General features: G+C 46.8%; 2 protein-coding genes and 1 non-coding gene across 11 annotated transcripts; all 3 read left to right on the top strand.

Moving 5' to 3' along the window:
- The first annotated feature begins 161,172 nt into the window (after positions 1-161,172).
- On the top strand, positions 161,173-391,046 carry HS6ST2 (heparan sulfate 6-O-sulfotransferase 2). Its single transcript, XM_084813589.1, has 2 exons — positions 161,173-161,711; positions 390,096-391,046. Exons 1-2 carry the CDS (start codon positions 161,173-161,175, stop codon positions 390,793-390,795), a joined length of 1,239 nt encoding a protein of 412 aa, XP_084669715.1. The 3' UTR covers positions 390,796-391,046.
- A 34,855-nt stretch (positions 391,047-425,901) lies between these two features.
- Positions 425,902-558,656, top strand: MBNL3 (muscleblind like splicing regulator 3). 9 transcript variants are annotated; one of them, XM_084813580.1, is made up of 12 exons: positions 425,902-427,442; positions 462,618-462,851; positions 467,734-467,848; positions 470,538-471,729; positions 507,962-508,126; positions 516,078-516,278; positions 519,598-519,834; positions 535,236-535,386; positions 538,177-538,212; positions 542,610-542,704; positions 545,466-545,535; positions 547,172-558,656. In XM_084813580.1, exons 4-11 carry the CDS (start codon positions 471,556-471,558, stop codon positions 545,520-545,522), a joined length of 1,116 nt encoding a protein of 371 aa, XP_084669706.1. In that variant the 5' UTR covers positions 425,902-427,442; positions 462,618-462,851; positions 467,734-467,848; positions 470,538-471,555; the 3' UTR covers positions 545,523-545,535; positions 547,172-558,656. The 9 variants fall into 9 exon arrangements, 8 of the variants coding, with proteins under 8 accessions (XP_084669706.1, XP_084669705.1, XP_084669704.1 ...); XM_084813579.1 differs by lacking the exon at positions 462,618-462,851; XM_084813583.1 differs by lacking the exons at positions 425,902-427,442; positions 462,618-462,851 and adding an exon at positions 524,791-524,844 and having other exon boundaries at positions 466,375-467,848; positions 519,598-519,870.
- An 8,509-nt stretch (positions 558,657-567,165) lies between these two features.
- On the top strand, positions 567,166-567,237 carry TRNAS-UGA (transfer RNA serine (anticodon UGA)). Its single transcript has one exon. It is a non-coding gene; the product is annotated as a tRNA-Ser (tRNA).
- The last annotated feature ends 9,479 nt before the right edge of the window (positions 567,238-576,716 follow it).

Raw genomic sequence — 576,716 nt, 5'->3', positions numbered from 1 at the left:
ACCAGTAATCCTGTGCTTCTGCTCTTTGCCTGCCTTCTGACTTTGCTGAATGGATTTGCCCCATAGTATGCCCAGGGCTGGACTTGACCCAGTCATAGCAGGGCACCTGGCCGTTCTGTTGGGGCCAGATTCTGCTGCCACTGGCCATGACAAAGAGGAGCCCTTGAAGTCTGAAAACAATGTATTGATTGATCAGCTGCTTCTTGTTAAGTGTAATCAGTGCTGTATGTCATATTAAAAACAGCTCTGTCTTCCAACTTGCTTCATAAAATCTCAAATGGATCAAATTTCAACTGCCATTTGATTCCCTGATGAATAATGTCTAGGGGGGAGGGGAAGCACTCTTTGGTTGCCTAGCAACCCCTGAAGTTCTTCCAGCCACTCTGGGCATGCTTAGCAACAGCAGATGGAGTGCAGCTTGCAGTGGGAGAAACAGCCATAGGTCTCCTAGCAACACACTTTGAGCCCAGGTTAGTCCAAGATATTTTCCTGCCTGAGGCGAAGACAAGATGGCGCCCTCCCTCCCACTCCATGTACAGAAGCCAACTGGACTGGCAGACTAATCTTACTTCAGTACTGGTGACAGGACTGCGTTCTCCACCATACCTGAAGGGAGTAGCCTAGCTTAGGGGGCAAGGGGCAGGCACAGGCAGCTCTGCCCTCCAACAGAGGGGAATGGCTTGGGGGGGATCAGGAAGAAAGGCCGGGAGGCTGCTACTGCTCCCCCCCCCCAGCATTTGTTGCCTCTTGAGGCAGGCACTGTCTTCCTCAAGGCTCAGGGGCTCACATCAGGCAGTGCGGGGGCTACATATGGCCTCCCAAGGCCTGAATTGTGCCCCCAAGGGGCCCCTGACTGCCCCCCAGCACTGCTGAATCCCTTCCTCCAGTGATCCTGATACAGGCTGCTCTTTCCTCACCGTTTCTCCTCCTGCATCCATTTTCCTCCCTGTTCTTTCTCAGGTCAAGACTGTAAGCCCCTCAGGGCAGTAGATGACGCCCCTCCTGTCCTCTGTAAAAGGCCGTGCACACTGAGGGTATTGTAGGCATCATAATAACCGAAAATATACACTAGTCCAGTGGTCGCTAAACTTTTTTGATCATGCACCCCATCAATAAATTTTTCTGAGCACGCACCCCCAATTGATGTATATTTCTTTATAAATGATATACATCTAGTACTGTACTAATATATTATGTACATTAAAAAACATACAACAAAAGTAGAAATTAAAAAGGATGCGATAAAGATGAAGTAAACAATATTCTAAAATTTGTTAACAGTATAAAAAACCTTTTTGGTCTCACTAAAAGGAATTATTATTGATAATATTTTTTAGTGAGGGCAGTGTGATTGAATATGCTTCACTGAAAATCTTGGTTTAACACTTTGTGATACAGCGATTCGAAGGTCTGGTTCTAAGTCAAACTTATTTCAATACTTGGTTTTAATGGCTGTCTTAGCTGGAAAACACACCTCACAGAGATACGTAGAACCAAATGGAAGAAGTGAATCATTGGCTGCACTTACTAAATCATGGTACTCATTTTTCAATCCCATCCACTAATTATGCAAAGGTTTTTGTTGAAATTCAGCCAATAATTTCCATCTTCCCTGATGTCAAGCAGTTGTCCTTGCAAACTAATCAGAAGGTGTTGCGTTTTTATAATTCTAACAAGTGGGTTCAAAACCCCCTGAAACTCTTTGTTTGGAAGATGTTTAAATGGGTTAGAAAATTCCATTTCCAAATTTTTAAAGTGTGCAGATATGAGAGTTTTTGTAGGTGGCACACATCAATTTCAGCAACAAAATCACGTACCGATGGAAACAGTTCCAGACATCCGTTTTCAAAATGCTCTCTCCATAGCACGCGTTTCTTTTGAAAAGCGGTTCCTTTCTCACTCATTGTTCAAACGTCACCTTTACCTTGAAGGGACAGATTAAGTGTGTGTATTTTTTAAAAAAATATCTGCCAGGTAGCATCCTACTGACAGCAGCTTGTCATCGCAGAAAAGGTCAGCACCTTTGGAACAAATCTGCTCTCCTTCGGCAGAATGGCAGCTGCGCTGGTGCCACGGCTGAGCAAGCAACGGAGCCTTCCTCTGCCGTGCCTGGCAGAGACTGGCGCAGTTGCTCTCGGTGGCCATGGCACAGGCAGGAGAGGACTGGAGCCGGGAGAGAAATGCCATGGAGCTTCCCTCTCGGCTCCCGTCCCATCCTGCTGCCGCTGCCGCCGCCTTCATGGCACACAATGGCAGCTCATCAGGACAGCAGGAGGCGGCTGGATGATCAGGCGGCTCGCGCACCCCAGTGGGTCATCTTGCACACCCCACTTTGGAGATCACTGCACTAGTCCATCATAAGAAGAGCCCTGCTGGACCAGACCAAGGGTCCATAGGCTCCAGCATTCTGTTCTCACAGTGGCCAGCCAGCTGCCCATGGGAAACCCACAAGCAGGACATGAGTGCAACAGCACCCTCCGGCCCATGTTCCCCAGCAACTGGTGTCCAGAGGCATACTGCCTCTGGTACTGGAGGTAGCATAGGGCCATCAGGATTGGTAGCCATTGATAGCCTTCTCATCAAGGAGACGTGCTATTTTTACGCCGAGGGTTGCGAGCTCACCTTCTCCAACTAGCACTTGCTTGTTTCTGCCATCCAGCAGCTATCTCAGCCTTCCCCAACAACTGGTTGGGGGATGCTGGAAGTTGTAGTCCAAAACATCTGGAGGGCACCCATTGGGGAATGGTGAGCTGGGGAAGTTAGCAGCCTGCAGGCAAGAGGGAGAGGCGGGTTGGCCCTGTCAGACTTCAGATTTGGGAAAGTCTCCTACAAATATTTCTGTACACATAGTTGGCCACAGGAAAAGGGAGGGCTGGTGTTCCTGTTGTAAACCAAATAAACATTATGTCACAGACAGTTTAGATTTAATTAATTCTGACTCAGTTTAGATGGATTAAACACAGTTTATAAGGTAGTGAGATTCTGTGATGGCTCTTTTCTTCTTCCCTTTGGCAATGAGTAAATTGAAAACTTTATTCTATTTTATTGCTGAATAATAAGGATTTCCATTAAAGCACAGATAAATGCTGCAGCAAGATCTGCCAAGAAATCTTTTAAAAATAATTAATTTTTCAGAAAAGAGGTTTGAGGTTTTCATAAAAAGCCACTTTAAGAATATTTGCAAAAAGAACTGGATTAGTTCCGTAATTTTTCAAAACATACATCCACGTTTTCTCCTTTTGTGTGCACTGAAAAGGCACACATAAACCAAGCTAATGTAAATACATGGTTTAGAGCATGGGCCAGATCAGCAGGTGCGGAAACCAAACAGTTGTAATGAAAATAAATTAAGGATATGAAACAAAATGAAGTGCTGTAGCACTGAAAGAACTGTAGTTCAGTACAAAGCTATCGCTTTTTACACTAATTGCATAGGAGTGAGTAACTATGTGGGGATCAAGGTGCTGGGACCCTTTCTGAAGGGTGAAAGTGGGGTGTACAACGTTCCCCTTCTTTCCTTTTGGTGGTAATGAATCTCTAGTCTGGTCTATTGGGGGAAGAAAGATCGGTTCACACATGTACATAAAGATCGGTCCACACATGTACTGTAAGGGAGCAATCCTATAGCTGCTAGTCAGCAGCTAGATGCCCATAGGATAAGTGGTCTTCTGGGAACCGATCTCTGAGCCCGTGATCCAAGGTCATTTCCCAGAGAACCAGCCTTCCTCCCCTCCTGCGCTGCCTCGCAGGCAGCATGGAACGGCCCTGCACTCAGAGGAGGAGTGCAGAACAGCCAAAACAGGGCGTTATGGGGAGGGGAAGAAGGAAATGTTGATACGACACATCCTGTGTGTCGTCCAGCAGCCTCCTCCCCTGCTCCACCTTCCCGCAGCTAGACAGTTGAAATCGGCTGTCTAGCCGCAAATGCAGGGCAGGAGAAGTGCAGAGGGAATGATCCCCTCCGTGCTTCTCCTGTCCTGCATTGGATAGGCGGTCTCCTCCAAGTTTGGAGGCGACTGCCTATCCCCATAGGATTGCACCCTTAGATTGCAAACTGGGACTATCATAGAATCATCGGATAGTAGGATTGGAAGGGGCTTACAAGGCCATCAAGTCCAACCCCCTGCTCAATGCAGGAATCCAAGTCAGAGCATCCCTGACAGATGGCTGTCTGGCCTCATCTTGAATGCCTCCAGTGTGGGACAGCCCACCGCCTCCCGAGGTCATTGGTTCCATTGTCGTATTGCTCTAACAGTCAAGACATTTCTGCTGATGTTCAGCCGGAATCTGGCTTCCTGTAACTTGAGCCCATTACTCCATGTCCTGCACCCTGGGATGGTTGAGAAGAGATCCTGGCCTTCCTCTCTGTGACAACCTTTCAAGTACTTGAAGAGGGCTATCATATCTCCTCTCAGTCTTCTCTTCTCAAGGCTAAACATGCCCAGTTCTTTCAGTCTCTCTTCATAGGGCTTTGTTTCCAGTCCCCTGATCATCCTTGTTGCCCTCCTCTGAACCCTCTCCAGTTTGTCTGCATCCTTCTTAAAGTGTGGTGCCCAGAACTGGACGCAGTACTCCAGATGAGGCCTAACCAGTGCTGAGTAGAGGGGAACTAGTACTTCCCGGGATTTGGAAGCGATGCTTCTATGAATGCAGCCCAAAATAGCATTTGCCTTTTTTGCTGCCACATCCCATTGTTGGCTCATATTCAGCTTGTGATGGACAACAATTCCAAGATCCTTCTCGCTTGTAGTGTGGTTGAGCCACGTATCCCCCATCTTGTAACTGTGCATTTGGTTTCTTTTTCCTAGGTGCAGAACTTGGCATTTGTCCCTATTAAATGTCATTCTGTTGTTTTCTGCCCAGCGCTCCAGTCTATCCAGATCACTTTGAATTTTGTTTCTGTCTTCCAGGGTATTAGCTATCCCGCCCAATTTTGTGTCATCTGCAAATATGATCACCATTCCCTGCACCTCCTCCTCCAAGTCATTCATAAAAATGTTGAAGAGCACTGGGCCCAGGACTGAGCCCTGCGGTACCCCACTCGTTACCTCTCCCCAGTTTGAGAAGGTCCCATTGATAAGCACTCTTTGAGTCCGATTCTGTAGCCAACTGTGGATCCACCGGATCATTGTTTCATCTATCCCACTTTGAGCTAGTTTGCTCATCAGGATATCATGGGGCACTTTGTCAAAAGCTTTGCTGAAGTCGAGGTATATGATGTCTACAGCATTCCCACGGTCTACAAGGGAGGTTACTTGATCAAAAAGTGAGATCAGATTTGTCTGGCAGGACTTGTTTTTGACAAATCCATGTTAGCTTCGAGTAATCACTGCATTGTTGTCAAGGTGCTTACAGATGGATTGCTTTATCATCTGCTCCAGAATTTTCCCAGGGATTGATGTCAGACTGACTGGTCTGTAGTTCCCAGGTTCCTCCTTTTTACCCTTTTGGAAGATAGGGACAACATTAGCCCTCCTCCAGTCATCTGGCACTTCACCCGTCCTCCATGATTTCTCAAAAAGAATAGACAGTGGTTCTGAGAGTTCTTCTGCCAGTTCCTTTATTACTCTAGGGTGCAGTTCATCTGGCCCTGGAGATTTGAACTCATTCAAAGTAATTAGGTGTTCCTTGACCATATGCCTGTCGATCTCAAGCTGCAATCCTGCCCCTTCAGCCTGTACTACTTCGCCTTTGCCAGGGGGTCATAGACCCTCTTTTGGGAGAAGACTGAGCCAAAGTAGGAATTGCGCACCTCTGCCTTTTCTTTGTCATCTGTTATCGTTTTGCCATCCTTATTTAATAGCTGAACCACCATTTCTTTCCTCTGCCTTTTACTATGCACGTAGCTGAAGAAAGCCTTTTAGTTGTTTTTAGCATCCCTTGCTATCCTCAGCTCATTCTCAGCTTTAGCCTTCCTGACGCCATCCCTGCAATTCTGTGCTATCTGCCTGTACCCTTCCTTTGTTACTTGGCCTTCTTTCCACTTCCTATATGTGTCCTTTTTTGTTTTCAGGTCATCCCTAAGCTTTTTGTGAAGCCACATTGGCTTCTTCTGTTGTCTTCCACCTTTTCTTCTTGTTGGAATTGTTTGTGATTGTGCCTTGAGAATTTCCTTTTTTAAAAGCTCCCACCCATCTTGGACTCCTTTTCTCGCTAGCATCGCTTGCCATGGGACCTTACTGATCATTGTTCTGAGTTTATGAAAATCAGCTTTCCTAAAATCCAGGGTATGCGTTTGACTACACTCGGCTTTTGCTTCCCTTAGAACCAAGAACTCAAGTACAACATGGTCGCTTTCCCCCAGAGTTCCTGTAACTGCTACTTTATCCACTAAGTCATCTCTGTTGGTTAGGATCAAGTCAAGGATAGCCGATCCTCTAGTTCCTTCCTCTACTTTCTGTAGGAGGAAGTGATCCGCCACACAAGTCAGGAATTTCCTGGAGGGGCCATGTTTTGCAGAATTTGTCTCCCAACAAATATCGGGGAAATTGAAGTCCCCCATTACTACTACATCATGCTTCCTTAAAACATTGGCTATTTGCTTTTCAAAAGTTTCATTCTTGTCTTCTCCTTGATTGGGTGGCCGGTAGTAGACTCCGACCACCAGTTTCCTTTTATTCTTTGCTCCATTTATTTCAACCCAGATGCTCTCGATGGGGCTACCAAGCTCCTCCTCCTGTATTTCTGTGCAGAGATATGTATTTTTCACATACAGTGCAACCCCACCTCCCTTTCTGTTCCTCCTGTTCTTTTTGAACAAGTTATATCCTTCAAATGCTGTATTCCAGTCATGAGAGTCATCCCACCAAGTCTCAGTTATACCTATCAGGTCATAATTTCCCTCTTGTATTAAGAGTTCAAGTTCGTTCTGTTTGTTTCCCATACTCTGGGCATTAGTATATAGACATCGAAGACCATGTGCTTCATAGTCTGGCTTTCTTCCTACATGTGTCTGAAGACTATTATTGGGCGCTATCAGAGCTGTTCTCTCCATTGCAGTGCATGCGCCTATGTCCATTGTTACCTCCAACATTACATCTCCCTTCCCTGTGGGATTCAGTTTAAAGCCCTCCTGATGAAGTTCTTCATGCTGTGGCCAAACACATTCTTCCCAGCCTTTGTGAGGTGCAACCCATCCCTAGCCAACAGCCCATCTTCCAGGAAGTATAGCCCGTGGTCCCAGAATCCAAATCTCTCTCGTCGGCACCACCTTCGTAGTCAGTCATTCACCCGGAGTATTTTTTGTTCCCTTTCTATCCCTCTTCTAACTACTGGAAGGATGGATGAGAAAACTATCTGGGCCCCAAAGTTCTTGAGTTTCCTTCCCAAAGCTTCAAAGTCTGACATGATCTCTTCGTAGGTCCTCTTGGCAGTATCATTTGTTCCCACATGGATGAGAAGAAAGGGATACCTGTCAGTGGGCTTTATGAGTGCAGGCAACCTTTCAGTCACGTCTCTAATCTGTCCTCCCAGGAGACAACATACCTGTCAAGTCCATGGGTCTTCACGACATACTTGGGTCTCGATCCCACGCAGCAAGGAGTCTCCCACTACTACCACTCTTCTCTTCTTCTTCTTGTAGGCCTGGGTTTCATCGCCTCTGTTTGACTGACCTTCAGCCTCTTGCTCACTCTCATGCAGGTTCCCCTGTGATTCTTCCTCTGCAGGCTGTCCTCCAGTCTCATCCGCAAGTACCTGGAATCGGTTCCACAGCTCCACTGCTTCCACTGGTGCAGAGTGGCGTCTAGTTCTTCTTCTCCTAACTGTCACCCTTTTCCAAGGAGTATCCTCTACTCCATTTTTCCTCACCTCAGCATTTCCCACTGCCTCATCCTGCTGTTGCTCTTCAAGCTTCTGGTCTGCCCTTTGCTGCTGTAGTTCCCCCGTTCTGTCCAAGAACTCTTCATGTTCTCTTATTCCCCGGAAGGTCGACAGTCGCCGCTCCAGTCCACTTACTTTTTCCTCCAGCAGCGTGATCAACTTGCACTTGTTTCAGGTGTAGGCCATGTTGTTCTCAGGCAAGAAAACAAACATTGCACACACCTTGCAGGTCACCACCACTGGAGAGTCTTGTCCTTCCATAGCCTCTTTTCCCTTTTTGTGTCTAGCTTTGTGATTGTTCTAGACTAGCCTGTGCCTGCTCCTCTACTCAGTAGAGGTTAAAAGCAGAGTCCCACTGGTGTGAAAGTGTGTGTTACAAGACAAATAAATGGAAAAATGTTAGTTAAAATAAAAAATAAAAAAATGAAAAAAAAAATGTTAGGGGCCTCCCCCTTGACCTCCCCTGGCCAACTCCTGTTTGCTCCCCCTGTCCGCTCGCTCTGTTCGCTCGCTCTCTGGGAGCTTGCCTGCTTCTGTAGTCCCTGCTCTGTAGTCCCTGTAGTCTGTAGTTCTGTAGTCCCTGCCGAGAGCTCTGCTCTGCTCAGCTGGGAGGTGGGAAACAGACTGAAGCTTCCTGCCCAGTCAGCTGCTGGGAGTACTCAGGCCACACCCCTCCAATTCAGTTGGAGCTCTCAGAAGCACCTGGTGAGCTCACAGCCAATCAAGTGCGATGCCCAGAACTGGACACAGTACTCCAGATGAGGCCTAACCAGTGCTGAGTAGAGGGGAACTAGTACTTCCCGGGATTTGGAAGCTATGCTTCTATTAATGCAGCCCAAAAGAGCATTGGCCGTTTTTGCAGTCCCATCCCATTGTTGGCTCATATTCAGCTTGTGATCTACAACGATTCCAAGATCCTTCTCGCTTGTAGTGTGGTTGAGCCACGTATCCCCCATCTTGTAACTGTGCATTTGGTTTCTTTTTCCTAGGTGCAGAACTTGGCATTTATCCCTATTAAATGTCATTCTGTTGTTTTCTGCCCAGCGCTCCAGTCTATCCAGATCACTTTGAATTTTCTTTTTGTCTTCCAAAGTATTAGCTATCCCGCCCAATTTTGTGTCATCTGCAAATTTGATCAGCATTCCCTGCACCTCCTCCTCCAAGTCATTCATAAAAATGGTGAAGAGCACTGGGCCCAGGACTGAGCCCTGCGGTACCCCACTCGTTACCTCTCCCCAGTTTGAGAAGCTCCCATTGATAAGCACTCTTTGAGTCCGATTGTGTAACCAACTGTGGATCCACCTGATCATTGTTTCATCTAGCCCACTTTGAGCTAGGATGCTCATCAGGATATCATGGGGCACTTTGTCGAAAGCTTTGCTGAAGTCGAGGTATATGATGTCCATAGCATTCCCACAGTCCACAAGGGTTACCTGATCAAAAAATGAGATCAGATTCATCTGGCAGGATTTGTTCTTGACAAATCCATGTTGGCTTCGAGTAATCACTGCATTATTTTCAAGGTGGTTCCAGATGGATTGCTTTATCATCTGCTCCAGAATTTTCCCAGGGATTGATGTCAGACTGACTGGTCTGCAGTTCCCAGGTTCCTCCTTTTTACCCTTTTTGAAGATAAGGACAACATTAGCCCTCCTCCAGTCATCTGGCACTTCACCCATCCTCCATGATTTCTCAAAGATAATAAATAGTGGCTCTGAGAGATCTTCCGCCAGTTCCTTTATTACTCTAGGGTGCAGTTCATCTGGCCCTGTAGATTTGAACTCATTCAAAGTAATGAGGTGTTCCTTGACCATATGCCTATCGATCGATCTCAAGCTGCAATCCTGCCCCTTCAGCCTGTACTTCACCTTTGCCAGGGGGTCATAGACCCTCTTTTGGGAGAAGACTGAGCCAAAGTAGGAATTGCGCACCTCTGCCTTTTCTTTGTCATCTGTTATTGTTTTGCCATCCTTATTTAATAGCTGAACCACCATTTCTTTCCTCTGCCTTTTACTATGCATGTAGCTGAAGAAAGCTTTTTTGTTGCTTTTAGCATCCCTCGCTAACCTCAGCTCGTTCTCAGCTTTAGCCTTCCTGATGCCATCCCTGCAATTCTGTGCTACCTGCCTGTACTCTTCCTTTGTTACTTGGCCTTCTTTCCACTTCCTATATGTGTCCTTTTGTGTTTTCGGGTCATCCCTAAGCTTTTTGTGAAGCCACATTGGCTTCTTCTGTTGTCTTCCACCTTTTCTTCTTGTTGGAATTGTTTGTGATTGTGCCTTGAGAATTTCCTTTTTTAAAAGCTCCCACCCATCTTGGTCTCCTTTTCTTGTTAGAGTCGCTTGCCATGGGACCTTACTGATCATTGTTCTGAGTTTATGAAAATCAGCTTTCCTAAAATCCAGGGTACGCGTTTGGCTACACTTGGCCTTTGGTTCCTTAGAACCAAGAACTCAAGTACAACATGGTCGCTTTCCCCCAGAGTTCCTGTAACTGCTACTTTATCCACTAAGTCATCTCTGTTGGTTAGGATCAAGTCAAGGACAGCTGATCCTCTAGTTCCTTCCTCTACTTTCTGTAGGAGGAAGTTATTTGCCACACAAGTCAGGAATTTCCTGGAGGGGCCATGTTTTGCAGAATTTGTCTCCCAACAAATATGGGGGAAATTGAAGTCCCCCATTACTACTACATCATGCTTCCTTGAAACATTGGCTATTTGCTTTTCAAAAGTTTCATTCTTGTCTTCTCCTTGATTGGGTGGCCGGTAGTAGACTCTGACCACCAGGTTCCTTTTATTCTTTGCTCCATTTATTTTGATCCAGATGCTCTCGATGGGGCTACCAAGCTCCTCCTCCTGTATTTCTGTGCAGAGATATGTATTTTTCACATACAGTGCAACCCCACCTCCCTTTCTGTTCCTCCTGTTCTTTTTGAACAAGTTATATCCTTCAAATGCTGTATTCCAGTCATGAGAGTCATCCCACCAAGTCTCAGTTACGCCTATCAAGTCATGATTTCCCTCCTGTATTAAGAATTCAAGTTTGTTCTGTTTGTTTCCCATACTGTGGGCATTAGTATATAGACATCGAAGACCACGTTCTTCATGGTCTGGCTTTCTTCCTACATGTTTGTGAAGACTATTATTGGGTGCTATTATTGCTGCTCTCTCCATCGCGGTGCATGAGCCTTTGTCCATTGTTACCCCCAACTTTACATCTCCCTTCCCCGTAGCATTCAGTTTAAAGCCCTCCTGATGAAGTTCTTCATGCTGTGGCCAAACACATTCTTCCCAGCCTTTGTGAGGTGCAACCCGTCCCTTGCCAACAGCCCATCTTCCAGGAAGCATAGCCCATGGTCCCAGAATCCAAATCTCTCTCGTCAGCACCACCTTCGTAGTCAGTCATTCACCCAGAGTGTTTTTCTTTCCCTTTCTATCCCTCTTCTGACTACTGGAAGGATGGATGAGAAAACTATCTGGGCCCCAAAGTTCTTGAGTTTCCTTTCCAAAGCTTCAAAGTCTGATGTGCTTTCTTCATAGCTCTGCTTGGTGGTATCATTTATTCCCACATGGATGAGAAGAAAAGGATACTTGTCAGTGGGCTTTATGAGTGCAGGCAACTGGCTGATAAGATCACCTTGTGTCAGTATGATGCCAGTACTTTCCCATCTGCACTAGCTGCAAGTCCATTTTGGGCCGAATTCAAAGTGCTGCTTTAATTTTTAAAGGCTTAAACTGCTTAGGGCCAGGTTACCTGAAGGAACGTCTCCTACCCTATATAGTATATATACCTAAGGTCATATATACTTAAGATCCTAAAGTCATTGTCCAAAGCTTCCCACCAAAGGAGGTGATGTAGGTGATTGTAAGAGAGTGTGCCACCACTGAAAAGGCCCTCTGTCTGTGGAATGTCCTCCCCAGAGAAACTCACCTGGCACCTACATTATGGTCTTTGGGGCACCAGGTAAAGACCTTTTTCTTCTCCCAGGCATTTGAAGAACTATTTTTTATTGTTTTTAGATCACTGCACTTTACTGCTGCTGCTTTTACTTTGGTTTTAAGTGCTGGAATATTTTTACTTTTGGCTGCTAATTTCCTTTTGGTTTTATGATGTGCTGTTTTTAGTCATTGTTTTATTGTTTGAATTTTATGTTTTTAATGTATTGTGCATTGCCCAGAGAACTTGAGTTACTGGGCAGTTTAAAGTATGATAAATAAATAATAAAGAGCCATTGTCAATTAATGAACACATTCAGAACTTTGATGTGGTCTGTTGCCAATGTGGGCAAAATGGAGACAATTCCCACAGTCAATTCAGGATAAGAGCCCAAATGATGAATGTGTGAACCCATTCTTACAAACACAACCATGATCTAAGCTGCCTTATACAAAGAGAGTCTACCTAGTCAAGTCTTGTCACATCTGATTGGCAGCAACTCTCTAAAAACAATTTGCAGGAGTATTTTGTGAAACACAGGGACATCTGAGCAGCATGGCTTCTTCCGAGGTCTGTTTTGTTTTTATTCTGAGTGGCCCACTGAAACTCTCTGTAGCCATCTGCCCGATCTAAGCACATGCCCAGATCTAGCTTGATGTAGGAAGTGGACTTATGCAGAGGCATCATGAGCAGGCAGAGAAAAGACACAGCATCGTCATCTTTCGACGATGTTGTGACCCTCTAGTTTCACTTCTGCATCTAACCAGTGCTTTCGATGTGGTTTTTTAAAGCTGGGAAAATGAGACATTAAATTGTGAACATGAAAGAAAGTGTGATTTCCTCTTATGTATTTGTGCTATTCTGCTATACCACAGTGCCACCTAGAGGTAACGTAGCAGAAAAGCAGGAAAGGAAATGCTCCTCTTGTAGTGCTCAGATCTCAGTTCTGTGATGAAACCAAAAGTAGATACAAAAGTAGGATAACAACCTCGTGAGGAAAAGCTCAATATGTGTTCCAGGATGGGACATTAGGTACCTAGGAAGCTGACTTCTACTGAGTCAGACCCTTGGTCCTTCTAGTCCAGTGTTGTCAACACTGACAGGCAGCAATGGTTCTCTAGGGTTTTAGGCAGAAGTCTTTCCCAGCCCTACCTGGAGATGCTGGGGATCGAACCTGGGACCTTCTGCATGCAAAGCAGCTGCTCTACCACTGAGCCATGACCCCGCTTCCCAGCGCTGCCTTATTCCTGGTCAGACCCTTGGCCCATCTAGCCCGATATTGACTATTCGGACTGGCAGCAGCTCTCCAGGGGCTCAGGCAGAGAAGTCTTATCACCTTCCACCTAAGATCTTTTTCAAAAGAGATTCCTGGGGTTGAACTAGGGTGGCCACGTGGTCTGTTTTACAGGAGACAGTCCTCTATTTGAATGGCTGCCAGAGGACCATCCCCTAAACTGGACTTGCCCTGGACAAACCTTCAAATCAAGTTAAAGGACCACAAAACAGGTAGATACACAGGCCACCTGGTTATGGTCTTCTGCACTATGGAGAAATGTACTGTATTTTTATTCAAATTATATATTTTTTCTAAATTTATTTATTTATTTACCACTAAATATAATAAATCCCTAAGCTGTTCACATATAAATATTAAAATCACATTTAAAATACAATATTAAAAACACAATATTAAAAAAAAAATTACAATAAAAACAATACAAGGAACAATGAGATGGAGACGCTCGATTAATTTAATTACAGCCCAGGGAAAGTCTGAGTGAACAAGTATGTTTTCAGGAGGCGTTCAAAAGATGCCACATTTTCTGCCTCCCAGACTGCACAAGGGAGGGTTTTCCAAAGGAGGGGTGCCGCTACCGAGATGGCCTGCCATCGAGGTATTGCGTGGTGACACTGCGTTAATTTTGGAATGACCAGCAAGGCCTCCACTTAATGGTCACCTGGGTATGTATAAGAGAAGCCGGTCTGCTAGGTAAATTTGCACCTATACATATAATTAGCACATGCAAATGTTATGCAAATCACCATTCGCCAAAAAGAGAGGATAGTAAGTGGCCACCCTAAATTGGCCAACCTGGGACCTTCTGAATGCCTCTGAGTTCTCAAGCATCCCATAATGTAAAATCAGCTTGACAATGAACAGGTAGACTTTGGGTGGGGTGGGGGTGTTGTGTTGTGTTTAACAGCTATGTCTATGTTCTCTGAAGAACAAAGGAAAAAGAAGAAGGGGTCACAGCCCTTCTTAGCATCCAGGACTGTGAACATCATCAGACATTTTCACATGCAATATAATGCCCCTTACTGGATTTGGGATAAAATGGAGGGAATAACATGAGATGTCAACACACACACACACACACACACCGGTCAGAAAAGTTTATCTTTTACACACAAGTGACAACTGGGGGTCCAACTACAAAAATCGGGCTCCTGAGTAAGGTTAGCAGTCATGGAATAAGAGGGCAGGTCCTCTTATAGGTTGATAACTGACTAAAGAACAAAGAGCAGAGACTAGAAATAAATGGACAGTTCTCACAAAGGAGGATGTAAGAAGTGGAATCCCCCATTGAGACCGGTGCTTTTAAACTTGTTCATAGATGATTTGGAGTAAGGGGTGAGCAATGAGGTGGCTGTGTTTCCAGAGCACACCGAATTATTCAGGGTGGTAAAAGCAAAAAGGGATTGTGAAGAGCTGCAAAAGGATCTCTCCAAATGGAGTGAGTGGGGAACAAAATGGCAAATGCAGTTCAATGCAAGCAAAGTACAGTGATGCATATTGGGGCAAAAAACACACACCCCTAACTTCACATACCCTCTGATATGTTCTGAGCTGGTGGTGACTGATCAGGGAAGGTTCTTGAGGTCACGGTGAATTTGTTGTTCAGTCGTTAAGTCGTGTCTGACTCTTTGTGACCCCATGGACCATAGCACGCCAGGCCTTCCTGTCCTCTGCTCTCTCCTGGAGTGTGCTCAAGTTCATATCCATTGCATCGGTGATGCTATCTAGCCATCTCATCCCCTGCCGTCCCCTTCTCCTTTTGCTTTCAATCTTTCCCAGCATCAGGGTCTTTTCCAGAGAGTTTTCTCTTCGCATTAGGTGGCCAAAATATTTGAGCTTCAGCTTCAGTATCTGTCCTTCCAATGAGCACTCAGGGTTGATTTCCTTTAGGATGGACTGATTTGACCTCTTTGCAGTCCAGGGAACTCGTAAGAGTCTTCTCCAGCACCACAGTTCGAAAGCATCAATTCTTCGGCACTCAGCCTTCCTTACAGTCCAGCTCTCACAGCCATACGTTGCTACTGGGAAAACCATAGCTTTGATTATACGGACCTTTGTCGGCAAGGTGATGTCTCTGCTTCTTACTATGCTGTCTAGGTTTGCCATAGCTTTCCTCCCAAGGAGCAAGCGTCTTTTAATTTCATGGCTACAGTCACTGTTTGCAGTGATCTTGGAGCCCAAGAAAATAAAATCTGTCACAGCTTCCATTTCTTCCCCTTCTATATGCCAGGAAGTGATGGGACCACATGCCATGATCTTAGTTTTTTTAATGTTGAGTTTCAAACCAGCTTTTGCACTCTCCACTTTCACCCTCAACAAGAGGCTCTTTAGATCCTCTTCGCTTTCTGCCATTAGGGTGGTATCGTCTGCATATCTGAGGTTGTTGATAATTCTCCCAGCAATCTTAATTCCGACCTGTGATTCATCCAACCCGGCGTTTCTCATGATGTACTCTGCATATAAGTTAAATAAGCAGGGCGACAATATACAGCCTTGCCGTACTCCTTTCCCAATTTTGAAAAAATCAGTTGTTCGGTGTCCGGTTCTTACTGTTGCTTCAGCTCAGCTGCTGTGAAAAAGGCAAATTCCGTGTTAGGGATCATTAGGAAAGTGGTCAAAAATAAACTGTCAGTATTGTAATAGCTTCATACAAATCTGTGGCATGACCACACCTGGAACACTCTGCTCTGTGCTGATAACCACCACTCCAAAAGGGTATTGAAGAACTGGAAAAGATGCAGAAAAGGGCAGCCAAAATGATCAAGGGGCTGGAGCAACTCCCCAGTGAGAACGGGTTATAACATTTGGGGCTATTTAGTTCAGAAAAATGGTGAGTAATGGGGGACATGATAGATAAAATTATGCATGGTGAGGAGAAACTGGACATTGTTGTTCAGTCGTTCAGTCATACTAGAACCCAATGGGGTCATCCCATGAAGGTAATTGGTGGGAGATGCAGGACAGGTGAAAGGAAGGACCACTTTACACAGGACATAATAAAACTATGGAATCTGTACCATGACATGTTATGATGGCCACCAACTTGGCCAGCTTTACAAGGGATTTAGACAAACTTATGGGGGATAAGGCCATCCCTGGCTAAGAGTGATCATGACTCTGTATTACCTCCAGGATCAGAAGCGGCATGCCTCTCAATGCCAGTTGATGGGGAATTTGAGCAGGATGGCACTGTGGCACTTATGTCCTGCTTGCAGACTTTCAAAAGGCATCATGTCCTTGCCCTGAACATCCTGTAGTTGTTCTGATACATTTGCAGGGCTGTGAGAAAATAAAACTCCATTAAGCATCACTGAAGTTGTCCAATGTGTGGGAATCTATGCAGGTCAGTCTTAATGTCCCATCACCAGCCACCAACGTGGAAAGCCTAAATTTTGGAAGTTGATTTTTTATTTAAGGTGACACATTCCTTTAGTATTCCCCTCTTTCCACTAGGTGGCACTGCATTGCCAAATTAGTTCAGACCAGACCAACAATCGGAAACACTGGCCAGGAGGACCAAAAACCTACGAAACTAGCTGTGTCAGAAGACAAACTGCTTTTAGAACCAGGCGTGGGGGGTGACTTTCAAAAGCAGTTTGAGATATTAGGAGTCTGGTGGGGAAACAAAAATCTCAGTGGGCTAGCACAAGCCTTTTCTGCGAGCGTGAGAAGCTCTTCGGAGCTCGATCTTTTTCAGGATGTCTCTGAATGTTTGCACCAGGTCATTTTTGCATGAACTGCTGCTGAAAAATACTGGGAGGAGATGATGCAGGCTGCATCTAACCCTTTGTCTAGCGTGGCCACTTAGCATCAACAAAAGAGGACACAGATTTGCATAATGTTTGCATATGGTGACATATATATTTTAATAATGATGATGATGTTTTGGACTACAACTCCCATGCTCCCTGGCCATTTGACATGCTGGTTGGGGCTTATGGGCAGTGCTGGCTCCAGGTTTTTGAGTGCCTTTGGGCAATACACCCCCCATGGGCCCCCTCTCTCAGTGACTTTATCTTCTCACCGCCATCGTCATCAGCTGCTCTCGCTCCTCATCCTCTCTCTCATCGCTGCTCCCACTTGCTTGCTTGGAAGGCAGAGAGCCAGGAGGCCATGGCATCTGCTGCTCCTCTTTCTCACCACTACCGTTGTCTGGGCCAGAGCGAGAGGCAGGAGATGAAGCAGGTTGCAATGGTGAAAAGGAGGAGCATGTCTGGGGGCCTCTGGTCGGTGGGCCCCTGCTGGGGTGAGGTCCCTTGGCAAAGGCCCGACCACGCCTGCCTTTAATGCCGGCACTGCTTATGCGGGTTGTAGTAAAAAAACAGATGGAGGGCACCAGGTACCTCTCCAAGTCTACGCTGATCAGAAGCAGCTCTCCAGGGTTTCAGACCGGGTCTTTCCCAGCCCAATCAGGCAATGCTGGGAATTGAAATAGGTACCTTCTGCATGCAAAGCAGGTGCTCTGCCACTGAGCTACAGCTGGTCCTCATCCTCATCCAGGCCATTATTCCACCCTTTCTGCTCATAACATTACAGGGCCACTGAATTCAAGTGCAAAAAATAAGAATTAAAAATAAAGCCAAGTATGTAGAAAATCGGAATGTGGAGGGGTTGAATTGAAAGGTGCCTTCCTACATATGCAAGGGCTATTTACTTTTACCCACTGTAACCAAATCCAAAGGAGTTCTTTCTCTTGTGGAAGCAGAAAGATGAGAATTACTATAAAATTATAGCACTGTGTGAACTATGATCCATTATTATAAATACTTGTTCTCTGCAAGTGTTTACAGAACAGCGCTAGCTGATGTCCTGTTGTTCGCAATTCTTCGGCTCCACCCTGTAGAATTGTTAAACTACAAAGGTTGATACTACCATTCCCACGTCTACATTTTACTTTAATTTATTTTGTGGCAACCAGAGTGCTGTCACCAAAATTAAAGTCCAAGGGAAATCCTGCCCACAACCCACCTACATTACAGGCAGCTGGGCCTCTGCAGGAGTCAGGATCCAGACAAAGGCTGGCGTCAAGCATAAGCATGGCTGGGCACCTGACAAGGGCCCCTACTCCACTGACAAGAGCCCCCTGGTCGTCCTCCTCACCCCCCCATTACAACCCGCTTGTTCCCCTGCCTCTCACTCTGGCCCAGACATGGTGGGGGTGGCGAGAAGGAGGAGCAGCAGATGCCACGGCCTGCTTGCTCACTGACTCTCCCCCTGTCAAGCAAGCAAGTGGGAGCAATGAAGAGGATGGGGAGCAAAAGCAGCTGTTTGATGACGTGGTGAGAAGGGAGACTCACTGAGGGAGAGGGGCCCATCGACAGTGTCTTGCCCAACGGCTCTCTGAATCCTGGAGCTGGCACTGATGTGGACAAGCTTTGGGACCAGGAGCACGTGTGTGTGTGTATGTGTGTGAGACAGGCAGAGAGAGAGAGAGAGAACTGGGTGTCAGTCCAACTGGACCAGAACCAGATAGCTGATCTAAAACAGACAGGGATCAGATATCAAGTCAAGAAAAGAGTCAAGAGGACCAAAAGCAGATACATCATCAAATGACAAGGGTCAAGATCCAAAACAGCAACAGGTGAAGGGAGCAAGAGCTTAGGCAGTATCCAAACACAAGTTGCTCAAACTGAGGAGGGAGCTCAAGGCTTTATATGGCCTGGTGGACAGCGGTTGGTCCTTAGGGGTCAGCTGACGGGATGCACAGGCAGGCTGGTACTGCAGCATGGATGGCACCCTTGAGCAGGCTTGCAGTGGAGGAGAACGCCAGTGGCACTGGAGGAGAGCTGTGGGTGCCCAACCGCTGTGAGACCCAGTTGGAGACCCCTGCTGGTGCCTCACAAAAGCTGAACTCTGTGAAGAGGAAATTCTCTCACCTTTTTAATGTGCAATCTGGAGATCCAAAAGTTAGCAATACATATGGAAAATGGAACATACAGACTCACTGGATTAATTTAACTCTAATGAAAGTGAAGTTCATGCAAAAAACTGTTTTGGCAGTTGGCCTCTGTACACCACCACACTGAAGTTGAAAGGAAACACACCCAGATGGGAGCGAAGTCAGGACTTTCAGCTGTAATTCAAGGGGTTTGACAAAAGTGGAACACTAACCATTCAGGAAGGACAGCCAGTAGCATACACACACCTCCATCGTTGGTGGCTCATAAGTAATGGAATGAATGGCTGGCAAGCAGCTGCATGGCCAGGTGTGGCCTGTTCCCTGGGTACCTCATGACCAATCAAGCAGATAAAAGGCCTGGAGGTGGTTCTGAGTGTTACATTTGCATTTGGTAGCTGTTCACTGGAACCCCCAACATGAGGTCCAAAGAGGTGTCCATGAGAGTGAAGGAGGCCATCATTAGGCTGAGGAAACAACATAAACCCATCAGAGAGAGAGCAAAAACAGTGGGAGTGGCCAACACAACAGTTTGGAACATCCTGAAAAAGAAGGAATTAACTGGCAAGCTCAGCAACAGCAAAAGGCCTGGCAGACCACGGAAGACAACTAAAGCGGATGACTGCAGAATTCTGCTCATGGTGAAGAGGAACCCTTTCACAACATCTAGCCGGGTCAAGAACGCTCTTGTGGAGGTAGGCATGTCATTGGCAACATCTACAGTCAAGAGACAGCTGTATGAATGTAAATACAGAGGCTTCACAACAAGGGTCAAACCACTGGTAATGCTCAAGAACCGAAAGGCCAGATTAGCCTTTGTCAGCAAACACCTAAAAAAGCCTGCCCAGTTCTGGAATAAGATTCTTTGGACCGATGAAACCAAGATTAACTTGTACCAGAATGATGGGAAGAGAAAAGTATGGCGAAGGAAAGGAACAGCTCATGATCCAAAGCATGCCACATCATCTGTCAAACATGGTGGAGGCAGTGTTATGGCATGGGCATGTATGGCTGCCAATGGAACCGGGTCACTGGTGTTTATTGATGACCTGACTGCTGATAAAAGCAGCAGGATGAATTCTGAAGTGTATAGGGCTATACTTTCTGCTCAGATTCAGCCAAATGCTGCCAAACTGAGAGGACGCTGCTTCATATTGCAGATGGATAATGACTCAAAACATACAGCAAAAGCTACCCAAAAGTTTCTCAAGGCAAAGAAGTGGGATGTTCTTCAATGGCCAAGTCAGTCACCTGATCTCCACCCAATAGAGCATGCTTCTCACTTACTGAAGACAAGACTGAAGGCAGAAAGACCCATAAACAAGCAGCAGCTGAAGGCAGCTGCAGTAAAGGCCTGGCAAAGCATCTCGAGGGAGGAAACTCGGCATTGGGTCATGTCCATGGGTTCCAGACTGCAGGCAGTCATTGACTGCAAAGGATCTTCATCCAGGTATTGAAGGCGATCCTTAAGTTTGAAATGATGTTGGTTTGTTCCATTACTTATGAGCCACCAACGATGGGTGTGTGTGTATGCCACTGGCTGTTCTTCCTGAATGGTTAGTGCCTCACTTTTGCCAAACCTCTTGACTTACAGCTGACAGTCCTGACTTTGCTCCCATCTGCGTCTGTTTCCTTTCCATTTCAATGTGGTGGTCTACAGAGGCCAATGCCAAAACAGTTATCCTTGTTCCAATATTTCTGGCCCTGACTGTATCTGCAAGGCAATGAAACAGCGTGGCATCCATTGCTTCCTCTTTAACAAGGTGAATCTACAGTGTGTTGTATATATTCAGAACGACCATGAATGCAATAAGTGTTTAAATGATTGCATAAAATGTATGTGAAATAAGGGGAGCGCTGAGTTGTGCACGGGCCAGTAAAGAGACGTCAGGTGAAATTTATAGCTTTGTGTCAAAATGTTATGATTGCAGAAGGCGTTTCGAGGGGTGTTTATGGAATAGATAAGTATGACGAAAAAATACTTTTTTCTTGGATTTCAGCCACTTGTCGCTTTGCTAGCTGTTATCTTGATCTTGCCACATTGTGGACTAGCTTCCTATCACTTTTACCCCATGCTTGATACTCTTTTAGAACAACAACAACAACAACAGTTTACATCCATAGCTGTTCTTTGTTGAAGTTCTAAGAATACTACTAGATTGCAGCACAGGTCCCTCTAGTGCAACAGTAGGTGGCCAGGTGCCTTTGGGGAGCCCACAAGGAGGCCACAAGAGCATAACACCAGACCTTCCTTGTGGGTTGCAGTGGTGGAGTGGTAAATTTCAAAGTGTAGGCACTCTTCATGCAGCCCCCACTCCTCCAAGAAGAGTCCAAAAATGCAGGCAATGGTGTTGATCCATCCCCCCGCTCTCTCATCCTCTCCCTGTGTGTGTGTGTGTGTGTGTGTGTGTACTACTCAAGACTAAGCCATCCCAAAATACTTTGCACTAAAGTAGGAATTGCTCACAACAATATATATTGCTGGGATATTCCTTCTCCTCCTCAGCTACAGTGAGGATTACAACTAAGCTCAGAGGAAACAGGGAAGCTTGAGGGGGGTGGCAGACAACATCACCATCCCCACTAATCAAAAAGTCCAGGTGCTTCGACCCTGCGAGCTCTGGCTCTGTTACACCACTGGTGGCTTGTCTCCAGCATCTATGATTCATGGATATGCTGCCTCTGCACAGGGAGTTTCTATATAGGGATGTTAGAGAAATCTGTCTGGGGGGATGAAGTTTGACAAGGTTTCCTAGGTTTGGCCCCCCAGACTTTGTTTTGATTCCCACTGCGGAGCCCGACTCAATCTGCAGCGAGTCGGGCCAGTTTGCAGATTTGGGGGGCATTTTGTGCATTTTTTTCTGCAGGTTCTGCAATTTGCACAAATATCTGAGCAGTCTGTGCAGATTCCTGAGCAATTTGCACAAGTTTGGCTGTAATTTGAGCAAATTCAGCCATAATTTGTGCAAGTTGCTCAGAAATTTGCGCAAATTGCTCAGACATTTGTGCAAATTGTGGAATCTGCAAACAAAGTTCCCGGTGTTCGGGGAACACAAATAAACACGAATCAAGCTGTACATGCCTCAGAACGCCATCGAGTAAAAAAAGAACCAGATTTCCCAGTGAGAGACATCCCTGATTCTATAGACAAGCCTTCCCCAAGCTGGTGCCCTCCAGTTGTGTTCGACTGCAAATCCCATCATTTGCGTTCATACTAGATAGGAATAATGGGAGTTGCAGTCCAACATATTTGCAAGCCTGGTCTATAGAGAGGCTTTATTGCCACTGTTTGAAAACCAATGCTCCTCAATGTAACGCTTGTCTAATTATTTCCCCCAAAGCCATCTAAGCATGAGTCCATCACCATATTATGACTGACAGCTGTTAAGTTACTTACGAGTCAGGCTTTAGTCTTAAGTCTTCATTCATTTGAACATTACATATCGTAAGCAAAGAAAGCTGGTGGTTGTTTGCTCGCTTCAAAAGAGAGAGAGAGAGAGAGAACAAATTTTGATCTCCAGAAAGCATCTGGCAGTTTGGAGAGAGTTCTTAATGATCTGTATCCTCAAGGGTTCAGGAGGGTTTGGAGATTAATGACTGCTGTTCTGACCCACTGTGATATTTTATTATGTATTTGCTGAGCTAGAGCATACGCACGCATCGTAGAATGTGGAGAGGCTGTGACATATGTTTGAAAGATATGGGGGCGGGGGGGGGGGACACCCACAGCTGAGACCACAGAAAGATCTTAGCCAGAAATGACCACCACACCCAAGAAGTGCAGAACTGAGAGAAATATATATATATATATATATATATATTGCTCTCAAATGTTTTTTTTTTTAAGCTTTTTCTTTTGTTTTCCCCTATTTTAGTATTCTGGTTTAGTAAGCCACCCCGTACCTGAGGGAGGCTCAGAAAGTGGCAACAAGGGAGAGGGCCTTCTCAGTAGTGGCCCCCCGACTGGCAACACTGTCGTCTTTTTGGCCTCAGGTTAAGACTGCCCTGTACTCCCAGGCATTTAATGGCATATGATGGGTCATTTATGTCTGCTGTCTTGAACAGACCTGTTATGAAAATTGTGTCACTGAAATTATTTTAAGCTATTTATACTGTTTTAAATTTTGTGTGTTTTAAAAAAAACCTTTAAGGCTGTTCTTATCATACTGTTGTATTCTGCAATGCTGTTGCTGCAACAATTTTATGAATTGTTGTAAACTGCCTAGAGAGCTTTGGCTATGGGGTGGTATAGAAATATCATCATCATCAATAATACCCTCTGGTGAAGCTTTACACAATTCATCTGTAAGAAAAGGACATCTATGAATCATCCTGCAGTTAACTCCTTGTGATGGTCCAAGAAGGGGTGTCTGCGTCAGATTTCATTCAGGGGGTTGGGGAAGAGATTTCATAAGGGTCAGCAGTGGCTGGTGGCTCCAATGTCAGTGGGGCGGTAAATCCGCTCCAGGTTTCCGTCAGAACCAGTTTGAACTCTAAAGGAAACACCTTGGAGAGCTCCTTTAGAGTACTGATGGTTCCGACTGAAACCTGGAGTGGATTCACTGCCCCACTGACATCAGAGCCGCCAGCCTCCACTGATGACGGGAGGACAAGGTAAAGCAAATTCCTAAAAGACTGACCCTAAATCCAACTCTTTCTCTCTGCCTGTGCCAGGGGCATGGAACCTCCAAGGGCCAAATCTGGCCCTTCTGGTGTCCCAGTCCTGCCCTCTGGGGTTCCCCAGGTGGCCGTACTTCCTTGCCCTACCCCCCACCATTTCCCTGGAGCATCCACTGCTTGGTGGTTTCCCCGTCTTTTGTGCAGCTTTCTGCCCATTCTCAAAGGCCACGCTGCCTCTCCCAAGGCGGAGTGGTGGCTGAAGAGCTCAATACGAAAAGGAGCAGGTATTTTGGGTATGTAGACCCCAGCCCTTTGCCTTCAGCCCCACCCAGCACATCTCCAAAATGGAATCGGGCCCACGGGCTCAAAGAGGTTCAACAGCCTTGGGCAAAGCCAGTCCCCAACATTTGGTCAGATTCAGCAGGTCACCAAGGATAGGGAGCAGGTTTTAGCCCCCCACCGAAATGTTGTACCTGGATCATGCATATGCGCCAGCTGCACTGACTGACACAGGATTTGTCCCTGGAAAATCAGAGTCCCCATGTTTAAAAAATCTTCCAGGGCAGCCTTCTCCAACCTGGTTTCCCTCCACATATTTTGGACTTCAGCTCACATCAGGCCCACCCAGCATGGCCAAAGGTCAGGAATGCTGGGAGTTGTAGTCCATCACATCTGGAGGGCACCAGGTTGGGGGAGGCATCCATAGATCTATGGAACCCCCACCCAACCCCCTTGTGAAATGGGCATCCCATCAGCTCCCAGTTTGAATAAACAATCCAATGAATTGTTGAGCCTGTACCCTGCAAGATGGTTTTCTTTGCGTTTTCCCCTTTGCTACATCCTCCTCCTGCTGCGTGGGATGCCAGCGGTAAGAGAAACACGAAAAGACGTTTGTTTTCAGTCCTCCCACAGGTTTCAGTGGTCTCTGCTCTACTGTATGTGAGCCAAAGCTCTGATGTTCTGAAGTCCCTCAAGAAGGCACCAGATTCCTTTAGAATGGATCTTCATGATGTGTTTGTGCAAAGCCTGTTTGCAAATCATTCACAAGGTGAGAAGTTCTGGTCGAGGCACAGCTGTTTTGATGGTCGCATTCAGCATTCGCCTCCAAGTGGAATCAAGTCAAACGATTTCGGAGCACGCTGGGCTGCTCCCGTATTATTCTTTTGATTTGTGACCCTTGGTCTAGACAGCTCATCATGTGCATCCTTTCACAGCTGCCAGTATAATACCCTGTCCAACCTTTCACAGATGAAAATCGGGAACTACTCATGACACCCTGATGCGCTTACCAAGGATCACTGCCTGAGCCCCGATCATTGCGCATTGCTGAAGGCTCCCCTCTGCCTTCTCTATGCTGCATTCATGTGCTCTGACATGGCTGTCTTCCACCAGTTTAAAAGTTTGTTCTTGTACAGCACAATCCTGTACATGTCTACTCAGACATAAGTCCCGTTGAGTTCAACGGGGCCGACCCCCAAGTAAGCAAAAAAAGAAAGAAAGATCGGAAAATGTTTGTTGAGAGTGCATGGGGGGATTATTTATGTAGTTATTCATTTGCTGTATTTTATCCTGCTTTTGAGACAATGATTGCCTCCCAAAGCAGCTCACATCAATACGTTTTAAAAAAAAGAGAAATGGGCCCTGCCATCGGACTTCCAAACTAAAATGACAAGGCACACATGGGAAGGGGAGTGGAGAGAAAAGGAAGAGGAGGGCCATCAGTTGTTCCAGGCCAAAACAAGGCGGTGAGCTAGAAGGAGGAGTGGAAATGCGCGTTCAACCGAGCTGACGCGCCCTTGCTGGTGTTCTGGCTTGAACGGCAATTGGCAATGCTGGCACAAGTTCTACTACCGCCCGAGGTGGGGAGCACGCATGCCACCACCACGTCACCTCCATCGCCGCCACAGGATCCATGTTGACACCCACCCCCACTTCATTGCCTCCAGTGCCGCGTCACCCTCACCCACCGCCTGCTCTCTGGCTTGCGCTGAGGATCCTCTCAGCATGAGCCAGAGGGCAGGTGGACTCTCTGGCGTGCCATTTCATCCAGGGAAAGAGGCCAGCACACCTCTCAGAGAGCAGACCCAAATGCCTGGCTCTGAGAGGTTCCTTTCTCAGAGCCAGACGTTGTGGGAGGGGTGTCCCGGGAGACTGGTTGTTCAGGCAGTCTCCTGGGACACCCATCCCTCAATGCCTGGCTCTGAGGAATGACTCCCTCAGAGCCAGGCATTTTGGCTCGACCAGCTCTCCAGAGAGCCATGCCAGCAGCTTTCTCCAGAGAGCTCACCCGCCCTCTGGCTTGTGCTGAGAGGAACCTCAGTGTGAGCCAGACGGTGCATGGCTGAAAGCAGCCGCCCATCCTCTGTCTTGTTTTGAGGATCTCCTCAAAGTGAAAGAGAGGGAGGCTGGGTGCTCCAGAGAGCTCTGCTGGCCACTCTCTCTCTCTCTCTCTGGCATTTGCCGCAGCAGGAAATTGGGACTGGCAGGGCTCTCCAGAGCATTTGCTGTAGGCCGGGTAGGTGGCAGCTCCTGAGAGCCCCCTCTCCTGCTGTGGCAAAGAAATGGCCGAACAAGGCACCCCCCAATCGCAAAAGTAGGGTTCTATGGGTTATATCCAATGTTAGTCCTACTTAGAGTAGACACAGTGAAATTAATAGGACTTGTGTTAGACTAACACTGGATACAACCCAAAATAAGGACAGTTAAGGCCAAACTATGTGTTCTTTCACATACCTCTGTGTGCGCAGCCTCAATTATTATTCGGATCATGACCATGGCAATTCAGGAGGGGGACTGAAGCTTCCCCCCTCTGATTTTTGTTCCAAAATTCCACCCACCCCCACAGGGGGTTAAAAAAAGAAAAAAGTCTCCACCGGAAACCATGGAGATGCTTTTAATTGGGGGGGGGGAATGAAAATTGGAGGGGGAAATCTTAAATCCCTTTTCCTAAATCACCACGGTGCTGATCTGAATCCGGGCCACATGGAGTTACATGCAGCAAAGTAAGTGAAAGAATGTCTAGTCTGGCCTCAGCTGCCCTTATTTTGGGTTGTATCCAGTGTTACTAAGTCAGTCAGTCATGTATAGCTGTGCTATGCGTGATTTAAAGAACATCTAGTTTGCTCCCCATTTACCAGAGACAATTTTATAGGGACTCTGCCATGTAAATGTTCCGGGAGGCTGGAGCAGTATTTTAAGTGTGGTCTGGACACCCGCTCCTGCATTCTTAAAAAATTCCCACCACCTCTAATTGTAATCTGCTTAACCACCAGCCTCAATTTTATACCTGAGAGACATGAACTGCTTTTAGAAGGAAAACTGCACTTGTCACACACCAGTGCCTGTGAATCAAATGCCTGCAAAACTTCACTTTTCACCTAGTAAATACGAGTTCTCCCTCCCCAAGTACCCCGTTTCTAGTGTGCCGATCTGTTCCTATTAATATTGGCAACTAGGAGCTCAGGAAGGATCTGATTAAAAGCAGATGGTATCAATTATCTGGTAAAACAATTCTCATGGGTTCTTTTTTCTTAATTTCGTTTGTTTTTTAAAGTGAAAAGAAAGAAAGAAAATATAGTTTGAAGCAAACACAGTTACACTCGGAATTGGCGAGCAAAACACAGCCCAGTCATGCTGCCAAGGAACTTGCTGTTTTTCTCATGAGGAACTGAACACGTTGGGCCCCACAGCATCCGGGGTGCTGGGACTGTCTCTCAGGGCTTGAAATGTCATTTGTATGCTTATGCATTAACACCATGCTTATTGGTGGGACCACTAGCGAAGCAAAGGACTTGAAGGGAAGCAAAAACATAATATTCGGCCCATCCAGTGCATTCGGTGACTCTTCCCGTTCTTGGAAATACTCTGGTCCAGTGCCTGAAGTATGGGGAAAAAGACGAATCATAGAATCATAGGATAGTAGGGTTGGAAGGGGCCTACAAGGCCATCGAGTCCAACCCCTGGCTCAATGCAGGAAGCCAAGTCAAACCATCCCTGACAGATGGCTGTCCAGCCTTGTCTTGAATGCCTCCAGTGTGGGACAGCCCACTGCCTCCCTAGGAAGAAGTAGGATAGTTAAGTCAGACTCAATCATGTCCTCCTGAAAATAAGCGTGTTTGTTATAGGTCTGTCTGAAAAGAAGTGGGATAACTTTAAAGCCTGGTCTGGTTGTCTGAATCTAATGCAGCCTTCCCCAGCTGGTTGCCCTCCAGATGTGTTGGACTACAAATCTCATCAACCCCAGCCAGCATTCAGAATTTAGTAATATTTCAGAGATTCCCTTCAAGAAAACACTGGGCCATCTGTGTTTTGCATCATTAATATCCAGTAAAACTGGCAACCTCTTCACCACACAAGGCCTCAAGTCAAGAGACTGGTTCACAAACAGGGCAGGCACAATGTTTTGTAAATCACCCAGAGAGCTTTGGCTGTTGGGTGGTATAGAAATGTTAGCAGCAGCAGCAACAATAATAATATATGTTTAAATCTGACCGTTGTTTAAGTTTGCTTGGAAGCTTCACTGTATCAAACTAAGGGCTATTCCAACCTGGGGCAGCCCTACCATTAGGCAGAGTGAGGCAGTTACCTCAGGTGGCAGATGCTGGGAGGTGGCATGGCATCAAGGTGTTAGAGGAGAGCTGTGGGCCATGTGGCCTGTCCTGTGCCCCCTAAACTAGCCAGCTGCTTTCAGGTGTGGCGGAGGATGCCTTCCCATTAAAAACATAAGAACATAAGACAAGCCATGCTGGATCAGCCGAAAGATCCATCTAGTCCAGCATTCTGTTCATACACTTGCTGTCCCAGTGTTGAAGAAAGATTCAACTGCCTGCCCTGTTGGCCTTTGTACATGGAATGGGAGTGGACATAATCTTGTCTTTTGTCTCAGTACAATGCCTTAGGCCAGCCCTGATTCCAACGTAGTTCTGTGTCAAAAATTTAGATTCTTCCATTTTTGGTATTTCATGGGGACAGGTGGGGGTGGGGAATGAAAACTGGTGAAAGGGGTCGGAGAGGTGAGAATTTTGCATAACTTTCTCCTTGGTGAAGAGGACAGGATTTCTGTTTACCCTTTTAAATGTAGGTGGTGGTTGAGGATCTTCTTTCTATTTTTAATATCTTTTTTAGTTTAACCCCCCCACACACACACACATTTGCAGCTGCCCAGGACTCTTGACAGAGAAGCTTCTCCAGCCCAGCAGCTCTTTCTGAACTTCCATGAGCCCATGTCACCTCATCCTCGCCTATAAGTACTCAGGAAGGGCCCCCGGGCTGCAGAAGCTCTGCCAAGCAAGAACAAATGGGGATTTTAGAGCTTTAGAAAAATTCTCTTCTTCCTTGCAGCAACACAGAGCAAGCAAGATAAGAGTTTTTTCTAAAGCTCCAAAAGGCCCATTTGTTCTTGTTTGCAACAGCCCCAGACTCTTCTGTAGCCTGGGAATTTTTCCTGAATGCCTATAGGGGAGGGCGAGGTCACGTGGTCTCGTGGGAGTTCAAGAAGTGCTGCTGGGCTCACAAAGCCTCTCTGTAAAGAGTCTCATGCTTGGGGCATTTTTCAAGTAAAAAAAAAAAAAATTAAAAATAGAAAGAAGATCCTTCAGCCACCTCCCAAATGTAAAAAGGTATGTGGAAACCATTTCCCCTTCCCAAAGACAAAATTCTCCAAAGTTCTCCCCCTCCCTGCAAAAGAGGCCCCTTTCACAGGGAGAGAAAAAATTCTCCAAAATAAGGGGCAGGGTTAGAGTTAGGGTTAGACACTGTTCCAACATATGTGAAGCCAGGTCCATTCACAAATAACTTTCTTCCTTTCTCCCCCCCCCTCTCTCTCACTCCCCCCCCTTCTGGAACATTCCCCTTATTTCTGTGCTGTTTGAGCCCTTGGTGTTCCTCCTCCTTTAACCTGATGGCTGCCATTTTTCTTCTTCTTTTGCCTGCACCATCCTTGGCCTCATTTTGCCCACAGTGCCATTTCATTCCATTGGCTGTTGCAAGCTGTCTGGTTTTGTCGATGAGTATCTGTGATTGCAGTGCTGAACACAGCACAAGACAAGTCACATAGTTCAATGCAGCCATTAGGACTGAAAGGCAGCTTGGGCGGAAGATGGCCCCAGAAATAAGAGCATCAAAATGATGCAAATGTGTTTGCAATGAGTACTGAAAATGCTGGGACTACTGCAACCTCATCTGCAAGTTACAGGAAGGGGGCAGTGTTGCAGCTAGTTAATTCATGGGAATTTTGAGCACAGCAAGCCTCATGATCTCTATAGCCTACAGTGTGGTTTCCTGTGATTTCTCCCTTTCTCTGACCTTCACCATTGCTGGGAGATCATGTGTTTGCTCTTTTGCTCCTGCCAGTGTAACAGAACACAAAATAGACTCCACAAACTCTTTTGAAACTCTACGCTGTACCTGCATTGTATATGCAAGAATATTTGTGAGTAAAACTGTTTTCTTTCCTTCACCGAATAAGGGTGTGGCCTCCTTTTATTGTTCTATGATAGCCTGTGTACCCATGGGACTGGTAAATGCTCATTCAGTTTTGCATTTTTGTTTTTTCTCTGCTAGTTGCCCTTCTAACGTAAGGCATCATTACTAAATAATCCCATCAGAAAACTGCTGAAACTGGACATGCTTTTCAACCCTCACAAATACTAAAATGAAACAATGTCAATAGGTAGTTTTGAGACAGTCCTAGTTGTTTTAACTTACTCTTTTCATTCTTGTTACCGTTTGCACACCCCAAGGCCTTCTATTGGGTTCACATCCGCTGCAGCTGCAGCGAAGGTAGGAGTGCGGCTGGACCATTTTTCAAATTCTTTCTCTGCAGTGCTGAGGCTAATTGAATGATCCTTCACATCACTCATGTGTCACTTGGTTGGAATGCACCTCCCTTGCAATTTGGGAATCTTCCGATTGATCGCCAGACACCCGTCCTTCCTGCCATCTCCCAAGATGGACATTATTTCTTTGTTGGCATCTCCTCGTTTGGCTTGAGTGGAATCCAAATGGCTCGGTGTTATGAGATCAGAACAACAGGCGGGGGGGAAAAAGCGAGCCTCACCTGTTTGTGGTTAATGCCCTCCCATCACAGCTTGACACAGTCCGTTTAGGGTCACCCAAATGTAAACCAGAACAGGCAGATAATCCCTTAGTGCTTGCAGTCCCCAGATTAGAAGGAAATCCAAAAGAATATGGTCTGTTGTTTAATTTAATGAACCCTGAATCAGTGGCTTTGACAGATGTCAGTTTTTTTAGCTCATATGGACCGGAATGGATTCCTTTGAATTATTCCTTTGCTGTCCGTTTGGAGAAGGATTTCCCAGCAACAACAGATGGGGGAGAATATGAAATTCCTTGGAGATGTTTCTGCAGCGAGAGGCAGATTCTGTGGAGCAACGCTGGGTCATGAGAATGGTTAACAAAGGAGAGCGCCATAACTCACCACAGACGAGCTAAAATTAGGGAAGAGGCCTTGAGAAACATATGGAAGGGAAGTTGCCATGAACACTCTGCGGTGTTGTCTTGATTTCCCACTAGTATATATAAATCCTCACGGAGCCCTCCCTTGCGAAACAGGACAGAGAGCCTGAACTTGAGCAAGGAGACCACTGTGGGAAGAAGAATAATGACCATGTTTACTGGGGAGATCCAGTCTGCTCAGGGCCCTTGAGGAGACTCATAATAATTATAGTTCAAAAGCAGTGTGATTTAAAAAAAACAAGGAAATGCAGTTTTGCGGTAACAGAGGGTGACACTGAATGGGATGGTCTTGTATTTATATTATAATTATAATTATTTATTACATGTATATCTCACTTGTTTTCCTCTTGCAAGGAACTCAGTGTAGCTTACATGATCCTTGTGCTCTCCATTCTATCCTCACAACAACCCTGTGAGGTAGGTTAGGCTGAGAGTCAATGACTGGCCCAAAGTCACCCAGTGGGCTTCATGGCCAAGTGGGGGTTAGAACCCAGATCTCCCAAGTCCCAGTCCAATGCTCTAACCACTATGCCACACTGTCTCTCATTTATTATAATTACTTAATATCCTGCCTTGCCGCCCAAAAATGGTGTGCAAGGAGGCTGTTCTGATCCATACAGCAAAAGAAGACATCTTAGAAGAGATAGAGGGGCAAGAGTTTGCATCAGAGTTGCACCTTCATCATGTCAAAAGTAGTACTGGGAAATCTGTGACAACCCCAGGGGTCACACAGCCAATAGAATTAAATGGCAATGTGGATGAAGTAGAACAAGGAGAATAAGAACATAAGAGATATGCTGGATCAGACCTAGGGTCCATCTATCATCATCATCACCACCATCGTCATGTCTATACTGCCCAATAGGCAAAGCTCTGCGCGGTTTACAAAGATTAAAAACATTAAAAATACAGTATACAGAGGTTAAAAGCCATTTACATAAAAAAACACATGAACAGACAATATACACAAGAGAACATGTAAAAACAACTTCAAGCAAGCAATCTCAAGCAATCAACCATAACCATAAGACAATCCAGGATCGATTAAAACTCATCATATGCTGCCAAATGCCTGGGAGAAGAGAAAGGTCTTAACCTGGTGCCAAAAAGATAACAACTGTTGGTGCCAGGCAGGCCTCATTGGGGAGATGATTCCATAATTGGGGGGCCACCACCGAGAAGGCCCTCTCCCTTGTTGCTGTCTTCCGAGCTTCCCTCGGAATAGGCAGCTGGAGGAAGACCTTAGATGTTTACTGTAGTGTACTAGTACAGAATTCTGTTCACACAGTGGCCAACCAGCTGCCCAAGGGAAATGCACAAGCAGGACACAAGTGCAACATACCCTCCTGCCCATATTCCCCTGCAACTGGTGTACGTAAGCTTACTGCCTCTGGTACTGAAGATAGCACATAGCCATCAGGACTAAGAGCCATTGATAGCCTTCTCCTCCAGGAATTTGGCTAACCTCCTTTTAAAGCCATCCAACGTGGTGGCCATCACACCATCTTGTGGAAGTAAATTCCATAGGTTGACTCTGCACCATTTGAAGAAGTCCTTCCTTTTCTCTATCCTGAGTCTCTCACCAATCAGCTTCATGGGAGGACCTCATCAGGTTCTAGTATTATGAGAGAGGGAGAGAAAAGTCTCCCTATCCACTTTCTCCACATCAGGCATTGTTTTGGCTCTGTGCATGAGCCACCGCGGAGAATGGTGCATAAGATAACAGCCTTGCAACAACACAAAAGTAAGAGACTGAACTGTATATTCCAATGTTGGCTCTGCCTCTTAGGGCTTTAAGGCTGGAAGGGTGCTAAAACCACCCTCGCCGTGTTGGTGTTTTAAGGGTCCCTTGCCCTCCTCAGAGATGACACGTCAGCATGCCAGAATGTTTCACCAGTTTACCCACTTTCAAGTAGATGTTTGCAGTGTGAAGAACTAGGCACTTTAAAACCTGCCCAGAGAGCTGGAATTTTCAGGATCTCAGTACTGAATGCCAATCATCCTGGCTCAGCCATTCAGCCTCTTTCTCTCTGTCTCTGTCTCTGTCTCTCTCTCTCCCTTGCACAGTTCTTCATATGTCTCTTTTAAAGGTTACAATGTTCTGCAAAAGTATTCGAACAGCAGGTTCACCATGAAGTATGCAAAACAAGAATATTTGCATAACTTGCGTAGATAGGCATATTTATTTTAAGTTCAAAGTTTAGCTCTGCATAGAATTTGTATTTTAAAACAACAACAACAACAACAACAACGACGACAGAATGCCTTGGGTCACTTGATGAATATGAAGTCTAACCAAGCAGACTGTTCACACAGCCCTTAACTGCCAGTATTTGGGACATATCGACATTAATATGGATAATTTTACTCATTCAAGGGGGGGAAAGTCTTTATTTGCATCAGTCCTGCAACGCCCCCTCCTGGAGTAGGCTGTCTTCTGGGGAACATTTGTCTCCTTTTGTACCTGCTTCGAGATATTTAACCAACAGGTTGTGGAGATCAGCGTTTGAGTGTTTTGAATGTATTGGGGCATTAAGTCAAAGGTCAAATATGTTTAGAAATCCATTTTACCTCCCATAAAACAGGTAAAAAAAATTACAGCTTTCCTTTGTAACTGGATACTGTAGTGGTGTTTTCAGTGGCAGCCAGGAACAGACCCCTGCTCATAGAAGGCTTCTTCCATTGACCGGTAAATTCTTCCAAAAATATAAGAATAAATGATTCCAGCTAGAATATTGGCATTGGGTGAGTTGTGGGGGAGCTGATCATGCCTTCAGATATGTATGCATTTAGCTTTTTATAAAGCACAGTTCAGAGGAATTGGAAAACCTGTGCTGTGTGTGTGTGTGGGGGGGGTGTCTGTGCGTTGGGGAGAAGGGGAGTCTAACTCAATAGGGCATTAATAAAGACTGGCCTAATTTCTTTCAATGCCTTTACAGACACTGAATTGCAGCTGTTGTCGATGTGACTTGCTCGGTCTATGAAACATTTAACATATTCATATAGATTGGAAACATAACGGCTCCATTCATACGATGAAAACTCTGGCCAAGGGGGCGAAGGGTAGCATATATCATGTCATCAAGCCGGGTAGGTGGCGGACAGGGGAGGGGTGGGCCAGTGCTCCCAGCTGCCATACCCGTCACTGGCTTGTTTCCAGCTCAGCAGGAACGGGCACACTTTAGGGGTTATGGGACCTCTTTTGGAGCCCCTCGCTTCCTCCTGAGCTGGCATTTTGACCTCTTGGGTAAGGGTTCCTCTCCATGAATAATAGGATTTGCTGTTTAAGACAGTTCCAATTCTGGATGTGTGGGACCAAAAAGAGAGAGAGTAGTTAGCGTGCGACGTATCCATGTTAGGTTCCATGTCGGCTACCATACCCTTTTGATGTGTCTCGATGTAATTGTACATTCCCTCTGGTAGAGAGAGGGTTAAGGGTTTTTTTTTTTTAATTATTCCCACTGAAAGGGGAGCTGTTCTGCTCTATTTAATGAATGGGCTGCGGCTTCAAACATCAATGGCTCCTTCTTTAATGGATGCGTCACCCATTCATTCGAAGTTCACGTCTGTGGCACTGACACAGAGGTTGGGCAGCCATGCCTGAGGAAGAAGGCATTGGAAAGCATTCCAGCGGAATTGACCATCTGTGTGGATTTTTCCTGGAAACATCCATGAGCAAGACGCTATGTTCCTGACTGCTTCCTGTGTGCGTCCCCTGCCCCCGCAAAGGTCACCTGGATCTCCCGTTTCTGACCAAGCCTCTCTCTTAGCCCGGCTTAAGAGCCTGTCAAAGCATTTAGGCTGGCGGGGCACAAGATATAGGGCCTTCTCAGTTGTGAGCCCCTGATTCTGGAATTTTGTTCCATTGATGTCCATCCACCTCCATCTTTACAGGCCTTCAAGCAGACCCTAAAGACTTACCTGATTATCTTGGCCTGTAACTGAGCCAGGCCTTTATTGCCTGCCGAAGCGTATATCAGGGTTGGGCAGACTTCAGGCTTGCTTGCAGGATCTTTTTTTATGTGTATTTTTTTAGAAGATCTCCAAGGTCTACTGAACAAACACAAAATGGTGGCCCAGGGGGTGGAGTCAGGTTACCTCAGGGACCGCTTCACCCCTTATGTCCCTGCCTGATCTCTGCGATCATCCGAGGGAGCCCTTCTGAGGGCACTACGTGCTCCTCGGGTTCGCCTCAGGAGCACTTGCAGTAGAGCGTTTAGTGTTGCAGTGCCCAACCTATAGAAGGCTTTAGCAATTGACATTAGACACAGCTCTGATGTTGGGACATCCTCTTCGCACGGGCTTTCCCTGAAGCGTGACCCAGCCAGCTGCACAGAAGAGTGTGCAGTGTTTCACATTTTTAATGACGTTGTTCTATTGTTCTATTTTATCATTGTTTTGATAGTATTACTTTTTATGTTTCCCATTTTGAGACTACTGTGAAAAGCGGTATATAAATTTGACAAATGATAACAACAAAGACATACACTGGGGTATGTATGCAAATCTTCATGTGGGATCTTAACACAGCACTAAAACTGGCCAGCAGAACTGGTTAAAAGCAACTGGTTAATGTTCCCATTTTACGGATGAGGAACACCAAGGCTGAGAGATGAGCAATTAGCACAAGAGATCTGTGTTCTTTCCTTGAATTTTACTTGCTCTCATTACAAGTATTGGGAGTGAGAAACCAACGCAGATCTATTGCATGTCTCCCAGAGATCTTTCAGTAAATCCATAAGGAGGATTGCTTTGAACACACTTAAGTGCTATCCCAATGAGAAGTATGATGATGGTGATGATTCTAGTAGCCAGCTGATGGGACTTCGATGATTTGGACTGTCCCACCGCCCTGACTGGCTACCTAACTCTAGTCACCATATTTGGGATCTAAAGAGCCAATTAAGGTAGTTAAATTTTTAAAATGTATTATAACATTTATACCCACTCCACATCGAGAGATATTGAACAACAAATTAAAATACAAAAAAAACCCCAAACCCTTACAATAAAAGCAGAAATATCAATAAAACAGTAGCTGGAAATGCTTGCCTGAAAAGAAACATCTTCAGCAATGCCAAAAACAAAGTAGTGTCAGTGCATGCCTAATCTCAGTCAGAAGAGCGTTCCTTAGGATGGGGGCCACCACACTAAAGGCCCTGCTCTTGGTGGTTTCCAAGTAGTTCTCTAACCCATGTGGGATCACCAGCAGTGACTCTTCGGAAGACCTCAGTGACTGGGCAGGATGATACGGCGGCTGTACCCCTACCTTCCCAACCATCTGCTCTCATTGGTAGTACATGCCCTGGTCTCTTCTTGTTTAGACTACTGTAATGCGCTCTACGTGGGGTTACCCTTGAAGAAGGTTTGGAAGCTGCAGCTGGTACAGAATGTGGCAGCTCACCTGATTAAAGGCAGCCGCCAGCATGATCACATCATTCCAGTGCTGAAGGAGTTGCACTGGTTACCAGTTGTTTTCTGGGCCAAATTAAAGGTGTTGGTTTTGACCTTTAAAACCCTATATGGTCCCAGCCTATCTTGAGGAGCGCCTCCAGCAACACCAGACAGGCCTCTTAACAAGACCAGCCTCGGATGGCCTTCTCTCTGTCCCATCAGCCAGGACAGCTAGACTGGTGAGGATGAGGGAGAGGGCCTTCTCTGTGGTGGCCCCCACTCTGTGGAACTCCCTCCCTAGGGAACTCCGCCATGCCCCGTCTTTAATGAGCTTCCGCCGCGCATTAAAAACGTGGTTGTTCAGGCAGGCATTTGGGGTGGGTTAGGGTATTTTTAGAAATATGATGTTTTTAATGTAGAATTGTATTGTTTTAAACTGTTTTATTATACACTCTGTACATCACCCAGAGTGGCTGGGTGACTAGCCAGATGGGCGATTAATAAAAATAAATAAATAAATAAACGAGAAGGTGTATCCCTGTTAAGGGAGATGGCCTTTTTGGTGTTGGCTCACCATTTCTGGAATAATCTCCCTGACGAGGCCTGCCTGGTGCCAGCATTGGCTGAATCTACACATAGCAGTTATATGGTTATCATAACTACTGGTACACATGACACCAGTGGGCACCAGTGTTATGATAATGGTATAACTGCTATGTGTAGATTCAGCCAATCATCTTTTTGGTGCCAGCCTAAAACTGCCCTCTTCTCTCAGGCATTTGGCAGCGTATAATGAGTCTCTTGATTGTCTCTGGCTGATGGTTTTAAATTGTTTAAGATATATGTTGTTGTTGTTGTTGTGCATTATTTGTTTTATGTCATTGTGTGAATAGTTTTGATATTCTATGTAATGTATTTTAATGGTTTTAATTTTTGTGAACCACCCAGAGAGCTTTGGCTATGGGGTAGTATGGAAATATAATAAACGAAAATGAAATGAATGTTAATGAACAGACCCTCTCCCCCGCCCCGCCCTCCCCATCCACACTCCCCAGGCCAGATCACAAACTGCTTTTGAAATTCCACTCCAGTTCAAAATGATTTCCTTTGTGGTATTTAGGGGTGGAGGCTGCTGAGGCTACCAACATTAGGCCCCATGGGCAACAGTGTGTCTGCAGATGTCCCTCACCAGACTCCACGTCCCTCCTGATTTGTATTTTATTTCTTTAAAACACTGTAATTAAAAAAGTTAATTGGGAGGCTGCCCTGCTGCAAAGCGAAGTGCTCCCCTCCAGCACCGTCTTTATTGGGTGCAAAAGGGTTTGTGTTTTGGAGCTCTGACCCCACCGCTGGCTTGCACTGAGGTTCCTGGGCAAAGTTACTTTTCTCTTAGTCTCACCAGTTTACCTTCTCTGAAATGCATGTTTTGTGACTGGCCATACTCACCATGACAGCCATTTTAGGAAGGGCAAGCGCTGCCCCCCATGGCAGCCATTTTGTGAGAGTGCCCCATGACACTCCCGCAAAATCCCAAACGTGTCCACTGGCCCCCAAAGATACTGCATCCTGCTTTAGCCAATGCACACCAATGCAGAGCTGCCCCAGCTGTGTGTTCCTAGCTGTGCAGTCCTTGGGATCTTGGCCCTGCATTTCCCAGTCCAGGACCCTTCTTGCACTCCACTTAACATCAAGTCCTTGCAAACTGTTCCAAGAAGGGCCCATGATGCAAAGTTTGTGACCTCATTATGGGCCTTGAATTCGGATGGTGGGAGTCGGTGGGCCTGCAGCCATGTGCCTCAGAGACCTCAGAAGAAAAGATTTGGGAGTGTTTGTTTCACTTGTCTGGCTTCCATGCCTTTGAAACCTAAGATGTGACCGTCCGCATACAAGACTGTCAAGAGAATTTGTTCACACATCCCTTCCTTAGATGCTGGATGACAGTGGCAAAGCAAATTATATTTGATTCACTTGTCAAACCAATTTATTTGCCTTTGGCCTGGGTAGGCCAATATGATAGGGAACCACTTTGCTTTTTCTTTTTTCCCCTTTTTCTTTTTTTGAATGAATCCCCTAACAATATTGGTTTTTAGTGGGTGGGGAATTTAAAAAAAGGCTTTCTTTTCAAAACTCTTCCAGCTTGGAAGGAGTGTTTTCTAGTGACAATTTGGCAAAAAAAATGCGGAAAAAGAATTGTAGATTTTTAAAAGGCTGTCCAACTTCAGAAAAACTTTCTACTAAAAGAAATGATGGTTTATTCATAAGTCAAAACTTGGGCTGCAAGCATGAATCTATTAGTTAGATTGAATGGCTGATAGTTTTAAACAGTGCCCTAATAAATCAAGCAGCAGATTTTTAAAAATAGCATTATTTTATATCCAAGTACATATACAAACTGGCAAGAGACATCTGAGAAAAGGCATTTTCCTGCTTCTCTTTCCCAACACCTCCTTAATTATTATGGCAGTTACAGCACACGCCTGCGTAGTCTAAAACAGCCTTCCCCAAACTGATGCCTTCCAGACGTGTCCGACGGCAACCCCGTCACCACAGCAGTTGGCCATTCTGGATGGGGATAATGTGAGTTGTAGTCCAACACGTCTGGAGGGTGCCAGGTTGGCAAAAGCTGATCTAAAAACAAAGGAAATATGCTCTACCTTCTTTTTGCTTCAGTACTACAGTTTGACACATACATTAATGTATAGAAATATAATCACTACATTAATCAACTAAGGGCACAATCCTATGCATGTTTAGAGGGGGGAAAGTCCTACATCTCCCAGCAGCTGGCTGGGGCATGCTGGGAGTTGTAGGGTTTCTCCCCCTCTAAACATGCATAGAATTGCACCCTAAGACTGTGTAATTAATTGACCCAGCTTTCTTCTGTCCGGAGAAAGCTGTGGTGGAAACATTTTCTCCATTATACTTAACAAATTTAAATCTTTTACAGAGCAATCTTATGCAAGCCTCCTCAGACAAAGTAATTCCCATTGGTGGAACTTACTCCCAGGCAAGTCTGTATTTTAAAATGATTATTTAAACTTATTTTTAGGCTGCCTCTAAAGGCCGTATCCTTAAATTAAGGGAACGTAAGGCTGTACCTGTTTGGATCGTTAACTGCTTGTACAGATGTGTCCATACATGGAAGTAAGACTCCTCTCTAGCTTTAGAGACCTCTGCACCTCACTTTAAACTGGGAATCCTGACTTATTAGACTACAATATGCGTGAGCTCCCTCCATCCATCCCCTGGCTTAAAGTGATGTGTGAACACAAGGCCAATGTGGTATAGAGGTTAAAGTGTCAGACTGGGATTTGGGAGACCTGAGTTCTAGTCCCCACTTGGCTATGAAGCCCCCTGGGTGACTTTGGGCCAGTCACTAACTCTCAGCCTAACCTACCTCACAGGACTGTTGTGAGGATAAAATGGAGGAGGGGGGATCATGTATGCCACTTTGGGCTCCTTGGAGGAAAGGTGGGATCTAAAAGTAAGAATAAATAAGCCAGTCAGCAGCCAGCCATAGGCTTGAAAGTGTATCTTTGCATGTCTACCAATGTCTAGAAATTTGTTTTTATTTATATTTTTCATGCAAGCTGAGTTTCTTAGGACACTGAACTCTGCACATCCAGTACAGAATCCTGTGCTTTTTTCTACCCTTGTGTGGAATCACACATTTTCTATAAGTATCTCCCTGAAGAGGGGACAAGAAAGCCTCCTAGCTAACGTAAGCCTGAGGCTGATCGATGCAAGGTGGCATCTTGTCTTCCACAATGACCTAGAATGCCCTGATACATGCCAGGTCCTTTACAATATTATGGATTTGGCTAAAGGTTAAAATGTCCAGATCCTGACCCACCCTCTCCAAGCATGGCTAATGGTGATGATTGCCAAAGGAGGAGGCTGGAGTGACGGAATTTCTGGTGCGATCTTAGCTTTAAGAATCTGGGTTTCCTCTGAGCAAAGCAGCGGGTGCAGACAAATGAAAGATAAACATTTCATCTTCCTAAGACAGCAGTGTGATCTCTTCAAACAGGAATGCAAACTGCTCTCGGATGGCAAACTAATTTGAGCTTTCATTAAAATTCATGCCCAGACAACTACTGCATAAAGAATGGCTTCCGTGGGCATGATTCCCAGTTTGCCGTGTCACTGAGGTGCCCTCATTGTGTGAGTGGAAATGGTAGGCCATAGGATTCAAACGTGCACTTGAATTAAACACTTCAGTCCCCATTGAGGGGTTCAGACACCGCTCCCTATTTTTAAAAAAATTGAACAGTGACACCAGGTTTTCTTTTTGAAGAAAGCATCTTGGAGGAGCAAGTCAGAATAAAAACTGCCAGCCCAGTTTTTGAAATGTGAATTCAGCGTGCAGCACCACTGACCTTTGGAAAAACCTTTGGTGTCTGACATATTACAGCACATTTTAATTTTTAGACATTAATTTTTCATAACACACAGGCTTGCCGTATGCAGTGTGAATTTGACATTTCAACGCATTTGAAAGCTAAAGTGCCAGCATCATAGAAGGGAGAATAATGTTAGCAACGAACAATCTTTCCGCAGGTCTTCCCCCCAGTGTTGTGTCTCTGTAGACATTTGTAAAACAAACACGCAATGCTGTACTAACAAATGCTAAATTCTGCAACCTAGGTACAGTACGCAAATTTGCATAAATTCTCTTGCAGAGTGAATTCTGCCATTTTTATTACTTTGTACCGTTCTGGAAATATTAGTCATGGGCAGGGGAAGGCGCTAGGCAGGGCTGGGTATCTTCATCTTCAGCAACCCCTCTGTTTTCTGGGATTTCAGCATGCACTGATACACTTTCTAGCATATCTTTGGATCCATATGGACTAGAGACTTAGGGGTTTTTTTTGTTTTTTGCTTTTTTTTACAGTGAAGGCTAAAATCCCCCAGGAAGCTATATTTTGTATCCAGCACCAGATTTCCTCACATTTGCTCAGAATTATAGCCTTCTATATACTTCCTCTTCCTTCATTACAGGGTAAAAGGATATTGCCTTACCAGCAGTGGGCCAGAGTTACTGTGAAAATAATATAAAAGAGGGAGGAAAATCCTAGGGTGTTTTTTTTTAAATAATCTGGAATGTATAGCAGTGCGATCTGCAAAGTATGCTAAAGGAGCATGGCGGATGATTATGCACATCAACCACCTTCTGAACCATTTTCATGCACCGGATGAAGGTGGCCAGGAAGAGCCAACTGTCAACCCATGGACCAGACCCACACTTCACCTTAAGGACCATTATCTGGACACCAAAACTGGGGCAAGGTGTGCTAAATGTTTGGGTTTTTTTTAATGGTAAACAGTTTCCATTCTGGGTTCTGAGTCTGTGTGGTTATGGATTTCAAGCTTCCCTTCTCTTCTGTGTGGTCAAAACAGCATTCAGGTAGAAAGCCCCAGACACTTTTAGTCCACTGTAGACTCTACTGGCTTTAATAAGTTTTGGTTGTAAAGAACAGAATGATGTGAGTTGCTTGTGTGCTTTTCATATACATACCCTTGCATTGCCGTTATTTGCAAGGCTAGGCTGAATTCCTCCGTTGTCCCTGCCCTGTAAAAGTGTGTGTGTGGGATTGTTGACTTTCAGGGGTGGGTTAATTCAAAGAACATTTCAGTATGGGATGGCCTTACCTTAAAGACAAGGGGCAATATCCAATGGTGACATTTCTCAAACTCAAATAGCACTAGCGGAGCTCCGCTGAATCTTTTCATTGTGCAAGCGGTTGCCCATTACTCTTGTGCAACTGGTTGTGCAAGCAGTTGCGTAACTGGTTGCACAGTGGGTTGCACAAGAGTTATGCAAAACCACTTGCACAACCATGCTTGTGCAAACAGAACTTTAGATGGATTCTTCTCTTGCACATAGTTCAGAACCTAGTTTCCACTAGTGCAACATCATTTGCACTAACAGAATGACACAGTTGGATGCTGCCCAAGGTAGTGGGGTGGGGGGGTTAGAAAAAAAATTGCCATCACTTCAAGCAGCCCAGTGGCATTCCCCTTGTAATTTGGGACAGAATGCCCCATGGGACTGAAACTTTGTTATGACATAGTGTCATTCCTAGGACATTCTTGGGTGGGTAGGTGAATGAGGCAACATTATTTATTTACTTATTTTGTAAAAGAAAAGATATTCTCTTCCATACAGTCAGGCGAGCCGATCTGCACCTTACATTTTGCCTACCTCAGATATCAATCCAGTCTTTGGGGGGTGTCTAAAAAGTCTGGGCTGAATACTTTGGCCCAACACTAGTAATCTGAGCTGTTTTTTTATTGTATTTCATTTACTTTTTGAACATTTGTTGTAAGCTGCCTTTAGTTAATTTGTATACAGAAAAGTGGGGTTTAAAATTGTAAACAAATCAAACAACTAAGGGCACAATCCTGTGCATGTTTAGATAGAAAAACGTCTTTCAACAAAAAGTCCCAGCGTGGCTGGCTGGGGCATGCTTAGAATTGTAGGATTTTTTTCTGTCTAAACATGCACAGAATTGCACTCTAAATGTCCTGTTTCAGTACTGAATCCATAGAGACCCTCCACCATTGGCTCTTGCATATCAGACAGCTATTCCTTCCCAACATTCTGCTGGTGAGGGCTGGTGAATCCCTTTCAACCTTTTCCTAATACGTTGGGGCTCCACTTTCTCCTGCTTTTTGGCATGCATGCTGTGAACATGCATGTTACTGCTGTTGCTGCTGGCTTTATTGTTGGTTTTTATTGTTGTTTTTACTGGTATTTTACTGTGTTCATGTTTTTATCATTTTTAACATTTTTAACATTTTAACTGTTTTTATGTATTTTATTGCCTTGGAAGGGCTTCTGCCCTGAAAGGCAGCCAAGAAATATTTTAAATAAATAAATAAATGGGCCCACACAACCAATAAGGAGACCTTTCAAGAAGTGCATTCCTTCCTCCATGCTCCAGTCCATGACCTCATATCCTAAGAATGTACAGGATGCTCCATACTTTTAAAGCTTTACTGGTGATAAGGCCAACTTAGTTACAGAACCAGAGCACCCATATGGAGGCTGTTGGATTAGTAACTGGAGAATAACAAGGCCACTGAAAAATGCAGGAATTGGCCACCCCCTGTTGTTGACTGTGAATGTTCCCCCTCCAGCCCCCAAATAAGCCAGTAAGAACATCAGGTACAACCCGTCTTATGTTATTGTTCTGAGCCTGCAATATTCCCCTACCAGCTCCTTGCAGAAAAAGAAGTTTGTGCAATAACTCCCTTTCCCGCCCACACACAATATTAAAATGGGTGCCTGCATTTGATGGATGAGCCACAGTGAGAATGCTTCTGGCATTTTCTGTTTGTTGCCACTAAGTGGCAGTCAAGGAATAATTATCGCCGATGCTGAGTTTTTTTGCTTCTCTGGATAGTGACTTACCGAATCATGATGAACAGCAATGTGAAATGTCAAATGGTTCCTATGCCTGGATCTCCTGAAAAGCTAAAAGATGGGGAAAAGAACTGGGGAAAACTCCTTTTGGAAAAGTTGGGAATGGAGCGCTCTCTTTAGTAAGGGCTATTAATTATAAACCTCAGACCTGATATTCCAACTTTAGCAACAAATGTTGAGCCCCAATATGTTATTAAAAGGTTGGAAGGGATATACCAGTCCCCATCAGAAGGATACTGGGAAAGAAGCTTCCCTGTTCTGAGGTATCATTAGGCAGAGGTAGGAACGGATGAATCTATCAATTTCAGTTTCTCTCCGTTTTTCATTTTTCCAATCTCAAGTTCCATTTCGTACTGAATGTTGAGAATGTTTTTTAAAAGTTCACATGAAAATTCATATGCATTTTTGTACCCAACTTTGCCTAATATGCACTTTTTTGTAAGCAATTTTCCTAACATAATGAATTTTAACATTATTTTCACTCATATATGCGTTTTTGTGTGCAGGTTCCCCTAATATACCTACTTTTGTATGCAGTTTTCAATTGGAGAGCTCCATTACTAAATTCGGAGAGGTGCAAATTTGGAAGAATAACTGAATTTCAGTTCGTGTATTGGGTTGAAAGTGCAAAATTAAGTAACTTCACATTAACACTGGAACCAAACAAATGTCTCTCTCTACCCCATCCCTAGGCAGAGAGGCCCTATGTGTTAATTACTGAAATGTGAAATGAAGATGAAATGCCATCATACCATGATGGCAGACTAGTAATTTTCCCCATGATGGCATAGCACTAAATATTGGGGATACAGGGCAGAGGTTCTCTCTTTTGGTCCTCAGTTGTGCATCATTTCAAGTCTGCTTTATTTTTCTTCTAGAACACCAGGGCAATATGTTAGCATAGTGCAGGATATGGGCTCTCAAGTGACAGGAAGCCAGATTCCAGCTGAACATCAAGAAAAATGTTCTGACTGTTAGGGCAACATGACAATGGAACCAATACCTAGGGAAGTGGGGGGGCTCTCCCACACTGGAGGCATTCAAGATGAGGCTGGACAGCCATCTGTCAGGGATGCTCTGACTTGGACTCCTGCACTGAGCAGGGGGTTGGACCTGATGGTCTTGTAGGCCCCTTCCAACGCTACTATTCTATGATTCTATAACGTTTCCTGTAGCAAGGATTCTTTTCTTTGAAAGCCACAGCCATGAGCAACCATTCAGCATCATGAAGATCAGGTCAGTTGGGCTGGGCCCTTCAAGATGCGGAGCTGAGGGGAGCATGTTGCCTGCAGTCCCTGGAATACCCCCTTTGCTAGGGACTCTTGTATCAGGAGCTGCTGGGGCTTGAACTGGAAGATTTTGGATGAATGTGCGGCTGCCCTGTGCAGTCAGCGGCTGAGCTGCATTGCAGCATCTGACCCAAGGCAGCTGAGCATCCTAGCCAGCCTGCAACTGCATTACCATGTGGAAAAACACGGAGGCTAAATCGCACATCATTCTTGAGTATATTTGTGGGAAATGTCCCTGTATCTCTGGAAGCCAGCAGCAACCCACTGCAAAAGAGGATACTGAACAGCAATAGCAACAGCACTGTCTGGACCCATTTCAACTGGGCTTTTGGCTGGGATATGGGGCTGAGACCGCTTTGGTCACCCTGGTGGATGACCTATGCCAGGAACTGGATGGGAGGAGCGTGGCCCTACTAGTTCTTCTGGACCTCTCAGCGGCATTTGATATCATCGATACCATGGTATCCTTCTGGACTGCCTGGTGGGGTTGAGCCTCAGAGGTGCTGTTTTCCAGGGGTTCAATCAGTCAGGTCATGTCCAGAAGGTGGTGTTGGGGGGCTACTGTTTGGCACTGTGGCTGTTGGTCTGTGGTGTCCTGCAGGGTTCTGTTCTGTCCCCCTATGTTGTTTAATATCTACATGAAACCTTTGAGAAAAGCTTTGGAGTGAGATGCCATCAAAGTGCTGATGACACTCAGCTTTATTGCTCTTTGTCACCTAACTCCGAGGAAGCAGATGGCAATAATGGGTCGGATGAGGATGAACAAGCTGAGATCCAATGCAGGAAAGACAAAGCTGCTGTTGATCAGTAGAAAGCCTGACTTGGGGATCGGGATTCAACCTGTTCTGAACGGGGTCGTGCTCCCTGTGAAAGATCAGATGCATAGCTTGGGAGTGCTTCTGGATCCTATGCTGGATTCACAGGTGGCAGCTGTGGCGAGGAGCGCTTTTGCACAACTATGCCTAGTGTGCCAGCTGTGACTGTTCCGGAGTCACTCTGACTCGGCAGCAGTTATCCACGCCTTGGTTACATCACGGTTAGACTATTGCAAGGCACTCTATGTGAAGCTGCCCTTGAAGAGCATCCAGAAACTTCAGCTGGTGCAAAATGCAGCAACAAGGTTGTTAACCAGTGTGCGGTATCATGATCCTATCACCCCGAAGCTGAAAGATCTGCACTGGTGGCCAATTATTTTCCAAGTCCAGTTAAAGGTGTCGGTTTTAACCTTCAAAACTCTCAATGGCCTGGCTCTCTGAGGGACTGCCTTTCCCAGTATGAACCTATTTTGGTTGCTAAGATCAGCAGGAGAGGCCTGTTTGAAGACACCGTAGCTTGCAGAGGGCCATTTGTCATGCATGTGGGAAAGGGCTTTCTCCTGCATTGCTCCTGAACTCTGGAACATGCTCCCTCTGGAGTTGGGACTGATCCTTGGGATCTCTGCATTCAGGAAGGGAATGAAGAAACATCTTTAAACTTGGATTTTAAAACCGTTATGGTTTTTAATGTTGTCTTTAATGGTTTACTTTTTATGTGAAGATGTCTTTTATGTTTTGAATTTTTGTAAACTGCCTTGGTTTTATTTATTTTATTTATTAGATTTACTAGCCACCCATCGGAAAGGTGGCATAAAATTAAATAAATAAAAAAATCCTCAGAGCCACAAAGAAAAGCATCCGAAACTCACCTCTTTCCATGGGCATCACCACAGTCATCTATCACCATACTTCTTCAGAAGTAACAATGAGTAGAATCACAGTACAAAAATTCATCTTATACAGCTTTGTTCACAAGTAAGGAGGACTGGATTAGTTAGGTGTAAGCATGGCCAGCAAGTTCTGAGCATCAAAAAATTATCTCTTTACATGAGCATCCCAACTACAACAATCCCTCTCCATGCCTACTCAGTAGTAACAGTGAGAAGCAGCACAGTAAAAACAAATCCAGCTAAACATGTCTACCCACAAGTAAGAAGGACTGGATTACTAGTCAGCAGGTTCTGATCATCCCTATAGCCACTCCTCCCCATACCTCCTCAGAGGCAACAGTACAAAAATCCATCTTATATGTTTCTACTCAACAACTAAGAAGGACTGGGTTACTCAGGAGTAAGAATGGATAATAAGTTCTGAGCATCCAAAATCCACTTCTTCACTGCTGTTCTGTGTTTTGTCCAATGTGATGGAAACATAAAGATGAGTACCAGAAAACAAAACTCAGGACAGCTGGTATGACTGGTCCAGGTACATTCCAAAGCAAGGCAGGCAGGGCATGAATGGCTACTGGGTGCCCTTCCTGATGCCCCATTTTTGGTACTTTCAGTGGATCCAGGGGGGAGCTGCTTTGTTGCCATATATGGCAGTGAGGCAGAGCATCCCCTCCCAACACTGCCTTCTTCCTGAGCCCAGGAGACTCAGGCATGTTCTGTACATATGCACCCGATGTGCACACGTGTGGAATGTTCTGCACAGCAGTCCTTTAAAAAGTGCCATGACTTGAGGCTTCGAGTGCAGCTGGGAAGCAAGCATGGGAGCACGGCTGCACCTTGATCTCTTTCTTTTCCTTTACAGCGCTCACTTTCAGTCATTGCTGCTGGTCAGGGGATCGGGACATTTATTTATTTATTTATTTATTATTAAATTTATTAATCGCCCATCTGGCTGGTCACCCAGCCACTCTGGGCGATGTACAACATACAATAAAACAGTTTAAAACAATAAAATTCTACAATAAAAACATTTCTAAAATACCCTACCCCACCCCAAATGCCTGCCTGAACAACCACGTTTTTAATGCACGACGGAAGCTCATTAAAGCACTGGGAGGCACTGCCCCGTTCACACAAACATTCAGGCTATATCTGCTCCAGCGTTAAGTCATGAGTGCAGCCGCTATCCCACGCATGCATAACTGGGGGCAAGTCCAGTTGAACTCAGTACTACTGAGTAAACATGCACTGGATCTCTCTGCTTACCATTGATCAACATGAAAGATAAAGCAAAAACCACTGCATATGCTGTTGTGATTATGTGAACGGAGCTTAAAGTTAAATCAACACAGAATGGTTTTACATCAGGATAGCGAAACATGTATACAGTGGAGGCTGGTGGCTCCAATGTCAGTGGGGCAGTGCATCCACTCTGGGTTTCAGTCAGAACCAGTCAGAACTCTAAAGGAGCTGTCCAAGGATTCACCACCCCACTGACATTGGAGCCCCCAGCCTCCACTGCATGTATATCAAATCACAGGGTAAACAGTTTCCATTCTGGGCTCTGAGTCTCTGTGGTTACGGATTTCAAGCTTCCCATCCCTCTCTTCTATGTGGTCAAAACAGTGTTCAGGTAAAAAGCCCCGGACATTTTTAGTCCACCGTAGATTCTACCGGCTGTAATAAGCAACTGTGCATGTTTTTAACCTTGAGTAAAACTTCTTGTAACAGCATGCCTCAGGTAACTCTTCTGTTCATCTACCGAGCAGCATCGGAGATGACCTCTCTGGGGAGAGATGATAATTAGAAGTGTCATTTATCCTAAACTTTTATCCTAAACGGCATGATCCTGGGCAGGAAGCCAAGATCTTCATCTATTTAGAATATTTTAAAATATTTGAAGAAGGGAGCACACAATGGGATACATATTAATGATCAGGAGATGAGGGGTCGGGGGGGAGAATGTGTGTGTGTGTGCACGCAAATAGAAGTTAATAAAAACGTAGGTTTTGGAGAGTTTTAATTTTGGAGATTATTTGGAGAATAATTTTTAAAATTATTTTTTTTAAGCAACAAACCTAGGAAAAGCAACAGTGTTATCACTCAGAAATTATCATTGTAAACTACCCTGAAATCAGGGTGGTTTATATAGTATGGCATATAAAATAAATAAAATAATCAAAACATCCGCTAGTTCTGCTAATTTAGGCTACAATCCTGTACCCATCTACCTGGGAGTAAGCCCCATTGAACTCAATGGGACTAGGCATGTATATGACTACACTGTAAATTTATATTTTCTTACAAGGCCACAAAATGTGTCTCAACGGTACTTGCTGTCATTAAAATAGTATTAATTTGCATGATGTTTCTTTCCAGCTTGAAATAATTGGATGTCACTTTTCCAGGGCGGTAGAATAAACCCTTTGCTGTTTCGTATTAGCTCTGTGTCTGCAGCATAACACAGTCCAGCACATCCAACTCCCAAAATGGTGCTGGAGGGCAAGGGAAGAACTGGAGGCCTGTGTTTCCAGCCAGCCACTGCTGAAGGCACAACAGCATCCAGAACAAGGGTGTTGAACCTCTTTCAGCCTGAGGGCTGGTCTCCATTTTGGAGAGGCTATTGGGGGCTGCATTCCAATGGTGGGCCACGGGCAAAGGGGGTGTGGCCCCAAACTCCAGAAATACCAGCATATTTTTGCTTAGAGCTCATACTGTCAGGAACTAAGCCTTAGGAGAGGCATTTTTAACCTTTAAGAATGGGGCAAAATTGCACAAAAGCCGGGAAACCACCAAACAATTGGTGGTTGGGGAAAAAGGGGTGGGGCCAGTGGAAAAGGGTGTGGGCCTCTGGGGAAACCTGGAGGGCTGGATTGGGACCCCAGGTGGGCAAGATTTAGTCCCTGTGCTTCTGCTCACTGCTGCAGAGCTCCGGAGCTGACTCACTATAACACAGCAACCAGTACAAGCAGCCTATCCGGGCAGCCAGAACTTGGAACTTCAGAGCACTTCTACCAAGGTGGCTATTAAGGAGAGGGCCTTTTCAGTGGTGGCATCCTACTGGTGGAGCGCGCTTCCCACAGAGGTGTGCCTGGCACCTACACTGTGACCTTTTTGGTGCCTGGTGAAGACCTTTCTATTCTCCCAGGCTTTTTAGTCCTTCAGGTTTTGTTTTTAAATATGTTCTTGCGTTTTTAGACTGTTAACACTCCTGCCAACTTTTACTCCGGTTTTTGTTTTATTCTGTTTAAAACGTTTAAAGGGTTTATATTAAATTTTGTCATGCTGCAGGTTTAAAGTTTTGTGGATTTCCACAGAGCTTTAGCTATTGGGTGGGATAAAATATAGTAGCAGTAGTAGGAATAATAATAATCATAGGGACCAGTTGTAGCCTGTGCTAGTTGTGCATATTTGGAAAAAGATCCTGAGCTCAAACAGGTTCGTGAAACATACCTCAGACACCACATATTCCACAACACATTGCATCGATATTGCCCCACATACTGCATCGATATTGCCCCACATATCACATCTATTCCTCCTGCTCCCCACCACCTTCCCTGCCTCCTGCTTTCCACTCCACGCCATGTTTTACTTCTGTAAAATTTACACTCATAATTATGCCCTTGCCAAGACACTTCCCTCCTCCTCGCCATTATTAAATAACTATTATAAACAAGCCAAATGAAGACAGGCGTAGTATGGTTTTTTCCCAGAGCCTAGGATTTCTTGTAACACTCTTTGAAAAGGTCACGCTGAGCGATTGTACTTTCAGCTCTCAGACCCATTCATTTCCACCACAGTAATTACTTAACTTTGATTTCTTTTTTTATTTGACTTCATTTCGGAATATTACCTTCTTGGGGAGATTAAATAATGCAACGGCAAACATGGCACTGAATGCGTAATTAGGCTCAGTGGGGTGCGGGAGGGGCTGCGCGCTTGCAAGGTCTTGAGCTTCCAGCGGGGTCCCAAGAGGTCAACTTGGCCACCTGAGGCATGACACTGGGAGGCTGGGCAGATTTTGCAGATACGTTCTCTACGCATCCTTCCAGCTCTTTGGGACACTTGTGGGGAGCCCTGTGCCTGTGGCCCCACGTAGCAGAAGCAGCTAACCAGATGCTAATGGGAAACACAGCTACATCGGGAGCTGCCTCCTGCTGAGTCAGACCCTTGGTCCCTCTAGCCCAGTTTTGTCGACACTGGCTGGCAGCGGCTGTCCAGGGCTGCAGACCTTTCCTTGCCCTACCTGGAGATGCCAGGATCGAACCTGGGACCTTCTGCGTGCAAAGCGGGGACTCTGCCCCTGAGCCACGGCCCCTCCCAAGAAGTGACTTCGGGGCTTCCCAGGCACTTAAAGGATGTGTGTCAGAAGTTAGTTGTGAGACCTCCTCCAGATGTGCACAACGTAGGGATGGGTGAGCTTCCCCAGGCTAAGCCAAGGGCGGGGAGCCTCCTTGAGCGCGAGGGCCAGATTGAATTTGGGGGGCTGCATTCCGGGGGTGGGTGGGACAAAAGGCAAAGGGGCTAGGCCAAAGGCATGTGGCAGCTTCCCGCTCTTCCCGCCAGGAACTCAGCCTTCCGAGCAGCATTTCCATTTGGGGGGGGGGAAGCTGCACAGAAACCAGGAGACCACCAAGCCATCGGTGGTTGGGGGAAAGGGATGCAGCCGGGGGGGGGGGAGGCAGGGCCATCTGGGAAACCCAGGAAGGCCAGACTGGGAACTCAGGAGGGCCAAATTTAACCCCCGGGTCTGAGGCTCCCTGGATTCAGCCCAGCTTTTTCCCTCCTGAGCTGGGAAATAACTTGGCTGAACCCACCCCCATCTGAACTGTTGGGCCCTGCTGTATCCCACCAAGTGAGACTGTGATGAGATCCAATCAATCCCGCATCAGTGCCAAGAGGGACCAGAAAAAAACAGCTGAAAGGCTGGAAACCAAAGTCAGAAAAGAAACAGCTGCACCCGTTGAATGCCCAACGCACTTGGTCTTGATCAAGGGAAAAACTCTTGGAGATTCTTTTGGAGGATTCCTTCTCCCTTGCTTCTTCCTTGGAGAGAGAATCCTCCAAAAGAATCTCCAGGAGTTTTCCCCTTGATCAAGACCAAGTATCCAATCAATCCCCCATGTGCTTCCAAGTCCCCAGTTCCTTGCCCACTCACCCCTACCCACTTGGTGGTGGTGGCTGTGCGGACAGTGGGAAGCCAGAGGGGTGACAGAAAGGTGGGGACTCTTCCCTTTCCCTGGGCCTCCTGATGCAAGTAGACCTGGCCAACACATCATGTGTCAGGAATGCCCTTCTGCGATGTGCACAGGCCAAACTGGACAGTCCTTCCGCAGGAGAATAAACGGGCACAAATCTGATATGAAAAGAAGCAACACCGACAGACCTGTGGGGGAGCATTTCAGCCTTCCAGGTCATTCGGCAACAGACCTCAGCATGGCTGTCTCACAACAGAGAAACTTGAGGGACAGAATTCAGTGTGAGACCTCAGAGTTGACATTCATGGTTAAGTATAACACTTTGGAACTTGGCTTGAACCAAGTTCAATCTGAATGCCGGAGAGAGAGCAATCCTATGTCCCCTAGACAGCACCTGGGAGAGATGGGATTTTCCGGTTTCCCGGCTCCAAGCCTGTAGACAGCGCTACGAGCTCGTAGCCAGGAAACTGCGCTCCCCACCCCTGCCTCTCCCCTTGTAGCTGGGGCAGAGAGAACCACACCGCCACTGCCTCTGTGCTCGTAACACAGAGGGGTGAAAATGGAGCACTTCTGGGGGTGGGGATGGGAGGAGACCATGGAAGTTGTTTTAGACAGCTCTCTATGTGGTCTCCAGCCCCGTTCCTGCCCCCTCCCAGAAGCCGCACTTAGACGCACGTTTTTGTGCGTCTAAGGCAACATGCAGGGCAGCTGCAACACAGAGGGAATCCTCCATGCTGCTTCCGCCCTGCATTGGGTAGGCAGTTGCCTCCGACTTTGAGGGAGGTCGGAGGCGCCCGTCTATCTCTATAGGATGGCGCCCTTCGTCATGTCAGTCTGCAGAGTCCAAGCCCCATCTTGGAGTTCGCTTTCTTTAATATTGTAGATGCCTGTTTAAATTGAAATGGAATGTTTGCTTTCTACCTGCCTGTCACTGACTTTTCCAGCTTGTTCCTATCCCTTCCTGCATCTCACGAAGTGGGCTGAGCCGGCAAAAGTTCATGCCTTAGTAATAAAGCACCGTTGGTCTTTAAGGTGCCACAGACTCTTTTTGTTTCTGTACCACAGACGACCAGGGCTGCCCCATTTGGATCTGCTGCCATGGGCTACTGTGGATGCTCCAGCCTATTGAACGTCGGGCAGTGGGGGCACATGAAGCGGGCCTTCCAAAGAGGAGCTGAACAAAGGGTCTGTTCAGAAGGGAGCAGGAACTCCTTGGGCCAAATGCACATGCCCCACCCACCACAACCCATACACCAGGGTGTTGAACCCCTTTCAGGCCAAAGGCCAAATTCCATTTCAGAGACGTTCTTGGGCGGAGGGTGCATTCCAGTGGTGGCGGTGGGGTGGGGGTAGTCAGCTAACAGCAAAGGGGATGGGGCCCAAGAAGCCAGCATTTTTTTTAGGTTAAAGCTCTTACTGCCAGGAGCTAACCCTTAGGAGTGGCATTTCAACCTGTTAGAGAAGGGAGAAACTGTGTAAAAGACAGGAAAACACCCAAGAGTTGGTAGTCTGGCAAAAGAAGGTGGGGCCAGGGTCAGTGGGTGTGGCCACCTGGGGGAACTGCAGAGGGTGGGATTGGGACCCAGGCTGGATGTGGCTCGCAGGCCTAAAGTTCAACCTCCCAATATAGATCAATTGGCCTTTACCTAGAGGGTGACTGACAAAAATCAAGATAGGCTCATCATTCATTTAAAAGCACAAATCCTCCTTCAAGTTCATAGCTCTCATGGCCTGCTAAAAAAGGATGTGAAGACACTTTGGCTGAACCGTGCCAAATATCCCCACCTCCAACGCTACACGAACCCTGACCCCCACACGACCAAATCCTGGATTCATACAGATCCAACTTCTCGCAGCAGTGATTGGCGTGCCCCTGAGACTGAGGTTCTGCTATGGATCAGGGCATGGCAGATCTGACCCCAGTGTCTCTTGGCTGCTCTTGGAGGCTTGGCAAGGTGCCAGCTCTCTCTGTCCCAGTCTTTGCAGATGCCATTTGAATTTTTATAGAATGAGCTCAACAATTTAATGGGAAGGAATAGAGCTTTATGGGCTTAATTATCGCCTTGGCGCTGGAGTGTCTGGCAAGCTGTCTGCAGGTCATGTGTGTGTGTGTGGGGGGGATCCTGTCTGTTTTCCCCTCCTCATTTCAGAGATGGCTTGCCAAAAAGAGCTGGGGTAAACAGCCATGTCAAGGCTGATAGTCTGGAGCCATATGAAAGTTGTTGGGCAAGGGTGAGGAACCGAGGAAGCTGCCTTATACGGAGTCAAACAATGGGCCCATCTAGCCCAGTATCGTTGACACTGACTGGCAGCAGCGGCTCTCCAGGGTTTCAGGCAGGAATTTTTTCAGCCCCACCTGGAGACGCCGGGGATCGAACCTGGGACCTTCTGCATGCCAAGCATGTGTGCTCTGCCACTGAGCTCTGGTCCCTCCCATTAAGCTCCACGTGGGCAGGTCCCAGGTCCCATGGAGCTGGCTGTCAGTCCAAGTGGGGCAGAGACAGGTACATGGTCCAGAATTGGCAGGGGTTGTTACAGAACAGAAAAGAAGGACCAGGGAGGTCAGAGGCAGATACATAGTCAAACTGGGAAGAAGGGCCAAAAGAAGGACCAGGGAGGTCAGAGGCCAAAAGAAGGACCAGGGAGGGCCAAAGGGCCAAAAGAAGGACCAGGGAGGTCAGAGGCAGATACATAGTCAAACTGGGAAAGGGCCAAAGCCAATGTGTTGTGTGGGTTAGAGTGTGGGACTGGTGAGACCCGGGTTCCAGTCCCCACTCAGCCACTGGGTGACTTTGAGCCAACTTTCCAGGATCGTTGTAAGGATAAAATGGAGAGGAAGGAGGTACACCTCCGTCCATCCTGCCTTGGGCTCCTTGCAGGAAAAGACGGGACATAATGGTAACAAATAAATAAAAAAATAGGACAGAAACAGAGTTGGAGCACAGTCAGCGTCCTGACATCAGTGCTGAGTTGCTTGGACTGAGGAGAAAGCTCTGAGACCAAGGCTTTTAAAGGGCCTGGTAGGCAGAGATTGGCCCTTGGGGGTCAGCTGATGGACTATTCAGCCAGGGTGGTATTGCAGCCTAGATGGTGCCCTCCAAGCCCAGCAGTTAGTCTTCAGGGCTTGCTGGTGTCAGAGAAATCCACAATGGATTCAAATGAGTTCAGATTTCTGTAAATCCAACCTGCAGATTTCACAGCAGATCAACTTTTTCCAAGTCACACAGATTCTGCAGAACTGCAGACCAGTTTTTCACTTTGGGGAGGATTTGCGCTAATTCATGTTAGCGCTATTGCACATGCATGTAGATCAGGGTGTTGAACCTCTTTCACCCCAAATTCCAAATTAGCGCATGAGCCTAAGTACACTTGCACTAATTAGCATGCATGTATTATTTTTTTATTTAAAACATTTATATCCCGCCCTATATCATTAAGATCTCAGGGCGGTGTGCAGATAAAATCAATTTTAACAGTATAAAGAAATAAATAATTTAAATAGCTAAAACATATTAAACCATCAAACAAGCTAATACCAGTTAAAATCTAAAGCAATAAAACAGTTAAAACAGTGTGCTACTTTAGGGAATGCATTTAGCCCTCAAAGGCTTTGGTAAAAGGCCATGTTTTTACTTGGCGCCAAAATGAAACCAAAGTCTGTGCCAATTGGGCCTCCAAGGGGAGGGCATTCCACAACCAGGGTGCCACAGCAGAGAAGGCCCTCTCCCATGGCCCACCATAGTTTATGTCTTGCACTGGGAGGATGCAGAGGAGGGCTCCTCCAACAGATCTCAGTCCAAGGGGAGGCATACATAGGGAGAAGCGCTCCCTCAAATTTCGAGGTCCCAAGCTGCTTAGGGCTTTACATGTCATCACCAAATCCTGGAATTCCGACCGGAAGCCTATTGGCAGTGAGTGCAGTTCCTTTAAAACTTGTGCTAACGTGAATTAGTACTAATGTGAATTAGCACAAATCCCCCCCCAAAGTGGAAAACTGGGCCACAAGTCCTCTGACCTCCAGGGACATACTGACTTCCAAGGACTGATATGTTCTCTACAGAGTGTGCCCCCCAAGACTTGTTAGACTGCAGCAGGTGGCCACCTTCCCATGCAGCTTCCCATGCAGACAATTCCCCCACCACCGCACTGATTTCTCCCCCGCCCCGCCTGTATTTATTGTGTTCCACCATGCAAGGCAAATCCCATGTCCTGGAGCATTCTGCTTCTCCTTCTGTGCCTATTGATGGATCTGAAAAGTCGTCGTTGTATTCTGCTGGTCTTTGTTGTCGTAGTCGATGCTGCTGAAAGAAAAAAAGGTCCTAGTCAATATTGCAAGGCCACTGAGCAAGTGGTAATGAAAAACAACCTTTTCTTCCTCATGCGACTTTGAGCTCTGAAATAGATGTTCCTCGTCTTGGCACAGTGGCGCTCCAAACCTTGCTGTCTTGCTTTGATGCCCGCAATGACTCCAGAGGACAGGAGCGTACATGGGCCACCGCAATGCATGTAGGCCAATAGTGCTGCTAAGTCTGCTGGCCCGCCTCCCCGCCTCTAAAAAAGCAATTACTTTCCCTCGTCTCCCCGAGCGTCAGGAGCTGTGCAAACAGCAGAAGAGGCCTGGCGTTTTCATGGGGGTGGGGAAAGGAGGAGGAGGAGGAAAATGTCCATTTCTAGTCAACCAACATTCATCCCTTCCCCCAAGACTAGGGTTTTGGTGGGCAAGCGGAAGGAAGGTGGTGTCCCCGCTTGAAAAATCCTCTTCAGAGGAGAAGCTAGAAACAAACAGCATCGAGGAGCAGCCCATGACAGAGGACCAGGGGGAGCCTGGGCCCTTGAGGGAGATGGCCACAGGTCCAGTCCTGCAAGAGCAGGGGAACTCTGCCTGAGTGTCATCAGCCTACTGGTGACACCCCACCACAAAACTCCTAATGACCTCACCCAGCAGCTTCATATGGGTGTTAGACAGCATGGGGGATAGAATAGAACCCTGTGGCACCCCACAGCTTAATAGCCATGGGACAGAACAGGAATCCCCCAGGACCACTCTCTGGAATCGGCCCTGCAGATGGGAGCAGAACCACTGTAGCACAGTGCCCCCAGCTCCCATCCCGCAGAGCCAATCCAGTAAGACACCATGATCAATGGTGTCAAAAGCTGCTGAGAGATCCAGGAAGATCAACAGGGTAGCACTCCCCCTGTCTTCCACCCGGAGAAGGTTGTCAGTCAACACAACCAAGGCTCTTTCACTGCAGTACTCTGGCCTGAAACCAGACTGAAGGGGGTCCAGATAATCAGTTTCCTCCAAGAACGTCTGAAGCTGCCAAGCCACCTTGCCCCCAAGGGGAATATTAGCAATGGGGCGATAGTTCTCACATACCTCTGGGTCCAGGGAGGGCCTCTTCAGGAGAGGGCGCACTACAGCTTCATTCAAGGTGGCAGGCACCACCCACTGGACCCACCCAGCCAATCCACCCCTGCTAGATCGTATTAGCCAAGATGGGCGAGGGTCGAGCTTGCATGTGGTGGGCTGGACTGATTCAAATGCCTTGTCCACATCATCAGGCTGCGACAATTGAAACTGATCCCAGGAAACACAACCAGATGGAACACTGGACACCTCCCCAGGCTCTGCGATAACTGTGGTGTCAAGTTCTGAGCGAATACGAGCGACTTTCTCCTCAAAGTGCCTAGCAATTTATTACAGCAAGTGACCAGGGGTCCTAATCCTAATTTCTCTGAGCCTGAGCAAGATCCCAACAGGCTCTTCACCACTTGGAACAATTCTGCTGGGGGACATTTCGAGGACGAGATGATAGATGTGTAATAAGATGTTCTGGCCATCCTTACTGCTGCATAATAGGCACAATGAAGGGTCTTTGCTAATCTTTAATCATACTCGCTCCAAGACCTGCACCACCTGCACTCTAGCCGTCGTCCGGCCTGTTTCATTACCAAGGTGAATTACGGGCTGCACAGCACCATAGTGGGTGCTTGGGAGCAATTGTATCGATGGCCCTTCGCATCTCACCAGTCCATAGTGAGACCAAGGCCTCGACTGAATTGCCAGCCCTATCAGCCGGAAAATCCACCAGAGCATTCAAGAATCCATCGGATTCCATAAGTCTCCAGGGGGCGGACCATCTTAATTGGTCCCCCACCCCTGCAGGGAGGATCTGCTACCGCCAAACCAAACTGCACAAGGAAATGTTCTGACCATGACAATGGGGATTTGAAATAAAGGGAATTAAAAGAAGCTGAAGGACACCAATCAATCAGAATGAAATAATCAAAACATTTACAGGAGAGTGCCTTTATTAGGACCAGCCCAAAAGTTACTAAATAGTCAACACGGTTGGTAGGACTTTTCTTTAGGCTGGATATGATGTTGAGAATAGCAAAAGGCGGGAAGAGGTGTTGTGAGGTAAGGAAGAAAAGCCCCAGTCTGAGTCATGGTGTAATTTCAGACATGTGGACAATGTAATTTCAGAATTAAAATAGAACATTTTCTTTCATGACTCATGAAATTGTATCATGGGGATCATAATATGTGTGTAGGAGGAGGGGAAGGGACTAAGTTATAAGTTTGTATTCCTACCCCACCAGCAGATAAAAAATTATGCTTGGGCTCTATGTACGTCACCTGGTGTCAGAGGAGTGACCTCCAGCTAAAGAGTATGGGAACCATCGTTTCTAGAAGGACAGCTTCTACTTGTTGTTTTAGCCATCATCTCTGGTGGCTGAAACAACAGATCACACAACAGGTGCTGCCTCCAAACTCTAAAAAAGATACTTTCTCCCCTAAGGGCCCAATCCTATGCATGTTTAGCCAGAAAAAAAAGTCCTGCAACTCCCAGCATGTTCCAGACAGCTATGCTGGGAGTTGTAGGACTTTTTTCTGTCTAAACATGCGTTGGATTGTGCCCTAAAAGTGGCTTTTGGGGGCAGAAATATAGTGGTGTTGGTAGACAAGTAAGAGGGAGAACAAGGGATTGCCTAGAAGACACTGATGTAATTTCGGATGATCTCAACACCATGTAAATCTGCCTTTGAAAATGTGAGATCAACACGCAACCCCTTGGGTAGGGAGGGTCTCTGTGGAGACAGCTGGGTTAAGATTGAAATCTGCCGTGATTCTAATTTATCCAAAGCTCTATGGCAGCCAATGGCTGAACTGGCTGAAGATTATGGGTGTTGCCATCCAACACATTTGAAGGGCTCCAAATTGGGGAAGCCCACTCTGCCTCCTCCCTCTTGCCTGTCCCTCCCCCAACTGAGCAAACCTCCATTTGTTTTAAGGGACATTTCCCCCACAAATGACAATGTTAAAGCCGAATTCCTGTGTCTGAAGGACAGTCTGTGATCCAGTCCATTGACTCCTGATTTCATTTAAACTGCAATTCATTATTTTCTTCCTGTGCTCATTCAAGAATCCATTGTTCATTACTTTTTCATCACTGTATGATTGGAACAATTTGTATCTGTCGCTTGTACGTTGGCCAGATAATGAAATAATCATTTGCGCATCTACAACAGCATTTTACATTTATTTTTCACAGCGCAGTTCACTTCATTGGGTCATTTTATCACTCCGGAGCAAATTGTGATCTTGTTTTAGCATTTAGTAGTTGGTAACAGTTGGCAGCTGCCTGTGTCAGGACACATGGCTGCATTTTGCCATCCCTTAGCCATAAAATTCTTGCTGATTCTCCACTCAAGGAAAGCAGCATGGGTCTTATCAAAATTAGATTGAGATCGATTGTCCATAGAGGAGGAGGGGGAAAACTTTGCTGAGGTCAAGGGGAAGATGATTGTTGACTTGAAAGCATTACAGATGAAACTCTTGGATGGAAACCCAAGGAACAGATGGAGCCAGGTGCTAGGGCTAAAGGTCTAGCAACATTCATTCAGCCAGCCAGCACCCTGAGCCTTTCCTTCCCGGTCATAAGGCATGACGAGGAGTCTCGAATCGGGGTCTCCAGCACCTTACAGCCAGACCTTTGGGTTCTCAGGAAGAGCAGGCCTTAGGGAAAAGGGTGCCCTCTAGGCTGCAATTCCAGCTTGAAGAGTCAGCTGACCTCTCAGCTCGGATACTGTCAGCTGACTCTACAAACCAATCAGAATGCACCAGGCCTTATAAAGCCTTTCCTGCCAAGCCAGCTCATCAGTCTGAGTAACTTGCCTTGAGAGCGAGGAGCCTGTCTACTGTCCTGTTTGCCTTTTCTGACTACGGCCTTGGCTTGGGACTCCCGCCTGCCTGAGAACTTGCATCTGCTTCTGTTCCCTCCAACCTTCTGTGGCTGCCTTGGAAGTTGACCTTCTGCCTGGCTTTCACTCTGCTCTTGCCTCTGGCCTTTTGATCTGGTGCTTGACCTTTAGGCTATCTGTGACCACATTTCTGGCCCTTTGGATCCTTGTCTACCTGACCTGTCTTCTGCTAGGCATCCAAAGGCCTAGCAGAAGTATAAAAAGCAACAGAGCTTTTCACAATTTCTAGGGGTTAGTCCATTGTAGCAAAAACAACCAAAAATCTTTTGGCACCCTAAGGTCTAACAAATTCATTCTGGCACAAACTTTTGTGGACTATGGTCTGCTTCATCAGATGCATGAAGTGTTAGGTTCCATTGGCAAGTATAACAGGGGTTTAGCGGGGGGGCGGGGAGAGTGGTAAAAGGTGGGTTAGATGGCAATAAAATGCCAAAGGTACCTTCTGATAATCCCCTTCATGGATCACTGCCTTGTTGTGGTGAAGGGGCTTGCGTAACTCAGTGAAGCCATAAGCTATGTCGTGCAGGGCCACCCAAGATGGACAGGTCATGGCGGAGAGTTCTGACAAAATGTCGTCCACTGGAGAAGGAAATGGCAACCCACTCCAGTATTCTTGCCAAGAAAACCCCATGGAACGTATCACAAGGCCAAAAGAGATGACGCCGGAAGATGAGCCCCTCAGGTCGGAAGGTGTCCAATATACTACTGGGGAAGAGCAGAGGGAATTTCCAAGTAGCGCCAGAAAGAGTGAAGCAGCTGGGACAAAGCCAAAAGGACACTCAGCTGTGGATGTGTCTGGTGGTGAAAAGAAAGTCCGATGCTGTAAAGAACAATATTGTTTAGGAACTGGAATGTAAGATCAATGAATCAAGGTAAGCTGGAGGTGGTCAAACATGAGATGGCAAGATTGAACATCGACATCTTGGGAATCAGCAAACTAAAATGGACAGGCATGGGTGAATTTAATTCAGGTGACCATTATATCTACTACTGTGGGCAAGAATCCCTTAGAAGAAATGGAGTAGCACTCATAGGCAATAAAAGGGTGGGAAAAGCAGTACTGGGGTACAATCTCAAAAATGATAGAATGATCTCAGTACGAATCCAAGGCAAACCATTCAACATCACAGTAATTCATGTCTATGCCCCAACCATTGAGGCCGAAGAAGCTGAGGTTGATCGGTTCTATGAAGACCTACAACACCTTCTAGAACTAACACCAAAAGAAGATGTCCTCTTCATCATAGGGGATTGGAATGCTAAAGTAGGAAGTCAAGAAATCACTGGGATAACAGGCAAGCATGGCCTTGGTGTACAAAATGAAGCAGGACAAAGGCTAATAGAGTTTCGCCAAGAGAACACGCTGATCATAGCAAACACACTTTTCCAACAGCACAAGAGGCGACTCTACACATGGACATCACCAGATGGTCAATATCGAAATCAGATTGATTATGTCCTTTGCAGCCAAAGATGGAGAAGCTCTATACAGTCAGTAAAAACAAGACCTGGAGCTGACTGTGGCTCAGATCATGAGCTTCCTATTGCAAAATTTCGGCTTAAATTGAAGAATGTCGGGAAAACCACTAAACCGTTCAGGTATGACCTAAATCATATCCGTTATGAATATACAGTGGAGGTGAGGAATACATTGAAGGGATTAGACCTGATAGACAGAGTGCCTGAGGAACTATGGACGGAGGTCCGTAATATTGTTCAGGAGGCAGCAACGAAATCCATCCCAAAGAAAAAGAAACGCAAGAAAGCCAAGTGGCTGTCTGATGAGGCTTTACAAGTAGCTGAGGAAAGAAGGGAAGCGAAAAGCAAGGGAGAAAGGGGAAGATATATCCAACAGAATGCAGAGTTCCAGAGAATAGCAAGGAGAGTTAAGAAGGCCTTCTTAAATGAACAGTGCAAAGAAATGGAGGAAAACAATAGAATGGGAAAGACTAGAGATCTTTTCAAGAAAATCGGAGATCTCAAGGGAATGTTTTGTGCAAAGACGGGCATGATAAAGGACAAAGAAGGCAGGGACCTAACAGAAGCAGATGAGATTAAGAAGAGGTGGAAAGAATACACAGAAGAACTATACAGGGAAGATCTTAATGTCCCTGATAGCTATGATAGTGCGATCACTGAACTTGAGCCGGACATCCTAGAGAGTGAAGTCAAGTGCGCCTTAGGAAGCATTAGTAACAACAAAGCTAGCGGAGATGACAGTCTTCCAGCTGAGCTATTTAAAATCCTAAAAGATGATGCTGTTAAAGTGCTGCACTCAATGCCAACAAATTTGGAACACTCAACAGTGGCCACAAGACTGGAAAAGGTGAGTTTACATTCCAATTCCAAAGAAGGGCAACGCCAAAGAGTGTTCAAACTACCGTACAATTGCGCTCATTTCACATGCCAGCAAGGTGATGCTCAAAATCCTACAAGCTAGGCTTCAGCAGTATGTGAACCGAGAACTACCGGAAGTACAAGCTGGGTTTCGAAGAGGCAGAGGAACTAGAGATCAAATCGCCAACATTCGCTGCATCATGGAGAAAGCAAGAGAATTCCAGAAAAATGTCTATTTTTGCTTCATTGACTACGCTAAAGCCTTTGATTGTGTGGATCACAACAAACTGTGGCAAATTCTTAAAGAGAGGGGAGTACCAGACCACCTTACCTGTCTCCTGAGAAACCTGTATGAGGGTCAAGAAGCAACAGTAAGAACCGGACATGGAACAACCGATTGGTTCAAAATTGGGAAAGGAGTACGACAAGGCTGTATATTGTCGCCATGCTTATTTAATTTATATGCAGAGTACATCATGAGAAATGCTGGGTTGGATGAATCAGAGGTCGGAATTAAGATTGCCGGGAGAATTATCAACAACCTCAGATACGCAGATGATACCACCCTAATGGCAGAAAGCGAAGAGGATCTAAAGAGCCTCTTGCTGAGGGTGAAAGTGGAGAGTACAAAAGCTGGTTTGAAACTCAACATTAACAAAACGAAGATCATGGCATCTGGCCCCATCACTTCCTGGCATATAGCAGGGGAAGAAATGGAAGCAGTGACAGATTTTACTTTCTTGGACTCCAAGATCACCGCAGATGGTGAATGTAGCCATTAAATTAAAAGATGCTTGCTCCTTGGGAGGAAAGCTATGGCAAACCTAGACAGTATAGTAAGAAGCAGAGACATCACCTTGCCGACAAAGGTCTGTCTAATCAAAGCTATGGTTTTCCCAGTAGCAACGTATGGCACGCCAGCGCTCCAAAAACAGTGAGGATCTGAGCCGTGTGCTATTTCTATGCATTTAAATTGGCCCCAAGTCACTTTCTTATTTTCTTTCGAACTGTGGTGCTGGAGAAGACTCTTACGAGTCCCCTGGACTGCAAGGAGGTCAAATCAGTCAATCCTAAAGGAAATCAATCCTGAGTGCTCATTGGAAGGACAGATACTGAAGCTGAAGCTCAAATATTTTGGCCACCTAATGCGAAGAGAAAACTCCCTGGAAAAGACCCTGATGCTGGGAAAGATTGAAGGCAAAAGGAGAAGGGGATGGCAGAGGATGAGATGGCTAGATAGCATCACCAATGCAATGAATATGAACTTGAGCATGCTCCGGGAGAGAGTGGAGGACAGGAAGGCCTGGCGTGCTATGGTCCATGGCGTCACGAAGAGTCGGACACGACTTAACGACTGAAAAACAACAACAACCTTCTGATAATGCAATGAGAGCTTAAATGTATGCAAAGCAAGCACAGTAACCACTTGCAACAGCAGAAACGGCTGCTGCTAACACAGTTGTCTTCACATCGCTGAGTCAGTCAACACCTGTGGTGGGGTAGGAAGCTTTTCACAGAGTTCTCCCCTTTATTATGCATGTCAGCTGTTAGTGCCACTTGCCTGTGACTTGGCTCGCACATGGGAGTGAGCATGAAAGGTGCATAGGAGGTGAGCTGTAATGGAACCTCCATTGCGGTTCTCTTTGGGGAGGTGAGATGTGGGAGTCCTTTGCCTGCAGCTTGGTATTTGAGTTCTCCATGCTAACATGGCTGCCCTGCATGCGCCTCCGCCCTGCACCGGCCTGGCTGGTCCTGCAAATGCCCGCCATCTGCAGTGCATAAGCGTCGGGCATTGGTGCAGCCTGGGCAGAGATGCAGCCTCCATTGAGAGAGCTTGATGCAGACAGTGAACCACTCCCGCCGGCCAGGCCCATGTAGAAATGCTTGTCCTTAATGCTCTTGGGGCTCTAGCAAGTAACCCATTTTGCTGCTAGAGGAACATGGGATCTTCAACAAAATGTTCCAGTAGATTCCCTGGTGAAGTGCCATTGGATCTCCTCCTCCCACCATTCTTCCAAATGTTCCCCTTTATTCTGTCCCTGCTCACTCTTAAACAACCTGGCTCTCTGCACCATCTTCTCCATTCTGGGTGCGTGTTTCCCTTGTTGTTTTTTTGTGACTTTCTGCTCTTTTCTTTCCCTCCCTCCTTCTCCCAGTCACTTGCCTGTCAGCCCGGGCAGCTCCAGAGAGACATCCGCACACTCCCTTTAAAGGTTACAAACAGCTGGGACTCTAGAAACTGCCTTGCTGGACTACACATGCGTTTGCTCCCTCCCTTATTCCCCATGTGAGAGCGTACATCTCAGTCATCAGGCAGTTTTTTGCCCCCTTCCTTTTAAATTTGTTCTACTTCTGCATACCCCGTGGTTCCTCTGCATATGCTGGAAACTCCCCCTGTTTTACCTACAAAACAATCAGCACAGGGTCACTGAAGTTCAGTACTGGAAGGAATGATTTGGACATGAGGCATCCAGCCAGGCTGCAGAAGCATCTCCCCAAACCTCACAGGAGAAGCCATGTGTATTTTACCCTTAAAAAATAAATAAATCTAAGTCTAGGGAGACCATTTTTCTGCAGCAAGAAAAGCTCAGTTCTGAGAGCTGCATACATTCTGCAAACTAAGCAATGTTACTTGAATTATTCTATTCTGCATCATTTATCCTGCAATTTCTATGATTGATTCTGCTTTTGCTCACCACAGGGAGGGTCCCTGAAGCCATGCCTTTGGCCTGTTAATCTTGTTCAATGACTCCTCTGGCTTTTGTGATCTCAGAAAGCATTGCCCAAGCACTTCCAAGGATATCTTTGAAAGCATAAGGACTAGGAGCTTGCTTTGCCATTGTTTCAAAAGAAAAACTGAGATGTTCAAGAAGCTGAATTCTCCCAGTATCCCATTCTGCAGCTTTTCTGGCGCAAAATCCTCTGTGGGATTGTGACTGAAGAACCTCTCTGCCCACAAGCATCTGAATTTGAGCAGCATCAGCCAAGTTGCTGCAGTCCAGTTAGTTTGCGATTACAGCAAAGTCAACAGTCTAAGTGAGCTGGAGCTGATGATTATGACATCAAGTAGATAAGAAGGTAGCGCCTGATTGGCGAATTCATTTGCTTCTGTAAATCTATTTCTATCCAATTAGTTAAAATGGCACCTTACGCTATGTTCTCCAAATATCACATGTATTATTATGTAAAGGTTGAGTTAGTCATTATGTTAGAAAAGGTCAGGGCTTGAATTTAATGCCGATGGGAGACACTGTCTCCCGTCAGCTCTTGGTAATTACTATGCAGAACGTTAACCGGACCTCAGTTCCGAAGGATTAGGATGTCCTGCTTGTCACAGGGGCTGTCGGCTGGTCAAACACCGTGTTCCGGAACGTTCTGAAGGGAGATGAAAGGCGAAGGATTGTCTCACAGCTGCATTTAAACCACAGCATTAAGCTGGCATTATCTCTAGTCCCATAAATATTCTAAATAATTCTGTTATGCGTCAGGATAGCAGTGGAAGGCGGTGGAAAACCCTCTCCAAAGTGCTGATGGATTCCCTTTCAACACCAAAAAGGCCACTTTGCACCCAAGACACTTTCCTGGACCAACATAGGGAACAAAACCTGGAACTCACCATCGTGCAATACCTGGGAGTCTGCTTTATACGAGGTACACAGACAGCTGTAAAATCCAGTTGTTAACAGGCTCACATTCTTCCTTTGTATTCTTCTGTTCTCTCTCCCTCCGACTGTCCCTTGCTGTTCTTCCTCAGGCTGCAGCTATGCATCACAAAGCCAACACAGAATGTGTTTGCCTCAAAACCCTAAGGGAGAGGAGATTTTCTGGGGAGAATTGGCAGGTGGGAAGGGGTGTGTGGATAGTGTCAATATATCATTTAGTCACTAGGTGGCACTGGACTTGTACTTGGGTGGAGCAACAGCAGTTCCCTGTTGCTGTTCTGTTCTTGTTGAAGAGAGACAATAACGTTCTTGTGTGGCTTGAATGGTGGTGTGTGCTCCCCTGAGCCTTCCATGACAATTTGTGTCTGAGGAGGTTTCATTATCTATCTGCTACTGATAGTTCACCCTGCCCACACAAATCCCCCCCCCATTTATTCATTGGCCTGATGCAGTCTATATAACAACTTTAGCTATTTAATGGGGTGTGACAAGGAAGAGTGGAATTCTTTTTTTAAAGAAAATTTTCAGGGCTTTCTACAACTGACCAGCCCTGCTGGATCAGACCAGAACCATATCTAATCCAGCACTGTGTTTTCCACAGTCACCAACCAGATGCCTCTGGCATAGGGATGTTGGAGAAATCCACCCAGGTGCTGGAGCTGACCTAGTTTTCATCAGCTCAGCCCCCAGACTTCAGCTCATTTCCCTGCAAATCTGCATTGAGTCAGGCCAGCTGGAGGATTTTTCTGTTTGTTTGTTTTTAAACGTGTTTTAAACAAGGTTTCTGCAAATTCTGGCAATAAGTTGCCCCATTTGTGCAAACTGCACCTGCAATTTGCGTAAATTATGTATTTTGCGGCTGCAATTTGCATAAATTACTCAAATCGTGCCCTGCAATTTGTGTATTTACATAAATTAAAAAAAAAAAAACAGAAAAAGTTCCTGGATTTCAGGAAAAGTCCTGTGGCTCCGCCCTCAAATGCAAGCTGAGTTGGGTGCTTGCCAGGAGTCTGTCAAGCCCCAAAAGGACTGGATTCCACAGCATTGGATATCCCTACACTGGGAAGCCCCAGGACATGATCATAATATCACCCTCCTGCTCATATTCCCCAGCAACTGGTATTGAGAGGCAGCCTGCCTCTGATATGAGAGGTAAAATATGGTCATCATGCACCTGCCCAACAGCTTCGCTGGTTGACTCTGGGTTCTAATATTATGGAAAAGAGATAGAGACATGCTCCAATCCGCTTCCTTTCTTTTGATTTCCCCCTTTCCATGATGAAACGGTGCAAGCAGCATGCTGTGGCAGCATGGCCATCCTGGAGCGGTGCGGGGGGCACACTTTGTTGCCACACTGCCCCAGGTGGGGGATTCACCCCTCCTTGTGAGAGGTCCAGCCCTTCAGGGACACACGAATCAGCAAATTTTGAGCTTGCCGCCATTCTCCGAATTCCATCTCAAAGCTTGTTCCTTTTGCAAGTTTCGTGTTTTTACTTTTTGCATGAAAATCTGTGCATATTCTTCCAAAGGTACGCATCAGTTGTGCTCATCTTTGAAACGTACACATTCTTCTCCATTGATTAAAGCGTATTTGTGTGCATTTTACAAAAGTGTGATTTTTTATGTGCATTTTTCAGATGTACACATTTGTCGAGCGCATTTCTTTGGACCGTGGCTCACACTGCAAGCTCAGAAATGTATGGACTTTGACTGCAGGTTGCATCTGAATCCATGTTTGGTCCAGAAAGCCCCAACTGGGTAAATCCTGGCCATAAATCAACTGAAACAAATTTCTCGTACATCCCTACAGCCCTTGTCTTGCACTTAGGTTCTTGGCAGAATTACTTTTCTTTTAGTCTCACCAGGCAGTTTGCCTTCTGTGAAATGAGTGTTTTGTGACTGGCCATGCCTGCCATGGTAGCCATTTTATGAACGCGCAAGTCCCCCTCTCCATGGCAGCACTCACTACCCTCTCTCAAAATTCCAAGTCTGTTCACTGGCCCAAAAATGTCGGGGAGCCCTGGACTAGGGCATCTGAGCTCATTTCCTTTATATTTGTAAAGATCAGCCTCCTGATCTTGCCCACACCAAAGCAGGATGTTGATGGATCCAGATTTACGCTGGATTGGATCCAGTGTAAATCTGGATCCAGCTGGGGAACTGGGGAACATGGGCGGGAGGGTGTTGTTGCGCTCATGTCCTGCTTGTGGGTTTCTTGGGGGCAGCTGGTTGGCCACTGTGTGAACAGAATGCTGGACTGGATCCAAATTTACACTGGATCAATTGTGCTGGCAGAAATGGACTCACAGAAGACAGATTCTGGATCCGACCCAAGCTTTAGTAGTTGTGCCTCTGTGGAGAGATGTCTTACAAATATTGTCCTAGATTGGCCTTCCCCCATCTGGTGCCCTCCAGATGTGTTGGACTACAACTCACATCATCCCACAGCCAACATGGTCACTGATGGGAGTTGTAGTCCACCACATGTTGGGCACCAGGTTAGGGAAGGCTGACTGAGATAGTTCACCATTCCCAGCAAGCATCTTAGTTTTGTAACGTTAGTTAAGAACATAAGAAGCACCATGTTGGATCAGACCAAGGGTCCATCTAGTCCAGCATTCTTTTCCGGGAAACTCACATCGCTGCCAGTGCCGTCCATGCATTAGGGCACCTGAAGGGGGCGTAACAGCATAAGAGCCCTGCTGCATCAGACCAAGGGTCCATCTAGTCCAGCATTCTGTTCACACAGGGGCCAGCCAGCTGTTGACCAGAAATCCACAAGCAGGTCATGAGTGCAACAGCACCCTCCCACCCATGTTCCCCAGCAACTGGTGTACACAGGCATATTGCCTCTGATACTGGAGGTAGCACATGGTCATCGGGTCTCGTAGCCATTGATAGACTTCTCCTCCAGGAATTTGTACAATTACTTGGTGCTTTCAGCTTCCCAGTGGCCTTCAGCCTCTGTGGGCAATGCACAGCTGTGTCCCATATTGTGTGCATATGTCATTCCGCTTCACTTTGGTGAAAAACACCACTGGGTAACGATTCATGAAGACATCAACATTTCAGATTGCTCACATACCCTAATCCATCCTTCCCCAGCCTCACAACCTCCAGAGGTGTCTGACTACAGCTCCCATAATTCCAAGCCAGCATGGCCAACAGCTCTCATCAAATTTATGCTCTCCTCAGATTTATGACCATCTGGCAACTGTATTCAAGCTTAGAATAGTTACTGTTTGGGAAATGGTCACAGGTAGCTTTCAGGCAGCAAAAAGCAGTGTGTGACTCTGAAGAATTGCACTGCTTCTTCCTGATGTTAGCAATTTCCCATTATGTAATATTGCCAATCACAGTTACTAATATACCATGAAATTCAGTTGCATAATGTAGTCTATGACCCAACCTCCCATCTCAAAGGTTTGTTACCCATAATCCTGCATGAATCATTAGCAGTGTCAGTGGACAGGGTGAAAACCGCTCAATTCTCTCCGGTGCTGCTCCCTCTGGCAAATAACTGACATATTACATAGTGCCCGATTCAATGGAGACATCTGATTATTGTGCTGTGAAATATATTTTCTTCCTTTGGGGCCAATGGTGGTCTCCACGGGACCACATAACTAGCTCATCGGTCTTGTTATGCTCAGCCAGCTCCCATTTCAGGGGATCTGCAGCTGAACAACCCAGTGCTCTGACCAAGTATTATCCTGAAAAACATTCCTACGGAATTGTTTCAGGAAAACGCTGCTCCCCACCCTGCCTCCACCGCTGCTGGTAGGATTGGCCTGGGGAGTTTAAGAATTTAGTTCATCAGCATCGCTCATCTGAGCCTCATAGGTCCCTTAAATGAAATAGTATGCAACATTTTGGCTTATTTCTTGGTTTTAATTTATGGTGCACCCTGTTGCAAAGGCTTGGGGTGGGGCTGGAATAGTCCTTAGTTTGACAAAGTGAAGTCCACTGGCACCCCTAGGTATGGCCCCTGCCTTGATGTACCCCTATATCCTCTTGTGGCAGGGGTCATCCATTCCATTCTGATGGGGGTCTGCCCCACAGCAGTGCGGAGAGGGCAGCTGCATAATTCTGTCCCGCTCCCCTGTGGCTTCAAACTATTAACTACAAAGCATTGTGCTGATTAGGGACATCTCCCATCTACTGACTGAAGATGGTACTACAGGCATCAAACACACAGGCACATTTACATTCATTAACATTAATTAATGAGGTTTAAAAACAAAATAATCCTGGGGTGCACACCCCTAGGGTCTCCTTAGTATACATGTCAAGTTTCAGGTGTCAAGGTTTCATAGTCTTGGTGCAATGGCAATGATGGGTGGACAGATAGACACACATACATGCCCACACGCATGCATGCCCCCCTTTTATTATTATAATAGAAGTTTTCTTTGCTGTTTATCTTGTATTTTTGTATCACATAATATTTTATTGTTATGTAAATCATCCTGGAAACATAGATGAAACGTGGTATAGCAATTTTAAATCAATTAATCAATCTTCCAGTAGTCGCGGGGCGGGCGGTATTGTCTTTTGGTTTTAAAAATACCTTCTCAGTCAATTGAACCTGGCGGGTCTGTGAGTGGTTAGGGTATAATACCCAGGAATGTATTATACATTCCAGGGGAGTGAGGGGGTGGAGCATGATGAGGTACTGCTGGAATGGGAAGGTTTTGATAAATTTGGGGAGGAACCTCCCTTTAAATTAAACACAACAACCCTCAATCCACTCAAAATACCTGGCATATTCAACAAAATAACTGATATTTGTTAATTCATTCAATTTATAGCCCACCTTTTTACACATAACACACAACAGTAATAACAAACACATATAACGAAACAAGTTCAAAGAGTCAAGAACATTTTTCATCATCATCATCCTCATTAATAATAATAGTAATAATACCAGAAGAGCAGTCAAAACAAGTCAGGCCCCCAGAGAAGCCACATTCAAACGTATTAAGACAAGCCATACATTTTTTTTACAAAGTTGGGTCAGCTCAGCAAACCAGCCATCACCTAGAGACAAAAATACTGATGGATACAGTTGGCTTCTGCTCCTGTTGAACGGCTAGCTGCTGCGTAACTGTTTATGACGTACAGGAAGTAGTTGGGACTGGATTTCCTCTCAGCAAATGGCAGTTGAGGGGTTGGGCCGAAACCTTATAAAAGGGTGCAGAACGGCGTCAGAGAGGGGAGAAAGGGGAGTGATGGATGTTGGAAGTAATCAGGAATGCACAGAAAAGGGCCAGTGCCCAGTGGTAGAGGCTAGAGCCCTTGCTTTGTACACAGAAGGTACCAGGTTTGATCCCTGGCAGCTCCAGGTAGGCCTAGGAAAGATTCCTGCCTGAAACCCTGGAGAGCCGCTGCTGCCACTCAGTGTTGACAATACTGGGCTAGATGGACTCAGGGTCTGAGTCAATATAAGGTAGCTTCCCAGGTTCCTGTGTTAGAGGGTGACACTAGGCCTATCTCTGGCACGCCAGCGCTCCAAAAACAGTGAGGATCTGAGCCGTGTGCTATTTCTATGCATTTAAATTGGCCCCAAGTCACTTTCTTATTTTCTTTCGAACTGTGGTGCTGGAGAAGACTCTTACGAGTCCCCTGGACTGCAAGGAGGTCAAATCAGTCCATCCTAAAGGAAATCAACCCTGACTGCTCATTGGAAGGACAGATACTGAAGCTGAAGCTCAAATATTTTGGCCACCTAATGCGAAGAGAAAACTCCCTGGAAAAGACCCTGATGCTGGGAAAGATTGAAGGCAAAAGGAGAAGGGGGCGGCAGAGGATGAGATGGCTAGATAGCATCACCGATGCAATGAATATGAACCTGAGCACACTCCGGGAGAGAGCGGAGGACAGGAAGGCCTGGCGTGCTATGGTCCATGGCGTCACAAAGAGTCGGACACGACTTAACGACTGAGCAACAACTCTTTCTTGTTTAATATTTTGATGAACTGTCAAAAGATGCCCCTTCTTTGAGCAGCTCTTGACAAGGACTTTAATAGACATCTGCCTGTTTGTTCATTCCTCTCTTCTTAAATTAAGTAGTTCTGAGTCTTTTTAAACTCTGAAAATCTGGGACAGAAGTTTTGGGTTGCTTTCTCCCCATTCCCACCCTGCCCCATTTCCTCTCCCTGCCTTAATGAAAGCCACCCATCTCCCTGCAATCTTTCCATCAAATCCACGATCAGGTCAAGACATGCATTGCTCCCACATCAAGCACTACGGCGTGGCCTGAGGTTTGGACATGCCAAAGGTCCAGCGATTGAGTCAGCTGGATGTCCGTTTTGGGTGGGGGGATGATAGCTCAAGTGTTAGTGTACCTACTTTGCACGCAAAACGTTCCAGGTTCAAACTCTGACATCTCCAGTTAGAAGGGTATGGTAGCAGGCGATGGGAAAGTTCTCTCTTTGTTTGAAAGCCTGGAGACAGTGCTAGTTCCATGTTTTGGGAACTGTAGGGCTTTTTTCTGTCTAGACATGCATAGGATCCCACCCTCAGGCCCTGGATTGCATCTCACATTTGCCATGACTCTCCAGGTTTTTTGAAGCCCCTTGGGCAAGACACCCTCAGCAGGCCTCCTTTAGCAGGCAGAGAGCTAGGAACCAAGTAGGCCATGGCATCTGCTGCCGGTCCTTCACACCACCACCACTGTCTGGGCCAGAGTGAGAAGCAGGTGAACAAGCCGGTGGTGGCGGTGAAGAGGACGTGCAACTCCAGTGGGCTCTTGGCAGTGGGGCCTGCTGGGGTGTGGGCCCTTGTCACGCAGAGACCTGGTTGGGCTCTTACCGCCAGCCTTTGTCTGGCTCCTGGCTCCTGCCGAGGCCCGGCAGCCTGTAACGTAGGTGGGTGGTGGGTACAGTTCCACTTGGCCTTTAATTTCGATGACAGCACTGTGGTTTCAACAAAATTAAGTCTAATAAAATGAGTCAATGGTTTGACCTCATGTAAGGGCAACAGCAGCAGATGACAAAGAGGGAAGTGTGACACATGAGTTCATGAATCATCTTTCTGAGACTTCCTACCACATCTGCGTATAAGTTTTATTAAAAGCATATATTTGCCAGAGAGATTTTTGTCTGCAGGTCTCTGTTTACCCAAGATCTCTGCTGGAATATAAATCTGCTTCTGTTAGCAGTAGAAATAACTTATATTGTGTGTAAATAAGATTTTGTGGCACATAAATATTTGCTCTAAAGTTCTTGTACCAGTTGGGCAGTGACATATTTGTTCTCCAAAGCATAAGAAGCACATGTATATATATATACACACACACACACACACACACACACATCACATTTATTTATAACATTTTAATGTGTGATTTTTGCAAGAAGGCAGATCTTCTTCTGCACCTTTTCAACACTCAGCAAGATGAATCAAATCATTCAGCAACTGGGTGCAGTGTTAATTGGAGCTAATTATAACTTCTTTTGGCCTCCTTTGGCAGATCGAACACACTTCACAAACAATGTTTGATTCTCCAAGGGTGGCAACTTCAACAGCATGAACATGTGGGCCCCTGCCTCCTTGTGAGACAGGACAGGAGGTCTCAACTTCGGTAGTACTGACGTTCTCACTGGGCTTATCGTGTCTCAGAGCAATTCCACATGAGACTTTCATTGTGCAATTGCCCTGCCTCGCTCATGGCATTTTAGTGGGGGTCTGACAACATGTTTTTTCATTTGTAAACTTCCCATGTTTTCCCACCACTTCTTCCAACTTTTCTCTCACCAGAAAACACACACACAGCTGTTGAGGAGGAAAGGACTGGCATGGCTGCACGATGTCTTGGGACTGGTAACGCTAGAAGCCCTCCATCTGGAAGCACCCTCAGCCTTCCAGAGGCTATGGGAATGCATTCCACCTTTGGCATAATATAGTGAAACTGGGAGCAAATGGAATGACTGGGTCAGGTGTGGCAGGGAACAGATGGGAGGAGACATGGCAACCTCTCTTCCGGCTTCATTGGGGGAGTTTTAAAGGTGACATTCCAATCAAATCCACTTCTTCATGTGGAAGTGTGAACATTACAGTGGAAATGCCCAACCATCCAAGATATTTATGTATGTATTACATTTCTGTCCCACCTTTCTTCTGTTGTGGAACTCAAGGTGGCTCCATGTGGTTCCCAGGCGGTCTCCCCTCCAAGCACTCACCAGACCCAGACCCAGCTTAGCTTCAGCAAGGCGGCTGCCTCCTGTGCCTTCAGACCACGCCCTGGGACCCGGGAAGATTGCTTCTATACATATTTCATGGGTAATTGAAACAGTTTTATTTGTTTCTTTGTTTAATCTGCTATGTAGCTCAATGAATCTGCAGTGAAAAGGTGGAGGTAGGCCTGGTTTCATATTCTCAGCTGTAGGCTTATTGGACAGCCAAAGATTGTCCCTTGGCCTCAGTTTCTGAACTGTAAAATAGGCATGAAAGACCTTCTACAATTTAGTGGTGGTTGTTGTTTTTAATTCCCATTGTACAGGTCACAAATGGATTTAAGGGCCAGGATCCAACGGGCTACATTTGTCATGGCCAAAGACTTAAGTGTGCAGAGGGCTGAGCGGAAATGGATGTTGGGGTCTGGGAGGGGGATGTGGGGACATCTGGAATATTAGCTGGGTCTGGGTTTGTTCTTTGGTCCTGATGGAAACTCAACATGAGACTTAGCACCCACAAAGATGGGGTTCACTGGCATTCTCTGCTTTCAACTGATTCCTTACAGGTCTGTCCTTCCAATTCAGTACAGTATTGATAGTTTGTCCATTTCACAAACCTAACCTTTAAAACAAGGGTGTTGAACCTCAGGCACGCAGGCCAAAGCTGGATTCCCCGGGGGCCGAGTCTGGCCCTCTGAGGATCCCCTTCCCCAGGCCCAGGCCCTTTCCCTCAGCCACCAATCGTTCGGTGGTTTCCTGGGTTTTGTGCCATTTCCCCCCTTTCTAAAAGGGGGAAATGCTTCTCCTAAGATGTAGTGGCTGGCAGTAAGAGCTTTAAGTAACAATATGCTGGTATTTGGGGCTCCACCCTTTTGCCTTTGGCTTCGCCCACCACTGGAATGCAGCTCCCAAGAGTTTCTCCCAAATGAAATTCACCCCTCAGGCTGAAAGAGGTTCAGCGCCCCTGCCTGAAAGGTTATGGGGTGTCGGCAGCTGCTGGATCCATGCGCAGCTCCCCCATGTGGTGAATGTGACAATGGGGGAATAACGACACACGGCAAGGAGGATACAGGTAAAGAGAGGGGAAAGGCAAAGACTGCACCAGATACAATGGACTCCTTTGAGCTGCTGTTGCTGCTGCAGCCCCAATGGAGTAATAGCTTTCAGGCCCACCACTGAGACAGAGGCTGCTTGGTCTCGAAGACTGACAATGAAAATCCTGGCAGTTCAGAATGAATCAGCGATGGAAGAAAACTGGCGTCGTAAGCCGTATGTCCTGTTGTTGTTGTTGTTGTTGTTGTTGTTGTTGTCATTATTATTTTAACTGCTGTATCCAGGTGGCACATTAACAGAATAAGGCATGATCTGCATCTTCTCATATAATAATAGTTCAACATTACAAATGCCATTGAAAGCATCACAGCTTTTTCTAGTCGATGTAGCTTTAGTTTCAAGATATTTTGCATGATGAAAGAGAATTATGTATGCTTGTATGTCGTATTCCGTCGTGAGTTTGGACTACTGTAATGTGCTCTTGTCGGGCTGCCTTTGAAAACTGCTCAGAAACTTCAGCTAGTCCAGAATGCTGCAGCCAGACGATTGACTGGGGCCAGTTGCAGGGAGCACATGACTCCCTTGTTACAACTGCTTCACTGGTCTGTTTCCAGGCGGAATTCAAAGTGCTGGTTATGAGCTATAAATCCTATACAGCTTGGGACCAGGCTACCTGAAAGACTGCCTTCTCCCGTAAGAGCCTGCCTGATTCTTAAGATCTTCAGAAGAGGACCTTCTTTCGAGGCCACCGCTTTCAGAGGTGCATTTGGTGGCAATGGGAAAGAGGGTCTTCTCGGTGGCCGCTCCCTGGCTGTGGAACTCCCTGCCAAGGGAGGCTAAGTTGGCTCCCTCTCTGCTCTCCTTCCACCCGCAGGCAAAGTCTGCTGTACTCAAGCGGGCCTTTGGTGTGTAAGCAGGTCTGTTGGATTGGAGGCTGTTTTTATTCTGTTATTGCTGTGTTTTTAATTGTCTTTAATGTATTTGTTTTGCTATTATTTTTATCAAATTTTATTAGTGATTGTAAGCTGTCTCGAGTGCCATTTTTGGTAGAAAGGCGGGGCACAGGTCCAATAAATAAGTAAGTGAGGCCTGACTCATCTATATTCACACCCAAGGAGCTGATCATTGCCCTGCATAGAGGGAAAGACCCATCCAGGCACATCAGTTGGGCTGCATTGAGCATCGCAATGCAGATGTGAATTCTGGTTTTCATGCACATCCTTATCCTTACATCAGTTGTAGGTAACCTGGTACTCTCTAGATGTTTGGGACTACATCCCCCATAATCCCTGACCATTGGCTCTACTGGCTGGGGCTTATGGTAGGTGTAGTCCAAAACATCTGGAGGGCGCCACATCGCCTATCCCTGATTTACATGATACATACATGGATTTGGATTATGATAAGTCACCTGATTAAAGAAATCTTAGTCAAGGCAATCCTGCACACACTTCCCTGTGAGTAAGACCCACTGAACACAGTGGAACTTACTTCAGAGTAGATGTTCTTAGGATTGCACTGCCAAACATCTATGGTTGTAGTGTGGTATAGTGGTTAGAGTTTTGGACTGGGACTTCTAGTCCCCGTTCGGCCATGAAGCTCACTGAGCGACTTTGGGCCAGTCACTAGCTCTCAGCCTAACCTACCTCCCAGGGTTGTTGTGAGGATAAAATGGAGAGGAGGAGGATCCTGTAAGCCACCTTCAGTTCCTTGCAAGAGGAAAACTGATGGGATTCAAATGTAATAATAATAATAATAATAATAATAATAATAATAATAATAAACTGCCTATGCAGAAGTAAGCCCCACTGAGTTCAAAGGTGTGTACTCCCAGAAAAGTGTGTAAAGGATTGCAGCCTAATTGAATTATATTGTATGGGTTCTGAAGCAAAAAATACTTTACTTTTAGATGATGCACATCCTTAGCAAGCATCATCTTAAAAGAGGCATCCCCATCCATGTATGTGAGAGAAAGGGGGGAATGCCTCTTTCTGCAGTTTTTACAAGTACATGTATTTCAAATAATGTCGATTTTTAAAAAATCTGTTGTCTTGTTAATTGGGGCATTTTTTGGTTAATTTAAGAGTTTTTTAAATAGATGGATCTAATTAACTAATTAATCAATCAAGCACAACAGTCCTCAGTAGGATGTCTTTTGGCTTTCATGCAAATATTTGTGAATCTGTTTTTAATCTTTGCAAACCTGTGACACCCCAAAACCGAGCAAAAAAATGTCAGTCTTGATCTTTTCCTAGAAGCATGGAGAGAAGAAAGGCCTTGCATTCAAGGCTGTGTCTAGATTAGAAAGATTTTTTTTAAGGATTAACAGAAATTCGTGGAGGCTAGGTCTGTTGATGGCTATTAACCACAAGAGATAAATAAAACCTCCATGTGTAGAGGCAGTGTATCTCTGAATACCAGCTGCTGGGGACTGACAAAAGGAAAATACTGTTGTTTCAATTCCCTATTTTGTGAGCTTCCGAAAGGTACCTGGCAGGCTACTGGAATGGAATACTGGACTAGGTGGCTTTTGATCTAATCCAGCAAGGCAATGCTTATGTTAATGAAATGATGGGCAAATTTGCACCAATGATCAACCATTTCATTCCAAAAGATATATACTCTTTCACTTGAGTAATACAGCTGGGGGCAGCATTCAGATTATAACTTCTTTCCACCCTTACCAGTCAACATAAGAACATAGGAAGAGCCATGCTGGATCAGACCAAAGTCCATCTTGTCCAGGATGCTGTTCACACAGTGGCCAACCAAATGCCTATGGGAAGCCCACAAGCAGGACAGGAGTGCAACAGCACCCTCCCACCCATGTTCCCCAGCAACTGGTACATGTAGGCACAGTATGTATGATGCTGGAGGTGATATCATAGAATCATCGGATAGTAGGGTTGGAAGGGGCCTACAAGGCCATTGAGTCCAACCCCCTGCTCAGTGCAGGAATCCAAGTCAGAGCATCCCAGACAGATGGCTGTCCATCCTCGTCTTGAACACCTCCAGTGTGGGAGAGCCCCCCATCTCCCTAGGTCATTGGTTCCATTGTCGTATTGCTCTAACAGTCAGGAAGTTTTTCCTGATGTTCCGCCGGAATCTGGCTTCCTGTAACTTGAGCCCATGATTCCGTGTCCTGAACTCTGGGATGATCAAGAAGAGATCCTGGCCTTCCTCTCTGTGACAACCTTTCAAGTACTTGAAGAGCGCTATCATATCTCCTCTCAGTCTTTTCTTCTCATGGCTAAACATGCCCAGTTCTTTCAGTCTCTCTTCATAGGGCTTTGTTTCCAGTCCCCTGATCATCTTTATTGCCCTCCTCTGAACCCTCTCCAGCTTGTCTGCCTCCTTCTTAAAGTGCGGTGCCAAGAACTGGACACAGTACACCAGATGAGGCCTAACCAATGCTGAGTAGAGGGGAACTAGTACTTCCCGGGATTTGGAAGCGATGCTTCTATGAATGCAGCCCAAAAGAGCATTTGCCTTTTTTGCAGCCACATCACATTGTTGGCTCATATTCAGCTTGTGATCGACAACAATTCCAAGATCCTTCTCACTTGTAGTGTTGTTGAGCCACGTATCCCCCATCTTGTAACTGTGCATTTGGTTTCTTTTTCCTAGGTGCAGAACTTGGCATTTATCCCTATTAAATGTCATTCTGTTGATTTCTGCCCAGCGCTCCAGTCTATCCAGATCACTTTGAATTTTGTTTCTGTCTTCCAAAGTATTAGCTATCCCGCCCAATTTTGTGTCATCTGCAAATTTGATCAGCATTCCCTGCACCTCCTCCTCCAAGTCATTCATAAAAATGTTGAAGAGCACTGGGCCCAGGACTGAGCCCTGCGGTACCCCACTCATTACCTCTCCCCAGTTTGAGAAGGTCCCATTGAGAAGCACTCTTTGAGTCCGATTCTGTAGCCAACTGTGGATCCACCGGATCGTTGTTTCATCTATCCCACTTTGAGCTAGTTTGCTCATCAGGATATCATGGGGCACTTTGTTGAAAGCTTTGCCGAAGTCGAGGTATATGATGTCTACAGCATTTCCATGGTCCACAAGGGAGGTTACTTGATCAAAAAATGAGATCAGATTCATCTGGCAGGACTTGTTTTTGACAAATCCATGTTGGCTTTGAGTAATTACTGCATTGTTTTCAAGGTGATTCCAGATGGATTACTTTATCATCTGCTCCAGAATTTTCCCAGGGATTGATGTCAGACTGACTGGTCTGTAGTTTCCAGGTTCCTTCTTTTTACCCTTTTTGAAGATAAGGACAACATTAGCCCTCCTCCAGTCATCTGGCACTTCACCCGTCCTCCATGATTTCTCAAAAAGAATAGACAGTGGTTCTGAGAGTTCTTCTGCCAGTTCCTTTATTACTCTAGGGTGCAGTTCATCTGGCCCTGTAGATTTGAACTCATTCAAAGTAATTAGGTGTTCCTTGACCATATGCCTATCGATCTCAAGCTGCAATCCTGCCCCTTCAGCCTGTACTTCGCCTTTGCCAGGGGGTCATAGACCCTCTTTTGGGAGAAGACTGAGCCAAAGTAGGAATTGCGCACCTCTGCCTTTTCTTTGTCATCTGTTATCGTTTTGCCATCCTTATTTAATAGCTGAACCACCATTTCTTTCCTCTGTCTTTTACTATACATGTAGCTGAAGAAAGCCTTTTTGTTGCTTTTCGCATCCCTCGCTAACCTCAGCTCGTTCTCAGCTTTAGCCTTCCTGACACCATCCCTGCAATTCTGTGCTTCCTGGCTGTACTCTTCTTTGTTACTTGGCCTTCTTTCCACTTCCTATATGTGTCCTTTTTTGTTTTCAGGTCATCCCTAAGCTTTTTGTGAAGCCACATTATCTTCCACCTTTTCTTCTTGTTGGAATTGTTTGTGATTGTGCCTTGAGAATTTCCTTTTTTAAAAGCTCCCACCCATCTTGGACTCCTTTTCTCATTAGCGCCGCTTGCCATGGGACCTTACTGATCATTGTACTGAGTTTATTAAAATCAGCTTTCCTAAAATCCAGGGTATGCGTTTGGCTACACTCGGCTTTTGCTTCCCTTAGAACCAAGAACTCAAGTACAACATGGTCACTTTCCCCCAGAGTTCCTGTAACTGCTACTTTATCCACTAAGTCATCTCTGTTGGTTAGGATCAAGTCAAGGATAGCTGATCCTCTAGTTCCTTCCTCTACTTTCTGTAGGAGGAAGTTATCCGCCACACAAGTCAGGAATTTCCTGGAGGGGCCATGTTTTGCAGAATTTGTCTCCCAACAAATATTGGGGAAGTCCCCCATTACTACCACATCATGCTTCCTTAAAACATTGGCTATTTGCTTTTCAAAAGTTTCATCCTCGTCTTCTCCTTGGTTGAGTGGCCGGTAGTAGACTGCTACCACCAGGTTCCTTTTATTCTTTGCTCCATTTATTTTGATCCAGATGCTCTTGATGGGGCTACCAAGCTCATCCTCCTGTATTTCTGTGCAGAGATATGTATTTTTCACATGCAGTGCAACCCCACCTCCCTTTCTGTTCCTCCTGTTCTCTTTGAACAAGTTATATCCTTCAATTGCTGTATTCCAGTCATGAGAGTCATCCCACCAAGTCTCAGTTATACCTATCAAGTCATAATTTCCCTCTGTATTAAGAGTTCAAGTTCATTCTGTTTGTTTCCCATACTCTGGGCATTAGTATATAGACATCGAAGACCATGTGCTTCATAGTCTGGCGTTCTTCCTACATGTGTCTGAAGGCTATTATTGGGCGCTATCAGAGCTGTTCTCTCCGTTGCAGTGCATGCGCCTACGTCCATTGTTAACCCCAACATTACATCTCCCTTCCCTGTAGGATTCAGTTTAAAGCCCTCCTGATGAAGTTCTTCATGCTGTGGCCAAACACATTCTTCCCAGCCTTTGTGAGGTGCAACCCATCCCTAGCCAACAGCCCATCTTCCAGGAAGTATAGCCCGTGGTCCCAGAATCCAAATCTCTCTCGTCAGCACCACCTTCGTAGCCAGTCATTCACCCGGAGTATTTTTCGTTCCCTTTCTATCCCTCTTCTAACTACTGGAAGGATGGATGAGAAAACTATCTGGGCCCCAAAGTTCTTGAGTTTCCTTCCCAAAGCTTCAAAGTCTGACATGATTGCTTCGTAGCTACGCTTGGCGGTACCATTTGTTCCCACATGGATGAGAAGAAAGGGATACCTGTCAGAGTGCAGGCAACCTTTCAGTCACGTCTCTAATCCGTCCTCCCGGGAGACAACGTACCTGGCGAGTCCACGGGTCTTCGTGACATACTTGGGTCTCAATCCCACGCAGCAAGGAGTCTCCCACTACTACCACTCTTCTCTTGTTGTTGTTGTAGGCCTGGGTTTCATCGCCTCTGTTTGACTGACCTTCAGCCTCTTGCACACTCTCATGTAGGTTCCCCTGTGATTCTTCCTCTGCAGGCTGTCCTCCAGTCCCATCCGCAAGGACCTGGAATCGGTTCCACAGCTCCACTGCTTCCATTGGTGCAGAGTGGCGTCTAGTTCTTCTTCTCCTAACTGTCACCCTTTTCCAAGGAGTATCCTCTACTCCGTTTTTCTTCACCTCAGCATTTCCCACTGCCTCATCTTGCTGTTGCTCTTCAAGCTTCTGGTCTGCCCTTTGCTGCTGTAGTTCCCCCATTCTGTCCAAGAACTCTTCGTGTTTTCTTATTCCCTGGAGGGTCGACAGTCGCCGCTCCAGTCCATTTACTTTTTCTTCCAGCAGTGTGATCAACTTGTACTTGTTGCAGGTGTAGGCCATGTTGTTCTCAGGCAAGAAAACAAACATTGCACACACCTTGCAGGTCACCACCACTGGAGAGTCTTGTCCTTCCATTGCCTTTTTTCTCTTTTTGTGTCTAGCTTTGTGATTGTTCTAGACTAGCCTGTGCCTGCTCCTCTACTCAGTAGAGGTTAAAAGCAGAGTCCCACTGGTGTGGAAGTGTGTGTTACAAGACAAATAAATGGAAAAAAAGTTAGTTAAAAAATAAAATTATATTAAAAAATTAAAAAAAATGTTAGGGGCCTCCCCCTTGACCTCCCCCTTGACCTCCCCTGGCCAACTCCTGTTTGCTCCTCCTATTTGCTCGCTCTGGTCGCTTGCTCTCTGGGACCTTGCTTGCTTCTGTAGTTCCTGGACCAGCTGGAGCAGCTTGCTCTGCTGTGCTGTGCTCCGCTGGGAGGCAGGAAACAGATTGAGGACTTGAGGATATATAGCCATAACTAGTAGCCAGGGCTGACATCAAGGACAGGCAAAGTTGGGCACTTGCTGAGGGCCAACACCCCAGAAAGGACCCCCTGACAAGAGAACCTTGGAGCTGGAGGATGAGGAGCAATAGCAGCTGGTGACAATGGTGATGGGGAAGGAGGCTCACTGAGGAAGTGGTCCCGTTGAGGGTGCCTTGCCCAAGGGCCTTCAAAAAACTGGAGCCGGTACTGCTAGTAGCTTCTGATAGCCTCCTCCTCCTCCATGAATTTGAGATTTCCCCCCTTAAAGCCATTCATATTTGCTGCCATCACTACATCTTGTGGTAGTGAATTCGATAGGTTAACTTAGGGATGTCTGTTGCTGTGGAATCTGGCAGTTTTGGAACTCAACGGACTCCTAGCAAGCACACCACTCAGCTCACATTTGCAGGCTGAGCCCTGGAGCTTTCCCCAAAATCTGGGACTCCCCCCCCCCTCAAAATTACGTAAATAAAAATGTGCACAAATTGTGTGGTGCAATTTGCATGATTTATGAACATTTTTTGCAATGTTTTATTTGCGTAGATTTTTAAAACCTGGAAAAATCTACAAGCTGGCCTGACTCGATGCAGATGTGGGGAAACAAGCCGAAGTCCGGGGGGCTGTGCTGATGAGCTCCACCCCCTGGATGGATTTCTCCAACTTCCCTAGTTTAACGATGCACGGTCCCTCGCACTCCCCAGTAACTGTCACGAACTATTGCAAAAGCAGCAAAGGCCACCTCCATGCTGACATGCCCTTAAGCCGATATGGAAAGATTATTGTTTTTGGAATAAGTGGCTTCAGTGTAATTAAAATCCAGATCACAAGAGCAAAGCAGTGATTCTAATGCTAATTGCCAAAGGATCTCAGGAGACACAAGGAAATCAATGCCGTTGATGAATCCCCTTTTAATTTAACAGTTAAGGACAATTTCTTCTTAATGGTCCCTAGTAAATTTTTGTGTGTACAATAACTAAGAGCTCAGTAATTAAGCCAAGTGCTTTTGTTGTTGTTGAAAAAATTACAGGATGTGCCATAAGTGAGATCTGTGTGACTTCTGTGTCTTGCTCTGACTTTTCCCTTGGGCAATCCAGACAGGAAAATGTGGTGGTTGCAATGGTGCTATGGAATCCCCATGTGCAGAGACAGTTCTGCCTGTAAGTACCAGATGCTGGGAAGCCAACAGCTGGAGGGGTTGGTTGTTCAAGCCCTAATTGTGGCCTTCCAAGAGGCAATAACAACAACAACAACAACAACTTACTTACTTACTTATTTATTTATTACATCTCTGTACCACCCAATAGTCGAAGCTCTCTGGGCGGTTCACAAACACTTAATTTATATGTTGATTTTCAGCCTAAGTTCTTACAGCAGCTTACAAATCATAAACGAAAATTACAACATTAAAAATACAGTTGCAATCTATAATAATAAAAGAGGATGTGTGTCTGTCTGTCCATCCATCAGCAACGTAGCACCAAGCCGTGAAACCAAGGCACCTGAAACATGGCGCGCATAGTGAGGAGACCCTAGGAGTGTGCACCTCGGGGTTGTGTTGTTTGTTAAAAACACATTGTTGTTGTTGTTCAGTCGCTAAGTCGTGTCCAACTCTTCGTGACCCCATGGACCAGAGCACGCCAGGCCTTCCTGCCCTCCGCTCTCTCCCGGAGTGTGCTCAAGTTCATATTCGTCGCATCGGTGATGCTATCTAGCCATCTCATCCTCTGCCGTCCCCTTCTCCTTTTGCCTTCAGTCTTTCCCAGCATCAGGGTCTTTTCCAGGGAGTTTTCTCTTCGCATTAGGCGGCCAAAATATTTGAGCTTCAGCTTCAGTCTCTGTCCTTCCAATGAGCACTCAGGGTTGATTTCCTTTAGGATGGACTGATTTGACCTCCTTGCAGTCCAGGGGACTCGTAAGAGTCTTCTCCAGCACTACGGTTCGAAAGCAAAAAACGCATTAGTGAATTTTAATTCCTTTAAATGTGTCCATGTGGCCGAAGCCTGCAGTAACACCTTCAGCCAGCTGGGGCAGATGTCCCTAACCAGCAGGGCGCTGTGCAGTCCATACAGCGTGAAGCCTGCGGGATTCGTAGGTTGGGGGTCAGAACTGTACGTCTCCCCCTCCCCCTGTTGTGGGGCAGCCCCTGTGAGGGGAATGGACTGGGGAGATCCCTTCCTCAGGGTGCAATAGGCGTGCACCATGGCAGGGGCCATGCCAATGCTAGTGGACGTGGCTTCACTCGGACAGGGCGGGCCCAATGACAGCTGCGCACGTTTGCTTCAAGGCTCTGCTCTATCAACCTGCGGGCAGCAACAGAGTCCAGATAGACCCTCTGTGAGCAATAGCAGTGCCCCCATGGAGACTCTGGTGCCATCTCCTCTCCCTAGACGCAGCTGCAAGGCCGGGCCACATCAGCCAGACCCCCTTGGCATTGATTTAGGAGACAACAGTCATGATGGTTGTGCAGACCAGCAACTGGAAGGAGCCTGCACAAGGGGGGGATAGCTGCAAACATTTACCACAAATGAAGCCTTTGTGTACAATTTAACATCCAGGAAGCCTCAACTTCTAAAAAAATAAAATTCCTAGTCCTCATCATGGACATTCAGTCTGATGTAGCCAGGCTGCTATTAATAGTCATGGTAGTTAGGATTTGAACCTCCATGTTCAGCAGCAGTCTGTCACAGAATGCCAGCTACCATGGAGTATTCTTACCTTCACGTCCTGCTTGTGGACAGTTCTGGGCGTTGAGTGCTTGACTGTGCCCCTCTCATGTTTAACAAAGAAAGCATACACTGTCCTCGAGCAGAGAGTTAGGAGAAGGCATAGACTAGCATGGTTTCCAAGGCCTGAAGAATGGAGCAACGTCTCCTGGACTATCCTTTTATTATAACCTCTGTTATTCATCCTATTATCATCCCACCACCAGCTTTGCTCAATGGGACTTGTGGTCCCACGCAGCTCTCAGGCACTGCAACCTCCCACCTCCCTCTCCATCTCATGCCTGGCTGTATTATCTTATTTAGTTTTGAAGGGGAAATTTTCCACTTGATGGCCTCTCTTCAAGTGCACCGGGGTGCCTGCTGCCGTTTTCCGCTACTTGAAAAATCAAAACGACATCCATGTTCCCTTTCCCCACTCCCCACAACACACACTCCAAAATTAATTACAAACACGGCGAAACAAATCGTACCTGTTAAAAACCTACATTTGAAACAAATTATGCTCCCACAATAGCTAATCATGCCACTGCTGGCAGGCAATTGATAAAAGTTGGGAAGCTTACTCAAGGCACTAAGGGTGAGAAAAGGGAGGGGAGAAATCCCAGTTTGCAGTAGAACCCCCCCCCCACTCTTTTATCACACATTTGAGGTAGGGGAAGAGGGAAAGAGATTTTAGCGCCAGCATAAACTCCCAGACCAACAGGGGTAGGTTTAGTTGCCATTTATTATACTTAACATTTGCATAGCACTTAACATGTATACTTAACGTTTGGGTAGCGCTTTATTTTTTATTTTATATATTTATTTTATTTACAATATCTATACACCACTCCACATCAAAAGATTTCGGAGTGGTGAACAGCCAGGATAAAAGAATGAAACACCAGGTTAAAGCGATTAAAACATTTTAAAAGAAACAGGTTCCAATAAAACCGGATTTAATAAACCGCGGCTGGTCGCTCAAGGAAGCCTGCCTGAAATAACAATGTCTTCAGAAGGTGCCGGAAGGAACACAACATTGGCGCTTGCCTGACCTCCAAAGGCAGGGACTTCCACAGGAGGGGGGCCACCACACTGAAGGCTCTTTTCCTGGTGGACTTCAGACGGGCCATGGGTCTGTGTGCAACCATGATTTAACGATGGTTGCATTTATCCCCTGCCTTTTTTTCCTCTTGCAAGGAACCCAGGGCAGCTTACCTGGTCCTCCTCCTCTCCATGTTATCCTCACACCAACCCTGTGGGGTAGGTTAGGCTGAGAGTCGGTGACTGGCCCAAAGTCACCCAGTGAGCTTCCTGGCCCAGTGGGGGCTTCCAGCGATTTTAACTCCAGCCTTGGCTTCGTCAAGCCCAGCACGTTGCATGATGTGTTCTGCGTACAGGTTGAATAGGTAGGGTGACAGTATACAACCCTGCCATACTCCTTTCCCAATCTTAAACCAGTCCGTTGTTCCGTGGTCTGTTCTCACCGTTGCTACTTGGTCGTTATACAGATTCCTCAGGAGGCAGACAAGATGACTTGGTATCCCCATACCACCAAGAACTTGCCACAATTTGTGATGATCCACACAGTCAAAGGCTTTAGAATAGTCAATAAAACAGAAATAGATGTTTTTCTGAAACTCCCTGGTTTTCTCCATTATCCAGCGGATATTGGCAATTTGGTCTCTAGTTCCTTTGCCTTTTCGAAACCCAGCTTGTACATCTGGCAATTCTCGTTCCATGAATTGCTGGAGTCTACCTTGCAAGATCTTGAGCATTACCTTACTGGCATGTGAAATAAGTGCCAGTGTTCGATAGTTTGAACATTCTTTAGTGTTTCCCTTTTTTGGTATGGGGATATAAGTTGATCTTTTCCAATCTGTTGGCCATTCTTGTGTTTTCCAAATTTGCTGGCATATGGCATGCATCACCTTGACAGCATCATCTTGCAAGATTCTAAACAGTTCAGCTGGGATACCGTCATCTCCTGCTGCCTTGTTATTAGCAATGCTTCTTAAGGCCCATTCTAGCTCACTGACCACACCGTCAAATCTATCCCCGATATTATTATCCTTCCTATACAGATCTTCCATATATTCTTGCCACCTTTTCTTGTTCTCTTCTGCTTCTGTTAGGTCCTTGCCATCTTTGATTTTGATCATACCCATTTTTGCCTGGAATTTACCTCCGATGTGTCTAATTTTCTGGAAGAGGTCTCTTGTCCTTCCTATTCTATTATCTTCTTCTGCTTCCGCGCATTGCTTGTTTAAAAATAATTCCTTATCTCTTCTGGCTAACCTCTGGAATTTTGCATTTAATTGGGCATATCTCCCCCTATCACTGTTGCCTTTTGCTTTCCTTCTTTCTTGGGCTGCTTCCAGTGTCTCAGCAGACAGCCATCTTGCCTTCTTGGTTTTCTTTTTCTTTGGGACATTGTTTGTTTCCGCCTCCTGAACAATGTTGTGAACTTCTGTCCATAGTTCTTCTGGGACCCTATCTACTAAATCTAGTCCCTTAAATCTATTCTTCACCTCCACTGCATATTCATGAGGAATATTAGTGAGCTCATATCTAACTGATCTGTGGGTCTTCCCTATTCTCTTTAGTCGGATTCTAAATTGTGCAATAAGAAGGTCGTGATCTGAACTACAATCAGCTCCAGGTCTTGTTTTTACCAACTGCATAGATGTCTGCCACCTTTGGCTACAAAGGATGTAGTCAATCTGATTTCGGTGTCGACCGTCTGGTGAAGTCCATGTATAACGTCATCTCTTAGGTTGTTGGAAGAGAGTGTTTGTTATGCACAGTGAGTTGTCTTGGCAAAATTCTATCAGCCTATGTCCCGCTTCATTTTGTTCTCCCAGACCATGCTTGCCTGTAATTCCAGGTGTCGTTTGACTACCCACCTTAGCATTCCAGTCTCCTGTAATGAAAATAACATCTTTGTTTGGCGTACTATCCAGTAGGTGCTGCAGATCCTCATAGAACTGATCTACTTCTGCTTCTTCAGCATCTGTGGTTGGGGCGTATATTTGGATCACTGTGATGTTAAATGGCTTATCCTGAATTCGAATTGAGATCATTCTGTCATTTTTTGGATTATATCCAAGCACTGCGTTAGCCACTTTATTATTAATTATGAAGGCTACTCCATTTCTTCTGTGGTCCTCTTGTCCACAGTAGTAGATCTGGTGGTCATTTGATGTGAAGTAGCCCATTCCAGTCCATTTCTGTTCACTGACACCTAAAATGTCTATATTTAATCTTGACATCTCCCCAGTACCACATCCAATTTGCCCTGGCTCATAGATCTTACATTCCAGGTTCCTATGGTGTGTTGATCTTTAGAACATCGGATTCATCATTCACTGCCAGCACCGTCGGCTGCTAGCCGTCCTTTCGGCTTTGAGCTAGCTGGTTCATCACATCTGGGGCTAGTTGAACTTATCCTCTGTTCCTCCCCAGTAGCATTTTGACCATCTTCTGACCTGGGAGTCCCATCTTCCGATGGTATACCGACATATCTCTGGTTGTACTGATCCATTTAGTTTTCATGGCCAGAATACTGGGGTGGGTTGCCGTTTCCTTCCCCAGAGATCGTATTTAGTCTGACCTCTCTGCCATGACCTTCCTGTCTTGGGTGTCCCTTCATGGTTTAGCTCATGACGTCATTGAGGTGCTCAAGCTCCAGCACCACGACAAGGTAACGATCTCCTTTGCTGAAGACAATCTCCTTTGCTGAAGACGAGCTGCATAGGGATGTGCAAATCAGAAAAACATGGGCTTGCTGAAGTTCTCTGAATTCCATCTAGAAGCTTGTTCCAACTCAGGTCTGTCCAGATTGTGAGCTCTGTTTTTTTCTGTTCACATGAAAATATGTGCATATTTTTCCAAATGTATGCTTCAATTGTGTGCACCTTTGAAATGTACACATTCTTCTCCCATCGATTAAAGCATATTTGTGTGTATTGTGTAAAAAAAAGCATTTTACAAAATTATGCATTTTCATGCACATTTTTCAAATGTACGCATGCTAGCGAGTGCATTTTTTGGTCCACGGATCACAGTGCAAGCTCAGAAATGTGCGGACTTTGATTGCAGACTGTGTCCCAGTCCGTGTTCAGTCCAGAAGGTGTGAATTGGGTAAATCCTGATCAAAACTTACCAAATTTCTCCTGCATCCCTAGAGCTGCATTAGGACATCACTGCACATCTCACCTTCTCACTTGGGATGTGTGAACGAGTCTTGAAAATGTGTCGTATCTTCTTCCTTGATTGCTAAATGTGTGTCCTGCATCCACAGCCTAAAGCAGCCTTTCCCAACCTGTGCCCTCCAGATATGTTGGGGCTACAACTGGCTGGGGCTGATGGGAGTTGTGGTCCCAACACATCTAGAGGGCAGCAGGTTTGGGAAGCCTGGCTTAAAGGTTCCTGCATCACCTAACATAGTATTAAAATAAAAACAAATTAAAGCAATCCTTTCCTTTGGGGCAATGAACAGCAAGCTTCGAAAAATACAACGAGTTGTTGTTGTTGTTGTTATTGTTATTATTATTATACATTTATATCCTGCCTTTTTTCCTCTTGCAAGGGACCCAAAGCAGCATACCTGATCCTCCTCCTCTCCATTTTATAGGGATTTTGCCTACCCAAGACTGAGTGACTTTCCTCTACTTAGTCCAAGGCAGCTTACATGGTCTCCCTCCTTTCCATGTTATCTTCACAACAACCCTGTGAGGTAAGTTAGGGTGAGAGTCAGTGACTGGCCCGGAGTCACTCAGTGAGCTTCATGGCCATGTGAGGACTAGAACCCAGATCTCCTGGCTCCCAGTCCAACACTCTAACCACTACACCATACTGAAGTTACCTTCTCTCCTTGAGCCCACAGTTCTGACGCATAGTCTTGACTATGCTTGCCAGTCATAGGAACCTAGGAAACATCCTTATACCAAGTCAGACCCTTGTTCTGTTTAGCCTAGCACTGTTGACTCTGACTGGCAGCAGCTCTCTGGGATTTCAGGCAGGGTTCTTTTCATGTCCTATGTGGAGGTGCTGGGGATTGAACCTGGGAGCGTCTGCATTCAGAGCAGGTGCCTCACCACTGAGCTACGACCGATGTCTCAGTCTACTCAGTCAGTAATAGTAGTAGTAGGACATTTTTATCCTACTCCGCATCAAGGAGCTTAGGGTAGTATAAGATTCTCCCCATATTATCTTCACAACAACCCTGCAAAGTAGCTTGACTGAGAGATGGTGGCTGGCCCAGGATCATCCAGTGAGCTTCATGGTTGAGTGGAGCTCCTAATGGGTCTTCCCAGCTTTAGGGTGCAATCCTATGCATGTTTCGACAGAAAAAAAGGCCTACAACGCCCAGCTTGCCCCAGCCAGTTGTAGGCCTTTTTTCTGTCCAAACATGCATAGGATTGCGCCTTTGGTCTGACACTCTAAACCTGGGGAATCCAAAGTGGTGCCTGTGACCTCTAGTGTGCCCACAGACGCACCTCTTGAGAACCACCCGACTCCCTGCCACTCCTGATTTTAACTTTATTTCTTAAGGTTTTAAAATAATATATATTATTTTTAACAGAGAGCCTGGCATACTTAAACACTAAGGGCAGCCCTCTCCTGCCATTTTATTTGGGTTCTAAAGAGTGCTGTTGTGTTTTGGAGTTCAGACCCCATGTCCACCCTGTCCTTAGGTTCTTGGGCAGGTTTCTTTTCATCTCACCAGTTTGCCTTCTGGGAAATGAGTGTTTTGCGACTGGCCATGCCCACTATGGCAGCCATTTTATGAGTGGGCAAGCCCCTCAGCATGGCAGCCATTTTGTGAGAGCACCTACAATGCTCTCAAAATTCCAAATGTATCCACTGAGCCAAAAAGGGATGCCTGCTCTAACACTGTCTTTCAGACACATTTTATGAAAGAAGGTGTTCAGACACATGAGGACTCTTTGTCAACCATCTCACCCCTACTATAGCATTACTTAGAAAATGCTTACTTTTAATTCTGGGGAAAAACAACACATTAATGTTACTTCAAGGAGCTTCATGGCTGGGGAACTAATGAGTAAAAATAGTTTGGCCTAATTACTAGTACTTTCCCCCCTCAGCAGGTGGGGTTTGCCAGTGCCACGGGGGGGAGGGGGGACACATGCCCAGCCAGGAGTGCGCAATGCAAGCAAAACATGATCCTCCGCTCTTCCTTGTTCAGAGACCCTTTGCTTTCCTAAACAATTCCATGAGGATTTATAGCCTTGACATGGGACGATTCCCTCAGATTCTATTTCTTGTCCAAATGCAAAGAAATTAATTTTCTGGTCATAATTCCAGGGCCTCTGGGACATTATCAGGAGGAGAGTAAAAATAGAAGATCATTACAGTGTCAGGTAATGCGGACAAGTGTGACTAATAACCGGAGTGTCATTGATTTAATAATCTAATATAACGTCTCTGCACACTCAGCTCTTGGCCTTGCTGAGAGGAGATAAAGATTTAAGCCTGGCTGCAGCAGCAGATTAGAATCACCGCCTCAGTTTACGGGCTTACTGTCAGATCACGGTGGGTGATAAGTGACCCGTGGCCAGCGTCCATGATGAAGTTCAGGCCGAAGGAGAACCCTTGTTTGCCTCCAGAGGAAGTCTTGTTGCATGTTGCTCTGTGGTAGTGCTGTGCCGAAAATTTCTCCCACATTTTTTGGACCAATCTGATAGAAAAGAAATTGCTTTCAGAAAGAAATCCAAAGGAGGAGAAATTTCAGAGAAATTCTCATGGGCTGGAGTTGGGGTTCTTGTGCTTACCAGACTTATGAGGTGGGAGAGGAGTGCGCAGGAGTGTCCTGTCTGTCCTTATACAATCATCTCTGTGGCAGCCTGTAGCCTCCTCGGTTTCCTGCACTTTACTTAAAGCCATCACGAGGGAGATATCGTGAGGCAATTCCTCCCATGGGGCTTTTTCAGTTCAGGAAGTATGGGCGGCCTGGGAGGCTGCAGAGCAATGGAAAGATGTGTAATAGAGGGAGAAAACACACACAGTCCCCTCGCCCCCCTCACAGTGATTAGGTAAGCTCAAAAAGACCACCAAAAGAAATCCAAAATTCTGCCTCAGGAGAGTGGAATCCTCAACAGAGTTGATGCTGTTGCCACCTGCAGAAGCAGTGCAGTAAACCAAACACCCTGAGGAAAAAAAGATGAAGCTGTGCTGAAATCCCTCCCAATGGTGGGCCCTGTCTGCGAGAAACTGCTGGAGAATTTCTCCTCCCCTAGGAGAAATTCGGTGAAATTGTCGCCCCAATTCTTCTGCCCACTGGAGAATTTTGGCTGGAGAATTTTGAGAGGCCGTTCGTGCACAACCCTACTCTGTGGTGATCATCAGGTTGGTTTCCCTTCACCATGGTTAAGTGTTGTCTCTGAATATTTGAACCAGGTGTGTTGAACCTCTTTCAGCCTGAGGGCCAAATTCCATTCTAGAGAAGCTCTGGGGGCCTGCATTGCAGTGGTGGGTGGGGCCAAAGGCAAAAAGGGTGGAGCCAAAAATACCAGCATAGCTTAGAGCTCTTCCCGCCAGTAACTGAGCCTTAGGAGAGGCATTTTGACCTTTCAGAATGGGAGAAAAACTGCACAAAAGCCAGGAAGCCACCAGTGTGGTTGGGGGAAAGGGGGTGGGGCCAGAGAAAAGGGGCATGGCCATCTGGGGAACCCTGAGGGGCCAGATTGGGCACCCAGATTGTCTGGATCAAGTCCCCAGGCCTGGGGTTTTACACCCCTGACTTAAAATATGGCTACAGAGTGGCTATGGACTAGGATGTGATACCTCTAATCAGATGTATTTTAGTTTTGCCTTTTATTTAAATTGCAATAAAATATTTTTGTAAAAGAAAAAGAACAGTTGCAACACCATAGTTGGGAGTGGGTTTGCAAACCATGGTTTGTGTTAACCATGGTTTAAATGTTACGGCCATTTCAATCTGGCTTCAGGCCTGGGTTTGGGACTGAGACAGAGTTGCTTGCCCTGGTAGATTATTTATGCCAGGAGTTAGACAGGAGGAGTATATCCCTGTTGTTTCTGCTAGACCTCCCAGTAGTGTTCGTTACCATCAACCATGATATCCTACCAGGCTGTATGGTAAGGATGCACTTGGAAGGCACCATTTTATGTTAGTTGCAATCCTTCATTGAAGGTTTGTTTCAGAAGGTGATGTTGGGAGATTGTTGTTCGACCCCCTTGGCCACTGGTGTATGACGTTCCTCAGGGTTTGAACTTGTTCCCCATGTTATGTCATATCTACATAGAACTGTTGGGAGAGATTGTCTGGGGTGCCTTGGGGTGCCTTGTCATCAATATGCGGAGGACACACAGCTCTGTCACTCCTTTCTGTTGATTACCAGGGAACCTGCTGATGTTCTGAATTGGTGTCTGGAGGAAGAAATGGCTGCGCTGGCTGCCCATTTGTTTCCAGGCACAATTTAAAGTGTTGACGAGGACTATGGTGGTGAACCACCCAGAGAACTTCAGCAATTGGGCAGTATTGTTGTTGTTGTTCAGTCGTTAAGTTGTGTCCGACTCTTCGTGACGCCATGGACCATAGCACACCAGGCCTTCCTGTCCTCCGCTCTCTCCCGGAGTGTGCTCAAGTTCATATTCATTGCATCGGTGATGCTGTCTAGCCATCTCATCCTCTGCCATCCCCTTCTCCTTTTGCCTTCAATCTTTCCCAGCATCAGGGTCTTTTCCAGAGAGTTTTCTCTTCGCATTAGGTGGCCAAAATATTTGAGCTTCAGCTTCAGTATCTGTCCTTCCAATGAGCACTCAGGGTTGATTTCCTTTAGGATGGACTGATTTGACCTCCTTGCAGTCCAGGGGACTCGTAAGAGTCTTCTCCAGCACCACAGTTCGAAAGCATCAGTTATTTGGCACTCAGCCTTCCTTATAGTCCAGCTCTCACAGCCACATGTTACTACTGGGAAATCCATAGCTTTGATTGTACGGACCTTTGTCGGCAAGGTGAGGTCTCTGCTTCTTACTATGCTGTCTAGGTTTGCCATAGCTTTCCTCCCAAGGAGCAAGTGTCTTTTAATTTCATGGCTACAGTCACCATCTGCAGTGATCTTGGAGCCCAAGAAAATAAAATCTGTCACTGCTTCCATTTCTTCCCCTTCTATATGCCAGGAAGTGATGGGGTCAGATGCCATGATCTTCGTTTTGTTAATGTTGAGTTTCAAACCAGCTTTTGCACTCTCCACTTTAATCCTCAGCAAGAGGCTCTTTAGATCTTCTTCACTTTCTTCCATTAGGGTGGTATCATCTGCATATCAGAGGTTGTTGATAATTCTCCCAGTAATCTTAATTCCGACCTGTGATTCATCCAACCCAGCGTTTCTCATGATGTACTCTGCATATGAGTTAAATAAGCAGGGCGACAATATGCAGCCTTTTCGTACTCCTTTCCCAATGTTGAACCACTCGGTTGTTCTATGTCTGGTTCTTACTGTTGCTTCTTGGCCCTTGTACAGGTTTCTCAGGAGACAGGTAAGGTGGTCTGGTACTCCCCTCTCTTTCAGAATTTGCCAGAGTTTGTTGTGATCCACACAATCAAAGGCTTTAGCATAGTCAATGAAGCAGAAATAGATGTTTTTCTGGAATTCTCTTGCTTTCTCCATGATCAGGGCCTTTTCTGTGGTGGCCCCCACTCTGTGGAACTCCCTCCCTAGGGAACTCTGTCATGCCCCCTCTTTAATGAGCTTCCGTCGTGCATTAAAAACGTGGTTGTTCAGGCAGGCATTTGGGGTGGGTTAGGGTATTTTAGAAAACGTTTTTATGGTAGAATTTTATTGTTTTAAACTGTTTTATTGTATGTTGTACATTGCCCAGAGTGGCTGGGTGACCAGCCAGATGGGCGATTAATAAATTTAATAATAAAATAAGTAAAAATGTTGGCGATTTGATCTCTAGTTCCTCTGCCTCTTCGAAACCCCGCTTGTACTTCCGGTAGTTCTCGGTTCACATGCTGCTGAAGCCTAGCTTGTAGGATTTTGAGCATAACCTTGCTGGTATGTGAAATGAGCGCAATTGTGTGGTAGTTTGAACACTCTTTGGCGTTGCCCTTCGTTGGAACTGGAATGTAAACTCACCTTTTCCAGTCTTGTGGCCACTGTTGAGTGTTCCAAATTTGTTGGCATATTGAGTGCAGCACTTTAACAGCATCATCTTTTAGGATTTTAAATATCTCAGCTGGAATACTGTCATCTCCGCTAGCTTTGTTGTTAGTAATGCTTCCTAAGGCCCACTTGACTTCACTCTCGAGGATGTCCGGCTCAAGTTCAGTGACTGCACTGTCATGGCTATCAGGGACATTCAGATCTTTCCTGTATAGTTCTTCTGTGTATTCTTTCCACCTCTTCTTAATCTCATCTGCTTCTGTTAGGTCCCTGCCTTCTTTGTCCTTTATCATGCCCGTCTTTGCACAAAACGTTCCCTTGAGATCTCCAATTTTCTTGAAGAGATCTCTAGTCTTTCCCATTCTGTTGTTTTCCTCAGTTTCTTTGCATTGTTCATTTAAGAAGGCCTTCTTGTCTCTCCTTGCTATTCTCTGGAACTCTGCATTCAGTTGGATAGATCTTCCCCTTTCTCCCTTGCTTTTCACTTCCCTTCTTTCCTCAGCTACCTGTAAAGCCTCATCAGACAGCCACTTTGCTTTCTTGCGTTTCTTTTTCTTTGGGATGGATTGAGTTGCTGCCTCCTGAACAATGTTACGGACCTCCGTCCATAGTTCCTCAGGCACTCTGTCTATCAGGTCTAATCCCTGAAATCTATTCCTCACCTCCACTGTATATTCATAACGGATATGATTTAGGTCATACCTGAACGGTTTAGTGGTTTTCCCGACATTCTTCAATTTAAGCCAAAATTTTGCAATAAGAAGCTCATGATCTGAGCCACAGTCAGCTCCAGGTCTTGTTTTTACTGACTGTATAGAGCTTCTCCATCTTTGGCTGCAAAGGACATAATCAATCTGATTTCGATATTGACCATCTGGTGATGTCCATGTGTAGAGTCACCTCTTGTGCTGTTGGAAAAGAGTGTTTACTATGATCAGCGTGTTCTCTTGGCAAAACTCTATTAGCCTTTGTCCTGCTTCATTTTGTACACCAAGGCCATGCTTGCCTGTTATCCCGCTTATGTCTTGACTACCTACTTTAGCATTCCAGTCCCCTATGATGAAAAGGGCATCTTTTTTTGGTGTTAGTTCTAGAAGGTGTTGTAGGTCTTCATAGAACCGATCAACCTCAGCTTCTTCGGCCTCAGTGGTTGGGGCATAGACTTGAATTACTGTGATGTTGAATGGTTTGCCTTGGATTCATACTGAGATCATTCTATCATTTTTGAGATTGTACCCCAGTACTGCTTTTCCCACCCTTTTATTGTCTATGAGTGCTACTCCATTTCTTCTAAGGGATTCTTGCCCACAGTAGTAGATATAATGGTCACCTGAATTAAATTTGCCCATGCCTGTCCATTTTAGTTCGCTGATTCCCAAGATGTCGATGTTCAATCTTGCCATCTCATGTTTGACCACCTCCAGCTTACCTTGATTCATTGATCTGACATTCCAGTTCCTAAACAATATTGTTCTTTACAGCATCGGACTTTCTTTTCACCACCAGACACATCCACAGCTGAGTGTTCTTTCAGCTTTGGCCCAGCCGCTTCACTCTTTCTAGCGCTACTTGGAAATTCCCTCTGCTCTTCCCCAGTAGTATACTGGACACCTTCCGACCTGAGGGGCTCATCTTCCAGCGTCATATCTTTCAGCCTTGTGATACGTTCCATGGGGTTTTCTTGGCAGAAATACTGGAGTGGGTTGCCATTTCCTTCTCCAGTGGACCACATCTTGTCAGAACTCTCCACCATGTCCTGTCCATCTTGGGTGGCCCTGCACGGCATAGCTTATGGCTTCACTGAGTTACGCAAGCCCCTTTGCCACAACAAGGCAGTGATCCATGAAGGGGATTGGGCAGTATAGAAATGTAATAAACAAACAAACAAACAAACAAACAGTTAAGCATTAACTCCAAACTGGGCCTAATTGCTGAACTGTCTTGTTGATATGACCTTAAATCAGCCTTCCTCAACATGGTGCCCTCCAGATGTGTTGGACTACAATTCCCAGAATCCCTTAGATGGCTGGGGATTTCTGGGAGTTGTAGTCCAACACATCTGGAGGGCACCAGGTTGGGGAAAGCTTCCTTAGATACACACAGCTTCCATTTGAGTTTGGGCCAATGAAAACTGGCTTGATTTCAGTTCAGCAATCTGGGAGTTGGGGGCTCTGCTGGAAATGGTTTCAAGTTCGAAGCGGGTTTGCTTAAATTGCCTCCCTATTTGCTATATGAAATAAAACACATTGCCATATTATCAATAGATCACCTGCTTTCCATTCCCCCTTCCCCAAGTGTCAGATCTAAATAAGATCTCAGTCACAGTCTGGAGGGAAATAAGTTTTCTGCCACCGTTTTCTCTCAGTAGCTATTTTCTCCACCACTGTTGCGAAGACTGGTTGAAGGGCAAGCTACACGTTTGTTTGTTTGTTTATTTATTTATTTATTGTATTTATACCCAGCTTTTTTTCCTCTTGCAAGGAACCCAAGGCAGCTTACGTTATCCACCTCCTCTCCATTTTATCCTCACAGCAACAACCCTGTGAGGTGGGTTGGGCTGAGAGTCTGTGACTGGCCCAAAGTCACCCAATGAGCTTCCATGGCCGAGTGGGGACTAGAACCCGGATCTCCCAGACCCTAGTCCAACACTCTTGCCACTACACGATCTCATTGCATGCAAATGCATGTGATAAAAATTAAAAATGTTTCTAAATTGGTCTAGAGGATAGATGTATGAATGTCTGTTATTTATCCTTGATAGCTAAATAGAACTTCTATGGTCAGAGACAGTATACCTCCAAATACCAGATGCTATAGACAGAGAGTAGGAGAGAGCTGTTGTTGCCTTCCTGTTCTGCTTGTTGCCCTCCTGGTGGCACCTGATTGGCTGGCCACTGTGTGAATCCAGATGTTGAACTAGACAGACTTTCGGTCTGATTCTTCAGCGCTTGTCTTATGTGGTGCGCATGCCAGTGGAGGCTGGTGGCTCTGATTTCGGTGGGGCTGTGATTCTATTCCGAGTTTCAGTCAGAACCGGCCAGAACTCTAAAGGAGCTATCCAAGGTGCTGAAGCCTGGGGGTCCATGCCTTGGATAGCTCCTTTAGAGTTCTGGCCGGTTCTGACTGAAACCCGGAATGGAATCACAGCCCCACCGAAATCAGAGCCACCAGCCTCCACTGGTGTATGCATACATTTCTTTTGCCCCGCTGTAGACTCTGGTCAAACAAAATCATGATCTGAAAGTTTTACATTTTAAAAAGACACCTCCCCTTGCATTTAATCCTCAAGGACATCATGTTTTTAAAAACGCCTTTCCATAACTACAAGAGCTAGAATTGTGCACATTTTAATGAAAGTCTGAATTCTTGGGAGCATAACAAGGGCCCAGAAGCCTTGCAGGCCAGATGCTGACCAGATCTGGTACAGAAGGTTGATGCCATTCCCAAGAGGATGGGTCCGAGTGCTGATAAAGCGCTGATCTACTTTACAGATTTGGGGTGGAAGTGTCAGAGCCCACCTTTCCCTATTCCTGCAGTAAAGTGGTCCTATGTACCTTCATAGAATCATAGAATAGTAGGGTTGGAAGGGGCCTACAAGGCCATCGAGTCCAGCCCCCTGCTCAGTGCAGGAATCCAAGTCAGAGCATCCCTGACAGGTGGCTGTCCAGCCTCATCTTGAACGCCTCCAGTGTGCGAGAGCCCCCCACCTCCCTAGGTCATCAGTTCCATTGTCGTATTGCTCTAACAGTCAGGACGTTTTTCCTGATGTTCGGCCGGAATCTGGCTTCCTGTAACTTGAGCCCATTCTTCCGTGTCCTGCACTCTGGGATGATCAAGAAGAGATCCTGGCCTTCCTTTCTGTGACAGCCTTGTATGACAAGTTCCCACATTTCTATTAGTTTTCAGAGTGAAGCCACTTCAAATTGACCAGATGAAGAAGAAATGGACAAGTCACCTGCAATGATGTAACTTGGCTTTGTAGTGTGATTGATCGGGGGAGATCCTCTCAGGATGAAAGACGCTGCATTGCATCGTTCAGTTTGCTCTACTTAATACTGATTTTCCAGGGCACTCTTGCTCATAAGCAATCTAGAGAACCTGGCCAAGAAACATTCTGCTACGGGGAAGTGAAGTGTGACAGACTATTGTCAGCAATTTAGATTATGTATGAATATAGGAAGCTGCCTTATACCAAGTCAGACCCTTGGTCCATCCAGCCCAGTATTGTTGACGCTGATGGAGTTTTGCCAGCCCTAATTGGAGATGCTGGGGATTGAACCTGAGACCTTCTGAATGCAAAGTTGATGCTCTACCAACTGAGCTATTAGCTAAACCATGAGCCCTGAAAACCTTGTGACTGGGATTGTTTTTACTGCCTCTGGCACAACCTGTAGAAAATGGAGAAGGCTCTGGGGGGGGGGGTGTGCGTGTGTGTGTGTGTATGCCTGTGTGTGTCTGGCCAAGTTCTGATCACACAAGAGAAGAAAGGTTAGTTCATAAGTAGCCCATAACATTTTTGGTGCTTGAGGCAGAAAAATCAAATGCCTGCATGCTCCCTACACTGACAGTAAAACTACGACAAAAAAATTAATAATATTCTGCTGTAGGGAGGGTACCTCACCCAACCAAATGCGATGGCCAGCCCTGGGTGAACCGGATGCAAATCAATGTTAATATAGAACAGTGAGGAGAGGTGGGTGGCATTTGGTCCTCTTAATACTGCCTTCTGAGCCCTCTGTTTCCCTTGCTGAGACATTGGATGGAATATGAACAGGCTGGCATTATCTAATCTCCTAATTTTCCTGTCAGCTCCCAGCTTTCAAAATGATTGCCCTGTAGTTCTATGAAATGAGCCCACGGGAAGAAAACTAATGCCATTATAAATCTCCCGGATGGAAGCAGAAAGGCAATAGTAAAATAAACTAGGAGTAAATAATGCCATGGAGATATGCATCCCGTTTACCTCACCTCCATAAACTCTGGCGGCGGAAGTGAGAGTGATGGGCAAAACAACATTTGAAGGAAGGAGAAAAGGGAGGGGAAAACCCAGTAAAAATTTCGGAAATGATCTTGTAAAGCTTAAGTGTGCCATGTATATCACTGCTGAGGAGGACGTGGCGAAAGTGATGGGATTGCAAATGGTGGCCATTAAACCAAAACCGACAGGCTCTCCCTCTGTGAACAGGTTACGCCGGTAGTTCTCAAATCAGGTGCCAGGGTGTACTGTCTGTCATGCTCAAAGAGAACTTGCCACTTTGTTAAAAGCACCCAATTCATTACAAAGTCTACTCAGGAGTAAGCCTCACTGAGTTCCATGGGGCTTAATCCCCGGTACACGGTTATGGGATTTCAGCCTACGGTATACTAAGACTTGTATAGGATTGCTCTGTTATTCTCCCATGAGCCCAAAGGGTCTCCACTTCTACTGAGAAGGTGGTGAGAGATGGTTACAGTAGCTGGGATTGTTTAGCTTGGAAAAAAGGTGGGTGAGGGGAGACATGATAGAGGTCTACAAAATTATGCATGGTGTGGAGAAAGTGGGTAGGGAGACCTTTTTCTCCCTCTCTCATAATTTTAGGACTCAATGGGGTCATTCCATGAAGCTGATGGGTGGGAGATTCAGGACAGATAAAAGGAAGGCCTCCTTCACACAGTGCAGAGTTGAACTATGGAATTCACTACCACAGGACGTAGCGATGGCCACCAATTTGGATGGCTTTAAAAGAGGGTTAGACAAATTCCTGGAGGAAAAGGCTATCAATGGCTACTAGTCTTGATGGCTACGTGCTACCTCCAGTACCAGAGGGAGTGACCCTATGTACACCAGTTGCTGGGGAACATGGGTGGGGGGTGCTGTTGCACTCATGCCCTGCTTGTGGGTTCCTGGTCGACAGCTGGTTGGCCCCTGTGTGAACAGAATGCTGGACTAGATGGACCCTGGGTCTGATCCAGCAGGGCTCTTCTTATGCTGGGGAATATGAGGGTGTTATTGCTCTCATGTCCTGCTTGTGGGTTCCCCATAGGCAGCTGGTTGGCCACTGTGTGAACAGAATGCTGGACTAGATGGACCTGGGTCTGATCTGGCAGGGCTCTTCTTATGCTTTTATAAGAGTGGTAGCTGCTGCCTTCCTTTGTGATTCCCTGCTCTTGCCTGGCCTTCTTCTGATCAGCCTCAATCAGGAATTTCTGAAGCATCACTATCCAGAGAAATGAAAAGCTAGGTAACAAGTGACACCACTGCTTACATATAGAAATTCAGTTTCCTAAAGATCCACACAAAGATGGAGAGCCAGTGTGGTGCAGTGATTAGAGTATTAGACTGGGGAGACCTGGGCTCTAGTCCCCACTCACCATGAAGCTCCCTGGGTGACTTTGGGCCAGCCACTGACTCTCAGTCTAACCTACCTCATAGGGTTGTTGTGAGAATAAAATGGAGGAGAAGGAGGGTCACACACTCCTCCTTTGGCTCCTTGGAGGAAAGGCGGGATATAAATGGAATTGATACATAATAAGATTTACAGCCTCCAACCACTATATATGAGCTTTTCACAGAACATATATTGCTTTGAGTCTCTCAGATCATGTATACCACCCTCCCCAACTTGGGCCCTCCATATGTGTCGGACTACATATCTCATCTGGGGAAGACTGATGTATACAATGACTTTGTGGAATCTATATAATTAAGCAAAGGTAGCCATCTTTCAAAAAAGTAGTCAACAAACTTGTAGGAACATAATGATTGTTTATTAAATGTATACCTCACTTTCCCACAAATATCTGTGCCCAGAATAGTTTACCATTAAAAACAACAGCACAGAGTATAAAGCAATGAAACACAGTTAGTTGAGTCATGGGAAAGGGCCTTCTTGGTGGCTGCACCCCAGCTGTGAAATTCCTTGTAGCAGGACTTGCAGGTAGCCCTCTCTCTTTGACTTGTTCCCAATACCCATCTGCTGTTCAGATAGGCATCTAATCTACTGGGATGAATCTTCTGTAACTGTTCCCTGTTTTGAAGCTGTTTTTATCTGCTCTTCCTGTCTCAACTTTTATTTCATTGTAATTGTTTAATTATATCTTGTAATTTTAACTCCTGAAAGCCACCCTGAGCCCGACATTGTAGCAGTAGGGTGGGGCTTAAATATTTGTAATAAATAAACAGAACAGATCAGAAGCGCAATATCAAATGGTATTTTTTCTTTATTTATTTTAGAATATTTATATACTGCTTCTCATTTAAAACCCCCCAAAGCAGTTTACAGCAAATGATAAAACAATGCATCATTATAAAAGCACAACAGCGTTTAGACAAGTTAAAGGTTGGGAAAAGCCAGGGTAAACAAGAAAGTTTTCAATAGTTTTGAAAGCATATAATCATTGGTGCTTAGCCTGACATATCACAGAGAGGAGGTCAGTGGTCCTAGGCTGTTTAGGGCTTGAAATGTTACTACCTGCAATAGTTGCATCTCCAAATATATCTTCAATGCTTGCTTGCTTGTTTTATTTATTTATTTACAACAATTGTATATGTTATAAATAACATATCCACATACAGACAGATTCCGGAGCAGTGAGCAATACAAAAAGAATAAGAACATCATGTTAAAATAATTACTATTTTTAAAAAGAAACAGGGTTCTGATAAAACCGTGGCTGGTCACTCAAGGAAGGCTTCCTGAAATAACAATGTTTTCAGGAAGCGGCGGAAGGAACAGAACGTTGGTGCCTGCCTGACTTCCAAAGGCAGGGAATTCCACAGGAAGGGGGCCACCACACTGAAGGCTCTTCTCCTGCTGTACTCCAATTGGGTCAAAGGTCCATGCGGAACCACCAGGAGCACGCCCTCTGATGACCTCAGCGACTGGGCAGGTTGGTAAGGGAGAAGGCACTCCCTCTAGAGCCTTCCCTGATGTGGCATCACAGTTGTGAAACACCCTCCCTTTAGAGAGATATGCCTGGAACCAGTGCTGGCTCCAGGTTTTTGAGGGGCAAGCCACCCTCCCTGGGCCCCCTCCCGCAGCGAGTCCACCCTCTCACCACCATTGTCTCGAGCTGCTCTTGCCCCTCCTCCTCTTCCTCCTCCTCGCTCCCACTTGCTTGCTTGACAGGCAGAGAGCCAGGGGGCAAGCGGGCCGGGGCACCTATGGGTCCTCCTTCTCGCCACCACCACCATTGCTTGGGCCAGAGCGAGAGAGAGGCAGGTGGAGAATCAGGTTGCAAAGGGGAAGAGGAGGAGCAAGTCCAGGGGGCTCTCGTCAGTGGGGCCCCGGTGGGGCACGGGCCGTTGGCGGGTGCCCAGCCGTGCCTACGCTTGATGCTGTCTCTGCCTGGAACTGACACGGCAGTCCTTCCGGGGCCAGGTTAAGAACTCTTTTGCTTGCCTGGGCGTTTTAAGCTGGGTTGCTTGTACTGGCTGCCTCTCAGTGGCTTTGAGGAGGTGAGGCTGGTGGAGATGCCAGGTGGGGGTTTTGGCATAGCAGCAGCTCGGTTCTGGAACTCCCTCCCCGACAAGGTTGAGCGCGCTCCTTCCCCGTTGTCCTTTAGACACCCATTAAGACAACTTTGTTCAGCCGGGTTTTAACAGTGAATGCCGCCCCCTGACTTTTAGTGATCCCTGGCTTCAGTGGAGGCTGGTGGCTCCAGTGTCAGTGAGGCGGTGAATCTGCTCCGGGTTGCAGTCAGAACCTGTCAGAACCCTAAAGGAGCTACCAAAGGTGGAGGCTGGTGGCTCCAGTGTCAGTGGGGCAGTGAATCTGCTCCGGGTTTCAGCCAGAACCAGTCAGAACCCTAAAGGAGCTCCAGACCTTGGGTAGCTCTTTTAGAGCTCTGAATGGTTCTGGCTGAAACCCGGAGCGGTTTTACCGCCCCACTGACACTGGAGCCACCAGCCTCCACTGCCTGACTTTATTGTACCGATGCTTGTTTTCCTGTTGTAGTTCTGTAGTTTATTCTTCTGTCTATCCTGGCTGGGGCTGACGGGAGTTGTAGTCCATGCACATCTGCGGGCACCTGGTTGGGGAAGGCTGGCACATCCAGTTTTAATTTTGAAAAAAGCATTCCTCAGCAACTGGAAGTTTGGGAAATACAGGCTGAATCAGACCTTGCTGTAGACATGTGATTAATATGAATGGTGCTCTGGGAGCCTTTTTGGCTTAAAAAAATAAATATGAGCAACCCTCCTTCGGAAACCCTGTTGCTAATCAAACGTTGCACTGCAAAGTACACTTTCGAGAAAGCCCCCGATGGGCTACATCAATATTGCATTAAGTTGCATTTAATTATCATAATTTGCATATCATGTTCAGGAGTGTGGCAGGTACCGTGCCTTTCCGAGGCAAGAAAGACGGTTTTCTAATCAGGCACACCTGGGGCTGGGATAGGATATGCTTCCGCGACAGGCACAAACCGGGTAGACAACTAAAAGTGTTCTGTACAACTTAAAAAAACACACACAGGCAAACCCAGGCCAACAACAGGCAGCTGCGCGTGTCAAGCAGGTGCAACTGTTGGGTATGAGGCTGCAGTGCAGGCTGATGGTTCCGATGTCAGTCGGGTGGTGAATTCGCTCCAGCTTTCAGTCAAAACCGGTTAGAACTCTAAAGGAGCTCTCCAAGGTGCACCTCGGAGAGCTCCTTTAGCGTTCTGACCGGTTCTGACAAACCCAGAGCGGATCCACCAGTCCACTGACACTGGAGCCACCAGCTCCACCTTGGAGAGCTCCTCTAGAGTTCTGACCGGTTCTGACTGAAACCCGGAGCGGATTTGCTGCCCCACTGACATTGCAGCCACCATCCTCCACGGTGTCGCCGCTTAAGCTATTTATTTATTTGAAGAATTTTTATGCTGCTCCTCAGCCAAAAGGGCTCCTTGTGGGGCTTACGTATAATCAGTAAAACAAGACAGTCTGCCCATAGGCTTACAATCTAAAAAGACACGACACGCAAGGAAAAAGGAAGGGGGGGAATTAATTATTTCAGCAGGGCTGGTGAAATGTCCCTCCTCTCCCGCAGCCCGCTGGAATGGCTGCTGCAAAATCCTAGCGCAGTTTTGCTGCAAAATTGTTGTTCTCGAATGAGAAAACCATTGAATCCATGAAGGCTGAAAAATACAATGAATCTGGGGGGCACAGAGGGTTCTCTCCATGGGGCTGGCAATCCTGCAAAGACAGACCCTTCCACATGTATGGCTGTGTGTGTATGGGGGGGGGGGTCAGGCATCCAGTTAATGCACGTAGATTGGGATGGGGGCAGCCTACCTCTCTCTGCCCATATGCACAGAAGAGTGACAGCATGTCTGGAAAGGGTTTTTGTCTAGGCAACAAGGAAAGGGATCATGGCGCAGGCATAAGCACCTGGTTCGAGCCCTGGCAGCTTCGGCGTAAATGGGATCAGGTAGCAGACACTGGGAACAGGGATGGCCCAAGACCTTTTGCTGCCTGAGGCAAAGAAGAAGATGGCGTTCCCTCCAGTTCCATGTACAAAAGCTGACTTTACTCACCGTTGAATCTTTCTTCAACACTAGCTACGGGACAGCTTCCTCCACCACACCTGAAAGCAGCAGGCCATCTTAGGGGAGACAGGGCAGGCTCCATGGCAGACAGCTCTCTCTTCCAACACCTTTCTGCCACCTGAGGTGACTGCCTCACTCTGCCGAATGGTAGGCCCGGCCCTGGCTGGGGAAGGTCTCTGCAGGAGGGAAAGTCTCAGCCACAGTAGACAATACTGTGCTTAGGAACATGGGAAGTTGCCAAATACTGAGTCAGTCTAGGTCACTATTGTCTACCCTGGTATTCTCCAACCTGGTACCTTCCAGGTGTGCTGGACTACAACTCCCACAATCCCCAGCCATCATCCCAACACACAGAGTGCATTGCAGTAACCTCGGGACTGGATTTCTGCAATGAGCTCTATGTGGGGCTGCCCTTGAGGCTGATCTGGAAGCTGCAGCCCATGCGGGGTGGGGCTGCTTGGCTGTTCTCAGGCACCCGCCTACATCAGCATGAAAGCCCTCTGTGGAAGGCTCTGCACTGGCTGCCCATCTGCAGCCAGGTTCTTGAACTAGTCCATAAAGCCCTGAACAACCTGGAACCAGAATACCTGAGGACACGCCTTCTCCCTTGTCGTCCTGCCTGGTCATGGAGGTGATCAGCCTGTACAGTGCCACTGAACTACAGAAAGAAAGGACGTTCCACGTGCACCTCGCAGTAGCCTGGCCTGGCCTGGCGTTAGCCACCCTTGGGAGATTATTATCAGTACCGGCTCCAGTCTTTGAGGACCACTGGGCAAGAACTCTACGTTCCGCATCTAAGGTCCTCCTCCGTGTGCCTCCTCCAAGGGAAGCTCAGAAGGCGGCGACGAGGGAGAGGGTCTTCTCGGTGGTGGCCCCCCATCTGTGGGACGAGCTCCACCTGGTGCCAACATTGTTACCTTTTCAGCATCAGGTTAAGACCTCTCTCTTTTCCTAGGTATTTGGCAGCACGTGATGAGCTTTAATCGGTCCTGGATGTGTCTTTAGTTATGACTGACTGTTCAAAGTTGTTTTTAGTTGTATGTTGTTTGTGTGGATTGTCCGTGTGCTTTTATGTAAACAGCTTTAAACTTCGTCTATTGTATTTTAATGTTTTAACCACTGTGAAAGGCCCAGAGAGCTTCAGCTATGGGGTGGTATAGAGGAGATGATGATGCTGATGACGATGATGCACCTTCAATGGGCCCCCTCCCGCAGTAATTCTACCTTCTCACTGCCCGCTGTCTCCAGATGCTCTTGCTCCTCCTCCTCGCCACCACCGTTGTCTGGGCGAGAGCAAGAGGTAGGTGAGAAAGCAGGTTGCAAAGGTGAAGAGAAGGAGCAACTCCAGGGGGCTCTTGCCAGTGGGCCCCTGCTGGGACGTGGGCCCTCGTCAGGTGCCCAAACATGCCTATCCATGGCGCTGCCCTTAGAGGTTACACCTGTGGATGCCATTAACTCATTACACCCTCTGCACAAATGGAAGGCATACCGGCAGCCCGTGGCAGCTCCAGGGGCTTCGTGTGGAGCAGATTTTTCCGGACATAAAGCTGCCCCGGCTAAGCCTGTTGTTCTGCCAAATGAGAGTTGGCATGAGGGTTTTGTATATTACAAGTGCTGTTCTGCATCAGGTTGCCTGAAGTGTTGTTTTTGTGATGTGTGATTATCTCCCACCGCCCCTCTTTTTTTCTGAGCGTGTTTCCCTAAACCCCTCAGAGCACCACTTTAAAAAGCAGAAAGCTGCCAAATGCTGATAGTCATTTCTATTCTCCCTGAGCCTATCAGATCTTTAACAAATGGCCTGTGTGTGGCAATTATTTCCCTTTATTCCTACTTATCTTGCACTGACCACATATTAGGAAAATGGTTCTCCCTTGAATACGAGAAAAATATCCACATTGGGATGACTGCCACATCTCTCTTTCTCTCCCTCCCTGGTTTGGGCCTCTTTCTTTCCTTTGTGGCCCATTGCAGTTGTGTAACATTTATATGGCAAGCCCTTCCTGCCAGAGTGCTTGTAGCCTGCATTTGTTTAAAGGATGATTTTGAGTCATCTCTTCACATTTTAATAGTTGAAAATAAATTTTGCATAATAATCCAGCTCAACTCTGCTGCCTGTAATCGTTATCTGCCTGTCTCTGATGGATGTCTGTATTTGTTTCTGATGATTTACATGCCCTGACATCTTTTATAATGAGCTTGCCGGCACCAAACCCATCCGTGATATTCTAGGCTGTGCTAATCTATCACAAACTGACCTTACAACAGTTGGGGTCATGGATTCAATCAGTAAAATGTTTCAGGGTGTAATTAATTACATTCTCCCCCCCCCCCAGCTCTGCAACTGTTCCCTTAAAACTTGATGAAAGCATTTTTTTTCCCTCCCGCAACATTACTTCCAATATGTAGAGTGTTTTGTTTAAGATAATCAATCATGCTGCTGTGGGATTTTTATTTTTATTTGTTAGTATTCATGGGTTTTGCGAAGCTCAAATATTCCAAATGTTTATTGGCTGCCATAATTTAATAGTTTAATTAGCTCAACCACCAGCAATGGTAGCTGGGAAAGGACACGTTTTAGGCTATGCGCTAATAATGTGCACAGAGATTTCCACCCTCTCCAACTGTTGGAGCTGAAAAAAGACACCCAGCAACTTCTAAGGCCTCGAGCAGGACCATAGTCCCATTGATGGTCACGCAATACAACATTTACAGCACAAACCTCTATGTGCCTCCTCAAAAGCAAGTCTCATTCATTTCCATAGGGTTTGCTCCCAGGGAAGAGGATGTGGAACGGCAGCATTACTTGTTCTAACCAGGCCACAGACACATTGAGGGGAGGTTCTTTTTACTTGCACTGTAGTATTCACACAAATGTGTCACATACGGTCAGGTTGATATTTAACTGACAGGTCCAAGGCTAAAGGGTGGTTTTGAATACAGGTCAAAGTCCAGGGTGACCAGAAATCATTCGCTTCTTTCAGGGAATTGATCTGCACCCAGCAAGGCCTTTGTGTCTCCCACAAAGATGTATGAGATGTTGTTCTGAACCAGTGGAGGCTGGTGGCTCTGAAGTCAGTGGGGCAGTGAACACTCTGGGTTTCAGTCAGAACGAGTCAGAACTCTAAAGGAGCACCTTGGATACCTCCTTTAGCATTCTGGCTGGTTCTAACTGAAACCCGGAGCAGATTCCCCCTTTAAGTGGCAAGTAAGAACAGTACAGCCACCTTGCCAAGGCAAGAGGTCCAGACACAGCACGCAAGAGTCTTTCCACAACAGCCGACGTGTTCTGGTTCAGGTAGTAATTCAAAACATTATTATCAGTGTGAAGAAAGCAGAAAGTACTTTCCAGAAAGTATCTCTCATAATACTAGAGATTCAGGACAGACAAAAGGAAGTATTTCTTGACACAGCACAAATAGTTAAATGATGGAATTTGCGACCACAGGACATGGCGACAGCTGCCAACTTGGGTGGCTTTAAAAGGGGATTAGAGGGATGCGTGGAGGAGAAGGCTCTCAGTAGCTCCTCCAGTTTTTTGAGGGTCCTTGAGCAAGACACCCTCAATGGGACCCCTTCCTCAAGGAATCTACTTTCCCACCACCATTGTCACCAGCTGCTATCGCTCCTCATCTTCCAGCTCCAAGAGGCTCTTGTCAGGGGGTCAGTGGCATTGGCCATTACGGGGAAGCCAGAGCGAACCATGTCGAAAAGCAGTGAGCTAAATGCTCCCTGATGGAAAACCTATAGTGTTTAAGTGAATCAATTTCACTTCAGGTGTGAGAGATGATTGCTTCAACAAAGCAGTTGGTGTCATTAAAGTTGCAGCGACAACGCTTGGCCACAAGGAAAAGTGAAAGAACTGGTTTGCAATCACTCTGGGAAGTGGTCTAAAAATACCCCTTAATCCACAGTTATCTATGATCTATGCCTGGAGAGGGGACTTCACAGAGTTGGTTCCTTTTGGGGCCAGAGGCCTTGGGTTTTTAGCAATTTCATGGCAGGCAGAACTCCACAGGCGAGGACAGAGAATCCGCTCTTGCTTTGTTCATATCAGTATCCTCTGTTAAGAAGATGTCAACCCTACCCCCTGAAACTTTGTGAGGCAGGCAAGTCTTTTGGGCCCATGGGCACATTTAAGCCATTTGAGAAGCTGTCCTGGGCATCACCACAAAATGGCTGCCATGGGAGGCGTGGCTAGTCACAAAGTAACCTGCTCAGAAGAGTGAGTACAAGGCAGAGGCAGGGTCTGAACACCAACACAGTAAACAACTCCTTTGAACCACTCTGGAAACTGTTTAGATGTGGAGCGGTATGTAAATGTTGTAAATAGATAAAAATAAATAAATAAACCCCACAGTTTTCAGCACTAGCAGAAACCTATTTCACAGCAATCCCCGCTACCAGTAAGAAAATGTGTTAATTTTTTAAAAAATGTGGGAGGGGAAGGACATCTTGGCGGGTGCCAAGAAAGGTGTCTGCAGGTGCACTGGTGCCCACAGGCCTCCTCCCGCTCTGGGATGCGCAAGCTTCCTGTTGCGCTCATGGTCCTTCCTGCTAGCACAACCTATCGAACGCAGGTGGACTGCCGGCTCTGGATACTGGCGCTGGTGTCTGGAGGCAGGCTGCCTTGGAGACGAAGGTCCCGCCTGGCCATCATGACGAAGAGCGATGGACAGACTTGTCCTCCACACCTTTCAGCTCTCCTGTGAACGCCTAACTGAGCCACCCATGGAGGAGGCTTCCCACTGCACGTCTGGAGGGTGTATTGCTCTAGATGTGCTCCATTCCCTCAACACACTAAACATTTTGTTTGAATCCACAGTTTTCTGCACTAACAGAAATCTATTTTATAGATGGCAAACTCTCTCCCACCCCCACCCCCTGCAGGCCAATTCATACCCCCTAGGTCTTTTTCTCTCACACTCTGGATCACCACCCATACACTGTCACCCGCTCACACTCACCATCCATAGATTCCCCCCTCCCACATACACATACATGCAAGCACCCCATGTATCCATCATGCATGCAGACAGACATATTTACAGGCATACACACCCATCTCTCCTTCTCACTGCAAGCCTATGAAAAACTCACTCTTTTTCAGGATCCCTCCAAAATTCTCCCCTAAAGCCTTTCTCTTTCCCTCCCTTTCTCGCACACATGCAGTCCCCATCCATTCAGACAACAAGTACGCAACCCTTCCCAACCCCCCAGGTTACTCCCAGCTGGCTCCCCCAGCCACCTCTGGCTTCCTGCTGCTCTCATCCCCCCTGGCTTTCTACTGGCTTCCCCGACCCCCCCATCCCAGCCCAAGCTGGCTTTCTGCTGCTCTGCCTTCTCCCCCTAGTTCATCACTGCTCTCTTAAGCTTACCAGAAAGAAGTGGCAGGAGTACCTTGTTCTTTTTTGTCTTCTTTTTCCCGGGCCCCATCTACATGAGACTTTTACTTCGGGGCAGCTGCAGGTTGAAGTCCTTCAGGGCATACGATGCAGTCGCCACTTCACAGCCATCCGTGGTTTTCTCCAGGAAAATGCGAATTTCCAGGGAGGCATTTTGCTGCGATGTTTTTCATTTGCTGGGGGTTTCCCATGGTTGCGAGCTGTCTGTACAAACCAACTTCGCATTTTGCAGTGGGCATGTTGTAGGCATGCGTAGTGCTTGCGTCACTCTGTGACGCCCCTTCACTCCTCCTGTCCCTTTGCAGCTGCACAGTTATAGAGGCACAGACAGGCATTTTCATCTATTTAATTGCACTTTCGCACATTTTTGCAGCTTCTTATCTTCACGATGGTTGTCTTGGACTCAGTGCCCAAGGTCCAAGGGGGTCTTGTGGGAGGACCAACTTCACTCCAGCCACCATTTCAGAGAAATGGGGAGGCACGTACCGCTCACGCGAACCATTGCGAGAGTCTCTGGCTGGGGAACTGACAAATGGCACGGAAATGAAGGGACACAGAACACCCACTTTTTATCTAAGGAGGGATGGAAAGACACAACAGAACCCATAAAATACAAAACAGACACTGCAGTGTCGCACCCTCACATTCACGGGACCGCACAGCTGCACGTTAAAGTATAATGGAGAAAAAAGGGCCCAGTGGAGTCTGTTAGGGGAGCGTACAGTAAATCACGAGTGTATACCACCAGAAGCTAATTTGAAGCTGCAATGCTGTCCAGTTGTGACAGGGTGGGGTGTGTGAAAGCGGTGCCATGCAGATGAGGCCCTGGTGGCTGGGTGCACTGCAGAGGGAAGCACTGACCTTCAGCTACCGGCCATCCTCGTCTCATAAGAATGTCCCGGAGTGAGCCTCATGTGTGGCATTCATGGGAAATGAAGATGGCAGTGACTGGAGGCCCAAGGAAAGTGTTGGGGGGGGGGGACACTGGCACTTGCAGGCACCACCTTGCCTATCCCTGGGTTAGAGTGCCCTTACTCTACCCACAATTTCCCAGGAGATTCTGCTTAAAGATACTGCCCCCCCCCCGAATGTACAGCTTGCTCCTATATGAGCCATGGTATAACAAGAAAGGAACTGTTGGCAAAGCAGAGCCAGGGTGGTGTAGTGGTTAGAGTGTTGCACTGGTACTCGGGAGATCCGGGTTCTAGTCCCCGCTCAGCCATGAAGCTCACTGGGTGACTTTGAGCCAGTCACAGACTGTCAGCCCAACCTACCTGTCAGGGTTGTTGTGAGGATAAAATGGAGAGGAGAAGGACCATGTAAGCCTCCTTGGGTTCTTTGGAAGAGGGGAAAAGGCGGGATATAAATGCAATAATAAATAAGTAAAATGCTGAGTTCTACACTGCTGTTGGACCTGGAACAATTTACACCGTAATACTGACCCCTCACAGCAACGATCCTACAATGTAGGTCAATACACTTGGCAGCCTGCCCACTTTCTGAGTCCACAGAAGAACCAGGCATTGAGCCCAAGTGCAGCACCCAAGGTCCAAGCAAAACGCTGAAGCTTAGCTTGAGAGTGCAAGAGTTTGCGCTTCCTCTTGTTTGGGGGAATATTAAAAGCCAAGGATGGGTTGAGAAAGATTTAGGGCTTATTGGCAGCGAGGTAATTTTTCTATAGCTCAAGGATGGAAGAAAATATCTGAAACCGCAAGACGAGTATTGTGGTTCTTGCTAGATCAGCAGGCTTTCATGAAATGTGAAAAGGGAATGGAGAGGGAGGGGGAGGGAGGGAACAGAAGGAGAGGGGCAGACGGCGGTTCCAAGTTTTGAACAATGAGAAATGCTTCACGTCCTTCGAGCAGCGTTTGAAACAAGGATGGAACCGTAACTCTAGAGCTGCAAATGGCGACTTAATGGCACTTAACATTACAATATAAAAACCCACAAATTTGCTTAGGTTGGAGTGATTACAGTGGTGATGGAAGGACCCAGCAGCCACAAGTCAGATAAAAAACTGAAGAATGGGAAGTCCAGAATGAAATCAGCTCTGTTGGAGAAGGAGAGGATAAAACATGATCAAGATAGCCAACATGTTATACATTAGTGCCGGGCCAAAAATTTCAATTCTTCCATTTTCGGCATGGGGGGAGGGGAAAATGAAAACTCTGGTAAAAGAGGCTAGGAGAGAACATTTCAGAGAATGTTCACCTTAGGGAGGGGGACATATAAGTGTAGGCAATTCTTGAGGTTTCTTCTTTCTATCTTTTATTTAAAAAAAAAACCACCCTGCACTTGCAGGAGCCCAGGACCCTTCTCCAGCCGGGCAGGTCTTTCTGAACTCCCAGACCATGTGACCTCACCCTCTCCAATAGGCATTCGGGGGTGCAGGGGGTGTTTTTTAAAAAAATAAAAAATAGAGAACCCCCAAGAATCACCTGCACTTTAAAAAAGGTATGTGGAAACCCTGTCCCCCTCCCCAAGGAGAAAATTCTCCTAATTCTCCCCCTGCCTATGAAAGAGGCAGAAAAATCAATGCCTCTTTCGCAGAGAGAGAAAAAGTTCCCAAAAATAGGGGGCAGGATTTGGCACAGCACTGTTATATATTCTAATTAAGATCCAATATTATGTAACCCAGTGCTTAATGATCAGTGTCACAGGGGGATGCTTCTCTATGACCTTTTCTAGATGAAGCTGTTAACTGGCTTTTAATCTGCTGTATCTACTTTTGGTTTCATTGCAGAACTGAGATCCAAGCACTACATGATGAGCATTCTCTTTCCTGCTTTCCCTCTGCATAACCTCTAGGTGGCACTGTGGTATAGCAGAATAGCGCAAATGCACAGGAGCAAATCATGCTTGCTTTCCCTTTCGCAGTTAAATGCTGCATTTTCCCTACTCTAAAAAGACTTGCCAAAAGTGCTGGTTAGATACAGCAGTGAACCCGGAGGGCCATGACAGTTTCATGGAGATCTTAATGATATAGGGCAGGATACAAAAGTTTAAAATAAATAAATAAAATAAAATGATGTAATCTCAAGAACCCATGAACAACTGTGAATAGGGAATGATGAGTGCACGATAAATGCCTCATGTAGAAAAGCCCTGTGTCACCTAGGAGGGGTGCTGAATTTTGAATGTGCAAAGATCCATCTAGGGATATGTGGATTCCCCACTGTCTGTTTTGGTGGGGAATCCGTGGGGGGGGGGAGGCAATCTGTTCCCCCCCGAGAATCCTCTGGAGTGGCTCCGCTCCACAAGGATTCCGGGGGGGAGGAGCCCAGCTTAGGGGCTGCTTATCTTGCCGCCTGCTGGCCAGAACCATTCACCTCCTCCCTGCCAATCGCCATTTCTTCTTCTTTTTTTTTAAGTGATCAGCAGGATGTGCCCATAGACTTATACACAAATAGAGCCATGAATCTTGCATATAAGTCTATGTGTCCATAGGCTATGTGTCCACAGCAGATTTCTCCAACATCCCTAAATCCATCCCCCCCCCCACTCCACCCCAGTCTGATTGAGAGTCATACTGTACAGGAAAGGAGATTTACAATCTCATTTCAACCCACTATACCTATGGTGGCACCAATCAACAGAGGTGCTCTGCCTAAATCTCACGCTTGGCACTCTGTCTTACGTGGAGCGGAACCATTTTGGGATGTGCCCCCATACTCGTAAAGCATAGGGAGGAGGAGGATTGAGATGCGCATTCACCTGTGAATAAGTGGATGATGTCCCAGGAGCTTGTTAAGGTGAGTTTTTCAAAGCATGCATGAAAACGCGCTCAGACCTGCATCTGATTACTTGCACATTGCAGAGACTGGTCTGGGTGGTTATTTTTCAGCTGCTCTCCTACACACACCCTAAGAACTCAACTAGAGAAAACTCAGGTGAAAAGCGTGTGCACGGATACGCATACGCCTCTGCCGCCGCCAGTCTAGATGTTTTAAAATGCTCTGGAAGCTACCAAGCTCAGCACATTAATTTTGTTCTGAACAAAGTTGGCAGAGCAAAAAGGATAGGATGTATGAGCGCGATGGTTTTATATTGCAGTGTCTCTGGGTACAAGAGTGGCTCTAAGCCGTTGCAGCGGGGAGGGGGCGGCAGTTGTTTTTTGTAATTGGATTGCAGCTTGTTTGGCCCCAGGCTGGCTGCAGAGTTCAACCTTCGAGCCTTTTAAGATCTGTGTAGCAGCAAAGTCATCTAACAGATTTTCCAACGCAATTTTACTTTCCTCTCACAGAACACCTGCGAGTTCAGAACGTTCCGCTGCAGTTTATGATGGCCAAGAGTCTCCCATAGTTGTTTGGGGAGAATGGGAGGAAGGGCAGATGCCCTGGACAGGGGGGCAACATCAGGCTCCAGCTGCTCATTACAGACTTGCAAGGAAACAGCAGAGGGCCGTGTTGATGTAACAGAGCAACCCCACTCTGAATCCCACCCTGATGGCAACTCTGAAACAAATACATCCTTCTAGACGAGGCACTATTTGGGAATCTTGAATGGTGCTATTTCACAAAAAGAAAAGAAAAACCTTTGGGTTTCTACTGCTCACAATATCGAAGAGCCTGACAAAGGCAGATGTGCATTTATGCACCCACATATCCTAAGTGCCCTAAGAAGCCTGGTGTCTATAAATAACAACTGAAGCTTATTGAAGACATGTTGTGGAGTTAAAAGTGGTTATTTCTTCTCTGCAAGCCTGTTTTCCAAACCACTACCCTTAGTTGTGGCGCTGCTGTGATGTCACAGAATTGTCACAAACATCTCTGTCCTTTGGACTGAGTCTTTAACAGAAGAAACCCAGGGGGAAACACTCACCGACTCCCTTTCTTTATTTGTTTGCTTATTTGTTGTATCAAAATTCAGGACTGTTCAAAAATATATAATCCCAACATTCAGCCAAAATGTGTGTGTGTGTTTGTGTGTGTGTGTGTGTATGTGTGTGTGCGTGTGTAAAGATAGGATGTAAAAGACTTCTGTCCATTGAGAAAACTATAGGTGAGGTCATCCTCAATAAAATATATAGCATGAGGAATATTCTCTGATTAAGATATTTATAGTGTGCATGCCTCAGTACTAGGCAAATCCTGTGCCAGCTGATCTTCCTTGGCATTGATGGATTTGTATTCTCTGCTCTGCCTTAATGCCAGTGTTTTCAACCCATGTGAGGTAAGCCTGGGCAGTTGCCAAGGAAATGCATCAAGTCAACCCCCACCCACCCACCCACCCCCGCCAAGCCATTTTAATGTCCATCTTGATGGGCCAAAGAGGCAGATGGTCAAAAATCCTTTCCTCCCAATCAGACACATGGTGATGTCATCACGGTGCAAAGAGCTAATTCTGTGGCAAAGAAGGAAGCACGGAGGATGCTGATTTGCTGAGGACAATTTAAGTAATTAGTAGACGGAAAGGGGACAATCTGGCACCCGGTAGACCACTGGTGCTGCACTAGTGCAGAATGCTAGTAGTAGAAGAAAAAGCGCAATTGTCTGCATTGAAGCACTTATTACCTTTGGCATACAGTGCAAAGCTAGGAGGTGGATATGGAGTTGCTCTCTAGGACAGTTGGTGCCCTGCTTGTGGGTTCCTGGTCGACAGCTGGTTGGCCGCTGTGTGAACAGAATGCTGGACTACTTGGACCCTGGGTCTGGTCCAGCAGGCCCTTCTGATGTTCTTATGGTGCCCCTCTTGATGTGTTTGTCTACTGCTTCTATCACCCCGATGGCTGCAGATGATGGGAGTTGTGGTCCAACACATCTGGAGGACAACAGGTTGGGAGAAGCTGCTTTAGATGTAAGGAAGGAAAACAGGGCTCCTGCACCACTAAAAACTGGGTAGATGGAGCCACTTTGGCTGGTGACATTTTCCTTGCTTCAGCATGACAAGCAGCTGCTGCTGAGCTTCCATGCCCTGTTCACATGCTGACATGGATTAACAAGCAGGGACAGCTCTGCTGGACCTGCCTTCCTCTCTGCAGACATGTCCCCCATGTGTGGATAGCATGGGGATGAGGCAGGGTGGGCAGTGGACATGATGGTGGCGTCCTAGCAAGGGAGTTCCAAAGCTTGGGTGCAGGCACTAAGAAGGCCCTGTCCCGGGTCACCACCAGATGTGCCTCAGCTATTGACTGAGCTATTGTTGGCTGTGAGAAGGGCCTCTTCAGAAGATCTCAGTTACTTATGAAACCTGCAGTTGGCAGGAGCCATCTTAGAAGAGGCATTCACCCTGCTCTCTCACACACAGGAAAGAACACCTCTTTTAAGATGGTGCCTGCAGCAACATAGGCAAGCATTCTCTAAAACAAAGAGCATTCTTTGCTTTCTTCTTCTGAGCTTTTTGTATTTTGTATTCATGAAGATTTAATCTATTAAAAGATACAGTTAGTCAACTTACAGGGCTGCCCTATTCATGTCTATGCAAAAGGCAGAGCTCAATGGGGCTTAAGCCCAGGTAAGTGGGTACAGGGTTGCAGCCCATGATTGAGTGACAGCCCTGCGCATGTCTCTGTTCTGGCCTTTGTACAACCCGGTGTGAGAAACCCACCCCCCAAAATATTGAGTTGAATTTGTTTGATTCGGCTTGTCTTCCCCATTTTTCTCTCACATTGCCTTCATGTTTCCAGTAAGGGAGAGATAGAGAGGAGAGAATAAAGGGCGATTATTAAATCTTAGCTCTGCATAAGAACAGAAGAGGAGCCCTGCTGGATCACACCAAGGGTCCATCTAGTCCAGCATTCTGCTCACACAGTGGCCAGCCAGCTGCCCACAGGAAACCCACAAGCAGGACCATGAGTGCAACAGCACCTTCCTGCCCATGTTCCCCAGCAACTGGTGTAGAAGAAGCAAAGAAGCAGTGAAGCAAAGAAGCAGTGAGACATTCTAGCAAACCATTAGCCCTGTCCGGCATCCTTGTCTCCATGTGACGTGCGGGGAGAGGAAGGCTGGTTTCACAGCATTTGGGATCCACCTACTGTTACTGGTGAGTAGGGCCCTGGATGTGCACCCCAAAGTCCTCTCCTGATTGTGGTGCTGCAAAACCCCAGTGCTGATCTTAAATAACTCAACTGCCAGCTTTAAAAGCTCTCGCTAACTCACCTGCTTACTTCAAGGGTCACGTTAGTTCCCTGATAGCTACGACATTCAAGGCTCACAAACCGTGCCCATAAAAACAACACACAGAATAACCTAATTACATTTTGACAGAGCAATTAGGAGAAATTAGATCCTTTAAAAAAAAACTGTGCCACCATTTGTCCAGCACGGGGAAGCTACAGAGATCATTTTCAAGCCAGGAATGTATGAAGAATGTTCATTAGAACTGGCTGCTGGAAGTGGATCAAAAGAAACAGATGTGTATGTGGGGACCAATATCGCCATAACTGCTGACATATGAAAACCTAAGATTCCACTCCTACTTTGGCCCTGACGTCTCCACCTCCTGACCTCACTATTTATCCCATAATGAAAGTAAGTATAGGGGAGAAATTCATTCAGTTTGCATTTTAATGTGAACTTACCTTATGCTTTCAGACCACCATGTGAACTGAAATTCAGTTGTCCTTCAAAATTTGCACTTTTCTAAATTTTATAATGGAGTTTTCCAATCAGAGAATTCATACAAAAATGCATATATTAGGGAAAATAATGTTTAAAAATGCTTTACATTGGGAAAAATGCTTGCAAAGATGTGTATATTAGCAAAAGTGCATACACAAATGCATGTATTAGGAGAAATGTGCAGAAAACGGCTGTTGAATTTTCATGCGAACTTTAAAAAAATTCTCAGTGTTCAGGACGAACCAGACATAAGACTGCAGAAATTCTCAAAGCTTGAGATAAACTGAGCTGAAAGAGAAACTGAGAGAAATTGAAATTGATCGATCCATCCGTCTTTAGATGGAGTGAACCCATTGCAAGCAAACTTAGAGCAAAAACCAAACCCAGGGTGTGCCCTTCTTCATATGTTGGGCTAATGACATACTGAGACAGCCCCATGGTTGTCATGGAGGCCACGAAGTCCTGAGTTGGAACTCCGGAGACAGCCTCAGCATGGAAGTTGAAGTCACCCAGAACCACCATCCCGGGTTCCTCCAACACCACATTTGTGACTGCCTCTGCCAGCTCAGTCAGGGAGGATGCTGGGCAGCAGGGTGGGCGGTACACCAGCAGCATCCCCAATCTGTCTCTATGGCTCAACACCAGGTGCAACCCCTCAAGGCCCACTCCCAGGTGGAGTGGTCTCCTGGTGACAGAGATGGAAGTTCTATGAACCACAGCAACTCCCGCCCCCCTGGCCCTCCAACCTATGTTGGTGCTGCACCGAGTACCCAGGTGGGCAGGGCTGAGTCAGGTTGACCCCACCCAGCTCACCCACCCGAGTCTCAGTAATATACGCCAGGTAGGCCTTCTCATCATGAATGAATGCAGTCTTATTGCAGACCGATCTGGCGTTAAATAGCAGCACTGCAAGACAGGAGGGCTCAGTGGATGAGCTACCAGGCACATGAGAGCTAGAGGAGGGGGGTAGAAGGGGAACAGTGAAGAAACACCTGTGACCCATTCTACTATGCTGCCCCAACCCCCTCCTCCTGCCGTATCTCCTTCTTCCCCAAGTCACTGGAATAGTGGTACCCCCTGCATGGGTCCCTGAGTCAGAGTTTCCCAGGCACATCGTCATCACAGCAGAAGTACCCACACACTCTCACTGCCCACCCACCATTCAAATATATGCTCAGCCATTCAACACATACACTCCAGTCATCCAACAATCACTCCCAGCCAGACCAACCCAATCACAATTTATAGTTTGTGGTTATATCCAACCGCTGGTCACACCCAGGTCATCAGGCTTGTCAACCAAACAAACAAATAAGCAAGGCTTATTTCCTAGCCATTCAACCTACTTCCATTGGTTCATGCTCATTCCATCTCACCTGGGGTGTGGCGAAATGGTTCTTTCCCCTCTGCCCCCGGTCCTCACCCAGGGGAAGCTCACTTCTGACTACCACAGTCTCCCACCTTGGACAAAGGAGCAGTTCTGGCATGTGGAGCCCTGATCCCCCATCTCTCACCCAGGGTGGGCAACAATGAGATAAGAAAACAACTGTTGTCAGGGGATCCCTGCTCACATCATACAGGCAATCAATCGATGAGCAGGATGTAAATGGACCCCAAAGAAAGAGAAAATAAGAGGCACCCTCACCCGCGTGGCAAACCGGAGGGGCAAACCGAAGGGGCGTGCCCCCTTTGGGGTCACCCTCATTGGGCTCACCCCCTTCGGGGGGGCCACTGGAGGCGGCCTGCCACCTCATGGCAGAGCAGTTTTTAAGTCTCCACGTTGCCTGAAGGTCTCAAGGCTCACAGATAGCACTCTAGTCCAATTGGCTGGAGAAACTTCAGCAGGTGTTCTCACTCACTTTATTATGTTTTAAACTCAAACAGTTTTTATATTAATGTTTTACTATATTACCGTATTTGACAGCTTTGTGGTTAGTTTTGTGAACCTTCAGCTTTTGGGTGGAATAAGCATGTAATAAACAAATAAAATAAAATAAATTCCGTTTGCTGTAATCACATCCCCTCCTCCAAGCTTTCATGGAAGAAAATAGGGATGCTCTTGTATACGGTACTTGTATCATGCTTCTTTCTGCACCAGTGTTCATCTCCTTAGCCAGCCAAATCATGATTATGAACTGTAGATGTCTGTGTGCTGTATTCGTTTATGCCCACATCTCGCCCTGGAGTGGCTTTGGAAGCAAGGTCTGTTAGTCAATAGATGAACAGTTTCCTTGTTTTACAAATGCAAGAAAGAATATCTCTCAGGGGATATAGTGGCACTTATTACATATTCCTTGCAACACACACACACTCAACAACAATTTACGACCTGGGCTGGAACAAACAGCTAGGAACCCTAATGGATTTTTTAAAAGGCACCTCCAATATCTCCTGAAAATGGGGACAAGACAGAACACTCTTGTACCCATTTCCTGCTTATGGGGTTCGTCAAGGCATCTAGTTGCCCAGTGGCAACTACTGTGGCAACAGACTGCTGGGCTAGATAGGCTTTTAATTTGATCCAGCATGGCTCTTCTTAGGTTCTTGTGACAGTGTGTTACTGGGAACAGGGATCAGAAATCAGGAAGCAGCTGAAGCATAGGTGTTCATTCCATCTTCTAGCCCCTGAGAGAAATAAAATAAAATCTTGCAGGCTGAAAATGTCCTCAGCCTTGAATATATTTCAGTTGTTTTCCTCCTTCTGGTTGTGCTTGCTACAGCATCTTCACTCTCAGCTTGAACCTGTCACAGTCATCCCAAGCTGGCTTGGCTTCAGCTGTAGATGGTAGCCATGCAAGATTGCCCCATACTTCCCTCCTTCCAGACCACCATATTTTTACAACAGCAGGTTGCCTGATCCCTGGGGTGGGGCCTCTGGGAAGGCAAACATCTTGTGAAAATTAGAGGCTGATGCCCATGAGCACAGAGAGCAAGCAGAGGGAGCATTTGGAAATAAAAGTAATTGATGCGCTCATATCAGGGCAGTGGTATGAACAGCCGGTGGCGCAGAGTGCTGGAAGGACGACTCCCAGTGGAAATGGAACAGAGCTCTGAGGGAAACGCTTTGACAGGTCTTCTGGGAGGTCTTGGCAGGACTGGGGGAAAGGCAAGAAAACTGGAATGCACTGGTATACTTGGAGCAGGCCCTGGGATCCAAACAGATGAGGCCAGAATCCAGCACTTTCCCAGTCCACATCTCAGGCCTGGCTTAGAAGCATTGGTAGCTAGGGTAGGATGGGGAGGGATCTATGGGCTACAATCAAGGGTAGGTCTCTCCAGAGGGGATGCAAGTAACCATAACTCATACCTTCACTTACTTACACTTACGCGCCCAGCTTTAGGGGGTGCTTGTAGCTGAACAGTGTTAGATAGCCTTCTCTGGCAATGTGTATAAAAGCACTAATAAAGTAAGTTGATTTGAACTTTTCCTAAACCACCTCTGGCCTGTGTTTATTGCCTCCTATGCTAAATGCTGTGCTGCTGTGCTTTCTCTGTATAAGGCAACTCTGCTATAAGTCACACCAGACTTTCCAACACCACTGTCATTCTATACTTTTACAGCTGCTTCTACATTAGAGAAAAAAACAAAACAAAGCAAACCCCCTGCTTACCCACCCTGCTGAAAAGAAGAAAGAAATACTCTCAGCATGTGCGGTTTTGCCCTTTAAATTCAAATCGTCATACCATCATGTCTATAGGAATGAAATGGAGTCTGCTTCTGCTGTTCTGATGCTAAAACACCTTTGCCTGGGAATAAGCACTGTCTTCTTGTGGAAAGGAATAATACATTTTTAAAAATGAAAATAACAAAATTAGCATTTGTAACCGCGTACATGCCTGGCTGCCTGTCCCCCTGACTGTAAGACAGGTTTAGAAATAAGAAGGACGGCTGTCGCAGTCTCAGCTCTGGTGGCTTCCCTGGGCTGTGGGGCTGTGGAGTACTGCTCCCAACTAGAACAACAGCATTGCTGATCAGATGTGCTTCTTCAGGAATGCCGGATATGGCAGCTGCCTATGGCTCCTTAGCTGAAACATGGTGGGTGAAAACAGCTACCCAGAATGAAAGCCTGATGGAGCAGAGTTAGTGTGTTTACCAGCTACCGTTTAAATTGCTTCTAGAATGGGCATCCCCTATTGTACTTAGTAAATGTCAGGGTAGATATTTTGTGTGGGAAATTACCCTGCTCTTTTACTATAAAGGTTAGTTTAAGCTCATCAGGAAAATTAATTGCTAGTTTAACTGGAACATGGAAATGCTTCGATTCTGCGTTGGGGGCAGCTGGATGGCTATAATTCTCCTCCTGGATGCAGGAGCAACTTTCTTTGCCAGGTTGATCATTACTGCTTCATCTGCTTCCCTGAGCGAAACAGAAGGTGCGAGAGAATTCTCCACCGTCTGGACTGGGTCTACGGCTCCTAGGAGAGCTGCAGCAGCAGCAAACAAACTTGCAAAGCAGATGAACTGGCTTCCTTGTGTCGACAGGGTAGACAAGTTGTGGTCAAAGGACAGTAACTGTTTGTAATCTACCCAGAGAACATTGGGTATTGGGCAGATTAGAAATGTAATAAATAAAATAATTCCTACATAAATAGAATAAATCACTTGCCCAACTGCTCCACAAAAGTCTCTGGCTAGGTCAGGATTTGAATCCAGATCTGATGCACTAAACAGGGGGTTGGACTCGATGGTCTTATAGGCCCCTTCCAATCCTACTATTCTGTGATTCTATGATCTTTCAGGGCTCCTGGGCTCTCATCAGTGCATCCAATACTCTGCGACTTTGCTCCGGCATGGTGATTAGACAACGGCATGCTGGAAAATAGTATAGGCTTTAGGGGCTGGACGCGCAGCTGAAACCAACTGGGGCAGACGCAGCGTGGAGGTAACCCCCGTTCCTTAATATTTGATGGGAATTGCAGTGCAAACTCTTTCCCTCCATGCTCAGCCCCTCAGGACAAGGCCAGATTTTCAAAACATCTAAAGGAATAAGTAAGCTGCAAATACCTTTTCTGCTTCTCTCTGGACAAGTTGCAATCTCTCTTTGCTAGGCCTTTTCAATCTCCTGGGTCATTGATCACGCAAATTAATTAAACCGATTCTAATATTGATCAGCACGACACTTGGTGTTTGCAAACCGAAGTGCTTTTACTTAAAATGACTCTTTCTCATCAATGTATGAGCCAGTTCTTCATATTCCAGAGTCGGGGCTTTGTCCAGACACTTAAAGACCTTAGAGGGCAGCTCCTGCCAAATCCTTGTGTTCCAAAAACTCCTCTGGGGCTTTATAAGGCAATGATGGCTTCCTCTGTTTTCCTGGCTGACTTGAAACAAAGACACTCTGACAGCGGAACAAATATCTGAGAATATGAGTCTCCGGAGAGGAGAAAGTCATTCTGACCACAGTCCTGGCAGGGCTCACAAACCTGCAATTTTCCACGGGTATCCATGAGCCTTCTGGGTAGGTACGTCATTGCTGATATCTGTAGGCTCTCTCTCTCTCTCTCTCTCTGGACAAATCAGTCTATTTTCGGTCCATGTCACATTCATGTGTATTTACTCATAAGTCCGTTTCACCTCGTTTGTGCTTTAATCTCTGAATATGCTTTTATTTATTTAAAATTATTTTTAGGCTGCCTTTCAAGGTGGCATACAAGATTAAAACCATACAAAGAGGATACAATAAAAATCAATAAGTAGATATTCAATACAAATCCAGAAAAACAGACATTACCAATAAAAACAGACATCACCAAAGAAGACACTACAGGAAGACCAGAGAAAACCGATGGGTCTCCTGAAGACCCTTAAAGAAGGGGCTGGATGAACCCGTAATAAAAGCTGATTCCAGAGGTGCGGGGCCACCACTGGGAAGGCCCAATCCCTTATATTCACCAGCCTAACTGCCCTTAGTTGTGGGCAAGTGAGAAGGGTATTTTAAAAAATTCCACACGAGACCTTGAATTTAAATACATTTTTGTGACATATTTTACCTCAAAATATGCATTTTGAAATGTATTTTATATTGAATTGTGCATTCTAAAATGCATTTTGATACAATTTTGATCCGGGAACTAAAACATTCAGATAAGTATGACATTTGATGGATAGCTATGTTCCATGTTGCACATCAGCCGGGGAGGTATGGATCAAGTGAGTTCAGATTAGAATTTGCAAAGCTTAAGCTCCTAAAGCACCGTTCATTCTCCTGTAGGTTGTTTTATGGACAGTCCGTCCAATGCTATCTTGCACTTTAGGTGTTATGGTGCAATTCAAGGTGTGCAGCACAACCGCTCAACTAGCATCTACTTAGTCCAGGCTGGCTTGTCAGACAAGTGCATTGTTCATCATGTGTGCGTATGTGTGGACTAAGAGGAATGTAGAAGTTTAGGGATGTGCGAATCAGCAAAACTTGAGCTTGCTGAAGTTCTCCAAATTCCATCTCAAGGCTTGTTCTGACTCGAGTCTGTATTAGACTGCAAACTTTGCTTTGTTCCCTTTTCTCATGAAAATCTGTACATATTTTTCCAAAGATACACATCAATTGTGTGCATCTTTGAAATGTACACATCCTTCTTCCATGGATTGAAGCATATTTGTGCGCATTTTACAAAAGTAGGCATTTTTATGTGCATTTTTCAGGTGTACTTGTGCTGTCGAAAGCATTTGGGGGCGGGGTCCGCAGATCACACTGCAAACCTGGGAATGTACGGACCTTGACTACAGATTGCATCTGACTCCATGTTTGGTCTCGAAGGTGCCAACTGGGTAAATCCTGATCAGAAATGAACTGAAACGAATTTCTCATACGTCCTTAAGAAGGTTATACATCTCTGCAGAGCTGGTTCCACCACTAAGCAGAGTGAAGCAGCTGCCTCGGGCAGCTCATGCAAGGGAAACAGCCCCTGGCTGTTCCGCTTGAGCCCCCACCCCCGCAATTTCCTTCTGTTGGGAGGACAGATCTCTATGTTTCATGCAGCCCTGCACCCTTTAAACTAGCCTGCTGCCCTCAGGTGCAGTGGAGGACGCTGCCTCAGTGCCAGCATTGAAGTCAATCTCAGTTGCCAGTCCAGTTGAGTTCTGTATGTGGAAGGGCAGGGCACCATCTCGTCCTTCCCCTCAGGCAGCCATGAGTTTTGAACCAGCTTTGCACCTCTCTATTATAAGATGCCAGGAGCCATGCAAGAGCAAACAGGCCAGGCAGCAACTGTCTGGGGGAGAAATCACTTCCACAATCAAATTGCAAGCAGGCATCACATCCTGCAGAGGACGGAGAAGCTCGTCAGGCCAGTTGGATCGAGTGGGAATATCCAACGGCAAGGGGCCCCAGCTGGTCCTGTGTTGCATGTGTTGCATGCAGAAAGTCCCCGGTTCAATCCCCAGCATCTCCGGTAAAAAAGGATGAGGGGAGGGGAAAGATGCTTCCAAGCCTAAGACGCTGCTGGTCAAAGCAGATAATACTGGCCTAGATAGATAAGCAGTGTGACCCAGTGATAGAAGCCAGCTTCTTGTGCTCCTAGGGGCGCAAGCCTATGCATGTTTAGACAGAGAAAAGGCCTAGAACTCCCAGCATTCCCCAGCCAGCCTTGCTGGCTGGGGAATGCTGGGAGTTCTAGGCCTTTTCTCTGTCTAAACATGCATAGGCTTATGCCCTAAGGGACTTCCTATGTTCCTAAGGTGCCAGTAAGTTCATTCATAAATATGAAAGTATAATTACATAAGAGGAAGCCTGCTGACCCAAAGTCCATCTAGGCCAGCCTCCCCCAACTTGGTGTCCTCCAGATATGCTGGACTAAAAACCCCCATCATCCCCCAGCCAGCGTACTGCCAGCGTCGATTGCTGCACCTTTAAGTAGCTGATTCCGTATATTAATTGGGCCTTGTGCGAAGAAGTGCTTTCCTTTGTCTGTCCTAATCCTACTGCCAATGAACTTCATTGGCAAAGTGAACTCTGGTCCATGGAGCCTCCTACAGACGTCGGATGCCTCAAGTCCACATGATTTCCAAACTTCTGTTGCTGCAATTTTGTCCTGCTTTGCTGCCTTGGATGTCCCAGGAGATTGCTGGGCTTGGCCCACCCTATATTGGTAGCTGAAAGGAAACTGAACATACTGTCTGTCCTGTTTATCATGATCTTGTGCCATAGGACTGATACGGCAAGATCTATTAAGTTCTCATCATTCCAATTTAAAATGGAGACCCCTCTTGTAACCTGCTCTGTATAACCTTCACAGGAGAATGGAGTATCCTTGCCAATTATTGCCTAGATAGCTTTATAAACTCGTTTCCTCCAAGTATATTTTAGCAGCAGGGATAACTCATATGAGAAAAGGTTCACCTTCCTTTAAGCAATGTCACTTAAAGATACTGCAGATCCAAGGGATACGGTGAAGCACTAATAGGACTTGTATAAAACTGGGAGTGTTACCTCATGGGCTAACATTTTTGTGTCCACGTCTCTGCTTCATTTCTAGCAAGGGGAGAGGAAATCTACATTTCTAAGCCATTGCACCCTCTGACACGTACAATTTGTCTGCACATCCCTCAGGACCAAAGAATAAATGGGGAACGACTTTATTATCTTCCAAATGAGATGTAAAACCAAGGTCTTGACCACCGGTGATCATTAAAAATCCCATGGCACTTGGTGTGAAATGGAGCAAGGCCATTAGCCCTAATGTCTTGGCCAAGTTCCAGTTTGGATAATTGTAATTATATTCCATATTTCTCAGTGTTCTATCCAGGTTAAAATAGAAGATGCCCATGCCACACACCCCACCCCCACTTCCAGTACTAGCCCGTGTGTAGTTCCATGCAATCTGCAAGCCACTTCAGGTAATGGACGTTCCATTAAATTGGAATGCTCAATCCCCCTAGAATAAATAAAACTGGAGTCTAGATCCTCAACACTTGTTATGGCGAATCCACCTGGGACAGTGCAGTAATGTCTCTGTAACATTGTTGACAGATGTACCATCGTTAGTTTTCTGACACTGTATTGTCGCAGTGATTGACGCAAGCTCTAACATAGGCATGCTCCCACCATGCCTCTGAATAAGTCAACTTGTCTATGAAAACTCAGACTCAGAATGTTTGGTTAGTCTCAAAGGCAGAAGAGGAAGGCATCATGATGTCTCAGCGGATGAGCCACAGTCAGAGGCAGAGCACATGCTTTGCCTACAAAACGAGCCCCAGGCATCTCCAGGTAGGGCTGGCGAAGAAGACTCCTGCCTGGAAAGCCACCATAGCCAAGCTTGGTAGACCAGGGGTGGGGGAACCTGCAGGCATCCAGATGTTGTTGGTAGCAACTCCCATAATCCCAGACCATTGGCCACACTGAGTCCAAGATCTGGAAGGCCAAAAGTTCCCCGCCCCTGGTGTAAACTGTCCGGATAAGTGGACCATGCTAGATGGGAATGATGGGAGTTGCGGTTCAGCACATCTGGAGGACACCAGGTTAGGGAAAGTTGGCATAAGCCTTATGCCATAAGATCACATAATGAGAAGACCACATAATGTCCACATAATGAGAAGACAGGATATCCTGGAGAAGATGCTGATGCTAGGGAAGGTGGAAGGCAAAAGGAAGAGGGGCCGACCAAGGGCAAGGTGGATGGATGATATTCTGGAGGTGATGGACTGGACCTTGGAGGAGCTGGGGGTGGCGACGGCCGACAGGAAGCTCTGGCATGGGGTGGTCCATGAAGTCACGAGGAGTCGGAAGCAACTGACCGAGTAAACAACACAAAATAAGATCACAGATGGCTACCATGTGGAGATAAGAAAGCAAATGTCTTATTTGTTTAGCAGCTGAAGTAGTAATCCATTCTTGTCATGCTTTAACCATAGCCTCATTCCATACAACTCGTTCCCTATATGAAGTACTAGTTAGTTCCCTATATGAAGTACTAGTTAGTACTCAGGACTGGTTAGGCCTCATCTGGAGTACTGTGTCCAGTTCTGGGCACCACATTTTAAGAAGGATGAAGACAAGCTGGAGAGGGTTCAGAGGAGGGCAACAAAGATGATAAAGGGACTGGAAACAAAGCCCTAGGAGGAGAGACTGAAAGAACTGGGCATGTTTAGCCTTGAGAAGAGAAGACTGAGGGGAGATAGGATGGTGCTCTTCAAGTACTTGAAAGGTGGTCACAGAGAGGAAGGCCAGGATCTCTTCTTGATCATCCCAGAGTGCAGGACACGGAATCATGGGCTCAAGTGACAGGGAGCCAGATTCCGGCTGGACATCAGGAAAAACTTCCTGACTGCTAGAGCAATACAACAATGGAACCAATGACCTAGGGAGGTGGTGGGCTCTCCCACACTGGGGGCATTCAAGATGAAGCTGGACAGCCACCTGTCAGGGATGCTCTGATCTGGATTCCTGCACTGAGCAGGGGGTTGGACTCGATGGTCTTGTAGGCCCCTTCCAACCCTACTATTCTATGATGCCATGATTCTATTATTCTGCATTACAACAACCCCACATTTGAGTAGAACACTTGCGTTGTTGTGACTTGGACCTCCCTCCTTCAAGCACATAGATGCGTATGCGCAAAAGGGTGCCAGGGATTCTGGGACTTGATCTGTGAACTTCAGGCTGGAGCATAGTAGCTACTGTGGATTATGCTGATGCACCAGTGTCCTCTTCAGATGCAGAGGGGAGCTGCTGAGTGCAACATCAGCTGCCCTGTTTGGCACTTATTGGCGGCCACTTATGCATCGCTACAAACCCCACTTCCCGTTCCGCTCCGGGGTCCGCTGGGGGGGAGGTGATCCGTCCCTCCCCCTGGAATCCTCCCTGTCCGGTTCCACCCCACGGCAAGTCTGCAGAGCCGCCGGCCGGGGCCACCCTCAGCTGGACTTCCGTCCGCTGCTGGGCTGCGGCTGCAAATGGCATCCGGTGTAGGGGACACCATTTGCATCCCTGCCCTTTCCTGTGATTGGTTATGTAAATATTTATGTAGCCTATCACCGAAAAGAGCAGGGACACAAATGGCATCCCCTACACCGGATGCCATTTGCGGCCACAGTCCAGGGCAGCGGATGGATGGCAGCAGCGGACGGACCCGGACCGGCCGGCAACAGGTAGGGTCCACCTGGGGAGGATTTCGGGGGGTGGCGGGGGGGGAGTAGTCCGTTCCACCACAGACTCCAGGGGTCCGTGGCAGATTTCTCCACCATCCCTATGCATCACCAAAAAAGAGGGCAAAAGAGGACAGAGATTCACATGCAATCTGCATATACTAATTTGTATGTATGGAAGCAAATTTGGAAATATGGAGTATAATTCAAATAGAAATACAAGACATCTCACCACAGTCAAGAAGCTGGTGACCTTTGTGCCTGCTCAGTCTGCTGCCAATGGGCTTCACTGTTGATGGGCAGCTTTCAAATAGAAGGCTGTCCTCTGCAAAACAGAACACATGGCCACCCTAAGTGGGACGCTCCCAGATTGGCCGGGCCTAATATAAATAGGAGGCACCTGGAATTCTCCCTTTACCTGGTCAGCAGAACAGCATTTCCTGCTTGCTGCATTTCAAGACCGATTTGAACCCCCTCGCCTCTGAGGCCCTGAGTGAGAGAAATCAGCCTTCAGATTTAGATTCTGGGATGACTATCCACAGCTCTGGCATGGCTAAGACAAGGGCAACGTACAAATATATTACCTACAAAATAAAAGTTAAACAACATGCCTTGCCCACATGGATATAAACGTTCTCTCCTGGATTGGGTTTAGGAGGAAATTATTTTTACAGTTTGAGAGGAAGCCAGAATTGTGTAGTACAGGCCTGTGCACAGGGTTGATTGGCCGGGCCTTTTGTCAGCCAAGAAGCTCTCTCTCCCTTCCGTTCCCAAATCAGTGCTGTGCAAGGGCTGATTGGCTGGGCCTTGTGTCAGCCATGAATCTATCTCCCTTCCCCCTCTCAAAGCAGGACTGTGCAAGGGCTGATTGGCTGGGCCCTGTGTCAGCCATTAGTCTATCTCCCCTCCCCCTCTCAAAGCAGGACTGTGCAAGGGCTGATTGGCTGGGCCTTGTGTCAGCCATGAATCTATCTCCCTTCCCCCTCTCAAAGCAGGACTGTGCAAGGGCTGATTGGCTGGGCCCTGTGTCAGCCATTAGTCTATCTCCCCTCCCCCTCTCAAAGCAGGACTGTGCAAGGGCTGATTGGCTGGGCCTTCTGTCAGCCATGAATCTATCTCCTCCTCTCATTCCAGAGCTTGCTTAATGTTTTTTTTTTAATGGGAAAATGTGTGTGCGTTTTTAAACACACACGCAAAGTGCTGCGCACAGCTTTAGTCAAGATAACCATGCAGGTGCTTGCCAAAAACAAAACCACAAACAAAGCATACAACCCACCTGAAGTACTGAGAGGGGACAACAATCAGCTTTTGAATGCAGAGCCAGTTACATCTCTCAGTACAGGAGGAAAGGTGTGTGGGGTGGGGGCAGAGCTCACCCTGCAGTACAATATATATAACCCAAACCTACGCCTGCTCCTATTTCTGGGTACAACTCTACACAGCCTTAAGCAATTCTGTTAAGCAGCAATGGAAGGGAGGTTAGCTATATCAGTAGCAAAAGTAGTCCAAAGCCCTGATCCCTTTCTGCATCATATCTGGTAACATGTCAAGCAAGAACCACACCACTGAAAAAGCAAGCGCGTGGCTGGATTCTGGTGCTGTGTTGCCAAAATTCCTCCCCCCGCCCCACCCACACAGGTGGGCTTTTATATGCATTGGTGTCTAAATGCATCCCTCCAAAAAGCTGGAGATTTTGGCCTAGTTGGTGACCATGTGAATGCACCCTCAGGATCAAGGGAGGAAGATGCCCAGGGCTGCGTAAGCAGCTGCCACTAGGTATGATCTTTTGATAATCTGACCCTGATGGCTGGGGAGGGGTTGGTAAACTGCCCTGCCTCCCCTTGCTTCTCACCATAACGACATTTTGTGGAAATATCAGATGAGATGAAAGCCTCCGGCTTTTCCCCTATTAAGTAAGCGGATGGGTTGCTCTGGGCCTCTCTGTACGCCTGGAGAGGAATTGCGCCCGCTGATCTTGATGAATGGCTGGCGAGATCCTCAGAGCTTCCTTTGGGAATTAGGAAGAAGGTGCATAGCTCTCCCTGCCGCTGATAAGGAGGGCTGTTATTTCGCACAACGCCACCGTGGTAGCGGCAGCGGCAGCCCATTTCTCTGGGAAGCATCCGCTCGATTTTCATGGCTTTCTTAACCTGATATGCTCAGCAGGGCTGACCGAGGCGCCTTTCTTCTCGAATTAAATGCAATCACATTGAGCAGTGAGGAAGAAATGATGAATGGGGGGCGTCACTGTGGAAAACACATATCTTATGACCGCTTATCTCAATGACATAAGAGGACTCGACGGCAGGATGGAAAATAAATGCAAATAGGACCTTGGCGTAGCATGCCAGAGAGTAATTGCTCTGGGGACCAGTCCCAGCTTAGCATTATTTTTCATGAAGGGAACTTTTTTTTGGTCGTTTGTAAAGATTAATAATTAGAATGGGGTTGGTGGTAAGCCGCAAAGTATTTCCAGCAAGACTGAGTGGAAGAAAGGCTGCTCTGTTTCCGAATCGTTGTGCTTGAAAAGGGACTGCCCCTGGCAGCCAGGCAGTGATGCAAAGCCATTTTTATTTTATTTTAATGTATTTAAAAGATTTTTTGATGGCCATTTATCCAGTTCCACAGTGGTTCCCCCCAACCCCCCCAACCCCAAATAAAAACAGCATCCAATGAAACAAACATATCAAGTCAGCAAAACCACCTCAGCAGCAGAACTAGGATGATCAACAAAGCAAAGGTGAGTGGCTTAAACAATCAAAGACACTTTGGAAAAGAACAGCCTTCAGTCATCTCCAAAAAGACAGTGAGGAGGCAACTGAAGGGCTCTTTTTAGGGAGTGAGTTCCAGAGCATTGGCGCTGCTGCAGAGAAGGACCTGGTAAGAGCAATACGACAATGGAACCAGTTACTTAGGGAGGCGGTGGGCTCTCCCACACTGGAGGCCTTCAAGACGAGGCTGGACAGCCATCTGTCAGGGATGCTCTGACTTGGATTCCTGCATTGAGCAGGGGGTTGGACTCGATGGCCTTGTAGGCCCCTTCCAACCCTACTATTCTATGATTCTATGATTCTATGATTCTATGCTCCTTGAAAAGGCTAATCTAAAATTAAAAGAGCTCTCCCACCCTCCAGACAATAGTAAACAGTAAACTGGGTCCCAAGCCTACAGTAAATGGCCTGGGACCAAATTACCTGAAGGAGCGTCTCCTCCCATATTTAAGACCATCTAAGGTGATCATCTGAGACCCTCCTCTATGTGCCCCCACCAAATGAGGCGAGGCGTGTGGCTACAAGAGAAAGGGCTTTTTCCAGTGGTGGTGCTCCATCTATGGGATACCCTCCCCAGAGAGGTTCACCAGGTGCCTATATTATGGTCTTTTCGGTGGCAGGTGAAGATTTTTTTTTATCCTCCCAGGCATTTTTTTAGAGCTTTCAGATCACGGCACTTTTAATGCTGCTGGTTTTACTTGGGTTTTATGTGCTGGAGTGTTTTCATTCTTTGCTGCTGGTTTTATCTTGGTTTTATTATGTGCTGTTTGTAATGGCTTTGTCTGCATTTTAGATTTTTAATGTATTGTGTACTGCCCACAGAACTTGGGTTATTGGATTGGTTTAAAAGATAGATAGATAGATAGATGATAGATAGATAGATGATAGATAGGCAGGCAGGCAGGCAGGCAGGCTTAGCAGAGGTTTGTTGTAGTCTTAAGGGCAGTATCCAATGGTGTCATTCTGCAAACTCAAATAGTGCTAGCAAAGTTCCACTGAATCTGTTGGTTTGCCCATTACACTTGTGCAACTGGTTGTGCAAGCAGTTGCACAACTGGTTGCACAACCCATTGCACAAGGGTTATGTGCAATACTCGTCACTCTCTCACACACACAGTGGGACCAGGCCAGAAATAGTCATGCTGCTGATTTCGGAATTAGTCGGCTTGCTGGTCGAACTTTGCCCATTCGTAATGCTCGCCTTTAACAAGACTGCCAAGGAGAGAAATTCAAACTGACCACTCAGTAGCTGGGGAGGACCTGGTCATGCTTCCTCTAGGTGATTTCTGCAGTACCTCTTTAACATCAGCTGAATCATGGGGAAGGGGATGGGAAACAGGAGAGTCACCCTTAAATATGTTGCCATGTATATTTTGGTGTCTACTCTGGCCATGTTCCTTGTTCAGAGGCATTTCCTGAAAGTGGAGAGGAAAGTTTGGTTCATCAGATAAGCATTGTAGAATCTTTATTTTAATGTTCAATGTCCTGAAATAAGTATTTGCTCTGTAACAGTTCACAACCAAATTGCTTTTTAGCTACACACCTCTCTTGTCCTATTTATTTATGTAATCAATTTATATACCACTGAACATATTTAAAAATATATTCTAGCTCAGCTTAGGGCTCCCAAGAGAGACAGGGTTGCAGCTGTGGTATGGGAAAAGCGGGATCATGTTCATTGGGGCCAGGTTGGCCTGTCAGGACCCTGGAAAGATCACTGTGGCATTTATGGGCTAGAATTCACTCAAGAAGAGCTGTTGTCTCAGCCTTCTGAAGCCTTATAAAGGCTGGCAAGTCTGGACCTGTTGTTAACTCCACCCCCTCGACAACCTATCTGTTTCTTGCAGGGCTATTGTCCATTTCTGTAGCTGCTGGCTTCTATGGTCTGGGGGTGGCAAGGACTGCGTCAGAGGGGTGTCCTCTGAGTCTGAAGTGTCATTACAAGTATTATTTTAAATGCAGCAACAACAAAAATCAGCATTTAAAAGAGATAAATAACTGAACAATGAAAGCCATGTCATCTGGTCTGGAAAGTCCAGAGAACCAGATGATGGGTTACTGGATGAAGCCTCCTGTCCCCTTGAGTCCTTCTCTGAGCCAGAGGCTAGGACCATGGCAACCTGCCTTCCCCGCTCTCCAAGGAGTTGAGATTGGTGGTGTACATAGATGACCATATATTTGTGGTGTACCTCTCCACACCATTCAAGGCTTGGAGGGTTGGGGTAGCATGGAATGTTTCTTTCAAGGCTTTACGAAGCCCATTTCCCTTAAGCTGGTGTAGTATACAGCAGGTCGCCTGCTCTGACATGATGAACAGAAATAATAAACAGGCCAGGGAGCTAGCTGTTTGCTTGTTTCTCTGCAGGAAAAGGTAGAAAATGCTGCTCGGAGTCAGAGAATGCATGAGATGAAGGATGAAATGGCATGCTGTGGTTTGGAGGCTTCACCATCGATTGTAGGGCTGAAGGGTTAAACCGGATGGAGGTGTGACAGAGGAATCCAGCCCACTCTGTTGTTTCAACAGAAGATGGAGCTGCCAAGGAAAACTAGATCCCTTCCCTAAAGGCTGCAGAGTGTGTCATCAGTGCCTTGTGAGCATGCTCCAGGCTGGGCTAAGAAGTCCCCCTCCAACTCTATGATTCTGTAGCTGGCTGGATGGACCAATGGGCTGCTTCAGTATGAGGCAGGGTCAACGGTTCAAGTGAAATGTAGAGTAACATTCACACTCTGGGATTTCGCCAAATGTCAAATATGAGTGAAATTTAGTTTCAGCTCTATTATTGATGCTCCTCAGCCTCTCCTAATGGACTTGAGCTTCTCACCTTGGCCTTCTGATGGAGCGGATTGTTTGTTTTGGCCAATGATGCTAGCAAATTCCGGCAGAATATTAAATGATCGTCATGTCTGTGCACCTGTAAAGTAGGTCACCCGTCTTTTTGCTTAATCAATCATAATGGCACGCTGTCTCCTTTCATAAATCACTGGCGGCTAGTGTATCCAGGGGCATCATGGTGGGGAAATGGCTCTTTCTGATCAAATGTGAGAATCGGCACCCCTAACGTAGGTACTCTGCATTTGCCAAAATTTTCAGCCACCGTTGGTTGATGCCTGAGTGTCTTTGGACACCGTTAGACCAAGAGTCATTGAAAGACAGAAGAAAAAACAGAGGGCGCTGCATTGAAGAAAGCCAAGGAACTAGCCTAGCACAATCTCTGCCCATTCAGCTTTGTTTGTCGCTGAGTTAAATATTAATCTAAGCAGTGCCAGCTCCAGGTTTTTGAGGACCCTTTGACAAGACCCCTCCTTGGGCCCCCTCCCTCAGTAAAGCTACCTTCTCCCTGGCACTGTCACTGGCTGCTGTTGATCCTCACCCTCTTCCTCCTCTCCCTCCTCTTTCTCATCCTTGCTCCCACGTGCTTGCTGGACAGGCAGAGAGCCAGGGAGCAAGCAGGCCGCGGCATCTCCTGCTCCCCCTTCTCACCACCACCGTTGCCTGGGCCAGAGCGAGGGGCGGGGGAACCAGCAGCTCGCAATGGTAAAGAGGAGGAGCAAGTCCAGGGGGCTCTTGTCAGTGGGGCACCTGGTGGGGTGTGGGCCCTTGCCTGCCTTTGATGCCGGCCCTGAATGTAACCCATTCTTAACGGTTGCTGTGCCAAGGCCCAATATCCAACAGAAGGACTGTGTGGATGACATTTTTTCAAAGGCATTTGGTGGAAGTGCTCATCTCTGATTCAGGTAGCGAGAAGGACACAAAACAAGGCACCAACAATGCCTTTGCTCCTGTAAATGCTTTAGCAAAATTGCTGGATGCACTTGGAGTGTGGGCATCTACCGAGCCATAGATAATATGGCTGGTTGTGTTTCCACATCAACTATCAATCTGGGAGAAGAAAGTGGAAGGGATAAATCGACGCTCTGCTGGCTTCTGTTCTCTCTCCATTTAACTCTACTTACTTGTGATTAGGGAGTTAAAATGTACATAATGGTATTTAGAAGGGGGAAGGTTTCAGTGTCGTCCAGCGGAGCTTTTCCGAGTGGTTCGCGGCCTGTTACATTCTGAGCCAGGGAGAGAGACGGTGGAACCCTCGGTAGCACGCTGTGACAAGTTTGCATGGCACTTTGAGGATAAAGTCGCTCAGATTCGTCATGAATTGGACACCACCATTAATGCAGTTCCATTGGTAGAGGCGTTCAGAGCACCATCTGGTCCAGTTTTATTGGATGAGTTTCAGTTACTGAGGCCTGAGGATGTGGACAAGGTGCTTGGCCAAGTCCGATCAACCACTTGTGTGCTTGACCCTTGCCCTTCATGGCTTATTAAATCAAACAAGGAGGGGTTGTCCGGCTGGGTCCAGGAGGTTGTAAATTCCTCCTTGAGAGAGGGAGTGGTGCCTGCCGCTTTAAAAGAGGCAGTAATTAGACCACTCCTGAAAAAGCCTAACCTGGACCCAGAGGATGTTAACAATTATAGGCCAGTGGCCAACATCCCCTTCCTGGGCAAGGTGCTTGAGCGGGTGGTTGTACGACAGCTCCAGGCACTGTTGAATGAAATGGATTATCTAGATCCATTTCAATCGGGCTTCAGGCCTGCTTTTGGAACGGAAACTGCCTTGGTCGCCCTGTGGGATGACCTCTGCCGGGAGAGAGACAGGGGGAGTGCGACCCTGTTGATTCTCCTGGACCTCTCAGCGGCTTTCGATACCATCAACCATGGTATCCTTCTGGATAGGTTGTCTGGGTTGGGAGTAGGAGGCACTGCACTACAGTGGTTCCGCTCCTACTTGGATGGCCGATTCCAGAAGGTGGTGCTGGGGGATTACTGCTCTGTGCCATGGCAATTGTGCCATGGGGTTCCACAGGGCTCTATTTTATCCCCCATGCTGTTTAACATCTACATGAAACCGCTGGGGGAGGTTATCCGGAGGTGTGGGCTGAGGTGCCATCAATATGCAGATGTCACCCAGCTCTACCTCTCTTTCTCATCAAAACCAGGTGAGGCAGTGGCTGTTCTGAATCAGTGCCTGGGCACGGTAATGGACTGGATGAGGGCCAATAAACTGAAACTCAATCCAGACAAGACGGAGGTACTGTTAGTGGGTGGTTCGTCTGCCCGGCTAGGTGATATTCAACCTGTTCTGGAGGGGGTTGCACTCCCCCTAAAGGATCAGGTTCGTAGTTTGGGGGTGCTCTTGGATCCAGAACTGTCCCTTGAGGCACAGGTGAACTCAGTGGCACGGAGCACTTTTTATCAGCTTAGGCTGGTATACCAACTACGCCCTTATCTGGACACAGATAGCCTAGCTACAGTTATCCATGCTCTGATAACTTCTCGTCTGGATTACTGCAATGCGTTATACGTGGGGCTGCCTTTGAAAATGGTCCGGAAACTTCAGCTGGTCCAAAATAGGGCAGCAAGATTGTTAACAGGGACTGGCCTGCGAGCTCATATTACGCCAGTACTTTTCCAGCTGCACTGGCTGCCAGTCCACTTCCGGGCCCGATTCAAAGTGCTGGTGTTAACATTCAAAGCCCTTAACGGCTTGGGGCCAGGTTACCTGAAGGATCGCCTCCTCCCATATGTGCCTGCCTGGACCTTAAGATCATCATCAGCGGCCCTTCTCCGTGAGCCCCTGCCAAAGGAAGTGAGGCGGGTGGCTACTAGGAGGAGGGCTTTTTCTGCTGTGGCACCCGGCTCTGGAATGAGCTCCCTAGTGAGGTTCGCCTGGCGCCTACATTGTATTCCTTTCGGCGCCAGGTGAAGACCTTTTTATTTTCCCAGGCATTTTAGCATTTTAGCTTTCTAAATTTTTATCTTTGCTGTTTTAAATCTGTATTTTAAACTCTTGCACTGCTGCTAGGTTTTATTGTGGTTGTATTGTTATATTGTGGTTTTAATGTTCTATATATTTTAAATTGTTTTATTGTGTGTTGTTTGGTTTTAATTTTTGTGAACCGCCCAGAGAGCTTCGGCTATTGGGCAGTATAGAAATAAACAAACAAACAAACAAACAAATAAAGGTTTATAATGGGTGCATTTTGGTCATACTCGGCATATGTCTGATTTGGGGTCAGGATGTAGAGATGGAGCCATTGGCTCTGAAATCTCCTTTTGGTCATGTACAAACCCTCTGTATATTATGGCACACGAAGCTACAAAAGGAACAGATGAAGCATTGGCCACCATGCAGAGATTGGTGCCTTCTCAGGGCTGGTCCAAGACATTTTGAAGGAGAGGTTGGTGCCACACTCTTCTTCCTTGGACCAAAGGTGTCCTGACTGGCAGCTGTATCTTCCTTCAATACTGGAGACAGGACAGCATCCTCAACTGCGCCTAGGGCACCAGGTGCCAGACAGGCTGTGGGGAAAACACCGCTTTGTCCTCCAGCACCTCGCTGATGCTTCCTGCCTCCCCACCCTACCCCCCAGCATCTGCTAGCTGAGGTGGCCACCTCACTATACCTAATGGTAGGGTCGGCCCTGTATCTTCCATGCGCAGTTGCTAGGGGTGTTGTCCAAATACAATGTCATGATTGGTAGGAGTGCCGTGTAGATGTAATGGACATGATGGGAGTGGCTCCCGCTGTTCCTGTGTTTTATTGTCTTTTGAAGGTTATTCTTGTGCCATTGCTGCTGAGAAGAAATGGCAGACTGTAACTAGCTTGTACCACTGCTCTCCTGTTCATTACATTTACATCTTGCCTTTCTTCCGACAGGCTCAAGGAGGCATACGCATGCATGATTCTCCCTCCTGCATTTGATCCTCACAACAACCCTGTGAGGCAGGCTAGGCTAGGCTGAGATATGGGGAATGGCCAAGGGTCATCCAGTAAGCTTCATTCCTGAGCAGGGATTTGAACCTGGGTCTGCCTGGTCCAACACCCTGACCACACTAGCTGGGTTCACACAACACGCTAAACCACACTCAGTGGTTGAGTGTGGTTGTTGCTGAACAGTGGGTTGCTGTTGTTGTTAACCACGCAGTGTGGCTTGTTAACCACCCTGAACAACCCAACAACAAACCATGGGTTCTCAAGCTGGCCTATTTGAGAAAAATAAACCATTCTGCATGGTTAACAAGCCACCCTGCGAAAAATGCACTACATTCAGATAACACGCTAACCTACAGTTCAACAACAACCCACCCTCAACCATTGAGTGTGGGCTAGCATGTTGTGTGAACCCAGTCACTGGCTCCAAGGAGAACTATAGGACCAGGCTGCTGCTGACTGAAAATGATAGTTTTAGGGGTTGCTCCTAAATATTTGGGTGGTTTTGTCTAGATGGTGTTAGATGCAGCCTGCAGCATATGTGGTGGTATGGATCGGGGCTCTCCTCTGCTACTGGTGGAGGCTGTGGTGTCATCCAGTAGTTGCAACAAACTTGCCAGTGCCTAGAGGCCCGGCATTCTTTTGGCCCACTAGGTCCACCTGGATGATACAATCCAGCCACAGAAACCAACATGGCTCATGCCTGCGAGAGTGTTATGCAGCGATGTACCATGAGCAAACTGATGCTGCTCGGCTGGAGGGTGTGTGGGGTCGTTGCCTAGGCCCGGACCACAAATCCCCTATCCCATACTCCCTGCTAGGCAGAAAGCAAGGCAAACCAGGTTTTCAATTCCTACGTGCACAAAGATCTGGCTAAGCTCTCGCTTGGCTGTCAGCCTGGAAAGTGGTAGCTCTCTGAAGGTGGCACCGTGGGGACTGAATAAAGGAATGTGCAAATGAAGCCCTGGCGGGGACTTCAGGAACTGGCTCTGCACACGGTTACCGACTGTTCTAAAAGTGACTTATTGCTCCGGAAACTTGCTCTGGAGGAGTGGGGCTTGTCTGGGTGTAGCAAGAGGGGATCTCTTCCTTCGGCGAACGTGGTAGGAAAGTAGAACAGCGCTGCTCCCTTTGCTAAGCCTCGGCTCTTCTCTCCCTGTTGGTATCTGATCTTTTGTTGTCATCGTTTTACTCCAGGAGCAAAGGAGAAAACCCAGGAGCAAGGAGAAAAATGCAGCCCTCTCCAGGCTCCTCGCTACTTCCAGCCTTTGGTTCTCTCTCCCCACCTGCCTGAACCAATGTTCTCGAGAAACCACTTTACCAAGAGTTTTGAGGAAAAGGAGCACATTGGCAATGCTTGCATCTAAAGCAGAGACAGTGAAGGTATTCATGGGCCGTGGAGATTTGGAGAGGTAGCAATTCAAATCCTGAAAAATTTCAGGAAGGGGGTGGAGATGGTTGAGTGGTCAGTTGCTGTCACAATTGCCCTGATAGGAACATGGGAACCTGGGAAGCTGCCTTCTGCTGAGTCAGACCCTTGGTCCATCTAGCCCAGTATTGTCCACACTGACTGGCAGCAGCAGCTCTCCGGGGACTCAGGCAGGTGTTTTTCCAGCCCTACTTGGAGATGCTATCAGGGATCGAACCTGGGACCTTCTGCATGCAAAGCGGAGGCTCTGCCACTGCCTATGGCCCTTGCCCTGATATTTCTGCATGCACTCGCAGCTCTTTGTGGGCACCTGCTTCCCTGTGTCTTGATGCTCATCCAAGCATTGCTACTTCCAGGTGTCCTCCCATAAGGCGTCCTTCTCATTACAGCCAGAAGGAGAACTATTGGCTACTAGCCCTGATGGCTCTGTGCTACCTCCAGTGCTAGAGGCGGTGAGCCTCTGTACACCAGTTGCTGGGGAACATGGGTGGGAGGGGGCTGTTGCGCTCATGCCCTGCTTGTGGGTTCCTGGTCGACAGCTGGTTGGCCCCTGTGTGAACGGAATGCTGGACTAGATGGACCCTCGGTCTGATCCAGCAGGGCCCTTCTGATGTGCTTATGAATTCACGGAGGATAAGGCTGTCGGAGTTAAACTATGGAATTCGCTACCACAGGATGTAGTGATGGCCACCAATTTGGATGGCTTCAAAAGGGGATTGGACAAATTCCGGGAGGAGAAGGCTATCAGTGGCTACTAGTCCTGATGGCCCTATGCTACTTCCAGTACCAGAGGCGGTGAGCCTATGTACACCAGTTGCTGGAGAACATGGATGGGAGGGTGCTGTTGTGCTCATGCCCTGCTTGTGGGTTCCTGGTCGACAGCTGGTCAGCCACTGTGAACGGAATGCTGGACTAGATGGACCCTGGTCTGATCCCGCAGGGCTCTTCCTATGTTCTTATGGAAGGCAGTGCAGGAGGGACTGCAGCTGAGGAGGGGGTCATGTGCAGTGCTGTAAAGACACTCTTAGGGGCGGCATTCCAGTGATGGGCAGGGCAGAAAGCAAAAGGGTGGAGCCAAAAAATGCGAGCATGTTTCCTCTTGAAGCTCCTAGCACTGGGAGCTAATCTTTAGGAGAGGCAGTTCAACCTTTCTGAATGGGGGAAAAATTGCACGAAAAACGAAGAGGCCACCAAACAATCAGTGGTCAGTCGAAGGGGGGCGTGGCCTTCTGGGGAACCCTGGAAGGCTGGATCGGGACCATATTGGGGGCTTGGGGCTGAGGTTCTGCCCTCTCGTCTTACATGAAGGTTGTGGGATTTGGAGCCCAAGGTCTAGGACAGGGCCAAAAAAAGATGCAAATTTCTCTAGTTGTTGGCGGGCTGGAGGGGAGGGAGCAGGGAGATGGAAAGAAAGGCATTCTGGGAAGCGTGAAAATGTCGAGTCATCGTTTTGTCTCAGTGCTGGAGTGGAGTGGCTCAGGGAGGCTGATGCAAGTGGGTGTAGGGTCTCCCTGTTGAAGGACAGGGGCGTAAACGGGGCAAGTATGCTGTGGGGGCCCCAATCCACCTGGCTGCAGCGTGAGGTTTATTAAACATTGCCTTTTGGGGGGGTGGAGAAACCATTTGCATTTATGAGCAGAGTGCTTTCGTCTGTTTTTTTGTTTAGACGGTGTTTTGAAAGGGCGCCAGATGGCACAATGGAAGGTTCGGCCGACTTCTCTGTTTGCAGATGAGTTAAATTAATTAACAGTAATCTCTTTCAAATGGATGCCGGAGTAATATCAGCCCCGCTCGCAGTGGAGTTTCTGAGACCTAATAATGTTCCGGGAGTACTTAATTACACGCCAACAACATGCGGGAAGGCGCCATCATCTGCTGATCGGGAGGCGGGGTGGGCGGGTGGCTCTCCCTCGCCCCACCTCCCAAGGTGCCTGCCGGCGCTGAGGCCTTCTAGCAGCTTTGCCACAGGGGACGAGGCCTGGGCTGGCCCTCGAGCCCAGCGCGCTTCGACGGCCAGCACCTGCTCCGCCAGATAAAGCTGTTGGCATCGGAACAGGCCGGGATGCGGGGAGGGCCAGAAGGGAAGCGAAGATTGCTGCAGAACAGCGGCAGCAGTCTCCCGAGGCCTCGCCGAACCCTTGTGCTCTCTGCTCCAGCCCTGCAGAGCCACCACCTAGCCGAGCGATAGGTGGGAGGCAGGTGTTGCCTGCCGCGTGGCCTGTGCGCAATTTGCGGTGGATCGTCCAGGGCGGGGCCAGCATCGGAAGCAGGCACGTTCGGGCACCTCCTGAGGGTCCACGCCCCAGCAGGGGCCCCCGGCAAGCGCCCCCTGGACTCGCCCCTCCTCCTCAACGTTGCAGCCTGCTGGTGGACCTGCCCCTCGCTCTGGCCCAGACAACAGTGGTGGCAAGAAGGAGGACCCATGGGCGCCGCACCCTGCTGGCTGCCTGGCTCTCTGCCTGCCAGGCAAGCAAGTGGGAGCCACGAGGAGGAGGAGGAGGAGGAGGAGGAGGGAGAGCAGCTGGGGACAGTGGTGGTGGGGAGGGGCCCCTTTAGGGTGTCCTGCCCAAGGGCTCTCCAAAACTGGAGCCAGCACTGGTCCAAGGCTTCTGATTTCCTGTTTAACAGGAGCAACACCACCACGGTTGCAGTGCTACGCAAGCTGAGTTGCCGGATGTATGGGTAGTTGCATGTCTCTGAACCTCAGTGTTCCCCAGCTGTGAAATGGAACTTTATAATTCAGGCTGCTGTTCCTTAACCCTGCAATTGCAACAGCAGCAACAGTTCACATATCCTGTACACCTTCCCTTCCAGAGGGATCATAGAATCATAGAATAGTAGGGTTGGAAGGGGCCTACAAGACCATCGAGTCCAACCCCCTGCTCAGTGCAGGAATCCAAGTCAGAGCATCCCTGACAGGTGGCTGTCCAGCTTTGTCTTGAATGCCCCCAGTGTGGGAGAGCCCACTACCCCCCCCCCCCGGCCAGGTAGTTGGTTCCATTGTCATCTTGCTCTAACAGTCAGGACGTTTTTCCTGATGTTCAGCCGGAATCTGGCTTCCTGCAGCTTGAGCCCATTGTTCCGTGTCCTGCACTTTGGGATGATTGAGAAGAACTCCTGGCCTTCCTCTCTGTGACAACCTTTCAAGTACTTGAAGAGCGCTATCCTATCTCCCCTCAGTCTCCTCTTCTTAAGGCTAAACATGCCCCATTCTTTCAGTCTCTCCTCACAGGGCTTTATTTCCAGTCCCCTGATCATCTTTGTTGCCCTCCTCTGAATCCTCTCCAGCTTGTCCGCATCCTTCTTAAAGTGCAGTGCCCAGAACTGGACACAGTACTCCAGGTGAGGCCTAACCAGTGCTGAGTAGAGGGGAACTAGTACTTCCTGGGATTTGGAAGCTATGCTTCTATTAATGCAGCCCAAAACAGCATTTGCCTTTTTTGCAGCCACATCACATTGTAGGCTCATTTGTCTAGAGTTTGGGGGAATTACCATGTTGAGTTTGTTTGCTTGTCAAAAGTGAAACCACAATAAGATTTAAGGTACCTCCAAGATGGTGGCCTGAATGCAGTGCATGCACTATGCCCCTAGAAGCCCGCCCATACACACACACACACTCCAGTTTGTGGATCTTCTGGATGTATGTTTATTGCAGAATGGGGTGGGAGGTGGGGGAAAGAGAGAAGAGCTCATTTCTCTTATCTGTGAGGTATTTTTCAGCACAAAGCAGGAAACAGAAAAGGGCAACTCAAATGATCAAGGGGCTGGAGCATCTCCCCTATGAGGGAAGTTAAAACAGCTTCAGATTGTTTAGCTTGGAAATAAGGAGGGTAAGAGGAGACATGATAGAGGTCTACAAAATTATGCATGGTGTGGAGAATGTGGATAGGGAGACATTTTTCTCCTTCTCTCAAAATACTAGAACCCAATGGGGTCATCCCATGAAGGTGAAGGGTGGGAAGTCCAGGACAGATAAAAGGAAGGACTTCTTCACACAGCGCAGAGTTAAACTATGGAATTTGCTACCACAACATTTTATGTTTTATTGTATTTATTTCATTTCTATACTGACCAATAGCCAAAGCTCTCTGGGCAGTTCACAAAAATTAAAACCAAAATGTACACAGTAAAACATGTAGTGATGGCCGCCAATTTGGATGGCTTTAAAAGGGGGTTGGACAAATTCCTGGAGGAAAAGGCTATCAATGGCTACTAGTCCTGATGGCTATGGGCTACCTCCAGTACCAGAGGCAGTGAGCCTATGTACACCAGTTGCTGGGGAACATGGGCAGGAGGGTGCTGTTGTGCTCATTCCCTGCTTGTGGGCCCCTGGTTGACAGGTGTTTGGCCACTGTGTGACCAGAATGCTGGACTAGATGGACCCTTGGTCTGATCCAGCACGGCTGTTCTTATGTTCTTAAACCAGTCCGTACATTTTCCAGATCAGCTTGGTATGATTCCCCTCTTTCTTTGTGTCTTTTAAAAAAACAAAAACCCGCACACATAAGCTGGAGTTTTCCTCTACCCTTGTTACCTGATTAAAATAGCAGCAGCTGTCCCCCCCCCCCCCCAGGCCTAGGAGCAAATGGAACAGCTAGAAAAGAAGCAAAGTCAAAGATCAGCATGTTACTTTGAAGATGCAAATAGATACTAGTTACGGAGACATCAGGCCTGTTAAAATGCTGCTCAGGGGCATCTGACCTGACCTCTTCAAATGTAGCATCAGTGGAAATCAACTCCTCTCTCCGCTGTATTCTTCTGGCTGCTGCTAAGAGTTTTAACAATAACACTTTTCTTAAATGTTCCCAGGACAGAGGGAAATTCTGCTAGTCCCTGATTGCTGCAATAAGACTTCTCTTCCACTTGAAAAGGACTTCATGATTTATTTTCACAAAGACTGAAACATCCAGAATTTAATTATGCATGGAATCTATATAAGTTACGGTGCTCAGATGTCAGAAACAGATACAAAATGGTGATGTGTGGAATCCAGGAAAGGGGGGTAGGGGCAGGGTGCAAATTCCGGTTTCCCAACCCCCACCTAACATGTTGCCAGTTCTATGCAAGCCTCCAGTCTTCTCTGAGAGCCAGTGTGATGTACCAGTCAGCATGCTGGACTGGGACTTGGGAGATCTGGATTCTCGTCCCTATTCGGCCATGAAACTCCCTGGGTGACTTTGGGCCAGTCACTGATAATAATAGCATTCTAAATAATTCACTCTAAATCAAGGCCAACCCAAGATATTTTGCTGCCTGAAGCAAAGGACAAGATGGCACATACCCACCTTTCCATGTGCAGCAGCCAACCGGACTGGACTCGCAGCTGAATCTCACTTCATCACTGGCAATCGTTGCACCTGAAGGCAGCAAGCTAGCTTTGGGGCACGGGCAGCCTGAACGGTGTACATAGCGATGTCCTGCAACACCTTCCTTGCCACTCCGCATCTGCCTAACAGCAGGGCCGGCCCTGCTCCAAATCAAGTTTTCTTGAACGTTTAAGCTCATATCCGGAATCTGTTTAGATGTGGAGTTTAGATAAATATGTTGTATTTACAACGTTATTTACAAACGTTGTAAATAAATAAATATGTGGTCACAGTAATCATGGCTTCAAATTTGTGGTTTGTTGTGGCCAAGATTGGGTTTGGATGTTGAAACAAGCTGCAGTTTGGTGAACCAAATCTTAGCGTAGCATTATGTGTGAATGGGGCCATTGTGTCATGGGCTACTTCTGTGGTATTAAAGAGTGAGTATACCATCAGTAATTTTTTGTGTATGCTCATGTTGCTTATGATCGCTCTGCATCTTAAAGCTGCATAAAACCATGTAAATATTCTCCATTTTAAAAGTAGCCTTCTGTATTTGGGGGCTCAACGACTGTGCTTACACACACACACACACCGACCTCCTTTGACATGTAGGGCAAATCCTAAACAAGAGTCTGAATGACCTGGGTGCCACATCTCACTGGTTTTCCTCCAGGCAGATCTGAAAAATGAAGTCTCTTTATTATTTAATTTTGGCCCTGGTAGGAAAGAGTTTTCCCTGCAGTGTTGAAGAAATGCTCTTTAAATGAAGGCAACTCATATTTTATGAGCATTTTAATAGCTTGTTTCTCTGATGTGATGAAATTACTGCTGAACGCAGTCCTCAATTACGCGAGGTTGGCTCTTATCTGCTGCAACTTTGCTACTATGGCATTTTTATCTTAAAGTAGGCCAGGTGGAGCTGATTGGGATTACAAGTTGCATCAAGAGACTGAAGTTCATTGGATGTGGAGTCTTTTTCTTAAAAAAAAAGAAGTTAAGCTGTAGTTGGGACCCAGGTGTCTGGAGCAATGATGTTGCACTGCTGCTGATGTTAAGCAGGTACAGGCAGGATCAATCCTTGGGAGGAGAGATCGGGGCGGGGGGTGTGCGCGCGTGCATGTATAAGAGCAAGATACAAGTATAAGAAATATTTTTTAAAGCCTAATAAAAATACTTGAGAAAGCAGAATTTAATTTAAGCCAGAGAGCAGCAAATCTGAACCACTAGGGCTCTTTTCATGATTTGGAAGACCAGGAACAGTTCTCCCCATATGCACCTGCTCAGACCCTTAGGTCGTCTTCAGAGCCCTCGTCCAGGTGCCCCTGCCAAAGGAAGTTAGACAGGATGCTACAAGAGAGGCAGAGAGAGAGAGGGCCTTCTCAGTTGTGGCACCCCATTTATGGAATACCCTACCCAAGGAGGCTCACCTTGTGTCTGCGTTATCTTTCTGGTCCCAGGCAAAGACCGTTCTTTTCTCCCAGGCATTTTAGAGTTTAGATTTCATAGCTATTTTTATATATTTTATATTTATTCCTGTGCTGTTCATTGCTTTGCTTTGCATTGTATTTTATTCATTTAGCTTTGTGTAATCAGCCCAGAGAACATCTGCTGTTGGGTGGATTAAAAACAGAACAAATAAATATCTTACTATAGAGAGCTTGGTCCGGATGCAAAAAGGCCCACTCTCGGCACCATCTAGACCGGCCCCTCATCTGCTGTGGTTCTGCATCATTCCTGTTCCTGCTAATCTGTTTTTTCAGGCTTTTCCAAAGGGCCTAATCATCTTCTGCAATGCCTAGTTATTCTCTGGCCATAGAGCAACACGATATTAATAAACCCATCCATGCGCTTGTACAAGACAAATGATTGGCAGGTATGCAGGTGTAAGCATCCTTGAGTTCCCCCCCTCCTTCCCACTCCCCACATGATGGGCATGTCGCGGGGGGGGGGGAGAAATGTTCATCCCCCCTTGCCACCGTACATCCTGCTTCCTGGAGCTGTCCCAGGCTGTCCCCATCAGAAGAGAGAATATGATGTTTCAGCACTTTGGCAGCCAATTTCATGCCACCATTAAGAACTGCAACGGATGAGGCCGTCTCATGTGTTCAATCTTTGACTGGAGTCCAGGTGCGCAGAACACATCCAAATGCCACCCCATCATTAAGACCTCCTGCAGAGAGCAGCAATCTGTGTCCAACATGTAAATAGCGCTGATACCCTATCAGGGCTGGCGTCAAGGGTGGGCATTCTGGGGCACCTGCCCAAGGCCCACCCCCCAGCAGGGGCCCACTGACAAGAGCTTCCCGGGCTTGCTCCTCCCCTTCACCATTGCAGCCTGTTTGTTCACCTGTCTCTCACTCTGGAACAGATAACGGTGGTGGAGGAGCAGATGCCGCTGCCGACACACTCCTTGGCTCTCTGTCTGCCTGCTGAGCGAGCAAGCGGGAGCAGGAGGAGAAAGGGGAGGAGGAGGAGCAGAGCAGCAGATGACCATGGTGGTGAGAAGGGAGACTCGCTGTAGGAGGGGGCCCATGGAGGGTGGCTTGCCCAAGGAGCCAGCAGTGTACCGTACCATAGTGGGGACTGTAGCGTTGCCCCTTCTGCCCCGCTTTTTGTGGCATCCGGAGGATGGTTGGATGGACCTTTCTCGTGGAAGATCTGTTGGCCACAGGTCATGAGACCATTAAGATCTCCAGCATGGGCCGTCCATCTTGTCCAGCATACTGCATCTCACAATGGACAACCAGATGCTGCCAGGAAGCCCACAAATGCAATCGCCCTCTCTGGTTGTTGCCCCTCACTTACTGGTATCCAAAGGTTGCCTGCTTCTGAAGCTGGAGGCTTCATCTAGCCATGATCACTAATATCCAGATTGATACAGGACCAGAAGATCTAACCACATAACACTGATTCTGGCCTGTTTGCATTGGCTGCCTGTATGTTTCTGAGCCCAATTCAAGGTGCTGGTTTTGACCTATAAGGCTCAGGACCACAATACCTGATGGAGCGCCTCTCCCGATATGAAGCTACCTGTATACTGTAATCAACATCTGAGGCCCTCCTCAGAGTGCCTCCTCCGAGGGAGGTTTGGAGGATGGCAATAATGGAGAAGGCTTTCTCAGTGGTGGCCCCCAATTATGGAACGCTTTCCCCAGTTAGACCAGCCTGGTGCAAACCTTGTTATTGTTTAAGCACCAAGTTAAGACTTTCCTCTACTCCCATGCATTTGGTGATATATGATGAGGCTTTTAACGCCAGTTGATTTATCAGGTCCTGGTAATTTACTGTTAATTGTAACCAGGAAACAGATATAATAAAGGTAGCATAAAATTAAACAACACATGGGAATTTGGATTTTTAAAAACAAAGATGTATTGAAAACATGAAAAGTTATAAGTTGTTATTATTAATCAATGCTTGTTCCTAACTTCCTTATCTACTCTACCCCTCCTAAAATCCCATATGCAAACCCCACTACCTAGACGTTGCTCCTTGGATCCCTAAGGCCCTTATCTGACTCCTATCAGCCCATATTTCATAACCTCAGAATCCTCACACACAGAGAGACCCCTTCCACCTTTCACTCACTCTCTGGCATACTATTAACACTATCTTAACCCTATTTAACCCTGGGTTAAATTTAACAATATAAAAGCATACATACCAAAATAGGCAGAGGTTGCAGGCTGCATGTCCCAAGACCTTGGTGACCACCCCTAATGGAGTTCTGAGTAGCAGGTGTAGGAAAAAAGCAACTACCACCAGGAGGTGGGGAGGGGGAACACTGCTGGCATCTTGCCTGGTTTGGGGGCTTCCCAGAGGTGTTTGCTGGCTGCTACTGGAAAAAGAATGGTGGACTGGATGGACCATTCACCCAGGAGGGTACTTCTTATGATGGATGCAGTGGGTCACGTCCTGGGATGGATGAGGGGCTGAAAGCTCAACAGATTTTTGGCCCTGTGGATTTCACTTCATCCCCTCCCTCCCCCGCCCTTGGCGTCGACTTGATCTGCAGCTAGTAGATCCAATATGCTGATTCCATTTTTTTTAAAATGGTAGCAATTTGTGCAAATTGGATCTTCTCCTCCCTTGGGTCTTTAAATTTTCACAAACAGGGATCATATACACACACACACACACACACCCATTCATTCATTCATTCATTCATTCATTATTGGTTATTTTGCACAAGTGTGGATGATCATAAGTCCGCCTGTCCACTATGTAGCCCCACAGAGGCATGTTCCCTTCTTGTAAATATCCTTGTCAGTTTCATCCTCTCCACCCAGGACTTCCTTCAGCCCCGCAGAACTTGTCAGTTTCATCCTCCACTTTGAGGCTTCCCAAGCTAAGTGGGGGTGGGACGGAATTGACAAGTTATTTGACAAGGAGGGAATATGGTTCTGCTGGGCTAAAGTATGTAGTGTGCAGAGAGGATGAAACTGAGAAGGGTATTTACAAGAGGGGAATATGCCTCTGTGGGGCTAGGCAGTGGACAGGCAGACTTGCGCAAGATCGATGATAAAAAAAGTTTTTAAAAATAAATATGACCCCATTTGTGCAAATTTAAAGACCCAAAAAAATCAAATTTGTGCAAATTAGCATTTGCACAAATCATGGGACCTGAAAAAATGTGCAAAACATTTCCAGAATTGTGGGGGGAAATCTGCTACAGTCCACTGCCACTTATCAGAATGGAATCACTGAGAAATCCCATTAGGCTTAAATGCAACAGAATTCCCAGTTTCACACATCCTTAGTCACGTCACCCTGCTGTGCCAACATCCACATTTGCCATTAAATAAAGTTCCAGTTAAGCACCAGATACATCCTCAAGATCCACACTGACTAGGAATGGGTTGCCATGAAACTTGAAACATGATTCAACCTCGATTGCCCATGCAGTAGTTATTCCAAGCTGGACTACTATAATGTGCTTTGCATGGGACTGCCCTTGAAGATGGTTTGGAAACTTCAATCAGTGCAAAATTTGGTCATCCAGATGCTAATGGGGGACAGAAAGTCTGAATACGTAATATCATTTTTGTGTCAGTTGAGTTGGCTACCAGTACATTTCTGGGTCCAACTGAAAGTGTTGCTATTAACCTTTAAAGCCCTAAATGGCTTGTGCTCAGGTTACCTTAAGAGCTACCATACATCCAGATCTGTTCCAGAGGCACCGGTCTTGTGCCCAGCAGTAAAATCAGTTAGGTTGGTGATCAAAAGACACAGGAACTTCTCAGTGGTGATCCCACAGTTATGCCTTCCAGTTGCTTTGCACTTACCCCATTTGGTACAGGCCTTTAAAAAGGCCTTAAAAACTTCCTTAACACTTAAAAGCCTTTTATAGAATCATAGAATAGTAGGGTTGGAAGGAACCTATAAGACCATCAAGTCCAATCCCCTGCTCAATGCAGGAGTCCAAGTCAAAGCATCCCTGGCATGTGGCTGTCCAGCCTCGTCTTGAATGCCTCCAGTGTGGTAATTGGTTCCATTGTCCTATTGCTCTAACAGTCAGGATGTTTTTCCTGATGCTCAGCCGGAATCTGGCTTCCTGTAACTTGAGCCCATGATTCCGTGTCCTGCACTCTGATCGAGAAGAGATCCTGGCCTTCCTCTCTGTGGCAACCTTTCAAGTACTTGAAGAGCACTGTCATATCTCCTTTTCTTAACACTGTGAATGCCTTGTGTGATTCATAGCAATTCTCCTCTTACTAACTTTATACCCATCTGATCTTGTATAATTCTTCTTTGTACATTGTTTTTGTGAGGGCCTGGTCCTAAAATGCTACTTAGAAATACTTTGAATATGTAAATAATAAATAATCTCTACTACAGAGTTTCTAGTCATCTGGATTGCGGGATGGGCAGGGTAGAAATGGGAACTGAAATCAGTTCACTATGGATGTAATTTAGGAGGGAGGGCAGTACTACCGCACTGCACTGGTTTTTAGATGCAATCTGATTACTTCTCACGGATGCTTTTAGTCACAGGACCTAAGCACCGCATGACTATTATTATAATCAGAATGGGCTTGTGTGTGAGTTCGGCATGCCCAAAGCACACATCCCTTTGCTTAAAATAAAAAGGCAACATTTCCTTGTGCACATAACATGGCTGTAATTATTATGAAGAATATAAAGTAACATCAATAATGCTTTTTAAAATACAGTGCATTTTTTGCAATCCTATACATGTTTAGACAGGGCGTGCTGGGAGTTGTCGGACTTTTTTCTGTCTAAACATGCATAGGATTGCACCCTTTGAGAGCAATCCTATGGCCCCTAGGCAGCACCTGGGATGCTGTGAAAGTCCTCCTCTGTCCCCGTAGACAGAGTGTGGAGAAGGAGATCTGATTGTGAATCTTCCCTCCCACACACCCTGCCCATCCCAAATTCTGCAGAAAGCTTCTCTTAGGAGGAGAAGCTTTGGAAGATAAGTCAGAGAGGGAGAGAAGTCAGAGAGGGAGAAAAAAGGGGTGTGCTAGTAGGTGGGGAGAGGAGATCTTGGGATATGCAGTATCCTATGGCCTCCCCAGTCCCCTCCCTGCCCACCAACAGGTAAGTCAGCTAGAAGGGCTTAGAGGGCTGTCCAGCTGTTTTTTTGTATTTTAAATGGAGCAATGGAAGCAAAATCACCTCTGTCCTCTTCTCACCCTGCCTGTCTCTTGCCGGCAGGGCATAGGATAGGTGGAGGGCTTTGAACTCATTGCCCTCTGTCTATTGGGAGCTCAACTGATAGGATTACACCCTTAATCTTGAATAAATCTGTAAGAAGAGCCCTGCTGGATCTGACCAGCATCCTGTTTCCTGCAGTGGCCAACCAGATGCCCCAATGGGAAGCCCACAAACAGGCCATGAGGGCAATAACCTTGCTCCACTTTTGCTTCTCAGGAACTGGTATACTGCTTCTGAAGATGAAGGCTCCATTTAACTGTGGTGTCTAACAGCCATGGACAGACCTATTATCCTCTGTGAACTATTTAAGCCCTCTTTCAAGACATTTCACGCAGCACCCACCATCATGTCATGTGGCAGTGAGTTCCAGAGATTAATTGTGCATTGTGTGAAGAAGCAGCACTCTCTTCTATTTGTCCTGAATCTACTGCCCACCAAATCAATTGAAAGACCTTGAGTTCTAGTATTCGGGGAGAGGGGGGGAAACTACAAAGAGCAGGCTTTTCAATCTTCCTCTGAATCTTGCCCCCTTCTGCTGAGATCTCTGGCCCCCATCAAATTCCTGCCATTCATTTGCCTAAATAAAAGAACAACATTATTTTAATACTACTACTACTAATGATGATGTTTTATACATTAATTTGCAGAATCGAGGAGCACACAATTCCAAGCATCGGGACTCAGAAAGTGATGGGTAGAGACATTACTTTGTCTCCGAGACAAAGAGATGATGGGTTCGAGGAAAGAAACAGCAATGACAGGGAGACGCAGGCGAGCAAACCTTTTAGCACAGTGTGCAACCTTATTATACCGGGAAGATTGCGCTTGTCCTTGACAGATAACGGAGGTGGTTTAGGCTGTCCTTTTCTTCCAATCTGGCAGCATCCTTTGCATGTCATGCCTATAAAACAGATATTGTTAGAGTGAATCAAACCTGCTTTCTGATGGCTGCTTCTCTCACTTTCTCCTTTTCTGCAATCTGCCAGCGTTAGCCAGTCAGCCGCAGATTGTCGCATCACGAGGGATTATTAGTCATCTCCTCTCACGTTATTGCATTGCTGATGAGTCCCCGTGGGTCACTGAGTCCTGATGTCTTACTTTCTAATAACTCCCAGTGGCTCTGATGGAGGAAGAGCTTCTTCGCAGCCAATGTCAAGCCCATTTTTGGACCTGCAATATTGGAGTTAAAGCAACAGACTTGTTCCGTGTTGACCCAGGCTCAGCTCTGGAAGGCATAGCGCAATATTCCCTGAAGGTTTATATGGGGCACAGGTTGATAGGAGAGCTGTGCAGTGGAGGCTGGTGTCAGTGGGGCGGTGAATCCTCTCCGGGTTTCAGTCAGAACCAGTCAGAACTCTAAAGGGGCTCTCCAAGGTGGTGAGCATTGTCTCTTGGATCGCTCCTTTAGGGTTCTGACTGGTTCTGACAGAAATCCAGAGCAGATTCACTGCCCTGCTGACATCAGAGCCACCAGGCTCCGCTGGAGTTGTGTGCAAACGACCTCTTGAAATTCTCCACCCTCTTTGTGCGTAGAGACACTGGGGAGACAATTTCACTGAGTTTCTCCAGGGGGAGAAGAAGTTCTCCAACAATTTCTTACAGGGAGGGCTCACTCTTGGCAAAGGTTGTAGCACAGCTTCTTTCCTTTTTGTAAGGGGTTGGGGGTTTTGTGTCATTTTTTGCACAGCCACTGCAAGAGGCGACAGCAGCAACTGGGTTGGCAGCCTGGCTCCCATTTTGCACTCGCCAAAATGCGCCATTCCTGGCATTGTTCCAGGGCATTGGGGATGGGGGGACAAGGGAGGCAAAACCCACCCAAAAATGGGGAAGAAAATTTGAGGAAATTCTGCAAAGTGGCCTTTTATTTCTAGTGGGGTAAGAAAAGAAACAAATGACGTTTCTGAGAAAAATGTCTTTGGAGAAATTTTTGCTCTGCTCTAGTTCTCATTCTTTAGGGTCCAGCACCTTCCCCAGGATCTTCCAAATGAATAAAACTTCTGAGGGCTGATTGCAGATACACCTATGCGGGTGCGGAGGGATGATTGTGCAACGAAAGACAGGACACTCGTACACCCTCCTCGGCCACCGCATACGTAAGGTAAGCACAGGGAACCGGAACCCAAGATTGGGAACCCAATATTGAGTCAGCTATTGGGCGGTATAGAAATGTAATAAACAAATGAATAAATAAACCCAACCCATGAGAATTTCTCTGAAATTTCTTCTCCTTTGCATTTCTTTTCAAAAGCCATTTCAAATTGAATGAGGATGGTTGAAAAAGAAGTGGGAGACATTTCTGGCACAGCACTAGCTTATATATTAAGCTGGATGCACATCTCCAGTAAATTGAATCGGACCATATAAAAATTTCTCAGCCGACTGCTGTCACAATGGCAGATGACTCCTTAAAATGGCATTGGCATTGCCTTCCTTCACCCAACCCTCTCCTTTGCCTACACCAGCCTTCACCAGCTGGGGGCCCTCCAGATATGCTGAACTACAACCCCATCATCCCCAGCCATCAGGGATGATGGGAATTGCACTCAAACACATCTGGAGGGTGCCAGTGGGGAGAAGGCTGAGCTCATTGTTCACCGCTCAGGAGCACAGGAATTCTTTTACATACTGGGTCCATCCAGTGGAGGATGGTGGCTCAGATGTCAGTGGGGCGGTGAATCTGCTGCAGGTTTCAGTCAGGACCAGTCAGAACTCTAAAGGAGCGCTCCAAAATGCAAAGCAACGCACCTTGGATAGCTCTTTTACAGTTCTGACTGAACCCCGGAGAGAATTCACCTCCCCACTGAAATCAGAGCCATCCACCTCCACTGGGTCCATTTAGAGCAGGATTATCTAGTCTGAGTGGCAGAGGCTCTGCAGGGTCTGAGTGGCAGAGGCTCTGTGGGTCTTTCGCATCACCTGTTACCTGGTCCTTTTAAACTACCCCTGCATAACCCTCAAACAGCCCATGGGTTCTGCGAGGGTTGTTTAATTCTTGTACAGCTCACCCTGCTGGGTTCGGACGACACAACAAGCCATGGTTGTGGCCTGAATATCCAAAATAGCTGCCAGCACACTATGCAACTTATTTACGCCCTGGTGGGTTGTCTGATCATGCAAACAGCCCTTGTCCATTTAGCCCAAGATTGACTGACTGGTGGCAGCTGCTCTCCAGGGTCCTTGGCCCGGAAGGGCCTTTCCGATCACCTGCAACCTGATTGTCAACACTAACTGGCAGCAGCGGCTCTCCAGGGCTTCAGGAAGGAGTTTTTTCTGCCCTCCCAGGAGATGCTGCCTGGGGTCGAACCTGGGACCTTCTGCATGCAAAGTGGGGGGCTCTGCTGCTGAGCGCAGCCCTGATCCTTCCATGCTTGAAGCATATTGGGATGCACTCACTCGGCACAACGGTGAGCCCATCGCTGAGCTTCAGGCAGGATGGACCAGCTGCAGCAGGTCAGGCCGGGCTGGCTAGACTATGGGGGGCCTCTCCGTCTTTCTCTCCCACACCTTCCCTCTGCCTCCGGCCCGCCAACCATGCCATCACAGCTCCAGCTTGCAAGGAGGTTTGTCTGCCTGTGGAAGAGGGATGTGGCCTTGCTAGGCTTGGTCCAGGCTGAGGGATTCCCTTTTGCCCCTGCTGAACTTCAACAACCAAATCAAAACACAGACAAGAGGCTTCTATCCACAGCTCTTTAATCCTTTACTTCAATGGGTCATAGAGATGCAAATGGTCAGTAACTCACAGTCTACAAAGGAAAAGCCTTCAGGGAGTTCAGGGGGAAGCTACCAAGGCTGAAAGTTGCCCATTTGAGAAAAGGTGGGCAGGCTATCCTAACTCAACAGGTGGGGGGGATCTCCCTCTATCTTGGGAGGTCTCTACGCGTAGCTGTTCCCGCCAGGCCAATCAGGCAGATCGCCTCAGCTCCCGCCTGCCATCTCTCTCTTGGCTCTGCGTCTGCGCCTGGCATCTAAGAATTCAGGATCTCCAAGCCCCACCTCTCTGTGTTCGCTATCTCTCACAGGGGTGCGTGAAGAGAAGCCCTCTCCATCCAGCTGGACTATTGAAACCTGAGGAGTCTTGTCTCTCCCTGTCTGAGTCTGGGAAAGTTCCTCCCCAGCGTTTTGTGGTTCCTCTTCGGAATCTGAGCTACTCTGCCACTGCCTATGCTCAGAGGCACCCCTGACAGGTGTAGTCTGCTCCCCCCAAATGAGCTACCAGGTGGCAGCAGCAGCGGGCAGCAGTGCAGGGATGGGCACAGGTGAAAGCAGCACCTCCTGCTTCCTGGTACTGAGAAGCACCAGGATGGGAGGTTGCAACCGCTGCCATCTTCATTTCTCCAGAACGCCTCAGGCTCCTGTGTCGCTGGGCCTGGCGGCCTTTCACTCTCCCTCCCCCTCAGCGGTCACCTGCAGCAGCCATTCCATCAGACCACAGCAGGGGGAGAGATGGGAGGTATGACCATTCCATCAGCTCTGTGGAGAGGCCAGCTCCATGGGGCTCTTCCTTGTCCTGCCCAGTTTCCATCGAGCCATCTCTTTTAAGAACCTCGTAACTTTAAAAACTGGCACCCGAGCTTGCTTTCTTCCTCCTCCCTTCCCACCTCTTTTTCCTTTCATGTAGCATGTTTTAGACTGTAATTCTGCAAGCAGGGACTGACTTGCTTTTCATGGATCTGGGAGCCTTTTTGACTGAAGAAAGGGCAAAAAATATTTATATATTGAATGTATGTATGTATGTATGTATGTATGTACATATTTCTATACTGCCCAATAGCAGTTCACAGCGATTCACAAAAAATTGCAAGCTACACATTATACAACTTTACGTGATACGTTTGTAATAAAACGTAGTCTAAAAATTTTTAATGTATAGAATTTAAAACAATTCAAATAGCTAAAATCAATTTCAGTAAACAATTTCAATAACAGACCTGTTCAAGACAGCTGATATAAATGCCCTATCGTATGCCATTAAATGCCTGGGAGTAGAGGGCAGTCTTAACCTGGTGCTGAAAAGATGAAGGCATTGGTGCCAGGCGAGCCTCAGTGGGGAGCCACCACTGAGAAGGCCCTCTCCCTCATTGCCACCTTCTGAGCCTCCCTTGGAGGAGGCACTTGGAGGAAGGCCCTAGGTGTTGATCATACTGTCTGGATAGGTTCATGTGATAACAAGGCTTTAAATCAATGGGTGATGGCTCAAGAGGCATGGGGGGAAATTGGAGATGGCACAGCAGCTGCAGCTGCCCAGCCCAGAGGGATGCTGGCATGAGCTGTGGTGGGCCACCCAGGATGCTGCATTTGCCCTGCCATGCCACATGTTGGCGCTGGGCCTAGCCTGCCTGACCCCTGCCCTTTCAGGGCATCATTGCAGCAACTTAGATGGCAGCCCTGGGGCCCTTCACCCAAAGAACTGCCACAAACCTGCAAGATTTGGGACCGGGCTCTGTCTTGGAGAACGAGAGCAGCCTGTTCCCACCACCGATGGAGCTCCTTGATTCCCCACCACCACCCACTGGTCACACCTGGGGGAAACATTCTCTAAAACAGAAATGTGCACAGCTGGTTTCTGCAGCTAAATTGCTCATAGCAGCCACAGGCTCAATGCAAGATGATCCTTCAGCTGTGAAAATCTGAACACTGTCTGCTCAGCTCATGCTTGCTCATGGTTCGTCAGGGAACGCCGTCCCGTCTTCAATGGTATATATTAATTTTGATTCAACATTACATCATTTCAGCTTCCTTTTAATTCTCACGTATTTGCAGTCAAATCTAGAGTTCCTCCCAACGTCTTATGTTTTTGTGTACTTTAAAAAAAAAGTCAGTAGAGCACAGTTACGTCATAAAGTGAAACAAACCAAGGCCAAGAGTAGATATGCCACTCCGACCTCGACCCCTCCCTTGGACCGCTCAGCAGTTAAAGCGTGGAAAGACTCCACTTTTGAGATCTGAAATGTCCACAACAGGGCACAGCCATTTATTTTAGGGGGAGACGGAACTCTCAAATGGGAGCAAGTCTGCTGGACGTTTCCCTCGTTTTCATTTTGGCAAAATGGCCTGCATGGCAGCTCATTCTCAATATACTTGTTAGGAAAGTAGAAAGTATTAGGAAGGAAATAAAGCCACTCCACACCCCACCCCAGAAACTGACAAGCGGTGCCCTTGGAGGTCTGAATGCAGATGGCAAAAAATAAGCTCGATGTCCGTTCTTACACATTAGGGATGGGACAGGAGGGTCTCTGCTGATTCTGGAGCCATCCTGAGCGTGTCAAGGGGAACGAAGGGATGTGCAGCATTTCAGGGCTGCCAGCATGGGACGGTCAGAGGGGCAGAATGCTCTTTCCCAGGTGGCTTTAAAAGGGGATTAGCCAAATTCATGGAGGAGCAGAGGTCTCGCAGTGGCTACGTGGAACTGCAAGAGGCAGGGAATGCCACGCAAAAGCAGTTGCTGGGAAACAGCAGCCAGAGAAGAGTGGCTGCCCTCTGGTCCTGCTTCGGGGTTCCCTGAGCAGGCCCTTGTTGTGATCCAGCAGGGCTCTTTGGGTGTTCTCATTAGGCAGGGTAGTTCAAAATGAAACCCCTATTTGTTCCATTCCCTGCCTTTCCTCCAAGGAGCCCAAGGTAATGTACATGATCCTCCTCCTCTCCACTGTATCCTCACAACAACCCTGTGAGGTAGGCTAGGCTGACAGCCAGTGTCTGGGCCAAAGTCACCCAGTGAGCTTCATGGCTGAGCAGGGACTAGAACCTGGATCTCCTGGTCCCAGTTCAACACTCTAACCACTACACCACCCTGGCTCTCCATATGCAGAAGCGATTTACCTCTGAGCTTCATGCTCACGGCACACAGGGCTATTCCTTCAGCGGGAAGGGCTTTTGCCCTCGCACCCTGCTCACAGGCTTCCCAGGGGAACATCAGACTGGCTACCCTGGGAAGCAGAACACTGGTCGAAGTGGACCCTGGTCTCAAGTTTCCAGTTGCATGGGGTGTCCTGGGGTGACCCCCAAGATTGACCTGAGGCCAGCCCTCCCCAACCTCGTGCCCTCCAGGTGTGCTGGACTGCAACTCCCGGCATCTCCCAGCCAGCATGGCTGGCTGGGGGATGCTGGGGATTGTCATCCAACGCATCTGGGGGGCACCTGCTTGGGGAAAGTAGACCTAAAGCACCAGCCCAGGGGTGGCGCAGATTCTGTGGGTTTCGAGGGAGGCAGGATGAAAGGCTGGCCAAGGAGGAGGTGGAGGTGGCCGGGGAGGGTCCCACACTGCGGCGCGGCAGGGAAAGGCCAGGCGGGGCAGGGAGGAACGCGCGGCTGGCGGAGGGCGAGGTGCCCGGCGGGCGGGGAGGGGGCCTGCGGCGCCAGCGGCGCGCAACGAGTTGGCAAGGCGGTGGGGCAAGAGCCCGCGCCGCCCGAGAGCGCCTGGGCCGGGGCGCGCGGCGGATCGGGGCGCGGGAGGGCTCCCAGTTCCGTGGCCAGGGGCGCCTCGGTCGGGAAGGTCTCGGGCAGGAGCGCAGCGCAGCGCCGCTCGCCTCCGAAGAGGCCAGCCCGGGGTGGGGGGCGGGAGGGAGGGACGCAGGCAGGCAGGCGGCGCGCGTTGCACAGGACAAAGGCTTCTGCGGGAGAGGCCGCTCCTGGGCGGGGACTGCAGCCGTCGAGGGCGGGCCGGGGGCGGGCGCTGGAGCCGCAGCGGGCGGGCGAGCGGCGGAGTCGGCGAGCGGCGGTGCCAGCGGCAGCAGCTGCGAGCGGCAGCAGCAGCGAGGCCGGGGAAAGGCGGCGGCGGCGGCAGGAGCGAGCGACGGCGAGGCGGCGCTGCCCCGGTGCGCTCGGGCCGCGCGCCCTGGCGAGGCGCGCCCGCCGCGGCCGGGAAGCGGGGCCCGCCCGGACGGCATGGGGGAGGTAGCGGCGGCGGCGGCGGCGGCGTGGGCGGCGGCGGCTCTGGCGCTGCGCGGCGGCGGCGGCGAGCGGTGACCGGGGCCGGCGGCGATGCGCCCGCCCTGGCCATGGAGGAGCGCTGGCACCGCGTGCTGCTGGCGCTGCTGATGCTGCTGCTCTTCGGCGGGCTGGTGCTGCAGTACGTGTGCCCGGGCAGCGAGTGCCAGCTGCGGCAGCGCCTGGCCGGCCGCGCCGCCTCCGCGCCGGCCGCGCTCTCGCGCCCGGGCGGCGGCGACCCGTACCGGGCGGAGGACGAGAGCCCGGCGCGCTTCGTGCCGCGCCTCAACTTCTCGGCCGCCGAGCTGCTGCGCCGCGTGGACTTCCACATCGCCGGCGACGACCTGATCGTCTTCCTGCACATCCAGAAGACGGGCGGCACCACCTTCGGGCGCCACCTGGTGCGCAACATCCAGCTCGAGCAGCCGTGCGAGTGCAAGGCCGGCCAGAAGAAGTGCACCTGCCTGCGGCCGGGCAAGCGCGAGACGTGGCTCTTCTCGCGCTTCTCCACCGGCTGGAGCTGCGGGCTGCACGCCGACTGGACCGAGCTCACCAACTGCGTGCCGGCCGTGGTGGACAGCAAGAAGGACGCCAAGCTGCGACCCACCAGGTGAGGCGGGCGCGGGCCCGTCGGCCGCGAGCCGAGCCCCCCCAGGCCCTGGGGGACGGGCGGCGGCCGGGCGCCCGCTGGCCTGGCAGGGAAGCCCCGTGGACCGGCGGCGGCGGGGCCCCCGCCGCGTGAAGGCGCAACGGCGCTGCGCGCGCTGGCCTGCGAAGGGGGTGCGCTCGTCTCCGCGCAGCCCCTTTTCGGAGCACGGGGGGACGGAGCGGGGGACCGGCTGTAAACAAACAAGCGGACGCCGTCTGCAGAGTCGGGGGCCCGATCCCGAACCAAGGCTCCGGGGATCGTCTCCTGCGTGTTCTGAAGGGTGCTCACCTGGAGGCACGTCCCAGTCAAGCCAGCGGGGCCTGTTTTTGAGTAGCCGGGGTGTATGTGCGTGGTGTTTAAGGCGAAAGCCTTAAAACAGCTGCGAGGGTGAATCCGGCCCTCTCGCGGGCCTAAACCCAGCCACTGAACTCTGCAGACCACACATTGCATTTGCGAGGAGGCTGTGAAAGGCACCTTTTTCTGGGTAAAAGGGCCCCTTCTTACTGGAGAGGATATTTAGTCCCACAGAATACTTGACCTCTTTTCTTCTCCCTGCTTTTCAGTCTCAGTTATGAGAAATTGTCATTAAAGTCAGTCACAGAAGTGGAATATCTAGGACTGTGCAGCAATGGTGTTTGGTTTTTCTTCGTTGGTTTTAAACGGTGATCTTGCTCTTTTATGTTAGGCAAATATTTGCTTCTTTCTAACTGCAAGGTTAAGTTGCCCACTGGCTAGTACTCAGATCGAGCCCCAAAAATGAAAAACTGAATGTATACAGCTACTGTCCAAGAAGGGGCACCTATCTCTTCTTTTAGGCCTGTTCTATTTGCAGAGAGATTCTTCTACTACAACGAGTTAGAAGATATTACCAAGCAGATTCAAAGTCCTAGGCATCTAGGAAATTTTTAGAATTTTTTGCAGGCTCATGAACAACTTTCTTCCCTATTCTAAAAATCACCATCCTGCCTGTCAGCTAACTTCCCCCCAAGATGGCCCAAAATTGTTTCATCATATTGCAGTAATGTCCAAAACAGCTGTTTGCATTCAGCAACAGTACAATTGTCTGATGGTTTCAGGTGTCTCACTGTAGTAGATAACCTCATCCAGTGGGAAGACAGTTAAAGATGTTGCAAGTTTGGGAGGGTGACCAGGTGAACCCCTCTTTGCGGGCCAAGCTGGTCTTGTAATGTCTTTAGGCACTTTCCTCTGGAAAGGCTACTCTCCATCTCTTGTTGATGTGCGCTGTAGTTAGGGAAGGTAAGACTGCTGATCCTTGCAGCCTCATTCTTTGGTTTTGAAAGTGTGCATGCGCGTGTGTGTTCCGTCTGGGATTGCATTCTCCCCTTTCCCCACTTCCAATGGGAGCAGTATATTTAGTGCTTGGCGTGATAGGGACAGAGAACCTGAACCTTTCATATTTATATATTTATAGATATAAATGTGAAAGATGCAAAGTTCATTTCTTCCTTGCTTTCCAGAGACCGCGAGAGAGGCGCCATTCCTCACCTAAGACATTTGTTCCTCCTAGAGTTTTGGCTTTACTTGAGTCTCCTGATTTCCTCCATTTGTTCGGCCCGTCTACAGACAATCAGCTGGGAGAACACGAGAGGTTTATGCTTGCCAATCCAGCCCTTTTTGTCTCAGGAAGTGTGATAGCAGTTTGCCGGTTGTACTGCAAAAGCAGAGCTCCCACCGAGCATACAGAGGTGCAGTTTTTAATAGCGAAATGCTGCTGTTGCCGAGTGGGCCCATTTTGGGAGACGGATGGCATGAGCGTTCCTGAAGTCCAGGGTCTCTCCCAATAATTTAATGTCGTGTCTGTTTGTTTGCTCTTTGTTCTGTGTGTTGGCACCTGCGTTACCTTTACCGAGCTTAGTCCCTGATATAAAAGATCTTCTGTCTGGGGCTGGAAACCTGTTCTGACTACAGTGAGATAATGCGCCAGGAGATCCCCCCCCCCCCCGGGTGCATTCTGAGTCGCTCTGATGTGTGAAATGTGTTGAGATCACAAGCACAACATGCACAGATCAGCACCGAAGCACTGAATCCCAAACGCTTGAAGATGGAGCTGCATATGTATTTGGGCCAACCGGAGCTCCTTTAGGAGGCTGTAAAGAGGAAAGAAGGGCTTTACAGTGCCACAGGCGAGGCAGGGACCCTTCCTAAAGTGGCTGTCTGGAACAAAGAAATGTGCAGGCAGTTCCACTCATCTTCAGCAGGGATCCTCAGACAAAGCCTGTGGTTTGTCCCAGTCATGTCTTATGAGCAGTTTTGGCTGTGCCAGTTCTAGAAGGCCCACTGTTTGAGATGCATTTGTCTGGTGGCTCCTTGGGGTTCTTTACTTTCTACCCCATACAAATGGGACCTGATCCTTTGGTAGGTTCTGTTTCCTTTGTTGGCTCTGAGGGACAAATCGCTCTGCAAATCAGCCACCTGGTGATGTATTTCCAGGTTTTCTTTGCCAATCCTTCCCTGTTTCTTTTGGGTCTGTTATCAGAACTAAAGCTGCAGCACTGGCACAAAATAAAGCCAGCCAGGCATACTTAATTTTTTTTTTTTTTTTTAGAAAGCCATGGATTTGAACACTGTCAATTATTTGCCATAAGAAGCAAGGTAACTTCTTGCTCCTGAACTGGATTTGGGTTTTCTGTTTGGCACTTTCTGGGATTGAATCTGCTAGATATGAGCAATTGGTCCATCATTTAAAACAACAACAAAGTTTAGCCATTAGTGATAATGAGAATTGTGGGTAAGGGGAATAGTCCCCATTACAAACAGTGTTTTGGGATGCCTTAAAAGAAGTATTTGATTGCTATCATTTACCTTTGTAATTAAAAAGCTTATGTGCCTGGGACTTAAGATGTTTTGTATGTGATTATTATTACATAGGTAGGAGCCTGTGAAAGACAGAATGTGTGTGTGTATATAAGAAGCCACGCTGTGATATTCTGTGGCTGGCAGAGACACTGACAGTGTTTCTACTTAATATTTATTCTGCCCCACAGTATCTGAACCGTCAAGTCAAAGCACAGATTTATTTGAAACTGATTGTGTGTGCGCCTTTCTAGAATTTCTTTTCCGCTGGTTGACACCACGCTGCCATCTATGGAGAAGGCTTAGAATCATGACTTTCTGCCATCCTTCCAAGATGAGATCTCTTGGCCTGTTTGTGTGTTCCAGCCTTTCTTTGTCTTCTGGGTGCCTTTTTGGAATTTCTCTTTCTCTCTCCTTGGAGTCGCTTTTCAGTTGCAAATCCGTTGAGGAAGAAAGGCTCTTAACTGTGCTCCTCAATCCTTTATTTAATTCAAGTCTACAGTTGAATTTATAGGCAGAAACAGAAGCTACCAGTTTTGTTGAATAGGTTTCTGAATGGTACCGAACCCTCTCCTCCCTTCCCCAAGCTTGGTGTGCCTGCTTTGGGGAAAGAGAGGGGTGTGCAATGAGTAAAACTATAAGTAAAATAAGAGCGACTCTTTCCTTTGTCAGAACTTCTTGTTGACAAGCAAATGCAAGATTGAGGAAAGGCATGTTGTAAATTGTGGGGAAATCAGCTGAAAAACTCTTGAGCTGCTTCATTCCTTGGCCTATGCCCAACAAAAGGATGGTTATAGCATCCTTATAACAGCCTTGTAAGTAGGACAGTGTAGTTCATTTTTGTGAATCGCCCAGAGAGCTTTGGCTGTTGGGCAGTATAGAAATGTAAGAAATAAGTAAACATATAATCGCCCATGTTTGAAGTGCAGGGAGGACTCGTCTGAGGCCCTGTTAGGGAAGGACCGTAACTCAGCAAGTAGAGCCCCTGCTTTGTATGCAGAAGATCTCTGGTTCTGTCCCTAGCCAGTGATGGGAAAGGTGCAGGAGACCATACTGGGCTAGGTGTTCAAATGACCTGCCATAAGGAAGCTTCCTGTGTTCTAAGGAAGCTAAGATTTGAAACAGACACCTCAGGCTCATAGCTCACATTCTCAACAATTAGTCACACCCTTACGTACATCACTTTAATGGAGATTTGAACATAGCTGAGGACTTGGTCACCTGTGGCGAAGGAGATGCGCTTCCAGGCGATCAGGTGGAGAGATTATTTTGCAGATGCAAAGAGAGTTGGTGGTTGTTGGCAGCCAATGTGCCACTGATGACTAAATTTAGGTATATATGTATTGACATGTGGGCTAGTGAAATGTTTTGGCAACTGATGTGAACCATGTAGCAGCTTGCGATGCCCGGGCCAAGCAGAAGCCAGTTCGAAGCCCTGCTGTGCTGAACTTTGGCAGAGTTTCTGCTTCTTAAAAGGCATTTTAAAACAACACACACACACATAAGTTTCACTGCCTATGTACTCTTTTTTTTAACATTTTAATAAAATAATTGCACAGCCTGCTTAATAGCAATGGTGACACTTTTTTCCAAAACACTATCTTCTTGATGAGCAATTATTGTGATTGCAGCTTGTGCTTGCTAAAAAAGGAAACAAGGGTGTGAACAACCATTCTGTTCCCTCCTCCTCACACCTGTTAGATGAACTTGTGTTCATTTTCTTTGTGCTGTCAATTTAACAGTCACCAGCTGGTGAGGGATTAGCCAAAGTTCTTTGCGCTGAGATCAGGCAGAAATAAAAGCTCTCTCTGTGTGTGTGCATGTATGGATCAGGAGTGCAGAAAATGTTTGAGGTGGGGGCTGAATTGCCCCCCACTGTCCCCCTTAGTGGGCTGGATGACATCAGTGGGCATGGCCACGACCTCTGACATTATCTCCCCGCCCCTGTCCATTTCGCCTTTCACCAAGCTGAGAGAGGCATGGAGTTCCATGCCTTTCTCAGCATAGAGTGAGGGATTCAGCCAGTGCTGGGAGGAACCCAAGGCAGCTGAGCCTCCAGCTTCGCATGCCACGTGTTGCTTTCACAGGGGCAGTGTCTGGCACATGGACAGAATTGGTTGGCACCACGCTCCCTGCATCCCTTTGGTTATCTCCAATCAAAGATCGGAGATAACACCGGGGATTCCTCCAGGCGGTGAGGCTTGGAGGCCAAGTGCCATCCCTGGAGGAATCCAAAGAGTCTCCACTGGGCAGATGTTTCTCCATCCCTGGTGTAGATGCTGCATAGAGCCACAGGCCTACGTTCCATTTGGGCTTACCTGTATTCTTATGCTACTTGTCGATTCCTCTGAAAATCTTTCTATAGCTTGTCAGTAGGAGTCGACCATACCGGGTCAGGTGGGCCAGTAATCTGACTTAGCAGAAAACGTTATTATCATATGCGCATATATATCTGTACCGTAGTGGTAGAGCACATGCCTTGCATGCAAAAGGCCCCATCATCATAAAAATGGGTAGCAGGCCTGCCAGAGCAGACCAGCCTTCCCCAACCCGGTGCCCTCCAAAAATGTTGGATTACAACCCCCATCATTGGCTGGGGATGTGGGTGTTTTAGTCCAACACCTCTAGAGGGCACCAGGTTGGGGAAGCCTGAAGTAGCCAACAGCAAGATCTTAATTGGATGCTGTCTTAGGAGTTTATCTTGAAAGGTGGTTTTATAAATGACCTAGATCAATAAATTGTATCCTCACAACAACCTTGTGAAGTAGGCTAGGCTGAGAGAGAGAGAGAGAGGGAGAGAGAGAGAGTTACTAGCCTGAGGTCAAGCATGGGCCTCATGGCTGCATAGTGATTTGAACTCAGTTCTCCCCAGTTCTGGTCTGAAACTCTAACCCAAGGATGGGAAACCTGTAGCCCTCCAGAAGTTGCTGGACTACGACTCCCATAAGCCCTAACCATTAGCCATGCTGACTGGGGCTGATGGGAGCAGGGCTGGCTGGGGAATGCTGGGAGTTGTAGGATTTTTTTTCTGTCTAAACTTGCATAGGTTTGCGCCCTTAGTACTTAACACAGCTCCTTGCTCTCCTTTTCTTGCAACTTCCTGGGCTTGCGTAACCAAGCGGACGAGCGATGTTTGAGTTTGCTAGGATGAGATCGCCACTCTTCTCGTTCCTGATTCCTGTTTGCGATCATGGCTCTGCGCGAATGGGAAACTTGCACAAATTGAGCAATGATCGAATGGGAGATTTGCACGTTTCCCCAAATCTGTGCAAATTAGGAAATTTGCACAAATCAGACTGAGAATCGGGACCGAGAAGGACATGAGCGCGTGTTTGACAGTTTATGAATATTTACAGCGGACGTATCCTTGTGCTTGCGTTCAGGGCTTCGAATGTTTTGTGAGCAAAAACAGAATTCTCATAATCCCTATAACGGATTGCTTTAACTCATATACACTGAAAGAGATCCCTTTGTCATGAAACTACTGGGGAAGTTCTCTGGTAGGTAGGCTCTTTCTCCTCCAGCTTGAGGAGCTTTTCTTTGTGTCAGAAGCAAATCATTCCAGATCTTTCTTAAATGCTGCAGTAGAGTCTGTGACGTGTTAATGCACAGCGGTGAACTCTTGTTGTGGAGAGCAGGATTCTCTAAAGAGTTCTAGTTAACTATGTGGGGGAAGGAAGGCGCTTACTTAAAATGTTTCTCTGAAATCAGAGGGTAAAATCCAAAATAAGTCCTACTTAGAGTAGGCCATTAAAGTGAATGGGACTTAAGTTAGTCATGACTAACTTAAGTCCCATTTATTCCAATGAGTCTGCTCTAAGCAGGACTTGCGTTGGATTTTACCCAGGTGCTTGGCATGGTGGATTTCCTCAGCAAGAGACTTTTGCCTGCATCTAGAAACTTGGGTTCAACTCCTGCTCAGCTAAGCAGTTCACTGGGTGGCCCTTGGAAAACAGTTTGTTGCCTCTCAGCCTGATTTTCCTCACAGTGTTGAGGTGTCACCACTTTGAACTCCATTGAAGAAAGGTGAGTATAGATGGGATCAATATCTGATATTTTTATTTGAAAGGCAACTCAGGCCACTTCTCTATGCCATGCATTTGGAACCGGTTTGTCATGACTTGCCCCAGTGAATCATGGTAACTGTAATTCTGTGCTTAAAGACATCAGCCTCGTTATTATCTGCAATTCCCAGGATAACCCATTTAACCAGCTATGACAGTTAACCAGGTTTGAAAGTGGATTAAAATTGTAGTGTAGACATGTTGGCCACAGGAATGTGTCTCCAGTGGCTCTCCCAATCCTGTTTCCATTTCCGGGGTGAACCTACTTTGGATCAGTCTTAAAGTGTTTGTTTGTTTTGTATGTTTGTATGCTGTCCTTTAGCCAAACAATTCCCATGAAAAGTAGGACTTTTTTCTGCCTAAACAAGCATAGGATTTCAGCCTTACCCCAGACAATCACATTTTCTCCCTAATCCATTCTCCCATAATAAACCCCCAGGGACTTGATGGTGTTTAAAATATCCATCTAAAGGTCTGCTGCAAAGGGCTCAAATTTGCATTCAGCCATGAAGGTCACTGAGTGGTCTTCGGCCATTCACTGTCCTGGTTCATTCATAATGCTAGCCCATGGTTTCTTTAACCCATGGCTTGTTGTCCTATCCAGGGTTTGCCTGGCAGATGATTGAGCAAACCATGGTTTGTTTCCTTAATCCCTGGGTTGTTTGTTTCCCTCCTCCTTTGCCTGCTCCCTCCCTGTATACCAAATTAGTTTGTGGCACTGTAGCACTGGCATGCAGAACAGCTGGGTTTGTTTGTTTTTACTACTCTTGTCTGTGAAACAACCCACAGGTCTGGGTTCACACACAATGACAACCATGGTTTAAACAACCCAGAATCCTCAACCCAACAACAAACCATGGGTTCTTTTTCTGGGTTGTTCGTGGTTGACAAACCATGACTTGTTAGTGCGGCCATGTTCACACATCACAACAACCCAGAATTCAACAACCCATGGGCTAAATAAACCATGGGTTAGTGTTATGTGTTAACCAGGTCACTGTCTCTCAGGATTCTGCCTCACAGGGTGGGTGTGAGAATAGAAGTTTGGGGACACCATCTGTGTGTACTGCATTGAGCTCCTTGGAGGAAGAGTAGGATAAAAATGTAAATTAAATCTGAAAGGCAGTATTGAGAGAGCAGGTGTTAGTAGGGACATACGAAGAGCTGTGCTGGAGCAGACCAGAGGCCTAATCTAGGCCACCATTCTGTTTGTCCGGTGGCCAACCAGATGCCACTGAAGGCTACCAATGGCTACTAGTCATGATGGCTATATATTCCCTTCAGTATTGGAGGCAGTCTGCCTATGTACACCAGTTGCTGGGCAACATGGGTGGGAGGGTGCTGTTGCACTCATGTCCGCCTCGTGGGCTTCCCACAGGAAGCTGGTTGGCCACTGTGTGAACAGAATGCTGGACTAGATGGACCCCTGATCTGATTCAACATGGCTCTTCTTATGACCATGGGAAGTCCACAACCAGGACCTGAGTGCAATAGCACCGTCCCGCTCGAGTTTCCCAGCAACTGAGATACAGAGACGGGCTGCTCAAGGAACAAGACACTTAACGAGCTGAATGGAAGCGGAGATGTGTCTGACTTGGTTTGGGGCCAAGGGTGAAGCGGCTAAGTTCTGTGAGCAGGGGCTGTTCCGTATTTCTCTGTTTCTGAAGGATACAAAGTGGTCTGCCGGTGTCGACGGGCACTTGTTTCCCAACCCTTCAAAGCAGAGGAGGAGGAAGAGCCTTTTTGGAGCAGCCCCGTATAGCTGGGAAGTTGGGCATGCTGCCGTGTTTCAAGCAGTGGTGACTTGGGAATTCTGGTCTCCTTTGCAGCAGACCTTTAGATGGATATCTGAAACACCAACGAGTCCCTGGGGGTTTATTATAGGAGAATGGATTAGGGAGAAAATGTGATTTTCTGGGGTAATTTGATTGTAGAAACCACAAAGCTTCTGGCAAAGAGAGCAGAAAACAATATGTTCTGTGAGTTTGGTGCTTTTTGTTTTGTTTTGTTTCTTTTAAAAAAAAACTGGGCAAGAGAGTGTCAGGGAATTGAGAGCTTTCCCAGCCTCAGCTAATTATTATAGAAAGCATCTACCTAAGTTGTCTATAGCAATAAATCCAGGGGTCACATTGCATATGGCAGGTAGGGAGGCGGGGAACAAACTACCACCACCAGCAACAGTAGCAGTTGGGTTAAGACAGGACAAGTGTGTGACAAGCTATGCTGGAGGCTTCCAAGATACCACAGGCTCCTGCAAGCTTTCCTACATCTTTAGCTGAGTTTTCCTTAACAATGACAACAACCCAACAGCAATAATCTCAGGTCATCATGACTGTGCATAATGAGCAAATGCACGTAAGGAGAAATTGAAATGAAACCTTACACTGTGAAAGCTGCTGAGAACATCCTAAGCCCATGCTGGCCCATGGCCCAGGCTGCCTGGGCATGATGGGAATTGCAATCCAGCACATCTGGAGGGCATCAGGCTGGGGAAAGGTGTGCTAAGCCATGCAAATTCTTCTCCCATCTGTAGCACCATCTGCCACAGCTGACACAAGTGGAAGTGAAGCTGAGCGTGTAAATGGAGGCTGAAATTTTAATGTGGTTTAATGGTCACTCCCTCTCAGCAGGGAACCTTGGGGAGTGGAGGCCTGAGGAAGAGTCTCAAACAGAATTCCCAGCATTCACTGGGGGCTGCGAATTAGTGATGGCCACCAATTTGGATGGCTTTCAAAGTGGACTGGACAAAGTCATGGAGGAGAAGGTTAGTAGTGGCTACAAGTCCCAATGACTAAATGCTACCTCCAGTATCAGGGACAGTATGCCTGTGTGCACCAGTTGCTGGGGAACATGGGTGGGAGGGTGCTGGTGTGCTCATGCCCTGCTTGTGGGTTCCTGGTCGACAGCTGGTTGGCCACTGTGTGAACAGAATGCTGGACTAGATGGACCCTTGATCTGATCCAGCACAGCTGTTCTTATGTTCACCAGACTAGAATCCCTAGAACTCATTGGGAGAAGCCATGATGATTAACCTAGATAAATCCAGTGTCAGAGGCAGCATGCTTCTGTATCCATGTTGCTGGGAGCATGAGTGAGAGGTGGCTAATGTCCTGCTTGCGGACTTCCCATAAGTATCTGATTTGCCACTGTGCTGGCTAGGGGATTCTGGGAGTTGTAGTCCAATACATCTGGAGTCCCCCAGGTTGGGGCAGGCTAGTAGGAATGGATGAATTTCAATTGTGCTTTCTCCCATATTACGTTTTTTTAAAAATCTCACGGTCCCCCCACCCCATCTTACTTATGAAGAAATGTGCCAATTTTGGCAAGTGCTTATCAAAGAACAAATCGAATGAAATTCTCAGCCGTCTGCTCTGGCCCAATTCAAGAGGTACAGCTCTTCCTAGCGTGGAGAGGACCATGTTGTGCGTGCCTGTCATGTAGTTATTGAAGATAAGGAGCCTGTATGGAAAAAAAAGAGACCTTAATTCAGGGCCACGAACATGGCTGAATACACAGAGATTCAAACCCAGACTGCTAAGAGCTCAGCACTCAAAGCCCTCTGCCTTCATGGGCGAATCAGTGAGTTTTGCTTTCTCCAGCATTCCATATTTTAAAAACAAACCTGAAGTCCTTTTTGTCCTGTTTATGAAGAAACTTGCAAGTTTTGGTACGTTCTTAACCAAAAATGAACCAAATGTCATCCTCACCCATCGCTTTTATGTAGCTGTTGCTCCAGACCTTCGTTCCTCAATCTGAGCAACTTGTCGGTGAGGGAAGGTACTATGTGGACACCTGTCTCAATCTCTTGCCTGCTGTGTCATCTGCCTCTGGCCCTTTATCAGCCTGTTGGGATTGTGCCCTCTGCCTCTGACCCCACTGGGCCCTGACACCAGATGGGGTGGGGAAGCATGCAGTCCTGCCCACGCGCCGCACCATCTAGGCCTCATGTCCCTTGGCTGTAGTGGAGCTGTGCCTGCCTCTGGAATTCAAGGTGGGTTTGCAGTGCTCTCCAGTCACTCAGAATCACCCTAATTTTTGATGGCAGTGATGGGGGGTGAAAGTGCAATTGCCTTTAAAAGCGACTTCAGTTGTCAAGTATGTTTCCCCATTCTTGCGGTAGATGTCATTTTAATAGTCCTCTTCCATCAATAATGCTCACGAGTCCCACGGATACATTTTGGGGAGGGAAGGAAAGAGACAGAAGATCTGAGACAACAACGGAGCAGACAAATGGGCAGCGGCCAGAAACGGCAACTTCATAGGCCCGTAACGCAAGGTTTCTGTTTAGAATATTCTGCTGTCGCTGCTACATGGTCACCAGCCCTGTCCACGAAAGCAACCCAGGTAGTTACTTGGGTTGCTGTGTGTGTCTGCATGCACCAGCAAAGGGCCACTGATGAAACTACAGCCTGTGGTGTGTGCTCCCACTGGCAGGGAGGGGGCTTGGCAAAGATGGAGGTGGACTTCGGAAGGTGGGGGGGCCCTGGAGAAGGGTCTCCGGAGGCGCTCTGCAAATGTTTGGGCAGGCTTGTGCTGTGGGAGCCGTACTGCGGGAGCCACACTGCTGTTGGGTTGTAAAGGTGAAAGCCAGCACCTCGAATTGCATCCAGAAAGAAATTGGTAACTTTTAGCATACTGGCACATTCATCAGGTCTGCTGGGTATGTGATACAAAGGTCCTGATCCAGACACTGGTTGTAAACCTTGGCCCCCGGCCTTAAGAACATACAAAGAGCCCTGCTGGATCAGACCGGAGGCCTGTCTAGTCTAGTTGTCTGTTCCCACACTGGCCATCCAGATGCTGGCCCACAAGTAGGACATCAGTTCCCTCCTGCCCATGTTCCCCAGCAATAGGTATACAGAGACAGGATACCTCTGATCTTGTAGCCATTATGGCTAGTAGCCATTGGTGTCTGTGTGCCAAGCATGTCCAAGTAGCTGTTAGGGCTAAGAAAATTAATTGGAGTGATCCTCCCTTTAAGAATTCTGTGTAAGGAGTTTGCCATATTATGGGATGCTGGTGTTTTGTGCAGGGATGTACAAATCTTGTTAAATCTGTTCTGCCTGTGTTTTGCAAATTGTCAGATGTCTTTTGTTCCATCATCCCCTCATTGACAGAACTGCATTTTTTAAACCAGCATTTCATTCTACTTGCATTAATTTGCAAGTGCGCATTCGTGCTAATATGAACTTGTGCAAATGCGCTGATCTGCATGGGGTTGGACTCGATGATCTTATAGGCCCCTTCCAACCCTACTATTCTATGATTCTACGAACTACTGCACATAAGTTAGTGCACATTAGTGCAAGTGCAAATCAGCACGAATGTGAAAAATTGGTCCTCGAGGCCATGGAATTTGCATGCCTCGAAAAAAGCTGGTTTGCTGCAGGATCCGCAAATCCAGACTCATTTGAGTCCTTTTCAGATTTCTCCGACATCCCTAGCTTGTCATAAAGCTGTATGTGAAGTGGAATATGGAGTTATATCAGCACTGCTTCCTATCTGCTGAGTTGACTAAATTGTTTTCTTGGGTGTTAATCTGACAGTGGGGGGGGGGGCTTATCCCTACTATTCCTGTGTCATCTTCTTTTTGTTTGCTGATTAAACCAATGTATGCAAATGAGCTGTGAATAACATTTCTCACTCCATAACAGTGCTAGCTCAGTTTTGCTGCTCTAAGCAAAAAAATATTCCCCCTCCCCTTTTTGTGTGTAGGATTCTCAGCTGTGTCTGAAGTGAATACAGTGAGAGGGAAGAGAAAATTGAGAAAACCACGAGGCCGGAGAAAGAGAGATCCATCACTCTGGGACAAGGAGCAGCTGTGCCTGCAATAGGGGATCCTTCTCCCCCACCCCAATGTCAGGGTTGGATTGGAGCCCAGAGAGCCCCAAAGCAGTTCTGATTCTGAGGAAGAGATAGAAACCGCGGGAGAGGAAGCTGAGCGCTGTTCAGAGGAGCAGCCAGGTGGAGAGCCCCCCCAGTTCACATTCCTGAGAGTAATAGTGACCCTGGCAGGGAGAGGGAGGCGCAACAGCAGTTTCTGGATGCTAAGAGCCTGTGCAGCTTCAAGCGGGAGATTGGGGTTGGACTCGATGGCTTTGTAGGCCCCTTCCAACCCTACTATTCTATGATTCTATGAGATGGCGTGTGCTGAGAGAAGGCGCTCAGCCCGCTTGGCGCGACAGCAACAGCAGTGCCCTGATGCCTCACAGGAAAGGGGTGGACTCTCTCCTCCTAGCCCATAAGTACAGAGGTTTCCTGCCTTCCCCTCCAAATGGAGATCAACTGATTCCTAAGGCTAGAACCCCCGAGTAGGCAGCTTTCTTAAGTCTCACTCCTAGGATCAAGCACTTAGCATCTGTAAGCATCATTAGGTTGAATGGGAATAAAGCCTTGGAAAAGAGCCCTATTGTCTGCGTGTTGATGCTCTGGCTGCCTGAGGATTTCAGAAGGTGGCAGGGGCAACCTCCCGACAGCCAAGTGCCAGCAGCCACCAGTACCGAGTGTTCAGCTAGCTCATGATGACTATATATTGCCTCCCTTGCCTCTTTATACCAGTTTCTGGGGAACACTGGCTGGAGCGTGCTGTTCCCCTCACGCCCTGCTTTTGCGGGCTTCCCATGAGCTTCTGGTCGGCTGTCGTGGGAGCAGAGTAAGGATGTACGAAATTGGCCTTACCTGGCTCCGCCGGGTTCCGCTGGGGGGGGGGAGGCGCTCTGTCCCTCCCCCCGGAATCCTGGCCGGCTGGCTCCGCTCCACAGGGATTTCGCAAAGCTGCCGGCCGGCTCCGCCAGCAGCCGGACATCCGGCTGCTGGCTAGCAGGGACGCAAATGGTGGCGGCCGTAGCCACCGCTGTTTGCGTCCCTGTAGTCAGCCGTGATAGGCTACGTAAATCTTTATGTAGCCTATCACATCTGTCTTTAAAAACAAAACAAAAACACGCGTACGCAAATGGTGGCGGCTACGGCTGCCGCCATTTGCATTCCTTAGTTTGGCCCGTCTTAGTCTACGTAAATATTTACATAGACTAAGATGGCGAAAATAAGGGGAACGCAAATAGTGTAGCGGATTCACTTATTTTGGCCCATCTTAGTCTACGTAAATATTTATGTAGACTAAGACGGGCCAAAATAAGGAACGCAAATGGCGGCAGCCATAGCTGCCGCCATTTGCATACACGTGTGTGTTTTTTTTTTTAAAGTCAGACGTGATAGGCTACGTAAAGATTTACGTAGCCTATCTTGTCATTTTTGTTTTTGTTTTAACCTAGCCATGATAGGCTACGTAAATCTTTACGTAGCCTATCACATCTTTTTTTTTTTTAACACTGGAAATGGCGGCGGCGGCAGCCGGTCAGAAGACCGGCCGCCACCGCCACCGAAGCCGCCGCCAGAGCTGCCGCCACCCGAAGATCTGCCTCAGGTAAGTCTCATCCCGGGGGGGGGGGGATCCACGGGGGGGGGCGGGGGGGCAGGCCATTCTGCCATGGAGTTCGGGGAATTCTCTGCCATCCCTAGAGCAGAGTGCGGGGCAAAATAGGCCTTTGGCTTGATCCAGCAGGGCTTTTCTTTCGTTTCTACGTTCTCTGATAACATGTGGCAACTCCTGTTCTTAATAAACCTTTTGAAAAGTCCCCCTAAACCAGAGGCAGACCCATAGACCAAAATACTGCACCTATTGGGCAGTATCCAACTGGGTTGTTCCATTAGCACACATGATGTTCTGCTAGCAGAAGCTAGGTTCTGAACTATGCGCAAGAGAAGAATCCAGCTAGAGTTACATTTGTGCAAGCACGGTTGCCGAAGCAGTTGTGCATTATGCTTATTTATTTATTTAAAACATTTGTATCCCGCCCTATACCATTAAGATCTCAGGGGAGCGTTGTGCAAGCCATTGTGCAGAACTCTAGTGCAAGCCATTGTGCAACTGCTTGCCCAGCTAGTTGTGCAAGCTCAATGGGCGACCACTTGTGCAACAGAAAGATTCAGTGGAGCTTCACTAGCACTATTTGGGTTTGCGGAATGACACCGTTAGATGCTGACCTTGGACTTATAATTATGTGCCGTTTAATTAAGTTTGATGGTGCTGGTGGGACTTAGGGCACAATCCTATCCATGTTTAGACAGAAGAAAGTCCTACATCTCCCAGCATTCTCCAGCCAGCATGGCTGCCTGAAGAATGCTGGGAGTTGTAGGACTTTTTTCTGTCTAAACATGCTTAGGATCGTGCCCTTAAGCACAGTAAACATCTGCTGGCCTGGGAACTTATTCTCTCCCTGTCTGGATTCTGGTTGCAGAGTATTTACTGACATGTTTAAAAGCAGCTGCATGATTCTAGTGGTGAAAAACTCCTGAATGGCTTGCATCTGTATAAAGGTAAAAGCGTGGCTTTGTGGGAAGATAGGTTGCTGGAGTTTGCTTGGTGCTCTGAGCTAGCACGAATTATTCATTATGTTTCATTTCATCCAATCTGTCATTTGTGCCAGTTCTTATTTAGGAGTGGATGATTTCCACGCATAAGCAAAGCTTTTGAGTGCTTGGCTGAAGCAGTTTTTCTGTACATCAAGCAACATTCTTTTTGCTTTTCGGGGATATTATAAATTTTAAAATGGTGCTATAAATGATTGCTTGCAATGGTACTGAAATACATCTAAGCTGTAGGGGAGATTCATATTTATGGCTTGCGATCTGTTCTGAACTTGTCAGTGTGTTATATTAAATTATCAAATATCGTTTGAACTTGGGAGAATAATGGGTGGGTTTTTAAATAAATAAAATGTAGGTGGTGGTGAAGCTTTGCTGTGCAGATTTTGATTCCGACGTGTATTAGCTGAGGTTAATTTGCCCCTCATTCATTTAAATCGGAATTGTCAGGAATCGTGTTCTCGGCTGATGTAAATGGCTGCAAGAGGAAGATATTAGTACACCTGATTGCTTTTTAAATTTGACTACCAGAGATGCTCCAGCGTGCCGAAGAGAATTGCTCCGTTTCTTGCGAACAGAACAACGCCTAATGAATCACTTCAATGTACTTTCCTGAAAGAAAGCAGAGCAATTTAAATGTGCGATGCATTGATTTACATCAAATGGATGAGGTTTTGGTGTGCCATCCATTGCATTAATTCTGGTTTCTCCAGCAACTGTAATAATAAAGGCAGTCCTTCGATGCGGCATTCGCTCAAATTAACTCGTGTAGATCACTGCAGCTTCACACAGAAATGGCGAAGTTAACATGCTGTGGAGGGAATTCCATCTGTAGTTGGAACTTTTTTTCCCTTTCTTTTTTAATTGGAGAGTTGTGTGTGTGTGTGTGGGGGGGGGGGGGGTGTTTGCAGAAACCCGTGCCAGTAGATTTCCAAGTGGGGCTGGGTGTGCGGAATAAGAAGCCAGGGATTCTCAGATTTGAAACAAAGCAGGTCTTTCTTTTATTCTTCCTTTCTTTAAAACAGAAATAAGCTCAGTCTGGATTCCAAGGGCTTCTTGTCCAACTTCCAGGGAGCCCTTTGTCCCCAGGGGCTCCTCCCTGCACTAGCAGCTTTCTCCCTTGCAAGCTGCAGTGCAGGTAAAGGGCTCCTTAGCCCCCTTCCCTCTGTGTGAGCCAGAGGCTCTCTTGGGATTGATTTATTACTATGCATTTCTGTATCTATAGCATTTTTATCCTGCCCTTCACCAGAAAGGCTGCCAGAGCAGTTTACAAAGATTAAGAAATAAGGCAGTCCCTGCCTACAGGCTTGCAATCTAAAAAAACATGACACAAAAGGAGAGGGGTTTTGGAGGGAGGAGGAAAAAGCATATTCAAGCACGAGATTCTTTGTTGCAAAGAGGACACTTCGCGTACACACATCACTGTTGGCTCTTATGCCTGAACCAAGAAGCTGACGGGTGGGAGTGAACGCAGCTGAGGCTTGTAATGGGAGATGGCTCTTACTGGGAACACAGGAAACTGCCTTCGTACCTGGTCAGACGATCTATCCATCTAGCCAGAGTTGTCTACCTGGAGTGGTGGCGGCTTTCCAAAGTCTCAGGCAGAGGAGTGTCCTTGCCATCAACTGCTGCTGGAGTCCTTTTAATTGGAGATTCCAGGGATGGAACCTTTTGCATGCAAAATATCTCCTCTACCTCCAGTGGAGGCTGGTGGCTCCAATGTCAGCGGGGCATCAGCACCTTGGAGAGCTCCTTTAGAGTTCTGACCAAAACCCAGAGCAGATTCACCACCCCACTGACATCGGAGCCACCAGCCTCCACTGTCTACCACAGAGCATTAGTCCCTTTTCATTGCTGGCTGGGCGGGGAGGAAAGGGGGTTAAAAGGTGCTTTGGATGTCAGAGCTCCCATTGGAATGAGTCAGTAGGTGGAGCCAATGTGACGGCTCATCCAGCCCCTTCTAAAACCCAAAATATAGCTCCTTTTTCTTTTCTTTTTTAAAGGCTAATCCTTTAGCGCTTTCACAGACATTCCAGGCAGCATTTCTGGAGCGCAATGGGATTGTTATTGGGTACAAGCAATTGCTGATGTTGTCGTGTTACCTGGGTAATGGCCAGGTGTAACCAGGTGCTAGAAGTTTTCAAATGACAAACGAGTGATGCTGAAGATGGAATCAGCAGTGGTTTTACAGGGCTGCATGGCAAAACATCTGTGGCTTTTCCTTGTTTGGGTGTTAGTGTGTGTGTGTGAGTAATATTTGGTTTGTGCAGTGTGTTTTTTTAAATTTCTATCTGATTCTTCCTAGATCATCATATTTATGTCCAGTGCCTCCTTCAGTGGTAAAGCTATTCTGGCATCTCTTGCTCACACACATTGGCTGCAATCTTTAATCTATTGATCCATTTGATCAAAAAAAAAAAACCCTTCAAAAGGCACTGTGCTAAACCAGACAGCAGATCTCTTAAAAAAAAAAAACTTAGTTTAATTAAACTCTCTCTTAAAAGCAAGCTTTCAAAAGATGCATTCCCCTTTCTCAGGCAGAAGGGAATGCCTGTTCCAAGGTGACTTCTGCTACAGCACGTGTGGGCATCGTCTGAAAAGAAAAGTATGATATTTGTTTAAAAGCTATTATTGTTGCCACATAGACATTTAATTAATCTATTAACTAAAACTCATACGAATAAGATTTCTTTAATCAAATTTCAGCCCTGTGCCTCACCAGATACAGTCTCTTCAATTTGTCTCCTTGAATTTTGCTTAAATTTCTTCCCCATTGAACAACAGACAACATATAACACCTCTTCCACTCTTTATCAGTAGGTGAAGTTTTACTTTGGCATTTTCGTATTTTGTTAATGTGCAGAGGACTTCTTTTTCTGCCTTTGTATGTGCTTGTGCATACAACAAGAGTTTTAAGAGTGCTCTGCTAACTATTGGGTCTCCCCCCACCCCAATCTTATAAGCTCCTGTGCTGTTAAAAATGGTGTCCATCTGGATTAGCATGGCATTTGCATATTTTCAATAAGAATGGAACTGCTGGGTCTCTGCCCCTTCCCCTCACCACCAAAGAGCTCTGAAAATTCATTAGTGAGCCAATTACAGGCCCAAATGTCCAAAGGGATCTGGGATGTGATTCAAATTGCATTACCTTTTTGGCATCTGACTCTGAAGGAGATATACTATAGATGTGATCTAATGGCACTTATATAGCTGAGGGAGCTAATCCTGCGGCATTAAACTGTCTTGTTCATTCTGGTCCAGGTAATGCAGTGCAGAAGAAACTTAGTTGTTTTTGCAAACTCCCTAGTAGAGGAAACATGATGAGCTCTCAGTCAACTGACTGCTGTATTACTTGGGGTTGCAGTTACACCCCAGTGCACTTTTTGTTGCAGAATCTACACAGAAGTAGACCCATAGTGTAGCCCTTCTAGGACATTGTTTGCTACTGTACAGGTGACAATGTCCCCCAGTTTCAGCCATTTAACCATTTGCAGTTTGCTTTCTGTACACAAAAAGCCCTTGAGAAAAGAAAAAAACCATCCCTCAAACCCCCAACTGAGTCTTGTGTAAAGGATGTATTTTTTTTTTTGTCCCAGCCAATGCAATTGGGCTGTAGTTCTCTTTACATTTATCTACTATTTATTATTACATTTATATCCCGCCTTTTCCATCTTGCAATGAACCCAAGGTGGCTTGCCTGATCCTTCTCTCCATTTTATCCTCATAACAACCCTGTGAGGTAGTTTAGGCTGAGGGTCAGTGACTGATCCAAAGTCACCCAGTGAGCTTCATGGCTCAATGAGGCTTTGAACCCAGATCACCTGTGTCCCAGTCCAACACTCCAACCATTACAGTGGCTCTCTACATGTTACATTGAATGTGTGCACAAGGGATGTTCAAATAGCCCCCCTTCACACATATACCCAGTGTACCTGCTGACCTCACCTCCATTATCAGCCGTGTGTCCTGCCCTAGCTCCTGCATGGAGCTCCCAGAAGAAACTAAGGGTAGTATCCAGTGTTAGCCCTACTTACATTAGACCCATTGAAATGAATGGGACTTAGGTTAGTCATGATTAACCTAAGTCTCATTCATTTTAACAGGTATATTCTAAGTAGGGCTAACATTGGATACTACCCTAGGTTGCAGCAGTGGTGGTGCCTGGAAAGCCTTGATCATGTCTGGCACAGCAAGGTCATGTCTGATGAGGCACAGTCAGGTTAGGCAATGCAGACTCCCAACAGGCCAGGTCAGGCCTTTCAGGACCCTGGACAGATCTATGCTGGCTGAAACTCAGCTAGGAAGAGCTGTTGTCTCAGCAGCATGCAGAAGCCTCCTGAAGACTGGCAGGTCTGGACCTGTTGTTAACTCTACCCCCTCTGAGGAGCTGTCTGTTTCTTAAAGGGCCGCTGTCCAGTTCTGCAGCTGCTGGCTTCTGTGGCATGGAGGTAGGGATGTCAGAGAATTTCGCCACGAATCTCGGGGAGGCCGAATGCCAGCGCATTCGGCCCCCCGAAATCGGTGGTGAAACGGTCTGCCACCCCCCCAGGACGGGACTTGTGCGAATGTCCCTGGCGGCGGCTGCGGTGGCCGGTCTTCCAACCGGCTGCCACCGCTGCCATTTCCAGTAAAAAAAAAACAACCCCCCCCCCCAAAATGTGATAGGCTACGTAAATGTTTACGTAGCCTATCACGGCTGAGTAAGCAAAAAAAAATGCGCGTACGCAAATGGCGGTGCCCATGGGTGCCGCCATTTGCGTTCCTTATTTTGGCACATCTAGTCTATGTAAACATTTACATAGACTACGGCGAAAATGTTTACGTAGACTACACGTGCCAAAATAAGGAACGCAAATGGCGGCGCCCATGGGCACCGCCACTTGCGTACGTGCGGTTTTGTTTTCTGGTTTTTTTACTCAGCCATGATAAGCTACGTAAACATTTACGTAGCCTATCACGGCTGATTGCAGGGACGCAAATGGCGGCGGCTATGGCCGCCGCCATTTGCATTCCTGGCCAGCCAAGATTCGCGGCGGGAGGGATGGGGCGCCTCCCCACCGGCCAGAATTTCGGGGGGGAGGGACGGGGTGCCTCCCCCCTGGCCAGAATTTCGGGGGGAGGGACGGAGCGCCTCCCCCCCACCGCGAATCAAATTTTGGGCAAGGTAAGTGACTTTCGTACATCCCTACATGGAGGCAGTGAGGACTGCATTGGAGGGATGCCTTCTGAGTCGAGGAGACTGGTAAAGCCATATCCTCTGGCCTGGTAGGTCCTGGAATAGAAGATGATGGGTTACTAGATGAAGCCTCCTCCCCCTCTGAGTCCCCTTCTGAACCAGTGGGGAGGAGGCTGAAGAATATGGCACCCTGCCTCTGACACCCACATGTTCAGCATGACATTTGAAAAGGGGCACTCACACATGTACATGTGTATGCCTGTGGGTGTTTCACCCTATCGGGAACCTTGACCACACAGGGGCCCCAATGGCTGCTTGCTTGGGGCAAGTAGCAGTCCCTACCGCTTTCAGTAAGCAGCAAAATGCACAAAGTCTTCTCATCCCTCCCACTGCTGCCTGTTTGCTTATGACATCCCAGCAGCTGCCACTGCAGAGTGCTCCTTCGCCCTGATTGGGAACACCCAGATAGGTCCCCTCATCATCCACAGCATGGTGGGTGGAGAGAGGGCCTTTTCTATGGTGGCACCAAGCTCTTCCAAGGGATGCTTGCTTGGCTTTGTCAGCTTTCCAGTGGGCAACTGAGATGCCCCCTTTTCAATGGGCATTTGGTGCCACAACTTAAGATGCCGTTTGGCTGCTGAGGTTTTTGATAGGATGTGGTGTGTTTGTGTTTAAAATAATTTTTAATTTTTGCTGTTGACAATCCATTTTTAGTTCGTGTATTTTTGTAAGTCCTTGGTTATATCTTTTGCTGTTTTGACAGATTGTGGGAGATGTGTGTGTGTGTTTACAATTTTAACTTTTGCTGTTGACAATCCATTTTTAATTTGTAGGTGATTATATCGTTTGCTATTTTGATGGATTATGGTATGTTTGTGTTTAAAATAATTCTAGTCATTTCCTTCTCCTTTGCCGCCCCTCAGTTGTGGAATGACCTGCCCGTTGAAGTGCGCCCGCTGACCTCTTCGAAGGTCTTTAAGCAGGAATTAAAGACTCTGTTATTCCGGCAGGCCTTCCCTTTTGAGAACTCTTGTTCCTTTTGCTGACTCTTGCATACTGTTTTTAAGCTGTGTTGTTTTTAAGCTGTGTCGTTTTTATTGTAGGATTTTTTGTTAAACTGGTTTTAGCTCAAAGTTGTCTTTAGTTATATGTTGTTTATGAATTTTGTGTGCGTGCTTCTGTGTAAATGGCTTTTAAACTTTGTCTATTGTGTTTTAATGTCTGAGCTTTTGTAAACAGCCCAGAGAGCTTCGGCTAGGGGGCACTATAGAAATGTAATAAATAAATAAATAATAAAATAATAGTTTTTGCTGTTGATCCATTTTTCATTTCTGTGTTCTTTGATTATATCAGGAGTGCAGAACCTCAGCCCTGGGGGCCAAATCCTGCCTGCTTTGGCTCCCATTCTGTCCCTCCAGGGTTCCCCAGAGGGCCGTGCCCCCAGCTTCACCCCCTTAGGTGAAGCTTCACCAATTGTTTGGTGGCTTCCCAGCTTTTGTGCAGTTTTCCCCAGTCTAGACGCTTGAAATGACCCTCCTAAGGTTTAGTTACCGGCAGCAAGAGGTCTAAGCGACAATGTGCTGGTCTTGTTGACCCCGCCCCTTTCCCCATTGGCCCCACCCACCACTAGAATACAGCCCCCAAGAGCTTGTCCAAAATGGAATTTGACCTTTGGGTTGTAAGAGGCTGAACACGCCTGGGTGATGCCATAGGCTGCCGTGATCGTTTTGGTAGAAAGACGGGATGCAGATAGCTGAGGTACACTGTGTATTTCAGCTATCAGTTGGGGGTTATTCACAAGGCTACGCAGCCACTTTTTGTTCACAAAATCCACTGGGAAAGGCAGACACTGAGGGCTCCTCTCTTTTGAACCAGACTGCCTTCAAAAGTTGGAGCAGAGGTTTCAATCCATATTGGGAGATTTCTATGGACGTTAAAAGGTGTCCCCAGCCAGTCGTGTCCGACTCTAGGGTGCGGTGCTCATCCCCGTTTCTAAGCCGAAGAGCCAGCGCTGTCCGAAGACGCTTCCGTGGTCATGTGGCCGGCATGACTGAAAACCGAGGTGCACGGAGCGCTGTTACCTTTCCCGCCCAGGTGGTACCTATTTATCTACTTGCAATTTCATGCTTTCGAACTGCTAGGTTGGCAGGAGCTGGGACTGAAGACGGGAGCTCACTCCGTCACGCGGCACTCGGGTCTCTAACTGCTGACCTGCCGACCTTCCAGTCTGCAGTTCAGCGTCTTAACCACTAAGCCACCGCGGCCCACAACATTACAGGTTAACAAATCTAGAATAAAAGGCAGGGGTTTATATAATGTCGAGGGATGATCCCAGCAAAATGCATGGATAAGGTGGAGAAGAGGTGGAAGGGGAAGGGGTTCCACTGGTGCACAACCCTTTCAGTTCTGCACCAGCACCTTGCAGTTAATCTGTTAAGGGTTGTGCATCTCCATTCATTAAAGGAATTCCCCACAAAGCAGAGATCCGTAACTGGAGGCCCTGAGGCTAAATAAGTTCTCCGGGGTGTTGTTGTTGTTGTTCAGTCGTTCAGTCGTGTCCGACTCTTCGTGACCCCATGGACCATAGCACGCCAGGCCTTCCTGTCCTGTGCTCTCTCCCGGAGCGTGCTCAAGTTCATATTCATTGCATCAGTGATGCTATCTAGCCATCTCATCCTCTGCCGTCCCCTTCTCCTTTTGCTGTCAGTCTTTCCCAGCATCAGGGTCTTTTCCAGGGAGTTTTCTCTTCGCATTAGGTGGCCAAAATATTGGAGCTTCAGCTTCAGTATCTGTCCTTCCAATGAGCAGTCAGGGTTGATTTCCTTTAGAATGGACTGATTGGACCTCCTTGCAGTCCAGGGGACTCGTAAGAGTCTTCTCCAGCACCACAGTTGGAAAGTATCAATTCTTCGGCGCTCAGCCTTCCTTATAGTCCAGCTCTCACAGCCATACATTACTACTGGGAAAACCATAGCTTTGATTAGACGGACCTTTGTTGGCAAGGTGATGTCTCTGCTTCTTACTATGCTGTCTAGGTTTGCCATAGCTTTCCTCCCAAGGAGCAAGCGTCTTTTAATTTCATGGCTACAGTCACCGTCTGCAGTGATCTTGGAGCCCAAGAAAGTAAAATCTGTCACTGCTGCCATTTCTTCCCCTTCTATATGCCAGGAAGTGATAGGGCCAGATGCCATGATCTTAGTTTTTTTAATGTTGAGTTTCAAACCAGCTTTTGCAGTCTCCTCTTTCACCCTCAACAAGAGGCTCTTTAGATCCTCTTCGCTTTCTGCCATTAGGGTGGTATCGTCTGCATATCGGAGGTTGTTGATAATTCTCCCAGCAATCTTAATTCCGACCTCTGATTCATCCAACCCGGCATTTCTCATGATGTACTCTGCATATAAGTTAAATAAGCAGGGTGACAATATGCAGCCTTGTCGTACTCCTTTCCCAATTTTGAACCAATCGGTTGTTCCATGTCTGGTTCTTACTGTTGCTTCTTGACCCTCGTACAGGTTTCTCAGGAGACAGGTAAGGTGGTCTGGTACTCCCATCACTTTCAGAATTTGCCACAGTTTGTTGTGATCCACACAATCAAAGGCTTTAGCGTAGTCAATGAAGCAGAAATAGACATTTTTCTGGAATTCTCTTGCTTTCTCCATGATGCAGTGAATGTTGGCGATTTGATCTCTAGTTCCTCTGCCTCTTCTAAACCCAGCTTGTACTTCCAGTAGTTCTCGGTTCGCATACTGCTGAAGCCTAGCTTGTAGGATTTTGAGCATCACCTTGCTGGCATGTGAAATGAGCGCAATTGTGCGGTAGTTTGAACACTCTTTGGCGTTGCCCTTCTTTGGAATTGGAATGTAAACTGACCTTTTCCAGTCTTGTGGCCACTGTTGAGTGTTCCAGATTTGTTGGCATATTGAATGCAGCACTTTAACAGCATCATCTTTTAGGATTTTAAATAGCTCAGCTGGAATACTGTCATCTCCGCTAGCTTTGTTGTTACTAATGCTTCCTAAGGCCCACTTGACTTCACTCTCGAGGATGTCCGGCTCAAGTTCAGTGACCGCACTATCATGGCTATCAGGGACATTAAGATCTTTCCTGTATAGTTCTTCTGTGTATTCTTTCCACCTCTTCTTAATCTCATCTGCTTCTGTTAGGTCCCTGCCTTCTTTGTCCTTGATCATGCCCGTCTTTGCACAAAACGTTCCCTTGAGATCTCCAATTTTCTTGAAGAGATCTCTAGTCTTTCCCATTCTGTTGTTTTCCTCGATTTCTTTGCATTGTTCATTTAAGAAGGCCTTCTTGTCTCTCCTTGCTATTCTCTGGAACTCTGCATTCTGTTGGGTATATCTTCCCCTTTCTCCCTTGCTTTTTGCTTCCCTTCTTTCTTCAGCTACTTGTAAAGCCTCCTCAGACAGCCACTTGGCTTTCTTGCATTTCTTTTTCTTTGGGATGGATTTCGTTGCTGCCTCCTGAACAATGTTACGGACCTCCGTCCATAGTTCCTCAGGCACTCTGTCTATCAGGTCTAATCCCTCAAATCTATTCCTCACCTCCACTGTATATTCATAAGGGATATGATTTAGGTCATACCTGAACAGTTTAGTGGTTTTCCCAACGTTCTTCAATTTAAGCCGAAATTTTGCAAGAAGCAGCTCATGATCTGAGCCACAGACAGCTCCAGGTCTTGTTTTTACTGACTGTATGGAGCTTCTCCATCTTTGGCTGCAAAGGACATAATCAATCTGATTTCGATATTGACCATCTGGTGATGTCCATGTGTAGAGTCGCCTCTTGTGCTGTTGGAAAAGAGTGTTTGCTATGATCAGCATGTTCTCTTGGCAAAACTCTATTAGCTTTTGTCCTGCTTCATTTTGTACACCAAGGCCATGCCTGCCTGTTATCCCGGTGATTTCTTGACTTCCTACTTTAGCATTCCAATCCCCTATGATGAAGAGGACATCTTTTTTTGGTGTTAGTTTTAGAAGGTGTTGTAGGTCTTCATAGAACCGATCAACCTCAGCTTCTTCGGCATCAGTGGTTGGGGCATAGACTTGAATTACTGTGATGTTGAATGGTTTGCCTTGGAGTCGTACTGAGATCATTCTATCATTTTTAAGATTGTACCCCAGTACTGCTTTTCCCACCCTTTTGTTGACTATGAGTGCTACTCCATTTCTTCTAAGGGATTCTTGCCCACAATAGTAGATATGATGGTCACCTGAATTAAATTCGTCCATGCCTGTCCATTTTAGTTCGCTGATTCCCAAGATGTCGATGTTCAATCTTGCCATCTCATGTTTGACCACCTCCAGCTTACCTTGATTCATTGATCTGACATTCCAGGTTCCTAAACAATATTGTTCTTTACAGCATCGGATTTTCTTTTTACCACCAGACACATCCACAGCTGAGCGTCCTTTCGGGTTTGGCCCAGCCACTTCACTCTTTCTGGCGCTACTTGGAAATACCCTCTGCTCTTCCCCAGTAGCATATTGGACACCTTCCGACCTGAGGGGCTCATCTTCCGGCGTCATCTCTTTTAGCCTTGTGATACGTTCCATGGGGTTTTCTTGGCAAGAATACTGGAGTGGGTTGCCATTTCCTTCTCCAGTGGACCACATTTTGTCAGAACTCTCTGCCATGACCTGTCCGTCTTGGGTGGCCCTGCACGGCATAGCTTATGGCTTCACTGAGTTACGCAAGCCCTTTCGCCACAACAAGGCAGTGATCCATGAGGGTTCTCCGGGGTGTACCAGCTGCCAACTCAAAGGCAATAGGTGAATCTGTGGAGAAGACAGCAGCTTAGGATGATGGGACTTGCTGACAGTATACTTTGGAAGGCTGAGGGAGGGGGGGCTAGCTGGGGCTGGGCATTTGACTCATCAAAGAAAGTTTGGGTCAATTGATTGGTCAAATATTTTTAAAGCAAGAATTTGGAACAACAAAATTAGGGGTGGGAGAACCAGGGATGTTTGAACTGGCTGAAATTCTCCACGCTTCACTTTGAAGCTCGTTCCGCTCACTCTCATTTTTGTCTGTGACCGTCTCGGTTCGTTCGAATGGGGAAGGCATCTCATGTATTTTTGCTTGAATTGGTACCTTCAATTCTTTCAATGCTTACTGTTTTCCTGTCCCCTCACAGGAGCGTTACAGAGCACAGAGCCAGATCATATGGGGCAAATTCCCTGGTTGCAGCAACCAAGATGGCGGCCCTTGTAACCATGGCCACTGCTTGTATTCCTGTCTGGAGATGCCTGCAGTTCCAGCAGGTGGCCAGTAGGAGGGGATTTGCTGCGCTTCAGGGCTTGCCTCTGACTCAGCCCCGCTTCTGCACCCTTGCGGGCAAGGGGCCCCGGAACGAAATAGTACGGGTAGGGTGTCACCTGTATGACAGCATTTCGAGCTTTGTAGAGTATTTGACAATATTTGACCTCAGTCAGTTGACCAGTGTGCCAGTGTTCAGCCCCGCCCGCCACCCTGGTGCGAATGGTAGTTGCTACTTAGCACAGTCTTGAGTATGTAGTAAGATGGGGGAGAATTTTGCTTGGTCTGCATTTTTAAGTGAAGCGATCTGATTCACACTTCCCGGCCTAATTTGCACCACCAGCAGGCTGTACAGAGGAAGATGAGAGGGGAAGCAAGGCCATTTCGCTAGCCTTGCTGAAAGACAGCTTTTCCCCTCTTCCCTTCCCATCCCTTTTTCCTTGTGTGTTGTGTATCTTTTCAGGTTGTGAGCCTGCAGGCAGGGGCTGACTTGTTTTACTGATCGTACATAAGCCACACAGTCAGCCTTTTCAGCTGAGGATAAAAATACTGTAAATAAAAAACACAGAGATATCCTTTCTGTTGCACACCTCTCTGTGCATTTTGTGACTCAGTTCTTGGCTCAAAAATTGCCTACAAAAACGTGTGTATTAGGGAAAGTTGCGTACGAAAATGTGAATGTTCATGCTTTTTTAAAATAATTGCTAACTGGTGTGGGAATTTGATGGAATGGATTTATCATTGAAAGATGTGAAACTGACACAGATGGGGTATAGACTGGTACATCCATCCCCACTATGGAGTGGTAATAAATTTATTGCCCCCAAAAGCTTCTTGCAAATCACACAGCTTTTGTTTAATTTCTCTTGCTTCTTTTTGATGCTTTTTTTTGACTTGCTGTTTAAACCAGCCCTCCCCAGCCTCACTCCCTCCAGATGTGTTGGACTACAACTTCAGTCATCTGCCAGCCAGCTATAATCCTACCAGGTTTGGGAAGGCTGTTTTAAAAGGAACCCCTTTGAAATTACAGTCGGATGGCTAGGATGTGTGTGTGTGTGTGTGAGAGAGAGAGGGAGGGAGGGAGGGAGGGAGACTTGAAACTGTACAGCTGAAAAGTAATTGTGGGTAAAATTTCCAAAGGCAACAACAACCATTTTACATAAATTAGTAAATTACACCATTATATAACTAAAGAGGCTTCCACCTCTCTCTCTTTTTTTAGAAATTGTTAAAGTGTGACTGAATTAATGGCTCCAGCTGTTCTCCTATTTCTTTGGGAAAGGCTGGTGGAGGGTGTGTGTGTCCCTTTTGTACTGGCAAAGCTACCTTGACGCATTTAAGGGTGTTTATACACTGAGATGATGAATATGTATGGGCTCAGGCAGTTGGTGTCTTAGGTGGCTTGAAATTTGATGCTGATGCTCAGGAATTTGAAATATTTACTCAGCCTTGTGCTGGGCAGGCAACACTGGCAACAAAAACCAACACTCTGGGCTCGCTCCTCAAAAAGAAAATGGTCGTGGGCCCCTAGGAATTTGAAATATTTTTTCCAGTCCTGAACGATGCAGGTTTTCTGTGGGACCTCCGCCAGCACGTCTTAAAAGATTTCAGTCTGGATGCCAGCTCTGGGAGAAGACTGCTTTCTTTGGGAATGGTGATCTGTCCCAATGATGGATGAATGCAGAACTAGCATATGGTCCTGTCTCCTGGCAAGTATCCAGGAGGAATACAACAGGATCTGGAGCAGAAGTGCTCATGCCTTTAGGATTGGCAGCCAGGCCAGCTAGCAGTCCAAGGGCAGTGAGACATGGAGGCTTTGAATGGAGTTTGGGATGCATTTGGCACACCTCAAACCTTTTGTATGTGCACGTGCACGCACGTGCGTGCACACACACACACACACACACACCATGTGCTAGGCCATTCCTGACACACTAGGAAAAGAGAATCAGTTAGATATCGACATGGGCTGTAGAGTCTGCTTTCTTTATTCATCCAACTTCATTGTGGGATGGAGTGGCTGTTCCTTTGGTAGGGAAGGCCTTTCGCCCTCTGGTTTTCATAGACCCCCATCACTGTGACATACGTACCCAAGCAAACATGAGGTTCACCTTGCTCTCGGATGCACTGACCCTTGCGTTGAATTCCTGATTGGAGTGCAGTCAGTATTCTTCAAGTATGAAATGGCTTTCCCCATGGATGTTTGAGAAACTGTAAGGGCAAGTCGGAGACTCTCTTGGGGGAGGGAGTGGGAGGTAAGTCCCAGGTCTGTGGGGTCCTGGAAATCAAGGGTATTTTTCAGGGAATTCTGGGTTTATTGCCTGGTGCCCTCCAATAAGAAACTGAGGAACATAGGAAGCTGTCTTATACTGAGTCAAACCATGGGTCCATCTAGCCTGGCAGTGCCTTTCCAGGGCTTCAGCCAGGGGTCTTTGCCCATTCCTACCTGGAGATGCCAGGGATCAAAGTTGGGACCTTCTGCATGCGAAGCTTGTGTTGTACCAATTAGCTACAGCCCAGTACAGCCTTCTCCAACCAGGTGCCTTCCAGATGGGTTGGACATCCACTCCCATAATTCCCAGCCAGCATGGGTGAGAATTATGGGAATTGTCATCTAACACATCTGGAAGGCACCAGGTTGGGGAAGGCTGACCTAGTGAAATGGGTGTCGAAATTGGTATTCAGCATTGTTATCCAACGGTGTGGTCCAGCTCTTTCTCTGGCTGGGAATTTTGGTCCTTCCAGCTGCCCAGTCCTCCTTCTCCAACATTCTGTCTGCAACAATGGCCAGCTCGAGGACGCTGGAGTTGGAAGATTGTGTGTGGGATGTGATGGAGCTAAGCTTTCCCTGTTTTGTCATCAAACAAAGCATCCGTTCGCTGAATTTATCGCCTGCCCTACGACCACCAAGGCCCTCTAAGTGACTCTGGGCAACAAAACTAAACAACAGCAGCCCCAAAACAACCATATCAAAAGCAATTAATAAAAGTCTTGTGGCAGCCTGAAGACCACTGCTTTGATGGTGGCCACAGCACTTGTGGGCCAGAGACCACTTAATTAGATTCATGAAGTGTTATCCTCGATTCACAGATGGGAATAGCAGGATTACAAACTGTGGAAGGGTTACAACCTTCTGTGTGTGTGTGTGTGTGTGTGTGTGTGTCTGTATAATCCGCCAACTGAGGATAACTCTTCATGAATCTGGTGAATTGATCCCTAGTCCATGGGTCAACAGACTTCAGGTTTGTGGGATCTACTTTGGGTTTTTTCCCTGTTAGAACCCCGACGTCTGCTAAAGGGGCCAGGTACAAAATAGTGTCTTGGTTGGTGGAAGCACATGCAGAATGGCAATGGGGGGTGGGGGGGAGCTAATTGCATCCCATGAGCCATATTGGATTGACCAGCATACACAAGTACAAATCCACACCTGAGGTTTTACAGATCAGGGTTTCTAATTTAGAAGGAGTGGGGAGACCCTGCCCCCGCCTTTTGGTGCCATTGTTACACTGGCAGTCTGAAACCCTTGCTCATTTATCAGGAAACCCCAGCCTGCCTTTCGCCTGTCCTTGCTCTCCATGAAAGCTTATGTGACGATAAAGTTGACAGTCTTCAGGATGCCCCAAGAAGCGTTTTTGTTGTGTTTTGCTACAGCAGGCGAACACAGCTACTCCTCTGGACTAGATAGATGATTACAGTTTTAAAGCAAGACAAAACAGCACCTGCACAACGCAAACTGAGGCCTGGGAGCATTCCTCCAAAGGCCCTACTCTGCCAGAGGATGTTTTCCAGCCTTCTAAAACTACAGGGAGTGAGTTTCTCGTAGAGAGGGAATTCCACAACACCATAGGGACTTCTGTGTTTAGTATGCGGCCTTAGAAGGTGGCAGTTCCGCGTAGCTGCCACAGCTAATAGCTGTTGTCAGATCTCTTCTCCATGAATTGCAGTCATGGACTTAGAACAGGGGTGGTGAACCTCTTTCAGCCTGAGGGTGGAATCCTATTTTGGAGCCCTCAGGGGCCACATTTCCATGGTGGGTGAGGCCAAAAGGGTGTTGGGCCAAAGGCAAAAAGAGCAGGGCCAAAAATACTAGCGTACTTTAGCTTAACACTCTTGCTACTGGTAACCGAGTCTGAGGAGGGGCATTTTGACCTTTTGGAATGAGGGAAAAACTGCGCAAAGGCCAGGAAGCCATCAAACAATTGATGGTTGAGGGAAAGGGGGTGGGGCCAGCGGAAGGCGGCACGGCCATCTGGGGACTCTAGGAGGGCCAGATTTCGCCTGCAGGCCTCAGGTTCTGCTCCCCTGCTTTAGGGTTTCTTGGCACAGAATTTCCAGGGCCCTGCAGGTCTTACTTGCACTGAGATCTACAAAGCAACTGGGTGAGCCTTGGTGTACGCAGATAGCTTCTCAAAGTTCTCCCTCCACGTTACTTGTGGGCAGAGAAATTTGGGAGATAATTTCACCAAATTTCTCCAGGGGGAGGAAGAATTCTCAGCAGTTTCTCCCAGGTAGGGCTCCCCATTGGCAGGGCTTGTGCACAGCTTCTTTCTTTTTTGGTAAGTGTTTTTGGGGGTTTTGTGCTGCAACAGCATCAGCTTTGTTGGCAGGCTGGCCCCCATTTTGCATCCACCACAATGCAGGTTGTGTCCAGAGGGCAGTGTTGTGTCCAGAGGTGCGGTTAGTGCTTTGCCAAAATCTGCCCTCCGATTTCCAGAAAGTTTTCTTCCCCCATGAAAGGGGCTTCCATTATTCTGCCTCATTCTCAGGACAGTCTATAATTTATGTTGCATTTATTTTGGTGGTGTTTTTGAACTTACCTAATCACATTCTTGTAAGCCACCCTGAGGTCCTTGCAAGAAGGACAAGGATCAAAATTATAGTATGTAAACAAACAAACGTTTTGTACCAGTAGGCTCCTAGATGTGTTAGTGTAATACTCTTCTGCAGGGTCTCTAAAGGGACTCTCAGCAAAGGTCTTGTACAGGGACAATAACATATCATTTTAATTTCTTAATTAAAAACAATGCACATGTAATAATTTTACATGCATAACAATTCACTTGTCACCAAAAACATCAAAACAGAGCACAGCCCTCCCAAAGTTCTGTTCTTCAGCTTGAGTCCACTACAGAAATGGGTTGTGTCATTTCCAGTATTAACAGCATTAACAGCCACCTAAAATGGTGGCTACTCCCTATCTCACTCCTTTACTGAGGAGGTGCAGCAGTATTCCTCAGAATTCTTAAAGAAAAATATACCAGTGGGTTACATTAGCAGCTGTTTTGGGGGTGGATTTGTTTTATTCTATTTATTTACAATATTTATCTACAATAACAAAGGTTCTCGGGGTGGTTTACAAGTAAATAAAATGAAATGAAACTATAACATACAAAAACGCAATGTGAAAATACAATCTGAAACGGAATAAAACAGCAACAGAATAAAACCAGTCTGGGAAAATTAGAAAGGTCTTCTTTTGGTGCCCAAAATACCATAACATTCCATAACCAGGTGCCAACACTGAAAAGGTCCTCTCATTAGTAGCCAACCATGAGACCTCATTTGGTAGGGCCTCAGAAGACGGTCTTAGGGTCTGGGCAGGTACAGGTGGGAGGAGGTGATCCTTCAGGTAACCTGGCCTGAAGCCATTTAGGGATTGAAAAGTTAATACCTGTACTGGACTAATTGTGACAGGAAGCCAGTGCAGATGGCAAAGCACTAGTTTAATATCATTGTCTTGGCCAGTCCCTCGTAACAATTTTGCCACCCTGTTTTGGACCAGTGGACATTTATTTATTTATTTCATTTCATTTCTATACCGCCCAATAGCCGAAGCTCTCTGGGCGGTTCACAAAAATTAAAACCAAACAACACACAATAAAACAATTTAAAATATACAGAACATTAAAACCACAATATAAAATTATTTTTTATATTATTTTTATATATCTGGGAAAATAAAAAGGTCTTCACCAGGCGCCGAAAGGAATACAATGTAGGCGCCAGGCGAACCTCACTAGGGAGCTCATTCCAGAGCCGGGCTGCCACAGCAGAAAAAGCCCTCCTCCTAGTAACCACCCGCCTCACTTCCTTTGGCAGGGGCTCACGGAGGAGGGCCGCTGACGATGACCTTAAGGTCCAGGCAGGCACACATGGGAGCAGGCGATCCTTCAGGTAACCTGGCCCCAAGCCGTTAAGGGCTTTGAATGTTATCACCAGCACTTTGAATCGGGCCCAGAAATTTACGGACCATTTTCAAAGACATCCCTGCATGCAACACCTTGCAGCAATCCAAACAGTATCTCCGCCAGTGTGGTGTAGTGGTTATAGTGCTGGACTGGGACTCCGGAGATCCGGGTTCTAGTCCCCACTCGTACGTGGCCTATGGGGGTTGGACTCGATGGTCTTGTAGGCCCCTTCCAACCCTACTATTCTATGATTCTGTGAAGCTCACTGAGTGACTTTGGGCCGGTCACTGACTCTCACCCTAACCTACCTCACATGGCTGTTGTGAGAATAAAATGGGGGGGAGGGGGACCACGTGAGCCGCAATGGCTTCCTTGCAAGAGGAAAAGGGGCGGGATCAATGTAATAAAATATAATAAAAGTATAATAAATATAAACTGATTAAAAGCACTCTGAGCCACTGAGGCTACCTGGGTTGCCAGCAACAGTGCTGGTTCTAAGAGCACCCCCCCCCCTTGAACCTGAGCCTTTGGGGGGAGTACATGCACCTGCAGCACAGACTGGCGTTCTAAGGACAATAGAAATGCCATTAATACTGGAAATAACACAACCATTGATTTTATTTTTGTTATTTTCTATGTGACTATTTATCCCATTTTTGCTTAACGATTTTCCTTACATACGTAAAACCTTTCGCTCTTCCAACACAGGCTGATATGAAGAAGGGAGTGGGACACCTGATGAGGAGGGAATGTGAGCAGGGGGAGGGGAGGATTTACTGTTTGTGTTGTACTGGAAAATGAAAAAATTCTAACCAACTGCTAATAACAAAACCCCCAAGTTTGTAGGTGCCACAGGATTTGTTTTTCTATAGGAGGGCTGAGAATGGAAATGTGCAACCATGTTACCACATGCTGAAGTGTCCATCTCTGTTCATAGAATCATAGAATCATAGAATAGTAGGGTTGGAAGGGGCCTACAAGGCCATCGAGTCCAACCCCCTGCTCAAGGCAGGAATCCAAGTCAGAGCATCCCTGACAGATGGCTGTCCAGCCTCGTCTTGAATGCCTCCAGTGTGGGAGAGCCCACCGCCTCTACAGGTAATGGGTTCCATTGTCGTATTGCTCTAACAGTCAGGATGTTTCTCCTGATGTTCAGCTGGAATCTGGCTTCCTGTAACTTGAGCCCATTATTCTGTGTCCTGCACTCGGGGATGATCAAGAAGAGATCCTGGCCTTCTTCTCCGTGACAACCTTTCAAGTACTTGAAGAGTGCTATCATATCTCCCCTCAGTCTTCTCTTCTCAAGGCTAAACATGCCCAGTTCTTTCAGTCTCTCTTCTGTTATTGTTTTTTAACTTGCATCGTGTATTTCTCTTGACGAAATGAACGTGCTTTGTGCGTCATTTAGGTATTTGGATGCTCGCGGTTTGTGCTACTGCACCCTGTCATCAGTGATGCATATGCTATGTTAGCTGAAAGGCCTGGCACCCGAGGGAAGGTTCTTTTCTCCCACCATAGTCTTCCATTCAGTTCTTTAATCTACAGTAGAATGTAATTATCAACCAAAGGAAAGGGGAGGCTGGGGGCTCAGATGTCAGTGGGGCAGTGAATCTGCTCCAGGTTCTGGTCAGAACTCTAAAGGAGCTATCCAAGTGTACCTTGGAGGTTCTGACTGGTTCTGACCAAAATTTGGAGTGGATGCACTGCCCCACTGACATTTGAGCCACCAGCCTCCACTGCCAAAGTGAAAGTCTGTCCAGACTAAGTACCGTTTATTGATTGATTGATTGATTTGTATTTCTCAAAACATTTATGAAACGCCTTTTCACCAAAAACAGCTCCCAGTTTTTAAAATACAACTTTAAAAGCAATCTCATAACAAAGCAAAGGAAAACAGAGGGTCAGTGTGGTATAGTGGTGAGAGTGTTGGACTGGGGGCTAGGAAATCCGGGTTCGAGTCCCCACTCAGCCATGGAAGCTCACTGGGTGACTTTGGGCCAGTGACAAACTCTCAACCCAACCTACCTCACAGGGTTGTTGTTGTGAGGATAAAATAGAGAGGAGTATCATGTATGCCGCCTTGAGTTCCTTGCAAGAAGAAAAAAGGTGAGATATAAATGCAATAAATAAACTTAAAAATAAATAACCAGAACATTTCTGATGTTTACCATAAGGCATCCATTGCTGTTCTTCTCCCACCGACCCCCTGCCCTCGCCGTTCCACATCAAGGTGACTCTTTTTTAAAAGCCAGGAACTGCCCTTCACCCTGTCTCCCAAGTCCTCCATTTAATGTTTATTTCTAAACATGTTCTGTTCCTTCAGTCTTGTGTCGTGCTCTCTAAACAAAACGAGTGCCAGACACTTTGTCTCACAGAGCCCAGGCTCTTCTAGTATGACAAGCCTTCCTGTTTTCTTCCCCAGCATGTGAGAGAGGATGGAGCTGTCTGCTCCAGCGCCTTTTGTCAATAGCAAATAGGCTTCTTTTTTAAAGATCTGCCACTTCCCTTTATGCACGCACCCGATGTGCACGCTTGCTATCAAGCGTAGGCAGTGAAAACCATGGGCTTCTGGGGTGTCTGATGCCGAGAGGGCAGAGGCAGTTGGACAGAGGTCCATCGTGACAGGCACAACATCCGCTTGAGCATGCGAGCTTGGGAGATGGTTTGAGTGCTCGTCAGATTAATAAACTCTCTTCTGCAGCCTTGGAGCTTTTGTGCACCCTCTGAAATGAAATCCATCATAATCAAAGGCGTGTGAGTGTTCTGGTACTCTTAGAACCATAGAATCATAGAATAGTAGGGTTGGAAGGAGCTTAAAAGACCATTGAGTACAACCCCCTGCTCAGTGCAGGAATCCCAGTCAAAGCATCCCTGACTGGTGGCTGTCCAGCCTCGTCTTGAAGGCCTCCAGGGTGGGAGAGCCCACCACCTCCCTAGGCAATCGGTTCTGTCGTCGTATTGCTCTAACAGTCAGGAAGTTTTTCCTGATGTTCAGCTGGAATCTGGCTCCCTGTCACCTGAGCCCATTATTCTGTGACCTGCACTCTGGGATGGTCGAGAAGAGATCCCAGCCTTCCTCCCTGTGACAACCTTTCAAGGACTTGAAGAGCGCTATCCTACCTCCCCTCTTCTCTTCTCAAGGCTCAACATGCCCTGTTCCCCCTGCATGGCGCAATTTCATCTCAGGATGGTGAGTTGGTAGATGGTTAGATTCTTGATGAGGAGCATGTTGCACAGCCATGGGGCCAAGTCGAGTCCTCTGTCAACCCTACACATAAAAGAAGGGGTGTCCGTCACCAGGATCCGGCCCTTTGGGGGTTTGCCGGAGTTCTGCAGCATGCCCAATGCAGCTTGCATCTGTGAGCTGAGCTGTGGGTCTTCTTCGAACTCCAGGGACTGTTTGCATATATTTTTTAAGTGTTGGCTGTAATTTGCGCAAATTAAAAAAAAGAAAATCCACCAGCTGGCCCGAGTTGCCAAAGACCGAGTCGGGCTAGCTAGCCAAAGACGAAACAAGGTCCGGGGTGCAGAGTCAATGGAAGCTTGGTGAGCTCCACCCTCCAACCGGATTCCTCCGACATCCCTACACGAGAGACTGTCTCCCCACCCCTCCAAATACAATCCCATTTGTGCAAGGAGATAAACCGCGGAAGCCCTTTTACTGCATTCTGCCCCTATCTGAAGTGCAGGTGGCAGAAACGAACGGAAAGGCCTTCTCTGCTTGGGGCCCTCCTTGCCCCCAGGATCTGCCTACCTGCTTACTGGGTGATATCCCAGTCTCTCTTTGGAGACCTTTTTGTCCCAGCAGACTTTCAGCAGACCGGACCTTGATTGTGCCAGGCTATCCTGGTCTTGGCGCTCTATGTCTGCCAGTGCTGTCTTTTTTTAAAAAATAAAAAAATGTTTAATTCTCACCTCCACCCTACCCCTTGTTAGGGCAGGACTTTGGGGCATTAGCCCAGGCACCACCCAGCAGAATGAGCAGAAGGGTCCCCAGATCCAACAGAGCTGGTGTAGCACATTTTGAAATAAATACATCACCATCGGAAAAGGCTGTGCATGTAAGACCATTAATTCCAGGGTCTAAAATTCTCTAACTGCACCCCTGCTTTTAAGTTAGTTGCCTTGGGTGTTCTATGGAAAAGCAGAGGTGGAACAGAAATGCCCTTGTAAATACTGTAAATAAAATGAATATAAAAATACATGAACCTCCCCACCTGTAATCCATCAGTGTGCGCGCTCTCTCTCTCGCTCTCTCTCCCTCTCTCTCATATCTGTGTGGATGGAGCATGTCCCCTAGAATAGGGGTGGACAGGTTTTAGGTTTGTCGGATCTATTCTGTTTTCTTCTTGAACCCCATTATCTACCAGTGAGAGCCAGGCACAAGACAGACACTTAAAATTAAAGAACAGTGTGCCTCTGAGCACATTTTGAGGCCAGAATTATGTCCAGTACCAGAACTGAAAGAAGGTCACTGTCCTTCCAAATCCACACTTGGTTAATCCAAGTTTTCTTCATTTCAGCAGTATAATCAGTGGAGGCTGGTGGCTCCGATGTCAGTGGGGTGGTGAATCCTCTCCAGGTTTCGGTCAGAACCAGTCAGAACTCTGAGAGAGCTATCCAAGGTGCTTCAGACCTTGGATAGCTCCCTTAGAGTTCTGATTAGTTCTGACTAGGGATCTATGGATTGTGTAAAAGCCATTCCGGCTGTTTCATGGGTTGTCAGGTGCCTGTCATTCCATCATCCTCCTGTTGACAGAATTGGATTCTTTTTGTTTCTGAATTTGTATAGATTTTCACATGCAACAATGTGCAAATTCCTTCAAAATGCACCCCCCCCCCGAATGCACAGGTTCATGCTTTAGCCAATGGGGGAAATGTGCATTTTCAGCTGGGTTTTTCAATTTTTGCAAATTTTTCTGTGATTAAATTTGTGCAAAATTCTCAAAGATTAGAAAAACAGTTTGCAGGTATGTGGAATAGACAATCTGCTGCGGAATCCATGGGTCAGATTCATGAAAATCTGAGACTCATTTGGTTCCGTTGTGGATTTCTCATACATTTATGCATGTATGTATTTCATTTCTATACTGCCCAATAGCCAAAGCTCTCTGGGCAGTTCACAAAAATTAAAACCAGAAAGCACACAGTAAAACAATATAAAATATAAAAACATTAAAACCACAATCTAACAATACAACCAGAATAAAACCAGAGTAAAACCTGGCAGCAATGCAGAGATTTCAAATACAGATTTAAAACAGCAAAACTAAAAGTCTAGAAAGCTAAAATGCTAAAATGCCTGGGAAAATAAAAAGGTCTTCACCTGGTGCCGGAAGGAATACAGTGTTGGTGCCAGGTGAACCTCACTAGGGCGCCCATTCCACAGCCAGGGTGCCACAGCAGAAAAGGCCCTCCTCCTAGTAGCCACCTGCCTCACTTCCTTTGGCCGGGGCTCACAGAGGAGGGTGGCTGAGGATGATCTTAAGGTCCAGGCAAGCATCCCTACTTCTGACCGAAACCCGGAGCGGATTCACTGCCCCCTTGACATTAGAGCTACCAGGCTCCACTGAATATAATTTAGTCAGGTGGGGGAATTTTTATGGCTGTTGTTAAACAATTGGGAATTGGACAACCTTGCCGATCTACCGGTGGATCCCAGCCTTCCTTCTTCCACCCTTGCCAGAGGAGGCAGCCAGCAACCCTTTGCAATGCCTGGGAATTCCTTGGCAGACCAATCAACGTGGAAAGGCATCCTTGAAGATACAGAGCCTTGCAGGACAGTTGGGATAGACTCTTCCATCCATATCTAGCCTGTGTCAGTTTTGCAGATGTTCAATAAGTGTGTTGCGGCCCATTTCTGCATCAATCTGTAAATTAAAGAACACCATGAAAATCCACATTTTACTTTCAGACGCAACTTCCCCTAATATATGCATTTTGGTAGGCAGCTTTCTCCAACATGCACATTTTTGTATGCTGTTTTTGAACTGAATGGCACAATTTGGAGAAGTATCCCATCCAAAGGATAACTGTGTTCTGGTCTACGTGTTACTCTGAGAAGCGCGGATCAGGGTGGTTTGCTGAAAAATGCAAAGCAAATTAAATTCTTCCCCCATTCCGACAGGTCCCTGATTCAGATGTCTTTGTGCCCCGTTCTGGGCGCCACACTTGAAGAAGGATGCAAACTGGAGAGGGTTCAGAGGAGGGCAACGAAGATGATCAGGGAACTGGAAACAAAGCCCTATGAGGAGAGACTGAAAGAACTGGGCCTGTTTAGCTTTGAGAAGGGAAAACTGAGGGGAGATATGATAGCGCTCCTCAAGTACTTGAAAGGTTGTCACAGAGAGGAAGGCCAGGCTCTCTTCTCGATTATCCCAGAGTGCAAGACACGGAACAATGGGCTCAAGTGACAGGGAGCCAGATTCCGGCTGAACATCACAAAAAGCTTCCTGACTGTTAGAGCAATACGACAGTGGAACCAATGACCTAGGGAGGTGGTGGGTTCACCCACCCTGAAGGCATTCAAGACGAGGCTGGACAGCCATCTGTCGGGGATGCTCTGTCCTGGATTCCTGCATGGAGCAGCGGGTTGGACTTGATGGTCTTGTAGGCCCCTTCCAACCCTACTATTCTGTGATTCCATTCTATGATTCTATGATACTCGGAAGGTTCAAGAAGGCATGCTTTCACCTTTGCCTTCACGTGCACTGCATGACTTGAGCTGGGCACAGGATAAAGGAGAAGTGGTTCCTTACAACACAAGAGATGCTCACTAGGGGCTATTCACAGCCACAGATGTCCCCTCGTTCAACTCATTGGCTTTGAGAACTACTTCCAAACATCCGGCTGAACATCAGGAAAAACTTCCTGTTGGGGCAATACGACAATGGAACCAATTCCCTAGGGAGGTGGTGGGCTCTCCCACACTGGGGGCATTCAAGAAGAAGCTGGACAGCCACCTGTCAGGGATGCTCTGACTTGGACTCCTGCATTGAGTAGGGGGTTGGACTCGACGGTCTTACAGGCCCCTTCCAACCCTACTACCCTACGATTCTATGATTCTCTCTGCCCTTTGCCGCCTCCTGCTTTTGAGAAGGATGCGTGCCGCGGTGCACAATGAAGGGGTCATTTGTCCATCGGGTGCTGCAGCAAAAGCACCGTCCTTTTACCAAGTGCCGCCCTGGGTAGCCACTTCATGTCTGCCTAACATTTTGACTCAAAGGCACATGGCATCTATCAAACTCTCTTCATATTAGGTGGTGCACCTTAAAAGGGAATAATCAGAGGGCTTAGAGGAAGGCAGATTCAAAAGGGAAGTAGAATGTCCTTCTGTGCTTTGGTATCTCTGAAGGATGAGATTATTCATAAAGTCTGCAGGGGACTTCTGATTTTCCATGGAAGAAACATCATCTCCCTGCTGCAGTGTTGTATGTGAAAGCCCTTTTTGGTGCAAATTTTGCTTCTGATACCAAGTCTAATAAACCAATCACTTTCTGAAACATTGTGAACTAGGGGCATGGGGAGGGGGGACCTCTGACTTCACAGGGATGGGGGGAAATGAGTGTAGAAGGGGGTCCCTCCCCCTAGATTTTATATTCACTCTACGTTTTCCTGCCTTGCTCTCTGCTGGTAGGAAAAAATGGATCATGGGGCAGCAGCTCCATTTCCTGAACTCTTCCCTGTACTCTCCTGTCACTTGCTACTGGTTGGCTGAATCCACGTGGGGAGAATTGTCTCTCTTCAACAACAGGGGCAAAGTCCCAACTAACAGCAGCATTTGGGAACGTTGGCTGGAGGAATATAATTTTTGCTTTTTTTGTGATAAATAAGGATGCCCCCAATGAATGAGGGCTGCTTGCAGGGGTCTTTTGGGGGATGGGAGCAAGGAGGTCTGGGGGAAGCCCTCTGGAACACACTCTCAGGCATGGAGACCTATCTTGACCTGTGTTATGTTGAGCTGTGTGGTTTTTCACCCCTGTTCTATATTGTTGGCTGCCACTGGTTAGGGTGGGGAAAGTGTGTTCTGTGGCAACATCACGACATGGGCATAAGGCTTGGATGGGGAAACTTTTCTCTGTAGAGGGGTGTATTCCTTCAGAAGTAATCTGTCGGGGCAGGGAGACCTGCTCGGGTGAGTGGGTGAGGCCAAAGCCAAAAGTGGGAAAGGCCATCCTTCTCCTCTCTCTGCCATCCCCTTCTCTCTCTTTCTCTGTGGCACCCCCTTCTCTCTCTTTCTCCCTCTGTGCCACCCCATTTATCTCTCCCTGTGCCACTCCCCTCTTCTCTCTGTTTATGTACTATATGTCTGTGTGTCACCCTCTTCCCCCCCTCTCTGTATGTGTGTGTACCACCCCTTCTCTCTCTCTGCCAACCCCCCTTTAACTCTGTGTGTGTGTGCGCGCGCGCACACGCGCGCAAAACTCTTATCTCTCTCTGTGCCACCCCATTTCTCTCTGTGTGTGTTTATGTATGTCTGTGTGTCACTCTTTCCCCCCCATGTATATGTGTGTCCACCCCTTATCTCTCTCTCTCTCTCTCTCTCTCTCTCTCTGCACCAGGATCACTCTTGTAGGTCTGAACTGATCATTGCACAAGGCTTTTGAGATTACGTTGAGGGCCACAGGTTGCTCACCTCTGGCACAAAGGATCTGTGTCCTTGCCACTGAAGGTTGATGAGTGGCTACTGGAGAGAGGGCTTTTTCAGTGGTTGCACCCCAATTGTGAAACTCCTTCCCTTGCATCTCAAGGATGGCAGCCTTTGTTGCTACATTATAGGGGCCAGGCAATGGGTGTCCCGCTCATCCAGGATTTTGTTGGGTATTTGTTGGGAAGGGTTGCTGATCCTGCTTTGATATGGATTTTAATTGCTGCTTGTAGGGATGTGTTTACTGTACCTTTCATAGTTTTTAATTGTGAATGCAGGTGTGTGTGTGTGTGTGTGTGTGTGTTTAAAAAACCTGTTACTTTTACAATCTCTTTGGTATTTTGTTAACCACCTTGAATAACACCAATAGAAAGATGGCACATGCATGTTTAAAAATGAAGCTAATAATAAACAAAATCCCATGTGTTCATGAGTGAGAACATGCAATGCAGGGATGCGTTTTTTTGATGACAGTCCTGTATCAAGTATAGAGTGTGGTCCTGGGCTCAGTGCAAAGAATCATATCTTTACATATCTGTAGGTCTGTGGTCTCGATCCATAACTTGTGGGAACAACCAGGTAGCTTCTCCAATCTGGCATCTTCCAGACCCATTTGCTTGGGGGCTACAGGATGAATTAGACAGAGCCTTGCAGGACAGTTGGGATAGACTCTTCCATCCATATCTAGCCTGTGTCAGTTTTGCAGATGTTCAATAAGTGTGTTGCGGCCCATTTCTGCATCAATCTGTAAATTAAAGAACACCATGAAAATCCACATTTTACTTTCAGACGCAACTTCCCCTAATATATGCATTTTGGTAGGCAGCTTTGGGATGAACCCCCCCAAAACAAGAATGAGTTGGAAGTCAGGGACCATACAGTTTTCAGCAGACAACTTCCCAAGGTGGTTTGTACAGTAGCCTGTATCTTTTATATATATTTTAGAATGAGGGTAATCATTTTTGTTACAGTGGAGGTCTGTCCTTAATTACAGAGCAGTTAATTAAGAAACTGCTCATTTGGGATGCCTCCCACAGACAGCCATTAAAGTGGGCTGCAGAAATGGGCACTTCCTTGGTTTTTATTGCAAAAGTTTGTTTTATCCCAGGGGGGCTTATAATGCCAGGGGAGACATGCTGGGTCTCCTCTGCTGCCATCCGTACAGTATCTTGCCATTGGGTTTCATAAGCATTGTCCAGTCCTGCCATGGATTTCTACACTGAGGGCTGTGGCTGAGTGGTAGATAGACCCCTGCGTTGCATGCAGAAAGTCCCAGGTTTGATCCCCGGCATCTCCAGGTGGGGCTGGAAAAACTCCTGCCTGAAACCCCAGAGAGCCGCTGCTGCCAGTCTGTGTCAACAATACTGTCAGGGTGGAAACTGAGCCCATAGAGCCCCAGAGCAGTTCTGATTCTGAGGAAGAACTGCAATCCGTGGGAGAGGAGCTCCCTCATCTCTCACAGGCACAGCAGCTGGCAGAGATTCCTCCTGCCAGCATTCCTGGGAGAGATAGTGACCCTGGCAGTGAGAGAGTGCGGGAGGGGGGCTTGCTGGATGCTCGATGCTGACGCCAGAAGCGGTGACAGAAGGAGGGTGCCTAAAGGAGGCGCTCTGCTTGTTTGGCGCTCCAACAACGGTCACGTCCCGAGGACCCAAGGGTAGGAGGGAGGATCTCTCCATAGCCCATAAGTTCAGAGTCTTCCCGTGCTTCTCCTTCAAACGGGGACCAACTGCCTTACCTGGCGCTTCGGCTACTCTGCTATCTTTCCCCAGTGCTGTTCCTTGCTTAGTCGCTAGTGATTAGGATCTGAAAGAGTAATAAAGGAATAAAGCCTTGGAAAGAATCCTCGTCGTCTGTGTCCTGAGTTGGCTATTGGAGGGGACTGCAAGAGGCAGCTAGGGTGCTCCTGACAAATACTGGGCTAGATGGACCAAGGGTCTGACTCAACAGAGGGCAGCTTCCTAGGTTCCTATGTGTCAGCTGTTATTTTGGGCTCTGTGCATTCTGTTCTTCGGTAAAATAAAAACCAGAGTTCTGCAGCCTGGCTCTTGGCCTTGTTCAGCCCTAGTTTGCACCCGTCACTCAGGTAATTTCCTGTCATCCTCTCTGAGTTGGAGCCTCTCCAGTCACAGCACTATTGTGGCGGGGGTTTGGGCTGGATTCCAGGGTCCGCTGGAATGAAAGGTAGTCAGACTGGTTGACCAGATTGCTGGGACAGTCACCCAACTTGCCCTTTGAAACACAAGGCTCCCATTTAGTGATTTCTGCCCCCTGTCCCCAAGTCCGGATTGATGATATTGTGGCAGGATCAAAGCCCGAGCAACAGCCCGCTCCTTGGGCTCAAGCCACCCACGGTGGAATGCATCTCTTGGGACCGGCAGGTAGGGCGTGGCGCCAGCTGAGCTGAGGACTGGGTGCGGGGCGTGTGTTGGCCGGACTCTGCTGCAGCGGGAGGTGCTGCCTGAGTGCATCCCTTGCTGTGTTCCCCTTCGGGGAAATTTTCCGACCAACATCACAGGTGAGTGCGCTGTGCGAGTGTGGGATTCAGTGCTGGGTGCAGAATCCAGGATCCTGAGGCTCTTGCCTGCATTTTTTCAAAAGATGGCTTTCTAGCCCTGAAGAAAGAGTTTAGCGGTGAGTAAATAAACTCTGCGGTCGACCTGTCAGAAGAGTTCTGTGTAACTCAGAAACTTGTATACTCCATTGTTCGCAGCAGGTGGCCCTACATTTTGCACTAATATACCTTGTAAACATTGTCAAGTTATCGGCTGCTTGTATGAGAAAAGAAACAGGTTGTTGTCGTTGTCGTCACTGTTGCTACTAACACCCGTTTTCTAAGTGCTGTACAGTGATTAAAAGGCAAGACAGCCCATGCTAGCAAGCTCACAATCTGAAAGGCATGATACAAGAGGGAAGCGGGAAGCAAGCGGCTGGAGTTGCTCTTCCTTCTCTGGCCGATGGATGGGGCCAGGTTGGGTTCCCCGTGCCCTGCTGTTCTTCCTGGGAAGCCAGGGCTGCTGTCTCCCAGTGGTGTCTGGTCTCCTTGCCAGTGGCAAAGGCCAGAGTGTGCTTCTCTTCAGCTCTTGTCTTAAGAGCTAGCGGTCTCTTTTGCCGAAGGGTTTTTTGTTTTTTTTGTTTTTTTAAGGTAGCTGGTTCATTTCCACATGTGACTCTCTTGCTAATAGGCAGCTTCCGTCTGCTCTCAGCATAATTGCGGATACATTTTCCAGGAAGATTGTGGATCGGTGACGTGTCTCCTTTAATTCTTGTTCTCTGTTTTGCTTAATTAACTTATTTATTTAACTTGTAGCATTGACTTGCGTCAATCTCACTTGTTACTGTTTGGGGTTTGTTTTAATTCTTGCAAAGGTTCTGTGTTCATTCCCTCTCTGTTTCTCTTTCTTTCTCTCTCTTTTGGAAAAGTGTACTTTCCTTCATTGCATCCCTTCCGGATGGTCACCTCCCTCTTGTCTTTATTTAGTGGCATTTCTTTGACAAGAGAAGAGCACATTGATTTCTTTAAAAAAACAAAACAAAAATAACAATGACAACAGCAAAAGATGGGAGGAATATTATATATACTGAAACCCACTCCTCCTGCATTGATTTCTTGTCTTCAGTTCTTTCCCTCACCCTCATCCATTTGTTTATCCATCCATTGAGATTTGGCATTTTCAGTATTAAGAAAGGGGAAGTTTTAAAGCACGGTTTCAAGTGCTCCTTGATGGTTTCCAGGCCTATGATTAAGCCATCCTTCTCCAACCTATGTGTCCTCCAGATGTTTTGGGCTACAGATCACATCACCCTGGGCAATTGCCTATGCTGGGTAGGATTGATGGGAGTTGCAGTCGAACACAGTCTGGAGGGTTCCAGTTTGGGGAAGGGTGATCTATAATAGTAGAGCCATCATTCAGAACTGTGCTCTCTGCTGACCTGGCAGGCAGATTTCTACTTTTCTCTCCTCCAGCTAAGTTCTATTTTATTTTATTTCAATGGTTGGTGCTTCCAATTGAGATTGCATTGACTTGTTGAACCACTCCTCCTTTTTTTTTTTTTGTTTTTTGCATCAAAGAAAATAAATGTGCAATGCACACTTTAACAGCATAACCTTTGAAACAGCCATTTGGTTAAGCTGCTCTAAGGCGTGCATCACCCCCCGTTTTATAGGCACTGGTCAATTCCCCTCATTAATGAGATCAAAAAAAGACACTGGAATTCTAGATCTGTTGTACACACTTCAAAATGTCTAGGCCCTGACTGATATCGGAGTTTATGGGAAAGCTTTGCCAAATTTCCAGGATTTCTTATTACTTGATTTTTTTTAAAAAAAAGACAGCAACAGCAGCTTGACCTGCCATTCATTCATTCATTCATTCATTCATTTATTTCATTTCTATACCGCCCAATAGCCGAAGCTCTCTGGGCGGTTCAAAAAAATTAAGGATGCCATTTCTCTCCCCATATCCCTTAGCTAGCTACCCAAACATAGTAATACAGCATTCCTCAAACTGGTACCCTCCAGAGGTGTTGGACTACAGTGGCAATCATCCTCATCTACCATGGCTGGGAATTATGGGAGTTGTAGTCCAAACCATCTGGAATCCAACTCGTGTTGCTCTCTGTTTTAGAAAGCTGCTGCATTCTTTCTGGGGTTCTCACCCTCATCCTCTTTTGGGGGGTGGGATGTGAGAGGGGTATTTGAAAGTAATAAAGATCTCTAGATTAGAAGGACTGCCTCTGCTGTGCCACAACACAGGAATCTTTTTCAAAGTTTTTCTGAGGGTAAGAGATTTTTTTCCTCCCTGAATTTTAGATGTAATTTCTGTTCCGTTCAGCCACAAATGCTGACATTATTTTGAACTTGCAGGACAACACCTGATGGTTCTGAATTCATCCAAGGCTCATCCCCTGCTTGTTGCATGAAGTCCTCTTGTGAACCATAGCAGCGGTTTCTGAATTTCTGTGGGGACACTGATGAGCTATTCTTAGATTCTCTCAAAGCTGCGTTGGAAGGTAGAAAAGCCAGAAGACAGAGGCAGAAGATCACCTCGTTAGTGTATATATGAAGTACTGTGGAGTCTCTCTCAAGCTTTCATTTCCTTTGCCTGTCCTGACCTGCTGTGACATCACAGCAGCATAACCAATCACCAGTGGATGCAGCCAGGCAGCTAATGAGTGATGTCATGGGGGTCAGGGTGGGGAGGGAAGCAGAAGAGCAAAAGGTAATGTAAACCTGTGGGGCAGGGAAACCCATGCGGGGGGGGGGGAAGAGGCAGAAGAGACAGCAGACGGAGGGAAGAGAATGCCTGGGAAAGAAAGAACGGAACGCAGGCAGCAAGGGGCCACAAAAAGGATGTGTAGAGAGGTGGGGGGAGGGGCAAGGCTATCGGAAGTCTTCCTGACTGCAGAGCCCCCCACTACATTGGCTATCGTGCTGAGAAAGAGGACAGTGATCCATCCACCAAGATTAAACATTGCAGCAGGATTTCAAGCACAACAGGATCTGAAAAAAAAAAGTCTCCCCCTGACCCCCGCCGCCACCGCCCCTTCCTGGATGGTGAACTTTCTTTAGGTGGAGCAAGAAAGGGTACCCCAGACTGCTACAGTTCTTGGCTGGTTTCCAAATCGGATACTTGTGGCTTTAATTTCCAAGAAGGTTTTTTTCCCCCCATCTGGCTGTTTTCTACTTTCCCCCTGTGTCGCTAAATCTTGGAACCACAAAAACTCATTAAAGGTGCATTCTGGGAGGAGAGGAGAGGTTAAAGGGCGTTGCACTATGTCTGCTGAGGGCCAGCCTGACAATTATATGTTGCTGCATGCTCATTTTGAAAACAAATAATTAGTAATAACTGATCTTACTCCCCCCCGCCCCACACACACACTTTCGTTTTTATTGGTTTTGTGGAGCAGCCTGTCGGTAAAAGGCATGCAGCTGGTGGCTGCTGATGCAGCCCTCGGTGAGGTTTATTAAATAAGTGCACTTTTATGCCATTCTTCATCTTCAAAATTGGCTTTTCCAGCTCTTGCTTTTAGTGTTATTGTTGGCGCCTTGCTGGCTTTGTCCCAGCACCAGGAGTGGGGTGCAGAATCTTGAAAAAGATCCTTGCCGCAGCATTGTGGAAAAGCGATGGTGTCTAAACTAGATTCTAGGATCTGCTTTTCAGGCTCGATCTTTCGCTTTCTATTAAAAAGAAATATTTCCAGTACAGAGGACCATGGCTGTGTGCTGACTCTTGCATCCTCCTGAGGCAGGCCTCCCCCAAGCTGGTGGCTTCCACGTGTGTCAGACTATGACTCCCATAGTCCCCAGCCAGCATGGCCTCTGGGGACTGTGGGAGCTGGAGGCATCTGTGCTATGGTTTCCTACGATCTGAAGTCTGAGCTTGCTAGCTCTGTTGCCTTTTGAAAAGGCAGGCTGGTTGCTTGCTTTGCATGTGGACGGCTGCGATTGCTAAATGCTCAGTCCTTTCCTGTGAAGTACAATTGCATCCACTAATATTTCACATTTATGATCTTCATTAGCTGGTAAAATTGAAAGATGACAACACACGTTCATTTTTTAAAAAATGGCTGTGGTATCCCTTTTTCTGGCTTGCTGCTGGGACCGCTGTTTATTCATTTATGATCAAAATGTATGTCCGACCTGCAATAATCTGACCAGGGCAGCTTATGATAACGTATTAAAAACACAATAAAGGCACAATAGAGATGGCATATTAAAAACAGAAATTAGAACAAATTTTAAAAGTTGTAGGACTTTTGGATAGAAAAAAGTCCTACAACTCCCAGCATCCCCAGCCATCATGGCTGGCTGGAGCATGCTGGGAGTTGTAGGACTTTTTTCAGTCTAAACATGCATAGGATTGCACTCTAAAATAACCAGTACATAAAGATATGTCAATACCAGCAAATCCATCTGAAAACAGCATAAAAATACTAATATGAGCTGGAATAAAACACATCAAGAAAAATTAATCTGTAAAAGTTCCACTACTACTGGAAACAGACCCAGGGAGTGGAACAAGCATATCTTGAATGGTGTGTGGTGATTTATGGGAGGTGGCTTCGAGGATCCTTCAGACTGAGTCCAGACAGAAGGTGTGATAGGATCAGGTCCAGAGAACAGGCTAAGTCAGTTGAAATCAAGAACACCAGGAGAATTCTGGATAAAGCTGGGCCAAGTCTCCCCATCACCACCCTTCGTGTGGAAACGTTGGCCCCTCGCCAACATGCGGGTCTGGGAATATCAGCAACTTTCAGAGGAGAGGCCATACCAACAAACTTTGGGGTGGGCTTACCTTAAAGGTGAGGTGGCTGAGGGGCTTTATTTTTATACCTAAAAACCAGTGGCCCAGTGGAGTTCCCTTTGTAGTTTGGGCCAGAATTCCCCCTGGGAACAGTGCTATGTCATGACACTGGGTTGTTCCCGGGGGTATTCTTGGGGGAAATGGGGCCATCAGAGGCAGCCATCTTGTTTTGTTGTAACCCCTCCCCCCACAAAACCCTTGGCCATCTCACCTTTAAGGTACGTTCACCTCCCACCTGAAAGATAGGAACATAGAAAGCTGCCTTATACTGAGTCAGTCCATCTAGCCCAGTATTGTCCAACCCAACAGACCCGCTTATATGCCAAAGGCCTGTTTTAATAAAAGGGTATTTCCTGCTGGCGGAAGGACAGCAGAGAGGGAGTCAACCTATCAGATGGGAGCCAACCTATCAGACAGCAGAGAGGGAGCCAACCTATCAGGTGGGAGCCAACCTATCAGCAGAGAGGGAGCCAACCTATCAGATGGGAGCCAACCTATCAGACAGCAGAGAGGGAGTCAACCTATCAGATGTTGCCATTCTACATGACAGGATTTACACATAAAGAGGAATGCAGTGGTAGAATAGACTGCCACTGCACTCTTGGGAGAGGCAGAGTATAAACTTTCTTAAATTTAAAGCATTTGAGTATAATATTCAGAATGCAGATTGGGTGACATTTTTGTGTGCTCCTGTAACTAACCGCCCCCCACATACCTGCAGGTAGAAATCTAACACAGGAAGAGCTGGGCTGGCCTAGGACCTGCTTCTCTGATAGGCTAACTTGCTTCCTGCAGGGAGTTTTAGGTGGTTGGTGTTTTAACGTTTTTATTTTAAACCCAGAGTATTGATATCCACCATCTAAATCTGAAGTGGTACAGGCAGCCTGGGGCAAGAGAGAAGCGAGCAGTTGGAAGTAGGCTGCTGTGGCTACTTACGGCCCTGACAATTATTATCCCATAATTTTAGACCCATATTCCATAGGTAGTGAACATGGTTTGCGTGCCGAAGATCTCGGTCTCCAGCAGATTTTGCTGAAGAATCTCTGAGAGCAACCTCTGTCTAAGAACTTTGGAAAAGAAGATGCTTGGCCACATAAACCAATGGTCCATCACAGTAGGAGGCAACTTCTCTTCTTCTTCTTCTTCAGGCCAGGGCCTGAGCTGGGAGACTTTGGATCTGTGTGTGGCTTCCTTTCTAAGCCACAGAAGTGCGGGTTGGAGCATCTTCCTGGGTAGCTAAATATCACTGGACAACCCTGGACTGGCCCTGCCCACCCAAGATGGCCATTGGACCCTTTTGAACAGGGAGGACTATAAACAGGTTTCCTGTTTCAGGTAGGCCTTGCCTGACAACACCAGGTGTTCCTGAACTCTAATGCATTTCTGTATATTCTTCAGTTGTCCTTCTGTCCCACCTCACCGGCTGGTTTATCCTTCCGTCCTGGCTTACCCTCCATCCTGATTTCTAGCCTGCCCTGACTTTTGGCTTCGCCTTTCAGTCCTGATGTTTGGCCTTGTCTCTGGCTTCGACTTCTCCAGCCCTAATTCCCACTTTACCCTTGGCTCCAATGGCCAACTGATTCCTTGGCTCAGAGTCCCAGCTTCCCCCTTGACTTGGACCTCTGCATCAACACCCAGTTTCTGGGTCCCAGGTCACCTTGGACAGTTGCCTCTGCAGCTCAGCCCCAATACTCTCATGAAATTGTCCAGAGTAAGAGGCCCACAGCCCAAGCCAAGTGTATCAGGGACCCTATCCTGCCAACAACTCTCCAGAGTTCCATGCTGTTTCAGCTGCTATTATGACATTTTAAGTGCTTCATGAAACACACTGTAGGCATATGATCACCTTTCAGAGGTCTCCTGAACCGTCGCTTTTCTCAGAGTTCTTGTGCAATAAATGATCTGGATGGGATAGGAGCCATCACCAGCTGCTCTTGTTAGAGGGAGACAGTTCAGCTGCCTCTGGTATTCTGTACTCATGTAGGTGACATTGATTCCAATGGTCTTTCCAACTCATTTAGAGGTCCAACATGTATGCTGGTTTCCCGGCTTTTTGGAGGAAATCCTCAATACGTATTTGTGTCGCGGGCAGCTTCATTTCCTTCATGTTTCTTCTTGCAGAACGTTTGGGGTGATACGTTTGGCTTGCCCCCTGATCTGCTGCTGTGGATCTCAGTGACGGGCTGTGTGTAAATGTTGCAAACAGCTGACATGGGAGTGTTGAAACTGCCAACAGCTAATGGGGGAAGTCTTGCTAGATGGGTGTATCTGTTTTTCTTCTTTGCTTCAGGTTTTAATGTTTTTCTCCCTTCTTACTGAAGTGCAGAAGAATATCAAACATGACATTTTTATTTAATTATATGGAGGGGACCGGAGTTTCTCTCTGCAGCTTTTGACAGAATACAACAAGGCCAGAAGGGGGGAAATGGTGATTCACCAATCGGCTGTTGGATGGGGTGGGAACAGAGGACGCAATGCACCTTGAGTTCGGGATTTACTAATCCATTCTCCACTGCTGGGCCTGTCAAAACAATAATTTTACCCTGCTAATTTTAGTTAACGGTTAAGTCAAAAACAAAAATGGCAAAAGACCTCAGTTAAAGAGCAAGACTTCCTTTCCAGGTGACAAGAGCTTCTCTCTTTGAAAAGGATATTGCAATATTGCAAAAGTGGAGTGAGGCATAATAATTAATACAGACAAAATAGAGCAAGCAAACTTGCAGCCATTACCAACCCCCCCCCCCCCATGGATGACTAATTGCAGAATTGGGAGGGAGGGGGTAATTATTCTCAGTCAAGCCCAATACCAATCTAAAAATGTAGACTTAGACGCCATCTGGAATTGGCTTTAAAAAAGAAGAAGAAGAAGAATACGTAAGGTCAGCTATAATGAAGAAACATTCAACATTTTCTCATTAACACCAACAGGCAAATATTACAGTTTTGATGAGGCCACAAGTAATTAAATGGATGTTTTGAGTGTATTAAAAACATGTTAATGAGCTGAATGTGATGGGATGATGGGATGTGTGGGCTTGGGAGGCGCCTCACTTCAAAGGCTACCATGACCAAGAGAATCACATTCAGTTACAAAGAGCAGGAAGGTGCAAGAGTCCCAAAACGTATCCCAGCCTTTCCCAACTGGTGCCCTCCAGTCCCCATTATCTCCAGCCAGCATAGCAACTGCTGACTGGGAGTTGCAGTCCAAGGTAGAACAAAACTGGAGACCATCCAGAATGATCCAGTGGAATAAAGAGACGAAGTCTCAGGATGCTGAGAAACTGTCCTGGGCACCCCCACAAAATGGCTGCCATGAGAGGCATGGCAAAGGACAGGAAACCTTCCCAAAAGGCTGAGTCCAAGGCAGAGGTGGGGTCTGAGCCCCAATACACTAAACAGTTCCTTTGCACCCACACTTTGCAGCACCAACAGAAATTTATTTCACAGAAAAATGTGCTAATTAAAAAGAAAGTGGGAGGGGTAGGGCCAGCCCCAGGCCAAGGCATGTTGCCGCCTAAACAAGCCCCCCCCCCAGCAGCAGCAGTAGCGGCAGCGGCTCCCACCCTCCCTCCCAAGCTGCTTGGCCGGTCAATGGGCCGGCCAGCCCCCCAAGCCAGCTGGCTGCTCTCTCATGTGCATGCCACGCAGCTGCCACTCCTGCTTTGTGCCACAGCCGCGGGGCACCTGGGAGGGCTTGGTCGAAATATGGTGAGAGGTCCTGAACTATCACGAGAGGGTCAAGACCTCTTGTAATAGTTCAGGGCTTATCGCGATAATTCACCCAGCCTCTCCCCAGAGCCCGCCGCTTGGGCCGAAGGCAGGAGCAGTGGCTGGGTATGAGTGCGTGCGAGAGCGGCCAGCCGGGTTTGCTGGCTGGTTGGCCGGCCAAGCAGGGTGGGTGGGAGGTAGGCGAGCAGGTAAGTGGGTGGGTGGGAGCAGTGGCTTGGCGGGAAGAAAGGAGCAGGCGGCTGGGTGGGCGGGAGCGAGTGGGCAGCCGGCTGGCGGAGCAGACAGCCAGCAGCACCAAGAAACGGCAGGCCCTTTGGAGGGGGAGAGCAGCACAATTTGCCGCTCTTCCCATTCCACCGCCTGATGTGCCCACATCAGACCGCGTCATTGTAGAGCCGGCCCTGCGTAGGGCACCATGGGGGGTTCCAAGACAGGTGTTTGGGGGCGCATTGGAGTCTGCAGTCACCACCACTGATCTGTGGTGTCACTTCAGTTGAGCTGCGTCCCGGAGATATAGTCTTCTTTTGTCAGGATGCTATTGTGAAGAAAAGGGAGCAGGAACACAGGCAACTTCCTTATATTAGGTCAGACTATTTGTCCATCTGGCACAGTACTGTCTATTAGGGTCCATCACTTGCTACCTGATCCTTTAAAAAAACTCAGAGTCTGGCGGTGTATTTATTTAAAACTTTTAAATCTCTTCTTTCCCCCAAAGACTTCAAGGGATTGAACCTGGGACCTTCTGGGTAGGAAGCAATGAAACAAGCTGAATCTGTTTTACCAAAAACAGCAAGAAAGGTGCAAAGCACGTGTGTGCCACTAATATTCTCTCCCCATAGGTATCCCAGGTGCAAGCCAAGGTCAGGAATGTCTGAATTGCTAGGGGTTGGAGTAAAAGGGGGTGGCAGAAATAAATGCCAAGAAAACAGGGAACACAGGAACCCCGTTTTCATAGATTGGTTGATTCCATTCATCCCCCACTCCATTATTTTTTGTTTGTTTTTTGAAATTGACATCCTTTGGTCATAAGAAGAGCCCCGCTGGATCAGACCAAGGGTCCATCTAGTCCAGCATTTTGTTCACATAGTGGCCAACCACTGTGTCAACCACCCCACACTTTACTATCAGGATTCCACCTGAAGTTGTTGTCAGATCACTGTGTTATTGTTTTCTACATTGTCTTCCCATGTGTTTTCCCCTGGCCTGATTTGTGCGGGGGGGGGGGGTTGGCTGTAGAATGTAATTGCTGTACCAGCCTGACTAATGTAGACAGGCAAAGTGCTGTTGAGGATTTTAGGGACAACTGTTCTTTTAATTAAAAGCTTCTTGTTTTCAGGTTCAGTCTGATTTATTGCTTTCTGCTCAGTGCAGAACTAGTGATGAATTACCCTTTACTGACCCCATATTTAGTCTACAACCCTATACATATCTACCTGGGTTTGTGTCCCACTGAGCTCAATGGGGCTAAATTCTGAGGAGACTTGTATAGGACTGCACTGTTAGTCAGCTTTTGTTTCCTATGGGAGTATGACTTAATCTTCTTTCCTTTATCCCGCACCCCACCCCTTTCTTCTATAGCATAATAATGCTATTTTGGAAAGATCTTTGCTGACTGTAACTTGTTTGTGAGTAGACATTACAGAAGGGTCTTGGCCGTGGGGAAGAGTGTTGCTGGATAACACAGCACAATATCTAACGCTGTGTGGAAGCCCTGTTTCAAATGCTTTTCAGCAATTTGCTGGAAGTGAAATGACTCACACCCAGTGGGCCTGAGCAAGTATTTGTTGTAGCTGGCCATGGTGGGCAATATCCAAATCTGTTTCCTTGGAGGCATAAGGAACACCCTCTCTGTACTACACTGGAGCAGAACTACCTAGAATCTACAACTGCCTTCGCCAACCCAGTGCCCTCCAGTGGTCTTGGACTACAACTCCCATCAGCTTCAGTCACCATGGCCAGTGGTCAGAAATCCTGTGCATTGTAATCCAAAACACCAAGGCACCAGGTTGGGGAAGGCTGATCTACAGGCAGGTGGATGAACGTGCGAGTGCAAGCTTGTGAGCTCCCATCTGTTGCGCTGTGACTCCAAGCAAAGGACGTAGCCAGTTGCAAACGCAGGTTTCTGGCCTTTTCAGTCGGACTACTTTTAGTGGGGAAAGCCACTAAAAGCCTCTCCTTTTTGGACACTTGGTTTGTTCTGACTTGGCTACTCTTTCACGGCTAATCTGCCACTCCTGATACTGGGGTCCCTGCTTGAATGTGCGTGTATGTGTGTTGTACGTCGGTTGGGTCAAACGGCAGGGCAAAGTTAGGTTAATACAAGAAATGGGAGCCCAGAGGTAGAGCAAATTGCCTGCAGGAGGGCCTAGGTTTTATCCCAGGCATCAGGTAAAGGATCTCGGGTTTAGACCCTAGAGCAGTGGTAGGCAACTTTGATGCTTTGATGTGCAACTCCCACAATCCCTGGCCTTTGGCCTCAGTGGCTGTGGCTGCTGGGAGCCGTTGTCCAAGACATCTGGAGAGCACCAGGCTGCCTTCCCGTGCCGCAGAGAGGGGCTGCAGCCAATGCAGAATGCCGAGCGAGCAACGTCATCCACAGTGGAGGCTGGTGTCTCCGATGTCGGTGGGGCTGTGACTCCATTCCACATTTCAGTCCGAACCAGGCAGAACTCCAAAACAGCTATTCAAGGTGCTTAACTTTTTTTTAAGAATGGGGTTCTGCACCTTGGATAGCTCCTTTAGAGTTCTGCCTAGTTCAGACTGAAACTCGGAATGGATGCATAGCTCCACTGAAATTGGAGCCACCAGCCTCCACGGGTAATTCAGTATAAAGCAAGGGTGTTGAACCTCTGTCAACCCGAGGGCCAAATTCCATTTCAAATAAGCTCTCAGGGGCCACATTCTAGTTGTGGGTGGGGCCAAAGCCAAAGAGGGTGTGGCCAAAGGCAAAAGGGGTGGGGCCAAGTGCCAGCACATTTTTGCTTACAGTTCTTCCTGCCAGTAACGTAGGAGAGGCATTTCAGTCTGTTAGAGTTGTGGGGGCAGGGGGGAACTGTGCAAAAGCCAGGAAACCAGCAAACATTTGGTGGTTGGGGGGAAGGGGGTGTGGCCAGAAGAAAGGGGTGTGGCCTTCTGGGGAACCCTAGAGGGCCAGACTGGGACTCCAACCAGGCTGGATTTCGCTCACAGGTCTGAAGTTCATCATCCCTGGTATAAAGCATACGTTTGCTTTGCAGAACCTCCCCGCATCTCTAATTTATTTATTTATTGCATTTATATCTCACCCTTTTTCCTCCAAATAACCCAAGGCGATGTACATGATCCTCCTCCTCTCCATTTTATCCTCACAACAACAACAACTCTGTGAGGTAGGCTGGGCTGAGAGTTTGTGATGGGCCCAAAGTCACCCAGTGAGCTTCCGTGGCTGGGTTGGGACTAGAACCCGCATCTCCTGGCTCCCAGTCCAACACTCTCACCACTACACCACACTGGCTTCCTTGTAATTCCTTGTAATCCCTTTCCCTTTTTGTCTATTAAATTCTAATCCCAAATGTTATTGTAACTTTCTTCCTCTTTAACATTTTATTTTATTTCAAGTGACGCCCAGAGTATTAACGTTAGGTTGCGGGGGCGAAACTGCAGACCCAAATTACTTTTGCGCTCTAGAATTGCTACAAGGAATGCATTACAAAAGTCTTACCAGAAGTTAGAGGAAGCATTTAACAAACACTTTTTAGAAAAACAACTAAACTCTCTACTCTTTTTATTTCCTCCTCGTGCCATTCCCTGCTGATTTGCTCGGGCGTTTTATCTGCAAGCCTTCAATAACAGAGTGGGAGGAAAAGTTTAAGATATCACAATCAATTTGTTTTTCCTGTTATCTAGTTCCTAATCTCTCCTCATTAGGTTTGGCTGTGCCAGGCATGGTGGATTGTTGGGGCTTTTTTTTGGTATCTGTTTTAAGAAAGCTAACACTTTATCCTGTGGGGAGAAAGAAAGACTGAGTGGAGCGGCTTTCTCTAGATGAGTCTGATTGCTGCTTTTCGACTTTTAACTTCTTTTGCTTACGCTTTGTCATTCATTAGAGCAGAGTTGGGGAGGCTTCAGGCTTGTGAGATCTACTTTAGTGTTGTTGTTTTTTACTAGAACCCTGAGATCCACCAGCCAGAGCAGGTGCAAAATAGATTGCACCCTAAATAAATACGTCGGAACATAGGAAGCTGCCTTCTACTGAGTCAGACGCTTGGTCCATCTAGCCCAGTATTCTTGACACGGACTGGTGGCAGCAGCTCTCCTTTTCCAGCCCTATCTGGAGAAGCTGAGGATCGAACTTGGGACCTTCTGCATGCAAACCAAGGGCTCTACCACTGAGCTACGGCCCCTCCTTTAAGGAACAGGATGCCCCTGAGCCCAGGAATTTGTGATTAGTTCCAGAACCAAGCTCACAAATCCTTTCACACAAAAATCCTTTCCAGGTTTTCTCCCTAGTTTTTCTTTTTTTCAGCAACCAAATGTAGGGTGGGAGGAGAAATGCTTCAGTTGTTGCTGCTGTTAGACAATTGGGAGTCAGAAACCCTTTCAGATCCACTGCAGGTCACCCAGAGGTCTACCGGTAGATCCCGGTCTGCCAGGATGTAGCTGTGACTCTCTTTATCCCAGCTTGAATGAGCAAAAACAAACAAAGGTAGCCTTGTTGACAGTAAGATAAATGTCAAAACCTTTATTAGTGCAATGCATTTATTTGGCTAATTTGAACATCTGCAGAGCTCTCCTCACCATCTTGGGACTCTGAACATGCAGACACTCTGGCTTCACCATCAGGTCAGCTCCTCCCTCCCCTATCCTCCCCCAAACTGGTTTTTGTAACGTCTTGCCTGATGAAGGGATGACAGTCTCAAAAGCTTGCACAATTCTTGTGATCTTTCGGTTGACCATATCATAACTGCCTCAGTTAGGCTGTAGTCCTATACTATACTCTTTCCTGGAAGTAAAACCCATTGAAAATAATGGGACTTACTTCTGAGTAGACATGTATAGGGTTGTGCTGTTAGCTGTAATTGGATCGCAGAGTATGTTTCTTTTTCATACCTACCTTCTTTTCCTCTTCTAACCTTCCCCTGAGCAAAGGAGGTATACTAGAAATAATTCTTGTCCAAAGCAGCAGTTGGAGCAGTACACTTGGTTTCTAGGCTGTCCCATTTCAGACGTGTCTGCAGAGAGCGGTGAGATCACGGTAAGCCGCCTTGGGAGGACTTCTGCCCTGGAAGGTGGCTAAGAAATATTTTAAATAAAAATAATTTCAAAATCACATTGTTAAATGCTCCTCCACACAAAATGAACAAATCCCTCAAATAAATCTCTGGAGAAAGCCAGACTTGAACCCTTCTCCCTGAAGTACTATAGTTTTGTATATGGAGAGATTTTTTTCTTGTATGGGAGATAATTGGATCACAGGACTTTCAGCAAAGGAGATTGCTAGCTCTTAAGAGAGAACTGGGAATGACTCATCTCTTCCAGAGGCCTTTGAGAGCTGTTGCCAGTTGGAGGAGGTGTCAGTGGGTTAGGTCAGTAGCCTTCAGCCTTGTCAGATCCAGGACTCTCCTTGAAACAGAGTCTGCAACAGCTTTCCCCAACCCTGTTCCCTCCCAATGCTCTGGACTACAACTCCCATCATCCCTGACCATTAGCCATGTTGGCTGGGGTGGATGGGAGTTGTAGCCCAACACATTGGGAGGGGCACCAGGTTGCGGATTGTTAGTTTTAACAGGGGTCCCCAACCTTTTTGGGTCAGTGGGCACATCTGGAATTTTGAGAGGATGTCATGGGCACCCTCACAAAATGACTGTTGGGGTGGGGTTTGCCTGTTCATAACATGGATGCCATGGTGGGCATAGCGGGTCAGAAAACACGCATTTCCCAGAAAGCAAACTGATAAGGCTAAAAGAAAACATAAGTTGCCCAAGGGCCAAAGTCCAAGGCAGAGGTCATAGCATCATAGAATCAAAGAATAGTAGGGTTGGAAAGGGCCTGTAAGACCATCGAGTCCAACCCCCTGCTCAGTGCAGGAATCCATGTCAAAGCATCCCTGACAGATGGCTGTCCAGCCTCATCCTGAGTGTGGGAGAGCCCACCACCTCCCTAGGCAATCGGTTCCATTGTCATGTTGCTCTAACATTTAGGACGTTTTTCCTGATGTCCAGCCGGAATCTGGCTCCCTGTCACTTGAGCCCATGATTCCGTGTCCTGCACTCTGGGATGATCAAGAAGAGATCCTGGCCTTCCTCTCTGGGACAACCTTTCAAGTACTTGAAGAGCGCTATCCCATCTCCCCTCAGTCTTCTCTTCTCAAGGCTAAACATGCCCAGTTCTTTCAGTTGCTCCTCATAGGGCTTTGTTTCCAGTCCCCTGATCATCCCTTTTGCCCTCCTCTGAACCCTCTCCAGCTTGTCTGCATCCTTCTTCAAGTGTGGTGCCCAGAACTGGACACAGTACTCCAGTGCTGAGTAGAGGGGAACTAGTACTTCCCGGGATTTGGAAGCTATACTTCCATTAATGCAGCCCAAATTAACCTTTGCCCTTTTTGCAGCCACGTCCCATTGTTCTACAATGTGATCTACAACAATTCCAAGATCCTTCTCGCTTGTAGTGTTGTTGAGCCAAGTCTCCCCCATCTCATAGCTGTGGATTTGGTTTCTTTTTCCTAAGTGCAGAACTTGGCATTTATCCCTATTAAATTTCATTCTGTTCTTGGAGGTCTGAGCTCCAAAACATAAAAATGTTATCTTGAACCCAAATTGAGATGGGGCTGGAGGGCAGGATGTCGCTTTGCGGCTTGCCAGCCTCCCAGACAAAAATCATCGTCACCACCACCATCATCACCATAATTAAAATAAAAGCCCAGAGAGGTTTCTGCTGGCACATTAGTGCCAATGGGTGCCATGTGGAGACCCCAGGTTTGCACAACGTATCCACATAGGATGTTTTTTCCTCACAACCCTGTTTCACTTGAAGAGATGTTGGACCTCTGGCATATACAGTGCCAGCACCAGCTTGCATATGCCCTATGGCCACTTTCCCAACTTGGCCCTCTCCATTTGTGTAGGACTGCAGCTTGCAGGATTCCCAGCCAGCATCACCATTGACCGTGATGGCTGGGAGCCACAGAAGTTCCGGTTCAACACCTCTAAAGGGCCCAGGTTGGGGTGGGAGGGTGGGGGGGGTTCTGCCTGATGGGTCCGCCTGCATTTGGCAGACTTCCCTTTTGCATCTGTCCCGACTGACTCGCCCGCATAACACAGGGATGGCCCCACTTTCTCTCTCGGAGATAATAAAGCCATGGTATTATTTTTCTCCAGCCAGATGAACACTGTGCTACTTCACCTTGTGAGTTTGTCACCACGGATGCTGATGCGCGTTGACATCGCGCGGCGCAGAACTAATTTGAGCGTGTGTGCCAAACCCTGAGGAAGCATTAAATGTGATTGGGTAACGAAGATGTTCTCAAGGGTGTTTGGCAGGGAGAAAGAAGCGAGGGACTGGGCAATCGTGTCAGTGGCTTGATGTGCATTCAGATTAACGTCACATCTTAAATTTACTCTTAAGGATGTCGGGAAATGTTTCTAATAAGAACCTCTTGGTACACGTGTGCACACTCTGCCTCTCTCTGTCAAGTGCATGCCCCAGTTTAGTGGCAGCGAGGCCTTTTATACATCTGAATGATGTTGTCCTGTTCTGCTGAAGAAATTAGCAATTGGAGAAGCATTTGTTGCTAAATGCTGCATGGTTGTTGCTTTATCTTGTTTTTCTTTTAGTGTTTTATACAACAAGTCCCAACACCCCTGCAGTCTCCTATCAGGTCTACATTACATGCTGTTGAACAGCTGTCAGTCAAAAGGCATTCTCTCTCTCTCTCTCTCCCCCCCCCCAGATTTCCTCTGTACTTGCTGATTTCCCTTGGTTTCTGACATCAGTGCTTTCTGGAAGCTGCCCATGTCAAGGCTAAATTAACCGCATCTCCTCATTAAACATTGATTAGGTCACAAGTGGTGTTATGTTTGTTTACCCAGCCTTGGCACAGGCTTCATTTTGTTCACGCAGTAAAGTGTCCCTGTTGACTGGAGCCTTTGGCCACGGCTGATCCCATTGCAATAGATAACATCAGGAAGGGCTTTTTGCAAACTTGTGTGGGACACCTTTACAAATGACTTGGACAAAGGAATCAAAGGGGATGCTCATCAATTTTGCAGCTGATGGCAAATTGGGAGGGAGATCTAATACCTTAGAAGACAGAAACAAAAGTCAGGGTGATCGTGACAGGAAGGAGACTGGCACCCAGACAAACAGAATGAATTTTAACAGAGAAAATGTAAATTTAGAGAGCGTAGGACAGGAAGGCCTGGCGTGGTATGGTCCATGGGGTCACGAAGAGTTGGACACGACTGAACGACTGAACAACAACAACAAATGTAAACTTCTGCATTTAGGTAAGATAAAATGAGATGCACAAATGTAGGATGGTTGACACCTGGCTTGACAGTGGGATATGTTAAAAAGACCTAGGGGTTTTAATTAGTGCTGTGCCAAACATTTCTCCCACATTTTCTTTTCCATTCTCATTCAATTTGATAGAAAAGGAATTGCTTTCAAAAAGAAATGCAAAGGAGGAGAACTTTTCAGAGAAATTCTCATGGGTTCTTGCCTTATATATGAGGTGACCGAGTTCACAACCCAACAACAACCTATGAGTTGCTGGTGGTTAACAAACCATGGTTTGTTAGCGCAGCTGTGTTCAGACAACATGTTAACCCACATTTCAACAACCACCCATGGTTCAGTGAAAACCCACACTGAATCTATACTCAATCCTTGAGTGTGGGTTATTGTGTCGTCTGAACCCAGTCAATTAATGCAGTTGGCCATACATCAGAAGGATATCCCTTTTTGGTAGCTTTAGATCTGCCTGGTTCTCTCTCCCATTTTGTGGGTTAAGTTAATCCTAAAAGAGTTTGTTACATTTTGCCCTTCATAGTTTTATATAATTGCATGGCATCGCTAAAAGCTGATGAGTGTCACATCTCCCTCTTGCCCCTTTTGTCTTGCAGCTGTACTTTTGAAAGTTGTCCTGGGTGAGCGGAACTTCCTTGGATCCTCTCTCTCTTAGATGGTTCCAATCCTTCCATCAGCCCCAGATTATCTTAAATAAGTAAATTTGGTAACCCCTCCTTCCTGTGCTCAAGAGCAGTTTATGTAAACTGCAATAAAGTTGTGGAAAAACACTATCAAAGATAAAGCAAATGACAAATGACAAACCTGCTGCAATAAATACAGTTCAGCAGAGCTGCCACACAGAAAAACAACCCTCCCTTCAAGCTTGGCTTGCATTTATATCAGCCTTCAAAAGCCACCCGGAATAGGTGCCCTTTTGAAAGGTCATAAGGGAAAAGCAGATCATGACCTTCATAGGGGGGTCACTCCAGAGTCTCAGGTTGACAGCAGTAAAAAGTCATAGCAGGTGACAATTGCACCTTATGCAATATATTTATTACCTTCTTTTAATCCCACCCTTCCTTCAAGGAGTTCAGAGGGGTGTAGATTATTCTCCCCTCCCCCCTCGCAATGTTATCATTATAATCCTGTGAGGTAGGTTAGGCTGGGAGAGAGTAAGCATCATGGCTAAGTGGGAATTTGGATGTGCATCACCCCAACCTTAGCTTAGCAGTCCATCCTCTACTTCACTGTGGGTGTAACCATGTCATGCTGCTTTCCTGCATCCTGCCATCTAACCCTGGTGTTTCCAGTGTGGTTTTCATGGGCACTAATGTGCCTGCAGACTCCTCTCTTGGTGCGTGCCAGGTTTCTTGCCCCTTTATATTTTATTTTTTAAGATTTCATTTAAATTAATTTTTTAACTTGGCAGACCAGCAGGCCGCAAAGTGAAGTTCTGCCTTCCAGAGCCACCTTCAGAAGAGCAGACTTGTGTTTTGGAGCTCAGACCGCACCTCTGGCCTGTACTTAGGTTCTTGGGGAAGTCACTTTTCTTTTAGTCTCAAACAGGCAGTTTGCCTTCTGGGAAATGAGGCAGCTATTTTATGAATGGGCAGCCTGGCCGTGGCAGCCATTTTGTGAGAGCACCCACAACATTCTCTCAAAATGCCAAATGTGCCCACTGACCCAAAAAGGTTGGGGACCCTCGATCTAGCCAGACATCAGCAACCTGGTCAGCCTTCTCCAACCTGGTAACCTCCAGATGTTTTGGACCTCAACACCCATCTGCCCCAGCCAGCATGGGAAATGGTCTGGGATGTCGTCCAAAACATCTGGAGGGCACTGCTTTGTTGAAGGCTGGCTGAGGTCACGAAATGGGTACATCTTTCTTTGGTAGCCACACAGTGTGTGGTAGTGCTCATAATCAGAAATATTAAGATAATGGTTTTCCAGGACTGTTTTGGGTCAGGACCCAGAGGCGGCCCCTTTTAGCAAATCCTTTTGACCAGTACCTTTTTTCTAACTAAAGGACAGGTGTAAATTGCCCAGACACAGGGAGCATTCATGATGGTCTGGAGCAATCATTTCCTGTGGTTAAATTGTTTCTGTTTTATTAATGCTGGGTTTTGCTTTCTTGGCTTTTAGGAAAGTTAAGAAATAATGAAATGGAGGTGGGTGGAGGAAAAGTGTTTTGTTCCTGATAAGGGGAGAGAAAGAAAGGGTGGTGGTGCCTTTTTTTCTAAAATCAGCACATATCTGTGCAACAGTGTTTCAAAGACAGGTGGTTGGCAGTGGAATAATCATCTGGCTGTTGCAGCTGGTGTGAGGGGCAGGAGCGATGGCTTGAGGTTACCTCCCCCCACCCTGCCATCCACTCTCTTTTCTCCCACAATGTCAAAATCAACCGGGGTACACCTGAAGCCACCTGATGGGGTTCGCTATCATAGAATAGGAGGGTTGGAAGGGGCTTGTAAGACCCTCGAGTCCAACCCCCTGCTCAGTGCAGGAGTCCAGGTCAGAGCACCGCTGACAGGTGGCTGTCCAGCCTCGTCTTGCATGCCTCCAGTGTGGGAGAGCCCACCGCCTCCCTAGGTAGTTGGTTCCATTGTTGTATTGCTCTAACAGGATGTTTTTCCTGGTGTTCAGCCGGAATCTGGCTCCCTGTAACTTGAGCCCATTGTTCCGTGTCCTGCACTCTGGGAGGATCGATGCTGCTGCAGCTGGCTTTAGGGGCTTAAAAAGAGGGGAGAGATTTGCTGCAGTGGGGTTATAGGATAAGAGAGAGAGAGAGAGAGAAATATGCCTGAGGGTCCTTCAGTGGTGGTTTCGGAGCTCTCTGGCTCTTCAGATGGGATGCAGACGGCCCCAAAAGACGTTTATGAACTTTATAGAGTAAAGGCTGGATGGTGACTATATAACTTACAGCAGCCTTCTCCGGCCTGGTGCCCTCCAGATTATGGGACTTCAGCTCCCATCGTTCCCAGCCAATGACCATGCTGTCACATTTGGAGGGCATCAAAAAAAAGAAGTACAAGCTGGGTTTCGAAGAGGCAGAGGAACTAGAGATCAAATCACCAACATTCGCTGGATCATGGAGAAAGCAAGAGAATTCCAGAAAAACGTCTATTTCTGCTTCATTGACTACGCTAAAGCCTTTGATTGTGTGGATCACAACAAACTGTGGCAAATTCTTAAAGAGATGGGAGTACCAGACCACCTTACCTGTCTCCTGAGAAACCTGTACGAGGGTCAAGAAGCAACAGTAAGTACCAGACATGGAACAACTGAGTGGTTCAAAATTGGGAAAGGAGTACGACAAGGCTGCATATTATCACCCTGCTTATTTAACTTATATGCAGAGTACATCATGAGAAATGCTGGGTTGGATGAATGAGAGGTCGGAATTAAGACTGCTGGGAGAATTATCAACAACCTCCGATATGCAGACGATACCACCCTAATGGCAGAAAGCGAAGAGGATCTAAAGAGCCTCTTGTTGAGGGTGAAAGAGGAGAGTGCAAAAGCTGGTTTGAAACTCAACATTAACAAAACTAAGATCATGGCATCTGGCCCTATCACTTCCTGGCATATAGAAGGGGAAGAAATGGAAGCAGTGACAGATTTTACTTTCTTGGGCTCCAAGATCACCGCAGACGGTGACTGTAGCCATGAAATTAAAAGACGCTTGCTCCTTGGGAGGAAAGCTATGGCAAACCTAGACAGCATAGTAAGAAGCAGAGACATCACCTTGCCGACAAAGGTCCGTCTAATCAAAGCTATGGTTTTCCCAGTAGTAATGTATGGCTGTGAGAGCTGGACTATAAGGAAGGCTGAGCGCCGAAGAATTGATGCTTTCCAACTGTGGTGCTGGAGAAGACTCTTAAGAGTCCCCTGGACTGAAGCTGAAGCTCAAATATTTTGGCCACCTAATGCGAAGAGAAAACTCTCTGGAAAAGACCTTGATGCTGGGAAAAACTGAAGGCAAAAGGAGAAGGGGACAGCAGAGGATGAGATGGCTAGATAGCATCACCAATGCAATGAATATGAACTTGAGCACGCTCCGGGAGAGAGCGGAGGACAGGAAGGCCTGGTGTGCTATGGCCCATGGGGTCACGAAGAGTCGGACACGACTGAACGACTGAACAACAACAAAATGTAGGACAAGGCTGATTTATAGATCCTGTGGACGCCTTATCTATCAATGGCTACTACTCATGGTGGCTATGTATCACCTCTAGTACCAGGTGCTTGCTGAGGATCAGCAACAGGAGGGGGCTGTTGCCCTTTTCCCCTGATTTTGGGCTTCCCATGTGGGCATCTGGTTGGCCACTGTGGGAACAGAATGCTGATCTAGACAGGTCTTTGGTCTGATGCATCATGTCATAAGAACGTAAGAACATAAGAAGAGCCCTGCTGGATCAGACCAAGGGTCCATCTAGTCCAGCATTCTGTTCACACAGTGGCCAGCCAGCTGTTGACTGGGAACCCACAAGCAGGGCATGAATGCAACAGCACCCTCCCGCCCATGTTCCCCAGGAACTGGTATACATAGGCTCACTGGTTCTGGAGGTAGCCCATAGGCATCAAGACTAGTAGCCGTTGATAGCCTTTTCCTCCAGGAATTTGTCCAATCCCCTTTTAAAGCCGTCCAAATTGGTGGCCATCACTACATCCTGTGGTAGCGAATTCCAGAGTTTAACTATGCGCTGTCTGAAGAAGTCCTTCCTTTTATCTGTCCTGCATCTCCCACCAATCAGCTTCATGGGATGACCCCGGGTTCTAGTATTTTGAGAAAGGGAGACAAATGGCTCCCTTCCACATTCTCCACACCATGCATTTTTTTTGTAGACCTCTATTTTGTCTCCCCTTACCCTCCTTTTTTCCAAGCTAAACAATCCCAGCTGTTGTACCCTTCTCTCATAGGGGATATGTCTTCTTATGTTCTGATGAGGCTTGGATGTCTCACTTCTACATTATCTGCTGTTTTAAGAGTTTGGCCCTTTTGAGGTGTGTATTTTCTGTTTTCTTCCCTAATGTGGAAGGATAATATATTTTGTCACGTCTGCTTAAATCTGCTTGCATTGGCAGATGGAAGGGAAGAAGCATGCTTGGGAGGCTGGAAGAACTTCAAAATGGTAGCAGACATTAGGAACTGGTGAATAAGCGCTCATGTATAGTTAATACCCTCTGTTCCTAAGTGCTTAGACTTCACTTTCTCTGAGAGACATGCAGTGGTGTCATGGTACATTTTGAAGAGCAGGCACTCATCATGACAGTCCTGATAGGCACACCCCCAAGACAGCCCCCAAAATTCAGGCAGCTGTGTTGATCCATATCAACAAACCAGTTCTAACAGTTTCCATCTCCACCAGAAGCAGGGCTTTTGTAAAGATAATAGATCTTAATTGCTCATTCCAGACCAAGCCATCCCAAAATACTCTGCATTACAACAGGGAACAATATATTGCTGCTGCGAAAATTAATTTTTCCCCGAGGACTGCAGCTAAGCTCAGAGGAACAGGAAAGTCTGAGCTGGAGTGTGTGTCATCGGACGTCAGTATCCCCGCTAATCAAAAAAAAGTGTCCATGCTTCCTCCCTGGGAGCCCTGGCTCCGCCACACCAGTGGAGACATGGCGGTGTTTGGATGTTACTGCCTCTCCCAGCACCTCCTCATGCAATGAGATTAGGACTGGGTCTTTTGGTCTTGTGGGCTTTCTCCCTTGTGCTCATCAAGGGAGAGAAATGGAGAGTGGCAGTAAACAGAGACTCATACGAACAGAAGAGGATCAGACCAAAGGCCCATCTAGTTTAGCATCTTGTTTCCCAGCCAGAGGCCTCCAGGAAGCCTGCAAGGAAGACGTGAAGGCGAGACCCCTCTTCTGCAGTTGTTCCTCAGCAGTGCTGGTACTTGGAGCTGTGCTGCCTCTGATTCTGGGGCCAGCATACAGCCACCATTGGTAGCCTTATCCTCCATGAATGACCTCAGGTTCCTGTGTTACAAGAGCCAGAGAAAAGCTCTCCCTATCCATTTTCTCCACATCAGGCATAATTCTATAAATTTCATTTATCTCCCACCTACCCCCTTACTTGCCTTTTTTCTCCCTAAAGTAAAATGTCCCAAACACGGCAACATTTCCTCAAGGGGAGTTACTGTGATCATTTTGGTTGACCGTTTCTGCGTTTTTCCCAAGTTCTGCATTCTCCTTTTTGAGTTGCAGCGACCAGTACCATGCACAATACAGGGTGTTTCAAAATGATGGACCCAATTTCAAAGCAGTATATTTCGTGATGGCAACATGTTACAATTACACCAAAAGTTACAAATGGTTTAATGAGTTATCAAGTTTTACTAACCATTTTATAAGTGCTCTATGTGCCCTCCAGCTGCTGTACGGAAAATATCGAGACAATAGTTGAATTCGCAGGCTATGCTGAAAACTCTCTTGAATTCTTCTCACGTTTTCCTCTGAAGTGCGTGGTCACCCTGTGCTCTTCGCCTTACATAGACAGCCTCTTTCCTCAAATTGTCGGTACCAACGACGAATGCTCTTTGGCATTGGCGGATCAATGCGTTGAAACACACGCTGCACCGCGATTGCGGATTCAGTCTTGCTGAACTGCAGAACACAAAACGCCTTGTGTTGTGGGATCACCATCTTGTGAATGACTGAGGCTAGGGGCTGTTTGTACGCTGAGAGAGGCGTCTAGCGGTAATCATTTGAAACTCCATGCCCCACCCTTTCAGGTGGTAAGAGTTTCATTCATGGGCGGTTCGTGGTTGCAGAGATATAGCCATTTCAAATCGGGTCCATCTTTTTGAAACACCCTGTATAACAAATGTGGTTGTGCCATAGATTTGCATAAAGGCATTGTGATATTGGCAGTTTTATTTTCGATCCCCATCCTGCTTATTGCAAGCATGGGTTTCACCTTTTGTTTGCAGCCATCACACACTGGGGTTGATGTTTTCATTGAGCTATCAGCCGCGACCCCAGGATCCTTTTCCTAGTCATCGCCAACTCAGGACCCATCAGAGTAGATGTGAAGTTGGGATTTTCTAGCCCCAATCTGCATCACTTTACACTGAGTTACATGGAACCAACTTTGCCATTCTAATGGCCTTTCACCCAGGGAGGGGAGATCCTTTTGGAGCTCTTTCCAATCCTAATCTTGTTGGAGGCAGAGGAGTCTTCCACATTTCACAGAGGAATTGACTACAGTGAAGGAATGATGGGAACAGAAAGTCCTTTTTTTTCTTTGCATTTTTTTGGCAAGGAAGAAGAGCGGTTAAATTTCAGTTGTGAGAAGAATCTATGTAGTTGCTAGACGACTACAGCGCGCCAAACTGAACATTTGTTTAATTACTGTATTCATTCAACTGTTCGCTGAAGGAAAAACGGATGCTTTCATGCAGAAAAGAGCGTATTATCTCCTTTCCAACACACCTTTAATTGCTCACAGTGAAGTTATTAATTAAGCAATAAATCTTTTGTGCAATAGGCCCAGTGAATACACATAATATGGCTGCAAGGAATGTGTGACGGTACCGCAATGTGTATCTTTAAGTAGAAAGGTTTACAGTGAGTGTCAGGGAAGGATATGGAATGCCAGTTGATGTTCCTGTGACATCTTTGTGGGGAGGGGTCTGAGCAGGAAATGGCATCCCTACTGTGTGCCCATGCCATGGTAGATTAAGAAGCCACAGATACAGACTGGGATGAGGATGGAAGGTATTTATAGTGGTGTAGTGCAACCAGTGTTCACAGGGATGTAGCACTGGCACTTTGGGATTAGCAGGGATGCTGATATCATCAGCCACTCCCATTAGAATTCCTTACTCCCTCTGAGCTTAGCTGCAATCCTCACAGTAGCTGGGGGAGAAATGAATTTTCCCAGCAACAATATATTATTCCCTGTTGTAATGACCTGGTTTGCACAACACGACAATACCCCATTGGCAGCCACCCATGCTTGGTTGTCGTGTTGTCCAAACCTGGTGCGTTTGCCATGGGGCGGCTTATTTTTTAAGAACAAACCATTAGAGAACCCATGGCTTGTTGTGAGGTTATCTGTAACCATGGTCGGTAGTCATGTCATCCAAACCCGAGAGACCAATTCTATTATAGGTTGCTGGGATCAGCTACAGAACCGTTTGTCAAGACAGGCAAAAAAGCCTGTGATGCTCTTTGTGATCTTGCCAGTGTCACCTCCAGCCTCCCTCACCAGTGAAATGGCACTTTGGAAGGACCGACATTAATTCCCTGGCTTTTTTACAAAAAAATGTGCCTCAGTAGTGCACAAATGGGGACGTAATTTTTATTATTATTATTATTGTTGTTGTTGTTGTTGTTATTATTGTGGGTCTTTTGCAAGAGTGCAGGTGCCTGGAAAGCTCAGAAGTAAACCGCCCAGAGAGTTCCAGCTATGGGGCGGTATAGAAATGAAATTATTGATAATAATTATTAATAATAATGGCTTACAGCTGTCCAATATGTAGTCTTGTCTGGTCAATTTCCTTGTATCAGCTGTCAAAGAGAGCAGCAAAGTGGAGTGGGTAACCTACAAGGAAACTGACCAGATGAGGATGCCTATTAAGGCTGGGGGTGTGGTTATGGCACTTCAGTGGATGTGCGCAAATCTTCCTAACAGTAAATGGAGGGGGAAATTTGTGCAACTGCAGTAACGGAACAGTTACTGCAGGTGTACAAATTTCCCCCTCCGTTTACTCCCAGCTCTTAAATTCGAGCAAATATTCCTGACAGTTTTTTTAAAAAAAGAACAAAAACTTCAGAGGGTGGCAGAACAGGACAGAACAGTAACTGCTCCAAAAGAAGGAGAGAGAAGGTGGAGGGAGTTAATATGTCCCCTTTCTGGAGTAGCTAGAGACTCAGAGAAGTGCTGAAAATGTAGAGGATGCTGAGAAGTATCATTTAAACACTTAAAAGTGAGAGGATCACATTGCTAAGGAGAAGATATTGCCCCCCCTTTTTTGGTGCACTTACTCTGTCCCCCCCCCCATTTTTGGTGCTTTTGAATTGCGCTAATGGGTCCCTCCTTTCTCTTACTATTATTTCTCCCCCAGTCTTTTGCAGTTGTGTGCAAATTAGCCTATATGCAGTCTCATCTTGTCATTTCCTTGTACTGCCTTTGACAGCTGAAACAGACAAGGAAATTGATCAGGCAAGACTACACATATCAAGTGCGCACTTGCAAATGACCTGTTGTTGTTGTTGTTGTTGTTGTTGTTACTACTACTACTACTGCAGCAGCAGCAGCAGCAGCAACAACAAAATTGGAGCCCTATCTGTGTATTTTTGAGGCAATGAAAAATAAAGCCAGGGAATAAAAAGGGATAGTGATCAGAGTGGGAAGGGGGCTGGGACAAACAGACAAGGTAGGTTCTGCCACAAAGGCTCCTGAGATACATGCTGGAGCTAGCTGGAGAACTGAGGGGGAAGGAGGTGGAGAACAAGCCACGGCAAGCCTGATCGTCTATCGAGCATACCGTGGGTTGTTCTGTGAACAACCAACCCATGGTAACTTATTCACAGGGTGTCTTAGCATGGCATGCGAACCCACCCAATGTAAAGCATTTTGTGGTGGCCTGGTGTGGAATGGGCAATGGAGAGCCATTTGCTTTACAAAGCTGCTCCTAAGAGAATAAAATTCCTAGAACTGCTTTGTCGATGTGGATCAGCACAGCTGCCTGCAATTTTGGACTCTCCTTGGGGGGGTGGCTATGGGGACCACCACGATGAGGGCTTGCACTGCAAGATTTACCATGACACCCCTGTTGGCATGTTGGAACTACCAGGGTGACCACCCAGCAGAACATGGGAACAGCAGAGTAGAACGTGTTGGCAAGTAAGGCTAGCTTTGCAACTCGCCATCAAGTCTTCTGCCTTCACTCTTGGTCTGCACATGGATTATCTTGAGTGCAGAACCAATAATTCCAGAGTAATTTCTCCAGATTTAAAGGCTGGGAGCTTGTTCATGTAGGGCGTGGCACTCCAGTGATGTCTGCACATGCTGGGCATAATAACAATGCTACCAAATGCTCATTGGCTTCCACTTCTGATTCTGATTCTCCTTCTTCAGGATGAAAGCCACTTGCTCCTAGGAAACCATTCATGGGAAGAAGCCCCAATGGGTTTGAAACCACAATGCGTGCACCCCACCAGTCCAGAGCGAAGGTTCCCGACTTGAAAACAAAAATTGATTTGGCAATACCTCCTGGAACAACAGGTCTAGTGATGGCAAGATTTTATATGTATTAGATTAACCATGCTACAAAGGCTACCTATAAGTGGAGCTTAGTTCCAGACAAATCGAAAGAAATCAATAACTCAAGCTGGAAACATCTGTAACAGGGAATAGCTGGAGCATTTCTTGTTTCTATTAAATTGTTGAGAGATTGTGGAGAATAAGCTTTCAAGTTTAAGTGAAGATTATTTGCTGTCTTTTGTCTTTGGTGGCTTTCCCATATTTGACAGTGCTTGAAAACCCATATTGGAACCCAAGTATGTAGAGTGAGCAATGAACTAGAGGGATTTTATTTGCTGTTAGATTTTTTTTAGTAGCAGGGGAGGGGGAAGACGAGCTGGGGTTTGAGGCTAAATGCTTTAACATGCTGTGGCAATAAGAGCCAATTTTGTTTTCCCATGTACTGTGAAATTCACCAGCGTTTGTGCGCTTATTATGTGCCTTTCTCTTTTTGGTGAATATAATAATGATGTACCTTGAAGCTTTTGTATTCTGGTTTACTGTGACTATTGTTCTTCTAAGTGGGTATATTTATAAGCATTTTAAAATCTGTAAGGTTCATTTTTGAAACACAAAATCAAAAGATTCTGTCAGGTGCTGGTCTCCATGGGACTGGACTTTAAATGTCTGTCTAGCAGCTAGGTTTTGTTTTCATTTTTACTCTCAAGTAGGTGAAGTGCTCTCAATCTGGATTGGGACCCAAGAGTGGGGAAAAAAGGTTTTTTTAAGATCCAGAGGGGGGGGAGCCGTGACTACTCTAGAGAAAAAGGGAGAAGACATAACTGCTAGTCACACGTTTATTAAAGTAATGTCTGTTTTGGTCCCAGATCTTTAAGGATCTTAGGGATCCTAAGATCCCTAAGATCCTAAGGTCTGGGATCTTTGGTCCCAGACTTTAACATCTGACTCTAAGGGCACAATCCTATCAAGATAGGTGGCCACCTCCAAATTCGGAGGCGACTGCCTATCCAAAGCAAGGCAGGAGAGGCATGGGGGGGATCGTTCCCTCCGCGCCTTTCCCGCCCTGCTATTTTCCGCTAGACAGCCATTTTTGGCTGTCTAGCTGCGGGGTGCCGACTAGGAGAGGGGGCTGCGTGTACGACACATTGGATGTATCATACACACACCTCCGCTCTCCCCGCCCTGGAATGCCCCTGGAACACCCCCTTTCAGTCACTCCGCACTCCTCTTCCAAGTGCAGGGGACGGGGCTTCTCCACGCTGCTGCAGAGGCAGTGCGGACGTGCGGGGAGGTTGGTTCCTGGAAGACAGCATATCCTATGGCCCTCTGGACAGTGTCTAGTGGCCATAGGATTGCTCCCTAAAGGTCTCAACCAGCTGACCAACTTGGGATCTCCTAGGAAGTATTGAAATCTCGATTCTCTCTTTGCTTGGTTCTAATTTAGTAATATTTTTAATTACCGGAAGTATAAACCACATATGTGTTTTGTACATGTATACTCCTATTGCCCATGGCTAACAGGATTTACTGCTAGCAGCTGTTTATACAACTCTGTCCTGGAAGCATTTGATTAATCCAAAATCGGCCAAGGTGTTTTTATTATCCTTGGTGGATGCCAAAGCTTCCCCTCTGTGAAGAACCAATTGCTTGGTTTCTAGAACAGGGATTGTTACTGTAAAAGTTAATTAAAATACTCTTGTGTGTGGTGTCGCCACAGTACCTTTTTTGTGGCAGGAGAGGGAATGGTGCCTGACAATCAGACATCAGCATTATCCTTGTGTGTCTATTTTTACGTTGTGGTTGGATTTAAAGTTGAGTTGAGTCAAGTTCTTGTGTTTCAAAAGGCAATGCTTGGAGACAGTAATTTCAGATGGGGTTAAGGGCGTGTTTTGGTGTGTTGCTTTATGATTCTGTTTCCGATGCACTTTAACTTTTGAACAAAGAATACTACTTCTTGTTCATCTGGATGATTTCACTGATTTGTAATTCTGGGCAGTGTCTCCTCACCCTCTCCTCCCCAGCCTCTGTGTAAGTAGAAAGAATGTTCCCAATTACACTTTTATGAGTATAGATTTTTCCACTTTGCATGCTTCAGAGCACAGAAATGTGATTAATGTGAAAAAATTGTCAAACAGCATTAATCATAGTTGATTTCTTATTGATTTTTTTTTTCTCCCTCACCCCAAGATTTTGTCAGCTGCATTTGCTCTCTTGGTGAACTTCTGCACAGCAAATAAAAACAAGCCAGAAGGTAGAGAAAATAAATATCATAAATATATAGTATTCCAGAACAAATAAATTGGAAAGAGGTCTTTACAAATGCCTATGAAGAGACAAGCCTGACTGTACATTTGGTAGAATATATAACAGCCACCATATTGGGTTAGGTCCATGGTCCATATACCTCAGCATAAGAACATAAGAAGAGCCCTGCTGGATCAGACCAAAGATCTAGATCCTACTGGATCTAGACCGACAACCTGTGTCCCAAACTGGCTAACGAGATGCTTTTAGGAAGCCCACAAGCAGGACATGAGGACAATAACACCCTGCTCCTTGTTTTTCCCTGCAACTGATATACAGAAGCATACTGCCTTTGATTCAGGAGGTAGCATATGGGCACCTTGACTAGTAGCCATTGATAGCCTTAGGGTGCAGTCCTATGCACGTTTCAACAGGAAAAGGGCCTACAGCTCCCAGCATGCTATGCCCTTTGCCATCAGAGCCAAAAGTGAATGGGGCTGCTGTTTCTCCCTTTCTCTCTCTGTCTGCCACCCTGTTCTCTCTTCTGTTACCTCTCTCCACTATCACTTCTCTTTCTCTGTTTGCCACCCTCCTTCCTTCCTTCCTTCCTTCCTTCCTTCCTTCCTTCCTTCCTTTCTCTCGCTCCCGCTCCCTCCTCCCCCAGGGGACTGCCAGGGAAGAGATGGTTTGCTCTTGCCAGATGTCTGATCACTTACAGAGGTGTTTTTGAAATTAGGCCAGAGCCACATGAAATTAGGGCTGAGGCATGTTGCCCACATGTGCTTTGGCGGATAGAACCAACACCTTAAATTACGCCTAGAAATGGACTGGAAGTCAGGGTAGGTGTTTTAAGACTGGCACAATATATTCCACACACCTGGTACCAGTTAGTAGTGTTTTTGTACCCGCTGTAGTACTGCTGTGTTTTGTACTCCATGTAGTCTTCTAATGGTCTTCAAGGGCTGCCCCACATACATTGCTTTGCAGTAATCCAAACAGGATTATTACCAGAGCACAAATAGTCTACACTAGTAGTTTTCTGCCTGTTCAGAGTTGGAATCCACCATGGCCCCAACTTGGAACATGGGACCCAGTGTGGTATTAATGGCTTTGATGGGGAGACTCAGGTTCAGATTGACACTCAACCATGACGTTTGTTGGCTTACCCAACACAGAGTACTGGGGAAAATGTTGGAGACCATATTTGAAAGACAAGGGGAGACAGAGAAAGAGGAGACACAAGCTGTAATTCTGTAAACTTCTATCAGAAAGTCTTCCTCTTGAGTCCATTTTGCACCTATAGTCATCAAGAACTTTGAAAACAAAGATGGAGGATGCTCTATTTGGGAAGCCATTGGTATGGGTGGATTATGTATGATGGCGTGACAAGTCGGGCTTCGTCCATCATTCTTTCTTAGCCAATACATCCCAATTTCTAAGTCTTTCTTTACTGTGCATGGGTGTCTCCCATAGCCAGGGGAGGAAACATAGAGAAGCCTTCTCTAACTTGGTCCCCACTTAGATGTTTCAGACCTCAGCTCCTATCAGCTCCAGCCAGCATGATCAGGAATGCTGGGAGTTGTAGTCCAAAATGTCTGGAGGGGACACCAGGATGGGAAAGGCTTATGTAGTGTGTGGAAGGAATTAGCACCTTGTAATTGCTGCACGATTATGTTACCTGAAACTGCCAGCAAAAGGCAAGCAGGTTTTACATCCCATACATATATTCTACCAGGTTGGCGTTTGTCAAGAGATAAATGACATAGGATGAACAAACTGCTTATGAAAGTAAGACAATGAGGTCCCCATTTTTCAAAGGTTAAGATGTATTAGAAAGTACCTGTATACCCTTGGTGTCATTAGTGCTGTGCGTACCGCACAGCATGTGGTATTTGGAAAGGCCACGGTAACCTTTTCAAGCGTGGCACATGCTAAAAGGAATGTATTTCCTCGTGTTTTTTGCAAAAGAGGATTTTGGGATTTTGCACAATCCCACCCCCACTGAAAATGACTAAAATAAAATAATTAGAGCTTAATTAGGAGGAATAAATGCTTCTAAAATGTACCAGACATCACTTTACAAACAATTATTGTAAGGAGATAACCAAAGGCAAAGATGTCCTGTTTTAACAATAAGGATAAAAATCGGTGTCTTTTTTTTTTAAAAGAAAAGAAAAAAAATCAGATCTTGCAATATGGAAGCACAAACACCATGTTTCCAAATTATGTAAATGGTGAAAATCAGTATATTTTAGGGGAAGTGTTTTCACACAAGGCATTCTAATAAAAAAAGAATCTGAAGGGGCAGGACAAAAAGTGGTATGGTATGTAGAAGTCTGGGGTAGTTGACAGTATATATAGATAAGATTAAGACAATTAGATGGTTTGTAGGAACACACAGAGAACTCTGAAAGGCCCAGGAATGCAACCCCAAACAATGGCACAGTTGTGCAGATGTCATGCACACATTTCAAATATATCTGCTCTACTCTATGAGGACCAGAAACTTGTTCCTTGGATCACATCAAAGCTGGTTCACAACAAAGGTCCATCTAGTCCAGCATCCTGTTTCCTACACTGGCCAGCTAGATGTCTTTGCAAAGGCTGGGAGTAGGGTCTGAGGGCAGTAGCAAAGGGTGGGCACCTGTGGTACTCAGCCTAATTTCAAAAGCCCTCTGCAAGTGCTCAGTTCAGACTTCTGGCAGGAACAATCTTTCACTGCCCAGTATGTAGAGAGGAAGAGTGGGGGGGGGGGAGAAAAGGAGTGGCAGAGAGAGAGAGAGAGAGAGAGAGAGAGAGATTATTATTATTATTATTATTAAATTTATTAATCGCCCATCTGGCTGGTCACCCAGCCACTCTGGGCGATGTACAACATACAATAAAACAGTTTAAAACAATAAAATTCTACAGTAAAAACATTTTTTAAAATACCCTAACCCACCCCAAATGCCTGCCTGAACAACCACGTTTTTAATGCACGACGGAAGCTCATTAAAGAGGGGGCATGGCGGAGTTCCCTAGGGAGGGAGTTCCACAGGGTGGGGGCCACCACAGAAAAGGCCCTCTCCCTCGTCCCCACCAGTCTAGCTGTCCTGACTGATGGGACAGAGAGAAGGCCATCTGAGGCTGATCTTGTTAAGCGGCCTGTCTGGTGCTGCTGGAGGCGCTCCTTAAGATAGGCTGGGCCAGAAACATATAGGGTTTTAAAGGTCAAAACCAACACCTTGAATTTGGCCCGGAAAACAACTGGTAACCAGTGCAACTCCTTCAGCACTGGAGTGATGTGATCTCGCCAGCGGCTGCCTTTAATCAGGCGAGCTGCTGCGTTCTGTACCAGCTGCAGCTTCCGAACCGTCTTCAAGGGTAACCCCACGTAGAGCGCATTACAGTAGTCTAAGCAAGAGGAGACCAGGGCATGTACTACCGATGGGAGGAGATGGTCGGGAAGGAAGGGGCGCAGCCACCATATCAGACGGAATTGATACAGTGCTGTCCGGCTCACAGCTGCCACCTGAGCCTCCATGGACAGCTGGGAGTCCAAAATGACCCCCAGGCTGCAGACCTGGTCTTTCCAGGGTAGCCGTACCCCATTCAGAGAGAGAGAAGGGGTGGCAGAGAGCAAGAGAAGGGGAGGGAGGGAGGGAGAAGAGTGGTGGCATACAGAGAGAAAGAGAGAGAAGGCAGTGGCACAAAGAGAGAGCGAAAAGATGTGGCCCCGCCCACTTTGGGTTCTTTCCCCACCCCCAACTGGCTTTGGCTCTGCCCAGTGCTAGCATGCACCCCTGACATGCGACCCCCTAGGGAATGCAGCCATTGACAGGAAAACAGTCCCTCACCCCTGCAATAGCCTTTCCCTGACATTTGCCTCCTAGAAATTGGGATATGGAGGCATGGAGTGCTCCCAGGCCTGGAGGCCCCATTTCCACTATGACTAATGTGTCGACGCCCCTTTTAACAGATTTGTCAGTCCTGCATCTACTGTCCATCAGTTTCGTTGAATGACCCTGAGTTTCTAGAATCGTGCATGCAAGGTAAAAATGTCTCTGTTCACCCTCTCCACACTGTGTGTAATTATAAAAGCCTCTGTTGTGCCCTCCCTTAGCCACCACCCCCCCAAAGTAATGGCCCAAATGCTTCAGCTTTCCTACCTATGAAAGATTCTCCAGTCCTTGGTCATTTGGCTGCACTTTCCAGTACCTTCTCCGGCTCTGTGGTACCCTGCTTGCAATGGGGCAAGCAGAAATGTGCATGGTATTCCAAGGGCAGCTGCACTGTAGACTTTTGTTTACAGGCGCTAGCTTTAACATGACATTTGCCTTTTTTGCTGTGCACAGAGTTGGCAACTGCCTTGAGCAATCCACCCAGGAGTCTGTCGATCAATCCCTGCCCCCACCCCTCAACCCTGCATTTTCAGTATCTGACAGGCCCATCTTCGGCCTCCGTTTTCCTGAAAAATTATCGCCACTTAGATCATGTGTCTGGAGCTCCTGTAGGTGCCTCCTTCCTTCTGCCCAACACCCACTTTGGAAATCTGGTCATATACAAGGAAATGGAGAGCATGCTTGGGGGAGGCAAAGCTCTCCCCACAGCCACCTTCTCCCGGCGGCTCTCTTTCCTGGCTTAGGTTTGGCAGCATCGGGTTGCACTGCTGTGTGGAGGAAGTGCAGTTAAGCCTCTGATAGCGATCAGATGAGGAGAGGAACAGAGCACCAGGCATCCGACAGGATGTCAGACTTGTCACTTCTCAGCTGAATCTCTCCTCTCTCCCCCCATCCCCATCACCCTTCCTTGACAAGGGGAGCTGCTGACTGTCAAGGCTACAACTGGGTAGATGCGCAACAGAGCATTCGGTGGAGGGTGGCAAAAGTGCTGAGGTCAGGTAACAACGGAGGAGAGCCCTGCTTTTTCAGGTGTCTTCTGCAGTGACTGTACTCCGGCAGTAATTACTGGAGTGAGCCAATTATATGATTGATCCATCAGGATGCAGTGGAGAGTAACCTGGAGGGGGTCAGGTCATTCCTAATCTATCCCATAACTTTGCTTCTCTTTTTCTTTGTGTGCATACATGTGAGAGAGACAGAAAGGGACAGAGTGGGCTGGTTCGCATGCCACAATAAGCCACACTCAAAATATGCCACGGTGGGTTGATTGTTCGATCACTAACCCACTTTACCCCCAACAGATGATCAGGCCCTCTGTGGCTTGTTTCCCCCCTAGGCCTCACACCGGTTCCTGGCACCTACCCCATGGGCCTTTGCGACACAGCCTCAGCAGCCTACTTTACTAATGACCGTAAATGTGCTCATTAGCAGAGTAGAGGGGGTTTTGTAGATTTTTCCCCCACCGGCAGGGAGATTTGCACAAACGTAACATTTTTTCAACTCGGGAGATTTGTGCAAATATACCATTAAAAACCGTTCAAGGAGATTTGCGCAAATTTGCTAAAGTACAGTAGTTGTTTTCTCCCTGAAAGGTTTTTTTTTAAGTTAAACTGGTGCAAATCTCCCCAAAGGGTTTTTTTTTTTTTAAGTGTCACTATCTAGGGAGGTGATGAAGTGGAGGAGTAAACTGACAAGTGTCATGTATTGGAGGAGGGGCAGATGGTGAGGGAGGATGGAGGTGGGAGGAGGCATTAGTGAGATTGCAAGGAGCAACTGAGTTTTTCACCACTCGAGCCGGATGGCTCTGTCGCCCTTTCCAACAAGCCACATGTAAGCCACTCTGCCAGGTTCGCACATCACAACAAGCCACACTGAGAACAAGCCACCCTGAACAACCCAACAACAAGCCATGGGTTCTCAGGGTGGCTTGTGCATGGTTAATAAACCATACTGAGAAAACCACCCTGGGTTCGGATGTCACAACAAGCCATCCTGAAACAAACAAGGGTGACAACGATGCAATGTTATGTTGTCAGCATCTGAGGCCCAGTTCACACAATAACAGAGTGGTTAACAATCCATGGTGGCTTGTTAACCACTGTGCACATGTCAGCTGATTTTCATAAATACCCTTGCTGGGCACTTCTTCTTGTGTCATCCAAACCTGGCAAAGGTAGCTTGTTGGGGTGGTTAACAAACCACCCAGAACCCATGGCCTGTTGTAGGGTTGTGGGTGGTTTGTTAACCACCACAATAAGCCATCCCCATCCGCTTTGGATGACTTAAGAGGTGGCAGCGGTGGCAGCTTGAATTGGGCTGGGGAACAACCATCCTTTGTCCTCATAATCTGGCATTCACAGGTATACTGCTTCCGTTCCATGAGGTTCCATTTAGCTGTTACAGGTATTTGTCAGCGGTCATCCCTCTAAACTAGCGGCTATGATCCTATCTTGTGGTGATGAATGCTGTACGTTAGTTAGATGTGGTGTGCAGGAAAGTTTCCTTTTGTCAACAATGCTGAACCTGCACACGTCATTGGGTGACCCTTGGACCTGGATCATGCATGCAGCAGAATGAAGTGGTAGAGTCCTGAAGTGGTAGAGTGGAGCACATCCCTCCACACAGCCAGGGGAAAGATAACTACTTTTCAGTGTTCCTTCCCCCTGCAAAAGAACACAACAAAACCCAAACCCTCTGCAGGTTTAGAAAAAAACCAAAACCTAGCCCTTGAGGGAGAAAGTTTCTAGCCCACACCGTTTCCCTTTTGTGCTAGTTTTCTATTTTCTTAGGGGTTTTTCTACATAGGGGAAACATGATACACCTGCTGTCTGAACATTTTGTTCCATCTCTTCAGGATGCTACCACCCAATTTCCACCTGATCCTTCTGCATGGGTCCTCACCTCTCCCACACTATCCATACTTCTAGAAACCCCCATCCCCCCCCACATGTACGATCTTCCCCCCACCAACAGATACTATTTCCACCATCCCAACAACTATCTAACTGTTGTAATAAAGCGGTAATTATGGTTGTGCTTTCCTTTGCACGTTTACAGTATTTGATTTATTTCTCATAAAATCCTAATGCGTAAGTGCTTCCTCCCCGCCACACTTAACATGATTGACAAGTGAAAAGCAGCTCCATCGCCCTCCTTCGGTTTGCAGGCAGGGTGCCTTCCTAGCGAAGATGTCGCTCTGAGCGCCACTCGGCAGGTGCGGAGTTGCTCGTGACGAGAAGCATCGCTCCAGTGGCTTCTTTGGATATCAGCGACCTGCTTGGGAAGATGGCAGTTTTAGGTCCCTCTTTTTGGTCCCCCAATTTTAGCTTGAGAAGTGCCACTTGCCAACATTGGCCAAATAACAGGGACGGTTGCAAGACGCCGCCCCCACCTCTACCTCGATTAGATAAGAGTTTGGGAAGCATCTTGGGGGTGAGAACCACAGAGAACTACTGATTGCTAGTTGCATTAACTCTGCTTGACTTGAAAGGAAGCCACGAAGTGAGCGGGTGGAGCGCAGCGCACGGCGCTATTTTAAAAGCCAGACCAAGTGGTGTTGATAAGAGATGGCAACAACAATACAAAGCAGTTTAGATTAGGGATGGGCGAGCCATTTGTCGGGTTTGTATTTTAATGCGATTTTACGCAATTCGCACCTTCTGGAACCGAACGCAGACCCAGACACAACTGCCGTTGGAAATCTGGTTGTTTCGGAGTCTGTGATGCGTTTCGGGGGGGGGGGGATTGTTCGACAACGTGCGCACATTTGAAAAATGTGCACAAAAATACGTACAGAATTCTGTGCAGGAGGGGGAAAGCCTTGGATAGAACCATCTTGTTGGTGGGAAATCAAGAACCTGAACAAGATTGAGTATAACGTATTTCCCCATATCTTGTTTAGATGTGTGTGTGTGTGTGAGTGCACATGCGCAATAATATCCCAGTGAAAAAAGGGGCTGCACAGACCAGTGTCAAAACAGAAGGTCCCAGTTCCAGTCCCCAATGTCCCCAGGTAAGGCTGGGAAACACTCCTGGAGAATGTAAACCAGGATTGGGGAACATTTGGCCTCCAGATGTGGGACTACACCTCCCATCATCCACCATCATTGGCTATGCTGGCTAATCCTGATGGGAGTCCAACGACATCTGGAGTGCCACATGCTGCCCACCCCTGGTGTAGGCAATACTGAGCTTGATAGATCAATACTCGATATAAGGCAGCTTCAGGTGTTTCCCTAAACTTCTCATTTCCTGGATTCAAACTGTAGACACTTTTCCTCAAAAGGAGCTCATCGCTCAGGTGGCGAGTGATGAAAGCTATGAACGCCAAAAGAGGGCTAGTGAGAAAGAGGCAAGAGTCGGCTTGCTCAGGGGAGACCCAAGGTTAGCCGGAGTAGCGAAAATGGGGCGGGGGGGACAAGGGGGCAACCCTGCACAAAACAGCCCAGTGAAGACCGAGCAGACTGACTGGCTAGGGAATGCTACGTTTCTTGGGACAGGGGGGGATGGAAAACCTGGAAGGAGGGGGGATGGAATGGAGCATCCTGGGAAAGGGCTGGAACGCTCTACGCTGCAACATTTTGTTGCAGTTCCCAAATTTCGTGGTAATGTTGTATGACCAGCTCCCACAATAAAGGGCAGGCGTTTGGAGCTGTGAGAGTCCCGTTAATGTTGCCTCCCGGTGTCCCTTGCCCTCCAACACTGGAGTTTGTGGGTCTGGAATCATGGGCTGGAATCACAAGACGGAGGAGCTCTCCAGCTAGGAGGGAAGGGTAACCCAGGAGCTGAGGTCCTGCAGATCATGCCTGCTGAAACAGCAGGGGAGCCATCCACAAGGCAGATTAGACAATGGCGTGGCTCGCATGACACGGTAAGCCACGGCAGGTTAATTCGCCTGTGGGGGCTCTGTGCTGTGTGCCGGCTGCCATTTTGCGTATTCAAGCCGCAGCAAGGGTGTGCCGCGGTTTGTGTCATGCGAACCCCCCACTAGGGGGCGGTGTTGGCGTGGTTAACAAACCACAGCCTGTTTTCAGGTTGTGGCTGTTTTGTGAGCCATGCCCACAACGCACGACGTGAAGATGTGCCCCCGCCTTGGCCTGCATATGCAAAATGTGGCCGGTGCACAGCACGGAGCCCCCGCAGGTGAATTAACCCACGGTGGCTTGTCCTGATGCGCAAACCAGCCCACAGAGTTGAGCAACAACTGGCGATTCGTATAGGAAGCCTTGGAGGGCCACCAGTAAGGCCTCATATAGGAGGCCTTACTGGTGCATCATGGGAGCCCCTGATCCTAGAAGCACTGAAGTCAGGGCCTTGTCCTCAGGAGCAGAGCTTAGGGAACACAATGGCCAGGAGAGTGCTTGGCCTTGAAGAGATGGTTTATGTGCATCGTTGTCCTTGGGGTGATGGAGGGAGCTTCTGTGGCATGGGGGTAGACCAGGCCTGGGGTCTGTTTTCGAGGTCCTCCGTTCAGAAGGGTCCACAGGTGAGATGTCCTTGATACCAACTATCTCGGAGTCCGCACTAAGGGGAGCCAAGTCCTCTTGAGCCCAGCATGTACTGGTGCCCAATTCCTGCCACCCCTGCTATGAAAGTCAGTCCTGTGCTTCAAGGACCAGGAAGATCAGACTAGCCAGGGAGCTGTCCAGCAGAGAGAGCACAGTGAGAAAGGTGTTGCTTCACCAGGGACTAGACTCCAACTGAGCAGCTTTATAGGGAATGCTGATGCCACCCCCCCTTCTGGGCTTGTAAGTGGGGCCTGAATCCAGAGCATGCTTCCTCCTCACAAGGAAGGGCGCTGCATCTCTGTGTCTGAGCGTCTTTCTGGACTCACAGCCACCTTCATTCCTGGGGGTGAACCTGCTGGCCCTGGGACCAGTCCGGACGCTTGGGTTCCACCAATGCCACAGCCTCCTCGAGTGGGGCGTTGCTCCTAGTCACGGTCTCGGAAAGGCTATCAGCATCCTTTGACTTCCCCCTACTCTTGCAGCCTCTAGGACCAGTGGCAGGATCCTCCTCCTCTTTCAAAGTCTCCTCAGGGCTATCTTGGCAGGAAGGCGGTGGGACAGAACAACTGGAGAGCCATGGTGGGGGCTCCTGGGAGGATGGTCAAGGTTGTGATCCTGTGATACTCTATGCCCAATCAGACTTGGCTCAGGGACAGGACTATAGTTTCTGGACACTGGTGATCCTTAAGGGACTCCTGTCATGCCACCCATCCTTGGCACAGGATGGTGGATGCATGCAACATGATGGCCGAACCCTCCAAGGCACCTGTTCCATCCCGCTTCTGGCACACTCTTTGGGAATCTTGACCGAGACAATTGAGGCTGGCAGAGATCAGACAAGTCCAAACGTGGAATTTCTTTTCTGAAGCAAGTCAAGCCCTCTGACATTTTTAAAGCTCTTCTGGTCTAATCAGATGTTCTGGGCCTGCAGGATGAGAAGCAGAAAGCAAATGAGGGCACATCTTTTCAGGCTGGACTGGTTGGTCTTTAAAATGCTGGAGTCAAGCTAGTTCTGATTTATACGAAACCTCCTCCTCGAGGCAGAAGTGTTCCGATCAGGTTTATTCTGTCTTATATTGGTGAGACGATGCCTGGCATGCCAAGTCTGCTGCTTCTTAGAACAAAGAAACAGGACGGTTGCAACAGGTTGAGTGGATGGGAACGGAAGGGCGAAGGCTGCTGGGCCTTGGGTGCTGGGCCCACCGGAATGGATAAGGAAAAGGTTGCAAGCTTGATGATGTGTGCAGGAGGAGTCTCTGGCTGAGGCTGCAGAATCCTTTTGCCTGAGATAGAGATCTGTGTTAAACGTCTGACATGGTGGATGTGCAGCCATGGGTGTGCCTGTCGGGAATGCATCCTCGTCTTCTTGAGAGAACGTGAGCGGTATCCCTTAAAGAGGGCATGGAGGAGCATTCTGATCATGGCCTGTGGCATGCCAGGGCTGGGGGGAGGCAAACGGATGCCAAGTCAGTTGGGGTGAGCATGGCAAACTGTCCAGCATATGCTCCAGTGCCAGCTGTCATGGAGTGGAACAAATGGATTGTTTTGTGTAGCCAGCCTGAGGAAAAAAATCTGTTTCCTAGGCCTGTTTCCTGAGGTAAATTCAGACTTTGCTTTCAGAGGCTGGTAGGGTCACAGGAAGCACCGTTTTAGCCTAGGCCAATCTATTTGCCCATCTGTCCCAGTACTGCCTACTGGAACCATGTCATGGAATAGGACCCCAAACCATCATCCTTAGGGGATCCTGACCCATCAACCTCAGAGGAAGAGGCTCCTCAGTTACCTATTCATTGAGAGGGCTCAGTTAAAGAAAGGCTTCATGGGCTTCCACCCCCTCAGGACATATTTATCCAAGAAGACTACAGGGACCTCTTCTCCCTGCATCCAGAGGCAGTTATGTTGCCTTCCTTGGGCTCCGAGGAATCCAGCCATGAAGACACCAGCATGCCACAGCCACTCCACAGTCTTCACAGCATGAGATGGCTAAAACATACCAGGTCCCTTTAAGAGAAAAAGCCTTAGTCAGTGTGGAAGTGGGGCTAACCAGCCTAAAGGAAGCCAACCCCCTACTTAAGGCTCAGTCATGATCTGCTGCTTATTGGAGCAACATACAGACAGGCTTGTCTGACTTCCAGCCACAGCACCACTCGGAGCTCTCTATGATGCTGTCCTCTTCCTGCCTCCCTGGGAAACCTGACTTGGCAAAAACACTAGAAAATACCTGATCCATAGCAGAACCATGTAACCCAGGCCTCACCAGCACCCAACAGTGCTAAGCTGTTCACCGCAATGGTGGCAGGACAGAACAGACTGGCACCAGCTGTCCAAGGTCTCAAGCAGAGAAGGGTCTTTTCCTTCCTTTTAGTTCAGGGGTGGGCAATTTGTGGTCCTCCAGATGATGTTGGACTGCAACTCCCATCATCTCTCACCATTAGCTGTGCTGGCTAGGGGTGATGGGAGTTGCAGTCCACAAATGTACAGAGGGCTTCAAGTTGCCCGCTCCTGTTTTGGTTGGTGAGGCTGCAGACTGAGATTCCCCTGCTATTTGGGGAGTCCTGGAGGTGGGATAAACCCATACCTTCTTGGGGTGTATAGCATTAACAAAGGAGTGTCATTTATGTAGGTCTTTCAGTTTCCCTGCCCTATTCACCACATTACACTTATACCCAGACTGGCTTCACCCAGGTCACAGTGAGTATGTCTGAAAGCACCTGAGGGTATGCCATTTAATTCTGTCCAGACAGAACTTGGGGTGGTTGTAAAGAGAGGAGAGCCACTCACTTCCATTTTATGTACAATTTCCTAGTTCCATCCATCCACTAGCTGGAATTTCAAGTTCAGCATTACGCTGAAAAGGAATGTAATAATTTTTATGGAATGCTTTTTTAGTTGTTGTTGAATATGTTTATCACCTCTAAAAATTGACTAGGACCCGAGGGGTTGTTGCATAGTCCAGCCTCTTCACCCAACATGCCTGTATAACTGTCACTGCTGCCCTTGGAAGCTGACAAATCATTCAATAATAATTATTGATATTGCATCCTATTTATTATATCATAAACTTCTGCAGCAATTACTGAGAAGAGCCTTCAAGAGTTCCATCTCCAGCCATTAATTAAGACTAAAAGAAGCTACTTAATCATGAAATAAAACCTGTGGGAGAGCTCCAGAACTGTAAAACCTGTCAACAGCCAGGGTCGCGAAAAGTCCCATGAATGGCGAGCATGGTGGTAGTTTATATGATGGTCACGCATGCTTGAGGCGATTCCCCCCGTGATCCTTAGAGCACATTCAGAAGTCGATGTGACTAATGCATTTTGGTTCCTGTCATGTTTTCCCCACTTTGAACTGAGGAACCCAGCTGGCACAGCACATAACACAGGGCAAGCTCCCTTTTTTTAGTAGAATGATAATTCCTGGAAACGTGGCTGGTTCTAATTCAAATGATCTGGTGGGATGTGTGTGTTTCCACTTCCCTCTACAGATGTCATCTTTTATAGGGAGGTATGAGAAAGTCATTTCAGTTCATTTTTTTTATCAGGGTTTACTCAGTTTGCACCTTCCAGATTGAACGCGGACTTGGACATCCTCCGCAGTCGAAGTTCATATGTTTCTGAGCTTGCCGTGTTATTCATGGACCAAAGAAAAATGTGTTCAACGGCATGCGTACATTGGGGAAATGTGCCTGAAGAAATGTGTACTTTTGAAAAATGCGCACAAATACATGTTAATCAATGGGAGAAGAATGTGTCCAGTTCAAAGATGCGTACAATGGATGCGTACATTTGGAAAAATACACACAAAAATACGTGTGGATTTTCATGCGAAAAGAAACAACAAAGCTTGCTATCTGATACAGTCTCAAGTTAGAACGAGCTTTGAGATGGAATTCGGAGAATGTTGGCAAGCTCCAGTTTTGCTGATTTGCACATCGCTAGTCTTTTTGCTTTTGGCAAGTTCTTGGTGGTATGGGGATACCAAGTCATCTTGTCTGCCTCCTGAGGAATCTGTATAACGACCAAGTAGCAACGGTAAGAACGGACCACGGAACAATGGACTGGTTTAAGATTGGGAAAGGAGTACGGCAGGGTTGTATACTCTCACCCTACCTATTCAACCTGTACGCAGAACACATCATGCGACGTGCTGGGCTTGATGAAGCCAAGGCTGGAGTTAAAATCGCTGGAAGAAACATTAACAATCTCCGATATGCAGATGATACCACTTTGATGGCTGAAAGCGAGGAGGAGCTGAGGAACCTCATGACGAGGGTGAAAGAAGAAAGTGCAAAAGCTGGGTTGCAGTTCAACCTCAAAAAAACCAAGATTATGGCAACCAGCTTGATTGATAACTGGCAAATAGAGGGAGAAAACGTGGAGGCAGTGACAGACTTTGTCTTTCTAGGCGCAAAGATTACTGCAGACGTTGACTGCAGCCAGGAAATCAGAAGACGTTTACTTCTTGGGAGGAGAGCCATGACAAATCTTGATTAAATAGTGAAGAGCAGAGACATCACACTGACAACAAAGGTCCGCATAGTGAAAGCAATGGTATTCCCCGTAGTAACCTATGGCTGCGAGAGCTGGACCATAAGGAAGGCTGAGCGATGGAAGATAGATGCTTTTTTAACTGTGGTGCTGGAGGAAAATTCTGAGAGTGCCTTGGACTGCAAGAAGATCAAACCAGTCCATACTCCAGGAAATAAAGCCAGACTGCTCACTTGAGGGAAGGATATTAAAGGCAAAACTGAAGTACTTTGGCCACATAATGAGAAGACAGGATACCCTGGAGAAGATGCTGATGATAGGGAAGGTGGAAGGCAAAAGGAAGAGGGGCCAACCAAGGGCAGGATGGATGGATGATATTCTGGAGGTGACGGGCTCGACCTTGGGGGAGCTGGGGGTGGCGACGGCTGACAGGAAGCTCTGGCGTGGGCTGTTCCATGAAGTCACGAAGAGTCGGAAGCGACTGATCGAATAAACAACAAAAAGTCTTTTTGCATTCGCTTTTCCAAGAGCCAGCTTCACAACTAAGGGTGGTATGTGTGAGCCAGCTGTCAAAATGGCCGTCTCCCCCTGCCCCTGCTCTGGGAGATGTAGCTCACCTTGGCTATTGTTGTGTTGGTGAGATGTTCCTCCTCTAGAGAGACCCAGGGATTGGAGGGAAAGAAGAACGCTGATCTTATTGCAACAGCATTGAACCAACTTGGTTCACTTCCAATGGATGCTAATTTTAGGCTTTAAAACCCTGAATGGTTTGGGAGCTGGATAATGCCTCCTCCCATACTAACCTACCTGCATGATGAATCATAGGCCCTCTTTCATGTCTTCTTTCCCACCCACCAACCACCTTCATGTGATATGCGGGATGAGGTCTTGGTTCTGGCACCTGTATTGTGGAATTTTCTACCCTGGGAGATCAGCTCCACTCCCCGCTTCTCTGCCTTTCGAAAGCAAGTGAAAATATCATTGTTCACTATTGTGTTGGGTCCAGATTTATTTATTTATTGGACTTCTAGATGGGCCGATAAGTGAAAGATACGTAGTTGCCTGGTCTTATCTGCTTACTTTAGCCTTCCCCAACCCGGTGCCCTCCAGATGCTGAATGGGGGATTTTTGGAGCTGTAGTCCAAGACATCTGGTGGGTGCCATGTTAGAAAAGGCCTGGCCCTACTGTTTTGCTGTGTTCATGCTACTGTTTTCAATGTTGTTTTCATGTTCATAAGCTTTTTAATGTTTTGTTGAGTTTTATGCTTTGTGAATAAACAACAACAAAGGCTGTGCTTGGATGAAGTGCTAAAGCCTGGTTTAGTGTTATGAGAAAGTACCTCTCCCCCCACCCCCGGATTTGCCCCTCCTCTGGCACAGCTGTGAAAAGGAAATCGGAAGCTTTTGCTTCCATTTTAGATTTACCACAGTTTAGTGCGTCATCAGAACCCTAAACTGTGGTTAATCTTAGCTACAGTTAGCACAAACAAGCCAGCTTCATACAAATTGGTTTAAAGATGGCTTGTTTCCTATAACCATAGGTAAGAATAACCATGATTTGTCCATGGGGGAGCATGCGAGCCCGGGGAGAAGTTAGGCTTGTTCTCATTTTGCTGAACCATGGTTTAGCATTGCATCTGAACCAGCCCAAAGAGTCTTGCAGCACCTTAAAGAATTACAAATGTATTTTAGTGTAATCCTCTGATGAAGAAGGCTCTAATCCAGAGGTCCTTAATATTTTTGGACCTATGGGCACATTTGGAAATTTGAAAAACTGCTGTGGGCACAAGCACAAAATGGCTCCCATGGTGGATGTTGCTAGTCACATAATGGGGGCTGTGGGGCCTGGCTAGTCAAAAGGTGTGTGTGAGGTGGGAGAGAAATAGTGAGGCTAGAGGCTGGGAGGGAGGGGGAAATGGAAAGAGTTGCTTCCTGGCCTGCCCAGTCTTCTTCCGTCCACATAGACCTTCCCCCCGTTGCTTTCTCTCTCTCTCTGCTCCCTCCCTTTCTATTTTTCTCTCCCAACTAGGGATGTCAGAGAATTTCTCCACGAATCTTGGGGAGGCCGAATGCCAGCGCATTCGGCCCCCCGAAATTGGTGGAGAAATTCTCTGACATCCCCCCGCCCCCCCCAGGGCAGGACTTACTTTGTACGAATGTCCCTGGTGGCGGCGGCTCCGGCAGTGGGGCGGCGGCGGCCGGTCTTCTGACCGGCTGCCACCGCTGCCATTTCCAAGTTTAAAAAAAAAACACGTGATAGGCTATGTGAAGATTTATGTAGCCTATCACGGCTAGATTTTTAAAAAACACCGTGATAGGCTACGTAAATGTTTACATAGCCTATCACGGCTGAGTGGGGGGGGGGGAAACAACCGCGCGTATGCAAATGGCGGCGCCCATGGGCGCCGCCATTTGCGTACACGCGGTTTTTTTTTTCTCCACCCAGCCGTGATAGGCTACGTAAACATTTACGTAGCCTATCACGGCTGACTGCAGAGACGCAAACGGCGGCGGCTATGGCCGCAGCCATTTGCAGTCCCGGCAGAACAGGATACGCAGTGGAAGGGACGGGGCACCTCCCCCCCGGCCAGAATTTCAGGGGGAGGGACGGAGCGCCTCCCCCCCACCGCGAATCAACGTTCAGGTTCAGGTAAGTGACTTTCGTACATCCCTACTCCCAACCCCTTTCCTTGCTATTTCTATCCATTCCCCATCCCTTGCCCTCTTCATTCTCTCCCTTCCTAGCCCCTCGGCCTTGCTCTTTCTCTCCCACTCACCCCTTTATCTATGGGGCTGCGGTGGCTTAGTGGTTAAGATGCTGAACTGCGGACCGGAAGGTCGGCAGGACAGCAGTTCGCGACTCGAGTGCTGCGTGACGGAGTGAGCTCCTGTCTTCAGTCCCAGCTCCTGCCAACCTAGCAGTTCGAGAGCAAGAAATTGCAAGTAGATAAATAGGTACCGCCTCGGCAGGAAAGGTAACAGTGTTCCGTGCACCTCGGTGTTCAGTCATGCCGGCCACATGACCACGGAAGCGTCTTCAGACAGCGCTGGCTCTTCGGCTTAGAAACAGGGATGAGCACCGCACCCTAGAGTCGGACACCGCACCCTAGAGTCGGACACCTTTACCTTTACCTTTTACACCCCTTTATCTAGCTGTTTCTCCCCCCTCCTAGGCTCTAGCCCTGCTCTGTCTCTCCCCTGTGCCCCTTTGCCTTGCTTTCTCTTCCTGCCCACTGAACAGCTGATCAGTGGCAGGCTCAGAAACAGGAAGGAGAACCTGGAGCCTTAAGTGTTTTCCATGAAGAATTTTTAAAACAATTGAAGGGGGCAGGAAGACCTTTGCGGGCACCACTGGAGTGGCCTGCAGGTGCTGTGTTAGGGACCCCTGCTCCAATCCATGAAAGCTTATGTAACAATAGGATGAGCAAAGGGCTGGATGTGCCTGATCTCGTCTGATCACGGAAGCTAAGCAGGGCCAGCCCTGGTGAGTACTTGGATGGGAGGCCGCCTGGGAATCAGGCTGCCTGCATGGAGCAGGGGGTTGGACTCGATGGTCTTGTAGGCCCCTTCCAGCCCTAGGATTCTATGATTCTGTGAATATGTTTGTTAGTCTATTTAAGGAGCCACAAGACTCCTCTCTGTCGTGTTTGCGCAACAGACCAACACGGATCCCCCTGTGGACAAAGTGTTGTTAATGTGTTTCTTAGCCAGCTTGGGGGACCCATTAGGGGGCAGAAAAGCGGGAGATAACTATTTTAATGAATGCATGTCATAATGTCCCTATAGGAGGTGAGAAGTGTGGGGGTGCAGTCTGCACATGTTGTCTTTGGCCTCAGCCTTGTGCCCCGCATAACACGTAGTTGCACCATAAGCCTACAGAAATGAATGCCCCGAACCAGCTTTTCTCATCACGATGCCCATCAGACACCATGGACAACAACTTCCATCATCCCCAGCACACCCAGCTTCCCTGCTGGTTGTGGATGATGGGAGTTTTTATTTATTTTATTTATTTAAAATTAGTTTTAGGCTGCCTTTAAGGGTGGAATGAAGACCTGCAAAGAAAGGGCCTGATGAACTCCCAATGGAAGCTGATTCCAGAGATGTGGGGTCACCACTGAGAAGGCCCCCTCTCTTTTACTAACCAGCCTAACAACCCTTGGCAGCGGGCAAGTGAGAAGGGCCTGTGTTGATGACCTCAGAATGTGGGCAAGCTGGTGCGGGAGAAGGCAGTCCTTCAAGTAACTTGGACCCATCCCATTTAAGACTTTAAGGGCATAATCCTATGCAGAAAAGAAGTCCCACAACTCACAGCATTCCCCAGCCAGCACCCTAAAGGTTTAAAGTTGTAGTCAACACATTTGGCAGGAACAAAGTTGGAGAAGTCTGACTGAAATATTTAGTTATACGTACCTGCGTTAGTTATATATAGGCCTCATTGGCTTGAAAGAAAGGAGGAACCAGCTGCCTTCTGGTTATGAAAGTATCTGATGCTGGTCTTCTGGAGATGATGATCATTCACCACAGGCAAGAAGAGTGATTCTTCACAAGGCTGTATATGGCAAATCATCTTCCCACCCCCACCTCCCTCCCCTGGACACACACATTTAATTGATGTACATGGTGGTGAGCATCTTGGAATGGTGTTGGCTTGGCACGCAAGCCTGAGCGCTCTTCTCTCTAATACACATCAAGGGATCACGGCAGGGCAGCAGCGAGGAAGAAAGCAAAGAGGGAAGCACCCTCTGATGCATCAACGTCCTACCTCTGACTGGAACATCTCCCCCACGAGGCAAGTTATAAATGTTTTTTCTTTTCGTAAGGGGGAGAAACATGCACAGACAATAGATGGGCGCGTATAAATAATTTACCAAGCTGTAATATGCTGTAAATAACAAGGCCCCTGAATAATGAATTAACCCAAGTGCTGACTCATAAGTAAATACCTCTTGTCAAGCAGAACTTCTTTTTATGGACTCTGCAGCCTCTGAATACCTGGTCATGTATAATTAAGAAGCGGTTCTGGTGAAGAAGAGGGGGGCTGGGGTTTGTCTGGGTGGGATGTCATTTAGTGCCGTGCAAGTCTCTTTGTACAATTTCTTTTTTAAAACAAAAAGGAGTTATTTGACCTGGATGAGCTATTCACTCATTCAGAAAACAGTGGTTCTCTCTCGCTCTTGCGCTCTCTCGCTCGCTCACTCTCTCCTTCCCCCTCCCAGTCATGCACGGTTTGAAAGGGCTGGTCCATATGTCAAGCTTATTATGCAGACATTACGGCTCTTGCCCAGTGAACAACATCTTAGTTGATGGCTGCAATGAACTTTAGGTGAGAGCCAGAGTGGTGTAGTGGATAGAGTGTTTATGTTTTTATGTTTTTATTTACAATATTTGTATACCGCTCCTTATCTAGAACAGATTTTGGAGTGGTGAACATAAGAGATACAATAGTAAGATGGATAAAAGATTAAAACACACTGTTGGACTGGGAGTTGGGAGATCCGGGTTCTAGTCCCCGCTCAGTCATGGAAGCTCACTGGGCGACTTTGGGCCAAGTCACTGACTCTCAGCCCAACCTACCTCGCAGGGTTCTTGTTGTGAGGATAAAATGGAGAGGAGGAGGGTTATGTACGCTGCCTTGGGTTCCTTAAGGAGGGGAAAAGGCAGGATATAAATGTAATAAATAAATAAAATAAATTGATTTTTGACAAAATCTGCACAAAAGAGATCCCACCCAGGCAAGCCCATTTCCCAAACACCCTTTCCCCTTTCCTTTAAATCAAGAGTGCAGAACTCCTGGCCTGTAGGCCAAATCCGGCCCAGTTGATGTCCTTGTCTGGCTCTCTGGGGTTGCCCAGATTGTTGCACCATCTTCTCCTGGCTCTCCCCATTTTCCTAGACTGTTTTGTGCTTTCATGGCTTTAGGGATGGGCAGAGGAGTGGTCTTGGAGATGGCCAAGACACCCCAAGCATCGTCATGCCTGACCCCATTTCACGGTGGCGATCACTGCTCACTTGGCACGAATGGGAGATCTGCACAAATCAAGCAGCAATCGAACAGGAGATTTGCGCAATCTCCCCAAATTTGTGCACATTTCCTAATTTGTGCGGATTTCCTCCATAGACTAAAGTGAGCATGACTCAGTGTCCTCAGGAAATGCACAGAAATTAGAAAATTTGCACACATCAAACTGGGAATCAGGAACGAGACGAACGCGAGCACGTATTCGACAATTTGCAAATACTTCCGGAGGACAATGCTTTCACTCATGTTCGGGGCTTCAGATGGAGCACGCTCGCATGTTTTGCAAACAAAAATGAAATTCTCATACATCCCTACCCTGTTTTGGCATGTTTTTCCCCCCATTCTGAAAGCCAGACATGCCTTTCCTAAGGCCCCCTGGCATGGTGTGAGGGCTACAGCCTTCTCCCACTGGTGCTTCCCAGCAAACAGGTGGCATCCTGCCTCTGAATCTCCTCCTTGCTACCTGGAAGGACAGTGCAGGGAACTGACTAGCCACATGGTGGCCTGCCCCAACCTGGAAAGCTCCCCCAGGTGAACAGTTGTCTGCGCTCCCCCATTGGTGCCCGCCGGGCAAACAGTTCTCCTTGCTCCCTCGTTGATTAAGAAGGAAGAATTTTGATGCAGATGCTGCCATCTGAGGGGTGGGGGGTGTCTAGAAGAGAGCAAGCAGTTCTGAGCATTATCCTACCCCCCCCCCACACACACACACTCCTGGTGATAAATAATGCATCTCATCTCCTTTGAATGTACTCTAGACTTGGTAAAAAAAACAACAACAAAAAGAAATCGTATGTCTTCAAGGATGAGGGATTTGAAAAGCAGCTTCTGAATGTGAGGCAGAGCTGTTGCCTGCTGGGGGTTATTTTTCTCTTCCCCCCCCCGCTTGCCCCCCGCAGCCCCAGCAGCCAGTTCTTAGCGGCCACAGCTGTTTTTATGCCATTCCTCCTCACCGCCTGTGAATGGCTTGGAAAGAGTAACAACAAAAGTTGTCTGGCTTGCTTTGTTCTGCTCGCTTATTGTCTCCAAAAGGTTGAGTCTTAAGTAAAAATATGAACAGAGTCATTAGATTCCAGGGATCGAGTCCATCGCTGTCCTCCCTGTTGCTACAACTCTGTGTATCAGCCATGAAATAGGTTTGGAAAACTGTGAAGGGATTCATGGACTGTTCATAGGTCTGTCTTTCAAGAGGACAATATTGTGCTTGTAAAAGGAAAAAACTCAGTGAAGCCATAAGCTATGCCGTGCAGGGCCACCCAAGACGGACAGGTCATGGCAGAGAGTTCTGACAAAATGTGGTCCACTGGAGAAGGAAATGGCAACCCACTCCAGTATTCTTGCCAAGAAAACCCCATGGAACGTATCACAAGGCTAAAAGAGATGACGCCGGAAGATGACCCCTCAGGTCGGAAGGTGTCCAATATGCTACTGGGGAAGAGCAGAGGGTATTTCCAAGTAGCGCCAGAAAGAGTGAAGCGGCTGGGCCAAACCCGAAAGGACACTCAGCTGTGGATGTGTCTGGTGGTGAAAAGAAAATCCGATGCTGTAAAGAACAATATTGTTTAGGAACCTGGAATGTCAGATCAATGAATCAAGGTAAGCTGGAGGTGGTCAAACATGAGATGGCAAGATTGAACATCGACATCTTGGGAATCAGCGAACTAAAATGGACAGGCATGGGCGAATTTAATTCAGGTGACTATCATATCTACTATTGTGGGCAAGAATCCCTTAGAAGAAATGGAGTAGCACTCATAGTCAACAAAAGGGTGGGAAAAGCAGTACTGGGGTACAATCTTAAAAATGATAGAATGATCTCAGTACGAATCCAAGGCAAACCATTCAACATCACAGTAATTCAAGTCTATGCCCCAACCACTGAGGCCGAAGAAGCTGAGGTTGATCGGTTCTATGAAGACCTACAACACCTTCTAGAACTAACACCAAAAAAAGATGTCTTCTTCATCATAGGGGATTGGAATGCTAAAGTAGGAAGTCAAGAAATCACCGGGATAACAGGCAGGCATGGCCTTGGTGTACAAAATGAAGCAGGACAAAAGCTAATAGAGTTTTGCCAAGAGAACATGCTGATCATAGCAAACACTCTTTTCCAACAGCACAAGAGGCGACTCTACACATGGACATCACCAGATGGTCAATATCGAAATCAGATTGATTATGTCCTTTGCAGCCAAAGATGGAGAAGCTCCATACAGTCAGTAAAAACAAGACCTGGAGCTGACTGTGGCTCAGATCATGAGCTGCTTCTTGCAAAATTTCAGCTTAAATTGAAGAACGTCGGGAAAACCACTAAACCGTTCAGGTATGACCTAAATCATATCCCTGATGAATATACAGTGGAGGTGAGGAATAGATTTGAGGGATTAGACCTGATAGACAGAGTGCCTGAGGAACTATGGACGGAGGTCTGTAACATTGTTCAGGAGGCAGCAACGAAATCCATCCCAAAGAAAAAGAAATGCAAGAAAGCCAAGTGGCTGTCTGATGAGGCTTTACAAGTAGCTGAGGAAAGAAGGGAAGCGAAAAGCAAGGGAGAAAGGGGAAGATATACCCAACTGAATGCAGAGTTCCAGAGAATAGCAAGGAGAGACAAGAAGGCCTTCTTAAATGAACAATGCAAAGAAATCGAGGAAAACAACAGAATGGGAAAGACTAGAGATCTCTTCAAGAAAATTGGAGATCTCAAGGGAACGTTTTGTGCAAAGACGGGCATGATAAAGGACAAAGAAGGCAGGGACCTAACAGAAGCAGATGAGATTAAGAAGAGGTGGCAAGAATACACAGAAGAACTATACAGGAAAGATCTGAATGTCCCTGATAGCCATGATAGTGCGGTCACTGAACTTGAGCCGGACATCCTCGAGAGTGAAGTCAAGTGGGCCTTAGGAAGCATTAGTAACAACAAAGCTAGCGGAGATGACAGTATTCCAGCCGAGCTATTTAAAATCCTAAAAGATGATGCTGTTAAAGTGCTGCATTCAATATGCCAACAAATCTGGAACACTCAACAGTGGCCACAAGACTGGAAAAGGTCAGTTTACATTCCAATTCCAAAGAAGGGCAACGCCAAAGAGTGTTCAAACTACCGCACAATTGCGCTCATTTCACATGCCAGCAAAGTGATGCTCAAAATCCTACAAGCTAGGCTTCAGCAGTATGCGAACCGAGAACTACCGGAAGTACAAGCTGGGTTTAGAAGAGGCAGAGGAACTAGAGATCAAATCGCCAACATTCGCTGCATCATGGAGAAAGCAAGAGAATTCCAGAAAAACGTCTATTTCTGCTTCATTGACTATGCTAAAGCCTTTGATTGTGTGGATCACAACAAACTGTGGCAAATTCTGAAAGTGATGGGAGTACCAGACCACCTTACCTGTCTCCTGAGAAACCTGTACGAGGGTCAAGAAGCAACAGTAAGAACCAGACATGGAACAACCGATTGGTTCAAAATTGGGAAAGGAGTACGACAAGGCTGCATATTGTCACCCTGCTTATTTAACTTATATGCAGAGTACATCATGAGAAATGCCGGGTTGGATGAATCAGAGGTCGGAATTAAGATTGCTGGGAGAATTATCAACAACCTCCGATATGCAGACGATACCACCCTAATGGCAGAAAGCGAAGAGGATCTAAAGAGCCTCTTGTTGAGGGTGAAAGAGGAGAGTGCAAAAGCTGGTTTGAAACTCAACATTAAAAAAACGAAGATCATGGCATCTGGCCCCATCACTTCCTGGCATATAGAAGGGGAAGAAATGGCAGCAGTGACAGATTTTACTTTCTTGGGCTCCAAGATCACCGCAGACGGTGACTGTAGCCATGAAATTAAAAGACGCTTGCTCCTTGGGAGGAAAGCTATGGCCAACCTAGACAGCATAGTAAGAAGCAGAGACATCACCTTGCCGACAAAGGTCCGTCTAATCAAAGCTATGGTTTTCCCAGTAGTAATGTATGGCTGTGAGAGCTGGACTATAAGGAAGGCTGAGCGCCGAAGAATTGATGCTTTCGAACTGTGGTGCTGGAGAAGACTCTTACGAGTGCCCTGGACTGCAAGGAGGTCAAATCAGTCCATCCTAAAGGAAATCAACCCTGAGTGCTCATTGGAAGGACAGATAATGAAGCTGAAGCTCCAGTATTTTGGCCACCTAATGCGAAGAGAAAACTCCCTGGAAAAGACCCTGATGCTGGGAAAGACTGAAGGCAAAAGGAGAAGGGGACGGCAGAGGATGAGGTGGCTAGATAGCATCACGGATGCAATGAATATGAACTTGAGCACGCTCCGGGAGAGAGCGCAGGACAGGAAGGCCTGGCGTGCTATGGTCCATGGGGTCACGAAGAGTCGGACACGACTGAACGACTGAACAACAACAACAAAAAGGAAAAAAAAGCAAAATCTGTAATCTGAGCCATGATTGGACAGGCTGCAGTTGTCCCCCACCCCCTACCATTTATCCCAGTGGCGTTGTTGTTGTTGTTGTTATTTTTTAATTAAATTTATTAATTGCCCATCTGGCTGGTCACCCAGCCACTCTGGGCGATGTACAACAATAAAAACAGTTCATACAATAAAATTCAACATTAAAAACATCACATTTCTAAAATTACCCTAGCCCACCCCAAATGCCTGCCTGAACAACCACATTTTTAACGCATGGCAGAAGTTTATTAAAGAGGGGGCATGGCAGAGTTCCCTAGGGAGGGAGTTCCACAGAGTGGGGGCCACCACAGAGAAGGCCGTCTCCCTTGTCCTCACCAGCCTAGGTGTCCTGACTGATGGGACAGAGAGGCCATCTGAGGCTGATCTTGTTGAGCGGCTTATCTGATGTTGCTGGAGGTGCTTCTTGAGATAGGCTGGACCGGAACTGTATAGGGTTTTTAAGGTCAAAAAGAATAATCTTATTATCATCTTTCTTCTTTTTATCTTTTGTTCATTTTATCTCTTGTTGTTCATTGCTCCAGAGAGAACTTTATTTACAAAAAAAAAATAAACAAACAAAATGATGCCATGGAGGAACAGCATTCCCAGAGTGTAAGCTGGCTGAGGCTGATGGGAATTAGAGTCCAACAACCTCTGGAGGGCTGTAGGTTCCCCATCTTTGTTGTCCAGTGTAAACAGATTTATGTTCCACATCTCTGTAGCAAAATCAGCGATTGGTCATGCCCAACTTCCAAAAGCGAACTGGCATTCTATATTTGAGTACCATGGAGCTTCTTTAGGCTGTGAGTCTCCCGCTGCACTTGGCATATTTATCCACAGAGATGGACTTAATTCTCCTACAGATGTTAGGCACGTGTGAGTCGCTTCAATCCCTGATAAAGGTGGGAAATCTGATCTCTCCCCTCCATCCCAAAGCCGTTTAATGGGCCTGATTAAAGCTTGGTCCATCACTTTCTTTGCTGGAGAGGATTCTGGCCCAAGAAGTGGATGTTCCCTTCCTCCCCCAGCTTTAGAAGAGATAAGGTTCTTTACTGCACACAACCTGAAAGATCAGTTTTGAAAAGGCAACATTTCCCTGCTCAAGTTTCAAAGCTTTTTATTCTGATATCTCTGGGACTGCAACACAGGCTTACGATGAAGGAAGATAGCCACTCTTTCATTTCTGCCGCCGCTCAGTTTCTTCCTGTGCCACTCTCTTGTGGCTGGATGTGGTCTGATCATGGCAGAGGGTGGACCAGCCATGAGGTGGCAGATGTTGCTTGCTGTTAAGGGCAGCGGAGTTGAGGGTGGGACCTGACCCACAGAGCGTGATCCCTGCAGATGTTCTGCTGCACAAACCCCGTTGCAACAAACAGGAGTTGCGCTATCGTATACGTACATGTAGAATTTTCTTAAACCATCAGTATCATTTTTCTAAGTGGATTTTGTCCTCAAGAATATTATGGAAAATCAATACCTTTGTAAAGGCATGACATAAGATCATTCTCCAAAGTTTAGTTGAACCTGTGCTGTATCCATGCTTCTTACTGGGACTGAAAATAACACAGATCATATACAATACGGTAACTCGGACTGTTAGGATATTACACCTGGTTAACGTGTAATCCCTTAACACACTTCTAACTTCACCCTTTGTTAACGCTCACTATCTGTATGCTAAGAAGATGGATTCCTTCACTCTTTCAATGTGTGCATGCATGTGTGTGTGTTTCTGTGCATCTTCATAAATCTCCAAATAGAACATTGGGCTGCTTAATCTAAGTTGCCTTCCACTATGCACCAGGAGATGTTACTGCACATACCTTGTATGTGGCACTGTGTGATTTCTACAGTGGTGACACAGTAAGGCAGCCTTCTCCAGTGCCCTCCAGATGTGTTGGACTGCACGTCCCATAATTCCTGGCCAACATCGCCATTGGCCGTGCTGGCTGGGAATTATGGGGCGTGCAGTCCAACACATCTGGAGGACATCAGGTTGGAGAAGACTTCATGAAAGGAAGGGCTGTAGCGCAGCAGCACCTGCTTCACATGGAAAAGGTCCCACATTCAATCCCCAGCATCTCAAAAGGTTCCAGATTCAGTCCCAAGGCAGGGCTGGGGAAAACCCTTGCCTGAAACTCTGGAGAGCTGTTAATAAAAAATAAACGGACATTGTAGAGCTCGAAAAAGTGCAGAAAGGGACAACTAAAATGATCAAGGGGCTGGAGCATCTCCCTTATGAGGAAAGGTGAGAACAGCTGGGGTTGTTTAGCTTGGAAAAAAGGAGGGTAAGAGGAGACATGATAGAGGTCTACAAAATTATGCATTCATTATGCAGAATCATTATGGAATGATTCTGCTGGGCCTGCAATGTCTGGTTCACTCTTCTATGGGATCATATGTCTGGTCACAGGTTGGGACTGCTGGTATGAATGGGAAAGTGACGCTGCGAATTAGCTCTTAGTGATGTTGTAAGTACAGAACGGGGTAGTGAAAGCTCTGTTTATTACAGGTTTGTTCATCTGGAATAAGAGGGTTGTTGTAATTATGGCTGTCATCCAGTGAAACACTGACTGGGAGCTGCACCATCAGTGACTCCTGGGTGGTTCTATGTCTTGACCAGCCAGCCAGGAAGTGCCACAGTGCTGGCAATGCATGGCTATCCTCACTCACCTCTCATAAAAGTGTATGCGAAATTTATTTCAGTTCATTTTTTACCAGGATTTACCCACTTTGCACCTCATGGACCAAACCCAGACTCAAATGCAGTCTGTGGTCGAAGTCTGTGCATTTCTGACCTGGCAGTGTGATTCGCGGAGCAAAGAAAATGTTTTCGAGCATGCGTGCATCTGAAAAACGTGCATGAAAAAATGTGTACTTTTGAAAAACCTGCACAAACATGTTTTAATCAGTGGGGAAAGAATGTGTACATTTCAAAGATGAGCATAATTGATGCGTACATTTGGGAATACACGCATGGATTTTCGTGTGAAAAAATGCCCCCAAAGATCGCACAGGATAGAATGAGCTTTGAGATGGAATTTGGTGAAGTCTAGCGAACTTGAGTTTTGCTTCTACGCACATCCCTAACCTCAGGAGCCTTTTGCAACGCCTCCCTTATAGCAAGAAGTGGGGAGGTGAGCTCAGGAGCATTGGAACTGATCCGGGAGAAGCTTTCCCTCCCCAAGAGCGGGTAAGAGGAAGAGGGACCACAACCATGGCCAGAGCAAGGCAACGGCAGCCCTTCCCTTATGGCAGAGCAAGGAAGGGCCCATGTTTTGCATGCAGAAGGTCCCAGGGTCAATCCCTGCCACCATCTCCAGGTAGAGCTGGAAAAACTCCTGCCTGAAACCCTGCACAGCCTCTGCTGCCAGTCAGTGTTGACCATACTGGGCTAGATGGACCCAGGGCCTGACTCAGTATAAGGCAGTTTGCTGTGTCCCTTATGGTGCATGGCTCTAGAGAGATTGTTTATTTGTTTGTTTATTTATTACATTTCTATCCCACCTTTCTTCCATTATGGAACTCAAGGTAGCTCCATGTGGTTCCCAGGGGGTCTCCCCTCCAAGCACTGACCAGACCCAGACCTGCTTAGCTTCAGCAAGGTGGCTGCCTTAGGTGCCTTCAGACTATGACCTAGGACAGTGTCAGGGCTCAGCCATATGCAGCCCCTGAACATGAGATATTGTTGGACTACCATTCTTATCATCCCCAACCAGCATGGCTAATTGTCAGGGATGATTGGAGTTATTGTCCAACAATATCTCGGGACCAGAGGTTGGGAACCACTTGCCATATGGCCAAATGCCCTATATCTAAAGAATCTTGCATGAGTCGTTCCTCTGGTGCCTTCTTTCTAATCTAAAACTCCCAAAGAATGTACTTCCAAGGAAGCCCTTTCTGGAGGTGGACCAAAATGCTTTGACAATAGCCCGAACCTTGGAGGCAAAATAAATTATGGAAAATATTCAGTGTCCTTGATTTGTAGAATTTAGTCTGACTGCAGATTTCTGGGTTACACTGTTTGGCACCAAAATCTGCCCACCCATTGATTGTAACCCACGGATTTGTCTCCCTTTCCACCTCCGAAGGAAAAATGTTCAACTAATTAACTGCTTTGTTAAAACAAATACAATCTGTTCATTTTAAAAAAGAAGTGTAATACTGGGCAAAGCTTGTTACTTAAAAAATAAAAACATAACAGAAATCTCTCTCCTCCTGTAAGTAGCGAACTGAGATGTAAATCCACCTCGTGAGCGTAGAACAGAAAGATAGAATCGAGCTGTCAGAAACCCTTCCCAGCCACAAGGAATAATCCTTTGGATTTAAGAGATACCGGCGTGTTCCTTTCAACCTTCAAATACCCCTCTTTATCTGGGCCTCTCTGCCTCGACCTGGATTTGTCTCTCTCTTACATCGGCCTAAAGCTCCCCTGAAGTTTGTGCTTTACACCTTTTATATGCATGAGAAGCAAAGTAACCTCTGATATCCAACTGTGAGTGTTGCGCTTTCTTGGTGCAGCTGTTTTGCGTCTTTTTTTCTAAAATACCTGCACCAAATGTCACTCACGGTATAGCATTGAGCATGCCGTTATTTCAGTTTGATACTTCCAGCACCAGCATCACGTTGAGTGCATGTGCACAAGCAGCTTATTCCCTTGAACTCCTTAGATGCACCAGTGTTCCTCTTAGCTTTATCCTTGACTTGGCAGAAACACTAGTCTGCTTCTCTGTTATCAGTGATCCCGCTTACACAAGTTTGCTTGTCCTCCACGTTAATGGGCCTGGAATAACTACCACCCTGGCTTCCATATTCTCAGCTGTCGCTGCTGCTGTCACATTCTTCTCACAAGCAAACACAGCTCCATGAAATGTAAATCTATCAGTGCCTACTAGCTAGAAATTAGTTTCTGCTTTTAAAGATAGTCTACTCTGATGTAGGGAACAAATAGTAGTGAAGGGCTATTTCGATTGTTCTGTCCTTGGGAGCTTCCTAGGAGTTTCTGCCTAGTTGGAGACAGACATAGACTTTGGGTGGAATCCAGAAAACTAGTTTTTCTATTCTTATTCGCTCCCCAGTTTGTCAGTTTTTGAAGGTGGGCCCATTTCATGGAAGGAAAGCAAAGTCCAGAATTCTTTTCTGGCGGGTTTTGTTTTGGGAGGTAAGCGTCTGTTTTGGAGAGGCACCAACCCATTTAAGTAACAGGATGAACATCTTTCTCCTCTCTTATCGGGTTTATTGGGCAATCTGCTATTTCTCTCTCTTCCTCTGTCTTACATATGCATGCATTTAGTATTGCTTATGATTTTTCTCTACTAATTCGACACTCTGGGACGCTACTTTGCATTTACTTTTAGTCTCTAATCACTGGAAATTATGGCCAGCCATACTCGCTGGCATAGCATTCCTGATTCTTGTTTATGTTCATTTGTACTGTGGGACTGGGGTTGCTGTATCCAATCAATTTAATTTTTTCCCCCTCCGTAGCAGTATGAATTTCTAATACTCTGGAGTTTCATTACTTCGTACAAGATGCTAAATCCAAGGTTATCTGTTTTTTGAACTTTGGTGCTCTCAGATATACTTCTTATATATTATTCATTTTCATTTGTGGGCTATTTTAAGAGAGGCTTTTGTTTTGTTTTTGTTTTGCAAAAAATGAAAAAGAAATCTAGCCATACTGTCCCACTGGTAATCTTGAAAATCCCAAGTAGGACCGACCTAACGTTTCATGCATTCATTTTATTTAAAATATTTATAATGTGCTGTTCCATCTTGTAGCTGAGACACACAAGGTGGCTAACAATCCTATTCTTTTCTTTTTTGAAGCCTATGATATTGATTTTTAAAATTATTATTACATTTCTATATTGCCCACTAGCCAAAGCTCTCAAATAAATAAAAACACAAGAAACAAGAGCATATTATAACCAATTTTTTGCATAAGTCCGGAAGATAGGCATCAAGAACCAGCCAGGCCAATGGCCTTACTGCAACAGAAACATTTTTCACATGGTGCTGAAACATCAGAGATATCCTAAGACAAGGAGTTCCACAACCTGGGTGCTAACACAGGGAAGGCCTCTTCCCCATGCCCCCACCAGCCACACATCTAATTGTGCTGGGATATAGAACGGGGTTTCTCCCAAAGTCCTGAGCGGATTAGCAGGATCATATAGGAGGAGAAATCCTTTAAGTTTTCTTATCCCAAGCCGTTGAGGATTTTAATAGCCAGAATTTTGAACTGGGTGTGGAAATGGCCTGGAATGGAAGCTGTGGATCCAGTCCAGAAAGCCACCTCTGGTTAAAATTTGGTGGCTGCTTTGTGTCCAGCCTTTTCCTTGGCTAAGTCACTTCCTGAAGACTGATCAGTGGTTCTGAGTCGTTCTGATTGCTGATGTCTGAGGGAGGCACAAAGGATGGCCACAAGGGAGAGGGTCTTCTCTGTGGTGGCCCCCAATTATAGAACACTCTCCCCAGTGAGGACCACATGGCACCAACATTGTCATTCGTTTGGTGCCTGGTTAGGACTTTCGTCTCCTCCCAGGCATTTGACAGCAAATTTTTGAATGGGTCCTAGAATTTTGATTGTTGATTGTGTAAAATTGTTTTAAATTTTTGTATGCAAATGGTTTAATATTTATTATATTGTAATTTTAGAGTTTTAATCTTCGTAAACCACCCAGAGAGCTTTGGCTATTAGCCCGTATAGAAATGAAAGAATGGAATGAATGAGTGAATGAATGAATGAATGAATGAATGAATGCTGTGCATTTTGCAGATAAAGTTGCTTGCATCAGTTCTGTCTTAGATGCCATAGCATTGTCAGAATCTGATATGGATGTAGTAACTGAAGAAGAGAGCACAGGAAAGGGGCTGCAGATGGAAACATCAGGGGGTTGTGAGACACACCTGCCCTAAATCAGCCAAAGCTGATTGGTGGGAGATTCAGGACAGATCAAAGGAAGGACCTCTTCACACAGCGCAGCAAACTATGGGATTTGCTACCACAGGATTAATGATGGCCACCAATTTGGATGGCTTTAAAAGGGGGTTGGACAAAGTAAAGGAGGATAAGGCTGTCAATGGCTACTAGTCCTGATGGCTATGTGCTACCTCCAGTACCAGAGGCAGTATGCCTGTGTACACCAGTTGCTGGGGAACATGGGTGGGAGGGTGCTGTTGTGCTCATGCCCTGCTTGTGGGTTCCCAGTCAACAGCTGGTTGGCCCCTGTGTGAACAGAATGCTGGACTAGATGGACCCTTGGTCTGATCCAGCAGGGCTCTTCTTCTGTTCTTAAATCTTGTTGTTGCAAAGTTCTGGATGTGACAAGGAAAGAACCATGTTGCCCTTGGAGGGTTTTCCAGGGTTTTCTTTCATTCTGATGCCTCAGACAGCCACCTGCAGACTGCTTATTAATTGGGCTGCCCTCAAGACATTACACTGCCTGAGATTTAAAAAAAAATCCAAATGACATCTCCTCCCATAGTGATAAAAAATATCACAATCAACTAAATAATTGATTGCTTCCTGCCATTCTAGTGACACCCCAAAATCTGTTGCCTGCAGCAGCTTGTTGCCAAGCTGGCAAAGTTTTAAGCATAGCTGCTGCCCCATGGCAGACCCTTCTAGAACATTCCTGCTGCAGGACGCAGCCGCATCCTTAAGGGGAGCGGGTGCAGGAGGCTCCCTTTGATCGTGAGAGCTGCCGCTGTTTTTTACTTGGTTTGACATTTCACGTTGGTGCAGACACTCTCTCTCTCTCTCTCTGTCTTTCTCCTTGGGAATGTACAACCTTTTTACAACATCGCTTGCCACTTCAAATGTGTTTCCTGTGTTTGCCCTACAGTCACAAGCATCGGGGAGATGTTCAGCCTTTGATCAACTGGGCTGTTGTACATCGTTGTCTCCCTTGTTTTCCCATCATCAAACAAAGCGGGTTTGGTGCCTTTTAAAGGGTGGAATAATGGCTGCTATGCAGCGGCCCTTTGTCCATTCACACCCCCACGGATCCTGTGGGGAAGTGGCAATGAAGCACCCCGACAATTTTCTGTTTGAGAGGGACTAGATGCCGATCCTCTGCTGTGCAGCATGGGGAGTCCATCACTGCATGCCAACAGAGACCAAACGGAGAGGGATCCTGTGTTTGCCTCGAGCCAAGGCAGTAAGGCTATGCCCCCCGTGCCCGGCAATGGCGTAGTGGGAAGTTTTGGCATGCAGGCACTCCACATGACAGACCCCATGGCTCCGTCCCCAAGTGGAGTCCAAACTGGAAAGCAGCTGTGTCAATCCATATACACAAGCCAGTTCTAGCTGCTCTAGACTGATTCTTAGCTCTTTGCAAGCAAATACAGGGAGCCATGCAATAGAACGGTCAAAATCCAGGCAGAAGTCACAATGCAGGCAGGCAGGCGGATGGCAAGGAGCAGTCAAGAAAACAGGCAAGAGGTCAAACACACTAAATCAGCCAGGTATGCAGGGTCAAGAAATAGTCCAGGGTCAGTAGCATGGAGCGTGTGCCTGGCATCACAAGGCCAGGCACAGAGACAAGGCAGCAGACAATGGGACTAGCAGAGACCTTGTTTCCAGCAGCTCTCGCATTACCCGTGAGAGCTGATAGAGCTAAAGCTACTATAACCGCACCTGGTGCTCAGCTGATTCCTGTTAGAGGCTTGTCAGATGTCCTGTTCCGTAAGTGAGTGCTCCTTTGCCTGTAGGGATGTACGAATCCCTTACCTGCCAGTCCGGGGGGGGGGGGTCCTCAGGGAGGGGAGGCAATCCATTCTTCCCCCCGGAATCCTCTTCGCCCGGCTCCACTCCACGGTGATTCCGCAGAGCCGCCGGCCAGGTCCAAAGTGCCAGCAATACAGCCACCATGCCATATCGCTGGCTGAAGGGAACTACTGACTGCGGCCACAAATGGCATCCGGGATGCCATTTGCGGCCGTAAAGGCCTTAGTTTAAGGTAAATACAGCCATTTATGGTGCATTTACCTTAAACTAAGGCCTTTACGGCCGCAAATGGCATCCGGGACGCCATTTGCGGCTGCAGTCAGTCCCCTTCAGCCAGCGATATGGCATGGCAGCTGTATCGCTGCCAATTCGGAGCCGGAGGATCTGGCCAAAGAGGATTCCATGTGGAGGTGGGGGTTAGTCTTCTGTTCTGCCCCGGTGGGCTGGATTCTAAAGAATCCAGCCTCATTGGAGTCTGTGGCAGAATTCTCCACCATCCCTATTCACCTAGCCACCATCCTATCATGGACCTTAAGGCGCCGGCGTTCTCAGGGGCTAGGTGGTGGCTTAGCATCTTCCTCTGCCTCAGAAGCTGAACACTCTACCTCTGTAGGAGGCAGATTCAAGGCATCAGCCCTGAGGGTCCCAGACTGTCCTGACTAGCGCCAGGGTCTCCTGAGTGGCCAGCTGGCTCTGATGGTTTTGGCTGCTCCTCTGAGGATGACTCTGGTGGCGACAGGACACCTGGGACCTTGACACTAGCAGGGGTTGGACTCGATGGTCTCACAGGCCCCTTTCAACCCTACTATTCTGTGATTCTACGTGTCAGTTGCCATCTGCAACTGGAGCAGGAGCAGGTCTTTTGTAATGCTGTTGGGTCTGAATTGCCCATTCCAGACCAAGCCACCCCAAAATACTTTGCATCACAACAGGGACACCTCACAACTATATATCGTTGCTGAGAAAATTCAGCCCGCCCTTCCACTACTACTGCGAGGATCGCAGCTAAGCTCAGAGGGAACAGGGAATTCTGAAGCAGGGGGCAGATGACACCAGTGCTGCTGCTAAGGAAAAAAGTGTCAGGGTTGCGTCCCTGTGAGCCCTCAGTCCACTACACCACTAATGCCAGGTGCCCTCTTCTTGACACGCCTTCATTTGTGGTGGTGGTTTAACATTATTATCCGCTATAAGCTGGGGTCTGCATCCACGTCTCAACCCAACATTGTCCTCTAAGTCCAGGGTGGGCAAACAGTAGGCTGCATGTGGGCCCCACTGCCCTGAAAACTCCATTTTCCCCGCCCACCTCAGCACAGAATTTTAGCAGCAAATTCAGTGGTGCAGCAGGGTGTGACCCTGGTGGGTTCCAGGGGGCGGGGGAGTTGGCCTCCCCCCAGGCCATGGTGGCACTTAGCACGTTTTAAGATAGGCTTCAGTGTGCTTCAAATGAGAAAAAAATAGCATGTTCAGCTATAATCAAATTCTCCCCATTATGGTTGTTTAAGTTTGTATGCACTATCATTAAATTCTTGTGGCTAATGATCCAGTTGTGAAGATCTTTACTTGGAAGTCTATTCAGCTTATTTCAGTGGAGCGTACACCAACCTAAGTCTATGCACGGTAACCATCAGCTTTCTTAAAATCGTCCTTGAGGAAGCTGATGGTTATCCCAAGCTGAGTTCCAATTTCTTGGAACCCAATCCGTTGTAGGAACCAGACTGAAATGAAGGCGAGCCATGAAGGGCATGCAGGGATCACCAAGGCCCCAATCCATCAGGAGCTCATCCAGTGCAACCTCGCTGGAATGAAGGAAGTATTGCCTCGCTCTTGTGGAGCTCCCCTTCATCTCAGTGGGGGGTGTGCTGGAGAACTTCCTGGTGGATTCGGTCCTAGGTGGTTACTTCTGGTTTGTCTCTTGTTCCACTATCGGCAATTTAATGCAGTGATGAGCTAGCAGAGTTTTAACGTAAATGTTTGTAATAGCTGTACGACGAAAGTAGAAAATTGCATGCCTTCTAGTAATTATCCTGAACAGAGAGAATCCATTCATAGTCTCAGTTCAAATTGCAACGGGTTGGCATTTTTAGGGTTGAGCTTTCTGAGGGCTGCGCTTGGGAAACAAGACATAAATACAAATTGTTGTAGAATATGCTGGTTCTAAATAGCTCAATGAAACAAAAGCTTCTTCCCACACTCCCATTCTGTAAAGAGGTCAGGAATGAGTGCCCATGGATGGGAATAAACTATGCATTTAAAGAAAATCTGGGCAAATGCTCATTTATTCTAGGGATGAGTTTGCAGAATCTAGCTTCGTTCTCATCAGTGAAGATGGACAGCCTTTAATATTTGCGCAGAGGAATATTCAGGAGCGAATGCTACACCTGTGTGTTTTTTATGCATACTTTGCCATCACGATTATGCTGTTGCATCATGTCTTTATGTGAAAAGGAAGCATTGGTCACCACATCAAATGGATAATTAAATCACCTTGGAGGGAAAGAGGAAGAAGAACCATTTGGGAAAAATGAACAGATGTACCCACACACGCACAAACAGACCTGAGAAGGGAGTTGAAGTGAGGCAGCAGGGTACAGAGAACACATTCAAATGGTACTTCTTCTTTCACTCCCTCTTAAGACAATGTAATTAGGGATGGACAAAAGGGACTTACCTGGTCCCTCAGCTTGCTTCGCGGTGGGGGGGAGGCGCCTCGGTTCTCCCCCCGAAGTTCAGGCGAGGGGAGGCTGAAATTCAGGCCAGGGGGGAGGCGCCCCATCCCTCACTGCCGAAATTCAGGCTGGGGAGGAGCGCCCCATCTACCCAGCTGCAAAAAGAAAGTAAAGTAAAACACACACACACACACACACACACCCGTCATAGGCTATGTAACGATTTACGTAGCCTATCACGACTACATTTCCAAAGTCAGCCGTGATAGGCTATGTAAATCGTCACGTAGCCTATCATGGGTGACTTTGAAAAAAAAAAAGCGTGTACGCAAATGGCGGCGCCCATGGGGCACCGCCATTTGCGTTCCTTAGTTTGGCACATCTAGTCCACGTAAAGATTTACGTAGACTACGGCGAAAATAAGGGCAACACAAATAGCGTTCCTTATTTTCGCTGTAGTCTACGTAAATCTTTACGTGGACTAGACGTGCCAAACTAAGGAATGCAAATGGTGGCGCCCCATGGGCGCCGCCATTTGCGTACGCGCTTTTTTTTTTTTTTAAGTCACCCGTGATAGGCTACGTGACGATTTACGTAGCCTATCATGGCAGACTTTGGAAATCGTTACATAGCCTATCACGGGTGTGTGTTGTTGTTTTTTTACTTTCCTTTTTTATTTTGCAATGGCAGCGGCAGCAGCCGGTCAAAAGACCAGCTGCCGCCGCCCCCGCCGAAACGCCTCTGGGACCCGCCGCCGAGAGGGACATTCGCACGAGGTAAGTCCCATCCCGGGGGGGGGGCAGCGGAGAATTTCACCACCAATTTCGGGGGGCCGAATGCGTTGGCATTCGGCCCCCCGGAGATTCGTGGAGAAATTCTCCGCCATCCCTAAATGCATCCATTTTGTGTGGCAAATGATGTTTCCTTTTTCGTGCACCCTCACGTGGTGAGATCTGGCATTTTACCATATGAGAGAAACCCACTGGAAGCTGAAGGAGTGTGTCTTTTCCCAACAAAGAGCAGATCTCCCTGCCTTGCAGGTTCACATTACAAAGGGAAAGTTCTTTGGGAAGAATTGTGATGGGGTAAAGTCACCTGGCAGGGAAGGGGAGAGAAGATACGATGTCAGGAAGTCAAGGAGCATCAGTGCACACACCTGACAAGGGAGTTGCACCTTCAAGAAAATAATTACTCAGTGGGCTAAGTCAGGGGTGGACAAGTTCACTGGGGGTCCAGGGGCCATTTTTACCCCCATCCCTAGAGTCCTCCACAGGCCACACCTCCACCAACACTGCCCCATAGTGCCAAAAACATATATACTGAAAATGGTGTCTGTAGCAGCTGCAGAAGCACCCAAAGGGTGAAAAATTAGCTTGTTTTCAAATGGCAAAAAAGCTCCCAAATGGCCGCTCTGGATGCCATTTTGTTTTGGTTTGGTTTTTTAAATAATGTTTTTACAATTTTGTATATTGTAAAAATTGTAATCCCTGGGCTAACTGGACTTCTGGATTTGCATGGCTTGACTTTGCACTGGCAGAACAATTAGGGTTCTGAATTAAGATTCTAAGATGGAAAGCAGTAATTTGCAAATTACTGCACGACCCCTCTAGGAAATGATGCCAATCTTGAGCTGTTCTCATCATTTAGATGCTTCTCCTAATGTTCAACCAAAATCTACCCTGCTGTATCTTAAGCCCATTAGATTAAATCCTGATTTCTGGGGCAGCAGAGAACAAACCTTTCTCCTTTTCGATGCAGCAGCCCCTTCAGGTATTTGAAGAATGCCATGGCAGCCTTTGTAAGAAGCAGAACACACAGAAGGAAGAGCCTGACGCGCCATCGTCTCTGTGTTCTGGTTTCTTTGTCCCAGTTTCTGCATTTCCCCCCACTTAGCAGTAAGCCCCACTCTGGCTAGAATTCTTAATGTGTCAAACTGATGCGGGAGGCGATGTCTGAGGAGCAGTAGGATTGCTTCTTTTAACAAGGATATTAATTTTAAAGAGCTGCATTCATGGCTGAAACTTACGATGGCCTTGGTTGCCAGCCAGAAGATGGTGCATAAAACCCACCCTGATCTATACCGAATCACCGCACAGTGAGCTTGCAGGAGAGCTTGTGTAGCTCAGTCACTAACAGACTGATCCAGGAGGCTCCTGGTTGAAATCTCACCTCTGCCAGGAACTTAAGCCCTCTGTCTCCGCTTTGGTACTCTCAAGTGCGATACAGTAACTCTAGCATGTCTAACTGGGATTGTGCTAGATGGCTCTCAGCTAGCAGTCCCAGATGACCAGTGATGTGATGTCAGTGGTTCATCTGACAATTTGGGAGGGACCGTAATTCAGTAGTGGAGCATCTGCTTTGCATGCAGAAGGTCCTAAGAACATAATCAGAGCCCTGCTGGATCAGGCCAGAGGTCCATTTAGTCCAGCATTCTGTTCACACAGTGGCCAACCAGCTGCCCACAGGAAACCCACAAGCAGGGCATGAGTGCAACAGCACCCTCCTGCCCATGTTCCCCAGCAACTGGTGTACATACACATACTGCCTCTGATGCTGGAGATAGCAGTACTGAACCTGGGAGGTAAGTCCCAGGTTCAATCCTCAGCAGCAGACAAGGATCAGAGGACCCAGAGGCAAGTACACAGTCAAAGCCAGGCAGGGAGAAAAAGATCCAAGGGAGAAATCTGGGAAAGGGAACAGTTGCTTAGCCAAAGCATCCATTAGAACACCGAAGGAGCAAACTTGGAGACCAGGGCTTTTTAGAGCCTGATGGACAAGAATTGGCCCATGGGGGTCAGCTGACAGAATTCTTAGGTGGGCAGGTGTTGCAACCTAGGTAGCGCCCTTCAAACAGAGCTCTTTTTTTTCTTTTCTTGTTCCCTTGCTCAAAAATAAACGTGGGGCACCCAGTCTGGATTGGGAACCTAGTATGATGGGTTGGGGTGTTTAACCCTTTGCCCCCTCCTGTGGGGATGTGGACCTACAATTTGCACAGGGGGAAAAAAAACCTTTGTTGCAATAGGAGCTCTGTATTCCTATGCAAACTGCAAGATGGGGTGGGGGTGGCATCTGGATTAGGACCATAGTTGGGGTGGAAGAGTTAAAGGCCCCCCCCATGCTAAGGTCCTGATCCGGATGAGGTCCCCACTGCTTACTTTTGAGAAATGAAAAAACGCGTGTAGCTGCTTGCTGTGTAGTAATGGTAGCTAAGTATTAACAGTAGTCTGGGCGTTGGTTTACTAGGCTTGCAGTGGAAATGCTTTTGGTACTGGAGATAAATCCCCCAAACCACAGAGCTGGGAGCCCTGTCTGGAGACATACGCCCACCCTGTGTGCCTCACAGGTAGAGTCTCAAAGCCTGGTGCCAGTGAATGACTAGCAGGGGTATTTATTTATTTATTTCATTTCTATACTGCCCAATAGCCAAAACTCTCTGGGCGGTTCACAAAAATTAAGACCAAAAAGCGCATAGTAAAACAATATAAAATATTAAAACCACAATATAACAATACAACCAGAATAAAACCTAGCAGCAATGCAGAGATTTAAAATACAGATTTAAAGCAGCAAAGCTAAAAGCCTAGAAAGCAAAAAATGTTAAAATGCCTGGGAGAATAAAAAGGTCTTTACCTGGCACCAGAAGGAATACAACTTAGGTGCCAGGCAAACCTCACTAGGGAGCTCATTCCACAGCTGGGGTATGTCAATGGGTGGAGGAAATGGAAGCCTAATCACTCATTCTTTGATATCTGCCGTTGTGACCACAGTGGTAATTTCAGCCCTTGTATGTCGAGAAGAATTGTCCAACCAGCTCCATCAGACTCTCAGGTAACAGGATACAGTGGCATTGCATATCAGCAAATGGATAGGAAGTAAAGCGTCAAAAACACCATGAGGCTGATCGGATTTCAAGGAAGTTTTATAGTCCCCACCGTCAGTGTTTCTAGACATGATTTGATCTTGAAGAAACGCAGAAGAAAAAAAATAGCGCCGTGGCCACCGCCACCCAGATCTTCACTTCATCATTTTTAAACCAATTTCATGCCTCAGCAGTTCTTCACCTTTCTGTCATCTCTCGACTGCAGGTTAAGGGCCTGTCCCATTCAGCTGGTTGGCATGCAACCGAACCGTCCTCTGAGAGCTGAAAAGTCTTACATGCTTCCCCCTGTCCAGATCGGAGAGTATTTATAAAACAGGGTTGTCAAAAAAGCACCTGAAATATTTATGAGCGATGCTTTGGGAGGGGGGAAATAAAAGCCGTTTTTGTCAGCTTGCAAAAATTAAATATGAGGTCACCACCTGTCTTTAGGTTAAAAGTAAGTTGGTGGGTCTTCCCTTGGCACAAGTGTGAGAGTTCATTTCTAGGGGGGTGTTCCAGATTTGAGACCTTTTGCCTTAGGGAGCTTGTTCACTGTTCAGTCGCAGGCAGAGGCCCACAAATTTTGGGTTGGCCTCAGTAGCCAAGCCAAAACTTCTGCTCAGCGTGACATTGCCCCCCTCCCTTTGTCACTCACTGTGCTGCACCTCTACATAAAGTCAGGAACAATCCTTTGCTCCCCCACCCCCTCCAATTCCAAGGCTGGAGCTGGAGAAGGGGAGCACAGATCATCACAACTGCAATGAGCTTCAGAAGGTTGTCGCAGCTTTGCACCCTAATGGGGCAACTCCAGCTGCCTTCTCCAGGTTATAGCTGCAGGGACAGTGGGGAGAGATCTTCTGAATGCAGCACACCTATGGGAATGGTGACCACCGAAGCTGGAGAGGAGGACTGGGCTGGGGAGAGGCCGTGGCTCAGTGGTAGAGCCCCTGCTTTGCATGCAGACTTTGCCAGGTTCAATCCTTGACATCTCCAGGTAGGGCTGGAAATATGCCTGCCTGGCTCCTGTTCAGCTTCTTGACACACACCACGTTAATTGCAGTGGAGGAGCCAATTAAGCAGGCCAAGTGTAAAGCAGAGTTTTAACTGGCAAACAAGGATTTTTGAGAGATAAGTCAGGGACGTAGCCAAGGTCAAGTGCATGGGATAGCACACAAGTATAATCAGAATCTTAAGGCAGTGTCAGGCAGAAGTCCAAGGTCAGTGATATGGAGGTCCAAACATGAATTAAGGTCAGATTACAAGAATCTGGAGCTGAGAACTATTGTTGTTTCCAGCAAAGTCCAGGCAGAAAACAGCCTGAACTTCCCAGGGCCTCCTGAGCCCCACCCTCAGCTTAGTTGCCTTATATTACAATCCTTACTCCAGAGGAGTTCTTCCTTGGAGTCAGGTACTACATCTTAAAGGAGCCTTAGAGCTCTGCCTCTTAAGGTGATGGCATTCTCTAGGACTGGGTGGATGCTCAGCCTCTGCCTCTGAAGCAGAACTCCCCTCTTCTGGCAAGGGCAAACCCATAGTCCTCTCCCTTGAGGGTGCAGGCTCCCCCATGTGTCCTGACAGAGGTGGCTCCATGGCTTCATCTGTCTCAGGACCAATGGTCCTGAGACAGATGAAGCTAGATGGACCAGTGAAGCTAGATGAAGCTAGATGGACCAGTGGTCTGACAGGATAAGGCAGCTTGCTATGCTCCTGTTGTCATGCTCACCAGAGAGTGGTGGAACACTTGCTATGGTGAGTGCAGTTGTGGGCCCCATGTCACAGGTCCTTACAGGCTCTCCCCCTCCATACAGAATCTGTAAGGAGGTAGATTAGCCTTCCCCAACCTGGTGCCCTCCAGATGTTTTGGACTGCAACTCCCCTTGTCCTCAACCAGCATAACCATTGGTCATGCTGGCTGGGGATTATGGGAGTTGTCCACCAACACATCTGGAGGCCACTAGGTTGAGGAAAGCTGGACTAGGTGATCCCAAGGTCAGAATAGATTAAGCCACATAATTCAGACCAGGAATGCTGGAGCAGATACAATGCTGCTCATCTCTCAACCATGTTTAAAAGAGGGATGGGCGCACAAGTGATGTTCGATATCGGCAGGATTGACTGAACATAGTCTTACCACTCATCTCGTGACTAATTCCCATCTGTTGCTTCCTCTACGCAGACAGGAAACTGGTGGAAATCAAGCAGCCATCGAATGGGACATTTGCTCAAATCTCCCCAAATGTATGGAAATTCCCTAATCTGCGCAAATTTCCTTCAGAGACTAAAGTGGGGCTGATTCAGTCTGCTGAGGAAATTTTGCACAAATCAAACAGGAATTGGGAATGAGATGAACGCAAGCACGGGTTCGACAATTTGTGAATATTTTCAGCGGATACATGCTCACATTCAGAGCTTCGAATGGGGCATGCTTTCGTGTCTTGTGAGCAAAAATGAAATTCCTATACATTCCTAGATTAAAAGAGGCTGCTCCTCTCATCTTCTTCCTCAACTCTCCAGAGCCATTTCTCCCTTCCTTTCCCAGTGATGATCATGGTCTTGCTTTACCTGTGCACTGGCACAAACCATGATGAATGGAAACCAGGTTCCTTTAGAACCGTCTTCCTGAACCTTGTGCCCTCCTGATGTTTTGGACAGCAACACCTAGGAGTCCTTCCTAGTGGTCATCCCGATGAGAGTTGAAGTTCAAAACATCTAAAGGGCACCAGGTTGGGGAAACCTGCCTTAGAACCATGGTTCTCAAAATGGTTTCACTCTCTTGTTGAAGAAGGTTCTGGTTTGCATTAACCATGGTTTTCACCAGTGCACAGGTAATGCAAAAGTTAATGGTGGAGGAGGATGAATAGCTCCAAGGAGGAAGGGCAGCAATTGGCTTCTGATCTCTTCACTATAGGTATATCTGTGCTGGCCCAGTATGTTTCATGCTCTACCACAAGCCTTAAGTCTACTGAATTACCACCAAAGTAGACAAAGATCAGGAATGGTGTTAAAGGAAGGATGAATGGTGCAGCCCAGGTGTGCAAAAAGTGTTCAGGATATCTTTTGCAGCCTGGTTAACTTGTTAGGAACCCAGGTAGCTTTTTTTTTTTTTTAAGCACCTAGTAGAACCTCAGAGACTTAATTAAGCAGCTGCATGAAATTCTGGTTTTTATTGATATCCGTAATTGAATGCTGTGTGAGGTGCTGTCGAGGGTCTCCTTTTCCCCATCTAAATGAATAGCATTGCCCCCGCTATAAAATGCAAGGTGCACCAGTGTGTGTTTGTTTCTCTTTAAGGACAAGAAATGTATTCTAATTAATATTGAGAGTTTCACTCCGTGCTTGCTCGTGGAAACGGGGAGGGATGATATATAAAATTAAACAGTAGGCAATTTGACGTACAGTCCTTGCAAGACAGGCCATTAATAACATTAGGTACTAATGAACTGGAAGCCCCGCGCACTTCGTGATGAATATGCGAGCAGGTTTGATGGGAAGGCGCGTCATTGGAACTGCGCCTTGAGTCTCGGAGTGCACGTACTTGGGGTGGCTTAAATCAAATTGGTGGCATGTTAATGTGCTTGGCACCAGAGGCGCAATTAACTGCTTGCATGCACGTCAAAGGCAAGTGAGCTGTCCTCTCCCCCTCCCCCCCCCCCGCAATCCGTCTGGGGTTAGCAAAAGAGTGGACTTCAGACCTGATGCCATCTGGGAGATGACCTGGAATTTGTATTTTCTTTTGTCAAAAGTAATTAGGAATATGGGAAGTCCTGCCTTCGTCCAAGTCAGAATATTTGTCAATTCTAGCACAGCATTGTCTGTTCTGACTGGTTGTGGCTTATCAGGGTATCCCGCAGTGGTCTTTTCCATAGCTCAGTGGCAGAGCACCTGCTTTGCATGCAGAAGGTCCCAGGTTCTATCCTCAGCATGTCCCGGTAGGGCAGGAAAAACTCCTGCCTGAAATCCTGGAGAGCCGCTCCTGCCAGTCAGTGTCAACAATACTAGGCTAGCTGGATCAATGGCTTGACTCGATATAAGGCAGCTTCCTATGTTCCTATCACACAATGCCTGATCCTTTAAAATGTGGAGATGCTGTGGATTAAACCTGGAACCCCCTCCATGCAAACCATGTGTTCTACCTAGGGATGTACGAAAATCACTCACCTTTCGGGGATTATGCTGATGGTTGGGGAGGCGCTCCGTCCCTCCCCCTGGAATCCTGGATGGGGGGGGAGGCGCTCCGTCCCTCCCCCCCGCCGGAATCCTGGCCAGCTGGCTGTGCTCTGCAGCAACTCTGCGGAGCCGCCGGCCGGCTCCGCCAGCAGCCAGACATCTGGCCGCTGGCTAGCAGAGACACAAATGGCGGCGGCCATAGCCGCCGCCGTTTGCGTTCCTGCAGTCAGCCGTGATAGGCTACATAAATGTTTACGTAGCCTATCACGACTGATTTTTTAAAAAACGTGCGTACGCAAATGGCGGCGGCCATGGCCACTGCCATTTGCGTTCCTTATTTTGGCACGTCTTAGTCTACGTAAACATTTACGTAGGCTAAGATGGCAAAAATAATGGGAATGCAAATAGCGTAGACGCTACGCTATTTGGGTTCCCCTTATTTTCGCCGTCTTAGTCTACGTAAATGTTTACGTAGACTAAGACGTGCCAAAATAAGGAACACAAATGGCGGCGGCCATGGCTGCTGCCATTTGCATACGCGCGTGTGTTTGTTTTTTTTAAAGTCAGCCGTGATAGGCTATGTAAAGATTTACGTAGCTTATCACAGTGTTTTTTTAAAACCTAGCCGTGATAGGCTACGTAAATCTTTACGTAGCCTATCACATTTTTGTTTTTGTTTTTAACCTGGAAATGGCGGTGGTGGCAGCCGGTCGGAAGACCGGCCGCCGCAGCTGCCGCTGCCGCACCGTCACTGGAGCCGCCGCCGGAGCCGCTGCCACCAGGAAGATCCGCCCAAGGTAAGTCCTGTCCCGGGGGGGCGGTGGGGCAGGCTGATCCGCCACCGATTTCGGGGGGCCGAATGTGCTGGCATTTGGCCTCCCCGAGACCCGTGGCGGAACTTTCGTACATCCCTAGTTCTACCACTGAGAGAGTGACCTCTCAGCGGCTTTTGATACCGTTGACCACGGTATCCTCCTGGACCGCCTGGAGGGGTTGGGCATTGGAGACACCGTATTGCGGTGGTTCCAGTCCTTCCTCTCCGGCAGGTACCAGAGGGTAGCACTGGGAGAGGAGGTTTCGGACCCGTGGCCACTTACTTGTGGGGTGCCACAGGGTTCCATCCTCTCCCCGATGCTATTTAACATCTATGTGAAGCCGCTGGGGGCTATCATCAGGAGGTTTGGGGTGCAGTGTCATCAATATGTGGATGACACACAGCTCTACCTCTCATTCAAATCTTCACCAAGGTTGGCCGTAGAATCCCTGTCCAAATGTCTGGAGACGGTGAGTGGCTGGATGGGGAGGAATAAGCTGAAGCTGAACCCTGACAAGACCGAGGTACTTTTGGTGGGAGACAAGAGGAGGCTAGGGGATGTTGACCTGGTGTTGAATGGGGTACGGCTACCCTTGAAAGACCAGGTCCGCAGCCTGGGGGTCATTTTGGACTCCCAGCTGTCCATGGAGGCTCAGGTGTCAGCTGTGAGCCGGACAGCGCTGTATCAACTCCATCTGATACGGCGGCTGCACCTCTTCCTTCCCAACCATCTGCTCCCATTGGTAGTACATGCCCTGATCTCCTCTCGTTTAGACTACTGTAATGCGCTCTATGTGGGGTTACCCTTGAAGACAGTTCGGAAGCTGCAGCTGGTACAGAACGCGGCGGCTCGCCTGATTAAAGGCAGCCGCCGGCGAGATCACATCACTCCAGTGCTGAAGGAGTTGCACTGGTTACCAGTTGTTTTCCGGGCCAAATTCAAGGTGTTGGTTTTGACCTTTAAAACCCTATATGTTTCTGGCCCAGCCTATCTTAAGGAGCGCCTCCAGCAGCACCAGACAGGCCGCTTAACAAGATCAGCCTCGGATGGCCTTCTCTCTGTCCCATCAGCCAGGACAGCTAGACTGGTGGGGACGAGGGAGAGGGCCTTTTCTGTGGTGGCCCCCACTCTGTGGAACTCCCTCCCTAGGGAACTCCGCCATGCCCCATCTTTAATGAGCTTCCGTCGTGCATTTAAAACGTGGTTGTTCAGGCAGGCATTTGGGGTGGGTTAGGGTATTTTAGAAAATGTTTTTATTGTAGAATTTTATTGTTTTAAACTGTTTTATTGTATGTTGTACATCGCCCAGAGTGGCTGGGTGACCAGCCAGATGGGCGATTAATAAATTTAATAATAAAATAAATAAAATAAATACATGTATACTACTGATGAACATAGGAAGCTGCCTCAACCTATGGTGAACCACTGGTCCATCTAGCTTAGGTTTGCGTACTCTGACTCACAGCAGCTCTCCAAGAACGTTCCCATCATCTGCTATCTGATTGTTTTAATTAGACATGGAGGTAGCGATGGACAAATGAGCAGTGTTCACGCTTGCCAGGTTCCTGCGAACATTCACTCACTGCTCTTCTCTCCTCAATTTGCACTCATCTTTGCGCTTGCTTTCATTTTGCGCAAACGGGAGAATTGCGTCAAACGAAAAGCTATCAAAAGTCAGAGCTGCGCAAAGCATTCCCAGATTTGCACACATTTCCCCCATAGACTAAAGCATGGGTGATTTAAAATGTGCGCATTTTGAGAAAATTGTCCATTTTCCAAGTACACGTTGTGCAAACATGAATGCAAGTTAGGGTATTTGCGAGGATTTGGGGAGAAAATGCGCTCCTGTTCACATTCAGGATTACAAACAGGGCATTTTCAAGTGATTTGTGAACAAAATTCTCATACATCCCTAATGCCAGGGATTGAAACCAGGAGCTCCAGCATTCAAACCCATGTGCTCTAGCTCTGTTCTACAGTCCCTCTCTGAATTACTTGCCCTCAGAAGAACCCCTGTCCACTCACACACACACACACAAACACACCCCGTTTCTGTGTGAATCATTCTTCTAGATGGGCCTCTTTTTGAGGGCAACTAGTTCTGTTCCATTTCATGCATTAAAAGTGATTGAAAGATCCAATCCTGCCTGATGCGGTGGTGTTATCAATGCAGGCTGACTGGAACGGAGCACGTCTAGAGCAATACATCCTTCAGACGTGTCGTGGGAAGCCTCCTCCATGGGCGGCTAAGTTAGGCATTCACAGGAGAGTTGAAATGTGTGGAGGGCAAGTCTGTCCACAGCTCTTCGTCATGATGGCCAGGCAGGACCTTCGTCTCCAAGGAGGCCTGCCTCCAGACCCCAGCGCAAGTATCCAGAGCTGACAGTCCGCTTGTGTTAGATAGGTTGTGCTAGCAGGAAGGACTGCAAGCGCAACAGGAAGCTTGCGCATCCCAGAGCGGGAGGAGGCATCATGATGCCTGTGGGCGCCAGTGCATCTGCAGACCCCTATCTTGGCACCCACCAAGATGTCCTTCCCCTCCCACATTTTTTTTAAAATTAACAAATTTTCTTACTGGTAGCTGGGACTGCTGTGAAATAGGTTTCTGTTGGTGCTGAAAAACGTAGGTTCAAAAGAGTTGTTCAGTGTGTTGGGGCTCAGACCCCACCACTGCCTTGTACTCAGTCTTTGGGGCAGGTTAGTTGTCCTTTGCCATGCCACCCATGGCAGCCATTTTGTGGTGGTGCCCAGGAGAGTTTCTCAAATGACTAAATGAGTCCATGGCCCCAAAAGTCTGCTTACCCCTGACCTAAAGCAACCCCAGAAGCTAGCCAAAACTAGCTTTTTATTTTTATTTTTGTATTGCATTTATATCCCGCTTTTTTCCTCTTGCAAGAAACCCAAGACGGCGTACGTAATCCTCCTCCTCTCCATTTTATCCTCACAACAACAACCCTGTGAGGTAAGTTGGGCTGAGAGTCTGTGACTGGCCACCCAAAGTCACCCAGTGAGCTTCCATGGCCAAGTGGGGACTAGAACCCGGATCTCCCAGCTCCCAGTCCAACCCTCTCGCCACTCCACCACACTGGCTTTCTGGAACAGACACATCAGCAGAGCTCCCTTCCACAAGTTCTGCTGACTTGCTCCATTCTGGCAGTGCCGGACGTGAGCTTCTGCAGGAAGCACGAGCTTTCTGTTGCACTAGCGGTCCTCTCTGCTAGCACAACCACAGCTTTGGATACTGCCCCAGGTGCTGACAAGCCATTGCCCTCATGTCCTGTTTGCAGGCCTCCCAGGTGTATCGGTTTGGCCACTGCGGGAGACAGGATGGTGGACGAGATCGGATCCAGCTGGGCTCTCTTGCGTTCTTTTGTTTAAATCAGTTGTCTTCTGCCTCACTGGGGCTGGGGTAGGCAGCATGATGCCCTCCAGATCGTTTGGACTATAACTCCCAGAAGCCCCAGCCAGCATGGTCAGCGGAGCTGTAACCCAAAACATGTGGAGGCCACTGAGTCACCTACTCCTGCACTAGGGTGTCTGTCATGGAAGTCTTCTGAATAATTTGGCTGGAGCAAGTGATGATCTGTGTAGTAACACTGTTGTTCCCATCTTACAAGATGGCTCAGGCAGATGTTCAGAAAATGTTTTTTTCCCCCCGAGCTACTATTTGGGCCAGTGCCAGCTGCAGGTTTTGGGGGGGGCCTTGGGCAAGACACCCTCCATGGGCCCCCTCCCTGAGCGAGTCCACCTTCTCACCACCATTGTCTTGAGCTGCTCTCACTCCTCCTCCTCCTCTCTCATCTTTGCTACTCCCTTGCTTGCTTGCTAGGCAGAGAGCCAGGGAGCAAGCAGGCCACGGCATCTCCTGGTCCACCTTGTCTGGGCCAGAGCAAGAGGCAGGTGAGCAAGTAGGTTGCTATGCTGAGGAGGAGGAGCGAGTCCAGGGGGCTCTTGTCAGTGGGCCCCTGCTGGGGTGGGGGCCCTCGGCAAGTGCCCAACCGTGCTTACCCTTGACACCAGCCCTGACTTGGGCATTTGGCAGTTGTACCTCCTCAGGAACAGGAGATGTCTGTTTCTGTTAAATATTCCGTTAGGTCTCAACAGAATTCCATCTGTGTGTTCCAAGTCTCTCTTTGTACAGTACCTAGAATTTGCCATGTCAAGTTTGATATAAACTCTCTTTCTCCTGGTTCTAAATGTGGTGCCTCTTGCACTGAATTGCAGTTGTTATAGAAATGTTCATAACTTCTTTCATCTTGGTAATCTGGAGAGAAAAGGTTTTCCAGGTCGGGCCACTGGAATGGAATTTTTCTTCCCTTGGGTTGGAATGGGTGTTCTGCTTTGACTTCCCATTAACAATTCTGCTGGGCTCTGTCCAGGAGCTGTGAGTGATGTTGACCTGTAGCTTAAAAGAGCAGTATGTGAGTCATTTTGTCTCAAGGTTTTCTTTGCAGTCTCCGCTGCCTCACCATTTGTTTGGGGCTAGTGATCATATGGCGAAAGCTGTACAATGCCTGGATGGATTGGGATTCTGCTGCTGTTAAATAGGGCTGCATTGTCAATCATGAGTTCATCTTATGATGCCAAAATGAACAAAAGAATGTTAGGCAAAGGCAGCATCTCGATATACCTTGAATAGTAGGCCACAGTAATCGAATAATGTCAGTCTCCCAATTCATACAGTTCAGCTGTGAGATGCTTGCAGGGTCTATTGCAGAGCTGGAGAGCGTGTCCTACTGTTGGATACCAATTCATATCAGCCTTGGCCAGCCTGGACAATGCTGAAAGATGATGGGAGGAGGAGGAGGAGTTGTTCATCAACATCTGGAGAGCAACACATCCCCCAGTCCTGGTGTGTTGGGTGTGGGTGTGGTATGTTAAGGTTCCTTCCATTGTGTAGATCTATTTCTTCTGCGGTGGTCACAAGGTAAGATTTAGTTTTTAATTATGCTTTTATCAGGCCACCATTCCATCTGGTTTGCATGCTTGGCATCTGGTTAGACATTGGTTTCCTTGGTGGATAAGATCTAGGATTCCTTTCCTCATCGAGTGTGGTAGAACAATATTTATTTATTATTTTATTTATTACTTTTATATCCCACCTTCCTTCCATCATGGAACTCAAGATGGCTCCATGTGGTTCCCAGGTGGTCTCCCCACCAAGCACTGACCAGACCAGACCCAGACCTGCTTAGCTTCAGCAAGGTGGCTGAGTCGTGTGCCTCTGACCACACCCTGGGACCCAGTTCCCTTTTGTTATTAGGCCTTCCAAATTTTTGAAGTTTATGTATCATTCTTAGCTGTATTTTCATTCATTCATATATATATATATATATATATATATATATATATATATATATATAAAATACATTTCATATGCATGCCTTGAAACAGATATATTCACATTTATGTAGCTACTTCCCCCCTTTTCTATTCTTTTTTTGTTTGTTTTGATTTGTATTGTTGAAATTTCACAGTAAAAAATTATTTAAAAAAGGCATTCCAATTCCCTCAGTTGTCCATGGTCAACCAAGGAGTCATCTCTGAAGCCTTGTGGAGGGAGCAACCCTATGGCCTATAGACAGAGTCGGGGGAGGGGAGGATACTTTGGATTCCTGGATCCAGGGTTGGAGACAGTGCTCCGACCTCAGGTCCAGTAATCCGGCTCCAGCCCCCCTCCCCCTCACAGCTAGCGTGGAGAGAACTGCACTGGCTGCCTCTCCAAGGTCACAGAAGCGACCTTGGAGAGGTGGGAGAGGGGGTGTTCCTGAGGGCGGGGAGGGGAGTGGAGGGGACTGGAGAGGCCGGCTTATGCCGTATTCTGAGACTTCCCCAGCCTCCTTCCCTCCCCATCTGCAACGCCTCAGTTAGACAGGTGAAAAAGCCTGTCTAGCTGAAATGCAGAGCAGGAGGCGTGGAGGTGGCGATCCTCACCTCCATTGCCCGCCTGCTCTGCACTGGAAACTCATAAGCCTCCAAGTTCAGAGGCATCCGAGCATCAAGGGCAGATCCCATAGGATTGCACTCTAAGGTACTGAGGTCATCCTGATCTGATAAAAGTGTAGGACTTCGGATCTCTGGATCTCTGTGGGTACCTGTTTGGATCCCATTTTGGGATGCTGGGAGAGAAGCATGTGTGGCAGCAACATAAACCTTAATGTCCTCCTCTAGCTGGTGCTCGTCTACTTGAGTTGTGGGGCTTTGTGCGGAGGGGTCTGCCATGGATTCAAGCTGGCTTGCTTCAAACTCACCGTTGTTAATGCTGACTACAGTTTCTGAACTCTTCTTCCTAGCTGTGTGGGAGAAAAGGAGCGGAGGGGGAGCACGTGAACTCAGGGCTCATCTGGGCTCTTCCATTTCACCCTAAACTATGGTGTAGGATGACATCCTAAAATGGCCGGTGTCCCAGTATAGATATGACTGCGCAAAGTATTATTACAGGGTGTTGAACCTCCTTTTGCCTAAGGGCCAAATAGCTCAGTGGTAGAGCCCCTTCTTTGTAAGCAGAAGGTCCCAGGTTTGATCCCCGGCATCTACTGGTAGGGCTGGAAAAACTCCTGCCTGAAACCCTGGAGAGCCGCTGCTGCCAGTCAGTGTTGACAGCACTGGGCTAGATGGACCCAAGGTCTGACTCAGTATAACGGAGCTTCTTATATTCCCATGTTCCTATGTTCTGTTTCGGAGAAGCTCTGAGGGGCCACATTCTAGTTGGGGGTGGGCTTGAAGGCAAAATGGGGTGGTCCTAAAAGAAATGGGGGGCAGGTCCAAAGTTCCCAAAATGCCACCATATTTTAGCTCTTACTACCAGGCTTTAGGGGAGGCATTTCAACCTTTTAGAATGCAGAAGAACCTGCACAAAAGCTGGGAAACCACCAATCGGTGGTTGGGGGAAAGGGGTGGAGCCAAGGGAAGGGCGCATGGCCATCTGGAGAATCTCAGATTTGCCCCGGAGGCCTGAGGTCCTGCAGCCCTGTATTATTATACTGGGCTCAGGCTTGTGCTGGTGCCCATTAGGTTCTGGTCCAAATCTTAGGATTGGGCCCATCAGATGTGTTGTATTCCTTGGCCTACTGGGAGAAAAGGATTTGCTGGCAGCAGCTGCACGTCTCTGGGCAGTCATCTCTCTCTTCAGGGCTGGCTGTAAATGCACAGGAGAGATTCGAGATCTGCCGCATAATGGCTCCCCCTCCGCCCTATTAAGGAGAGCTGGTCCTGCAGAGGAGGCAGCGCGGCAGGCAGCTCGAATCAGGACCGCTCATTATGCTCTCCCTGTGATTCGATTTACCGTCTTCCCTTCCCAGGCTCCCCGAGTAACGTACCATGTGACGTCTGCAAGGGCTTAAGGCACCGTTTGTGTTAGAGCAGCAGAACGCTTGTTCGGTTTATCTTTAACAAAGAAGTCGTCGTCTTTCCATAGGCCGTGGCTGGTGAGAGTTTTTCCGCAGGTGCCTCTAAGTCGACTAGCAAGCTGTCGTCACAGACTGCAGGAGGATTCCAGCATGGCTCACCCACCACTTTGCAGGGACACTTCTGAGTTAGCTTATTTTTTCTTCTTGTTTTTCCTCTCCTGTTTTATTTTATGTCCTGCGGCAGTACAAACCTGGATGCAGTGTGTCTGTTTCTGCCTACCCTTCACCCTCTTTCTGCCTCTCTCTTAGCCACCTTTTTGCTATTCCTTCTGAATGGGCTAGAAGACATCCAAAATGTTTGGGCTTTTAATTGCATATCTCTGAATTTGTAGCCCACCCTATCCCAGTCTCTTTCCTAAAACAAAATCAATAAACCAAAATCAAAGAGAGAGTGTGTGTGAGTTTGCTTATTTTATCATTATACCCTGCTTTTCTTTCTAAAGTAAACTCAAGGTGTCTTTCAAAAATCTTCATAAAGTGCAATAAAACCAGTTCAGATTACAGTAAAAACAGCTCAGATGACTTAAACTAGTTTCATAACAATAATATCAAGAGCAGGGTAAAACAGTTCAGTATCAAAACTGGGAGGCAGAACTTTAAGCCATCCTAAACTTCTGGCAAAATAAAAAGGTGTTGCAGTTTGCCTGAAGCTTAAAAGAGGAAAGGAGTCAACTGAATTTATCTAGGGAGGCAGTTCAACAACCTGGGTGCCACAGTAGAAAAGGCCCTGCTGTCTCATATCCCAACGAACCATGCTTCTGAAAGTGATGGGATGCATTGCTGGTCCTCCAATCTTGAATGCAGCAGACAGACAGGATTACAAGAGAGGAGGGAGTCCTTCCACATCTTAGTTCTAGTGCTGAAACATGCTAGCTTCATACTTTCCACATATGAAAGCGTGACGAAGCCCCTGGGTTTAAAATGCTACCATTAGTTCAGTGCTTTTCTTCCAGAAGCAGGGAGAGTCCATGGTGCCGGAAGAAAGGGGGTGTTTTCTCGGAGACAAAACACCTCCTTTCTTCCTTCGACGGTAAATCGAATCTCCCCTTTGTCTATATCAGAGGTGGGCAGAAGGTGGATCTGGATCTACTGTACTGGTTCGGGGGGGGGGGGCTGTATCCTCGTGGCCCTGCCCTTGACTGCCTCAGAAGGCCATGACCCCTCTCCCCTGACCGCAGGTCATGTGTTTTGCATGTGTTTTTCCCCATTGTAAAAGGCTCAAATGCCTCTACTAAGGCTTAGTTACTGACAGTAAGAGCTTGAAGCTGCAGTATGCTGGTATTTGGGCTATTTGGACACCTCCCCTTCTGCCTTTGGACTCGCCCACCACTGGAATGGGGCCCCGAGACCTTCTCTGAAGCTGAATTCAGCCCAAGGGCTGAAAGAGGTTCAACACCCCTGATCTATATGTACTGGTGAATCAAATATGGTTCAGGTCTCTTTCTTGCCATCTCCTCTCCACGCTTCAGGGCTTGCCTCCACCACCCTATTCCCCCCCTTTTAGAACCATATAGTCATTTATCCATCCATCCTCACCTTATTAATTAAAGAACAAAATAGAACATGCAACTTAATGTTACGAATTTTTCGAAAGTGATTCAGGGAGAGATTTCGGGAATGGTGGTTTGGGGGTTAACATCATGTGCACAGCTGCCTTCTGCTGCAAATATAGAGAGAACTGGTTTTTCCAGAACTTGGAACATTTCTGACAAGATATTTGGATTCAGTGCAGTGAAATTGCTTCCCAGATAGCCCAGTTGGTCAAATCAAGTGAGATCAACTTTCACCCTTAGAAAAGACAACCAGGTGATCAAGGCAGGACTTAAAACCTGTGTTGAACATGCTCTTGTGCAGCCTTCCACAGTCTGAGAGAGACCACAACCCAATAGCAGAACACGTGTGTTGCATGCAGAAGGTGCCTGGTAGGTGTCAGTGGTTAAAAGCATCAGGTAGCAGGTGATGAAATAGGCTTCTGCGTGAAAAACCACCAGCCAGAGTAGACAATACTCAGCTTGGTGGGCTAATGGGTTGATTTGAAATAAGGTAGCTTCCTGTGTAAACATAGCTCAGCCTTCCCCAACTCAGTGCCCTCCAGATGAGCTAGACTGCAGTTCCCATCATTCCCAGGGAATGATTAGAGTTGCAGTCAGTCATGTTCTCTTGCCTTGATCCTCCCTCTGGCTCAGAGGAGAACTCAGAGAGGGAGGAGTCTTCATCTAGTAAGCCATCATCTGCTACTCCAGGACCTTCCAGAGCAGAGGATCTGGCTTTATCAGACTCTTTGGACTCAGAGGGCACCCCTCCAATGCAGTCATCTCATCTTAGGAGCCACTGGCCAATCTTCAGAAGGCCTCTGCATGTTGCTGAAACAACTGTTCTTCCTGGGTGAGTGCCAGCCAGCATAGATCTGTCCTGGGTCCTGACAGGCCTTTCCTTGCCATGCTGCATAGCAGGACTTGACTCTGCCTCGGCCTTCTCGGAAGTGCAACCGCTTCACATTGGCTCCTCTGGGAAACAAGCTAGTCAGGACACAGTCCAGCACATCTACAGGGTGCCAGTTTAGGGAAGGCTGCTCTTGTGACTGAGTTTATGCATTTACAAAGAAGCTGACGCTGCTGGCTAATCTCTCCTCTGCTTCGTTGCCCCCCTTGAAAGGGACATTTATTTTCTCTGTGGATCACACTTCAGTTTTCTTTCAACCTCTCAGTGTTTCACCAGTGAATCAAATGCCATGATCTTAAAGGCAGCTAATGTTCTTTAGCCACTTACTCTGGAGTAGCCACAATGAAATGGGATTAGTCCAAGACAGGAGTGTGTCTGGAATTTGCCACTTAATGGGGTTTTATGCTTTGGTGAAAAAGAATTCAACCTGAGATTCAAAATTGTTGCATTCATCTTTTAAGCCCCCCCCCCCAAGTCTGGGGTGCAATCTTAATTTTGTACTAATAAAGAAAAAGGGGCAGATGCATCATGCATTGGATCGGTCACTGAGTCTTCCAGCAGGCTGGCTCTGCCGCTTTACCTCCTGTGCGCCAATGCTCTGTTTCCACCATAAGCCTTATCATCATCATTAATTACATTTCTGTACCACCCAATAGCCAAAGCTCTCTGGGCAGTTCACCAAGATTAAAAAATATTAAAAATACAATATACAAAGATTAAAAATACAGTATACAATTATATAAAAACACACGAACAGACAATATACACGAGAAAACCTATATCTAAAACAACTTCAAACAGGCAATCTCAAGCAAACAACCATAACCATAAGACAATCCAGGATCAATTAAAACTCATCATATGCTGCCAAATGCCTGGGAGAAGAGAACGGTCTTAACCTGGCGCTGAAAAAATAACAATGTTGGCACCAGGCGGGCCTGATCGGGGAGATCATTCCATAATTCTGGGGTCTGTGTTTGGAGGGCACCATCTGAGCTGCAGTACCAATCAGTCTGAGCAGTCTGTTAGCTGACCCTCAAGGACCAATCCCTGTCTGCCAGGCTCTATAAAACATGGCTTCAAAGCATGCACCTCATTTGGAGCAGCTCATCCCTGTCTTAAGCCTAAGCACCCATTCCCTGTCCCTCATTTCTGCCTTCGATTTTGACCCCTGCCTGCCTCTAGCTCCCCTGATCCTTGTTTGCTGCTCTGAAACTTTGACCTCTACCTGTTCCGGACCATGCTCTGGCTTCAGGCCCACTTGGATGGAAAGCCAAGTCCCTGGAACCTGATGGCCAGGATCCTGACTCTTGCTGAGGCTTTGCAGGTTTTGAGCAATTTCTGGGGTCAGTAATGCACGATGCACCCAGGAGCAACGTTGGTTCCTGTGTGGTCCGCTTCTCTTTTTCGGAGGCCAGGGGAGGTGGGGAAGACTGGCATTTTGAATGCTAAACCAGAAAAGTTTCCATCCAGGGACACTGGCCCTAGTATTTGAGAGTCTTGGGGAAGCCACCCTCAATGGGCTTCCTTCACCTGCAACAGGTGGGGCATGCACACAGCAAGTGTTCTCTCATGGTCCTTCCAACGCTTTCTGTTTCCGCCACGCAGAATGGGGATGGTGACCCTGTTAGGGCAGGGGGGATTCATGCCCATCTTAGGGGTTTTCTGGGACCTTCCCTGAGCTGCCCTCCGGACCTGACCTGGAGAAGTGCCCTTGCTGTAGTTTTCACGCAACTTGAACACTGGTGGGCAACCATTCTTTTCGTTTTCTCTAAAATGCTACAGGGCAAATTAGTTTTCATCTTCTGCAAAGAAAGCTGTTTACCTTTTTGATGCTGCAAAATTTGAAGTCCCTGATTGCACAAGCCCGTTCACCAAGGAAGGGCTGTTACTGTGGGACTGCGGCAATTTTCATTTAGCCAGCATTCCCCTTACACAGTTAGGCGAGCGGGGCGTAATCAGACTCCTGATCACTGTGGCTGCTGTGCCTTGATGTTGTTTGCTTATGAACTTTTTCCTTCCCTTCTGCCTTGTCCCTCCAAAACAAGACAAGGAAATTAGCATTTGTTCGGTGGGGAGAGGGGAAAAACACCTTTGGAGAGAGAGAAGGGAGAGAGAGATACAGCAGCATTCTCTGTGCAGGCCAAAGCATCACCACAAAGGATATTACAGGGAGAATTCTATGTAGCTCTGCTAAATTCAGACCATCTAGTGAGGGTACCAGAGGCAGCATCCAGCCAGAGATCACAGGCTAAGGAGGGATACTGGATGCCTTCACATGAAAACAAATGATAAAGGCTGCTGCTTTTCCCTTTGCTTTAAAACACCACCTGAGATGAAAGAATCCATCCAGACTTGGACTGGCCACCTGCTGTTTCCTAAGTCCGTGGGAAAAGTCAGAGATTGGCTTTACAGAGTGACAGTGGTATATTCCTATCAGGGTTCCCCTTACGACCTGGACCCCCTGAGCAACTCCTTAAGGATCTCTTGCCTCCCTAAGAGTCCCACCTTCTTTCTTTTCCCTTCCCCATTCCAGTAATGTGGGGTTTAGGCTGTAGATGTGGGGTGATTGACACTGTAGACACGGGGCTTAACCACAACAGTTTGCTGGAAAATTAAAGCAAGCAAATTACAAGTAAAAGTTTTTACACAATAGAACTGAATAATACAAAAGGCATGAAGAGAGAATAAAAGTTGCAAAATGCACATTCCTTTATCCTCGCTGTACCTAGACTTCTCCAGGCTGCTTCTTCCTGCTCCCTCTTCAGGCTCTGGTCTCCCCAACTCTGCTCTTACTGGCTGTCATTCTCTTTATATATCCTCCTCCCTCAAAACAGAAAGTACTGTTTCAACCCTGAGGAAATAAAACTTAACTGGGGAAATGAAAATGAAACTTAACCGGGGGAATGAAATTACTCCTCTGAGGGATACCCCCCTCCCAACAAAAAACTCCAGGCCTCTAAGCCTGACCCTCTTGCCCCTTGCTTCTGTAGCCCTCAAACCTTCACAATTCCACACAAGTTCTATATTTGGTAGTAGATACAAAATTTAGCATCACGAGAATCACATCTTTCGTTTAAAAGGCCAGCAGGTTTCTAGTGCTCATGTGTGCAAAGAGAGGCTTGAAAATGTGTGGATTGTATTTAGTGAAATCAGTGAAGCCAGAGGGGAATTTGGCAATTCAAGTGTCCCCCTTGTAGTATCTCATGGTGAGCAGGAAGCTGAGTAAATTATGTGGAATGAATTATGCAAAGCAAACAAATTGATATTTATGTATCTTGTATTTACTTGTGCAGGTTGCAGAATTAAGTCCCTTTTCTATCTGCAAAATCCTTTGTGTAAAATAGCACAGACTAAACTCTGCTCCGACTGGGAGGCAATTGCTGTGTTTGCACTGAGTCAGCTGCAAGTGAAGGGCTTCACATAAGGGAGAACCCATCAAAACGTATGCGCAGCTTATGCATAGCATAAGGCCAGGACAGATAGCAAAAGCCTCTGATAAAGATGAATTTGCCCCCGGATAAATGCTGTGAAGCATTTATCGCTGTTTGCATTCTGTGTTGTCGCATAGTGCTGGTTATTTTGGTGTGTTTGCTCATGTATCTGAGATTTTCCTTGTGTTGGGGGTACGCTTAGTATTCAGTTCCAGAGCTGCTGTTGTCCTGCGATATCAATCCCTTTCCTATACAAATAAATTCCAGAGCCTTCTCATCAAGTTGCCATCTATCCCTCCCTGACACAGCTGTGAAAGGATGGAAGCAGGGCCATCGCTCATCAGCGGTAGAGCTTTGCTTTGGGTGTATGTGGTCCTAGGTTCAATGCCCAGCATGTCTCACTGAAGAGGACCTCCAGTAGAAAGGATGATGGAGAACTCTGCCAAAGAGAGCTGGTTTTGTGCTGGATGGATGTGAACAGGGCTGGCTCAACATTAGGCAGAGTGAGGCAGCTGCCTCAGGTGGAAAATGCTTTGAGGTGGCAGCAGGATGTTGCAGGAGAGAGCTGTATGCCACATGGCCTGTCCTGAGCCCCCTAAACTAGCCTGCTGCCTTCAGAGGCAGTGGAGGACATGTCCCATGGCCAGCATTGAAGAAAGTCTCAATTGCCACTCCAGTTAACTTTTTACTGGGGCGGGGGGCATTTTGTTCTTTGCCTCAGGCAGCAAAATGTCTTGGGCCGGCCCTGGACGTGAGGTCTGATTGAGTAGGCAGCAGCTTCGTATGTTCCTACCCTAAAATAAATTCTTCCTGCCAGAGAGGGGAGCACTATTTCTGTTTGATTTCAGGATGAAGGAGAGACGCACTGAAAACTCCCAATCTTGCCTGTGGCTGTGTGTCCTTTCATCTTGCTTCACCTTCTGTTTGTGTATTTATACCCTGCCATCAGTATGTGTGGCACTTTTCAAAGGACAAGAGGATGTGGTCCCTGCCCTGAGGGGTTCACCATCTAAAATTGGAGGCAGGGGTGGCAGTGGAGAAAGGGGGAGGGAAATGGAGGCATGGGCAAACAGGGGGAAAATACATGCTTTTGTTTTAGTTACATGGACTTCAGCTTGGTTACAGCTGGATATGGGGACCAGGGACGTCTGTGCTGATGGTTTCATGGAAACCTCTCTCTTCTTTACCCTTGCAAATCCATGTGTGAAGTGAATTCCAGAGATGACAATCCCAGGTTAACCAGCAATGTAAACAGGCCTTCTGTCAGGATCAGGCCTCCTGAGTGAGACCTGGATGCAGCTGCCTCTGGCGGCAGATTGTGGATGCCATACAGGGCTGGCCAACCGTCCAGCTGTTCTGTTTGTTTACTGATAGAGGCTGCCATTTTGATGTTTCTTCCTTTGGCGCCAAAGCACTTCCTGCCCCCCAGGAGTTTTGCCTTTGCCTCTTGAAAAAAAGGAAATATTTCCGGCAGGCTTCCATGAAACCTACTGGTTATTCTCTCTCTTGCCCAACGTAGTTGTTGGAAAGCTCCACCGGGAAACCTGGCTCTCTAGTTATGAAACGTTGTTTTTCATAAACTGCTGGCTGTTCAATAGGGCATCAAACAGCCAGTATCAGATCGTTATTTGCTCTACAAAAGCGCAGTGCTCCTCAGCTCCAATTTCACAGCAGTAACTGCATTTCACTGGGTTCACTTTCCAAAGGAGGAGGAGGAGCAAGGCACTGGATTAACTACGGATGCCATCTAGAGCAGCTTCTTTCTCTCTTGGTTTCTCACTCTCAGCATCTTTTGGTAATTGTGGAGTCCCGGTGTACAGGATAGATTCGCAGTGGGTGAGTTCTTGCTGAAATGATAAATCTGTGTTTGGGCTGTGCCATTTCAGATGGCCCCCTCAAAAATAAAACAAAGATCCCTGCATGTAGAAGACTAACCCACTGAGAAGTGTAGGCCAGAATCCTTCCAGAGATGCTTGTTTTCTATGTGTAAGGATTTTATTTATTTATTAGTGAATGGACCCAGCGTTGAACAGGTTGGAATAACCCTTAGTTTGATACAGCAAAGTAGTCAAGCAAAGTTATGCAGCTGTCAGAGTTGGCCACATTGTGGCTGCCTTGTCTCAGTGAAACCACGCCCACTGGAACCCCCATAACCTGCTAGGAAGGGGTCTGTCCACTCCATTCCCCAGAAAGGGGGCTGGCCCACGGCAGAGAGGAGGGCGTAGGAGTATAACTGTGTCCCTCGAACTACTAATCTCCCATAGCTTTTCCTGGCCACCATATAAACTTGACAGACAGGTGGCTTTGTGAGACAGGGCCTTTTCTAGAGTGGCACCTTGACTTTGGACTTTCCAGGGGAGACCCACCCACTTGGCTCCATCACTGGCTGCTTTTCATAGGGCAGTTAAGACTCATTTATTTTAACTGGCATTTTGTTGTTGAGCTGATTTAAATTTGTTTTGACCCTCCTGAAGGGGTGGTTCTTGTACATGCTGCTCTTTCATCAGTTTTAATAAGTTGCCTTTTGGATGCTATTTTATCTTGTTTTTACTATAGCTTGCAAGCTGTTTTGATTACCAAAACAGAAAGGTGAGCTTTTCAAAAAATATCTTTGAAATAAAATAAATCTTCCCCTTCGCTACTATGATTAATAATAGTTAGCGTGTTATTGAGTTAATGTAGGTGAAGTACACCATGCTTTTCCAAAGTAAGTCACGTTAAGCGTCATTGGCTGGGATCAGGGAATTCAGGGGCTCTTGAAAATCTGGAGCCTGCCTTTCTTCTTCAGGAGAGTTCCACATTTCCTGACCTTTACGTGCTGATTCCTACCTTTATCCATGATGCATGAGCCCAGCTCTTTGAAACCTACCCCCCGAAAATTGGTTTGTTCATTGAACATGCAAATAAATTACTTTCCTTGGGCTGAAATTCGAATTGACATTTGGCTTGGGATAAAGTCTCCCTTAATTATGCAGAAGGGCCAGAAAACTATTAGTAACCCTGAAACAGAGTGATTAAAAGTGAAGTTCTCCTTGCAGCAGGAATTAATTTTAATCAGGTTTCAGGTCTTTGGATTCCTTCTGAGAGCATTGGCTTGGTAAAAGAGGCACAGCTTAGAGAACTCCTCACAGTATTAGAGGCATGAAAATAAGTCCTGCAGAGGGGTGGCATTTACCATAGCCATGGTTGCCCCCCCCCCCCCGCCGCCACCCTGTATTCAGGGGTGGGGCTTTAACATTCTTTGCCTCTCCCACAACTAGCAAAATCAGAATACAAGACCCAGCAGTTTTGGAAACAAAAACAAATCCGATTCCAGTGATGGGCGGATGATGGAATGAAAGGCACCTGACAGTCCACAAAACACAGAGGGAACGGGTTTTACACAGTCTGTACATCCCTAGTCCCAAACCTTTGCCTTCCTTTGTTTAGGTAGACACATGCAAGCCTTCGACTGTTAGTGACAGATGTCCTTCACAAATAACAGTATAACAGCTTGAAACGGGTTACCATTTAGTGCATATACTGGAAAACAACCCATATGTATCCATTGATATGACTTGCAGTTTTTAATTACTGTCATTTTTTACAATCGTGAACTTTTGATAGTTGACAATCTTGTATATCGTTCTTCTTGCTTTTGTATCTTATGTATCTTATGTATGTATTATGTTTTTAAACCTCATGATAACCAGAGTTCTCTGAACAGTGGACAAACTAAAAACATAAAATAAAAAGTAACAAAGCAATAACAGTAAAACAAATCAATTAAAATAGGATAAAACCAGTAACAGTACATAATAAAACCAAAAGTAAGTCCAGCAGCAGGGGAAAAAATAGTGCAAAAGATTTACAAGCACTAAAAACAGTTCCTAAAATGCCTGGGAAAATTAATCTGCACAAATTCTCCAGCCTACTCTGATATCATCCTTAAAGCATCTTAGTTAGCTCAATCTGATATTATTATAAATGATTGTTTATTATGTCTTAAATGTTTGGAAATATTGTTAGCTGCTCTGAATATGGCTGCATTAAAAAAGCAGGAAAGAAATTACATCATCCCATGATGTAATTTAAATACATCATGGGAGCTTGCATAACTTAGGGAATAATTTTGCGCATGTTTAGACAGAAAAAGGTCCTACAACTCCCAGCATTCCCCAGCCAGCCTTGCTGGCCGGGGAATGCTGAAAGCTATAGGACTTTTTTCTGTCTAAACATGCATAGGACTGCACCTTTTTCAAGTTGCAGAATCCTGTTTTTCTGGGTTGCGGAATTTAGATCACCTGCACCTAGAATGTACTTCTCGTATAGCCATGTAGAGAGGTAGCAGATAATTTTTTCTGCAGAAAACCATCCTCTGCTGGTGTTTTTTTGTTTTGGATCAGACTTGGGAATATCCAAGAAGAAAGAGGTTTGGGTGGCCTTGAGTGAAGAGCACATCCTCAATGCCTTAGGATAGGAAGATCTTGGAAGGACTTTTTCTCCTCCTGTTCCTTTGAACCGGGAGCCCTTCTGATCTGTGGAGGAGTTCGATATGCACAGGCAGTAATCAAGCTGACAGTCTTTCCAGCTTGTCCCTTTTCATTCCCGTCTGCGTAAAGCAGAAGGGCGACAAACACACAGTTTGTGAATGTTCACTTGCAAAGCGGCACGCTGATGTGGCCCCAGCTCACGACTTCCCCGCTCCCCATTCTGGCCTCTCTTGTGCTACCAGGGGCAGAGAAGAAAGCCCCGTACAGACAGCAGAGCACCTCGTCTCGATGTACTGGGTTGTGCGTTCTGAAGTGGCTTCTTTGGGGTGGGAAGATGCTGGGTTCACTTAGTCTTTTTACTTTTGAAGGTTAACAGTAACGGTTATCGTTGTGCCACCAATGTGCATGGTGCTTTACGAAGGGCAAGAGGGCAGGCCCTTGCCCCATTTGACGCCAGGGGGAGGAGGGAGGCAGGGTTAGAGAGAAGGACGTGCAGGTATTTCAGTGGCCTGTACTTGGGGTCCAGTGCTGAGAAATCATGCCGTAGACAAGCACGTGTGCTCTGGTCCCATGGCTCCTCCTCCAGAGGGGAAGCTGCAGCCCTCCAGAAGCTGTTGGACTCTGCGCACTTTGTTTCCAATCGCTGTTGCCGTTGCAGCAGATTCAGAGGCGGGGCCACGTGGGGCTGCGTGTTGCCCTCTCCTGCGCTGGAGGGTGGCAGACATTTGCTTTTGGGGTGTTGGGAGCTGGCTTTTCTGTATAGCTCCTCCCACACCATGAAGTCGGGTGACAGCTCAGGCTCCCTTGGGTCCTAACTCCTCCCTCTCTTGCCCCTCCCAGTCCCATTGCAGTTGAATGGGGCTGCTGGTCACGTTGACCACAGCAGGCCATCCCTCCGTACTGTTGGGCTAGTGCAAAGATGCTCTGCAGCTGCCCTCTTTTCCAAATAGGGTGGACTAGAAGCCAGACGTATGCACCGCCTCACAGCCTGATCCCTTCACAGGGGGTGAGGTGTGATGAGGAGAGCAGCCCTGCTGGGTCAGACCAAAGCCCTGCCTGGTCCACCATTGGGCTCCTCATAGCGGCCAACCAGATGCCATGGCAAAATCCGTGGTAGACTGAGCTTCTTAAAAACACTTTTTATTGCAATTTGATGGGACCTTTTAAGGGGAGGTTAAGAGGAGAGAGCAATGCTGTGGTCCCTCGGCGAGCATCCCAGGGACCATAGGATGGCTCCAAAAATCCCTTCTGACAGTGTTCCAACCTCGGAAGGGGGAGTCGGAGATCCACCCCCATGCCCTCTCAGCTGGCATGGAGGGAACCATGCCAGCTGCTCATCTGAGGATCAACCTCTGGGAGGAGGAAAAGGGGGTGTGACAGTGGGCAGGGAGGGGAGGAGACTGCAGAGGCCAGGGTACGATTTATCCTGAGCCTCCTCCAGCAGCCGTCCCTGCCCTCCAAAGTGCCCTTGCTAGACCAGCTGAAAAAGGGAGATTGGAGGGGGAGAGGCAAAGATTACCTCCACCACTCCTCCTGCCTTCCCGGCTTCAGCCCAGCAAGGCATAGGAATCTTGGAAGCCTCTGAGAGGCAGAATGGGGGCCAGGCTGCCAACACAGTTACTGCTGTTGCCACTTGCAGTGGCAGTGCAACCCCCCCCCCCAAAAAAACCCTTAGGAAAAATGATGCTGTGTGACAACCCCCTCTAACAGTGAGCCCTACATGTGAGAAACCTTTGGAGAATTTGCCTCCCCCCAGAGAAATTTGGTGAAATTGCTGTCCCAATGTCTGTGTCCACAAGCAGGATGGAGAATTTTGAGAGACCATTTTGCACACAGCTCTAGTTTAAATTGCTTCAGGGTCCCAGTTCCCCAACTGGCCATCTCTGATTTAGGACAAGCCCAGATTAGCAACATCGGAAGCACTCTTGGCAAATTCTGATTATGTTGTAAACAACTAGGGGAAAAATACTTGGAAATGGGTATTTAAAGAAACATCGGTAAGCAGTGTTTATTCTAATCTTTTTCAATGCTAGTGGCAAAATAGGTTTTTAAAACCAAAAATGAAAAGCTGGTTTATTAAAGCAAATAAAACCCTTGTCTGGAAGACAGGGCATCGTAGTGATATCAAAAGCACTCACCCTCTTCAGGATTGTAGCAATTCATGGTTGAGGCTGCCGAATCCATAGCTATAAATATTACAAGGAATTACTTTGAGGCATTGTGTATCCCGCCGGCATGGTGTGGCTAATATTCGGATAGCTAATAAATGCCACTTGCCCAAGATTGTTCAGTGGTTTCCATCATCAAATCCACTTAGCTTAAAAAGAAAAAAAAGTTGGGGGGGGGGGGAACGAACCTGTCACTGGTGCTTTTTGTTGCATACATTGCAGAGCACATGTCCATCCTTGAAGTAAATTGAAGACTCATCAGATTCGCTGTTGTTTATCTCCAAATTCAGGCAGCGAGGTAGCGTTGGAAGGGATGGAATTAATCTAGCCGGATGTGTGTATTCTAATTTAACTGTCCTGGGTAAGCAAGCCGGGTGGCGGGGCAGCAGGAGGAGAGAATGGTTTAGGGTGGTTCAGCATCAGGCAGTATGCCTATGTACACCAGTTGCTGGGGAACATGGGCGGGAGGGTGCTGTCACACTCAGGTCCTGCTTGTGGGTTTCCTGTGGGCAGCTGGTTGGCCACTGTGTGAACAGAATGCTGGACTAGATGGACCCTTGGCCTGATCTAGCACAGCTCTTCTTACGTTCTGATGTTCTATGCATGTTTAAACAGGAAAAATTCCTACAACTCCCAGAATTCCCCAGCCAGCATAGCATTAGCTGGCTGGGGAATGCTGGGAGTTGTAGGACTTCTTTCTGGCTAAACACGCGTAGGATTGCACCCTTAGTCTGTTAATGGGATTATGGAACTCATGTTGTTTCATAGGGGAGCACCAGAAGCTGCTTTATCCCAGGTTGGGCTGTTTGTCTATCTACCGTAGTATTGTCTACCCAAACTAGCCAAGACCATTCCAGGGGCTTGGGCAGAGAAGGGACTTCACATCACCTGCTACCAGGAGTTGCTGGGGATTGAACCTGGGACCGTCTGCATGCAAAGCAGGTGCTCTGCCATGGAATCACAGCTACGGATGTTTGATAAGTTAATTTCAGTTCTTTTTTGATCAGGATTTACCCAGTTTGCACCTTCCAAACCAAGCACAGGCTTGGATGCAATATGTGCCAAAATCCACACATTTCCGAGCTTGCACTGTGATTCGCGAACCAAAAAACCCTGCATTTGACAGCATGTGCACATTCGAAAAATGCGCATAAAAATGCGTGCTTTTGGAAAAGGCACACAAATATGCTTTAATCAATAGGTGAAAAATGTGTACATTTCAAAGATTCACAGAATTCATGCGTACATTTTGGAGAATATGCACAAATATATGCATGGATTTTCACACAAAAAGGAAAAAACAAGGTTCACAATCTGAATTAGACTCAAGTCAGAAGGAGCTTTGACATGGAAGCTGGAGAACTTCACTGAGCTCGCATTTTGCTGATTCGCACATCACCTCCCCTTTCTTGCTGGGTTTGAAGCCTGACCTTAAAAGAAATATTAACAGTGGTTTAGACCAGCCAGAGCCAGGTACAACAGTGACTCAGGTAGGTTGACATAGGCGAGGAACAGGGTGTCTCTGAGCACATGCTCAGACCAAGGATTTGGGACCAATAACCAGAACCAAGCTCACAAGTCCCTTTACACACAAATCTATTCCCAGTGTGTCCCCCCCATTCTTTTTAATAATCCAGTTTGGGGAGGGGGACTTTTTAGTTGTTGCTATTGTTAGAAATTGGGCATCAGAAACCCTTGCTGCTGATCTACTGGAAATCAAGCAGAGATGTACCAGTAGACCATGATCTGCCTTCTGTCCAGCTGATTAGAGCATGGTTGGGGAACCTGTGGCCCTCCAGATGTTGCTGGACTACAACTCCCATCATCAATGACTGACGACCATGCTGGGTGTGCCTGCTGGGCGATGGAGTCCCAACAACATCTGGAAGGCCACAGATTTCCACCTATGATTTGGCAAGTGAGGCGGATGAGACTGCTCAACACTAGACCCTCGGTGGAATGTGTTAACTGCTTCCGGTGCCTTGGAGGTTATGGGAGATAATGAACAAGTTTCAAATGAGATGATAAACAAGTTTCAAATGCTGGCCAAGGAACCTGGTTGTTTGTTTGTTTGTTTGTTTTGTTTCTATACCGCCCAATAGCCAATGCTCTCTTAACTATGGTGAACATTGGTAAGTATGTACAGTATGAGGATTTGGTCTGTGCTCACAAAACATGCGAGCATGCCCCATTCGAAGCCCCGAGAGTGAGCACAGGTCCACTGAAAATAGTTGCAAACTGTGTTCGTCTTGTTCCCATTGCCCACTTTGATTTGCACAAATTTCCTCAGGAGACGGAATCAGCCCCGCTTTAGTCTGTGGAGGAGGTTTGCACAAATCTCCCGTTCACTTGCTGCTCAATTTGCGCAAGTTTCCCATTTGCGCAGAGCGAGCGGCGATCGCAAACACACACGGGGATCGGGCACAAGACAAGCAGCAAGACGATGTTTGGGGAATCCTGGCCATCTCAAAAATCACTTGTTTGCCCGTCCCTAAGCATTGGTGCCAATATATTCCTGACCTAAAAGGAGGGGCCATAGCGTAGTGGTAGAGCACCTGCATTGCACAGAGATGGTCTCAGGTAGGTATCTTTAGTTAAAAGCATCAAGGAGCAAGTGATGAAATAGGCCCCTGTGTGAAAAACTAGAGAAAAATGGGAGAATAGACAATACTGAGCTAGGAGGGCTCATTGGCTCGTCTGGAATAAGGCAGCTTTCTACGTAAACCTAGCCCAGCCTTTCCCAACCAGATATATTGGACTTTAACTCCCATCACCCCACAGCCAGCATGGCCATGGTCAGATCCAGGACCTGCCTTGAAATACAGCCTGCAACAGCCTTCCCTAGCCCGGGGCCCTCCCAACATTTTGGAATACAGCTCCCAGCATGCCTGACCATTGGCCATGCTGGCTGGGCATAATGGGAGTTGAAGCCCAACCCATCTGGGGGGTGCTGGAGTGGGGAAGGCTGGCACAGCTACAGGAGGGGGAGGAGAAAAGTCACTCCGGAATAGGGGCTGCGGGGGCTCACATTTGAACCTGTGGCTCGACCGGGCTCCCTTGGCCGCAGTGAAGGCCATGGGCCTTTTAATGTCACCATCCCTGCAACCCTTGCCTGGCACACATTTCCTTGGCCGTTCACAGCAAGACACAGCTGACAAAAGGAGACCAAGGAGAAGACCCTGCCCTGCCTTGGTTGTGAATGAAACGAAGGTTAAGCAAGGACACCCGTGCCGTCAGCCTATGGGGCTCCTGTTCCTCGGAACACAGCCTTGCATTTATTTTTGGCAGCTGCCATTTTCCTTCCTTCGTTTTCTCTCCTGGTGCCGTCAATCTCACTATTTCTGTGCACCGGGTTTCTTTGATCCTTTTAAAGTTGTGCTACTTTTTCCTTTTGAGTTGTTTATGGAAGTGAGTTGCCCAGCAGGAAATGTTTGTGGGCTTTGTGTGGGATTGGTGGCTGTGGCAGGGGACGCACTGGGTTGGGCACCGGGGGGCGAGGGATATTTTTTACTCCAGCAGGAAGCCTGTGATCACAGTCCCTTTTGCGAGCTCTTTGCTTTGATCCAAATATGTTGGCCCCAATGTTCTCTTCTCAGACTCGTTAAAATAAAAATACTTTGAATACGGGATTGATTTTCCCCAACATGCATCTCTTGCAAGCAGTTGCTTGAAATTACCTTCTAAGGACTGTAGCACTGGAAAGGCCATCAGAGGACTGTCAGTTTTGAGAAATACATAGTTTAAGTTGAGCAACTGAAAAAGAAGAAGGTGATTATGATTAACAATGCCTCTCTTGACCTTGTTTTCTTATTTAAAAAAAACTCTGAAGGTTTGAGGCCTACAGAGGCAAAGGGAAAAATGGTCAGGCCTAGAGGCCTGGGGGGGGGGCGTGTTGGGGGGGTATCCCTGAGAGGAGTAGTTTCATTTCCCCAATTATGTTTCAGTTTCATTTCCCCAGTTAAGTTTCATTTCTTCAGGGCTGAAACAGTACTTTCTGTTTTGAGGGAGGAGGTATATAAAGAGAGTGAGACAGCCAGTAAAAGCAGAGTCAGGGAGACCAGAGCCTGAAGAGGGAGCAGGAAGAAGCAGCCTGGAGAAGACTTAAGTACAGCTAGGGTAAAGGAACGTGCATTTTGCAACTTAAATTTTCTCTTCCTGCCTTTTGTAGCATTCAGCTCTATTGTGTGAATGTAGTTGTAATTGGCTTGTTTTAATTTACCAGTAAACTGTTGTGGTTAAACCCTGCCTACAGCCTAAACCCCACATTATTGGGAAGGGGGAGTTGAAAAGAAGGAAGGAGGCAAGAGATCCTTAAGGAATTGCTCAGGGAGTCCAGGTCATAAGGGGAACCCTGAAAAAGCATATTAATAATAATAATTTCTGAAACTGCTGATGCATCTCTCCTTCATTGTTGAAGACTAATTGGGGTTTTCAAGCAAAGTCTGTAGAATTGGGACCTCTCAGATGTTCTGACATTGCCAGAGGACCCAAGAAAGTTGCCTTATACTGGGTCAGAATGTTTGCCCCTTACCTACAGGGACATGTGGTGTCTTTCCAGGATCTCAGGTAGATGATCTTTCCCATTGCTTTGCTTCCTGACCCTTTTTTCCCTGGAGACGCCAGGGACTGAGCCTGGGACCTTCTCCATCCAAGACATGCACTCTGCCACTGAGCTACAAGTCCCTCACACACACATGCATGCATGTGCACACACGCAAATGCACACACACACACACACACACACATGATACAGCCAGCCCATCCTGCTGGGCAGGGCTCATCTGGGATTTCAATCCAATATCTTGCAAGCAAGAATCAAACCCCTAGGCTGGGGGTGTTGAACCTCAAGCCCATGGGCCAAATGTGGCCCACCTGGGGTCCCAGGCCAGTCCTCTAGAGTTCCCCAGATGGCCACACCCCTTTCCCCAACTGCTCATTTGGTGGTTTCCTGGCCTTTACACATTTTTTCCCCATTCAAAAAGGTTGAAATGCCTCTCCTAAGGCTTAGTGACCGTCAGTAAGAACTTTAAGCAAAAATGTGCTGGCATTTGGCCCCACCCTTTTGCCTTTGGCCCCGCCCACCACTGGAATGCGGCCCCTAAGAGCATCTTTAGAATTGAATTAGTCCCTTGGGCTAAAAGAGGTTTGACACCCCTGCCGTAGGTTGACCAGGAGGACAAGCTCCTCTTTCAGGAAAATCAAGGGTGGAGTTAATCAGATTGTTCTTGAAGTTCATGTCCTGCTTCCACTACACCTTGTGGTCTCCTGGGGTGGGAGGTTCCACAATGGTCCCTATACCAAGATTTTTTTGTGGCAGAATGAACCATTGCTCTTTCTTTTGACCTTCTTTTACACTAGTTGGAAATGTACAATTAGCAGGCATAATACAAAACATCCCGTAATGATGGTGAGGCCAAGCAGAGTTCTTTCCTAATCCTGGGGGCAGCCCCACCCACAGCCAGCACAGTGAGCTGCCAGGCATGGCAGAATTTAGGAGGTGTAGGATCCTAGCAGGGCACACAACTTTCCTCTTCCCTTGCGCCATTTAGAAGAAGATACAGTGGTAAGAGGCGTGGAACTGATTTTGTTAAATCCATTCTGTCTGTGTTTCGTAGATTGTCTGGCGTCTTTCATTCTGCTCTCCGCTCACTGATGGAATCAGAATTTTTTTTAGGGTTATGTATGAGAATTTTGTTCCACTTGTGCAAATGCGCATGAGCACTAATGTGTATTAGCGCAAGTGTGCATTTGCACAAATCCTCCTAAAAAAGTAAAATATCCATGCAACTTGGAAAAAGGCTGTCTGCTACAGAATCTGCAGGTTGGATTAACTGAAATCTGAACTCATTTAAATCTGTTGTGGATTTCTCTGACATCCCTAGGTTGAGCCAGCTCTCCTGTTTCAAATCTTAATTAAAGATGGAGCCCTGATTGGGGTTAAGCATGGTTAACAACAGGGCCATAATTTCTCTTAACCATGGTTAAATTTGGGGTGGGGAAAATTCATGCTGAAGAGGGGAGAAGCTGCAGGCAGTGGGTTGTGGGACACATGCGATCCCCAGACCCATCCCCAGTCCTTTAAAAGCAATCACTGTTTTCACCCAGGCATGAAACAGCTTGTGCATGTGTGTGTTTTGTTTTTGCCTGAATATTTATGATTTTTTAAAAGGTTTGATTCATTCCGGTCCATTTAACCTTTTAAAGAGAAGTGTTGTTTTTTTTTTTAAAAAAAAATGCATATGAGACCACTAAATTCTGTGCGCAACCTTAAAAATCAAAAGAAAAAACAAAGATTCTTAAAGCCATTATTTGGAATGGCTTACAAAAGCACATTGCTGCAAACACTGTTGGCAGGTGACCAGCTTATCACCCGCACCAAGAATTCGCATCTTAGATACCGATGGGATGCTCTTCATGCAAGCCCATCTTGGCCTCTAGGAATATTTTTGCAAAGTGCTTGTGGTTGTGAAGGAGAGAGTCATTGGTTGTGTTAACTGTGTGTTTGAGGTTTATAACTAAACTCATGTTTTACAGAGTCCTCTTTTACTACACCAACACAAAGCCTGACAGCATAAAGTTTATACGTGTGGTGCAACAAACAAGACCAGGGCTGAAATTAAATTCTTATGGTCTTGTTTTCATTCCCACTAGGGCAAGGGATGGATTTAAAATGCACCTTCTAGCACTGCAGGAAGAGCAAAGCAAACCTCCATGCTGCAGATGAGCTTTGTACGGTAGATGGTCTAAATCAGAGGTGGTCAAATGTTCTTAGTGTGACACTAACAGCATAACAGAGGATCATTGCAGTGACCCAGCAACTCAAGATCTCCAGCCACTTACTTTTTTGTATTGGAGAAATTTGACTTTTGATTCCCAGAAATACCTTTCTGAAAGCTGTTGGACAGGTCTAGAACATCTTTAAGTGGTCCTATTTCACTTGGCTCTACCAGTTTTGGGAAAAAAGGTTCCTTAAAGTTCCATGGAGCAACATCACTGTGTTTGAGGGCAGGGAGGGGTGCAGGTACCTGACATTATTTGTTGTACTGGCAATTGTATACGGCACCTAGAGAGATAATTTTTTCGAGTTTTCTTTCTTGCACCAAGATGTCATATTTTGAGAAACTTTGTATGATTTTGGCTGATCAGAACAAATATGTTATGTATCAAGTCTCATTATCCACAATGGCTGGTTTTAAAATTAGGTGGAATTATGTATAATCAGAGGGTAGTATCCAGTGTTAGCCCTATGAAGAGCAGACTCCTTGGAATGAATGAGACTTGAGTTAGTCACAACTAAGTCCAAGTCATTTTAATGGGTCTACTCTATGTAGGACTAAAATTGGACACTACCCGTATTTATTATGGATTTAATTTTTCCCTGTTCTTCTCTTTTGTTTTGTGATGAGCTTTGGTTTTAAGCAAATAAAGATTGATTGATTGATTGATTGATTGATTAGATGTACAGGTTAGGCCTTCTGAAGAGAAATAAAGTAATATTTCAAACTGTCTACCTTCTTACTAATTTGTAGTCTTCTCTTTTCTCTCTCTCTCTCTCTCTCTGTTGTTCCCCTGCTCCCTTAAATTTTGGGCTGGATGGGGCACGTGTGATCTTTCACCAACAAATACTCCTTCTTCGTTTCGACTCTTAATGTGAAGGTAAGGCAAATAATGGATCTCTGGGATTGCTTGGCTTTGGTAGTTGTGTCTTGATTTCATCATGTGGCCCTGCGCTCATAAGACTCAGTAACCATTGTTTATTACTATGAATTATTCTGAGGCTATTGTTTCAAGATCTTTGGTAACTTGATCTAGAACAGGGTAGGCAGTGTCTGATTTCAACAGCTAATTTTGCTCCCCCACCCCCAGGACCCCCTGGCAGCCAAACCCACTGCAGCTTCCGAAATTGCAGGTGCAGCAGCAGCAAAAAAGCAGTCTTTCTTGTTTTAATGCAAAATAGTGTTCCCAGAATCCCTGGGGGAATGCAATTTTTTATTTAAAAAAATCCCCATGTGCCTTGCTTTAATCGGAAAATGCAGCTCTTTTGCCACCACTGTGCTGCTGAAATTCGGCTTTGGCACAGCAGGGAGTCCAAAAAGGATGTGGGGGGTGGGCATACTGCCCACTAGAGGGACTGGAACATTTTGGACTTCCCAACATCACCACCAAATGTAACCCATCACCTACCTTTCTGTTCCGCGACTCCAATATGTTCTGTTCGCCACAAAGGTGCAGAATTTGGCATGTGATTATTTGAGACTCTGGTTGGGTGTTTGGTTTGGTTAACAGTTCCGCGGGGTGGGTAAGAGGCTTCAGAACCATAGAGAGCAAAGATAATTCCATGCTAGATGCGTCAAGATCTTACACCAAGTGTTAGAAACCAGACAGAAATAGCAACTCAAGCATGCATTATCACTGCAGAACAAAGGAGCTAAAATTGTACCAAGGTTGGAGCCAGATGCCAGCTTCCCCCCCCACTCCCAGATCGTTTTTGTCTTTCTAGCAGTTCTGAAATTAGCCTAAACTTTGCTGCAGATTTAAAGGCACAAGAAGAAGGTTTTGACAACTTTGTGAGTGTGCATTGCTTGGGACAACAAGGATGTAATGCGCCCAGTCAAGAGGAGGCCATGGGTTTACATGCTCCATCCTCGAGCCTCTTCCCTCTTTCTTGCAAATGCCATCTGCCAGTTATAAGAACATAAGAAGAGCCATGCTGGATCGGACCCAGAGTCCATCTAGCCCAACATTCTGTTCACACAGTGGACAACCAGCTGCTCACAGGACACCCACAAGCAGGACATGAGTGCAACAGCACCCTCCCGCCCCTGTTCCCCAGCATATTGCTTCTGATACTGGAGATGGCCTATATCCATCAGGATTAGGGGCCATCCATAGCCTAATTCTCTAGGAATTTTAAAGCTATCCAAATTGATGGCTGTCACGGCATCTTGTGGAAGCGAATTCCACAGTTTAACTCTGTGCTGTGTGAAGAAGTGCTTCCTTTGATCTGTCCTGAACCTCCCACCCATCAGCTTCATGGGAGGACCCCACTCGGTTCTAGTATTTTGAGAGCGAGAGAAAAACGTCTCCCTGTCCACTTTCTCCACACCATGCATAATTTTGTAGACATCTATTGTGTCTCCCCTTACACTCCTTTTCCCCCCCAAGCTAAACAATCCCAGCTGTTGTAACCTTCTCTCATAGGGGAGATGCTCCAGCCCCATGATCATTTCAGTTACCGTTTTCTTCATTTTTTCCAGCTCTACAATATGCTTTTTTAGCTGCAGTGACCAGAACTGTACACAGTATTCTAAGTGTGGTTGCACCATAGATTTGTATAAGGGGAGTATGATCTTGGCAGTTTTATTTTCAGTTCCTTTGAAAATAAAAGGAACGGTTATGGTTATGGCTAAAGGTTGCATTGGCCAACCATTACTAGCCATGATTAATGCTAACCAGGGTTTGCTCTTAACCGGGTTTCACAGTTTTCAGATCTTGGTTGAAAGAGACGCAGTTAACATTAACCATGGTTACTTTGGTTGCCAGCATCACCCTTACCCATGGTTATGGCTGGCAGGTCGCATGTAGAGCACGCCATTTGTGTGGTGTGTGCCTTTAACCATGGTAATGGAATATGGGTACATTTAATCTGTGATAACACTTACTCCTGCTTTTTGTTTCTGGCACATGACAGTAGATCAGCCTTCCCCAACCTGGTGCCATCCAGTTGTGTTGAACTGTAACTCCCAGCATCCCCCAGCCAGGATGGGCTGGCTTCAGGATGTTGGGAGATGTAGTTCAACACATCTGGTGGCCACATCTGACAGTTGGGAAGGCTGCTCTAGAGTGACTCCTTCGTACCAATTTCCAGCATCAGCTTGGCTGTCATCACCAGCTTGGATGTCATCATCATTCATCACTAAAACTCTTCCTGCAGACTCTGTTACATTGACCCTTTCCGCGTCAGTCTCGGGCTGCTTTGTTGGGTTATTAAAAATGCTGATTTCTTTTTTTTTTTAAAGGAAGAAAATGAAATTAAATAAGGTAACCACTGCTTTGCTTGCCCCTGTTGTACATGTGGCTTCCTTAAAATGCACCAAATTATGATTATCTCTTCCTTCATAATTAGCCATTTGCATAACGGCTGGTTGCAAACAAGAAGTCCCATCAGAGCCTGTGAAGGATTTATTTAGCTGCCTGGGATGCGTTCTCTGCTACGCAGAGCAGGAAGCAAACAATGGAAATGGAAGCTGTCCCAGAAGCCCAGCGTTATTTCCAGCACGCGCACGTAATTAACAGCCGCGCTAATTGTTCGGCACCAGAAACTCATTTGCCTTTCTATAGACTGGGAAAACATTAATTCTGCAAGCGATTGTCTTGGGGAACTTAGTCCCATCACCCGTAGCCAGCAAAAACGGGTCTGCAGTTGGGTTGTAAGCAGATTACTTGGCCGTGTTTGCACCGCGTCACCTGTGGAAGCTTCCAGAGTTCTGCCGCAGCCTCCAAGTGTGCATCCGAGGCCGTCATCGGGGCTTATTTTTAAACATTGGAACAATGGCTTCAGGTATATTTTTTGTTGGCTTGAGGGAGGGGTAATGGGTCTCTCAGGCCCCATCTGCAAGATAATGCCAGTATTGTGTTACGGTCATGTCAACGCACTGGCGGACAACCAGAATGTGCTGCAATGCACCCACGGTGTTCTTGCACAAGTTGGTTTCCCTGTCTGCTGCATTGGAGGGAGCCAATGCCATACACTCATCCCTTCATATATGTGGATTTGCTCCATGGGGGCAAAGGATCTCTGCATTGCAACAGCCAGGCCAGTAACTAAGTTTAGGAACATTTCTAGCCCACCTGCCCACCCACATCTTTATCATTCATATAAGGCACAATCCTATGCACATTAAGACAGACAAAAGTCCTACATTTCCCAAAATGCCCCAGCCTATGCTGGGGAATGCTGAGAATTGTAAGAATTTTGTCTGTCTAAACATTCATCGGATTATGCCCTTAGGGTCTAAAACGGAGGAGAGTCACCAGTTCTTGGTCAATCTTGCCTTCCTGGTTGTAATTCTTACCTGGCAGAATCATCCAGCCAAGGTGCGACGTGCAAGTTTGACAGCAATTGTAATCCTTATCACTGAAACCTTACTGCTAAGGATAGGGGAGGGACATGATAGAGATTATTTATTTTATTTTATTTTATTTTATTTTAACTACTTGTATACAACTTGATATCCTAAGACCTCTAAGTGGTTTACCTAAAGAATACATAGAATACAATATAAAAACTGATGTAAGAACAATGTACAATAGTACATACATTACAAAAACAGCAGAACAGAGCAGTGCAATTTGTTGTTCAGTCGTTCAGTCGTGTCCGACTCTTCGTGCAATTACAAGTCAGTAACAGATATATCTTCAAGAGGCATCTAAAGATCGCCACAGTTTCTGCCTCTCAGACCACACATGAGAGAGCATTCCAGAGGGTGGGTGCCACCACCGAGAAGGCCTGTTCATGCACCATTACCTGACAACGCACTTCTGGTCATGGGTGACCAACAAGGCCTCCTAGGAAGCGCTCGGAGCTTGGTTTGGTGTATATAGGGGAAGACCGTCTGCTAGGTATCCCGATTACAAGTTGTTTGGGGCTTTGAATGTCCACAACAAAACCTTAAACTTGGCTTGGTAGGTAATAGAGAGCTAGTGTAGTCCTTTCAAACCAGGTTTAATAGGTGTGTAACTAGGTGCTCCACTGAGCATCGTAGCTGCAGTATTCTGCACTAGCTGCAGTTTCTGAACCAGGCGCAAGGGCAGCCCCACACAGATTGCATTACAGTAGTCTATTATGAGGTTACCAGAGCACAGACCACTGTGGCTAGACTATCCCTAGCCAGGAATGGGCATAGTTGGTGCATGATGCTTGATGTATGACACAGTGCTTAGTGTGCTGAAAGTGGGGGTGAGGGGAAAACAAATGTTCTTCCTCTCCCATAATACTGAAACTCAAAATCATCCAATGAAATTTATTGGAAGCAGATTCGGGACAGACAAAAGGAAGCAACTGTGTGTTGGGTGAAGAAGTACTCCGTGGAATTTGCTGTCCTAAATTGTGGTGAAGGATATTAACTCGCCTATTGACGTAGCCCAGTTTCTCAGGCAGGCGAGCATCCCCCAATCTGCGTGAAGAAGCACCTGGCTTCCTTCCTCAGCACATGTTCCCACAGCTTAGGGGAGAGACCCATAGCTCCATTGTGAAGCAGCTGCTTTGCATGCAGAAGGTTCCAGGTTCTTGGAGAGTCCCCTGCTTGAAACCCTGGAGAGCCGCTCTTGCCAGTCAGTGTAGGTCAGCCTTTCCTGGCCTGATGCCCTCCAGACTACAGCTCCCATCACCCCATTAATTGGCCATGCTGGAGGGGGATGACAGGAGTTGTAGTCCAAAACCTCTGGAGGGGACCAGGTCAGGGAAGGCTGGTGCAGATGAAGTGGAGCTAGATGGACCAAGAATCTGGCTCTGTAAAAGGCAGCTTTCTTGATCAGCTTTCCCCAATCCGGAGCCCTCCTGATGCCTTGGACTACAGATCCCATTTCCCCCATCAACCATGGGAGTTGTAGTCCAGCACATCAGGGAGGCACCCAGCTGGGGAAGGCCCTCCTAGGTGTCCCAAGACTTTGATTGGTGTAAGTTCAGTGCCATGGGCCCCCTTCCTCTCCCTGCTGCCGGCACACGCAGCTCTCGCGTGCTGCTCAAAAAAAACTGTGATGCAAAATCACCAAAAGAGGAAAGCAGCATTAAAAACAAGCCCTGGAATAATGCAACACCACTTCATTTAAGAGGCAGGTTGATTTAATATTGGGCAAGTGCAACTTCTCATTTAAATGCTCGAGTGGGCGCAGGCGTGCACGCATAATTTACTTATTTTTTTACGAGCGTCTTTCAGCGTGGCTTTCACCCTGCTAATAAAATATGAACTATTAAGGGGGGTTTAATCCAATCCACATTTATTACAAGTGGAGTGTGGGGCCATAAATAGCACTTTAGTAGGTGCCTGAAGAGGAATGTGGCCTAAATGAGCACATCATCTGTTCTGGGGGCCCGCCACCCCCCACCACCCTGGTATATGTTTCCATTGGCAGGGAACTGGGGAAGGTGGAGCTCATTCAGACACTGATGGGCAGTTAATCAAGCCGGCAGGGTTTTTTTTATTCTTGCCGGCAAGTATGCAAATACTCAAACAGATCATCACACTTGACTGTAGGTCTTCTTCTGCTTCTGTTAGATCCCCAAACTCTGACTTGGTGATGCATCCAGGGAAAGGCGCTCCTGTAATTGTGAGACAGCCGACATAGTAGATGGTCCTCTTCCTCTGAGGAATGAAGCCCGTTGGGGTCAACTCAGAATTGGGCTTCGCTAATGCGAGCTTTCCTCAACCCCAAAATCTGAAAACAGCTCTCTTGCTTGTTTTTCCGAGACCAGTTCTGAAATGTGGAGACCACGTTGCCTTCCTGACAGTGGTGTAGTGGAACCAGGGCTCATAGGGTCAAAGACCCAGGACTTTTTGATTAGCAGGAACAATGATGTCATCCCCCCCCCTCAACTTCCCTGTTCACTTTGACCTTAGCTGCAATCCTCAGAGAAAGCAGCAGGGGTGGGGAGGGGGGAGGAATGGGTTTTCCCAGCAGCGAAATATTGATGTGAGCTGTCCTTGTTGTAATGGTCTTGAATGGGCAATTCAGACCCATTAGCTTTACAAAAGACTTGCTCCTGGTAGGCATGAAAACTGCAGGAACTGGGTTGTTGACTTTGAGATCAAATGTTTCTCCCCGGTGCTGGCAAAAGAAATGCCTAGAAAAAAACAGCCAGAGTGTGTATGCCTATTACATGCACACACATGTAATGCACACACAAATATATACAGTGGGGGTTGGTGGCTCCAGTGTCAGTGGGGTAGTGAATCCACTCCAGGTTTCACCAGTCAGAACTCTAAAGGAGCTATCCAAGGTGATGAAATACCTTGGATAGCTCCTTTGGAGTTCTGACTGGAACCCAGAGCAGATTCGCCACCCCACTAACCTAGGAGCTTCCGCTGCATGCATATAGACAGACAGACAGACAGACAGATGGATCAACCCAGCTGTCTGCATTTTTAGAGTCTCGGGGAGGGGGGCTCTATGGGGACTGTCATGAGGAGCGCCGGCACTTCAGAGTTTACCACTACGCCTCCAGTTCCTGAGGATGTGATCAAGAGCAGGGGCAGACAACCTTTTTGGGCCGTGGGCACATTTGGCAATTTGAGAAACTGTCCTGGGCACTACCACAAAATGGCTGCCATGGGAGGTGTAGCAAAGGGCAAGTAACCTGCCCCAAAGACTGAGCACAAGGCAGAGGTGTGGTCTGAGCCCCAGCACACAGAACAACTCCTCTGAACCTACAGTTTTCAGCACCAGCAGAAACCTATTGCACAGTAATCCCAGCTGCCGGTAAGAAAATGTGTTAATTTTTTTTGTTAAAGTGGTAGGGGTAGGGCACCTTGGTGGGCACCAAGAAAGCTGTTTGGGGGAAGCATCACACTGTCTCTCCTGAGCAAGGATACGGTGGGGCCTAAACTCCCTCCCTCCATCGCTCTCCATTATGAGCCCGTTATTTATTTGATGCATTTCTTAACTGCCTTTCAGGACCGCAGTCTTTCCAAGACTGCTTTCTATATAAAACATGCAGTTCCATACCAATGTAAATTGTTTGTAAAAGAATTTCCTCCCCTCGACCATAAACCTCTGAGCCCTGCCCTGCCTCCCCTTCACTCTAAACATGAAGGCAGCAGTGACTAGGAGGATCTCTGCAGAAGCTGCAACGCTAATATTCCAGAGTGCTTGGGATATGTAGTTTCCCAGGGCACTTGAGTTCTCAGTAGAGACATCTGGTGCCTTGGGAAACTAAATGCCCCATGGCTCCTTACATGCTCACAGCAGCGTCCTGGGCACAAGGAGCCCTGGGTTTGGTGGTTTTCCTGGATGCCTAACATCCCTACCGAGCGCTTCAGTGACCTAGAAAACAATATGCCCCAGACTTCTTGCTGACATGCACGTGCTCAAAGGTCTGGTTTCCATTTTGAACCAGTGACAAATATCTCAGAGAAATGGCACTTGATTTCCAAGGCAGCTGAATATTACGACCTGGAGAAATTTACTCTGAACTCAGTAAATACTTAAGCGACGTAAATAATACTAATGCTATTTAGCATGTATATGTAGCTCATGAGAAGTGTTCATAACGCTTCACCTTACATTCAATAGGGAGATGCCATCCCTGTGTCATATCCATCTTCACAAATTGTGTGTTGCATTCCCATGTCACGGTTTACTGGATATGGCACAGACATTCACAAACACATTTTTGAGGGGGTGCATCTAAAAATCCAGTATGTTCTCCTTATTTCCGCTGAGGTCTGGACTGTTCTTCTGATCCAGAAGAGCACACAGCACAGCAGCAAGATACACATTTTCAAAAATGGTGGGGGGAGCGGCCCTCCAAGCAGTACAACCATGCAGCATGGAAAGGTGACTTGCAGAGGTGAAATCATTTCAGGGGCTGCTTGTTTTGAGATGACCTGCCAGTGTCTCTCACAGTTTCATCGATCCTGTCATGAGCTGCTAGCCATTGGCTCTCCCCAGCAGGAAGGGCTATAAAGGCTTCCTGTCCAGGCTGGGACGTTGCTTGGACAACCATGTGGGCTGGGACTTGGACTGACACTCGGCTTTGCTCCCTGAGTTGATCCCCTTGGGTCTGCCTACAGCTCCGTTCTGAGAGATCCTAATGCAGCCTTCTTCAACCTGGTACCCTCCAGATGTGTTGGACAACAGCTCCTAGCATCCCCAGCCAGGGATGCTAGGAGTTGTAGTGCAACACACCTGGAGGGCACCAGGTTGGGGAAGACTGTCTTCGGGCACAATCCTATGCATGTGTAGACAGGAAAAAAAATCCTACAAGACCCAGCAAAAACATCCAACAAGTCCCATGCTGACTGGGGAATGCTGCAAGTTGTAGGACTTCTTTCTGCCTAAGCATGCATAGGATTGTAGCCTTAATGTGTTCACATTATATCTTCTGCATCTCCCCTCCAATTTGTTTTGGTAAAAAACATTCTGTTACCTTAAGTAATTTCCTCTTTGGCTAAATTTAAATCAACACAACCAAGGAAAAGTTATTATCTGAGTCCTGGGAAATCATAAATCTAGATAAGATTTAGTCAGAAATAATTAAAACATCCATGCATTTAAAACTTTTGATCCATGAAGTGTTATTTCCATAGCTTTCAATTTATTTTACCAATCGTGTGTGTGTGTGTGTGTGTGTGTGTGTGTGTGTGTGTGTGTTTTGCCCCCTTAACAGAAGCCCCTGTCCCTCCCCCATTTATGTAAATATCAAGACAATCTATAGGAGAGTAATTTAACACTTGAGTTAGACAGAATCAATCTGCATCAGGAACAGAAGGGAATTTGCATGATTAAAAATCTCGCAGTCCTACAGAACTCACAGTCGCTCGTAACCGACGAAAAAAAGGGGCTCCCTTCACAGTTTCTCCTAGGGAGATTATTTTGGAGATGAGATGTCCAAAGAACCCACTTGAACACCCCACAGTCCAAGTGCACCAGGGCCTGGAAAAAGGGTGGGCCCAGAAGGGAAAGGGGCAGGGCCAAAATAAAAGAAGTGCCGGCGTGGCCTAGCTTAGAGCTCTTCCTGCCAGTAACTCAACCTTGGGAGAGGCATTTCGACCTTTTAGGAAAGGGGAGAGCCCTGTGCCAAAGCCAGGAAGCCACCAAACAATCAGTGGCTGGGGAAAAGGGGGTGAGGCCAGGGAAGGGGCATCGCCATCTGGAGAACCCTGTAGTGCTGGACTGGGACCCCAGGCAAGCTGGATTTAGCCCAGGTGCTTGAAGTTCAACAGCCTTGGATTAAGAGATCCTCTGGGATCCTTCCTGGGCCTCTGAAATGGGATCCAGTGAGTTCATACAATCATAGAATAGGAGGGCTGGAAGGGGCCTATAAGACCATCGAGTCCAACCCCCTGCTCAGTGCAGTAATCCAAGTCAGAGCATCCCTGACAGGTGGATGTCCAGCCTCATCTGGAATGCCTCCAGGGTGGGAGAGCCCACCACCTCCCTAGGTTGTTGGTTCCATTGTCATATTGCACTGACAGTCAGGACATTTCTCCTGATGTTCAGCCGGAATCTGGCTCCCTGACACTTGAGCCCATTGTTCCATGTCCTACACTCTGGGATGATGGAGAAGAGATCCTGGCCTTCCTCTCTGGGACAACCTTTCAAGGACTTGAAGAGCGCTATCCTGTCTCCCCTCAGTCTTCTCTTCTCAAGGCTGAACATGCCCAGTTCTTTCAGTCCCTCTTCATAGGGCTTTGTTTCCAGTCCCCTGATGATCTTTGTTGCCCTCCTCTGAACCCTCTCCAGCTTGTCTGCATTCTTCTTCAAGTGTGGTGCCCAGAACTGGACACAGTACTCCAGATGAGGCCTGAGTTACTGAGAGGATAGAAGGCCAGCCCTGTTACTTGTGCCTATTAATTTACTGGGTACATAGAAAGAATGTATTCACTTCTGTTGCTTCCCTTTGGGCTGGGTGGATAGGCAGATTTCTACCAATAATAAGCCATCCTCCAGTTGTGTCGGGACTGCAACTCCCATAATTTCCATCCAGCATGGCCAATGGCCATGCAGGGTGGGAATTATGGGAGTTGCAGCCCCAACACATCTGGAGGACAGTAGGTTAGGAAATGTAGTGATAATGCTTAGGACTGACATGTATTCCTTGTCTTGTTTGTAATCCTTACAGCATGCCTGTAAGGTAGTTCAGTATTATTATTCCCATATTGCAGATAGGGAGCACTGATGCTCAGAGGGAGTGGCTTGCCTGAGCTCACCTAGAGTAAAAATTCATACCCACCACTCCTTGATGCGCAGCTCGGTCTCTTCACTACTGCTCGACATTAGCTCTCTCTGGGGCCCTAATGGAATAGGTTGTTATAGTGGCTTAACCTGGTTGACAAGCCCCATATTAAATAAAGTGATTTTCCCATGATTGAAATATTTGCTGTTTTCTTATGTAATCTTGGATAAGACCGGATCGATACTGCATTAGTTCAGGCTTGATGCAGCCTCCGAGAAGCTCCAGGAGTAATTCAATTTGTGTTTACTGTCTCCCTGGAAAATGACATTTTCTCAGGCACGAGGAGGGAGCCTGCCACCTCTTCTTCTAAAGCAGCCTTCCTCAAAGTGCCATGCTCCAGATGTCCTGGAATACAACTCCCATTGTCCCTGACTAGTGGCTGTGCTTGCTGGGGCTGAGGGGAGTTGTAGTCCAAGATATCCAGAGAGTGGCAGGTCGGGGAAGGTTGAGTTAAAGGAACTCCAGTGGCAGAGCTTGGAAAAACCGCCGTCCAAAACAGTGGGAAGCCGCTGCTGCAGCTGAGAGTTTGGAGCAGCATGGGCCAGTCGCCTGACACAGAGGGCAGCTTTGTGTGTCACTTTTAAGGGAGGTGCCTGTGGCTCCGTCATGGAGCACCTGCTTTGCATGCAGAAGCCCCCCAGCATCTCCAGTTAGAGGCAGCAGGACTGGCGAAAGATTTCTGCTCAAGCCTTTTGGAAGCTGCTGCCAGCCAGAGCAAATAAGACCAGCCCAGACAGGCAAATACTTTGACCTGCCATAAGGCAGCTTCTGATGTTTGTCTTGCAGACTCTGGTGCCTCCCTGGATCCAGCCCAGTGACGCTTGAGCCATAGCTCTGCCCACTCTTGTACATGCAGGCTTCAGGTTGCATAAATTGGGGGTGACGGTCTATGCAACAACCCTGAAAGGTAGACCAGTAACACTATCTGCATCGAAGTGGGTGGGGCTACCAAATCTCGTAGCAGCATGTGGGCCATTTGGGCCTTAGCCCACAAAGGCCAGGAGGGGGCAGTAAAATTGGCAGAGGGAATTATGTTTATCCCAGAAGGCGAAGAGCCTTCCGGGTTGAACATGCATCTCCCATTCCTTTCGTCAGGAGGGCAGTGAGGTGCAGCCCAACTGAGAGTCTCTGAAATGGTGAGGGCTAAAAGTGGAGAGGGGGATGTGAATGTGCCACTAGCCCCATCCATCAGTCCTTGACTTTCCAACGTTGGATGCAAGTAGGACCTTCCATGGAGTTGGGAACTTCGATAAAGCCACTGTCAGGAATGAATCTGAGCATGTGGAGATGTCTGGCAGCTCAGGTTCAGAATCTGAATGGGAACAGTCAGAACAGAGGGAGGCACCCTCCCTAGTGAGCCCCGATATGGTGAGACTTTCTTCCCAAGACCTTGCACACAGATGGCCCAGACTGAATCGGTCCCCCATTCCTCCTGTCAAGGGCTCCTTGGAGGGCTCCCTCAGTCTAATCCAGTAGCCAAGTCCAGACGCAGACAAAGGGATTCTTTTCAAAGCTTTATTCTTCTTTTACAACTTAACAACTCTACAGGTAGCAACTAGATCTGAGCAGCAGCATCCCTATGCCCTAAGTTGGAACAGTTGGTCCCCGTTTGAAAGGCAATTACTGGCAGACCCCTGAATATAAGGACTAGGGAGAATCCCTCCCCTTTTCCCTTGGATCCTCTGGGCGCAACCGTTCTTTGAGCGCCAACCGGGTGCTACGCCTCCTTTCCGCGCTCTCCATTTGGCGCCGCTCTCTGCGTCTGCGCCGCGCATCCAACCAGTCTGCTATCGGTGCTGGGTCACTCCCTGGACTGCTTTCTGATCTAGGAATGTTGGTGGGAGGAATCTCTGTCAGCTGCGGGCCCTGGGAAAAAGGGGTGCGCTCCTCTCCCAGGAGCGACTGCTTTTCCTCTGAATCAGAACTACTTTGGGATTCTATGGGCTCAGTGTCCACCCTGACACCTCCACCACGAGAACTCAAGTTTCGGAGGAGGAGGGGCATGACTTGAGGGATGCTAGGGTCCGCTGCAGAGCAAAGCGGGAAAAGTTAGGGGCAGGGCTCAGATGCTCACCAACGTAGGAGGGAGCCGCCCTAAGAAGGGGCATCCCTGCAAAGCGAGTCTGGCCAAGAAGTTCTTGCCCAGACTGCTGGCAACCTCTCCAACCTCCACTTCGTCTCCTCCATTGATATTCGTAGATGTGTGGATTAGCTGTTTCATTGCAGTCTGAGAGTTTCCTAGAATCTGCATTTGTAAAGAAGTGAGTTGTTAACTAATAAAGTAGCGTAGCCCGAAGCCTTGTTTCCTGGAAGGTGTTGATTGTGGAGGGGAAGGACGAAGGAACGCACAGCCAGATTCCCAGTGTCTCCCCCATTCTACAAGGCTGCAGTGACTCTCTTAAGGCTCTGTTACTGTCAGTAAGAGCTTTAAGCTACAGCATGCTGGGGGGGGGGGGTTGGTGGGTTTGGCCCCACCCCTGTTGCCTTTGGATCCACCCACTGCTGGAATGCAGCTCCCGAGAGCTTCTCTGAAATGGGATGCGGCCCTTGGGCTGAAAACAGTTCAACTCTCCTGAGCTAGGGTCTCAGCGGGAAGAGGTCTTTCACCATCCCTGCTTTCTGAGACAGTCCTCAACCAGAGTTGCCGAGGAATGAACATGGGAGTTTAAGCTGCTAGGTGGGGGCTTTGGGGTGTGTCTCAGGTGCTGACTGCATCCTTCATCATTTCTGGTGCGCACACATCTGCGTGTTGGCCACAGGGCTGGGGGGGATAGCTTTGCACTGTTGTAATCATTGCGCATTTCAGAACACATGCGTCCTCATTGACGTTTGCAGACAAGCAAGTCCAGAAGAACTTTAACGCAGAATTTAAGTCCTCAGGCCCGTGGGAGAAATGCTCTTCCTTAGTTTTATAGCAGTGGATTGGCAGCTTCGGCCATGTGCAATTGTCCCACTGGGTCAAGCACTTTCAGAAAGCTAATTGGGGCTCCCAGAGCACTTTCAAAGCAAGTGCGGTGCATTTAGACAAATGTGCTGATTAAAACAGATGAGCTTTTTAGGTAATGTATTCCGCTCACCACCTGCTTGTCTAGCAACTGTTGGTTAGTCCTTTCAAAAATTAAACACTTCGGAAGGGACATTGTGGGGAAGGTGAGGGAAGATCGTTGGCTGTTAGTATTTTATAATGCTCCTTTGTGAGACGTTCTTGTCTCATTTTTTCTCAAAACAACCCTGCGAGGTAGATCAGACATAGAGGTAGAGTCACTCACCCAGGGCTGAGTGAGGATTTAAACCTGAACCTCCCCCATTGAAACCCAAAGGGAGATGTGCTATACCATACTCACAATCAGGATAGTTCAACCTTGCTGGCATTTGGAGGGAGTCTGGAAACCTCTGGTATCCTTTGTCATCCAAACAGATGGCATGGAAGGGGGGGTCCTTTATAGAATTGGGAACAAGGAATGAATCAGGAGCCCGTGACCTTGACAGAGTTTGTTAAATATATTTTTTCTTCAATTCATTTCCCAGCTTCTTGATTCAAAGCAGAGGTTGAAATGCGTTCTTGAGTTGTTCTGCCAGGGTAGCTGCTCTGGGATGTAAACAGCCATTAAGCCAACCTGCCCCAAGCCTGGTGCCCTCCAGATGTGTGGGTCTACAACTGCTAGAACCCCACAGTCAGCATAGCTGCACTAAGCCAACCCAGGCTGGGAACACTTCAGCACCAAGTCAAAGGATAACTCCCAGCTCCTTCCAGCTGTGCATCAAATAACAACTTTGCCAGCATCTTTGGCTTAGTTCCTTAGCAGGATTCCTTCCCCATTCCCTGATTTAAAAAACAAAACAAAAATCCAACAGGGGAAAAAATAGAAAGTGCAACTGTGAAAATTGCTTGCCTTTTTATCTTGCAAGCTGTTTGTTGCCTTTGCCTTAAATAACATGGGATTTGAGGATTTTCTTTTTATATAAAAAAAAGCTGGAGGTTCTCCTTCTGTTCCATGTTCCTGCCGCTCCCTGGCGCGGCTTTGTTGCTTCTCTAATGGGATAAAAGTTGCAGTGAAGAGGCTTGCCTTCCGTGGCGTCGTTTCATTACACCGTGGACGTGAGCCGTTAATCCTCCTTTCCTTTACTGCAAGCTGAAGGTCATGGCTGTGATGTGATCATCATGTGCCATAAGCCAGTGTCTCCTCTCGGTGGGGGGCCCTCCGCATATCACCAAAACAGGGAGAAGAAAACCATCAGAGTTGCTCATTAACTTGTCTGCCTGTGCACACCGAGGTGATGGCACAAAAGCCCAATGTTGTGTTACGTCGGGGTCCCCAATGCAGCGCCCCCAGGCACCCAAATTTTTTCTTTCTTTTTTTTTCTTTTTCCCATTTGTTGTAATATATGTACATGGCTTTGTATGAAATGCATACAGCTTTCTAACAATTATACATAGGTATAATCATACATAGGTTTCAACGAAAGTGGACCAAATATCCAAATAAGTATCTATATGCCATCCATTCAAATACTGAAAGCATTGTGAGGTCCACAATCCGTTGCATTATAGGAAGTGAGTGTTTATCCTTTCAATGTAGTAATATCAGCCTTTTAGCTGTCAAAAGGTTGCAGAGACTCCATTTATGCTGACCATTTGTTAATTTCCATGAAACAGGTGAATAATTTAAAAGAGCGTGTACATCAGTGAATATTAAAGACTATTCCAGTACAAAATTTATCTGTGTAATAAGCTCCTCCCAAAAAGAAGCATCTACTGGACATTGCCAAAGCATATGTTGGAAAGAAGCATTAGCTGCATTGCTTCACCAACAATTAGCCAAATTAGACAATCGGTTATGAAAGAGACATTGCGGTGTCTAATAGACATGAAACAAAAGCTTTTGCTGAGCAGCCAAGATCCATAAATGCAACAGGTAAATGCCAAAGTGGCAATCCACTGATTAGGCATTTTGTGGGGGTGCCCACAGCAGTTCCTCAAATTCCCAAATGTGCCCATGGGTCCAAAAAGACTGGGGGCCTCCATGTTAGGCTGGGTTATGTTACGCTGTATTTCTATGCCGCCTTTCAGCAAAAAGTTCCCCAAAGCGGTGCCCAATAATATACAAAGGCAGTATGCAAACAATATGCTAAATAAAGCCTAAGGGCTTTCTGCTGACGTAAAGGGGTGCACCGACTCTGCAGAGATTTGGGGGCCAAAAGAAAAGCAAGGAAGAATGTGTAAGAGAAGGAAAGCACAGAGGTGGAGGAGTGTCATTTGAGTGTTAGGATAAGTATATACAGGCCTTCAGGTTCAGTCTTGGCATTTCCAGTTCATAGATCTCCAGGAATGGCATGGAATGATGGGAGTTGTGGTCCAACAACCTCTGGGGACCCAAGTTTGTGCACCACTGATTTATACCCTCTGTTGATTTGATTCCACTTCTATACCACCCAATAGCCAAAGGTCTCTGGGCAGTTCACAAAACAAAACTTAAAACCACCCTTCCCCAACCTGGTATCCTCCAGATGTGTTGAACTACAACTCCCATCATCCCCAGCCAGCATGGCTACAGGGCACCAGGTTGAGGAAGGCTGAGGTAGGTGCTAGGTTCATTTGATTTCCTTTCCCCTTTAAACAGCAAACTGCCTCCCCACCCCAACATACCACAAACCTGTTTTCCAATGTTACTTATTTTCCAAAGCATAGTCACATGGTCTCCATACTACAACAGACTCTTTGTCCATCCAGTTAGGTACTGTTTACTCCAACTAGCAATGGCTTTCAGGATCTCAGGCCGAGAAGGATGCTACCTGATCCCTTTTAAACTGGAGGTGCCACAGATTAAACGTGGTCCCTTCTGCAGTGCATATGCTCAACCACACAGTTCTGGGACCTCCCCCAAAGACATTGGCTAGGCAGCATGGGCAGCCACAGTATGAGCTCCCCCAGGGGTGCAACAGAACTAAGTGCACAGCCCTTCGGATGCTGGCTTTGGGGTTTTCCAGTGTGTCCCTGAGTGCCCTCTCCTCCCCCACACTCAAAGTAGGGATGTATGAGAATTTCATGTCTGCTTGTAAAACATTCAAGCATGCCCTGTTCGAAGCCCTAAATGGAGCATAACCGCAAGCATGTGTCCGCCAAAAATGTTCACAAATTGCCGGGCATTTGTTCATGTTCGATTTGCGCACCTTTCTCAGTTCAATTTTGCACAAATTTCCTAATTGACACAAATGTCCCTCTCCAGACTGAAAGCCCCACTTTATTTTCTGGAGGAAAGTTGTACAAATTTGGGGCAATTTGTTTACATTTGGTGTTCAGTCGCTGCTTGATTTGCACAATTTTCCCTTTTGCACAGAGTGAACAGCCATCGCAAACCCAAACATGAATTGGGCATGAGACAAGTGGCAAGACAATGCCTGGAGATTCCTGGCCATCTTGAATGTTGCTCATTCGCCCATCCCTGCCCCAAAGGAAGAAAGCTCTGGAAAATGAAAATAGTGGCTGTATGTATGTATGTAGGCAAGCAGGCATGGGAGATCCTACCTTCCTTTTTCATGAAGGATCATACTTGGAGAGGGAATAAAACTGTATTTGAGATAAAAATGGACTTTCTAAAATGCAGGGGAGAGATTGGAAGACAGCCAATTAAACAAATGCACCTACAGTCCCCCAGCTCTGTTCACAGCTTTTAAATTAACACCTGTACTTTTTGAGCCCATTAAAATAATAATTTCATGCTTTGATGACTTGTGCCTGTTAACCATTGCAGCAGGATTGGGAGGGTGGAGGAATGGAAGACCCCCTAACAATGCATTTGCTTTGATGCTTATCAAAAGCCCAATTAGCCACAAGATGCTAGATGGCTTTAAGCAAGGCACTCTCGGCCTCAGCTAGCCACTCTATCTGCAGTAATAATACTGACCCACCTTACAGGTTTGTTGCCAGAATTACATGATAATGTCTGTGAAGCACTATCTAAATGCTAAGTTGTCGTTGTTTAGGCACTTATTTATTTATTTATTTATTTATTGCATTTAAATAAATGATTTAAAAAACATATCTGCCCAGATTTGGAACAGCACTTAAATTCTGAGGATTTTATTTATCTGCTGTTTTATCTTGGCTCTCCCCCCATTTTTCCTTTTTTTATTGCAATGAATTCTTCTTTCTTTGGCTTAAAATGGTTGGAGTTAATCCACCACGGAGGGTAATATTGGTGGGAAGGTGCCCCTGCTTCCATATCCAAAAGCCGGCCAGACTGGTAGTTGAATCTTATTTCAACTCTGGCAACAGAACAACAATCTTCTCTGCACCTAAGGGCAGCAGGGGCACTCGGGGGACACAGGACAAATCATGTGACACATAGAACTCTATCCATTCTGCGTCCCTCGGCATCTTCTGCCTGCGGCGGTTGTCTCGCTCTCCCTAATGGTGGAGCCGGCCCAGACTCTTCACTCTGCTGTTTTGTTGTGGTTCTTAGAGAGCAACCCTGTGGCTCCTAGACAGCAAATGTCTCCCTCTCCCTCTCTCAACATACTAGAACCCTGTGCGGTCATCCCATGAAGCTGATTTGGGGGGAGGTTCAGGACAGATCAAAGGAAGTCCTCCTTCACAGCACAGAGTTAAAACTATGGGATTCACTCCCATGGGATGTAGTGATGGCCACCAACTTGGATGGTTTTAAAAGGGGGTTGGACAAATTCCTGGAGGAAAAGGCTATCAGTGGCTACCAGCCTTGATGGCTATTGCTACCTCCAGTATCGGACGCAGTGAGCCTGTATGCTGGGTAACATGGGCGGGAGGGTGCTATTGTACTTGTGTCCTGCTTGTTCGTTTCCCTTGGGCAGCTGGTTGGCCACTGTGTGAACAGAATGCTGGACTAGATGGACCCTTGTTCTGATCCATTATGGCTCTTCTTATGTTGTTATGTGGGATCATAGAATGCTGAGGATTTCCCCCTCCAAGGCTGTAGACTAGGGGTAGGCAACCTTTTGGGGCCATGGGCAGATGTGGCAATTTGAGAAATTGTCCTGGGTACCACCACAAAATGGCTGCCATGGGTGGTGTGGCAAAGGACAACTAACCTGCCCTAAAGACTGAGTACAAGGCAGAGGTGGGGTCTGAGCCCCAACACACAGAACAACCCCTCTGAACCTGCGCTTTTCAGCACCAACAGAAACCTATTTCACAGCAATCCCCCATAAGTGAGTAAGAAAACGTGTTAATTTGTTAAAAAGTGGGAGGTGTAGGACACCTTGGCACGTGCCAAGAAAGGTGCCTGGGAGCGCATTGGTGCCCATAGGCACCATGCTGCTTACCCTGCCCTAGGCAGAGCAGGGATGTCCCCCCCACCCTCCCCCCCCACTGCGGAAAGCTCCAGAGAGGCTCCATCTCCTGAGGTCTGACCTCAGGAAGAGGAAGAAAAAGGAGGGAAGGGCAGGGAGGGTCCACCAGATCCAAAGCCCTCTCAGCTCCCGTCCCCACCCCCAGCCTGGTCAGATTCAGAGGCCCACTGGCATTAAATGTATTTTTGGAGGGACGGGAGGTCAAAAAGCCTCTGCTTTTCCTCCGGCCCTTCTGGAGGCCTCTGAGGTCAGACCCCTGTGTCCTATGCGCATCTGCCTGATAGGACTGCACTCATAGTAGGGTTGTCCATTGCTGAGAAATCCAGCTCTCTTTTTACTCAGCAGAGTTCCTCAGCGTATACGACTCGATTTGCATTTGCGAGCTGAGATGCAGGCTGTTCCTGAACTCTGGGAACTTTCTTTGTGCATTTTTTGCAGGTTTTGCAATGTGCTCAAATTTCTGAGCAATTTGTGCAAATTACAGCCAAATTTGCACAAATTCATCTGTAATTTGTGCAAATTGCTCAGAAATGTGTGCAGAACACAGAACCTGCAGGGGGGATGTGCAAAGTGACTGGAAAATCTGCAAACTGGCCTGACTCGCTGCAGACCAAGTCGGGCGCTGCAGTGGGAACCGGAACAATGCCCAAGAGGCCCAGTCTAGGAAAACCTGTCAACTCCCCCCCCAAACAGATTTCTCCAACATCCCTAGCTCATAGTGGATGTGTTTCCTTCTTGCTGAGTTTTTCTATGATTGCAAACCACTCTGAAATCAAACTGCTATGGGACAGTATATCCTAAAGAAATACAGTGTTAACCATGGTCCTGAGTGCCATGAAGCAGCTGGCAGCTCTTGGTTTGTTAGCTCGTCTTCCAATGGAAGAAAAAGGGGTGTGTGCGGGGGGGGGGGGGATTCAGTACCTATGCATTCAGCTTAAGCTGCGCTCTTGCTGAGCTCTGTTTAGACACACCCCACCTTCCAAGAGTGAATTCTGTCTTGCTCCACTGATGGTGCAAGACTGAGCTGTGTGAGTCATCATCAGAATGACGCGGTGGCTTATTGAAGCATGAGCGAGACACCCAGGGGCACCACTGAGAGCTTCTTTGGGGAGCACATGGCAAGAAAGGAGATGAGCAAGGGGGCACTGCTGCCTGGCCCAGAGAGCTTTCTGGGGGTCCCCTCCAGCTGAGAAATCATGTCCTTTATTTAATACATTTCTGTCCTGCTTTTCCTTCTGGTTCCGGATCACAAAGGCAGCTCCCGCCAATAAAACAAAAACAGGCTCCATCCAAAATCGCACTGAAATCGTGGCTTGAAAACCAGTGCCATCTTTCATTGCAAGATGTCCCCTGGGGCTGTTCTCCTTTTCCAGGGATCTCTGCCCTGCTTTCACAACTGCGGCCTCTTCTGGAGGTTGGCCGCCGCTGTCACTTCCACCCTGCAGCATCTTCCATCCTAGGTGTTCTGGTGGTGGGAAAACACAGCGCTTGCTGGCATTCTGCCATCTCCTACCTAAAAGGAGGAGCAGAGGCCTGAGACAAATGGGCGATAGGGCTTCTGCTTGTAAATGGTTCCTTTGTAGGACTGCAGGCACGATGTGAGCACTTTGCTGCTGCAAGGTAGCCCAAACAAGTCCCAGCACTTGTCACCTGTTTGTTTGCTTGATTTGTACCCCGGCTTTCCACCAAGGAAATGCTCCAGTTGGTGCCCAACTAACTCAACAGTCAGTGCTCATGGCAGCTAACAAGAAGAAGAACCAAAATTAAAAAAACAAACCCTTAGCTAAAGCCATCATAAAACAAATACATTAAAAACACAATTTTAAAAAACAAAAATAAAAGAAGAAAAACAGCACCCAACCCAGCTGACCAAAGGCTTGAATTATATGCCAAAGGCTTGAATAAAAAGGTGTTTGCCTGCCGGCGGAAGGACAACAGAGAAGGAGTCAACTTAGCCTCCCTTGGCAGGGAGTTCCACAACCTGGGAGTCACCACCTAGAAGGCCTTCTCTTGGGTCCCCACCTAACGTGCCTCCAATGGCAGTGATACCAAGAGAAGGGCCTCCCCTGATGATCTTAGAACCCAGGCAGGCTCATATGGAAAATGGTGGCCTTTCAGGCATCATGGTCCCAAACTGTATAGGACTTTAGGGGTCATAACCAGGCCTTTGAATTGAGCTTGGAAACAGACTGGTACCACTGACACGGTCGTAACGAGGAAGTCACATGCTTCCTGTAACTGGCCCCCGTCAACAGTCTGGCTGCAACATTTTGGCCTCGCTGAAGTTTCCAAACACTTGTCAAAGGCAGCCCATTGTAGACTGCTTTACAGTAGTCCAAACAGGATGCAAGCCTGTCTCTCTTTATATTTATTCATTTAAGGTAATTCCTCAGGAGGTAGAAAGGAATCTGTTTGAGACTTGGTATACAGACAGTCCAGGATGCTCCAAGGACTCAGCAAAGCCTGAAAGTGAGACATCTTTAGCCTTAACTCCATGAGAGTCTTTCTAACCCAAATATAGTTTTAGCATCAGTACCTGATTTTTCAAGGAAATGCTGACCAGATCAGGATATTTGTCCATCGAACCTGACCCAGTAGTGTTCTGTTCAGACAGGCAGATGCTCTCCAGGGTCACCCCTCCCATCACCTGTTTCCTGACCTTTTTCTGTGCAGAGATGCGGAGGATCAGCCTGGAACCTTCTGCATGCAAAACTTGTTCTCCACAGTCCTGCACCTCCTGGTGTGGGCCCTTAAAAAAACAAGCAAGTTCTTAGCAGCATAAGACAAATTCTGGCCTCATCCATTGTAAAGTCTCTCTTTGCCTTCTCCCTGACAGACAGTGCCCCTATGGGAGTATTTTGGTGGGATTTTATTTGTTGCTGTTGTTCCCTCTTGAACTGTGTACTGCTAGGAGGCCTTAAAAACTATTCTTGCTCAGATGTCTTGGGAAGGGGCTGCGTGCCAGACCAGAACCGTTTTCAAGTGCTTATGAAACAGGAAGTTGATAATTCGGTAGCGGGAAAACGCTCTCCAAACTCCCATTCCATGGCTATAAAACGTGCCGGGAAGCGGGGACTTGGGAACATCCAGTTTTTACAAGGCAAAATAACTCTCTGAGGTTAGATTAAGGGAGGTGGGTGGAGGAACTTTCTCTTAGCATATGGCTTGCTGAACCTTTGCTTCTTTGAGTCTCAACATGGCTTTGTAATTAAGTGAACACCAAGGTGGCCGTTAACCTCCACTTCCATTGTCGCACCCGGCTGGCCTGAAAGAACTAATCAAACCTCACTTAGTTGCTGCTTGCAGGGTGGGGGGATGTAGAACAGGGGAGATAAATGCTTCTTCAAGGTTATGCAAATTCTGTTTTAGTTGCTGCATCTGGGTGATACATTTTCCTGTTTTATTGGTCTGTCTTGTAATAAATAAAGCGCAGGAGGCCAAACATATTCATGGCCTATAAATATGGATTGTCTGAAGCAAGATGCCTCCCAAGTCAACTGCCCTTGTTGAGAAATTTATGAGGATATCATTTTGGGGTGAAGCCTCCTCGTGGACACAGCAGTGTAGGTCAGGGTGGCCATACTGGAGCATCAGGTGTCAGAGGAGAGTCAGAGTCATGAAAGGAGCAGCATCAGCTCCATGATTTGGGGTTCTGTGCCCTCAGCAGGCCTCCTTCACTTGGAAGAAGTGTGATGGGCAAACCAAGAACTCCCTTGTTGGGATGGGGGGGCCCTTTGCAACAGTTGGGGAAAACAGCTGACTTTCTCACCCATTGGAGCTAAGGAGAAGATAAATATAGAAGGAGAGTACTGGCGAGTGAGAGTTCAACAGGTGCTTTTCCAGTGGCCTGTAAAACTGACACTAGGCTCCTAAGAACATGACTGGGGCTGTGCAGAGGTGACCAGCCAGATGCATCTAGGAAGCAGGACTTGAAGGCAATAGCCATCTCCTGCTGATGCTCCCCAGCATCTGGCAATCCATGACATACTGCTTGTGAACCCCAAGGCTGTGTACCATTTTAGGCCACAGGTCCTGTTGATCAGGGGGAGAGCCCAGAAACAAGGTCAGATGAAGCCAAGGTCAGATCCCAGCTAGAGAAAGCAAGGAGTGGAGAGCTCCGAGAGGGCCTGGCCTGAAAGCCAGACGAGCTCAGCTCATCTGTTGCTCCAACATGTGGCAAACTCAGACTGAGCCTTAAGTAGAGCTTCCTAGATGCTGCTGGCTCCTTCCACACATTGCAGGAGGCCTTCTCCCTTAAAGGAGCCATGCTTGCAACTGGGGTATGGGGCTGGCTTAAGAACCAGAGGGTTTGGAACCCAAGGATGGCACTGCGGATTCCTATGGAAGGGGGGGGCGCTGGTCGCAGGGGCTTTTCTGGGGCCAAGAGCCCTGAGGTGAGAGGGGCATTGATGGGTGCTTCCATGACCACACCCTCTTCTAGGTCTGAGAGGTCTATATCAGAGGCTTCTCCTCCTGAGGGGGGAACAGCAACCCTGGTTTATGACAAGCTGCATACAGCGGTCATGACTTGTAGCTATTGAAAGCATTTTGCTCCTCTATGGGTATGCCTAATCCTCTTTTAAAGCCGTGCCTGTTGCCATGTCCTGTGGCCACAGCTTCCGTAAATTAAATAAATAGTCAAGAAATAAAATACGTTCCATAAATAAATCACTTGATAGATTTAGGTTCTTAGCTAGGAATTTGTAATGGGGTATGTGTGTCTGTTTTTCCTCTCCCTCCCCCCACCCTTGCAGACCAAGGTTCACCAATCATTTATTATGCTGCAAAGTGGGGAGCAAAATCATCTGCAGAGCGATGTCTCCAAAAATGCCATCAGCACAGAACAGCTTTTAGTGGCTACGGTCCTGACTCATTTTTTCATAGGCAATTAATGAATTAACTGATTAATCATGCCAATTAATTGATGCCTTCAGCCCTAATCCAGATGTCTATTTGTTTGAGGGCACAGGCTGAGACACAGAAAATCCATTTCAGAAGTGCGGGTGGAAATGGATGCTTCCCCCGACCCCCGCCATTAATTAATATTCAGGGTGCATCTAAGACCACAGCTGATGGACGCTGTGGGGGGAAATCCCCTCCCTCCAAAGCAGCGCTGGTGTAGTTTGGGCATTTGTGCTCCTGGTTTCTGAGATTCCAGCTTGCTCTGAGCGTTCTAAGGCCTATTCATGCTGTTTTCATTGGGCTTGCTCAATGAAGATGCTTGGCGAGAGATTCTAGTGTCCGAAGACAAAAGTGAAGGACGCTTCAACACAGCATAAAATCAACCTGTGGAATTCCCTGTCACAACATGTGGTGATGGTTAGTAGCTTAGGGCGCAATCCTATGGCTGATAGAGAGCGGCTAGATGGACATAGGATTTTTCATTTTCCGGGAACCGACCTCAGAGCCAGCGCTCCAAGGTCGATTCCCAGAAAGCCGTGTCCCCGGCCCCTCTCCCACAGCCTTGTACAAGGCGCAATTGGTCCCTGACTCCACACTCAGAAGAACAGTGCAGAGTGGAGGAAAAGAGGGTGCTCCTGGGGGCGGGGAGGGGCGGGATTCCTATGCACCATCCGCCCACGCCCCCACTTCAAGCCGCTCCGGCTAGACAGCCAAAATTGGCCATCTAGCCACAAATTCAGGGCAGCCAGAGTGCAGAGGAGAAGATCCCCTGTGCGCTCCACCTGCCCTGCATTGGCTAGTCTGTCAACTCCAAGTTCAGAGACGGCCGACTATCCCCATAGGATTGTGCCCTCCAATGACTTTCTAAAAAAGGTGTTAGACAAATTCATGGAGGAGAAGTCTTTGAGCAACTGTTAGCTGTGAGAGTGAAATGGAGCCTCCATGAACCAAGGCAGTAGATCTCAGAATACATGCTGGGAGCAAACAACTGGGAAAAGCCTGACTTGTGGGGCTTCTGAGAAGCATCTGGCTGGCTGATGTTGAAACCAGCATGGTGAAGCTTTGGCTGATCTGAGAAGACGGTTCATACATTCTTCACCATTTTGACTCCGCAGTAAGGCGAAGCCACTATGGTGCTGAATGTGTTTTTTTAGCACGATGACCCATTTTCTTTATTTTTAATTTATATTTATTAAAGATATAATCCTATACACACTTATCTGGGAGTAAGCCACACTGAACTTCTGAGTAGACCTGTATAGGATAGCCCTGTAAATTTTTATCCTGCCTTTCCACCCCAAAATGGCGCTCAAGGCAGCTAACAGTAATAAAATACAGGTAAAAATTCCAAATCCACCATGACAGATTATTCTATTCAGAGTATCTCTGAATAGGGGCTGGGAGCAAACAAATGTGGCTGGCAGAAGGTCCTGCTCCGTTAACCAAGCAAGGGCACAAATCCAGGCTCCTAGTATTTCTAACAGGCCTGGCCAATCCAGATGCTTCATGCTGTCAGCCAATCACAAGGTCCAGTGCTGCTCTGCCTATACCCTTTGGTGTGTGAAGAGGGCGCTGGGGCCATAGCATGGATGCCCACTCCCGGTAGGGGTGTCAGAGAATTCCGCCACGGACTGAAATGGGATTGAATTCCCTTCAGTCCATGCCACGGAATCCTCTGCGGAACGGCACCATGAGGTCCTGCGGAGCCAGCAGTCATGCGGCTTTTTTTTCGTCGTCCGCAAAGAGTCGCGAAATTTTCGTAAATAAAAACGCAGTGTAGTATATTCCGATAATAAATACGTAACTTTTTTTAAAAAATGAATTGTGCTCACCCCCTTGTTTGTGGGTGTTCTTTTTAAATTGAAATCTTCCGTCTCTGTTTACTTTCAGCCAAAACACTTCCTCCTCCTAGGGACTTCCCAAAAGAAGCCTGTCCTAGGTGTGCCTGAACAATGCACTCTTTGTTTAAAGCAACGCTGTTTTAAAGGAAGAAAAACCTTTTAAAATGACCATGCCGGTCCTGGAGCCCTGCACGAGGTATTAGCTTTATATTTCCACATCCAACGTTGTTGTTGACGTTGTGAGGCTAAAATAGAGAGGAGAACCAACTCTGTGCATGTCTACTTAGAAGCAAGTCTTATTGAGTTTGATGTGACTTACTCCTACACATGTCAGCACCCCACTTGCCCCCAGCTCAGCTTTGTATTTCCACATCCAGCTCATCATCAAACCTCCTGTTAGTTATCTCACTGGGTGACTTTGGGCTGGTATCTAACCACTACACCACACTTCTGTTATGAAACTCATGAAAAAGAGACAGTATAATGGAAAGTTCTTTCTGAAGCAGTCACACTTGTACAAATGTAGCATGAGCGGAAAGATTAGCAAGCTTCTCTTTGTTTGAATAAAAAGCACACTCTACACATGCTCAGGGAATGGACAAAATGAGGAATAAACATACCAAGGAAACAGCTGGATTGGGGGAGAAGCTCCTCCCCACACACACACATACACACACATAATGGAAGAATATAGTTCTTCATAGTTCTTCATATTCCCTGGTATGTTTATTCCTCATTTTGTCCAAATACAAAGCTGAGCTGGGGGCAAGTGGGGTGCTGACATGTGTAGGAGTAAGTCGCATTGAACTCAGTAAGACTTACTTCTGAGTAGACATGCACAAAGTTGGTTCTCCTCTCCATTTTAGCCTTACAACGTTAACAACAACGCTGGATGTAGAAATATAAAGTTTAGCAGGGAGAATAATACCTCGTGTAGGGCTCCAGACCAGCATGGTCATTTTAAAAGGTTTTCTCTCTGTTTAAAAGAGTGTTGCTTTAAACAAAGAGTGCATCGCTCAGGCAATCCTAGGACAGCCTTCTTTTGGGAAGCCCCTACAAGGAAGAGGAAGCGTTTTGGCTGAAAGTAATTACTGCACATCAGGGCAGGGGGGAAAATACGTAAGTATCTACGAAAAATAGCGATTCTTACGGAAGTTATGCAGACTCACAGAGATGGCTGGGCACCAGAATTACAATTGTTGGTACGGATATATCTTTGTAATTTTTGGAGCAGAAAAAAAAGAGGAGCATTCCGGGGGCTTGTGAAGGGCGGAACGGAGCACTGGCTGCAAACTGCGGAAGTCAAGCGGCCCTGAAGGTACACAGTTCGTACATCCCTAACTCCCAGATAGTACACTAGGCTCAGTTCCAGCCCTGTCAGTTCTTGACCCAATGGGCTTGGACAGGCATATGGGAAATGCTCCCAAGCTGTCTCCCATCCAGGTCCAGACCAGGTCCAAACCTACTTAGCTGTCATGGTGGATTTGGAATCGGTTGTCCTTAGGCCAGTCTCCAATGCAGGCTTTTAACACTCAGCATCCTGAATCTGTGTCTTCTGCTGCTTTTTTAATCACACAAAGCTACTTTTTGAGCATTAGGTACTACCAAAAGAAAAAATAAAAAAAGATGACGTGCGTAGCATCTAGGCATCCTATCTAATAACAAGGGGCTGATCACCTTTTCTCTTTAATTAGGGTGGCTTTTAAGTTTGAGACTGATGTAACATTCTAGATGGGGTGGGTGGGGAGACCAAGAGCTTTCCTCTGCAGCGCTCCTGCCCTTCCAAACCACTAATGATTCAATAATTGTCCCTCTTCTCCTTCCAGCGTTCCACCTGTCAGAGGTGAGGAGCGGTGATGGAGTATTAGATTATTGCCTTCAGTCTTCTGCTCAGTTCAGTCCTCTCTAGCGTCACGAGCACTGCTATTAAAACACTTATACATGGAAAGCTGGGTGTAGCTATAAATGATCCGAGGCTTGCAATTTAGCACTGATTGGTGTGTTTGTGTGCTGGACAAAGTGTGCTTTGTCTCTCCCCACCCCACCCCAGCTTCACGTACAACATCTCATCCCTTCTCTCCCCTCCCCAATCACACACATTGCTGACAAGTATTTATTAGAAAATTTTGTCTGAGGGTGGCTGTGCACAGACTGTAGGAACAGCAGCATGCATCCAAACAAATGCGAACCAAACTTCCCTTGGTGGAACTGCATTTGGGTACCATGCCTGTTTTTTTTGAGCCAGACCCCAAATTGCATTGCACAGGAGAGCTAAGAAGAGAGAATTCCATCTGTCTCTGGATGGATGGGGAGATGCACAAGTTCTTCTTTCACACGAGTCCCGGAAGTGCACGCAAAGGATGTGCAAATCCGTCACACTTCCTGTTCTGTGGAATACGTGGAGCAACTGAAAGCGGTGTGTTGGGTTGGTTTCCTTCATCTGGAGAATGTTTATTTCACTTTTCTGTCTGCAATCGTCAAAGTGGCTTACAAGTTGTAACGAAACAATTTAAAGTAACAACCGTAGAGCAGCCCATTCAGACAGCTGTATAAAAGAGCGGCACATAAAAATATAAAGATACAGTAACTCTATTGGGAGCATCAAATGCATCATCAAAAGGCTTGTTGGACCAGGTGCGTTTCAACTGCATTGAAAAAGTAGCGACAAGCCAGGCAGATCTCCCCTGGGAGAGCATTCCACCGTTTGGGTGCCACCACAGATGTCAGGGCTAGGCTGTGGGCAGCTGCCCGGCATGAGCCAGGAACTGTGGAACAAGCCAGAAGTCTGGCTGTCTTCAAAGTCAGCCATGCATATAAAGCACGTAACAGTAGTCTATCTAATACGGATGCAATTAAAGTACGAGTGGTGAAGCCAGGATTCCACACTGGGCCCAAGTGGGTCATGTTGGAAGGCAACGATCTAGCACCCTTCCAAAGAATTCACAGAATCATAGTATAGTAGGGTTGGAAGGGGCCTACAAGGCCATCAAGTCCAACCCCCTGCTCAATGCAGGAATCCGAGTCAGAGCATCCCTCACAGATGGCTGTCCAGCCTCGTCTTGAAGGCCTCCAGTGTGGATATAAATCTGTACAGCTTGGAACGATAGTCCCTGGTGGAACACTTCCTCTCATCTACCCAGCTGTGCCTTAAAGTCATCTAAAAACTTCTCTGTTTTTCATCTTATTCTGCGGAGGATAAGACAAAGAGCAGTTTGTTTTTTTAACTCCAGGAAGACAGATTTAGATTAATCATTAGGAGGGGAATCATAACTGAGGCTGAATCTAAACATAGCAGTTATACTGTTATCATAACTATTGGTGCCTGTTGGTGTCATATGTACCAATAGTTATGGTAATGGTATGATAACGGTATAACTGCTCTGTGTAGATTCAGCCTGAAAGAACAGATCAGCATTGCCTTAATAAGCTTCCTAGAGAGACTGGGGAATCTCCTTCTCTGGAGAATGAGTTCAAAAACGTTTGGGAAGATTTCTGTATTAAGTGTTCACAGAATCATAGAATAGTAGGATTGGAAGGGGCCTATAAGACCATCAAGTCCAACCCCCTGCTCAGTGCAGGAGTCCAAGTCAGAGCATCCCTGACAGGTGGCTGTCCGGCCTCATCTTGAAGGCCTCCAGTGTGGGAGAGCCCACCACCTCCCTAGGCAATCGGTTCCATTGTCGTATTGCTCTAACAGTCAGGACCTTTTTCCTGGTGTTCAGCCGGAATCTGGCTTTCCTTCAAACTAGAGAGCTGAAGCCACAAGGAAACAGCAGCTACGTTGTTAGAGTAGTGAGCCTGGGAAGCAAGATCCACTATTTTGCCACCATAAGATCCACCATAAATGGGTTATTCGGGTCATCCAGGGCTTGCACCAAGGCCCACAGAAAAGAGCCCCCTGGAGTTGCTTCTCTGCACCACGGCAACTGGCTTCTTCGCCTGCATCTTGCTCTGACCCAGACAATGGTGGTGGTGAGAAGGAGGATCACTGGATGCCACGGCCGACTTGCTGATCGGCTCTCTGCCTGTCAAACAAGCAAGTAGTAGCAAGGAGGAGGAGGAGGGGACTATGTTGGTGAGAAGGAAGACTCATGGAGGGAGGGGGCCCATGGGGGGCGTCTTGCCTGAGGGCCCACAAAAACCTGGAGCTGGTACTGGGGTCAACAGTTCAGATTAGAATCCTTCTGGGCAGGGACCGGAAGGGACGTGGAGAGTGCTGTTCATCTGTTGCATTTATTAAGCTATGGGCAGTTTTGTCCTACATCTTCAGTGGAGGTATATGTTGTTTTTTCTCTGGTCTCGATTCAGTTCTACCGCCAGAGGTGTGAGGACATGAGCAAGTCTTTAATTATTATTTCTAAGGACCTTTGGAGGTTATACCTCATCCCCAAAGCCTGGCTTGTTTTCTCCATCGATAATGGCACAAAGCGTTTGGGCTGTGTGCCTGGAGGTCTCCGAGAGGGTTTGTTTCCCGGAGTATTTCAGAGAGCCCATAATGTATAGTTTTCACCACAACGAGCCTCCAGTTGTGAATTTTTAATTCTGCCAGATCATTTTCAGTAAATGGGACTTCAAGCTCAATTAGGGCTGTCAGCTCTAATTTTTCACTCACCTGCTCTTGAGCTCTGCTCTTGTGGTGTTTGCAGTAATTGCCAAATCCACAGGAAAGATGAGACTTGTGAAAGATGAACGTCTGCGGCATTTCTCCCCCCACCTGTCTTTGGCATTTCAGGGGGAGAAAGGAGAGACAAGAGAGGCAGGACATTCACTGAAAAGGAAGCAATAGATAGAGAAGCATTTAACTGTTTAGAAGTCTTTCATTTCAAGCAATTATAGATAGATAGATAGATAGATAGATAGATAGATAGATAGAATCTTTGGTTTTGCAATGGGAAAAAAGGAAAGTGTGTAATGCAGTTTTCCCCAGCCTGGTGCCCTCCAGATGTGTTGAACTACAACTGCCATCATTCCCAGCCAGCATGGCCGGGAATTGTTGGAGTTGTAGTCCAACACATCTGGAGGGTGCCAGGTTGGTGGAGGTGTATTGCCCTGCAGTAGGCTTCAAACTCTTAATTTAGAGGTGCCAAGATAGTGATAAATCAGATCCAGGTATACTTACATTTTATTGAGTACAATCAGCACACAGGCGTACCCAGTGGTTGGATCAGCAGCTTCTCTGAACCCAGAGCCATGGGGTAAAATGGGTCTTATACCATACATGTCAGCAGTGAGGCAGCATGACAACAGCAAGCGTTAATTAGCATTCGTCTACAACTTTCCCATCATAGACACCTGCATCTTTAAGGCAAACAAGCCTCACTTCCCAGGCACATCTTGATAAGACACTCCACTTGTTAGTATGGAATGTGCTTGAGGCTGCCCTATCACTCGTTGACTCATCCTGGTAAATCAAGAGGCCTGTTAGGGAAAACAGCAGCCTTCTGAACCAAAGTCAGAGAGCATTATGAATAATCTAAGCCCCTCTGAAACTACTAATAGCTTGGTTCAGGCCTGGGGCCTCACAGGAGGCTGGTGCAATATATACGCGCATGCATGCACACACACGCATAGTCTCTCTCTCTCTCTCTCTCTCTCTCTCACACACACACACACACACACACACTTTACAAAGCCACGATGACCCTGATTCTTTATCAAGTGCACAAATACTGTCATCTGTGTGGGCTGGTTTGGAAGGCATTCACTGTTCCTGAGGATTAACAGTCAGGTTCTTGATGCTTGAAGGTGGATTGCAAGCATTCCGGCCAAAGAGCAAAATGCCTACTACAGTAAGTTATACAAATGGAGGCTGGCACCCCTGAGCTGACTTCTCAGTCTCTTTCAGCCAAGCAGAGAAATTGGTTGAGCCACAAGGGACTGCATGTTTTATCTCTGACATCTTCAGTACAGGGCCTTGAATCTCTGGTTGTGGAAGGGTCTCTGCCACCTGTCTCTCGTTGGCCGAGCTAGACTGGAAGGGCAATTTGGCTGGCCCAATATATCTTTATTTATTTACTGTACTTTTAAACTGCCCAATAACCAAAGTTCTCTGTGGGCGCACAGTACATTAAAAACAAGGTACAAAAATTAAAACAAGATAAAAACAGTACAGAATAAAACCAAGATGAAACCAGCAGCAGAGAATAAAATTATGAAAGCATCATGAAACCAAATGAAGATGAGCAGAAGAATAAAGGCACTAAAAATCAGTCTTAAAATGCCTGGGAACAGTCTTCATCTGGTGCTGGAAAGACCGTAATGTAGGTGCTGGGTGAGCCTCTCGGGGGAGAGCATTCCACAAACAGGGTAAAGACCCTCTCTCTTGTAGCCACACATCTTGCCTCATTGGGCAGGGAAACATGGAGGAGGGCCTCAGACAGTGACCTTAATGTCCACGCAGGTAAATATGGAGGAGATGTTTCTTCACATAACCTGGCCCCAAGCCATTACATGACAGTTCCTTATATCTTGTCCGACATCGTTTATGTCATTCTCAATTTTTATCATACTGAGCCTTTCCTAAGTCAAGCAGCATAAACCAGTACAAGCTTCACTAAATGTTGCTAAGATTAAAGGTAGGCAGATGGCTCTTTGAGGCCAACCAAAGGATGTAGGTTCGTGGGTTCACCAGGGGCCCAAAGGGAACTCGGAATCACCTGAAAAAACCAATATTGTTGCCCCTGTTGGACCAGCCAGATGGTGAAGAAATGGATGGGAACAGGTTAGCATTCTCTTTTTAAGTGTTCTCCAAACCTTGCACAAAAATGGATTTGACAGGAGGACTCAGGAATTCTCAGGAATGAGCATGTGATAGTAAAATGCACAGAATCACTTCTCCACTGACTTCTAATTGTTAGATAATAGCTTGATGGATGTGAGAGAGAATGATGGGTGATAACTGAACCATGATAAGCTTCACTTTTTGCCCAAGAACCTGGGTGGATAAGAATCAGCTGCTGCTGAAGGATTCTGATTGTCTGGGAAGGATTTGAAGAAACGCTTCAGCAATACGTTCTTGAACACAAATCCATAAGTGGGGAGGCAGAAAAGACTGGATATTGTCAGCATGAACAGGAATGGCCAAGCCCAGTTCACAAGCTGGCTTGGGCACTCACAGCAATGTTTCCTGGCCCTCCACCCCTCTTTTCGATCTTAATTAAGGCGTGGCAAACAGCCTCACCCCCTTCATGGATCACTGCCTTGTTGTGGCGAAGGGGCTTGCGTAACTCAGTGAAGCCATAAGCTATGCCGTGCAGGGCCACCCAAGACGGACAGGTCATGGCAGAGAGTTCTGACAAAATGTGGTCCACTGGAGAAGGAAATGGCAACCCACTCCAGTATTCTTGCCAAGAAAACCCCATGGAACGTATCACAAGGCTAAAAGATATGACGCCGGAAGATGAGCCCCTCAGGTCGGAAGGTGTCCAATATGCTACTGGGGAAGAGCAGAGGGTATTTCCAAGTAGCGCCAGAAAGAATGAAGCGGCTGGGCCAAACCCGAAAGGACACTCAGCTGTGGATGTGTTTGGCGGTGAAAAGAAAATCCGATGCTGTAAAGAACAATATTGTTTAGGAACCTGGAATGTCAGATCAATGAATCAAGGTAAGCTGGAGGTGGTCAAACATGAGATGGCAAGATTGAACATCGACATCTTGGGAATCAGCGAACTAAAATGGACAGGCATGGGCGAATTTAATTCAGGTGACCATCATATCTACTATTGTGGGCAAGAATCCCTTAGAAGAAATGGAGTAGCACTCATAGTCAACAAAAGGGTGGGAAAAGCAGTACTGGGGTACAATCTTAAAAATGATAGAATGATCTCAGTACGAATCCAAGGCAAACCATTCAACATCACAGTAATTCAAGTCTATGCCCCAACCACTGAGGCCGAAGAAGCTGAGGTTGATCGGTTCTATGAAGACCTACAACACCTTCTAGAACTAACACCAAAAAAAGATGTCCTCTTCATCATAGGGGATTGGAATGCTAAAGTAGGAAGTCAAGAAATCACCGGGATAACAGGCAGGCATGGCCTTGGTGTACAAAATGAAGCAGGACAAAAGCTAATAGAGTTTTGCCAAGAGAACATGCTGATCATAGCAAACACTCTTTTCCAACAGCACAAGAGGCGACTCTACACATGGACGTCACCAGATGGTCAGTATCGAAATCAGATTGATTATGTCCTTTGCAGCCAAAGATGGAGAAGCTCCATACAGTCAGTCAAAACAAGACCTGGAGCTGACTGTGGCTCAGATCATGAGCTGCTTCTTGCAAAATTTCAGCTTAAATTGAAGAACGTCGGGAAAACCACTAAACCGTTCAGGTATGACCTAAATCATATCCCTGATGAATATACAGTGGAGGTGAGGAATAAATTTCAGGGATTAGACCTGATAGACAGAGTGCCTGAGGAACTATGGATGGAGGTCCGTAACATTGTTCAGGAGGCAGCAACAAAATCCGTCCCAAAGAAAAAGAAATGCAAGAAAGCCAAGTGGCTGTCTGATGAGGCTTTACAAGTAGCTGAGGAAAGAAGGGAAGCGAAAAGCAAGGGAGAAAGGGGAAGATATACCCAACTGAATGCAGAGTTCCAGAGAATAGTAAGGAGAGACAAGAAGGCCTTCTTAAATGAACATTGCAAAGAAATCGAGGAAAACAACAGAATGGGAAAGACTAGAGATCTCTTCAAGAAAATTGGAGATCTCAAGGGAACGTTTTGTGCAAAGACGGGCATGATAAAGGACAAAGAAGGCAGGGACCTAACAGAAGCAGATGAGATTAAGAAGAGGTGGCAAGAATACACAGAAGAACTATACAGGAAAGATCTGAATGTCCCTGATAGCCTTGATAGTGCGGTCACTGAACTTGAGCCGGACATCCTAGAGAGTGAAGTCAAGTGGGCCTTAGGAAGCATTAGTAACAACAAAGCTAGTGGAGATGACAGTATTCCAGCTGAGCTATTTAAAATCCTAAAAGATGATGCTGTTAAAGTGCTGCATTCAATATGCTAACAAATCTGGAACACTCAACAGTGGCCACAAGACTGGAAAAGGTCAGTTTACATTCCAATTCCAAAGAAGGGCAACGCCAAAGAGTGTTCAAACTACCGCACAATTGCACTCATTTCACATGCCAGCAAGGTGATGCTCAAAATCCTACAAGCTAGGCTTCAGCAGTATGCGAACCGAGAACTACCGGAAGTACAAGCTGGGTTTCGAAGAGGCAGAGGAACTAGAGATCAAATCGCCAACATTCGCTGCATCATGGAGAAAGCAAGAGAATTCCAGAAAAACGTCTATTTCTGCTTCATTGACTACGCTAAAGCCTTTGATTGTGTGGATCACAACAAACTGTGGCAAATTCTTAAAGTGATGGGAGTACCAGACCACCTTACCTGTCTCCTGAGAAACCTGTACGAGGGTCAAGAAGCAACAGTAAGAACCAGACATGGAACAACCGATTGATTCAAAATTGGGAAAGGAGTACGACAAGGCTGCATATTGTCACCCTGCTTATTTAACTTATATGCAGAGTACATCATGAGAAATGCCGGGTTGGATGAATCAGAGGTCGGAATTAAGATTGCCGGGAGAATTATCAACAACCTCCGATATGCAGACGATACCACCCTAATGGCAGAAAGTGAAGAGGATCTCAAGAGCCTCTTGTTGAGGGTGAAAGAGGAGGGTGCAAAAGCTGGTTTGAAACTCAACATTAAAAAAACTAAGATCATGGCATCTGGCCCTATCACTTCCTGGCATATAGAAGGGGAAGAAATGGAAGCAGTGACAGATTTTACTTTCTTGGGCTCCACGATCACCGCAGACGGTGACTGTAGCCATGAAATTAAAAGACGCTTGCTCCTTGGGAGGAAAGCTATGGCAAACCTAGACAGCATAGTAAGAAGCAGAGACATCACCTTGCCGACAAAGGTCCGTCTAATCAAAGCTATGGTTTTCCCAGTAGTAATGTATGGCTGTGAGAGCTGGACTGTAAGGAAGGCTGAGCGCCGAAGAATTGATGCTTTCGAACTGTGGTGCTGGAGAAGACTCTTACGAGTCCCCTGGACTGCAAGGAGGTCAAATCAGTCCATCCTAAAGGAAATCAACCCTGAGTGCTCATTGGAAGGACAGATAATGAAGCTGAAGCTCCAATATTTTGGCCACCTAATGCGAAGAGAAAACTCCCTGGAAAAGACCCTGATGCTGGGAAAGATTGAAGGCAAAAGGAGAAGGGGACGGCAGAGGATGAGATGGCTAGATAGCATCACGGATGCAATGAATATGAACTTGAGCACGCTCCGGGACAGAGCGCAGGACAGGAAGGCCTGGCGTACTATGGTCCATGGGGTCACGAAGAGTCGGACACGACTGAACGACTGAACAACAACAACAAAACAGCCTCACAATTTCAGGGCAGGAGAGGACCAGCACACACAGTGCTTAGGCATCTGGGCTAGAGTTTGTTGATTCTAGCTTGGATGAATTGGCAGGTCTTGCTAGATTCTAGTATTGGAGGGGTTGTTCATTTCTGTTGAAATTCACAGTTAAATGTGAAACGCGCCCATGTTTCTCCAGTACTCCATCCTGCAAAGCACCGCGTTACAGAGACACATCAAAAGACAGCTGCAAGTGCATGCCTGTCCACTTGGCCAGCTCCAACTGGCATGGGACATGTATTGCCTGCAAAGGCGGTCAATACATTTCCTGCCAACCCCACTCTGGCTAGATTTGGCAAAGAAGCAGCTGAGGGTCGCTAACCCAGTTGAGCTTCTTGGAGCATCTGCCCAAAACCATTTCTCTGAATGATACAAGAGGCACAGCATAGAAAGGAGGCCAACAAGAGGAGAGGAAGCCAGACACAGTTGGCTTTGCATCCCGAACAACTGCCAACTCCTCAGAATCGACAACATAAGCAGATGGTTCATCCATCAGCCAACTATTGAAAGACCTGATCTCAGGACTCCAGGGGTTCACAGGAGCAATTATTTCTGTGTTCAGTTTGTGAGTTATGGTGAAGAGATTGCTTGCACGCTCACATGAAGGGGTGTCTATGCATGTTAGCACACACCACCATTTGAGCCCAAATAAAATTGGGATAGTGCTGGTACTGGTGATCCTTTAAGGTGTGTTTGGATGCAAAGTTCTGGGCCAGGCCTTCTCTTTGGGGTGGGCAAAGGTAGCTTCAGAGAGTCAATTGAAGGGGTCTCTTGAGTTGAGAAGTGATTTTAAGGCCGCCCCTGGTTAGGGATGTCACAGGAATCCATTTGGAGTGTGGAGTTTGATGAGCTTCCCTTGGTTCAGCCCCCCCAGACTTTGGTCTGTTTTCTGCGAACTGACCCAACTTGCTCTGCATCGAGTCAGGCCAGTTGGCAGATTTTCCATTGTTCTTGTTTGTGCAAATAGAGATTTGCGCCGATTGCAGCTGCAATTTGCATAATTTGCACAAATCTTGGCCGCAATTTGCGTAATTTTTAAAAAAACTGGGGAAAGTTCCCAGATTTCAGAAAAATCTTGCGGCCTGGCACACAAATGTGAGCTGAGTCGGGCATGCTGGAAGACTCCATCAAGCCAAAAACGAAATGGATTTCCCGGTGATAGACATCCCTAACCCTGGTGTAGTTCACAGCGCATTGGCTTTCTCAAATGAACGTTCTCACCTGGACTGAGCAGGAGCTTGGTCTCAGTGGCCTAAGTGGCCCCTTCCAACTCCGTGATTCTATGGAAGAGTGGGTGGGCAGCAGACTGGCTTTTTTACAGCCCTCCACCCCTCGTCTCGTAACAAGAGTGTTTGTCTTTGGCTCTCTCCACAGCAGCATCTGTTTCACTTGCTGTTCCTGGCGCTTCCCATTTACAGTAAAACCTCTTAATGGAGCCCGAATGGATCAATTGAAGAGTGTGGTCACCAGACCACTTACCACAGCTCCGAGTCAATGCCCTTTTAGCTCCTTGGAAAGCTAATCGCTCCATCCAGCAGGGAAGACCGATCTGCTGAGGTCTGGAGCCCGGCTGCGTGGAGCTAAAGGGTAATGCTGCAATCAGAATTCCTTTTCACAGAATGCAAGCATCTTGTTCCCATAATGCTAATCTTCCTCTCAAGCTATGTGTCTCCCCGAGTTGGGCACTGGGCGCCTTGTACCAGCCACCTCCACATGCTCTTGCATTCTCAACCCATAGCTGAATTGTGGGCACATGCATGTCCATCAGTTAGTCTTGTTTCAAACCACATCACCACAATCCTAAGGTGCGGGGGTGTTTTCCTTTGCACCATTTTGCACATTATGGAGCAGCAAACCCACATTTGCCATCAGGTGTCCACTCGATCCAGTCCTGGTGCTGTGCAACCATACCTCTACGGTGCACACACGTCGAAATATGCATTGGTCACATTTTTGTGTATATGCTTAAAATCAGCGTAGGTGTTCCCCTAAGAAGTGGAATGTGTTTAGTACCTATGATGAGAGGTGCAGGAGCTCAAGCCTGCCTGGGCAATCCAGGCCTGGGCTGCTCCCCCACCACTTTGCCGAATTAACAATTGCATTTCCTTGCTGTGGAAACAGCTACGCAGAGCTCAAGGGCAGAGTTCAGGCCTTCCATACATAAAGTCCCTCTTGACTCTGCTTAAAATGGATCTTGGATAACAGGGCTGGGAAACACCTCTGCCCAAAACCACTGGAGACCCCAATCAGGGAAGACAGCCCCGGACTAGCCAGACCAATTATCTGACTTGGTACAGGACGGCTCCCTTTGCCACCACGCCAAAAGGAGCCCGCAGTCTGTGACCTTGCCTGCATCTCGAGAGGAGAATCCTGTGGCCTTTTCTTCCAGCCTAGTTCTTTGCACTGTGGCAGCTCAAATGCATTTATTCATTTCATTTCTGTACCGCCCAGTAGCTGAAGCTCTCTGGGCGGTTCACAAACATTAAGCTAGACGAACGTGTGAAGCTGTCCAATGAGACCATCTTGATGGACTCTGCCGTTTGACACCTCTGGAGTGCACCCAGTTGGGGAGGCAGAGCATGCTCCATGCAGTCTGCCAAGCCTGGCAGAGGCTGTCCAAGGTACCAGCAGAGCAGAGGTCCTTCCAGTGACCCTGCTGCCTCCTGGACAGGTGCCGGCAATGGCACCCGGGCCCCTCTGTGCGCAAGGCGTGAGCGCTGCCCTGGCCTGCTCGGCTGGCTTTGGCTGGTGGCATGTTTGGGCATCTGGCCATGCCAAGGGCCCCACTGTCCCAACAGGACCACCAGTTTTACTTTGTGCAGGGTATGTAAAGAAGTAGAGCATCCTTGGCTTGCGTGCCATGCCTTTTCCAGGCAAAGGGGCCTACTGAGGCTAGTCCTCACTGAAGTGGTCAGCCTATGTCTGGATTGTTCACGCTGTGGGCAGGGCCTCGAGCCTTCCTCTCGTACCCAAAAGCCCCTCCCACGAATTCCCACATATAGAATAGCAGAGCGCTGGGGAAAGGGTCCACGTTTGCCCCCTCACCCTAACAGGTTAGCTTCGTATATGAAGGGCTGGGGGGGGCATTCAGTCCCATGAGCCCTCTCCCCTCCATCCTTCTGCCAGCTGAGGTGCACAGCCCAGACACAGTGGACCACCTCAGTGAGAAGTGTGCGCAAGGCCCCCAGAGTCCAGGATGTGGCCCCGCAAGAGAGCATTTCATTGAGCATTCAGGAAGAACTTCTCTTAACACGGCAAGACTGACAGCTGCGGAGGCGATGCTGAGGAGCACTCCGGTATTAATTAACTCATCCTGCCAGGAGCAGATATTGATTTGTTTTTACAGATCTTTGATGAGGCCTGATTAGGATTCTATGGAGGTAGGCCATTTCCCCTGCCCTCCAAAGACGAGAGCAAGCCGTGATTATGAACTGATTGTGCTTCCTTTCTCCGAAAAGGAGTATACTTTACGTTATTTGATGAATTTCTTGTTTGTACATCACTGACAGCACAGCTTCTTGGAGTGTTTACTTGTCACACCTTTTTGATTTAGGTTTTTCTCTTCTTCTTTAGAATGATGGACTCTAGGCTGTTGCTTCTTTTCTTCATTCCCAACCCACCCACCTCCTCAACCTCTGTTCCTGGTGCTCAAAATACAGCAGAAATAGGCCAGTCCATAATTTCCTTATGGTAAAGTGTTCCCGGGATATTGCTGATCAAAACAGCAGGCATGTGGATGGGGCAGAGAAAACAACCAGCTGTGTACTTGAGCATTCATTTTGACAGATTCCTCAGAAACACTGCTTTCAGTTGGGATGGTCATGTTTTCTGGCCTTGATCCTTCCCCCACCCCCCACCCCTGGCTCAGAGGACTCTGAGGTGGAGGAGACATCATGCAGTGAGCCATCGTATGTCACCCTGGGACCTTCCAGGGCAGAGGACATGGCTTCGCCAGACTCCTTGGAGGGCAGCCCCCAATGCATTCCTTACCACCCCTATGTCAGAGGAACCTCTGCAGAGCCAGACAATGGCCCTTTAATAGACAGGCAGCTCCTCAGAGGGGATGGGGTTAACAGCAGGCCCAGATCAGTCAGCCTTCATAAAGCCACAGAAAATCTCTTCACCTTGCTGAGACAACGGTTCTTCCTGAGTGAGTTCTATGTAGCTTAGAGCTGTCCAGGGTCCTCACAGACCCTGCCTGGTCTGACCGTGCTTTGCCATCTGCATAGCCGGACTTGGTTCTGCCTCACTGGACTTGATTCTGCCCCAACCTTCTAGTAAGCGCAACTGCTTCAGATCAGCTCCCCTGGACATGACAGTGATGGCTGTTCAGGACTTCCAGGTGCTGATACAGTCTACCACTGAATACCAAATGTTAGCGGGCTTCCCAGAGGTATTTGGTTGGTCATGGCAGGGAGCAGAATGCTGGACTCGGATATTCTTCCTACCTCTACCCCTGCCACCCCCATGCACAAAAGTCTCTGTTGAAATATTGGAGGAATGAACTGGTGTCCTTTTGTTTTTTTTTTAGTTTCCTTTGTTTAGGCTCCTTGCATTTCTGCATGCTTCATATTTATAGCCAAGCATGGCAGGGTTTGTTCATTTATGATTTGTATCCCAGCTTTTCACAAAAGAGAGAGAAATAAAGAAAGAAACTGTTCCTAAAACAGCTCTCATTGTGTAGGACTTTATGTATATGTTTAGTGATGTGCGTTTTCTGGGAAATCTTAAATTAGAAATTCAATTAGGTTAATTTGCATAGGAGCATTTTCATTGAAGAATTTTCTGATGCCCTACAGCACGGGTGGGGAACCTCTTTCAACTTAAGGGCCGAAGCTCTCGGGGGCCGCATTCCAATCATGGACAGGACTGAAGACAAAGGAGGTAGGGCCAGAGGCAAATGGGGAAAGTCAGATATGCCAAATTACTTTAGTGTAAAAGTCTTCCTGCCAGTAACCCAGCCTTAGGAGATGCATTTCAACTTTTTAAAATGGGGGAAAACCTGCACAAAAGCCAGGAAACCACCAAAAGATTGGTGGTTGGGGGAAAGGGTATGGCCTTCTGGGGAACCTCAGAGGGCTGGATTTGAGGTGGCCCACCCCTGCCCTAGAAAGTGACCTAATTTTGCAGTTTTCTTTTGCTTCTATTTAGTAAACAACAAAGGTAAAAAAAATAAAAAGTACCCCATGTTAGTTTTTGGTCCCAATACACCACAGGTATTTGACTTGAAATATTTGAGGGCGAAAATTAAAGCACACTAAGTGTGCAATCCTGTGCATGTTTAGAAGGGGAAAAAAGTCCAACAACTCCCAGCATTCCCCAGCAAGCATGGCTGACTGGAGAATGCTGGGAATTGTAGGACTTCTTTCTGTCTAAACATGCATAGGACTGCGCCCTTGATGTGATTTAGGGTGCAATCCTAGGCATGTTTAGACAAGGAAAAGGCCTACAACTCCCAGCATTCCCCAGACAGCAAAGCTATATTGTTTGGACATCTTTATTGGAATACTTGCACAAATCAAATACAATAGCATATACTTCCCTTACATTGTTTGAATTTACGAATAAAACAGACTTCCTGAAACCTGTGAACATGCTAATGGGCTGACAACCACTGATCTACAACTCTGAAACTGCCAACCTTGCTTTGTATTGTATTTGCAGTTGGCATCCAGTCATTGTTACTAATCATTATGGAAGGGGACATTTTCCATGGAAAAATAAAGCACAGGAAATTTTTCTGGGAAATCTGCCATTTTGGAAAATTTTCCACCCCACATTGCTGCACGCGTATATAATGATACACTGACAAATGCCCTTTAGATACTGTTCTCTTTCCCTGAGGCATAATCTATGTGTTTGTTTGTTTGTTTTATTTACAACATTTGTATACCACTCCACATCTAAACAGATTCTGGAGCAGTGAACAACAAGAGATAAAATGAACAAAAGATAAAAAGGATGAAACATGATATTAAAATTATTCTTAAAATAAAAATAGAGTGCCAATAAAACTGAGGCTGATTAACCAAGGAAGGGCTTCCTGGGAAAGAGCTGTTCTTAGGAGGCACTGAAAACAACCCAGTGTTGGCGCCTGCCTGACCTCCAGATTCAGGGAGATCCATAGGAAGGGAGCCACCACACTGAAGGCTCTTCTCCTGGTAGACTCCAGTCACGCCATAGGTCCATGTGGAACCATGAGGAGCATGCCCTCTGATGACCTCAGTGATTGGGCAAGTTGGTAAGGGAGAAGGCGCTCTCTCAGGTATCCTAGTCCAGTTCTTCTATGCATGCCAGAGGCCAAACTCACTTGCTCCCATATATTCTGGAGTAGGGGTGTTGAACCTCAGGCCTGCGCACCAAACCCAGCCTGTTGGGGTCCTGCCCCCTTTCTAGGGATGTAAGGGAAATTTGTTTCAGTTCATTTTTGGTCAGGATTTACCCAGTTTGCATGTTCTGGACCAAACATGGATGCAACCTGCAGTCAAAGTCCATACGTTTCTGAGTTTGCAAAGTGATCCGCGGACCAAAAAAACTAGGCTCAACAGCATGTGTCCATTTGAAAAATGTGTATAAAATAAAAAATGCGTACTTCTGTGAAATGCACACTAATATGCTTAATCAATGGGAGAGGAATGTGAACATTTCAGAGATGCGCACAATTGATGCGTACCTTTGGAAAAATACACACGGATTTTCATGTGAAAAGGAAACAATAAAGCTCGCAATCTGATACAGAATTGAATCAGAAGAAGCTTTGAGCCAGAATTCAGAGAACTTCAGTGAGCTCACATTTTGCTGATTCGCATATCCCTTTCCCTTGAGCACCGATCATTTCATGGTTTCACGGCTTTTGTGCAGTTTGTTCCCCATTCTAGAAGACTGAAGTGCCCTCCTAAGGCTTAGCTACTGGCAGTAAGAGGTGTAAGCTAAAATATGCTGATATGTCGGCCCTGCCTATTTGGCCTTTGGCCCTGCCCACCCCTGGAATGCAGCGCCCAAGAATATCCCCAAAATGGACTTTGGCGCTCAGGTTGCAAGAGGTTCAACCCCCTGGGGCATTTCATTCTATCAGCCCCGCTGGCTCCCCGCCACCAGCCCAGGGATTTCAGTATGCAGTATGGACACCTGTGATATGGGTTTGCAGCCCAGGCCAGGTAAAGTGTCCTCTTCCCTACCACCCCCACCTCATCTCCAGTGTTTGGGCCCTGGTTGGTGAAGATGGACCTTTGGGCTGATCTGTCTGGACTCTTCTTATGTTCAACTTTCATCTTCCCAGCTCTTATGGTGGTAGAAATAGGGTGTTGTTGGGTGGTTGTTATTGTTTTTATGGACCTTTTTCTTTGGGTACCAACTTAAAACTTCATTTTTGAATGGCGTACCAGTATTCAGATACTGAATGCTGCCTACATATTTTTAGCAAACCTTCTCTTTCATTGTTTTAGTCTGCATTTTTTGGTTAGGTAACAATTTGGCAGCATTTTCTCCTGCTAGGAAATATTTGTGCTCACAACCTGTAGCATAATTTTGTAACTTTGACAGTTTTCTATTTTCAGAGCATGTGTGTATGTGTGTGAGAGAGACAGAGACAGAGACACAGAGAGACAGAGAGAATCTAAATAGGCATTTAGCCTACATGTGCTAAGAGTATATGGTTGTATCAAATTTTAGTCCTACTTAAAATAGACCCAGTGAAATGAATGGGACTTAAGTTAGACTGACATTGGATGCAACTCATTGAATACAACCCTTTATATTTGCTTTCAAAGCTTAAATACGGTGAATGCTCTAACGTAATTGTATAATATGGTGTGTCTTTAGAGAGGAGATTAAAAGCATCATGTTGAACTCTTTCTGGTGTCAGTGGCCATGGCTCAGTGGTAGAGCACTTGCTTTGCATGCAGAAGGCTCCTCGTTCAGTCCCAGAATCTCCAGCGAAAAGAATCGGGGGTCAGGTGATGGAAAAGACTGCCACTCAGAGCAGACAATACAGCAGGGGTGCAGAACCTCTTTCAGACCGAGGGCCGAATTCCATTTCAGAGAAGCTCTCGGGGGCCGCATTCCAGTGGTGGGTGGAGTCAAAGGCAAAAGGGTAGGGGCCAAAAATACCAGCATATTTTTGCTTAAAGCGCTTCCTGCCGGTAATGAAGCCTTAAGAGAGGCATTTTCACCTTTTAGAATGGGGGCAGGTGGGGCGGGAGACTGCACAAATGTGGGGAAACCACCCAACAATCAATGGTCAGGGGAAGGGGACTTGGCCAAGGGAAGGGGGCATGGCCATCTGGAGCACCCTGGTGGGCCTGATTGGGATCCAAGATTGGGACCCCTGGCCTGAGGTTTTGTACCCCTCAAATGCAGAGTAGACAAAACTGGGCAACATGATTACATTTCGACTTGGTCGAAGGCAGTCTGCTATATTCTTATCTCTCCCTAGGAAGGAAGGGTGAGGGGAAACATATAACTCAACCCTTAATCATCTGAATATATGGGCATCCAGGGCCAAATTATGAATATTTCCAGTAAATGATGCCCAGCATGGTCATCGCATAGAGGGTGGGTAATGAAATTCCAACAAAATGTATGGGAGAACCGTTGCGCATAACTTTCCACTTATATAATTTAGCAGAGGATGATTGATTTTGATGGAAGCATATTCCTCCCCATTCCTTCTCTGCTGCCGATTTATCATAACCATTCTCTTTCTAACTGTTGCATTATTGGCACATTGGGGCTGGTGTCTTTTTGCTTCCCTTGGCTTACCATGGATAAAAGTGTTGAATATTCCTCTCCATTTTGACTGAATAGCACATGACAAGGGAATCCAATTTGTTCAGATTTAGATGACATGCCTCCAATTATGTAATTCCATTAGGAGCCGCCGGCAGCCAGGTCTGGGCACGCCGGCAGGACCGTGATGGGACGTGTTGCGATCGCCATGTGTAAAGCACAGCATATAAATGTGGCAAATAAATAAATAAGCCCGCGTGAGCACAACAGCACCCTTTGTGTTCTCCAGCAACTGGTATTCAGCTCCCTCACCTCCATGCCCTGCATGTGGGCTTCCTGGAAGCATTTGGCAACCCACTGTTGGAGGCAAGCACCCCCAGCCTCATCTAGCAAGGCGTTTTTGAGGCTCTCTCTCAGCCTTCTCCAAACTGGTGTCCTCCAGATGTGCTGGACTTTAACTCCCATCAATCCAACACATCTGGAGGGCACTATGCTGGAGAGGGCTGCTCTGTCTCATGTAGGGATGTATGAGAATTTCATTTCTGTTTGCAAATCACGCAAACATGCCCTGGTTGAAATCCCAAACATGAACACAACCAGGAATGCAGTTCTCGGGAAATTTCTGCAATCTCTCAAACTTGCATTCACATTCAAAAGTGCACAGATGTGCATTTTCAGAGCTGTGCATTTGTGCCAGTCCCCACAAAATCCACATTTTCACACTTTAGCCTATGAGAGGAAAGGTGCATTTTTCCCAATCCAAAAAAATAAAGATGCTCACATTCAAAAAGATGCTCACACAAATGAGGCACAATGAGCTTGAAGGAAGAATTCAGAGAACCTCAACAAACTCAAACATTGCAAGTTTGCCCGTCTCTGCAATCTCATAATTTTCCTGCACATATAAACCATCTTTGACAGTGGGGACCCACAACTGGAAAGCGTTCTGTCTCTGCCGCACCAGCATTAGACCTGTGTTGGCCTTTTACACATGCACGTTGCCTCTTAGTTTCTCACTCCTGGCATGGTGTGCACGCAAGGGTGCATTACAGAAGATGAAGCCCTTGCGAATCTGCAGAACAGCCCCTTTAGCACAGAGTTAAGGGAAGCTGTTAAGGCAGCCTGATGGGTTTTCAAAGAGTGAAAATGTGCCGTGCATTATTGGGCTGGGATGTGTTCCCAGAAAAAAAAAGTTTCCACTGAGTAATTGGCACAGTGATTCCTCAAGCCAAACAGTGGCTTCCTTTTTGAGTTTTATGCTTGCGGCAGTGAAGATGGATGAAGGCATTCTGTGGAAAGCCTTACCAAGATTAAGCTTTCCTTCCCTCAGTCCATTTCTGTGAAAGCCAGTTTGATTTGGCCAACGGTTATTGCATATAACGAAAGGGAATCACTTCATTAAAATGAAATGTAGATAAGGTGTTGTGCCATTTTGCATTCTCGGTGCACACTTTTGTCTTCCGGAGCCAAATCAGACCACTTTCATGAATTTCCCTGCATAGCATAAAAATATGTGCTTGACTTGACTATGGTGCCTACTCCTTGCGGCAGAGGCTGCCTTAAATGATTGTAGTGGTGACCGCAGGATAGCCAATCACTTGAAGCATCCAGCAAGATAAATCTTTTTGTCTCCAGCTGCTGCCTCTGCTGTCGCCATCTCCAGGTGGCCATATTTGCCCCGTCGTGCTTCCTTAGGCAACATGATTCCAGTCTTTGCACCTAAGCATCCTGCTTGCAGCCGTGTCGCATGATGGGGTTTGTAGTCTACACACCACCACTCCCGTGCATGTGGAATAGAGCACACCCGAGAACAACGCAAACCATGCATCTAGGAACTGCAGACTACAAAGCCCAGGATCCAGTGTGATGCACCAAGGCATTTAGTTTTGTGTAATGGTAGATACGAGAAGTACGGTGGCACAAGGGCCAGATGGAACCTTCATTAGCAATGCAGGTACATCCCATATAATCTACGTCTTTCTCACATGCTCCTATTTTGAGGGGGGAGGGGGTTCTCTGCTCCTACTTGGAGAGAAATTTATTAGCAGACTTTCAGCACTTTCTTTCTGCATCTAGAATGTTTCCCCCATGTTCTCTTAAGGCACCTGTAATTATGTTGTCTCTTTTTCCCTTTGCTTCTAAATTATCTTGCTGCCGCTAAGGAGAGCTGCAGAAGCTAACAAAATAAGGTCAGCTGTCTGCTGCAGCCTGAACTATTTTGGGTAGAGTGTTGCCACCTCCAGAGGATGGAGAAAGCATTCTTGGGTCTCGCAGAACTGGCACCCACACAGAGTTCAGTTGCTGTACTTGATGGAAAATGAAGGAGAGCCTGTTGAGTTCTTTTCAGCTGGAAGAGAAGGATGCTGGGTCCTCCAGGGTAGCCGGGGGAGGCAGAGGTGCAATGCAGGGATGCAAAGCGCTCCTCTGAGCTGCGACGCAGGTGAACGGAGGGATTCCCTGAAGGTCCGCTATGCAGTAAACAACTTTGCTAATTGAGCTTCTCTCCCTGGGATGGAAACATACAGGTCACTCTGTCTTGTCCTGAAGCACTCATCAGTAAGTTCTGGCATACTCGTGAATACTTATGCTGGAAGATTTGGGTTGTCAAGGATTGTTGATGTTGTTGTTGTTGTTTACATTTCTATAGCGCCCCATAGCTGAAGCTCTCTGGGCAGTTTACAGAAGTTAAAACATTAAATACGGTATATTTAATTTACAGAGAAGCGCACAGACAATATACACAAACAACATACAACTAAAAACAACTTTGAACTGTCAGTCATAACTAAAGACACATCCAGGACCGATTAAAACTTATGCTGCCAAATGCCTGGGAAAAGAGTAAGCGGAATTCTTTGGCTAATGCTAGTATGAGAGCTCAGAGCAGTCCAGTAGAGGCTTGGTTCTGAGAGACCTGTGTTTGAGACCTGCTTCTGCCCCAGGCTATGTGTGCTTTGGGGCACATCTCAGGTCCTACTCTTTCTGGCTTAATGGCTTGTTGTGAAACCAAATGCAGCCTTCCCCAACCTCCAGATGGTTCAGGCTTCAGTTCCCATCAGCATCATGGCCAGTGCTCAGGAATGTTGGGGGTTGTAGTCCAAAACATCTGGAGTGTTGGGGAAGGCTTCTGGAACAAAGGTTGCATTTCACATTTGCAATATAAGTGGCAAGTTTTAATGGGTAGATTAATCAACTAAAGTTAAGTTGATTGATTGGTAGGGCTAATTTTAACCTCTGGGTCTGCGAGTTAAGGGAGCACTTGTTTGTTCTGGGTATTCCTTTAAACACTACTTTGGATAAGAATGTAGGAAGCTGCCTTATACTGCTTGCCCATTTGGCTAGTCTTGCCTACTCTGTAGCACCTCTCCAAGGGGTCAGAGGCAGGGAAAAATCTTTCCCTTCACCTGTTACCTGAGATGCTTTTAACAAGAGTTGCTGGGGGTAGAATCTGGGGCCTCCTGTATCCAAAGCAACTGCTCTGCCCCGGGGCTGTGTCCCAGCGGAGAAGCATCATCCAGTATTCCAAACTTGTGTCTTGAGGATCACCCGGCTGCATCATGAAATAATCCCAAATGGGTGTCTGTTTTGCAGAGTAGTTCCAGGAGCACCGGTATAGCCTTTGAGCTGCTGCTGCTGCTAGGCATGTACAGATTTTGTAAAATCTATTCTGTCTGTGATTTGTGACTTTTCAGATGTTTTTCGTTCCATTATCGGAATTGACAGAATCGTATTTTTTCCCATTTCCTGAATTTGCGCAAATTTGCAGTTGCAAAAATGCAGAAATCTCCCCCATGCATAAATCTCCCCAAAATGTGCATTTGCATGCTTTAGCCTATGGGGAAATATGCATTTTCAGCTTCTTTTTTTAATTTTGTGTATTTTTGTATGACTAAATTTGCATAAAGTTCTGGAAAGTACAAAAAAACCAATCTGCAAGTCTGCAGATACCATGCAACTCGGGAAAATCCAGTCCACTGCAGAATCCATGGGTCAGATTCAAAGAAATCAGAACTCACTTGATTCCATTGCAGATTTCTCCAATATCACTAGCTGCTGCCCACCTTTGTTTTATTTTATTTTATTTATTATTTATTAATAATAAATTTTATTTATTAATAATAATATTTGCATACCACTTAACATAATAAAATCTCTATGTGGTTAACATATCAATATACCTTTAAATCACTGTTTAAAATATGCTATTCATAAACAATTACAACTACAATGACACTCTCCCCAGTGAGGTCCGCCTGGCACCAACATTGTCTTCTTTTCGGTACCAGGTTAAGATTTTCATCTACGCCCAGGCATTTGACGGTGTATGGTGGGCTTTTTAATTTAGCTGATTTATCTGGTCGTGGTATGTTATTGCCAGTTCTTAACAGTTTAAATTGTTTGTATGTTTAATTTTTGTAAGATGCCTTCAAGTCTTTTTTCCGAGAATTCCCCCCCCCAAGAATCCCCCCCAAGAATAAATAAATAAATGATGATGACCATAGACTAAATAGGCCTGTGGTCTGATCCAGAATGGCTCTTCCTTTGTCCTTATGAAGGGTGTATTATGCACTTGTCAGCTCACGCTAGACCAGGGGTATGGAGATGCTTAGTGGTAGGCGGCCAGATTGCCCCTTATCAGGCGCCCAGTGGCCAGATAATGTCAGGAGTCATGGCCCTGTCCCTGACTTCATCACATCAGAGGGCATGACCCCACCCCCTGATGTAACTCCCACTTTTTTCCCCGTCGTGATGGGAAAGAGTCACGGAGAAAGGGACCCAGGCCAAGGCCACATCTTTGGTCAGCAGGGATGAGAAGCAGTGGGCCGCTCTCCCCAGTGCAAGTGAGCCGCGATGCCTGCCGCTCTCACTGCTGCATGCCAGCAGGGGAATCCCAGCTGTTCTCTCTGAACTCAGAGCAGGCGGATGCCCTCTGAGGAGATTACTCCAGGGGGCGGGGCTTGGGGTCTAAGCCCCGCCCCCTAGAGGAACCCCCAAACAGCTGCATGGGCTGGATTGGAATGCCCTGCAGATCAGAGGTTCTGCACCCCTGCCCTAGGTAACAGGCCCAGGTGTGCTGCTGCACAGTTTGTGGAACAGTCCTCTGGACCAGCCCAATGCCCTTCAGCACCAGGGGGTGCTTTACTCCATTTCAAACATGTGTAACAATGTTGGGGGTCTCCTCTCTACCCGAGGAGAGGGAGCATATGCACTCTAGACATTTTCTTCCTTTTCTTTCATGTCCATTTTCAAAGTTGCTCCCCCATGTTCCACTTGACTCCTCTCCTTAGGAACAGGGCTGGGGTGGGATTTGGGCGGAAGGAGGCTGTCAGGATAGAGAGCTTGATGATCAGTAAGCAGTTCAATTTGCCAGGGGAGCCTCGGCTGTGTTGTAGAGAATTCAGGGCACCATCTGTTCCCTTGCTTGCTTGCAGTAACATTTGTACTTGATAATTAAAATGTCAGGCAGGCTTCCCCCGCCCTCCACCCCTGAAATAGCCTAACTCAGAGGATCACACCACCTCTGAAAGAGGCTTGTTCGGAGAGATGGACGCACAGACACGAGCACTGGAGTTTGGGAAGCTGTTCAGGGACATACGGAGCTGCCTTCTACTGAGTCAGACTCGTGGTGCATCTAGCCCAGGACTGTCGACACTGACTGGCAGCCGCGGCTCTCAGGCAAGAGTTTTTCCAGCCCTACCTGGAGATGCTGGGGATCGAGACTGGGACCTTCTGCTCGCAAAGCGGGGGCTCTGCCGCTGAGCTGTGGCCCAGTTGAAAGGCGTCATCAGTTAATCCCAACTTGTGTCCTGCGTGTCAACTAGCTCTGAAACAGAGTCATCCTAAATGGGCACCTGCCCAGCTGTCCACTGAGCATCTCCCCAAAGAAGAAGATTCCAAATCCTTCTTATGCAACTTGTTTCCATTGGTGAACATCTCTTATGCCTTGTGATGCAGCTTTCCCTGCTCCCATTTTACATCTAGGGAAACAAGCCCAAGGTCCTTTCTAGCCAACAAGTACAAGGTCCTTTCTAGTAGCATACCTGATTCTTAGCACTTAATTGCAGCCTTGAAATATAACCTGTATACTGGTGAGCTCTTCCTTTCCCATGTCACAAATAAGTGGGGATATGGCATTTCTTGGAGGCAGAATAGTCTTGGTAAGTGGGAGGGAGGGAGAAAAAAAACCTTGTCTGCCAGATAGATGGATGGATGGATGGATGGATGGATGGATGGATGTTTCTTGCAGTGGAGAACTTGCTATAAGGAAAGAGGAAGTCCTGGTAGATGGTCCACATCTGGCATTTGTTCTTCTTTACATTTGCTCCCCTCCTTTCCTCCAAAGAGCTCAAGATGGTATACATAGGTGTCATCCTGTTTATCTTCACATTCATATTGTGGTTTAAGTTATGCGGACCGCCACAGTGGATGCTTTCAAGAAATTTCCAAATCATAGTTTGGGTCTCTGCTCATGTGCTTCCTGAGGAACATGCTGTAATGATTTTCTTCCTGCTTTAATCAGCCCATAGTTTCCAGCTCTGCCTGAATTGCAAACTGTGGTTTGAGCAACTTCTCCAGACCAGCATTGGAAAGCACCGTTGTGGTTGTGGGTTGCAGGCCTGGTTTGGAGGGCTGGTTCAGATGTAACTGCAAAAACAACAGATTGATTAAACCAGGAAGCAAGTTATTGAGCCACACACTCGAAAGGGGAGAAGCAGATATAGCCAGCGACTGGCTCAAGAACACCAGAGCTGAACAGAGGTTCCACTTCTATCCAGTCCAGGCCCAAGATTCTACACACTACAGATGTGGTGACATCACACCGCCTCTTTGGTGATTTCTTGCATCCCAAAACTGTATGAGCAGGGGACCATTAACCAAGATACAAAAAGTTGGCAGTGTTGACGTCTCTTGCTCAGTCTAACCACCAAGCATTATTCTATCTTTCTGTAGCCCATGGCAACCCAAATGCAGCTCACATTGCCAAAGATGTGGGGAGAAAGCCCTCTGGGCAAAAGGGCTCACTTCCTGTTCGCATGGATTGCAGTGCTGGGACTGCAGCAAAGCCTGCATTGGTCCCAGAGGACTGTCCTATGCCTCTGAGCCAGGGGTGGGGAACTGCAGGCCAGGGGCTAAATCTAGCTCTCCGGGGTTCCCCGGAATGCTCTGCCCCCTTTGCCTTGATCACTGATTGTTCAGAGGGTTCCCGGCTTTTGTGCGCTTTCCCCCCATTCCAGAAGATAGAAATACCTCCCCTAAGGCATAGTTCCTGGCAGGAAGAGCTTTAAGTTAAAATAGGCTGGCATTTTGGTCCTGCCTCTTTTCCCTTTGGCCCCACCCACCCCTGGAATTGGAAGGACAGATACTGAAGCCGAAGCTCAAATACTTTGGCCACCTAATGCGAAGAGAAAACTCCCTGGAAAAGACGCTGATGCTGGGAAAGATTGAAGGCAAAAGGAGAAGGGGACAGCAGAGGATGAGATGGCTAGATAGCATCACCAATGCAATGAATATGGACTTGAGCACGCTCCGGGAGAGAGCGGAGGACAGGAAGGCCTGGCGTGCTGTGGTCCATGGGGTCACGAAGAGTCAGACACGACTGAATGACTGAACAACAACAACAACCCCTGGAATGCACGCGCACACAGAGAGAGAGAGCTCCAAAACCGAATTTGGCCCATGCATTGAAAGAGGTTCTGTCAGTGGAGGCTGGTGACTCCGATATCAGCAGGCGGAGAATCCACTCCGGGTTTCAGTCCAAACCAGTCAGCAGTTCTGAGTGATTCAGACTGAAATCCGGAGTAGATCCACTTCCCTCACTGGCCGTGGAGCCACCAGGCTCCACTGAGTTCTACACCCTTGCTCCGGGCCATAATAAGGCCTGTCCTGGTTTGTGGCCTTAAGAGGCATTGACGGGGGCTCAGCTCCCCCCTTGAGGTGGAACGTTGCCCTTTCACGGTTCTGAGGCAAAGCTCAGATTTGCAGCGGGATTCCTAGTGCCTAGGGATGTACAGACTGTGTGAAATCCAGTCCGCCTGTGTTTCACGGATTTGTTCTTCTTTTCATTTGCTCCCCTCCTTTCCTCCAAGGAGCCTGTGTTTCACGGACGCCTTTTGTTCTATCGTCTGCTCACAGATGGTTTCGAATTTTTTTCATTGTGCAGAACAATATGCAAATAATTATGTAAGAGGTCTCGTAACAATTTTCATAATTTACCTTAGTACTTGGCATTTAGTGTATTGTCCCCCATTCCGTTCAACTTTTCCTCAGCTGAAAGTTGCATATTTTCCTATGAATAAATATGTGTAAATTTCAGGAAAGTAAAAAAAAAATAAAAATCCGAAAGTCCACGGACTCCACGTGGCCTGAGGAGTCGCTCCGCAGCAGATTCCGCTGGTCAGATTCTTATAAATCCAAACTTATTTTAGTCCATCTCAAATTTCTCCAGCATCCCTACTAGTGCCCCATTCAAGGTTTTCAAATATAGCAAAGCAACATTTGACACTTAGATGCAGTTTGTGTTTGAAATGCTCAAGTGGGCAGTGGTGAACACCAGTTAAAAATTAGTCTGTAGTGCCAGAAATTGTTCTACGAGTAAACTTGCCGGGGCGGGGGGGAGCTGGCATCCCATATTCTAAGGGACGCCCCTTGCACTAGAATTTCACAGTTCCAGAGACGAGAGAGAGAGAGAGAGAGAGAGAGAGAGCTTCCTTTCAAAAAAATTGTAGGTGCCCAGAACTCTGTGGAACAGACACTGCCGTCTCTCACTCCCACACACACACCTTCAAAGCTTGCTGTAGCAGCTGTGAGCAGCCCACAGAGCAGAGTCCTAAAACAGAGAATAAGAGAGAAGAGAGGACTCCACGGGGTGCAAAAGTTAATTATTTTGCAGGTACCCCTCAGTCACAGACTCGAAAACGTCACTCTGGTTTCATCTGAACTCCGCATCGTTGGACAAATCCAACTCACAGCAGCGGACAAGTGGACATGTGTCATGAAATGACAACCTGGCAAAGCCTAGCTCTCTTCTTGGAAGAGTTGGGGCACTTCCAGACAGGGCTTTTATTGTGCAATCGCACTGCCTCACTCATGGAAATTTATGTGGGATCCAGACAAAGTTGTCTCCATCCCATAACCCTCCCATGTTTTCCAAACACTTCTTCCTTCTTTTTTGGAGAGCTCCTGTTGTGAATGAGCAAAAGGCATTGTGCAGGTATTCATCTTTTCCTACTTAATGGATTTTCTGTGGAAAGAAAAAAGGCAGAAGGAGCGGTGGGAGAAGATGGGACAGTTGCAAATGGAACACAACCTTGGATTCCCTGTAAAATTCCATGAATGAAGCAGGGCAATTACCCAGAAAAAGCCCCACAGAGGCCCCTTAGAGGCTCCATCTCAGCTGTGGAAGTGAGGTTTTGTCTTGTGAAAAACCTGGGTTTTAAATATTCTAATTGTCTGCTATAAAATCCCAACTTCCTCCCCGAGGGAGAGGAGCGACTTTAGATCATTAACACCACAAGCCTCTGCGATGATTGCCAAACTGTTTGCGAGTGACTTAATCAGGATGGGTTGTCTGACTGCCCCATTTTAATTTTATTGCGCTGATTAAGTTTCCTTAGCTAATATGTGTTGCCTTTCCAATTCAATTAAAGAAGAATCCCCTTCCATTACTCGGTAATGCCGGAGTGCCTTGGTGGGTTAGGGCTGCACTCGGTATTTTCAATTGATACCAACTCCCCCGTTGCAACCCCTGGCTGCACAAAATGAAATCAATGGGAGCTTAAATTAAAATTACAGGAAGCCAGGACTGCAAAGTATGTTGCCTGCTGCTCCGTCTGTCTTCCGTCACTTGGCTGTAAATATTTTAATGCATTAATTATGCTTGCCAAACAATCTTTTTATAATAACGTTCCACGCATCTGTGAGTCTGTCCCTCTCTCCACTTTCTTCCAAACTGCTTTTCTGATGTGGGCAGGAGAGCTGTCACTGAAATCCTGAAACAGAGGGGAAGACAGTAGAGTGCAACTTTTCATGTGGGAAAGAGGTTTCAAATGTCCCTTTGCCTTGGGATCGCAGCTCTCCCCTTCTTTAGGGAGACATTGGCAACGATTCCACCAATCCCCTTCTTCCTCTCAAACCTGTTTGTTTGTCTGTGCTGTTCTTGGAAGTCGATTCATTTACTTTATTTCCATTTTAAAAAAATTACAAGCCGCACCTCCAGCACAAAGAGGATTTCAAAACACTGCTGACTTACCACAACGATGAACATCCTAGGAACCATTTTAATGGGAATCCATGGTGTAAACACAGCAGCCACTTCCTCTTAACCAGAACAGCAGTGGAGCTGCTTTCAAAAAGAAGGACTCTTCCACCAAACAATTTCCAGAGCAACAGCCGTGTTAGTCTCTTGCAGCCAAAACAACAGAGTGTCTTCTTATACACCTTGAAGGCAAACATTTATCCTGTGTCCACTTCATCTAATGATGCATCTAATGAAGGAGACAGTGTCCATGAAAGCTTATGCCAGAAAAAATTTGTTAGTCTTTAAGGTGCCACAAGACTCTTTGTCGTTCTTCCACCAAAGGAATTTGACTTTTGCAAGGCTATAGCATAGACTTTAACCTCAATATTCTGGATGTGTAACAGCAATGCAAATGTTAGCCATGGCATATCAATAGTGTTTTACAGATGACTGTAATTTCCCAAATGTCAAAGCTCCATTTTTGTTTTCATAGAGCAAACTTTTCAGTTGCTGAGATAGATTTCCCTCCATAATACATCACTCAGGGCAGGCTCCCCTTCCCTCCCCCCCCCCACACATCCCAAATGCAATCTTTATGCACTGTATTATCAATCAATGAGGCATTGAGATTCTTAGGAGGGTGACTGGACTCCTGAAGATGAAAAATAGCCACGCTCCTCGTTCTGTAAGCTGCTGCATATGGAAGGGCAGCCTTGTGAGCCTCTCACAGGTCATATGCCACTGAAGTATCTGATTGCAACCTGAAACCAGTTCCTACGACTGCTTTCAGATCGCATCAGCATGGCTTGTAAAATATCTGCGCTTTTGTTGCAAGGCTGTGCAGCATTCTCATGTTACTCCAGCAGCTCAGGCGCTGCAGTGGCATGGCCCCATCCTGGGCAGTCAGGTGGGGACATGAAAAGCCTCGGGCCACGTGGAACATCAGAAGCTGCCTTCTGTGGAGTCAGACCCTGGGTCCATCAGCCCGGTATTGTCAACTCTGACTGGCAGCAGCTCTCCAGGGTTTCAGGCAGGAGTTTTTCCAGCCCTGCCTGGAGATGCTGCAGGGACTGAACCTGGACCTTCTGCCTGCAAACCTTGTGCTCTACCACTAACATGGGCTTCACCCCATGGCAGCATGAGTTCCATTGACAGTAGCATGGATAACTGGCCATAGTTATCTATGTGCTGGTAGCATCTTGTCTGGACTGTTGCAGTGTGTTGTATGTAGGGATGCTGGAGAAATCTGAGACAGACTAAAATAAGCTGGGATTTCTAAGAATCCAACTTGCAGAATCCACTGTGGACCAACCCCCTCAGGCCGCATGGAGTCCGTGGACTTTCAGATCTTTTTTTTACTTTCCCGAAATTTACGCATATTTATTCACCGGAAAACATGCAAGTTTCTGCTGAGGAAAAGTTGAATGGAATGGGGGACAATACACTAAATGTTATGTACTAAGATAAATTATGTAAATTGTTGCGAACCCTCTTACGGAATTATTTGTGCATTTGTCCACATGATGAAAAAAATTCACAGCCGTCTGTGAGCAGAGGATGGAACAAAAGGCGCGTGACAATCCGGGAAACACAGACGGAGCAGATTCTTCACAATCAATATGTCCCTGGTTGTACATGGGACTGCCTTTTTGAAGACTGCTGGAAAACAGCAGTTAGTGCAAAATACAGCTGCACGGTTGTTAAAGAGGACCGGACACTTGGAACACGTTCTGGGTACCAGTCCACTTCCCGGCACAATTCAAAGTGCTGGTATTAACCTAATCACTCCTAAGCAGATTGGGGCCACCTAAAAGACCAGCTGCTCCCACGTGGATCTGCCCAGTTATTCAGATCGGTCTTGGAGAACCTGAGCAATCTCCGTCCTGCTATCCATAGGCCAGTTGCAACTGGAGCTGGTTGTGGCATCTTGTGTGTGGAACTCTCTTCCCAGAGAGATTCTCCTGGCACCATCTATGTTTTCTTTTTCGGTGGCAGGTCAGAACCTTTTTCTCCACCAGAACTTTTAGTTTTGTTTTTCTGTTTCTATGCTGGCATTTTTGACCGTGTACTGTGATGTGTGTTGGATGTTTAGATGGATGTTGCAATCATGGGTGTCGTTAATAGCAGGTCCACCTGGGCACGGGCATGGATCTTTCAAGGTGTGCCCTGGATCTTTTGAGCTGTCCTAATTGCCATTTTTTTTTACATTTTCCCATTGACTTGCATTGGAAAACAAAAATGGCCATAACCTTTTTAGTTTGTATGATAAATACATGTAATTTGGCGGCTTGGTAGCACCCATGGAGCTGATTGAATATGCCAAATGTCAGGCTGTTACATCCAGTGGCTTTTGTGCTAGTCCCAGGTAAAATTTGCTATTTTCAAGAAAATCTGTCAAACCAAAGAGTTATAATTTTTTGTTCTTCCACATAAGTGCATGGAATTTGGGGACCTGGCAGCCCACATAGAGCTCACTGAGCCTGCCAAATTTCAGACAGGTAGGCCTAGTGACTTTTGTGCTAGCCACAGGTAAAGTTTGCTTTTTTGAAGAAAATGTGTCAAAGCAAAGAGCTACACTTTCTTTGTTCTTCCACATAAGTGTATGGAATTTGGAAATCTGGCAGCCCCCATGGAGCTGATGGAACCTGCCATATTTCAGGCAGTTATGTCCAGTGACTTTTGTGCTAGCCACAGGTAAAGACTGCTTTCTTCAAGAAAATGCATCAAAGCAAAGAGCCTTTTTTTTGTGTGCTTCCACATTGTTGTTGTTGTTGTGGTTCAGTCGTTAAGTCATGTCCGACTCTTCGTGACCCCATGGACCATAGCACGCCAGGCCTTTCTGTCCTCCGCTCTCTCCCGGAGTGTGCTCAAGTTCATATTCATTGCATCGGTGATGCTATCTAGCCATCTTATCCTCTGCTGTCCCCTTCTCCTTTTGCCTTCAATCTTTCCCAGCATCAGGGTCTTTTCCAGAGAGTTTTCTCTTCGCATTAGGTGGCCAAAATATCTGAGCTTCAGCTTCAGTATCTGTCCTTCCAATGAGCAGACAGGGTTGATTTCCTTTAGGATTGACTGATTTGACCTCCTTGCAGTCCAGGGGACTCGTAAGACTCTTCTCCAGCACCACAATTTGAAAGCATCAATTCTTCAGCGCTCAGCCTTCCTTATAGTCCAGCTCTCACAGCCATACATTACTACTGGGAAAACCATAGCTTTGATTATACGCACCTTTGTCAGCAAGGTGACGTCTCTGCTTCTTACTATGCTGTCTAGGTTTGCCATAGCTTTCCTCCCAAGGAGTAAGCGTCTTTTAATTTCATGGCTACAATCACCGTCTGCAGTAATCTTGGAGCCCAAGAAAATAAAATCTGTCACTGCTTCCATTTCTTCCCCTTCTATATGCCAGGAAGTGATGGGGCCAGATGCCATGATCTTCGCTTTGTTAATGTTGAGTTTCAAACCAGCTTTGCACTCTCCACTTTCACCTTCAACAAGAGGCTCCTTAGATCCTCTTCGCTTTCCGCCATTAGGGTGGTATCATCTGCATATCGGAGGTTGTTGATAATTCTCCCGGCAATCTTAATTCCGACCTGCGATTCATCCAACCCGGCGTTTCTCATGATGTTGTTGTTGTTGTTGTTCAGTCGTTCAGTCGTGTCCGACTCTTCGTGACCCCATGGACCAGAGCACGCCAGGCCTTCCTGTCCTGCGCTCTCTCCCGGAGCGTGCTCAAGTTCATATTCATTGCATCCGTGATGCTATCTAGCCATCTCATCCTCTGCCGTCCCCTTCTCCTTTTGCCTTCAGTCTTTCCCAGCATCAGGGTCTTTTCCAGGGAGTTTTCTCTTCGCATTAGGTGGCCAAAATATTGGAGCTTCAGCTTCATTATCTGTCCTTCCAATGAGCACTCAGGGTTGATTTCCTTTAGGATGGACTGATTTGACCTCCTTGCAGTCCAGGGCACTCGTAAGAGTCTTCTCCAGCACCACAGTTCGAAAGCATCAATTCTTCGGCGCTCAGCCTTCCTTATAGTCCAGCTCTCACAGCCATACATTACTACTGGGAAAACCATAGCTTTGATTAGACGGACCTTTGTCGGCAAGGTGATGTCTCTGCTTCTTACTATGCTGTCTAGGTTTGCCATAGCATTCCTCCCAAGGAGCAAGCGTCTTTTAATTTCATGGCTACAGTCACCGTCTGCGGTGATCGTGGAGCCCAAGAAAGTAAAATCTGTCACTGCTTCCATTTCTTCCCCTTCTATATGCCAGGAAGTGATAGGGCCAGATGCCATGATCTTAGTTTTTTTAATGTTGAGTTTCAAACCAGCTTTTGCACCCTCCTCTTTCACCCTCAACAAGAGGCTCTTGAGATCCTCTTCACTTTCTGCCATTAGGGTGGTATCGTCTGCATATCGGAGGTTGTTGATAATTCTCCCGGCAATCTTAATTCCGACCTCTGATTCATCCAACCCGGCATTTCTCATGATGTACTCTGCATATAAGTTAAATAAGCAGGGTGACAATATGCAGCCTTGTCGTACTCCTTTCCCAATTTTGAACCAATCGGTTGTTCCATCTCTGGTTCTGACTGTTGCTTCTTGACCCTCGTACAGGTTTCTCAGGAGACAGGTAAGGTGGTCTGGTACTCCCATCACTTTAAGAATTTGCCACAGTTTGTTGTGATCCACACAATCAAAGGCTTTAGCGTAGTCAATGAAGCAGAAATAGACGTTTTTCTGGAATTCTCTTGCTTTCTCCATGATGCAGCGAATGTTGGCGATTTGATCTCTAGTTCCTCTGCCTCTTCGAAACCCAGCTTGTACTTCCGGTAGTTCTCGGTTCGCATACTGCTGAAGCCTAGCTTGTAGGATTTTGAGCATCACCTTGCTGGCATGTGAAATGAGCGCAATTGTGCGGTAGTTTGAACACTCTTTGGCGTTGCCCTTCTTTGGAACTGGAATGTAAACTGACCTTTTCCAGTCTTGTGGCCACTGTTGAGTGTTCCAGATTTGTTGGCATATTGAATGCAGCACTTTAACAGCATCACCTTTTAGGATTTTAAATAGCTCGGCTGGAATATTGTCATCTCCGCTAGCTTTGTTGTTACTAATGCTTCCTAAGGCCCACTTGACTTCACTCTCTAGGATGTCCGGCTCAAGTTCAGTGACCGCACTATCATGGCTATCAGGGACATTCAGATCTTTCCTGTATAGTTCTTCTGTGTATTCTTGCCACCTCTTCTTAATCTCATCTGCTTCTGTTAGGTCCCTGCCTTCTTTGTCCTTTATCATGCCCGTCTTTGCACAAAACGTTCCCTTGAGATCTCCAATTTTCTTGAAGAGATCTCTAGTCTTTCCCATTCTGTTGTTTTCCTTGATTTCTTTGCATTGTTCATTTAAGAAGGCCTTCTTGTCTCTCCTTGCTATTCTCTGGAAATCTGCATTCAGATTTCTCCCCTTCTCCCTTAATTTTCGCTTCCCTTCTTTCCTCAGCTACTTGTAAAGCCTCATCAGACAGCCACTTGGCTTTCTTGCATTTCTTTTTCTTTGGGATGGATTGCTGCCTCCTGAACAATGTCATGGACTTCCGTCCATAGTTCCTCAGGCACTCTGTCTATCAGGTCTAATCCCTGCAATCTATTCCTCACCTCCACTGTATATTCGTAAGGGATATGATTTAGGTCGTACCTGAATGGTTTAGTGGTTTTCCCTACGTTCTTCAATTTAAGCTGAAATTTTGCAAGAAGCAGCTCATGATCTGAGCCACAGTCAGCTCCAGGTCTTGTTTTTACTGACTGTATAGAGCTTCTCCATCTTTCTCTCTGTGGCTGCAAAGTACATAATCAGTCTGATTTCAATATTGATCATCTGGTGATGTCCATGTGTAGAGTCGCCTCTTGTGCTGTTGGAAAAGAGTGTTTGCTATGATCAGCGTGTTCTCTTGGCAAAACTCAATTAGCCTTTGTCCTGCTTCATTTTGTTCACCAAGGCCATGCCTGCCTGTTATCCCGGTGATTTCTTGACTTCCTACTTTAGCATTCCTATCTCCTATGATGAAGAGGACATTTTTTTTGGTGTGAGTTCTAGAAGGTGTTGTAGGTCTTCATAGAACCGATCAACCTCAGCTTCTTCGGCCTCAGTCGTTGGGGCGTAGACTTGAATTACTGTGATGTTGAATGGTTTGCCTTGGATTCATACTGAGATCATTCTATCATTTTTGAGATTGTACCCCAGTACTGCCTTTCCCACCCTTCTGTTGACTATGAGTGCTACTCCATTTCTTCTAAGGGATTCTTGCCCACAGTAGTAGATATAATGGTCACCTGAATTAAATTCGCCCATGCTTGTCCATTTTAGTTCGCTGATTCCCAAGATGTCAATGTTCAGTCTTGCCATCACATGTTTGACCACCTCCAGCTTACCTTGATTCATTGATCTGACATTCCAGGTTCCTAAACAATATTGTTCTTTACAGCATCGGACTTTCTTTTCACCACCAGACATATCCACAGCTGAGTGTCCTTTTGGCTTTGGCCCAGCCGCTTCACTCTTTCTGGCGCTACTTGGAAATTCCCTCTGCTCTTCCCCAGTAGTATATTGGACACCTTCCAACCTGAGGGGCTCATCTTCCGGCGTCATCTCTTTTCGCCTTGTGATATGTTCCATGGGGTTTTCTTGGCAAGAATACTGGAGTGGGTTGCCATTTCCTTCTCCAGTGGACCACATTTTGTCAGAACTCTCCGCCATGACCTGGCTGTCTCGGGTGGCCCTGCATGGCATAGCTTATGGCTTCACTGAGTTACGCCCTTCATCACAACAAGGCAGTGATCCATGAAGGGGATCCTTCTGCGTACGTGCATGGAATTTGGGGACCTGGTAGCCCCTATAGAGATGACTGAGCCTGCCAAAGTTCAGACAGTTAGGTCTAGTGGCTTTTGTGCTAGCCACAGGTAAAATTTGCTTTTTCCAAGAAAATCTGTCAACGTAAAGAGCTGTAATTTTTTGTTCTTCCACATAAATTCATGGAATTTGGGGACCTAGCAGGCCCTATAGAGCTGACTGAACCTGCCAAATGTCAGACAGTTAGGTCCAGTGGCTTTTGCGCTAGCCATGCATAAAGTTTCCTTTTCTCAAAGTCTAAAACAAAAAGTAAAAACTGTCAAGTCACCCAGGGGATTAGAGATCCTAATCAGAAGGTGTTTAAGGTGACCAGTAGGAGATCACTATCCCTAATCTCTGGTGTAGGATTTTTTTGAGGTGCAAAAAACCTATCTCCCCCTACTTTTCTTTTCTGCTCTTACATGCCCACTGTTGGGAGCTTGCCTGCAATGAAATTTTGAAGAGGGAGAAGGAAGGGAAGAAAGAGCTCCATGTGAAATACTGGTATTTCACACAGCATCTGATTTTACTGCCCTGAACTGGAACCTTTGGGTTCTGCAGAAGTTTAGTAGCTTCAGTACAGGAAAGGATCCAGTCAGCCTCCACAAACTTCTTTCTCCCCCTCCACTTTAATTTCTCCTAAATAGCTGTAGGACTCAAATAATCCCAAAGGGGGGGGTTAGGACTATGTGGCGTCATGATCGAGAAACTGCTGGGGCTTTTAAATAGGTTCTACAGTTTTAAAAAAGCTAGGAAAAGCCCTCAGCCACCTCACCTCAGAAAGTTCATTTAAGTACATGCAATCCTTGCAAATCCTGCACAGCCTCCTAAATTCCTCTGAAGTACTACCTCTCTGAAAGGAGCCACTTGGCTTGGGGAATTCTCTCTGCCCACCACCGCCGCCACATTTCCAATCACCATTCTTCTTTTCTTCTTCCCTCCCCTATTCTGTTCTTTCTTCCTTTCTCATCTTTATTCCACCCAGGGCGTAGCTTGGGGAATTCTTAAAGAGAATTCTCTTCAATGGGCAAGAGAAGTTCTGAACTGTATTTGACTTTATACGAACGGACAAAAGGGTTTTTCTCCTCCTCCTCACTCAAGTCTTTGAGAAGAGTAGGTTCACATAGTTGCAGAGAAACAAATCTCGGACTGTTTTGTTTGTCAGTTGCCATTATCCAGCAGTAGGAAGGGCTGTAGCTCAGCGGTAGAGCACATGCTTGGCATGCAGAACGTCCCAGGTTCAATCCCCAGCATCTCCAGGTAGGTCTACAAAAGAATCTTGCCTGAAACTTTGGAGAGCTGCTGCTGCCAGCCAGTGTCAACAATTCTGGGCTAGATGGACCCAGGGCCTGACTCAGTATAAGGCAACTTCCTGTGGTCCTATGAACAGAGAGCTTTAATTAAAAAAATAGGAGTTTGGGGTTTGTTTTTTAAGTGGAGGGGAGATAAATATTGCTAATTTATGCAATCCTATGTATGCCTACTCAGAAGCCCCGTTATGTTTAATGAGGCTTACCCTCAGGAAAGCGTGCATAGGATTCCAGCACAAGTTACTTTTGCAGGGAGGTTTGCACCTTGATGTTCTGCATGTTTACTCAGAAGTAAGTTCTGAGTTGTGAGCATGGTGCTGCAGGCTTAATACAGTGCCTACCCAATTCTGTCTAATGAATTGACTACCTTTTCAGCTCAGTCCTATGCATGTTTTGTCATTTGTGTGTGGTTTTTGATTTTGCATGAACTCTAGCTTCAGTGGTGAGGGAAAGGCACTTGGTACATGCTCAGAGTTTCTCCATAACTTAGCCCTAGTTTTGAAAACAGACTCAAGGCTGAATCCTGGTGAAGTCTTGGCACAAATGAAGTTATGGGGAGAAAGATACAATGAGAGCTTGTGCATAACAAGGAGGAGGTAGAGGAGAGTTGCACAAAACAAGAGATCTGTTTTTATGAAGAGTTGCTGGAGGATGGTAGGATGAGGAGGGATGGTTGCATGGAGGGGAATAAAATTGGTAGGGGGAGAATGTAAGTGCTCAGTGGTGATAGAAAAACATTCTGCACATGCTCAGAGGCACTATATATTTAAGAACATAAGAAGAGCTGTGCTTCATCAGACCAAGGTCCATGTAGTCCAGCATTCTGTTCATACAGTGGCCAACCAGATGCCCACAGGAAACCCACAGGCAGGACATGAGTGCAATAGCACCTTCCCACCTCCTGCTAACATTGGTGAAATGTAAATAAATTCTAGTAATTCTAAATTTGCGTGCATGTATATCCTTCAAAAACTTTGCAGTTTTCTTGCCTGGGGGACGCCTCTAATGACCTGTGCATTTTCATACAAATTTATCTAAAAACTATTGGGGAAGGGGTGAATGGAAGGGAAAGCAAATCACTCCCTCCCCTAAATTGGAGAACTCCTCTTCCACATGAACTACTGCACCTATCCTTCTGAAACTTTGCTGGTTCCTTATTTAGGGAGAATTCTAGGCTGTCTGTAACTTTCAGAACAATGGTCCACAAGGAACATAGGAAAATAAGTATGTCCTCTTTTGGAGACCTCAAAAGGTCAAGGCCACCCTTGCACAAAAACCCTTGTGGCTATCATTCTGAAATTTGGCAGACATGATCTCCTCTGATGGGGCAATGAATCCCGAAATTTTTATCCAATTCTTCCAAGGAATGAAAATGCTATTGGCAGTTTCCTTTAAAAGAAAATCAAAATATAAACCCTGCACCTATCTTTCTGACATTGGGCAGGTGTAATCCCCTTCTAGGGGGCTACTATGCCTGAAATTATCATCCAGTTCTGACCAAGAGAAAAAAGTTAACAGTTTAGAAAAGGCAGAGGAACTAGAGACCAAATTGCCAATATCTGCTGGATAATGGAGAAAGCCAGGGAGTTTCAGAAAACATCTATTTCTGTTTTATTAACTATTCTAAAGCCTTTGACTGTGTGGATCATAACAAATTGTGGCAAGTTCTTGGTGGTATGGGGATACCAAGTCATCTTGTCTGCCTCCTGAGGAATCTGTATAACGACCAAGTAGCAACGGTAAGAACGGACCACGGAACAACGGACTGGTTTAAGATTGGGAAAGGAGTACGGCAGGGTTGTATACTCTCACCCTGCCTATTCAGCCTGTACGCAGAACACATCATGCGATGTGCTGGGCTTGATGAAGCCACGGCTGGAGTTAAAATTGCTGGAAGAAACATTAGCAATCTCCGATATGCAGATGATACCACTTTGATGGCTGAAAGCGAGGAGGAGCTGAGGAACCTCATGACGAAGGTGAAAGAAGAAAGTGCAAACGCTGGGTTGCAGTTAAACCTCAAAAAAACCAAGATTATGGCAACCAGCTTGATTGATAACTGGCAAATAGAGGGAGAAAATGTGGAGGCAGTGACAGACTTTGTCTTTCTAGGTGCAAAGATTACTGCAGATGCTGACTGCAGCCAGGAAATCAGAAGACGTTTACTTCTTGGGAGGAGAGCCATGACAAATCTTGATTAAATAGTGAAGAGCAGAGACATCACACTGACAACAAAGGTCCACATAGTTCAAGCAATGGTATTCCCCATAGTAACCTATGGCTGTGAGAGCTGGACCATAAGGAAGGCTGAGCAAAGGAAGATAGATGCTTTTGAACTGTGGTGCTGGAGGAAAATTCTGAGAGTGCCTTGGACTGCAAGAAGATCAAACCAGTCCATACTCCAGGAAATAAAGCCAGACTGCTCGCTTGAGGGAAGGATATTAAAGGCAAAACTGAAGTACTTTGGCCACATAATGAGAAGACAGGATACCCTGGAGAAAATGCTGATGCTAGGGAAGGTGGAAGGCAAAAGGAAGAGCGGCCATCCAAGGGCAAGGTGGATGGATGATATTCTGGAGGTGACAGACTCGACCTTGGGGGAGCTGGGGGTGGCGACGGCCGACAGGAAGCTCTGGCGTGGGCTGGTCCATGAAGTCACAAAGAGTCAGAAGCGACTGACCAAATAAACCACAAAAAGTCAACAGGAGGCATAAAGACTCATTTTTCCAAACATTGATTCAGGTTTGGTGCTGAGCTGAAGTGGTCTGACTACAAATTGGTAGAGCAGAAGCGGGATGTTTTCCAAAATGCTGAATCAGGGTCTGAGTTGAAGTGGGGTGAGGGGGTCAGTGCACACTTCTTATGTATGTGTGTATGTATGTATGTAATGTATACACACCACACACACACACGCGCATATATATATTAAACATGAGCTTAGACTCATGGGTGTGTATACTCGTGTGTGTGTGTGTGTGTATGCAAATTTGCAAATTTGTGTTATGGGCCTGTGCCCCAGATCTTTTAAGAACCTAGCAATGCCCCTGGTTGCAATTCTGATGGTTTTTCTTTTCTAAGATGCTCTTCAGAGCTACAGCTGATGAGAGACTAACAAATAATTTTAATTAATGAATAGGTAAAAGGGGGATTTTTAACCGCCCCCTGCCATTTGAACAGCCGATCCCCCCTCTCCCACCTGCTTCAAAGCATTTTCCCAGTGAAGTGGAGTGGAATATTTTCTGTGGAAATTTTTCTGCAGCTGTTTAGGAGGCCTAGAGCCTTTTTGGTGGTTGCACCCACCTTAAGGAATGCTCTGCCTTCAGAGATTTGTCAGGCAGTATATAAAAACTTGGCTCTTCAAAAGGCATACTTAGTTAAAAGTTTTAGTAATCCTTGTGTGTTTTTCTGGACCCTTTAACCTTTCGGGTTAATCTGCTGTTTTTATAAACCCAGTATTGTTTGTTTATTTGGGTTTTTAAGACTGCTTTAAGTATTGTTGGCTTTGTTCCCTTTGTTTCAGAGTTAACATTTCTCAGTTAACACTTTACTTCAGTCTTCACTTATTTTCCCTTAAAATTTAAACAGTGTAAGGGAAGTGTAGGCTATTGCATTGTGATATCTTAAAACAGCTACAAATATTTCAATAAAAATAATTTCCAGTTTTGAAGGTATTTGAATATTATTTATTTATTTGATTTATATCCTGACTTTTCACCAGTGGTGCTAAAGGCAGCTAACAATGATAAGAACCAAAATTATAAAATAAATACTTGACTAAGTTTTTTAGTCATCAAACAAATACATTAAAACACAACAATAACAGTAAAAACAGCAGCCAACCCAACAGACCCATTTATACACCAAAGGCCTGCTTGAATAAAAATGCATTTGCCTGCTGGCAGAAGGACAGCAGAGGGAGAGCCAACCTAGCCTCCCTCGGCAGGGAGTTCCACAACCTGGGAGCAGCCACCGAGAAGGCCCTGTCTCGCATCACCAACAAAGGTGCCTCTGATGGCAGTGGAACTGAGAGAAGGGCCTCCCCAGAAGATCTTAAAAGCCAAGCAGACTTATATGGGAGAAGGCAGCATTTTAAATAACATTTCAACCCCATTGAGTCTGTTTTCTTGATTTCTCCCCCTCCTCCAATCAAATGCTTGCATTCTATTGCTTTTGATTATTAGAAAAACTTCTGAAAGAATAGGACTTTGGAATATCTTGGGGGGGGGTCCAATTCAGCATTTTTTTAGAAAACCCTACATCACTGCATGTCACAAGCTTTGGGCAGTCTTTCTGGTTTCAAAAGAGGAGTGATATGTAGCACATTGAGGCAGGGGGTGAGGGGAGAAACTCTAAGCCTCAAAGCCCCCTTGGCCACATGGAACAACTTTGACTTATAGCTAGCTGTGAGACAAGCCAGGCTCTTGGTAGCACATCTGATCCATAAGCAAAAAAGTGCCTTCCATCTTCCAGGCTGTTTGAGCAGAGTTTCATTCGTACCATGATATTTTAATTCATTGGATGCTAACGGGGCAAACATGAGCAACTCCTCAAAGGCACTTGGTGCTCCTGTTTGCTAAAAGCATTCGTTCAAGACTTAGAAAAAGTGGCCTCTCTCTCTCTCTCTCTCTCTCTCTCTCTCTCTCCTTAATGGGCCATGACTTCAAACTGGGACTTTTACGAGTCTCCTGTGCTGTCCAGAATGGAGATGGGAGGGCAGCTGATGCATGCTCCTTTGTCGGCAACGAAGTGCTGCTTCTTTCCCCTTCAGTCAGTGTGCTTGACCTTGAAAACAGCAATAGACACACAGGCGCTGTGTGTTTCCACTGGGCATAGTAAGACGGTGGTGTGATGCTGAAGAGTATTAATTATGAACAGCAGAAGATGGGCGCTGACTAGATGGCTTCTTAGAAGAGTCCATTCCTGCTGCAAGGAACTTTGCTCCAGAGTTATGCAGCCAGTTTCCCCAGTATAGATTGATAGATCTGCCGGAATGGAAGAACAGTTTTACTAGGTCAGACTCTTGTCTCCAACTGTGGTCAGCCATTGAACGGTTTGGAGGTCCTCGGTGCTGCTGTGCGAACACCCAGTCAGCATCTTCTCCGTGAGAGAATGCAAAACCTCAAGTTGCTCGCAGGGGAGCACAGCCACCCTTCACCCCAGGCTGCTGACCATCGCCTTTCTTGTCACAGGGAGGGTCAAGGGCTTCTACACGGCATGTGCCTGGAGTGTTGCCTTTAACAGTGGAAAGACCTGGGTTCAAATCCCCACTCAGACACAAAGCTTACTGGCACCCTTCTTCTGAGTGAACCTTGAAGTAACGTCATCCCCCAAGGTAGACAGAGTTGTTTTAGGGATGAGAGGCAAGGTTTGTTCTCTTGCGAGAATATGTGGCCCCTCTTCCAGACAAGCAAACAAAAACCTTCTGCTCGCTCCTTGTGTTGATTTTTCTCGTAGGCAAGAACTGACATTACACTACTGGTTTATAAGACTGAGAGGCGACTAGCTGGAAAAATATAGCCCAAATTATTATGTTTTAAAGAGTAAATTAATATAACAATAACAATGACACACACACACCCTCAAATGCCCCTGTGTTTTTCCAAAATTGATCATAAAAAGGCAGATGATGGTGGTGATGATTGAAAAATTTGGCCGATCTTTTAGGAGAGCGACATCGATGCCAAGCTATCAACCATCTGACTCTCCTTCGCTGCAGCTCTCCCTCGGGCTCTGTGGTCTCTTCCTCTCCCCATCAGCACATTCCCTAAAGTGCTGGTGTAATTCCATTCACATGCCTCAGGAACTCCAGATCTCTGCTTTGGGCTTTGGGTTTTCCCTGGCAGAGCTCTGCTGTGGAAAGGCAGTACAATCTCCCTTCCCAGCACTTGGTTTTCCCTCTGCATTGTTGACCCCTGAAGGAACACGGATGTGCTGTTCTGAAAACTTCTCTAAGTCCGCTTTGCTCCTGGAGCTTTGCCAGTTTAAAGAGCCTCCAGGAAGGCAACGCCACTTTCCAGGAGTATGTGCTTTGTCTGCAGAAGGTCTCAGGTTCAATCACCTGCATCTCCATATAAAGGATCTTGGGTAGCGGACCTGAGACCTTGGAGAGCTACTGCTGATGAATAACTTAAAGCACCTCATCTTCCATCTCTTTATTTATTAATTGAAATATTTACATTCAGCCATTTCCATCCCCAGCTAAGACCCTCAAGGTGGCTAACAGCTGTTTTAGAAGCAATTATCAATAAAACCACAAAACCATATATAATAAGCCAAACCCAAAACAGCAGCAGTCAATAAACCATCACAGATACTAAATTATCCCCAAATGCCAAGCTGAAATGTCTGAATAAGATTATTTTTAGCTGCCGCCTAAAGGCACGGAGATGGGATGTCATGACCCCCGGCCCTTGAACCTTTCAGTGTGCAGCAGAGGATGCTGATGGGTGAGGCTCAGGATGCTACCTCAGGAGGAGGATGGTCAGCACCTTATTCAGCCCAACCCCCACCCCACCCCATCCAGAGGACACAGCCCTGCCACTATCCTCTGATTCCGAGGATGAGCCCCTGGCAGAACCTCCATCTCCCAGCCTCACAGAAGTCTAAGACTACAAAATCAGGAGAGGGCCCTTTAACATACACTCATTTCCTCCAGGAGGGATGGAGCTAACCACCCAATTGGTATTCTCAGCCTGCATAAGGCTTCAGTTGACCTTAGCTCCCTGCTGAGACAACATCTTCCTATAGTTGTCCTATAAGAGAACTTCAGCCAGCAGGGCTTACTTGGAGCTATCCAAGGTCCTGTTTTCAGCTGCCCTCAACATAAGAGGTTTCTGCCTTGATTTTGACTGCTGTGACTTGACATAACCTTCTTTGACTGGACCTTACATGCTGATCTGACCTTGCCTACATGACCTTGCCTACCTTGAGTAGCCTTGATTTGACTCCACCAGATGCTGCTAGTTTCCCCTGTGAGCCTCAAGTACCCACAGAACAGGATGGGAATGCCAGGCAAATCACCCATAGCAGGGAGTTCCACAGTCTGGGAGCCACCACAAAGGCTGTCCCACATGCCCCGCAACTATACAGACATAGGAAGCTGCCTTATACCAGGTTAGAATCTTGTCCATCTAGCCCATTCTAACTGGCAGTGGCTTTCCAAGATCTTGGCAGAGGTTTTTCCCATCAATGTGTCATGGACCAGGACCCTGAACTATGGTCCTTAGAGATCCTGCCCTCTTGTCCTCTGAAGAAGAAGCTCCAGAGTTAACAGTTCAGGGAAAGAATCAGTCACGGAAAGGCATCACATTGCTGCCCCCTCCCCAGGGCCCTATTCCCCAGATCTTGGGGGTCAGCCCCCCTGCATCCAGGTGAGGTTGCCTTGCTGACTTCAGACCCTGAGGATTCCAGTCACCAGGACACTCACATGCCATAGCCACTGCCATGTTGTTGCAGCTTGAGACTGCACAAACAAGCCAGCCCTCTTTAAGATACAGAGCCTCAGTCAGTATGGAGGCAGAGTCAACCATCCTAAAAGTGGCCCAATTCTTATTTAAGGCTCAGTCATGGTCTGCTCCTTGTTGGAGCAACATACAGATCACTTGGAGCTTTCTGTGGTGCTGATCTCTATCCATCTTGCTTACCTGAGAAACCTGACCCAACCTGAGCCCTGCTAAAGATCTGACCCACAGCAGAACCCAAGAACCCAGGCTACAGCACAGAGCACTAGCAGAAACCACAGCCTGAAATGGTACATGGTGTTACCTGATTCCATATTAGCTGGAGATGCCAGGGATTGAACCTGGGACTGTCTGTGTACAAAAAATGCACTCTACGACTGAGCACTGAGTGGTCCCTCCCTTATACTGCACCGGGGTGGGGGGTGGAACACGCAGTAGGGCCTCCTCTGAGGACCAAGGTCTGTGAGCAGTATCCAGGTCCTAAACCGTACGAGGCTTTAAAGCCAGCCTGATATAGCAAATGATGTTGCCTGGTCTTCTCTACCATGTAGTAGCAGTGGCTCCCTTGTACCTTCGTGGCATACGTGGATACCGGCCTGTAGCCAGTGTTGGCACCTAGGTGACTCTTTGCTGTAGTGATGTTTAAATACACAGAGCACTAATCGGCCCCTCAGTGATGGTTGAAGTACATTCCTGAACAAAGTAAGGTTATAATGCAAGGTACTGAGTAAGCACAGTAATGTCAACCCTGCCTCGTGGTAGTTCTCCAGGGCTCTGAGCCAAAAAGGTCTCTCCCAACTCTGCTATGCCTGCATGTGAAACAGGAGGCCCTCCGCCTAATGAAAGCCTTTTTCCAGTATATGAAAGTTTCTGATTTCTTTATACATCACAGTACAATTGGCCACCTACTTCTGAAGGGTGTGGTATCTCCTTCCTCGGTGCGAATTTGTAAATCTAACAACACATAGGATGCATGAAAAAATTTCCTGTCACTGCACCTGGGGGCTGACTAGATGACCCCCCCCCCGCAAATACCTTTTTACCTGTGGCAGCATTCCCCAACCTGGTACCCTCCAGATGTGTTGGCCATGCTAGCTGGGGATGATGGGAATTGTGTTCCAATGGTGGGTGTGGGTGTTGGGGGAGGGCACCAGGCTGGGGAAGGCTGATCTATGATTTAGCATTCAAGAAACACTCTAGGCCTCTGGACTACAGCGTGGTCTCCTGAGAATGTCATGTTTTCCCCCAAATACTAAAAGAGTGAGAAGTTTCTAGGCCTGTGGCTAGAGGAGGAATCTCTGCATCCCAGTGGTCCAGAGAAGATCCCCAGAGTACAGCAGGGGAACTTACACCAGAAGCACAGGGTGCAGTAGAGGCTGGTGGCTCTGATGTCAGTGGGGTAGTGAATCCGCTCTGGGTTTCAATCCAAACCAGTCAGAGCTCTAAAGGAGCTATCCAAGGTTCTGACTGTTCTGACTGAAACCTGGAGCAGATTCAATCATTCATTCATTCTATTTCTATACCACCCCATAGCTGAAGCTCTCTGGGCTGTTCACAAAAATTAAAAACCATTAAAACACATTATATAAAATATAAAAACCATTCACATAATGACATAAAACAAATAACACAACAACCACAACCACAACAACAACACATATCTAAAACAATTTAAAACCATCAGCCAGAGACAATCAAGAGACTCCTCGATTGCCAAATGCCTGAGAGAAGAGGGCAGTTTTAACCTGGCGCCGAAAAGATGGCAATGTTGGCACCAGGCAGGCCTCGTCAGGGAGATTATTCCATAAATGGGGAGCCACCACCGAAAAGGCCCTCTTCCTTATCACTACTGCCACTGAAGCCACCAGCCTGCACTGACAGTACTGCCGAGAGACAGAAGCCAGTTAGTTTCCTTTCTTATACATATAGCTCAGGGGTGGGCAAGTTCAGGAATTCTGGGAGCCATGGTTACCCCCTGGATCTCTGCCCATGTGAGCTGCAGGCTCCCAAAAAAAGAATTTTTAAAAAATTAATGAAAAAAGGACACCCAGAGCACTAAGAGCGCTAAAAATATCAAATCTAGTTTGTTCGCCAACAAGCTAGATTTTACCTTTTTGGTGCGCCATAGTGCTCCAGATGCCTTTCATTTCCAGTAAATTTTTTAAATGTGTGGGTATTGGGGGGCACTGGGGAGAGGCGGGTGACGCATGTTGCCCACCCCTAATATAGATAGACATGTGCAGGGCTGAGATGACAAATCTCAGAACTGTCCACCTTCCTTTGCTATTTAGTGTTCTCAGTCCCCAACACAGCAGATGTTCAGCATGTTCCCCAAAAAACACACCTCGGCAGCTCAAAAGTTCCCATTGTTCAATCACAGACTCATAGAATAGTAGGGTTGGAAGGGGCCTATGAGACCATCGAGTCCATCCCCCTGCTCAGTGCAGGAGTCCAAGTCAGAGCATCCCCAACAGGTGGCTGTCCAACCTCATCTCGAATGCCCCCAGTGTGGGAGAGCCCCCCACCTCCCTGGGTAACTGGTTCCATTGTCGTATTGCTCTAACAGTCAGGAAGGTTTTCCTGATGTTCAGCCGGAATCTGGCTTCCTGTAACTTGAGCCAATTACTCCATGTCCTGCACCCTGGGATGCTCGAGAAGAGATCCTGGCCTTCCTCTCTGCGACAACCTTTCAAGTACTTGAAGAGCGCTATCCTATCTCCCCTCAGTCTTCTCTTCTCAAGACTAAACATGCCCAGTTCTTTCAGTCTCTCTTCATAGGGCTTTGTTTCCAGTCCCCTGATCATCTTCGTTGCCAATTGTTTCCGTGAAGATTTTATCTCTGTCCTCAGGTTAACATTCCTCTTGTGGATGTTTAAAAAAAAAAAAAATCTTGTCTGCTTGACTCATAGCATAGGCATGAGTTAACTTGAGAAATCTACCTGTGCTCTCAGCCAACAAGACCGTTTCCGCACGACTTGAGAGAGATTCTTGCACTGTTGCTAAGGGTGACTTCAACTGGGAGAGATGCTCATTGGAGAGTTGCTGCTACTTTGCAAAATAATTGGTACCCTTTGTTCATTTCCTGGATCTGTCAATGTGTCTCTCCTCTTCCCCCACCCCTGCCCTGGCGCCCTTCCCTCTCTCTTTCTCTAAAACCAGAATTATCCTCTGTCGTAACCTGCAAGCCAAGACTATAAAGAGAAAAGGTTAAAAGAATTTGAGAGCTCTGAGGAGATGCAGGTTGCAGGCATCGATTGTGGCGCAGAGTTTGTTTCCCTTTCTACATCAGCTTTGTATTGACTGGGGCAACGACCTTTGTCCTTATGATTTTGTTGGCCACTTTCCCACAACACAGCATTGAGCCTCCCATGCAGCTCCCCAGACCTGACCCAAACATAGATTCAACAGAAGGTGGGAACAGACCTCTGCACATGCGCTTGGGGATGCTTGTCATGCAAGATTGCCTATCATGTGGAAAAGCCTGTCTACATACAGTCATACGTGGAGAGGTTGTGGGTGGGGTTAACAAGTACAACCCTCCTACCACCACCCTGGCTGGTTTTAATTTTTGCCCCTCTTTATTTTTGTTCCTTTATTTATTGGCTATCAAATGGGCCCAACTTTGCACAGGTTGGAAGAGCTCTTAATTTGATGCAGCGAAGGCTTCAGGCAAACATACACAGGTCCTAATCCTGCCCACCAAGGTTTTCCAGATGGCCACTACCTCTTTTTCTGGCCCCGCCCCCCTTCCACCAATCTTTTGGTGGTGTCCAAGCTTTTTGTGTGGTTCCCCCCCCCCTCCTTCCCAGAGGTTGAAATGCCTCTCCTAAGTCTTAGTTCCTGGCAGTAAGGACTTTAAGCTAAACTATGCTGGCATTTGGCCCTGCCCCATTTGTCTTCAGCTCTGCCCCTTTTGGCTTCAGCTCCTCCCACCACTAGAATGTGCCCCCTGAGAGCTCCAAAATTGAATTTGGCCCTTGAGCTGAAAGAGGTTCAACACCCCTGGTTTTGTGGCTGCAGTGTTTGCGGTTTTGCATGTGGGGAAGGAATGTTCTGGTGTGTGGCATGTCTCATTCCCCACCCTCCCATAACAACCTTTTTTGGGTAGGGAGAGAAGGGCTGAAAGAGAACCACTGGCCTAAGACACAGGAACTTAGGAAGCTGCCTTACATGACATAAGACCCGTGGTCCATCTAGCCCAGTATTGTCGGCACTGACTGGCAGCAGCGGCTTTCCAGGGTTTCAGGCTGGAGTTTTGCCAGCCTCCCTGGAGATGCTGCCGGGAATCGAACCTGGGACTTTCTGCATGCCAAGCAGCTGCTCTACCACTGAGCTAAGGCCACCCAGCAAACATCAAGGCCACCAAAGGGTGGCGTGGCCACCAAAGACTTGTGTTTCCCTTAGTAAAAGAGATGTATAGAAAGTGGCCCAGTGTTTGTGCTCAGTCTTTTCTTTTGCAAGACATTTCCAGGAAGACAGGTGTAAGAGTCGGGGCTTGACGGCAGTTGTGCGCCATTTGTAATGCTGAGCCAGGCCCCTGACGTTCCAGCTTAACCACCCTCGCAAGGTTGTCACATGGATAAAATAACAGAATCCCCTATAGGCCGCACTGAACTCCTTGGAGGGGGCTGGGAAACAGATCTCAAATATGGCAATCTGATGGGGCTTGGCTCTCACAGACTTGTACCCAGCAAACAGTTAAAATGTCTCCATAACTGCCTTGTGTGCCTTTGAACCTCACATGCTGGTTGGCTTTGTTCACTCTCCCTCTCATTTCTTTTTAATTTAACTAGCCCCGCTTTTGTGTGTGTCCTTTTCACTGTATATTTTCAATTAAAATCGTAGATGTATCACACATTCTCTGCAGCTTCTTCAGGGTTTTGCTTAGCTGCAGCTTCCTTGTTCAGACTGGCTTCTTCTATTGAACTCCACTCCATCTGGTCGCCATTTTCTGTGGAACAGTGACATCCAGTGGTGTGTTCGAGCGTAGGAAGCAATGGGGAAAAGACTGGGGGGATGGCATATAATTGTTGCTTGCAGTTCTGTTTCAGGAAAGGTCTTTTCAGTTGTGGTGCCACGGTTCACAGGGCCATGTGGTCAGGCTGTGTGATGCCAACTGTCTTCTTTCAATTCCCCCCCTCAAGTAACACCCCATTTTCATGTGTTCAGGGGTGAGGAACGTCAGACCCAAGGGGCCGAATCCAGCCATCCTGGGGTCCCACTCTGGCCATCGGGGGTTCCCCAGAGGGCCATGCCCCCTTCCCCAGACTCCAGTTCTTCCCCCACACCACCGCCACCACCAATGGTGTGATGCTTTCCTGCCTTTTCTGCAGTTTTTCTCCCATTCTGCAAGGTTGAAATGCTTCTCCTCAGGCTGAGTTCCTGGCCGTAAGAGCTGTAAGCTACAATGTGCTAGTGTCTTTGGTATTTTGGCCACGCCCCCTTTGCTTTTTTGGTCCCACCCACCAACAGAATGTAGCCTCTGAGAACTGCTCCAAAATGGAATTTGCCCCTCAAGCTAAAAGAGATTCCTCACCCTAGTTCTTATGCCCTACTACAGCCTTTGCCAACCTGGTGCCCTCTGGATGTGGTAAGCTATAACTCCCATCATCCCCAGCCAGCATGGCCAATGATGGGAGTTGAAGTCCAACACCTCTGGAGGGTTTGGGAAGACTGCCCAGCTGTAAGTAAGCCTGCCAGGGCATGCTACTGAAGGGCATGCTACTGAAATGACCACATCTTGCTTCCCTGTTTATTACTCCCGTCCTCACCTCCCTTACCCTCCTCTGTGGTTTTCCATGTTGAATTTTAGATTGTAAGCTCCCTGGGGCAAGGATCTGCCCTTGTGTAGTCTGTAAAGTGCCATACTGCACACTGGGGGCTCTATCTAAATAATAAATAGTAATAAAATAATATTTTCCGAAGGGACACAATACAAGACATTCCTTTTCCCCAAAAAAAATTTGGAGCAGCATAAAGTTGAACTTAAGCAGTGCTGTGTTAAATCATATTTCCTGAGAGGTGCTTATGGTGTTCTTGTTTTATGAGTATATGCGGTCATTCACATCAGGTCTATCATCTATAGTAAGTAGGGATGTATGAGAATTTCGTTTTTGCATGCCAACCATGCAAGCATGCCCTGTTCGCAATTCTGAATGCAATCTCAAAACTGAGCACACGTCTGTCGAAAATGTTCATACATTGCCGAACATGTGCTTGTATTTGATTTGCACAAATTTCCTAAATTTACCTAAATTTCCTAAATTCACACAAATTTCATCATTTGTGCAAATTTCCCCCACTTTATTCTTTGGAGGAAATTCACAAAAATTTAGGAACTTTGCATCAATTTAGGAAATTTGTGCAAATCAAATGGGAAAGTTGTGCAAATTTCATGTTACGTCGCTATTCAATTTGCATAGTTTTCCAATTCGCACAGTGCAAGCAGCAATCACAAATGTGAACAGGAATCCCAAATTAGATGAGCAGCAAGCCGATGCTTGAAGAATCACCCATCTCTCAAGCATCGCACATTTGCCCGTCCCCAATAATAAGGCTAGCTAGAAATATATAAAAAGTTAAGTAAGTTCTTTGCATTCATATAGTGTTTTTTGGGTGTACAAAGCGATTCACATAATGATCTCAGTGATCATTATAACACAGGCCAGAAAGACAGATCAATGCTCTTCTCACCATATTTTTACTTCTTTATGTATATTGACTCATTTAAAATATCGACAGGTTGCTTTGTCCAGTAGTTCCCAAATGATGAACAAGGGATCAAGACGATAAACAACAATAATAAAAGCATACTAACAGAGTCATTTATTTATTTCAGTATCTATAGCGTGCCTTCACTGTGCATGGCACTTTACAGAATGCAAGAGGACAGCTTCCTGCCCCTAGGAGCTTACAGTCACACAGGGGAGACAGCCAAGGAAGAGGAGGGATGTGAAGGCAGACGCGGACTGGAGAAGAACATGCGATTGTTTCAGTGACACACACTTCGTCTTGGTTACAGATTCAGTTGCCATAGGGCAGCATTGGCCACCCTGCGGCCTTACAGATGGGATGATCATAGAATCATAGAATAGTAGGGTTGGAAGGGGCCTATATGACCATCGAGTCCAACCACTAATGATGGGAGTTGTATTCCAAGATATCTGGGGGGCACCAGATTGGGGAAGGCTGCAGGAGGACATGAGAACTAGGGAACTGAGGCAAAGGTTCCCTGGCAAAGGTGGGTGTTTAGGAGGGATTTGAAAGAATCAAGGGAGTTGGCAGAAGCTGTTCCAACAATAATACTTGGGTTGGATCTAGAAAACGCCTGTTGCGCATAGGCCCCGTTGCAATCAGTGGAGCAAGTTAGTCATGACTTAAGTTCCACTCATTTCAGTGGGAGCTCAGTGTAACTAACTAAGACTGGATCCAACCCAGAACATACGTATGCGTTGCGTTGCACACACTGTAATTATTCCATTGCGTGTAGTTATTGTACTGTACACTCCAGCGTACAGAGGGGTCCAAGGCGGTCTCCCAGCCTAGCACTGAGTGGACCCAGGCCTGCTTACCTTTGGCTACGTGGCTCCAGCATGCCTCTCAGACCATGCCCTGGGACCAAGGGCCCCTGAACAGCCATGGAAAGTTACCTGGGAGTAAGCCCCTTTGGACTTGCATAAGGTGGGATTCTCGGCCATCCAAACATAAGGCTTCCTGCCCTTTCTAAAACCCTAATCAGGATGTGGTCTACCTCATCTGCTTGGGGAGGGCTGCACAGAACTTGGGAGCTACTGCAGTGAAGGCCCTGCTCCTAACAGCTACTAACGTAAGGAGAGTGAGCAGAGCATGCTTGCTGGGCCGGCCAGAGACTGCCGGCTGAGGCAAAGGACAAGATGGCGCCCTCCCCCTTTCTATGTACAACAGCCAACCTGAGTAGCAGCTGCATCTTGCTTCTACACTGGGGACTGGACAGTGTCCTCCACTTCTCCTGAGGACAGCAAGCAAGCTTTGGAGCCACAGGGTAGGAGGCATGAGGGACACAGCTCTGCCCTCCAAATCCTCCCCGCCGCTTCCCTGCACCTACCTCCTGAGGCAGCCGCCTCACTCTGCTTAACGGAAGGGCCGGCCCTGCATGCTCGTCTGCTGCCACTTGACCTGTGGGCTCATATAGGGAGAGGTGGCCCTTTATAGAAATGTGGCTAGAACAGGGAAGTGGCACACCTCATGAGTTCACCGCAGGGAAGAGGCAAGATGGAACCTGGCGATTCCTGGCTCGTAGCTCGCTTTCTTACCCTTCACTTCTGGAGCAAGTGGCCTATTTCCTACATTTGCACATTAAAATGAAAACAACAAAACTTTGACCATCCTCTTTGTCTTTAAAGAAAAGAGAAGTGTAACCCTGCGGGAGGCTCAAGAAAACCTAGGATCCCAGCTTGCCTCTGACCTCTTGCAGCAGCATCTCAGAATCCCACACCCTGTGGATGCTGTCACACCCGGGGTGACTGGGGACCAGCTACGCGGGCCAGGCGATGCCCAGCGCTGCTCTCTGCCCTCCATCACTGTTCCACACCACAGCTGCTCTCCCCCTGCGGTTATTGCTGACATTTGAGCACATATGTTTACAGCCAGCATAGCTGATCCTCCAAGCAGCTCTTGAGACCCATGTTTGTGTGAGTTCTATGGGGCCAGTGACTCATCCTTCGCAAGCCAGCTGAGAAAGGGGGAAATCCGTTAAGCCCCTGCTGTGTTTTGCAGGAGGAAGTGCCTTGTTGAATTCCGCCGTTAGGACTTGATTTGTGTCACCGAGCTGCTCGTAAAACAGTTCTTTTCGTGCTCTTCTACTTTCCTCTGCTTCTTTCCTCCCTCTTTTTTTTTAAGTGCTTCACAAAAAGATACACATTTGGGGCGGGGGCGGAGGGACAGCTCTGCTCAGTTTGTTGCCTGTGCTGTTCCTCTGTCTATGGCACATCATGTTGTTCGTGGTACAGGCCGATGCGGTCTCAGCCACACGTGTATGAGTTAAGAGGGTGACTGATATGCCACGGACTGGCTAGTGAGGTTCCACCAATTTTTTAGCTCGTATTGGCACACAGAGAAGCTGCTCCAGTTAGGGAAATGGAGCAAACAGCCTTTTCCAGATGCATTAGTTTTGTACAGTTACCAAGCTGCTGATGCTAGATTGAGGCTAGAACAGGGTAGACCCATCGTCAAGGGTCGGCATGGCTGGGCACCTGCTGAGGGCCCACACCCCAGCAGGGGCCCACTGACAAGAGCCCCCTGGAGTTGCTGCTCCTCTTCCCCATTGCAGCCTGCTTGTTCACCTGCCTCTCGTTCCGGCTCAAGCAATGGTGAGGAGGAGGAGGAGGAGATGCCACGGCCTCCTTTTTCCCTGGGCTCTGCTTGTCAAGCAAGCAACTGGTAGCAATGATGGGACAGAGGAGGAGGAGTGAGAGCAGCTGGGGACCATGGCGGCGAGAAGGCAGATTCACTACGGGAGGGGCCCGTGAAGGGTGTCTTGCCCAAGGGCCCTCCAAAACCCGGAGCCACCACTGGTTCAGGGGCGTCATGTATGGGGGTTAAGGCTTGCCCATCCCTTAAGATCATGTGTGGTCATTCCTGTAGGGATTCCTGTATCTCTGAGCAGCTTGCTGTTTCTAGGGTGACTTCCATATTGGGTGTCAATTGTATAGGCCTATACTTTGACTGAATATAGCTTAAAGATCACCTTCCCCTTAATCAACCAACCCCTATTCTAAGTTCTTCCTCTGAGTCTGCACTCTGGGTTCTTTAGCAATCTGGGGTATGATGGCTGGTGACCCTGGTTAACCTTTTCAGGATTGGCATCACGATTGTAGAATTACCTCCTTGGGGTAAGATTGCTTTGCTCCCTCACAGTTAGTTTTTAGGCAGTTGACTAAGATGCGTCTCTCTATGAGCTTCTGGAACGCTTGTTGTTTGGGGATGTTTGGGGGTCTGGTCTCAGCTGGGGGGGTTGCTGCTCATTTGATGTACCGTATTATTTTTAATTATTATTTTAATTTCTATGTGTGTGCTTTTTTAATTAGTTTGTAATCCATGCCCTTTGTAGGCCCACTGGGCCAAAGGGCAAGGCAAAAGTAGAGGATAATAAATGAATAAATAAGTACAGAGGATGCTTACTGAATACACATTCAATTGCTTTTAAAAATAAAAAATAAAAGGGAGAGAATGTTCGACCTGTGTTGGTAACATTGCTATACCTCTTTATGTGGTGTAAAAAAAAAAAAAGTAACCCATAGACCTGCTTTAACACAACACTGTTTTTTGAGGTTGTTGCTTTTGTGCAATTTAATTTCAAACACATACTTGGGGGATACTTGGCTCAACAATACTACAAGTGAGAAGGATCTTGGAATTGTTGTAGATCACAAGCTGAATATGAGCCAACAATGTGATGTGGGTGCAAAAAAAGCCAATGCTCTTTTGGGCTGCAGTATAGCTTCCAAATCCCGGGAAGTACTAGTTCCCCTCTACCCAGCACTGGTTAGGCCTCATCTGGAGTACTGTGTCCAGTTCTGGGCACCACACTTGAAGAAGGATGCAGACAAGCTGGAGAGGGTTCAGAGGAGGGCAACAGGGATGATCAGGGGACTGGAAACAAAGCCCTATGAGGAGAGACCAAAAGAACTGGGCATGTCTAGCCTTGAGAAGAGAAGACTGAGGGGAGATAGGATAGCGCTCTTCAAGTACTTGAAAGGTTGTCGCAGAGAGGAAGGCCAGGATCTCTTCTCGATCATCCCAGAGTGCAGGACACGGAATCATGGGCTCAAGTGACAGGAAGCCAGATTCCGGCTGAACATCAGGAAAAACTTCCTGACTGCTAGAGCAATACAACAATGCAACCAATTCCCTAGGGAGGTGAGGGGCTCTCCCACACTGGAGGCATTTAAGATGAGGCTGGACAGCCATCTGTCAGGGATGCTTTGACTTGGGCTCCTGCACTGAGCAGGGGGTTGGACTCAACGGCCTTATAGGCCCCTTCCAACCCTACTATTCTATGATTCTATATCTTGGACCTGAATTTTGCCCTCCCTGTCCTGAAAATGGTGCTGTGATTTAGTCTAGCAGGTAACATGAAAGCCAAGGGTAGAGGGTCTGTCCACAACCTTTGATGTTGGAGGGGTCTTCACTTTACCTAAGGAAGTCACAATAGCGTAGTGGACATCTTGTGAGACAATACTGGGGTGAGTTAAGATTAATAGCCCACCCTGCTGATAAGGTGCTGGCTAGGTAACATTTCATTTACTGTACCCTGGGGGTTAGGACTTTGGTAGCCCCTTTTTACCATTTGGGAACTGGTAAGATATTGACACGCCGACAGACGTCTAATGAAGTCCTAGCTGAGTTGGGGCTTAGATCCATGTCTTTCAGACTAGGTCCATTGGTCTACCTCAGTGCAGGCTGGTGGCTCCAGTGTCAGTGGGGTGGTGAATCCGGTCCAGCTTTCAGTCAGAACCAGTCAGAACTCTAAAGGAGCTCTCCAAGGTGCAGAGACCTCTCCTCTCTAATGCCAGGAAATATGAATTCCTGCAACATGACTACTACAGTGACAACCAATAAAAATATTGAATAACAGAGCAGATAAAATTAGTTAAGAATAATGAGATAAAACATTTATTCAAAAAGAGGCTGACAATTTTTGTTCCTAATTTTCACTGAATTTAAAAAAAAAATTGCAACCCTCTAAGTGATATAGGAGGAATTGTCCCTCAAGCAGAACAATACCCAGATCTTCAGAAAATTGTCCCAGGATAGTTCTTAATAGAGGGAGAATCAGCCTCTCTCTACAAGCTCTCTACAAATTACCACACAAGAGTACATGATCAAAAGACTCTGTTACTCCAGTTCAGCACAGGCATAGACATCTGTTAACCAGGATCTTGCTAGATTGCCCACTATTGTGTTTTTTCCCACTATTGTGTTTTAAAACGCTATTGTGTTTTACTATCTTGTTAGATTGCCCACTATTGGGTTTTAGAGGGAATTTGCAGAATGAATTTAGAAAATGAAGGAAGCCATGTGCTGCTAGAGTTTCTAAAATCCATTCAGCCAGCACTTCCTAAGTGTATAGTCAGATGCTAATAAAGTAACCTGTGGTGGTGCGATTTTTTTTTTTAAGCCCTCTTTGCCTTTCTTTCCCTCCCCCAGGAATTTCTACTACATCACAATCTTGCGAGACCCAGTATCCCGATACTTGAGTGAATGGAGACACGTTCAAAGAGGAGCAACCTGGAAGGCTTCGTTGCACGTCTGCGATGGGAGATCACCAACGTCTGAAGAGTTGCCCAGCTGTTACTCAGGGGACGACTGGTCGGGCTGTTCACTGCAGGAGTTCATGGATTGTCCGTACAACTTAGCCAACAACCGCCAGGTCCGCATGTTGGCTGACCTCAGCCTGGTGGGATGTTACAATTTGTCCGTCATGCCAGAAGAGCAGCGGAACAAGGTTCTCCTGGACAGCGCCAAGGAGAACCTGAAACGGATGGCCTTTTTTGGCCTGACGGAGTTCCAAAGGAAGACTCAGTATCTCTTTGAGAAAACGTTCAACATGAACTTCATCTCGCCATTCACACAGTACAATAGCACAAGGGCCTCCAGCGTGGACATCGATGGAGATACTCAGAAACGCATTGAGGTCCTCAATTTTTTAGACATGGAGCTGTATGATTATGCAAAAGATCTTTTCCTGCAAAGGTACCAGTACATGAGACAGAAGGAGCACCAGGAAGCCAGGAGGAAGCGCCAGGAGCAACGGAAAATCTGGAGGGCGAAGCAGGTTCACAGCAAGGAGCAGAGCACCACAAATTCAACTACTGATTACATCGGGAATGTGGAACAGTGGCGATAATAGGGGCTAGCTGATTTTTGGAGGGGTCCTGATTTGAAAGGTGGAAGAGAACTGCAACATGTAGAGGATGAAATAGCCAAGATAAGTCAGCTTCTTCGAGGGCTGAGGAACGCAAGGGGCTCTCTGTGACCTTCGCTGATGCTTTTGCGTTAAATGTCGTACTGTATGTGGGTTAACCTTTTAATCTCTCTGTGTCTCAGACCTGTCCCTTTCAAAAAAAATGTTGGCCTGTTGAGGAAATGGAGCCAGTAATTGCTATCAGAAATTGTTGCTCGGGCAAAATAACCAATGTTGAAATGGTAAATGGCTTAGGATGCAGAAGGGAGGGAGGGAACATTTTTGAGGTGGGGGAAGTGTGTTTATGAGGGCAGTACATGGGGTGTGGGTTGTGTGTGGCCCATCAACCCATTTTTGTAAACTCCTGGAGAAATCCCCAATGTTTTCATATTCGGTCCAGCCATTAGAGATAAGAAAAAGAAGAGAGTGGCACACGGCCGGAACTTCCAGTGTTAAATTGAAAACTATGGGACACTGTATGGGTGCAGATAAGGGGCGCTGGCTCTGTCCTTATACCTCTACGTCAAAAGCCCTGTGACCTTGGCATTGCAGTTAAGAGGGACCGACCATTCAATTTCCATACCAAACATTTCACTGAGGACTACAGTGTGACTGTACCACCTTGGGGCAGCCCAAAGAGGCTGCAGCAAGTATGGCGACCGAGAGTCCCATTTAACACTGTCCACTTCGGTCAACAAGCTTCACTCCACATTATATAGCCCCACCCTATCATCTAAAGTCTGTGGGGCCTGCCTCCATTGTTGGTGGTTGTTTGGGACAGGCAAAACACTCATTTCCTGGAGCTTGGAAGGTCAAGGCATAATGTTCAAGAACAGCATCCTTGTGGGAAGCATTAATGCTACACCTGGGGTCTCCCAACGTGATGCCCCTGGGTACCAATGTGCCTACAGACACCTCTCTTGGTGTCCACCCTCCTGATTTTTATTTTATTTCTTAAGCTCTTTTAAATTATTTTGTTTATAATTGGGAGGCTGGCATGCTGGAAGATGAAGCGCTGCTGTCCAGTACCATCTTTTGGTCTCACCAGTTTGCTTTCTGGAAACTGAGTGTTTTGGGATCAGCTATGCCCACCATGGCAGCCATTTTACAAATGGGCAAGCCCCTATGACAGCCATTTTGTGAGAATGCCCATGACACTGTCTCAAAATTCCAAATGTGCCCAGTGAACCAAAAAGGTTGGGGACCCCTGCACTACACACACAAAATAAACCATCTCACTAGAATATCCCCCTGGATCTTTTGCTTTTATTTCATTAATATATTTTCAGAGGCCACCAACTTCTTATGGCATGTACCAAATACAAATTGTGATGAACAGGACAGTAAACTTCTGCAGATGAAAATATTGCCAGGTGTCTGTGTATATTGGCTTTTAACAAAGAACGGATGGGATTTGTCTATAAATATTTAAACATTTTTTTAAAAAAAAATCTGCCTACGGCTGTTAATGGATTTTAAGCGCGTTTTATTTCATGATAGAGGGTGGGGGGAAATTATCCCAGTTATTTGGAGGGCATTTATACCAGAAAATGTAAGTGTAGGCTTCTTTGAGGCAACTGAATTTTAATACATTTTGAAGATGTAAGAGCATATCGTAATATTTTGATGAGGGAAAGAGAGAGATTCTTCCATGCACCCTTATATTTGTGTCTAATTTTACAAATCTTCTTGCTATTCATGCATTCCTTTAGCAGGATTTGATGGTTTTTAACCTGGAGGACTCCACCATTTTGTGTATTGTTATATAGTAATTTTTCCCAGTAGAGGCAGTATTTGTTAAAGAATTTCTGAGCAATTGGGCAGGGGGGGGGGGATGCCTGAACTTAGGGTTTGCGTCCTGCCCACTCTTTACGTCATGATGTGAAAATTGAACTATTCATTGAATGCTTTTTCATGTACTTCTGAGGCCTGCAGATTTTAGACGATAACAGAAAACGTGAGACACAGACCTGCAAGAAGCCATCGTTCTTATATTTGGGGGCAATTCATCATGAGATGCATGTGCAGATGCCAGAATAATTTCCTCACCTTCATGTGCAGGGAGAATAACAGAGAGAGAGTCACCAGCATCCCAGCCTCACCTACTGAGAGACCTCTGCTCTTGAGAATGCACTCCAATGCTTTTTGTTACCACTTGACACAGTGGCTCTGATATAGCAAGGGAAATCCATGCGTGGAAGGGAGAATCCAGCCATGGATCCCCTTTCTGGATTGGGAATTGTTTGCACAGATGAGATGTGTGTGCATGCCCAGATGTGCACCCGTCTTGATACATATGGAAGGCATCCAATGAGTTCACCATCCGCCATGCATGATGTGTAAGACAATGCATATTTCCATCCATCTTGCATTGAGGGTGGAGATACACCTGTGCATAAAGAAATTAAGGGCTCAGTCCTATGCTGGCTGGGGAATGCTGGGAGTTGTAGTCTTTTTTCTGTCTAAACGTGCACAGGATTGCTCCCTGAGTGCTACGTACATATGCAGGTGTGGGAGCGGCCCTCTTCCCTGTAAAAAGAAAAGAAAAAAAGTAGCAACGTGTTTAGGCAATCCTTAATGGAAGGCTGGGCAGCAATGTGATTAAACAGATAATGCAAGGAAGAAGATGCCAGAGCCGTTGCGTTTGGTGTGTTGCCAAAGGCAAAAGGTGACACCGAATGGAAGGTGAGTGCCAGCCATAGGTGGCTGAAGACCCTGAGTTTTTGCATAGACTGCCCATCCACCTACCACACTCCCAGTTATTGTACTGGTCCCAGTTAACAAACAAACCTGAAAGTGAGCAGATGGAAGCATGTGAGGACGTTATTCCAGCTGGAGTCAGTTCATTAGTTCATCTAGCCCAGTGGTATTTGCTGTGACAGGCCTCAGATTCTTCCTCAACGTCCAATACAGGACATTATTGTTGTTTAATGGAGAAACTGGTGATTGAACCTGAGACCTTCTGCCATGCACTCTTCCTCTAACCTATGCCTTCCCTTCCCCACTGCCAAATTGTACACCAGCCTTCCCCAACCTGGTGCTCTCCAGACGTTTGGGACTGCAACTCCCAGCATTCCTGGCCATTGGCCATGCTGGCTGGAGCTGCTGGGAGTTGAAGTGCAAATTGTCTGGAGGGCCCTGTCAGGGTGGAAACTGAGCCCAGAGAGCCTCAGAGCAGTTCGGATTCTGAGGAGGAACAGCAATCTGTGGGAGAGGGGCCAGCTCATCCCTCCCAGGCTCAGCACCTGGCAGAGATTCCTCCTCAGAATCCGAACTGCTCTGAGACTCTCTGGGCTCAGTTTCCACCCTGACAGGCACCAGGTTGGGGAAGCTGGGTCTACGCAAAAGTGAGTCAGCATGTGAAGTGTTGGGACAGAACCTGGGAACCCTGCATTGATGTAACGCCCGCTGATGATAGTTTTTGTTTAACCTGACAGTCTGCATATCCCGACACCTGACAAATATTGGAGCATTGTAGGATATGACCATATCTATCTCTCCCAAGGGAAGTTTGTCCTTGGGACCTGAGCACCACCACGGACTGTAGATGACGCTGAGCTTCTAAGGCCACAATTCAAAGCGTCCTGCGCTCAGCTGAACCTACTTCCAGATAAAACATCTGTGTTCTAGAATAGGGGCACTAGTTGCTTTTGAAGACAAGGCCCTGAAGTTTTGAAATGTTTACCCAGCATCCTCCTAGAACGTCTGCGGCATAGTGCATAGAGGATCTCATTCAGTGCTTCTCTTTTTTTTACTGACACTCGGAGCCGGTCCAGAAGGGGAGGGGCAGGATGCGTTAATGTGCTTGGATCATGGAACCTCTATGCAAAAATGGTGTGAAGAGTGCAGTGATAAGAGAACAAGTTCAGAAGCTTTTCTTCCTAGCTCTCTAATGAGAACTGATGATAATTGCAGTTTATGCGCTCGGGTAGCTGTATTTTTAATGGCTTGGGTTGACATAACTTAACCTTTACTTCTTCTCAGCTGTGGGACTGGAGGCATCTGACAGTGGCAGATGCCTCCAAATTTCCTTATTTCATGCAAATTGAATATTAAGAAGGGTCTTTTTGCAATATCACTCTTTCATCTGTGATGCTAACCCGAGTAAGGCTGGTGACACGCCATATAAAAAAGCTTTACAAAATAAAAACAAAAAAACACCTGTATCTCCCTGCTTGGCAGAGCAATCCTATACAGGTCTACTTAAAAGTAAGTCACATTGAGTTCAATGAGGCTTCTTCCCAGGTAAGTGGGTATAGGATTTTAGCCTTATCCAAAGCTTGTTGCATCAAACATTCTTTTGTAGCCCTAAGGGAATTCGCTAAACTTAAAAAAAAATAATAAAGAAGGAAAAGCCAAACAACAGCAAAACTACATGCAAAGAAATTCATTTTACATACAGTGGGTTTTAATAAACAAATTAAAATGCCAGTCTAGCATCTCCAGTGGATTCTTTGGTTTTAACCGGGAGAAATAATCAGCTCTTGCATTCAGCAGGCGCTGCCGCGGAGGGACTGTTGCGCCCCCTGTCGGTTCAAAGGGCCCTGCCTGATGCAGGAGATTAAATTTTGTTTTTATGCTGTGGTGTGCATGGTTTACGGAAAAAAAGAATTGTTTCCTTTTGTGTATCCTGTTTGTTGTATATAGAGGATGTATGCATATGCGGACTCAATTTTTGTCATGACCATGCGAATTCTACTGATTTCCACTATAGGCTGCTATCTTATCATGTAGATTTACAGCTACGAGGGGGGTGGGGTTTGACTGACTTTGATTGTGTAATTTAACAATAGAGTTGATAAAATAAAACTTTAATTGCCGTCTTTGATTGTGGGTTGATTATTTCAATCGGTTCGTTGGATTGCTGTAGGCGTTGCACGGCCGCTCTCAGATCACGCCGCTTTCCTTCAAACAAGTCTGCCAGGGGAAGCGATAAAGGGCAGGGGTTCACCTTCTAATCCATGCTCAAAGGAATCAAACGGCACTTTATTCTGAATTGACAAACTGAAACCCACCAAGCAGCCTGAACAGACGGGGGGGCTGGCTGGGGAGGAAGAGGAAGGCGGCCCCGAACGCTGGAAGGGGCCTTCTGCTGAGCCAGACACTTAGTGCATCTAGCTCAGTTTTGTCTATCCTGACGGGGTTCCAGGCAGGCGTCAGTTCCAGCCCAACTTACAGATGTCTGGGATCGAACTTGGGCCCATGTGCATGCAAAGCAGCTACTTTGTCACTGAGCTATGGCCCTTCCCTTGAAGATAAAAGATGCCGGTCCTCATGGCTCTGAATTAAGGGCTGGTTTAAAAAGGGACATAGGAAGCAGTTTCATGCCAAGTCAGACCTCTGGTTCATGTAGAGTAGTACTGTCTACACCAGAGGTAGGCAACCTGGTGCCCTCCGAATGTTTTGGACTACACCTCCCATCAGTCCCAGCCAGTACAGCCAATGGTTGGGCATTATGGGAATCATAGAATAGTAGGGTTGGAAGGGGCCTACAAGGCCATCGGGTCCAACCCCCTATGTATTGGACTACTATGTTTTTGGACTACAATCTGGGAACTGTAGTCCAAAACATCCAGAGGGCACCAACCCCTATCAGCCCCAGCCAGTACAGCCAATGATTGGGGGTTATGGGAGTTGTAGTCCAAAACACCTGGAGGGCACAACCCCTATCAGCCCTAGCCACTACAGCCAGTGGTTGGGGATTATGGGAGTTGTAGTCCAAAACATCCAGGAACATCTGGTATATGTTGACCCTTGGTCTACACTGACTAGCAGTGGCTCTCCAGGGTTTCAGAGAGGAGGCTTTCCCAGCCCTACCACAAGGTGATGAGGACTGAAGCAGGGACCCTCTGCATGCAAAGCAGGGGCTCGGTTTAAAATTTGCCAGAGCCCCTCTGAGAGCTTGCTGAGGGTAGGAAGGCTCCCATGGGGATCCCTGAAGTTCCTCTCCTGGCAGTGCCTACGATTTTGGAGGGCCGGTCCACAGTGGCTCAGAATCTGGCCGGTAGCATCCTAGCACCCTCTCTGCGACTCACCACCAGCACAAAGTAGAGAGGCACAGGGCCCTCCAAGGTTTTCAGCACCTACTGAAAACATACTTGTTGGAACAAGCTTTCCCGGAAGGGTGATCTTGTCTTTCTTGTTCTCATGCAATATTTTATTGTGGCTTTATACTGTATTGTTTGTACATCGCTTAGAAATTTCTTACAATGGAAGCAAGTCCTTATTACTTCTTCTTCTTGTTGTTGTTGTTATGATTATGGTTATGATTCGTATACCACCCAACTGGCAAATGCCCTTGGGGCAGTTTAAAATCATAAAACCAAACAACAACAACAAAATAACCAAAGCATAAATAAATAAATAAATAAATAAATAAATAAATAAATAACAGAGCAATACACGTACCAAAATAATAACTGAACATTAAAAACATTTAAAAATATTGAAAACTTTGAGGAGCCAGCCATAAAATCAATAAAGCAAGAGATTAAAGGTTAAACGTCTGCTTAAACAGGAAGGTCATCTAAATGTATACAGTATAAAAAAAGGTGTCCCCAACCAGTCGTGTCCGACTGTAGGGTGCGGTGCTCATCCCCGTTTCTAAGCCGAAGAGCCAGCGCTGTCCGAAGACGCTTCCGTGGTCATGTGGCCAGCATGACTGAGCACCGAGGTGCACGGAACGCTGTTACCTTTCCCGCCGAGGCGGTACCTATTTATCTACTTGCAATTTCTTGCTTTCGAACTGCTAGGTTGGCAGGAGCTGGGACTGAAGACGGGAGCTCGCTCCGTCACGCGGCACTCAGGTCTCGAACTGCTGTCCTGCCGACCTTCCAGTCTGCAGTTCAGCGTCTTAACCACTAAGCCTTCCCTGTATACAGTATACAGGGAAGTATATAAATAAATACAATTTCCTTGGCACACGCTGCTGGGCAGATCCCTGGATTTCAAGGGAAAACTCCCTTCTGCACATCTCAAAAGCAATTGTGGGGAGTTGGGCTGGTGCTTCTGTCCATGCAAGGGGAATTGCAGTGGGACCAGCAACCGAGTTGCTGGCCTGGCACCTGGACCCTTTATGAAGGTGCTGCACCCTGGAGTGCCGACTCCTCTTCCAGGTCTTGTGCTCCTCCTTCTCGGCCGGGCCACCACTGCTGACCCCGGCTGCTGCTCCTGGTAGGTCTTCATCACCTCTCCCTGCTCCTTCCAGTCACGTTGCCTTGAAGCTTCCCCCCTAGTAATGGACCAGTAGAACTGGTCTTCCCCATTCTGAGGTCTCCCCAGAGACATCCTCCTTTTTGCTGCCATTCTGGCTTGGATCCAGTTAGGAGCATAGGAAGCTGCCGTATACTGAGTCAGACCCTGGGTCCATCTAAGCCAGTACTATTGACACCGACTGGCAGCAACGGCTCTCCAGGGTTTCAGGCAGGATTCTTTCCCAGAACTACCTGGAGATGCCAGGGATCAAACCTGGGACCTTCTGCATGCAAAACAGGTTCTACCACTGAGCTACGGCCCATCTCCCTGCCTTTCCATGCTGCACAGTAACAAAGGGAGCCCAGCCTCCCTCCATACACAATGCACTGCCTTTCCATGTGGTGATTCAGGTTGGGGGTGGGGAGGGGTCTAGGCAAGCATGCTGGGGGGCTACATGACAGCAATGGGGTAGCACCACACACACTTTGGGCTGGGCCCGCACCCACTGCTGGTGTATTACCCCAGATGCACTTGCCCGGAATCAATGTGGCCCTCGGTCCAGAAAAGGTTCCTCACCTTGGCATATATCTTGTTTTTCAGCTCTTGGAGCAGCTCAGTTCATAAGACGACACAAAAACACCAGTTGGAAAGTACCAGAAAATCTCAGTTACACATTCATTACAAAATGAACCCCAATAAATTAAGAACAAAGCAGTTGCCTTAAATGGGATCCTTGTTCTTAAGCACTTGGTAGCAGAGATCAGCCATGACTGGTTTTCCAAAATGCCTGGAGCATCGCACACAGCCTTCCAGAGGGCATCCCATACAAGGGACACCAACAGGGGTCAAAAGTTTCACTTCCAGTACGAAGGACCCTTCGTACACGCCGGCAACACCTGCACCTGCGTCCTGTTTACAAATCTCAGCTCACCTTGAATGTGGGGTAGGGAAGAAGGTATGTGTGGCTCCTACAGTCGGCGTAAGGGGTGTTGTGATCACGTATGTCGGGGTGGGCAATTAAAATCAAAGTGGGGGGCAAATGAGCCAGCCAGCCAGCCCTCTGCAGGACAAATGCTGTCAAAAGGGCAGGACCATCGTGTACCACCTGGCGCATGAACTGGATTCATTACACACAGGGCTTGCCCCATGCTTTCCCCCACTGGGAAGAGGACATAGGGCAGGTGAAGCTGCTCACCTCCGCTTTGCCCATCCTTTGCCTTCCCCACAGAGGCAGAACAACCACTGAACCCCCAGGAGTGATGCCACCTGAAGAGGCAGGCTTGAGTCCTTATGTTCAGGAGAAGTACGTGATCTTATGTATTTATTTCTTTGTTTATTACAGTTCTATACTGCCCAGGAGCTGAAGTTCTCTTGTAACAAAGGCCTCTTCATGAGTAAAGGGCTCCTCATGGGTAGGGGTTCACCACCCAAGGAGGACTTCTTCCCCGAAGCCTCTAATAAGCCACAGCTGAAGCTTGGGTGGGGTTACAGTAACTCCTGCTTAAAAGCCCCAGTTCCAGGCAAGGACAGCTGCTGGGACGACATCTCTGCACTGGCTTTGGGCCAAGCATATGCCTAGTGCGCCTCCTGTTTTAATGCCTGTAAGTAACTTTGAACTGCCTTTGACCACTCCTATTGTTGAATCCTTAGCTGCTGCTGTACTCTGAGAACTTTGCTGGCATTGGCCACAGACTGCCTTGAACTTGGTATTTGCTTGCTCCTTAACTGTACTGGACTTTGAGAATTGGGGCAGGCAGGTGGGGGTGTGATTTTGGACCATTAGTCACTACTGTAGACCAGTGGAGGCTGGGGGCTCTGATGTCAGTGGGGCAGTGAATCTGCTCTAGGTTTCAGTCAGGATGCTAAAGGAGCTCTCCAAGGTATGACTGTGGGTAGTTCCTTTAGAGCTTTGACTGAGACACAGAGTGGATTCACTGCCCCGCTGACATCGGAGCCCCCAGCCTCCACTGCTGTAGACCCTCTCCAAGCCCCTGTAAACAGCCCAAAAGGGCCCCGTTTTGCCTCTGCCTGCCCTATGCTACCAGGCTTTCTTCAAACAAGGTTGCTCCCTTCCTCACTCAATCCATTAACTGTTGTTCCATGCATACACTACTGCCTTTACACAAACCAACGGTGTGACCACACTTCAAATACTGTGTACAGTTCTGGTCACCACACCTAAAAAAAGGATGTTGTGGAGCTGGAAAACAGGCCACTGAAATGATCAAGGGGCTGGAGCATGTCCCCGATGAGGAAAGGTTTCAACATCTGGGGTGGTTTAGCTTAAAGAAAAGGTGAGACAGGATGGAGGTGTACAAAATGTGGAGGTGTACAAAATTATGCTTTGTGTGGAAAAAGGCGATAGGGAGATATTTTTCTCCCTCTCTCATAATTCTAGGACTCAATAGGGTCCTCCCATGAAGCTGATTGGTGGGAGATTCAGGACAGATCAAAGGAAGGACTTCTTCATGCAGCGCAGAGTTAAACCATGGGATTCACTACCACAAGATGTAATGATGGCCACCAAGCCGCTTCACAGCCATCCGTGGTTTTCTCCCGGAAAACACGGATTTCTAAGGAGGCATTTTGCTGCGATTTGGGGGGGTTGCTGCGGGTTTCCCACAGTTTGTGACCCGTCTGTCCCTTCCCCAAGCTGACTTTGCATTTTGTGGTGGGCATGTTGTAGGTGTGCGTAGTGCTTGCATCACTCTGTGACATCCCTTCACTCCCCCCGTCCCTTTGCAGAGGCACATCAGCTTTTTCATCTATTCAATCACACTTTTGCACATTTTTGCAGCTTCATATCTTTGCAGTGGTTGCTCAGTGCCCAAAGGTGGGGGGGGGGTCTTGGGGGAGGACCAACTTCGCTCCAGCCACCATTTCGGAGCGATGGGTAGGCACATACCTATCTTGCCTTGGGTGAGTGAGAATCGTTTAAATGGGTCCCTCAATTTATTTTCTTTCATGTAAGGTTCTGATTGCACTATCAGCATTAGTTTCCAACTGTAAGAATTTTTAGGTTCCTTTTCCTTTAAGATTACTGCAGGTTTTCACATAGCTTGGTATAATCTGGAGAGAGGAAGGTTTCTTCCCTGGGAACCACCAGTGAGCAATTACCTGTTGCAGGTTGTGGAGAGTTTGCTCATACTAGGTAAGTAGAAAGGATTTATGCCTCTTGAACAGTACTGTATATGTTTGGCTGATCCTGGCTTTATCCACATATGTTGTATTGTCTAAATACAGATAAATATGTGTGATAGAGAGGTTTAGAAGACATTTAGACAGGAACTGTGTAAGTATTCTGCTCCTTGATTTGAGTGTTTTTTCCCTGAACATGTTTCAACATGCATGTGTTAAATATACATTTGGTATTTTCAAGCTGCAGTTTGTGTAACGGATTATATCTTACCTATAGGCATTTGTATTTTGAGGAAATCTTTGAACAGTTTTCTGAGTGTGGGATTCCATTCCTGTTATCCCTCATTAGCACTGAATAATCTTCTGAGTGGTGGACACGTTCCTCCTGCTACACATTCATTAAAACTAGAATTAATTGTGGAGGGCTTTCCATAAATAACTATGGCATCAAGTTCTATCCTTGGACACTTTTCCTTCCATCTCTTTCCCGGGCTTTGGCTAGCTGACTGGCTAGCTACCCTAAGAGATTTCCCCCACCCAGCACCCCTTGAAATTTTGCTTGCTTTATTTCAGTAACGGGTGTGTGTGTGTGTGTGTGTGTGTGTGTATATATATAATATGCATGTATGTATATTTAAAAATGCACTCACACACACAAAGAATTTCTGCAGTTTCATGAAATAGCCTGTAGCTGGCAGTCACGCCAAGCCTAACAGGACAAGGAGCAGCACCTTCCAGTCGCAATGCTTTTCTCGGCTGGGTGTTCAAGATTCTGCTCCAGTTGTCTGCAGCTGCGCTCAGCCTGACCGCCCTGCTTCTGGTGTCACAAGCGTTGTGGCTCTCGTAAACCCAAGACCTACAAGCGGACACTCAGATCTGCCTGCTCCTATTCAGCCCAAGTCACCTCCAAAAGTTCTATCATCCTTTTAATGGGGAATGTGAGTGCTGGGGAAGAGCTGCCAAGCCCTCTGGGGCGGACCAGGGCAGGGGCAGAGCCCCTGGTTCGCATGCAGAAGGTCGCAGGTTCAGCCCCCAGCAGCTCTGGTTAAAAGGTACCGGGGAGCAGGTGCGGCAAAAGGGTCTCTGCAACAGAGGCACTGGGTGGCTGCAGCCAGTCGGAGAACACAACCTTGGCCTAGAGGGACAAATACCCTGGCCCAGTATGAGGCTGCTTGGGTGGAGGCTGGTGGCTGCGATGGCAGTGGGGTGGTGGATCCGCCCCAGGTTTCTGTCAGAACCGGTCAGAATGCTAAAGGCGCTATCCAAGAGGTGGACTGAAAGCCGGAGCGGATTCACTGCCCCACTGAACTGGAGTGCCCAGCGTCCACTGTGCAGCGTCCCACGTTAGGTGCTTCCGGCCCCTAGCGAGCTGCTTCAGTGCCATGATGGGCCCCGGGGGGCAGCTGTCTGCAGTGGTCCCACTACTCTGCCCCGATATTTGTTTGTTTATCTGTTACTTTTATATCCCACCTTTTTCTCTCTCGCAAAGAATCCAAGGCGGCTTACACGGCCCTCCTGCTCTCCCTTCTATCCTCACAGCAACCCTGGGGAGTCAGTGGCCACCCCAGAGACACGGCGAGCTTCGTGGCTGAGTGGGGACTAGAGCCCGGGTCTCCTGAGTCCCAGCCCAAGACTCTAGCCGCTACTCCACACTGGCCCTCGGTGTGTCTGCTGGCTTCTTTGCATGCCGGGTGGGGGGGGCGGGATTTGGCCCCCTTTGCTAGCCCCAAAGCAGCACTGGTCATGTCTGCCTAGGCTGGCATTCTGTTTTCATCCAGAAGGCATTTGCAGCCAAGCTGGGAGTGCTGCCAACCCAAGGTGAAGACCTTTTTATTTCCCCAGGCATTTTTGCATTTTAGCTTTCTAAACTTTTAGCTTTGCTGTTTTAAATCTGTATTTTAAACTCCTGCACTGCTGCTAGGTTTGATTGTGGTTGTATTGTTATATTGTGGTTTTAATGTTCTATATATTTTAAATTGTTTTATTGTGTGCCGTTTGGTTTTAATTTTTGTGAACCGCCCAGAGAGCTTCGGCTATTGGGCGGTATAGAAATGAAATAAATAAATAAATAAAAAAAATACAGAACCCAAAGTGGCTTACGTGGTCCTCTCCATTTTATCCTCACAACAACTCTGTAGGGCAAGGTAGGCTGAGAGCTCTTATTGCGCGTTTTTCTCTTCTCGCGAGGCTGTCCTTTGATAGCTCATTATCTCTGACCTTTCTAACAATGGGATAAAGGTCATGTGCTGCAGGAGACTGGAGGTTGAGGATGCCAGCTAAAGGACCTGCAACCTTCTGTGAGCAGCAAGCGTAAAAGCGCTGTGTGAAGCCCACAGTGACTGGGCCAAAGTCACCTAGCGAGCTTTATGGCCCAGTGGGGACCAGAACCCAGATCTCCTGAGTCCCAGTCCACCACTCTAACCACTACACTGGACTGGCTCCCTGACTATTGAACTCACTCACAATATTTGCGCTTGCATATGTGCACGCACGCACAGAGAGAGATAGAGAGAGAGTTAATGAAAGCTATTTTATGTACAACAGTAATGGAAAGAGAGAAAAACATTATTTACTACGTATTTTCGTGGAAATTATTTTCCATGGTTTCCTGGAAGCAAAAGACTACTATCTCATCCATGGTAGAGAACTCAAATGCAAACACAAGCTTTGTTTTTTACAGCATGCAGCCACACAGAAACTCTTTCACATGCGCACACAAGAGACAGAGAGAGACTGACTGACTCTGATTCACCGACTCATTCAGACACAACAGGACAGAACAGACGCATGTGTGCACACACACACACACACCAGCCTGGCCTAGGAAATATTGATGCCTGAGGAGACCAGCCAATCGCTCCCATTTCTCACTGGATGATCTTGGGCCAGTCGGTACTCTTCAGTCTTCCCTTCCACACAAGATTTTTCTGAGGATGAAAATGGGGAAGCCTTTAGCTCCTGGAGGAAAGGCACTACACCAGTCCGGCGTAGGGGTTAGAGTGTTGGACTGGGACTGCTCGGCCGTAAAGCTCACTGGGTAACTTTGGGCCAGTCACTGACTCTCAGCCCAGCCTCGTTCAAAGGGTTGTTGTGAGGATAAAATGGAGAGGAGGAGGAGAATGTAAGCCGCCTTGGGTTCCTTGCAAAAGGAAAAAAGGCGGGATATCAATGCAATAAATAAATTAAATAAATATGTTAAGAAGAATGTAAAATGGCCCTCTGTGTGGCCTTACTGTGTACATACAATCACATGGATGTGCACTGGAGACGAGACGCGTTCAGCACCCCCCTTTGACACTTATTTGTAGGTACCCTGTGGAGGGAGCCTGAAGATTGACACCAGCTCTTAAAACGTAAACTACAAATGCAAAAACTTGAGAAACATTCTCTTGCTTCTCACACACCCCACCCACAGGCCTCCACCTTCCATGTGATCATCAACACAACGTTATTAAGGGTGCGTATTTAGGCAGGAAACATGGCTGAGGAACCCTAGCAGCTGTAGGACTTATTTGTCTAAATATGCATAGGATTGCACTCTACAGTACAATGCTATACATGACTACTCAGGAATAAATACCGCTGTGTATTTACTCCCAGGCAAGTGTGTTTAAGATTGCAGCCTTCCAGCACAATCCTATGCATTTCCACTTAGAAAAAATGTCCTATTGTGTTCAAGAAGATTTGCTCAGAGGTTAAGTACATCGATTTTTTAAAAAAATGATTAAAGATATGGTAAAAAAAAAAAAAAAATAGGGGGGAAAGAAATCCACTAACCATTCCGGTCCGGGGCATCCGCGGTGGGCGGAGGTGATCCGTCCCTCCCCAGCCGGCTCTGCTCTGAGTCCACAGAGCCGCCGGCCGGGCCCGTCCGCAGCCGGTCTTCTGTCTGCTGCTGGTCTGCGGCCACAAATGGCGTCCGGCATAGCGGATGCCATTTGCATCCCCGCTTTAGCCGTGATAGGCTACGTAAATATTTATGTAGCCTATCACGGCAAAGAGCAGGAATGCAAATGGCGGCGGCTACGCTGGACGCCATTTGCAGCCGTAGACAGGGGCAGCGGGCAATAGCAGACAGACCAGGCCGGCTGACGGCAGGTGGGGTCCGTCCATGGAGAATTTTGCAGGGTGGTGGAGGGGAGTGCTCCATTCCACCACAGACTCTGGCGGGGGGGATTCTAAAGAATTTGGCCTCATTGGAGTCCATGGCAGAATGCTCCGCCATCCCATGCCTAAAAAAAATGTTAGTGTAGCTGTGATTGGGGCAGTAGCATATCCAGTCCAATACATAGCAGGAACAACTGACATTCATGGGCTTTCTAGCACAGGTCTTATTTCATGATAGATAGAGGGATGGGGGGATGGAGGAGGGATGGGATGGATAGGTTAGATAGATTAGATAATGACCCCCAGTTGTTCCTGATACATATTGTTTGGGACTGGATAGGCTACACTAACATCCTGGATGCTGGCTGGGAATGATGGGACTTGCTTTTCAACACATCTCTAGGGATAGGCTGCCCTACGAAGTGGTTTGCAAAAGGATATTGTAATGGATACTTCCTACCTCTCACACATGGTCAGAGACTTGATCTATGATGCCAGGGAGGGCTGGGGAAGGGAGAAGCCCTAAGTATGTTGAGGGATCGCCTTGTCTGTGAGGTTTATGATGAAGCACTACAGCAACGCCTCCTGTTCGAGCCAAACCTGACATTTGCAAAGGCTCAAGCAAAGGCATCAGCCAGTGAGACTGCATCACCGTGTGTCACAGAACTCAGGTAAGATGAAGATGCTGTAAATGCCACCCGGAGCAAGCAGGCTCAGAATTCTGGGCAGCAAGTTCAACAGAACACAAGAAATGCACCCTCCATAAAATCTGCAGATAGGCCCTGGCTTACCTACTCCTGCTCCAGCTGTGGAGGACCACATCAGTGCTCTCTGTGCAGATGCAAGGATGCTGAGTGCAGATTTTTCAAGAAGGGTCACCTTGAGCGAGTCTGCTCTGCTGTTCAAAATCTGTCAGCACAAGGCCAAGGAACTATAGCAAAGAGTCACTCCTCCTAGCATCTCATGGGGTTGATTATTCACAGGGTGATGAAACTCAACAGCTATATCACATTCAGAAGGTCTGTGGCAAGGAACCTCATGATCCTGTGTTGAATGCAACAGTATTAATCAATGGCTAGAAGTGCAAAATGGAAGTGGATTCGGGGTCTGGGGTATCCATAATTAACAGACACCTTTAAGCACATTCTGGGACCCTTGCTCCAATGTTGTCTAGTCTATCATGCATTCTGCGTGATTACAATGCAAAGAAGGTTGATATCGTTGGATGCTGCACTGTAGCTGCACGGTATGGCTCCTTCCAAGGGACGCTCCAACTTATAATTGTGGAGGGGCAGAGGAAAAACCTCTTGGAGAGAATCTGGTTCTCATCAATAGAGATTAGCCTTCAAGGAATTCATGCCCTTACTACAAGTCGGCTTGCAGCAATTGTTAAATGAATTTCCAAGGGTATTTTCTGAAGAACTGAGAGAATACAAAGGGAAGCCAGGTCACTCCATCTAGATCCATCTATTGCACCAATATGTATGAAAGCCAGGGATGTGCCTTTTGCACTGCAGGGAAAAACTGAAGAAGAGCTTGAGCATCTCATCAAGCAAGGGATGCTAGAACCAGTTGCACAGACACAGTGGGCTACACCCATTGTGCCAGTATTAAAGCCTAATGGTTAAACTGTGTGGGGATTACAAGTGCACTGTGAATAAGGTACTTAAGCAGCATCCATACCCAGTGCCTGCTGTCAATCAACTCCTTGCTGTTTTTGGTGGAGGGAAAGTCTTTGCAAAACTTGATCTGGCCCAAGCATATCAGCAGTTGGTCACTGATGATGCTACAGTAGATACCCAAACAATAATCACACATCGAGAATCATTCCAAGTAAAGCGTCTGCAATTCGGAATTTCTAGGGCCTCTGGACTGTTCCAACAATTCATGGAAACCCTGCTTTCTGGAATTCCAGGCATTGTACCATATTTTAACGATGTTCTTCTCATGGCATCAACAGAGGAAGAGCCTGCTGAACTACTTCAAGATGTCCTACATCATTTTGACACATCCGACATTCATGTAAAAAAGGAGAAATGTGAAACTGGAACCTCCAGAGTAACATCTTTGGGCTTTCGTATTGATGCTTCTGGCATTCTCCCCACTGACGAAAAAATATGTGCAATTCACAATGCACCTGGTCCAAAAGCAAAGCAGGAACTTCAAGCCTTCTTGGGACTTCTCAATGTCTACCCTGTGTTTCTTCCACAAAAGGCTACCATTGCTGAGCCACCACATCGCTTGCTGGGAAAGGGAGTTCCATGGAAATGGACTAGCCAGCATGAGAAGTCGTTCCAGAATGTCAAACATGTGTTGAGTTCAAATTCTCTGCATTATGATGGGGAAAAAGCCACTAATCCTTATTACTAATGCTTCTTCTTACGGGGTTGGTGCTGTGCTAAGCCACAAATTTCCAGATGGTACAGAGGCACCAACTGCTTATTATTCAAGGAATATGTCATCCACTGAAAGGAACATTGCACAAATTGACAGAGAAGCTTTGGCTGTTATCGCAGGAGTCAGAAAGTTCTACAACTATCTCTCTGGCCATGCTTTTGAAATAAGCATGGACCACAAGCCTCTTCTAGGAATCTTCTCTCCTGGGAAGCCTACTTCCTGCATACTGTCACCCCACGTGCGGTGTTGGAGCATTCTGCTCAATGCTTATGATTATACACTTGTCTACAAGCCAGGAAATGCAATAGCTAATGCTGATGGATTGCGTTGAGTACCACTTCAAATTCCAGATTTTGTTGTACCTCCTCCACTGGACGTCTGGATGCTAGAAGCCCTTCCTGACCCACCTCTTCAGGCTGATCAAATTGCTAGGCTGACTGCTCGAGATCCTGTACTGGCTAGTGTTTTAAACTGGGTATGGAAGGGATGGCCAGATGAGGAACTGCCAGAGGAATTTAAGCCATTCAGACACCATCAACATGAGATGTCTGCCCATAAGGGATTCTGCTATGGGGAAACTGTGTTGTTATTCCAGATAAGGGTCGTCAAACCATCTTGACCACGCTGGATGCAGCTCATCCAGGGATTGTTTGCATGAAAGCCTTGGCCAGGAGCTATGTCTGGTGGCCCAGCATTGACTCAGATATTGAAAAAACATAAATGAGTGCAGTACTTGTCAAGCCACTAGGCACAATCCACCGAGGGCACCTATCTTCCCACGGGAAGTGACCAAGGAGCCTCAGTCAAGAATCCATATTGATTTTGCAGGGCCATTTCAAGGAAAAACTTCTTGGTTGTGGTAGACTCTTACTCGAAGTGGCTTGAAGTAGTCTTAGTACCATCAGAAACAGCCGCTGCGACAATCACAGCTCTATGCCACGGATCCGCAACCCATGGGTTGCCTGATACTGCAGTCTCAGACAACGGGACTGCTTTTACATCTGCTGAATTTAAATCATTTGCAGACAAGGACCTTATTCGGGCTGTCACCACTGCACCTGGTCATCCCCGAGCAAATGGCCAAGCTGAATGGATGGTGCAGACAACAAAAGATGCCCTGAAGCGCACTGCGGGAGGAGACTGGCCAACACACCTTGCCGGGTTTCTCGTTGCTCAACATGTTACTCCTTGTGCAACCACAGGAGTCAGTCCTGCAGAGTGACTTATGGGGCATCGTCTAAAAACTTGCCTTGACCGTCTCCACCCAGATTTAGCTGAAGACTTACAAATCAAATGGCAGGAAGCTCTGGGTGCTGCCTTCTCAACTCCTACTCTTCGTTCATTTGCCCACGATCAGGTGTTTGCTAGGAACCATGGTGCTGGACCAACGTGGGTTCCTTCCCGTATCACTGAGGTCACTGGACCTGTGTCATACAAGGTCCAGTGTGCAGATGGGTCAGTGTGGCATCGCCACGTTGACCAGCTGAGAAGGTGTTCTTGCCAGAACAGGTTGTCATCAGCAGAGGTAGCTGCTGAAGATCTATCGGGAACTGATGCGTTTCCTTCACCGCTGGTTGAAGTGCCAGAACCACTAAGTGATGGGAGCAAGACTCCTTCCTTACCTACTCATCTGAGCAAGCTACACCTACTAGTCGAGTGCAGAGACTGTGACGTGAAAGGGTACCTCCTTGTTGGTTGGAAGACTATGATAGCTAAGGGGGGAGGACTATTACGTATCTGGGGGTGAGAGGGAACTGTTGTCAGGATTCCCTTAGCCCCCACTTCACTTCACACCCAAACATACACAGACAAGAGGCTTCAGTCTATAGCTTTTAATCCATTACTTCACAGAGTCATACAGATGCAAATTCTCAGAGACCCTCCATCTACAAGGAATGCCTTCAGGGGATTCAAATGGAATTTATGAGAGTTGCCTGCCATTTGAAGAGGGAGGCGGTCTCGCTAGCCTAACTTATGGGGGGAGGTCCCTCTCTTGTCGTGAGGCCTCTAAGCGCAGCTTTTCACGCAAGGCCAATCGGGTGGACTGTCCAAGTTCCGCCCCTGCCTTCTCTCTCTCTGCTCTGCGCCTGGCATCTATTAGGTCATTCTCCTGTTCACTGACTCTCATGGGGGGTGGGGTGGGGGTAAGGAGGGACCCTCAAGCTCAGCCATCTGGACGTTTGTAACCTGAGAAGCAGGCCTACTCATATCTGGACTAGCATGGGAAAACACCTTCCCCATGTCTGATGGTTCTCCTTCAGAATGAACTGCTATCCCACTCCCTATGCTCAGAAACACTCCTGACAACCGTGGCTTAGTTATTGTTTTGAACCTTGGCAGCTCCTGTAGAGCGGGGAGTAGCAACAGCGGGTGAAGCTTCTGCTAAGTGGTCACTTCTGTGTGTGCTGAATTGAAGAACAGTTGTGTTTGAGGCCAGCTGATTCTGCAGTCATTCCTTCTACCTATACAACACATTCCCTGTTAAGAGCATAAGAAGAGTCTGGCTGCATCAAACCAAAGCCGACTTCAGCTAGCATCCTGTTTCCTACAGTGGCCAAGCAGGTTCCTTTGGGAAGCTCTCAAGCAGCAGCCTATCAGCATTTCTTGTCCCCAGGGCCTTCCCAATGGCTACTCTCAAGCTGTGGAACTCCCTGCCGAGAGAGGCTAGGTTCACTCCCTTTCTGGTGTCCGACCTTTTTATTCAAACAGACTGTAAGTGAGTCTGTTGGGTTGGGTGCTTTTAGAGCTTTTCTACATGAGGCTGTTAATCTGCTATATCTACTTTTGGAGTCATCACAGAATTGAGATCTGAGCACTACACAAGGAACGTTTCCTTTCCTGCTTTTCTGCTACGTAACCTCTAGGTGGCACTGTGGTATAGCAGAATAGCACTAACACACAAGAGGAGATTGTGCTTTCTCTCACCTTCACAATTAAATGCCGCATGTTCCCTGCTCTAAAAAAACTTCACTGAAAGTGCTGGTTAGACACAGAAGCGAAACTGGAGGGTCACGATGTTGTCTAAAGTAGGGAATGATGAGCACATGATAAATGCCTAATGTAGAAAATCCCTTATTCTTTTATTGTGCTTTTTTAATTTAACAATCTTTTCTATGATTGCTTTAGCCAAATTTTTATTTTAAAATTTTGGTTTTTATTATTCACCACCTTGAGTGTCATTTTGAGGGGGTGGAAAAGGCAGGGTATAAACAAACTGGCAGTTAGAGATATACTGACGTGGCACATGGAGGTTCCATTGAGCCATAATAGTTAATCACCCTTGATAGATCTCTCCTCTTTCTCCTCCAGGAATTGGTCTGAAGTGAGTGGGGCATCCCCTCCTTGCATAGAGCTCTGTGACTGCACCAGAGGTTCCCCCATGTTTCTGCCCAAAACCACTGGGTTGGGGGAGCAGGAACAGCACATCTTAAACAGAGCTTGCTTTCCCACAACAGTCCTCCAGGTGTGCCCACTTTGCAGAGCACTGGATGAGATTAAGATTTCTGCCTCCCACCTTGTCCTTTTGGATGCTTCCCCACATCAGGGGAATGTATTCAGCATCCCAAGCCGGCTGGTTGGATGGAAAACTTCCAGCCAGAGGAGGTGATGACGCTGCCCTGGGGGAATTACATCAGCCACACCATTAACCTTACCTGCCTTTCCCAAGATGCCTGCCTTGCTTGTGGTTCCTTCTCACTCTCTCTAACTACAGTGATCAAGGGGCTGGAGCAACTCCCCTATGAGGAAAGGTTACAACTTCTGGGACTGCGTAGCTTAGAGAAAAGGCAAATGAGGGGAGATATGATAGAGGTGCACAAATTTATGCATGGTCTGGAGAATGTGGATAGGGAGACATTTTTCCCCCTCTCTCAAAATACTAGAACCCAATGGGGGTTATCCCATGATGCTGATTGGTGGGAGGTTCAGGACAGATAAAAGGAGGAACTTCTTCTCACAGTGCATAGTTTAACTCTGGAATTCATTTCCAGAAGATGTAGTGATGGCCACCACTTCAGATGGCTTTAAAGGGGAATTGGACAAATTCAAGGAGAAGGCTATCAATGGTTACTAGCTCTGATGGCTGTAAGCTACCTCCAGTACCAGAGTGCCTATGTGCACCAGTTGCTGGGGAACATGGGCGGGAGGGTGCTGTTGCACTCCTGTCCTGTTTGTGGCTTCCCCATGCGCAGCTGGCTGGCCACTGTGTGAACAGAGTGCTGGACGAGATGGACCCTTGGTCTGATCCAGCACGGCTCTTCTTAGGTTCTTAAGTTTATGTTCTTATCTCTCCCCTGCTTGGTTGTAAATGTGCATTCTGCCCTGTGCTGTGATTAATCTGCCATTTGGGCTTTGCCTAGCCTGACCAGTCCTAATTCTCACAAACAACAGACAAAGTGGTAAACCTGTATCTGAGCTGTACCACTTCCGATTGTATGCTGTGGGGGAGCTTTCTGCGTGTGAATACTCCTCTCTGTTACACACAAACACACACACACACACTCTCTCTCTCTCTCTCCTCTGACATAAGGCAAGATGTGTTCCTTGCCCAGCCTCCTCTCTGAAAAGCTTATTTTCTTTATATGTGGGTTATATTTTATAATCGACATCTAGAGGGCTTAGGCAGGGTGAAGGACTTTGTGAGGGCCAATAATAGGAGACTCAATACAGACAAGACAGAAATATGGTTTGAGGGTGGTTTGTCTGTCTAGTCAAGCAGTGTTCTCCCTGTTCTGGAATAAGCTCCCCCCAAACAAGGGGTGTTTAACCTCTTTCAGCCCGTGGGCCAAATTCCATTTCGGAGAAGCTCTTGGGTGGGTGGGGCCAAGGACAAAGAGGGTGGGGACGAAAATACCACCATGTTGTAGCTTAAAGCTCTTCCTGCCAGCCAGTAAGCCTTCCGAGAGGCATTTCAACCTTTTAGAATGGGGAAAAAACTGCACAAAAGCCAGAAAGCCACCAAATGATTGCCAGTTGGAAGAAAGGGTTGAAGCCAGCGGAAGGGGGTGGGATAGTTTATTTATTTATTTAATTAATTTACATTTCTATACAGCCCTATAGCCAAAGCTCTCTGGGCAGTTTACAAAAGTTAAAGCATTAAAAGACACTATACAAAGTTTAAAATCTATTTACATAACAGCATACAGATAATATATACAAACAACATTGAACTAAAAGCAACTTTGAACTAAAAACAATTTAACAAAAAAATAAAAAATCCAACTATAAAACAACACAGCTTAAAAACAATATACAGGAGTCCGCAAAAGGAACAAGAGTTCCAAAAAGGGAAGGCCTGCTGGAGCAATAGGTCTCTAATGCCTGCTTAAAGACCTTCAAAGAGATCAGCAGGCATATTTCTACCAGCAGAATATCTGGGGAACCGGGGGGGGGGGGGCAGATTTGGGCCCCAGGCCTGAGTTCTTCACCTTGCCCAGCAGGATCAGGTCCCTAGCTTGGGGGGTCCTATGGGGCCCTCCATCAATGTTTTAGAGGCACAGGCGGACTGTGGCACACAGCACCTTTTATCCACATAGGCTGAAATACTAACTGTGACTGTATCCGGACAGAGATCGCCAAGCAAGAGTTATCCATTCTCTGCTAACCTCCCATTTGGATCATGGCAACGCGTTATGTGTGGGGCTGTCAATGAAAATGGCCCAGAAAGTTAGTCCAAAACAGCGTGGCCAGACTGTAGACTGGCTGACATGATCGTATTATGCCAGTATTTTGCCATCTGCACTGGCTGTCAGTCCATTTCTGAGCCCAATTCAAAGTGCTGGCTTGGGGCTAGCTTACCTGATGGGAGTGTTTTCTCCCATATCTACGCTACCTGGGCCCTAAGGTTATTGAAGCTTCTGTTAGGTCTACATCATCTCTCCCTGCTCCTTCCAGTCACCTTCATCAACTGGACGAAGAAAACTTCTGCAAATCTCTTCTCTAAGGGCCTGTTACACAAAGCATGTTACTCCAGCATATTGGATATCTCTGCCCTCCAATGTCTGGAGAGAGGATTTGCAGGAATTTAGTTTATTTGTTATAGGTATTTTCATGCTGCCCTTCAGTTATAATCATAGGACAGTTTAAGGAAAGAATAAAATAATTAAAATGTAAATACCAAAAAAAACCTTAATCCCAGCATGAACTGACTCGTACACTACGTTCAGCATCTAAGGCCCTCCTCCAGGTGTCTCTGAGGGAGGCTCAGAGGGTGGCAACAAGGGAGAGGGCCTTCTCAGGGGTGGGCCCCAACTGACCACCCGGACGAGGCCTGCCTGGCACCAACATTGTTATATTTTCAACACCAGGTTAAAACTGCCCTCTTCTCTCAGGGATTTGGCAGCATATAATGAGTTTTTAATCAAGTCCTGGATTGTCTTTGGTTGATGGTTTAAAATTGTTTTAGATACATGCAGTCTGTGTGTGTTCCCCTTCATGGATCACTGCCTTGTTGTGGCGAAGGGGCTTGCGTAACTCAATGAAGCCATAAGCTATGCCGTGAAGGGCCACCCAAGACGGACAGGTCATGGCAGAGAGTTCTGACAAAATGTGGTCCACTGGAGAAGGAAATGGCAACCCACTCCAGTATTCTTGCCAAGAAAACCCCATGGAACGTATCACAAGGCTAAAAGATATGACGCTGGAAGATGAGCCCCTCAGGTCGGAAGGTGTCCAATATGCTACTGGGGAAGAGCAGAGGGTATTTCCAAGTAGCGCCAGAAAGAGTGAAGCGGCTGGGCCAAACCCGAAAGGACACTCAGCTGTGGATGTGTCTGGCGGTGAAAAGAAAATCCGATGCTGTAAAGAACAATATTGTTTAGGAACCTGGAATGTCAGATCAATGAATCAAGGTAAGCTGGAGGTGGTCAAACATGAGATGGCAAGATTGAACATCGACATCTTGGGAATCAGCGAACTTAAATGGACAGGCATGGGCGAATTTAATTCAGGTGACCATCATATCTACTATTGTGGGCAAGAATCCCTTAGAAGAAATGGAGTAGCACTCATAGTCAACAAAAGGGTGGGAAAAGCAGTACTGGGGTACAATCTTAAAAATGATAGAATGATCTCAGTACGAATCCAAGGCAAACCATTCAACATCACAGTAATTCAAGTCTATGCCCCAACCACTGAGGCCGAAGAAGCTGAGGTTGATCGGTTCTATGAAGACCTACAACACCTTCTAGAACTAACACCAAAAAAAGATGTCCTCTTCATCATAGGGGATTGGAATGCTAAAGTAGGAAGTCAAGAAATCACCGGGATAACAGGCAGGCATGGCCTTGGTGTACAAAATGAAGCAGGACAAAAGCTAATAGAGTTTTGCCAAGAGAACATGCTGATCATAGCAAACACTCTTTTCCAACAGCACAAGAGGCGACTCTACACATGGACGTCACCAGATGGTCAATATCGAAATCAGATTGATTATGTCCTTTGCAGCCAAAGATGGAGAAGCTCTATACAGTCAGTCAAAACAAGACCTGGAGCTGACTGTGGCTCAGATCATGAGCTGCTTCTTGCAAAATTTCGGCTGAAATTGAAGAACGTCGGGAAAACCACTAAACCGTTCAGGTATGACCTAAATCATATCCCTGATGAATATACAGTGGAGGTGAGGAATAGATTTCAGGGATTAGACCTGATAGACAGAGTGCCTGAGGAACTATGGACGGAGGTCCGTAACATTGTTCAGGAGGCAGCAACTCAATCCATCCCAAAGAAAAAGAAATGCAAGAAAGCCAAGTGGATGTCTGATGAGGCTTTACAAGTAGCTCACGAAAGAAGGGAAGCGAAAAGCAAGGGAGAAAGGGGAAGATATACCCAACTGAATGCAGAGTTCCAGAGAATAGCAAGGAGAGACAAGAAGGCCTTCTTAAATGAACAATGCAAAGAAATCGAGGAAAACAACAGAATGGGAAAGACTAGAGATCTCTTCAAGAAAATTGGAGATCTCAAGGGAACGTTTTGTGCAAAGACGGGCATGATCAAGGACAAAGAAGGCAGGGACCTAACAGAAGCAGATGAGATTAAGAAGAGGTGGCAAGAATACACAGAAGAACTATACAGGAAAGATCTGAATGTCCCTGATAGCCATGATAGTGCGGTCACTGAACTTGAGCCGGACATCCTAGAAAGTGAAGTCAAGTGGGCCTTAGGAAGCATTAGTAACAACAAAGCTAGCGGAGATGACAGTATTCCAGCCAAGCTATTTAAAATCCTAAAAGATGATGCTGTTAAAGTGCTGCATTCAATATGCCAACAAATCTGGAACACTCAACAGTGGCCACAAGACTGGAAAAGGTCAGTTTACATTCCAATTCCAAAGAAGGGCAACGCCAAAGAGTGTTCAAACTACCGCACAATTGCGCTCATTTCACATGCCAGCAAGGTGATGCTCAAAATCCTACAAGCTAGGCTTCAGCAGTATGCGAACCGAGAACTACCGGAAGTACAAGCTGGGTTTCGAAGAGGCAGAGGAACTAGAGATCAAATCGCCAACATTCGCTGCATCATGGAGAAAGCAAGAGAATTCCAGAAAAACGTCTATTTCTGCTTCATTGACTACGCTAAAGCCTTTGATTGTGTGGATCACAGCAAACTGTGGCAAATTGTGAAAGTGATGGGAGTACCAGACCACCTTACCTGTCTCCTGAGAAACCTGTACGAGGGTCAAGAAGCAACAGTAAGAACCAGACATGGAACAACCGATTGGTTCAAAATTGGGAAAGGAGTACGACAAGGCTGCATATTGTCACCCTGCTTATTTAACTTATATGCAGAGTACATCATGAGAAATGCCGGGTTGGATGAATCAGAGGTCGGAATTAAGATTGCTGGGAGAATTATCAACAACCTCCGATATGCAGACGATACCACCCTAATGGCAGAAAGCGAAGAGGATCTAAAGAGCCTCTTGTTGAGGGTGAAAGAGGAGAGTGCAAAAGCTGGTTTGAAACTCAACATTAAAAAAACTAAGATCATGGCATCTGGCCCCATCACTTCCTGGCATATAGAAGGGGAAGAAATGGAAGCAGTGACAGATTTTACTTTCTTGGGTTCCAAGATCACCGCAGACGGTGACTGTAGCCATGAAATTAAAAGACGCTTACTCCTTGGGAGGAAAGCTATGGCCAACCTAGACAGCATCGTAAGCAGCAGAGACATCACCTTGCCGACAAAGGTCCGTCTAATCAAAGCTATGGTTTTCCCAGTAGTAATGTATGGCTGTGAGAGCTGGACTATAAGGAAGGCTGAGCGCCGAAGAATTGATGCTTTCGAACTGTGGTGCTGGAGAAGACTCTTATGAGTGCCCTGGACTGCAAGGAGGTCAAATCAGTCCATCCTAAAGGAAATCAACCCTGAGTGCTCATTGGAAGGACAGATAATGAAGCTGAAGCTCCAATATTTTGGCCACCTAATGCGAAGAGAAAACTCCCTGGAAAAGACCCTGATGCTGGGAAAGACTGAAGGCAAAAGGAGAAGGGGACGGCAGAGGATGAGATGGCTAGATAGCATCATGGATGCAATGAATATGAACTTGAGCACGCTCCGGGAGAGAGCGCAGGACAGGAAGGCCTGGTGTGCTATGGTCCATGGGGTCACGAAGAGTCGGACATGACTGAACGACTGAACAACAACAGTCTGTGTGTTATCTGTTTACATGTTTTTCTGTAAATGGGTTTGCACTTTGCATGAAGTATTTTTTAATGGTTTTTAATTTTTGTGAACACCCAGAGAGCTTCGACTATGGGTGTATAGAAATATAATGAATGAATAAAATAAATTACAAGCCACAAAATCATAAAAGCAGCGCAAAAAGAGTCAGTAGGATCATAACTTATCTTAAAAGCTTGGGAAAACAAAAAGGGTGTTTTGTCTGGGACCAAAAGGTAGGCACCAGGCGGAAATATCTGGTAAGAGTGTTCCCCCAACTGGGTGCTACCCTTTCTCTGGTAGCTACCCACCCCACCTCAGGTGGCCCTCCACCAGAGATTTTAATATATGGAGACAGGTGGTCCTTCAAGTACCCTGGTCCTAAGCCATGAAGGATGCTAACTGTCAAAACCAGCACTTGGAATTCCAGAAACATATAGGAAGCCAGTGTGGTTTATACAACACAGGCATTATATGACCATAATGGCCAGTCCCAGTTCGTAATCTAGCAGCTGCATTCTGCACTCACTGCAGTTTCCAAACAGCCTTCAGAGGCAGCCCCACACACAGCTCATTACAGTAGTCTAACCTAGAAGCTACCAGAGCATGGATAAAGGAGGCTTCGTAGGAGGAGGCTATGATGCTTTAAGCAGCTCCTTATCTCTCCCTCCTTGGCACTAAGCTGCATGAGCAGAACACATTATGCAGTGTTGAGACACCTCCCCAAATGTATTTGCTTTTGCAGTTGTTTTGACTCTCCACATTGTTGCTTTGATTCTTAGCAACGAGTGTGCATGCCCTGAGCTGGACCACGCAGACTCTGCATTCAAACTGGGCCACAGGTTTTCCCTTGAGAGAGAGAATGCTGGTTGAATCAGAGCCTGACAACAGCGGCCAAAAAGTCGTATGCCTCCAAATGCTCAGATTCCACAGGGCGTGGCTCTCTCACTGTTCTCAGAGGCATCGGGAACACAGAACCAATCTTCTTTTCTGTACCCCCTCAGGGCATCTCAGGCACATCCTTGGCTTCGCCTTGCACTCCCCATTTTGTCGCTGCTCTCCTAACCAGCCAGACTTGTTGGGGATGGGGGAGGACGAACTCTCTTCCTCAAGCCGTGTTGCCATTCCTATGTCAAACATCACCTTATACCGGGCTCAGCCATACACCTGTGATTCAACAAGGCACGAACCATTATTGCAAGACCAGCTTTGCTGGCAGTATCACTGGAGGCAGAACTCAGTGCAAGAGATGTAGGGGAGGAAACTGAAGGCAAAACTCACAAGTGCCTCTTTCGATCAGTGCTGGCTCCAGGCCTCTGGGGGCCCTTGAGCAAGGCACCCCCAGTGCCCCCTTCCCTGGGTGAGTCTCCCTTCTCATCACCACTGTCCCCAGCTGCTCTCACTCCTCCTCCTCCTCCTCTTTCTCCTCACTGCTGCCGCTTGGTTGCTTGACAGGGAGAGAGCCAGGGAGCGAGGGGGCTGCGGCATCACCTGCTCCTCCTTCCCGCCACCACTGTTGTCTGGGCCAGAGCGAGAGGCAGGGGAACAAGCAGGTCGCAACTCCAGGGGACTCTTGGGAATGGGCTCCTACTGGGGTGTAGGCCCTCAGCAGGTGCCCAACCACTCTTTGGAACGCTAATTAAGATCTCAGTTAAAGGCCACAATGAAGAGGAAACTCCAAACACCTGTACAAATGAGCAAGGCACAAGTCAATAGGAAGGGAGTTCCACAGTTTTGGAGCCACCACTGAGAAGGACCTATTTCTGGAGCCACCACTGAGAAGGACCTATTAGGGAACAATCTGATGCATGATTAGACCGAAAAAAGTTCTAAAACTCCCAGCATGCCCCAACCATGGTCTAAACATGCATGGGATTGCACCCTTAACAATGGGCACTTGAGAAATACCTCTGATGCGTACGGGCATTTAAGGAGAGAGAACCTTTTGGTGAAAGATGAAGGAAGGATGCATTCATGCAACTGAATTATCTGAAATCACTGAAGAAAGTGTTGGGGAATTAAAAAGAAAAGCAGTTGCTTCAAGGTGACCAGGTTTTAAAGGTGATAAGGAGGGTTAAATGTCTAAATAACTAAATATGTCTGCCCACTGCAAGTGCCTATAATTGTGCTCCCCTGGGAAGGCTTTCATTCTGCTGTATTTCTCTGTGTTCAAAAGGGGATAATTAATAAATGCCAGTTGGTGAGTCTGTATTGCACCATGTCTTTGCCCTCCTTGACTTGAGAAATGATTTCTCTGAGAACTAATGAAAGGTTTGGATGTTTTAATTTGTTTTCTCAGATTAGATTCTGAAAATAACCTGAATTATTCTAATAGGCAGTTAAGTCCCTGTGGAGGATCTGGATAAAATGAAACAAAGGATAAGGAGGAAAAGAGGACACGGAGGCTCCTGCAGGATTTTCTTTCTGGCCGCATATAATTTTGGCCGATAACTATTGTGGTTCTGGAAATCAGTCCTTGTAGAAGAGCAAAACATAAAGGCCACCCACACTGGAGGACTTCATGTGCAAGGCAGCCTTTTGTCTCTGTGACTCTTGATAAATTAATGCAGGGATAGACGGCCATCTGGGGCTATGCAGCTCAAGGCTGCCTGCTGCGTTTGCCTTCAAAGGCTTGGTTCACACATTGCTTTAAGTGTACACCTAAAATGTTCCACAGGAACACCTACAAATGTAATGTATGAATGTGACAAATGCATGTTTGGTAAAGGAGCTCTTGTCAAGAATCAGGGATCTGCTTTGAACATAAGAGCTGTGCTGGATCAGACCAAAGGTCCATCTAGTCCAGCACTCTGTTCACCCAGTGGCTAGCTAGCTGCCCACGGGAAACCCACAAGCAGGACATGAGCGCAACAGCACCCTCCCACCCATGTTCCCCAGTAACTGGTGCACATAGGCATACTGCCACTGATGCTGGAGGTAGCATATAGCCATCAGGACTAGTAGCCATTGATAGCCTTCTCCAGAAATTGTCCAATCCCCGTTTAAAGCCATCCAAATTGGTGGCCATCACTACATCCTGTGCTAGCGAATTCCATAGTTTAACTCTGTGCTGTGTGAAGGACTTCCTTTGATCTGTCCTGAATCAGCCACAAATCAGCTTCATAGGGTGACCCCATTGGGTTCTAGTATTATAGGGAGAAAAATGTCTCCCTATCCACTATCTCTCTTCCTGTTCAATGTCCACTCAGGGACAAAACCCATGTTGGCTGCCTTGTAATGTGTGGAATGGTCACACTGTACTGGCAAAACCCAGGTACAAAAAAGGATGGACACTTCAGTCGCAAAAAGCATGCCTCAGGCCAGTACCTGTGAATGGTTTAGGCTTGTTTAAAGGGTCCCTTGTTTAGGCACTAAATGCAGAACTGTGGAGTGCAATCTTATCCCAATTATCACTTCAGCCTCTGATGCCCTGAGGCTCAATATGTGCAACACTCACAACGAATGGAGCTGGATGTGGCCATTTAAACTTGGGAACTTTTTCCCTCCCATCGTTGCTTCCCAACAACTGGGATCCTGATCCATTTGCACGCTGGCCCTGAACCAAAAGGGCTCTTTAGAAGTACGACAGCTACTATCCCTTGACAAAATGTTGCAGTGCAGAGCACTCCAGCTCGGTGTTCCTGTTACTCTGCCTTGCCATCCTCCAGAACACTCCATTCCTTTCCCCCTCCCCCGCCATTACCCAGTCAGCATTTCATGGCCACTGAAGATGCTCAGTCCTCACTGGACTATTTCAGTAGGGGTTGCCCCCCCAAGGTGGTATCCCCCCCCCAAAAAAAACATACTTCTGCAAACCTAAGGGCTCCCCCAAACCTGCTATCTCCCTCTTGTGCTTTTCTGGCTACACGAACAGTGGCACTCATGCCTTAACGTGAGAAATCAAAGGAATGATGTATTTCTCCTTCTCCAGGAATATGCTGAATCCCTATTATGCCTGGTGTGGAGAATGTGGATAGGGAGATGTTTTTCTCCCTCTCTCATAATGCTAGAACCCAACGGGATCATCCCATGAAGCTGATTGTTGGGAGACTCAGGACAGATAAAAGGAAGCACTTCTTCGCACAGCGCAGAGTTAAACTATGGAATTCACTTCCACAAGATGTAGTGATGGCCACCAATTTGAAAGAGGATTTAAAAGAGGATTAGACGAATTCCTGGAGGAGAAGGCTACCAAGGGCTCCTAGTCCTGATGGCGATGTGCTACCTCCAGAACCTCAGGCAGTGAGCCTATGTACACCAGTTGCTGGGGAACATGGGTAGGGGGTGCTGTTGCACTCATGTCCAGCTTGTGTGTTCCTGGTCGACAGCTGGTTGGCCACTGTGTGAACGGAATGCTGGACTAGATGGACCCTTGGTCTGATCTTGGACTCGATGGTCTTGTAGGCCGCTTGCAACCCTACTATTCTATGATTCTATGATCCAGCACAGCTCTTCATATGCTCTTATCTAACTTAGCCACCACCATTTCCTGTGAATTCCATAAGTTAATTATACATATAGTGTATGTGGTGTATGTAGATACATAGAGAGATATAGATTAAATGTGTGCATGTCTTGTCCGTCCTTCCTTCCTTCCTGGACCTGGTACTGCCAATCAATTTCACTGGATGACCCGCAAGTTCTCGTATTATAAGAAAAATAAAAAAAAATAAAATAAACATCTTCCTTTTATTCTTTCTGGGAGCCTTTTGAAAGTTGAACCTCTTTGTGTCTCATGCGATTTGGCCATTTAAATGGGCCTTTTCTGATCAATGTGGCAACAGCATGTGGCAGAATTGATTTTTTCCTCCCCCAGCATGACCTATTTTGTCTGTTTAATGGGCTCCAATTCCTGCTGCTCCTTCTACAGATTCAGGGAGCAAGTATATTTCCCCGTACACACATACGTGTTATATATATGTATAAACACATACACACACACAAGATCTGTATCCATATGTATAGATTACCATTTTTTATGTTCGTATAATGTATATATCATAAAATGATGAAAAAGAACTGTTGGGCATCTCTTAGAAATCACAAGCAGGAAAATTGTCCTAGCTAAAGTAAAGATTGGGCATGGCTCCACGCACACGTACCCACCTCGATGTGTGCACACCATGTACTTAAATACCATTTTCCTTTTTCTCCAACTGCTGGGAAGTCTGCAGCAGTCTTGACAAGGTGAGTTTTCTTTTGTGGTGTGCTGACAGCACACAGTTTCTTTACAATCTGTATTTTGTTGAGAGAGAGAGAGAGAGAGAGAGGTTGTGAAGGATAGCAAAAGTGGCAAAGAAATGATACCAAATTCTAAATAGCCGTTTTTTGACCCCTCCCGTCCCAGCAAACCCCCCTTCCCAGGTCCAAATTCAAACTGCTGTCTGCAGCTCCCCCCCCCCCCGCAACCAATGCTGCCCCCAACACCAACAATTACACTCTAAATGTGCAGCCAATGTGACTTCACACACACACACCACACCACAAACCGCTTTTTATAACACCTTGCCTGGAGATCTTGAAAGTTCACACATTTTTTGCGATCGTTTGCTTGGCCTAATAAAGGTATTACAAAAAATTGACTTTGGAACTGTACTTGTGGTGAACATGGGCTATTTTTGCTTTTTGAGAAATAACCCAATCTAGTATAGATGACAATTCCAGACTAAACAGCTAGCGCTAAAGCTCAAGCCACAAAAAAGGATTCTGAAAGCAGATTATTGGTGTGAGGGCTTGTAATATGATATGGTACGTACTGAAGTGAAGTTCTCCCAAGATAAGAGATGTTGCAAACAGGCCACCAGTTCCCCTCCATTTTAGGATTTGCTTCCTTCCCTTGAATTGTGGCAGACTGTCAGTGTTCACAACTGGCACACAAGGCAGGAGGTGTGCAAACACGCTGCGTTTGTTTCCACTGTCATTCCGCTGATTACACCTTGGCTGAGCCTTGCAACACGGCTTGTGCTCCCAGCTTGATCTCCCCCGAGTGAGCTGAACCCTTGTAATTATATGCAACGGTCTTTTTATTCAGAGGTAAACAAAATGCCCACCTGGGACTCGGATCTCGTCGCTGCTCATGGCCCGAATCCAGTTTGAATGCTGATTTGCAACTGTGAAGGGCTTAAGAATGCTAGAATCCCTCGTTTTAAAAGTTGCTAGACAGACTCAGAGCGAACGACCGTGCTTTTATCCTTAAAGTCACTATTTATTTATTCATTCATTCATTTTATACAATGTATTTAAGAAGTTCATATACTAGCCTTCATCAGGATAGATTCTGGGGCAGTTTAGAAAATTAAAATGCAACCTCCAAACAAAAATGCAACCCCTGCCTTAGTCAAACCCCTCAAACTATCACCAGACAAGCATCTGCTAAAACACTTCTATCCCATTTTTCTTCTACAACAGCCACAGCCAACTTGTGGCTCTCCCAAGTGTTCTGGCCTACAACTGCCATCATTCCACTCCCATTGGCTATGCTGGCTAGAGCTGATGGGAGTTGTAGTCCAAAGCATCTGGAAGGCCACAAACTGACCCCCCTCCCAGTTCGACAATGAAACTCAAGGCTGTCTACTTGGGAGATTCCTAGGCGGTCTCTCCTGCAAATGTTGACCAGATCCCAACCTGCTTAGCTTCAGCGAGGGGTCAATATCATCAGTCCTCAGACCATGTCCCAGGCCTGGGACGTCCGTTTATTCTGGCTTAAGTATTATTTGTTATTATCATGCCTAAATTATAGGCTATATCAGCTTTCCACAACCTGGTGCCCTCCAGGTGTTTTGGACTACAACTCCCAGCATTCCTGACCCTTGGCCAAGCTGTCTGGGGCTGATAGTTGAAGTCCAAAACATCTGGAGGGCATTTGGTTGGGGGAGGCTGTGCTACATGCTTCCTTTCATCCCAAATGACTGCCACCCCCTGGATCCATATGTGCCATCATTGGGGACAGATCCAAATCCTCATCCTGCAGTTAAAGACAGGCTGGAAGGTTAAAGGGAGACGCCTGTCCCACGCTATTGGAATGGGGCACATGGGGCCCTCTGGATGTCGCTGAACCACAGCTCCCATAACCCTTCACCACTGGCCATGCTGGCTGGGGATTCTGGGAGTTGTAGTCCAACACATCTGGAGGGTACCAAGTTTGGGAAGGTTGCTGTTCACTGATTTCATTCAATGTAGTCAGCTAATGTCTGGGGCAGGGGTAGAGAAGCTCAGGCCCAGGTCCCAATCCAGCCCTTCAGGGTTCCTGTTGGCCCCACCCACTTCCCCCCAATCACCAATCATTTGGTGGCTTCCTGGCTTTTGTGTACTCTCCCCCCCCCATTTTGAGAAATAGGCAGGTGGTGAAAGGAGCTGCCCGTGTTTCCAAAAGGATGTATTTATCCTTTTGGATGCAGCACTCAGCGCTGTCAGAGGCCCACAAGGTTTGAGCCTGCATTTTAGGCTGCCTCCTCTCAAGCCTCTCTTTCCAGAATTTTACAAATCCAGTTACAAACTCACTCGACATCCTGGCCTCTGCCTGCAGTGAGGTTTTTGGCAAGTCGCGTTTGCATTCTCTCAGGCTTGGCAAGCAATCAACAGGCTCCCTATTTTGCGTGAATGAATCAACACAAACCAGTGTGCCCCACCACGTATAGCTGGAAGTCTGGGAGCAAAGCTGTTCCCCATGCTATGCATGGCAGATTTAACTGAGCCATTACAGCATTAACTAGAAAAAATAAAGTTGCCATCCCCTGAAAGTAGGAGGGAGGTACATTCCACAGAGGTAGGAATCCATTAATTTGTCAAGCGTGTGAAAAAGAAACAGCTGTCCCTGTAACCATCTGTCCTGGAGTAACCTCTGCCTATACAGGACAGGAATTCCCAGCAGTAACTAAGTTCTATGCAGTTGCTACACCAACCAAGAAGTCATCTCACTGAGCTTGATCAGATGACAGGCCCCCCTCATCATGGGATAATTAACCCGTGAGGGGCTGTGGTGCATGCAGACCACCATTATGAATATGCAACCCCCTGGCATGTGAACCCAGCCGGTGGTGGTCATTTGAGGGCTAAACAACTCTCGTATCACCTTACAACAGATTGTGTCTTGCTTCCAATCACCAGAATTAATGGCCATTTCCCCAAGTGATGCTTAGAACTGCTGTTCTGAAGTCTGAAATGTGTTGCTGGAGAAAACTCTTTAACACTGAGGTAGATGGAAAGTGGAAAAGAGCCAACTTTAACTATAAATATGCTCACATTTTCTAGCTTGAAACTGCTGGACTAGAATCGAGTGGCAAATTTGATTCTCTTGAATTTGGACTCAACTGAGACTGGGGGTGTCTTTCTCTTGAAAGAAAGTGATAGCGATTGTCCCTTTTTAAGCATTACATTAGTGCATTAAGATAGTATTATCACGAGCGACTACTGTTTGGAATAAGCTATTCTGGTCTTACCTTGTCTATATTTGGATCTTGCATAGCAAGAGAGTAGTCCTACCACTACTCTGCATTTTATTGCCTTCAGTCCTCACCTTTTACATCCTGCGTTTGTTTTTCCTAAATGTACCTGTCGGTGTATTTGATCTGCCAACTGAAGATAACCCTTGATGCCTCTGAGGAAGCAGTCCCAGTCCGTGGAAACCGATGCTGTGGTAAATGTGTTTCGACCTCAAGGTTCCACAGGCCGTCGTTGGATTTGCTGCAAATGTACAACACAGGACTCCCCTCCGGAATTCTAACCAAGGCAGGCTTTTGTTTTTAAGATTCGAAGTGGCAGATGGCAGAAGATACAAATGCAAGAGGAACTGCGGCGACGCCGCTTGGACGTGGCCCGAGCCCCGCCGCCCTTCCCACGGCGGCACCAGCGGATGCTGCATTCCAGCGAGGCCCCTCCGGCGCGATCACGCGCGACTCCCTGGGCGGCGGCTCATCTTGCGCATCGCGCGTCCCGTTCTCCGGTCCTGGCGAGGCCTGTGGGGCGCCGGCCAGACCGGGGCACGTTTCTCCTTGGCGTGCAGCCGCGAGGAATTCACTGTGCCGTTGAGACACGCCCCCCCCGCCCCAACCTCCTTCACCAGGGACTAGCAGCTGCGCTTCGTCTTGAGGTACACACGTGGAGGAAAAGGTCTGCTGCGGGGGCAGGCGGGGGGGCGCCTTCTTGAGCCGCCCCAAAACTCCTGCCCGCCCGACTCCTTTGTGCGCGCGCGCGCGCGCAAGATGCGCTGCTCCTGTGAGGCTTCCCCGCAAGGCGCCGCTGCTGGGGGCGCCTCTGCTCGCCCCCCCCCCCGCCCGGTGCCTCTGCTCGCATTCAGCGGCGCGGCGCGGCGCGGGGTGCGGTGGACTCACCTGAGGGAGGCTATTGGCACCTTCGCGCCGCCAGAGGCTGGGCAGGCTCGGAGCGGAGTTGCTATGGCAGCGCCAGCTCGCCCGCGCCGCGGCCTCCCCGCCCGCCCAGCCCCAGCCGGCGAGGAGGCGCGCTCGGCGCGGATCGTACCATCTCCAGCCAGGCCGAGGGAGGGAGGGAGGCAGCCCGGCCCGAGAGGCGCCGCCGCCGCCGCCGCCGCCGCCGCCTGCGCGCTTCGGACCGGCGCGCTTCGCCCCGCGACCGGCGCTTTTGGCGACGCGCCCGGGCAGCCTCTCGCCTTTGGGCCTGTTTCTGCTTTGCGCAGCGGCGCCTCGCCTCGCCTCCTCTTCCCGCCTCGCCCCCGCTTGACATATCGTCACCCCACCTCCCCGAGCCGCCGCCGCCGCCGCCCCTCCCGGCCAGGAAGTTCTCCTCCCGTGCGTGGGGCGTGCTTTGATTTGCTGCTAGATCTCATGATTTTTCCAGGCGCCTGGCGCTCCTTCCCCCCCTCGCCTGCCTGCCTGCCTGCCTTTTTCCCCTTCTTTTTTCCCTCCTCCTTTTTAAAATGGCGGTATGCATGAGACACCCATGCTAGGAAAGAGCGCAAAGCCAAGGAAGCCACCCCAAGCCTCCCCCCCGTCGCCGCAGCTGCTGCGCGCCGCGGCTTTCGCGCTTCTCCACTCCGACGACGCCTCGATGGGCCGCTGCCGCGGGTTGCTGGCCCCCTTCCTCGCCGCGGGTTTTTGCTAGCAGCAGCGGAGAAGCATAAGGTAAGCGGCGCTGTCTCCCCCCCCCCCCCCAATCTGCTGGGCGGCGAGGAATAATCGGCTCGATGTCTGGGTTGCCTTTTGCAAAATGTACGCCGCGTTTGCGAAGGAGCCAGACGCGACTCCTTTGGGCCTCTCTCCCAAGAACACATTTTGTTCCGAGGGATCTTGGGTTCCCCACCCCCGCCTCGCTTGACCTCCATTATTATTCGTTTCTAAGCCTTGGCAGGTTGCTAGATCGGTGTTGTTTATTTAGCCAGAGAGCTGCGGAGAAGACTGCCGGCGCCGGGGTGCGTAAATGCGCGTCACTTTGCAATACGGAGGATTAAAAAAAAAAAAATTCCCCCAGACCTTTAGTGCGTTTGTGAGGTTTGCAAAAGGGGGAAAAAAGCAGCTTCACAACGCGGCTGGGTGTGTGTGCAAGTTTCACGAGGTCTCCTGGCTAACATCTTTTATTTTTGCTTCTGTTTGGAATACACGTCCTTGCTTCCCACTATGAAACCCCAGGGTTGGGAGGGTAGGAAAGGCGTGTATAACCTCCCCTTAAAAACAAACCAAAACAGTGGCTTTGACTGACATTTACATCGTTGTGAACTCTTCTAGTGGTGGATAACTGTCGTCTTGAAAACAATGAACAACATTGTTTATTGGGGGGGTTGTAATAATTGCGGCTGATGATTATTTCCCCCACTTTTTTTTCTTTGACTTCATCCCCCCCCCTCCCCGGTGATTTCCACCCAGCCCAAAACTTCTGCGTAGGCCCTTTTGCTTTAAAGTTAGCTTAGGAAACCTTCATTCGTGCCTTTTAAACTGATAATTTTTTAAACTGCTAGATGGAAGAAAATTCAATAAACTTTCCGTGTTTGGGGGGGGAGATAGATCCAGATGTTTGTTTTGATCGCCCGGAAAGTCTCCGGACAAACAACCAAGCTTCATATACACACAAAACGATCCGGAGGAGGCCGGTCCCTTGCAGGGACTCTTGAGCGCTCGGTCGGGGGGGGGGGGCGGTTGGCCTTCGCTCGCCAAGGTGTCGCTTTCTCGGCGCCGCTGCTGTTGCAGAAGCGACGCAGCCTCGGCGGCGGCGCGGGGAGAGAGCCGTGGCGGCGGGGAAGTGATTTTCTTGTCGTTGAAAGGAGCTTTTGCAAAGCTGGGGGGGGAGCAAAAGGCCCCACCAACCACAACCGCAAACACATGCGTATTTGCCCGCTCGTGCCACCGCACTGTAGTCTGCCTGGAAACAAAGGGGCTGAGCGCGCCGAAGTTGGCGGCGGGGCTCCGTCGCGCACCCCCGCCCGCTCCGTCTCCACGTGCGCCGGAGTTCGCGGGAGCGGGCAGGCCGCCCCCGCCGGCCGGGCCGCCGCCTTGGCCGACGGGCGCGCCGGGCGCGCCTTGGAGAGGGCGTGCGCCCGGCGCTGCAGCCCTTGGAGAGGGCGCCCGCCCGCCCGCCGGCCGCGCTGACGGCGCTCGCCAGGCCGGCTGTGCCTGCTGGCCGCCTGGCCACGGCTGCTGAATCATTGCGGAAGGGGAGAAGCGGGGCGCTAGGCGTGCCTTCGGCGCAAGCCTCTGGAGCGGGGGAGCCAGCAGGCCGACTCCCCTGGGCGTTTTAGGGCGGCGCCTGCTTTGCTGGGGAGGGGCGCCCCCCGCACACACAGACACCCCTTCGACTCGCCTTGTGGTCCTCGACTCCTCCAGGCGAGCCCTCATTAGGCCCCGCATCCAACGCGACTGAGCAGGGCTTACTTTCGAAATGGAGAAGCGAGTCTGTCTGGAAATAGACATCCCTGTTGGGTGAGCGCCCTGGGTGGGGAGGGAATGCTCTGCGCCTGTTCAGAGGCACTTTTGCTTAGTCTGGGATGCCTTACCTTGGGGAGTTATGCCCTGAAAACAGAAGATTTGGGTGCATGTATGCTCCACCCTGCAACATGTAGTTACTTCCTGGGTGGCATCGTTAAATTCAGCTTTCGTTGGGCAACAGCCCACTCGGTCTCTGTGGTGCCCGAAGCTGGCAGGCACGAAAGGCAAAGGCTGTGCGAGGCAAGGGGGAGCAGCAGTGTGTCGCACTGCTGGGCCCAGCCCCAAATATACCCAGCAGGATGTGGTTGGGTGACCTGCTCTGGACTAGCAGGCCCCAGAGGTGAATCAGCAAAAGGGATCCTGTGTTGTTCTCTGTTCTACGATTTTAGGAGTATGGATTTAACCAAGTAAAGAGTTTAGTTGTCTTTTGTTCAGTTGGGATGCCTGAGATGCAGTCTTGCTTGTTTTGGGGTTGGGTTTTTTCTGGTGAAATGAAATATCTTGAAATGGACAGAATGGGTGTGCTTTTGGGTGGGGAGTCATTCCCCCCCCCATTTTATTCTATTGTGAGATGTAGCAGTCCCCTGTCCTCCCACCCTCCAGTGTCTGAACTTCTATATCCATCCTTTCTTACCTTCTCACTTGACTTATATTTTATAAACCTGCTTTTTTAACCAATTTGGTTTGCAAGGCAGTTTACAAAACTTTACACACACGCACCCTCCAGCATAATGCCATTACAACAGTGTTCATTTCAAACAAATCTGCCGTGGTGGCAAGGCAAAGAAGACATGGGCCAGCTCCAAAAAACATCATCAGGATCAGACCAGCCATGGAAGGCCTGTCTGAAAACAAATATTGGCTCCCCATCTAAAAGCTTGCATGGGCTAGCCAGGATGAGACTTAAAGAGACAGTGTGGTATAGTGGTTAGAGACTGGGACTCAGGCAACCTTGGTACTAGTTCCCACTCTGCCACTTATTTTATTTATTGCATTTATATCCCACCTTTTTTCCTCTTGCGAGGAACCCAAGGTGGCTTACATTATCCTCCTCCTCTCTATTTTATCCTCACAACAACAACCCTGTGAGGTACGTTGGGCTGAGTGTGTGTGACTGGCCCAGAGTCACCCAGTGAGCTTCCATGGCCGAGTGGGGACTAGAGTGGGGACTACACCACACCAGCTCAGTGAGCCATGAAGCACACTGGGTGGCTTTGGGCCAGTGACTGACTCTCAGCCTAACCTACCTCACAGGGTTGTTGTGAGGATAAAATGGAGAGGAGGAGAAGGATCATGTAAGCTGCCTTGGGTTCCTCACAGGAGGGGAAAAAAAGGTACAACAACAACAAGAACAACAATCAATGGGGAAGGAGCTACAGAGAAGATGACCCTGCCTCCAGTGCCCACCCACCAAATTTTGGATGGAAGGACCTGCAAAAGAGCCTCTCCTGATTGACCTCAAGGCACAGGAAAGCAGGGGGCTGAAAGCTCTTATGGAAGGAAGCACTCCTTCAGGTGCCCAAGGCCAAGATGAGGTGTCAGCAGACGTCAGGCCTGTGAGAACTTGGTTCGTTTACTTGAACCTTGAGATCCAGCAAACAGAACCAGGCGCAAAATGGGGACTGATGGGGTGGAGCCATTTACCAACTGCACCCCATGAACGATACACTGGGCTGGACTGTGTGTGGTTGTTCACAAACCCTTTTTTGGGGTTTCTCCTGTGTTGCTCCCAAACCCTAGAATGCACTCCTTCAAGAACTGCAATTGGCCCTCGTTCTCTTGGCTTTTAGAAAGGGCGGGAAGACACATCTTTTTAATTTAGCCTTTTAAATCTTGTTGTTTTCATGTTAAGTTTGATGTTAGAGTGTTTCATGTTTTTATTTTGTTAATGTTAATTGCTTTAAATTCTGGTGCCCCACCTTGATGGCTTTTAACAAGTCAGTGTATAAATGATGATGATAATTAAAATAAATGGTTGCGATTATTAAGAAATTGGGAGCGAAATCCTTGCTGATCTGCTGAAAATGATCCAGCAGTCTACTAATAGATCCCGATTTATCTTCTGACGCCCCCAGCATAGACCATTTAGGCTTTAAATTGACAAACTAGTACCTTGTATTATATTCCCTTCCTGAGCCCCTGTTGCTTAACAGCACGACAAGGGTTAAGAAAGTATCTAGGGCCAGCTCTGACATTAGGCAGAGTGAAGGAGGTGTCTCCAGCAGCTGATTTTTCAGTGTTATGAAATAGCAGCAAATGGTTAGTTCTTTAACTTATTGTTGGTGTGGGTGTTTTTGGTTTTTTTTAATGTCAGGGAGGGAGAAAGGGCCTGTGGGATTTTTATTTTATTTTTTTGCCTCAGGTGCCAAAGTAGCTTTGGGAGCAATCTTGTGGCCCCTAGACAGAGTCTGAGGGGCCATAGAATAGTTCGGAGTCCTGGATCCAAGGTCAGAGCCAGGACTCCAAGCTCCCCCACCCCACGGCCGGCTGCACTGGCTTACGATGTATCCTCGGGCCTCCTTCGTTCCTGCTCTGCAGAGCCCCAGCTAGACAGGCGAAAAAGCTTGTCTGGCCAAAGTGCAGAGTGGGAGGAGTGCGAAGGTAAAGATCCCCTCCGATGCTCTCCTGCTCTGCGCTGGACGGCTGTGAGCCTCCTAGTTACGAGGCTAGACCTTTGTCCACCTTAGGCACTCTGCCGTTTGCCTTGCGGGGCAGGAGCACCGCTTGCTGTCCACCTTAGCAGAAACGCTTCTTGGGCCAGCCTCGGAAGCGCCCCTTTTTCTGGATGGCAGAAGGGGAAATGGCAGTAAACATATGGGGCTAGTTCTTGTGACCAAGTGGAAGAGGGGGCTGTTCTTTTTCCCTTTGCAGTTTTTATACAGTGAAGCCGTCTTGGGGAAGGGGTCTCCTGGCCAGACGGTAAAAGCCACATGTCACTGTGCTCTCAAAAATGGTTTTGCAAAACAAACGAAACGAACAGCTTCCTGGCAAGTGAGGGCACTTTCACAAGATCATGGGCCAGCTGTCACGAGGAACGGCAGGCGATGCCCGCTCCAGTTGCCCCAAGAAGTGGGAGAGGGCTGCCTGGGGCCCACTCAAGTTGCACTGGTTGCGCCGGGCAAATATATGTGATCGTATTCCCTTCTCAAAGGTTTTGCCAGTGGCGCCCCTCCTCCCCACGCTCCATAAATGAGCAGAGCAGGGTGAAGTGGCTGCCTTTAGGGAAACTTGCGGAGTGGGGGACGGACCATAGATCGAGGGTGCAGCCCATCTTTTGCGTGGAGAAGATTCCTGGTTCAGCCCACTGCATCTCCAGCTAAAGGATTCAGTAGCAAATGAGAGGAAAGACCTGAGACCTGCTGTTAGCCAGAACAGACAGGGCTGGCTTAGATGGCCTGCCTCAGTAGCTTCACCTGTGGCCTCGCGTGTTCCAGGGGAGAGGTTGCTGTGTCGCCCTCTCCCCCAAATACACACCTTGGCGTTTTTCCAGAGTGGGGTAGCATCTTTCGAATGTCGGTGCCCCAGGCAACCACCTCTGCTTGGGCTGCCCATTGCCTTTCAGCGGTAAATCGGACACCTTAGCTGCTTTCTCATTTGTTCCTGAGCCGAATGCCACAACCAGGCTCAGAGAAGGCAAACTAAACACGAGCTCAGTGGTGGAGCCCCTGCTTAGCATGCATAATGTCTCGGCTTCAGTCCGTGCCATCTCCAGGTAGGGATGGGAAAGTCTCCTCTGTGAAACTCCAGAGATAGGGACGTGCGAATCAGCAAAGCATGACCTTGCTGAAGTTCCCCGAACTCCATTTCAAAGCTTGTTCTGACTCAAGTCCATATCATATTGCGAGCTTTCTTTTTTTCTTTCCGCATGGAAACCCATGTGTATTTTTCCAAATGTACTGATCAGTTGTGCGCATCTTTGAAATGTATGCATTCTTCTCCCATTGATCAAAGCACATGTTTCAAAGTTGTGCATTTTTATGTGCATTTTTCAAATGTACACATGCTGTCGAATGCATTTGGGGGCAGTCTGTGGATCACAATTGCAAGCTCGGAAATGTATGGACTTCGACCGCAGATTGTGCCTGAGTCTGTGTTTTGGCCAGAAAGTGTGAACTGGGTAGATTCTGATCAAAAATGAACTGAAATTAATTTCTTAGACATCCCTGCCTGAAGAGCCTCTTGTCAGCCAGAGGAGACAGGGTACACCAACTTCCCCCAACTTGCTGCCCTCCAGATGTGTTGGACTGGAACTCCCAGCATGCCCGAGCCAGCATGGTTGGCTGGGGCCTGCTGGGAGTTGCAGTCCAACACATCTGGAGGGCACCGGATTGGAGAAGACTGGTGTAGACAATACTGAGCCAGCTGGACCAGTCGTCTGACTCGACATAAAGCAGCAGCTGCCTATGTTCCTAACACCGGGGGGGGGGGTGAAGGGGGAGGTGCTCAGGAGGCTTTTCAAGGCTTCCAAGGAGCCATTCAGAAGCCTGCTAAATGCAGACCGGCTGCTCCTTGACCATTTAATTTTCCTGCCCACGCAATCAAGTCTGCGGACAAGCTGGTGCATCACTTGTGCGCAGCATCAGTTCTGTGTGTGGCTGTGAGTTCCAGTGCGGACGTGGGGCTAACACTTGGCCAGAGGCTGTCAGGTGTTGGATGACAACTGCGCAGTGCAGCAGCCACGGGAGGAGGGGATCCGTGGCAGAGTGCCTGCTTTGCATGTGTGAGGTCCCAGGTTCAGTCCCTGGGATCCCCCAGTTACGGAATATGTGGTAGCAGAGCTTGGAAAGGCATCTTTGTGCCAGAGTCCTTGGAGAAAAGTTGCCAGCCAGAGGCCAGTGGTTTGGACCAATGCAAGGTGGCTTCAAGTCAGCAGCCCTGATAAATTCTAGGAGAAGCACTGGAAATGGGGCCGTAACAATGGCTCTTGTTGTTACCCTGAACAGAAAAAGTTAGGGAGAGTGGCTGGCCTTCCTCTACCTTGCTCAGTGTAATAAATACTTTGTGGGATGCTAGCCACTGCTTTCTTCTCCCGAAATGTGGAAAGGCAGAGGGTGGAAAGGCAGGCTTTTCTGCTGAAGTGGCAGCATTGTGAAGCAATGGGAAGTACTTCCCTGGAGTTTAGAATAAGCGTGTGTTGGGGTGTGTGACTTTTTTTGCGAAGAATTCCGGCATCCTGTGAAATGCATGCAAACCTTCCTGGGTTTGGAAATGTTCGCATTTAGGTTCTGTGAAACAGGGCAGAGAAGTTTGCCCGACAGAGCAAGGGCAGGTGGTATTGCCCTTATTCTAATTTGGCTTTGTGACATTGTCACACAGGCCACATCCGACTGGCTGCGTGACATTTGCAGGGGGCATGTTTGCAAATGAGTAAAGCAAAAGTTGGATGTCCCTCACAGGAACTTACAACGCATGCATTAAGTGGGAGTTACAGTGAGCTGCCTTTCTGATCGATGCGGCCCCTGAAATTGCAGATCTCAAGATTGCACTGGTTTCATTTTCTCCTCACTGTAGCGCCACGGAGGGCCAGCGACGCAGCTTCCCGAGGGCAGAGCTCACCTGACGACGTTTGCTGAGGAGGGCTGAAGCAGACAAACTCAGCTCTCCCTCTCCTTGAGTTGTCATTGTGCTGCAGTTTCAGTTTGGGCTCTGCCAACGGGACCGGCAGGCAGCCACAACCTTACAACTGAGCAGGCAGCAGCAGTGCGCCATGGCGTCCGAATTAGGTGGAATGTCAAGGGCGGGGGGGTGTCACTGCAGGTCAGAGTCCTTCTGACCTAAAGACTGTTGGGTGCAAGAGAGGACTGCAAGGCTGCACTTTTTCATACACGTGCAGGAAAAGATCATCCGACGAATGACAAAATTTGCGCCTCTCAAGAAGAGCCTTCTGGGTTGGACCAAAGCTTCATCTTGCTCTGTAGTTCTGTATCAAACACTAACTGTCGGGATTCTTTTGGGATGCTCACAAGCAAGGCACAGCATGAAGGTTATTATGGGGCTGATTTTAAGAAAATCAGTCGATCCATTATATTTGTAAATGGGTACAGACGATATTTCGGAAGCAAGAAACCTGCTTCCTTCATTTTTCACTCATATGCACAGGCGTTTGACTTAGATGGAGCATTCCCACCTATGTGAGGGAAAAGATGGAATGGGATGCATGGCTTTAATGCATATAGCTAAAAGGTCTTGGCAACATCTCAGACCATATGTTAAATAAATAAACATCTCAAGCATTGTAATTTACATTAACAGGTGTACAAAATTATGCATGGTGCGATGAAAATGTAGCCTCTTCCGCAATACTAGAACCCAATGGGGTCATCCCATGAAGAGATGCAGGACAGATCAAAGGAAGGGCTTCTTCACACAGCGCAGAGTCAGACTGTGGAATTTGCTGCCACAAGATGTAGTGATGGCCACCAATCTGATGGCTTTAAAAGGGGGTTAGACAAATTCCTGGAGGAGGAGGCGGCTATCCATGGCTGCTAGTCCTGATGTCTGTGTATTACCTACTGCCTCTGTATACCAGTTGCTGGGGAATATGGCCAGGAGGGTGCGGTTCCACTCAAGTACTGCTTGTGGGCTTCCCATAGACATTTGGTTGGCCACTGGGAACTAGAGAGGCCTCAGCATGGCTCTTCTAATGTTCTTAACAATATCAATAAAATATCATGACTGAAATCAGGATTAAAATGCCATAAATTAAAAATCAGTACTAGTGTTAATTGCTAATCAAGCCAGTTTGGTCAATAACAGAACATGTGAAACATACAAACATAGTTTCTTGACCACTGTGGCAAACAGTGCCACCAGGTAGGGGATATTATGCATTAAACTTTCTAGCTTGATAGGTTGTGGTGCTTTGTCCAAATCAGAGAAAGAATTGGTAACAGGATTTCCCCCTTGGGTCTGCATATAATAGGCAAGATGCTAAATAGTGAATTCTAGTCTTCAATTTGGTTGCATCCAAAAACACATTTTCACTGCTGCAGCAGAATAAAAAGGGGAGGAATGCCTCATTTCAGACAGCGCTTGCCATCTGTGGTTTTTATAAATACTTGTATTAAAAATATATTTAAATACATGCTGCCAGATTACTCAGGGGCACCTTTTTAGTTGTTTGATCTCTTAAACCTGCTGCCCTCCAGTGGTGTTGCCCGTGCTGGCTGGGAAAGATGGGAGTTGTATTCCAACAAGTTTGGACGGCATCAGGCTGGGAAAGATTGCCTTAAACACTGCAGCCCTAGATTATTTGCATTGTTATTACTAATACACCTTCAGTGTAGTCTGGTTCTTTACAGAGCTTTGTTAAAGAATTAAGAGAGGACCTGGGGAGATTACCACCCTAAATTGACAGTATGTATTACTTAGCTTAATTCAAAATGTGGCAAGTTAGCCTTGCTGTGTGAGTAGGGGGCCCTCCCGTTCATTCTGCCAAGTGGGGCCCTAGACATGTGCACCCAAATCCTGCCCTGGCAGCAGCCTTGATTCAGAGGTACACTGCTTTTGTACATGGAGGTTCTATTTAGTTTTGGGGGCTCATCGCCGGGCAAGCCTCATGTTCTCAGCCTAGCCTATCTTTGCAGGGAAAATGGAATAACCCATACAGCGTGCTGCCTCGAGCTGTGTGGCAGAAAGATTGGATACAAAATGTCATTGATTAATAGGTAAAATAAATGAGGGTGCAGGCGGGTACCTGGTGCAAAAGCCTCATTGCGCTCACCTCACACTCCTTTGGGTTTCTGTGGAGCAATGAAACTTGTGGATGAAAGACTTTTTAATGTTGGTAATTCACATGTCTGGAGCCGCCTTTTGTTGTGAGGTGTTTTGTGTCTCATCTTTGCATCCCTGAATTCCGCAGTTCATGTCGTTTTGGTATGCAAAACCTAAATTGATCGCTGCAGATGTTCAGAAGGGCTAAAAAAAAATTATAGCAAAGGGTGACAATTTCAGGACAGGAATACTGGAGAATAAAGGCTTTGTTTCTCCCAAAGAGCCCACCTTGGCCGCCCCTTAACAAGTTCATTTTGCCGTGAAAGTGATCCGCAAATGGGTTCCGCCCACATATATGCACATTATAGCAAAAATATGCCCATTTGCTGCGATCCTCCAGCTCTTGCTATCTTCCTGATGCGCCTTGCCTCGAAACACTCATTACGTTGATCGGCAATATAAGTGTTTGTGTTTTGTTATTCTGTAACAGTCTTCCCCAGCCTGGCACCCTCCAGATGTTTTGGACTACAACTCCCAGCATTCCTGAGCATTGGCCATGGTGGCTGGGGCTGATAGGAGTTACAGTTCACAAGATCTGGGGGGGCATCAGGATGGGGAAGGCTGTTCTGCCACATTTTCTTCCCAACTGCCAGCCAAATAAGGTATGGCAAGTGATGGGTCTGAATCGGTGACCAGTTTAAACGCTGCAGTGGGAAAGAAGCCACTGCTCCGTTGGTAGAGTTTGCATATCTGTTACTCATCTTGACTAGCCTCTTGTTCTGCAGCAGTGCTCCTTCAGTTTTCCTTGCTTTCCTTAAACATCCTTGGCCGCTTGATGTGAGTCACTTGGAGAGGGAAGTGCCCATGACGTTTTTGGCGTAACGGTGCTCCTCCGTTAACTACGCGTGGTTCTTGCTCACGGTGGCTTCCTGGTTCGTGTCCAGAGGCTCTTCGGTGCCTAAAATGAGGGCGAATGTGAGTGTGTGTGTGTGTAATCCGATCTGTTGTCCAGTGTCTTGCAGAAGGCCGTAAGCTGTGTCAATAAGATCTCTGTTCAGCTCTGAAAACAGCCTCATGATCGAGGGCTGGTTGGCAGCCTTCCTAAAGGAGGGCCTTCTCTCGCTCTCCTTTTAAAAAAAAAAAAAAGGAGAAAGAGTTGGGAGTTTTGGCAGCATTCCTGACGGATTTGGCTGCCTTTTGCCGACTGCCGTTTATTGTTCAGTTCTTGGCGTGGCAAAAAAACAACAAAAACAGCCTCCCGCCCCCACAGCTCTCTGCCAAAAACTGCGGTGGGGGGGGGTTGGGAGACGGTCAAAACATTTGGGCACCAACGAGGGCTTCTGAAGAGGGGGTGCAAACCTCTGAACAACAGCTCTTCTATGCAGCAAGAAGGTGGCAGAGTTAGAAGGGTGAGGTTGGGGGTCGGACATCTTTTCTTCCTTGACATCTGTGGCAAGCTGGTGTGAAGCGAGAGAGAAAGACGCTCCAAAACCGATTTCATGGAAGCATCACTTTGTAAAATATGAGCAAGAGGTTGCAATGCAAAATTTCTCAAAACGGGATGAGTGCCTGAGAGGCGTGTAGAATGGAGTCCGGGCCTTGTGGGCAAAATGGTAGCTCTGGAGCCCTCTTGCAGAATGTCTCAGAGAAGTGTGAGCATTTGCTTCTGGCTTTGGCCTGGGAAAGTGTTACATGGTACCAGAAGCAGGAATTCTGCATGACCCCCAGTCATTTTCTGCGTCCTCCCCCCCCCCCCAGTCGCTTTCTCCTGCCTCTCTGATTTTATTTGTTCAAGGTCTGACACCGCTGAGAAAAGCTGGTGACAAATTCCTCCAGAATTTGCTGGGTGCAGATTGGGGACTATTAAAAAGTAATTTAAAAAAAACAAACCACGCACAGAAAACGCAGCGGCCTCTGCTGAGCCGTGCTGGGCTGCGGTAGAACAAAGGCAAGCAATGACAGGAAATGCTGGTTTTGCTGCACTCGTTCCTGACGCAGAAGGCCAGGGCTGGTTAATTTCTTTTTACTTCCTGTTCGCAATCTGTTTGGGGCAGAAGTAGTTGTGTTTTTCCATGCAACGATTCAGCGAATATTATTCTGCTCAGGCCTTGCATTAATCTGACCCCTCCGTACAGTGTGTTCCTTATGCTTTTCCAGATAGCCTCTGACTTTCATTTGGAAAAATGAGGCCCCTCTGTTTACAGCGATATTTCCTCCCCTCTTCCCTTTAACACGCCCTTTCTTGTAGACGGCCAGGGATTGTGCTAAGCAGCAAGTAGAACAATTTGTATTCAGAAGCCTAATAGTATCACGTGGATCTGGGTGGAGGCCTGGCACGAGAGTCCTCGATGATTAATTTTTATTGACTAAATTTTTGCATGTACAGTTCTGAACAATAACTCGGTAAAAATATATGCATTGCAGCAGGGGAAAGTAGTAGAAAAGAGGGCATCTGTGTGATGAAAAACCCCTTGGCAGCATTACCCATTTGCAGCACAATCCTATGCATGATTACTCTGACGCCCCACTGTGTTTAATGCAGCTTACTCTCTAGTAAGCGTTTTTGAGATTGCAACCTTAAGGGTAAATAGACGTAGGAGTGCGCTGTTAAAAGGTGCTGTAAAGCACAAAATACAAATGAGCATTTAAAAAAAAAAAAGCATTTAAATACTCCCAAACAAAGTACATCTGCAAAGATTTGCACCCCACCACCACCCAGTGCTGGGTAGAATTGCTGGTTTGTGAGACTTGTAAGACTTCTGTGGCTTTGCCTGCCTGTCTGGAAGCTGTTATTCAGTAGGTAAAACTGTTTGCATGGCTGCATCTCCCTGCTGGGGAAGTCGCCACCTGTTGATTTCTGCCTGTGCCATAGCTGTTGGACCATAGTCACGTAGCGCTAAAAGTGCCTTCTAGCCTCTCCATGCTCGCATGGCGGGTTATGCATTGCCAGAAACACATCACCGAAAAAGAAGACACCTATTTGCATGTGCTAATTTGTATGAATGAATGCAAATTTGGAAGTAATGACTATAATTTAAATAGAAACACAGTGCATCTCACCATAGTGGAGAAGACTGTGACCTGCTCAGTTTGCTGTACCGGTTCTAACTGTGGATGGGCAGCTTCCAGGCCCATGTGGCCGTCAGTTTCGTGGCTGTGGATCACGACCATAGGAAGCTAGGAACAGAAGAAGCTGCCTTATACTGAGTTTAGACCATGGGTCCATCTAGCCCAGTATTGTCTGCAGCACCTCTCCAGAGTTTCAGGCAGGAATTTTTCCTGCCCTACCTGGAAATGCCTGTGATGGAACCTGGGACCGTCTGCATGCAAAGGAAAGGCTCTGCCTCACTGGGCTACCGCCCCTCAGGTGCGTTTGCAACATCCCTACTATAGTTTTCAGGCTGTCCTTCAAGGTAGCGTTTCTGAAAGCGTCAACTGAATTATACAGGGCAGCATAAGGCAGTATCAAACTTCATTTCACTGTCCGGTACTCCGCGTCCTGGACTGCAGACAAATAGATTTCAACACAACAGTTAACGTTACCTCTGCAACATCATAAATTGTGAAGACTTTTAAGTAAGGATCCCCATGGGATATGTTAGCTGACAAACATTAGCTTTGTGATGTGGTGTTTGAGTTTTGAGACCTCAGTCAGCCTTTGCGCACTCACAAAATTCGGTTGAGCTCCAGATCCACCAGGAGAATTGTGATTTCTACATTCATCATCTCTGCTTGCAATTAACGAGATCCTGGCTTCTCACCTTGGACATTAAGACAGATCAAATGCTTCGTAAGAAATCGAAACCGTTTCTTTGGTCAGGGCAAATGGGGTCAGCTTCTGATTCTGTGAGTGGCTTGATAGATCACTATGACCCGGGCACGGTGTGTGGTATGTAATAAAAGACATAGGAGAAGAAGGATTTAAGACAAAATACTATAAATATTTCAAGGAATTAAATCTCCTTGACCAATTTCAGAAAGGAGAGTTAAAAATATTTCTAAATGGGTGTGGAACCTCTTTTAGCCCCTGGGCTGAATTCAGTTTCAGAGAAGTTCTCTGGGGCCGCATTCCCACAAAGGCAAAATGAGGCATGGCCAAAATGACGAGCATATTTGAGCTTAGGGGTGCAATCCTATGCATGTTTAGACAGAGAAAAGGCCTACAACTCAGATTTGTAGGCCTTTTCTCTGTCTAAACATGCATAGGATTGCACCCTAAAGCTCTTACTGCTCGTATCTAAGCCTTAGGAGGGGCTTTTCAACTGTTGAGAATGCAGGGGGAGTATGCGCAAAAGCTATGAAACCACCAAATGATTGGTGGAAGGGGGAGGGGCCTTCTGGGAAACCTGGAAGGGCCAGATTCGAATCCCAGGCAGGGCAGATTTAGCTTGGAAGCCTGAGGTTTAACATCACTTATTTAAAATAATAAATGGCTTCTGCAGGCTGTATCTTGTGTACAAAGCCAACAAAAAGGGGTACCCCACAAGGAATGCCCCAAAGCCAAAAGCAACAGCGTAGACAAAAAGGATGTTTTATTCAAGGAAAGAAAAAGCTTCCAGTGCGTTTCGGACCACATGCCGGTCCTCCAGGGAAATCTAAAGAACAATACACAACATTTATGGGACCCCTAGGATGATGGTTCTGGGGGATCTCAACTTCCATGCCGAGGCCGCTGTATCCGGGGCGGCTCAGGACTTTATGGCCGCCATGAGAACCATGGGGCTGTCCCAACATGTCATCGGCCCAATGCATATAAAAGTACACACGCTTGATCTGGTTTTCTCGACTGGGCAGGAGGATGGTGATCTGAAAGTGGAGGAATTAACATCTGTCCCTTTGTCATGGTCAGATCACTTCCTGCTGAGGTTTAGACTCCTGGCAGCTTTCTCCCTCTGCAAGGGTGGGGGACCTATTAAAATGGTCCACCCCCAGAGATTAATGGATTCCGATGGATTCCAGAGGGCTCTGGGGGATTTTCCTGCTGGTATAGCTGGTGCTCCTGTCGAAGCCCAGGTCGCTCTGTGGAATGCAGAGATGACTCGGGCAGTTGACACGATCGCGCCCAAGCGCCCTCTCCCTCTGAGCAGAGCCCGGCCAGCTCCTTGGTATACACCTGAGCTGAGGGCAATGAAGCAAGAGGGGAGACGGCTAGGACGCAGGTGGAGGAAAACTCGTGCTGAATCTGACCGAACACAGGTAAGAGCCCACTATCAAGCCTACTCTGTGGCGGTGAGGGTGGCAAAGAGACAGTTCTTTTCCACCAGCATTGCATCTTCTCAGTGTCGTCCAGCGGAGCTTTTCCGAGTGGTTCATGGCCTGTTACATTCTGGACCAGGGAGAGAGACGGTGGAACCCTCGGTAGCACGCTGTGACAAGTTTGCACAGCACTTTGAGGATAAAGTCGCTCAGATTCGTCATGAATTGGACACCACCATTAATGCAGCTCCATCGGTAGAGGCGTTCAGAGCACCGTCTGGTCCAGTTTTATTGGATGAGTTTCAGTTACTGAGGCCTGAGGATGCGGACAAGGTGCTTGGCCAAATCCGATCGACCACTTGTGTGCTTGACCCTTGCCCTTCATGGCTTATTAAATCAAACAAGGAGGGGTTGTCCGGCTGGGTCCAGGAGGTTGTAAATTCCTCCTTGAGAGAGGGAGTGGTGCCTGCCGCTTTAAAAGAGGCGGTAATTAGACCACTCCTGAAAAAGCCTAACCTGGACCCAGAGGATGTTAACAATTATAGGCCAGTGGCCAACATCCCCTTCCTGGGCAAGGTGCTTGAGCGGGTGGTTGTTAGGGGTGCACGAAAGTCACTTACCTGGTCTCGCAGCTTTTCACGGTGGGGGGGAGGCGCTTCACTGCTTTCCCCGTGAAGTTCCGGCCGGGGGGGGAGGCTTCCCGTCTCGCCCGGCCGAAATTCAGGCCGGGGGGGAGGCTTCCCGCCTCGCCCGGCCGAAATTCAGGCCGGGGAGGAGGCGCCTCGCCTCGCCCGGCCGCGGAATTAAAAGTTTAAAAAAAAAAATGCTCCCGTGATAGGCTACGTGACGATTAATGTAGCCTATCACGGCTAGATCTGCAAAGTCAGCCGTGATAGGCTACGTAAATCATCACGTAGCCTATCACGGGTGACTTAAAAAAAAAAAAAGCGCGTACGCAAATGGCGGCCCCCATAGGGAGCCGCCATTTGCGTTCCTTATTTGGTCGCTGTAGTCTACGTAAATCTTTACGTAGACTACGGCGAAAATAAGGGCAACGCAAATAGCGTTGCCCTTATTTTCGCTGTAGTCTACGTAAACTTTACGTAGACTACAGCGACCAAATAAGGAACGTGAATGGCGGCTCCCTATGGGGGCCGCCATTATCCGTACGCGCTTTTTTTTTTTTTTTAAGTCACCCGTGATAGGCTACGTGACGATTTACATAGCCTATCACGGCTGACTTTGCAAATCTAGCCGTGATAGGCTACGTTAATCGTCACGTAGCCTATCACGGGGGCGTTGTTTTTTTTTTTTCTTTTATTGGAATGGCGGCGGCGGCAGCCGGTCGAAAGACCGGCTGCCGCTCCCGCCCCGAACGAAGACCCGACGAACCGCCGGCCGGACCCGCCGCCGGGAGGGACATTCGGGAAAGGTAAGTCCCGTCCCGGGGGGGGGGGCGGGGGGCAGGGGGGGCGGAGAATTTCTCCCCGAAACTTGTTCGGGGGGCCGAACACGTTGGCGCTCGGCCCCCCGAAGTTTCGGGGAGAAATTCTCCGCCATCCCTAGTGGTTGTAGGACAGCTCCAGGCACTGTTGAATGAAATGGATTATCTAGATCCATTTCAGTCGGGCTTCAGGCCTGGTTTTGGGACAGAAACTGCCTTGGTTGCCCTGTGGGATGACCTCTGCCGGGAGAGGGACAGGGGGAGTGCGACCCTGTTGATTCTCCTGGACCTCTCAGCGGCTTTCAATACCATCGACCATGGTATCCTTCTGGATAGGTTGTCTGGGTTGGGAGTTGGAGGCAATGCACTACAGTGGTTCCGCTCCTACTTGGATGGCCGATTTCAGAAGGTGGTGCTGGGGGATTACTGCTCTGTGCCATGGCAATTGTGCCATGGGGTTCCACAGGGCTCTATTTTATCCCCCATGCTGTTTAACATCTACATGAAACCGCTGGGGGAGGTTATCCAGAGGTGTGGGCTGAGGTGCCATCAATATGCAGATGACACCCAGCTCTACCTCTTTCTCATCAAAACCAGGTGAGGCAGTGGCTGTTCTGAATCAGTGCCTGGGCACGGTAATGGACTGGATGAGGGCTAATAAACTGAAACTCAATCCAGACAAGACAGAGGTACTGTTAGTGGGTGGTTCGTCTGCCCGGCTAGGTGATATTCAACCTGTTCTGGAGGGGGTTGCACTCCCCCTAAAGGATCAGGTTCGTAGTTTGGGGGTGCTCTTGGATCCAGAACTGTCACTTGAGGCACAGGTGAACTCAGTGGCACGGAGCACTTTTTATCAGCTTAGGCTGGTATACCAACTACGCCCTTATCTGGACAGAGATAGCCTAGCTACAGTTATCCATGCTCTGATAACTTCTCGTCTGGATTACTGCAATGCATTATACGTGGGGCTGCCTTTGAAAACGGTCCGGAAACTTCAGCCGGTCCAAAATAGGGCAGCAAGATTGTTAACAGGGACTGGCCTGCGAGCTCATATTACGCCAGTACTTTTCCAGCTGCACTGGCTGCCAGTCCATTTCCCGGCCCGATTCAAAGTGCTGGTGTTAACATTCAAAGCCCTTAACGGCCTGGGGCCAGGTTACCTGAAGGATCGCCTCCTCTCATATGTGCCTGCCCGGACCTTAAGATCCTCATCAGCGGCCCTTCTCCGTGAGCCCCTGCCAAAGGAAGTGAGGCGGGTGGCTACTAGAAGGAGGGCTTTTTCTGCTGTGGCACCCCGGCTCTGGAATGAGCTCCCTAGTGAGGTTCGCCTGGCGCCTACATTGTATTCCTTTCAGCGCCAGGTGAAGACCTTTTTATTTTCCCAGGCATTTTAGCATTTTAGCTTTCTAAATTTTCATCTTTGCTGTTTTAAATCTGTATTTTAAACTCCTGTACTGCTGCTAGGTTTTATTGTGGTTGTATTGTTATATTGTGGTTTTAATGTTCTATATATTTTAAATTGTTTTATTGTGTGTTGTTTGGTTTTAATTTTTGTGAACTGCCCAGAGAGCTTCGGCTATTGGGCGGTATAGAAATGAAATAAATAAATAAATAAATAAATAAAATTTACAGACTTTAAATATTCCCTGTGTTCAACACCTCAAAAGTACAATTGCCCATCACCATACAGAGAGATTAAAAAAACTACAAAACCTAACAAAACAGAGGCTCAAAATATAAAAACTTATGTACGATCATTCATATCTCTCAGAAGATATCTGAAGAGCAAACACTTGTTGCATTCTGCTAAATTTCCCTGAAGAGGGACCTGCATATGGTCCGAAACGCATTGGAACCTTTTCCTTTCATTGAATAAAACATTCTTTTTGTCTACCCCTTTGCTTTGGGCTTTTTGTGTCTTGTGTACAGCCTGGTTCATGTCTCCTTGATGTGATCCCATGCACTGAAAAGATAAGAACATAAGAAGAGCCCTACTGGTTGAGACCAAGGTGGACCCATTTAGTCCTGCATCTTGTTTCCCATCCGTGGAGGTTGTTGGCTTCAGTGTCAGTGGGGTAGTCAATCTGCTCTGGGTTTCAGTCAGAACTCTAAAGGAGCTCTCCAAGGTGCAGAGCACCCTGGAGAGCTCCTTTAGAGTTCTGACTGGTTCTGGCTGAAACCCGGAGCAGATTCACCACCCCACTAACACATCAGAGCCTCCGCTGCTTCACACAGTAACCAGGAAGCTTTCTTGGGAAACCCACAACAGGGCAGGAAGACAGTAGCACCCTCCCCTGCTGTTGCATTTGGTATTCAGAGATAGACTGCCTTGAACCCGAGGTTCCATTTCGTCATCATGTCTTAATGGAACAGTGCCAGACTTCTCCTCAAATATATTTAACCTCCCACATAGATAAAATAAGCATTCCACTCACTTGTGTGAACCAGCTCTCCTGTTCCTCAAAAACAGGGTTGCCAACTTCGCTTCGGTTCCATAATCTGCAGACGTTAGCAGATGACTGTGCTTATCACCGTGCTATGGGAAGTTCCGCCTGCTGATTTCTGCAAATGAAGCTGCAATTAAAGGCAGAAGAGCAGGCCAGGTTGTGTTTTCCCTGGTCAGTTGGCAACCTTTCTCCATAGATAGAGGAGCTGCTTCCTGTATAGAAAGCGGAGCAGAGGAAGCCACTGGGATATTTGTGCATGACTTTGTAGTAGAAAATATGCGTCTCCACGCTGGGTCTGTGTGGTGGCAATACATTTGCAGTAAGATTCAGTCTCTCTGGAAAGCTTACATTGTCTTTCCCTAACTGAATTTGGACAGATGCATATATATTTCAAGAACTGTCAAAACTGTATTCTTAGGGAGCTGTTAGTCCATTGGCAGGGTTGGTGTTCCGACTGATCGGAAATGTGTCTGGGTGATGGGGCAATTGGAGGAAGGAGAGATGGGTACACTAACAGGAGGCAGTGTGTGTTCCCTGCCCTTAGTGCCCATAAGGATCAAGCTCTCGGTAAAAGATTGAGGTCAGGTCTCGACCAGGCAGCGGTCTGCAGAACCCAGCTGCAGGGTACAACCGACGTGGCAGCCCTGTTGACTTGACCAAGTTGCCGCTGACTTCTGCACGTCAGGTTTCGTCCAAAGAGAGCAAAACTCATATGGAGGAAGAGCTGGCTGTGCAGAATACATGGGGTTTAAAAAATAATTCTGCATGCGTGTGAGAAAGGGAACATTCTAATTCTAATTGGAAATCCATGACCTCACCGAGTAGCCCTCAAACGCCCCCATTCCAGGGCGCTGTGCCAGGCCTGCTATTTATGCCGACGGTTCCCCCGGCGCCTGGATTTTTCTCAGTGTTGAGTCTCACCCCTCGCAGTTGGAAAGATAGCTTTCCACCCACCTGATACCTCAGGAATGTCTGGGCTGCACATTTCTGTAATGCGCACGATGTGGGGCTGCCGTTGAAAAGTGTCAGGAAACTTCAGCTGGTGGAAAATGTAAAGGTGGTCAGAAGGCTGTCTGCGGTTTGCGCTTTGGATCATTATTCTGGTGTTGTTCAGCCTGTACTAGGGGTGAGAAGACACTTTGAGGGGGGAATGTCCCCTCCAAACTGGTTGAAGCTGCTCAGCTTTGATTATTTCCACTATGTGTCGTTGAAAACAGGGCTGGGGACCCTCAGGTCCCAAGGCCAAACCTGGCCTGCCTGGCGCCCTTTTCTGGTCCTCCGGGATTCCCCAGGGGGCCACACCCCTTTTCCCTGTCCACACCCCTTCAACCGTCAATCATTGGGTATTTCCTTCCTTTTGTGCTGTTTTTCTCCTGTTCTAAAAGTTTGCAGTGCCTCTGCTATGGCTCAGCCACTGGCAGGAGGAGCGTTAAGCTACCATATCCTGGTGCCTTAGCCCAGCCCAGCCCTGGAATGTGGCCCCTGGGGTTTTCTCCAAAATAAAATTTGGCCCTCCGGCTGGAAGAGATTCAGTGCTGCTCTTTGAAAAAGCTTGTTGGCTTGTTGTGTGGGTGGCGGGAGAGCTCTTCAGGGCTGTTAGATGCTGTTCTTGTCCCAGAAGGCCCTGGGAGAGGGCTAGGACCTTCCTCACAGTTTAGGGTAGTTTTTCTCTCCTTTCTGTGGAACCCCACCCCCACCCCCGCTGAAATGACCGCCCTGTTTACCCACCGGCTGCCCTTGTTTCTGGGCCCAATTTGGAGCTATAAAGCCCGGAATGATTTATAATTGAACATACTATGATTCTTGTGGCCCATTTGATCTGGTTAGAGATTCTTTTGAGGGTTCCCCTCCCCCTGTTGTCTGAATGATTTGGGACTAGGTCGTTTAAAGACCCTTCTTCTCCCACCTGAACTTGCCTGCACGGTACGTTATTCGTTGGCATCCTTTCCTTGATGCTTTCGGGGACTTGTCCAGCCAGGATGCGGGACAGTGGCTTTCCAGTTGTGGCACCCAGATTGTTAAAACCCTTCCCCCTGGAAGCCCAAATAGCCTCTTCCTTGAAAGCCATCTTGGACAGCCGCTGAAACAATTTTATTTTGTCAGCCCTTTAATCTGGGTTGAGTTTCTGTTTCCCTGCTGTCAAGCCTTTTAGTGGTTTCAGTTTCAGCTTTCTGTTGTTATTATTATCTTTGTATTTTATTTTTTGTTTTTGTTTAGTTATTTTTTCCTGTCTTTTTTCCTCTTGCAAGGTCCCCAAAGCAGCTTACATGGTCCTTCTCCCTGAAGATGAGCCAGTACTGGCCCAAAGTCACCCAGTGAGCTTCATGGCCAAGTGGGGACTAGAACCTACCTCACCCTAGCCCCAGCCCAACACTCTAACTACTACACCACACTGGCTCTCAGTTATTTAATGATAGTCGCCTGCTGTGAGGGCCCATCTGGGCCAGAAGGATTTAAGATAGATAACATATTTAAGATAGATCAGATAGATCTAGAACCCATGTCTCCCGAGCCCCAGCCCAACACTCTAACCACTATACCACACTGGCTCTCAGTTATTTAATGATAGTCGGCTGCTGTGATTGCCGTTCTGGGCCAGAAGGATTTAAGATAGATAACATATTAAAGATACATCAGATAGATCTCCCACCCTCTTCACTGGGGGATTTTTACGCATGGGAAAAAGCAGGATGGTCTTATGCGCTATGGCAGTGCATCTTTTGCTATGGGTCCCCGTGTTCCAACTTGGTCATACGCCTCATGCTGATGCATGTGGTGTGGAGAGCAAGGCCCAAGTTGAGCCCTGGTCTAGGTTGGTGGCGCATGTCGGTGTCAGGGGAATGAGGTGGATCTGTTCCACCCCTTCACAGCTGCTGTTTGGATGCAACTTTTAAGTTGGAGCTCGGATAGCATCCTGGCTAAGCGAGCGACTGAGCATGAAGCAGGAAATCTCCAGTTCACATCTCTCTTGTGCCTTAAACTCATTAAATGGTAATAAGTGAGGCACCCTCCCTGTCTCGATCTTGCCTGTCTGCAGTATGGGCATAAGAGTCTGACATTCTGCACAAGGTTATTTTGAGGCCTGCTGAGATCATATACATGCTTTGAATATTCCACCAATTAGAAACTTTGATTTCAGGATATCCTACTGGGCAATATTGTTAAATGAGCCCTTTTATATCCGATAATAATAGAATAGCATATCTAAAATTGCATCTCGATTTCTTAGTGTGTGTTTTTATTGGATTCTTACAATTTTAGTGTAATTCGGACTGTTGCAATGCATTGTACTGGAGGCTGCCTTTTAAAAAGCTCCCAAAACTCCAGTTGTTTCAGAATAAGCACGGCAAGATTAGCTGGTAATAGGTATTTTGACGATATTCTGGAAGCCAGTGCAGTTGACAAAGCAATATTTCCAGGCTCAATGTCAAGTGCTGGTTTTACCTTTTAATGCCCTTACCAGCTTTGGGAACAGGTTACCCCCGAAACTGCCTTCACCTATATTTGTTGTTGTTCAGTCGTTAAGTCGTGTCCGACTCTTTGTGACCCCATGGACCATAGCACACCAGGCCTTCCTGTCCTCTGCTGTCTCCCGGAGTGTGCTCAAGTTCATCTTCACCTATATATGCTTACCCAATCCTTTAAGACCCTCATAGGAGGCCTGGTTCCAGGTGCCCCTGCCTAATGAAGTGGGGCGGGGGTGGCTAGGGAGAGGACCTCCTTGGTGGTGGCACCCTGGCAGTGGAACAGCCTTTCCTGAGAGGTTTGCCTGGTGCTACCTCTCTTTATGGTCTTTTTTGGCGTCAGATGGAGACCTTTTTATTCACCCAGGATTTTCAGAAAATGTGTGCTTTTTTCCAGTCTGGGCTACTGAATTTATGATCGGTGTTTGTATTGTTTTATCTTCGTTATTAGTTTTATTTCTTCCTCTGCTGGAAAGAACAATTTTTATGCTGCTTCTTTACTGTTTTGTTACTGCATTTTAATACTGTATTTTATTCTTTTAAGGTTCTTTAAGTTTCCCAGAGAACATAGCTTATTGGGCCACCCTGCAAATACAGTTTTTAAAAAATTGTATTGGTTTAAAAATGGTGTAAGTCTCCTTGAGCACTCCTGACTGGAATAAAAAGACAGGGTAGGAATCCTGAAATAAAATAATAAAAGTACATTCATAATGTAGATGTGATACTGCTCCCAGGAGATGTCTGTGTTCTGCACACATCCAGTGTGCTGTGGGCGCTATATTAAATATCAGTACATACTTCTTACTGTTTCATGGCCAAATTACAACTGACTTGCTTTACCCTTCCTCCTTCCAATTATTATTTTGCTCTGTTTGAAAACAGTTTTAATACAAGGCACGTATTCATATATTTATGTATGGATGTATGTTACTATTTATCTTCTGCTTGATTAGCCCAGCAACAGGAGCTGAAGGCAGGTTCCATCTCAACAAATCATAGCAGGCAGATCAAATCAGATTAAAAATACAAAACATCCTCTAAACAAAACAGGCTAACCGAAATAGCAAACAAGGAGAAGAAATAAGGCCCAGTGTCAAAATTGGGCACCAAAGGCCTTTTTTAAAGAGGAAGGACTGTATGATTTTTGATTCTCTTGACATCTGGGAGAGAATCAAAACTGGCAAACGTCCCTCCATTTCAGAGAGCCGTTGCTTCCAGCATTAGGCAGATTGACATTAAAAAGAGATGACTTTTAAACAAATAAAACATAAAGGATGACACAGATCCACAGAGGAGAGACTCGACAAGAATGATGACGCAGCTCAGTGGAACCTCCTTCTTCAGAAACAGGGATGGTCATTGTAAACTGTAGTCTGGCTGCGCTGGGAATCTGTCGTTTATAAGATCACCAGCAGTTCAAGGCTGCTTCTGGCCTTTGCTAGGTGGGCGCGGCACCCTTGATCATGTTCAGGAGGAAGCCATAGCTGAGGGGTAGAGCGCATGCATGCCATACCAAAGGAGCCATGTTCAGTCCTTTTCATTCAGTCAATCATTCAATTTATATGCTGCCTTTCTGCCAAAAAAATGGCACTCAAAGTGACTAATGATAAAATACAGATTAAAAACAAATTCTGAATTAAAACATAACCTAAATACAAAGACATAAAAAACGAAAACGCAACAATAAAGAGATCAATAAACAGCAGCCAACCAGTTAAAATTTCCTTCGGCAACCCAGCTTACATGCCAAAGGCCTGTTTGAATAAAAAGATCTTTGCCGGCTGGCTGAAGTTCAGCAGAGAGGGAGCCAACCGAGCCTCCCTCAGCAGGGATTTCCAGAGCCTGGGAGTGCCCACCGAGAAGGCCCTGTCTTGCATCCCCACCGAATGTGCCTCTGGTGGTGTTGGTACCGAGAGGCGGGCCTCCCCTGGAGATCTTAAACCCCAAGCAGTCTCATATTGGAGAAGGCGGACTGTCTTTGGCACCTCCAGGTAAAAGGATCTTGGTAGAGCAGCTGCCAGTTAAAGTGGACGGTTCTGGGCTGGATGGATCACGGGTACCACTCAGCTGAAAGCAGCTCTGCAGCTCAGGAGCAGAATAAATGCTAAGGGGGGCGTAGCTGAATGGTAGAGCATTTGCTTTGCCGGCAGAAGGTCCGGGTTCAATCCCTGTTCTCTCCAGATCAGGTAGGAAGTGATGGGGAAGACCGACAGCCCCCTCCAGAAACCGTGGAAATCTGTTCCCAGGTGGATACATAGCACCGGGCTAGATGGAGCAACGGCCTGATGCAGTATCCAGCAGCTTCTGTTTTGATGACTCGTGTGACCTGCTTGTGGGTGCCTCAAGGCAGGTTTCTGGCCTTAGATGGCCTTTGGCCTAATCCAGCCAGGCAGTTCTCCCGCTGCTCCAGCAAGAAGAAGTGGGCTTTTGGACAGGACTGGGGAGCCCCAAGTAATCGCACTGGTTTGCGCTGCTTAAAGTTGCGCTGGCTGACTTTCTGTGAGCCAGATGTTCAGTTTGGTTCCCTTCCAAATTGGCAATTTCCAAGATTTTGCCTATTGCAGTCTTCCTTCACCTAGTGCCCTCCAGATGTGTTGGACTGCAAGCCCTATTATCCCCAGTCTGGGAATGATGGGGGTTGCTGTCCAACATGTCCAGAGGGCACCAGGTTGGGGAAGTGTTACCTAGTGACTGTAGTGGCCACTGGGTGCAGGCAGCAACATGTCTGCTCTTTTCAGCACCTAGCATACTGTTGATACTATATTAACACTCATGTGTAGCTGCTGTTGTTGTTCCTATTATTATTTACATTTCTACACCACCCCATAGCCAAAGCTCTCTGGATGATTTACGAAGATTAAAAACCATTAAAACACAGTATACAAAGTTTTAAAAGCATGTACATAAAAACACACAGACAGTACACACAGAGATAACATATCTAAAAATAACTTCAAGCAATCACCATAGCCATAAGACAACTATACAGGACCTATTTAAAACTCATTAAATACTGCCAAATGTCTGAGAAAAGAGAAGAGTGACAAAGAAAAGAGTGTTGGCACCAGGCGGGCCTCCTTGGGTAGATCATTTCATAATTGGGGGCCACCACCGAGAAGGCCCTCTCCCTTGTTGCCGCCTTCCGAGCCTCTGTTGGAGGAGGCAGCTGGAGGAGGACCTTAGATGCTGAGCTTGGTGTATACGTAGGTTCATGTCTGGAGAGGCGCTCCATCAGGTCAGCGTGATGCACAATTAAACTATAGAATGTGCTATGTGCATAAGGCATGGCTGAGTAGAATTTACAAGCAGACACGTTATTTGCAATGTTAGATGTACCATGTCTCTCTGTAACAGTTCTGGGCCAAAGGATACATTCTGTGTAACTCCCCCCACCGTTCTTTAAAAGTGAAAAGCAGATTCCGGAAGCTGTAATCTGGAGTGAAGGGAGGGCAGGTAGGAAGGGAGTGCTTAACCCTCACAAAATTGCATCACCCTCAAGTTGGTTTTCTCCCAGGACATGTATCTTTTCCCTTGCAGGGAGAAAATTCACAAGGATAGTATCATAAGGAGAGGAAAAACGGGTTAAAGGTTGAGTGTCTCTCTCCCTACCTAGTTCAACCTTCCCCAAACTAGTCCCCTGCGGTTGTGTTGGAGTACATTGCCCATCAGACCCAGTCTGCTGCATTGGGGAATGCTGATCTAGACTGTTTTAAGGCTTCAAATGTCATGAGATCCCTCCCTAACCCTTCACGAAACTGCTACTGATAGCACAGCACAGCATGAAGAGACGGCCTGCAGTGAACAGGGATTCCTTATGGCTGGGGATTCAGACTGGAGAAAATGCATGGAAAATATATCTGTGTAGCTGTGTCTACAAGTTAAAACTTGTGTAGCCGTGACTTCTGCAGCAGATCGAGTGAGGTCTGGGTGACCTTGGCAGCTGTACAAGGCAGTCGTTGCATAAGAACAAATTGTGTTGAGTATACTGAAGAAATTGTTCAGGAACAAGTATCCTTCTCTTTGGTACCAAGATGTTATCGTCTTGCCCCATCTATTTATTTTTACGGCCTGAAACTTACATACGGAGTGTGAATACCGCAGCAGAAAAGACACCACCTCTTTTTATGGTGGGGGGTGTGTGTGTCAGGATTGCAAGATCAGAATTTAAATATAATAATGAGCATTCAGAGCTCTGGCAGATGAAATAAGAGACATCTGTTATCTCCTGTGTCGAAATAACGGATGGCTGTTATGGTCAGTAAAATTGTTATGTCCATAGTCCAAGGTTTTGCAACTGCATTTCAAAGAACCCTGATGTTCTTTATAACCGTTTCAGAGAGAAAATCAGGAATGATGGACAAGCCTATCTGAACGGGGACTTGTCCACCATTACCAATCCCCCCCCGCCCCATGTCCAACTATAGGTGAGTTTGGGGTATATACTGGGTTGCACTGTCCATCCAAGCACAACTACAGGGAAGTCTAATAGGCCCTGCCGGTGGCACCAGACCAATGAACTAAGAGTGCAGCCTAGAGCAGGGGGGCAGAAATTTCTTAAGCCTGGGGGCCAAATTCAGTTTCTGAGCAGCTCTTGGGGGCCCCGTTCCAGTGGTGGGCATGGCTGAAGGCAAAAGAGTGGAGACAAAAAATACTAGCATGTTTTAACTTAAAGCCCTTACTGCCAGTAGCTGAGCGTTGGGGGAGGCATTTCAGCCTTTCAGATTTGGGGGTGCGGGGGGACTGCACAAAAGCCATGATCCCACCCACTGATCAGTGGCTGGGCAAAAGGGGGGGTGGCCTTCTGGAAAAACCTGGAGGGCTAGATCCCCTCCCCCTGCTGCCGCCGCTGCCGGAGGTTCTGTGCCCTTCCTCTGTCAAATATTTAGACTGTAAACCCATTGGGGCAGGGACCTTTCCGCTTTAACATTTATAAATCATGATCCACCTTTGTGCTATAGATACACCTGAATAGCATGACCCAGAATCTTTTGCAACGTGCTGAGGATCTGGAGAGATTCCTCCATAAATGAGTATAAAACTGCCAGTATCATACTGCCGTTATACAACTCTATGGTGCGACCACACTTGGAATACTGTGTCCAGGTCTGGTCACCACACCTAAAAGGGGGTATTGTAGAGCTGGAAAAATGCAGAAAAGGGCAACTCAAATGATCAAGGGGCTGGAGTATCTTCCCTGTGAGAGAAGGTTACAAGAGCTGGACTTGTTTAGCTTGGAAAAAAGGTGGGTACCTTTGATAGAGGTCTACAAAATTATGCCATGGTGTGGAGAATGTGCGTAGGGAGACATTTTTCTCCCTTATTCTTGTTCAGTCGTTAAGTCGTGTCCGACCCTTCGTGACCCCATGGACCATAGCCCGCCAGGCCTTCCTGTCCTCCACTCTCTCCCGGAGTGTGCTCAAGTTCATTTTTTCTCCCTCCTTCCTAATACTAGAACCCAGGGTCATCCTATGAAGCTGATTGATGGGAGATTCAAGACAGGTAAAAGGAAGTCCTTCTTCACACAGCGCATAGTTAAACTGTGGAATTCGCTACCACAGGGTGTAGTGATGGCCACCAATGTGGATGGCTTTAAAAGGGGGTTGGGCAAATTCATGGAGGAAAAGGCTATCAATGGCTACTAGTCCTGATGGCTATGGGCTACCTCCAGTACCAAAGGCAGTGAGCCTATGTACACCAGTTGCTGGGGAACATGGGCGGGCAGGTGCTGTTGCGCTCATGCCCTGCTTGTGAGTTCCCTGTCAGCAGCTGGTTAGCCACTGTGTGAACAGAATGCTGGATTAGATGGACCCTTGGTCTGATCCAGCAGGGCTCTTCTTATGTTCTTATGAGTCAGTGTGGGAGAAGGTTCCCAGAAGTGAGGAAGTTTGAAAACCACTGTCCCAAGGTAAGGGACACCCCTTTAAAAGGCAGACTGTCCCTTTAACACTGAGTCCTTGAGCAATGCTGCCTTGTCTATCTTAGCCAGGAATCCGATTCAAGATACATTTTCCAAGATCCTGTCCAGTGAGGCGCTTTCCAGCATACAGAGAGAGGGGCTTTTTCCTATTATTTTTGCATGCCCCAGTAGTGTCATAAGCCGCCCTTTCCGTAGAGCCCCGTGCAAAACAAATGTTTAGCTTTTATCTGATAATGAGAGATCTGCATTTCAGGGAGGAAGAGATAACGGAATGAGCTGATAGAAAAATACTAGGGTCAAAGGAGAACTCTCCCCGCCTCCCTTTGTAAAGCCCTGCATGACCATTTTCCACAACATTGTCCCAGTTTTCTTATTTTTTATGTGGCTCCCTCACCCCTAAAACCTTACATCCTGTAATAATGCAATTCACAAGAAACCAAACCCTCTGTTTTGATGAGGCATCTTTTAACAGGGCTGTAGCTGCATGTTTTGATTTAAACCTGACCAAATATCGTCTCCCTTGGACTCACTCACTCATCCCCCCCCCCCATCTCATACTCACATTCAAATGTGCTTTGGCAAGTTCCAAAGAAACCCCTGTTTTTCCTAATTTGTACCAGGAAAATGGCAACAAAATTTCCAAAATTAATAACGTCGGACTGCTTTGATCTTCTTCAAACCAGCAGTGAAATGCTTAATTGTCAGTTCACTTAGCAAGTATAGAACAAATGTTAATTTAGCTACATGTAGCAGTAATATGCCAAGATCTTTAAAAGCTGGTGCTTTTGAAGTGAGCCGGTGTGGTATAGTGGTTGGAGTGTTGGATTGGGACGGGGGAGACCTGGGTTCTAATGTCCCTTGGCCATGAAGCTCACTGGGTGACTTTGGGCCAGTCACTGACTCTCAGCCTAACCTACTCCACAGGATAGTTGTGAGGATAAAATGGAGAGGAGGAGGCTCATGTATCCTGCCTTGGAGGAAAGGCGGGATGTAGATGCAACAAAGAAATAGAAGTGGTGGCCCAGAGTGGAGAGACGATGGCGACTTGAGAAGCAGCAGGCACCAGGAGTGGCCAGGGGGGTTGTTGATGCAGGAATTGAGGACCAACAGGAGGGTAGTTGGTTTCTGATCACTTTTCATAGAGAAAAGTCTTGCATGACTCGCCCAGATAAGGATTAAAGTCCTAGTCACAAACTTTTTAAAAAATGTAATTAATAGGGAGGTGCAATGTTGAACGTTCAAGAATGCAAAATTTAAAAATAGGTCAGTATATCACTGCTGAGGTTGCCTTTCAACTCCCAAGATTTTGTACAATAATCGGGTTTCCTATAGAAACTCTGGGACATGTAATTAAAGTAGATAATGATATTGAATTGGAGGCTGGGAGCAACTGTATCAAGACTTTTTGCTAAGGCACCATCCAGATGAGTCTTGGCTGCACCGTTAGAGATGCAGGAATATTCACAGGAGAGCAAAGAAACCATCTTATCTGTAAAAGCTGTGCACAACTTCAGTTGTTTCCATGCATTTTTTAAAAGGCTATTTCTAGGGCAGCTAATGTCTTTCAAAGGCCAAGAGTGACAGTTACCTCAACAATGCAAATAAGTCTGCAGGGTTTATTGTCCCGCAATTGCTAGTCTGCCCCACACATAACTAGCCAGGCAATTGTCTTGAAGCAGGCGTGTTGAACCTCAGCCCTGTGAGCCAAATCTGGCCCATTTGGGGTCCCAATGTGGCCCTCCAGCGTTCCCCAGATGACCATGCCCCTTCCCCAGCCCCTCCCTCATTCTTTTGACCACCAATCATTTGGTGGTCTTTGCATGTTTTCCCCCCATTTTAAATGCTTGAAATGCCTCTCCTAAGACTTAGCTACTTCCCACCACTGGAAAACATCCCCCAAGAATGTCTCCAAAATTGAATTGGTCCCTGGGTTGGAAGAGGTTCCTCAACCCTGTTTCAGGGGAGGTGGGAGGGATGGAACAAATGTTCTCAACTTAGATGGGGTGGGGGACATTGGAAGCTGCTTTATATCGGATCAGAAAAGTTGTCAATGGGTATTGTCTGTTCTGACTGGCTGCATGTCTCCACTCACTTGCTAACTGACCTTTTTTAACTGGTGATGCCGGGAATTGAACCCGAGGTATTCCGCATGCAAAGCAGGAGCTGTGCCGCTGAGCTGCTGTCCCTCCTGTGTGGGGCAGGCAAGGAGCTCGCCCAGGCCCCTGCTTGATGTCTACAGAGGCTTTGCTCTATTTTTTTTCCTGCCTTTCTTTCTTGTCCTGCTAATGGTTTAGATCACTTGGCCTTTCATTACTATTCAGGTCATAAACAAATGTCGAAATCGTGGCATTTCCTGCAAGGATGGAAATTCTGTTTTCCAACTGGCTGCCGCCCTCCTGGAACCGCTGCCTAGGACAGCTTGCTTCCCAGGGCTTGTTTATTAAGCCTTAAAAACAGCCGTAATGTTGGCCATTTTTGTTCTGCTAAGTCCCCATTGTCCGGCAATTGTTTTCTTCAAGCTGGTGTGTTTTAGAGCTGGGTTGCTTTCCCCTTACAGCCAAGTCTTTATCGACATTTCTTTCCCATGATGAACTTACGGGCAGTTGACTTCGGTGCAGTGGGGCTCTTCTGCGAGTTGGCAATGGAGGCAGCTGCCTTACCCCAGGACTGACTATTTGTCCATCCATCCAATATGGTCCACTGACTGGGGGCAGCTCTCTGGGGTCTCCAGCAGAGAAAAGGCCTTTTCCAAGGCCCTTGTAACTAGATGTGCTGGGTATTGAACCCGGGACCTTCTGCATGCAAAGCAGGTGTTCTGCTGCTGTGCTATGGTCTTTCCCCAGCTTTTTAATGCATCATTTGGTAGCAAATAAGAACATAAGAGCCCTGCTGGATCAGACCAGGGGTCCATCTAGTCCAGCATTCTCTTCACACAGTGGCCAACCAGCTGCCCACAAGCAGGACATGAGTGCAACAGCACCCTCCTGCCCATGTTCCCCAGCAACTGATGTACATGGGCGTACTGCCCCTGATACTGGAGGTAGCATAGAGCCATCAGGACTAGTAGCCATTGATAGCCTTCTCTTCCATTAATTTGTCCAGTCTGCTTTTAAAGCCATCCAAATTGGTAGCCGTCACCACATCTTGTGGTAGTGAATTCCATAGTTTAACCCTGTGCTGTGTGAAAAATTCCTTCTTTTTATCTGTCCTGAATTTCCCAGCAATCAGCTCATGGGATGACCCAGTCTAGTCCTAGTATTATACAAACACTCTTTATTACAGTAATTTAGACCCATTCTGGTTAAAATACACAAATACACAAGTATCAGGACACAGGCTGAGCCCTAGTATGAGAGAGGGAGAAAAATGTCTCATTGTCCATTTTCTTCACACCAAGCAAAATTTTCTCCACCTCTACAGCACAACCCCAGTGCCCAAGGAGAGGGGAGAGCAGACTTCAGGCTTGTTGGTTTTTACTAGAACCTTGAGATCCACCAACTAGAGCTACGTGACCAGGTGCAAAAGACGTACAATTAGAACAAAAGAGTTCTGAGCCCAGGAATTGGTTTTGAGTAACAAAAACTGAATGGAGCTCACAGTTTTTCTGCACAAAAATCCACTTCTGGTTCCAGCAAGCGTTCTTCATCTCAGCAGTATCATTTTGGGGGGGGGGGGGAGTCTTTTCACTGTTGCTGTTATTAAACAATTGGGAGTCAGAAATCCTTGCTAATCAGCCAGAGATCGACCAGTAGATCGAGGGGTGATTCCAGACGGAGGGCTCCTAGCACTACCAGGCAAAAGGGATTGTGCAGCTACTCAATCTCCCCCAAGCCAGGTTGTGCCACCAGCAGGCTGTGAGGCTGCAGTAAAAAAAATAAAAAGTAAGCATTTTGCAAAGCGAATCCTAATGAATGCTGAATAGCAGCTCAACTAAGCCAGCTAGAGAGGGGGCCTTTTCAGTGGTAGCACCTCTTCTCTGGAACAACCTTTCCAAACACATCCATGATGTGCCTTCTTTGTTGATGTTTAAGGTATCGTGTTAAAACTTTTGTTTTTAACAGGCCGTTCGGTTGTTTGCTTTTTTCATGTCTCAAAGGTTTTTGGTTTTTAATACTGTCGAATTATGCTGCTGCTTGTTTTGGGTTTTGTTTTTGTTTTTAAAAGGGGGATTTGTAGGCTTTTAGAATAGTAGGGTTGGAAGGGGCCTACAAGGCCATCGAGTCCAACCCCCTTCTCAATGCAGGAATCCAAGTCAGAGCATCCCTGACAGGTGGCTGTCCAGCTTCGTCTTGCATGCCTCCAGTGTGGGAGAGCCCACCACCTCCCTAGGTAACTGGTTCCATTGTCCTATTGTTGTGACAGTCAGGAAGTTTCTCCTGATGTTCAGCCAGAATCTGGCTTCCTGTAACTTGAGCCCATTATTCTGTGTCCTGCACTCTGGGATGATCGCTTAGTATTTTGTTTAGTTTTATTGCTTGGGAATGTTATGTATGTTTGAGCACATATGCAGAAATATGACTGACGTGATTTAATAAATCGTGGAATTCCTGCACTCCGTTGGAGCTGAACTGAGATGCTGTCTCGCCCGGAAAACCTAAGTGACATAGAGCAGGCGAAATCCAAGTAACTGCCTACTATTTAGAAATGCTTTCTCCCTTTCCCTTTGCTCTACTTGCTCAGTACAGGTGTGTCGGACTGTAGAAGCAGTTCTAATCTGGAAGCCTGTTAAATTGCCTGTCATGTGTCAGTCATCGTACAATCCAGTTCCCCAGAGACCAGCAATGCAGTTGTGGTGGTGGTTGCTTTTATTACATGATCTGCGTACATGGTGCCCCCACAAAGTATGTAGCCCTGCAGGACTACAACTCAGTAATGTTGTCAGCAGCAAGGGTGAAACCGTAGTGTTATGTGTGTATTTACAAAATTTATCAAATGCTCTGCATCTCAAAAATATTTCCGAGCAGCGAACAGTAGAGAAAATAGAATCAAAATACTTAAAATCAAGTTCTGCCAATGAAACCATGGCTGGTCATTCAGGAAAAGCTTGTTTAAATAAAAGTGTCTTTAGCAGATGCCGAAACAAAGCAACCTTGGCACCTGCCTGACATCAGTTGCCCGGGAGTTACACAAACAGGGAGCCAGTACACAGAAGGCTCTATTTCAGGTGGAGTCCAGACGGACCTCAGGTCCATGCAGAACCACCAGGAGCACCTCATCTGATGACCTCGTGACCAGGCAGAGGAGGGAGAAGGTGCACTCTCAGACACGTGGCAGAAAGCCTCGTAAGTGGCCAAAGACTCGAATCCTGTTCTCTGGCCTTAGTTGAATGCATCCCGGGCTGGAGTTGACTCTTTGTCACATAGCCATGTGTTCGACTCCACCTGGCTGCTATTAGATCTTTCTTGAACACTTCTCAGGCACAGGCAGGAAAGGATAGATCTTTTCATGGAGAGCCAGCTTGAGGAACAAAGGCGTTTTTTATTTCTCCTGAACTGCCAAAGGTCTACCTTAAATTAAGTAAACTTCCCTCAGGGGGAAAAGTGTCCAGGTACAGAATGTTCATGAAGAAAATATTCCAAGTGTCTAATCAGCCCCACGGAGTGTTTGCTTTAATATAATCGCTCCTTTAGTTTAAAACAGGAATGTGTTTTCCCTCTGATTGAGGGGAAAGGAAGAGGTTGCAACCTTTTGCCACAGACATCATGTATAATCTCTATCTGCCCTCCAGTGGATGAACGCCATTTTGAGACAATTACCAAACTCTGACACCATTGGTTCCTGTATTTTTGAAAGACTTCAGGAAAATACGTAAGGGCCATAACTGATACATTTATTACTATTGTTCCCCTGTCCTCTGCCCCACATCCCCTCTTTGAGTCATTAAGTTTCCACAGAACTTGAATATCCATTCAGGCGGTAACAGCAGGACAAAGGAGTTAAATTGGAGTATATTATTAATTCATATTTGAACCCCACCCTTCCTTCATTGAGCTCTGAATGGTGTGTGTGCGTTACCCCTCTTTATCCTTACAACAACCCTGTGACAACCCTTACAACAACCCTCTGCCTTCTACGGAGTCAGACGGTTGGTCCATCTAGCCCAGTATTATTGAGACTGACTGGCAGCAATGGCTCTCCAGGGTTTCTGGCAAGGGTTTCTCCAACCCTACCTGGAGATGACAGATATTGAACTTGGGACCTTCCGCATGCAGAGCAGGTGCCCTGGCACTGAGCCACAGCCCCTCCCCAAAAGCCCAAACATAGGAAGGTGTCTTCTACCAAGTAAGACCCTTGGTCCATCTAGCCCAGTATTGTCAACACTGACTGGCAGCAGCAGCTCTTCGGGGTTTCAGGCAGGATTTCTTCCTAGCCCTACCTGGAGATTCTGGGGATCAAACACACAGGACCTTCTGCATGCAAAGCAGGGGCTCTGCCACGGAGCTATGGCCCTTCCCCTTAGCTGTGGCCCTGACTTAGTAGCCATTGGTCAATCCGTTTTCCTCCAGGAATTCTTTAAAACCTGTTTTAACGCCATGTAAGCTGGTGGCCATTACCACATCTTGTGGTGACCAATTCTGTACATGAATGATGGTGCTGTGTGAAGAGCGAATTGCTTCAGAATTAGATTCCAAAACCTTGCCTGACATGTACCGAATTTTGCAGTTCTGAACATCTTCGCATCCAGGGGAGCAAGATGTCTTGTGGTATCATAAAAACCACCGCAATAAACCTATCTGTTTCTAATATCCTAATTGCAAGAATGTGCGACGAGTGCTTGTTCAGAGGCTGCTTCTTCTCAAGTTGGCATTTCAGAACTCTGTTGTCATGATCAACGTGCATTAGACAGCTCTGACTTTCATGTTCACGTAGCAGGAAACAAGTGTACCCATTTTCCCCGGTTACCCACCGAAGCGCTTGCAGCCAGATCTCCTCCCTCTTGAACAGGGAAGGCTTCCCGGAGAGGTGGGGGTTGACTGTGTCACCCTTGTGCAGGCTGCATTGTTTTGTGACCCGGGTCGGAGAGGATCCTTCTGGCAGGCCATGCCAGCTCTGTGTGACGTGAATTTTGCTAACATCCACAGACCATGTGCTTGTGTGGCTGAAAAGGGATTAGTTACAGGGCAACGAAGAGGGATTTGGCTGCCTAATGAGTGGGCTCTTTTTCTGACCTTGTGTCACCTCTCACCACTTCTTTTGCAGACTCATCCTGCCGACAGCATCTTGAATGTGACCTTCAGTTCTCAGACTCATCCTTGCTCCCCATTGACTGACTGCAGTGGGTGCCAGACAGGCAGTGTTTGACACGAATCCAAGTCTTTCAGCTACTTATATTTATTCCCTCCCGTAGGAAGAACTCTTTATTCGACTGGGCACTTCCATTAAGTGGCTTTGCTTTGGACACTATTGGGAGGATGCTTTTACCAATTTACTGAGGTCTCTCACTTCAGCATTTTTGCTTTGTTTGAACTTCATTTATTGAACATTGTTTATATCCCTCCTTTCCAATGAAATGTTTGAGGCGGCTCACAACAGAGCACTAAAGTACAATCAGAGACTAATGGACAATAAGTTATAACAAGAGGGACTTGGAACAAAACCCTTGCAGTGCGGCATTGTCCTTTTCAGGCTTCCCATCCATCAGCTGTACCCTCTTCCAGGCAGTGGTGAAGGTCTTCCAGGAAAAATTGAATTGGAAAATGCTCTGGCTAATTTTCATAGGATCTTTTGCATTGGAAACGTTTCAGTTTGCATAGAAAATTTTCAGCTTGCATCAGAAAATTACTAGAGAGTGATCTAATTTAGTGTGTTTCCCAAATACAAGTAAAATAAACAACAAAACTAATCAAATAAAAACATAAGAAGAGCCCTGCTGGATCAGACCAGGGGCCCCTCTAGTCCAGCATTCTGTTCACACGGTGGCCAACCAGCTGCTCAAGGGAAACACACAAGCAGGACACGAGTGCCACAGCACCCTCTTGCCCATGTTCCCCAGCAACTGGCGCACCATTATTTATTTATTTATTTATTGCATTTATATCCCGCTTTTTTTCCTTTTGCAAGGAACCCAAGGCGGCTGACATTATCCTCCTCCTCTCCATTTTATCCTCACAACAACAACCCTGTGAGGTAGGTTGGGCTGAGAGTCTGTGACTGGCCCAAAGTCACCCAGTGAGCTTCCATGGCCAACCCGGATCTCCCAACTCCCAGCCTGTCACTCTCACCACTACAGTACACTGGCTCACTGCCTCTGGTACTGGAGGTAGCACACAGCCATCAATACAAGTACCCCATGTTATTTTTTTTTGCTCCCAATATACCTGAAAATTTTGACTTGAAATATTTGAAGAAAAACAATTAAAGCACACTTACTGTGACTTGGGGTGAAATCTTACACATACTTAGATAGAAAACCATCCTACAAATCCCATCATGCCCCAGCCAGCATGGCTGGCTGGGGCATGTTGGGAGTTGTAGGAGTTTTTTTTTCTGTCTAAACATGCATAAGATTGTGCCCTTAAATATTATAAGATATAGACATTTGTACTGGAAAACTTGTAAATATTTAAAGACAATAGCATGTACTTTCCCTTGCATTGTTTAAACGTAAGAAAGAAACAAAGGTACTGACAGCTATTGACACCCTAACTCAGCCTTCCCAAACCTAATGCTCTCCAACTATATGGAGAGAGAGCCCAGGAAGGACTGAGCATGCTCAGTGGACAGTGAATACCTACTGATGGTTGCGGGAAGAAGAGGGCAATATGTGCAAACTGTTGGGTTCCCCCAAGGCTGCTGATTCCTCCCTCTTGTGCATGGATGGTGCCGTTTTGGCTATGTAAGGATCAATGCCTGAAGCCTGAGCTTGCTAAATAGGTTAATAAGCAATCAGAAACAGCAGTAATGCAACCCTTTTTTAATGGGTGTGTTTTTAATGAATGCGTTAATATGTTTTAATTATAGTTTTGTATTTTTCTTATTAGCTGCCTTGAGCAGCACTTTTAGTGGAAAGGCGGGATATACATTTGAATAAATAAATTGTGTAAAACATCAAAGATTGAAATGCCAGGACAGCTAAAATGAATGGTTAGGCAGACTGAATGCCTGTGTAAGACGGAAGATCTTCCCAGATTTGGTTCTGGCTGTCGGAGCGGGATGGAGCTCAGCTCTCTAGGTAGGGAGTTCTAGAGTCTTGCTACAGCCACACGAAAGACCCTCTTGCTCATCCCAACTGCACACACATCTGGTGTTAGTGGCACATGGAGGAGGACCTCTGTAAAAGATTTTAATACATCGGCAGGTTCATATGGGAGAAAAGAATCCTGTCCCCAAGCCACATACGGTGTTAAAGATCATAAGCAGCACTTTGAATTGGGCCTGAAAACAAATCGGAGGCCAAAGAAGCTCTTGCAGTAGGGGAGTTTCATGTTCCCGATAATGTGAGTTTCAGGAGAAGCATTCGGACAACAAGCGACCCTCGCCAGTTTCGCTCACATGAAACTTGAAGTGTGCGCCTTTAAAATACTTAGGATCAGGGAATGACTCTGAGATATGCACCTGAATCAGTGAAAATTGTAGTGGAAAGCATTTGGTTCTTGCAGCGGTCCCCAATCTTTTTGGGTCAGTGGGCACATTTGGAATTTTGAGGGTGTTGTAGGCACTCTCACAAAATTGCTGCCATGGTCAGGGGCCTGCCCATTCATAAAATGGTGGACATGGGACAGTCACAAAACACTCATTTTCCAGAAGGCAAGCTGGTGAGACTAAAAGAAAAATTACTTGTCCAAGAACCCAAGGACAAAACTAAAAACACAAAACCACGCTTTTGCACCCAAATAAAGATGGTGCTGGAGAGCAACCCTTTGTTTTCCCACATGCCTGTCTCTCTATAAAAAAATTAATTAAAAAGCCTTAAAGATAATAAAAATCTTGGACAGGCAGGGAGCCTGGCAGCTGCCAGGAGAGGTATGTGCAGAGGCATTGGTGCCTGTGGGCACTATGTCAGAAGCCCCAGGGTTATTGTATAAAACACTTTCAGTGTTTTAAAAGAGAGGCCCTGCCGGGCAGGTAGCTTTTAAACCAGGGGTGGGCAACACACAGGCCAGATGTGCCCGACCTTTTCTGCAGCCCTTGACGCCCACTCTTGCTGGCGAACTTGTGGCAGTGGCAGCAAAAAAAAATCAAGTCTTAATTGAAGCTTTCCAAGGGCAAGATTTTGCTTTAAAGTAAAACTGCACCTTTTTTTGCTACCGGGGGTCTGGGTACAGCCCCCAACGGGTGGAGCGCGGTCTCCCCGGATGTTGCGTACCACTACTTTGAATGAAGATATTTCCCCGTGCTGTTGCAAGTGTAGGCTGATTTGCAAGATGTAACAGAAACTTTATTCCCACTGGCACTTCCAGGTTTGGGGAATGCTCTTCTACTCTCAACAACAGCCACCAAATTCTTCTTTCAGTTGGGTCGGCATGATTCCTAAGAAAATTCCATGTTGTCTCCACCCATCCAACTGCCTGTAATGGCTTGTTTGTGGAGCTGCACCCACTTTTGTTCCTAGCTGTTGGTTAAGATGTTTCCACACCTCCTCCTCCTCGTGCACTGACTGGAGTTTGTTGGCCCAGGAGCTCCAAATTCAAATGGGGGATTTTTTTGTGATTGCTAGAGATTTTGTGAAAGGAAGGTTGGCATGGAGAAACCTTCTGGCCCCACCTTCAGTTCTCACATATACCAAATCAGTAAGCGGGAGAATATCTCACTTTTTTTTTCTTTTGAAGTGTATCACTTAAGCAGTAAATCTGTCACCTATATACCGCATTTAATATTGTGCAATGGGGAAAAGTATGAACTTGAGCACACTCCGGGAGAGAGCGGAGGACAGGAAGGCCTGGCGTGCTATGGTCCATGGGGTCACGAAGAGTCGGACACGACTTAACGACTGAACAAGAACAATGGGGGAAAGTGCCATTTTGGGGCAGCGGGGGGATGCTGCGTTATTATTTAAGGAGAGGACTGCTGAGTCAGATCAAGGGTCCATCTTTAAGGAAGGGCTGTAGCTCAGTGGTAGAGCACCTGCTTTGCATGCAAAAGGTCCCTGGTTCGATCCCCACCAAAGAAAGAACCCTCCCTGAAACCCTGCACTGTCAGTCGGGGTGTACTGAGTCAGATGAACCAATCAGACTGTCTAAGGCAGCTTCCTATCCCTACACTGACTGGCAACAGCTCTCCATGATTTCAGACAGTCGCTCCCAGCCCTACTTGGAAATGCCCGGAATCGAACCAGGTCTATGGTATCACTTGAACCCAGGTCTCTAAAGCAGGGGTAGACAACCTTTTTGGGCCATTTGGCAGTCTGAGAAACTCTCCTGGCACCACCACAAAATGGCTGCCATGGGAGGTGTGACATGTAACCTGCTGAAAAGAGGAAAAGGCAGAGGTGGGATCTGAGCTCTGACGCTCTAAGCAATTGCTTTAAACCTACAGTATTCAGTACCAACAGAAACCCGTTTCACAACAATCCCAGCTGCTGGTGAGAAAATGTGTTAAATTTAGGAAAGGTGTCTGAGGGTGCACTGGTGCCCATGGGCTGACTGAAGTCAGAGTTCTGACTGAAACTTGGAGCAGATTCACCGCCCCACTGTCATTGGAGCCACCAGCCTCCACTGCTCAAAGGTCTCCAACATATTGTGCTCCCAGAATATACTTCACCTTCTCTAACGTTTTATTTTTATCCTCCTGGTCGGTGACTACTTTTGTCCAGGCCTCTAGTCCCACGACCCACCGCAGCAGGGCTGCAGTGAAAAAGTGAACAGTTTTCAGCCCCAGGGCTGAATTCTGTTTTGCGGAAGCTCTCAGGGCCACGTTCCAGTGGTTGGCGGGGCCAAAGCTAATGGGGGCTCTGGGAAAAATGTCGGAATATATTTGAGCCTAAAGCTCTTACTGTCCGTTATTTCAACTGGTGATGACACCGAATTTCGTAAGCAGTGGCTCATTTGTCGGAACTCATCTGTTTGCATTGCTCACCTTTGTAGCGAGCCTCCATTGATGCGTTACAGATCAGTTAATTTCAGAACGGATTGCAAGCTTCGGAGCATGTGCAGTAAAGTAGCACACAGACTCCCCCCCCCCCCCGAATTTTCAGTTCTACCATGTAGATTGGGCTTCCCTAATCTGGTGCCCTCCAGCTCCCGTAGCCCCTGGCATCATGGCCAATGGTCATGAATTGCTGGGAGTTGTAGTCCAAAATACATGGAGGGCTAGAGAAGAGTATACCCCCCCAAAGTACTTGAAACAGTCTCATTAACTGCTTCCCTCGTTGCCACAGCTGCAGCTCCAACCCCAAGGAGGAGGACTCCGCAGATCCATTTGTATATCGGTGATGGCGAGTAAACATCCCATGACACCATCGTGCAGGCATGCCGTGTGAAAACAAGCTATCCGTAAGGGGCCACATAACTTTGAAGCGCATGCCCTCATGCCACACTACGCAATTTCAAACTACGGGTCTTAAGATGCACCTTGTTGTGCATGTGCAAAAATTCGTACACACGGAACGCAATTTCGTGTTACAGGAGAACGCTTTTCTGCGCTCTCACGAACAAATGCGTTGCTTTCTAGTAAGCAATGAATTCACTCTGTTGAGTTCGTCCATCACGAATTTCAGTCTTTTAGAATGGGGGGAAAGATGCAAAGGGTACAAAAGCTGGGAAAACATGACATAATCAGTAGTTGGGGCAAAAGGGGGTGGGGCCAGGGGAAAATGACATAGCCAACTGGGGACCTCCAGAGGGCCAGATTGGAACCCCAGGAGGGCCTGATTTGGCCCCAAGGCCGAGGTTCCCCAGCCTTGCACTAGAGTGTGGCTCTTTGTTCCACCATCTGTTTCATTGGGCTGAGCTAGGGTGCCCAGGTCATTTCAGATTTAGTCTAAAACACATTATGAGGGGGGCTCCTGGCCACATACTGGAGTCTCCATTCCTGTTGGCTGATCTGGATACCAGGGCTTCCTCTCCGTGGACCTACTTGCAGGAGAGCCTTCTCCCCCACCAAACGACTCATGCATTAAGCTCATCAGCTAGTGCCCAACTCCAGCTCTCAAGAGGTGAGGAATGTTCGAACAAGAGACACCAGCACTGCCATTGTTTAGGTCAGGGGTTGAACCTCCTTCAGCCCAACGGCCACATTCCATTGCAGAGAAGCTCTCCGGTCATATTTCAGTGGAGGATGAACGCAGGGTGTAAATGCTTTAAAATAAAAATGAATAGCTAAAGTCTGGTGAATTGATATTGTTGCTCCTGGGGAGAAGCGGCGGTAGAAGGCAATTGCCATCTTGTGTTCTAGTCATTTGGCTGGCTTCTGTGGGAAGCAGGATGCTGGACCGGATAGAGCCCTAGTCTGATTTAACAGGGCTCTTCTGATGTTCTTAATTTGGCAGTTAGGGATAACAGTTGGAGACAGTTGTATGCCAGTTTAGAATAGGCCAGCTTTATTTGGTGCCCTACAGATGTTTTGGACTACAACGTCCAGTATGCCTGACCATTGGCCATGCTGGCTGAGGCTGATGGGAGATGAAGTTCAAAACATGTAGAGGGCTGGAATACAACATGGGAAGCTGCCTTCTACTGAGTCAGAACCCTGGTCCATCTAGCCCAGCAATGTCAGTGCTGGCTGGCAGCAGTGGCTCTCCAGGGATTCAGGCAGATGCTTTTCCTGCCCTACCTGGAGATGCCAGGGATCAAACCTGGGGCTTCCTGCATATACTCCACTACTGAACTACGGCCCCTCCCCAGCTGAAACTTCTCACCTCCAATTCTGGGGGTGTTGCATTCTTGTTACAGCCACACTTGTCCGAGCATTCAAAGGAAACCATTTATTGGAATACAGCAAGAACGTTGGAACCAGAGTATACATATGTTAACAGGCTTATTTCAAAATGCAGCTGTTAGCAAGGAGTTAATTAAGAAAAAGGAAGAAAAAGAAATGCACACCGTCCTCTGTTTCAGTGTCGTCTTAAATTTCTCGGTGGGCTTTGCTTTTGGCTTCACTGGGAAGGAAATCCCGCCTGCAGAGGCGTTTGTCCCTCTTTGCGACAAAACCTCGTGGCTCAGCTTGTGCTGGTGAGCAGGGGGTTAAACATAACACATGATGGACACAGAGCAGTTAATGGGGTGAGACAGAGTGCTGGACCGCCAGCAGCAGCACTCCTTCTGCGTCAGTTCTTTGTACGCGGCGATCTGGACTCCAATCCGTAAAGATTTGCGAGAGAGGGGGAAAGAAATCTCTCCCCCGGCAGACATACATGTGCACAAACTCTTCCTTCCCTGAGGATTTATAGCAGAGAGAAAAGAACAGATGGGCAGTCCATTCCTCCTTTGTCTGCCAAGGCCCCTGGAGTCGAGGTTTCCCCACCCAGTTTTCTGTCAAGCGGCGTTCTGGTCGTGGCACGTTGCCACGATCAGCCGCTCTGGGTTGCAGGAGGGGTGCAGTAGTTGGGATGCAGCGTGTGTGTACATTGGGGGAGAACGGGTTAGGGGGAGAGAGAGAGAGAACGGCAGTCGCTTCCAGAATGCCAGCCTGGCCAGCGAGACCTTCTCCTGGCACCAAGGGATTGGTGGCGCAAGGTAGGGTCGTGTGCCACATCTCTCCGGCGATGGGGGCACGCACGGAACGGAGCACGTGCTGGCTTGGCTCTTGTTGGGAACCCGGAGGCAGATCACAGATGCACCAGGGGCCGTCCGTCGCGACACCAGGCGGAGGCATATTCCGTGCGGTGGGCACGGCAAGAGCGAGGGGGAGAGAACGAGGGAGACTGCCAGAAGTAGATGAATATGAAACAATCTTTTTTATTGGATGCCTGCCCAGACTTTCTACTGCCACGGTAAATGTGATTGGGTGCTCCCTTGCTACCATGCGCAGCTCTGTGTGGGAAATGCCCTTCTCTCTCTCTCTCTCTCTCTTTTTAATTTAAAAAAAAAATACCTACAATGGCTGACTTCAGTACGCCGCACTGTCAGTATCTGGAGATTTCCTGTTAAAATGAATTTCCAGTTGCTTCCCTGAGCGAGAGTTGGAAGCCAGAGGGTGGGGATCTGTCTCGGCTTAGCTGATACTATTTCTTCTCTTCTGCAGGTTGCTGAAAAGTGCCTTCCTTGAAGCCGGCGCCACCACCGCTGCTTGGACTTCTGTCTAGGGCTTTGCCTCGCTCGCTTTTTAAAAATATATATACACATATATATATTCCCTTCCCTTCTCTCTTTTTTTTTTTTTTTGCTGTTCCTTTTTTTTTTTAAAGTTTGGCGTTGCTTGCAGTTCATATCCTGACGGCAACTCATCCATCTTTTTCTTTTTTTTTCCCTTCCTCTTTACAACTCAATTTGCTCAGCCATCTTTTTTTCCCCTCCTCCTGACTATGTAGCAAACTCAACTCTTCTTTTAAAAAAAAATCAAAGCAAACAAAAGGAAATCGTAACATTTCTTCTGTCGGGTTTAATGCTTGCAACGTTGTCCGTTTTTTAGAAGCGAGAAGGAAGAGTAGAAACTTGTCAAAAGATTTCTTCCCCCGCCAAGAAACGAAACCATTCCGCTCAACCTGCACCATTGCCAGCAGCCTCTGTTTTTTGTTTTTGTTTTCTGCGTGAGAATAATTGAAAGCAGTAACTGGAGAGCACAGAATCCTTGGGGGGGAGGGGATAAAAGTCTGCCAGTTGTTTTGAAATAATAATTTTGGCAGTGGCACAAAATATTATATATATATATATATATATATATATTAAAAAAATATATATAACATTTCTATTTTAACTTCGACAATTGCACTTTTTAGGAGCTGGCCTCTAATTTGATTTTTGAGTTAATTCTGATGAGATTTCTATTTTATGATTGGCTTTATGTTTAATCCTTGTTTTCGACAAACACGATTTGAGTTCAATGGAAACCTAAGTGCTGACGAATAGAAATTTTACCAAAGCAACAAGTTAGTTATTTCTTCACATTTTTTAAACTTGAATTCCCTTTTTAAACATTTTTTTCCTCTTAAAGTATCAGCAGTACTATTCTCCAGAAGAAGGGTGGTGCTGCTTCTGTTTTCATTTTCCCCCCTTTTTTTCTTCCTTTTTTTTTTTTCTTTTTTTGGGGGGTAGTTTTTAATATGGCTATGAACGTTTCTTTGGTTCGTGATACAAAATGGCTGACGTTAGAAGTGTGTCGAGAATTTCAGAGAGGTACTTGTTCTCGCTCTGACACAGAGTGCAAGTTTGCCCACCCCTCACGGAGTTGCCATGTGGAAAACGGACGAGTTATCGCCTGCTTTGACTCTCTAAAGGTAAGAATTCCCTTCACCACCTGTCTTACTGCATTGATGTGCTGTTTAGCAGTCATGGGTTAAAATGTCAAACGTGGGAACAAAATGAACTCCCTGTGCTGGCACACAGCCGGCTCCCCCAGCAGCTCTGGGGGTGGGGTTGTGGCTCACAGATAGACCGTGTATTTTGCATGCACGAAGTCCCCCCACCCCACCCTCAGCTCAAGCCGCAGCAGCTCCTGCTAAACAATCTCAGACGGGAGGGTTTGGCAAGACCTCCCATTTCAGGCCTTGCAGAGCTGCTGCTCACAGTAGTCCAAGCTGGGGCTAAGTAGACCGATGGGCTAAGTCAGCGCCATAGACTCGCACGTAGGAAAAACGTGGCGTAGGGGGAGGAATGGGGCTAGGCGCAGAAGGGCCTGTTTGGAATCTGATAATAATGCTTGGCACTTTCACAGCACTTTAGAGCGCTGACAAGTGCTTCACATATATTATCTCGCTGATCTTTGCACCAGCCCTGTAAGGTGGGTCAGTAATAATGCACCCATATTGCAGATGAGAAAGACTGAGGATGAGAGAGAGCCTGTGGCCTGTTCAGGGTTCCTGGTGCTTTCATTGGCACATAAGAGTTTTGCACTGGGCATTTTCCAGGTTGTGGTTCGTCTTTAGCTGCTGCACTAACACACCATCTTAGTATCCTGGGTTTAGATGACGGTTGCTCCTCCATATTTTTCATCCAGATCCACATTCTAGAAAAACAAGCATGTTGCCTGAGATAAACTTACTATAGCAACAGCAGAGAAAAGAGTTTAACTTGGCAACCCCACGCACTTGCTGCTTGCATTTTGGCCTCCCTTAGACTGCGCCAGCCTCTTTGAAGGCTCTGGTCATTGGTTTCTTGCCTCCTCATTCGAACAATGCAAAAGTGGGTCACATGACCACATTTTCCCGCCAGCTCAGATTGTATGGAAAGGCTGCTACCATTTCCCCCGTCCAAAAGAGTGTTCGCTCACCACATGCATTCTGTGGGAAGGCCAGCGACAGCATACTATAGCTCGTTGTGTTGGAATAACTTGTTTGCACTTTAGTGGGTTATGGGAACTGATCCTTAGAGAAAGGAAAGTGTGTTGTGTCTTATGTTGCTCCTCTAGAGAAGGGAGTTTAATTTGTGGAACTTTCAGCCTCTGGAGATCTGACTAGCATCCCCACCCTCTTTCCCCTTGCCTTTTGTAGGTAACTTAAAACTCTGTTATCCAACCAACATGTATTAGCATTCCAGGCTTTTTATTCTCTGCTGCTGCTGTGAAACTGTTGTGAATTTGTATTATTATTATTATTATTATTATTATTATATTCATTGTTTTTATTTGTTTATTAGTTGCTTTGGAGGGTGCATTGGGGGGTGTCCTATTTTGGGATCAAATGTGGGGATACAAAGTCTTTAAGAAATCTGTCAATTTGAAACGTCCTCCAAGGAGTTCAGGGTTATCCCATTTGGTCATCAACACAGCCTTGTGATGTGAGTTAGGCTGAAAGAGAGTGATGGGCCCCATGTTACCCAGGAAGCTGCCTTATTATACCAAGTCAGACCATGGGTCCATCTACCTCAAAGGGCCACGGTGGCTTAGTGGTTAAGACACTGAACTGCAGACTGGAAGGTCAGCAGGACAGCAGTTCGAGACCCGAGTGCCGCGTGACGGAGTGAGCTCCCGTCTTCAGTCCCAGCTCCTGCCAACCTAGCAGTTTAAAAGCAAGAAATTGCAAGTAGATAAATAGGTACCGCCTCGGCGGGAAAGGTAACAGCGTTCTGTGCACCTCGGTGTTCAGTCATGCCGGCCACATGACCACGGAAGCGTCTTCGGACAGCGCTGGCTCTTCGGCTTAGAAACGGGGATGAGCACCGCACCCTAGAGTCGGACACGACTGGTTGGGGACACCTTTTTACCATCTACCTCAGGTTGGCTTACACTGACTGGCACCAGCTTTCCGGGGGTTCAGGCAAGAGTCTTTTCCACCTCTATCTGAAGGATTGTCTCCTCCCATATGTGCCTGCCGGGCCCTAAGATCATCCTCTGTGGTCCTTCTCTGTGAGCCCCTGCCAAAGGAAGTGAGGCGGGTGGCTACCAGGAGAAGGGCCTTTTCTGCTGTGGCACCCTGTCTGTGGAATGAACTCCCTAGAGAGGTTCGCCTGGCACCTATGTTGCATTCCTTCTGGCGCCAGGTGAAGACCTTTTTATTCTCCCAGTATTTTAGCATTTTAGGTTCCTAGTCTTTTAGCTTTGGTGTTTTAAATCTGTATTTTAAACCTCTGCATTGCTGCTAGGTTTTATTCTGGTTGTATTGTTATATTATGGTTTTAACGGGTTCATATTTTATATTGTTTTATTCTGCGCTTTGTGGTTTTAATTTTTGTGAACCGCCCAGAGAGCTTTGGCTATTGAGTGGTATAGAAATGAAATAAATAAATATCTGGAGATGCCAGGGGTAGAACTTGGAGCCCTGTGCAGGCCAATCATATGCTCTGCCAATGCACTGTGGCCTGTCCTCTTCAATCCTTCATAGTTGTGCAGGAATTTGAATCCAAGTCTCAGGGCTGTGAATCTGCCAGGGCCCACAGCCCAGCATGACACCAACTGTTGTCCCGTAGAACCTCCTTGGCCTTGCTGCTTCTCTGGTTGCTGTCTGTTCACCTCCACACTCTGAGCATGTGAGCCAGGGCCAGCATCAAGAGTAGGCCTGGTCGGGCACCAGCCAAGGGCCCACATCCCAGCAAGGGCCCACTGACAAGAGCCCCCTGGACTTTCAGCTGCTCTTCCCCTTCGCAACCTGCCTGGTCACCTGCCTCTCGCTCTGGCCCAGACAGGGTGGATAGAAGGAGGAAGAGGAGAGGCCTCTGCCTTTTTGCTCCCTGCCTGTCAAGCGCGCACGGGGGAGCAATGATGAAAACGAGGAAGAGGCGCAAGAGCAGCTGGAGGCAATCGCGGTGAGAAAGAAGAATCACTGAGGGAGGGGGGCATAGGAGGTGCCTTGCCCTCAGGGTCCTGGAACCGGCCCTGGTGTGAGCCGTGACAAGCGGGAGGAGCAGCCTTCCCTGGCCTTGCCTCTCCTTCTGGGCAGTAGTGTAGATTGGGTCCGTGGCAAGGAGCTGGGCCTAGTTGGAGAGGGAGCTGCAGAGGCCAAAACTTGGAGCGCACGTGGGCTCCTTCACTCATTGCACCCTGGATTTGAATGTTACAATAATGGTCCCTTTGGTGGTGCTTGGACCCGTGGCTTCCGTTGTTGTTGCAAGGCCGATAGTACTCAGCGGAGGCTGGTGGCCCCCATGTCAGTGGGGCAGTCAGTCCGCTCCGGGTTTCAGCCAGAACCAGTCAGAACTCTCAAGGAACGATCCAAGGTTGCACCTTGGGTGGCTCCTTTGGAGTTCTCACTGAAACCCGGAGTGGATTCACCGCCCCACTGATGTCGGAGCCACCAGCCTCCACCGCTAGTACTCATTTCCTCGCATTTCTTGTCCGGCACAACTGGGCCAGAGGGCATTACAAGAGTCGCTGTGTCTGACTTTGCTCTGGGGCATGATGGCAGACAGCCGGAATTAAGAGCTACCATCCCTACTCCCTTGCAGAGGTTCCTCAGATGAAGCGACACGGGAACGTGCCTTCCCCCGAGTCAGACTGTTGTTCCAGCCAGCCTGGTATGGTTTGCTCGCCCTTCTCCAGGGTCTTGAGCCGAGAGGTCTCTCCCATCACCCGCTCCTTCAGGGGTGTTGAACTCAGGCCTGCGGACCAAACCTGGCTTGCCTGAGGTCTCTGTCCAACCTCCAGGTTCCCCCGACTGCTGATGATTTGGAAGTTTCTCTGTTTTTGTGCTCTCTCCCCCCCCCCAAATTCTGAAAGATTGAAATGCCTGTCCGAAGGCTCAGTTACTGCCAGTAAGAGCTTTAAGCTAAAATGTGCTGGGTTTTGACCCCGCCCTCTTCCCTTTGGCCCTGCCCCTTTTTGCCCATCTACAAACCAGTCACAGCAGACTGGTTACCGGATCTTGCTTTTCTGATCTCGTGACTGTACTGGCCGTGCTTGAAATGGCAGAATTTAGTTGCAGAATTGAATAAATGGAAAGGGAAGTGAGTTGCATCACATTTTTATCCTGCCTTTTTATTTGCCCAAAGAGCTCAGCACTGCGGAAATGCCTTCCCACCATTTTATCCTCACAACAAACCTGTGAGATAGGAGAGGTTGTGACTGATCCAGTGTCACCCAAAAGGAACCTCATGGCTGAGTGAGGATTCGAACCTCGGTGTCGCCAGTCCAAGACCCACACCATGACGCACTCCCTCAACCTAGTGCCCTCCAAATCTTTTGGACTTCAACTCCCACCTGCTCTGGCCAGCATGACCAATGGTGAGGGTTGTGGTCCCAAATATCTGGCAGGCACCACATTGGGCTGTGATACATTGGCTCACATGTTGAAGGGCTGTGGTACTAATCCCCCCCCACTCCTGTGGTAGAGCAAGGACCATAGCTCAATCATAGAGCACCTGCTTTGCATGCAGAACGTCCCAGCATCTCCAGGTAAGGCTGGAAACATTCCTGCCTGGCACCCTGGAGAGCCGCTGCTGCCAGTCAGTGTCGACAATACTGGGCTAGATGGACTGAGCTAGGTCCAGCTCAGGATAGGACAGCTTCCGAAGTTCCTTCCAGGCCAGATGTGATGGGGAGTCACTGTCTCCCAGGAGCACTAGCCTGAGGCTGTGAAGGCAAAGGTTTGGACCGTGGGAGGGAGCAAGGAGGGAGCTCGCATCAAACCTTCAAGTACCTGCCTGCTCAAGAAGCACCAGAGTGGTTGCCGTGCCTAGCAGAACTGCCTCCTACCTGAGGAAACCCCAGTTTAATGACGGTTATTCTGGACTTGAGGGGTGCAGCAGCAGTACTAGAGAAGTGCAAAACTTCCAGCGCTGAGGTAGATGCTGACCTGTGCTGCGAGTGTCTTGGGCTTCCGAGGAGGAGGTGTTGCGTTCACCAGAGCGGGGCTGTATCCTCTGAGACACCAGTGCAAGCAAGAAAGGCCTAAGTGGGAGTGGCCCCCTACTTGAAAAAATTAACGCTGAGGCCAGGTCATCATTCAAAGTGAGAGAGGCACCTTGGCTGAGATTTTAGGACAGATCTCAGATATGGTTTGTCACTGGTAGTAAGTGGCTAAAACCAAGGGAACCCTTTCAAGAATTTTGTTGCCTGGCTGTCTTGCCCATTGGAGTTTGGTTAGGGCATAGCACGCCCCTGTGCTGTCTTAGAGGAACGTGTAGGAGGTTTGTGTTACAAATGGGATACCGAGGTAGCCCTGCTGGGCGGCTGAAACAGGATTGAAAGGGTTGAGGCGTTTTACCGTCTGTTGTTCAAGCCTGGCTGGTTTTTCTGGAAGTTAGTGCAGCTTCACTGCTTTTCAGGTAGGGAACCTTTGAACCCTTTTTTGAAACTTTACGCACATTCCTGCCAGCTAAAGATGCAAGGGAAGAATTGTAATGAACGGCCATTCAGGATTTGGGCCCCTTGTATGGCCAATCTTGGGTTGGCCTGGAAGTATAAACTGAAGATCTAGAAATCATATGCAGTGTGGAACTTTTTAACTGTGCGACATTTCGATAATTAGTTTTATAGGTGTCTTATTAATGCAGATAATTAAAAAATGTGTTTACTTTTTTTTTTTAAGTGGACTTCACGAATCAGGCTCCTCTGCCCAAATTGTGCCCACCTGGGGGAAAATACAGCACAGAGGGTCCACCAGATGGCCCTGCCCCGTTCCCCAGTCCCCACCCATTTCCCCTAATGACTGATCGTTTGGTTGTTTCCTAGCTTTTGTGCAGTTTTTCCCCCACTCTGAAAGGTTGAAATGCCTCTCCTAAGGTTTAGTTACTGGCACTCGGAGGGTTAAGCTGAAATATGCTGGTATTTTTGGCCCCGACCCCTATGGTCCCACCCACCACTGGAATGCGGCCCCTGAGAGCTTCTCTGAAATGGAATGCAGCCCTTGGGCTAAAAGAGGTTCTGCACCCTTGGCATAAATGCATTCCAATAAGTCAAATAGGTTTGTTTGGGGCTGCCCATGTTGGGTTTGTAAGAAGGTTTGTGCACAGCAGGAGGGAAAAAAATGGCAGTGCCAAAGAGTTTATTTTTAAAGGCAAAGCCTGTCAGGATTCCTTTTGCACACACTGAACTTCAAACGCCAAATCAAACACAGACAAGAGTCTTCAATCTACAGCTTTTAATCCATTACCACAAAGGGTCATACAGATGCAAATTTTCAGTGACTCTCAGTCTGCAAGGAAATACCTTCAGGGGGTTCAAAAGGTAGCTACGAAAGTTGCCCACCGTTTGAAAGAAAGGTGGTCTCACTAGCCTAACTTAAGGGATTGGGGGAGGTCTTTCTCTTTCTCGTGAGGTTTCTAAGCGCCGCTGTCCTCGCAGGGCCAGTCAGGTAGACCTTCTAAGTTCCGCCCCGGCCTTCTCCCTCTTGGCTCTGCGTCTGTGCCTGGCATCTATTAATTCAGACTCCCCAAACCTGCCTCTCCCTGTTCACTGTCTCTCACAGGTGGGGGGGGTGAAGAGGGACCTTCCTCCTCCAGCTGGACCTTTGAAACCTGAGGAGCCTGCCTAACCATGTCTGGACTAGCCTGGCAACATACCTCCCCCATGTCTGGCAGTTCTTCTTCAGAATCTGAACTACTCTCCCACTCCCTGCGCTCAGAAGCACTCCTAACATCGCCTTTCATGCTCGAAAAATAGAAATTTAGTATGGTGTGTAATATGAGTATTTTCTATTTTATCCCACCATTTCTCCAAGGAGTTCAGAGCAGCATGGCCCAAGGACCACCCACCAAGCTTCATAGCTGAGCAGGGATTTCTACCAGGGTCTCACCCAGTCTTTACTCTGACACTCGAAATACTAAACCACACCATCTCAACAGTTTTTGACTTACTGGGCCAGTTCACACGATCACCACAGCCCATGTTATTTAAGCCACGGTGAGTTGTGGCGTGTGTTAGCCGCCATTTTTAATATTCAACCCCTCGGTTCAGACAGGGTTGTTTGTGGGGGAAACAGCCCTCCAATAAATCTACAACAGACTATGGGCTATTTGAGGGTTGTTTCGCACCCCAAAGACCCCTGCCACCCAGGTTCAGGCAATATGGCAAACCATGGCAACCCCCTGCCAGGGTTGAGTATTCAAACTGGCTGCCAGCATTCACCACAACCCACCATGGCTTAAATAAGCGACAGAGGGCTGCAGTGATCATGTGAACCTGGTCAGTCATAGAATCATAGAATAGTCGGGTTGGAAGGGGCCTACAAGGCCATCGAGTCCAACCCCCTGCTCAGTGCAAGAATCCAAGTCAGATTCCTGATTTGGGTTCCAGTCTTCCATAGACTTGGATTCCGGTCTTCCATAGGGGCAGGAGAATTTTGTGCTCTCTTCTTCCCCTCTCTTCTTTAACAGCAGTTTACTTGGAGTATGTTTTAACAGTACCTGCATACGCTGCATATGTTTGACAAGGCTCCTTCTTTGCGTTGAATCTTTTGCCTGACTTCCCTGTCAGTTACTGCTTGATTTGCAGAAAGGGGTGTTAGGAAGAAGATGGGGCTGCTGCTGAAAACTGGAGAACCACAAAAACTGGAGTGCTCCTTCCTCTTCCATAACATCTGAGTTTACTTTCTCCATGTCCCAACATCATTCTACTATATTTCAGTGCTTGTCCCCCCTCCCCACGCTCCACTCTTCACTCCCCACTGACTAGCAGTTGCAGGAAGACCCATTGTAATGACATCAAGATGTGAAATAAATGAATCCAGATGTTACGGAGGAGAAAGCGGGAACTTAACACATGGCTGCCATTTTCAGCAGCATCCCTGAGTTCTTTGTGACATGCAGTCAAGTATCATCATCATAATTTTATTATTTTTATTTACTTAAAGGTTTTTTCATCCTGCTCCTCAGCCAAAAAGGCTCCCAGGGCAGCTTACAAACAATCACCGAAACAAGACGGCCCCTGCACAGAGGCTTACAATCTAAAAAGACACAAAACACAAGGAAAAGGGGAAACATTCCCTGGGTAGTGAAGAGGAATAATAATTACAAAAACATAATTTATAACTTACATCCTACTCTTCCACATTAGTACTTGGGAGCACAGGAGCGGAGAACTATGTTCCTAGCAAAGTCCGCATTTCCTTGGTTGTAACCTCCAGAGGTGGTGTTCCAGCAAGAGGTGGGGCCAGTCCAAAAGCAGGTGCAGTTTGCAAAATGGTGAGGTTTGAAACTAGACTTAGGTCTGCATTTAGCCCTTGGACCTCAGGTTCTCCACCTCTACCATGCTAGAATGAAACCAGCGTTAAAGGCTTGTCAAGAATTCCGCCTTTCATTGCTGTCCTGTCCTTCTTTGTGAGTCGCTATGTATGTTGACAGTGCAATCTAAATAAATAAATGATGATGATGATAATAAACCAAATTGACACAATTAGCTAGGGAGATTCAATCCTGTATACTAAAAGCGAACTCAGTATCTCAGTGCCAATCTTTAGGGAAGCATCAGCATGCTTCAGGGAAATCCAGGGTTTGCAGAAGTATAACACTCTTCAGGGGGAAAAAAAACCCTTAGGGACAATTTAAAAATCTAAAAAAAAAATCCTAATAATAAAATCCTGAGTATCTGGTGTGCGGGGGGCAGGGGGGACAGACAGGAGGAGGAGGTGAAATAAAATGGAGTATGCTGGAAGAGGGTCTGGCTGGCTCCATGCTGCAACATTTCATTGCAGGAGCCCTCCATGTTGCAACATTTCATTGCAGGAGCCCTCCATGCTGCCACATTTCATTGTAGGTCACACTTGTTCAGTTACATTTCTTATTTATACTCTGCTCTTCTACCCCTAGGATAGTTTTGTAATATACGAAATATCAAAAGAGGGGCCGAAACCCCTCTTTATATGTATAAAAATACATACTAAAGAAAAATAAGGCACATGAAAACCATTACAGTAACTCTAGGAAAAGCAACAATCTAAAATATAATACAAAACTGGCATCAGTAAAAACAACCAACTCTTAAAAGCCCCCTTTTTTTTTAACATTTTCACCCCCACCTAAAAGAAATTGGTGGGAACAGCCTGACAGATCTCTATAAAAGGGTACTCAAGACCAGCAGTGCCACCCTTAAGAAGGCCCTGCCTCTCATGGTCATTGACCTAATGGCCTGAGACAGTACACAGAGCACAAATCCTCCAAGGTTGATCTTAAAGCTCAGGTAGGTCGGTATGGGAGGAGATGATCCCATACGTTGACATGTGCTTCAGTTAACTCAAGAGATTTTCCCTTTCCTCTGAATTAATCTTACTAACGCTTTCTTCATGCTCTTGTTTCTGCTGTGTTTTATTCCTGAAGAACAGGAACCGGAAAAGCCTGTAGCATCGCTCTCATTAATGTGGATTCAATAGCTAATTCCCAGATCCTTGAACAATGTTGAGTCAAACTGTTATTTAAAAAGAAAGAATTTCTGTGTGTATGGGTTTTTTCCCCTTTGTTCTGCTGTGTCCTTGGATGCTTTGAGCTGTGGCCAACAGCGCCAGCACAAATATTTTGGATAAGAAGATTAATATGTTTACATTGGTTTTTATGACATTTGTTCAGCGCCTAAATATTTTGTGCAACAATCCAGTTTGAGTCCTGTAATTGGTGCCCGTCCAACATAGCGACTGAACTGTGTTTTTATATCTGAACATGTTGGTTTCCTTATGTGGATTTCTGACTTGGAAACCAATCAGCTTGACTTGCTAAGCAGGACTGCTGCAATTTACCTTCAGAGGGGCATCACGTTTCTTTCTTTGCCCCCCACTAAATTTGGAGCCTGTTTGTGTTCTGGCTTTCCAATCTCCAGGAAAAACTAGGGTCGTGCAGTGTATCTGTGGCCAAGTACAAAGCACCAGTCCTCTTCCTCTTCCCAGTAGCTCTTTCTGGCTAATGGGAAAAGGAGAAACTTGGAGTTGTATGACAGTTTTGTTTCCTGTTTACAAATCACGAGAACTTGTCGCACGATTTGTGACCCTGAACGTGAGCAGGAACATAATTCTCTGGAAATGTTTGCGATTTTCCAAGCTTGTGTTCACATTCAGAAGTGCGCACTAGTGAACACGTGTACTTGTGCAAGTGCACACTTCAAAAAATATCTGTGTGTCGTTCCCCCGCCGCATTTTCATGCTTTAGCCTATGGGGAAAGGTGTGCATTTGGGGTGCACGTTTGGAAAAGTGCACATTTTTCATGTTCAAAAAATGTACACTTTTCCTGTTCAGGCAGGGGAGAATGCTCACATTTGGGAGTGGGAATGAGGTAGTATGAGCATCAAGATGGAAAACGGAGAACATCAATGAACTCAAACATTGTTTGCTCTTCCGTCCCTATAGAAAGTTGCCTACAGAGCCATGTGTCAAAGGGAAAAACCAGTGGCAGTTATGACATTGCAATCTGCCGGCGTCTTTCAGATCATGTTACATCCTGGCAGATCTGTGTAATTAAACTGACTGAACTGACAGTAATCCTTAAAAGTGCACATGGTGATTTGGAGAGAAATGCCAGGTAGTTGCACAGGAGCAATCTATGGTATTTAATTGTAAAATAATGCTGACCTTGCTCACTGTTGACCAAACTGTCAACTGGGAGTGCACTGTTTTTTAAAAACAATTAGAGAGGCCCTTATTTAAACAAGCACTTACTTATTCAAAACATCTCAGTGCCACTCGTCCTGTTCAAATCCCGTAACAAGTGGTATGTGAAGTAGCTTACAAAAATCATTAAAAAGACAGATCCACCAAAATATATCAATACAGTGAGAGAGGACAGCAGATTTTGGCTTTGGCTATTAGGCAGTATAGAAATGTAATAAATAAATACATTTAAAACACCAGCAGCATCCTGTCTGGCTTGCAGCAATGGCCTGGGTTGCACGTAAGGAGAAGTCAGAATTCTTTAAAGTTATTACTTATTTAGCTTAAGGGAAAAGATGAATAAAGGGAGGAGGCATGGCAGAAGTGTATAAAATTATAAACCCGAGGTGATCCAATGAAGCGGAGTGCTGGACAGTTCAGGACAAAGGGGGGCTTCCATACAGGACTTTTATTGCCCTGCCTCGTTCACGGAATTTTACAGGCGGTCCAGACGATGATGTCTTCAGTTTGTAGCCCTCTCTTGTTTTCCAGATGCCTTTTCCATCTTTTTTCTTAGTGGAAGAAAAAGACAGAATAGTTGCATGATGCCTTTTGAGAGCACTAGGCGCCCTTCTGTCTGGAAACACCCAAAAGCCAGTCTTCGCCTGAACGAGGTTGGAGACCAACCTGATAGGCAGGTAGATTCTAAAGCTTGGGCAGACAACCTTGTGCCCTCCAGATGTTTTGAGCTACAATTCCCATCAGCCCCATCCAGCATGGGGAATGGTTGGGGATAAGGGACGTGTAGTCCAAAACATCTGGAGCGCACCAGGTTGCCTACCCCATTCTAGAGCACCTTTGACCGTCTTGGCAAGACACCTGTTTGCCTGTGGATCTGTTAGGCAGAGTGTTTAAACTCTGGGAGTGTCTGCTCTTTCCAGCCTTTATTCTTTGCACATCTGCAGCAGGCTCTTGCTGTTGGAGGGGTGTTCCGGGGACAAACTTGCAAAGTAAGAAGGGAAAATTACCATAGCACCGAGCTTGAAGCTGCATGAATATTTCAGGAGCTCTTGGCTGTTACACACGGCTTCGCATGCTTTGCACGTAGCATGCATGTTGCATCCCTTGCCTCTAAACTGATTCCGTGGGATTGCCTGTACCATGCAGAGCTGGGGTGCGTATGAGCACCTTGGAAGGGGAAACTACCTTTCTGTCTGTGGCGTGCAGTTGCTGTTATGCTGTCCAGGCACCCAAGTGCCTGCTGAAGTTTGAGAAGTCAACGAAATTCTTTGTCATTTTTGGCTTCTCTGGCTCACGTTGCGCCCTCCCTACGCCTCAAGTGGTTTCCCAAATGGCAGCGCTCGGATCTGTTAGCCGGTGCGTGCCCTGCAGGATCAGGCCTGCAAGTGGCTGGTTGGAAGGCGAGTACGTAGTCCAAGTTAGGCTAAAATCAGGTCCGGAGCACCGAACACAGATCAGAGGGAGCAGAGGCAGGTGTATCACTGAGGTCAGGTTGATTATCAGATTCCAAAAGGCAGCAGACACAGGAATCGGTATGGCTGCTCTTTGACAGGTCGCCGACACAGCCTGGGACTGTTTAGAATAGAAAATGTTGAGTACAAGGAGATATGATAGAGGTGTACAAAATTATGCATGGTGTGGAGAAAGTGGATAAGGAGAGGTTTTACTGCATTAGACCAAGGTCCATCTGGTCCGCCATTCTGTTCACATGGTGGCCAACAGAAAATCCACAACAGAAAACCCACAAGGACATGAGTCCAACACCTTCTCCTGCCCATGTTCCCCAGTGACCAATGTACATAGGCATACTGCCTCTAATACTGGAAGTAGTACATAGCCATCAGGACCGGCAGCCATGGATAGCCTTCTCCTCCAGGAATTTGTCCAATCCCCTTTTAAAGCCTTCTAGATCAGTGGCCATCACTACATCTTGTGGACGTTCATAGAAGGTATCCTCTAGTTCATAGAGTTGGAAGGGGCCTACAAGACCATCGAGTCCAACCCCCTGCTCAGTGCAGGAAGCCTGATTCCCAGGCAGTCTCCTATCCAAGTACTAACCAGGGCTGACCCTGCTTAGCTTCCAAGATCAAACGAGATCAGGCGCATCCAGCCCTTTGCTCGTCTTAGTTAATTCCATAGTTTAACTCTGTGCTGGGTGAAGAAGTCCTTCCTTTTATCTGTCCTGAATCTCCCACCAATCGGCTTCATTGGATGACCCCAGGTTCCAGTATTAGAAGAGAGGGAGAAAAATACCTCCCTATCCACTTTCTCCACACCATGCATAATCTTGTACACCTCTGACATGTCTCCCCTGACACACTCTTTTTCTAAGCTAAACAATCCCAGTTTGGTGCAGCTGGCTGGGAACGCCAGGAGTTTCAGTACAGCACATCTGGAGGCTCCCAGGTAGGGATGGGTGAATCTGTCAATTTTGGTTTTGTGTTTTTCCAGTCTTCAGTTTGATTCATCCAGAAAGTTCAGAATTTTTGTTAACATTTTCATGAAAATTCATGAGTGCATTTTTGCCTAATACACACATTTTTTGCAAGCTGTTTTCCCGATACAGTGCATATCGGAATGTTATTTTCTCTAATATACACATATTTGATTGGAGAACTCCACTGCAAAATTCAGAAACATGAGAATTTCAAAGGATAACTTGAGTTTCAGTTTGCATAGTGGTTTGGGAGTGCGAAATTAGGTTAATTCACATTAAACTGTTACCTGAACAAATTTCTCCCCCATCCCTAATGCCAAGTTGGAAGGCTAGAGTAGACACTATTGGGTTAGTGAAATTACTGGTCTGACTCGACATGACGCAGCTTTTCGTGTTCATAATCTGGAATAAATCTAACACTTCTTTGCGGCTGTGCATTGCACCAGAAGATTAGTAGTACAGAGCAAGCTGTCCACCATTTCTTCTTGTCGAGGAACTACTGATAGCAGGTGGTGATGCAGCAGGTTGCAGCAAACGATCTGAGAAAAACTTCGGTCGTCATGCGCTCAGTGGATGCTGGGGGTAAAAGTGGCGCACCAAACACAGAGTGGTCATATGAGTTTTGGGTTATTCTATGTTGTATGATCATTTGACTTGTGCCCAGCAGTCAATTTTATCCGCCCATTTAGCTTACTAAGTCATCACTATAAGGAAACATGTATTCTTGGTCGTAGCAGGATGTGGCAGATAACACGGCTTTTGCAGAAGGATGGGTTTAATTTTAAACTGCGTACACCAGATGTTTCATGTATTCTTTCAAACTGCATCTTTAGATTTATCTGTCAAAGAGAGAAGCGGTTTGGGGTGCTTGATATGGACCTGGAAGTTCTGGAATAGGGTAAAATCCAACATAAGGTCTACTTAGAGTAGACCCATTGAAATTAATGGTATTTAAGTTAGTCATTGCTAATCTAATTCTTGTTCATTTCAGTAGGTCTGCTGTAAGTAGGATTTATGTTGGATTTTACCCATAACGTTGTAGGCTGTGTAGCAGAAAGGCTGGATGGGAGAACATCAGAAGCTGCCATATACCAGGTCAAACTGTTGGTCCATCTACCCCATCATTGTCTACCCTGAGTAGCAGCAGCTCCCCAGGGTCCCTCAGGCAGAAAGGGTCTTTTCCATCACCTGCTACCTGATTCTTTTGAATTGAAGATGCTGTCAATTGAACCTGTGGCCTTCTGCATGCAAAGCATGTCCTCTGGAGCACCTACTGCAAGGCCTCCTCCACAGAAGCTTTTAGCACCTGGACAGGTCGTCCTTCAGGTACACTGGTCCCTGACCATTTAGGACTCTAAAAGGCAACATCAGCATGGAAACAGGTTATCAGTATAGTTCTTTAACAACATGAATTGACCAGAGCACTGGTCTGTCTAGCTCACTATTGACTACACCATCCTGGTGGCCTCCAGATGTTTTGAACCCAGCCGTGCTGGTTGGCACTGACGGGTGTTAAAGACCAAAACATCTGGGGGGACAAGGTTGAGGAAGGCTAGGCTCTCCAGAGTCTCTCAGACAGGGGTCTTTCCCAGCCATCGTTGCAGATGTCAGGGATTGAACCTGGGACCCTCTGCATGGAAATCACGTGCTGCGGTTATGAGCTACGATCCCTCCGTTTCGGAGGAGTGCTGGGTTTGTTTTAGGATATGAGTATGTGAAGCCTACCATCTGTTGAGTAAGACCGGTGGTCCCTGTAGCCCAGTGCCGTATACTCAGGGGTGGGCAGAAAATAGATCTCTAAATTTTTGGACTTCAGTTCCCAGCATTCCTGACCATTGGCCATGCTGCCTGGGGCTCATGGGAGCTGAAGCCCAGAACAGCTGGATATACCTTCTGCCCACCCCTGCTCTAAGCGGCAGCCATTCCCCAAGCTTTCAAGCATAGATCTTTGATTCTGCTAGGGAGTGAACTTGGGTCGTCCTCATCGTCCTCCTAATCTTTGTCACTTTATGTGTATGATACTTTTCCCTAGTAAAACTTGCTCAAAGCAGCTCACAACATCAGTATAAAACATTACATTTCAAGAAGATTCACTAACAATCACAAAGAGAGCAAGATTCAAATCTCATAATTTGAGTTATGAGATTGATACTCATGATTGAATTGATACTCATGAGTATCAGTAAAAATACTCTAAGGCTAAATACTTCATACTAGGGCCTAACGATAGAAATGCAAAAACATACTCCAAATAGCAGCAGAAGGAATACATCTTATCCAAGGCTAACTGTTGTCCCTTAGCAGCAGCCCTGAAACTCTGTTGGTCTCTGGTCACCTTCAGCAACGGGAGCAGGCTTTGTAGCTGGAATCAGTCAGGGCCTCATCCTCCCAGGCCAAGTGGAAATGAGCCAGAGAAGCAAGGACCTGGTCTTGCAGGACTCACAGCTAGATGCAAAGTATGTAGTCTTCCACTGAGCCATGGCATGTCCCCAAACGTTATACCAAGCTGAGTTTTCCTTCTCTCACTTGTATGACTTCCAGTGAACTGAAATACCAGTTCTTCCATTACCTAGCACCTGGGAAGATCCTGCTTGCTGTGATTTGGCAGCATTTAAAGTGGTGGATCCATTTCCATTGTAAGATACACATCTTTGAATTGAATTGGATTCAGTGCTTTCAAGTACAGCACATAATTCCGGTGTGGTTCCATTCATGCTTACGAAAGGTTTGGTATCTTGCCCTCTAGTACAGGCTGACTTCTATCATCTACCTGGGTCGGGTCAGCTCCCAGTGATGGACAATGTTGCTGCATTGGTTTGCTTCTGCATCAGAGCTACCATGGCAGCCTCCTGTTCCAACTGGTTTGCCTTGCCACCCATGCAGCCTTCCTTAATTTTCCAAGTTGGAACTATGGCATCACAGTTCGGCCTCTTTCACATGAATGCAACAGGAACTATCAGAGGCTGGGGGGGCACCTCCACAAGGGAGAGGGTGCGGTGCTTCCAGATGAGCTTTTTATTGTGTAATCACGTGGCCTAATTCACAGAATTTTATGGTGGAGTCCAGACCAAAGATGCCAGAGGAATCTATCCGGGGGGTGGAGTTCACCAAGCTTCCAGCACCTCGGGCCCGTGGACTTCGGCTCACTTCTCTGCAAGCTGGCCCAAGTCAATCTGCTTTGAGTCAGGCCAGTTCACGGATTTTCTGGCTTTGTTTTTTTCTCGTCAATAGAAAGCTGTGGAAATTGCAGCCATAAATTGAGCAAATTACGCAAATTGCAGTCGTAATTTGCATAAATTAACCAAATTGTGGCTGCAATATGCACAACTTTCTATTGATGAGAAAAGAAAAAAATGCAGAAAGTTCCCGGTTTTGGGAAAAGCCCACACCTCAGTTTGTGAATGCGAGCTGAGCCAGGTGGGCAGCGGGGATCCACTGGGCCCAGAAAGGGCTGGGTTTTCAACTGACAGACTTCCCTAGTCCAGATGTTGTCATGTTCTATTTGTAACTCTCCTTTTGTCATGTTCTATTTGCAACGCTTGCTATTTGTTAACCCTCCTCAGCCCCAGGGAATGGGCCGCTTCCACGGGATCATTTCTTTTCCAGAGGCCCTCACTCCCTGTGACAGCAAAGCTCTCACTCTGGGAGTGGGATGTTGCTGTCACTTCCCTGAAGGCCTCATCCACAGACCTCTCTGCCTCACTCAGCTATTGCGGCCCGAAGGGAATGAATGTGTTCGGTGAGGGCCAAGAGCACGTTGCTCTGAACGCACCCCGCAGCCTTGGTCCAGCAGGCAAATAGTCATACATGTGACGCTCTGTGCAGCACAAACGCCTGCTGGCTTTCTGCCTGCACTTTTTTTTTTTTTTTTTGTATATTGGGTTTGGGAAGTTAGAATTTGTAAGATCAAAGGAACGGGAGGGTTAACTCCCCCGGCCACCTCGCCCTCTTGTTAAACTCACCCAGGTGCTTAACTTGTTCATCTACTTAGCTGTTTCCTTTGCCAGTTTGTCACTCAGGCTGTGATGCTTTGTCATCTGGGCCGGCCCCTCATGCACATAGTGCTCTGCACTCCCTTGCAACCTGTCCTCCTTCTATAGGCCTGGCTAGCTTCCCCCAGCTGCAGTCAGTTAATTTAGAAAAGAAAGGGGGTGTGGGTCATTAAAAGTTCCCTGCATTCTTACAGTCTTGAACCTCTAATGTTTCTGCCTCTCTCTTGCTGCATAATTTGCTTTGATCTTACAGCGCTCCTGTCCTTGTAGATTTCTTAAGGCCCCCTCTGGCTGCCATTGGTTTGCCTGCTCTGATGTCATCCCTTGGTCTATGGCAGCTTAGTTCTTCTGGGAAGGGAGGGCTTTTATCCCCTATTAATATTTTATTGGTGGGGACTTTTGAGACTTCCTGAATCTCAATGTTGCCATCTGATAGGAACCTAACTGAAACGTTTGTTGGCTGTCAAGGGCATTCAGATGTGGGTTTTCCAATAACAAATACTGTCCAAGGGTATCTATCATAAAGTATGCAGATCTTATAAAATCATGAAAAGTAGTTCACATCATGTATTTATGTGAATGTGTATTGATTGCCATCAATTACTTTGTGCACAAAACTTGAGGGTTTTGTTGCTTTAGAATTGCATTTATTGTTTGGTGTCTGTGTTATAAACAACGTGAATTGTGGGGCACGCTGAGAGCTCAGCCATAATAGTGCAAGGGTTCTTGCCTGCATTTTGATGTGTCCAAAAGCAGTGCTGTTCTGCAGTGAGTTGTATGAAGTAGAGCAGGAGTGGGCAGAAGGGAGCTCTGTATCTACTAATAGATCTCTGGGTAACTTGTCGTGGACCAGCGAAGATTTCTGACTGCCGCTTCTTTAATAATAGCAAGAAAACGACCCCGCCCACCATCCCCTCTACAAATTATACTGCTGGAACAAAGAACGTTTGGGGTAGCCAGGAGCGTGGAAAGAGTGTGAGCTTAGTTCGGTATGATATTCAAAACCAGTGGTGGCTCGTGCCCGTGGGTGCTGGTGGGGTCCCGCTCAACTCTGTCACTCAGGCCTGGGCTGATCGGGTAACGGGGGCACTGCCCCATCAGCGCATACAAATTAGATGCTGCTCAGAACAAATTTCTGGTCTCAAAAGTTCTTTACTTTTAAGTGTATGTCTTGTACACCAGGTTCTGGTTGGTGGATCTCAGGATTCTAGTAAAATACAAACTAGATCCCACAAGTCTGAAGTCTCCCCACCACTGAAGTAGAGTCACGTAGCCAGAGTTTTGGCTGCTTATTTTGAAACAGTAATTCCCCATCTCTGCAGCTGTAGCCCGTGCGGACTGCTCTTATCAGCCCATGCCCTCTTCCCATTTTCCTTCTCATCTCCCGAGTACCAGCCCTCATTTTCGAAGCCTCCCTTCCTCTCTTCTCCTGCTGCCTTCTCAGGCCTAGACCCATCTTGGTTCTTCTGCCTCCTCCTTTCTTAGGCCCGTCTACCTGGTGCTCATTTCAGCGCCAGGTGAGGACCGTGTTATTCTCCCAGGCATTTTGGTTTCTCAGTTCGTTTTTATCTGGTATTGCATTTTAAATGTTTGCGCTGCTGCTGGCTTCTGTTGTTTAGTTTTATTTTTATATTGTAGTTTTAAACTTTTAAACCTTTATATTGTATTTTAGCATCTGTATTTTATTGTCTGGTATTTTATGGTTTTAATTGTTGTAAACTGCCCAGAGAGCTTTGGCTACTGGGCGGTACAAAAATGTAATACATAAATAAAAAATACCTGCCGTGCCTCTCTCTAGGATCCGAGGAGCTCAGCCAATATCAAACCGAGACTCCTGCCTCCTCCACACCTCTCGCTGCCATTTGGGCAGTTCAGCCCATCGCTGCCAGGGCTTTGCCACTGCCAAATCTCCCCCTTCCCCCCTCTTTTTTGCATTTCAAGAGAAATATAGACTTGGCTTCCCTTTCATCTAATGTCCTCCCCCCACCCCAGCGCCCTGGCGAAGGCTCATTCTGTCTCTTCCTTCTCTTTCTCCTCCCCTTTAAAATCAAAGTGGCATAAATCATTCAACAGCAGCTTGCTTTTCCCTGCCCGTGCAACGGTCCCCTCGAGGCACCAATCCTGGTGGAAGCCGATGGGCGCGCCGGTTCACAGAGATAAAGACGTACTTCAGAAATAACATTCCATGTCAATTCCACGGGCAGACTGCAGGCAGTCACTTGCCTGTATTTCTGTTGAGCTGATGGCTTCCACTGACAAAACACAGCCTTGTTGGTGCTTTGAAGAGTTTTGCATGGGCTCCTCCACCATCCTTCCCCAACCTAGAGGTCCTATGTTGGCCATGCTGGCTGGGGAGGATGGAAGTTGCAATCCAACACATCGGGAGGGCACCGTGTGCCCTCCACCATGTTGGGGAAGGCTGACTTTCATCATATAGCAATGTCACCTGGTTCTTAAGTTCTGAGTGTGTTGTGAATTGCTGTCCTGATTCGTTCATTCTCTGCAAGCCATTTTCTGACATTGTGAGAGCGGGGCGGGGTGCAGGATGTGTGCTTGAAAGGCGGAGTCTCAACTCTGAGTAACACAGAGCGTCGGCAACCCGGCAACCTATCTGCTGCCTAAACTGGCAACTCTTTTCCTTCACTGCTCATACGGTATCATCTGGAAGGAGTACAATTACTGTTTCTTTTGATGGATTGCGTTCCAGTTGGGTGTTCATTGTTGCCTCCCCTGGAAAAAGCCTTAATTAATTTATTTGTTTAAATGTTTTTATGCCATCCTTCATCTGAAGATATCAGGGCGGCACACAAGGCAGGAGTAAAATTATTATGGGATAGAGGAGCAGGGAGCAAGTTCCCAGCTGGAGGGGATTAGGTGGTATTGTTAGCGCAAACAGCAAAAGATTCCTGGCACTGTAGATTTTAGAAAGCAGGATGGGGATCACTGGTTCTGAGGGAGGATCTGCGCTTGTCGATTCATTTGTCTGTGCTCACTTTTGCGTGTGTGGGGAGACAAGGACAGTACACTATGATTTAGGTGGCCCAGGATAAAAAAAAGCCTCAAACTGTGATTCAGTATAGCAGGTTGAGGGTGGTACTAGCACAGTATTCAGCTTCCAGAGAATCGAACCTTTCATTAAAAACAAGCAAACAAAAGCTTCTAGCCCTTATTGCTTCAATAGTACGTTCATAAGTGTGTGGCCAATGCCTGCTTGAAATCTCAGAAGTTAGAGAGGAGACCAAATAAGATTTCCAGTGGTTAGGTGGTAGGGGCTTTTGTACCCTGCTTTACCCGTTATTAACAAAAGCAAAGTAAAATATGCAAAATACTTTTTAAAAGATAATTGAAGGGCATGATCCTACGCATGTTTAGACAGAAAAAAAAGTTCTGCCTGGGGAATGCCGGGAGTTGTAGCACTTTTTCTCTCTAAACATACATAGGATTGCACCCTCAGCAAATAAAAATGTGCAAAACCTGCTCAGTTTGCAGAAGTTCTGTGGTTCACAGAATCCAGTTTTTTCTTCAGCACAGAATTCGGATCACTTTTAATATTTTCTAGCATAAGAGTGCATTCAACCTTCTTCTTGTATTTATACCACAGGAACAACCGTCTTACCTTCACATTAAAATAGTTAGGATTAGCAGTAAATTAAGGAAATGGAGTGAAATTAGACCCTGGAGGGGGTTAAATTATCTGGAGATATAACAATAAATATCAGACATTATTGTAATAAGACCTGGTAAATGATAGAAATGAAAAATGAATTTTGGTGATTTACCTAAAATGCTTGATGAGTTGTGAGATTCTGTATGGGAAAAGATTATTCCTGGTAGTTACCACCAGCTGCATAAAATATTAGGAATGGCTGATAAAATGTCAACATTAATCAGATTTGAAATACTTAACAAAAGACAACTCTCTGGGCGCAATCCTATCCAGATAGTCACCAGTCTCCGAATCCGGAGGCTGGCAACTGCCCTATGCAGGGCAACTGGAGCATGGAGGAAATCTTCTTCTCTGTGTTCCAGGCACTCTGCATTTTGGCTAGATGGGCCAGATTTTGCCTGTCTAGCCATGACTTCAGGGAGGGGGAGGGAAGGGGCCTGGAGATCTGATAGGAAGCTGCATAAAGTAGCTTCCACATTCTCCTCTCCTCCCTGCCCCTGGGACCGCCCCCTTTTCTCCGTCTCTGCACTCCATTTCTGAGCGAGGAGACATAGCCGCCACGGAGAGAACCACGCCAGCTATGAGGGGGCAGGCGGGGAGCAGTTTCTGGGCTCTGAGGTCGGAGTCCTGGTTCTGACCTCAGAACCCAGAAACTGAAGAATCCTATGTCCCCCCTCTCCCCTGGCACTGTCTAGGGGGTCTAGGATTGCTCGCTACATCTGTTTTAGCTTTAATTATCTTTGTTTTTTCTTGGCTCTCAATCAGACTCTTGATGTGGATTTATAGGTAGCTGATTTGGGAGTTCATTTGAATTTGGAAGCATTTGCTTCCTTTTACATGTTCATTAGCAGCTTATGATTTCCACCAAACAGTGTTTTCTCCCTGTAATTTGGTGGAAGAAAATCCTCAAACAAAACTCACTTTCTTCTTTTTGCTGTTTTTGAAAAAAGTGAATTGCTGGAGCAGATGGCCCTCTTACAATGTCAGATATTATTAGAAACATGATCAGTACTAATAAGGTCACTCTGTGAAAGAGGCCGGTAGTGCCTGCTGGAAAACAGCCTGCTGAGGAACAGCACAAAATTGGGGGAAGGGGCAGGTTTTCCAAAACAATGGAACTGCAGACATTAAGTGGAGAGGGCTGGCTGAATGGCCACCTGAGAGGGGGCAGGATGGACTAGTAATTCCCAAACTGTGTCCTGGAATGCACTAGCCCCAGTCATGAACTGCCGCTGTATCATGAGAAATAAATTAACGAAAAAGGCTGCTTTGAGCCCACCCCCACAGAAGAAAATGCCTGTTAGCTCTCTGGATGATTCTCTGCTGTGCTTTGTCTCCTTCCATCCAGCCTGCATGGAGGCCATGCTAGTCTGCCACATCTGTACAGCAGCTGTGATTGGCATCCTGTTACTCTGATGTAGAAGCCCAGTAGAATCTGCCACCCCCCAGGGGAGACCCCTTGTTACATCCCTGCATGAGTCATTGCTCTGGGCTTATGATCTGGAGGTATGCCCATAAACATAGGGATTGAGTTCCACCGAGGGCATGCAGTTCTTACTCCTATAAACTCTAAAACGTTTGGAGGGAAGGAATTCCAGAATTCAAGCTCAACTACATTTAGCCCCAATTATCAGGGTGAACACACCCTCCAAGTTGACATAGATAAGCCTTCCCCAACCTGGTGCCCTCCAGATGTGGTGGACTTCAACTACCATCAGGCATAGCCAACATGGCCAATGGTCTGGAATCCTGTAGTCCAAAACATCTGGAGGGCCCCAGCCTGGGGAACACTGACGTAGATTATATTCCCCCTGAAGGGGCATTTATCTTTCTATACTGGCTGCAAAGTCAACATTTTCCTCTACAAAGAGCTGTGTTTTGGGTGATTTTTAGGAGATAAGCAAAACCTCTGTTTTTAAGGAAGTCCTTTCAGTTCATTCACCGCCCCATCTTAGTTCTGTTTTAGCTGCAATTATTTATGATTCCACTTCAGATTTTAATCCATTATATTAGACTGTTCCAACAGTTACCAGTGTTGTTTGCTTTTAGGTTTAATATGTGTTGCTTGCACCCTGCTTTAGTTTTTGAGTCCTTCGAGACAAGGCTTTTATTGTGCAGTCACCCAGCTTCAATTTACAGGCTTTTAGGGGGGATCCAGATGACCGCATCTTCCATTTGTAATGCTACCATGTTTGTCCACCATTTTTTCAGTCTTGCTTCTTTCCACACAAAAACCCATTAAGAAAGAAAAAAGATGTACCATGTTTAGATTGCTAACACTAGGGGATCTCTGTCTGGAAATACCCTTATTTTATGCACGGGGCAGGAACCAAAATAAAATAAAATATGCTTTAATTTAAAAAAAAGAAAACAGATACAACCAGTTACCAGTGGCAGTGGTATAGACTCTTGCTAGGCTGGACACTCAGGTAAATGTTTCTGACAATAGCTAAAAACTGTTCCTGGATTGTAGCGTATGGGGCTGCAAATAGAGGGCACCACTCCTCCAGTGCTTAAAACAAAAATACAATTTAATATATTAGAAAAATAAAACCTCAGGGAGAAGTTTCAGCCTAGATGTCTACATGACTTGCTGTGTTTCTATATGCAGGGAGGTTTCCCAGATTTGCGGGGGGAGAGCATTTGAACAAACAACCTCTGCCCCCACTTTCAGCCTGAAATGTCACAGTGAAGGGAAATCTTTACCACTTGATTCTTCTGAGTGTATAAACTTGCCCCTAGTTTGAACCAATTTGCTAACTCCTGGGCTGAGAACGGAACTTTCTTACTCCTTCCCTTGTAGAAAGTAAAGGATGCGATGCTGCATAAGTACACTGTAGGCATCCATGTCTTACCCAGGAGGACTTCAGAACAGTTTGCACTTCTGGTTCCTGTGGGATAAGCTTCATGCTAGCTCCTCCTGCAGTAACAAAACCATGCTTAAACAGCCACCCATTCACAGAAATCTTCCCGTTTGCAGCAGTTCTCTTGCTTCTCGCTGCTGGGCTTCTGTTCAGCTGTAGCGGCTGGAGCCCTAATCTTGCCCTCCTGCTCATTAACTCCTAATTTCCTCTCTTGTTGCCCCTCTCAGCTTTTCACTGGCTGTGATCTAAAGCATGGAGTTAATTTATGGAGTACAAGCATCTCCTCTCCCGCCCCTCTGCCTGCCGCTTGCCCTCCCGTGACCTCGCATCAGGAGCGCCTGCCGCTGGAGAATGTCGAGGGTCTGTCTTTATTGTCGTTGTCGGGGTTGGGAGTTTGTAGGGAGATATTGAAGTGCAGGGCAGCCTGGTTTGTGTGTGCACATCCATTACCGGATTGTGGCTTTCTAAATACACATTATCTGTAGGAGCCAGCTGGGGAAACAGTCACACGGAGATTAGTCCTTTCAAGAGCCTCTGCCACTGCCACACACAAGCAGCGGTATAAAAGGCCAAGCCAAATTGTATGCCCCCACGTTTCATGTGTCTCGCCATTGATTTACTGAGTTTCCCAGTGTTTAAAAACTGCTTTTCTCCTCGCTGGTGGGAATTCCGCCTTCCTTCGCTTCTGCCTTTTATGTGATTTCTCACCCCACGTGCTGCAGTGCAGCAGGCCTGGCTTTCTAAAAGAATCCATTCCAGTCAGTATTTCAGAGCCCAAAGCCTAGGCCGGGTGTGAAGCGGCTGGAGCATATGAGAGCTTAGGAGCCTAAAAATAAGGCCAAGCACAAAGCGGCTGGCTATCTGAGCTTAGGAGCCCAAAAGGTGGGCCAAGTGTGAGGAAGCTGGCCTATATGACCTTCGATCTGTCTGCAGAACATTTCTTTTTGGACAGACCCGGGCCATCCGTGAGCTACCAAGCTCAGTGCAGAGCCCCCACCCCGCACCCCTAGACATGTATTGTGGTCCCCTCAAAAGCTTGACACCCCTAGGCCTGGTGTTGTGTTCATTCCTAGAGTCAAACTGGATGCGATGGGGCGGCCGCGTTTGTTCACTTGTCTGCCCCATTCATGTATAAAATGTGTGTCTCTACCTTTAAAATGAAGAGGGGTTGTGTGGGTGAGGGGAGCTGAACCCTGTGCTCTCCGTTGCTTGAGCTGTCCAATAGCTTATCACTGTAGGGACTTTCTATTCAGGCCAGATCACTTCTGATATCAGAGCTAGGCTGTGGAGGGGCAGGGAGTTTCAGTGGCAAACTGTGGGTAGGTGAAGTGGGAACTGGTAATATTAAAAACACACACACACAGTGTGTGTGTTATATGTGAACAGAGCAGACACATGAATAAGCAAACAGCTTATAGTTAAACTACAGAATTCACAACCACAGGGTGTAGTGATGGCCACCAATTTGGATGGCTTTAAAAGGGGGTTGGACAAATTCCGGGAGGAGAAGGGTATCAGCGGCTCCTAGTCCTGATGGCTGCATGCTACCTCTGGTACCAGAGGCAATGCGCCTCTGTACACCAGTTGCTGGGGAACATGGGCAGGAGGGTGCTGATGTGCTCATGCCCTGCTTGTGGGTTCCCGGTCGACAGCTGATTGGCCACTGTGTGAACAGAATGCTGGACTAGATGGACCCTTGGTCTGATCCAGCAGGGCTGTTCTTATGTTCTTAAACATAGCTGCCCCCATCAAATCTAGTTTGCGTTGTCCCCACCCACACCCACCCCGCTCCGGTCCGGTCATTCAGTTAAGTTTCGAGTCCGTGTTGGTCCACCATACAAGGTGGGTGGGCTGTGTTCAGCCAGCACAGGCCCAGTTTTTGGTTAATTGGCCATCACACAGGAATGGAATGCAGGAAATGTGAAACAGCATCATTTTGTTTTTGTTTTTTAATAAGGGTATATCTTGAGGCTCTTTTTAGATATTTTAATGGGTTGTTTACAAATAAAGCCCCTTTCCTCATTCCTCAAATACTTCATTTACTGACTAAAAACATAGGGATCAAGATGCTAAATACTGAATGTCTAGAGGGAAACAACACACACTGGGGGGCGGGGGTTTCCATTTGGTGCGGGGCACCACAATTAAAAAAGTGTTTTGGTTATCCTTGATAAATAACAGTGTGTTTGTTTCAGAAAGCATAAACTATAAGCATACATTACCTCTTCCCCACCCCCAACATCCTTACATACACTTTCCAAAATACCCTCCTCTTTTTCGGAGGAGTGCACAGACAAGGAATATCACTTTCAGTTGCAGTCTGTTAGTTCTAGGGAGACACCCCAGGTTAAATGCCAAGATATTTTTAAAGAATTTCACTGCTCTGAGGTAAGGACACTTTGCATAGAACAACAGAGGTGGTGATATGGTATCCCCCATAGAAGGTATTGAATTTGATCACTTACAAATGGGAAAGAGAAGATCCTGGGAAACAGCAATTTTAGAGAACTACGGCTTGGCTACCTGTTGGGTTTTGCTACCCTTACATCAGGGTAGCAGTTAGTGGTCTGGCCTAATTAGCTTTTGCATAAAGTGGATAGTCTTACATAGTACACCTTGCAAACGATAATCTAGAAGGAGAGTTGTTGGCCTGTTCTTGTTCTAGGAATGCTTGGGAGGGAATGGACAAGGCGGGGGAGGAGATTTAGTTGGTGGGTATTTGGAATTAACCTTTCAGCTTCTGAAGTTGTGATTGCATTTGCCGTTAATCCGCTTCTTGGCATTGCATGGAGAAAATGAAACGCCATTATTAGATTTGAGGGCTTTGCATGGAAATGTAAGCGTGGCAGTGGCATATTTCTGGGTCTCGAGGTCAGCCTGAGCACATCATGCAGGCATTAGACATGCTCGCTCTGTGGAGCCTGGCGTCCTGGCTGGAGCTTGTGTGGCAGGAGCATTGGTTGTCTGTTTAGCTGCACTCCTTTATCTAGAATTGCTCAATGAAATGGATTTTTTTCTGAGCAAAAATTAGGCATGGAACTCAGATTTGGTTTGTGTCATTGCTTTTGTTGGGATAAATGGTTTGGGAAGCTTTCAAGAACGTTGTTAGTCCTGATTGTTTGATGGGGTGTGGCTTCATGTGAGTCCCTGGAGTCAGGGTAAAATTAAACAGTAGTTCGTTTTTTGTGCTGGATAACAAAGAATAGCAGATCTGCAGCCTAGGGATAGGGGTGGGGAGAGTTCTTTGCTTTGTAAGCATGAGGGCTAGGAACAGTTTCGTTTTGTTAATTTGAAAGTTGAAAGTTCAGCAGTTGAGGCTTTAAGAAAAGTGAAGGTTTTGGCTCACTTGAGAAAAAGAGAACAATAACTTTGGCAGGATCAATTTAGAAAAAGTAAGGTTTTTTTGTGTTTTTCTCTGATTAAGGTATCATAGTGGCATTCTACCTTTTGCAGAAGCAGTGATAATGAAATACACTTTAACCTGTACTGTCCCTGTGTAATGGTAGGAGCAGCAAACAGGGAGAGTGAACAAGGTGATTTTATTTACTTTTCAAATCTTGGCTAAGGCCTTATTTACTCATGCAGCAGAATGGATTGGTATATGGACTGTACCCCAGAACTCCGGTGGGGAAATCACATTTTGAATGCTCCCATGTGGTGGTAGTGGTGGTGGTGGTGTTAGAATGTGGTAATGTAAGCTTATTACTAGAGATCTATCAGACTGATTTTGCTCATTTTTGTTTTAAACTGAAGCGTGAGCAGGATAGATGTGCAGGAAATTTTGAAAAAGTTCAAAGCTCGAGTTTTGGCCAGCTCGGGAAGGGGAAAAGGAGAGGGATGAGGCAAAGCCGAGGTTAATGCATATGCCCCACACTGTGCATGTAATGTAACATGTGACACACTGTGTGTACGCACATGTAATAATGCTTACTCCTGTGAGCTCTTGAGAGTGCTGGGCCAATGAAAGGACAGGCACAGAATGTTGGGAAAAAATGTTGAAGAAAAGTCGGTGATAGAGGAGGAGGAAGAGAAGCTGAGGAGAAAGAGCTGAAAGGGCTAAAGAAAAGTTTATTGGTGATAGGGGAGAAAGAAGAGAAGCTGAGGAGAAAGAGCTGAAAGGGCTAAAGAAAAGTTTGTTGGTGATAGGGGAGGAAGAAGAGAAGCTGAGGAGAAAGAGCTGAAAGGACACCGGAGGAAGAAAAGAGAAAAATGTTTCATCATGTGATTTTAACCTCAAACTTCAAGAAATAGTAAACGTTTTTTTTAAAAGAACATTGTTTTTGGTTTTCACCTTTGCCAGTTTATTTGTAGTACATTTTAAAATAATGAAGTTGTTCCAGTCGCAAGGGAAACGGGCAAACATATTTTTATCCAATTGTTCTCAGACTAGTAGCCGTGTGACATGGGATTTACACTAGTAATAATAATGATAATAACTTTTTAAAACTCCTTCAAGTAGAACACTAGTGCAGCAAGGAGATACCAGATCTGCACAGTTTTTTATTTACACGGAGACCATTCAAAATGGTATGTCCCCCTTCCGTAACATCGGAAGCTGTCTTATACTGAGGTCAGACTATTGGTCCATCTAGCATGGTATTGTCGACACTGACAGGCAGCGGCTCTCCGGGGTTTCAGGCAGGAGTCATTTCTAGCTCAAGCTGGAGATGGTGGGGATAGAACCTGGGATCTTCTGAATACAGAGCAGATGCTCTACCACTGAGCTACATTCCCTCCCATCAAAAGTGGTACGGTCTACTCTTCCAGCTCAGAATCCTAACACCTCATTCTGCTGCAGGTGTAAACCAGGTCTTGGGGAAGGATTATTTAAGATGCAGCCACCTCTTACAGGCCTGGAACTCCCTGCCAGCAAAGTAGTGTGATTCTGCCTTTCTCTGTGCCTCCAAATTCCTCCGCAAAATCCACCTCTTCTGTGAGGCCTTTGACTGAACTTCTTTTTAGTCCTCGTCCCCAAATATTGATTTTCAGCTACATTTCTGCATATTAATTCCCCATGCTTCTCCTCTTCCCCTCCCTTTTCTTCCCTTTACTGTGTTGCCAACTTGCCACTGCTCCTACACTTTAATCTTTACAACTAGCAAGTGACCTTGTCTGGCTTCCCTCTGGGAAAAGATTCACTTGCAAACCTCTCTTAAATGCACAGGTTGGGCAAACCCTACTTCCTTCCCTTGCTGTCTCTTTGCACTATTTAAAGTTTGATGGTAAGTTCCTTGGAGCAAAATCCTGTTCAGGTTTGTGTTACTTTGGAAGGCACCATGCATGCTGAAGATGTGCAGTATCAACCTTGCACATTTGTCTAGTATAGGTACTAGCCTATAAGGAAGTTTTACTAGCCTGCATACCTAGGTTAGACACTTATGGCCTTTACAAAAACATCTGGATTTTGCAAAAGTTTCCACCCATTCACTTTAAGTTGATACTAACTCACCCCAGGTGAGTGGCTGTTTATCAGCCATGCTAAAATAGAAGTAAAAGAAAACTGGAGAATCTCTGGACTGAGTAACCTTCCTGTCTCTAATTCTGTAATCTCAGGGAAGCATGCAGAAATGTGTAACACATTTCCTGGCATCGATTGCTTTTCCAGATTGAAACCAAATTGTCAGCTCAGATGGGCTGTTATTTTTAAATCCAGGAACTGTTTATGTTCATTAGGCTGTTGATTTTCTAAACTATGCAACAACACAAACACAAATTGGCCTGCATCTTTGCTGTACTTGGTTTGGGTTTCTGCACTCCATCCCACCCCTCCTTGGCTATATTCGGTATAAATCTGCAAACTCCTTTCTTGCAATTTGTAATGTTTCTTTGATACAAACTGTTTAAAATGTTTCCTTTGGGAACACAACATAGCCTTTGGGTGTTGATAAACGAACAGTTCTAGAACAGCTGAGAAATTAGCATGATGAACTTGACCACCTCAAGAGGCAAGCCATACTGTCATAACATATATCATGTTATGTTTTTAAATCTGCATCCTGTGTGCAGAGCAGTTAATAATAGTTAGAATTTTCATTATGCAAGGATGGGGAATGGGTGGCCCTCCAGATGTTGTTGGACTGCAACGGCACAGTCCTCAGTTCAGCTCCATCCTGCACCACTTGTTATGTTGGTTAGCCAATGACCTTGGCTTATGATGGAACTGTAGCTCAGCAGTAGAGCACATGCCTTGTATGTTGAAGGTCCCGGGTTCGATCCCCGGCATCTCCACGTAGAGCTGGAAATATTTCTGCTGGAAATCCTGGAGAGCCAATGCTGCCAGTCAGTGTCGACAATACTGGGCTAGATGAACCAAGGATCTGACTCAGTATAAGGCAGCTTCCTATGTTCCTAGGGCTGGTGGAAGTTGCAGTCCAGCAATGTCGGGAGAGCCACATATTCCCCACCCCTGATGCAACACTTTCTCCAAGGGCAGAAATGGTTAATCCCTTCACTGGCTTCCATATGCATCTGTCAGGGCTGGGGCCTAGCTTTTTGCAGGCTGCTTGGCAGGTTCTGGTCCTGGTGAAGTGGGTGAGCATCAGAGGTACAAGAGGCAGAAAACACGATCATGGACAGGGTGGTGGTTGGATACTGGATCAACAAGACTCAGGGACCAGTGGCAGAGGGCTTGTCAGAAAACAGGCTACCATTCCGATACTGGGTTGGGCAGACAAGATAGGACAGAGGTCAGGTATAAAGCAACCTGTGCAGTGCTGGAGATGTAAAATTTCCAGGAAATTTTCAAGCTGGGGTGGGGGCGTGGAACAGAATTTGGAGAAGGGGGGACTGAAAAATACTGAATACTTCCTCATCAATCCTAAACTTATCTAACCACATAAAATGCATCATGTATAACTTAGCATATAAGCTTGTATTATTTGGCATAACTATGAAATTCACAGAGCAACTGTATTTAAATATGTTTAGGCTGCCTTTTAGGGTAAAAAAAAACCCTTCCTAAGGTGGCTTACCTAAAAGAACCTTATTCATGTTTATGCAGAAGTAGGATCCACTAAGCCCAGGTACACGTGGCAGCAGTAATTGTATATTCTTCCTCTTTTTCATCCTGCCTCCATTGCCCTTCTCTTCCTCTGTTGCTTCCCCCTGTGCTGAATTTTAGATTGCATGCTCCTTGGGGCAGGGACCTGTCTGTATATACTTTGCGCAACATGATGCACACTGATGGCAGAATATGAATAAATCATATTAACGACAACAATAACGTTCAGTTGTGCTGCAGAGCCCAGGACTCTGAGCTATTTTGGCAATCTCCCCCACCCTGCCGTATTTATCCCTGGAGTGTATCTATCCCAAAAGGTATAATGAAGAGCTGGGCCCCCTTAAAGTCTCCGTTTTAGCTTGGGAGTGGAGTCCACGGGAACAGGATGGCTTCACACACCACAGTAGCAGCGACAGCAGCAACACTAACAGCTATTTGTATTCATGAATGTGGCGCTTCAGCATTTATTCTCTGGGGCCTGAATGTTCTCCACTTCTCTGTCTGCGTGCTGCAGGCTGTCTCCTCGACTGTAATGTTCGGCGCACACATCGAAAGTAGGCAGAGGAAGGTCAGAGGCACTGACATCCCCAGACGACCTTGAGGGAAGATTCAATCAAGCAGGGAAAGTTGTGGAATTGGATTAGGAGATTTGCAGTGAAAGTGTGTGTGTGTGTGTATGTGTGTGTGAGAGAGGGGGGGGTATGAAAGGGAGAGTGAGAGTATGTATGGTGGGGGAGCAACTGTATATTCTTTTTCTCCATTCCAATGATGTCCGTGTTATAACCCAACAATGTTTTGTGCATGGCAGCCGTTAAGGCAATCATCACTGTCTGTACCTTTTGCATTGCATTTCCCTCTGACAACACAGTTTACTCCCCCCCCCCACTCTCAGCATGTGAATATAAATCTGCTAAGCTGAAGTTAACACTTTATGCATCTGATGAAGTCTCCATGAAAGCTTATGCCAGAATAAATGTGTCCATCTTTAAAGTGCCACAAGACTCTTTGTTGTTTTCCATTATTCTTGACATCTTCAACTGTCTAGCGGTGCAACCTGAACCGGACATTTTGCAAACGTAGTGCACTGCAAGATTATTCCAGAGGACTTGCTCTTACGTCTCCCCACCCAATTTTTATACACCGCTCCAACCACCCCCTTCCCTAAATACAAGCAATATAAATATTATATGTATTTATATAAAAGGAATATATCAGAGAGCTCCTGCCCTTTCCTGATGTAAGCATGATTTCGATCATCCTTCCCCAACTTCCTGCCCTTTAGATGAGTTGGACTACAACACCCATCATGCTGGAGGGGGAGGATAGGAGTTGTAGTCCAACACATCTGGAGAGCACCAAGTTGGGGGAAGCTGCTCTACTGGGTACTCTGCAGCATATGAAACAATAATGGAAACAGAAGTACTTTTAAACATGAACATACTGCTGTTCCTTTTACCATGAAGTAACGATAGACAGCAGCATTAAAAAAGGGTGTGTATGTGGTTAGTGTGCATGTCTATGTGTGTGTTACACTCCAGAAGACAAGCTGACTGATATTTTTGAGAGGAAAACTGAGAAGGGGAGAGCTTGTGGAATAATTTGTTCATATTCGGTCTCGGGAATACGATGTGCCTCTGAGCTGTTCAGTTTTAAATTGACGCATGCCACAAATATGATCAGAATGTAACAAGAGTCCTTTCAGAAACGCAATTTGGGCAGCTCGTCTCACTTCCTCAGAATTGTACTCGCTGTACCTTCCAAGTGTTAAAACGGAAGCTGCCTTCCCAAGCAATGGGCCATCCAGCCCAGATCCGTCTACTCAGACTGGCCGCGGCTCTCCAAGGTCTCCAGCTGACAGAGAAGAGCGGCCTTTTGCATCCCTGCTACCTGAAGTCTCTTTTAAACTGGGTGTGCAGTCTTTCTGCATGCAAAGCATGCACTGCACGACCAGCTATGGGCTCTCCAAAGCAGTAGAATATTATTAGCATTATTATTATCATTGGTGAAATGGAGAATTGGGGGTGGGGGGGAGGGGAGAAATAGAAATCAGTTGAAGGAAGAAACTGTAGGTTTCTCTCTGTCCTGAATGTATTAGCACCTTCTAGTGAACGGGTTGCTTCCAACTGAAATACTTTTTTTCTCCAGGCATGCTGATTCAAGGGCCGAGCCACCATGAGCCAAAATCGCCCACATCTCAGCTTCCTCCCCCCCTCTCACCACACGTGGTGCACAAGCTGATTTAATGCTCTGCAAAAATGCCAATTGAAATAACGCATTTCCCAGTGAAATCTTGGCTCGGTAATCAAACTGCCTGGGAAGTCAGTAGCATATTTCTCTCCCCCCATCCCGCTCCCCTCATTTTCCTGTAAATGCAAAAACATCCAAGCAGATTTAGTCTAAATTTGGTACAAAAGATGCACTGACCCGAGCACAGGCCTTGCATGTCCAGTCCGTGCCTCAGCTGGAAGGGATTTGCAGACATAGCTCCAGACCTTTGTAAATATTCTCTTGCACAGAGCCTTGGGCTGGCTTGAGACGAAGTGCTGTTTTTTGCAGAGCTAGCTAGCCTGGGTGGGCAGAAGTGCTGTGGTTGGGCAGCTGCGCTGGGGGCAGAAGTGAAGGCTTTGCAGGATGCAGAAGGGGGGGGGACGTCTGCACATACAGGAAAAGGGAGGTGGGAATTCTGAAAGTAGACGATACCACTTCAAGTGACATCACATTTTTTCATGCTCCCTGTTCCGTGATTCACCTTGTTTCCCCTTCAGGCCTGGCACCCTTGTGGTTGCCGAAATCCCCTAGGAGATTTTGGCAATGCACAAGGTCATCTGGAGTCTTTCTGATTCCAGTTGTGCACCACAAATCTTTGGAGAAGGAAGCAGGGTAGAAACAGGCTGGTGCACAAGACACTGGAAATGGCTGTGAGTGTTCTGAGTCTAGCTGCCCTGATTGTTCTGCCCTCCTCTCTTGGCATGGGGGCTTTGTGCAAGGGCTAGCCACTGCGTTTCACCCAAGGCTAGTGATCAACCGCCAAAAAACCCTTTTCTCTCCCTTGCTTTGTCAGCCCTCCTCTCCCATGCCTATCTCCCCCCAGCAAAAAAAGACCTAGAACTCACATTTGCCTGTCCCTGACTTCTTCAGCTCCTCCAGATCACTTGGGTCCAGACCCACTGCGCATGTCCACAGCCTAGCCATCCAGGCACAGTAGCCCTTGGTTTAGACACCAAGCGGGCCTTTGAGCTAATTTCCCCACTGTTTGAACCCTGCACATGGATGTCTGCATTTGTTTTCTGCCTTGCATCCTTAGTCTGTTTAGGATTGTACGTCATATATGTACAGTTTCTTTCCATCCTGAAGTTCATATAGTGCCTATTGCCAACCAGCCAATCCTCACAGTAATTATTGTCTACATTTTTTATCTCTGTGTGTTCAATAAAATAACCCCCTTTTGGAATAGACTTTGGTGTGCGTGCGTGTGCATCATTGGACAAATCTGCCAAGATGCGCTGTGACCAATGTTCAAAGATCCCTTGGACATGTGTATCTCTGAATGTGCGTACCTTTACACACATGTCTGGAGAGGACATTCCTTAACGCTACCACCTCATTCTGTCGCTTCCCCTTTGGAAGAAAGGCTGTAGCTCATTGGTAGAGCATTTGTTTTGCAGTCAAAAGATCCCGTGTTCAATCCGAGGTAGAGCAGCAAAAGAATCCTGCCTGAAATCCTGGAGAGCTGCTGCTGCCAGTCAGTGCTGACAGCACTGGGCCAGATGGACTAAGAGTCTGACTCGATATAAGGAAGCTTCTTATGTTTGGGTCTTTGGGGAATGGCTGTGGCTCAGGGATAGAGCCCCTGCTTTGCATTCAGAAGGTCCCGAGTTCAATCCCTGGCATCTCTAGGTAGGGTTGGGGAAAACTCCTGCCTGAAATCCTGGAGAGCCGCTGCTGCCAGTCAGTGTCGATAGTACTAAGCTAGCTGGTTCTGGAGGCAGCATATAGCCATCAAGATTAGCCTTTTGATAGCCTTTTCCTCAAGGAATTTATCCAACCCCCTTTTAAAGCCATCCAAATTGGTTGCCATCACTACGTCTTGTGGCGGTGAATTCCAGGGTTTAACTCTGCGCTGTGTGAAGAAGGACTTCCTTTTATCTGTCCAGAATCTCCCACCAAGCAGCTTTGTGGGATAACCCCAGGTTCTAGTATTTTAAGAGAGGGAGAAAAATGTCTCCCTATCCCCATTCTCAGCACCGTGCATACACCGGTGTGGTGCAGTGGCTAGAGTGTTGGACTCGGAGCTGGGAGATCTGGGTTCTAGTCCCCACTCAGCTATGAAAGCTCACTGGGTGACTTTGGGCCAGTCACAGACCCTCAGCCCAACCCACCTCACAGGGTTGTTGTTGTGAGGATAAAATGGAGAGGAGGAGGATTATGTATGCCACCTTGGGTTCCTTAAGGAGGAAAAAAGGTGGGATATAAATGTAATAAATAAAATCCCCAGCACCTCCAGGTAGGACTGGGAAAGACCCTTGTCTGAAATCCCAGAGAGCTGCTGCCAGTCAGTGTCAACAAAACCAAGACAGATGGACCAAGATCTGACCTGGTATAAGGCCGGTTCTGATGTTCCTAGGCCAGGATGTTCAGCTTATCACAATTCAAACTTCCAAGCATTTTTTTTTCCTTATAATTATTTTTATTGAGATTTAATCACATGTTTTCAATGTAATTAATGAGTATATAGAAATATTACAACTTTTTCAACTAACAAAACACATACATTACATAGTAAATCCAACTACAGTTAACAGGAATTACAGGAGTTTCAATATATTAATAACCCTATATTCATCCACAGAAGTTCATCAGGGGTTCAAGATTTAGCTGTAATTATCTAAATGTATCCATATCTGTCCATGACATGCTGATTTTCCTCTGTGGGAACCTTGTTTGTCAGTAAAGTCAAAAAATGTATACCAGATTATATGGAAGGTGTGGGATTCTCTTTGCTGGCTTTGTGCCCTTATCTGTTTACTTAGTTTTTCAGCCAACACAATATTCCAAAGATAGATATACCACACAGTTATTGAGATCTACAGATCCTTTCCAATTCTTTGCTATTAGTTGACTTGCAGGCAGTTGTTTTGCAGGACGCTTGCTGTATTGATACCGAAACTGTCGGCTCTTCTGAGTTAGAAGCAAGCCACGTATTTACATCGCAGCGTAATCTTGAGTTAGTCAATGTCTCTCGGCCTAAGCTACCTCACAGGATTGTTGAAAGCATAAAATTCAGGATGCAGGGAGACACATTTGCCTCTCTGGGCTTGATGGGGGAAGAGCAGAATATAAATGTATGGAGTGAATCACCTCATTATCATAAATGTTTGTTTAGGAAAAGCTTGTGTTGACATCATAATTTAGCAACCCAGCTTGCATTGTTCTTGGTGGACTCTGTGCTTATGCATCATATAGGATGTAACGGAGTAGCAAGATAGATTTCCTTCCCAGTTCATGCATAATCCATTTTATCCTGGTATCACCAGCACTCACGCCGTTTGCCAAAATGTTTCATTGTTTTTTCTGTAATCCTCCCCTAGGGCCGGTGCACTCGAGAAAACTGCAAATACCTTCACCCTCCACCGCACTTAAAAACGCAACTCGAAATCAACGGACGCAACAACCTGATCCAGCAAAAGACAGCGGCAGCCATGTTTGCACAGCAAATGCAGTTCATGCTACCAGGAGCGCAACTACAGCCAATTGTAAGTTTCTGAAATAATCCTCTTGCTTGGCTAGGCTTGCTGAGTCTGGTAGATTGGGAGCACTTTGTGACTTATGGGCATCGGTGCTAAAAATGGTGTAGTGTTACATTCACACCAAGGTTAACACTAACCATGGTTAGCTTTAAAGTGCCTTTGAAATCAGGTTGAGAAGGTGGGTTGCAAACCCTGGTTAAAACTAACCATGGTTATTGTTAATCTTGGCGTGGATGTCATGCTACACTATAATTAATGCTAAAAAGGAAAAGGAGGGGGATTCATGCGGGAGTAGGTTGGACAGTGTGAATTAAACATACCCTGGGGCTAAACGTGCCCAATCATGAAATGAAGCGTGACAGGATGCTGCTCTGGGATGTGCCTTACCTATTAAAAATCTGGACCTGATACCATTTATAAGTAAGGAACCATGGGCACATAAGTGGTGTCCTATAAGTGAGTAGACAGACAATGCATTTTTTTAGACCTTGCTTGCAGCCCATGTTAAGGGCAAGAATTTTGCAGACACCAACTAGGACAGAGTTAATGTCATTAATCGGTCTGATAATGCTGTGTATTGATTCCCACTTTTTAGTTATCAATACTTTAAGAAGATATTACAGCTAGTTTGTAAATGGGTCCTTTAAAAATGGCTGTTCCGTACTAAGAGAAGACAGATGCTGATGCCTGCTGATTAATCATTTTCACTGCATTTTTTATATGCGATATGTTTTAGAATTTTTAGTTTATTTATGTTGCCTTGTTTATCACCGGGACCATTCCACCTACTCAGCTGTTTGGGAGTCCTGATCACACAGTAGCCCAGTTAAAGCTTAACCATGATTATCACTAATCAGGGTTTGTTCCCTTAACCCTGGTTAAGATCCTCCCCCAAATACAGTGAAACTATGGTTCAGCTTACCAAGATAAACCTGTCTCCCCAGGGGAGATGTATAGGGAGATATCAGAGAGTCTGCTTGTCACCTTGCAAGCAGAAAGATTGGAGAGCCAGGGTAACTGGCCCTGACTGTGGTTTACTTGGTGCAGTTAACCATGGCTTACAACAACCATCCTTGCAGCCTTAACCATGGTTTAAGTCAGGGATGTCGAACCTCTTTCAGCCTGAGGGGCAAATTCAATTTTGGAGAAGCTCTTGGAGAAGCATTCCAGTGGTAGGTAGGTCCAAAGGCAAACAGGGTAAAGCTGAAGGCAAAAGGGGTGGGGGTGGGGGCCAAAAATACAAAACATACCGGTGTATTTTAGCTTAAAGCGCTAACTAAGCCTTAGGAGAGGCATTTCAACCTTTTAGAATGGAGGGAGGCAGAGGGGAGAGACATACAAAAGCCAGGAAACCACCAAAGAATTGGCACTTGGGGGGGGAGTGTGAACCACTTTGGGACGTAGGGAAGAGGGGTAGCCATCTAGGGAACCCCAGAGGACCAGATTAGAACCCCAGGTGGGCTGGATTTGGCCCCCACTCCTCAGGTTCAACATCCCTGGTTTAAGTTTTCAGATGGAACACTCAACCATGGTTAAGGAAAACAACCCACCGTGCTATGTATTTCGTCTGCATAGGGCTAGTGGGGGCAGCACTCCAACCTGTCCTCTGGGGGTTTGTAGATATAAATATGTAGCATAGGTACAGAAGCTTAAAAACAAAACTTGAGTTACTGCTGTAAGAAAGATAGTGTAGTCCTGGACTGACCCTGTGGAGTGAATAGAGAAGGGTTTGATACCTTTTAAGAGTACTGATGGACTGAAGGCCGCACACCACCCAGTGACTGTTGGTGTACCTGGACCAGAAGAAGTGTCTGGACAAAAGCATCCGCTTATGCCCGCATCACCTGGCTGAATTCCAGGGATTGGAATAGCCTAGGGTGCTTCCAGATGAGGACTTAATTGTGCAATCGCCCTGCCTCGTTCGCAGGATTTTACAGAGGGTCCAGAGAATGTCGTCTTCAATTTGTAAGCCTCCCGGGGTTTCCCACTGCTTTTTCCACCTTTTTTTTCTTACCAGAAAAAGTATCTTAAGGAGGAACAGGCAGAATAGTAGCACAACAGCATTTACTTGTTGGCACCAGGAGCCCTCCATCTGGAAGCACACCGAGACAGCATCTTGGAGCCCCAAGTTACAGCCGTCAGGGTATCTTTCCAGGAAGACATGACCTCCAAAGTAATTCTTTCCCTCCCTCCCTTCGTTCATTCTCCTCTTTAACCGAGAGTCAGAGGCCTACAGACTCAGATTCTAGCTTAGATATGCTTGCCTCTCCGAACCATGATTTGGCTCTCATAGGGTTATATCCAGTGTTAATCCTACTTAGAGTAGACCCATTGAAATGAATGGGACTTAAGTTAGACTAATATTGGATAGGCCTGGTTCACAAGTCACAACAACCCAGGGTTTTTTCAAACCTTGGGTTGTTGTGAACGAACAGGGGCAAGCGAGCAGGGCTGGCTTTTGCAGCACGATCGCTTCTGCTAGGGCTGAACAAACCAGGAATGCCCCACCCTTGGGTTGTTTAGTGTGACATATGAGCCCGTTAAGCCATGGGTTCCAGCTCTGATTTATCTCACCCCCAAAACCCAAAATTCCCATTTCAGACATCCCACCAAACATCTCTGGGTTGCTTATCTCCTCTCACATGCAGCAAGAGTGACCAGGTGGTTGTGCCTTCTACCATGTCAGACCCATGGTCCATCTAGCCCAGTATGGTCGAAACTGACTGGCAGCAGCAGCTCTCCAGGGTTCAGGCAGGATTCTTTCCTCACTCTACCTAGAGATGGCAGGGATGGAACTTAGGACCTTCTGCATGCCAAGCGTGTGCTCTACCGCTGAGCCACAGTCCCTCCTCGGTGCTCATTCCCACGCGTTCTCAATAACCCAGGGTTTGAAAAAACCCTGGGTTGTTGTGATGTGGGAACCCGGCCATGGAGTTTCACAATGGGTTAAGTGCTGTGCTGTAGTGAAATCACATTCTGAAAGCTGCCATTTGTGTTGGGCCACAAAAACACGGAGGCACTCTCTGGAACTTGTGCAAAATGTAGCGGCCAGTTTGACAGCAGGGACAAGAAAGTCCGAACGTATAACTCCTTTTCTGGCCTACTTGTACTGGCTGCCTGTATGTTTCCAAGCCCGATTCAAGGTGCTGGTTTAAGGCTGGAATAAAGCTAGCTTAAGGCTGGTGTAACACAGCTCGGGACCCCAATACATGATAGAGTGCCTCTCCCAGCATGAACCGACCTATACACTACATTCAGCGTATATGGCCCTCCTCCAGGTGCCTCCTCCAAGAGAGTCTCGGGAGTGGGAACGAGGCAGAGGACCTTCTTGGTGGTGGCCCCCCAGTTATGGAATGACCTCCCCGACGAGGCCTGCCTGGTGCCAACATTGTTATCTTTTCAGCGCCAGGTTAAAATTGTCCTCTTGGGCATTTGTCAGCATATAATGACTTTTTTTAATCAGATCCTGGATTGTCTTTGATTGGTTGTTTTTAAAAATTGAGTTTAGATTTATGTTGCCTCTCTGTGTGTTGTCTGTGTACATGTATTTATGTAAACGGTTTCACACTTGTATAATGTATTTTTAATGGTTTTTAATCTTTGTGAACTGCCCAGAGAGTTTCAGCTATGGGGCAGTATACAAATCCAATGAAATGAAATGAAATGAAATGAAATGAAATGAAATGAAATGAAGAGCTATTGAAATGCGCCGAGCCATGAAGTTGGCCCCTCCTGGCACATGGCCGGGTGATGCAGCTGCATCATTTCCAGGACGCCAGTCAAGTCCAGCGGCTGACAGCAGCAACAGCACCTCCTGCTCCTGGGGGGCTTCCATGTGCTCTCTCATTACAATCAGAGCCTCCCCTTCTTTGGGTTCATTTTATTTGTATTTATCACCTTGGTAATCGGGCAATCCTTCCGGGAGCTTGGCTTTAGGGCTGCAAAAGTCTGGTTTCCTCAGCCTGTGAAGATCATGATGTGGCCACAAGCAGAGCTTGAGTTCTGCCTCTTGTGTAGGTGGAGTGGTTGGAAGAGATTTGGCTGCTGAAAGGTATTAATCTAAACCAGGTGTCTCCAGCACAGCGCCTGCAGGCACCTCCAATGGCGCCTGCAAAGCTCTTTACCCCCTGCATCCTTTAAAGATGAGAATTCAATAATAAATTGAAGGGTGCCAGCTTCACTTTGTTCCTGTTCCTGAACCTGACACTGATCACCTATTCAGCAGGTAGGAAAGCAAAAACAAAGAAAAGGGGTAAAGAAGGAGTGAGGTTAGAGGCTAGGAGGGGGAGAAACACCGAGGTAAAGAGGTGGTGAGAGAAAGAGCAAGGCTAGAGGCTGAGAGGGAGAGAGAAAGAGCAAAGCAAAGGGGTTGAGAAAGAGCACGGCGGGCGGCTAGGAGGGGAGGACGAAGAAGGCTAGGGAAGGGGAAGGCAGAGAAATGGCAAGGAAAGGGGTGGGGTGTGAAATAGCAAGGCTAGAGGCTGGGAGTCAGGAGAGAGACAGAGAGAGCAAAGGGGAAAGGTTCATGTGGATGGGAGAAGTCTGGGCAGGCCAGGAAGCAACTCTTCCCAGTTCCCCCTCCCTCCCAGTCTCTAGCCTTGCTGTTTCTCTCCTCCCTCACCTATTGACTAGCCAGGCCCCCACAGCAGCCATTATGTCACTAGCCACGTCTACCACACCATTGGAGTGGTGCCCACAGCAGTTTCTCAAATTCCCAAACGTGCCCCCAGGTCCAAAAAGGTTGGGGAGCCCTGATCTAAACAGTCTTGGATCATGTCGTGTTTAAAGAGTTCCCCACAATTGAATGGCGAGTCTTTATCACTCACATCTGTTATGGAGGTGGAGCCCCATGATGCCACTCCATGAAATGCACGTAGTGACGTCAGTGCTTTGTTTCTAAACCGAGAGGTTCTGAGGCTCATGTGGGCCTACAAGCCTTGTGTCTGCTTCCATGGAAACCCTCCAATTCCAGAACTGTAGAGGCTGGCCATAGTTTCTCAGTGGGGAAGGGAATGCAGTGATGGCTGCTACCTTAGATGGTGGTTTACAAAGTTGTTGGGCACATTCATGGAAGATAATTGGATCAGTGCTACTTGCTATGATGGCTAGCTGGAATCTCCATGTTCAGAGGATCTGTGCCACTGAATGCCAATTTTGTGGGGGTGGGGCATTATACCATCCTTCCCCAACCTACTGCCCTTCGTCCTTCCCAGCCAGCATGGCCAGTCCAACACATCTCGAGGGCACCAGGTTGGGGGGGCTGTGCCAGACAATTGACATAACTTAGGGATGGACGAACAAGTGGTGTTCAAGATTGGCAGGATTTTCCAAATATCCTCTTGCCGCTCTTCTCGTGCCCAGTTCCCGCTTGCAATCACTGTTTGCTCTGTGCGAATGAGAAAGTTGTGGAAATCGAGCAGTGATCAAACAGGAGATTTGCACATGTTTCCCCAAATTTGCGCAAATTTCCTCCACAGACTAAAGTGGGGCTAATTCAGTCCACAGAGGAAATTTGCAAAAATTAGGAAATCTGCACAAATCAAACTGGGAACAGGGAACGAGACAAAGACGAGTAGGTGTTTGTTAATTTATGAATATTTTTGGCAGACACATGTTCGTACTCGCATCCGGAGCTTTGAATGGGGTGTGCTTGCATGACCTGTGAGCAAAACCAAAATTCTCTACATCATTAGACATGAACAAGGTGGTGACTACACATCGGTAAGAAAATTGGTCTAAAATTCTGGAATGTCACGATCCCGCCTACCACAACCCCCCACCCCCCACGTTTCTGTTAGGGTGGTGCAGCAATTTAACATACCAGACCTCCATGAGGTCAGTTGGCCAAAGTTTGAGCCTCCGTGAACCTGTCAGGATTTGGCCTAACCGAATTAGCCATGACCCAGTTACCAAAGCCTTAAAATAGACCGGACAGTTGAAATACTGGCAGAAGTAGGAGGGTGCTTTGATAACAGGTAGCACTTGTACAAAAGGAGACCACGCTATGCTTCAGATCTGTTTTGAGTTGTCAGTGCTCGTATTGGGTGGGGCGGAGAGCTAAGTAATTCAGAGTATTAAGACTTGCTTTCATTCTCACTGGTACTTTGGGTCTGGAGATGGAAGTTTGGTGGAATCTTTCTTCCCCCACCCCAACATGTTCATCCACTTCCACATTTCTATTCATCTGCCTTTGCAATGGACACAGCTATAGGCAAGTGCGGCATTAACAGGATCAAGCAGGAGCTGGACCACTAATTCTCAAATGGAACAGCCATTGTATTGACTGGTGGTAGTTGCCTGAAAATTAAATATTGTCAACTCATAGATCAGAAGGCAAAAGAAAATCTTAAATTAGGATTTCAGTATTTAATTGATTAATATGTTAGAGTAAGAAGCCATTAAATACAGCTTTACAGCAGGTGTGGGTGGCTTGGGACCAGGCTTCGTGAAGGACTGCCTTCTCCGATATGAGTGTGCCCAGTTCTTAAGATCTTTGGGAGAGGCCCTTCTTTCGAAACCACCACTTTCAGAGACATGTTTGGTGGCCACACAAAAGAGGGCCTTCTCGGTGGCCGCTCCCTGGCTATGGAACTCCCAGCCGAAGGAGGCTTGGTTCGCTCTCTCTCTGCTGTCCTTCCACCAGCAGGCAACGACCACTTTATTCAAGTGGGCCTTTGGTGTGTAAGCATGTCTGTTGAGCTGGATGCTGTTTTTACTTAGTTGCTGGGGGTTTTTTCATTGTTTTTCATTGTATTCTAATGTATTTGCTTATCACTGTTTTTATCAAGTTTTATTGTAAGCCGCCTTGAGCCCCATTTTTGGTAGAAAGGCGGGGTACAAATCAAATCAATAAACTTGTGGCCCTCCAGAAGTTTTGGCCTACAACTCCTGTCAGCATTGGCCAGCTGAGCCAATGAGCTAGTGTGGTATAGTGGTTAGAGAGTTGGACTGGGACTTGGGAGACCCAGGTTCTAGTCCCCACTCGGCCGTGAAGCCCACTGGGTGACTTTGGGCCCGTCGCTGACTCTCAGCCTAACATATCTCACTTAGAGTATCGTAAGATAGGGTTGTTGTGAGGATAACGTGGAGAGGAGGAGGATCAGGTACACTGCCTTGTGCTCCTTGGAGGAAAAGGCAGGATATAAATGTAAAAATAAATAAATGATGAAGGCTCATGGGAGTTGTTAGCCAAAATATCTGGAGGGCAACAGGTTGTCATCCCTGCTTTAGAGGAATGGAAAACCAGTAGTTCCCTGTCTCTTCAATGTGTCCACAACCTCTACCAAACATCTTGATTATTTAAATCTGTTAAGCCTCCCTCCACCTTTTTCTTTATTGCCAGTCTTTGCCTTTTTGACATACTTTGTTCGCCTTCCCCAACCTGGTGCCCTCCAGACGTGTTGGCCCACAACTCCCAACATGTGGAGGGCACTGGGTTAGGGAAGTCTGCTTTATGTGATTAAATAATGAGTTGTGATAAGACTGAAGTTTTGTTTTGATTTATCCATGAATAATTAAAAAATTACGAATTATAGCCCTTTGCCTGAGCCGTGAAAGGCCCTCACCAGCTCATCCCAATGCATCTTATGTCCAAAAGTGGCCAGATCCTTCCGCTTCTGCTGGTGAATGGTTAATGGGGGGGCGGGGCTGTGTTAATTGCTCAAAGGTACCTCCTTAATTGTGTCATTAAGCTGTTAACAATTGTGGCTGTTCTTTGTCCATACCAATGAAGATGCCCTGTGCTTGAAATGCGCTATGTACCCTTGGATCAATGAAGAGGGAGGAGAGGATCACAAGTCAATGACAGCGAATTAATAGACTGGGAACTGGAGTTCTCTTCTCAGCCGGTGTGATTAAACGAATCATTTCCAAAGATGGGGGTCGGGGTTATCGGCACGTGCCAACAGCAGGTGCCATGCTGACTCCTGTGACCTTTTTCTCCTCCTTTACCCAACAGACGACATTTGCTGTGACTCCTTCGCTTGCAACTAGCCCTACCATGGCGTTCAGTCCCTACTTAAGTCACGTTTCTCCTGGAATGGGCTTGGTTCCTGCAGAGCTCTTACCAAATGCACCCGTCCTGATGTCTGGGAACCCGGCCGTTTCAGTACCGGGGGGCTCTGCTGGGCAGAAACTGATGAGGACAGACAAACTAGAGGTAATTCCACTGTTTTGAATAATGAAACTTGCCTTAGACAATGGAAGTGGGAGCATTTGACCCAGGATCCTTGCACTGGAAAAAGGTTGCTGGCGAACTGGTTGGGGACACAGGTCAGGGCGGGATTTTGAACCCCTTTTTTTATCGGAACATGGATCCGATTCTGCATTTTTTAAACACTCTGCTATATTGGTTCTATGATAACAGTACGAAGTGTGGATACCATTTGACCTCCCAGATGAAAGACGAGGAAGCTTTTAAGACTGGTTTTATTGACATTGGAGTAAGCGTTATCCTTTTTATAAGTTTGAGATCAATGTTTGTTTAAAATTGCTTCACGGCTTCCGTCATCTAGCTTGAGCTGCGTTTTTTATTACAAACGGTATAGTAAAGGGTCACAGGTTCAGTCGGAAAAGCCCTTGAGAGTGACATTAATAGACTGGAACTGCCTCTACCTGACCCCAAATCCCTAGGACTTGTTTGCAAAACCAAGGAAATCCTACAGTAAGAGGTTGTTGATTCAGTGCTCTCATTTTGAATCAACAAACTTTGTTTACATGGGCAGGAGATCCTAGCCGTTTTTTTCTTCCAGCCAAAACTCCTTGCTCACCAACTCAGGTCTCTGAAGGGCTCACACAGAATAGTGGAATCTGTGTAATTCTGTATGCCTAAAGAAATGCCGGTGCTACTGTTTCAGCAGCTACCAATCCCAAGAGGAAATAGAAGTCAGACAGGAGCCCTTAATCATCTAGGGGCTGTTTGAGTTGTGATATTGCTTCTGTTGGTTGAAGGGAGTTTAAAGGTATTGTCTAAGGCAGGGGCGAGCAACATGTGGCCCACCAAATTTATTTATTTAAAATGGAGGGGGGAAATGGCATCTGTAGTGGCTACAGAGTGCCGAAAGGGTCAAAATCGGCTTGTTTGCAAGCAAATTTTGACCCTTTGGCAAGCGAATTTTGACCCTTTGGCAAGCGAATTTTGACCCTTTGGGTGTTCCATAGCTACCTGATTTGGACCCTTTTGATGCTCCATAGCCGCTATGGAGCACCAAAAGTATCAAGATCGGCTTGCAAACAAGGTAATTTTGATCCTTTTGGCACCCCGTAGCCACTACAGACACAATTTTAAAATTACTTCATTCGGCGTCCATCAAACAGTGGCCTGCGAGGGGCAGGGGCAAAAAGCCTCTTGGACCTCACAGAGTTGCCCACCCCTGGTATAATGGTAACTGCTTCTATAAACAAGGTTCCTGGTTACGCAAACTAACTGGTTGTCTCAGATGTAACTCTGTAACCTGAAACTTCCCACTTGTGAATTCCCAGGCCCTCTAGGGACGGCTTGTCTAACTTAAATCCCATCTGAATTTTGCAAGCTTTTTAACAAGTCCGTCCAGTTTGCCTGGAACACCGGAACTGACCTCTGTGGTGTTTGTTTTTTTTTTGGGGGGGGGGGTGGGGGGTAATTCCTACATACATGCATAGACATACAGGTCTACATAAAAATGGCTAAAATCCTCCATTGGGTTGCTAGGGCTGAAAAGTTATGAATAAATATCTACAAACTTTAATTAGAACTAAATTGGATTTTAGTGATATGCAGGCCATTCTAGGGGGGAAAGCTTCCCTTTTTTCACCTGAATGGAATATTTTTGTCTACATTTCAAAATGTACTTTTTTCTTAGCCCTTATGTTTAACTGCTATTCTTATAAATGGTGGTTGTTGTTGTTTATTCATTTAGGTTTTTAAGATTGTTTTTAAATATCACTGAATTTGTTCTCCATCTTGCATTCCCTCTCGGGAAAATAGGCAGAATATAAAATGTTAAAAGTAAGTAAGTAAATAAAACATGATGAAAGTTTGGATCAACGCTAGCTAAGACCATAACCAGAAATCCCATCTGTATGAATGGGACCATCACTGATATTAATTTTAAGAGAGCTTTCCCCACTTCCATTTCATTAAATAAATAGGATCTGGGATGGAGTCACCACCACCACCACCACCACCACCATCATTACGACATTTATATCCTGCCTTTTTTCCTCTTGCAAGGAACCCAAGGCGGCTTACATTATCCTCTTCCTCTCCATTTTATTCTCACAACAACAACCCTGTGAGGTACATTGGGCTGAGAGTGTGTGACTGGCCCAAAGTCACCCAGTGAGCTTCCATGGCCGAGTGGGGACTAGAGTGGGGACTACACCACACCGACTCAATGAGCCATGAAGCTCATTGGGTGGCTTTGGGCCACTGACTGGCCCAAAGTCACCCAGTGAGCTTCTTTTTTATCATGAAATTTTATTTTATTTTGAAATATATAAGATTATAAATCTTAGTCTGTCACTGATATGCATATGGAACATCTACAGTAAAACAGCCTAAGAAGGAGCTCGGTACCTAATGAAAGTAAAAATACAAGCAATGCAGCATAGAAAAGGAGAGTGTGCTTTCTGTGTGTATGTGTATATTAATCAGAAAAAATATAGGCAACTGTACTTGGTTGGAACTTTATCAAAACTTTGAAGTGCTTCAACTTAGGAAATGAAGGGAAACCATGGTACCATCATACCATTCTTCAAGTTAGGATTCCTTGCTGGCTGCACTTGATGAGTAAGTTTATACATACTCACAGTCTCCCAAATTTCATCAACCTACTGCTGTTTAGTTGGTTGCTTTGGAGACTTGTAGTTACACGCTATACATAACTTTGCAGCTGTATACAGTTGCTTAAGTAGGTCTTTATGCAGGAATCCAGGATCATTCTGTTCAGAAAGAACCCAGTGAGCTTCTTGGCCGAGTGGGGACTAGAACCCGGATCTCCTGAGGCCCAGTCCCATACTCTAACCACCATACCACACTGGTTCTCCCCATGAGAGTGAGAGGCCAGGATCTCTTCTTGATCATCTCAGAGTGCAGGACATGGGACAATGGGCTCAAGTTACAGGAACCCAGAGGCTGAACATCAGGAAAAAGTCCTGACTGTGAGGGTAATACGACGATGGAACCGGTTACCTAGGGAGGTGGTGGGCTGTCCCACACTGGAGGTGTGCAAGACGAGGCTGGACAGCCATCTGTCGGGGATGCTCTGACTTGGACTCCTGCATTGAGCAGGGGGTTGGACTCGATGGCCTTATAGGCCCCTTCCAACCCTAGTATGCTAGGATTCTGTGAGATCAAAAGTGACCCTTGGGTAGGTCAGGGGACTGAGATTTGATATTCCCATGTCCTTCCTTGATCCTTTTGTGTTGACACTGAGGGGAAAAGGCAGGGCATGTGTTCGCTGAACTTTCCTGTTTGAATAATGCGGCTTTCTTTCAAGGTTTGCCGAGAGTTCCAGCGTGGAAACTGCACGCGCGGCGAGAACGACTGCCGCTACGCTCACCCGATAGATATTGCCATGATAGACACAAACGAGAACACGGTCACTGTTTGCATGGATTACATCAAAGGGCGGTGTTCCAGGGAGAAATGCAAGTACTTCCATCCACCTGCACACCTGCAAGCCAAAATCAAGGCAGCTCAACACCAGGTGAATCAAAATGCTGCAGCCGCGATGGTAAGAGAACGACCTCCAACCAAGGCATTGCTAAGGGTTGTGTGTTTGCCCCACAAAGAACTAGACAGAGGCATGTGAAGCCCCCCCCCCCCCGAATAGCCTTCAAACAGCTTTCACCAGCCTGGTGCCCTCCAGATGTGTTGGACTTGAACTCCCATCATCCCCATGCTGTTGGCATGCAGGCTGGGAATGATGGGAGTTACGGTCTAATACCTCTGGGGGCACCAGGTTGGGGAGTAATGCCTTTAGATTGTAAAGTTTAGAATGATCCTTCCCATCTCCCATCATAAACCAGCCCAGTCGTATGCATGCTTACTCGGAAGATAGCCCTGTGGATTTCAGTGATTTCCAAGATCAGCCATGGTTTCTCCTTTGGGTGCTTCCAGGAGGGGCTTTTATCATGCCATCAGCCTGTCTCATTCATGGAATTGTACAGGGAGTCCAGACGTCGTCATCGTCTTCCTCTTGTAACACTCTTGCGTTTTCCACCATTTCTTCTGTCGTCTTCCTTACTGCAGAAAATCCGTTAAGGAAAAAAACGACAGGATGACTGCACCATGCTTTCTGACTGGCAACGCTAGGAGCCCTCCTTTGTCCCACTATTTTGTGCCTTGGACAGCCCAGTCTAATGGAGCAATCCCATGCATGTTTAGACAGAAGAAGGTCCTACAACTCAAAGCATTCTACAACTTCCAGCATTCCCCAGGCAGCATGGACTTTTGCAGTTGTAGGACTTTTTTTGTCAACATGCATAGGATTGGACTCTTAAGTCCACAGAACATCTCCTGCCCTCTATATTAAAACTGTTACAAATTGTAGACTTGGGAGAGGGCGTTTTCCATGATTCCCAGATTTTTCTCCCCCCACCTCCTTTTTTATTGCTTTGCTTAAAAACAGTTCCTGAGAACCCAGAAGCTGGCTCATTCTTTCAGGACATGTTTGTTGCTCCTAATAAAGGTATTGCCCATATGTGGCTTTTGGGGGTATATCAGTGGAGATTACTGCCTTGTAAGCATGCATAGGACTACAGCCATAAACCACCATTGATAAAGTGGCTTTACAGAAGAGAGGGACTCCTAGATGATAGACTAGCAAGGATAAACTGAAAGCAAAAGGTTACATTTGAGCAGAAACTTGCTGGTTGAGGGATGCAGGATCTGTTCCATGAGCCTATATTTAGATCTGGAACCTCAGTCTCTCATAGCATGCACTATCTGTACTCCTGGGCTGGGAGGAAAAGGGTGCTCTCTCCCGTGTTCATCATCACAGCCAAGGGTGTTGTTAGGCACAAAAGATTTGAAGCCCAGGCTGATAGGATAGAAATATGCATACAATTTGCATATGCTGATTTATACCTGCATGCAAATTTTAAAATAATTACCAGGATTTCTTTAAATTTCACAGAAGGCAAAGCCAGCCAAGTGGTTTCTCATCCGAATAATCTCAATTGAACTTTTTAGTTAATCTGTGCCCACCCCAGATCATCCCAAATCAATCGTTCCTCTTCAGTTTTTTTCCTAAGTTTTATTACCAAGTAGGGGGTATTTTAAGGGTGGTGTATTGCAGCATGTGAGGAAAGGGGATTAATCTTTCCCTTCCTGGCTGCGATGCCCATTGAAAATCACCCCTTGTTTGGCAATTAAGCTAGGGAAAAAAACCCTTCTGTTGCCACCAATGGATACTCAGGGCAATAGCATCCCTAGGAAATAGAGGCAGGGGCCCTAGAAGTAGAGGCGGGGCCCTGGGAAATAGATGTGGGGCGGGGCCTACTGGAGTCAGGCCTAGTGATACCCTTGATGACAGCCAATTCCAAAGGGGTTGGGCTTCAAACCATGCGTCAGCTCCATTACATTATGCCTCCAAGGCCCATTGAGCAGGGAAGCACACTTCCTTGCCCAGCAGTGGCCCGCCTAAAGAAAAGCAGCTTAAATAATTTCCCTCTGGGCACAAAGCAGCATTCAATAGGTGTCAGAGAAGGGCAATAACTGGCATCCCTTCCAACAGCATCCATCATGCTCAGAAAGATTACACAGAAGAGCCCTGCAGGATCAGACCAGAGGCCCATCTAGTCCAGCATTCTGTTTGCACAGTGGCCAGCCAGGTGCCCAGGGGAGGAAGGCCTTTCTCGTAAGGCAGATTCTTCCATGCAAGAAAATGCTAGCATGTTTGGGGCTCTGGTAGTTTAGGGCTAAAGACAGCTAAGGAGGGTGTGGGGGGACATAATGAAAGGCATAAACTGATCTGTGGAGAAAGCAGAGTTTTTCTCCCTCTCATTATACTAGAATTCAGGGTCATCTGATGAAGCTGGCTGGCATTTGAGGGCAGACAAAAGGAAATGCTACTTTTTCTTTTAGTATATTTATACGTCACTTTTCTAAGTAAACTGTACCCAAAGCAGCTCACAATAAACATTAACTTCTCAAAAGACAACCTTTGAAAGAAAAAAAGAATTTAAAAAAAGTAGCAATAAAAAAAATCAAATGTAAAAAGAATTCAATAAATGTAACAGGAATTCAGTATTGCAAGTAAACAAGTGCTGAGCCAAATCAGGCACGCGTGCGCGCACACACCCTGATAGCTGATACTACTGTTGCTGGTCTTATTGCACTCCATGGGTCCACAGCAGCCTGGCTAAATACAGTTCAGGGGAGTGCAGAGTTCTCACCGGGTGTCATGTTTCATAGCTGGCTTGCTCATCTCTCCTCTAGAGGAAGCAGCAATGATGATGCCAAGACCTCTTCAGCAGATATTGCAACTGCTTGTGCGGGTCTTATTTCACACAGTGACCTGGTTCGCACATAACACTAACCCAATGCTTTATTTAACCCATGGCTTGTTGCCTTACCTAGGCTTTGACCTGGTTCACATGTAATGACAACCCAGAGTATGGGTTGTCATTGAACCGTGGGTTGTTGTTGAATTGTAGGTTGTCGCTATGTGCAAACCCTGTACTATGGTCTAACTATGGGTTGTTAACCACAAACAACCCAGAGTTCACAACCCAACAACAAACCATGGGTTCTCTTTCTGGGTTGTTCAATGTTAACAAACTATGGCTTGCTAGCATGACTGGTTTCACACATCACAACAAGCCGGAATTCAACAACTCATGGGTTAAATAAGCCATGGGTTAGCATTATGTGCGAACCAGGTCAGTGCATCAGAATTGGTGATGGCTTCTGGTTTAGGTGGTGTTGAAAGGAATTAGACAAATTTATGGAGGAGAGGTCTTACTAGTGATGCTAGTGAGGCTACTAGTGATGGTTACATGGAACCCCTATACTTGGAGGTAGCATTCGTCTGAGTATCAGCTGAGGAGCCACAGCGGAAGAGGGCTGTTGCTGTCATGTCTTGCTTGTGGCTCCTAGAGGCATCTGGTTGGCCACTGTGGACTGGATGGACATTTGGTCTGGTTTCGTAAGGGCTTTTCTTAACCTTTTGCAAGGATGCAGCCTTCTCACGTGGGGGCACGAAGTGAAGAGGGGAAGTGGGCATGCATGCAAGCCCTGCCCAAAACATGGCACGCATGCCCACAATGTCAAAACAATTCAATAAATGTAACGGGAATTCAGTATTTCTGTTCCCTACTGTCAGCCCTCCCATGAGCCAGGTGAGTGCCTTCAGAGGGCTCTCATGAACCAGCTTTTGCCCTAATACTCACATCAGCACTGCCTGTTTATCTGTTAGGTGTTCAGTGAGGACTGCGTCATCATGGCGCGTCTTGTCTTTAAAAAGATCGTTCCTTAATGACCGACACTTGAGTCTGAGCACTTTTGCTTAGAACGAACCTTTGGAACAATCAGCTCATAGGCTGTTTGTTAATCATGCCTAATTCCTGACATCTTAACTGCGACATTGGCGCCCTCAGTGCATCTTTAATTCATGCCATCCCTTTCTGGCATAAACTTAACTTGCCTTATTACCAGCCCACTTAAAATATTTATCGATCGCTTGTCACCAAGGCTTTGCCACCCAAATAGCCTTGCATTATTCATTAACTTTTTTTGTTTTTGCAAGGCATCATGCTTTTATTGTACCTCTTGAGTTTGGGGGCAGACTTGGAAATACGCCCACAGATTTTGCAGGCCTAGCGAAAAAAGTACGAGTCCCCATCTGCCCAGATGGGCCTGCAGGTTAGCCATTTTTGGTACATTGATGGCCAAAATGGAGAAAGGCAAAGAAAGCAAATTCTCTTAAAACTTACAAAAGGTTGCCCAAATGTGGTTCTGATTTGCCCCAGTTGATTATAAGCAAGTGGCTATTTGCAAGCACAATTACCTGGAAAAAGTGGGATTCGCTCCTGGTTAGACACAAAGAGGATTGCTATATGTAAGGCATTAACAGAAGGTAGTGTCGCAATTCAGGGCTGTGCAGGTGCCATGACCCTAAGACCCAGATTCTGCCCACAAAAAGCAGTTATGTGGGTCATGTGCACTTGTGCAGTTTCGCACAATTTTGTTTCCCTGGTTTTAGGTTTTGAAATAGTTTTGAGGGATTTTTGTGAAGGGAAGAGTTAAGAAGATGGGTGTGCGGAGAGCACAGAAATATTCCCCCCACGTTCATGAGGACTAGAAACATAAGCGTGTGTAATATGAAAAAAAAAAAAGCCTTTACAACAAGCTGTGAAACACCCAAGATTATGAACATGTTCTCAGAATTCCTTGGAAAATCTTGTCCTGTTCTCTGCCCTGTGGACAGAGTAGCATTTTCCCTAAAACAAAGCAGAGGCATTGGCCTTCTAGTGTTCGTCCAGTTAATTGTCTCAGGCCCCCGCATTGTGCATGTTTCATCTGTTTTTAATATATTGTATAATGCATTCATTATTTTTTTTCTCTTCACCTCTTCCACAATGTTGCTCTCCTTTTTGACGCACTTCTGCTTGCTGTTTTCTGTTGTTGTGCTTGAATCCCCCTTCCTTGGCTCATTACGTCATGTGCTCGCTGCCTGCTAATTAAGACTCCGCCAACTGTCCGATCACTGAAGCGACCCCTCGAGGCAACCTTTGACCTGGTACTTGGACCTCTCACCTTCTTGCTTTGCATGTAACCATCTTTAGATTGCATGGGAGACATTTTTTTCCCCTCATCTGTTCTGTTTTGTGCGTTACCTACGGAGACTGCCCATCAGACGGGAAACGTTGCCTCCTTCATTCTAGCATCACAGTCCGCTCTCTTCCTTCCCCCACCCCACAAGGAAAAGGATGCAACCCTCCAGTTTAATCGAAAACTGTTTTTGATAACAACAGATGCCTTCCCTATCATCACCACCTCCTCCTCCTCCTCCAAAAAGACAGTTGCAGATTTGGAGCAAATGTAATTTTCATAATTGTTTTTCAGTCAGGATGTTTCCAAACAGTGACAGCTGCAGCGTTTTGTTTAGTTTTTTTACAACAGGGGAGCCCAGCAGGGTCCGTTTCACACCTTTGGTCTGAAGCGCCTGGGAGGAAACCTTCAGGGTGCTTCGGTGGCATGGAAGCAGCATGCCAACCAAACCCACGCTTTGGTGGGCACGTGGTCTTTTTTGCTGTTTGTGTGCACGCACACAACACACACACCACCTAGAAGCATTCTGGCTTGTTTGGTGTGATTTCATGGGCAGGCTTGGGCCCTGGGGCCTCTCTGTTATTATGTATAAGAATAGGCTCGTGACCCACAGAAGTTTAAGACAAAAACGGGCAGGAGGTTAGCTCCTGAGCTTTGGGACATGAAGAAAGGTGGGGCACAAATCAAATCAGTGAATACCTCTTTGTGATTTTCCAAGAAGACCCTCTCCCAGCCCTGCCTCCTTGCACTGCGCATGGCAGGACTCGAACCTGGGACTGAGGCTGCCCTCCAGCCCCACAGGTTCATGGTCACATTTGCAGGCTGCCACACTGGGGGAGCCGTTTCTGCTGTTTTCAGGAAAGGGTGTGTGTGCAGTTATCAGTTGGGGCGACTCACTGGAGCTTTCTTGCTCCTGTTGTCTGGCAGCCACCACCTGAATTGGGCATGCTGGAAGTGGGGTAGAGGGAGGGACACAGCTGCTAGCCAATCAGAGTGAGGAGCTTTAGTACGTTCCCTCCCTGAAAACTGCACACCCCGTGCCCCAAATGTGAAAGAGGGGATGCAGTTCTCCTACTTGAATTTGTGAATTCCTGCCCCTCCCACCCCTTAACTCCAAATCTGGGCCAAACTTCCAACAGTTGGAAATTTTGGCCCAGCCTTTCCTGTGTTCTCTTGTGCTCTGCCACTGAGGTAAGGCGCTTCCAGTATTCGCAGCTGTCCACTGGAGAGCCCTGTTAGGGAGCTGCAGTCTGGAGTAGGCTTCCCCAGCCGGGTGCCCTCCATATGGTTTGGACTGCAACTCCCATCTGCCCCAGCCTGCACAGCCAGAGGTCAAGGATGATGGGTGTTATAATCCAACACATCAGCATGGGTCTCGGGAAGGCTGCTCTAATTCCTGCAGTTTTTGATGCCTCCCTTTTTCAAGGCATCCACAAGGGGACACGGAAGGCAGCCAGGCCTGGTGCAAGACATCTGCTGCACCCAGACTCAATCCTCAATACTAGCTTGAGCTGGCACTAGTAAGCAGATACTGCAGGGAAGTTCCTACAGTTTCTGGCTAAAGTGGCTCCCTTCTGAGGCTATGGGCTCCCTCACACTGAGCTTTTATCCTGTGATTGAGATGGCTCCTTCATGGAAGCTTGTGGGCTCTTTCCATGATGCCATGACCCTCCACGGCGTCCCCTGCACTAAATGCCCTTTGTTCCGTTTTTAAATAGATCACAGATAGCGGGCTGTCAATTTACCCTGTTGTGTCCCTCTGTGAAAAGAGTTAAAGCAGCAAGAAGAGGAGCGAGATCAATGAAAGAGAATGGAAGACTCAGATTCGGGGAGAAGGAGGGGGAAGGGGGAGGGGGGAAAGGAAGTGCATGTAAAGGGAGTCACTTGTGATCCTGCATTTAAAACAGAAGCAGAAAGCCCCCTTTTAAATGCAGGACTTTAGGCTGGTGTAGAGATGCCCTATAACTACTCTCACCATAGGCTACGAACACGCTTGAAGGGCTCTTTCTGAAAGAGCTTTTGGCACAAGGAGCTTGTTGTCCTCTGAGAGATGAGCACAGGCAGAGGGCCTGCTTAAAGTGCAACAGTTCTGCACGCCTGGCTTGCACATCTTGTTTCTCCAGATTTCGATAATCCAGAAATCGTTTACAGCAGGTTGTTCTCAATTTCCCTCTGGGACAAGCATAACCACTTTTCACACCCTCAGCCTCCTCCTTTCTTAAGAACAGTGAAGACCAATTAACGGAAAAAGAGGTGGCTGAATTTGCCCTCCGTGCAGAGACTGGCCCAGCTCTGCCACAGACCCGAGATGAGCTTCTGCCACGGAGGGAGGGAGGGTGGTCAGCTCAGCTTCAGGGACCTCCTCCAGAACCCCTTGCCAGCATTCAGTTTTGCACTTGCACTGTTTGACTTAGGTCCCCAAGGGTGCATTTGATTTATTCGTTCATTCAATTTATGAGGTGCCCTATAGCCAAAGTTCTCAGGGCAACATACCTAATGAAGCAAATACAATAACACAAGTGATAAAACACAATGAAAGAATTGTTTTACAAGCAGCATCAAAAGTAATTGCAAAGCTGGCAGGACAGCCTTGCAAATAAGCCGACAAATGCTATTAGCCCTGGTTTGTGTGGAGACTGTTCTTTCTAGCCACAGACGTTTGGTGGGTGGGTGTTTGCTGGCCTGTCTCCCTCCAGGCCGTCAGGGCCAAAATAGACATTACTGTCAATCTGTACCTAGCAGCTGTGTCTTTTTTTTTTAGTCCAGGGTAGGTGCAGGTTCTGTGATCCAGATCATAAAAGCCCCCTATTGCCACACCAGGGTCCTAATCAGGGCGGGGGTGCTGTGCCATAAAAATGGGGGGTGGGGAGACGTAACTGCTTGATACGGATTTAGAGTAATGTCTGTTTCCGGGACCTAGACAGAGAACTGGCTGTCCGCCCGAGTGGGCCAGAAATAGTTGTGCGGTCTGGAACAGCCATGGGTCAAGATCCAAGGCAGCAATCAAGGAAAGGGAGCAAGCACTTTGGGCAGGGATAGGGAACCCGTAGTCCTTAGAGACTGATGAACTACTACTCCCATCATCCCTCACCACTGGCCAGGCTAACCGGGGCTGATGGGGATTGAAGTCCAGCAAGATCTGGAGGGCCAGAGGTTTCCCCAGCCCTGACTTAGGTAGTGTCCTCACACTAGAAAAAATTGCTGAGGCTGAGCTTTGAGGCCAGGGCTTTATAGGGTCTGGTGGGTGGGGATTGGCCCTTGGGGGATCAGCTGACAGAATGCTCAGGCAGGCTGGTACTAGGTGGCGCCCTCCAAACCTAGGACTCATCTGCCAGGCGTCCAGTGACAACACTACACTGGTCGTGCTGAGACCTATGTGCTGAGAGTCCCACTTTTCTCTCTCTCTCTCTCTCTCTCTCTCTCTCCCTCCCTCCCTCACACACACACACACACTCGTACAAAGCCTGATCACACATGTCCAAATAGATTCTCCAAGCTCCCGCTTTTCTCCATGCTGCATCCTGTCTGTGTCAATGGAGGTTGCATATAATAAATCTGCCAAACCAATCCGGCTCAATTGGTTATTGGAGAACCACAACCAAAACCAAGCCATTGCTTGCCTAGCCCTAACCAAATGAGCTGACACTCTGCCGAGAAGTATGGAGTGGAGTATACGTTTTCTCTGATGCACAGTCTCCCATGGCCTGTTAAAATTGAAGTGAAACCTGTTTCTGCACAAACTGTTTGAAGTTTACACTCCTCCTGTGCATTGCCATTCACAACATCTTGGCAACTTTTTCCATTGTGTAGGCCCTTCGTTTTGTACTCTGTGCATAGCATTAAGTTATCAAGTGCTTAGAGCGAAAGGAAAAAAAACATTCCTCTTCATGTTGTCTGTGTTAGCCTTTTCTTCTAAGCAGATAGGCCCAGTGTTTCATTAACCTGCATGTGAAATACAGACAGGCAGCCAAAGAACTGGGAATTCCAAATGCCTGTTTATATGTCACGGGTTCTCAGAGTGTTTTGTCATGAGCTGCTCTAAATCAGGACTGAGCTAAATGCTCTAGCCTCCCCAAGAGTAACTTGGAAATGCATCAGATTTAGGATCAGGTCTGCCATAGAAGCTGCCCAAACAGTGCTCTTAGCAGTAATATTTCTTACCATGTGCAAGGTCCCAAGGGAGCAGTGAAGTTGTTCTACTGGTTATTAGCACTGCCAATGAACTCAATGAGTGATATGTACCCAGCTGCTAATGCTCAAGAGACCAGTGGATACTCCTTTTCGGGATGCTCACTATCACCCGTGTCTCTGTAAACTGCCTGCCCTGTTTAGGTGGTCCACCTCTCTCTCTATGACAACCCCAGCTCTGTATTTCTCTCACTGGAGCCCCTAAAATTCTAAGGTTTAAGTTAATTGAAACTTTTAGTAGGGTCGGGGGGCCAGCAGGGGAGAAGAAGCTGTTATCTACACAACACAATTAACATTAAGAAACGTTTGCAGTTCCTTGAGACCTCGACGTACAACACTGCTGTTGAGACACGTTCTTTGGGAGATGAGTAACAGGTGGGGCGATATCCCACAACTTGGGCTGTAGGCATTCTTTCCCCCTTTGAATCTGATGGTGAAACAGGTTTGACTGACTAGAGCACCGTGACGTGACAGGTCTAAAAGAGAAGATTTGCTTGCAGAAAAAAAGAGCCAGCCAGCAGGGAAAACAAAATATGGCCTTTGGGAAAAATTAATAACATCACATTAATAACATCACACACATGCACACAACAGACAAACTAAGAGATGAAATTGGCCATTGGGACTTAAAATCTAATACACAGCCCAGTTCAGCCAAAAGGGCTGAATTGAGTTAGACCTTTGTCTATTGCACAACTCTTATACCAAAAACATTGATGTAAAAAAGCCCAATCAAAAAACAACACATCCTTCATTTTGTCTGATTACCAGTGGTAGATGTTGTTTGCTTCTGGGTAAACATTTGCACTCTTCTCTCCAAGGCTAGAAGCATCCCAAAATAAGCCTGGACAACTTAAATAGAGTTTTAACATGTGTATATATGTATGTACGCGTGTGTGTGTGTGTGTATATGTATGTATGTATGTATTTGTGTATATATATATCCCCTTCATGGATCACTGCCTTGTTGTGGCGAAGGGGCTTGCGTAACACAGTGAAGCCATAAGCTATGCCGTGCAGGGCCACCCAAGACGGACAGGTCATGGCAGAGAGTTCTGACAAAATGTGGTCCACTGGAGAAGGAAATGGCAACCCACTCCAGTATTCTTGCTAAGAAAACCCCATGGAACGTATCACAAGGCTAAAAGATATGACGCCCGGAAGATGAGTCCCTCAGGTCGGAAGGTGTCCAATATACTACTGGGGAAGAGCAGAGGGAATTCCCAACTAGCGCCAGAAAGAGTGAAGCGGCTGGGCCAAAGCCGAAAGGACACTCAGCTGTGGATGTGTCTGGTGGTGAAAAGAAAGTCCGATGCAGTAAAGAACAATACTGTTTAGGAACCTGGAATGTCAGATCAATGAATCAAGGTAAGCTGGAGGTGGTCAAACATGAGATGGCAAGATTGAACATTGACATCTTGGGAATCAGCGAACTAAAATGGACAGGCATGGGCGAATTTAATTCAGGTGACCATTATATCTACTACTGTGGGCAAGAATCCCTCAGAAGAAATGGAGTAGCACTCATAGTCAACAAAAGGATGGGAAAAGCAGTACTGGGGTACAATCTCAAAAACGATAGAATGATCTCAGTACGAATCCAAGGCAAGCCATTCAACATCACAGTAATTCAAGTCTGTGCCCCAACCACTGAGACCGAAGAAGCTGAGGTTGATCGGTTCTATGAAGACCTACAACACCTTCTAGAACTAACACCAAAAAAAGATGTCCTTTTCATCATAAGGGATTGGAATGCCAAAGTAGGAAGTCAAGAAATCACCGCGATAACAGGCAAGCATGGCCTTGGTGTATGAAATGAAGCAGGACAAAGGCTAATAGAGTTTTGCCAAGAGAACACGCTGATCATAGCAAACACGCTTTTCCAACAGCACAAGAGGCGACTCTACACATGGACATCACCAGATGGTCAATATCGAAATCAGATTGATTATGTACTTTGCAGCCAAAGATAGAGAAGTTCTATACAGTCAGTCAAAACAAGACCTGGAGCTGACTGTGGCTCAGATCATGAGCTTCTTATTGTAAAATTTTGGCTTAAATTGAAGAACGTAGGGAAAACCACTAAACCATTGAGGTATGACCTAAATCATATCCCTTATGAATATACAGTGGAGGTGAGGAATAGATTTGAGGGATTAGACCTGATAGACAGAGTGCCTGAGGAACTATGGATGGAGGTCCGTAACATTGTTCAGGAGGCAACAACGAAATCCATCCCAAAGAAAAAGAAATGGAAGAAAGCCAAGTGGCTGTCTGATGAGGCTTTAGAAGTAGCTGAGGAAAGATGGGAAGTGAAAAGCAAGGGAGAAAGGGGAAGATATATCCAACTGAATGCAGAGTTCCAGAGAATAGCAAGGAGAGACAAGAAGGCCTTCTTAAATGAACAATGCAAAGAAATCCAGGAAAACAATAGAATGGGAAAGACTAGAGATCTCTTCAAGAAAATCGGAGATCTCAAGGGAACGTTTTGTGCAAAGACAGGCATGATAAAGGACAAAGAAGGCAGGGACCTAACAGAAGCAGATGAGATTAAGACGAGGTGGAAAGAATACACAGAAGAACTGTACAGGAAAGATCTGAATGTCCCTGATAGCCACGATAGTGCGGTCACTGAACTAGAGGCGGACATCCTAGAGAGTGAAGTCAAGTGGGCCATAGGAAGCATTACTAACAACAAAGTTAGCAGAGATTACAGTCTTCCAGCTGAGCTATTTAAAATCCTAAAAGATGCTGCTGTTAAAGTGCTGCACTCAATATGCCAACAAATTTGGAACACTCAACAGTGGCAACAAGACTGGAAAAGGTCAGTTTACATTCCAATTCCAAAGAAGGGCAACACCAAAGAGTGTTCAAACTACCACACAATTGCACTCATTTCACATGCCAGCAAGGTGATGCTCAAAATCCTACAAGCTAGGCTTCAACAGCATGTGAACCGAGAACTACCGGAAGTACAAGTGGGGTTTCGAAGAGGCAGAGGAACTAGAGATCAAATCGCCAACATTTGCTGGATCATGGAGAAAGCAAGAGAATTCCAGAAAAATGTCTATTTCTGCTTCATTGACTACGCTAAAGCCTTGGATTGTGTGGATCACAACAAACTGGCAAATTCTGAAAGAGATGGGAGTACCAGACCACCTTACCTGTCTCCTGAGAAACCTGTACGAGGGTCAAGAAGCAACAGTAAGAACCGGACATGGAACAACCGATTGGTTCAAAATTGGGAAAGGAGTACGACAAGGCTGTATATTGTCGCCATGCTTATTTAATTTATTTGCAGAGTACATCATGAGAAACGCCGGGTTGGATGAATCAGAGGTCGGAATTAAGATTGCCGGGAGAATTATCAACAACCTCAGAAACGCAGATGATACCACCCTAATGGCAGAAAGCAAAGAGGATCTAAAGAGCCTCTTGTTGAGGGTGAAAGAGGAGAGTGCAAAAGCTGGTTTGAAACTCAACATTAACAAAACGAAGATCATGGTATCTGGCCCCATCACTTCCTGGCATATAGAAGGGGAAGACATGGAAGCAGTGACAGATTTTACTTTCTTGGGCTCCAAGATCACCGCAGACGGTGACTGTAGCCATGAAATGAAAAGACACTTGCTCCTTGGGAGGAAAGCTATGGCACACCTAGACAGCATAGAGACATCACCTTGCCGACCAAGGTTCGTATAATCAAAGCTATGGTTTTCCCAGTAGCAACGTATGGCTGTGAGAGCTGGACTATAAGGAAGGCTGAGTGCCGAAGAACTGATGCTTTCGAACTGTGGTGCTGGAGACGAGTCCCCTGGACTGCAAGGAGGTCAAATCAGTCCATCCTAAAGGAAATCAACCCTGAGTGCTCATTGGAAGGACAGATACTGAAGCTGAAGCTCAAATATTTTGGCCACCTAATGCAAAGAGAAAACTCCCTGGAAAAGACCCTGATGCTGGGAAAGATGGAAGGCAAAAGGAGAAGGGGACGGCAGAGGATGAGATGGCTAGATAGCATCACCGATGCAATGAATATGAACTTGAACACACTTCGGGAGAGAGCAGAGGACAGGAAGGCCTGGAAGGTCCATGGGGGTCCAGGAAGGTCCATGGGGTCATGAAGAGTCGGACACGACTTAACAACTGAACAACAGTGTGTGTGTGTGTGTGTGTGTGTATGCACGCACCTACCTACTGACAGTTAACCACCTGGAGTGCCATTTTTTCTTTGCAGAAATGCAGTGTACAAATCAAATAATGAAAGAAATTTGAGTCTGGACTCTTTTCAGAGCTTGGGGAAGGCAGCTTTTTGCTTATGGAAAAATGACTTGACAAAATTTGCTAAACCTCTTCCTTCCCATTCCAGTTTAACTGCATCCCCCCACCTGCCTCTCCACTCCTACCTCGCTGCCTCCTTAGAGCCAGCCCAAAGCAGGAAACAGTGCTTCTTATCCATGTACTGAGGATATTCAGTTCCTTGTGTGAATGAGGTTGCAAAAAATAATTCTGGAGTAACTCTGAAGCTCCACCAGGTGTAAATTCATGGCAGGAAGAGGATACTTACTTTCCATTAGTGCCAATTTGGAGCAGAAACACATTTTTCATATTCTGTTTAATCCATGTACTGCACGCACACATAATTTCGCTGTTATTACAGTTCCACAATGGTTCAGGTGCTGTATACACTACAATAGCCGGCATATGCACGTGTTTAGATCTGGTTCGCACATAACGCTAACCCATGGTTATTTAGCCCATGGTTAATCCAGTTTGTTACCCTACCCAGGGTTTGGCAGACATTTGAACAAACCATGGTTTATTTCCTCAATCCCTGGGTTATTTATTTTGTTTCACCTGCTCCCCCCTGTATCCCAAATGCCTTTGTAGCACTGTAATATCGGCAGGCAGAGCAGCTGGGGGTTTTTTAACTGTTCTTAGCGAAACAACCCATGGTGCTGGGTTTGCGCATGACAGCAACCCCTGGTTTAAAACAACCCAGAGTTCACAACCCAATAACAAACCATGGGTTCTCTTTTTGGTTGGTTTGTGGTTAAACCATGGTTTGTTCGGGCAGCTGGGATTGCCAGTGCAACAATGCAGAATTGAACCACCCATTGGTTAAGTGAAGCATGGGCTATCATTATGTGTAAACCAGGTCACATTCTAAAATTTAAAGAGAACAGTGTAAGAGAACGGTTAAGGTACATTCATCCATGTGCAGTGTGCACATGCATGCATACATATATGGGAAGTGTAGTTGTGTAGATGCACATGCCTATAGCTCTCGCATAGCATCCTTGCAGCATTGATGTTACTGCAACACTGGTGCATCAGCCGCACATCATCCCGAGAACAAATTGCTGGCACAGGAAGTGGGCCAATGTTTACATGTGCGGGCTTTTGCCAAAGCTAGCACCGTTAATATTTTGGTTTACACTTGTTGCTTATGCTAATCTTCTCATTTTAATAGCTGTCTCTCCTTCCTTTCTTAGCTGGTAATCGTTTGTGTTTTGTTTTTTAATGCTTGTTGCCTGCAACTGCCTTCTGACTGCCCCGACAAAATAAAAATTATCCCTGGTTTTTTTTCTCTTTTTGCCCGCACTCCTTTCTTTTTAAAATCAGACAAATCAAGATGTTCTGCTTTTGGGGCACTGTTGCACTACAAATGTAAACTGATTTGAAACTGGCTTAACTGCCAACACTTTTTTCAGAACACTCTGGGAGTTGCAGAGTTTTGCAGGGAGAGGGGGTGCCAAGAATTCCTTTCATTAGAGGGTCTGGATTTCTTTCCCATGATCGGCGCCATGACAGTTAAGCTTGCTTTAAAACCTGGTTTGAATTTGTAGTGAAGACAGGGCCCATTGGAGCACTCATCCGATTTATTTATGTATTCCTTCATTTGTGGTGTGTTTTTTTGGCACAATTTCACTTTCTCCATCTGCACTAACTGCTTATCCTATGAAGTTGTGACTCCTATCTCTTATTGGAATACCTTTTTACCTATTTCCCACCTCATTTTTGATCCAACACAGTTGCAGGTGATTTGCAGACCACACAGCATGTTTGGTTTCAACATTGCTTTGTCTAAAATTGGTTCCCATTTTTGTATCCTTTTCCCCCTACCATTCACCCGCCCCCCTTGTCTTTGGTCACCACTCTTTCCTTCTGCAGGCTTTGCCACCTGGTGCGCTTCAACCTTTACCAAAGAGGCCAGCGCTTGAAAAAAACAACGGTGCCACCACAGTCTTTAACCCAAGTGTTTTCCACTACCAACAGGCCCTCGCAAACATGCAGTTGCAACAACCTACGTTTATCCCTACAGGTATGTCATCTTGGGCTTTTCCCTTTGGCTTCACAGGAGAGAAAATGCCACGTTCAGAGAGGTGCTCGCCAGTATGAAACACCCTTCCCCCCGCCCACCTCCCCAGTCTGCCCTTGCTCTTGGCGACTTTGCCGCACGGCCTTTGCTGTTTGCTGAGCAGGTTGCTTTTTCCAGAACGAGCTACGCTGGCACAACTCCCCTCCCTGCTGCACTGATGTAGATTCCAATTTGCTGATCTGCACAGGTGTTGCATGGCGACAGGTGCACGAATCAGGAGAGTCCCCCAGGGGTTTCAGGCGTTGAGTTCAGGAGGAGGAGGAGGAAGAGGAGGAGATGGCGTTGTCACAGAGGGCTGAAGGACAGTGCGGAATTCATCTCTCTCGTTACCTTGCAAAGATGATCAAGAATCTTTGGAGGCTGGGGACTGAAGGCAGCTCTCAGTCCGCAAACACAATTGAGGTTGCAGTGAGCAGCGTGGACCTCCTTTGGAAGGATGTAGCCCTGGAAACATCTCTTTGTGCAAGCCGTGATCGTCTTCTTTTTAAAAAAGGGACTATTGCACTTGCATCCAAAAGTACTATTATGCTTTTGAGGGGTGCAGAACCTCTTTCAGCCTGAGGGCTGGATTCCATTTCCAAGCTCTTGGGGGCCACATTCCAGTGGTGGGCAGAGCCAAGGTACCAAAAATGCCTGCATGTTTTGACTTAAAGCTCTTAACTGCCAATAACTAGCCCTTAAGAGAGGCATTTCAGCCTTTTAGAATGGGGGGAAAACGGCACAATAGCTGGGACCACCCAACCATTGGTGCTCAGAGGGAAAGGGGGGGACCAGGGGAAGGGGGTGGGGCCTCCTGGATAACCCCAAAGGGCCGGGTTGGGATTCTGGGTGAGCTGGATTTGGCTACTGAAGGTTCTGCACCACTGCTATAGTTCTTGCAGTGAGACATGGCTGGAGATGTTTCCAGGAGAGATGCTCTCTCACTTGCACACATCCGCATCCATGCACACACATGCCTTCAGAGCACTGGTTTGGCCAAGTGTATTGCATACCTGTCATTTTTTTAAAAAATGACACTCAAAATAAGCCTAAAGCCTGAGATGCAAAGGTGTGCTGCTGTGCTTTCAGGAAGCCCATGCGTAGGGACTTTGGCAGAACATTCACTTGGTAACCTTGGGGTGGTGATTCTCCCAGTCCAATTTTTCTTTCATTGCTCTTTTTGGTCCCTTCACTGAATAAAAACCAAAGTGTTTGCCTCCTGTTGTTTCCTTCGCAGGAGCTATTAAGAAATGGCATACGGAAATGCCGCTCCCACATCTTTTCTCTAGTTCTCGCCTCTTCTTTCTCCCTTTGGGGTTCCGCTAAATTAATCGCAAACTGATTCCTGGATTCTTCGCGAACTACCAGCATGTGCTTGCTTAAAATGATATCTTGGCCACAAGCCAAGCACAGAATTTGGCACGCTCAAGCGCATTGAAAGGGCATGTGTACAAGTCCACAAACGTTACTAGCCGCCACAAATTCTCAATAACCTGCTTCCCCAAACGTGCCCCTACTAGCAATTTGCGATGCCTGAAAGCTGGCCCTATTTCCAAATTAAAATGTTTTCCTGCTGGTTGCCACAGGCCATTGGGCTAGTATACAAGCCTGGCTTATACTCGAATGTGGGTTGTAACATTTCCATTCTGCATTTGAAAATAGCCAGTGCACACAGGAGAACTTTACCAGGGCTGGGTTTTTTAGAAAGGAGGGAGCGGCCTTATACCAAGTTAGAACACAGGTCCATCTAGTCCAGTGTGGTTGACACTGACTGGCAGCAGCGGCTCTCTGGGGTTTCAGGCAGGCGTTTTTCCTGCCCTACCTGGAGATGCCAGGGATCGAATCTGGGACCTTTTGCATGCCAAGCAGGGGCTGTACCACTGAGCTATGACCACTGCTTAAAACTGAACCTAAAAGAGGTGGGGAACCTCAGGCCTCAGGGCAAAATCAGGCTCTCCTGGGGTCCCACCTTGTGGGGGCCCAAGATGGCCACAAGCCCCTCCCTTTCCCCCAACCACCAACCATTTGGTGGTTTCCTGGCTTTTGCACTGTTTTTCCCCCATTCTAAAAGGTTGAAGTGCTTCTCCTAAGGCTTAGCTACTGTCTTTTTGGATGACAGCCCCATGTCAAGTGAAACATGCCCTTCCAGACTAAGATATAACCTTGAAGCCATCTAACTGTATGCCAGCTTGCAGCTTGAAACCCTGTCCTGATGGCTCTTGCACTCATGCAGAGGTCTAAGTGCACAGCCAAAGTTCTGTGCAAGGGAAGGCTGCCCCATGGGGGCCAGGCGATGCTCACATGACCCTAGAGCATTCCTTCCCGTTTAATTGGATGGGGAAAACCCTGTTTTCATGGTGTTCTCTGTGCCCTGTAGAGCTTTGGACTGAGGCAGGAGTTTGCAAAATCCTATGTGTGTGTGTAAGTCACACAAAGTTGCACTAAATACGAAGCGGGCCACATTAGCTAGGGGCTGTATGTGTGTTCAAATCTCAGGCAAACGAAACTTGCTGCCAAGAATCCAAGAATCACTCTTAATTTGCCATGATCTTCAAGCTGAAATATAAAGTCTGATTCAGTTATGCCAAATCTGAGTTTTGCATGTGCCTTTGCAATGGATGCTGCAGCAGCAGCAGCTAAATAATCTCCTTTTTCTTTTAATTAAAAGAGTTTTTATCTGTTAACACGTTAACGGCTTCACTAATGAAATGTCCCTTCTGTTCATCTTTCCACGCTTCACTGCATGGTGTGCAGGGTCTGTGCTGTGCATGACTCCCACAGCAAGCGTTGGTAGGTTTTTCTCCACAAACTTCAACTTTTCCTAATCTGAATGAGGCATTGTGTCGGGGGAGGGGGAGGGGGAGGGGGGATGGTGTGGTGAAGTATCAAGTGCCGTGATGTGCTGTGGCTAAAAACTCGGTGTTGTCATAAAGGCCGAGATGGTCATATCCCTTTTCATGTCTGTGCAGTGTGGCAAATTTAATTACTGATAAGCAGCACTGAGCTAAAACTAGTGTCAAAAAACTCCCCCTTTTGACATGTTTTCAGCAGTGCCCATGAAAATGTTTCCCTATTCATTTACGTTGCCCTGTTGGTGTCTCTCTCAATTGGCTTTGTTTACTCCCTGTCACCTCATTACATAGCCAAATTGTTTTGGCTACATAGCAGCATGATGTCATCCAGTTTGCTGTGTGATCTCCCACTGGCTGGGATCACCTTGGAAGCATTGCCATCGCTCTCAGTTAACCTTTTGCCCACACCGACATCATCATGTAGCCAGATCTGATTGGCTGTATAATGTTGTGACAGCATCCTATTGACTATGTGATCCCTAATTGGCTGGCACCACTAATCCAGAAAAATGAAAGGAGCAGTGACTTGAATGGAAAATACTGTGCCAAACTAGCAGCACTTAGGGGAAATAATGCCATGAAAATACCTTTTTTAAAAAATAGAGAGAATATTCTCCCAGTTAACAAGGTTTTCAGGAAATATTTCTGCCCCCTAAAAGTGCTGTTTTCAATCTAAACAAATTATAATGAGAGAATATTTGGCAAAGCTCTACAGATGAGCCAGCCTGAAAAGAATGAACTTCTAGCATCTGTGCTGGTTCTTTGACAAAGTAAGCCCCTCCACCTCATCGGCCAGGATTCTTCCACGTCACTCTGTTACATGGATAGGCTTGGTTCAAGTTGGGAACTAAAGAGACTTTGAAACTGGTTTATATTTGGTGCGTAAACATGCCACAACCAGATGCAGACACCAGGACTCCATGTTCTCACCTGAGCTCAGAAAGAATCCTGTGTATCCTGTTAGGTGTCCCCCCCCCATCTGTTCCATGTTCATAATGGGAAGATAGCCATACAGAGACATCTGGACCAGCACAGCTGAACAGCCCTGGACCACAGAGTTTGATAGCAGTGTTCCCCAGTTGTTTGGGAACGTGGCTGGGGGGGTGCCATTACACTCATGCCTTGCTTGTGGGTCTCCCGTCTACAGCTGGTTGGCCACTGTGTGAACAGAATGCTGGACCAGATGGACCCTTGGTCTGATCCAGCAGGGCTCTTCTTAAGTTCTTAGTGTTCTAATTGCTGCCTTTCCTGGATGGAATGTAGGAAATGATTTTCCACACACCAGTCATTAGCAACTGTTTCCACCAGTAGGCCACTTTGGGATGCCGGCATAGTTGTCAAAGTTAATCGGATGTCCTGAGGCCCAGTTACTGGGGCTGGCCCTACCGTTAGACTGAGTGAGGGCAACTGCTTCAGGCAGCAGATTCTGGGAGGCAGCAGCAAGGTGTGGGAGGAAAGAGCTGTGTGCCTCGTTGACCTCTCCTGTACCCCCTAAGCTGCATTTAGGTGTAGAGGAGGATGCTGTCCCAGTGCCAGGGTTGAAGTGTGTGGAAGACTGGCTTTTGTACATGGAATGGGCTGACCTTCCCAGTTACCACTGAATTGGCAAACCTGTGTCTGGGTTAGACCTCTTTCTTAAGATCAACATCAGCCCCCTGTCTCCAGGACAGGGGGCTGACGATGGGAAAAGAGGGTCTTTTCTGCGGTGGCCCTTCAACTTTGGAATGCTCTCCTCGGGGCTGCCCATCTGTGACCCAGTCTATGCCCTAACATTTAATGATTAGTAAATCTGCTGCTGTGTTTTGTTTTGCTTTGTTTAGATTTTTACTGGTGTTACTGCTGCCTCCCCTCCTCTCGATTAGGGATGGCATTTTAAAAGAATATATTTTAATGTTGCTGTTAGTTGATGAAAGGTTTAGCTTACACGCTTTAAGCCTCCTTGAACAATGTTTAATTAAAAGGTGAGATACAAAATTTTAAAAGAATTCATTGGATGAGATTGTCAGTGGGGGCTTACATGACATGATGGAATGCTTCTACATGCACGCGCACGCACAATACCCCTTGCATATAGAAAATGAACACCTCAGTGTGTCTCGCCTGGCCTGCTCCCAGCCATACTACATTTTGCATGCAAGGATTATATGGAGGAGCCATCTCTCTCGCATGTGCGCGCGCACACACACACACACACACAGAGTCTAAACCAGGGCTACTGAAATGCAAGCCGAGGAGCAAAATCCAGCCCTCTATGAGTTCTCCAGACAGCCACGCCCCCTTCCCTGGCTCCACCCCCATATTTCCTCACACAGCGCATAGTTAAACTATGGAAATCACTACTACAACATGAGGTGATGGCCACCAATTTGAATGGCTTTAAAAGTGGATTGGACAAATTGATGGAGGAGAAAGCTATCAGTGGCTCCTAGTCCCAATGGCTATGTGCTACCTCCAGTACCAGAGGCAGTGAGCCTACGTACATCAGTTGCTGGGGAACATGGGCGGGAAGATGCTGTTGCGCTCATGTCCTGCTTGTGGGACTCCCTTATGCAGCTAGTTGGCCACTGTGTGAACAGAATGCTGGACTAGATGGACCCCCGGTCTGATCCAGCAGGGCTGTTCTGATGTTCCCCCAACCACCAATCATTTAGCGGTTTCCTAGATTTTGTGTGATTTTCCCACGCCCTTCCTAAAAGGTTGCAATGCCTCTCCTATGGCTTAATTACTGGCAGTAAAAGCTTTAAGGTAAAACATGCTGGGGGTTCTTTTTAATTCTGGCCTGCCCTTTGCCTTCGGCCACACCCACACCTGGAATGCGGCCCCCGAGAGCTGCTCCAAAATGGAATTCCACTCTCTGGCTGAAAGGGGTTTCGCACCCTTGGTCTAAACTGTGATGCAGCCCAGACTCAAGTTTTAAAACTTTTTAAAGTATTATATTCCGTTGTATTGTGCTGTATTTTTACGGCGTTAACTGTTGTGAACTGCCCAATAGCTTTGGCTACTGGGCAGTATAGAAATGTAAGGAATAAGTTCAGGACCTCAGTGAGAAATAAGCACCAAGAGTTCAGCGTTTGCAGTATTTCGTGTTAGTGAGGCTGCATTCTACACTTCACAGTTTGGTTTCGTTTTAAAGTATAACAACCTGCTCTGCTTTCTCAGTGCAAATCGTCACATGTACATTTAACCCCCTTGGATCCAAAAAGAACCTGTCCAAACACATGGGGTTGTGCTTTCCCTGGCTTCACCAGTTGTGGAAATTAAACATCTGTGCAAGAGAGACCAGAACCACCCGCCTCTTAGCTTTTATCTCTCACAGTCTCAAACTCGTAAACACAGCAGGGATTTAATCGGGAAATGTGGGATGTCCCTGTCCAAACGCAGCCCCCCTCCCACCTTGGCCAGTAGTGCTGCTTCCAAACGCACACGTTCTGTGAAGAGCCAGAGTTCCTCCGTCTTCCAAATGGGCCACTTTGGAATTGCTGTTGGTTTATCTCCCCACCCCAGTCTATCCCTGTCCCGCATGTTCTCTTATTTTCTGGAAGTGTCAAAATGTGTGGGAAGTGCTCTCTTCCTTCGCCCATCCTCCACTTTGGGGAGAAATTGGAGCGTGCCCTGCTAAAGGATCCAGGCAGACGAAACGTGCTGAAATTGCATTCACACCATCCTTGTCGCAGAACTAGCAGCTATGTGCAGTTACAGCCGGGCCTTGTAGCGCAGCAAGAAAGAACACAAATGGGTTTTGCAGCTGTCAGCCATGAGATGCTGTGGGAGGGTTGTAACCAGTGACAGTGTCTTCTCCAAACACTTGCTCAGAATTGCACCATGTACTTTGGATTCATAAATGGGGAGCAATCTTTCAAAGCGGGGGGGGGCACAGTTTGACGCCCATGTCTGCCCACAGAGCAGCCTGCATTTGACATGGCCCATCCTGGGTCACAGGCACTGATGCACACACTAATGAGGGGTCTCTTTGGCAGTTGAGGGGTCTCCTCCCCCCTCAGCTTTGGAAACTTGTCCCCTGGAGTCTTACGTATCATTGTTCTGCTTATAAATGTTTACTAAGTGTTGAGAACATTTTTGTTATTTTTCCTTAATTATAATTGTAATTGGCTTTCCCCCCCCTTTTTCTCTCTTTTTCTTTTCCTCCCCTCCCCACCACCCCCGGATTCTGTTTTGCTTTGCACTGTGGTTGCATGTCGCACCCCGGTGTCTCCTTCCATGACGTCACAATGGCTTGTTGCTGTGATTCCCGCCATGCCCCCGCCACATGTTGCCATGGTTCCATACACTCTCCACCTTCCCATTATGTCACTTCCATGGCTCCGTACTGAAAAGTTCCCATGATGCACGGTGCTACGCCCACCACTGTGTCTGCAGCAACGACACCTGCCACCAGCGTTCCTTTCGCTGCAACTGCTACAGCCAATCAGGTTTGGCCCTTTTAGTTGCTTTTATTTCATGATGTTTACATGTGCCGGGGACTGTAGAGGACCCATGTCCCACAAGGGGCTGAGTGTCTTTTGCCATTGTTCACGAAGAGGTTCGAACACATACCGCTTCTGCCTCAAAGATGCCACCAAAAGTTGTCTGTACCTGAAAGATGAGCCCCATCTTGGCCATACATGTAAAAGTAACTTTCCATAGGAGATCACAGCCATCGTGTTATAGGTCTCCATGGGAATCACTATTCTCTTGGTATGAGACCACCTATGCACGTTCCTGGTGTCCATAAGATGTTTGACAGTGTGGTTCAGGGCTGGCATCAAGGGTAGGCGTGGCTGGGCAACTGCCGAGGGCCCACAGCCCAGTAGGGGCCCACCAACAAGAGGCCCCTGGACTTGCTTCTCTTCTTCAGCATTGCATCCTGCTTGTTCCCCTGCCTCTCGCTCTGGCTCAGACGGTGGTGGTGGTGAGGAGGAGGAACAGGAGATGCCACAGCCAACATGCTTCCTGGCTCTCTGCCTATCAAGCAGGCCGGTGGTGGTAATGAAGGTGGACGAGAAGCAAGAGCCACTTGGGAGAAAGTGGACTGACTGAGGGAGGGGGCCCACTGCGGGGGCCTTGCTCAGGAGCCCCCTCGCATGCCTTCTCCTTTATCTGCCTGTCCAGTCACTGAGGCCAGCTGATGAGGCACTGCTGCTGGATCCACATGGACCTACGGTCTGTTTAGAGTCCGCTCGGAGCAGAGCTTTCAGTGTACTGGCTCCCTCCCTCTGGAGCTCCCTGCCTACTGATGGCAAGCAGGCACCAACGTTACTCTGTTTTCGGGGCCTGCTGCAGACATTTTTATTTAAACATGCTTTTCCTGAACGACCAGTCACGTTTTTATTGGCATTACTTGAATTTTTAATATTTCTATTCTTCTATATTTTGATGGTTATTCTTTTTCCCTTTGTTGTTCACCACTTGGAGATTTTTTTAGATATAGAGCAGTTTATAAATTTTGTGTATCATTATCAGAACAGATGTGGAGACTCCTGTGACAAGTAACCGTACACACGACAGCCCAGATAGGGATCATTCGTTACATGGTGACCATTTCCTGTGGCATCCAGTGGAGGCTGGAGGCTCCGATGTCAGTGAGGTGGTGAATCTGCTCTGGGTTTTACTCAGAACTCTAAAATTGCTATCCAAGGTGCTTAGAGTTCTGTCTGAAACCCGGAGCAGATTCACCGCACCACTGCCATCAGAGCCACCAGCCTCCACTCATGGCATCCCTGTGGCAGATGCGATGTGTGCTCTGTCCCTGACGGTTTGCACACTCACGCTCAGACACACTTTGTCAGCATCTCTGGCCAGTCACTGTGCCCCATGAAGGATGGGGGTCCTTGGAAAAGCAACTTGTATATGTTTGGGATTGGTGTTGGAGCAATGGTGTGTGGGGGGGGGGGGGTTTGATGTAGAAGATGGGTGGGTTGGGAGGGCCCAGACATTTTAAAGGTCAAGTTTGTCAGTGAAAAACGTTGGAGCGTTTCCTGCCAGATCATCCCAGCCGTGCTGTGAAACAGCTTGGACAATGTTACGGTTTTGTATTTGTTTTTAAACCGTGGAAGAATCATATGTGTCACTTCTGCTTTCTATGCTGCAACAGAAATAACACATCAAGTGCCCCTTCCTTGAGGCATTTCAGGTTCCTCTGCCCTGGAAGGAAAGCAGAAGTGAAAAGCACAAGATATTTAGTTAATTAAAAAAAAAAAAAAGATTAGGTCCTAATGGGAAAATATTGTAGCTTGTTTCAAGGGCCATTCACACACCATGGCCATTAGTATCTGTTGTGTTGATAGGAAGTTTCTGTTTGCTTTTCTAGTACAGATAATAAGAATTCTTTTGGGCTGTTTGGCCACAACTACCTTTCTGTCTCAGAAATAAACTTGAGACAAAATGTCAAGTCAATATGCCAAAGGCTCCTGCACTAGTTTTTGCAAAAAGTCATTTACTGCTGTTTTTAGAAATACAATTGAATAACTCTAAATTTGCTGGAGGAGATGTAACTGCAAATGCAACCTTTGGATATATACAGTGATAATTAGGGTAGCGGTTATGCACTTTGTGATTCAGTAACATCACATTTGGAATTGCTGTAAACGAACAAGCAAGTATCCCTTTTCTTTACAGGGTGCCAGTAGCCACACAGAGCTTCTAGCTACAACTTGACAGAAGTACCGGGGCGGGGGCATTTCCAGCATGGCTGGGACAGCAAGATTTTTTTCTCACTGTAGTTTCACATAATGTTAATTAAAGAAAGCCTTGCTTTAGTTAGGCTCTCTGAATTAGTTTTGTTAAAAACTTCAGTTTTTAAAAAACTGTAGTCTCTGTTTTTAAACTAAATCAACCCAATCCAATCCCAAGCTAAATTCTCTAGCTATGGCTCTGTACCCATGCGGTAAAAGTGATGTACAGCAAGTCCAGCACAGCGGCTTCTCCAAATTTAGCCACCTTGTAGATCTCCAGGCACTGACCCTTATCTGGTTTCTGCCAGAGAAGAAAAAAAAATCTTCATCAATCAGTCTTCTAAGTCGCCCCTGACATTTTGGGGGATTTGCGGTGTGATTCTCAACTGTTCAAGCAAGTGGTACTTATAGCATTGAGGTGAGTTCCTTTATAAGTGTTGATGGACATTGAAATGAATAGAATGAACATCAAGGGAACATTTTAATGGGAAACCTTTCTTCTCCCTTTATTTCACTGCAGATATCCCAGTTATCAGTAGATGAACTAAACAGCAGCATGTTTGTCTCACAAATGTAGAAGCAACAGAACGGTAAGTTCTTCCTAAGTATTAACCTCAGTCATGAGGCACTGGGGTCTCACACCGGATTCATTGATGCAAATGCAGAGCCACTCTGCATGTTCAGAAGAACCACATAGTATCGCCCTCCTGAGGGCTGAGACCCACATCTGTTTAATTCAGGCATGCTTGGGGCATCACTAAAAGCCATGCTCTCAGTCTAGCTTTGTAACTTTGTCATTTTGAATTTTTAAATGCCTGATGCTTGATTTGTTTGATACAGCACAGTGTTTTGTTGGGAAGGAAGGAAGGAAAGAAGGAAGGAAGGAAAGAAGGAAAGAAGATGCATCTAGGGCTGGGTTCGTGCAAAACGCTAACACATGGCATGGGTTGTTGAATTCTGGGTTGTCGTGTTGTGCAAACCCAGCCACACTAAGAAACCACGGTTTGTTAACCGCGAACAACCTGGAAAGAGAACTCATGGTTTGTTGTTGGGTTGTGAATTCTGCTTCTTTAAACCATGGGTTGTTGTTACTTGTGAAGCCAGAACCATGGGTTGTTTTGCCAGGCTACAGAAGCAGTGGGCAAGAGCAGTTAAAAAAACCCTGCTGCTCTGCCTGCCAATACTATAGTGCCACAAAGGCATTTGGGATACAGGGCAGGAGTAGGTGAAGGAGAAGGGAAACAAATAGCCTCGGGACTGGGAAAACAAACCATGGGTTGTTTGTCTGCCCGGCAAACCCTGGCTGGGGCAACAAGCCTTGGGTTAAACATGGGTTAAATAAACCATGGGTTAGCTTTATTTGCAAGCCAGGTCTAACTGCACCCTACAAAGGCACAATAGGGTGGGGGATGAATTCTTCATAAAATACCTTGAGAATCATGGTAACCGGTTACGAAGGGGCCTCAGTTTGGTCAGGACATCACTCTAGCATATTTAAGCTTTAAGATTACTTCAGCTCTGTCTCTCCTAAGAGCTCTCTAGAACATCTCTCAACCACTTTCTCTGCACGTTGTTGTATTTTTTAGGTTTTATGATTTGTTAGCTGCTTTGGAGTTGCTTTTTGGAACAGAAGGTCTAGGTAGAAATACAATAATAAATAAATACATTTTAAAATGGTAGCAATTGCAGATGCTCTTGCCTTACACAGGAGTTGAATTTGTGCATCAGGGCCTTGTGGAGTCTTAGATCTGCCTTAGAGAGGCAGAATCACTCCCTCTAATAGCAAACTCAGGTGGTGAGTGCTGACGGCTGTGTCGCCAAAGTAGGACCACTGAGAAATGAGAGGTTTCAGAATTAGAAAAAAATGGGGTGGGGGTGGAACTAAGGGAACAACTGCCCTCCTCCCAAAAACAGCCCGAGGGGGACTAAGCATGCTCCGTGGCCAAATAGTACTAAATTTGTGTTGAGGGGTTGAATTGGAAGAACCAAGCGGGGGAAAGGAATGGAATAGAGTAACCTAGAAGAGGACACAGCTGGCTGGAACCCCGCATAGAAGCACTTCACTCCATAACATTTTGTTGCAAAAACCCACTTGTACCACTGAATATCAGTTGTTGGATGCAACAGCAGAGGGCTGTTTATGGAGGCATGACCTGTTTATGGAGGCAGCTGGTTGGCCACAACTGATCCTTTTTCTCACTGTCTTCTTTTTTTACCTTCTTCCAGCAAACCATGTTGAAATTCTGAACCTGAAATCATGGAGTTACCTGGACTTTTCTCTCTTGGTGGGAAGCTGCAGCTGGGCTCTCTGTATCTATAAGCCCATCCTTTCCTCCTCTCCAACATCTACAGTAAGCCGATTGCAGCCTACATGTTAACCAAAAACTGATCCATGGGAATGTCAAACATTTTTTTTAAAGCACTATAGAAAAACAATTAACAAAACAGCGCTCTGTTATTCAAGACATAGAAGTAGAGAACTGTAACAATAGACTTTTATAACACCTTACTTTAACACACTTTTAAAAAAGCATTTTTTTCTGACTACCATCAAGACAAAGTGCTTCTGCACAGTGGACTTAATTGGTTTATTGTTCTATTGTCGATGGATAAATGTTTGTCTGTTTTCAAAGTGTTATCTTACTGTTTTGTTTACATCCTAGTCTATATTGATTTGTTTGGAGAGAGAGAGAAAAGTTGTACATCATTATCAAGTATACTCAACACCATTTTTTTTTCATTATCATAATGTCTTACATTTTCATATACTGTGGTTGTTATGGGTTTTTATTCTTTTCTTTTAAAAAATATGGCAAGCTAAGAATGTTATAGTGGGAAACAGGAATTATGTGCTTTAAAAAAGGAAGACATAAGAATGTTCAGACATTTTTAGAAGCCTTCATCTGAAAACTAGATTCCACCTTCGAAATGGAATCTCTAAACACTAGTTGCAAGTTATGGGAAGGGACAGCTGTTGATTCACGAATGGGCCGGAACTTGAAATGGATCAAACCTTAAAGGCCAAAAGGATTTTTTCTCAGAGGGCAGGCAGGAAATAAGAGAGATTTCTGCATTGAAGTGCCATTTTCTGCTGCGAATGGCGCACAATGCTTCTTGATATTTTAGCGAACCAGTTTTAAAGGAATCACAGCAAGATGTATGACCGATTCATTGAAAATGAGGTCTTGCCATTGAGATCAAAGTACTCTGCTGTGCTAGATACAGAACCAGGGGTGAAAAGCATCCATTTTCCATTAAAATGTAAGTGACCCATTTCCACATCCTATGCTTCAATCCAGGAAAGAAGCACCAAACAACAGTCTTGGCTCTCCATTAGGTACTATCCTTGCACACACACAAAATCATCTTTGAAGAGGAGCCATTTCACTGCCATCCTTGCGTTCCTTTCACCAAAAGAATCAGTGGAGGGACAGAATAGTTGAGCTAAAATCTTCTTCAAAAGATTTTGCTGTTTCAGGCGTATGCTCAGAACCATGACTTAACATCTTTGCAATGCAGATTTAGGAATGGAGTTCAGATTCTAATCCATGTGTTTGTGAGTACAGTATTTAGTTATTTTTGACTGAGTAACACAGAGAGCCATGGTATGATCTTGTATGTTTTAATCTGGCCAATTTGTCATCCTCTGACTGATGAGGCATAGTATCCGTGAAGAGGAAGAAGAAAAATTAGAGGAGGAAGTTGACCCATCAATCCCTCAACTCATTGGTCCATCAACTCTTTTGAGTTGGTCCATGAGACCATGATAAAAAAGCTATTGAGGAATATGCTGAAGTGTCTTTTTTGGAGTAAACAAATGCCCAACTCAAGCATAGCTCCTTTTACCCTCCAGTGCAGTTGCACAAGAACATAGGAAGCTGCCTTCAACTGAGTCAGACCCTGGGTCCATCTAGCGCAGTATGGTCGACACTGACTGGCAGCAGTGGCTCTCCAGGGTTTCAGGCAGGAGTCTCCCCAGCTCCACCTGGAGATGCTGGGGATCGAACCTGGGACCTTCTGCTTGCAAAGCATAAAATGTAGAGTGAAAGGGGAGAAAAAGCTTTGTAGGTGGTGGGGTTGGGATCCAGCTATTTAGTCCTGAAGATCAGTCAAAAGGCCTCCCACATGATGGCCGTAAGACATGAAGTAAGATAATGTGTTGAGCCACAAAGAAAGAGCAAACCAGAATAGTGGCCCAACACACAAAACATAATATTGACTGCCTTAATTAGTTGCTACTCAGTCCATTAATACTAGGAAGTACAGAGAAGAATGGTATTCTGGATAGAATTCCAAGATTGAATAGCCTCTCCAGAAAAGCCATTTGGAGCTAGTATAGGGACTGGAAACATTGTTCAATGGGAATAGACCTGTACTGGCCAAGAGAAGTTGTCAGTGACCTAATAGATAGATGATTCATCCTCATTGCATTGTTCCTTGCTCCTTATCTCTCACTGTAAGAGCGACTTTTCACCACTGTTGTGATATCCTGGGCACTGTTCTACAAGACAGTGCCCAAACTCCATATTGATTCGGCTTCCTGTGAGTAGTCTAAGAACCCTTCCTACCACTCAGTGGCAACCTTGCAAAATCCTCAGAAGTGCAGAAGGTCGGCCCTTTTGCCAGATGGAAGGCAAGAGATAACAGCGGTATGTGATAGGCAGTCAAAACAAACAAAACAACATCAGGGGAGCACAGAGGGCAAAGCTACAGATAGAAATAGAAGAATGTGAACATTCTGCAGCAAACATCTTATTGCTGTCACATTTAAATATGGAGTCAAGAGACCAATATGGAATCAAGACCAAAAACTAACAGAGGCCTTTCACCAAAAGTGGTCTAGAAAAAGTAAGCCATTAAGGAATATCCTCAGACTAGCTTAATGTGGACAAATGGCTCAATCCTCAAAGAGCATTATGATCTGTCTGTCTTTGGCAGATCAGTCAATTCCTTACCTGTGTTACAGGTGGCTAGTTTAGGTCTCACCTTGGATTCCAATTCGTTTCCAATCTTAATCAGTTTCTTCCTTTTGAATCAGTGACTTCCCTGCCTTTTGGATTTAAAGACTCCCATTACAGAAGCAAAATACTTTCTAGTTATACATGTGCGGCAGAGGAGGCCTGAAAAAATGTTTTGGAACATCACCAACTTTGTTGGAATTTCAGTGAACTAGCATACCTGGAGATTCTGTCACTAAACTCATCTGAAGATGCAAGTCAATACAAACCTTTCCAGAGATAAATAGATTTACCAAACTGAATAAAAATTCACAAAACACATTTAATGAAAATGCACTGAATTCAAACTCCAAAGTTCACTTCTTAAAATTCTCTTTATTTTGCTGTAAATGTTTGTTTTTGTCCCAGGGGTAATTTCCAAAGAATCCAAGTCCTGTTTTGTTTTTATTATCAGCCATGCCCTGAGATTCCTCATCAAAGTTTGAACCCCATGAAATCAGACTATATCTGGAAAAATCATGTTCCAGTATGATGGGAAATATGGAAAACAAGTCTTTGAACAATAAAAATTGTTATTTTGGTGCTACTTTGTAGGGTTGTTAAAGGCCTATAGGCCCTAGCAGGGTGAAGTGGAAAAGTTATTTTGATTTATATCATCAAATTACATTCTTTGAAATACAGGTGTATATTATTTTGCATATTCCCAGTAATTTTAATTCAAGATCCCCGCCTGCTAAGACAGAGAGAGAGAATATAACTGGTCCACCTGTTGCTCAGCACTGGCTTTCTGTTGCTTAGCACTGGCTTTCTGTTTCCCAGCTTTGTAACATTGTTAGTGGAAAAAAGTGGATTTGAGTACTTCCTAGGTGAAAATGTATGTATATTTAAAAAAAAATAATGATGGGTTTTGCACAACCTGTGGCAGTGCCTCTACAGAGAACATACCTGATCTCCTCTAGTCAGAAAGGACATGTGTGTATATATATTTATATATATGCTTGTGTTAGCTTTATGGTTTTAAGGGAGGTTGAGTGTTTGTTTTCAGTGCTATAATGGTTTTTTTGTGTAACCTTGCCACTTTGACGTCACCCCCTCCTGTTTTCTTTGAATGATACTTAAAAACAACAACATCTTGCATAGATGTGCATAGAATGTAAGCCTAAATGTCTCCACAGCATTCATGTCACAGTTTCAAAGCACTGAAAAGATAACACGTCAGGGGTGCAACTTCCCCCCCCCAAACTTAAGCGCTAGAGAGCAGGAGTAGACTGCCTCATGGCTATCACAGCAAACCAGGTGTTAGTTGCCAGGCACAAGATGCCAGTGGCTACTGCATGCCTGGAATTTTTGCACCCCTGGGACACACCACACATAAACTTAACACATAGCACCACACACACACACACATAGACACACACACGCACGCAAATATACATTCTTTCTTATACAGAGGTCCAGGAATATGTGTTCAGGGTAGAATGGTTTTTTAGGTGCCACAGCCATTTTTTTTAAAGTAGTAGTTGGCAAATGTAACATTTGTTTGTAAGAAAAATGTTTTGAGGAAAAAGCAAAGCTTGAAGCGCTGGGGACATCACCAAATTCAACACAAAGGGGTTGGGGGTGGGGGGGGGAATAAAAAATGCCATTGTGAGGGTAGCACTATTTAAAGCTTGTTGTGCAATGACTTCTTTATTCAAGAAAGAAAGAAAACACAGTCGGCAGACTATAAAATCCAAACTAGGTGCATTCTGTCTACAAAGTCGCTGAGCTGCTTGGTGACTCTAATTGAAATGTCACAAACACAGATTCAACTTTTATTTGACTACAGAGATGTATGTAAAGTTTGTTTGAATCAGTATAATTTTAGCAACTTTTTATAAGCTTCCCAAGTTCGACAAACCTAAATATTCTTTTTAATTTATCCAAAGTCCTTTCTCTTGCGTGCACATGCACGCGCTCTTTTTTTATATATATATTGGTGTATTTGTGCCCATTTCCTCTCAGCCTTATGCAAACAATATGCAAGAAATGCTGAAACTTGAGTAAAACGGGTCATTGCAGAGGGAAAATTTTTAAAAGCTGATAGATCATTTTTGAGGGGGGAAAAGATTGTAGTGAAAAGAATCCATGAAAAGAAATAAAAACATTTTTAAAAGCCCCAAACCTGTTACTAAATTGTTAACATACCTACACAAACAGTGAAAGAGGGATTTAAAATACAAGGATTCTTAAAAGGATTACCCTTTTTTTAAAACGTAACGTAGTGTTCCTGTGCATTGGGACACTTTTTCATTATCAGCCACGAAACATCTTTTTATTTGTTTAGTACAAGGGTAGCCAACCTTGTGCCCCGCCCAGGTGTTTTGAACTAGAATTCCCATAAGCCCCAGCCACTATGGCCAATCAGCAGGAATTATGGGAATTGTAGTCCCAAAATCAGAAAAGGCACCAAGTTGCCTCTCCCTGGTTAAGTATGAAATAGTTTGGTTCCAATTTTTACGGTGTGATTTTTGCATTTGAGATAAATAAAATTATTTCCTCGCCCCCTCCCCCAGCCAGTCCACCCCGCTCCACTTTTGAACACTCCCAAACACTCTTCTTAATCTGCCATGTGCTGCATGCTGCACTTTGAGTGTTCACTTGTGGACTGCCGTGGCTGCCTGGCCCTATCCTTGGCAAAGCAACAGAATCTCCTCATTGCCACTGAGGCTTAGGGACTCCTGGCACTGCGTTTTCAGATCTCGCTGGTCACACCCATGCCTGTGCACTTGCATCTTGTCCGAGACAATAAATGCATGCAGGCTGTGATCTGAAGAGCTATTTTGTATACACCGTATCGTGGGATTTTCACATATCTATGTTTTCCTTTGAACACCAGACACGCCGTCCCCCGCCCCATGCCGTCTCAACAACTCCTTTGAAACTCGGTTTCTGAACCAGCTCGTAATGTGGCATGGGGCGGGGCGGCTATTTGAGCAAAACAGGTCTGAGCCCCCTTTGGGCACACCCAGCTAGCATTCCGCTCTTTTTGATCCTAGCCACAACTGGTTCCCCAGCAGATCTGGAAACTGCAGCAGGGTGGTTGGGAGGTTTTTTGCCCAGGAATTGGACAATTCACAGACCCATCAGGAACCCAGCCAACAGCCCTGTTTACTTGGAAAGTAAGTGCTGCTGTTTTCAGTGGGGCATACTCACAGGAAAGTCCCTAGGATTGCAGCTGCAGGCAGTGATATTTCTGCATATATTCAGGCACAGGCGAAAATACTCGGGAAGTCAAGGCAGGCCTGGGGGGAAAATGTAGTAGAACATGGCCCCTCCACAAGGTCGCTTTTGAGTGCAATTTAGCCACTGCTACTCCTGCACAACTCCCATTTATTTTAAGGGGACATGTAGGGAAGTAACACTCTGTGAATAGAACAGCTTTGTACCACAATCCTATGCATGTTTACACAGAAGTAAATCTCACTGTTTTCAGTGGGACTTGCATCCTAGTAAATCCATTTTAGGATTGCAGCTCTAGTCACCTAGTACAGCCTGGTAAAAATGACCTTTTTAATATGCTAGCTAGCTACATGGAACCGAATTACATATATGGAATATTGTAGGTGCATCAGATTTGATAAGAAGATATCTGCTCACTTTGTCCTGTGTATTCTCGACTCTACCTATTACTTAATCCAAGAGTGATCTCTAGGACTCTTTAGTACACAAAGCAAGTTAAGAAACTGGAGTCCTTCCCATTTTTAATCCCTAATACATTTCACATACATACAACTGAAAAAAAGTGAAATTTATGAGGAAAATCTAATTTCCCCTTCCTTCTGAAAGGATGTATGATGCTAATGATCTGATTTTTACCATGTGCCTGATGAAGGCCTTAGAATATATTGTATGTTAAAGACTGTAATAACTTTTTTAAAGAAAAAAACTATTAGTTGATAGCCTAAAATAATTGTAAATAGAGTTTAAAAATACATTGTTACTAGGCTACAACAGGTTAATTCATGTTGCATTATTTTCCATTTCTTTTATTGTTAGTTTTAAAAGTTTTTTTTCATTATTGCTTTTATATATATATATATTATATATCTTTAGTAACTAATGAATTTAATTTTTGAAGGAGAGTTAGAGAATGTTTAAGATTTTTAAATACGTGTATTCAACTCATTTAGTTAACTTCTAAAACAACACTGAAGAGCATGTCAAGATATAGAAAACAAATACAGTCCATAACTAGTTTGTATAGTTTACAGTTTAAGAACAAACACACAAAAAAGAATTAACTTTGTATGTAACTCCTACAATGATAGATTCATTGTTAACTAATTATATTGAGTTGTTGTTGCTATGGCAACAAAACTACAACATGGCTACCTTTGTATACATTATTTGTGAAATTCTCACATGTAAATTTTAAAACGTAATGTGTAACAGTATGGGTTCGTTTAAGGTACAGTTCGATACTGTCAGAGAAAGATATGACTGAATATTTTTAAAATCCCAAAGTCCCATGTGAACGCTGGATTTGTGTCTTTTATGTCACTTTTTCAGTCAAAAAGTTTACAACACATGGATTTAGAGTCAGGTTTTATAGCTTGTAGAAATTGTTGTGTGGGTCGGGCTATTCCACAGTATTTTTATCCTAGATGATATAAAGGCTGCCTCAAGACAGATGAGCTTTTATTTCATTTCCACATACTATAAAGCTGAAACAAATGTAGGAAACCCCAATTCAGAATTTGATGAGCAATTGGCACAGTCTCCAAAATAGTGTTTTAGGGCACAATTCAGCAAATGTTGGTCATGACTAAACCCTATACCGTTGCTTTCAGTAGGACTGGTTGTGACTAACTTTTGCTTAGAATTCTGCAGTGGCCCTCAATTTTTGTTGCCCCATAGGATTTTTCAAGGCAAAATCCAATGAGTCAAACTCCCAGAAACAGAGTTTTGCGGCTAGTGGGGCCTTAAAGCCATTCAGGTTTTGAATGCAGAAAATTAATCAGATTCCGAACTGTACATTTTTTTTAAATGCTTTTGTTTTTCAACACTAATAAATTCATAACTAAATGGTTTTGATACTGCGAAAGCCAAACATCACATTTCTATCATTAGAAGCCTTTATATGATTATGTCAAAATCAAACTGGGAAATAAAGAGAAAGGAAAAACCTGTTCATAAGAAAAAAATATTGTGGAATGACCCTATAACAGTGTTGAAGATACCAATATGCTGCAGTTAAACTGATTCAGTTAGTGTACGAATGTGTGAGACACATCTTTTTGCACTTATGTACATAGTCCACGAAAGAAATCCTTGGAACTTATTTTGAATATATTAAAAAAAGTCTGTAATAATACAAGGAAAAGTTTGTAAAAGAGATTACTAAGGCTTTGAAAAGGAAGAGATTTTTTGCTATAAAACTTATCTGAACGCATGATGTTGCTTTGCTATTGTACAAGCTTTGTAGTTTGCCATATAGCTTACAATACAGCGGAATGATACCACGTCACCTTCAACCTGCAGCTCAGAAGAAGAAAAACTTAAGGGAAACAAATGCTTAATTTAAAAAGCAAGGTCACCAGCAAAGGTTTTTTTCCTAAGTGCTCTGTTGCCAATCTAATTGGATATAAGAACGTAAGAAGAGCCCTGCTAGATCAGACCAAAGGCCTGTACAGTCCAGCATCCTGGCTACAAGCTGGGCCCAAAAGCAACAACCCGTCTTGCACTGTTTGCCCCTCAGTAATTGGCCATGGAGGCTGGTGGCTCTGATGTCGGTAGGGCGGTGAATCCGCTCCAGGTTTCAACCAGAACCAGTCGGAACTCTAAAGGAGCTCTCCAAGGTGCTCTGCAGAGGATCCCCATAGATCCAGCAGTAGTGTCCTGGTGCCTGAAGTGCTCACCTTGTTCCCCCACTCCCAGCTTCATTTCTACTGCTACAGAGATTCCAAGTTCAGGATAAGAGGGGTAAAACTGAGGAGGCCAACCGATTCCCAGCCTCCTACTGAATGAGGAGGAGTGGAGACATTTCTATAGGGAAAACTGTATCAGGAAGCTTGCAGAGTGGGGTCACCACATTATATGCCTGTAGGGATCCATTTTGAAGTGATCTGAGGTAAATCCAGGCAACCAATTTCCAGATAGTCACTTGCCAAGGCAGACGTTCAGCTCTGTGTAGAACTGAATGGTAGCATCCACCCAAGCGCTGAGGAGAATTTGACCCCTCTCTTGCTTCCCTGGGTTTCTGGGCAGCTGTGCGGTAAAATTCTTCTCTGCGTTGGCAGGTGCTAGAGAGGTCTAGCCTCTTTACTTGCATTGTGTTGGCAGATGGTTGTCTGTATTCACCCTTAAGCCAAAGCAAGTCTGTCAGGCAGAAAAAATCAAGTGCAATTCCTCCACACGCCAGTGGAGTAGTGCCAGAGCATGTACAGAGAAAAAAGAGTGGCTTAATCTGGTGTAATGCTGTTCACAAAGCCATCTCTTTGAAGGGCTGCACGTGAGCGAGGCGTTCATTTCCTCCATGCCAAATGTGAACCTGGCTTCACCGCCACCAAACAAGGCAGTGTGGGCAGTTTGCCAGGAGAGACGCAAGTTCCGTTCACATCGTATGTCAGGCCCCATTCTTCACAGAGACCGCTTACTGAGACAGAGGAGCAAGTTGGGAGTCATAGCTTTATAGGGATGAGGGCAGCTTGACACTTCGCTCTCCCCACCATGACCGGAGCAGGGCCATTCTAACTCAGAGAGAGCTCAGGGGAGCCTCCGATCCGGATGAGCACAGGAGAGCGACTAGGTTGAAACTGCAAGTTCATGAGGCAGGTACATCTCATGGCAGCTTCGGTCTGAAGACGCCTCCAGCTGATCATCAACCAGACGTGTGTTTCTGTGCTGGAATGGGACGTGGGGTTTTCTCCTCCCCTAACCATCGTGAAGTGACATGGACACAGGCCCAACAAGTGAATTTGCACATGACACACACAGATGTGTGGAAAGAGAGTGCACAAGTCAACGGTGCCTCATGAGAAGGGGGAACTTGAACATCTCTCTCTCTGTGGGAGATCTCGGAGAAAGATGGCTAAGTAATTCCAGCATCAAGACAATGCACATCTCCCTGTGGGGACGACACATGAGCTCCCCCTTTGCATAAGACTCTGGAGGTTTCAGTGGAGGAAGTGTGAATTGTTACATGTTCACACATGCAACACATGTTGCATGTGTGTTAAGACCTTCAGCAAAAATGCTGTAAGAATTGTGTTGATGATAAAGCCAGAGTGGGGGGAAATGTAAGGAAGGCACTCTCTGGAGGTGCAGGGGGTACATCCTCTGAAACAGAACCCGTAGAAACAATGGAGCCAGCGTTCAAGGAAAAGGAAGACTCCCACTCTGGAGTCGTCATGGCAAACACATGAAATAAAACCTTTGCTAGTGACCTTCACAGCCATATTTTCTACAATCAGAAAGGCACATGCCTCCCAAGAGAAGGCAGCCAAACAATGCAAGCAAGCAAACAAAACAGCCAACCAGCCAGCCAACAACGCAACAATTGAAATGACAAAAACAAAGTGGTCTTTTCCAAACACACAACAGAGGGAAATTACCTGACACAGAATTACAAGGTTCCAGATCTTTATTACTGTACACAGATGCTATTTGATAGTGGTGGAAGCCAAATGATTTTGTTGCCATGGCTCTTGTATCTTAGCAGCTGAGGGGATGACATGGCCGTTCATCAAACGGTAATGGGGGGGGGGGGTGTTTCTGTTCAAATTCACCTTTTTCTTTAAAGAGTGATCTAGTAGGTATCCAGAGCAATAGAGCAAAAGTTCTATCAAAATTCAGAAGCCGATTAAAATAGCAAATTCAGAACTAGGAGATTAAACTGGGATCTTTAGAAATGTTGGCATTTTAAGGGAGTTGCTATTTTGTGCTCCAAATCAGATTTGGGGGAACAAAATCCCTGAATGATTTTTCCTACTGATATTCAAATTCTGCTACAAAACAATCCATCATACTGGCTTTGGCCAGATGTCAAATTCTTAATTCAAACTTTCACGCAAGACAAATAAGGTATTCTGATCCCAAATTTGAATTTACAGTGTATGCATTCTGATTTATTCGGTTTTTGTTTGAACTCCACTTATGAACATTTAAAATCCAGAAGAGCATTTTCCCATTTTTTTAAAGTCAGCATTGAAGAACTTCCTTGATTTCACTAGGGACTGTGTAAACAAGGTAATTCAAACTTTTTTCCTCCATTGACTCAAAAAGTATTAGATGGGGATAATGTTAAAGAAATGGGCTTAATTTTTTAAATGTAATCAGTGTACCACAGATCTTTGCATGCATGGATTTCCCTCTCTGGGTTTCTATGAGCAGCGGGTGAACGCACACTGTTCAAAAGTGGACACTGCATAAAATTCTGGCCATAATCTTACATGCACTTAAATGGGAAGTGAGTTTGATGGAAATCATTGTGACTAACATCCAATCTAGGTGTTTAGGATCATAGTTCCACTGTGATACAGATTTCGATTATTCCCATATCTTCGTTCCGGGCCAGTCACAGCTCATTCTCTCAGCTGCTATCGACAGGGTGTATGCTTTGACTTTCTTTTCCTTTTTGCCACATTTATATTGCTGTAGTGCTCGTTTGTGCTTTTTAGAACCATGCATAATGCAACTCATTTTACTATGTTACTTCTATATTGTTATTGTTTATTATTTTTCTGGATCTTTTAATAAAGTGTATAAAATTATCTCTTTATGTTTTTTATGAACCCATATCGACACATTTAATAAATAGGAGTTTACTTTTTAAGTCTCTGGTTGATTAGTCACAACCTTCAAATGATTCTCTGGTGTGAAGGAAGTATAATTAAATGGTGAGGTTTAATCAATGTTCTGAATCCACAATACATACATTTCTTTCCCGGGGGCGGTGCAGAGGAGACAATCTTCAGTATTTTGGAGTCTGAGTTTGTGGAGCCTGTTTATTGGCTTGTCGTGCCGAAATTACTCATGCACGAAATAAATTTATATTTTAGAAAATAAAATGGAAAAAAACACCACCACAACAACTTTGTGGATGCTGTTTAAGTCATTTATCTTATGCATTGAATCTTAAGAGATGTTGTTCTAAAGCTAAAACACCCAGTCCTGCCATCCTTCGGTTTTACCGGTTGATGCTCCAGCTGTTGCCCATATCAAGTGCCTTTGATTGGTTGTTCACCACTAAATAGATAGATGATTTGGTTTAACATCTGCAAAACTGCTCCAAGAAGGTTAGGAGGGGTGTTGATGATTGACACAGGGCCCCAGCCAATCAGCACTGTGCACAGCCACTTAGCTGCAAACAGTGAGTGCATTTCCTCAGCAAGCTCGCTGCTAAAATTGTGTGGGTCTGCTCAGTGACTTTAATAATTTTGTGACGCATTGGCAGCAACTTAGTGATCTTACCTGGTCAGCTAAGTTACCATCTTACTCATCAGACGGAAGGAGGAGAACAGCTGTGTCTACGGTTGCATTAAGTACTACATATATAAGGAGTCGGCCCGAAGGATTCCAAGCGGAGTTTCTCCAAAGTAGTTGTGTTTAAGACCACAGCCTAAGTAGTGCTATTGTTTTTTGTTTTCTGAATAGACTTCAGATGGGAAATACACATTTCGCAACCATGGAAATACTCTTCAGGTGTGATCCTAAAGCCAAGGAAAGGCCAGCTGAGTTGCTGTTGGATGGGACATAAGCACAGCTTCACTGCTGGAGAGGGAAGTCCACTGGCAAGACAACACATAAGCTGCCAGAGGTCCCCTGGTGCAACCACAGAAAGTTCCATGGGTGTAGATGTCCCCACCGGTGATGTTCTGCTGCTGGGGGGAAGAATAGGGTGTGTCCGGGGCCGTGGAGGATACGCAAGATCCTCAGCTTCCTTGTTGTCCTGACACACCTCTAAAAGGAGCCCTCAGCTGGCATAGTTCGTGCCTTCCCACTGACTGCAATGGGAGTTAAAAAAAAATGGCCACAAAAATGTAAGAAAAAGCTGCACCTCTTGATCTGGCCACTGTGGGCTGGCAGGACTTGGGAAGCGGCAGTGACCCCGCCCTAGAATCTACCACCACAAGGGTCACACCTCGCCCTGCACAGCTCCTGGAATACTCTGATCTGCACAGGTGTTCCATAGCGCTCTCATGGGACCAAGGATCCAACCACTTCACATGTACTTACACTGACGCAGGCAGTGGGATACTATGGCCCAGTGGGGACACGCACTCACACCACCCCTACCTACCTACCTTCTCGGTGCACTGCAATTAACCCCTGAAGTCTTCAGTGAACCATAGTTCCTTCTTGTCTCCAAACTGGGAAATTATGGTTACTAGGATTGGAACAAACCAGGATATTAAACCAATTTCAAACAGTGGTTTAAGGTCCTCACTTGTTCCACTCCTGGTAACCATAGTTGCCCAGTTTGAATGCAATGGGAAACCATGGTTAATTAACCCAGGAAGAACTGAATCGCAGTGCATGGAGAAGGGAGGAGAGAAGGTAATGAAAGGAGGCTCATTAAGCCAAGATACATATGTCTGGACATGGCCTGTATCTTTTCAAAGCATCTCTCACACACACAAGACACACAGCAGGACAAAGAGCTTGGGGAGAGGGGAGAGGCGGAAGCTTGCTATAGTGATGCATTATACGGCTCCCATCTTGTTTGCAAGCCTGTGTCATCCAGACCTCATTAGCCTGTGCCTTTTAGGGATGGATCTGATGTCCTTGCGTCTGTGCCCTTGACGGTAGCTTCATGCATGAAAATTAAGCCGCTGAAACTCCGCAGCCACCAGGCCACTTGCTCTGTGTGGAGGGGGATGTTTTCTGTACCCCAAGCTGCTGCTTTAAAAGCACCAGTAGCAAGACCAGCTTTTTAAAATATTAATATCTCTACTTACGGGACAGGAGCTAGTGAGTGTGAGGAGACAGAGAAGACTCCTTGCTGAGGGAACTCTGAGCTGACTAAGTGACGTTCTTAATTGTATGCCTGCCAAAGGGAAAACTATCCTGCTTTGTCCTTCATAAATAAGTTTGATTCTAGAGAGAGCAGTGTCAGCATGGGGCCAGATTAACCATAGGGATGTTCGTGCTCTCTTGCTCTCTTTCTCTCTCGTTTACTGAAGCCTATTTTGAACTAACTTTGAATCAGGTTAATTGACTGACCTGTTGCGTCAACCCACTTTTCACAACTCTTGCTCTAAATGACTTCTTTGTAATAAGCAGCAAATTAAAACAAAATAAAATGATATGTCATGTCATGTTACACACACACACACACACACACACACACACACCGTACAGCCAAGAATAAAAGGAATATCTCATCAAAAGAGATATTTGTATAAGTTTCTGTTGAAAACATAGCTGTTCATTTTAATAAATTCCGTCTTTCCCTGAATAAAATCAAGGAAATAAACAACATGATAAAGTAAAACCAATGAATAGGAAGGAAGGAAGGAAGGAAGGAAGGAAGGAAGGAAGGAAGGAAACAGAAGATAAACACAAGTAACTCATCATTATACCAGGTCACTTAAAACTTCCTTTAAAAGGAAGGCTGTGCATTTCCTTCTGAAGGCATCTAATGTAGGGCTTGGGCAGGCCTGTTCTAATGAACGATTCTACAGAATAGAGGCCACCACAGAAAAGGCCTTGCTCTACAACCTACTAGAAATTTACTATGTACGTAATGGCAACAGGGAGGTGCAACAGACAGTTTTCATAATGGAAGGTCTTGCACTGTGTGGTCCCATAAGGATCTGTATTGGGACTGATCCTGTTTAACTGAGCTAGAAGTCATTGGGATTTAAGGTCAATTGTGAACAAGCAATGTTGTGAAGTGCTACCATGGTATTCCATCACTACTCTGCTCAACAGGTAAATGAAAGGGAAAAAGTATCTTTACCTTTAACATGTTTTTGCAATTTAGGGACTCTGGCCTAAGGTTTGAAAGACTAGGTATGACCAAACTCCAAAGCCTTTTGCCTGGCTGTGATATTAATATCTCTGGAGACCCAACAGATGTAATTAACTTCCTTCAAAGGCACCTCCCTTTGACACTCTCAGAGGCAAAATTCTACTGGTACTGATGGGGCTACTTCTCCCATATTGGCCCATATTTTTTCAGCAATGTATGTTTAGCCTTCATCGTCACCTCACCTGGAATTTCAAATCCCACACTTGAAATACTCCGCGCTCAATACCATTTTTCCCTCATGCGAGCTGCTAGGGAAGCAAAAAGAAACAAACTATGTCAAATCTCTGTCAGAAGACAAGTGACTGCATTTTTACTATCTTTACACTTGCAAAACAGAGCCTCCCTAATTGCCTTCCTGATATGGGAAGATTCCTGGTTTCCCTTCAGCATCTACCACAGGGGCCTCCAACCATTTGGGGTTAGTGGGAACATTTGAATTTTGAAAAAGTGTCATGGGTGCTCTCACAGAATGGCTGCCAGGGGGATTGGCCATTCATAAAATGGCTGCCATGGTGAGTGTGGCTAGTCAAAAACATTTCCCAGAAGGCAAATTGGTGAGACAAGAAGAATCCAAGAATCTAAGTACAATGCAAAGGTGGAGTCTGTGAGTGCCAAAACACAAAACCACTCTTCTGAACCCAGATAAAGAAGATGCTGGGGGTAAGCACTTCACTCTGCAGCATGCCAGCCTCCCAGTTAAATTTTTTTCATTTAAGAAAATCTTAAGAGATAAAAATCAGGAGGGATAGAGAACCTGGAAGGCACCAAGAAATTTGTCCACAGGCGCATTGGTGCCCATGGCTCCACATTGAAGACGCTAGACCTACAGGAATTTGCAAGTGTTGCAGCTGCTATAACATCTGTATTGTTAAACTAGAACGTTACTGCACCAGCATTCCAGGAGAGATACCCTCGCAGCTTAATATCTCTGGCCTGCCATGGAGCCCCCAAGGAGCCTGGGTAAAGCTGTCTGCGTTTGGGTGGAAGATCACGGCTGGATCCAAGGGGGCATTGGAAGATCCGTTGCCTGCTGCTTCATGAGGAACCATCGCTGAGTTCTGCACTTTCTGGAGAGAGGTGGGCAAACTGACGGACTTGATCAATAGCCTCATTACTTGGCTTATCAACATAAGCCGGGCAGCAAACTGACTGCCCTAAAAAGCCACTGGGATGGGGTCTTTTTAGCCAGACCTGCCATGGGTGGCAAGTCACCCAGTGGTGGTGCAACACCGGGGGGGGGGGGTTGCCCCTTCAGGGTGTTGCAACAACGAAGGCCCCACCCCTTTGAGACTGGGTCCAGATATTTCTGTAAGTCCAGTAGGTGAGAGCTAGGTGGTTCTAGAAGAGGTTATAAGGGATTCTCCTGGGTGAGAGTGTGAAAGAAGCACATGACTAGGCTGCAGGACCAGCTGTGTGCTGAACAGTTGAACCCAGTTGAGAGGTGAGCGTGAGGCTCTGCTGTGAGGGGCTCCAGCCTGGGTCTATGAGCCATCCACCCTGTGAAGAATACCTCTCCCGTGTCCTTGTTGGCTTGGCTGGTGTTGCATTAACAGTGGCCTTGTATGATTATTGGCAGCCTGCTGGTATCAAAGGAATTAATGATGTGAGTGGGTAAGTAGATGAATTGGTGGTGTGGTGAGTGTGAGTTGGTCATATGAGGTGAGTCGATATGGTGAGGTTAGTGGAAGAGGGAAGAAGGGGTGATTTGCGGGGGTGGATTTTGTTTCAAATTAATACTATGATCTTTATTTTATTGGGGGGGTGAGTGGGGGGGTGTCGGGGGGCTAAGAATGTGCCTTGGTGGATTAGCAGGGGAAGAGGTTGAGAGGGGAGCCCTGTAACAGTGGTCCTGTGCCAAGGGAGATATGGCATTGGTGGGAGAGTATGTCATCTGGGAAGAAAAAAGGGCAGGTGTCTGCAGGGTCTCCGTCCCCCTTTCTGGCCCTCCCACCATCTCAGTATTCTGGAAACTCTACCCCTCCGGCCTGGTACGGCTGCAGTTGGATGCTGTCAGTTCATAATAAGCCTGACTCATCCACGATTTAATCGTGGGCACAGAAGCCAACCTGTGTGCATCACTAAGACCTGGGTTGGCAAGCTGGGAGGGGTACTCAGTGCAAAAAAGCACAGGCTGGACAGTTTGAAGAGGGGAGTCATTGTGGCCCATTAAGATGCCATCTTCCTCACCAGGAGACTCCTCCACACAGAATTGGGGTTTGAGGGCCTGCATCTAGCGCTGGGCAGCTTGGGGGGCTGCTTGTGTACCCCCCAACCTGCTACGCTACAGACTCCCTGATTGAGCTGGCCTCAGATGTGTCGCTGTGGAACCCCAAGGCTGTGGTCCTGAGGGACATCAACATCCACGCCGAGGTCTCTGTTGGATCAGGACTCCATGACTACCATGGGGATGTCCCATCTTGCCCCTGGGACTATGCATAAGGCAGGACATACCCCTGGTATTTGCTCCTAGGTGTGAGAGGGATGGTCTGAAGACGGGGGGGGGGGGGCATTATTACACCTGCCTGACTAGAGAAAAGGCCACATTTGCTTCTTGGTTTAGGGCTTTTTAACACTCATTTCAGCACCACTCATTTCAGAAGTCAGCAAGCGATTCATATCTTATTGGAGTAGTGGGGAGCAGTTTCCCAGTGGGCCCAAAACATCTGAATCAGCTCCAAGATTTCTATGCATTATGTGGAGTTCACCTGGACCAACCCTGGAATAGCGCTTTTGTGTTTCTTGACTTGTATAAGGCAATTAAACTTCTCTCCCTGGACTCTTTCTCCTCTCTCTGCCAGCCTTGCTCAGTTACAAGAAATCCTATAAGCTTCCTGCATTTGTCCATTGTTAAAAAAAACAAAACCCTGCTGTGTAAGGATTTGGCAGTGAGCGAGTGAGAAGGTGCCTTTTTCAATTAATAATAAAAAAAAATCTTTAAAGTGCATGTTGCCTTGAACAAGAGGAAGCTTAACAAGGCCACCTGGAACAGGAAAGGCCAAGGTAAGAACAGCCGGGACTTCGCGACCCTTTGGAGGATTGTGGAAGAGATGCTTGGAGCAGCACACGCTGAAGGGTCACTGTTGATCAGGGAGAGGACCTTTTTTGTTGGAACCTGGGAACAATAAGTCTAATGCTTGTGGTGTTCCCCCCAAGCCCTCCAGTCCAAAATCTCAGGTGGAGCAACTCATGTGAAAATCACATTTCTAGCCCTCATTGTGACAGAAGGTGCTTCCAGATGAGGACCCTAAGATCAGCTTCAGCGGACCTTCTCCGAGAGCCCCTACCAAAGGAAACGGGGTGGGTGGCTACTAAGAAGAGGGCCTTTTCTGCTGTAGCACCCTGGTTGTGGAATGAGCTTCCCAGAGATGTTCCCCAGGTGCCTCCATTGTGCTCATTTTGGCGCCAGGTGAAGACCTTTTTTGTTTTCCCAGGCATTTTAAGTTTGTTTTCTATCTGGTATGGTATTTTAGATTTTTGCACTGCTGCTAGCTTCTATTTGGTTATTATTTTTATTTTTAAATTGTGGTTTTAAATTTCTACGCTTTTATATTGTATTCTATCATTTGTATTTTATTGTCTTATATTGTATGGTTTTAATTGTTGTGAACTGCCCAGAGAGCTTCAGCTACTGGGCAGTATAAAAATGTGATTAATTAATTAATTTACCAACCAAAACATATTGTGCAGCCACTCTGTCTTTTCCTCCTTAACAGGGGTGCTTCCAGACAACGGGGTTGTAGCACTACCAATCGGAAGGTTTTGTACAGTTGTTCCGTTTTTCTTAACAGATTTTCCATGGTAAGAAAACAGACAAAAGAAGCAGTGGGAAAACTGGAGGGTTACAAGTGGAAGACAGGGACACCTCCCCCACCCCACCCCAAGAGTAAAACTCTGTGAATGGGGCAGGGTGATGGTACAATAAAAGCTTCATCAGGAAGCATCCCAGATTTGGGGGGTGGGGGAGATGGAAAAAGCTGCGGGAAAACTTTTGTAAACCACCCAGAGAGCTTTGGGTATTGGGCGGTATAGAAATGTATGAAATGAAATGAAAACATGGGAAGGTGACAATTTGAAGACCCCGGTAAAATTCCATCAATGAGGCAGGAAAGTGCGCGATAAGAAAGTCACCTGGAAGCCACCGCCCCACCCCAAAAGGAAGGAAATGCATGGGCAGTCTGAAAAGATCTGACATGCTGGGCAGCAATCTTGAAATAACTACTTATTATGTATTTATTTCATTTTTATACCTCCCAATAGCTGAAGCTCTCTGGGCGGTTCACAAAATTAAAACCACAAAAATACAACAGGAAATACAATAAAAAATAGATTAGAACCACGGAATAAAAATACAACCACAGTAAAACCTAGCAGCTTGGCCCCATACCATCCTGTAGCTCTGCCCTAATAGTGCCTTGGGGAAGAAACGTGTTGCCAGTGGATCCCAGCAGAAATGAGAACGGGAGGCAGGAGTGGCACAGGTAATTCAGGAAAGAGGTTTCGCGCCTTTGCTTCCATGCAACCTTTGCAGGACGGTCAAGGCCAGCGGCATGCAAGGAAGCCACGTGTCTGTCCTGCTCACCGTCGGCTTCTACACTTGATCCTAGAAGGATAAGGGGAAAGTGTTTAGCAATCTGCTTTGGCATGTAATGCCCTTTCTTCTTCGGTGAGCCTTTGTGGCTACCCTGCTGGCAGGAAATGCCAATACGCCCTGCTAGTCAGGGTGTTTGGAAGAGAATCAGCATGATTCACAGGTTTCCTCCTGCCAAGGGGGAATGTGGTGCTGGAGAACATGAATCAGAAATGGCAAAGGCAGGGTAGGTCTTTTACCACCCACTGCACCCAGGATCTACGGACATTGTCAGGTGGTTACATCTATGCCAGCCTTTGCCAACCTGGCACCCTCCAGATGTATTGGCCTAAAACTCCCCTCATCACCAGCTAGCTCAGCCAACTGTGCTGAGTTGGGGATAGCTGATCTATGCCTTCACCTGCTGATTTCTGCAAGATCAACCCAAAATCAGTGAGATGGAGTCATTTCTGTCTTTCTTACTACGTGTAAATTCAAAAGGAGGGAGGCCTTTTATCCTGGCCCAATAATAACAATAACAACAGATAACAGCCACCACCATGTAATTGTTAATGACAAACATGCTAATTGTGAATCCAGACCCTTGGTTTTAGCACATGGCAGGAGAGCAGCATTAAAAACAGAACCCACTACCAGGACACATTGATACAGTAGGGGCAGGGGTGTGGCTCAGTGGTAGACCATCTGCTTTGAATGCAGAAGGTCCCGGGTTCAATCCCTGGCATCTCCAGTTAAAGAAGGATCAGGTACCAGTGGCTGGCAAAGGCCTCTCCTTGCTTGAGACCTGGAGTTCCACTGCCAATCAGAGGGGACTATACCAGGCTCGAGGGACAAATGGTCTGACTTTTACAAGGCAACATTCTATATTCCCATGTACAGGGCTAATACTGGCCTAGGTTAATAACTGGTATCATTAGTGGTATGTCATGGAAGAGGTACATTATATTTTGTAGTCCAAGCTGTCCCTACAGATCTGAAATAATGGTATCTGGAAAATGGGTTAGCAGCATGGGTTGGCAGTTAGTGTATATAGGAACCTAGGAAGCTTGCCTTATACCAAGAGCCTTTCTGCACGAGGCATTTATTGTGCAGTTGTGATTCCTTGCTCACGGTAGTTTGCAGGTGTTTCCTACAACATCATCATCCTTCAGGGCCTCTTCTGTTCTTTGCAACCATTATAGTGTCTTGTTTTGTTTTCTAACTAGGAAAGTCTGGTATTTCCATGCGGCAGCATCAAACTCTAGTGTAATTGCAAAATTCCACTGTACCACAGAGCCACCTAGTGGGTCTGTAATGGAACGTATAAAAAGGCAGAGAAAGCAAACCCCTGGAAAAAGCATGTGTAAAGGAGCCGACCTTAATCCCACAAAGAATCTGGAAGGAGAAGCTTCAGTAAAGTGCTGGCTTAAATGCCTCAAGTAGAAAAGCCGCAAGTTAGACCATGGATATAGCCCTGTATTGTTGACACTGACTGACAGCAACAGCTCTCCTGGGTTTCAGGCAGGAGTTTCTCCAGCCCTACCTGGAGATGCCAGGGATTGAACAGACAACACTGTCTGTGGTAAGTTTTACTTTATGGGGGTGTTTGTTGTTTTTTAGAATGTCTGCTGCTGTTGCTGCTTTTATTGTGTTTTTATTGTTTTGACTGTGTTTCTGCCATTTTTAATACTGTATTGATTTTTATTATGTGTTTTATTGTTGTACCCCGACTTGGGAGGGCTCCTGGAGTGAAAAGCAGCCAAGAAATATTTTAAATAAAATAAATTAATTAAACCTGGGACTTTCTGCCTGTGAGCCATGGCCCTGCTCCCACGGCATGTGCAGTCTTCTTCCCCTTTGGCCCAAATGGGCCACCAAGGAGACCTGGGACCCTCCTTTAGCCCAAGCATTCATTTGGGGGACCCATGTCCTCATTTTTCATGGTTCATTTGTGTGGTGCTACTGCTGCTGTTACGACCTGCCTTAGTTCAGGCTGTGAACCAGTGGAAGATCCACACCCACTACATGAAGACCAATAGAAACCTGGTGCCCTCCAGAAATGTTGGACTTCAGTTTCCATCAGCCCCAGCCAGCATAGCCAATAGTCAGGGATGATGGGAGTGTAGCCCAAAATATCTGGAGGACGCCAAGTTGCCTACCCCTGGCTTAGAGTCATGCCCATGAAGCAAATAAAACAGCTAGTAGAATAGCAACAGAATAAACACAAAGTAGTGGTCAGACTTTACGGGGGCGTTTTCATTGTTGCATGACCATTTATTTTTATGTCATCTCATTTTATTTGGAGTACATACTTATTTTTTTAAAGTATAAACACGGTGAGGGTGAAAATAGATGCTATATTGACTGGCAAGTGATGAAATGTTCAGGCAGGGCTGTGTAGGAGGTGTCATCAGTGCCAGCCCAGTCACAAGAACGTAAGAACATAATGTCAGATCATGAGAAGAACCATGCTGGATCAGGCTGAAAGCCTGTCTGGTCCAGCACCCTATTTCCTACAGCGGTCAAGCACATCCTTGTGGGAAGCCCACAAGCAAGTTGAGGCAGGTTAGTTGAACATCTCCAGTTCCAGGAGTGAATTGGAGATGCGACGCAAGAGTAGCAGTCAGGGCCAGCACCAAGCGGAGGCATGGTTGGGCCCTATGACAAGACCCCCTGCATGTGCTCCTCCTCTTCACCTGCATCCTTCACCTGCCTCTCGCTCTGGTCCAGACAACAGTGGTGATAAGAAGAATGAGCAGGAGATGCTACAGCTAACTTCCTCCCTGGCTCTCTGCCTGTCAAGCAAGCAAGCGGGAGCAATGATGGGAAAGAGGAGGAGGAGTGAGAGCAGCTGGTGACAATGGCAGTGAGAAGGTAGACTCACTAAGGGAAGGGGTCCATTTGGGGTGTCTTGCCCAAGGGACCCCAAAACCCCAGAGCCACTGTAACACTTTTTCTTCAGGGTCTCTAAAGGGGCTCACAACAAAGGCCTTGCCAGGGACAATTAATATATATCATTTTAATTTCTTAATTAAAAAAATAATGCACATGTTTTACATGCATAATAATTCACTTATCACCAAAACAATAAAACAGAGCACAGCCCTCCCAAAGTTCTGTCTTTCAGCTTGAGCCCACAACAACAACAACAGCAACAGCAAAATAAATAAAACTTCTCTCTGAGGCTTGATTTTTCTGCTGGCCAAGGAAAGAAAACAGTCGCTATTCCGTTCACTCCAGCTTTGCAGCAATCTTCTCAAAAATGGATCAGGATCCAGCAACACAGGAACAACTGGTTAAACAGCCCTTTATACAGTATAAAAGAAAATAAACAAGGAACTCATAGTGTTTGTTAAAAAAAAATCGCAACTCTTAAAAAAAATTACAGGAAACCTTAGTACTAACCTGTCTCAAGGATTCAGGGCCATATACAGAGAAAAAAGCAAGCTTCTTCCAACCTACATTGCGGTAACTGCCCATAATGGTAGTCATGCCCCATCTCACTCCCTTACTGAGCATGTGCAGGAATATTCCCCCTCCAGAATTCTTAAAGGGGAAATATACCAGTGTATATACCATTATACCAGCACTGGCGGCTGCTGTTGTCCAAATTACGTCATTCCTCTTCCACGGCCTTCTATGAGCAGATGAGACGTTAGTCATTTCTGATGATGTGTGGGTGGTGGCATGCGTTGCAGCTTATGAGTAATGCTGCCACACCCACCTCTGGCTAGTAAAAATCCATTCATACATACCCTGCTCTTATCTGCCAGGCGTTGTATTTATACAGCCTGATTGATTCTGAATCAATTAAAACATTAAGGCTTTGGGGTGCTTTGGGGGCCATGAAAGCTCCATCGCGAAGGGGTGGGGTGACAGAAAGCATGGTGCCATTTCTAGCAAGTGCAAGACGCCTGGACCTCATTTGAAGTTGCCCATGGGCCCATGTGTTTACATGGCTGCTTCTCTCAGCCAAGACACAAAAGCAACTTCTCCACAAATACACCTGCTGCATAGGGTTGCCAGCTGCCCCTGCTCGCTATGCCTTGGACAATGGTGGCAATTAGCCATCAGGTTTAGCTCCCTGCCAGGGAAAGCCTCAGCTCGCCGAGTTCTGCACAGCAACCCTCTCATAAAAGACTCTGTGGCAACCCTAGCTGAGCACCAGGGAGCAGGTAGGCATAGGCAGACTGCCAGTGGCAGTCTGAAAGGTCTTTAAGGCAGCCATGGGGAAGTCCTGGCCACAGCCAGATGTGCCCCCCAGGGGTTCTCCATCCCAAAAGGAACTTGTGCTATTATCTGCCATCACTTTTCAGAGATAAGAGAGCATTTAAAGGGCAATTAACCTTTATATACTTTGCAAAGAACTGAGATGTTGCAAAGATGTTGAGCTGTGCATTTTGCAGGCAGCTGCTACACAGAAGAGAAATGTGCATTTTGCAGGTATGAGACCTGCTTGCTTGTAAGTAGACATGCCGAGTCTTGGTCTCTGGGATGCTATTTGAAAGTGCTACTGATTCTGTCCTGCTTGCTTCTGTATAGACATGCAGAAGCTTTGTCCTGCTTACTTCTTAGTAGGCTTAAAATAATAATCACATTTTGCCCTGCCCACAGATGGAACATGGGGGGGGGGAAGCCGGCACCACCCCACCCCCATCCTCCCCCATTTTGCAGTTTGGCCCCCAAGCTGAAAAAGGTTCCCCACCCCTGCTTTAAGGCATCTTTAATTCCCCTAAATGCAGACACCTTGCAGCTCTCCAAGGTTGTTTAAGGCTATCTATCTGCAAACACTAGGCTCCTTCACACTGCGCTTTTATCCTGTGATTGAGATGGCTCCCTCACGGAACTTTGTGGGCTCTTTACATGACACCATGACCCTGCAGGGCATCTCCTGCACTAAATGCCCTTTGTTCCATTTTACAATCGATTGCACATAATGAGCTATCAAATTACCCCCTTGTGTTCCACTCGAGTTCCCTCTGCGAAAAGAGGAAAAGCAGCGAGAAGAGGAGCGAGATCAATGAAAGATAGTGGAAGACTCAGAAGCAGAAAGGAGGGGGAGGGGAGGGGAAGCAGGTGAAAAAGGGAGTCGTGATCCTGCATTTAAAACGGAAGCGGAAAGCCCCGTTTTAGATGCAGGATTTTAGGCTGCTGTAGAGATGCCCACTCAGTCCCTGGGTGCTTCCAGATGGAGAGATGCTAGTAGTATCAGTCAAAAGGCATTATGCATTTCTTCCGTCTTTCTCTCCCGAATGGATTTTTCTGAGGTAAGAAAAAAGATGGAAGAAGCCATGGGAAGACATGGCATGGTTACAAGAGGAAGATGCCTCCATCCCATAGAATTCTGTGAACAAGTCAAGGCGATTGCAGGATAAAAGCCTCCTCTAGATGCGCCCTGTATCCTCTGCTGGCTACATTCCCAATTCTGCCATTTCTCCCCCTGCTCCACTTGCCTACAAACACACATGTTGTATGCTGCAGCTAGTTGCTACCAGTCATCCAGAGCATTAAAGAAGGATCTTCAGCTGTTGCGGATGCATAAGCGTACAGATGGTTAGCTATTCACCTAACACAGCAGTGTTCCCATCCCAGTAGAAAGGGGAGGGGAGAGAAATAGAATTGGGTTACACTTTGAAGGACTGTGTGGATAAGCCCCTGATGTGCATGATTGCTTTTGAACAAGACAGAAGAGTGGAGGATGCAAGCAACTTGTGCATTCTCTGTCTCTCTCTCTCTCACTCTCTCACACACACACACACACACACACACCATCACTTCCAAGATAACTCTTCTCTGGACCTTTGTTGTGAGTGGCAGCCCCAGTTTGCCTGTGAAATCAACTCATGTTCATCTCTCCTTCCCAGTCTCTGGCTTAGCCCACTTTCTCTCCTCCTCCTCTGGTCCCTCCTGTGTAGCCCAGCAGCAGCATACAAGCTCACACAGTGAACTTAAGTGACCTTGTAATCCTGTTATTGTGACCTTTCCTGTCTCCTCTCCTTCCCCCTCTTCAGGCCCCCACCATACTTCATTACTCTCATTCATGATTGCATCAAGGCTAAAATTAGATAAGCTGCTCTAGGTGGGACTCTGTGCGCGATTTGCTTGATAGGGAGTTTCGAAAAGAGTAGGGCAGGACTAGCTTCCTCCCGCCAGCTTAGTCCTCCTGCTGCTTTCTCCTGTCTGCCAAGTATGCACTGTACACTCAGCTCTATTGTTTTCATAGTGTTGGTTCGGCTATTGAACAGGATGGACATTTGTCAAAGATTCCCCTCTCTGGGAGTTATCAGGCACAGTATTCAATCTCCCCTACAGCAGCGTGTGCTTAGTACTGTAGGAAAAGCACTTTGCCCATGTGCCAGGGTGAAAGCATAGCACTCTCTTAGTGTCTGGGCTGTTGCAAGACTGAGTCCTTATTCTCAGGTGGTGTTGACAACTTCTCCGCTGCCCCCCACCCCTCCACCATTGGAACTCCTATGTCTTTGGTGTGTGCATAACAAGCAAACCTGATCCACCATAGATGCATCATCTTCATGCCAGGGAAAATACTAAACAGCTGAAATTCTGCCCATCTGAAATGTACAGAAGTCCTGCTGGGGGGCGGGGGGAGATCAACCTATAAAGTTTCCCATATAGTCTGCTGGAGGCCTATCTTGTAGCATACTTCGCAGGCTCCCTCATACTGAGCTTTTATCCTGCTGACTGAGATTGCTCCTTCACGGAAGTTTGCAGGCTCTTTACGTGATGCTGTGATCATTCAAGGCATCTCCAGCACTAAATGCCCTTTGTTCCATTTTTAAATAGCTCGCAGATAATTAGCTATCAAGTTACCCCATTGTGTTCCGCTTCAGTTTCCTCTGTGAAAAGAGGAAAAGAGGCAAGAAGAGGAGCGAGATCAATGAAAGGTAATGGAAGAGTCATATACGGGTAGGGGGAGGAGGAGGGGGAGGGAGGAAAGTAAGCACGTGAAAAAGGGAGTCCTTGTAATGCTCCATTGAAAACGGAAGCCGAAAGCCCCGTTTTAAATGCAGGATTTTAGGCTGCTGTAGAGATGGCCCACACTGCGATTGAGAGTGCAATCCTATGTGTGTTTAGACAGAGAAACATCCTACATCTCTATGCTGGCTAGGGAATGCTGGGAGTTGTAGGACTTTTTTCTGTCTAAACATGCATAGGATTGCACCCTAACTGTGGTTGGAATCAGTACCAGCTCCAAGATTCTGACAGCCCATGGGAAAGTCACCCTCAATGGCACCCCTCCCTCAGTGAGTCTACCTTCTAACTCCCATTGTCAATAGGTGCTATTACTCCTTAGACCCTTGCTTGACAGGCAGAGAGCTAGCAGGGCAAGTTCGCAGTAGCATCCACTCCTCCTCCTCCTTCTCACCTTCTCAGGTGAACAAGCAGGCTGCAATGGGGAAGAGGCAGTTCCCTTGCTGGGGGATGGGGCCTCAGCAGGTGCCCAACCATGACTACTCTTGAAGCTGGGCTTGGTTGGAATTATTCTTATTCTTCTAGGAGCTGTTTTGCAAAGAAAAACTCAGGATTATTTTTTAAATGAAGCAAAATTATGTTTTTTTTCAAGTAACAAAGAACTTTATAATCGTTACAGCCAGATTGAGATTTTAATATAAAGAGGAACCACATACCTTAGGAAATCCCTGATTACAAAACAACATTTAACCGGGGTCATATGGCAGAATTATCCAAGGTCATGATTACCAGATCTTCACATCTGGGATGCTCAATCTAAACCCTGTATCGACACCTAGTGGCCCTCGCAGAGGTGACACATGCAAAAGCCTATCAAGATAAGCAAAGTAAAAGCTAGGAAAATACAGCTTTCCTGGAGAAATAGCACAGCATGACCAGCTGAATGAATATTTTACAAAATAACCTCCTTGGGACAGATCATTTTATTATGCCAAGATGTTTGGTTCTCTCAACACTGCTTTGCAAATGGTTATAATATATATTTAATGGCATCTGGCCCCATCACTTCCTGGCATATGGAAGGGGAAGAAATGGAAGCAGTGACAGATTTTATTTTCTTGGGCTCCAAGATCACTGCAGACGGTGACTGTAGCCATGAAACTAAAAGATGCTTGCTCCTTGGGAGGAAAGCTATGGCAAACCTAGACAGCATAGTAAGAAGCCGAGACATCACCTTGCCGACAAAGGTCCGTCTAATCAAAGCTATGGTTTTCCCAGTAGTAACGTATGGCTGTGAGAGCTGGACTATAAGGAAGGCTGAGCGCCGAAGAATTGATGCTTTCGAACTGTGGTGCTGGAGAAGACTCTTACGAGTGCCCTGGACTGCAAGGAGGTCAAATCAGTCCATCCTAAAGGAAATCAACCCTGACTGCTCATTGGAAGGACAGATACTGAAGCTCAAATACTTTGGCCACCTAATGCGAAAAGTCACTGGAAAAGACCCTGATGCTGGGAAAGATTGAAGGAAAAGGAGAAGGGGACGGCAGAGGATGAGATGGCTAGATGGCATCACCGATGCAATGAATATGAACTTGAGCACACTCCGGGAGAGAGTGGAGGACAGGAAGGCCTGGTGTGCTACGGTCCATGGGGTCACGAAGAGTCGGACACGACTTTTGTTCAGTTTTGTTGTTCAGACTTTTGTTCATGACTATTGTTCAGTTGTTAACAATACTTGTTGCATTCAATTTCCCTCTAACCTCACTGCTAAAAACTCCCCCCGCCCCTCAACATCCCTATCTAGATATATTGGCCAATTTGAGATAACACTTTGTACATCTGATGAACTGGATTATACTCTAAGAAAGCTTCTGCCATAATCCATTTAATTGGATCCTGGGATTTATTATTGTTAAAATTATTTAGATGTGTATGGGTGTTGTTTGTTTATATGTAAATGGTTTTTATATTATTTACAATATTGTAATTTTAAAGTGTCTAATCTTTGTAAACAGCCCTATACTGGCTATTGGACAGTACAGAAATGCAATAAATGAAATGAGGGCAATGAAATGAATGAAACGTGTTAGTCTTTAAGGTGCCACAAGACTCTTGGCTGGTTTTGCTGCCACACAGACTAACATGACTGGTGCCCCCCTGGATTTATTTTATGGCCATTGTTTCTTGGAACAGAGAACTTCCATCATCATCACTTTTGTTTGTTTGAGGTATGATTCTCCCCATAGCCGAAGTTCTCAGGGCAACAAACATAATTAAAACAAACGCAATGAGACCAGTAGCATCACTAAAAAAAAAAAAAAAAAAAAGTGAAAGCAGCAATAACAAGCACATTTTAAAAGGAGAAAAAAATACATCAGCACGGAGAAGGGTAATTTTAAAATGCAGCTTTAACCCATATCATGAGGCGCAAAACATGTAGCAAGCTAAAAAAAAGAAAACAATGATATATATATATATATATATACACACACACACGGCCTGGGAGAATTTTTTTTTAAACGTCTTCACCTGGCCTCAGGAAGTCAACAAAGTGTTGTTCTATAACGGTCCAATCCGTATATATACTAGCTGGAAAACAGAGGCACATCTTGCGTGTCAACCACAAGAAAAAGAACTGGACACCAAATGTTAACCCTGCGTCACACTTTTTAGGTTCCCCCTTCTCGGAGACGGGAGGAGGCCGCCCCTCCTCGACTTCCGCTGAGTGTCACAGTGCTTGGGTTCCTACCAAGGGCACTTCCGGTATTGAACTTTGGATGGGGTGAAGCACATAGAGCTGGAGAATCGTAGAATCATAGAACAGTAGGGTTGGGAGGGGCCCACAAGGCCATCGAGTCCAACCCCCTGCTCGGTGCAGGAATCCGAGTCAGAGCATCCCCGGCAGATGGCTGTCCAGCCTCGTCTTGAAGGCCTCCAGTGTGGGGGAGCCCACCGCCTCCCTAGGTAAAAAAGACTGCTGCAGCTCTATGGTGGCACGGGCTGAGCCTCCGGTAACAATAGAAGACCGCCATTGTCCGTGATTCTATATGGGGCCGCTCTACCTCTTGTCAACTCTATGGTAACCCCTCCCCCTCAGAGCGGGAGAAAACTGCACAAGTTCAGAACGAAAACATCATTTCGTTCACAGGGCCAGTCTTCCTTTTCCTATCTCTAGGATTCCCACTCCAATCATGACCGAGACTCACGTTCCACCACGGAGGCACACAGGATAGAGCGGCGGAAGTCCGTGCTGCTTCCCGGAAACTGAGTCCCGCCAGTCGCTTGCTCTCTTTGCGTCCC

The sequence above is a fragment of the Heloderma suspectum genome, chromosome 9 (assembly GCF_057233095.1).
Source record: "Heloderma suspectum isolate Gila_16-S chromosome 9, 16-S_ref, whole genome shotgun sequence".
NCBI classification, from domain to species: Eukaryota; Metazoa; Chordata; class Lepidosauria; order Squamata; family Helodermatidae; genus Heloderma; species Heloderma suspectum.
This window is presented reverse-complemented; position numbering and strand designations above follow the sequence as displayed.

Excerpts from the sequence above, each read along its gene's own strand:
- HS6ST2 (XM_084813589.1), top strand. The coding sequence starts at position 161,173 with ATGGAGGAGCGCTGGCACCGCGTGCTGCTGGCGCTGCTGATGCTGCTG. Across the intron at positions 161,712-390,095 it reads GCCAAGCTGCGACCCACCAG|GAATTTCTACTACATCACAA; the intron begins GTGAGGCGGGCG and ends TCCCTCCCCCAG.
- MBNL3 (XM_084813583.1), top strand. The coding sequence starts at position 471,556 with ATGGCTATGAACGTTTCTTTGGTTCGTGATACAAAATGGCTGACGTTA. Across the intron at positions 516,279-519,597 it reads TGAGGACAGACAAACTAGAG|GTTTGCCGAGAGTTCCAGCG; the intron begins GTAATTCCACTG and ends CTTTCTTTCAAG. Across the intron at positions 538,213-542,609 it reads GACTCCCACAGCAAGCGTTG|TTCCCATGATGCACGGTGCT; the intron begins GTAGGTTTTTCT and ends CGTACTGAAAAG.